At 46.9% G+C, this 475,596-nt stretch overlaps 3 protein-coding genes, 1 non-coding gene and 2 pseudogenes across 7 annotated transcripts; 4 read left to right on the top strand and 2 right to left on the bottom strand.

Moving 5' to 3' along the window:
- The first annotated feature begins 36,717 nt into the window (after window positions 1-36,717).
- Window positions 36,718-86,565, top strand: RAB20 (RAB20, member RAS oncogene family). Of its 3 annotated transcripts, none has more exons than XR_004054733.1 (6): window positions 36,718-37,250; window positions 73,313-74,010; window positions 76,791-76,935; window positions 82,299-82,393; window positions 83,581-83,707; window positions 85,750-86,565. XR_004054733.1 is itself a non-coding variant. In XM_010384744.2 (2 exons), the coding sequence occupies exons 1-2, from the start codon at window positions 37,079-37,081 to the stop codon at window positions 73,843-73,845; spliced, it is 705 nt and encodes a 234-aa protein (XP_010383046.1). In that variant the 5' UTR covers window positions 36,718-37,078; the 3' UTR covers window positions 73,846-74,442. The 3 variants fall into 3 exon arrangements, 1 of the variants encoding a protein (XP_010383046.1); XR_004054732.1 differs by having other exon boundaries at window positions 86,328-86,442; XM_010384744.2 differs by lacking the exons at window positions 76,791-76,935; window positions 82,299-82,393; window positions 83,581-83,707; window positions 85,750-86,565 and having other exon boundaries at window positions 73,313-74,442.
- Window positions 84,557-289,296, bottom strand: COL4A2 (collagen type IV alpha 2 chain). The gene is made up of 48 exons (XM_030922365.1): window positions 288,923-289,296; window positions 288,505-288,592; window positions 288,329-288,383; window positions 237,362-237,442; window positions 167,572-167,706; window positions 167,443-167,487; window positions 163,262-163,378; window positions 161,892-161,963; window positions 161,396-161,431; window positions 161,225-161,287; window positions 159,456-159,491; window positions 157,372-157,413; window positions 155,120-155,218; window positions 153,423-153,458; window positions 152,814-152,864; window positions 151,696-151,740; window positions 145,654-145,707; window positions 144,672-144,738; window positions 141,851-141,961; window positions 140,864-141,013; window positions 134,289-134,381; window positions 132,822-132,985; window positions 129,587-129,659; window positions 129,389-129,495; window positions 125,653-125,854; window positions 125,197-125,256; window positions 124,153-124,209; window positions 121,919-122,026; window positions 118,405-118,626; window positions 117,197-117,358; window positions 114,970-115,140; window positions 113,801-113,944; window positions 112,133-112,255; window positions 111,638-111,819; window positions 108,400-108,463; window positions 108,123-108,197; window positions 106,578-106,685; window positions 105,760-105,867; window positions 104,462-104,533; window positions 102,450-102,575; window positions 96,923-97,039; window positions 95,454-95,615; window positions 95,272-95,370; window positions 94,758-94,904; window positions 94,484-94,600; window positions 90,905-91,096; window positions 89,303-89,589; window positions 84,557-85,649 (listed from the first exon to the last, which is right to left on the bottom strand). Exons 2-48 carry the CDS (start codon window positions 288,546-288,548, stop codon window positions 85,392-85,394), a joined length of 5,139 nt encoding a protein of 1,712 aa, XP_030778225.1. The 5' UTR covers window positions 288,549-288,592; window positions 288,923-289,296; the 3' UTR covers window positions 84,557-85,391.
- Window positions 178,412-178,515, bottom strand: LOC115894660. Its single transcript, XR_004054803.1, has one exon. It is a non-coding gene; the product is annotated as a small nucleolar RNA U13 (small nucleolar RNA).
- On the top strand, window positions 289,282-444,562 carry COL4A1 (collagen type IV alpha 1 chain). The gene is made up of 52 exons (XM_010384745.2): window positions 289,282-289,504; window positions 350,887-350,946; window positions 380,083-380,172; window positions 380,272-380,316; window positions 381,468-381,512; window positions 381,607-381,669; window positions 382,167-382,220; window positions 382,415-382,441; window positions 383,858-383,941; window positions 384,028-384,090; window positions 384,640-384,675; window positions 385,186-385,227; window positions 386,495-386,581; window positions 387,109-387,135; window positions 387,291-387,341; window positions 388,471-388,515; window positions 388,603-388,656; window positions 390,387-390,428; window positions 392,458-392,542; window positions 393,225-393,260; window positions 394,901-395,065; window positions 398,302-398,397; window positions 400,537-400,620; window positions 401,147-401,217; window positions 406,110-406,301; window positions 406,887-407,055; window positions 409,759-409,851; window positions 409,938-410,042; window positions 411,636-411,733; window positions 413,605-413,755; window positions 413,990-414,103; window positions 414,781-414,948; window positions 415,083-415,172; window positions 415,975-416,127; window positions 416,288-416,386; window positions 416,499-416,588; window positions 417,650-417,789; window positions 418,258-418,384; window positions 418,480-418,560; window positions 419,006-419,104; window positions 420,246-420,296; window positions 422,425-422,610; window positions 424,023-424,156; window positions 426,574-426,646; window positions 427,501-427,572; window positions 428,774-428,902; window positions 430,174-430,272; window positions 431,292-431,504; window positions 432,341-432,518; window positions 438,014-438,128; window positions 440,723-440,895; window positions 443,079-444,562. The coding sequence occupies exons 1-52, from the start codon at window positions 289,421-289,423 to the stop codon at window positions 443,158-443,160; spliced, it is 5,010 nt and encodes a 1,669-aa protein (XP_010383047.2). The 5' UTR covers window positions 289,282-289,420; the 3' UTR covers window positions 443,161-444,562.
- On the top strand, window positions 304,155-307,980 carry LOC115894559 (annotated as a pseudogene). Its single transcript, XR_004054670.1, has 3 exons — window positions 304,155-304,613; window positions 307,398-307,504; window positions 307,932-307,980. The product of XR_004054670.1 is annotated as a 60S ribosomal protein L15 pseudogene (transcript).
- Window positions 444,563-459,607: 15,045 nt separating the features above from the next.
- Window positions 459,608-459,699, top strand: LOC115894671 (annotated as a pseudogene).
- Window positions 459,700-475,596: the final 15,897 nt, after the last annotated feature.

Genomic DNA, 475,596 nt, shown 5'->3' with positions numbered 1-475,596 from the left:
AAGCCATTGCGCCCAACCATTTCTTACCATTTAAGAAACCAGAGCTGCAAAGAGAGGGACATGGGTCTTTGAAAACATTTCTCTAAAACTGTGGAGTGGTTGTATCTCTAAAATGCTAACATCTGACAAACAGTTCAGGATTTCTTCCTTCTAGTGAGTCTGTCTAGTAAAGAGGCTGCATCCAGAGAGGTGAGTTGTCAAAGGTGCTGAGCCTTTGGTGAGGATGATTTGGAGAGTAGATGAAACACCTCTCTGTGCCTGGTGACATGGAGATCCTCGGAATATCCTCATGATTGCATGAGCCAATTCCTTAAATCTTTCTCATCACATGCACATACGCACTTGCATGCACACACCCTACTGGTTCTGTTTTTCTGGAGAAGCCTCTCCAATACAGCCACCAAGGGTGAGAAAGGGATAAAAAGGCAGAAGGCTGAGCGCAGTGGCTCACGCCTGTAATCCCAGCACTTTGGGAGGTCGAGGCAGGTGGATCACCTGAGGTCAGGAGTTTGAAACCACCCTGGCCAACATGCTGAAACCCGTATCTACTAAAAATACAAAAATTAGCCAGGTATGGTGGCGGATGCCTGTAGTCCCAGCTACTCAGGAGGCTGAGGTGGGAGAATCGCTTAAACCTGGGAGGTGGAGGCCGCAGTGAGCTGAGATCATGCCACTGCACTCCAACCTGGTCGACTGAGTGAGACTCTGTCTCAAAAAAAGAGAAAGAATAAAGAAAAAGTAGATAGGCGGCACCCCAAACAAAAATCCGACAGGTGAGGCCTGGGGTAGAGGGAAAGAAGGTTTAACTAGGAATTGGGGGCTGTGGGTTTTAGTTCACGCTCTGCTAACAAAAGGGATATGTGATTGCTTTTCTTAGTTTTTCTTTCTTTTTTCTGTCACCCTGGCTGGAGTCCAGAGGGGGAATCAAAGCTCACTGTAGCCTCAAACTCCTGGGCTCAAGCGATCCTCCCCTCTCAGCCTCCCTCTGCTTTCTCGTGTGTAAAGTTAGGAGGCGGGGTTTGGTATCCGTGGTCTTTCTTGCTCTGAATGTTGTGACTCAAGGTCTCATTGTTCCTCCCGTGGCCAGTCCTGTGTGTGGCTTTCTCCTGCTCCGGGCAGTGAGGTAAGTCTGGTGCTGGTTGGCCCCTCAGCTTCAGTCTCCGTGTGAAAGGCCTGGCACCTCATTCTTCAGGAACAATATTCAGAAACAGATGCTAGAACTTAAATTTTCTTTGAAAATTAGTTGAAACTTGATCTTGCTATATCCAAGCGGAGGTCACATAGACTAAAGATTAGCCATTTGATCATAGATAAGAGAGGACATGTGTGACCAGGCATAACACAAAATTAAAAGCAAAAGTAGCATCTTCTCATCCCAGGGAGTGGGTAGCTGGTGGTGAGGTCTGTGGGTTCGTGATGGAAGTCCAGCTCTGTCTCCAGAACCTTCTCCTAATCCCAGCCCAGTCTCCCCCGAGCTGCGCTCTGTGTACCCGGCCTGAGGCCACATTCTCAAAGTTCCTGAGCACACTGGCCCTAAAACCCTGGCCCCTCTGGGGACCCTGCTTACGTTTTCCGTGGTGCTCAGGAGTTCCTCTCAGTACTTTCCCACAGCCTGTGGGAAGATGCCCTCCACAGAAATGGTTCCGGCCAAGTTCCCAAAATTGATCTCTGGGGCCGAGTTGATGGCGAGACATGGCATGCCAGGAGCCTGCTCAGGAAGGGGGACCCTGAGCAACCTCTTTCTGGCCTTGCTCTGCTCCTTTTGTCTAAGCCAGGGGTGTCTGATCTTTTGGCTCTGGGGGCCCATTGGAAGAATTGTCTTGGGCCACACATAAAATGCACTAACACAAAAGATAGCTGATGAGCTAAAGAACTCAGAATGTTTTAAGAAAGTTTACGAATTTCTGTTGGGCCTCATTCAAAGCCCTCCTGGGCCACATGTGGCCCGTGGGCCTCGGGTTGGACAATCTTGGTCTAAGTGTTTTGGTTCTCGACAGAATTTCTCTGCATTTTCCCTTTCCACATTTCTGCCAGGCCACCTCTCCTGTCACGTGGGACGCCTCTTACGTATTTATTTGCAGGCCCATGATCTCCAGGTTTCTCGTAGTTTTAGACAAGGACAAACCTGGAGAAATGCTTGGTTGCAGCTTGATTCAGCAGAACCGCAGAGCATGTGCCCTGGCAGGTGTCGGCTCCCCGGGTGGACAGCTGCAAACCAGATCTGCCCCACCTGGTTCTCAGGGCCTGGCAGGGAAGGCACCCGGACCTGCTCAATTTCTTTTGAGCGCATTTTCTTGTACAAAATAGCCTTTCGGTCTATTTAGTGCAGTTTGATTTTTTTTTTTTTTTAATTTAGAGACGGGGTCTTGCTATGTTGACTGGACCGGTCTTGAACTCTTGGCCTCAAGCAATCCTCTCACCTCGGCCTCCCAAAGTTCTAGGATTACAGGAATGAGCCACTGCACCCAGACAGATTTTTAAAAATTATTTTATTATTGTGGTAAAATATACATAAGATAAATGTTAGCATTTAATCAGTTTTAAGTGTACAGTTCAGTGGCATGAACTGCATTCACACTGTTGTGCAACCATCACCACCGTCCACCTCTAGAACTTTTCATTATTTTAATTAGAAATCCTGTACCCATAAAACACCGACTCCCTGGTTCTTCCTTCCCCCAGTCCCTGGTCCCACCATTTCACTCTGTCTCTATGAGTGTGACTGTAATTTTTCAGAATTAAGGGGAATTACTGAAGAAAAGAAGCCAAACATTGAGTAAGCACAAAGGGACTGGAATTAGCATAACACTGACAAATAATTGCATTCTTATTAATTTAATTACGTTGGTGGGAGGTGCGGCTTTTGCTGCCTGGTGAAAACCGGGAGACACGGTCTTCGTTGTCACACCTTACCCATTACTTTCAGCTTTACAATGAAGAGCAATATGGTTACCGGATACAGCCAGAGGAAAAAATAAAATTTATTTCCAGGGTCAGGCAAACTTTATCTTTCAGACTTAAGGAAAAACTGGTCTGGCTTGGGTAGACTTAGTTCCCCTGGGGGCTTTTTTGAACGGCAGAAGCACAAAGGTACATGTTGTTACCCATAAAAATTAAGTCGTCTATTTTCTGAGTGATTGCCATGATTCAGCATCTTTTTCAAAAGCACAAATGATCAAGGAAAATGTTGATGCAGTTATTGATCTGCTTGGCCGTGACTGGGATGCTTCTCTCCTCAGCCTTCTCTCTCAGCTGTCAGTTGCAGCAGAGGCAGCACCCTCAGGGGCGGTGGGGGAGACACAGGCAGGGCCCCTGGAGGAGCACAGAGCTGCCTCTGCAACTTCACTCCCACTGCAGCTCCACGTATCAGCATGCTGGGGCTGGGGAGCAAGCTCATTATCAGCATCTCAGAAGACCACGGCCCTTCCTATGTTCCTCATACATGCATGTGGTGCTGTCGTAGTATTATTCATTTTCTCCTACATCAAACTCACATTTGGATGGACACACGTATTTCTCCATCTACTTTTACCCATCCATTCTCCCTGCATTTACCAAAACAAGCCACATTGAACCGGGGGATCTGAGAGCACGGAATTCACCTTTCTGATCCCTATGCAGTTCAGGAAGGCAGACTGACAGGGAGCGAAACACAGCTGTGTGTGCACATGTGAGTGTCTGTGTGTGCACTTCTATATTATGTATCAACCACAATACATGAAGTGATAGGCTTTTCTTTTTTTTTTTTTTTTTTTTTTTTTTGAGACGGAGTCTTGCTCTGCCGCCCAGGCTGGAGTGCAGTGGCCGGCTCTCAGCTGACTGCAAGCTCCGCCTCCCGGGTTCACGCCATTCTCCTGTCTCAGCCTCCCGAGTAGCTGGGACTACAGGCGCCCGCCTCGTCGCCCGGCTAGTTTTTTGTATTTTTTAGTAGAGACGGGGTTTAACCGTATTAGCCAGGATGGTCTCGATCTCCTGACCTCATGATCCGCCCGTCTCGGCCTCCCAAAGTGCTGGGATTACAGGCTTGAGCCACCGCGCCCGGCCGTGATAGGCTTTTCTTTGGAGCTCCAATCTCAGAGAATCTAGAAGGCCCACATTTTCAATAAAAACCTCTAATAGAGGCCGGGTGCGGTGGCTCAAGCCTGTAATCCCAGCACTTTGGGAGGCCGAGAAGGGCGGACCACGAGGTCAGGAGATCAGACCAACCTGGCTAACACAGTGAAACCCCGTCTCTACTAAAAATACAAAAAACTAGCCGGGCGGTGGTGGCGGCGCCTGTAGTCCCAGCTACTCCGGAGGCTGAGGCAGGAGAATGGCGTGAACCCGGGAGGCGGAGCTTGCAGTGAGCTGAGAACCGGCCACTGCACTCCAGCCTGGGAGACAGAGCCAGACTCCGTCTCAAAAAAAAAAAAAAAAAAAAAAAAAAAACCTCTAATAGAATCATAACCTAAAGGAAAAAGCACCAGGTTGAGTTTGGATTTAAAGTTCCGATTCCTCAGCTTTAAGAATTTAAGAGAGTTACTTAAACTTTTTGGTTCACAGAGTTTTTTTTTATCATCAAAAAATGAAATATTTGGATTAGATAAACTTTTAATGTTTCTCTCAGCTCTAGAGACGTATGTTTGGTATAGTAATATATTTGTTTATATTTAACCTTTATTTAGTTTGTAGCTTTTTTGTTTGTTTGAGATTGGGTCTTGGTCTATCACCTGGGCTGGACTGCAGTGGTGTGAACATGGCTCACTGCAACTCCACCTCCCAGGCCCAAGTGATCCTCCCACCTCAGCCTCCTGAGTGGCTCATGCCTATAATCCTAGTACCACAGGCCTCAGCCACCATGCCTGGCTAATTTTTGTACTTTTTTAGTAGAGACTAAGTTTCACTATGTTGCTTGGGCTGGTCTCAAACTCCTGGACTGAAGCAATCCGTCCACCTTAGCCTCCCCAAGTGCTGGGATTATAGTCATGAGCCATTGTACCCAGCCAGTTTGTAGCTTTTAAAATACTATTTTAAAGCTTTCTAAGATAAGAGCCAGGGCCAGAACTTTGCAAGCCTGAGGCAGTAGGATTGTTTGAGGTCAGGAGTTCAAGACCAACCTGGACAACATAGCGAGACCCCCATCTGTAAAAAAATTTTAAAAATTAGCCTGGCATGGTGGCACATGCCTGTAGTCCTGGTCCCTCAGGAGGCTGAGATAACAGGATCACTTGAATGCAGGAGTTCATGTTTACAATGAGCTAGGATTATGCCACTGCACTCCAGACTGGGCAACCTAGCAAAACCCTGTTCCTAAAAAATAAATAAACAATTAAAAAGCTCTCTAAGATGCATAGTAATGTTCTCGAGTATTCTCAATAGTCTGTATACAGCAAGTTGTAAATGATACAAAGACAAATATCTTCCCTGTATCTTTTTTCTAAGTTTTTTTCTCCAAAGTGAAAATTAGAGAAGCGTGGCTAGGTGAGTTCACCTGATTAGAAGCCAGGTGACTTCATTTCCACAGATGTCATTGGTGTACATGACACTCACTCTCCATAATCTCAGGAGTGCAGCCTCCCTGCTAGAATAGTTCCTATTTCTCAATTACTCTTAGTGAATTGTGTAGTTCAGGGAAAAAATGGTTTCCTCTATCTTCTTAGGTACTGTAGCTGGGCCCTGTGAATCACACTAATAAAAGGCAGATTCTTATTTTCTCTTTTTTTGAGACAGAGTCTCACTCTATTGCCCAGGCTGGAGTGCAGTGGCGCAATCTCAGCTCACTGCAACCTCTGCCTCCCAGGTTCAAGGGATTCTCCTGCCTCAGCCTTCTGAGTAGCTGGGTTTACAGACACTTACCACCTTGCCCATCTAGTTTTTGTATTTTCAGTAGATACTGGGTTCCACCATGTTGACCAGACTGGTCTCAATCCCCTGACCTCAGGTAATCTGCCTGCCTCGGCCTCCCAAAGTGCCGGGATTACAGGCATGAGCCACTGTGTCCAGCCAAAAGACAGATCAATAGGAGGAAAAGCATATAATTATATTTTATGTTAATTTTTTTTTTTTTTTTTTTTTTTGAGGCAGAGTCTTGCTCTGTCACCTAGGCTACAGTACAGTGGCATGATCTTGGCCCACTACAACCTCTGCCTCCTGGGTTCAAGCAATTCTCCTGCCTCAGCCTCCTGAGTAGCTGGGATTACAGGCATGCGCCACCACACCTAGCTAATTTTTATATTTTCAGTAGAGATGGGGTTTCACCATGTTGGCCTGGCTTGTCTCAAACTCTGACCTCAAGTGATCTGCTGGCCTTGGCCTCCCAAAGTGTTGGAATTACAGGCGTGAGCCACTGCACCTGACCTTCATGTTAATATTTTAATATGTTTTAATTTTTTGTGTGCATGGGGAACTTCACAGGAAAGAAATGAGGATGCACAGGAGCAGTTAAATATGGGGCTGGGAGCCAGGCACGGTTTTAACAAAGGCCTTTTAACAAAGGGCTATAAATTGTGGAGACATGACGAGACAAAGGAAAAAGTTTGGGCTTCTAGAGGTGGTGAACTGTGGAAAGGTGAGCATATGAGGAAAACGAACAGAAGGGAAGGGTTATTTAGTAAAGCTAGTTTACGCAGATGCATCCTGGTGCTCTCTCCATTGTCATTGATAATGTTGTTCTTCCCTTCCTGGTATGAGAGATGGGGACACCCTCATGAGAGAAATTTATGCCCAGCTTTTAGGCAGAGAGGGGAGGACAGAGAGCCTTTCCTGTGTCTACTTTTTCTCAGTTGCCTTCCAGTTCAAAATAATCTTTATGCCAAAGTGGCATATCTTGAGTTGGCAAATTCTAATCCCCTTCTATTGTAATATATAATGGAAACTGAGACTTCAGCAGTGCTCTCTACTAGAACTTTCTGTGATGACAGAAATGTTCTATGCCTGCACTGTCCTATATGGTAGCCACTAGCCACGTATCTATTGAGCATGAGAAATGTGGCTTACAACTGAAGAGCTGAATTTTAAATTTTATTACATTTTCATTCATTTAAATTTAAATACACATATGTGGTTGGTGTCTGCCATATTGAATAGTAGAGCTCTCGCACATTAAGAACTGAATCAAACAACACTCACTTAGCTTTGAGCATGAGAAATTTTACAGCGTTGTGTTACCTACGATACCTAATACTCCAAGTTAAGTTTCCTGATGGGACATTTACTTTTTAGTTTAATATTTGCCTGTAGTGCCCTCTACTGTCTCTAGGATCACTGTGTTGGGAAATGTCCCCAACTTGAGTTCCTTCAGATGACATTCGGTTCCGCGAGCCCTGCAGTTTAGCCCAGAGCTATCGTTATCAGATGGTTTGTATTTAGGTCTGATCCTTCAAACATAACTTCTGATGAAGATAAAATTTAAACCAATAAAAAGTTATGGAATTCTATCTTATTAATGAAAGGATCATAGACCTTTGGGGATTTTTTTTTTTAGAAGGAGTTTCACTCTGTCACCCAGGCTGGAGTGCAGGGGTGCGATCTTGGCTCACTGCAACCTCCACCTCCCGGGGGTCAAGCAATTCTCCTGTCTCAGCTTCCTGAGTAGCTGGGATTACAGGCATGTGCCACCACACCCAGCTAATTTTTGTATTTTTTAATAGAGATGGGGTTTTGCCATGTTGGCCAGGCTGGTCTTGAACTCCTGACCTCAGGTGATCTGCCCGCCTCGGCCTCCCAGAGTGGTGGGATTACAGGTGTGAGCCACCATGCCCAACCTGGGATTGTTGATTCTCCATTGTTTCGTTCAATCTTTCCTTCTTGACAGAAGTAATAACACTGGGCATTGTTAAGGGCTTATGTCTAACATGCACATTTATATTCTGTGTTAGAGTAAAAATAGCCAGGAAATCAGGACTTGATTTGCACGGGTCTAAGGCATATGTGGGGCAAAACCGCAGGAGGCCCTGAAAATGATGTCAAGGAATTCAAGTCCAATCCAAAAAGTGTGGAAACCCAAGGAGTCATCTTCAGGAGGGGGCTACAACTGCCATTTGTTTTATAGATATATTAATTTTATGAGTCAGAATCATTTCTCATAGTTGACTCAGAGGCAGGGGAAAAAAAAGAGAGAGAAGTCAGACTAGTTTCTGCTTACGGGATATGGAACTATGAAATTCAAAACAGTATTTGGCATAAACTTTCATGGAGAGAAAAAATGATGGATTTTAGGGAGGAAGATCATTTTCATACTCAGTATGCCACATGAATCATTAGGTAAAAATTCAAATATCAAAGTTTTATTAACTTCCCTCTAGAAGACGGGAGGACAGTTAGAAACATGAATAAACTGAGCATGATGGCTCATGCCTTTAATCTCAGCACTTTGGGAGGCCAAGGCAGGAGGATCGCTCGAGGCCAGGATTTAGAGACCAGCCTAGGCAATATAGTGAGATCCCATCACTACAAGGAAATTTGAAAAGTTAGCTGAGTGTGGTAGCATGTGCCTTAGTCCCAGCTATTCTGGAGGTTGAAACTGTAGGACTGCCTGGACCCAGGAGTTTGAAGCTGCAGGGACTGCACTCCAGCCTGGGCGATGGAATGAGGCCTCGTTTTTAAAAATAAATAAATAAATAAATAAATAAATAAATACACAAAAGTAGAAACAAAAGAAAACATAAATAAGAGTACACAAATTCATATAGGTTTAGATGGATCACAAATAAATATTTTTATTTTATTTGTTTTTTTGAGAAATGGGATCTCACTATGTCACCCAGGCTGGAGTGCAGTGGTGTGATCTTGGCTCACTGCAGCCTTGACCTCCAGGGCTCAGGCGATCCTCTCACTGAGTCTCCCAAGTAGCTGGGACCACAGATGGCACTCCACCATTCCTGGCTATTTTATTTTACTTGTTTATTTTATGTATTTATTTTTTTTTGAGACAGAGTATCACTCTTGTTGCCCAGGCTAGAGTGCAATGGCATGATCTCGGCTCACCGCAGCCTCTGCATCCCAGGTTCAAGCGATTCTCCTGCCTCAGCCTCCCAAGTAGCTGGGATTATAGGTATATACCACCACACCTAGCTAATTTTTGTATTTTTAGTAGCAATGGGGTTTCTCCATGTTGGTCAGGCTGGTCTCGAACTCCCGACTTCAGGTGATCTGCCTGCCTCGGCCTCCCAAGGTGCTGGGATTACAGGCATGAGCCACGGCACCCGACCTATTTTATTTGATTTGTAGAGATAGGGTCTCACTATGTTGCCCAGACTGGTCTTGAACTCCTGACCTCAAGCAAGCCTGCCTCGGCCTTCCAAAGTGCTGTGATGACAGGCATGAACCACCACACCCAGCCAGCAAAGAAACATTTTAAAGAAAAGCACAAAGAGCAAACAATAACACTGTCTTGTCTTCACCTCACAATGCCAAATGAACAAATCAAATGTAGGAGTGCTCAGTAGAGCAAGAAAAATTTGCAGCTCTGCATCTGCGGAAATTAAGAGACACTCTAGGTAGCAGACTCGGTGCCTGATGAAGTTTCTAATCTGGACCATCATGATATGGTTATGGGTATAGATTTAATTAGATATTTGAGAGGCAGAATCAGTATGATGAAGGCTATTGAATTCATTTCAACAAATATGTAACCGTGCTTCATGTGCACAGAGCATCTGCAAGATGCTGAGGATAAACACAGGAACAAGCACAGTTTCTGATGTTGACCCGCTTAGATCTGGTGGGTCCAGGAAACACAACTCAGGTGCCCAGAGCCACGCATGTTAGCCCAGTGGAGTCCCGAGAAAGGAGGAAGAACAGCTTCGGGGGGCCACCCAGAACCTTCACACTGGCTGACATAGATAGAATTCTGCCACTTGAAGCAGGAAGGCTGGTTCTGCCTCCACATCTGGAGGTAAATCCATTCGGACCCAACCTAAGCATTGAGCTCACTTGAGCTCAGGAGTTTGAGACCAGCCTATGCAACATGGTGAAACCCCATCTCTGCAAAGAATACAAAAACTAGCTGAACATGGGAGCACACACCTGTGGTCCCAGCTACTAGGGAGGCTGAGGTGGGAGGATGAGCAGTCCTGGAGGCAGAGGTTGCAGTGGGCCGAGATTGCACCACTGCACTCAAGCATATGCAACAGAGCAAAACCCTGTCTCAAAAACAACAACAACAAAGAAGTACTTTCATATGCTACAACATGGATGAACCCTGGAAGCATTATGCTACATGGAAGAAGTGTGACACAAAGGTCACATGTTGGTTCAGTTTTTGTGAAGTATCCAGAATAGGCAATGTATAGAAACAAAGCTGATTAGTTGTCGCCTAGGGCTGGGAGGCAGTCGCTGCTCATGGTGTCTTTTAGGAGTGATGAAAATGTTCTAAAATTAAGAAAACAGTATGAGTGGACTTGCCCTACTTGCTGCTAAGAGCTGTTATCAAGCTATAGCCATTAAAAGTGTGTCATTGCCCAGAAGACAGGTATACAAACTGAATTGAATAGAGAGCCCTACACAGACCCATACACCTACAGAAACTCGGTGTCTTCCCTTTCACGCCACGACTTACTTCTTACCTTTCTAACTGCCTGCCTAAACAGGGCTAGGGGCTTCTCAGACATTTTCCAAGTGGTGCCATGATGATGAATTTGACCCTTATGAAAGCTATATTAGCCTGTGCTTACATTGCTATAAAGAATACCTGAGGCTGGATAATTTATAAGAAAAGAGGTTTAATTGGTTCATGGTTCTGCAAGCTGTACAAGAAGCATAGAGCCCGTATCTGCTTCTACGGAGGCCTCAGGAAGCTTCCAATCATGGTGGAAGGTGAAGAGAAAGCAGACATGTCACATGTGGAAAAGCAGGAGCAGGAGAGAGAGCGAGCGAGCCAGGGTCGGGGTGGGTGGGCGGAGTAGGGAGGCACTCACACAGTTTGCAACAGCCAGATATTGAGAGCATGCTATCATGAGGACAGCACCAAGCCATGAGCGCTCTGCTCTGTCACCCAAACACCTCCCACCAGGCCCCACCTCCCACACTGGGGATTACATCTCAACATGAGATTTGCAGGGGACATCCAAACCATATCAGAGGCGTTTTGCTTTTGCAAGGAGAATCAACACTTTGTTCCAGCCACACGTTCTGTAGCTGGCTCACAAATTCTTACTTTTCTCATCTCTACTGAAGAGTGTCCTAACACAGTTGAAGCCCTTTCACTGCAACTGCAAACACAATTTGAGAGCCTGGAAGGTGTGTGAATTGCATTGTTCTCATACTTGAGAAAGGTGCCAGATGCCTGAGTGTGTGTGTGTGTGTGTGTGTACGCGTTTCTCTTTACAAATTCAGAACCAACATGTGACCTTTGTGTCACACTTCTTCCATGTAGCATAATGCTTCCAGGGTTCATCCATGTTGTAGCATATGAAAGTACTTCTTTGTTGGTGTTGTTTTTGAAAGAGGGTTTTGCTCTGTTGCATATGCTTGAGTGCAGTGGTGCGATCTCGCCTCACTGTAACCTCTGCCTCCAGGACTGAAGTGATCCTCCCACCTACACACCCAGAGGTTGGCTGAACCCAAACATGATAAATCAAAAAAAAAAAAAAAAAACCCCGGCCGTAAGACAATGGTGCGATGAGAGGTGGATGGAGAAGGTCTCATCATGATGAATCTTCCCACCCGGTCCACGCGTGTGCTGTGGCTTGGGGTTTGCAAACTCCTGCAGTGAAATGTTGACCCTTGACCTAACTAAATCGCTGTGGTAAATCAGCTCTGACGTGCATACAAAAACGGAGTTAACCAAAAGAAAGAAACATCAGTCTGTAATACTCATCCATTGGTGTGGCCTCCAAAACCTCCCTTCGCTTAATTAATTAATATTTTAGAAAATTATTTGGTTGAGGAAGGTGAGTCCCAGAGGTGTTAAGTGGGATAGACTAACTGGAGCAGGAGCAGGGAACGTCTGCCCTCAGATCCCAGCTCTACCACTTTTTAGCATGATGCATGATATCCAAGCCTCTAGGACCTCCAAATGTGGCCTTGTTTGGAGATTAGCTCGCTGCAGACGTGATTGGTGAAGCTGAGGTCGTGCTGGGGTGCGTGAGCCCCTGACTCCACATGTCCTTACTGGAGGAAGTCAAGAGAGGGTGCAGACAGGGGAGAGGCAGGCATGGAGACCGTGTAAGAAGGCAGATGTGAAGGTGGAGAGTGGAGGAGTGTGCTACAGGCTGGGAGCATGACCAGGAGCCACCAGGACTAGAAAGAGGCGTGGAATTCCCCTGCAGCCTTCAGAGGGAGCATGGCCCTGCTGGCGCCTTGATTTCAGACCTGCGGGACAATAATTTCTTGGTTTGAAGTCACGCAGCCTATGGGACTTTGTCACAGTGGCCCCAGCACACATAGATAATAGTATCTATCTCAAAAAGTCACTGTGGCCGAAGATGAAGTGGTTCCACCGAGTCCACCTGCAAGCCACCCCTGCAAGGCATGCCACAGAAAACCAGCCTGAGGAGGCCCTGGAAGCTGGAAAGGAGAAGGCAGCTGCCAGCACTTTGGGGCCGGTCCAGGATGTGCTGGCGACTGCTTGGGTTTTCTCTTTGCTCCTTGAATCCCAGACTTGGTGTTGAAGCAGCAGCAATCCAGAGAGGCCAAGGGACACAGTCAATAAGAGCCCCTGAAAGCCAGCTCTGAAACCAAAGCCCCAGGAAAAGGGCACTAGCGGGACAGAAAACGCAGACAATTATTGTTCTCTTGCAGCCAAACACCGGGGAAACTGCATGGCTCCATCTCCACCTGCGCCAGAGAAGGCCAAGAGGTGGGCCGAAGCTTTGAGACCTCCACCCTCACCAGGCTGTGGTGAGGCTCCCAGACCCCCACCCTCACCCCTGACCTGCTGGGGTGGCATCAGAGAAGGCCGAGTGGGGAGCCGGGACTGTCACCTCTGTCAGGCAGTCATGAGCCAACCCACTGCAGTGTCAGTGGACACCATGCTGGGAGCTGCCACCCACTGGACAGTAACAGGGAGCCGTTTCTTGGGTGTCAGTAGAGCGCAGGTGAGGACCTTGGATTTGTAACCCCCCCTTGGGAGGCACCTGTGTGCCCTCCCTTTGCCCTGAGGGAGCAGCGTCAGGGGAAGCCACAAGACAAGGCTTCATTAACATTCTCGTAACATGATGTGCAAGCGTACAGAATTTGCCAGACAGCCACGTACCACATCCAGACCAGGACGCACAGCATTTTAATGAAGAAAACCATGAACAGGTGCCTGCTCTGGAAGGACAGAGGTTGGACTCCCTGAGAAGGATTTTTTGAAATAAATGAAACATTCGGCTCAGGAAAGAAATAGAAGTTATAAAGAAGAAGCAGATAGAAATTTTAGAACTGAAAGATCCAATAACCAAAATTCAAAATGTAATTTATGAACTCAATAGCAGAACAGAGGGGCTGGGGGTACAGGAAAGAATCAGTGAACTTAAAGATAGAAAAATAGAAATTGCCCAATCTGAAAAAAGGAGAAAATCTACTGGGGGAAAAAAAGAGAGAGAGAGAGAGAGACAGAAAAATGAACAGCACCTTAGAGACCTGTGGGACTATAAAAAAAGATGACATTTGAGTGATCAGAGTCCTGGGAGGAGACAGTGGGGTGGGGCTTTAAAGCTACTCAAAAAGTGACTGAAAACATCCCAAATTTGGCTAAAAACATAAACCTACACACCCAGAGGTTGGCTGAACCCAAACATGATAAATCAAAAGAAAAAAAAAAAAAACCCATGCCAAGACACATCGTAATTAAACTTCTGGAAACTTAAGACAAGGGAACAATCTTGAAATCAATGAGAGGGAAATGAGAAAAACAGTTCCAATAACAGCAGAATTCTCACCAGAAACCTGGGAAGCCAGAAGGAAATGGTGCAACAGGTTTCAAGTGCCGGAAGAAAAGAAACCAGTGTCCTAGACCCAGTAAAAATACCCTCCAGGAATGAAAGAGAAATCAAAACATTCTCACATGAAGGAAGGCAGGAGAGTTTGTTACTGGCCAAGCGACCCTAAGTAATGGCTAGAGGAAGTTCTCTCCACAGAAATAATTGTTTAATAAAAGGAATCCTGGAACACCCACAAGGAAACAAGAACAAACTGAGCAAAAATCAAGGCAAATGCAACAGACCTCCCTTCCCTTTTTGAGTTTTCTAAACTACATTGGATGTTTGAAGCAAAAATTATAACACAGTCTGATGTGGTTCTAATTGTATATGTATTTTAAAGGAAACTGCTGGCTGGGCTTGGTGGCTCATGCCTACAATCCCAGCTCTTTGGGAGGATAAGGTGGGAGGATTGCTTCAGCCCAGAAGTTGGAGACCAGCCTGGGAAGCGTAGTGAGATCCTACCTCTACAAAAAATAAAAAAATTTAGCTGGGTATGGTGGCACATGCCTGTAGTCCCAGCTACTTGTGAGGCTGACACAGGGAATTGTTTGAGCCTAGGAGGTGGAGGCTTCAGTGAGCTGTGATTGTACCACTGCACTCTAGCCTGGGTGACAGAGCAAGACTCTATATCAAAAAAAAAAAAAAAAAAAAAAAAAAAAAAAAGAAGAAGAAAATTACTAAAGGTGGATAGGAGGACATTATTTAATAATAAGAGGGTCAATAAATCAAGAAGACATAGTAATTCTAAATGTATATGCAGCAAACCACAGAGTTGCAAAATATGGGAAGCAATGCCTGAAGGAGCTGAAAGGAGACAAAATCAATCAAACTAGACAAATCCATAATTATAGCAGACTTCACTACCCCTCTCTCAACAATTGATAGAACAATTATACAAAAATCAGCAAGGGTACAATAAAAGAATTAAGCACCACCATCAACCAACAGGATCGAACGGACATTTACCGAATAACAACAGCAGAACACACATTCTTCTCTATTGTCCATGGATAGACTATATCCTGGACCATAAAAGAAGCTGCAACAATTTAAAATAATCTAAAACATACTGGGTATATTTCTTTGACCATAATGAAATCAAACTAGAAATCAAAAGCAAAAAGATAATAGGAACATCCCCAAACACTTGGAAACTAAACAGTACACTTCTAAATAATGCATGGGTCAAGCAGGGAGTCTCAAAGGAAACTAAAAAAGACAATAAATGACTGGGCATGGTGTCTCACGCCTGTAATTCCAGTATTTTGGGAGGCTGAGGTGGGTGGATCACTTGAGGTCAGGAGTTCGAGACCAGCCTGGACCACCCAGTGTGGCAAAACCCCGACTCTACAAAACATGCAAAAATTAGTTGGGCATGGTGGTGCGCACCTGTAGTCCCAGCTACTTGGGAAGCTGAGGCAGGGAATCATTTGAGCCTGGGAGGTCAAGGCTGCAGTGAGCCAAGATCACACCACTGCACTCCAGCCTGGGTGACAGAGTTAGAGCAAGACACTGTCTCAAAAAAATACAAAAAAGAAATTTCCTGTTTTATACCAGGCATGTTGGACTTAGGGCCCATACTACTCAAGTATCTTAACTATCACATCTGTAATCCTAGCACTTTGGGAAGGCAAGGCGGGCGGATCACTTGAGATCAGGAGTTCGAGATGAGCCTGAACAACATGACAAAATCGCATCTCTACTAAAAATACAAAAATTAGCCGGGTGCGGTGGCTCAAGCCTGTAATCCCAGCACGGGAGGCCGAGACGGGCGGATCATGAGGTCAGGAGATCAAGACCATCCTGGCTAACACGGTGAAACCCTGTCTCTACTAAAAACTACAAAAAACTAGCCGGGCGAGGTGGCAGGCGCCTGTAGTCCCAGCTACTCGGGAAGCTGAGGCAGAAGAATGGCGTGAACCCGGGAGGCGGAGCTTGCAGTGAGCTGAGATCCGGCCACTGCACTCCAGCCTGGGTGACAGAGCGAGACTCCGTCTCAAAAAAAAAAAAAAAATTAGCCGAGTATGCTGGCACATGCCTGTAATCCCAGCTACTCAGGAGGCTGAGGCAGGAGAATCACTTGAACCTGAAAGGTGGAGGTTGCAGTGAGCTGAGATGGCACCATTGCACTTCAGCCTGGGTGACAGAGCGACACTACATCTCAAAAACAAAACAAAACAAATTAGTTACGTCTGCAACAACTCTCTTTCCAAATGAGGTCACAATCTGAGGCACTAGGGTTAGGACTTCATTGTGTCTTCTGAGGGACACGAGCCAGCCCATGGCAGGTGGCCTGGGTATGTGTCCCGCTCTCACTTCTGCCAGGGCAGGGATGAGCAGCTGCCCACATTGCTCTTCCTTCCTTCACCCTACTGGCCCTATCTCCATGTGCTCCAAACTCCCAGTGTCTATTTCCATGGCTGGTCTACAGCAGTGGGCTGAGGTTATCATGAACTCATGCTCATGAGTGGCTGTAACTCAGACCCAGGGGACCTGGAGTACACAGCACCCAAACATCCATCCTGGAGGAAGAGGTTGGAATCTTCACCGCAGAGTGACCTGAAGGAATCCCCTCCCATTCATTCCTTCAGAGATGATGGTTGCTGACAGTTTAGTATTCACATCCCATACTTTTTCTTTGCGTATCCAAATATACGCCACATAGAATTAAGAAAAGATTTTACTGAATCATCATTGCACAACTTTGGAGAAAATAAAGAATTCAAAAGTTTTCTTTTTTTTTTCTTTTGAGACGGAGTCTCGCTCTCTCACCCAGGCTGGAGTGCAGTGGCCTGATCTTGGCTCACTGCAAACTCCACCTCCTGGGTTCACGCCATTCTCCTGCCTCAGCCTCCGAGTAGCTGGGACTACAGGCGCCCGCCACCTCGCCCAGCTAATTTTTTGTATTTTTAGTAGAGACGAGGTTTCACCGTGTTAGCCAGGATGGTCTCGATCTCCTGACCTCGTGATCCGCCTGCCTTGGCCTCCCAATGAGCTGAGATTACAGGCATGAGCCACGGTGCCCGGCCCAAAAGTTTTAAGTGAAAGAAGCCGATCAGAAAAGGCTACATACTGTATGATTCCAACTATACGACATTCTGGAGAAGGCAAAACTAGGGAGACAGTAAAAGGATCAGGGGTTAGGGGAGGGAGGGAAGGATAGGAAGAGCACAGAGGATTTTTAGGGCAAACTATCCTTCATGAGAGCCGGGTGCAGTGGCTCATGCCTGTAATCCCAGTACTTTAGGAAGTCGAGGGAGTTGGATCGCTTGAGCTGAGGAGTTTGAGACCAGCCTGGACAACACAGAAACCTCATGTCTACAAGAAATAAAAATATTGGTTGGGTGTGGTGGCTCACACCTGTAATCCCAGTACTTTGGGAAGCCAAGGCGGGCAGATCACGAGGTCAGGAGATCAAGGCCATCCTGGCCAACATGGTGAAACCTGTCTCTACTAAAAATGCAAAACTTAGCTGGGTGTGATGGCGCGTGCCTGTAGTCCCAGCTACTTGGGAGGCTGAGGCAGGAGAATTACTTGAACCCAGGAGGCAGAGGTTGGCCGGGTGCGGTGGCTCACGCCTGTAATCCCAGCACTTTGGGAGGCTGAGGCGGGCGAATCACAAGGTCAGGAGATCGAGACCACGGTGAAACCCCGTCTCTATTAAAAATACAAAAAATTAGCCAGGCGCGGTGGTGGGCGCCTGTAGTCCTAGCTACTCAGGAGGCTGAGGCAGGAGAATGGCGTGAACCCGGGAGGCGGAGCTTGCAGTGAGCCAAGATTGTGTCACTGCACTCCAGCCTGGGCGACAGAGCGAGACTCCACCTCAAAAAAAAAAAAAAAAAAAAAAAACAGGAGGCAGAGGTTGCAGTGAGCCGAGATGGCAACACTGCACTCCAGCCTGGTGACAGAGTGAGACTCTGTCTCAAAAAAAAAAAAAAAAGAAAAATTAGCCAGGCGTGGTGGGCACATGCCCCTGGTCCCAGCTATTTGGGCGGCTGGGGTGGGAGGATCGCTTGAGCCCAGGAGGCAGAGATTGCAGTGAGCCGAGATGTCACCACTGCATTTCAGCCTGCGTGGCAGAATGAGACTCTGCCTCAAAAGAAAAAAAAACAAAAAGGAAAAAAAGCGGCAGAGTGAGACTCTGCCTCAAAAGAAAAACAAAAAGGAAAAAAATAAAAGAAAAAAAATTATCCTGCGTGAGACTATAGTGGTGGATACATGTCATTATACAGTTGTCCATACTCATAGAAGGTACAACGTGAAGAATGAACCCTAACTTAAACTGAGGACTTTAGTTTACAATTATGTATCAGTATCAATTCTATTGTAATATCTGTGCCAATACTAATGCAATATTGACTCATCCACTGTAACAACTATACCACACTAATGCCACGCTGTTACTCACAGGGAAAACCGCGACAGAGGGAGTGTGAGGGGCGCATGGGAATGCTGTATTTTCCACTCGATTTTTTTGCAAACCTAAAACTGCTAAAAATCTATTTATTTAAAAAAAATTTTAGTGGTTGTGCATGGTGGCTCATGCCTGTAATCCCAGCACTTTGGGGGGCCAAGGTGGGAGGATCACATGAGGTCAAGAGTTCGAGACCAGCCTGGCCAACATGGCGAAACCCAATCTTTACTAAAAATACAAAAAATTAGCTGGGCGTGGTGGTGCACGCCTGTAGTCCCAGCTACTTGGGAGGCTGAGGCAAGAGAATTGCTTGAACCCGGGAGGCGGAGGTTGCAGTGAGCTGAGATCACGACATTGCAGTGGTGTGACGTTGGCTCACTGCAGCCTCAAACTCAAGGGCTCAAGTGACCGTCCTGCCTCAGCCTCTGGAGTAGCTGGGACCACAGGCATATGCTGCCATGCCTGGCTAGTTTTTAAATTTTTTGTGGAGACTGCATCTTGCTATGTTGCCCAGGTTAGTTTCAAGTGATTCTCCCCCTTCAGTCTCCTGAATCACTGGGGGAAATGTGGACAACTTTCTATGTAACCAGCACAGAGATGAAACTGGCAAGGCACCTGGCAGGTGTCTGCGGAGCTTATTTAAAGAGCAAACCCACTTGATCAACGGGAGATCCCTCGGGAGGTAAAGGGCCCTGTGATCAGGTGGGTTAGGCCCAGGATCAATTTTCAAAAAGAAGGAAGTGGGGAACAGGGTGCAAGACGAGTAGATTGAAAGGCTAAAGCGACTGCGAGACTGGTCCCTGCCGAGGTCGCAGGTGACGTTGGTTTCAGTGTCTGCTGTGTAGGAGCAGGTCCCCAGAGCGGGTGGGGGGACGGACACATGGGCCGCGGGACGCCCAGCTGCTGTGATGACCTCTGGGGCATGTGGGAGGGAGGGAAGGAGAGAGGTGGTTGTGTTGGGGAAGAGGGCCTCTGTCTGCGAGCCCACAAGTCGCCCTGTGGTGGTTTTGTCCCCACTGTTTCCTTCTGGGTGAAGTTTTCTATTTCACATTTGGTGACATTGGGGAACTGATACTGGCCTCCCTGCTCTCATCTGACTCAGCTCTTCCCTGCGGTGAGGGGAGGGCTCAGCTTGGCCATCTCTGCAGAAGTTCTCCATCCAGCAAGAGAAACTGACCTGCGAATCAACGAAGGCTGAAAAAGGAGCCAGGGCCAGGTGATCCTGCCAGTGGAGGTCACCACGGAGCTTCCCCAGAGGCTGTACAGAATGAAGTGGCTTGCTGGGCAACAAGGCTCTGAGGTCAGGGCTGACATCGGGGGTGGGAGGGTGAGGATCAGAATCAGCATCCAGTGACGTCAGCCTGCATTTGGGAGCCACCCAGAAGTTCCACGAGTGTCAGAGAGAGGCTGGAAGAGCAGATGGTAGCCCCTGGGGAAGGCATCCTGTCCAGCGAAGAAATGCGTTCCTTCTCCTGCAGGTTGTGAAGAGCAGCAGCAGATTTAAATTTAGTAGCAGCAGATGCATTGCTTCATATTCTGGTTTTGAGTCGTGTTGAAGCCAGATACACTTTTTGCTCAAAAGTAGAAAAAATGCCCCTAAGTCCAGCATAACGAATTTGCTGAGTGCACTGCAGCCATCTGAAGATACACAGATGTGTGAAGCACAACCACATTGCACATCTTAGAATGTGGAATGATTTTGCACACCAATTCCTGGTGATTCCACTGAGGAAGTAAAAATAAAGGACTGTGCTGTCTCTTTCCTCTCTGGACTGCTGGGGTCTTTGTCCAGGTAGTGGTGGGCAGCTAGGACCAGTGGAGCCTGTGGGAACTGCCACTCAGCTGTGTGGCTCCTGCCTGATGTCCTTGGTGGGGGACGTCACCTCTCATGATTGGTTTCTTCTGAAAAGCTGGAAGGCAAAGCTTGCTTCCCAAGTCTACTGTGAGGATTAGGTCTGATAAATGTATCTTCCAATGCTATTGTTGAGTCTTTTTTTTTTTTTTTTTCCTAATGTGTAAGTAGTCACTTCAGATCTTGATTAAGGAGTGGTTCCTGTCTGCAGGTTTTGGGGGGAGTCTCTGTGCCGTGTGAGCTAGTCGGTGACACCTGTGTGGCTCTGCCTAGGAGAAGGGAGTAGATCCCCTCTGCCAAAATTGACTGAAAAAGTACAGTGGCTGATTGTTTAGCGTCCTTGAAATTTGTAAAATCTGCAGCAAACCTAACTCTGATGTGTCATACTTCACATTGTCAATATGCTCTTCTATTGCCTTCTCAGAGTCCACGTACGGTCATTGAGGGATTTTGGCTTTTCCAACAGGTAAGACTAATTTTGGTGCACATTGAGTATGTGCCACAATGCTTTACTAAATCCTCTGGCTCTTTAAGGGTAGGTTAGTTCTCAGAGGCTGCTGAAACATGTACCACCAACTGGGTGGCTTAGAACAATGTCAGCGCCTTGTCTCCCAGCCTTGGAGAACAGAAGTCTGAGGTGTCAGCAGGGAGCCAACCTCCTGAGGCCGCGTGGGAGCCTCTGTCCAGCCTCTCTCCCGCTCCCGGCACCTCCAGTGTGCTGGGGCTGGTAGATGGCGTCTTCCTCTCAGTGTGGCTGTGTCCAAATCGCTCCCTTTGATCAGGGGGCCCGCCTATTGGATTGAAGCCCACCCTAATGACCTCATTTTGACTTGATTGACCTCTAAAAACCTTATTTCCAAGTAAGGTCACATTCTGAAGCACGGGGGGTAGGATTTCAAAGTGTCTTTTTTTTGGGGGGGCACAATTTAACCCATAATAAAGGGCAAATTTGCTTCTGAACCATTAGCTGATTTAGTCTTGCTACCATTTAATGAAAATTCATTTGTAGTTACAGTTGTGCCATCATTTCATTTTAGTGTTTATCTCTAAAGAAACTAAGTTTGGTTCTTTATTTTCTTTCTTTATTCTTTGTGATGTGAACATATCACAATTTAATTTTTCTATGGCTTTTTAAGTGGATGTGACTCTTGGTTCTTTTCTTCCAGCACTAGATTCACTCTAGAAAATGACATAGAGTGCATTGCATAGAAGTGGGTAAAATCCTAATTGCAGAGGAAGTTTTTCTTAGTAAAGTGCTGTATTTTAAAAATAAATGATTATATCTCTCACAGAGGAATCCTCCCTTACATTCTGGAAAGAGCTTGCAGTCTCTCCAGTTGAACTGACCTTCACTGATGAAATTAAAGTGTAATTCAGCTGGAGAGCAAGTACCCAAATGGAGAAGAAGAAGGGCAGTCCCTCTGGGTGGGTCTGTGGTTTTCAGCTGAGTGTGGGGACTGTGAACAACGGATATGTCCTCGTGCAGAACACAGGGCCTCTGTTCCTTAGGAGTTACAGATGTGGGGAGAATTCATCCATCTTTCACCCAATTATCTATTGTTTGTCTTCAAAAGGTTTCTCTTTTCTCTTTTCCTTTTGTTAACTTGAGGTAAAAGTGTCTCTTGTCGGCCGGGCGCGGTGGCTCACACCTGTAATCCCAGAACTTTGGGAGACTGAGGTGGACCTATTACTTAAGGTCAGGATTCCAGACCAGCCTGGCCAACGTGATGAAGCCCTGTCTCTACTGAAAATACAAAAATTAGCTGGGCATGGTGGTGCGTGCCTGTATTCCCAGCTACTCTGGAGGCTGAGGCAGGAGAATCACTTGAACCCGGGAGGTGGAGGTTGCAGTGAGCCGAGATTGCGCCACTTCACTCCAACCTGGGCAACAGAGCCAGATTCTGTCAACAAGAACAAAAAGTGCCTCTTGTCGATGATTAGGGTCATAAAATCAGACCTGTTTCAATAATTTCGTCATTCAACTGCCTTAAACTAAAAAAGACAGAATCCCTTAGGACCTGGGTTAAGGCCCTGGACAGCTAATAGGAAGCTGTCTCGGATGTCTTGGCATTGCTGTGTTACCCTTTTGGGTTTACATCTGACATCAATCACCTTTTCACTTTTTTTTTTTTTTTTTTTTTTGATGGCTCTTAAGTTAGCTTATCCCTTACTATAGCATGGTCCAGACAGTTAAAGTTCTCAGGGGCTACTTTGAATTCTTCAGCTACTCTGGTAACTAAACTATGAGTGTGCCTTTGAGTGAAGGGCTTTCCACCCTACCTCCCCACACTTGGGAGAACTTCCTCTGTCTCTGCTGTCCACACTGCAGGAGTAGACCCTGCAATGGAGGGACACCTGGAGGCTTTGCCATCAGCACCTTGCCTGATGCAGGCGACATGGACTCACAGAACACAGGCAGGGGGTCAGCTCTGTTGGGCATTGCCATGCACTGCTGCTGGGTAGGGACCCGCTTGCCATCTGTCCTGTCTTTTGCCTGCAGCATCCCTCACTGGTGCAGACGAGCTGGTGCAGACATGTGGACATCTTCCTACCCTCTTTTGTACAATGTCTTTGGTTCCATCTCTTTAACTGCAGTGATCAGCTCACTCCTTGCCTTACTTCTTGACTGATTTGCAAGTCCCAAGATCCTCCAGGGTGTGCCTTGGGAGGGGATGCATCTCAGGAAGGACTTTGAGGGGCTTCAAGGGACAAAGAAGGATGCTGGTGTCAGCGTGGCAGCTGGGTATGCGCCTCGTCAGAGGCAGGGTCCAACCTCGGGTTCAGGTTTGGGGGCTGCCCTGGCCTCTCCCTGCTCCTCGCTCTCTGCCCTCCTGGTATAAACACCTGTTTTCTTTCTAAGCCCCAGGCTTCACCGGGGTGTCCCTGAACTCACAGGACACCTCTTCAGTTTTCCTTTAAGACTTTGGGTCCTTAGGGTGTGGGCCATTTCTTTCAAAAATCTTCAGGTCTTTATAACCCAGTAATCAAGATGCTTTTCCTCTGGGTTCCTCAGTCTGAGAACATCTTAGAAATGTGAGTTCTCTGACCACAGCCCAGGCCTGCTGAAGCAGCGCTGGGTGGAGCTGGGCTGCCTCTGTTTTAAGGTCAGCTGGGAGCCTCTGCCCTGGGCCAATACCTGGGTTTATCTCACCAATGGTCCCTGGTCCCATCCCCCAGGCTGGGGGCCCTGTCTATCCATCCATCTCACATCGGCTCGCTCACTAGACATCTTTGCTCTTGTTCCAAGCAGGGCAGGTGTGCTCAGCAGGGGAACCCAGCAATTTCGCTCCCTCAGCCTCACTTATTTACAATATTTGAGATGCCCATCGTCCACATGATGTTTGCCCAGGCTGTGTTCCTGTTTCTGCTTCTCTATCCATGGGCCCTCAGCAAATTTCTTCCAGGAGGCCTGGCTTCCCCTAGTTCTAAGCATCACCGCGTCTACAGTGCTTTTAAAAACATTCACAAAGCATAACACAGTGAGAGAAGGGTCCTCCCCTCACACAAGTCTCAGGTTTCTAGGATTTGAAAGACTTATGTTAAGAAGGTTTTAAAATAGTTATATATTTTCATCTTTTTGTTCTTCTACCTCCCCTCCAAATGTAGGCAATTCCTTCTTTATTCTTCCCCATAGTTTATTTTTATTTTCATTTTTTTGAGTTGGAGTCTTGCTCTGCCACCCAGCCTGGAGTGCAGTGGCGCGATCTCGGCTCCGAATGAAGGAACTGAATGAAAGAAAGGAAAAGCATGAAGGGAAGATTATGCTTATCTACATGGATATCTCTGTTTAATAAGGAGAATAACAGCTACCAGATATGAATTGCTGGATAGTGGAAAGTCACAGGACTCAAACAGCTTTCCTAACGGCTTGCTAACTGCAACTTCTGTCTCCCGGATTCAAGCGATTCTCCTGCCTCAGCCTCCAGAGTAACTGGTATTATAGGTGCGCCTTGGTAATCCGCCCGCCTTGGCCTTCCAAAGTTCTGGGATTATGGCTGTGAGCCACTGCACCTGGCCCTTCCCCATAGTTTAATATTTTAGGCTTAGGTTTTTCTTTTAACAGTTCAAATTTCCCTTGCTAAGCCCTGTGAATAGTCCTTTGCAGACGGAATAAGGAACTATTCCAAAGTACTTGCTGGCCGGACACAGTGGTGGACAACTGTAATCCCAGTACTTTGGGAGACCGGGGCAGGAAAATCTCTTGAGCCCAAGAGTTCGAGACCAGCCTGGGTAACATGATGAAATCCCGTCTTTACAACAACACAAAACTTAGCCAGGTGTGGTGGTGCACACCTGTAGTCCACCCCACTTGTGAGGCTGAGGTGGGAGGATGGTTTCAGCCTGGGAGGCAGAGGTTTCAGAGAGCAGAGATCATACCTCTGCACTCCAGCCTGGCCATAGAGCCAGACCTTGTTTCAAAAAAAAAAAAAAAAAAAAATTGTTTAGAGCTGCGGTCTCACTGTGTTGCCCAGGCTGGAGTGCAGTGGCTATTCACTGGCATGATCATAACTCACTGCAGCCTCAAGCAATCCTTTCACCTCAGCCTCCAGAGTAGCTCAGGCCACCACACCGGGCTGAATGTTTTTAACATTATACCTACAGGTCTTTTCTAAGTTGTGCAAATTCATCCACTGTTACCTCCTTAACTTGCTTGTCTTACCAGTACTGCAGCCACTGGCTAGAGCATCAGATTGTCTCTGACCGAGGAGAGAAGAGAAGATGGTTTGTCTTCTCTGTGAAAGCATTGCCTTTTCTGGTGTTTTGTGGATGTGCCCATGTTGAAATATTTCACTCCTTACTTTTTTTTTGAGACAGAGTCTAACTCTGTCTTACCCAGGCTGGAGTGCAGTGGCGTGATCTCAGCTTAGTCAGCCTCCGCCTCCCGAGTTCAAGCTATTCTCCTGTCTCAGCCTCCTGAGTAGCTGGGACTACAGCCACCCACAACTACGCCTGGCTAATTTTTGTATTTTTAGTAGAGACGGGTTTCACCATGTTGGCCAGGCTGGTCTTGAACTCCTGACCTCAGATGATCCACCAACCTTGGCCTCCCAAAGTGCTGGGATTACAGGCGTGAGCCAAGGTGCTCGAACACTTCTTCCTTTTTATAGCTCTTGATTTTGTATTCCTCACTGACTCCAGCTCGAGTTTTCAGACTCATTCAGTCCACAGATATTTATTGAGCATAACTGAGTGCTGAGAACGTTGTCCACCCCCTCTCCCTTTTCCCTGACTTCAGCCTCTGGCAGTGTGGACCACACGTGATGCCTATTACGTCTCGATGCTTGTCCACACATCTGTCTCATGATGCATGTGGGTCTTTATGTTTGATTTCCCCCAAATGGACGGCCACCTCCTTGGGAACAAGAACAGAGGCCTCTTTTCCCCCTAGTGTGCCTGCGCTGCCACAACAAAGCATCTGGACCTGGTGGCTTTGAAGCATCTACGTTGTTGTCTGGGGTATATACCCTGGGGTTCGTTGTCACACACCAGGAAAATTTAGGACATGGACGCACAGGGGGAGTTTAGGAGGGGAAGTTTAATAGGCAGAAGAGAAAGAGAAACAGTTCTCTCCATAGAGAAAGGGGTCTCCAATCGGAAAAGACTGGCTGGTGGTAAATGCGCTGGTTTGAGTCCAGTTTGAGGAGGCAGTGTCTGATTTACACAGGGCTCACAAAATGGTTTGATCACGTATGGCTTTTACATAGCATACCAGGAAGGCTGGTCACCCTACCCTAATCTTATTATGCAAATAGGCTTTCCAGTTGATGGGCAATCGGTGCCATTTTGTCTGCTCCTTTACATTACACGTGGCTGGCAGAAAAGGGAAGATGGAGCCGCCATCTTCAACATTTCTACTCCCTAGTTCCTGCTAGCATTCACCCGTGCACGCTCCCAGCCTGCTTGTCCATGTCTGCAGCTCCACTTTACAGGCTGCCCTTTGTTAGAAAATGATTTGGGGCTGCTTTTCATTAAAAAGAAAAGCCTTATTGAGGACTCTCATACCCTTACTATCTGCCTAAGATTTCTTAACTCTTATATCAGCTTCAACAACACACCTTTGTTTTCTCACAGTTCTGGAGGCTGGAAGTCCAAGATCAAGGTGTCGGCCGGGCTGGGTTCACCTTCCCACCCATGTGAGGCCTCACATGGCTGCCCCTTGGTCCATGTGTCTGTGTCCTAATTACTTCTTATAAAGACACCAGTCACATTAGATTAGGACTCTCTCCTGTGACCTAATTTTAACTTAATCACCCTTTCAAGGCCCCCTCTTCAAGCTCAGGCTCAGTCTGTGGTGCTGAGGGTTAGGGATTCAGCATGAATCTCAGGGGGACTCAATTCAACCCTCAACACCTGTATTCTCTAAGACACTCGTGCCGTGAATAACAACATGGGCATTTAATTGATTATGCTCTCTCCGTTTTTCACTATTTTTAAAAGATGTGTTTATCTGTTATAGTATTCCAAGCCCTGTGCTCAGTGCTGGTGCCATAACGAAAAGACAGACGCGCTTCCTCCCACAGAGGGGCTCAGAATTCCTTCAGGCACCGCTCACTTTTGGGATGGGCAGAGCAGGCTAGTGCTGCAGAAGAAAAGATTTTCTAAAACTGTTAAGCAATATACGAACACACAATTAAACATTATTCACGTCCCACTGAAATACTGAGGGTCACTGCTGTCTCACTATCCATCATTACGGCTTTGGTGATTTTTAAGCAGGGGAAGTGGTTTCCATATGGTCTCCGTTGATTTTCTCCCACCTGTGAGTGGATGTTTATGGCTCTCTGAGTCAGTGTGCCCAGCAGCCCCATAAAGAGGACAGAGTCCTGGATCCCCCATTTTGATGATTTAATATAAGTTCTTATATAAAATTATAGTTAAAATGTCAGTGAACCCAAAAGTATTTTCTTCGCTCCAAGCTGTCCTTGAGGCCATGATGAAGTCCCAGTTCCTAGTGCGGGACCCTCTCTCAGATCCCAGATGTGGGCTCAAGCCTCTAGCACTCGACCGGAGATAACAGCAGATGCTTTCCCCCACCTCATTCCAGCACCCCTTTGAATAAGACAGAATGTGCGGGCAACCTCCATGAACGAACGTCAGAGGGGGCCATGGCGTCAGGACTGCACAAGTGCTTTCCTTATCTGTGGTTGTCATGCGTTCTACACAGTTTGCTGTGCCTCATTATTGAATAGAGGTGCAGAGAGGAATGTTTCTGTTATCAAGAGAGGAATGTCTCTGTTGTCGGTTCAGTTTAACCTTTTTTGGGGGTGAAATATACATATGGAGGCTAAAGCATCTCCACCTGGGATGCGGATCTGCCGGGTTCACTTCTGACTAACCCCAATTCTGGGAAGGCCTCTAGGATTTCCAGTTTATCTATTGTTCCTTGAGTAAGAGCAGGTCCTCCTTGTAAATCCTGCCCTTAGGCTGAAACAACCTTGATGTTATCATCCTTCAGTTGCCTTGTACATCCCCTCTGAGTCACCCGCTTGCTGTAGTACAGAAGGCCTGTGTCTGGCAGGTAAGGGCACCCAAGACACAGAGGCAGCTTCTGTTTGTCAATCTTGATTAAATGTTTCTTTTCTCTTCTCTCCTCTCTTCTTTCTGTGTCTCTCTCTCCTTCCTTCCTTCCTTCCTTCTTTCCTTCTTTTCTTTCTTTCTCCTCCCTTCCTCCCTTCCTCTCTTTCTCTTCATTTCTTTCTTTCTTTCCTTACATGGAGTTTCACTCTTGTCACCCAGGCTGGAGTGCAATGGTGCAATCTGGGCTCACTGGAACCTCCACCTCCCAGGTTCAGGCAATTCTCCTGCCTCAGCCTCCTGAGTAGCTGGGGTTACAGGTGTGCGCCACCAGGCCCAGCTAATTTTTGTATTTTTAGTAGAGATGGGGTTTCACCATGTTGGCCAGGCTGGTCTTGAACTACTGACTTCTGGTGATCCGCCCACCTCAGCCTCCCAAAGTGCTGGGATACAGGTGTGAGCCTTCCCACCTGGCCTTAAATGTTTATTTCTAGGAAACTGGGTATGTCAGCCTCTTTCTTCAGCCTGTCAGCTTCCTTGGACTTCAGGGGTAGGTTTGCACAGACCTAGCCACTGCAAAACAACACTAATCTAAAATTCACCACTTTGGCCGGGCGTGGCAGCTCATGCCTGGAATCCCAGCACTTTGGGAGGCCAAGACATGTGGATCACTTGGTGCAAGGAGTCATGGCAAAACCCCATCTCTACTAAAAATACAAAAATGAGTCAGGCGTGGTGCCGCACACTTGTGGTCCCAGCTACTCGAGAGGCTGAGACACAAGAATCGCTTGAACCTGGGAGGCGGAGGTTGCAGTGAGCCTAGATTGTGCCACTGCACTCCAGCCTGGGTGACAACATGAGACTCTGTCTCTAAGAAGAAAAAAAAATTATAAGATTGTCTTTATACCCGAAATCCACCTTTTTGAAGTTCATAGTCACTTTACTTCCATTTCTATAAAATTCCATTAAATTAGCTTTGAAGACCTAGGATAATTTTTATGATAAACAGAAAATGAACTGAAGGAAGGCACCAGTGTTAAATCAAATGAAAACAATTTCTGAAATCTAAGAAAAAATGGTGCGGGCAGATTGTTGATGTAAGTCCTTACCTCATTCTAGCACTCACTGAAATTCTATCTTTGTCGACATCCTGTTTAAAATGGAACCCCCTGCCACCGCCTCAGCCTGTATTCCTCCCGTCTCCTCCTCCCTTTTCTTCATCTAGCGTTTAATTAACACCAAGGGTGCTATATCCTGTGTGTTGCTGTGTATTTTGCTGGCTGTCTTTCTCTCAGCAGGTGCTGAGGCCCAGGATGCTGTCAGTTTCCCTCACTGCTCTATTTCTGGGTTGGGACTTAGAGTAGAATGGGTGCTTTTGCTCCTATCTGCTGAATGAGTACATAATAAATGGGGAATACATTTTTTGTTTTTTTTTTGAGCCGAAGTCTCGCTCTGTCCACCAGGCTGGAGTGCGGTGGCGTGACCTCGGCTCACTGTAACCTCCGCCTCCCGGATTCAAGTGATTCTCAGGCCTCAGCCTCCCAAGTAGCTGGGATTACAAGTGTCCACCATCACGCCCAGCTAATTTTTGTATTTTTAGTACAGATGGGGTTTCATCATGTTGGCCCGGCTGGTCTTGAACTCCTGACCTCACGGTGATCCACCTGCCTCAGCCTCCCACAGTGCTGGGATTACAGGCGTGAGCCACCGTGCCTGACCTACATTTTGTTTTTAAGAAAGAAGAAAAGTAGCTTAAAAGATAGTTGTTCTACAACAAAGTACCTAAAAATGCTCCTTAGCCATTTTGCAAAATCTAACAGAAACAACCATATTTTCTTATTTCTTTTATGAGACTATTAATGGTCACAGAATTTCTCAGTTTGCATCTATTTACAAAAATGAACTACATAATTTTCTTGGCCTCACAGCACATTTCACTGATGAAACTGGAAATTACCCTGTTAAGCCAGTGGTTTAAACCAGACAGAATAAACATCTAACTTGGTGCTAAGTAGCTGGTTTAAATAGACCCTTAACCCTGTACTACCTCCTTCCTCAACACTGCTTCCTGCACGTGAATCCGGTGATTTACAGTCTTACGGCATTTTTGTAAGGAGTGGCTGAAATTCGACATGGAGACATTCTCTTGGTTTAGTTTTTCAAAGTGCTGGAAAATTCCTTTAACTTTTTCAACAAACTTGCTCGGAGAATTCCAGGTGCCAGGCACGGGGTAGGTGCAGGGAACAGTCCCTCCCTCCACAAACTCTAAAAGTAGCAGTGAGTGTTTCAGGTGGTGTTTCAGTTCACTAGTGAATTTATTAAAATGTGTATGGATTGAGCATCAATTGCCTTCCAGGGCCGGGCACTTGGGAGACATCAGAGAAACGAAACACAATGATCCCTGTCCTCATGAGGCTTTGTCAAACGTTTACTGAGCGGCAGAATGTGCTGAGAAAGGGACACTGCACTCGGTGAGGTGTCGAATGAGGTTAGGACCTGCTCCCTGACCCTAGAGAAGTTTTAAACTGCTAGCGATGATGAGAGTCAAATGAGTCCGTTAGTCATTGTCAGGGGCTAAACTGCATGGAAGAGGCCAGCAGGGTGGTAGCAACTCAGATGAAGGAGCAGGAAAGGGCTCCCCCGAGGGAGAGGATTAGAAGGGGGTGTGCCTGGGCTGCACCTCATGGAATTCCTGAGTCCTGCACAGAATTCCAAACCTGCACAGATGAGGGGCTGGAGGGCTTTTCAAGTGGGCAAACTCAGCGAGCAATGAAGTGGAGAAATAGCTGCTCATGATGTGCTCATGGGATGTTGCTTCTGGCCTCACCAGGGAGGGGAATTCATTCATTCCTCTGCGATTCAGTGCTTTCTTCAAGCGCTCATTGTGTGCTGGGTGCAGTGGTGGCCACAGGCACAGTGAACAACACAGAGGTTTCTCTCCCATGGAGCTAACACCCTAGAGAAGGAAACGGCACCATCAAACCTGTAAATAAGCCACATACAGGGCAACAGGGGGTAAAGGAGGTGGGAGAGCCACTGTAAAAAGGGTGGTAAGTGTGAGTGTGTGTGTGGGGGGGTCAGGATTTGAACTTGTGGAGATAGAAAGTAGGGAGCCGTGGCAGGTCTCTGGGCAGAGAAAGCAGTGGTTATGAAAGGTTAGTGTGACAGTGATTGGGACGGCAGGAGCTTGGAGTTAAGGAGACCAAATAGGAGTGGATTCTAACTATTTCGGTGTAAGAAGGTTCCAGACAAGTGGGTATCTGTGGGAAAAGAGAGAGAAGATGGTAGAGGGATTTATATAGAAGGGAAGATCCACTGGGCTTGGTGATGAATTGGATATGTTTATAAAGATGGTGAAAGAATGAATGACTCTGCATTTAGAGAAGGGCAGATGAATGATATGGTGGGTTGCCATATTGAGACATCCATGTAGAAAGGCTTAGTAGGTGGATGAAGAAATGGACAAAGAGCTCAGGTGAGAGAAGCAGACAGGGGGTAACATTTGGAGAATCAAAAAGCATGCTCCAGGAAGTGATTAAACTTCCTGATGGTAAAAAAGTAGAAAGAAGTGTAAAAATTCTAGGCGAGCCTTGAACACCTGCTGAATAAATGGAGAGGTATACCACGTCCATAAATGGGACATTTTCATATTATAAAGATATCCACTCTTCCTAAATTTAACTATACATGTCATTAATGTGTTTCCTAAGGTTAGATACATTGATTTCAGAATTCAGATGGAAGAGTAAAGGTTCCAGAATAGTCAAAGGGACTTTGTTAAAGAAGGATGAGGGGAACCCGCCCTAAGACAGTGTGGTGCTGTCCAAGGTTAGAAAAATATAGGAGTTGGACAGATAGAGGGTCCAGAAATCGATACTTATGTAACTGACTTTAGCTGACGGTTTAAAAATCAGTGAGAAAGGACGAGCTGTTTAATAAACTGGTAACAGGTCAATTTGCTTTCCAAACCCATAACATAAAAATAAAGTTAAGTCCCTACCTCCTCCCATAGTCAGAATAAGTTAAAGATGGGGTTAAAGCTTCACATATGAACATTAAAACCTCTTATAGATTGAAGATGGCTACAATTCTTTGTCATTCCTCCCATGCAGACATAGAGTGGACTTCCCTGGCCCTTGAAGCTGGACCAGCACTACACCTTCTTGACCCACATGGAGAAGTCATGCTGAGACTTCTGGCTAGGCTGTAAGAGGCCTCATCTCTTCCACTTCATCTCTTGGTACATGCTCTTTGGAGCCCTCAGCTGCCTAGCAAATAGTCCAGCTGCCCTGCCAGAGAGGACATGTAGAGGGTCCTGGGAGCACGGTCTTGTGGGGATGACGACCACATGAAGGAGCATTGGAACAGCAAATGTGTGAGTGAAGAATCCATTGGGGTCCCCCAGCTCCACTCACCTCCAGAGACTCAGTCCCAACTGCTGTCTGCTTGCAGCTACATGAGAGGTCCGAGTGAGATCAGCTGAGCTGCCCAGCCAGACCTAGTTACCAGCTGAACCATAGACAGAATAATTGTTTTAAGTGACTCTATTTGGTGGTGGTTTGTTATGCAGCAATGGGCAACTGAGATGACACCATATATTGTCTATAACTGCTGTTGTGTGCTGAATTGTGACCCCAGAAATATGCTGAAGACCTCACCTCCGATGCTATGCTTTGAATACATGTGCACCTCCAAAATTAAGTTCTGTTGGAACTTAAACGACAAGGTGATGGTATTGAGTGGTCTTCTATCTCTTCGGCCATGAGAGGACACCCGGACAGCATCATCTGTGAGGAACAGGCCCTCACCAGACACCAAGCCTGCCAGTGTCTTAATCTTGGACTTCTAGCCTCCAGAACTGAATACATTTCTATAAAGTATCCAGTCTCAGGTATTTTATAATAGCAGCACAAATGGACTAAGACACTCAATGTTTCAGATTGTGATCTTATTTGGAAACAGGGTCAAAGCAGACATAATTAGTTAAGACGGGGTCATACTGCAGTAGGGCAAGCCTTAATCAAATAAGATTCATGACCTTATAAGAAGACAGAAACTTGGACATAGAGAAGAGACACACAGAAAGAAGACAGGTACATGAGAACAGAGGCAGAGGTTGGAGCCACAAGCCAAGGAGCTCCTGTGGCTCCTAGAAGCTGGCAAAGGCAGGAAGGACTCTGTTCGAGTCTTCAGAAACAGCATGGCCCTGCCGAGGCTTTGATTTGGATGCCTAGCCTCAGAACCGTGAGACAATAAACTTCAGTTGTTTAAGCCATCCAGCTCATGGTACTTTGTTATGGCAGCCCCAGGAAATGAATAAAGCTATGAGCATACATGGTAAATTACCTTTCAAATGGAACTGAAAGCATGTACCGAAATCAGGAACATGATTACCTTTGGAGGAGGAGAATGTTAACCTTCTGACAAAATCAGTTCTTGGAAGGAGGGACACAGCTGGCATCTTTCATATTATTCTCTACTTTAAATATATTTTCCAAAATAAACAAACAAACAAATCTCCAGGTGAAAGGATGAGAGGTTTGAAGCTATGTGAGAACATGGAGGGATGTGAATCCCAAGAGGGAATGCCAGAGGAACACTGGAGACCCGGAGGGCACAAAAGCACATGAGGATGGAAAGAGCTCGCTGGATTTAGAAACAAGCCAGTCACGGCTGGTGCAGTGGCTCGTGTCTGTAATCCCAGCACTCTGGGAGGCCGAGGCAGGAGGATCACTTGAGGTCAAGAGTTTGAGACTAGCCTGGGCAACATAGCAAGACCTCATCTACACAGAAAAATAAAAAATAGCCAGGCATGGTGGCACACACCTGTAGTCCCAACTACTCAGGAGGCTGAGGTGGGAGGATCACTTAAGCCTGGGAGGTCAAGGCTGCAGCGAGCCATGATTGCACCACTGCACTCCAGCCTGGGTGACAGAGTGAGACTCTGTCTCAAAAGAAGGGAACAAGCCAGTCATTGGTGGCCTTAGGAGGCAGCTGCTTTAGAGAGAGGTGGGCACAGAAGTGAGATGGCGCAGGAGAAGAGGCTGCTGAGGGAAGTCTGGCACTGAATGAAAGGTGACAGGGAAGATGGTAATAAGAGGAGGCTGCAGCAGGAAGCACAGGTGCCTCAGCTCCCAGAAGGAACAAGGAGGCAAGGGAGCCGCCAGCTGCACTCCTTCTCAGCATGTAATGAGCACAGGACCCCGTGCAAAGGAGAAATCAGCTCCACACAAGTTATTCCAGACCGTTATTACCAGTCATACAAGCATGAGAACCCTCTCCTCTCCTCCTGTCACAGACCATCCCTGATGTTTGTTCGGTGCCTTTTACCCTTCCAGCACTTTCCTGGGCAGGACTGTGCTTGCACCTCCAAACACAGGATTGGGCAGGATCAACAGGATGACTGGCAGGTGAGGAAACAAAGTCAGAGCTCCAGCCTTCATACCCGCCTCCCTCTCCTGGTCGCAACATTCAAAAGGATGTGTGCGCTTCATGAAATTCCAGGGCTTTCCTTCCTCGCTTTGTGGCCAGTGACTCTGTGGGGCTGGGGGTAGTGCACATTGATCCGTGTTGGAGCACCTGGTCTCCAAGCTCGAGTCCCAGCCCATCCTCATTGACCCTGTGCAGTGGGCCATTTAGACCCACTCACAACCTTGTGGCCTTGGTTTAGTTTGTTTAAACAAAGCTATTCACGTTCTATTTCATTGTGAACCTCTCCACCGCAGAAACTTTTTTTTTTTTTTTTTTTTTTTTGAGACAGGGTCTTATTGTCTCCCAGGCTGGAGTGCAGTAATGGCACAATCATGGCTCACTGCACTCTTGACCTCCTGGGCTAATGTGATCCTCCCATTTCAGCCTCCCGAATAGCTAGGACTATAGGTGCACACCACCATGCATGGCGAATTTTTTCTGTCTTTTTTGTAGAGACGGGTCTGCCCATGTTGCCCAGGCCAATCTTGAACACCTGGGCTCAAAGGAACCATCTGCCTCAGCCTCTCAAAGTGCTGGGATTACAGGTGTGTGCCACTGCGCCTGGCCAACAGGAACCAAACCTGATTCATGTTTGTGTCACCCCGGGCCAGGCACTGTAGCTTGTGTGAAAATTGTCAGAATCGAAATGGAGTCACTAACGTTAAGAAAACCCTGACAAATAGAGCCAGGGAAGGCCATGAAGAGAGGGTTCTTTTTTTTTTTTTTTGAGACGGAGTCTCGCTCTGTCACCCAGACTGGAGTGCAGTGGCGCAATCTTGGCTCACTGCAAGCTCCGCCTCCCGGGTTCATGCTATTCTCCTGTCTCAGCCTCCCGAGTAGCTGGGATTACAGGCGCCCAGTAGAGACGGGGGTTTCACCGTGTAAGCCAGGATGGTCTTGATCTCCTGACCTCGTGATCCACTCGCCTCGGCCTCCCAAAGTGCTGGGATTACAGACGTGAGCCACTGCGCCCGGCAAAGAGAGGGTTCTTGTGCCTGATAACAAAAAGGACTCTGGAAAAACTGCAACCTTGCACAAAGGTCACTGCAATCTCCCACAAAAAACAAGTCCTGCAAGGACACGGCCCAGCCACTGGCTGTCCTGCTTCGAACTGACGTTGCCTTCGTTATGGATCTTTGTAGCCACAGATAATTATTTTCAAACAATTGTGCAGTCCGCCTCATTTTTAAAAAACCTTTGCTTTGTCTCCCTGAATATGCACAAGTTTACTATGGCATGCATATTTCTATTGCAATGCTCTATTGCAAAATAAGTATCTTTTTCTTTTAGACATCCTCTCTGTTATTTAGGTTGTCACTTGCATGCAACAGGCATTGAATAAATGCTGAATGGACTTAAATTTGTTCTGAGGATGAAGCAGTGCTGGCTGAGAAGGAGCCGGGGTCTCCTAGTGCACTTTCCATGCCCCAGAAGGTCCACTTCCACCGCAGCCCCACACTGCTCAGTCTCAGCAACCTCACATGCCAGGGCTGAGCAGGTATGATATGCCTTGGCATTCCTGCCTTGTTGGAGTCTCAGGGCACCTACTGAAGGAGGCAACGGGCCTATTTCCCTTTACAGGACACCTTCAGGACACCGGTTTTAACCTGCTCAGGGTCTCACCGTCTTTCTCAGCCAGGCCAGAGGCCAGAGCGACACTGTCCCCAGGGTTCAACTTAAAGTTCATTCTACCTCTCATTTTCTCTAAAAAACCCCAATCAACCAACCAACCAACCAACCAACAAACCAAATTCCACACGCTGCATATTTTAAAAGCATTTCAAGGTTTACTCTTAAAAAAGGAAGGAGGACTTGAGAGGCCGAGGCGGGTGGATCACGAGGTCAGGAGTTCGAGACCAGCCTGGCCAACATGGTGAAACCCCGTGTCTACTAAAAATACAAAAATTAGCCGGGCATGGTGGCTCATGCCTGTAATCCCGCCTACTTGGGAGGCTAAGGCAGGAGAATCACTTGAAACCGGAAGGCGGAGGTTGCGGTAAGCCGAGATCGCGCACTGCTCTCCAGCCTGGACAACAAGAGCAAAACTCTGTGTCAAAAAAAAAAAAAAAAAAAAAAAAGGAGGAAATATTTCTCAAGTGGCGATTGCAACTTCCATAGTCAAATTTTCATTCCAAGCCATAAATGGAGATGACTGTCCACTTTTCAGGTACAAATAGGATAAAAGGCTTCTTGCAAAAGTAAAAGAGCAAAAGCAAAATCCTCCACAAGCAAAACCGTCCACTAGAAAGCGCCCCCATCTCTAATCTCTAACAGTGAGAGCCTCAGGACGGGTTCCGCAGACGCTCATTTAAAGCAAACTTTTTCAATGACCTTGAGGGTGGTTGCACTTACACACACGTGGAGAAGCAAATCGACCGCAGCTGGTCGAGCGTGAGGAACACGGGTTTTTACCTAAAGGAGCGTGGAAGAGAGAAGGGAGTTCCCCAAGGGCCCCAGCCCCTCCACCTCGCTCGGCCCCGCGGCCAGGCTCCTCGCACCGCAGCCCCGACTGTGCAGAAGCGGAGAGGCGGAAGGTGATCCCAGAACTTTCATTTTCCATCCTGCAGCAGCAGCCCTGAGCCTAGGCTGGAGAACTCCGACTCTTGCGAACGCACGAGGTCCAGTAGGGGCGGGGTGGGGGCGGTGGGAGGAAGGGGGTGGGGCGGGGCCGGGGCGGTGAAAGGGTCCGGGGGGCGGGGCGAGGCCGCCGCGGTCCGGGCCCCCGTCGTGTGCTCAGGGCTCCGTAGCCAGCTCCTGCCCGGGCGCGCACACGCGCTTCCTCTCTCGTGCTCCCGGGCGTCCGGAGGCGAAGGTCCCGGAGCGTTCCCGAGAATCCGGGTCGCAGCGAGTCCAGGGTCCGCTCCACCAGCTGCGCGCGGGGCGCACGAGCCGGCCAGCCTCGGGGAAAGGGTGAGGGGCGCTGGGGGTTCCTGCGGGAAGATGAGGAAGCCCGATAGCAAGATCGTGCTGCTGGGGGACATGAACGTGGGGAAGACGTCGCTGCTGCAGCGGTATATGGAGCGGCGCTTCCCGGACACGGTCAGCACGGTGGGCGGCGCCTTCTACCTGAAGCAGTGGCGCTCCTACAACATCTCCATCTGGGACACCGCAGGTGAGGTCGGCGCCGCCTGAGCCACACCGCTCTGGGGCTCCGCCGGTGACCGGTGACCGGGGGCGCGGGGCTTCCAGCAGGGCACCCGGCCGCGCACAGGCTCCCGGCCTCGGACAGCAGATACCTTCTTCTCGGGGTTTCCCACTCGTCCTCCCTTGCTGGTTGGGCTGAGCTCTGCCTGCTGAGCCACTCAGTGACCTCAGCGACAATCCAGTTTGCAGAGAACCCGCTGGTCACTTGTGTACCTAAGCGGCCTTTGCTCCCGAGCCCCGCGTTCCTGCTCTGCTGCCCTGGGAAACAGAGACGCTCCTCTGTGGCTGCTTTGTTGGGTATTTTCAGTTTTTACGTACCCGTAGGAACATGATCTCCTTTAAGACTCACTTGAGGGGTGAGCAGAGCTGGTGTTATTAGCCCCTTTTTAAGAAAGAGTAAAATGAGGCACAGAGTGTTCCCCTGCTGGGTTTACTCAGGAGAGAGGAAATAGAACTGGAGCCTCCGGACCTCTCAGACCGGAGCATATCTGCCTTTTACAGTTAATCTTCTGCTTGATCTTGGCTCAGATACGTCATATGGGTTTGGAGTGACTTCCGGTGGAAGCATTTGTAAGATAAGTAATGAGTTATTTTTAGTGTGTAGTATTTGTGAGTTTTCGAAAGTACAACTTAGAGGATCTCAATTCAAGCTTTCTGTTTAACTTTGGAAAATAACACTGGTGATTGTAGCGTTGCAATGGAATATATTTCCTTCTCCTTACAAAAGAATAAGATATTGTAAGTGAATGAAGAAACTGGAAATAGTGTGACACATTTTCAATGAGTGTGAATTTTTAGAAGCCTGAAACTCTGAAAGTTCAGACTTCTTTTATGTTAGCATTTTAAAAAATCATATACCCAAAGGCCCCGTCCAGAGTTCTTAAATTGCCATCTTGGGTGCAACAGTATGCTGAATAAACAAGATGATAATTAATTATCTCTTTAAAACCGAATTAACGAAGTTCACAGAGGTACTTCCAGTTCTCCCCCTCCCTTTTGCCTTCTTTGATGCTTGCTTTTTCATTATTATTATCCCAGTTAACATCGTGACTAGTTTAATTGGCAATCATCTTGTGAAAACAATGTCCCCCAGGTAAAGAGGTGCATTTCCCTGATCTTTGCTCCAATTCTGTCTTCCGCCCCAGGCTGCAGGGTGAGGTTTACTGAGCTGACTCCCTCACACTGAGCGTTTGTTAACGATGGAACGCATGCTCTAGAAGTCAAATCGAACCCACTTCACGAACCCAATTTGCTTTTGTACAAAGTCAAATTGAACCCAATTTGCTTTTGTACAAAGTCAAATTGAACCCAATTTGCTTTTGTACAAAGGCAAATTGAACCCAATTTGCCTTTGTACAAAGTCAAATTGAACCCAATTTGCTTTTGTACAAAGATTTGCCCCTCTGCTGCTTTCGCTGGCTGGCTGGGATTTACTGCTGCCCTTGGTTTACAAGTAGCAAGGTTAATGTAGGAGTGTTACTGGGGGACCCAAACCGAAACCCCTGTAGTGGCTGCCGTTGGAGGCAGACTCTTAACCACACGGGGTGTTTCTGGAACAAGAGCTGCCCTGCAGTGCTAGAACAGCCCCTGCATTGGAGGGAATGAAGTAGCAGTTTTGTTTCGGACTGGCCTCTTGCTTCTTCAGCACCAAGGACATGATGCAGCTGGAATCTTGATCACCAGAGGATTTTGCAATTGTGCTGATGTGATGCCCTAAATGTCTTGAAGCGTTCCTGGGGGCAGCAGCTCATTTCCTGGCATCCGAGGCTACTGCTGCTTGTTCGAAAGATCCTAAGGGTGAATTACTAGAACTCCTCAGAACAGAGGGGGACCAGGCCCCTTCTCCACATTCCTGACTTCCTGTGTACTCAGGCGGCCCTGGCCCAGAGTTGGCAGGGACACAGGCCACCCTTGCCTGCCTCCTCAGTGGCCTGTGGCCTGACTGGGTACTTGAAGGGAAGAGAGAGGTAGGAAGAGATACCTTTTCTTTAATTGTTGGAAATTCAGAATTTAACTTTTAGGGGACCCTGTTCTTTTCCTTCTTTTGTTTAGCTCCTAAACTTTCTCTCCATCCCACAGACATTGCTTTTTAAGTTGTCTTTGTTGTAACTGTCATAACCGAGGCAGAACGATAAGGACCAGCTGGAGGAGGAACCATTTTCAAAGTTGCTTTTAGCAACACAAGGCAGGGTGGGCTGGGGTGGAGGCGCAGGTGTGTAGAGGGTGACAGGATGTTTAATAGTAAAAACGATTGCACGGGGGTTGGTGTACACCCAGTGCCTGGTTGCTTGTAGCCTGTAAGGCAGGATGGAGCTGAAGAGGGAGAAGAGAGTTGGCAGGGCAGACGTACATTACCCTATTCCATTGACACAGCAGCCCTCCAGAGGGAGGTGTGATTATTTGCATGTTAAAGATGGGGCCAGGCATGGTGGCTCACACCTGTAATCCCAGCACTTTGGGAGGCCGAGGTGGGTAGATCATGGGGTCAAGAGATCAAGACCATCCTGGCTAACATGGTGAAACCCTCTCTCTCCTAAACATACAAAAATTATATGGGTGTGGTGGTGCACACCTGTAGTCCCAGCTACTCGGGAGTCAGAGGCAAGAGAATCACTTGAACCAGGGAGGCGGAGGTTGTGGTGAGCCAAGATCACGCCACTGCACTCCAGCCTGGTGACAGAGCGAGACTCTATCTCAAAAAAAAAAAAAAAAAAAAAAAGAAAAAGATGGGAAGACAGGGCCACATGGTGGCTCATGCCTGTAATCCCAGCACTGCTGAGGCAGGCAGATCACCTAAGGTCAGGAGTTCGAGACCAGCCTAGCCAATGTGGTGAACCCCTGTGTCTGCTAAAAATACAAAAATTAGCTGGGCGTGGTGGCTGGCGCCTGTAATCCTAGCTACTTGGGAGGCTGTGGCAGGAGAATCGCTTGAACCCTGGAGGGGGAGGTTGCAGTGAGCCAAGATTGCACCATTACACTCCAGCCTGGGTGACAAGAGTAAGACTCTATCTCAAAAAAAAAAAAAAAAAAAAAAAAAAAAAAAAAAAAAAAAAAGATGGGAAGACAGCAGAAATTAAGTGGGATTTACACTTTGGTTCATCCAACTCCAACTCACTTGTCTCATTATGCCATTTTAGGGGGCACTTGTCCCTCCCAGCCCTCGTCTAATTGGGCACACACATGTGGAGTGGTTGCTGTGCATGGGCGGGCACATCCAGGAAGCAAAAGGAGGTTGCCCAGCGAAGAGGAAGAGCCCTAGAAAACATACCCCTGTGCTCCTCTCTGTCTGCTGGTTGCTCAGGACAGTCTAAAGTGTTGCCTGTTGTTGGCAAATATAAACTGAGCTTCCCTGGTGCCAGACACTGTTTGGGCCCTTGTTCCACAGCAGTGAGCAGGCCGGCTGGCCGCTGCTCTGCAGGCTCTGGATTCCAGAGGAGGGGGAAAGGCAGGCAAGAAGTGAATGGTACAGCTTCTCATCTGATCATTACTTTGAAGAAAATACGACAGGCTGATGAGAAAGCGGCTGGTGTGCCCAGTACAGGCCTGGTCCCCAGAGCTCTGGAGACAGAATGCTCTCCGCATTTGTTTTCCTTCCCTTCTCAAGACTGTGGCCTGGTGGGTGGTGGGAGGAGGGGCACTACCTGACTCACATTTGCATCCCCAGCACTTGGCCCTTGAAGAGCCAGCTTGGAAGGCAGCAGGGAGCCCAGACTTGAGCCACTTCCCTATGCTGGCATCCAGCTCCAGCTGTGTCTCTGGGGACTGGGTGTCGGAGCCGAGTGAGTGCATTTTGCACGTGGAATGGATGCGTGTGGGAGACTGAAGCCAGGCTGTGGCAGACAGAATAGTGGCCACTGCAAAGATGAGACATCCTGGTCTCTTGAGAGTCCTCTGGCCTTTGGGTCCTTCTGAGGCACCAGCAGAAGGTTATGTGGCCACACCAGGGCCTCCTCTCCAGCACAGGCATTTTGGATGGTGGGCCTCCTAGTGTGAGCCTCCCAGCAATCTGCCTGACTGAGGACTTCCCACATCACCAAGTCCTGCTCCTCTTCAGCAATTCTTCCCTCATCCTATCTGTTCTTCCTCATCTTAATATAAACAGCCAGAAAAATCCACACCTTCCACACTTTGCTTGGAAATCTCCTCAGCTAAATATCCAACTTCATCACACATGGTTATGCTTCCCTCACAGCTGTGGGGCACGACTCAGCTGAGCTCTCTGGCACCACGTCCTCCCTCCTCCACTTCTGATAACGCCGTCCTCATTCCGACCCCAGGCTTCCACCTGTGATTGGCGCCTCCTGGTGGAGGTGTTCACTCTGAGGATGCAGGTTTTCTCTGCTATGCTGCTCACTTCCTTCTGATTCCTCACCAACAGGGCTGTTCACGTGCACCTTCCTGCCAACCATCTGTTTAGGCCAATCCAGGCTGCCCTCTCATGATCCGCAAATCCTCCCAGATCTGCCATTGCCCAGTTCTAAAGCCACTTCCATGTTCGTGACAGCCTCTCTCTGCTCCCAGTTCCAAAATCTGTGTCAGTTTCCTGTTGCTGCTATAACAAATTAGTTACTTAAAACAACACAAATTTGCTGGGCATGGTAGCTCCTGCCTGTAATCCTAGCACTTTAGGAGGCTGAGGTGAAAGGATCACTTGAACCCAGGAGTTCAAGACCAGCCTGGGCAACACAGGGAGACTGTCTCTACAAAGAATAAAAACGTTAGCCAGGTGTAGTGGGGCGCACCTGTAGTCCCAGCTGCGTGGGAGGCTGAGGTAAGAGGATTTCTTTTTTTTTTTTTTTTGAGATGGAGTCTCGCTCTGTCACCCGGGCTGGAGTGCTGTGGCCGGATCTCAGCTCACTGCAAGCTCTGCCTCCCGGGTTCACGCCATTCTCCTGCCTCAGCCTCCCGGGTAGCTGGGACTAGAGGCGCCGCTACCTCACCCGGCTAGTTTTTTTGTAGTTTTTTTTTTTTTTTTTTGAGGCAGAGTCTCACTCTGTCGCCAGGGCTGGAGTGCAGTGGCCGGATCTCAGCTCACTGCAAGCTCCGCCTCCCGGGTTTACGCCATTCTCCTGCCTCAGCCTCCCGGGTAGCTGGGACTAGAGGCGCCGCTACCTCACCCGGCTAGTTTTTTTGTAGTTTTTTTTTTTTTTTTTGAGGCAGAGTCTCACTCTGTCGCCAGGGCTGGAGTGCAGTGGCCGGATCTCAGCTCACTGCAAGCTCCGCCTCCCGGGTTTACGCCATTCTCCTGCCTCAGCCTCCCGAGTAGCTGGGACTACAGGCGCCCGCCACTTCGCCCGGCTAGTTTTTGTATTTTTAGTAGAGACGGGGTTTCACCGTGTTAGCCAGGATGGTCTCGATCTCCTGACCTCGTGATCCGCCCGTCTCGGCCTCCCAAAGTGCTGGGATTACAGGCTTGAGCCACCGTGCCTGGCCAAGGTAAGAGGATTTCTTGAGCCTGGGAGGTTGAGACTGCAGTGAGCCATGATCATACCACTGCACTCCAGCCTGGGCAACGGAGCAAGACCCTGTCTCAAATAAATAAATAAATAAAAATTAAAACCATAGATTTATTGTCTTTAAGTAGGCCGGAGGTCAGAAGTCCCAAATGAGTCTCTCACTGGGCTAAAGTCAAAGCTTGCAGGATTGCGTTCCTTTCTGGAGGCTGAAGGGAGGAACCTGTTTCTTAGACTTCCCTGGCTTCTGGAGCCTGCCTGATTTCCTGACTTTATCCTCTCTCCAAAAAGGCAGTCCGGTTAGGTCTGTCCTATACAGCATCCCTCTGAACCAGTCCCTCTGCTTCCCTCTTCTAAGGGTTTCAAGGACTCCTGTGATTCTGTGGGATCCATCCTGGTCCTTGTTTTCAGGGTGGCTGACTGGCAGGCTCAGCGTCCCTCACCCATGTGACATGGGCACAGGTTCTGGAGATCAGGGCATCTACTGACCACAGCCGTGGCCATGGCTGTGTCACCTCCTTTTGCATCAGGCTCCTCCTGTATAATAAGGGAAGAAAGGGGCAGGGCACCTGTCTGAGCATTATTAGGAGTCAGCAAGTTAAGACTGGCAAAGTTCTCAGAACAGCGGCCAGAATGAGGAAGCACCATGTGAGTTTTGCTAAACAAACATCTGTCTCCTGGCCTTGGGTGCCTGTCACTGAGATTACACCAGCAGGCATGTTACAAAGGGAGGAGAGAGGCTCAGCTGGGCCCCCAGCAAACAAGTCTCTAATAAATGGGGAGGCCACGGCGAGGGGAGGGAAGGTGGGGGACACTCACGGTGGCCATGGTAAAGAGTGAATAAAAGTCGTCCGCCATCCGAGGGCTCAGCAACCTGGGAGACCTGGCTATATTGAATTTCTTCCTTTGCTGTTTGCAGTCGAGCAGGGGGCTGGTTGATGACTGGTTTCACCCACAGAAGGCAAAGGCTGATTCACGTTTGCACTTCCCTGGCATCTGCCCGAGCTGCGAGGAAACAGTTCCTCTATCTGTCTCAGCTGGAAGTCTGAGCTTTGGCGTGAGCCTTGCAGACCCCAGTATTCTTGGTGCCAGAACCCAAGGATGGGTGGACGGCAAAGATATGGAAGAGAGATGGGCCCAGCCTCTGGCCTCTTTAGAGGATGCTGATGGCTGACCCACCTGAGAAGGAATCAGGGTGCAATGGCCCTGGAATCTGTGTCACAGAAGGCAGGACTGAGAAAATGGGGGGTTCTGTGGTGTGGAATAGAGAGACTGGAGTCGCAGTCCCAGGAACTGTTTGACTGCTGGAAGTTTGTCATACGGAAGAGGAATTCAAGCCTCATTTGAGTTCTACTGGGGCGCGTTAGAGTAGTGGGGGGATTTGTGGTGGGAGAGCAGGTGTAGCCTGTGTGTAACGGGACGGGCTGCCTCCGAAACTCGCGCTTCCAACACTTAACAGTAATTGCCACTGTATGCGGCTTCCTGCCACGTGCCAGGCCCTGTGCAGGCTCCATACTCCTGGGCTACATCCTTTTCTCACGGCTCCGCCTGGGAGGCGTCAACGTTGCCAGTCCTACAGACTGGGAAGCAGCATCTAACAGAGGGGAGGCAGCTCCCACAGTCGGTCCCTGACAGTGCCAGGGCCGCTCAGCTTCACAGCCTGGTCTTCCTGCCCTTGGGAACCCAAGGTCTCGATGCTGCTTGGCTCAGGACCTAGAGTACGGGTTTCTCTGTGGATCAGGTCCCTCCCTCCCAAGCCGAAATGCAAGGATTTTTCAAGGAAAGGCTCGTGATAGATTTAGGATCTCAGGTTCTCCGGGTCCTCTCTGGCCTCAGAGATGTTGTGAACCCAGGCTGGGCTCTGCAGCGAATGAAGATGCTGCTTTGCTCATGCAGGCTCTTTCCTAAGCCCCGGGCGAGCTTCTGAGCAATTGGTTTAAGAACTTTCTCTTTACTTGAACAACTGCAGTGCAGCCCAGGAGAGGACGCTGGAGTTTCTGGTTATGGAATCTCGGTGCCTGGAGGAGGGAGAATGTGAGTGCTTGTTCAGGTGAAGTTAGCTAAGAGATTGGCCTGCATCCTGTGAATGCAGACTGCTGTCTGTCCAAGGCAGAGCCCAGGTGGCTTTTGTGAAGGGCAAAGGTGGCTTGTGGGTGAAGGTGCCGAATGAGAGGGACAGTTCAGCTCTGAGGACCGCGAGCGCCCACCTCTCTCCTTCCAGTCCACATAGAAGTCTCAGGCCTCAGCCCCATGACAGCTGCTCCTTAGGGAATGGGTGGGGGCTGTGTCGTATGTGTTGCTGCTTCAGGTTGGAATTGTGGTGATGCTGTGGGTGGGCCTGGCGAGCAGCTCTTTTTGGCAGAGACCACATGGGTAGCTGAGAGTCGACACTTTTGACTGACGTGAGAGGACTGCACATTTTTTAAAAGCCTTGAGAGGTTGGTGCAGAAGTGAATGCACAGCCTGCAAAACACGTGGAGCGAGGGGGATTTTATTTATTTATATAATTATTTAATTTTTTTGAGACAAGGTCGCAGTCTGTTGTCCAGGCTGGAGTGCAGTGGGGTAACCACAGCTCACTGTAACTTCAACCTCCCAGGCTCAAGCAGTCCTCCCACCTCAGCCTCCTGAGTAGCTGGGACCACAGGTGTGCAACACCATGCCTGGTCAATATTTAAAAATTTTTTTTTTTTTTTAAGAGATGGAGTCTTGCTACATTGCCCAAGCTGGCCTTGTTTCTATTTTAGCCTCACTCAGGAGAGGCTTCTGAGTGGTTTTTGAGGTCTTAATATGGTGACCCTCAACCTGACAATTAGTGTTTGTGTGACTGGAGACCATTTGGTCAATTACATGGTCTTTCTACAGATCCGGGGGCTGATGCAGGCCTGCTGCTGGTTGTTGTAAATAAAGTTTTATTGGCACAGCCACATGCATATGCATACACTTAAATGCATTGTCTATGGCTGCTTTCACCTTGTAATGGCAGAGTTGAGTCATTGCAACAGAGACCAGATAGCACTGAAAGCCAAACGTATTTACTGTCTGGCCCTTTGCAGAAAACATTTACTGATCCCTGGTTTAGGCTGTGTAAAGGAGATAATCCTTCTCTAGAAGTCTGTTCCCATAGGTATAGACACTTCTAAAAAGGTTTAACATTCAGCAGTTGTAGGACCCCAAGATTCAGTTCAACTCAACAAGCAGCTCTTAAGTTACCACTGTGTGTATGTGCTGAGCTAGAGTGGAGTGAGGGTGGATTTAAGATGAACATCAGCTCCTACTGAATGAAAGATCTTGGAAGAAATGCCAGTTAAGGTTTGTATCTGGAAGGTCAACCAGCAAAACCCCAGGTGCATGTGGGTCCACATGGTCACCTCTATGGAGGACTTTGAACGGGTGCCTTCTGGGTGCAAGGCCTCATTTGTAGAGTTCCTCTGCTTTATTGACCAGCAACAGTGGCCTGAATATGAATGTGGGTATTAAGATAGGGGAAAGAGAATTAATTGATTGTCCTGGCCTCAGCAGGAGTGGACAAAGCGACATTATACTCGGAGATTGCAGAGCACAGTGGCCGCTTGCGAGCAGTGTGCGCTGGGAGGCTCGGCCCACAGCCTCCTGGAGTGGCGCCTGGGAATCTCGGGGTGCCAGGGGACCTTGCGGGCTCTTTAGTGCGCTGTGGTTCAGGAGAAACTTAATGAAGGTCAACTGTGTTTGTTAACGAGCACCTGAGTCCCATTGAATGCCTTTGGGAGACACTTTTACGCTTTGTTATCTTTAAGTTCTCTGGAGAAATAGAAAAATTTATTTATTTATCTATTTAAGATGGAGTCTCGGTCTTTCATCCAGGCTGGAGTGTAGGTCTCAGCTCACTGCAAGCTTTGCCTTCCGGGTTCATACCATTCTCCCGCCTCAGCATCCCGAGTAGCTGGGACTACAGGCACCCGCCACCACGCCCGGCTAATTTTTTGTATTTTTAGTAGAGACGGGGTTTCGCTGTGTTAGCCAGGATGGTCTCGATCTCCTGACCTCGTGATCTGCCTGCCTCAGCCTCCCAAAGTGCTGGGATTACAGGCATGAGCCACTGCGCGTGGCCCTATTTATTTATTTTTAATTTAATTTAATTTTTTTTTTTTTTTGAGATGGAGTCTCGCTCTGTTGCCCAGGCGGGAGTGCACTGGCGCGATCTCGGCTCACTGCAAGCTCCGCCTCCCGGATTCAAGCGATTCTCCTGCCTCAGCCTCCCGAGTAGCTGGGATTACGGGCTCCCACCACCATGCCCGGCTAATTTTTGTATTTTTAGTAGAGACGGGGTTTCACCATGTTGGTCAGGCTAGTTTTGAACTCCTGACCTCAAGCAATCCGCCCACCTTGGCCTCCCAAAGTGTTGGGATTACAGGTGTGAGCCACCACGCCCATCTTATTTATTTATTTATTTATTTTGAGACAGGGTCTTCTTCTGTCACCCAGACTGGAATGCAGTGGTGTGATCTTGGCTCACTGCAGCTTTGACCTCATGGGCTCAAGCAATCCTCCCATCTCTCAGCTGGGACTACAGCACTGCCACCCCTGGCTAATTTTTGTGTTTTATTTTATTTTTTATTTTTGTAGAGACACGGGTCTCAGTATGTTGCCCAGGCTGGTCTTGAACTCCTGGGCTCAAGAGATCCTCCCTGCTTGGTCTCCCCAAGTGCTGAGATTACAGGCATGAGTTACCATGCCTGGCTGAAAATTTATGATACCAGATCAAAATTGTTCTTCTTTCTGTATTGAGATTTCATATAACATCCCTCTCTAAGAAAAAGAAATTTTGTACAAACATACACACATGTACACACACACACGCCTAAACAGCTGTTGATTCTTAGGATAATGGATTCATCACTGCGATGACAGAGTTCTGTGGTCCAGCTGGCCGCGAACGCTGGCCCAGGCAGGTTCCAGCTTCGTTTCAACGCTGGCTTCCCTGGTGCTGTCTCCTCTGCACCTCACTGAGGGGTGTTTCTGCCAGGCCTCGTGGATCTGGTCAGCTTCCCTGCCCAGAGCCCCTCCAGCACTCCCCAGCTTACCGCTCCTCTTGTCTGCCTGCTAGCACCTGAGCCCTGGTGCAAGATTTGCAGTTCGTCCTGTGTGCTCTGTCTTTCCTCTGTTCTCACAGGAGCTTACAGCGTTTCTCTCTCTGAGACTGTCCCCGCTCCTAGCAATTCCCAGCTTGAATTTTATCCCGTCTTTCAGTGAAGTATTTCTTGGTCTTTGTAGCAGAGGGAAGAATTCCTCCTTTCACCAAACTGCTACAAAGTGACCTTGTACCCATAGTACATACTGCTGGTTGTCTGTTTTTCTGATCTCTTTTTCTTTCCTTGGATTTATAAACTTGGGTTTTACTCACTTCACGTTTTCCATAGAATGTAACATTTCACTCTGTGATATTTTTGAAACTAAGTTTTTGCTGAAGGAAACTTTTGAAAACAGTGGGAAAAATTCAGAGAGTGACATTAGCAGTTTCATTTTCTTAGTGATGTGTTGACCCTGAATGATAAAATTAGTGTGGAAATATAATTGTCCTGAGTGCTGTGATACAATAGGCCATTGTGTGTGTGGTAGGGAACTGTTGGTCCGGGGCATTAATTATATGATATCCTAAAAAACTTCTTTAGTAGCTCTTGATTTATTTTGAGTTCAGTATCATTACAAATCTATTAAAAAGACTAACACACCAGGACCGTGCTTCTGGGAAGATGGAAAAGATGTATTTTCCCCTACTATTCCCTCTATTTACAGCCAGAAACCTTGGATTTTATATTAAAAGCAAACATAAGACTCTGGCAGGTGGCAAGGAGAAGGCAGATCCATTAGGGACCTCGGGAATGTTTCAGGAAAAATTCTAAACCAGAGTTTCTCCTTTGCTCTCAAAGCACCACAGCAATCATTGACCAGGAAACGCCTGTGACCGAAGGTGCAGGGCTTTTCCCACACACCACGCAGTGGACACCAGCTGGGTGTCCTCCAGTTTAATTCCAACACTATCTACCCGGAGGTAGCGTCTCATACCACAGGGTGAGGGCTCAGTCCCACAAGACCGCCCCTTCCTTCCCCTCAGTCTCAATTCCAGGCCTCTGGAATTTCTGATCCACTGGCTTCAGGTGGGGGTTCCCACGACCTCCTCTTTGGGTTCAATTAATTTGCTGGGAAATGGTTGCTTATGTTTGTTTACTAGTTATTAGACAGGATATTGCAAAGGATACAAATGAGCAACCACATGAAGAGACACATGGAGCAAGGCCCGGAAGGGGTGCCACGGAGTTGGGGTGCCACAGAGTTGGGGTGCCCTTGTGGCATGGGGGTGAGTTCTTCTTCACCTTCCTGTCGGCCTCCATGTGCTCGGCTTTCCGGGAGCTCCCTGAATCCTGTTTTCAGGGCCTCTTATGGAGACTTCATTGGTTGTCTGTGATTGAGGCAGGGGCATCATGTCAAAATGTGATTGGAAAGGCCGGGTGTGGTGGCTCAGGCCTGTCATCCCAGCAGCTTGGGAGGCTGAGGAGGGTAGATCACTTGAGGTCAGGAGTTCGAGACCAGCCTGGCCAACATGGCGAGATTCTGTCTCTACTAAAAATACAAAAATTAGCTGCGCATGGTGGCACACGCCTGTAGTCCCAGCTACTCAGGAGGCTGAGGCGAGAGGGTTGTTTGAACCCAGGAGGCAGAGGTAGCAGAGGTAGCAGTGAGCTGAGATTGTGCCACTGCACTCCAGCCTGGGCAGCAGAGCAAGACTCCATCTCAATTAAAAGAATAAAAATTAAAATTCAAAAATGAATTTAAAAAAGTGTGACTGGACAGAAAGGGTGCAATCTAAGCCCAGCAAGGCCTGTCTGTTTAGATTCCTCAAGGCTCTCTGCAGCATGCCTTCCTCTAGGGTATGGGGCAGGGCCCTCTCTGGAAGGAGGGCCTAATGACCCACAGTCAGATTAGAGTCCTGCCTGGGCCAGGTGAAAGAAGGGCAGGGGAAGGTCAGAGAGCAAGATTTGGTTCCTGAGGCCTAAGGCACCCAACATTCTAACAAAAGACCGTAACAATGGCTCTAAGAATCCTGAGCTAAGTGAGTTCCCTGGATTCCAGATTCAGGGCTGAAGAAGCTAGAAATTCAGAAATGCCAAAAGGCACAGGCAAAATGAATGTGCATTCAGGAATTCAGCTTTTGTCTGAAATACTCCTTCCTGCTTAACCCAAGCTGGTACAAATCAACACACTTAACTTTTAGTAGTTTATATTCTAATACAGACCAAGCTAAGCTTGTAGCTCCAAGCAAAGCATTTCGTAAATGTCAGGCCTCTGAGCCCAAGCCAAGCCATCGCATCCCCTGTGATGGCCTGAAGGAACCGAAGAATCACAAAAGAAGTGCAAATGCCCTGCCCCGCCTTAACCGATAACATTCCACCACAAAAGAAGTGAAAATGGCCGGTCCTTACCTTAAGTGATGACATTATCTTGTGAAATTCCTTTTCCTGGCTCATCCTGGCTCAAAGCTCCCCCACTGAGCACCTTGTGACCCCCACTCCTGCCCGCCAGAGAACAACCCCCCTTTGACTGTAATTTTCCTTTACCTACCCAAACCCTATAAAACGGCCCCACCCTTATCTCCCTGCACTGACTCTTTTCGGACTCAGGCCGCCTGCGCCCAGGTGATTAAAAAGCTGTCTTGCTCACACAAAGCCTGTTTGGTGGTCTCTTCACACGGACGCACATGACAGTAAATATTTGCTGATTGGTTTTGTGGACTCACAAGATGCTGATGGCAACGGATGTCTTTCCTCCCTCTGGCCTGGCGGCTCTCCACACACTGGCCTTAAGCCTCTGAAATAGCTCAGCTACCTAGTGCTAGGGTTCTGCAAGGAAGTCAGGGTAGTGTCCTGACTACCTGGCCTAGAAAGTTTTGAATCATCACACACATGTTCAGGCCTCTGGGTTCTGTAGGGACCCAGCCCTCACCTTGCTGGGGCCCCTGGGCTGTGAGAGTAACAGGCATTTATCATGCTTCTGGGTGCCAGACATCACACTCAGTGCCTTCTGGCATTGTCTGTTGTTCCGGCATCCACTTTGTGTGCTTGGTGTTATCCTCACCTCTCGGTGCACATGAGGAAGCTGAGGCCCAGCGAGCCTAGGGAGCTTGCCCCAGTTGCACTCCAGGTTGGGGAGTGCAGATTTGAGGTGGGTTTTTGTCAAAGTCCACCCTTCCTGGCACTGAGCTGGTTAAGAGGCTGCGATGGAGCCAGGACCCCTCACATTGGAGCAGTGCACACAGACACACCCCGCATAAAACAGGAACAGAACAGACCTAACCAAGAAATCAGGTGCGCCCACCGTGCTCCCCTGGTGCCTTCCTGAGAATGGAGGCGGGTGAGACTGAATTGCGGACATTTCTAGAATGACAGGAGTTTTTTGCGGTTTTTTTGCTTTTGTTTTTGTGTTTTTTTGAGACAGAGTTTCATTCTGTTGCCCAGGCTGGAGTACAGTGGTGTGATCTCGGCTCACTGCAACCTGCACCTCCCAGCTTCAAGCAATTCTCCTGCCTCAGCCTCCTGAGTAGCTGGGACTACAGGTGCGCACCACCACACCCGGCTAATTTTTGTATTTTTTGTAGAGATGGGGTTTCACCATGTTGGCCAGGCTGGTCTTGAACTCCTGACCTCAAGTGATCTGCCCACCTGGGCCTCCCAAAGTGCTGGAATGACAGGCGTGAGCCACCATACCTGGCCGAATCATGGTATTTTCTAATCTATCATTCTGCCTTGCATTATTTAAAATTAAAAAAAAAAATTGTTGGATCAAAAAGATGTAGCATTCTAACTGAAGTTGCCTTGAGGATACAGTGTCTTTTATTTTTGTACTCTGTTGACCAGGTTTCCTATTTATATTTTGAAAGTTCTTAATTTTATTACTAAGAGCCTTCACGGCCATAAAGAGTTGCTCTGGTGGTAGATACACAGTTATAGAATACCTGCTACAGGAAACTGTTTTTGCTCCAGGCTATATCTGAAATGCTTACCTATATTTGAAAGTAAGTGTTTAGATACAAAGAATAAATGGGACGGCCTATTTGTAATATTGTTGTGCGGGCTGATTAGCCAGCATTAGCCTGTGGGGTCACACAGTCTTCCCAAGACTGAGGTTCCAGTCTGCAGACTTTGGCCTTAAATTCTAGCCGATGCTTCCACAACACTCAGTATATGCCAGAGGCTATGGCAAAACGCTTCCCCATTTTAGCTCCTTAATCCTCTCTGGGACCATAGTAGGTAGCAACGTTTTTCTCCAGGAAGTGGAGGAATGGGGGTCTGATCTGGGCAGACCTGCCCGAGGGCTTATGCACTTAATCTCACCACGCCTGCTGTGTCCTTCATAGAAGTGACTTCTGTCCTAAAGTGAGAGTGAAACCGGAAAAGAATTGCTCCAGGTATGCATTTACTCACACAATGCAATAAATTCTGTTTTGTCCATGGGGTGCCTGTGAACTAGAAAAGTCCTGCTGCACCCAACGGTGGTAAATGAAAAATAGTTTCAACCTGTGGCCTGTCTCATCACTAACAAGATCAATATATTAAGATTCCTGTTAACACTTTTCCCAGGTAGAATTACACGCCCTTCATTCACGTAGGAAGCTTGCCGCACCTCGTGTCTGAGACGCGCTTTCTCATTTATGCAGAGCCAGCTGGTTCAGTGTGTTTGAGGCAGGGGTCTGTTCCCTTCCCTGACCTTGGCGGCTCTAGTTCAGGACAGTCTGGTTAGAGGAGGCGCCGTGTAGACCGCTGTGATTTGGCACAACAGTCAGCTTCCTGGCCTTGACTGGTGGCATTCCAGGTTTCTGACATATGAGTCCTTGAGAAGGAAGAACACTTTCTATTGTTTGTGGTACAAAAGTTCAGCTTGGCCAGGCGTGATGACTCACGCCTGGAATCCCAGCGCTCTGGGAGACTCAGACGGGAGGATCCCTTGAGGCCAGAAGATAGATAGCAGCCAAGGCAACATAGCGAGACCCTGTCTCTACTAAAAATTGAAAAAAAATTGCCAGGCATGGTGGTGCACGCCTGTAGGTTCAGCTACTGGGGAGACTGAGGTGGGAGGATCTTGAATCTGGGAGTTTGAAACTGCAGTGAGCCATAACTGCACCACTGCACTCCAGCCTGGTCAACAGAGTGAGACCCTGTCTCAAAAACAAACAACCCAAAAAACAAAAAACAGAAGTTCAGCTTGTACTGTAAACAAATGCTCCAGGTCCGTTAAGATTTGTGAGTCTGTGTGTCACCCAATGCCATGCTATGACACATGCTTAGTGGCCCTGTCACACAGACCAAGGGTGGCCTGCAGAGCCGCTGAGTGCATCAATAAAAAATGAGGCATATCTACTTAGAAATGGAGGACTCATGTGTAACCGTGCTTCCCTGTGGGTTGGAACTGCCTTTCGGGACCGCTGCCATCTCATGGTATAACTTGAAATGACTTAGGTTGCCCAAATTGGTGAGTTTAGGGGTGTACCTTTCCCTCACAGCTGTATTTGGGATCAGCAGGTTTTCTTTTCAGATGAATCAGTTGGAGCACTTGTAGAAAACAAGATGAAGATATCCTGTCCCTGAGTCTTAGTGATCTCATCTTAAAACTGTAGTAGTAAACCTTATTTCCAGGGACAGTTATGAAGCTTAAATAGGATGACAGATGTACAGGGGCCCAGCATAGTTCTCGGCTCTCAGTAATACAATGTCATCTTCTTTTTCCTGGCACATCGTAGGTTCCCTTAACCTTTGTAAAGGGTGATAAGGATTAAATGGCTGAGGCTTTTTTTTTTTGGTGCCTGTCTCATGGGGTTTCTCTGCTATGTGAAGGAATCACTTTCAGAATTATGGATTGGAACAGCTCTGGTTGGACATTGACTTTTCGTCTGCTTTGCTGTATGCTTGGTCCTGGTTTCCGAGTGAAGACTACAGGATCCACGGTGTTTCTGTGGAGTCAGATCATGAAACAGGAAAGCAGAGCTCAGAAGTAAATGCAACATTTCCCCCACATCAAGGCTCTGTAGTGATTAATTGCTTAATAATAGAGAATGAAGGACTGTGAAGACGTCCTTAACATTACAGGGCGCATTTTATAGACTCCTATTGTGTCTGTTTTATATGTTGCTCTGTATTTCCTTCTTTTTGAGGGGCAGTGCAGGAATTTTATCATCTTCCCGAGGCGGCACTGATGCACTTCTCCAGACTTGTCCAAGCTCCGGGGGGCCCATGTGTCCACCTCAGTCACCACCTCAGCACAAGGAACTTCAAGCTCCTTCTAGTTTTAATGTCCTGATGTGTGAAGAGTGAACACTCAGTGTGAACTTGCTCATTCATTTATTCAGCACTTTTTGGAGGGCTGCCCATAAATCAGACGCTCTGCTAAGCGTGGGCAAGTGGCAGCAGATAGAATACATAGCCCAGCTGGGGAGACTGACCACAGACAACGAGCATTCACAATACAATTTCTTTTTCTTTTCTTTTCTTTTTTTTTTGAGATGGAGTCTCGCTCTGTCACCCAGGCTGGAGTGCAGTGGCTGGATCTCAGCTCACTGCAAGCTCCGCCTTCTGGGTTTATGCCATTCTCCTGCCTCAGCCTCCCGAGTAGCTGGGACTACAGGCACCCACCACCACACCCGGCTAGTTTTTTGTATTTTTTTTTAGTAGAGACGGGGTTTCACCGTGTTAGCTAGGATGGTCTCGATCTCCTGACCTCGTGATCCGCCCGTCTCGGCCTCCCAAAGTGCTGGGATTACAGGCTTGAGCCACCGCGCCTGGCCCACAATACAATTTCTAACACGGGCTATGAGGAAGAGTAGGGGGTGCTAGGATGGGCACTAATTTGGGAGATCTAATTTATTTATTTAATAATTTTTAAATTTTTGTGAGTACATAGTAGGTGTATATATTTATGGGGTACATGAGATGTGTTGATATAGGCATGCAATGCATGATAATTGCATTGTGGAAAACGGGGTATCCATCCCTCAAACATCCCTTGTGTTACAAACAACCCAGTTACACTCTTAGGTATTTTTTAATGGAGACTGTGTTAGTCCATTTTCATGCTGCTAATAAAGACATACACGAGACTGGGAAGAAAAAGAGATTTAATTGGACTTACAGTTCCACATGGCTGGGGAGGCCTCAGAATCATGGCAGGAGGCAAAAGGCACTTCTTACATGGTGGCGGCAAGAGAAAATGAGGAAGAGGCAAAAGCAGAAACCCCTGATAAAACCATCAGATCTCATGAGACTTATTCACTACCACAAGAGTAGCGTGGGAAAGACTATGCCCCCATGATTCAATTGCCTCCCCCAGGTCCCTCCCACAACATGTGGGAATTCTGGGAGATACAATTCAAGTTGAGATTTGAATGGAGACACAGCCAAACCGTATCTAAGACCTACTTGAGTTTGAGGGTGTGTGGTGCGTCACTTTCCCTCAGTGAGGCGCTTTGCCTGTGTTTCCACTCTCACTGTGGCACTCCTCTGGTTTTGCATGTGTCTTCCTAGATGTCACCCTCCACAGGCTCTGGTATTCCTGTTTGTCTATGCCACACGTCTCCATGCCTTCTTGACTTCTTTGAGCTGGTTATGACCTAGGCCTGGCTGCTTCATTGAATGGGTTAAATGAGATGTTTAATGTGTCTTTAGTTTTACATCTGTATTAGAGTCATGATTTTGCCCTTTTTGGAAAATTATTTTTTAACATGTGTCAAGGTAGAATTGCTTTAAAATCCCACTCATAGATTCAATGCAATCACTATCATAATTCCAATGGCATTTTTTACAGAAATGGAAAAAAAAATTCTAAAATTTATGTGAAACACAAAAGACCCAAAATAGCCAGCAAAATTCTTGCTCAATTTTGAGCAATAATAAAGCTGGCAGCATCACACTGCCTGACTTCAAAATATGCTACAAAGCTATAGTAATCAAAACAGCATGACCCCAGCATGAAAACAGACACATTGACCAATGGAACAGGGTAGAGTGCCCAGAAACAAATCCACACGTTTACTGTCAGTTGATCTTTGACAAAGATGCCAAGAACCTTTGGGGAAAGGACAGCCTCTTCAATAAATAGTACCAGGGAAACTGGATATCCATATGCACAATGAAACCAGACCCTTGTCGTACACCATATACAAAAATCATGCCGGGTGCCTGTAATCCCAGCACTTTGGGAGGCTGAGGCGGGTGGATCACTTGAGGTCAGGAGTCTGAGACCAGCCTGGCCAACATGGTAAAACCGCATCTCTACTAAAAATTAAGAAATTGGCCTGGTATGGTGGCAGGTGCCTGTAATAGTAGTTACTCAGGAGGCCAAGGCAGGAGAATCACTTGAACCTGGGAGGCGGAGGTTGCAGTGAGCAGAGGTTGCACCACGGCTGGGTGACAGAGTGAGACTCCGTCTCAAAAAAAAAAAAAAAAAAACCATGTTTGATTAAAGATTCAAGCATAAGACCTGAAACTATAAAACGATTAGAAGAAAACGTAAGAAAAAAGCTTTGCAGTATTGGAGTATTGGTCTGGCTAATGATCCTTTTATATGTGACTCCAGAAAGCACAGAGAACAAAAGCAAAAATTGACAAATGGGATTGCATCAAACCAAAAAGCTTCTGCAGAACAGAAGAAACAATCAACAGAATAAAGAGAGAACATCCAGAATGGGAGGAGATATTTGGAAAGCATATAGCTGATAAGGCATTGATATCCAAAATATATAAGGAACTCAAACAACTGAGTAACAAGAAAACAACCAGATTAAACAATGAGCAAAGGGCCAGGTGCTGTGGCTCACACCTGTAATCCCAGCACTTTGGGAGGCTGAGGTGTCAGGATCACTTGAGGCCAGGAGTTCAAGAACAGACTGGGCAACACAGCAAGACCCTGTCTCTACAAAAAAATGAGAAAAAATAGCCAGGTGAGGTGGTGCACGCCTGTAGTCTCACCTACTTGGGAGGCTGAGGCAGGAGGATCGCTCGAGCCCAGGAGTTTGAGGTTACAGTGAGCCGAGACCACACTACTGCACTCCAGCCTGGGTGACAGAGTGAGACTTTGTCTCTAAAATAAAAATAAAAAAAAGGTAAAATGAGCAAAAGTCCTGAACTAAATAGACATTTCTCAAAAGACATACAAATGGACAACAGGTATAGGAAAAACATGTTCAATATGACTAATCGCAGAGAAAGCCAGGTTAGAAGTACAATGAGCTGTCAGGTCACATCCGTTAGAATAGCTGTCATCAGAAAGGCGAAGGGTAAGTGCTTGTGAGGATGTGGAGAAAAGAGAACCCCACATGCTGCTGGTGGGAACGTGAATGGGTATGGCATGGTGGAAGACATGATGGTTCCTCAAAAAATTAAAACTAGAACTAACAAATGATCCAGCAGTCCTACTGCTGGGTATCTATCTAGAAGAAAGGAAATCAGTATTTCTCAGAGATGTCTGCACTCCCGTGTTCACAGTAGCCAAGATACAGAATCAATCTAAGCTTCCATTGATGTGCACGGATCAAGAAAATGTGGTAAATATACACCGTGGAGTACTATTCAAGCTTAAATAAGGGGGAAATCCTGTGGTTTGTGAATGTGGAGGACATTGTGGTAAGTGAAATAAGCCAGATACAGAAAGACGAATACCACGTGGTCTCACTGATGCCTGGCATCTGAGCAAGTTGAACTCACTGAGACAGAGTGGAATGGTAGTTACAAGAGGCTGGCAGGTGGGTGGGGAAAGGGAATTGGGGAGCTTTTAATCAAAGGCTACAGAGGTTCAGTTCTGCAGGCTGAATCAGTTCTTCAGGTCTAACATAGAGCCCCAGGCAGGTGACTGTAGTTAACAGTACCATGTCAGGCTTGAAATTGGCTAAGAGGGTGGAGTTGAAATGTTCTCACTGGACACCCATGGTAACTATGTGCAGTGATAGATGTGTTAATTAGCTTAATAGGGGTAATCGTTTCATAATACATCAAAATATGCTGTACATCTTAAATATGTACAAATTTTGCTTGTCATTTATACCCCAATAAAGCTGAGAAGAAAATACAGCAAGTGTTCTGATTAAAAACAACAACAACAACAACAACAAACAAAACCAACAAACACCCTTATTATTTGGCAGTTCCTTCCCCAGGCTGATTGTACCCTGTTCCTGTTGGTGGTGATCACTGGTTACTGTCTCTGTGGGTGAGCATCTGGGGTCTCTCATTCCAGATGTGTGAAATGTGGACACAGATAGTGGGGAGAAAGAAATGCAACTGTGAGTACGTGTATGTGTGCATGGCACGTACGTGCATGTGTGTGAGTGTGTGTGTGTGGCTTGACACTCTGCCTGGCCCATGAAGTAAACTCGCAGTCAGCTCTTAGGGAAGTCCGTGGAAGGAACACTGACTTGGTTAAAGGAATCAGATCCAGTTGATTCAGGGACACTGAGGAAGCTGAGCCCCAGGCAGGCGAAGGGCTCTGACCCAAATAATTCCACTTATACCAAGATTAGGGCAGGCAGTTCCCTGCTAACCTGGCTGCTTGTCCTGGAAAATGAGAAGTCAGAAGGAATGGAGGAAGTTTTAAATACTTTCCAAGTTGACATTGTCACTGGAACTCTTCTGGTGAATCTTGTGTGAATGAGAAGATAAGAACGAGGTGAGCTTTCAGTGTGGCAGTTGTATTGCTATTGTGCCTGGGCTGATAACAGTTTCTGGATTGTTTGAAGACACTTTGTTCCCATTTGCTAAAGATGTTGACCTATTGTTTACTTAGCCAGGCACTTTTCTACAGCAGTTGCAGAAGCACATTCTAAACCTAATTAATTCCAGATCTGATTAACTCTGGCCTGTTACCCTGTGCCACAGCCCCAGGCGGGAGTGGTGTTCCTGAGGCCTGGGGGTCAGCTTTCACTGCTTGAGGAATCTGTTGCTGCGCTGTGACCTGCTGTGACCTGTGACCGTGACCAGGTGGACAGTATCAGAGGAAGGCAGGGGAGTGGTGAGGTGTGAAAAGATCAAATGTCAGGTTTTATTTAGAGTGAGGGGTGGTCGACTCTCACCTTGGGTTGATGAGAGGCTGAAGCGTGGCCATCTCCTCTGCAAGGTCCTCAGGCTGGTAGCAGCAGAACCCAGGACCCAACCAGGCCTCCTGAGCCAGATTCTGCACTTTAACCTGATGGCCAAGTGACTCCCATTCCAGGGGCATAGGCAGCTGCGCAGGGCTTGCTGCAGCCCAGCAGAGACAAGCCCTGTGGGGGCTGGGCAGCGGAGAGCATGCTGTTCCAGCTCCTTGCCTTCTTCGTAGGCGCTATTTTGCATGAGAGAGAGAGAGATGCACATATTCCATATATAATGTGGAGATTTTTATTGTGGTATAATATACATAACAAAATTTACCATTTTAACTTTTTTTTTTTTTTTTTTTTTTTTTGAGACGGAGTTTCACTCTTGTTGCCCAGGCTGGAGTGCAATGGCGCGATCTCAGCTCACTGCAACCTCCGCCTCCTGGGTTCAAGAGATTCTCTTGCCTCAACCTCCCGAGTAGCTGGGATTAGAGGCACCCACCACTCCGCCTGGCTAATTTTGTATTTTTAGTAGAGACAGAGTTTCACCATGTTGGCCAGGCTGGTCTCGAACTTCTGGCCTCAGGTGATCCACCTGCCTCGGCCTCCCAAAGTGCTGGGATTACAGGCATGAGCCACTGCACCTGGCCTCCCTGTTTAGATTTAAAAAGTTTTCTTAATATGATATTTATATTTAAGTCTTGACTTTGAAACAGGTTAGAACGTGCTTTGAAAAGAGCTGAAATAATTTTAGTTTTACTTTATTTGGAGACGTTAGCTAATACCTGCACGTTTGATAATCTCATTCTAAAAATTCATTGTTACAGGATAACAGAGTATCTATTGAAGGTAAAGGAGATTGGATTAGATATGCTGGCATGTGCCAATGTGTGTTTTAAAGCTAAATCTGTTATATAAGTGTGTTTTTTGGGAGTTGCCTGTTTTTGTTAATATTGGAGTATTAAAGAACATCTCTTTGAGTAATTTGGTTTTGTCATTGAACTATTTTTAGTAAATTCATGTCTGAAGAGTGATGTGATTTGAGAACTAAGCTTCTTATTGCTTTACATTAGTCATTTTTCCAGAAGCCAAGTAATGAGCTGCAGGTTTGGAACGACTTTATCTGCAAGTAGTGATTTGAGTGGTTCATATGGCCTAGGACACTCGCTTTGTCTTCAGTTTATCCTTCAAATCATGAGCAGAAACAACAGAAATGACACACGCAGGTCTGGGTAAAAATGCATTGATGTGGCCAGGCGCGGTGGCCAGGCGCAGGTGCTTGATTGAGCATGCCGCTCCTTAGGCCTAGGAGATGGTGTTGGTCCCACCCTGAGGTTGGTCTGTCCATGACGAGACATTTTCCTCTTCATGAGTTTAGTGGCAGTTTCCTCTTTAAGGCGCGTACAATTGATGGCTTCTTTGGCTGGACAAATCATTCGTTTTTCTTTGATAACTTTTTCAGTCGTTACCGCCTCTTTCTTCTCATATTTCTGAAGAAGGACAATGAACTGGACAACTTCTTGTTGTGTAAATTGGGTTAGAGGGTATTGCTTATTCTTTTGTTTTTTTTTTCGAGACGGAGTCTCGCTCTGTCGCCCAAACGAGTGCAGTGGCCGGATCTCAGATCACTGCAAGCTCCGCCTTTCGGGTTCACACCATTCTCCTGCCTCAGCCTCCCAAGTAGCTGGGACTATAGGCGCCCGCCACCTCGCCCAGCTAGTTTTTTGTATTTTTTAGTAGAGACTGGGTTTCACCGGGTTAGCCAGGATGGTCTCAATCTCCTGACCTTGTGATCCGCCCGGCTCGGCCTCCCAAAGTGCTGGGATTACAGGCTTGAGCCACCGCGCCCGGCCTGCTTATTCTTATACTAGTGGCATTTGGTTGATGTAAAACAGTGAAGCGGCCAGGCATGGTCGCTCACGCCTGTAATCCCAGCACTTTGGGAAGCCAATGTGGGAGGACTGCTTGAGCACTGGAGTTCAAGACCAGCCTGGGCAATAATAGACCCCATCTGTACCAAAAAAAGTAAAAATAAAAATTACCCAGGTGTAGTGGCGCCAGCCTGTAGTCCCAGCTACTTGGGAGTCTAAGGCAGAGGATTGAACCTGGGAGGTCACAGCTGCAATGAGCTACGATTGCACCACTGCACTCCAGCCTGGGTGACAGAGCAAGACCCTGTCTCAAAAAAAAAAAAAGTACAAGTAAAATAAACATAAAAATACCCCCCCCCCCAAAAAAGCCATTTTAGATATTCCTGTGCATGTGATTTCTGTGAGCTGTAACTTGTTTCGGGAAGCGAGCAGTTCTGCTGACGGGCCTGGAGGTGACCCTGCCTCCTCCTCTCTGAGCTTTGGTTGTCTGAGTTCAGTGTTCTCTGGCCCATCCTCACTGACTTCTCCTTTAGTGGAGTTCACTGAAGTTCATCATCATCTTGATTTTCCCCCCGCTTTCCTCGGGGAGAGGAAGTGGGGAGGCAACGGAAGCAGAAGCTTTTCTTGGCTGCCTGACTCTCACATGGACCTTGGTGAGAGGAGACGTCATTCTTCCTGACTTCCGGTGCCTGTCTAGGGGGAGGCCATCCACCTGCCGCCCAGTCCATGCTTTAGTAGGGGTCTGAGACACCAAGCCCCACAAAGTGGGGGCCCTCACACAGCAGAAGCTCATCCTCTCCCCATCCTGCAGGTGGGGTCTGAACTGGCATCAGCAGGGCCGTGCGCCTCGGGAGGCTCCAGGGAGAGGCTGTTCCCGCCACTCCAGCTCCTGACTCGTGCTGGCCGTCCTTGCCTGCGGAGCTGTGGCTCTCATCTCTGCCTCTGTTTCCCTGTGGTCTCCTCCCTGGGAGTCAGCCATCACATCATCTTCGCCCGTGTGTCTCTGTGTGTCTTCTCTAATAAGGACACCAGTTAGATTGGATTAAGGGTCTGCCATAGTCCATGGGGTCACATTTTAGCTAATCACTTCTGCAGAGACCGTTTCCAAATGAGGCCACATTCACGGGCCTTCATCAGAGATGAAGACTTGAATATATATTTTTTGAACCCATAATAATACATTTATGATTTCATTTTTAAACAGAAAGTGGTGTTTTAAACAGAAAGTGCCCTCTGGCTCACCTTCAAGGAGAGAAATGAAATCCATTTCTGTGTTCGAAGGTCCTGCGCGGCTTCGAACAGGACCCAGAGCTTCGGGCACTGCTGCTGGGCCGAGCATGCGGTGTGGTCCGTGGGCGCTTAGCAGCGCTGGTCCAGCCCCTGCGTGGAAGGCCTGGGCCCGGCGTGTGGGTGTGTGCGGTGCTTCACGGCCGCCTGTGAAAAGTTAGTCACTGCATGGGGGTTTTATGGAAGGGCCCAAGCCGTGAGGCACTCAGAGCAGGCAGGAGGAGGAGAGGTGGCATCTAGAGAGTGGGGTCCAATCCTGCCAGCAGAGTCTCTGAGCCTTGACTTGCAGATCTGCGAAAATAGCAAACAGAGACTTCCCAGGGTGATCTGAGGATCCACCAAGACGCGACCCGCGCAGTGGTTGTATGAATTAGCGCCATGCGTTATTTATTCATTTCTGTAACTTCACGTCTCCGTCATGCCTGTTCCAAGTAGCCCGTGAGTGTCTGCTGTGGTCCAGGAGCTGTACCTGCTGTTCAGGGTGGGTTCCGGTCGGGGGTCTCCAGCTCTGAGCAGAGTCTGCTCTGTGCTGTCCAACATGGTAGCCACTGGCCACACGTGGCTTGGACTTAGAGATATGGCTAGTTCTAGGTGAGATGTGTGCTTTTCACAACGAGGAAGAATTCTGAATTTAAATTCCTCATTACATTCTCTGTCTCCCTGCCAATAAAAGATGTTCCTGGGCTGGGCATGGTGGCTCAGGCCTGTAATCCCAGCACTTTAGAAGGGTGAAGCGGGTGGATCACTTGAGCTCAGGAGTTTGAGACCAGGCTGGGCAACTTAGTGAGACTGCATCTCTACTAAAAATTAAAAAATTAGCCAGGTGTGGTGGTACATGCCTGTAGTCCCAGCTGCTTGGGGGGCTGAGGTGGAAGGATTGCTCGAGCCCAGAAGGATGAGGTTGCAGTGAGCCATGATTGTGCCACTGCACTCCAGCCTTGGTGACAGAGCGAGACCCTCTCTCTATTTAAAAAAAAAAAAAAAAAAAGATGTTGCTGGATATGTCTTCTGCTGTTCGTTTTGGAAATCACATTTTTCTGATTTTACTGTGTAGTTGTTGAACAGCTGGCAGGAGAGGACTTGTGCATTTATGGTGAGGTCCGGTTTTGTGGAGTTCACACTCTTTTTGAAACCTGCTAGGAAGTCCCCTGGGGTGCACAGTAGGGGAGGCTCATATTGGATCAGCATTTAGAAAGATAACTGCCCGGGCAAGGAACCCTCAATGAAGAAGTGGCCAGTTTGGGTCAAAGTGATCCTTGCAGTTTTCTGAAAAGCCCCTCTCATGCCACTTCCCCTGCCCTGGACATTTGGCTGAGGGGCAAGGCAGGCATCAGGGCGTGTTTGGCACCCTTGGCCGGCACACCTGTACATCATGGTGGCAGCACCTCTTTGTAGGGGGCTTGGCCTTAGGAGACAGCCTGAAAGTGGGGGAGATGTACGGGCCCCTCTGGAGAGCCTCAGCTTTGCAGACAGCCTCCATCCCAGGGAAGCAAGTGAGCAGTCCACGTGAATAAGGCAGCCAGGCTTCCCCAGAGAAACAGACCCAGCAGGGTGTGTGTGAGCTCAGGCTAGGTTGCTGTGTTGCTGTCTGGGGGCTGAATTCCTTCCTCTCTGGAAGAGCTCAGTCTTTGCTTCTCGGGCCATCAGCTGATTAGACGAGGCCCACCACATCACAGAGGGCCGTCTGCTTTCTCACATCCACTGATGGAAATGCTGATCCCACCTAAAAAACACCTTCCCGGCCATGTCCAGGCTAGTGCAGGACCAAACTGCTGGGCACCGGGGCCCAAACACATACAGTTCCCCATCACGGTGGGTGGAGACTGGCAAGCCCGTTGGCTCTCTGGAGGCGCTGGTGCATGTGAGTTCTTGGGGGCGGGCCTGCCCACTGCATGGGGCCTCTGCCTGCTGGCTCTCCGCTTCCCACATACTGGCGGGGGCAAGTGTGTCCAGCCAGGCCCTGTGCTGGCTCCAGGCAGCCCAGCTCCATTCATGCACCCGGGGACTCTCGTGGGCCCTCCTTCTTACTGCACTAAAATCAACAAGCAATTGAATACAGTGTTGGTTATAGTAATCAGTTATTCTTTTCTAATGCTTCTGAGGGGATGGTTGCTTCCATATTCCATTTTCTCTTTTTGAGGTAGGGTCTTGCTCTGCTGCCCAGGCTAGAGTGCAGTGGCACTATCACAGCTCACTGCAGCCTCAGCCTCCTGGGCTTAAGCAATCCTCCTGCCTTGGCCTCCTGAGTAGCTGGGACTACAGGCACATACCACCATACCCAGCTAATTAAAAAATTTTTTTTGTAGAGACAGGGACTCACTGTGTCGCCCAGGCTGGTCTCAAACTCAGGGACTCAAGGGATCCTCCCACCTTGGCCTTCTGAAGTGCTAGGATTACAGGTATGAACCACTGTGCCTGGCCTCAACGCACCATTATTTAACCAAGTTCACTATCAGATAGTTTAAAAAAACAAGCCTAGAGGGAATATAGATCATGCCTGTGGAGATGGTCCCATGACTCTAAACTTTAGCCAAAACTCATCAACTTTACAAAGTAGAACTAAAATAACCTTTTGGCTCATGTTTCTGGATGCAACCTGCAAACACGCGAAAAAACATGTATTTTTGAACAATGTCTGACGGGAAGTACGTCACAGCTGCTCTAGGCTGTGCTGCTGCTGGTGCCATTGCTGGAGGTGCTTATTTTGCTCCATCTCCGGTCTGGGAATATTCACTTTTGCTTTCCTCAGGTTGTCACATCGATGTTTTGTGAGCTCCCTGCCAGGGCTCTGTCCGATCTGGCAAGGCAGAGAACTCATCTTAAAAGTTTCTGTTCTCCGCTGGGCACAGTGGCTCATGCCTGTGACCCCAGCACTTTGGGAGGCCAAGTTGGGAATATAGCATGAGCCCAGGAGGTCAAGATTAGCCTGAGCAGCATAGTAAGTCCCCATCTCTACACAAACAAAACAAATTAGCTGGGTGTCGTGGTATGCACCCGTGGTCCCAGCTACTCGAGAGGCTGAGGTGGGAGGAACACTTGAGCTCAGAAGATGGAGGCTGCATGGAGCCATGATTGTACCACTGCACTTCAGCCTGGGTGACAGCAAGACTCTGTCTCAAAAAAAATAATAATTAAATAAAACAGGCCGGGTGCAGTGACTCACGCCCGTAATCCCAGCATTTTGGGAGGCCAAGGCGGGTGAATCACTTGAGGTCAGGAGTTCGAGACCAGCCTGGCCAACATGGTGAAACCCTGTCCCTACTAATAATACAAAAATTAGCTGGGCGTGGTGGTGTGTGCCTGTAATCCCAGCTACTAGGGAGGCTTAGGCAGGAGAACTGCTTGAACCCGGGAGGTGGAGTTTGCAGTGAGCTGAGATCGCATTGCTGCACTCCAGCCTGGGCAACAGAGCAAGACTCTGTCTCAAAAAAGTAAATAAATAAATAATAAAAGTTCCTGTTGTCTGAGTGTTTGCATTTCCTGCTAGGGCTCACTTTTCAATGAATTGAAATACCAAGCTTTCTAATTCTTACATTTCAATAGCTGCCCTTTGATTTCCCACTTGCACTGGCTAAATTGCTGATTTTCACTCCTGGTACACGTGGTACTCACCTGGGGAGCTTTTAAAGCTGATACCAGTGCCAGCCCTGCTCCTGATCCTGGCACCTGGGTCAGGGTCTGAGCATCAGCATATTTTAAGTCTCCCCACCCCATGCTTAAGATGTGAGCCACGGGTGTCTGTGGCTTCTGATGGCTGTCTCAACCCACTCTCTTATTTACACCATTAGTAAAAACAACACACATGGGGTAGAAGCCTGGCTGTGTTTGGCTTTGGGAAGGCTGAAGAGTGAAATGGAAAGCACCTGCGCAGTTTTTAGTTCCCCAGCAGCGGATCGGGATTACTGCGGGTGCTGACTTCCCTTCCTCTTGTGCCTGAACCCTGGGCCACGTCAGCTCCACTGATCTGGCAACATCCGGAGCACCCCCAGGACCAGAGAGAAGGTCATCATCTGAGAATAAGAAACGTAGGAGACTGGTCCACTGCAAAAGTGCCCAGTCGGCCCCAGGAGGTAGTGTGTAAATGGAGGGATGACGAGACCCAGGACACGGGCAGCCCGGGATGGTGGCGTCCATCCTTAGGTTTGGGAAGAATCTCACGATTTATGGAACAAACATTTCTATTATAGGGCCTGATATGCTGGGCACAGCTCCAGGAAGTTTACCTGTGTGCAGATTCTGGTTTCTCAGCCACCCTTTGGCAGGTGCGACCCACAGTTTAGTGACGGGGAAACTGAGGTACCACTTGTCTAAGTGACTTGCCCAAGGTCACGTGGTGCGAATTTGAATGTAGTCTGTCTCTAGAGTGGGGGCTCTTTACTGGAATGCTCTGCGGTCCCTGCCCAGTGAATTAGCCGGCACTTCCAGGATAGTTCTCTGCGTAAAATGTGGAGCGCCCGGGAAGGTGGCTGCACTCCGCAAATGCCTGTGCTCCGTGGGATCACAGGGTGGAGGCGGGCTTTTCTCCTGCCAGGCAGCCCACCTCCCAGGGGCCCTAGGCCCCTTCCTCTGCTTCCGGGGGTGGTTAGACCAGACTCCCTGGGGTGCCTGCCACCAGTGTGCTTGTCAGGGCTCCACCCCTCCTGTGTCCGTTGCCTACTTCCTTCTCCATCTGTGCCTCAGTTTCTCCTGTGAAACGTGGGAAGGGGAAGCCTACATGAGCATGATAAACCCTGAGGACTCCCACTGTGCTGGCCTTGCTTCTACCCATCGCTGAGGCGGCGCTTCCCGTCCTTGATACGGGGACGGGATCGTGGAAGTTAACAGCTCATTGCTATAAATGACCAAGTCTTGTTCTGGCTTCCATTTCTCTTGTTTAGACAGAACTTAAAACCTCATAAAGTGAGTGGAATTAGCTCTTTAGGTGAACAGATACAATTGTGTTTTTAGATCTGTAAATTCCAGAAACAAACCTGGTGGGACCTGCCTCCCCAGGGCCTGTGTCTGTGTAGAGGTGGGGCAAGTGGGACCTGCCTCCCCAGGGCCCTGTCTGCAGTGGGGAGGGCGTTCTTCATCTCTGGCCGCTCTGGACTCACAGTTCAAGTCCTGGTCAGTTTTGCTGCATTTCAATGGTCTAACAGTGTGGCTGATCAGACATTGGAGGCGTTGTTACAGATTCAGGCTTCCCTCACCACCAGGGGTAACTGACGTCTTCGTCTGTATGTGCTGGTGACATAAAGCTTAGCAGATCACTTATGGATTTGCTACATAGACGAGTAATAATTCCTGCACAAGTGGAACCTAGAGCCCCAGGCTCCTGTCACTCACCCATCTTCCCATCTGCTTGGCCCGAAGACAGCCCAGGCTAAAAGGCAGGAGAGTTGGGCGGAAGGCTGGGCTCCCTCCTTGGGCTCAAACTCCTGCCCCCAGTCCTGATGATGTGCTGGACCAGCAGGCCCGTGTTGGTAGTGGCCACGCAGGCTCGGCAGCCTGGCTCCGTTCACCAGACCAGGGTTGGCAGCTCACTGAACCTTGGCTGCATTGGTTGAATTTGAACCCATTTGTGATTTTTCTCTTTTGCCCTGTTTCTGGGGCAGCCTGAGGCTCTGGCATCCCCAGAATTGGATGTGAGGCTGTTTATTTCTCCAGGAAAGTCCAAGCAAACTACCAGAATTCTTAGCGCTTTGGCTTCAGGATTGGTACTGAGGGACTCCAGTCTAGGGGAGAAGGCAAGAGAGAGAGATGCCTGATCCTGTTTCCAGGGAGAGGGACTTTGAAGTACCCAGTTGAAGCCCATACGTGTAGACAGGAAATCAACACTCTGAGAGATACAGGGGCTGACATATGTATGGGGTTGGCAGCAGGGGGCTGACGGCCCGGCTCAGAGCACATTCACAAGCTACGAGAAAATGCACGAGGGTCCTTGGATTCAAATACACTGTAAATCCGTCAAAGCCAAGTGCAAAAGGTCAGGTTGTAGTGACACCATCTTAGCTTCCTTGTCTTATGTTCACTGTCATGCCTTAAATACCAGAGCCCCTACTCAAATTCAATTAGGATTAAATTCAGAACTTCTGTTCCCTGCGGGACTGGCCCTTCTTGGTGTGGACAATGTGCTCATTGACAGCAGCCTGAATATTCCATTAGCAATCCTAAAAGCTATACATTATCTCCAAAGCAGTATTTTAGAATTTCAGATATGAAAACTGCTTGCTTATAAATTCTTTAGCTGGGGCCACTGCATTTAATTGGTTTGCATTCATTAATGGGTAGATAACAGATTATAGAGTTCAAGCAACAGTTCTTTTTCCTGGCTAGCATTTGTGATTCTTCAGTTGCCACTTCCTTTCATTACTAAGATCTTTCCTTTTGTATTATTGTTTCCTTTTTTAGTTTCTTAAAGGCAAAGCAGACATTTTTATGCGGAATGAAAAACTATTTTAGGCATAGGCATCAACAGTTCTCCCTTTGGCCCTAGTGAACTATGTAACAGAGACTTGAAAAAAATTCTTCCCGGGTAGCTGGAATGTCCCTGACTCCGCGTTCCCATAGTCACACTCTTGTGAAATCTGGTAGGTAGAAGCTGATGACATTTTTAGCTCACGTAAAAACCTCATGATGCCTGGACTGTTATCTATGGGATTAGTGTGCCTCAAACAAAAGTCTTAGTACTGTGGCAAGTACGGAGAAGCATTTTTCTTTCTTTTCTGTTTTTTTTGTTTGTTTTTTTGTTTTTTGAGATGGAGCTTTGCTCTTGTTGTCCAGGCTGGAGTGCAGTGGTGCCATCTCAGCTCACCGCAACCTCCGCCTCCCAGGTTCAAGCAATTCTCCTGCCTCAGCCTCCCGAGTAGCTGGGTTTACAAGCATGTACCACCACGCGCCACTAATTTTGTATTTTTAGGAGAGACAGGGTTTCTCCATGTTGGTCAGGCTGGTATCAAACTCCCGACCTCAGGTGATCCACCCGCCCTGGCGTCCCAAAGTGCTGGGATTACGGGCATGAGTCTCTGCCCCCAGCCTTTTTCTTCTCTTTATTATTACCGTTTAAAATGTATTTTAGAGATGGGGTCTCACTCTGTTGCTCAGGCTGGAGTGCAGTGGCATGATCATAGCTCACTGCAGCCTCGAACTCCTTGGCTTAAGTGATCTTCCCTCCTCAGCCTCCCGAGTAGCTGGGAGTACAGGCATGTGTCCCCATGCCTGGTTAATTAAAAAATATATATATATGACCGGGCGCGGTGGCTCAAGCCTGTAATCCCAGCACTTTGGGAGGCCGAGATGGGCGGATCACAAGGTCAGGAGATCGAGACCATCCTGGTTAACACGGTGAAACCCCGTCTCTACTAAAAAAATACAAAAAACTAGCCGGGTGAGGTGGCGGGCACCTGTAGTCCCAGCTACTCAGGAGGCTGAGGCAGGAGAATGGCGTGAACCCGGGAGGCGGAGCTTGCAGTGAGCTGAGATCCGGCCACTGCACTCCAGCCTGGGCGACAGAGTGAGACTGTCTCAAAAAAAAAAAAAAAATATATATATATATATAGAGAGAGAGAGAGAGAGAAAGAGAAGAGAAAAGATAAGAGCCTTGCTGTGTTGCCCAAGCTGGTCTCCAACTCTTGGCCTCAAGTAATCCTCCTGCCCTAGCCTTTTCTTTTTTAAGCTAATGCCTGCTATATTGGGTTTTAAAGGCTCTTGATCATCATCTTCTGTAGTGGGAGAATGACTGGATTTGGGGGACACTGTTTGGTTTCTGCCTGCTGGGGTCCAGTCCAGCTTGACCGGAAGTGGATTGACTTCTCAGTCTGAAGCTGGCCCCGTAGGCATGTGGAAGGAGGAATGTTGCCCTTCAGGTGCTGAATTCAGAGCACAAGCTGCTTGCCAACAGGGTGGCTCTGTTGCCCAAACCACAGCATTCCCAGGCTGGCTTTTCCCAGAAGAGGGAGGTGACCCGGGTAGCTCTGGCACTTTGACCCTCAGACTGGCAGCAGGGCACATTCTTCTGCCTCCTACCAGAGCTGGTCTGGGCTCAGCTCCCAGCTCACTTTCCCTCCCATCCCCGAAGGGCACACTGTCGGCTTTGCTGAAGGGGAGCTGGAACCCACGCTTGGGGCCTGGGAGACCACAGTGGTCAGTAGACAGGTCTGTCTGGCTCTTCTCACAGGACATGAGTATGTGTCTCTGTGGGTTCCCCTCCCCAGGGTTGCCCAAAGGGTGACCAGCCTGCCTCAAAATTCAGGCAGCATCGCCTAGCAAGGTTTGAGGACTGGTGTCATCAGAATGTGGCCATTTCAGGAAGATTGGGGATGGAAATTGGATGAAATTTGATTGTGTTTCTTGGCTATTTGACTCTAAGCAGTGGTTTATTGGCAAAGGACAGTCTGCCTTAGAGAGCCACACATGTGCAGGTGTTGTGCGTTCAGTGCATGCTCCAAAGCCCCACAGACCAAGGGTCTTAACTTCATTTGTGTCAAGATCCTCTCGGCCCCCGAGTGGTGTGAGCCCAGGACCCCTTCTCAGAACACTGTGCCCAAGTACATGCAGTCACTTACAAAGGTAACCAGCTGTCCTTAAGTACAGCCATCCAGAGCCTTTTACAATTATGATTGATATGTGGTCAGAACCTTTTAAAATTATGATTGATATGTAGTCCATGGTCCACGTATTAATGAATGAAGGCGTGGCAGGTCTGAAGCATCGTGGGCATTGCACTGGAGTGTCTGAGGCGGCTGGCATGCGGATGGAGGCACCTGCTGCCCTTGTTGGTGATGAGTGCCCCTTACCGCCATTTCTGCAGTTTGCTGCCAATATTTATAGTGGAAGGAAGTGGTAAATTTCAGGTAGAGGGTGGTGACAACAAAGATGACATTTTCTCCCACATTCAAGGTCGTGGACCCTATGAATTTGGTTTATGACCCCAGTGGTTAAGAGCCCTTGCTACTACTGGTCGACGCTGTCCACACACTCAGGGGAGGTTGCCCTCAGAGTGACATGGGACTATTTATAATTTAGAAGCTGCCGATGATGGGCCACTGTTGCATTTTGGTTTGCCTAAATGTGATCTTTAGAACATTTTGAATTAGTTTTGAATGCTTAAAACTTGGGAGATTAAAATCCACATTGTTAGCTTCTTTTTAAAAAATCAAAATCAGGCTTACTTTTCCCAGGGAAGGGATTGGAATGGGGCCTGGACACTCCCTGGTGCCACCTCTCTCTGCGCCAGCGCCCCAGCAGCCTCATCCTTGTTCAGAGGCACTTGAACTTGCGTTCTGAGCTTGAGAGTGGAGACCAGTGCTGTTAGTCAGTCGTTCCCAGCTCTCCCTCCTCCTGGTCTAAGAGTATGGCCCAGGAGGCCACACTTGCCCCGGGCAGGAGGGAGGAGCTGGCCTGCAGCTTCCAGGCCTGTCTGCAGAGGCTCCTTGGGGTGGCGTCTGAGCACCGGTCTCAGTCTCATTCCTCTTTGAAAGCCCCGGCAGGTGTGGTGGGAGCAGGTGCTTTGTGGTTGGAAGATCTCACTTAGGCCCTTTTCGAAAGCGTGCCCCTGGCAGGTGTGGTGGGGGCAGGTGCTTTGTGGTTGGAAGATCTCACTTAGGGTTCGCTCGTTGGTGATTGAAACAGATTCATCACCAGGAGCGCCTGGGAAGCCCCTTCCTGCAAGCAGGGAGGGCCCATGCCACGCACAGCCTGCTCGGTCCGCGAGAGGCGGGTGGGGGCCATGGGGCACACTGCCGCCTCTCCCACAGCTGCTTCCTGAGAGCTCATCGCCCCAACGCGACAGATGTGCCCAACGATGAAAGCATGCCGAGGCCTGGAGGACATACCAGCAGGTGTGCTCGGCTGGGCCGTCCCTGCTGGGGCTGTCACCTGCTGTGTGCACTGCACCTGTCCCAGGAACACCTGCCTTGGCCAGATCTGCTCCCCTTGTGGGAGTCTGTCCTCCAAATCTGAGTATGCAGAAAGCTTGTGCTATAGGCAGGAGTTTAGAATTCTGCCAGAAAGTTCCTGGGTAGCCCTTGAGTGGACTGGCAGGGAGCTGCCTGCCGGTGGGGAGGTGAGCAGGCCCCCTTGGGGATCTGTGCACTGCTGGTGGGATAGAAAGGTGGCCCTGGGGCAGATGTCGGGAACAGGACACTATGGATGTGCAGGTGTTACCTGTCGGGAGTGTATTCTGACCCGGGTTGGTTTGATTAGATGACTGCATTGTAAAAGTACGCGGAGACCAGGACCTTTTAATCCCCCTTTTTAGCCATCAATTTGGGGGCCTCTGCGTTTATATACAGGATGGTGGCGGGTGTTCCAGTGCCCTGGCCCAGCCTCCCTCGAGCGCTGCTGTGCCTGACTCCCCCACACTTCAGTCTGCTCGTGGAAAGCGTGTGTGGCCTCACCGACCTTGTGAGGCCGAAGTGCTGGGGGCACGGGGAGAGCAGAGGTCCACACTCCAGGCACTGCAGGGGTGTGTGCCAGCTGGCCCTGTTCCCTGCCAGACCCAGCGACAGACAGCACCTTGTCAGTAGCCAATGTGTTGGCGTTGAGCCGTGTCGATCTCGACCTGGAAATGTTTTGGGAGCAGGCTCCCAACTTGCCTGCAATTGCGTGCACCTCTGTCTGTTTTAAAGCCTGGAGGGGCAGGCGGGGCTGCGGCACCCACAAGAAGTGCAAACGCTGAGGCCTGGCTCCTCAGGAATTCAGATTCCAGTGAGGGAGAGAAGAAGTCCACTGTGTCCTGAAAATATTGTGAACACTGCAAGGTGCTGTGTGATTCTGGGCAGGTAAGTGCAGGTGTGGTTTACAACCCCTGTTACGAACTCAGAAGCCCTCCCCGCAGCGCCCCCTGGGCAGGGCAGCACAGGGCAGCTGGGAGCACCCACGGGGTGTAGAAGGAGGAGGGTGAAGGGACATGGGCACACTTAGCTTCCGGAGCCTGCATTCCTGAGTCAGCTTCTATCTCAGCAAGGGCCTTGGCAGTCGCTGCCTTTTTCTGGACATCAGTTCTTGATTCCTTCCATCTCCAGCCACGGCTGGGGCCATGACTCCATTGGAGTTGGTGCTTGAAGGCAGGGAGCGCTGTGTGAATGCCTGAGGCCTGTTCTTCCTGAACATTCTTAGATTCGATTTCCCATCTACACTGGGCACCCAACAGCTTGTTTTCTCGAGGGGCCGCCTGCTCCGGGGACGGTGCCCGTGGGTGGCACATTCTCCATCAACTATGTTTAAGCATTTCTTCCTGTATGTGTTGCCCTAAAAATAAATATCCCTGCGGGACGCTCCCTTGCAGTGTGGCTGGTGGCTGTGTTCTGAGATGAGATAACCAATCTTTCTGTCCCTCTTCTCCCACCAGGGCGGGAGCAGTTCCATGGCCTGGGCTCCATGTACTGCCGGGGGGCAGCCGCCATCATCCTCACCTATGATGTGAACCACCCGCAGAGCCTGGTGGAGCTGGAGGACCGGTTCCTGGGCCTGACGGACACGGCCAGCAAAGACTGCCTCTTCGCCATCGTGGGGAACAAAGTGGACCTCACTGAGGAGGGGGCCTTGGCGGGCCAGGAGAAGGAAGAGCGCAGTCCAGATATGGATGCCGGGGACTGTGGCTCCCCCAGGGTGCCTAAGCAGGTGCAGCTGGAGGACGCGGTGGCCCTTTATAAAAAGATCCTCAAGTACAAGATGCTGGATGAGCAGGACGTGCCGGCCGCTGAGCAGATGTGCTTTGAGACCAGTGCCAAGACCGGCTACAATGTGGACCTCCTGTTTGAGACCCTGTTTGACCTGGTGGTGCCAATGATCTTACAGCAGAGAGCTGAGAAGCCGTCACACACAGTGGATATATCCAGTCATAAGCCACCCAAGAGGACCAGATCTGGGTGTTGTGCCTGACTTTCGAGGGCCTCCTGGACTCAGACGGTGCATGTGGGAAGGGGTCTGACCAGGCAAGCTATGATCTGAAAGGAGCAAGGAACACCAAGGAATTATTTTCCAGAGTGACACACGCAGCAGAATGTTGGAGTGGAAATGATGGCTGGCTATGAAGAGGAGGTCAATGTGTGTGGTCTCCTCGGTCTCTGTCAGAGGGGTGGGGAGGTGGGGAAACAGGAATCCTCTGCAAAGCCCAATCTGCAGAGTCGAGCCCCCTGGCGCTCTCTGCCTCGCTGCCCGGCACTGGTCCTTTGCAGCCAGCCTCCGACAGCCCCCTCACCCTTGCACAGGCAGAAGCCTGCATCTGCACCTGCACCTCTGACCCTTTCAGCACCCTGGGTTGTTACCACATCCTACAGCTTTGACATTTCTTGTTCCCAAGCGTTTCTCTTCACTGTGAGTTGTCTTTGGTCCTCCCACTTGGTGCTTGTATCTTAATGCTTTATAATCCTGACTCTAGACATGTTCATTTATACAAAATCAGGAATAACTGTTTTTATACTGATTGCAGCAATGTTGGTTACATGTATTATTAAAGAGGATTTGGGGAAACACTTAGGTATTGAGACTGAACTGACTTCATTTGCTCCCTCAGTCCCAGGGACTCTTTGTGGGGTAGGGTGGGGGGCGCTGGGGAGATGGCTGTGAACTTGAGATACGTCTCTCTTTCTGCAGAAGCTCTGTGAAATCCTTACCAATTGCAGAATATTTAGATGGGCCCATCTGCCTAGTTTTCTTGATGACTTGAATTCCAATAATAGCAGCAAAGCTAAAAGCTCTGGTTCTGCTGAAGTGCGGGGCACCCGAGCATCCAGGCCTCTGAGTCAGAAACCCCCTTCCGGTCTGCTGCTGCTGGCCATGGGGTGGCTACTTTATTGGAAGATGCCGGACAGAGACGCCAGGAGACAGTAGATTTGTTTTCCCAGAAATGTGACTGAATGAAAGCAGGCCGGGGTCGGGGCTCTGTGTTGGGAGGCAACATGGGGTGGATGGCGCTGGGCAGCGGGTTCATGAGTGCTGTTTTTCTTTCTCCCCCTTCCTTCCCTTCCTTCCCTTCCGTCCCTTCCGTCCCTTCCTTCCTTCCTTCCTTCCTTCCTTCCGTCCCTTCCTTCCCTTCCTTCCCTTCCGTCCCTTCCGTCCCTTCCGTCCCTTCCGTCCCTTCCTTCCCTTCCGTCCCTTCCGTCCCTTCCGTCCCTTCCTTCCTTCTCTCTCTCTCTCTCTCTCGCTTTTTCTTTTTTTTTTTGTGATAGGGTCTTGCTCTGTCACCAGGCTGGGGTGCCATGGTGTGATCTTTTCACTGCGGCCTGTACCTCCCAGGTTCAAGCGATTCTCCCACCACAGCCTCCCAAGTAGCTGGGATTACAGGCATGCACCTCCATGTCCCAGTAATTTTTTTGTTTTTGTAGAGATGGGGTTTTGCCATGTTGCCCAGGCTGGTCTCAAATCCTTGAACTCAAGTGATCCTCCCGACTCAGCCTCCCAACATGCTGGGATTACAAGGGTGCTTTGTTTTCTGGGGAGCTGTTCATAATTTGCTGAAGGCCTGTGCTCTCCGGTTTCTGGGCTGCTGCAGCCTAACTTCTCTGCTCCTGTGGAATGAGTGCTTTTCAGGCAAGGAAGGGAGCTTGGACCCCAGGAGGAAGCACTGAGGCAACCCCTGCGATTGCAGGTCCTCAGCCCTGCTGAGATGCGGTTTCGGAGTTTAAAACTTCAGTTTCGCAATAGCAGCCCATTGAGAAGTGAACACAGGTCAGCCTGACTCATGACTTTTTGTTGACTTGGCTGAATATACCACTGTAGGGACAGAAGTTATATTCATTTTCTATAAAGTGCATCTTTACTAGTGACACATCTAGGAAATATGCTAACCAAAGAGACCTTGGACACTTTTTTTGAGGCAGAGTCTCACTCTGTTGCCCAGGCTGGAGTACAGTGGCACAATCTCAGCTCACTGCAGCCTCAAACTCCTGAACACAAGTGATCCACCCACCTCAGTCTAAGTAGCTGGGACTACAGGGCTGTGTCACTACGCCTGGCTAATTTTTTATTTTTATTTTTTGTAGAGATGAGGTCTTGCTGTGTTTCCCAGGCTGCTCTGGAACTCCTGGGCTCACGCAATCCTCTTGCCTCGGCCTCCCAAAATGCTGGGATCATAAGCATGAGCTGTGGCCAGGCCAGAGTCTTTCTTTGAAGGCTGTGGAGGGAGAGAATGTATCATAGGACATTGTTTTTGCAGTTGGTGCTTGAAGGCAGGGAGGGCTGTATGAATGCCTGAGGCCTGTTCTTTCTGAACATTCTTGGATTCGATTTCCCATCTGCTCTGGGCACCCGACAGCTTGTTTCCTCGAGGGGCCGTGTGCTCCAGGGACGGTGCCCATGGGTGGCACATTCGCCATCAACTCTGTTTAAGCATTTCATCCTGTATGTGTTGTCCTAAAAATAAGCATCCCTGTGGGCTCCTTTTAAACGAGTTCCTCTGAGCAGTTGGTGCTGCAGTCTCTCCTATGCTAGCACCTTCCAGCTGCCCTTACAAGTGCTTTCGTAAGGGCATGAGGGGTTCATTAATTCGGCACATCTCACTGAGCAGTCGCTCTCTCCTCAGCCCTTCCTGGAGCTGAGCGAATGGGACAGTTTCAATGACGGTGTGCCACAGGCGCCCTGTGTCCTGGGCTGCATTCCAAGTGGACTTCGGATGCCAGCCTGGCTCCTCCCTGGGGAGCCTGGTCTTGGGTCCTGCTCCCCTACCCTCATCTCATGCGGCCCGTTTCCTTCCAGAAACCACGTCAGTTCTTGGAAAGCTTGAAATCTCTCAGTTGGGCAACTCAGCCGTTGGAGATGGCGCAGATTTCCCCACTGGGCGTGGGTTTGAGCGCGTGACCTCAAGCATCCGTCTTTCCTTTGTGCAGAGCAGCCACTCCAGGGAGGAGAAGAGCAAGTGACGGTCCGGGGTTAATGGCAGCATGTGGTCTCGGAGCTCCCTTCTGCACATTTGCAGCTGTCTGTGTCCCCATGCAGATGAGAACCCTTTCCTCAATGACACCTCATAATCAGGTATTTCCTGGTGCCCTTGAAGCCTCGTGCCTGGCGGTGGTGTCAGGGAGTCTTGGGGTTGGGTATGTGGTAATCTGGGTGCTGTCAGTCAGAATGTCCCCGTCCCCAGGCTCCCAGGCCTGGTTTCTTAAAGAGTATGATGTTGCCATTTCTGGACCCAACTTCCTGGTTTAAACAGCCCTTGCTATGCCAGGAAAACAACCTCACATGAATGTTCCCAGCACACAGATCCCCCCCAGCACACGGGTGCCCCCCAGTACATGGACTCCCCCCAGCACATGGGCTCCCCCCAGCACATGGGTCCCTCCAGCACATGGGTCCCTCTAGCACACGAATCCCCCCAGCACATCGGTGCCCCCCAGTACACAGCCCCCCCCAGCACACGGATCCCCCCAGCACACAGGTCCCCCCAGCACCGGGTCCCTCTAGCACCTGGATTCCCCCAGTACACGGATTCCCCCAGCACACTGGTCCCTCCAGCACACAGGTCCCCCCAGCACACGGGTCCCCCCAGCACACGGGTCCCCCCAGCACACGGGTCCTCCCAGCACACGGTTCTCCCCAGCACACGGATTCCCCCAGCACACTGGTCCCCCCAGCACACGGGTCCCCCCAGCACACGGGTCCCCCCAGCACACGGGTCCTCCCAGCACACGGTTCTCCCCAGCACACGGGTTCCCCCAGCACATGGGTCCTCCCAGCACACGGGTCCCTCTGGAACACGGGTCCCTCTAGCACATGGATCCCCCCAGTACACGGATCCCCCCAGCACACGGATCCCCCCAGTACGTGGATCCTCCAGCATATGGGTCCTTCCAGTACACGGGTCCTCCCAGCACATGGGTCCCCCCAGCACACAGTTCCCCCCAGCACATGGGTCCCTCCAGTACATGGGTTCCCCCCAGCACTCGGATCCCCATAGCACACGGGTGCTCCCAGCACATGGATCTCTCCAGCAGAGGCTGCTCAAGGCCCATGAGACAGACCCCATGAGACACAGAGATGGTACTTGTCTTCCAGAGAGAAGGGGCAATGGCTCTGGGCTCGGCTTTCACTCCGTGCTCCTGGGAGACTCTAACCAGGCTGAGTCCCTACTGAGCAATGACCACAAACCTCTGAAGAAGGAAGAAGAGTGGGACCCGGACCCCAGAGACCCTGCTGGAAGTGCAGTAGGGTGGCCTCCAGGTGTTTGGAGGATTTCAAAGGCACAGATCCTCCCAGGCCTGGGTGGTGGAGTCCAGCTCGTATCTTCCTTTCTGTGGCCAGGCAGGGTGGCCTGTGCCCCTCGTCCTCTTACGTGCCCTTATTAGGAGCACAGCCTCTTCTTAGACCCACAGTGTGCAGGGGTCTTCCATCCTCCCACTTCGCAGAGCTGGATCTTTCGAGCCTCACTGTTGAAACAGGACAGAGGGGCTGGGTGCGGTGGGGTGGATATACAGCTGAGACCCTGCTCACACAGCTGAGACCCTGCTCACACAGTGGAGAGACCCTGCACGCACAGTGGAGAGACCCTGCACGCACAGCTGAGACCCTGCACACACAGTCGAGACCCTGCACACACGCACCGCCGAGACCCTGCACACACGTAATACCGCCTGCACTCAGCCTCCTCTGTGCCTGCTCTGAAAGCTCTTCGGCCCAGTCCTCCCTTGTGGTCCAGGCTGCTTCCTTCAGGGAGAGCAGATGCCTTCAGAGCAAGCGTCCTTGCGTGGTTATGAAGCTCTGTGCCCCTCCCCTTCCCTTTGTGTTTGCCTTGAACCCACTGGCCCAGCCCTCGGAGATCAGATCTGGAGGGCACCTTGCTTGAGGATGTGCGGACCCAAGGCCAGAGAAAGTGTGTCCTGGGCCAGGGTGTCAGTGGCTGGAGTGAGACACGCCCAGGCCTTGGCTCCCAGCACCCCCCACTTCCTCACGAGGCCCTCCCAGCTCAGTCTACAATGGCTGTTTTCTTGGGATGTCAAAATATGTGGAAGGTCCTGCCTGGGGCATAATGCCTTGGGAATATGAACCTCGGACTTTCAATGCCATGTTCCAGTTGCTGCCCTGTCTTTCCTCCCCTAAAGGTGGGCTTGGTTGATCGGGCTGCAAATGGTGGATACCCATGGGTCCAGGACAAGCCTCAGCCCCACCTTTTTTTTTTTTTTTAATCCCCCATCCAGATTTTCCCACAGGGAGAAGGCATTGGGGCCTGGCACGCTGTCTCCTGGGAGCTGGTCTCAGTTAAGTGAGCAGGGTTGGCTTGTGCCTGCTTTCGGTCTGAAGGTGGCAGGCCTGGGACTGGTCACTGTAATCCCGAGTAGCACTTCCAAACCCTCTCCCTCAGCCTCACTGCATGACGGCCTCGTTCACCAACCCCTGTGTGGCGGGTGGCTCCCATGGCCAGGGGCGAGTTCTCCCAGCTTCGAGGGAGGTGTGAGAGCCCCCTGGACAGAGTCCTCATCATCTGAATGCAAGAATTCCTTTCCCAGGAATCCTGCAGATAAAATGGATTATTTTTGTGAGTGTACAGTTAAGAATAAGCCAGCTTAAGGCGAAAGAGTGGGTCCCACCTGGAGGAGAAGCGGGGTCCTGTCCCATGTGGGATGAAATGGCCTCTAGGAATGGCTCCAGCTTTAGGGCTGGTTTATGCCATCACGGGACCCACATCTTCTAAGCGGGCTCCACCCCATCCATCTGCTCTTTGTTCTTGTACTTTGGCCATGAATGGGAGGAGAAGGTCCCTGAGTCACCCCTGCATGTGGCAAGGTCCCCTCAAGTGTGAGTCTGCAGGTGGGGTGGGGGAAGGGGGCTCCTGGGCGTATTTTAAACTCGGGAAGACAGCAGTCCCCTCCTGCCCCATCTCATGTGGCTTTGCAGCTGCAGCCTCTCATCTCTAAGTGCGTGTTCCTGGCCTCTGAGAAGAACCTAGTTAATTAAAATGGGCTTGTACAATGAAATTGTGAAATACCCCTCGGGTGCGGGGACTCTGGCAGTACGCGGAAATGACCCCACGCTTTGAGGCTTCTGAACGGCGCAGGTAATGTTATGTGACGTGCCTCGGGTGCCTGGCACGTGGTTGATGCTCAATGGTCACTGTTTTTAGGAAGTCAGCCCAGTGTAGAGGTTTGGCTTGAATGCCCCCTGAGTACATGTGTTGTGTTATCTTGTGCAAGTTGATTTGCCATCTTTGGGGAAAATCTCTTTATGAAATGGGGTATATCGTGCCTACTTCACAGAGTAGTGGGAGGCAGGAAAAGCACCCGGGAGAGCACTTTGCAGAGGGGCTGGACCACAGGAGGAAGATGACTGTCCTCTTCCACCTCCAACCCCAGCAGAGTGATGTCACCATGAAGCAGCCACTAGAGAAAAATGGCCAGAAAGCAATGATTTTCCCTTTTTCAGTAATGGCAGAGAGAAAGCCAGCTTCGCTTTAAAGCACACTGCCTTGGGGCTGGGTGGGGTGGCTCATGCCTGTAATCCTAGCACTTTGGGAGGGGATCACTTGAGGTCAGGAGTTCAAGACCAGCCTGGCCAGCATGATGAAATCCCATCTTTGTTAAAAAATACAAAAAAATTTAGCTGGGTGTGGTGGTGCACACCTCTCCCAGCTACTCGGGAGGCTGAGGCAGGAGAATGGCTTGAACCCAGGAGGTGGAGGCTGCAGTGAGCCAAGATCCTGCCATTGCACTCTAGTCTGGGCAACAGAGCCAGACTCCGTCTCAAAAAAAAGGGCACATTGTCTTTGTGACATTTCGTTTTTCATCTCCCTTGGTTTTGGCAGAATTGTGAGAAGTGTCTGACGGGGAGGTGTAGGAGCAGGAAAGGTGCTTCTTTTCTGGGGAGGGTGTACGTGTGCCACACACGCCACTGCACAGCTGCACACACACGTGCGTCAACATCGGAGCCGTAGCCGCCCCGCACAGCTGGGCACAGGCTGTGCAGGAGACACGCCACCCATGAGCCACTCTTCCTTGGACAGCATTCAGCCTTGAGGACCTCGCTGGGTGCTGGGAACAGCAGGCCATCCTTAGAGAGGAAGGCTGAGGACTCAGAATGGACTTATGGATATTGATTTTATACTTTGGGTTGTTATCCAAGACTATCTTACTTTCTTGTTCAGATGGCTTCGTCTTGGGTCTTAGGGAGCTCTTTTAGATGGCTCCCGTGTCACTTCCACATATGTCCATCTGGGGTTTTATTTGAGCACTTCCTTACTTTCTGGCACTACAAGATGTTCCAGTCTCATCGTCTGTATTTCCTGCCCCAGTCTCAGAATCAGCCATCTCCCTGAGGAGCCTCAGGTCCTTTCATTGGAGAAGAGTGTTAGAAACCCAGATCTGGGGCCAGGTATGCTCACTGCTCCTGGGGGGCTGCTTCTCTCAGGCCCTCTCAGCTGACAGAGCAAAGAAATACATGCGTGTGTACTAACCCTATATGTACACGTACCTACCCCTATATAGACACATACCTACAGGTATTTCTTTATGCGACTATAGGTGTCTATAATAGGCTAAACCTGAGTTCTTCTGATATCTCTGACTAATCATTGTGTCATTTCCCCACTTTGCTGTAAATTCTCCTCCAATAAGAAACATGGCTCCCACTGACCATCCACTGAATTAATGGTTCAGTTGTTGTTGTTGTTTTTTGTTTTTGGAGACAGTCTCTCTCTGTTGTGGGATTACAGGCGTGGGCCACCGTGCCCAACCAATGGTTCAGTTTTAGCATGAATGTGGTGTCAGCACTGTTCACCAGTAGTCCTGCAAGAAACAACTTTATCCACTAGAGTACAATGCTGTGTGCAGTTCTCTTTGCCTTTGGTCTTAGAGACGCCACTCATTTCCAAATTACTCACATTATTAACAGCACCTTTCCCCTACTGGCTTCAATGAGCTCCTGACACTTCCGCGGTGTTTTCTTTTTAAATAAGTGGATGGCCCTTTTCCAGGAAGGCAGCCTCAAGGAAAAGCCACCTCCAGGCGTAACCAGAAACACTGAGTATTTCTCAGCGGGGAGGGGGAGGACAGCCTTACATTTTATTGTCTGAGCTGAACTTATGCTGTATGAATACAAACAGCTCCTAGATATTTGTAGCGTGGTGGCTTCCTGAGTCTGCAGAGTGAGGTTCTTGCTGCACCACGTGTGGGAGGTGAGGATGCTGTTCCCTCGTTGCCTTCGAGACATCTGCTTGGGTTTGGTCTGTCACTTTAAGATCCTCCTGGTAGCTCGTGTTACTCTTGCCTCCCATGTCTAGCATGTCATGGAATTTACTTTCCAAATCATTCTACTCCCTTCCCTGCACTGTGCATTTGAAATCATAATGCTCAACCTCAACACATTTAGAACTCCCAAGTTGCAGCGATTCTCTACCTCCTTCCTCTTAGGTCCTGGACACGTACGAGTGCGTACATGCCTGCAGCTTTAGAAACGTCACGTGTAGTGACTGATCTGATTCTCCTGACGTCACTCTGATGCACAGGTACTTTGATGCATTTTACTGGAGGCCCGGCTCACTGAACCAACCCACCCAGGCCGTCCTTGCCAACTTGCTCTTCTTGGATGGATTAAAGGCTGATGTGCTCTCCAGGGCTTGTGAATCTTCTGGGTACCCCTACCCAGTCAGGATGGCTGCAGATGCATCCTTATGCGCATTCCAGCAGCATCTCTGCCAGGGGTGCTGAAAGTCACTGTCTGAAGCAGCTGGGAGGCAGAGGTGATTCTGACTTTGGGGCACCCACCCTCTGGAAAATGTGGCACATCATTAGTGGATGGTTCAAGCACGCTCAGCTCTCAGGGGGCAGTTATTCCTGGCACCAAGAAACTAGCCTGGAAAAATCTGTCTTATGCAACATGCAGGGTCCATGAAGGACAGAGCTCTGATTTTCAAGGTGCAGGATGTCCAGTGGTTCGATTCCAGACGAGGCATCTCCACTCGCTGTACTTCAGCGGGATCGTGGGCTCCTTGGCACAGATGTCGGGGTTATGAATTGTGATTGATATTTTATAATCCACATTTTGGAAACCAATTGTGTTGAGGATCTTCGTCTTCTCATGTATTTTAGGTCTAGGGTGAAACATTTCTTTGATGTTTAACACTGGGTACTGACGCTGAAGTGTGATCGCCACACAAGGTATCCAGCCTACCCCAGTCGAGCAGGGGTCTTCAGGACCGCAGCATACTTTGTGGTTGCCTCCTTGGCAGTGGGGGTGGAGTCTAGAATGAATTGCTGCTTCCCAGCTTTTAGAGTTGCTGTGGTTGCAAGCTCTGTTCTCTTGATCTCCGTCTCACACGCTCTAGGCCCACCGTTTTGCTACAGCTATTGCCGTAGTGACTGGCCATGTGCAGGTGTGGCCTGACACACTGTGTCTCAGCTCTGCCTGGTTCTCTACCACCTCTACCTGGCATCTGGCAGGAGCCCGCTCAGCCGTGCTGGTGTGTGGCGCACCTGGGAGTGCGAGGGAATTAACACCCTCAGGCAACCCCTGACCAGTCGAGACCACAGCTGATGGAGAACACTTCCCTTTCCAGGCCATGGCTGGACCATCTGAGGCTCCTTCACTTGGTGGATCCCAAGCAGGATCAAACCTAGACTGTCCACAGTGGTAACCCCCTTAGTCTCACATCCTTGAGTTGGCTTTTCTTATTCTTGGTTTCTCCCCCTCCAGGTCCCACTCAGGCTTCCTGAAATCACCTTCCCATGTAGCCCTGCTGTGTAGAGGTCCTGGCCTCAGCCAGCTTCTGGGGGAACACGAGCTAGGGCAGCTGTTTATCTGTTTCAAAGAACATTATAAGGTAAGATACTTATTTCATAATGTGAACATTTTTCTTAGGAAAACTTCAATTTGAGATTGCATTTCAGAGTCAAACTCTGTGAGCTGAATCTCAGAGACTGTTTCTTTGAAATACTGAGCTTTGACTTGGGAAGTTATCTGGGAACTTTTTTTTGTAGACATGGGGTCTCACTATATTGTCCAGGCTAGTCTCAAACTCCTATGCTTAAGTGATCCTCCCACCTCAGCCTCCCAAAGTACTGGGATTACAGATGTGAGGCACTGCACCCAGCCTATGTTGGAACGAATTGAATAACTTTGGAAATACATTTGTGAAGTGCCCTTTCTCCAAATTCCCACAAGTACTGGTTGGGGTTTTTTATTCTTTCTCTCTTTTTCTTTTTGAGATGGAGTTTCACTTTTGTTGCCCAGGCTGGAGTGCAGTGGCACAATCTCAGCTCACTGCAACCTCTGCCTCCCGGGTTCAAGTGATTCTCCTGCCTCAGTCTCCCGAGTAGCTGCGATTATGGGCGCCAGCAAATTTGTATATTTTTAGTAGAGATGGGGTTTCACCATGTTGGCCAGGCTGGTCTCGAACTCCTGACCTCAGCTGATCCACCGGCCTCGGCCTCCCAAATTGTTGGGATTTCAGGCGTGAGCCAGCACGCCTGGCCTGGTTGGGGTGTTTTCTGTAAGCATTAGTGAGTTATAAACATAAACACATTCCCTGAGAAATGGCTGCAATACCACGAATGGGTTCAACTCTACTGAGATGGATAAAAACAGCAGCATGGGTGGACGCAGTGCCTTGCATTCATCAAACGTTTTGCTCTATGAACACGATAAGATTAAGGCAGTCAGCAACTTGGGGTTTAAAAATATTCAAAACCAAGTTTTATTTTATAGTCGTTACACAGAAGGGGTAGTCAGAAGAGCACAGCTCACCCCCAGCAGTGGAGGGGTTAGATCTCAGGGACAACGTGGGGCAGTGGGGACAGCACCTCCGACCCTATGGGGTGTACCTTCAAGTAGCAGGGCTGACAATGACGCCTAGAAAGGTCTCCACTTCCGCCTGAGTTTGGCCAAACCCAATGGTCTCTAGGGATGTGGCAAAAGAATGACCGGCCGCTGTGTGATTATCAGTGGTTTTACCATAAAGAGCACAGTTTTGCCTTGAAGATAATTCACATCAACAGTGTTTGGGAGAGCGTAGAGCTGGCGTGACATTGGTGTAGAATGCAGGGCCAGGCCCACCCACAGGGCCCTCATGTGGGGACGGGTGCCTGAGCCCCTGAGCCCCTCGAGCCTCTGGCCACGGCTGGCTGCCTGTGTGCTGTTGTCTCATCTATCCCACCCCGAGAAGTGAGTTGAACAATGTGAGTTGTCTGTGGCATTTGAAAGTGCAGTGGTTACATGGTGTGTGCAAAGTGGTTAGCTGTGCCTCCAGGCGGCACATCTAGCAGGGGTGACGGAGGCCAGGGTTGCTCCTGGGTTTCTATGGGCAGGGCTTGCCCTGCAGGGGTCCCGAGTGCTTGCACCCGCTCGATGACAGTGGCTGGCAGGTCTAAGTGCTGCTGCTGGATGCAAATTCCTTTGGTAGACTTTTTTTTTTTTTTAAAGAAAAAAATAAAACCAATTTTTGGGTTGGCACCTGAGGTAATAAGTTAAGAATAAGCACCAAAATGGCCCTCCTGGCACGCGCCAGCTCACAGGTTCTTCATGCACACCTGGCAGCGGCTGATGTGTGTGCGGATGAGGCCGGCCTTGAGCGTGTCAGCGGAGGGCGAGCCCTGGAAGCTCTGCTCGGGAATGGTGGTCAGCCAGAAGCTGTACTTATTGGCGTAGTAGTGGCAGGTGCCGCGGCCTCCATTGCACTCGATGAATGGCGTGGCGCGGAAGTCCTCCAGACAGCTGCCCGGTGACACCAGTGACTGGCCGCCGCCTTCGTCTCCCGCCGCCGTGTGCTGCACAGAGAGGGGGCAGGGCAGGGTTAGGAATCACAGGCTGCAGGTGGCACGGGGTCAGGGCATAGCCCTCTTCTGTGCGTTTGTTTTTACTGAACAGCAAACCATGACCATCCACCCATCGGTGTCAATACGGATATGCGGCATCCTCACAAATGCACCTTCAGCAAGAGGCGGTTGGTGAAATACACCCGGGCCCCCTGCAGGAGGCAGCCCCGGGCACTAGGATGTGCTGCGGAGGCTGGCCGTTCAGTAGGAACTAGAGCACCGACAGCAGGTATGAGCCACAGATGCAACTGACATTTCAGTAACAAAACAAACCATCTGCCTAATCAACCATTCAAAGAAAAATACCTGGCGGAAGAGATAACACAATGTTTACTCTTCTTAAAAGAAAAAAATAAAATTAAAACGTAGGCTAGCATCTGAGGCTAGTAACTTAAAAATAGTCACCCAACCAGGCCTCCCAGCCCCTTCTCTGAGGAGGAAAGATAAGTGGTTTTAGTTATTTTTAAAAAATCTGTACTTGCTGATTTTTCACAATAAATATGTATTACTTGTGTAATTAAGTAATTTTTTTTCAATCAGAGGTTGTTAAATAATTAGTGGATCCTGAGGCTGGCTGGGAGACGGGTGAGGCCTTCAAGGGAGACTTATGTTTTGTTTTTCATTTTAAAGGTCTACTTTCTGTTGCGTCAACATGTTTAGCCTTTATGGAAGTGCATGGCAGGCCTCCTGGATCCCAGAGTTTGTGTATAAGTGCCCTTTGGCTTGGCTGAGCAGGCTTTGAGTGGTAAGTGGGCTTCGGAATCTGTTTACTTAGAAGAGAAATATCTCAGTTCAGTTTGTGGGAAAAAGGGGCTGTACTGTGATGTATTTGGGCAGGGGCCCTAGTTTAAGCTTTCCTTTAAACACACACAGAAACCAAAAAGCCTTTAAAAAGTGTTCTGCTCACAGAAGGCAGAAGCCTGTCCAGCCCTGAGCTGCCTGCTCTTGTCTGCTAATGAGCAGGTAATAAGAAGTGGAGACGTCCTCCCGGGCACCTCTGGCTTCACTGCGGTCTGAAGGAGCGGAGGCCGTGCTGGGAGCTGCCCAAAGGAGACACCTGGGACTCCCAGCATGAGCTCAGAAGGGAGCGTGATGTGCGAAGTCTTAGAGGCTGGCACAGCCAGGTAAGAGCTGAGTTTGCTGCACACACACACAAGCATACACGCACACATGCACACACACAATGCACGCATGCACACCCATGCATGTACACACACACGCAGTACATCCTTGTGTACACACCCCTGTGCACACACGTGCATAAGTGCACACAGTGCAGGCACACGCACCCTTTCCATGTGCTCCTCTCAGTGGGCAAGCCTCTGCCTTTGGTACTCACAGCAGCTCATATATCTTAAGAGAACTGCCTGGATGAGAGGCTGACCTGGAGAAGGGGCTGTGAGGGCTCCAGATTGTAGCCAGAATTGAAAAAAGAGGAACTAAAATAACGGCCAGCTAGATACTGTAGCCTCCACCAGACTAGCTTTGAGAGAGGCCGCTGAGGGGAGGGGAGGAAAATGGCTTTTGCTGCTGCAGTCTGCATCCGTGGCTTTGCCCTTGTCCTCCCTCCCACATGGTGCTCGCTTGTAGGGAATGCAGAAAATGCATCCTCTGGGGCCACCTATCCTCATGGACAAAAGAAGGGTGAGCCGGGTGCTGGCCTCAGCACTGTTCTCGCCTTCTGTGCATCCACTGGGGACAGTGGGGCAGTTGTTCTCAGCCGAGCTGTCCTCTCCTCTCCTCTCCAAAGTCAGCTCTCATTATGCTGAGATGCCAGCAGCCCTAGTGGTACCATATGCTTGTCACCACACGGAAGGGCTCAAAGACTATGTAAAGCACAGACGAGGCATACAGCTGTCTTGGTTCAGGTCCTGTCTCCTAGACAGCAGTCAGGACACAGCTGGAGGGGGCACGTCTCCAGCACACAGATGTGTCTGCTCACTTATCCATCGTCAGGGCCAGTGGGGACTTTCTGTTGTTCTCAGAAATCAAGGTACTTCTGGCCCATCTGTTCTGACCCCTGCATCTGTCAGCAGGGTGACAGGAGCCATCTCAACCCATGCCTTTTGGGGATGTCAAGTTCCAGGCTTGCTGAGGCTGTCAGCCATTTATTTAAGCAGAGAGTTATGTGTGCAGAGGATAATGCCTGCTTATCTCGTGACAGTAATTTGAAACCTGATTGCTAACGGAACAGGGGATGCCTGACCTTTTTGGATACTGTGTAGTCATGCCCTTCACAAGGGAGAGGCTCATTTATTTTGAATTTAACAATGTGAGTTAAAAAAATAGAAGCAACCAAAGCTTACTTCCTCCATGACACGGGGCACCCCGAAGGTCACTGTGAAACAAAAGAAAGTTGCTCCAAAGCCACCTTCCATGATACGCTTCTGGAAAGGCAGAAGTTGTGCCTGTCCCTGCCCGGGATTTAGTATCCTGTTGCTCCAACTTATAGCAACAATACTTGTTAAAATGCCAATACTGTTTGTCTTTTCCTTCCTTTCCTAGAATCTGGATTTCTTTTTCCTTTTGTTTTGAAAGATTAGCAATCATCATGTAATTTATATTTTATGTTGTATATATATAATTTATGAAATATTTAACATGCTGGGCATCCGATCCATGTAGCTGGAGTTATGACAGTTATAATGCCTATAAATAAACTCAGTGGAAGACCCACTGTCCTCAGCGAGACTCTCTTTTCTCCCTGTAATAGTATACAGATGGTCCCCGATTTACCATGGTTAGACTCTTCAGTGAGTTTTGACTTCTCGACGGTGCCAAAGCAATATGTATTCAATTCACTATTGGATTTCTGGTGGGGCTACATCCAGATAAACCCATCATAAATTGAGAATGCACTTGCAACTTAACGATATCTTCATCTTACAATGAATTTGTTGGGACGGGACCCTACTCCAAGCTGAGGAGCCTCTGCTTTAAGAGGTAATATTGCAAGAGACACTACGGTGCTGTGGTCTCTTCCCTAGAGATTAAGCTAAACCTGATCCGGCCAAAGCTGAGAGTTCTCTATTTCATACCCAAAGGTGATCTGGCAGGGTGGGCGGCACCTTCCCAGGTCCTGGCTGTGCACCTTCTCCTGGATTTCAAAGTACACAGGCTCTCCGTTTTATACCCAAAGGTATTCCAGAATTTTCCTCATGAATATATATCCATTTTAAGCCAGGCAGTTAATAGGTATTTCTTGAAGGTATTTCAGGTTCCAGACAGATTCTAAAGAAGATCAGGATTCTGGAGAAAAGTCTTCCATATATTTAGACTTTGGTAAACCCAAAGCAGCTGTACCTTTGGTGTTGGTGCTATACTAGTAAGACGGGTAACAGGCAAATTCGTCCTGGTTACACTCCTTACGAAGGCCTGGTGCCAAAAGAATGAGCCCTTTCTGGGTGGGGGAAGCCCTGTGCCCAGCATGTGGCTCAGTTAGCAAAGTGTAAGCTGTATTCCAGCTCTCACTCTCTCCCTGGGCCAAGTGCCCTCGTGCAGTGCACACCCTGAACTGCCCTGATTATTCTTACAAAGGCAGCTGTTCTTGCCATGTCCCCAGCCAGGGTGTGGTTGGGGAGGGGAACTGGGCAAATGCCACATACCATGAGGAAGGAATATCCGATCCACAAACTCCGCCACCCCGCTGGGCAGTGTGGAATGGAGACATCTTGACTGTGGACGGCAATGGCGACGGCTGGGGCCTCACACACAGAGCAGCGGCTGATGTAGGGCTTGATCTCATCCTCGGCCACAGGCATCATGGGCAGCGGAGCAGTGGTAGAGAGCCAGTAGGACTTGTCGTTCCGGCTGGCGTAGTAGCAGACATCACCAGGGTTGCAGTACAGGAAGGGCATGGTGCTGAACCGCGCCAGGCAGGAGCCCGCCAGCCCTGCGGAAGGAGGGGTCATGAGATCACAGTGCAGTGTGGCTAGAAGACAGACACACCTGCCAGCCCCAGCCAGGCCCAGGAGGCTCCGTGTCACAGACTTGCCCCAGGACACCTGGCGGAGTTCAGCCAGGCTAAGGCTTTCCAATTTCTTTCTTTTTCTCTTTTTGATCAGACTCACTGGCATTTCAGAACAGCTCTGTTCTTCTACAAGGTCTCACACATACTGGGCCAAGTAGGATCAGCAGAGAGTGGCGTCTTCATGGAATAGCATTTTGGGTGAGCCTTACCTTAGTGGGGTCTTAACAGCACTGGCCCCAAGAAAACTCTGATGGCACTCGAAGGGGTCGCTCTTTGACCCCAAGGAGCCACCCCAGAAGGAGCCCTGGCCCCTCTCCCTTCCATGTAGCCTTATTGCTTCTAGAGATGAAGACAGCCTTTATCTCCTGGCCACGCTCAGTGATGCGGCTAAGCAGGTTTCCCTCTTGACAGGGACTACGGAAAAGCTCAGACCCAGAAGTGCAGCCACCCTTAGCAAACATGCCTGGGCTAGGCCTGCCTCCTTGGCCCTGTTCCCAGATCTATTCTAGGCCCTTATCCTTGGCGGCCTTTGCCTCACTGTTCTTTAGAAACTCATTGTGGAAGTGGGGCGCACAGGCAGGAATGTGCAGGCGCCATGAGCCAGCCGCACGCTTTCCGGAGGCAGAACGCCTGGTGTAACCTGCACTGAGGAGGCAGAACGCAGCCAGTGTCTCGGAGACCCTTCCCGTCACCCCCTCAAAGAGGACCTCAGACTAAGCCACCTTCACTTGTAGTTTGTGTGTGTTGCGTTTTCTGTATTCAAAGTCACATTAGTGCCTTTTAAAGGCTTCCTTGAATAAGAGCATGCACACGTGTCCATGGGTCCATTTTCCTGGGGTCCTGTATGGGAGAGTCTTATACGAACCCCAGCACCTTATGGCCCCTGCCTGACTCCAAGTCTACAGAACTTGGGTCAAAAAGCAAGAAGGAGGTGAAGTAATTGGTGGTCTCCACGGGAGAGGGGTCAAGGGTCAGACGGGTCACACGGGCGCCTGCGGAAGTCGATACCAAGTTAGAAGGCAGGTCCCTGTGTTAGGTCCTGAGGTTGAGGGTTTTGTAAGGCTTCTGCTTCAAAGGCCGCTTTCATCTTTCTGCACCTCCAGGAATGTGGGTGGACCCTTCATCAGGGGAACTGACCAGCCGTGAAGGGTTTGGGAGTCTCGCTGTGGCCCTTTGACCGCAGCCACTTCCAGGCCAGCCCTGAGCAGATCATGGGGGCCAGGTGGGAAGTACCTACCCAGGTCCTGGTTGTGTGCCTTCTCCTGGCCCTCGAAGTACAGCAGGCTGTACCCACTCCAGAGCTTGTTCATGCCCACCGGGCACATGGGCTCCTGGTCTGTCTGGCTGTGCTTCACCAGGAGGTAGCCGATGCTGGCGCTGCGGCCTGGCATACCCGGCAGGCCTGGGCTCCCCGGACGGCCTGGCGCCCCTACAGCCCGGGAGGGAGAGAGAGAGGGAGCAGCCCCTTCACAGCCGCCCCTTTCACAGCCGCCCCTTCACAGCCGCCCCCTTCACAGCCGCCCCTTCACAGCCGCCCCCTTCACAGCCGCCCCTTCACAGCCGCCCCCTTCACAGCCGCCCCCTTCACAGCCGCCCCTTCACAGCCGCCCCTTCACAGCCGCCCCCTTCACAGCCGCCCCCTTCACAGCCGCCCCCTTCACAGCCGCCCCCTTCACAGCCGCCCCTTCACAGCCGCCCCTTCACAGCCGCCCCTTTCACAGCCGCCCCTTCACAGCCGCCCCTTCACAGCCGCCCCTTTCACAGCCGCCCCTACAGCCCGAGAGAGAGGGAGAGCAGCCCCTTCACAGCCGCCCCTTCACCCCGAGAGAGAGGGAGAGCAGCCCCTTCACAGCCGCCCCTTCACACCCCGAGAGAGAGGGAGAGCAGCCCCTTCACAGCCGCCCCTACAGCCCGAGAGAGAGGGAGAGCAGCCCCTTCACAGCCGCCCCTACAGCCCGAGAGAGAGGGAGAGCAGCCCCTTCACAGCCGCCCCTTCACAGCCGCCCCTACAGCCCGAGAGAGAGAGGGAGAGCAGCCCCTTCACAGCCGCCCCTACAGCCCGAGAGAGAGAGGGAGAGCAGCCCCTTCACAGCCGCCCCTTCACACCCCGAGAGAGAGGGAGAGCAGCCCCTTCACAGCCGCCCCTTCACACCCCGAGAGAGAGGGAGAGCAGCCCCTTCACAGCCGCCCCTTCACAGCCGCCCCTACAGCCCGAGAGAGGGAGAGCAGCCCCTTCACAGCCGCCCCTACAGCCCGAGAGAGAGGGAGAGCAGCCCCTTCACAGCCGCCCCTTCACACCCCGAGAGAGAGGGAGAGCAGCCCCTTCACAGCCGCCCCTTCACAGCCGCCCCTACAGCCCGAGAGAGAGAGGGAGAGCCGCCCCCTTCACAGCCGCCCCTACAGCCCGAGAGAGAGAGGGAGAGCCGCCCCCTTCACAGCCGCCCCTTCACAGCCGCCCCCTTCACAGCCGCCCCTTCACAGCCGCCCCCTTCACAGCCGCCCCTTCACAGCCGCCCCCTTCACAGCCGCCCCCTTCACAGCCGCCCCCTTCACAGCCGCCCCCTTCACAGCCGCCCCTTCACAGCCGCCCCCTTCACAGCCGCCCCCTTCACAGCCGCCCCCTTCACAGCCGCCCCTTCACAGCCGCCCCCTTCACAGCCGCCCCCTTCACAGCCGCCCCCTTCACAGCCGCCCCCTTCACAGCCGCCCCTTCACAGCCGCCCCCTTCACAGCCGCCCCCTTCACAGCTTCACAGCCCCCCCTTCACAGCCGCCCCTTCACAGCCGCCCCCTTCACAGCTGCCCCCTTCACAGCCGCCCCTTTCACAGCCGCCCCCTTCACAGCCGCCCCTTCACAGCCGCCCCTACAGCCCGAGAGGGAGAGAGAGAGGGAGAGAGAGAGGGAGAGCAGCCCCTTCACAGCCGCCCCCTTCACAGCCACCCCTACAGCCCGAGAGGGAGAGAGAGGGAGAGCAGCCCCTTCACAGCCGCCCCTTCACAGCCACCCCTACAGCCCGAGAGGGAGAGAGGGAGAGCAGCCCCTTCACAGCCGCCCCTTCACAGCCGCCCCCTTCACAGCCGCCCCCTTCACAGCCGCCCCCTTCACAGCTGCCCCCTTCACAGCCGCCCACAGAAACCTCGGAACCCAGGGGTGCAGGGCAGTTTCCAGGTGCGCCTAGAACCGTTGCTTTCCTTCCCCAGATCTTGGGGCTGTCTGTTGAGATCAGGAGACTACTGGGAAGGATTTGATCTACACTTTGTGCTTAGTAGCATGAAATGATGGCAGTGAGGGCACTGGGCAGAGAGGAGGGATCCTTTCCATAAAGGACTCAGTCGGCCATAGGTAGGCGTGTGCCCCTCAGGATGTGTCCAACGTCCCTGGAGTTGGAAGTGTCCAGAGGAGTATCACAGGCCAGCCCCCACCCCCAGCAGTGGCCTCTCTCTGCTGGACACTTCCAGGAGACGTGGCTCATTGCAGGCCACGCTGACCGCGCACTTGACCACATCCTGGGTTAGAATGTTCTTTCTCTGCGCAGCCAAGATCCGCCTCCTATAACTCCTACCCAGGGAGCACATGGGGTGGCTCATCTGCCTCCAGCAAAGCAGCTCTGTGAATGTTTCTCGGCTGTCCCTGGTGAACCTTTCTCCCATTGTCCCCTCCCCTTCCAAGGTACACCCATGGTCATGGCCCTTTCTCCCAGGACACTTCCCCTCCGCCGTCCCTAGCTTGTCTCCTACCCTGGGTGGGCTCTGATTTGCCGGCAGTTGTTTTCAGGTGCACCCCACACTACCCATAATTTGCCGGCTGTGGATCTGACCCCAGGGGCAGGGGACTGCTATTTCCTTTGACTTGGACACCAAAAATGCTACCTGTGTTTAATTTTTTTTTTTTTTTTTTTGAGACGGAGTCTCACTCTATCGCCCAGGCTGGAGTGCAGTGGCACAGGATGGTCTCAATCTCCTGACCTCGTGATCCGCCCACCTTAGCCTCCCAAAGTGCTGGGATTACAGGCGCGCCTGGCCTTAATTTTACTTTTAATGCTCAGACCATTGGCTCAAACTGAGCTCAGGTTAAGACAAATTTGGGATTTTATTTTTGCGTGAATAGCTATTCCTGGCCTATTTCATTCTGCATATGTGCAAATAATTTAAAAAAAAATAAGTAAGACGACCGGGCATGGTGGCTTACACCTGTAATCCCAGCACTTTGTGGGGCCGAGGTGGGCAGATCACTCGAGGTCAGGAGTTCAAGACCAACCTGGCCAACATGGTGAAACCCCGTCTCAACTACAAAAACAAAAAAGTTAGCTGGGTGTGGTGGCACATGCCTGTAGTCCCAACTACTTGGGAGGCTAAGACAGGAGAATTCCTCGAGCCCGGGAGGCAGAGGCTGCAGTGAGCTGAGATGACAGCACTGCACTCCAGCCTGGGTGAGGCAGAGACTCTGTCTCAAAAAAAAAAAAAAAAAAAAAAAAAAAAAAATAAGGGCTTTGCAATGTGGGTCTAGTAAATTTTAATAATTGCTTTTTGGCTACTTGTCTAATCCTGATCCTTGAAGTCTACTGATTCCTGCTGCCCACTCCGTAGCACTGCAGGTGTCCCAGGAAAAGGAGGGAGGCTATCCCGGGACTCGGTGCCAGGTGTTCTGCTGGGCACAGGAGTGAAGCAGCATGCTCAGATTGGGAGCAGGAGAGTGGGGCAGCGCCTCATTTCTGGCTTTTCTGGGCTCTCATGTGTCCCTTTCCTACAGACCACAGTCTGTGAGTCAGACCCACAGCACTAGGACCTGGGAAGGTCCTTCGCCACTGGTCACTCACCTTCTTGGCCAATCGGCCCCTGGTGGCCTATGGGTCCTTCATCTCCCCGGAACCCGGGAACAGCAGACACGCCACCTCTTCCTTGGGGCCCGACTTTCCCTGGAGCCCCACGGAAACCTGCAAGCCACCAAAGAAGTGTGAGTGTGGCTGGAAACTGTGACCACGCCTGGCACAGCTGGCGATCAGCAAAGAACACAAGAGGACGTAATGCCAGCAGGCCCCGGCCTTGCCCGGGCAGCCCTGAGGGGCTCCAGGCCCTAGCTCAGCACTCTACCTGGTTCTCCGGGAGGGCCCTGGGGCCCCATCTCCCCTTGTGCCCCAGGGGGGCCTCGCCTCCCCTGGGGACCCACTGTCCCTGGTGGGATGGCAATCTTCTGGGGGATTCCTGCAATTCCAGGGGCTCCCACAATCCCGGGGGCACCTGGAAGAGAAACAGAGAGGCCCCAGTAAACACACAAGGTCATTCCACTCTCTTGCTCTGAGTGCTACTGCGTTTCTCACCTGGGGAGGCCCCTTTTGGAGCTTCCCGGACAATTGTGCTTTCTAGAGATGAGCCAGACACAAATGGGCCTGAGCCGTGACTCAGCGCCTGCCATTGGAATATTAAACTTTCCATTCACCAAGGCCCTGTGACAACATCCGAGTCGCAGCCTTGGTTTCCTCTCTGCTCTTTACAACATGGGACCCATGCCGGAGAGGATCCTGGCCGTTTGACCTTCAGGATGTCGCCAAGCCTGGAGAGGCTGGGCTGAGCCACTAGCTCTGCAGGTATGCAGACAGTCACTTACCAGGGAATCCTGGGTCTCCCTTGGGTCCCTTGGGGCCTCTGTCGCCCACCGCGCCGGCGGGTCCAGTGTTCCCCATAAAGCCTTGTTCACCCCTGGGCCCTGCAACAAACACAAACAAGATGTTAGGGACACGAAAGTCTGTGGGGATGGGGCTCCTCTCACTGTGGCCAGGGCACTGTTACCTTTTTCTCCCGGGAGACCGAACACACCAGGCCTGCCCTGGGGCCCGGAGTCCCCGGCCCATCCTTTGGTCCCTGGGGTTCCTGGAGCTCCTGGGTTCCCTGTGTCACCTTTGCTTCCAGGAAGAGCAGCAGATCCGGGTGGCCCTGGCGGGCCCCGATAACCTGTTGGCATTAGGGACAAGAAAGGAGGGTTTAAATAGGACCCCAAGGCCCCTGGGGGCAGTCTCTGGCAAGTTTGTGGCATGGAATGACTTTGTCTTTGTTTTTAAAAAGTTGTCATAAAATACATGTAACATAAAAGTTACCATTTTAATCATTTTTAGGTGCACCGCTCAGTGACATTAAATATATTCACCTTCACCACTGACTATCTCTAGAACTTTCTCATCCTAAACTGAAATCTGTCCCCATTATACACTCACTCCCCATGTCCCTCTCCCCCCAACCCTCAGCAACAGCCATTCTACTTTCTGTTTCTATGAATCTGATGACTTCAGGGGCCTCATATATGTGGGATCACAGGATCCGACCTTTTGAGACTGGCTTCTTTCACTCAGCAGAATGCCCTCAAGGGTCATCTAGGTGGCAGCAGGTGGTAAGAGTTCCTTCTTTTTAAGACTGAATAAAGGCCGGGTGCTGTGGCTCACACCTGTCATCCTAGCACTTTGGAAGGCAGAGGTGAGAGGATCGCTTGAGGTCAAGAGTTTGAGACCAGCCTGGCCAACATGGTGAAACCCTGTCTCTACTAAAAACACAAAAACCAGCCGGTCGTGGTGGTGGGCACCTGTAATCCCAGCTACTTGGGAGGCTGAGGCAGGAGAATTCCTTGAACCCGGGAGGTGGAGATTGCAGCAAGCTGAGATCGTGCCACTGCACTCCAGCCTGGGCAACAGAGCAAGACTGTCTCAAAAAAACAAAAAAAAAACAAGAAAACCAAACAAAAAAGACGGACTCCTCTTGCGCTGGGTGTGTACTGACTGCATTTTGCTTCTTAATTCCTCCATTTGATGGACACTGGGGTTGCTTTCAGCACTTCGAGCTTGTGAATAGTGCTGCTGTGAACCCTGACGCACAAATGCTTGTTTGACGGGTGACTTCATCTTCACACCATCTCTTTCCAATATTCAGCTCATTTGTGATTAGGGAATGCAAATTAAATTTAATATTTGTCTAAACACAATACAGTGAGGAAGAAGAAAGCCGTTCATATCACACATTTCTGAGTCCCCTGCAGTTTGAATATCTGCTATTACAGCAACTAAATGACATGGCCTGTGTCTCGGCTTCCCGGGGACCAGGTTGTACAGGTGATGGAAATGATACAGGAGGATCATGATGGCCCCTGCCCCTTTGATCGGAGTCTGGGCACAGTGTGGAAATGAACGTCTGTTCTCCCCCTAGATTAAGTGGGCCATTGCCGGCTCCTGCCCCTAGAGATGTCGAAGCACAGATGCATAAGTCCTGCTTACCTTTCAGGCCAAATATCCCTGGCGCCCCTTTGTCACCAGGTACCCCAGAGATGTTGGAAGGGGGCGTGATGCCGGGGAACCCCTGAAGTCCTGGACTCCCAGGTGGGCCTCGTTCCCCTTAGGATGAAAACAGAAGACATTATTTTCAGCATTAGCACCCAACTTTCCAAATCCACTGTTTTCCCAGCATTAGCACCCAACTTTTCAAATCTAGTTTTCCCTCCACACCATCACCTGTGCTGGACCAGAGCCTAGTGAGTGAGACAGTGATGGGAGGTGCCCTTGGGCCAAGGATCATCTCATGATGGGGCTGGGGAGGCTCTCAGGGTGGGGTTGGGGAGGCAGGGGCTGTGAACCCCTCCCTCAACTCCAGCCTTTCTCCTGTGAGGAGCCCTCCACTGGGATCCTTCTGCCTGTGCTCCACTTCCCCAAGGCACTGCCCGACCATGCTTAGATGGAGCCTCAGCCCCAGGCGTGGCACAGCCGCTCAGACTCTGATCCTGATACATGTGGACAGTGGTCGGCACACATGATGGACGGAAGGTTGAAAAATTGCAAAGGAGGCTTGCAATTGACATCAGTATTGTCAACCCTCCCTGTGGCTGTCCTCCAGTGCCTTGGATCCCAGCTTGGACAAAGTGGGTCCTCATTATTCACAGATTCTGTATTTCCCAACTTGTCTGCTCACTAAACCTCACTTGGAATCCCCCCCCGCCAAATAAACACTGGCATTCACAGCTATACACAGAAGCAAAGTGAGTCCCAGCTGAGGTCCAGCAAGGTGACGCTCCTGCCTTCTTGCTGCAGCTCACACTGTACACACATGTCCTTGTCTTGGTCTCTGTAGTGCCCTGTTTTCCAAATTTTCATGCTTTATGCTGGTGATTTTGCTGTTTCAGATGCCCCCCATGCATTGTGTTGAAGTGCAGCCTAGTGTTGGTAAGTGAAGAAGGCTGTGAAGTCCCTTACGGAGAAACACATATGTAAGAGAAGCTGCATTTAGGCATGAGTGAGAGTGCGTGTTGAGTGTTCATGAATCAGCAATCCACACTAAACAAGGTGCCGTTACACAGAAAACCAGGCTACATATTGATCATTGATAAACATCTTGTGAGCAGAGGCTTGCAGGAACCTAGCCTTGTATTTCCCCTAGGAGCAATGGTTCAGTATTCACAAAGTCAGTGTTCTTGGTGACTTCAGAACATAACTACGGTAAATAACGAGAACCAACAGTTTTTGGGTCAAAGATTGGAGCTCTTTGGCACTAGTAGGGGAGTAAGAGAGAAATGGCCACATAAGGAAATCTGTGGAAATTCCACTCCTTCCTGTGCTGTCAGCCAACAAGACACTAATGGAGCTTTATGTGCTGTAGGGCAGTGGTGGTTAGAAATCAGTGTGGACCTGAGTCTGGGAGGATTAAGTCTACTTTCTCTCCTAACCACCTTCAGTCTTTTGTTTTTCCTGAAGGGCTGGGGACCAACATTAGTATTAGAACCCTGCAAAATGTCCGAATGTCCAAGTGGGCAAGGAGGGCATCATTTCTGCTCCGCAGGAGAGTGAGCTGGGCCAAACAGTGCAAATCTATAAAAATGAGAAAACGTAGCAACAGTGGTTTTCTGTTTCCCCTCTGGCTTTACGACTAATCTATACCCATCAGCAGCAGGAAGAGGTTTTCCCTTTGGAACATCCTGGTATCCATTATCCATCCCAGGAGAAAGGATTCCATTCATGCATGTTTCCAAGTAGGACAAAACAAACAGCAGGAGAAATATTTAGAGAGGTGAGGCTTGTCTCACAAATCACAGACAACACGCAAGTGGGTTCATTAGCCCTGAGGGCATGAGTGAGCCACCATCTGTGGTTTGATATAAAATGACACCAATTGAACTGCTTCTAGCTATTGTCACAAACTCCCCGAAACAGATGGTGAGTGTCAGTAAATAATGGCAGACTCCTGAGTTAGATGATCCAGTGCAATCCCCAGACTGGCAGATTCCCACGAAAACATAATTAACTTAACTGCAGTGATGAGGCCTCTGTTAATGAGAACATTTAGCAAACATGAGTCAGTTTGCTGGAATCTAGATGAAAACCACCAAGATTTCTCAGTAGCTCCCACGGATCGTCCTAAGTACTGACATAAAAAAGTCTCACTAACAGGGGTTCCATGAAGGGCCATGTTGCATGACTCAAGGCCAAATCAGGAACTGATGCTTGAATGTCAGCTGCAGACACAGGTGAGGTTGCAAATTCTAGCTTCAGTGAACTGTGATATGGTTTGGCTGTATCCCCACCCAAATCTCATCTTGACTTGTAGTTTCCGTAATCCACACATGTCGTAGGAGGGATCTGGTGCGAAGTAACTGAATCATGCGGGTAGCTATCGTCATGCTGTTCTCCTGATGGTGAGTTCCTACGAGATCCGATGGTTTTATAAGCGGCTTCCCCCCACCCTTTACTCGGCACTTCTCTCTCCTGCTGCTAGTGAAGAAGGATGTGTTTGCTTCCCCCTCTGCCATGATTGTTAAGTTTCCTAAGGCCTCCCCAGCCATGCGGAACTGTGAGTCAATTAAACCTCTTTCCTCTATAAATTACCCAGTCTCTGGTATTTCTTCATAGCAGCATGAGAACGAACTAACACAAATGAGATGCGACTCATGCAAAGGAAGATAATGGATTCAAATTATTCCCGTATTTTCAGAGGAGAGTGTGTGTCCTGAATGACATTGTATCAGTGTGTGAAGGTCATCATGGAAAGTCGTCTTTCCCTCATCACTAGCCAGAGGCAGTGGCCTCATATGCCAAGGCCCAGTGGCACTGGGCAGTGTCTGCTCTGGCCCCCAGGACCTGCTCTGAAGTCATCAGCTCATAGGCCCATTGTGATGTTTGTGCAGTTCGAGGGTGGGGGCATGGCTGACAAAAGTCAGCATGCCTCATGGTGGCTTGGAAGCCGGGGACACCGTCCAGGTCCCTGGGATGGAAGGCAGGGAGCGCCACAGGAGGTCACCTAGAGTTTTGATAAATGGGTCCCACATAGATCAAATGTGTAATAAGGCCATCAAGGCAACCTTAGGGGTGTTTCGAGCTACACATAACTCTCCACTGATGTCAGAAAATTATCCTACAATTTCACAATATTCTTCTCCATCAAGTATTTGTTGAGCACTCACTCAGGGACAAGCATTTTGCTGAGGTGTAAGTGGAAAATAAATGAGGTAAATTTCTGCCCTTGGGGATGGAAATCTTAATTTTTTTTGTGGTCAAGTACAGGGCCTGAACATCATGCTGTGTGAATCAAACTTTAAAAATGCATGGTCATACGAAATGCTAGCAGCTGTGCTCTGTGACCCCCCTCTACAGCCCACTGTGTGCACCCTGTCGAAATCCCATCTCAGTTTCCTCCACCCCTCCCTGTGCCGGATCTCCTCTCCACATCTCCTGGCCAAGTCTTCCCCATTGCTGAGTTCCCAGATGACTTTCAGGTGACAGACTGGTAAAGTGATCATCATGACACTCTGAAAACAATGCTGTTTCAAGGCCTTTAAAAATAGCAGACATTTATTGCTGGCCTCCTGTGTGCAAGAGCTTTACCTGTAGTACCTCATTGTATCCTCCCAATACTCACAAGCGCATTTTTATTCTCATTTTACAGACAACGCCAGAGACATTCAATACCATGGCCAAGGTCACATGGTAAAAATATGGCGCATGTGAGATGCAGAACAAGAACCCAACAGGTGTCTGATTTAAAGGTCATGGGCATGGTCAACTCTACTGCTGGGCTCCTGGGAGGCTTATGCTGGTGGACTGACCCTAGATCATCACCCTTGACTGAGGCTGTGCTGGTGGATTGACCTAGATCCTCAGTCCTGAGTGGAGGTTGTGCTGGTGGACTGACCCTAGACCCTCAATCCTGGTTGAAGCTGTGCTGGTGTACTGACCTAGATCCTCACCCGAGCGAGGCTGTGCTGGTGGATTGACCTAGATCCTCACCCCTGACTGAGGCTGTGCTGGTGGAGTCACCTTAGATTCTCACTCCTGGGTGGAGCTTCTGCTGGTGCGCTGACCCTACCTAGATCCTCATCCCTGGTAGAGGTTATGCTGGTGGACTGTCCTAGATCCTTACCCCTGACTGAGGCTGTGCTGATGGACTGACCTTAGATTCTCACTCCTGAGTGGAGCCTGTGCTAGTGTGCTGACCCTAGATCCTCACCCCTGACTGAGGCTGTGCTGGTGGACTGACCCTAGATCCTCATCCCTGACTGAGGCTGTGCTGGTGAACTGACCCTAGGCCCTCATCCCTGACTGAAGTTGTGCTAGTGGACTGAGTGACCCTAGATCCGCAATTCTGACTGAGGCTGTGCTGGTGGACTGACCCGAGATCCTCAACTCTGACTGAGGTTGTGCTGGTGGACTGACCCTAGATCCCCATCCCTGGCTGAGGCTGTGCTGGTGTACTGTCCTGGATCCTCACCCTGACTAGGGCTCTGGCAGCACCATGCAGCCTCCCAGGATAGTCTGGTTCCTGTTGGCAGCACCCCTCCTCTTTCTCCTATCTTCAGATCAGTGCTGTGGAGCTCTGAGGCTAGGGGATTCCGGAGTTTCTAGCTCTTGATGAGGGGAGAGGGCAGGCAGCAGATCCTGGAGAGTCAGATGTGATCTGCAAGCCTTGAGATATCCCTGCACCCCAGAAAAAGTCAGGGTTGCTGGCCTTCTTGGTTCTGACTTCCTTTCCTGTGGGTGTCTGGTTCTAGCTTCATGGGGAGTTGGCACTAGAAAAACTCAGGCTTTTGTGCATGGAAGCCAGAGTTTTTGTTCCCACCATGGAGCCCAGGGTGCCCAGACTGTCTGTCCAGGTGTGCTGCCCAGCTCCCATACCTGAGCCAGGAGATGCACCTGGTCGGGCTGGTGAGGTGGGTGGGGTGCTGGAGAGGCCCACTGATCTCAGAAACAGGCTCTGGGACTGTGGGCTCATGTACAATGAGACCACAACACCCTTAGCAGACTGGATCCCAGGAAGGTCCTGGTTTCTATTTTTATCTAGGAATGTTTCTCACTGCCATTTAGACTTGAGCCCACCTTGACTGGTGAGCAGGGAGGCTATGGGGTGGGAAGTTAGGTTTCTGGTTATTTCCTACCCAAGTATGGTTCAGCATGGCTCTGCTAGGAGGTTTAATGCATTTATTTATTTGCACATTCACTACCCAGAGTGCTTGTTATGGCAAGGCCTGTGCCAGTGCCCCAGGCACACGGAGGGATCTGACAGGGTCTCTAGGCCAGGGAGCTTATCAGTTAGTCCTGGGGATGGGTGGTCAGGGCCTCACTAACACAGATGGGAAAACATAAATTGCCTAACAAACTAAGACTAGCTCGCAGGTTCTGCAACAGGTAGTCCTCCCCAGAAAAACCAGCTCTTTCCTGCACTTCTGAGCAGCCTCTCCCACCCCATAGACACTCCACGGCCCCACCTCGGGGTGGGTTCTGGTTATGGGGACGGCAATGTTGGCTTTGGAATGTGTGGCCTCACCTGGAGCTCCTTGCTCTCCTTTCTGTCCTGGGACTCCCACAGGGCCTGGAAGGGTGTTGGCGTCTCCTGGGTCACCTCTGTCCCCAGGAGGGCCTGGGAAGCCTGGGTCTCCGTGGATGTCGGCACCTGTGGAAGAGTTATGACAGCAGCTGAGGTCGGTGTTTCCAACCACACAGCTGACTTTCCTAAGTGAAAGAACAGCTCGGGGTGCCTCAAAAGCAGGGAAACAGAGGCAGCCATGGTGATTTCAGCTTGCATTACAATATATGGCCTCCAGGTCACAGGAGTGAGATTTGCAAGGGATCTTACAGAGATCACAGTGGAAGCCCTTGGTTTTATGGGTAAGAGGATCGAGGCCCATCAGAGGGTCCAAATTCACAGAAACAGTGGGTCAAGGAGCTGGGACCCCTCCCGGGCCTCTTGGCTCCTGGGGGCTGCTCTTCAGGCTATGCTTAATTAGGTTTTCAAAGTAAACACTGTCTGAAGTCTTCCCCGTTCTCATAACAGGTGTTCATCGCCATCGTGGCAGGAAGCAGCAAGACAACTTGACGAGGATCTCCCGCCACTTGCCCATTGGAACTGGAATGGAGTGTTAATGACGCAGGAGTGCGTGAATTTACATGTCATATACACACACACAAATTCACCTGTAGACAGAGCAATATTTGGCTATATGAAACGTCTACAAGGAACACATTCTAAAAGCAGCTTTAGGATTATGGGTGCTTTTTTCCCTCTTAAATGTGTTAATTTTTAAATGTGTTTAAATGTGTTAATTTTTTTTCTCCACTGAACATAAATAATTTGTATACATTGAAAAGAAAACAAGGTTATCTTTTGAAAAAAAGACAATCAATAATAAAATGATTCCCCACTTAGTGCCTGATATCCTTCAAATGTTATTTTATTAGTCCTATAATAGATTACAAAATTAAATGAAAAGGACATTAAGATTTAGGGTGAAAATAGCTGAATTTAAAGAAGTTTCAAGAAGCTGCCAAGCCTTCCTGCACTAATGCTATCTCAGCTTCTTGGGGAGGACAGGGTTAAAGGGAAAGCCTGATGATCCTTGTGATAAATAGATCGACATCCAGCTGCTGTTATTATATCCTGGAAGGGCTCAGGATGGAAACCTTACTCTGCCATTGGTTGTTGGAAATAATAAGACTTTATATCCCCTTCAGGGAAAAAAATGTGCTAGAATAGTTTATAAAATAAGCCAGAAAAATGCTATGAAAGGTGTCCGTTTCTTTTTCCTGTGGAATAAGAAGCCCTTGGTTCGCCATTGCTATGGACTGATGGTGTCATTCTCCCCAACCCCAAAGTTCATAAGTGGAAGCCCTAACTCCAGGGTGATGGCATTTGAAGGGGGGGCCTTTGGGAAGTAATTAGGGTTACGTCAGGTCATGAGGGTGGGGCCCCAAGATGGGGTTACTGCCCTTAGAAGAAGTGACAGGGGAGAGTGGGTGCTCTCTCCTGTGAGGACACAGCGAGCAGCCAGGACGCGGTCCTCCCAGAACCCGACCACGCGGGCATGCTGATCCCAGCCTCCAGCCTCCAGAACTGGGAGGAAACCCATTTTGGTTGTTTTTGGCTCCCAGCCTGTGGGTGCCCAGACTCAGCGCTATCACTGTCTCCAGCATCAGAACTGCCCAGGGGTAGGTGGAGACCGCTGGCTTTGTTATGCCAATGAAATGGAAGATCACAGACACATACTGGGCAGAGTGAATACTCGGACACCTGAGGGGTGCAGGTGCGTCCCACCCTCCACACAGTGCTGCTGAAAAAGCAAGGGCTCTGTTTCTCTTTCTGTCTAAAAGCCTGATGGGTCCATTCAACACAGCAACTGGCTTGAGAAACCGATTCTTAGGGATCACATCTTAGCAGCATACAGGACCACGGGGCCCAGACCCGCCTCTCAGGGCCCATCACATAGCACTTCAGGAAGCCCACCCAGCTCTCTGAGACCCTCCCTTCCCTGAAGTCTGGAGGGCAGACTCAGCACAGAGTACCTGGGGATCCTGGAAAGCCTTTGGTGCCTGGCAAGCCGTGTAAGCCGCGGATCCCACGGAGTCCCGGAAAACCTGTGAGGGTGTCACTCATTGTTATTTCACGTGTAGGATGGCACAGGGGGTTCCGGGTGGGAGAAACCCTCAAGATAACTCAGATGTGTTCTGTTGGCTCTGAAACTGTCACCTGGTACTGTCACCCATACAATCCTGCTAAAGCCCCACAAATAGGAAGCAGCCAAGCCACACGCTCAACTTACACGACATGTAAACTAACTACTCTTATGTTATGTAGGAAAACCACTGAACTGGGACACTGTCTTCATGGAATCTTTTTAACAGACTCACTAGGCCAGAAGGGGCCTGGGGAGGGGTGACATGTCCCAGACCTCTTCTTTTTGTTTTTTTTTTTGTTTTTTTTTTTTGTTTTTTTTTTTTTTTTTGAGGCAGAGTCTCACTCTGTCGCCCGGACTGGAGTACAGTGGCCAGATCTCAGCTCACTGCAAGCTCCTCCCGGGTTTACGCCATTCTCCTGCCTCAGCCTCCCAAGTAGCTGGGACTACAGGCGCCCGCCACCTCGCCCGGCTAGTTTTTGTATTTTTAGTAGAGATGGGGTTTCACCGTGTTAGCCAGGATGGTCTCGATCTCCTGACCTCGTGATCCGCCCGTCTCGGCCTCCCAAAGTGCTGGGATTACAGGCTTGAGCCACCGCGCCCGGCCCCCAGACCTCTTCTTAACGCCTGGCCACTGTTGCATGTTTGGTTTGTAAAAGCTGCTTGGAACAAATAGCCCGGTGTCATTTCCATTCCCTCTGGATTTCTGAGGGTAAATATTTCTAAAGCAGGACACAGCAAACAGGTGGGAATTCCTTCTGTGACGTGGGCAGTAAGCATGGCAGGGTGGCCCATCTTGGGGTTGCCAGGGGGCTGTAAGGGGGCCCCGGGGTGGCCTGTGCGGCACAGTGGGACACTGAGGCTGCTCCTGCACCCTGATCTCGCTGTGCATCCCTGTGTGGCGATGACAAGTGGACCCTGAAGCCTCCCTGGGAGGCTTTCATTCATCCTTCTGGGAGGTGAAGCCCTGGGCAGATTTATGCATCTGGCTTGATTCCCAGTCGCTGGGGGCACCAGTGTACCCTGTGCTGCTATGTTGGTGCAGACCACCACAAGCCACAGCAAACCTGCCTTTACTCTCATATGGGCCTTCGAAGTCGCCCTGAGAGAGGCTGGCCTGCTCAGCGGTGCCTCCTGCACAGCCCACGACTCTGGGTCTGGGTGACCGTGTGTTTTCCGTGGCCTTACCTGGTAAGCCTGGAGTTCCCGGCCAGCCATCATCTCCTTTGCCACCAGGCAGTCCAATCCGCCCCGGCTGTCCCTGCGACCCTGGAGGCCCAGTTAGCCCTGGAAAGCCTGGGAGTGAACACAGCATTAAGTCTGAGCACACAGGACACCTTGGGCACTGCCTGGTGAGGTCCTGGCAGAAGGGGCAGCTGCTCTGGGAGGGGCTGAGGGCCGGAAGGGCTGCAGTGCCAGTTGGAGGAGAGATTAGAACTGTCCCTCAAGCTGGGGATGCAGGTGGTCTTAGACCCCACAAACATATTCAGTAGGATTTGCTCAGCCTTGCCAGAGAGAAAATAGTGTGTAGTTTTAATTCTCGCCCTATTATCCAAATAGATGTCTGGAGAGGACCCTGAGGCAGTGCCTACAGAGATGAGCCTCCTGGCGTTCCCCGGTGCGGAGTAAACACAGCCAGAAGCAGCAGCAACACCATGGGAAGCCAGCCCACTGTCCGCTCTTCTTCTCTAACCGAGGACGTTCTTAGGGGGTTCTGCATATTCAACGCAAGCAAAGGGATCCCTTACAAACTGTCGGCTTCTATATGATAAACAGAGGCTCGGCCAAAAAGGCGCTTCTCATTCCCCCCCATGCTTCTCTCCAGTTCTCAGGTCTGCCCCCAGCCCAGGTGGTTGTTTCTCTCCACGCCGTCAGCCCTGAGGAAGGCTCCTAGGCGGGCAGCAGGCATGAGTGAGCTTCCAGGGTTGGGTGTGATTGGAGGAAATTGACAACATTGGCTGCCTTTGTTCTGGGGTCTCCGGCTGTGTGGCTGCGGGAGATTTTACCTGTTTGTCCTTTAAGCCCAGGAGGGCCTTGGACTCCGGTCACGCCTGTTATCCCAGGGAAGCCGATGTCACCTTCTGTTCCCTTCTCTCCAAAGAATCCCTTCAGACCTGCAACCACAGACATGCTATTGGAACAGACACCGCACCCCTGTGGGCTCCAGGGAACCCCAGCTCTAGTATGTACAGAACCACACTGCTGCGCCTCCAGGAATGGAGAGAGGCATCTAACCGTGCTCCTTTCTCAGCTGATTTTTAACCTACTTCCTCCCTCTGAGCCTGCACTACCCAGCCTTCAAGGCAGCACCCATGCAGCCCTCACTGTCTTAGGGAAAACAGGACACCCGCAGGGACGATGGGCACAGCTGGCCCCACCCTTCCACTGTGGGACCGCAGCTCTGAGACACTGTCTCCTGGTGATGGACGCAGGGGAGGCTCCACTCCAAAGCCTTTCTGGCCCCAGAGTCTAATAAAAACCAAAATGTTCAAAGGGTAACACCAAAAATAATTCTTGGGTGGGGGTAGCGTCTCTTCCCTGACACATTTTCAGTTGAACAAGTGAAGGCATCATTAGAGACACATGGTAATGATGGTCCACGTTTCTATCTTTATAAACCAAATGGCCAGAGTGATGGCCTAGGGTGGGAGACGCAGCCAGCCAAGCGTCAGATGGCTCAGCAGCACCGAGCTCCCCTGTCACTCAGGAGGAAGCCACTGGGAGCCCAGGTCACAGATAACAAAGGAGCCCGGGAGGGCTGGTAAACTGGGGTGCCTATTTCCCAGCAGCAGTTCTCTGATCCTGTGCTCAACTGAACACATCTTTGCATTCCAGAGCAATTTCTAGACAAAGAACTAGCCCAGCAGTCTCCTCACTGGTCAAGCCCGGACAGACTCCTTTTCTCCCATCAGGGCCAGCCCTGCAAACACCTGGGGCTCCAGCAACTTGAGCAGTGTGGGGTCCCCCCAAAAGAAAATCCCAAGAAGGAAGAAAACTATCACAAGCCCCTTGAGACGTCACTGCAGGCAGGAATTTAGGAGTGGAACCTCAGTGATGTGCAGAAGGGAAGGGAGGCACTGTGCCATCCCAGCCCCTCCCAGCTCGCTCGGGCTGGTCAGCTGCCTCCGTACCTCTCTTAAGCAATGGCCTGACTCCCACTCCCCCTCTCCTGGACCCTTCGCTGTTTCTGAGAAGCTCGGCTCAGCGACCACCTGCTGCACACCCTCAGGTGTTCCGGGAGCCAGGGTGCTAGTTGGCTTTTCACCAGTTACACTTTATGGGCTGCAGTGACTCTCATTCACCAAGTGTCCATTCTGGCTATTTTCAGTATCAACGAGAGAGACACACAGAGAGAAAGACGTCTTGATTTTGCCTTCAGATTTAACTTAATTAAAAGTGACGGTCTTTCTTGCACATTGGGCTTGAAGACCTCATTCACTACCAAGTGCTTTCTGGTTGTTACCAAATTTGATCTGTTTGGCAAGTCGGGCTCCTAGACAAAGGCTCAGGGCTGTTGTTGAAGATGAAGACATGGAAAATAACTCATGTACCTGGTATTCCAGCGGTGCCCTGCTCCCCCTTCAGGCCTGGTCTTCCTGGTAAATTTATAGTGTCCCCGATGTCACCTGTTAAATGCAAAAGAGATGGCTAAGAACAGGACTTTCCACCGGGAGGCTGTGAGTTTTCCAACTTCTATTTTGTTATATTCCTAACAAGAATAATTTGCTTTAAAATACATAACAGCACTTGCAGGTCTGATACTGACTCACGTGCTCAGAGAGCTCTGAATCGTGGACTCCCTGTTTTCACTGGACGGGCAACACTCACCGAAATCACCGGTCGGGCCGATCTCGCCATACAGGCCTGCTCTCCCTGGGGCGCCTTTGTCACCCTAAGGACAGACACGAACCATCTTAGAAGGCTGTTAGTGAAGTCAGCTGTAACTCTGAAGTTAGCTCACTTGTTTAACTATCCAGTATGCTAACAATAATACTCAAGGTGTGTGATCTTGTCATTTTGCAGAAAACTTGAGTTTTTCAGTATGTATCACAGGTGGTTTGCTTAGCTGTTCTTTTTGTTTATTTTTTTCTTTGAGACAGGATCTCACTCTGTCACCCAGGCTGGAGTGCAGAAGCACAATCATAGCTCAGTGCTGCCTCGATTTCTTGGACTCAAGCCATCCTTCCGTCTCAGCCTCCTGTGCAGCTGGGATTACAGGTGTGAGCCACCAAGCCTGACTAATATTTTAAAAATTTTTAGTAGAGATGGGGGTCTTGCTATGTTGCCCAGGCTGGGCTTGAATTCCTGGGTTCAAGTGATTCTCCCTCCTCTGCCTTCCAAAGTGCTGGGATTACAGGTCTGAGCCACTGTGCCTGGCCTTGCTGTTCTTATGGAACTGTGAAGTGATCCAATGAAACAGGCTTGGCAACTGCATCATAATTAAGGGCCCAGGTCTCGATCACGACGGTGTGGTGATGTCAGCAGCGGCGGTGACTCTGACCACATCCTCGCTCTGCCACGCTTTCCCACGCACACATGGTGGACCCCATCTCAACGACGTATTCACGCCTCATGAAAACCCTGCCAGGGAGGCACCGCTACTTCCCAACGACAGGCAAGGGAACTGAAGCACGGACAGGTTTTGTTTAAGGTCACTCAGCCAGCAAGTGGCAGAACTGGGATTTCCATGTGGGCAGCCAGATTGCAGAACTTGCTCTCTAGATTATAACAGAGACATGGGGCTGCACGCTTCCATCTATGCACAGAGGGAGACTTCTCCAGAAGGACGTAGGTGGCTGGTGAGGAGGCTGGGAAGATGCCTGGGTTGCTTGGTGGTTTCCTGGAAGCCCTCGTTTTCCTCTCTACAGTGGCTTCCTCTGCAGAGGGAGCATGAGAACTCTGGGCCGCCTTGGTGCCACTGGGAGTTCAGCACTACAGCATCAATGCCCAAGCATGGCCTAACATGAGTCGCTGCAGTATGAATATAGCCAGGCTGGGCACGATGGCGCAAGCCTAGAATCCCAGCACTGTGGGAGGCCGAGGCAGGTGGACTGCCTGAGGTCAGGAGTTCAAGACCAGCCTGGCCAACATGGTAAAACCCTGTCTCTATTAAAACTACAAAATTAGCTGGGCGTGGCAGTGCATGCCTGTAATCCCAGCTACTTGGGAGGCTGTGGCAGGAGAATCGCTTGAACGAGGAGGCAGTGGTTGCAGTGAGCCGAGATCATGCCATTGCACTCCAGTCTGGGTGACAGAGTGAGACTCTGTCTCAAAAAAAAAAAAAAAAAAGCTCCTTTGTGGGAGGAAGGGGGAGGGTATCCACAGGCTGTACCTTTGTTTAGATAACGCTCTATTTTTCTTTCTCAAAGTTTACTTTTCTGAGGCATAACTTAAATACAGTAATGTCCACTCATCTTAACTGCACAGCTCAATGCATTTGAACTCGTGTGTCACTGAAAGACACAGAACGCTGTCAGCACTCTAGGATAACCCCACCTAAAGCAGCTGTGCTCCCGATACCCCATCAATCAGTCTTGTCAGTTCTTGAACTGCACATCGATGAAACTGAATCATGTGTCCTTTGCTGTTTCTGGTTTATTTTGTTCAACATAAAGTTTGGAAATGAAGTTAGGTTGTTGGATTTTACCAAGAATTCTCATTTATTGCTGTATATGGACATAAAATGCACAGATAATGCTGTGTCTGGTCAGAATGTACCATGTTCATTTATTCTTTTCCCTGTTGGTGGACATGTGGGCTGTTTTCTAGTTTTGAGCTGTTATGGATAAAGGTCCTTTGGACATTGTTGTAGGTGTCTTTGGTAGACACAGGCATCTTTCCTTTTTTTTTTTTTTTTTTTTTTGAGATGGAGTCTTGCTTTGTCAGCCAAGCTGGAGTGCAATGGCACAGTCTCGGCTCACTGCAACCTCCGCTTCCTGGGTTCTAGCGATTCTTCTGCCCTGGCCTCCCTAGTAGCTGGGATTATGAGTGTGCACCATCAAACCCAGCTAATTTTTTATATTTTTGGTAGAGACAAGGTTTCACCATGTTGGCCAGGCTAGTCTCCATCTCCTGACCTCAAGTGATCTGCCTGCTTTGGCCTCCCAAAGTGCTGGGATTATAGGCAGCAGCCACCACACCTGGCTGGCATCTTTCTTTTTTAAAGTGACCCAAACAGCACACACAGACTGGCTAGAAGATCCTCTCAGCTGCAGATTTTGGGAGTGAGGGGAGGAAGACCCCTGAAGAATTCTGTACACCAAGGTGGGCCAGACACACCGGCAGGCCCTGGCCTGCCACTAAGGGTTCACACCAAGGGGCCCAGACCTTCTGATCTGCTCCAAATGTGCCCATCCCCCTTGGGAAGGCCAGCCGCGTGCTGGGGACTGTGAGAGTACACTATCCTTACATGAAAGAGGCTAGAAATGGAATTCTAGGAAATGCAATCTATGGGGAGCCACGCTGTGCTATTTTATATACACTGTTTATACAGCACTCAAGAAAACTGCAAGGTAGCTACTACCTTCATTCCGCAGCTGAGGGAGAAGGTGTGGAGAAGAGAGCCCTGCCCAGGGTCAGGGCCATCACTGTTACCATCACAACAGCGTGTCTGGCCCACATCAAGTGCTCAACAGACATCTGCCGAACAAACGCTGAGTCAATGGCGGCCCGGATGGGAAGCCAGGCTGCCCGGCCCCAGGTCTACACTGTGATTCAGCCATGGGCTCTCAGGCCTGGTGTCACTGATGTGCTCAATTTCAGAGCTCCGATCCCTGAAAATTCAAGTTTTCTTCTCTCAAGGACCCCATAAAAATGCAGACAACATGCTTCACCCAACACAAGCCCACAGAAGGACCACAGCAGCTGGGTGGCCTCACACCACATCCGCACCGTGTCCACGTGCAGCAGCTCCTTACAGGGCTGTGTGGACCGCGCCAAGCCTGAGGCTGCCCTGAACCTGCCGCTGACACTCTCACCCTAGCAAATGCCAGACCAAAGCATGTTCATTAACAAGCAAAGAGGAGAGGAGCTCACAGAACAAGGCGAGTAAAAGATGCCCACTCACCCGGCTTCCTATGAATCCTGGGAACCCTGTAATTCCAGGGGGGCCAGCCACCCCAGGGAATCCTGGCAAACCAGGGATGCCCGGGGCTCCGATGTCTCCTTTGACTCCTTTGATGTGGCCGGGCCTCCCAGGCAGCCCAGGGATTCCTGACAGTCCTGGGATGCCTGGCATTCCTGGGATACCTGCAGGAAGACCCTGGGGTGTAACACTCTGGTGAGGACGCAGCACCTGCCCTCCTGAGGTTTCCAATGTTGCAGCCTGGATGCATTTTGCTATCCTAAGTGCTGCAAATCTTAAGATGGGAAAGCGAGGTTACTCAGGCATCAGAGAACAACCCTGCACGGGCTGTGGACAAACGGGGTGTCCAGAGATGAAAAGCACGAAGAAAGCCAGGTGTAGGGCACGGGCATCTCTGGGGACGGAGAGCAGCAGGAGCTGGGGCAGGCTGGGGCAGCAGGGACTAGGGGACCCCTGGCTGCAGGTCAGAAGACTCACCTTTTGCGCCCAGGTACCCTTTCAGTCCCATAGGCCCTTCGTCTCCTTTCTCTCCTTTAATGTCTTTCATTCCTGGCAGGATGATGGGAGGTGGTCCTGGGGGCCCAGGGTCCCCTCGGCTGCCTGGAAGGGAATAGAGTGCTGTCATTTTCTGGGGGCTCCAGACCACGCAGGAGAACACAGGTGAAGACCTGGTCCCTGAGGCACGGGGGCTGCACGTCTCCCCCAAGCGGGAAAGCCTTGGAGAGAGACCAAGGGCTCCGGAGAAGCCTCTCCTGTGTCCATCGGAGTAGTCGGAGTTGGGGGTGGTTCCAGGGTCCCGGGCCTGAGGCCGGAGTCACTGAGCACACAGCACCACAGTGGGTGGAAGTGCCTGCCAGCAGACACAGAGGGAGCGTTCAAAGCCAGTGCGGCTTCCATAGGATGTTTTGTGAGAGGGTCATTTTGTCATGTGTGCTCTGATGGGACTGTGATGGACCTCGGTCACAAGTAGGAAGGCCCATGAGGAGGGCGCCAGCTCCCTGCCCTCCTGTAGGCACCTTCACAGGGAGGAGAAGCATGGAAGGGACGTCTTGGGGGCGTTCTGAGGAGCTGAGGAATTCCAGGAGGGGAGGGGCCCAGAGCTGCAGGCCGGGTGGGAAACTGTGCTAGTTCAGGCTGGGAATGTCCTGGAATCCATCCTCACTGGAGGAGTGAGTGAAATCTGGCTGAGTGAAAATAACTGAGTTTCATTCTCTAAGCATTTACTGTGTATTCAGTACTTGGCTAGAGGCTGATGGGATCAAAATCATAAATTGGTCCTGACCCCACAGAGCATGCCCACCAGTGGAGGGACAGACACCTCCACGGTTAACTTCACCCTAAGGAGGCTCAAGGACATAATTACAGTGGAGCTGAAAATTACTTAATCTTAAAATGCCCTTTGTGTGTGTGTGTGTGTGTGAAATAGCCTGAAATCTGTTAACATGAAGACTATTTGAAAATGCCAAGTGTGAGTAAAAATCGTAACAAAAATGAGCGCCCAAGATTGCAATTACACTCCTGCCGGCGGCCTATGAAGGTTCCCATTTCTCTACCTCCTCACCAACACTCCCTCTCAGTCATTAAGTTTTTAGAGACCACTGTGATTATCTCAGAACAAAAGCATCTGAACAGAAGTCACGAAAATGTGACTTGTTAGTAATAAACTCAATGAATGAGGGGCCTGACCTGGGGGGTCTTGAGATGCCTGTCCGCGTGGGGGTTGAACCCACCTCATGTGTGGCCCACGTTCTCTCTGGCACTGTGTTAACCTCCTTCCACTTGGAAAGCTGTGTCCTCCTGCGCCGGATGGCACTCCCTTCCCTTGGAACTCATCTGTTCCCTGCTTTTCACCGGTCCCCCTTCATGTTTACCACAATATACTCATGGTGGAATATGTTTTCATGACATATTTGGTTCTTAGCGATGCCATCATTTTGGTTCTCAAGAGTTCCCTTTGGTTAGGATTATTCCCTTATCACATGGTCAGTGTGTTGAGGCAGGGATAAAGCCCTTGAGTTTTTGTTAGTTCATTTTGTTTGTTTCATCTCGCTTAGGGTTCCTGGATGCATGGGTTTTCATCAATTCATTCTGGGCAATGTCACGCCACCACGAAAGGCTTAGGAGGATGTTAAGAGAGGGACATACCTTTAAAACCTGGCTCACCAGCCACACCCTTCAGACCCGGTATTCCGAAAAATCCAGCCTCGCCTTTGCTCCCTGGAAAGCCGGGTCTCCCTTTGAGTCCAGGCATGCCCTGGAAACCATCCATCCCAGGTGAGCCTCTCTCTCCTTCAGAGGAAAAGAGAAAAGTGCTGGGTTAGACATGAATAAAATGCATGGGACATTTTAATCTCACGTCTCTGTACCGTTTCGGCAATGTGACTCAAGTAAGAAGATTCTGAACCTAAAATAGGGATTTCCGGGGACACCATCTTCTGAGCAACTCTCTCTGTTGATCTCTGCTATTAACAGACAGCATTCCAGAGTCAGCCTGTCTTCAGACCAGACACTGGCAACAAGGAAACATATAAAGGTCAGGCAGGAAGACTAGGAGGGAAATCTGAAGGTGATGCAGGTCCACGGGCCCACAGGCCCATCAAGACAAAGGCAGAGGGGCGCGCTGGAAAGGAGGGCAGCAGTAACACTGCACCTGGCATGGAAACGCGACACAGGACCACGGAAAGACAGATCAATGTCTCCAGCAACGTAAGGACAGACCAAGGTGTCTCCAGCAACCGAAAGACAGACCCATATGTCTCCAGTAATGGAAAGACCAACCCATGTGTCTCCAGCAACGGAAGGACAGAACAGTGTCTCCAGTAACAGAAGGACAGAATTGTGTGTCTCTAGCAATGTTCACGGGCTGGAGGGCTCTGCTTCTAGATTGGCCTGCTTGTGCTGAAATAAACCTATCCCTGTAACCAACTACTTGGCTTTGCTTTGGTTTCAAATTCACCAAATAACCTCTGGATCTGAATCCAGGCTCCTGAGTGGACCTCTCCACACATCTCCCTGTGCAGATGGTCATATTTACAGTAAGATGATGCTTCCCAGGCAACAGCAGTTTGTCTTGGCAAATTCATAAACTGGCTTTGTCAGGCACGTTGGTCCCACCAGCGTCTAAGCAGCATTAACCAGCCGTCCTGGGGCTGCTGTCTCCTGGGTCAGGAGAGTCCCAAGGCCTCCAATCTGCAGATGTGTGAGGCCAGCCCCGCGGCCCACAGAGGTGCCCAGCAGAGCTGTCTCAGGTCAGAGTTTATCAGACCCAACCTCCCCGCAAAGTGACCCCGCAAAGGTAACAGTCACACAATTACCTTTTAGCCCAGGGGTCCCAGGCATTCCATCAATTCCTTTAAATCCAGGGCTTCCTGGATGGCCTCGCTCCCCTGCCAAGCCTGCATCCCCTCTGTCACCAGAGAGACCTTTCATGCCCACAGGGCCAGGAGCGCCTATGTCCCCAGGGTCCCCTCTATCTCCAGGCAGACCTGTCGGGAAGAGGAGCAAATCAAAGAGGGTGGACAAACACACACAGGAAATTTCTCTTCTGCTTTTACAGCAGAAAGAACATCATCTTACTTCTGAGTGTTCGGTAAGAAAAGCTTCTTGGAAGGAAAGTGGAACGTCGCCATGTTGGGGTGAGTTTCCAAAGTGTGGCCTGAGCGGGACCCTGGGGCTGGCCTTTCAGAAGAGGTCTTTATCTGGAGGTTGAGGCTGTGCTGGGGGTGCCAGCCAACATGGCTTTCCCTCTGTAGCCTTCAGAAGCCAAGGGACGAAGCTGTTTGGATGCTGATCTGAGTGGGGGGCCTTGGTCACTGGGCTAGTCAAGAGCTGGCCTGTTCCTTGCAAACATCACTGGCTCCAGCCCGGAGTTAGTCTGGGGGACCCTCCAGCTGCCCATTTGCTGCCGCTGCCTCTTTGGTCTCTGTGCTCCCATCTCACCATTGCCACTGTCATGAGCCTGGCAGCTCCCAGCCCATAGCTGTCCTCGCGCCTCCCCCGACTCCAAGCCTTCCGAGGACTGCCTGCTGGGTCCCTAAAATCCCTTCTTAATGCATTTCTCTGTTAAAAACTCCCAAAAGCCCCCTCTGCCTCTGGGCTCTAACTCCTTAGCTCCAGCATTCACTCCTCCCAACCTTTGGCTCAATCTTCCTATCCAAACCCTCAGCCCCCTCATATCAGGTTCTCTTCCCCAGCCGGTTTGGGGGATCACAGGCTCCAAAGTGTTCCCTGGGCAATCCTGCCTCTGCTGGGGTGGTCCCCCTTCCTAGACAGCACCCTGCATTCGAGTCCCAGCCTTCTCCCCTGCTGGTGCCAGGTACTTCTCCCCTTGGGCTTGCTCTGACCTGCCTGTCCCCGCCTCCTCTGGGTCACTGGGGGCTGCGTGGCCTGGTCACTCTGCTGGCTTGCCCAGGCCAAGTGGAAGCCTTTTAATGTGTGTCTCTCTCCCCACATAAAGTGTAGGCTTTAGTTCAGAACAGGCTTTCCCATGGGTCTCGTAAGCACCACATGAGGCTGTGTTCAGCTGATTCTCAGTAGCTGAGAACCAGCACCGCCCTATCAGTACTGAGATAGGAGCCTGAACCTCTGGTTCAGGTTTGCTACCCCGGGAAGCCAGTGGCTAGTGTGGCAACGGGGGAGTGGGCCCTGCCTGAGTCCAGCCCCCAGCTCTTGGACACAGGCGAGGCCCCACATGGGGGAAGCCAGTGTGTATCTTCAAGTGGTGCGGCAGTTCCCTAGGAAGACCTGCTAAGGTCCTGGACAAAGTTGTCGCCTGACTGGCAAACCAGAGCAGTATGGTAAGACTGAGAGTTTCTAAAAGGTGATTGTAGTCCATGGAGACCACTCCTTATTAAGTAATTGCATCTTTCCCACTTTTCAGTTACAGTGTCCTTTGGTGACATAAAACACTTCCTTAAAAAGCTGTTTTTCTGGACAAAACAAAAAGGTGGGAAAGTGTATTGATTCCTCCAACCTGCACTGACAGTTTCACTGGACCATGAAGTGTAGAAGTCTGGGAAACTGGCTGTGCTGAGTGCTGGGAGAGTGGCCTGGCCAGCGGTGGGTGATGCCCATGGATGCTGTGCCCTGCTGTCTTCCGGGCCACCTCTGCCACCTGCCTTGGCCTCTGTGTGGTGGGCATGCAGCCGAGGCTCCCCTCCCCACTACTCTGCTCCAGTCTACCCACCGCAGTTTTCCACCTGCTTCCAACTCACACCCTGCACTTTCATAAAACAATTTCTCCTCACCACATCAGAGCAGCGATTCTGAACTTTTGCAGTGGGAATTTCTTTCTTTTTCTTTTTTCCTGATGAAACCTCCCCTAGATCTTTAATATATATAACAGGAACAGAGGATGAGCCGATGTCTCAGGCTGTTTATGTCTCCTTGTTAGGCGAAATACATGTTCTGGTTTGGGAACCCCTGCAGCTCTTAAGGGGTTCCATGGAACAGAGTTTGAGAGCTCCACAGAGAAGGCAGTGCTAGTTCTCTTGGCAGGACCAGTGAGGACCCTACTTGTTTATGGGGAGGCTGGAGTCTTACCTTCAAGACCTGGGATTCCTGGCAGCCCCAAGGGCCCCTCTTGGCCAGGAGCTCCTGGGAATCCATGCTGTCCTGGAGGCCCGGACAGGCCTGGCTGGCCGGAAGGTCCCGGAAGGCCCGGCTGGCCCTTCGGCCCTGGCATCCCAGGCATCCCTTGACTTCCTGTGGGAATCGGAGACAAGAGCTGTAGGGGCGGACTCTGGACTGTTTGTCACAGACAGCATCTCCCTCCACACACTCATTCTGTTAAAAGAGTACTTTATGCTTTTCTGGACTCTAGAGAATCAGGAAAATGCAAAGAAGTATAAAGGGTAAAATCACGGTAACGTACACCATCACTCAGGGATAGTGACTACCACTGGGCATCTCCTTCCTGCCCTTTTCCATTCCTACAAATAACTAGACCTTTGCAGAGTTGACATGGCACAATAAGTACAGTTTTAACCTAGTTTTCTTCACTTGACTTTATATTTTGAACATTGTGCCACATTTAAAAATAGTCTTTGAAACATTAAAATAACTACATGAATAAAACTCTATCACTGGAGACATTTAATGTATTCCATCGCATTCTCCCCACTTCTTTCACTCAGTGTGAACACCTGCTGTCCACAGCATCATCTTTCATTAAAGCTTGGGGCTGCGGTTCCCAAAGCCGATTTGGCATCAGTTGAACCCTTAAAGTCACTGGGTGCCTTGTCACTCATGAAATGTGGGTGCTCTACTTTGATAGAGATACATTGGTAACACTGTAAACAACATTAACACATTTTAAAAAAGCATTAAGTTTTACACCAATAAAATTGCATTCCAGATTATTCCTATTTTCCTTCTTCACCTCTGACTAAGCATGGTCAGGCCCATCATCTTTTCTTCATACCAACTGTACAGATTCTGCCAAGGAAACCAGTGAGCCTGTCATGGCCCCCGTCACGGCCAGGCATATGCAACTTGACGACAGATTACATCAGTTAATCCACACCTGTCAAAGTTCTCAGATGGCCAGACTGCATTGACTACAGCAGGTATCAAGGTGTTGTCATAGACACTTTCTAAAGGAGCACTGGAAGGCCATGGGAGAAGGTACGCACGGCTGGCACCATAGGGCACTGTTGCTTCCTACCAAATCCCCTGGAAGGGACTGGGGTCGCCCTTGGAGGCCCTGTGCAGCTGGGATGGGGCCCCTGGCTCCCCAATGGGGCACTTACCTCTGAATCCAGGGGGGCCTCTGTCTCCGGGAAGGCCTTTAAACCCAGGCTGTCCAGGCACACCAGCATCTCCCCGTGGTCCGGGCTGGGCTCCCAGGACTTCTCCAGGAAGGCCCCTGTCCCCAGGGGGCCCGTCTGGCCCTGGCAGGCCGATGGGACCTGGGGGTCCATCTGGGCCAGGGAGGCCCACTGCACCTTTGGATCCTCGGGGTCCTATGAACCCTAAAAGGAAACATGGGTGGACCCCAACCCACAAGTTAGCCTGGTGACGTTCTAACAGAAGTGTCAAAAAGAGGCTGGAAACAGCAAACATGTGGCTATGGGCTCCTCAGAAGGCATTCCTCATTCCTCAGCTCGAGCCCTTGTCCCTGTGGCCCTTCTTGGAACCTACAACCTTTGCCACGTTGTTCTGTTGGTTACGTTTCTTCTGCTTCCCCCGCCATCCGGCCCCCAGCCCTAAAACTGAGCGAAGGTGGACAAGCCCTTAAGAACGCCTCCTTGGACCTAAATTTGCATAATTCATGGCTTCCCCTGCTTTGCAAATAAGAACAGCTTTTTGTAGGACCTTCTAGGTTGTGGTGAGTGAGGAACAGCGAAATCCCAGGGAGGCAGGCACGAGCAGGGCCATCAAAGCCAAAATGCTGCCTGCCGTAACATCTCCCTGGTAGAAACCCATCGCTGTCAGCTTGGAAACGCTTCGAAGAGGAACGACACCCCTCTGCTGTATGGACCGTGAAAATCATCACGTCCCATCTGCGGATAGAGGGAAGGTGGCTGTCCTGTGTCTTCTGCGGCTGCCACTGGATCAAATGATCTCATCAGGTCACTTCCTTTTTCGGTGCAGTCAGCCCTGACGTGGCCTCAGAATGAACTCCCACAGCTGACAGTCACGCTGCGCTCAGAAGGAAAGGCTTCTAAGGTCACCACCACCCCCGCTGTGCATGCAGGAGAGAAGCCTACAACGATGAGACTGGCAAGTGATTCCTTGGGACAGGATCAAGCACATGACAGGCTCCGCACTCCTACGTATGGATATGGAAAAGGGAACGTTCTCTGTGTTCTGTGGGGTGTATCCCACCAAAAAGATCCAATAAGCAGGGCCTTGGGCCCTCGTGGGCCTGTACAGCCATCCCTGTCTGCGAGCTGGGAGTGACTGGAGCACAGAATAAAGGATCTGGATTAACTTGACGTTAATGAGCTAGACCGTACTCAGAGTTTCAACGGTGTGATTTACTCACAACGAAGAGACATGACTTTCCCTGGCCATGTGACAAGCTGTGCCTGGGGAGCCGTGTGCCTGGGTGTGCCCGTGTGGGTCTCAGATCTGGAATAGACTCTCTGCTTTTTACAATCCTTGAATTGGGCGTTTTATCCTCTTCTGCATGTGGCGACAGAAGTGCAGTATATTTCAGCACCATAAAAAGCGACATGCGTTTCAGAAACCGGTCAGTTCCTCAATCGCCACCCACCCCCGGCCTGCCCCAGCCTCCGCTCATGACGTAAGGGCTCACATTTGATGGTGGAACAGGCTCCCAAGTCACGTGGGCAACTGTCCAAATCGCCTGGCAATGGGCATATCCCATCCATTCCCCGCTACAGGGGAGCCCTGTATGGCGTTCACGCAGACATGGCTGTGCACTCCAATCATAATTACCAGAGAACTTTCATACTCACAGCAGGAAAATGTTCAAGAATTATCATCCTCCTCTCAAAATCATGAATGCTTAAACTTAGTATATATGAAATCATGAGAGTGGCAATGTTGCACTTCTAAATACTTAGACTCTTCCCGCAGGGCAACACCACTACAGAGACCCATCCCCGGGGCAGAGGCATGCAGACTTCCTTTGCTTCACTCGAATGCAGAGCTGTTTTGACCAGGGTCTTGATACAGACACAGAAAGTCTGCTTCCCAATTTTGAAAACCATGGAGAAACCATCATATGAAAGGAAACAGGGTCGGGGTTTGGAACAATCCCTGCGGGCTGCAACACGAAATTCAGAAAGATACCATCTATCAGAGACTGACAGACACTTCTGCCTTGAGGCTTAAACCAGCTATCTGAGTGGAGATCAGGGGAGGGGCAGGGTTCCGTCAGTCTTCACTGGGAACATCTGCAGGATGCTCAACCTACAGGTGCAACAGTCCCGACGTTCTGTGTGATATTCCAGACGTGGGGAGCGCTTTATTCAGTTTCTAGAGCCCGGCTGGAAAGGAATCCTGATAAGTGGGGGTCCCAGAAGGTTGCTCAGAATTCCAACAGCATGGAAAGATGTCATTAAAAGAAAGTGTGTGTTCCCGGCGTCAGTTCTGCCTGTTCATGAGACGTCTGTGGGAGATGTGGCCCCTCTCTCAGGGTGTGTGGTTACGAGGAAGTCAACTGTGTGGCTCAGGAACAGCCCAGTGAGAACTCCCTGGAAGGTAGGCTGTATTCTAGGGAGGAACTTTCTAGCAACAAGAGGGTTCCAATGTGCCACGGGTTCTAGGTGACAAGCGGGATTCCAGCAGAGGCTGGAAGAACCTGCCCAGGACCCTGTGGAAGGATGTTTCATCTTGGGTGGAAAGTTGTCCATAATGGCTTCCATGGTTTCATTAGACACACACTACTGAAGATGTGTGTGGCCGGGTGCAGTGGCTCACGCCTGTCATCCCAGCACTTTGGCAAGCCGAGGCGGGCAGATCACCTAATGCCAGGAGTTCGAGACCAGCCTGGCCAATATGGTGAAATCCCTGTCTCTACTGAAAATACAAAAACCAGCCAGGTGTGGTGGCATATGCCTGTAATCCCAGCTACTTGGCAGGCTGAGGCAGGAGAGTCGCTTGAACCCTGGAGGTGCAGGTTGCAGTGAGCTGAGATTGTGCCATTGCACTCCAGCCTTGGTGACAGAGTGAGACTCCATTTCATTAAAAAAAAAAAAAAAAAAAAAAAAAGACGTGCATGCCCCTGCAATCAAGGCAGTGCCATCACACTCATGTACACCGCCTGTGGCACAACTGCAGGACACCTACGTCTGTGGACGCCAGGCTGCATTCCAGAGCACACTGACATGCAAGTGGGTACTCCTCACCAGAGCTGGTTAAGGGAAACCTCGTTTTCCTCCACATACAGATTAATGCCTTAAGCTCTTGCAGCCACATCGTGAGAGGGCTATTTATGCCTTTAAGGGTTCTCTCAGGAGAGGATAACTTTGTGTTGCCTTTAGAATGTTTAATATTAATCATTATTAACACCGAGGACATACCTGGGAGACAGGTGTTGCGGAGGACAGCCATTCCGCAACACTGTCTCCTTTTTCCTGCAAGATCTGTAGGTAGCTTCTGCAAAAACCCAGTACAATATCAGTGACGAAAAATCAAGAATTTCTAATCTCCCAAGGACAAATGCAAAAGTTGTCAAGTATTTGTCAAAACAGTTTCTACAAATTGGAAGATAATAGAGCTGGATGCTGACGAACCACACACAGGTCCCCGCCCTGGAACCCAGGGACTGAATGGGGGTCTGATCTCACTCACCTGGGGGTCCTGGGAACCCTTCACGACCTGGGTCTCCTGGCAAACCCTTGGGCCCTGGTCCTCCATCAGCTCCTGAGAAGCCTGGGATTCCTCGGAGGCCTTTGGCACCTAAACACCCAAATAAACCACAGACCACATCACGTCCCACGAGGATAAATGGGTGTGGTCATGCTTGGCATCCGATTTAATGTGGATCTCATGAAACCGGGAAATAATGGCGCTGGCGGGAATGTCAGCCTGAAACATCACCTCCAGGCTTACAGAATGATTTTCAGTGTTTAAAATCCTGTTTACGGACTGGAACCATAATAATAATAATAATATCCAATATTTAGATTCTACAGTGCTCTAAAGGAGGGCTTTGGTGGTGGGGTCAGAATGCCTGGTTGTAAATTTTGGCCCTACCTATTCTATCCATGCGACCACTGACAACTTTCTGTGCCTCAGTCTCCTCATCTGTAAAGTGGGGAGAATGACTGCCTGCTTCATGGGGACGCCATGAGGACTATGAGTTGACTCTTCTCAAACACTTGAACCCTGCTTGGCCCAGTGTGTGGGCTCCAGAAGTGTTTTCTAATTGAAGGGCTGAGGTTCCTCACCAATGTCACAAAACCCAACTGCCACGCTTTTTCATCCCCGTTCCTGGGGTCTGGGGAAGGGGATGTGATGCAAATCCACCCTCCACTCTTGGAAAGTGGTGTGCAGACAGCGGGAGTGAGAGGGAGGAGTGGACGGGAGGCCAGCAAGGGGCTCCCAGCAGTGGGGGCCTGGGCGTGAAATGGAAATAACTGGGCATGGCTGGGGGAGCCCCAAAGCCACAGAAACCCACACTCAGACCGCTGAGGCTTTCCCGGTGACCGGCCTTGGCACACGGCTGTGGTCTGGGTGTGTGTTGAGCATGCTGGCCTCTGGTTCTCCCCGACCATCTGAGACATGCGAAGTTGTCACCATTTTGGGGGTTGCTGTATGAGTGATGGTGTTGAAATCCATGGATGGAATTAGACTGAGGGCAGGTCTAATGGAATGCGGAAGATACAAGTTCAGTTCTCAGAAGACAACACAAGGAGCCTTTACCTCTCTGCTCATGGTGCAAATGATACCTCTGCATTTGTCCTGTGGTTCCCAGACCCTGTGATCATGGTGCACTCCGCAGACTGCCCTTAGGCGCAGGGCACACAGAATGCGTCTGCCCACTTTCCTAACTCTCAGTGCTGTTCGTACTACACTGGTGTCACTCTTTACAGTTTATCACGGGAAGTGGTGAGGGCATGATTTGTGCAGCAGGAAGCATCTAGAACGCCTGTCTGCACTATTCGTCTTGCACAGGTGGGGACTCAGTTCCAGAAGGAACAAGTGAGAACAGCTCTGGCTGTGTCTCGTGCTTGCAACACTGTTATCCACGTGATGTGCTTCCCTGGCCCCATCACGGGCCGAGTGGAAGAGACATCCAAAGGGGAATTCCTACCGCTCAGAGAACTCGCTTTCCTCAGGCTGATGGACAGAGGCACAGGGCCACCTCTCAGGCTCCAGCCCTCCTCTCCTGGCTCTGTGTTCCCCGATGCTCACAGGCCCACGGAGACCCTGGAGCGCAGGGCAGCAGAGTCTGGGTGTAGGCAGGGGATCCCGAGAGCAGTGGTGGCTGGCCAGGGCCCCACCGCCAACACTGGACACGCCATCCCTGAGAAAGCACGGATGGCCCTAGGCACGGGCTCTGTGAAGAGCATCCAGACTCTTTCTCATACGGGCTGGGAGATGGCCTGGGCCAGCAGACAGAAGCCCAGGTTCTCACAGGTGCTAGAAACACACACTCTAGCCTTGTTTACTCCTGTTTCCTGTCAGTCAAAACCCAAAAGAAAGAATCCTCTCCTGTAAGTTCTTTCCCTAGATCCTGGGATGGAGAGGCATAAAATGAAAATACATAGAGGTACAACCCCTTTCCAGTCCTAAACACGAGGCTTCCATCTCTGCCCCTGGGGGCGTTCCCCTGCGACCATGGCTGAATTTTCTCTTGTAGCCTGGCCCCAACTCAGTGTCAGCTACCAGACTCCTTTTTCTATAGTGGCAAACGACAGTGGCTCCCCACAGGTGCAAGACCAGTTTGTGCTGAGATGCTGGACACGACCATGTCTGGGACGGGGGATACAAGATCAGAGGAAAGATGTGCGAGGGAGACACAGAAGCGTGAAGATGTGGGAGGAAGGCTGGGTGCACTCTGGGTTCCCTCTGTGCATTACCTGAGGGTCCTGGGGGTCCTGGCAGGCCTGGTAATCCCTTGGGCCCTCCTACGCAACCTGGGGACAGAAAGGAGAAAAGATGAGCCCAAGCAATCCTAAATTCTGAGTCCCACGACCTTGGGGATCCCCAAGGTCAAAAGCTCGAGCCGTGCAAACTGGCTACCATTCTGGGATCAGAGTAACCTGAATGATTTAATTCATCTTGGTTCTGATGTAAACACAAGTTTAATTTCATTGTGTACTGAAATCAAAATATTCATATAAAATGCAAACTAAGCCAGTCTAGTCAAATAAAAACTGACACTGCGCTGGCAAACAATTGAGTCCCCCCTGCAGGGCAGTAGCCTGGGTGCAAACCGAGTTAATCCGGCTGCTACCCTGCAAGTCAGTATGGATGCTTTTCTTTTGTCTGGAAGCGTCTATCAGCGATGGAGATAGCCTGCGATTTCAAAATGAATTATTTGACTTCTCCTTTGGGACTCTGTCTCCTTTCAGAGTAAACCACAGCAATGAGACACCTTGCAAAATTAAATCAAGGCTGCGGGCACTTCTGGTTGGTGTGGCCGGGAGCAGGGACACTCCAGCTGGGGTACTGTGCTGTCTGCCCTTTGTCTAAGAGGCTCTCTTGCAAGAACAGGTACTCTTGGAAGCTTTCTTTTGTCTGTGAGCCTGGGAATCTGGACCAGGCTCCCATCTTGGCCTGACATCCTGGCCACCGTCTGTGTTCTGGGCTGGGCTCAGCCTCTTCTGTCTGGACCCTCCTGGTAGCACACGTGCCTGTGGAGCTGACTTGGAATGCACTGGCACTTTCCAGTGAACAAGGATTTCTGATGAGAGGGGACTGGTCAAACGTCCCTCCGTCTCTACCAGGTTGTTATTCATGCAATGTATAGTGTTCACCAGGCCACTCTGCTAGTGCCGTGGAAATCAAACGTGGCTTGCACATATTAATATTTCTTATCCCATGCACACTGCACGAGCATAACCAGCAGACCAAAGGAGAGTTCCCTAGTGTCCTAAAGCCACCTGCACCTCCCAGAGTACCTGGCTGGATGGCCTCCTGTCTGTCACCTCCAATGGGCCTTTTCACATCTGTGTCACAATCTGGGGGGAAGACAAAGGACAGGGTGAGGCAATTTTGAAACAGGTAAGACTGACTGGCTCGTGTGGGGTGTGCACACATGTGAAGGTATGTGTGTCGCGTATGTTGCTGGAGGGGGCAGGAAGGCTGTGGTGTGGGCAGGGAACGGGAAAGCCATCTCTGAACTTTTGGGCAAGCCTCTATCACTGCAGTCCTAGAGGAGAGGCTGCATGTTCCAGCTGCTGAGGGGAGGCTGGTGGGGGCCCAATACCCCATAGCTGGGTCATCCCTCGTACATGTGAGAACAGATGAGGCCAAACAGCATCCTCATCTGACTCTCCCGGGAAACGTCCACACTGACGAAGGAAAGCGTGGAATGTCTCAGACTGTGAAAGGTAAACGGGAGGATTCCTTCATACCTCTTTGTCCTGGGGTCCCTGCGGGGCCAGGAGGGCCCGGGAAGCCTGGTGGTCCAGGTAAGCCGGCGTCTCCAGGGAAACCACGCTGGCCTTTGAAGCCGGGAAGGCCCAGTCCTGGGGGACCCACTTCTCCCGGAGTACCTTTCGTTCCAGGTATTCCTGGATAGCCTGCGTCCCCGGGAGGGCCCTTGATGCCATCGCCCTGTGTGAAAATTCAGTTTATTTCTTAAACTACATACCAATGTTAAAGATTGCCTCGACTTCCCTGTTTCCTTTCCCATTTCCTGGAATCCTGAGCTATGGATCCAGAACAGAAAGACAACAGAGATGAACAGGAACCTGCTGCCACGGTCAGCCAGGTCACAGCAGCCAGCGGCAGACTGTGTAGCAGTCTAAGCAACGCCACAGAAGCCGGTCTGGAAGTCACGTGCACACGCTTGAGCATTTCTCTCTTCCCACCCGCCAGCTCCCCTGCATCAGCCTGGGCCTTCATCCCCAGAACAGTGAAGGCCTAGGCTTCTGTGTTCCACTGCGGATGGAGGGAGAAACACATGATTTTGTTGTTATAATTTAGCATCGGTGAAATGGCTCCTATTCATAAGGGATGCTACGTTGTTAAAGGAAAGGAAGCTAATTTGGACAAGGAAAGAGGCGTGTGCCTCTCAGAAGTCAGGAGAGATTACAGGATTGGGAATGGAGAGCGGCTGCCCTGTGGAGGAAAGCACCAACTAGGGGGTGCTGGCGGGAGGTGCAGGGATGGGGTGGGGAGGCCGGCAGCAGTGATGCTGGTGTGATCTGTGCACACACCACGGCCCAACTTCGTGCCGTCCCTACGTGCTGGTGAAACAGCTGTGCACATAAACCCCAGCCCATCTGCCGAGGCATGGGACGAGGCTGGGTGTTCTCACCACAACGAGGCAGCTGCTTATAACAAATCAAACCCTGCTCTCCACTGACACCACAGCCCCTTCCTTGTCAAAGGCATGATGGAGCGGGACAGGGACACCAGTGCAGCCCTATTTATGGGACCCTGATTAAGTGGTGCACCCCTGTGTTTTAGCTTTTTTTCATAGGGGAGGGGGACACAAGGCTGTTGTAGAGATCACAGGGCAGATGCCCCAAACTTAGTGGACAGCGATGGGGATAATGCCACTGGAAGGTGGCGAGGGCAGGATCATGAGTTTTCTAAAGTCAGAAGTTGACATGCTTGGCTTAGAGATGCTACCAAACAAGGAAGGCACACAGCACTATGAAAAGCCCCTACACCCCGAGAATGGGAAGCCGAGGCTGCAGGGTTCTCCCTGACCCTAACCCTCACCCCTACCCCTACCGCTGCTCCAACCACCCGCCCCCAGCTGGGCTGAGACTGGCAGCCAGGCTTAGGAGCTGCAGGGGTGGGTGAACCCCAAGGCTGGACAGGTGCACCTCCTGATCACCAACTTCATAAGGCACCAACTCCAGGGAAGGCCATCACTGCTGTAACAAATCCAGACTCAAACGGACCACACACACACACACACACACACCACACCACACACACACACACCACACCACACACACACACCACATACACACACACACACGCACACACACACACCACGCACACACACACCACATACACACACACGCACACACACACACCACATACACACACACCACATACACACACACACACCACACCACACACACATACGAGCACACCACACACCACATACACACACACCACATACACACTTACCACCCCCACCCCACATGACACTGAACAGGCCAAAGACTGTTCCAACCACAGGAATCATTACTCATCCTCCTCTTCTGGCTAAAGTGACCAATTATGGCTGTGCCTCTTATTTAACCCTGCTGCCTCCCAGACAAGATTTTTAAGACACCCAATCATAGAATTATCTGTGTTCTCTGGCCCCAAAAAACTGCACTTAAACTGTAAAGATGTGGACCAGGTGTGGTGGCTCATGTCTGTAAAACCAATGCTTTGGGAGGCCAAGGCGGGAGAATCACTTGAGCCCAGGAGTTTGAGACCAGCATGGGCAACATAGAGAGAGCTCATCTCTGCAAAAAATTTTAAAAATATTAGGTGGGTGTGCTGGCGTGCACCTGTGGTCCCAGGTACTCGGGAGGTTGAGGCAGGAGGATGGCTTGAGCCCAGGAGTTCAAGGCTACAGTGAGCTTTGATTGTACCACTGCACTTAAGAGTGTTGCTACAGACATGACCCACATTAAAACTAGAGAAGACATGGGTTATGGAATGAGGCAAATAAGTTGCAAACAGAATTCAGGTGTGAGGCTCTGAAGAGGAGGAAGAGAATTATGAGTTCAACTATCCTCCCATGATGCTGAAGTCGTTTTTTTTTTTGTTTTTTTTTTTTTGTTTTTTTTTGTTTTTGAGACGGAGTCTCTCTCTGTAGCCCTGGCTGGAGTGCAGTGGCCGGATCTCAGCTCACTGCAAGCTCTGCCTCCCGGGTTTACGCCATTCTCCTGCCTCAGCCTCCGGAGTAGCTGGGACTACAGGCGCCCACCACCTTGCCCGGCTAGTTTTTTGTATATTTTAGTAGAGACGGGGTTTCACCGTGTTAGCCAGGATGGTCTCGATCTCCTGACCTCGTGATCCGCCCGTCTCAGCCTCCCAAAGTGCTGGGATTACAGGCTTGAGCCACCGTGCCCGGCTGATGCTGAAGTCTTAACCCCCAGGACCCAGACATGTGACCTTATTTGAAAATAAGGTCTTTGAGGGTGCTCAAGGTCAGATGAGGTCTTTAGGATGGGCCCATTTCAATGTGACCACTATCCCTATAAAAAGAGGAAATTTGGACCCAGAGACAGACACATTGAGAGGACAGATGATGGGAAGACACAGAGAGAAGACAGCCATCTATAAGCCAAGGAATGCCAGAGCTCCCAGAAGCCAGGAGAGAGGCAGGGACAGATCCTCCCGCACTGTCTCAGAAGGAACCAGCCCTGCAGACACCTTGATGTTGGCTTCCAGCCTCCAGAGCTGTGAGACCACACATTTCTGATGTCTAAGTCACCCAGTCTGTGGCATTTTGTGACCTCAGCCCCAGAAAACCAGTACAAAGAGCTTAAAGAGGCATAGGCTTGGTGACCTTAGGGAGGAAAATGGAATCTAGACAATAAAGACCTGAGAAATAAGCTTGCAGGGTCCTGAGAAGGGAACGCTCCAGAGCTGGCAGTGGGAAAGGCGTGGTGGCAGGGGAGGCTCAGAGGCCGGAGGGTGCACAGGAGGGGGTCTTGTCTCCCTCCGTGGCTGCCTCCCTTGCCTCTGACGCCAGCCTCCCCCGAGGAAACAATGCTGGGGTCTCTGCAGGCTACTAGATAGCCCCTCCTTCAACACCAGTGTGTGTTTGTTGCAAAAATGAAATTGTATATTTTATGATTTACCTTGGAAAAACAGGGTTCTGTCACCCATTTTAGAATATTCTACTTTTTTTGGGTGGGGGGGGGTCTTAGTCTGTTACACCACGACAAATATTTATTTGCTCATTGACTTTTAAATGTTCACTTGGAGCTTGGCTTCCAACTTCATTCACTGTTTCCTAAAAAATCTGATTTCTGCTCATTAAAAATAGAATGAGCAGAATGAGCAACCTGTCCTATGCACGGGTTGGTTCAGTGCTCGTGTCAATACTGTTTGCTTCTTGGGTGTCTGGAGAACCTGAAGGATGAAGAAGAGAGGACGGAGCTGCCGCAGTTTGTGGCTACTCACGGGAGGGCCTGGGAGGCCGGGGAATCCATCGAGCCCATCGCGGCCTGGGCCGCCATCATCACCTTTCATCCCGGGCACACCTGGGACGCCGGGCTGTCCCCGCTCACCTGGAAAGGGATCTGCATGTGAAGCTGCCCAGGCAGGCACCCACAGGAAGGCTCAGTGCCCCAGGAGCCACATGGCCAGAGAGGAACTGACCTTTGGTCGTGATTGTTCTGGAATCTCCTTTTGCTCCTTTGGGCCCAGGAGCACCAACGTTGCCAGGGACTCCCTGTGGAAAACAGACAAAAAAATGTCTTCCTCCTTCGTACTGTGAGGGCATCTGAGAAGATTGCTGGCAAGCTTTTTCATCTCACACAGCGGCAGGCAGTCACCCGTCCCCAAGCCGAGCACCACCCGAGGAGCACTTTCTGCGATGCTGGACACGTCCCTATCCAGCTTCCCAGTGTGGGGCCACTGGCCGCAGTGGCTGTGGAGCACTGGAACTGTGGATGGCAGGACTGAGGAACCGGATGGTACCTTTTCTTTAATTTTAAATAATTACAATGCGTCTGGGCGCAGTGATTCACTCCTGTAATTGCAGCACTTTCGGAGGCTGAGGCGGGCGGATCACTTGAGGTCAGGAGTTCGAGTTCAGCCTGGCCAACATGGTGAAACCTCATCTCTACTAAAAATACAAAAACTTAGCTGAGTGTGGTGGTGGAATGCAGTGGCAGGCGCCTGTAATCCCAGCTACTTGGGAGGCTGAGGCAGGAGAATCACTTGAACCCGGGAGGTGAAGGTTGCAGTGAGCCGAGATCTTGCCACTGCATTCTAGCCTGAGTGACAAAGCGAGACTCTGTCTCCAAAAATAAATAAATAAATAAATACAATGCAGTGGAAGTAGTCACAGGTGGCTGGACAGGGAAACCCAGGTCCTAGGCCCATCTTCAGTGTCCCTGGGCTCTGCCCAACGGTGCAGATCTGTAGGCTCCAGCCCGGGGCAGCTGAATCATTGCCTTTGTGTCCACAGAGGCCCCAGGGATCCACAGGCTCAGCGCCTTTTGAGAAGCGCTGAACTAAAGGTCAAGGTGGCTTCCTCTAAACCACGGCTGTTTAGGAGCCAAGCAGGTTAATCCAGGTATGGAGGGTAAAATTTTGTGATAATATTGAGAACAATAAATGGTATTTAATAGACAAGTGTTTCCTGCACTGAGGTTAAGGTTGGAAGAAAAAGATACTTTAGAGAGAAGCTGCCTGCAGGGATTCTCGAATCGCAGCCTGGAAAATGGCGTCTAGCTCTTTCCACGATGAGCAGGGTACCCGTCAGGGGAGTGTTTTCAAATGTGAGCTGTGCTAGCTTTTGGCATATCTTGGTTGACGCTATTTCCAAGAATATGGGAAGGTGTGGAGTTGCTTTAATTAAATGGAATGTTGCAAGTGATTGGGAGTTTCCCTTCTCCTAGAAAATTCCGCAGATTCTTGATGTATTTAGTGCTTTGCAACATTACTTTAGAATCTAGGAGAGTTCCTCACAGACAGACCAGGCCCAATCAATCAATACACGCTGGTTACATGGATGGAGGGATGGACTTATTGACCCACTCCCGCACTTCAAGCACCCTGCCAGAGTCTACCAGCACAAATATCAAAAATAAAAAAAAAAAAACGCCACCCAAAAAAAACGAACCAAAAAACTCCCAGATGGTCTCAGGTATTCCCACTGCAGTGGGGTTTCCAGACACACAATCACAGCAATCAGTGCGGGACACCAGGCACAGCCAGAGGCATCTGAACAAAAGTTCTGTGGACATGTGTGCTCGGAAGGTTTTAGACATTTCAGGGGCACAGAATGGGATCCATTTGGCTTCTAGGAAATATTCGGTCACTTTTTAAATAACTGAGGATCCTACTAGCTTTGCCATTGGTATATTTGCAGTTCTCACCACATGCACTTTTTCTCAATACTGGAGTCACTGTTACTGCTAGACAGCTGTGATTCGGAGACTGTATCCTTTTTAAGCTGGGGTAAAACAGAGCACCCACTATTTTTTGTTAAATTTTCCTGTTTGTCTTCTGAGAAAACCTAGGGCCTGGATCAGCGAGGTGCCCGGGTCTCATTTTCACCTGCACAGCTCCGTGCCATGAAGCAGTTGGGAGTCATGACCGTCAGCAACACGGCTCTGCGGGGCTGCAGTTCTCTTACCTGCTGTGGACTCAGATCCGTTACATTTCCTTGGCCAAGTGTCCAGACCAACTGTTTTTCTTCTATTGCTGAATATGCAAAATAATGAACTTTTTGCTTTATAAATTTCCCAAAGTTCTTTTTTGGAAGTTAAAAAATCAACAAAAAGTGTAATTTCTTTGTCTCCATCTGAAATTCACTTTGAACTCTTTGGTCAGCTAAAATCTGCCACGGAAGAAAGGTCTGCTGCAGGTGATCTTTTCATAAGGCACAGAATAAAGGCATGAGCTGGTGTGTGTGGGGTCCACACCTCCACACAAGCACATGCACGGTTTAAAAATCAAAAGGTCTTGCTTTTTATCAGGTGAAGGAAGCCTTCCAACAATGCTAAATCAGGTCTTGCTCAACTTGAGAAGGTGAATATTTGATAAATAAATAATGTCTTTTACATGAAAAATGATAGATTTTTGAGATATAATTCATATAGCACAAAATTCACTGTCTTAAAGTATAAAATTCGGTGATTTTTAGTATTTTCACAAGGATGTGCAACCATCACTCCTATCTAATTCCAGAACATCTTCATTATATCAAAGAGAAACCCTATACCCATTAAGCAGGTACTCCCCACCCCCACTCCCACCTGTGGCAGCCACCAATCGACTTCCTGTTTCTAGGTTGCCTGTGTGGACATTTCATAAGAACAGAATGAGAGAGCATGTGACAGCACATGTCCTTCTGTGTGGGTCTCAACCCCCATGGCATAGCATGTTCCGGTTCATCCACAGTGAGGTATGGATCAGCACCTTGCTCCCACGTGAAGGTGAGCGCTATTCTATGGTTTAGATGCTGTATAGATTTAGTTGATCCATTCATCAGGTGATGGACATTTGGACAGTTTTCACCTTCTATTTTGAACAATGCTGCTCTGAACATTGGTGTATGCATGCTTGCGCGGACAACTGCTTTCAAGTCTCTTGGGGATGCACCAGGAGTGGCATTTCTGGGTCAAGTGGTGACCCCCTGTTGAACTCTTTCAAGAGCTGTTGGTTGCGGTTCCCACAGCAGCGCCCCTTCTCAGTCTCACCAGTGGACGTGTACAAAGTCCACCCTGGAGTACGCGGGTTTTTTGAATGGTTTAGCCATGCCTTGGGTCCATGAGTGTTGCCGGTCTGAAGCTGTATAAACTTAGGAGATAAAAGGCAAGAACGGGACACCTGGGGAGGCCTCAGAGTGTCTTGCCAGCTTCATGATGAAATTGTTCCTCACCTTGAGCCCTGGGAACCCAGGGAGGCCATGTTGGCCGGGGTCTCCTTTGTCCCCTTTCCTCCCCGGCTCCCCGTTGATGCCTGCAAAGCCCTTGGGTCCTGGCAGTCCTGGAGGACCTCTGACAGGTTCGTCGCCTTCTGCACATCTGCAGTCCCCAGCGTCACCTGCAGAGGAGGGAGAGGAGGGCCTCCTTGTTCCGCATTCCTCTCAGCGTGGCGGGGAGAGTGGGGCGCCGCACTTGGTGCTTTATGGACACTGCCTGTTCTGATGGGCACTATGACCCCCATTTCTTAGACGGGAAAACTGAGGCTCAGACTAAGCGACTCAAGTGTTCATTCACAGTCTCGTGGGGTTCAGAATTTGACTCTGATGTTTACTAAAGATACTTAAAAACTGGGACCACACTCAGAGGCGCAGGCTGAGTTGTGGGGAATGTGAAGGAGGTTAAGGAATTCAGCACTCGGAGCTGAAGATCGCCACCACTGGGCCTGCGGGCTGAGGGCAGGAGCTGGCTCCAGGGAGCTGTCAGGGAGGGCAAGAGCCCTGGCTTCAGAGGCCAAGGTCACAAAAGGTCATGGGTGAGCAGGGAAGACATGCCTGACCTCTTCCTCTGTTTTGCCACAGCTGAACCCAGGGAGCCAGGCAGCAAGGAAGTACTATGCTGGCAGCAGGGGTTGGCTTCCCCAGGGCAGAGATGATGCGCAGTGGGGAGGCCCCGCTTCCTCCAGGTCCTGGGGTGCCTGCTATCAGGTCATACCCATCCACAGTGGGCTGCTGAATGCACCGCACATCCCACATATGTCAAAACGGCCAGGGCGTGGTGAGTGCCAGGAAGTGCCCTGCCGTGTTCCGGGAGGGGAGAGCTGAGCAGGAGCACACTTTGAACCACACCGGGCCCACAGAGCCTTACAGAGGATGGCCTCGAGCTAGGGGCAGAGTTCCTGAGGTGACTGGGAAGGGTCAGGTGCAAAGACCACGGGTTCCAAGTTCACCTCCTCATCAATGGGAAGGGAGACCCAGGCAAGCCACGTCACCCCACCGAGTCTCAGTGGGACCAGGGATGGTGACTATACCAGCACCTTGCCATGGACAGAGCTCTCTACAGACCTCTGTTACAATGCCTCGATCTGAGCCCTTGAGACATTACCTGAGTACAGCCTAAGAAATAACTGTTTTCCCTTTTAACCCAGTACAGGACTCAGCATCGGCCTCAGTGCTGCTAGGAAGGTCAGTGAAGAGGATGGAGAGCAGGGACGGTGAGCCTGGGGGCCGAGTGCTCAGACAGCACCACTGGCTCCATGCGACTCCCTCTCAGTGTCATCACCATGGGGACAGGAGGTTGGGAGGGACATGCAGGCTCATTTTCATCTCCAAACACGTGAGTGGGGGATGGATTTCAGCTTCTGTTAGGTGAGGGAGTCGGAAAGGCCAGGCTGTCCTTATCCCATCCCTCCCAGACGTTCTTACCTTTCCATCCCTTTGGTCCGCGGGCTCCAGGGGAGCCGGAAAGCCCAGGAAAGCCTGCTCTTCCTTCTGCTCCTTTCAGCCCAAACAGGAAGCCTAGAGAGACAACCACAGACGCAGGGCATCAGCCCCATGGATGCCTGGGGTCCCACACAGACGCAGAGCATCGGCCCCATGGATGCCTGGGGTCCCACACAGACGCAGGGCATCGGCACCATGGATGCCTGGGGTCCCACACAGACGCAGGGCATCGGCCCCATGGATGCCTGGGGTCCCACACAGACGCAGGGCATCGGCACCATAGGTGCTCGGCGTCCCACCCAGTTGTGGGGCACCAGCATCAAGGACACCCAGGGTCGCCCCCAGACACAGGGCACGGGCACCACAGAGACGCCTGGCGTCCCATCCAGTCCAAGGCTTTCAGCCAAGCCTCCCCAAATGATCCATAAACCCCAATTCCATAAATAAAAGCACATTTTTTCAAAAGAAAATGTAGACTGTTTTGTGGCGATAGCCTTCAGGGTTGGGAAGAAATGTAAGAGTTTGCAAATTTAGTTTTTCCATTAAAGTATAGGGATAACAATTATTCCTTTTGAGAAACACTGAGTCCAAAGAAAAGTTTCGATTTTTTGATCATGTAACTTGGATTCCAAGACTGCTACTCACTTCTGGTTCCCCCCAAAAAATTTAAAAAAAAAGATGAACTCAGTTTTCCATTTTGATCTTTCTCTGATATAGGAATGGGGGCACACGTGTGCATCCCCCCAGAACAGTTTCCTCTTTCCCGCCTCACATGCACACACACGGAGTTAGCATAACTAAGTGTTATGCTAATTAAATATTGTGGCCAATCTGGATTCAGCATGGTCAACCATATTGGATGACCTCACCCACCACCTTCCCTTTCTAACCCTCTCCCCACCAACTCCTGCAGGGCTCAATGATCCAGGCGGGGGCATCCCTGATGGCTGACGGTGCAAAAAATGCGCTCTTAACGCCAGCAAAGTGCGCACCGTCGCATTGGAGAAGAAGAGTGCCGTCTTGTGGCAGAAGGAGGGTGCACGTCTGCAGGACACACGAGCCGCTGCTGGGGGCAGGCTCTGCAGGTGTGCCCTGCAGCAATCTGTCCTCCTCACTGTTCAATAATAGGGTGAGAGCTCCAACGGGCAAATGGCACTCCCCCCAACAAATTAAAAGGCATGTTGCCATACACACTACATGGAACCTGAGAGGAGCAGGGAATGAGGCCATTACACACAGGAAGGTGAGAAAACTCCAACTTTAAGGAACCCAGCTATCGGCTTGGAAAAGAGCACAGGAGTTTGCATGTCAGAGAACCGCCAGGTGAGGATAAACGTCTATGAGAACGAGGACACAGATACTGTCCCATGCAGTTTGCTCACTGCACGTTTACCATAGCTCATTCATTCGTTCGCTCATCAAACACTTATCCTGTGCCTATGCTGTGCCAGGCTGTGTGCTAGCTGCTGTGAGTATACAACTGGAAACGAAACTGACGGACTCTCATGGAGCTTACAGCTTAGATGTGGAGATACACATTAAACACACAGTGCTATAAACACACTAATGCGGATTTTCCAATTATGGCCAGTGCCGTGAGAACAGGGGAAAGCAGCAGGGAGAGGCCCAGTGAAATGTTTTGGGGGTAGTCAGGAGAGTCCTTTCTGAGGAAGTGATGCTTAAATTAAAGCCCAAAGAATAACCTCCGCAAGTGGGGAGCAGGAGAGAATACTCCAGAGTGAGGACAGGGTTTCCAAAAGGCCCTGAAATAGGGAGAAGGCCAGCGCCCAGAGGGTGGTGAGTGAAAGGCAGATTTGCACAAAGGGAGGGGAAGAAACCGGACTTGGCTTTTATCCTGAGGGCAGCAGGAAGCCATTAAAGGGCATCAAGGATGGAGGCTACACGGTCTGCCATGTGGGTCTGCCATGTAGACGACGGGCTGGCGAGGGGAGGAACAGTGGGTGTCATCCTAGCAGGCTGCGCAGGCGGTGGTGGTGGAGAGCAAGGGCACGCACAGCATTGGAGAGGGGGACCCACCAGGATGTGCGAGGGAGCCAGTACAGAATGGGTGAGGTACGCAGAGCAGCCCAGGGTTCTGCTGGAGCTTCCGAGTTTGTGCAGGGGGGTGAGGACCAAGGGAGAGGCCTGCGGGGTGGCAGGGGATGAGGACAGAGGAGGCCCAGAGCTCCATTTTGGACATGGAGAGCTTGAGGCATTTGTGAGACACGTGCATAGGGTTGACTCTGTGTCAAGTTAATGGTTTCTGTTAGTAGCTCAGAACACAGAACAGGGCCGGAGAGGAAATGAGTGAGTGACCAGCACACACTGCGGGTACTTTCATCTGGAGGACGAGTTCATCTAGGTGGGGAGTGGAGGGAGGGGCAGGGACTTCAGGGGAGAGATGTCGGGGGGCAGTAGGATTTCCCGGGAGTGGAAGGGAGAAGACAGCGTCTTCAGGAGGAGAGGCGGCCGCACCCCACACTGCTGGGGACACAGGGTGACCGGTGACCAGGTCAACTGCTGTGTCCGGTCAGTCATGGACTTTGGACTCCAAGCTCTCCCTCTGTGTGATGAGACATGCAGTGTCACAGGTAGAGAAATTTAACCACACACTTCAGAGACGTCAGCATTGTCAATCAGACACGTCATTCATTCAGGACAAAGAGCTTGTGGGCGCACCTTACAATGGAAGCATTGGATGCTTTGCAAATTTAGTCCCAAAGGCACACAGTGGCTCTCTGAAGGTGACAGCCTTCCTCTGCCCCCTGCTGCTCTCTTTTTCTCTAATATATTAGTCATATTAAATAACTCCTATAGAATAGCAGTGTGTCTCTTAGATGTTTGCAACATGATTTCCACAAAGAGCCCCTGGCCAAACAAGCCAGGCCTATTTTGACTTACTCTACAGTGGAACAGAACTTCCCGGAACTCAGTTCAGCTAACTGAACTAGAACGGGGGGAAGCGAAGTATTTCACCCAGAAAGAAAACTGTCTTCCTGGTTTGATTTTACTGGAGCTGCAAAAGACTAAAAATTCTGGTTTGCATCAGTAGCAACCTATAAAACAGGACGAAATGTAGTTAACAAGAGAGGAATCTAGCAATTTCATTCCAGGGGAAAAGTCAGAGAACTCCATAGGAATCAAGGTCATTCCTACTAAACTACAACCACACACACATTCTCCAAAGGCCATTACGGTGGACTACTTTTTGTATAAGAACTTGCTTTAAAAATGTTGATTTGGAAACCATGTGTCTCACAGGGGTGACACATACAATTAGAGGACTTAAGTTGTATGCTTTTAACATGTGCAGCTGGTAACACTGATCTGATACCATCCCACTCATTTCTTTATTTTCCTCATCAGCCTACAATATGGATCAGAAATTAAATTGTTCGCAGTTGACTTATGCTAGTAAACCACGGATTTACTAAGCAAGACTTGAAAACCAAGATGACACATGCCAGTGACTTTATCAAAATGGAATTTAGCTACAGGAACAATGGCAACGTTAGCCTTTGATCACAGTTCTTTAAAGTGGAATATTCTTTTCTTTTTTTAAAATTGAGATGGAGTTTTGCTCTTGTTGCCCGGCTGGAGTGCAAAGGACCGATCTCGGCTCACTGCAACCTCCGCCTCCCAGATTCAAGTGATTCTCCTGCTTCAGCCTCCCGAATAACTGGGATTACAGGCACGCACCACTGCACCTGGCTAATTTTGCATTTTTAGTAGAGATGGGGTTTCGCCATTTTGGTCAGGCTGGTCTCGAACTCCTGACCTCAGGTGATCGGCCCACCTCAGCTTCCCAAAGCACTGGGATTACAGGTGTGAGCCACCATGCCTGGCCATTAAAGTGGAATATTTGTATGCTTTTGTTTTTAACATGTCACGTTCTGCTCCAGAAAAAGAAAACTCAAAAGATACCATTTGCTTAGGAAATATAATGCTCATAGAAACTTAGCCCTTATCACAGTAGTCCAGGATAATAAAAAAATTTAAAGGCCAGGTGTGGTGATTCACACCTGTAATCCCAGCACTCTGGGAGGCCGAGGTGGGAGGATCACCTGAGCTCAGGAGTTCAAAACAAGCCTGGGCAACATAGTGAAACCCCCGTCTCTACCAAAATTACAAAATTAGCCAGGTGTGATGGTGGTGCTTGCCTGTAATCCCAGCTGCTCAAGAGGCTGAGGTGGGAAGATTGCTTGATCCCATGAGGTGGAGATTGCAGTGAGCAGAGACCATACCACAGTACTTCAGCCTGGGACACAGAGCAAGACCCTGTCTCAAAAAATAATAATAATAATAATATAAAAAATAAAGTTCACACTGCTCAGACTCTTTGGCAGGTTCATGATCCAGGGAAATATCTGCACCTAAAAATTTTCAAAACAATGTGGGAATATGTGGATTTTCATTAAGTTAAAATTTTACTTTAGAATATAAAACAGACACACAGAAGTGACTACTTTGTTTGTTTGTTTTTTTTTGTTTTTGTTTTTTTGAGACGGAGTCTCTCTCTTTCGCTCAGGCTGGAGTGCAGTGGCACAATCTCAGCTCACTGCAAGCTCCACCTCCTGGGTTCATGCCATTCTCTTGCCTCAGCCTGAGTAGCTGGGACTACAGGCGCCCGCCACCTTGCCTGGCTAATTTTTTGTATTTTTAGTAGAGACGGGGTTTCACCGTGTTAGCCAGGATGGTCTCGATCTCCTGACCTCGTGATCCACCCGCCTTGGCCTCCCAAAGTGCTGGGATTACAGGCGTGAGCCACCGCGCCCAGCCGAGTACTACTTTTAAAATAGAAGAAATTGCCTCTAATAACTCCAGTGATTTTCCTTCTAGATATGTCAGAGAAGTCATCTTCCAAAAACAATTAAAACAGAGGCTTTGAATTTGACCTGTAACTGAAACCAAACACTGTCCATTAGCAAACATGTTTTTCCTCCCTGAAGGTAGGAGGCTATGAGAGATTATTAGGGGCAATGTCAGGGAGTTTAAAGTAAACTATTTTGGAAAGAAGAGGCAGTTAATTTTTGGTCAACGTCACATAGAAAGAGACCATGACCTCTTGTTTTCTCCCAATGTCTCCTATATTCGCTCTTATGAGAGAATGAAATGCTCCCATTAGGCATTTCACAACATCGAAAGCAGGAGTGTCCAATCGTTTGGCTTCCCTGGGCCACACTGGAAGAAGAATTGTCTTAGGCCACACATAAAATACACTAACACTAACGTTAGCTGGTGATATGGTTAGGTTTTGTGTCCCCACTGAAATCTCATCTTGAATTGTAGTTCCCCTAATCTGCAGATGTCATGGTGGGGACCTGGTTCACAGGAGGTAATTGAATCATGGAGGCGGTTTCCACCACGCTGTTCTCATGATAGTGAGTTCTCATGATATCTGATAGTTTTACAAGGGGATTTTTCCCTCTTGACTCTTCACTTCTCCTTCCTGATGCCATGTGAAGAAGGACATGTTTGCTTCCCCTTCTGCCATGATTGTAGATTTCCCGAGGCCTCCCAAACCCTGTGGACTGTGAGTCAATTAAACCTCTTTCCTTCATAAGTTATCCAGTCTTGGGTATGTTCTTATAGCAGCGTGACAATGAAGTAATACAGCTGATTAGCTAAAAAAAATTGCAAAAATGTTTTTACAAAGCTTATGAATTTGCGTTGGGCTGTATTTGAAGCCGTCCTGGGCTGCATGTGGCCCGTGGGTTGGACAAGCTTGGTCTTTAAAGCATACTTCTCTGAATGCTGAAGCTGAGAGAACAGCCTTTTCTGATAGCAAGCCCCAAGCGGGACTGCATGTTTCCCTGCTGCCTGAGACAGATCATTCTCAACTCAAGCTGAGTCACCTAACGTTATAACCTGAAAGAGCATCTTTGCTGATTCAGGGATGCACTACCGGGTGGCAGGTGGGTCCACACTCCTGTGCCTGCTGGCTTTATTGACTTTCATGGGCATTTGTCTGGGCCTTGGCCAATAGCTGTCACTTATTTTTGCAGATAATGCAGCCATCTCTTTTTGTCACCAGCTACTCTCACCTGTTCAGTTGTAGCTTTGTTCAGTTCTAGCTTTGACTGTACACGGGCTGAGAAGGCAGATTATCAAGTTGGCTTAAATATGCTGGGGTAACAGAGGACAGAGGCTGCCAGTCAAGGGTGAGGCCCCCACCCTGGATTAGGTTTGTGGAATGTATCACCCCGATACAGAGGCAGTGATGTCAGCTCCCATCTGTTTCCAAACTGCACAGCTCAGATGTTTCGCTGAAGGACGGATTTCACCGAAGCTGCAGCAACTAAACCTCACTGTGTGGCATCCATGGGGTTGTGATACTTACAGGCTCACAGGGCTTTAGTTTCCATCCCCAGCTTCTGTGTGGACTCCAGAGAACACCCACTACACCCTAATCTACCTGGATCCACCGCACTCTAATCACTGGCCTACTGGATTCGTTCACAGAGTGATTTAGCAGAGAATTCCAAATCACCTCCGGCGGGGACCAGGCTTCATCTGAACATTAGCATACACCCTCCCTTTTGTTGCCCTCCACTCACCATCAGGTCCAGGTGGTCCAGGGAGCCCGGGGGGGCCTGGAGGCCCTGGCCTTCCATCAGGTCCAGGTGGGCCCGGGTACAGCGCAGGGATGCCGGGGTCTCCGATGAAGCCCTTGGGTCCCATCTCACCCGGCAGGCCTCTCCTCTGATCTGAAACGAAACAGCATTCACCTGCAGCATGAGTCTCCCATACTATACCGCTGCCTTTGTGTTCATGCCCAGAGGGGCCCACCGGCAGCACTAGCGGGCTTCATGGCCCTGTCAATAACTCCGATGGGTAGAAGCCGTTGGTATAGTTCACTATCATTTTTCTTTTCTTTTCTTTTCTTTTTTTTGAGACAGAGTCTTGCTCAGTCACCCAGGCTGGAGTGCAGTGGTTGGATCTCAGCTCACTGCAAGCTCCGCCTTCCAGGTTTACGCCATTCTCCTGCCTCAGCCTCCCGAGTAGCTGGGACTGCAGGCGCCCGCCACTTCGCCCGGCTAGTTTTTTGTATTTTTTAGTAGAGACGGGATTTCACCGTGTTAGCCAGGATGGTCTTGATCTCCTGACCTCGTGATCCGCCCGTCTTGGCCTCCCAAAATGCTGGGATTACAGGCTTGAGCCACCACGCCTGGCCTAGTTCACTATCATTTTTCAACATTAAATACACCCCTCTTCTTGCCCCTCAAATAATGGCTTGATAGTTGTGATCAACACTGGGCAATGGCACCTGATAATTCTCCATTTTCTTCCCAACCCACTGGTGGAAGCAGGCCAGTTACTCATCGTGGCACCACCTAACCTAGTTGGGGAGCTACTGTCATGTGTGCAGGGGTTCTGTGAAGGCGTCCAAAGCATGTGCGTGGGGCTCCTTGGAGTCGCTAAGACTAGTCAGTGGGGAAAACTAACAACATAGCTACGTCGTCAAGGAAGGCTCACTTGTGTGTGCTACGACCTCAGCGCAGGTGCTTGGGGTCTCTGGTGTTGCTATCATGAAGCCACATTACCTTCATCTCCGATGGAGAGGCCAGGGGGTCCTCGGGGGCCCGGGTCTCCTGGCTCACCCTGGCTTCCTGGCTCCCCTTGGGCCCCTGGGAATCCCGGGTCACCTCTGGCACCTGGAAGCGAAACAAGTCCCACAATAAGAACAAGACCGTGGTCTACGGATCGCAGCTGGTGTTCGCTTTTTCACTGACTACATATTCACCAAATGCTCCATATGCTGTGTGGGGCCTGACAAGGAGTTAAGATGGCTAATGCATGGGGTGGTCTCTTTTTATACGGGGCTCATTCGCCAGCAGGGGAACAGGATTAGTGAAAATCGGGTGAGTCCAAAGCTCGAATAAAGAAGGAACTAATGTGGTTGCCAATTTTACTGGGCGAGGAGGCCTCACTTCCCTGAACTCCACTCTGCCCCTCGACCCCAGCTTTAACCCCTTTGGTTTTTTATTCTCATCCCTGCCTGCTGGATTAATAACAAAATTCGGCTTTTACAAACTTTCACCCCTGAACAAACAAAGACAGAGTGGCATGGCTATGTTCCTTTGCTGTAGAACACATTTTTTCTAGAATATAATTGGGAAAGATAAGAAGAAAGAGAAGAAATCATGTAGGCATTAGGAATTTCTAGGAAAGCTTTCACTCTGCATGCCATCTTACGAAGTTCCTTAAAATAAGGAGAGGGCTTGCTAGGGATCACACTGAAGACGCACATGTAAGGGACAGAAGGCCTGACTTCCGTGTATGGCATCTCCTGTGTGGGCAGCTTCATGCCAAGTGTGCAGGGGGCTGCGCTCCGCAGCCAGAGGCCCTGGGCCTGAAACGGGCTCCTCCACTTAAATGCAACCCTGGGCAAGGAACTCAAATGCCCTGCGCTTCTACCTCTCCCTCAGCAAATGGAGCCAAGTCCATCTCCACCTCGCAGGGTCACCTGGAGGGGTAAACACACTGAAAAGTACAACTAGCACAACTTCGAGCATCTCCTGGCACGCGGTGTGACCTACACACCTGTTAGCCATTGTCATGATTCCATAAAAAGAGACAACACTGAAAGCCACAGACCTCACTTGGTTGGAAGAATAGCAAGATTACTTTTATTTCTAGTTACCTTGGAATCATTGAATACAAACCCCTCTCTCCTTTTTGCCTTTTGACAAGTTCATGCAATGTTACCTTGAAAAAGATACGTTTACTGCCTCTTTTCCCTGAAGGAATCTGCTGGTTAGTCAACCTTTGACTTCAAGAAACCCTGGAATGTGAGTCAGTCAGATTCCAGCTCACCATTAACTGGAATGTTGTCCGGTAGAAAAGGCGGCAGGCAACCTCCGCATTTCTGAATCCGCTTGTGGGAAAAAGTGCATTTTGAAAGCACCCGCCTTTGCAGTGTGATTTCCAGGAATATAGTGCGGTGAGAAGGGAGGGGCTGGTGAGAGCTAGGCTCTCAGTCAGCCACATTTTTAAAAAATGCAAAAGAAACATCGTCAGCATTAATTTAAAAATTATGTTCCTAAAATTTCAAAGAGAATATTTCCATGTTACCAAAATCAATAATAGTGAGTCAAGTCAAATGGGGCTCATGGCCCTTTTTAGTGGGTCTCAGTTTGGCAGCCACATGGGCGCCATGGATGAGGCAGGAAATGCCAGCTTCACAGTTACGGGCATCACGGAAGCTGAGCATGGATTTCAAAATATCCCCATTCATGGCTCCACGCCTCCCCAGACAGACATCTCAGGGGCTCCTCGAGGCACTGCCCGTGTCTCTGTTCTGTCCTGTATTTTGATCAGCATAGGAAGAAGACATGCAAAGCCGTTATCGAACTGACAGAGGGCTCGTACCTAAGCAGGGAGGTGAACTCTTGACACCTAGGCTTAGAGGACAGGCAGACCAGGTGAGCTGCTGAGTTCCAGAGGTAAACTCTGTATTTAAAAAACCCTACCCTTCCCAATGCCTGTCTGATGTACGTTTCGGCATGTTGTTCACTCACACAGTCAGGCATTTGCTGAGCTCCAACTCTGTGCCTGTCCTGTTCCAGGCACTGGGAATACAACAGCGAACAAGACAGGCTGAAATGTCTGTCCTCATAGAGCTGCCTATAACACGGGTAAATGATCCGCAAAGATATATACGCACGATTACTAGGAGGAGGTTCTCGAAACATTTTTTTTTTTAACCTAGAAGGATGCGCATTCTACAAGGTTCAGAGCCAAGTGCTCTAGTTGGAGGACTAGGTTCAGATTTCCATATGATCTTGCCAATTTGGAAGGCTGAGCCTTAATAACAAGATAAGCATTAGTGATGACATGAGCAAAGTCCTTCATTTACACTCCAAGGTCAACTGTGACAGTGGGGAGTGGTCGTTATGTGAAAATATCTGGGAATTTAGCTGCCTTGAAGCCTGAAAGCATGTGACTGTTCACTGGTTACGGGTTATGATCAATTCCAGGTGTCAGGCTGGCAAACAGAGGGCTTAAGAACCTTGGTACCTCAGGAGAAAAAATCCGAAGGTGGCTGGGGTTGCTGCCCCTGGATTTCTTTAGTGATAGTCCAGACAGCAGAACTAGAACTCTACAAGTTAAGCAGAAATGAAAGAATTCCCCAATGGAGGAGATTTCTCACGTGCAGGTAGTGAGGACTGTCTCATGCACAGGCAACACGAAGGTCTCCCTGTGATACATTTAAGCATGAGGGAAATTGTACATGAAGTTATGTTCTAAATTTCGTTTTTGTTTTGCTTGGAAAACCTGTCTTGAAAGTTCATGGCTCTGTGTCCCTAACAGGAAAGAATGTGTATGTGATACTGAACTATGCAGGTGAAATTGTTCACACACCTTTTGCTAGGGAAGGGTGAGGGGAGTAGGCAGGTAGTCCAGGGGGCCCTAGGTCTCCGGCTTCTCCCTAGAGAGAGAAAAGAGAAAAATAGGATGTGAGAATAGCCTTTTGGAGTTTTTGACAGTATGCATATTTCCAAAGAAGACACCCGAGCGTGGACCGTCAGGTTGGCAGAGAAGCTATTTCAACCAGTGGAACCACAGACAGTGCCTGGGGCAGCATCCCCATGCTAGGGTGGCAGAGCCTGGCATCCCAGCCACCAGCCACAGGTGCCCAAAGAGAACAAGACAGGCAGGGGCTCATCTCATTTTGAAATCCTTGTCGATTGCCAGGAGACTGTGCTTTCTGTAGTTCAGACTATTACATTTTGGGTAGTGACAGCCGAGCCGCTTGGCGAGGGTGGGCTGGGAGATGATGCGGCCGCAGGACCCCCATGGAGCGCAATCTGTGTCGTAAGGCAGCATTTGTCATAAGGCAGCGTCCCACACACCGCCTTCACCTCTTTGAGCCTCATCAGGCTCAGAAGTCCTCTCCAGATGTGCCCCCACCCAGGTTCCCCACGGGTGAGTTCCCCTCTCAGCTGGACCAGCAGCACCCACCTGGTCCTCTACCTAATGGTCTCCCCTCCCTGCAAGCCCAGGAATTACTCACACAAGCCACATCCTCCCTTGGAAACCAGGGGCACCTCACCCTCTTGTTACTACAAAGTCTGCCTTCCCCAGGTCTGTTGGCTCCCTCTGTGCCTGAGTGCACCCCTGCGTGGCCCTGAGTGGCAGGTGGCACCCTTCTCCGTGGCTGGGAGCACACGTGGCTCGTAGGTCACCATCCACCTCATCTGTCCAGTGTCAGGTGCCGTGTATTTGGGGATCTCGTACTTTTTAGGACAGGGGATGCCTCCACAGGATACCATCAGGAGGGGAGTAAGGCCAGCCAGGGTGGGCGAGACACCGTAAGTGGCAAAGGCATGAGAAACAGGCTCACCTTGGGTCCCCGGGGCCCATCAGGGCCTTGGTAGCCATCCAGGCCTCGGCTTCCCTGCAAGAAAGATGTATGCTTTTAATTTTTGTCTCTAATGTATAACTCCAAAAAGTGACCGCAATAGCATTATTGTATCTCATAAAATTAACAACAGTTCATTAAAGTCATGTATTAACCCAGTCTGCGTTCAATTTTCCCTGACTTTGGTCCCAGAAGTGTCTTTTTAAGGTGCTCTGCTTGAACCAGGAGCCAAAAAAATCCAAATATAACACTTGGCTGCTATGTCTCTCAATTCTCATTTAATCCACAATAGTCCCTTGTTCCTTTCTATGTTTTTAATATCATTTTGCGGCTGTTGAAGACACTGGGTCAACTGTGCCGCGAATATATCTGTGTGGTGGGCTGCGGTCGGTCTCACCCCCGTGGGGTCGTACAATCTGTTCTTCTAACCCCGTTTCCTCCACGCGAGTCATCAGGGCTGGAGGCTGCCCTATGTACACGTTCCCCTTTGCAGCAGGATCGTTTGCAGAGGATGCTGGGCACCTTTTCTCCTACAGAAGGTACGAGTGCCGGGTTGCTTTTATGACTGATCAGTGGGGTCAGGTGTTGACAACCTGAACCAACTGTTGAAACCCTTCCCCGGGGGGGATTTTGAAATTTTTCATTTAGTACCAAAATAGATGCATTAAAGTCTCTTAAGTTAGAGTTTTTTCTCTTCATTAAAAAAGATCTCTGCTGGGTGTGGTGGCTCATGCCTGTAATCCCAGCACTTCGGGAGGCCAAGGTGGGAGGATCACTTGAGCCTAGCAGTTTGAGACCAGCTTGGGAAACAGTGAAACCCTGTCTCTACAAAAAATACATAATGTAACCAGGCATGGTGGCATGCACCTGCAGTCCCAGCTACTTGGGAGGCTGAGGTGAGAGGATTGCTTGAACCCAGGAGTCTGAGGTTACAGTGAGCTGTGATGGTGCCACTGCACTCCAGCCTGGGCAATAGAGCAAGACCCTGTTTCAAAAACAAAAACAAAAAACAACTATGACACTAAATTTCGTTTTCTCATTCCCTTGAACATTTTTTGAAAGAAAAAGTTTACCATTGAGTCGTATCATGAGTTATCTGGATAGAAGAGTAAAGGTCTCTAAAAACCTAGCAATGTATTCCCTCTTTTAAAGAATATGTATGGTTCAGCTCCCAAAATTCAGAATGCCAGATGCTACAGGTATAAGAAAGGTCCATTCTCTGATTACTTTCGAGGTTGTCTTGACGCTCAGGAGCAGCCGCACTGAAAGACCCGTTGTTTAGACTGAACTGAGACGGCTTCTCTTGTGTGTGTTGTGTTGTGGTCCTATGGTTTGGACCTGGACCTTCTCTCACACTAGGTGGAGCTGAAGACTCAAAAGTAAAGACAAACTTGTGTGATTTTAAAAATGAGGTCCTGTTTAGAGGCCAGGTCATGAGATAAGCTAGGAATCCTCTAGTACCTGCCAGGATGGGAGCTGGCAGCTGGACACTCAGCGGGAGCCCGGAGTACAGCCACAGACTGGCCAGGTCAGACGGTACCCTGGAATGTGTCAAATCTGAGCTTCACTCTGGGCCACAAGCATCACACACCCATGCTGTGGCATCCTCAGCAAACAAAACAAGCACCCCAGACACCACGTGTCACCATCTCTGCTGAAGAGTCCAAGACAGCAAGGGCATTCTGAAAGCATGTCTGAACCATGTGAAATGCACTGGGCATTATAGAAAACCCACTGGGGAAGGCCGACAACTTAAGGAGCACTCAGGATTCCTCTGAGGCAGCTGGAACCCCAAGAGCCAAAGCAATGAGCTAAAAGTCTCCAGGGGAGTTTCCAGCGGCAGGTCAACAGGTCAACTGACTGGGGGAGGCTGAGGGTTATGCATGACTTAAGGAGAAAATGCACCCTCAGGGTTCATCTGAGACCACTGGCAGTGAAACCCAAATAGGCGGGAACCCTACCCCAAGTCAAAATGACGATCGAAACTCTTTCCTCTCTGTTTCTCAGTGGCAAACACAACAGGGTCGGGGAGGCGCAGGGATGGCCAAGGAGAAATCACCCAGGCGCTCGCAGAGTCAGGCTGGCAACCACCCCGGGAAGGAGCCAGCAGGGGCTCCGCGGGGCTCCCTGAGACCCTGCTTCCAGGCAAGGCCTGTACTCCTGCTAGCAAGCTCACCACAGAGCCCACCCTTAGGGGAAGCTGAAGTCAGGAGACTGACATGCAGATCACTATTTTAGAATGGATAATTTCGAAGGGCTTTGAAACTGCACACTCCTTTCTCCCCGGGCCTCCCCCAAATCTAATAACATATCACTCATTTGAATTCAGTGAGGTCACATACATGATTCATGGGAAGTTCTGATTCTGCAATTTTAGAAGTACAAGGTTGATTTTATGTTTTTCAAGGGTGGAAATAACTGGAGTAAGGAAAATCCTGAGGCAGAAGTCCTCAGGGACTAGCTGGAACAAAGATGAAAAGAATGTATGGCTAGACCTTTTTAGGGAAATGCATGCTTCTGCAGCTTAAAAGCAGTCTGCTGTCTCTCATGGTGTGAACTGGCCCCTGTTACGTTTCTGTTCTTCATTTGCCTGTTGTACCCTTTTCATTTCAGTGGCCGAGGGAGCACCTGTTAGGCTAAATAGAACGCATGTGCCTCCTGAAAGAGGTGTCTCTGCAGAGAAACCCTGCCAGCCTGCAAATGAGATGTAATTGAGTATAAAAGACGAAAGAGACTGAGAGTTCCATAACAGAACTCAATCTGAGGTCATGTCTGCCACTTCAAGCCCTGCAGAGGAAACCTACACACAGCCACAGGGAACACTGAGGCTGGATCTGGTGAGAGTCCAAGTCATCGGCACTGCCGCTGGTGCAAACGCAGAGTCCCTAGAGTCCTGGACAGTCCTCACAGAGGACAACAGTCCTATTGAGGGGGGCTTCCCACAACATGACGCGTGCCGGTGTAGCATGTACTCCTCAAAGGAGACTAGGTCTCAACGAACACTTTTAAAAATAACTCTGTGGAGTTATTTTAACATGATAAAATAACACTGGGGACAGCATTTGCTCAGTTACTAAGGATATGTTTACCCTAGAAAAAGGAGGGGAAACCATCTCTAATTTCTCAGAAAACTGAATATAACTGAATTCATAAACGCTACGTCTCCATTCCTTTTTAGAAAAGGTGGGAACTAACAGAAGTTCTGACAATCTCAGTAGGGATGACAGGTGACCAATCCCGCGTTTATGTGGAGGAGGGCAAGTTCCTACCCAGGATATCTTTCTTTTTTCTGGTTCCTCCCATTCTGATGCACTATTTATGTTACCGAGCAGTTGCTCCTCGGAGGGGCTTCTGGTGTCTGGGGGAGGGGTTGGGTGGTGACAACTGAAAGTCATGGAGTGACGGCCACCTGGCCAGTGGGATGACAGAGGGCAGACACAGCTGCGGTGCAGAACGGTGCTCATAAGCAGGTGGCTGCGTCATGTGTGTATGTCTGCCTATTTCCCATTTCTATAGTTGAGTAAACTGCCTCCCCGTAACCCACTTAACTGGAAATATCTGCGTCTTTCCGAGTTGTTGCAACTGTAGAAAGTAAGCTGGGAAATGAAAGCCTGACGCCTCACCATCCTCACATCTGGGCCCCAGCCCTGGAGCTGCCAGGTGGCCACTGTTTGCATAGCATCTTGTCTTTCATTAACTTTGAAGTTCCAGGGAGCAGTTCTGTGGAACTGCACCTTTTTTTTTTTTTTTTTTTTTTTTTTGAGATAGAGTCGCACTCTCTCTCCCAGGCTGGAGTGCAGTGGTGCGATCTTGGCTCACTGCAACCTCTACCTCCCGGGTTCAAGCAATTCTCGTGCCTCAGCCTCCCGAGTAGCTGGAATTACAGGCATGCGCCACACCAAGGTAATTTTTTAAAAAAAATATTTTTAGTAGAGACAGCATTTCACCATGTTGGCCAGGTCGGTCTTGAACTCCTGACCTCTATGATTCACTCACCTTGGCCTCCCAAACTGCTGGGATTACAGGCACCTGGAAATGTACTTTTAAACACTACAACTCCCTTGTGTTGAAGATGGAAAACTAAAGATAATTATAGTTTTACTAGCACATGGCAGGAAATTAACAGCAGCACTTCAATCACATGGGGTAGGTGGAAATGGGTTACTTTTGAATGATAATGTCTGCTTTAGCCTCTGTCCCTTTACGTTTGCTTTTCCTAAGCCATTAACTAGAATGTGGCCTCGGGGTGGGGTGGGTTTGGATAGCTCTGGCTGTAGGTGCGCTGCCTTTGGGAGTGCTCCCATTGGTAACTGATGTTATGAAAGGCTGGGTGTGATTACGGCAAAGTCTGGCATTGGCTCCCTGGGCTGAGTTTAGCATAAAAAACAGGAATGGGAACAGTAAGATCATTTGAGGTTGCAGGAAGTCAGCAAGATGGTGTTAAGTTTGAATGGTCAAAACCAGAATGCTGGGTCAAGACGACCATGCCTAGAGCCAGTGGAGGTCAGAAAGGGAGTCCGGGAGGCAGGTCCATCTGCGGTCCCGGAACAAGCATGCGGAGCCCCCACGAGGCCTGCCAAGCTTCTGCACCAGCTAACTGCAGCCTGTGGGCCTCCAGATGCCACACTACCCTCCGTGCAGCCCCGAGCAGGATTCAATGGAGCTGTGATTCCGAGGCTAGTGATTTTCATAATACTCTATCTCTACGCATCTACTAGGACTGAGCGATGGACATACTAGCCCATGGGCAGGCAACCAACCCCTGTGTACCACCGAGGTGACTGCATGTTGGCTGGAAATATGAGAACCACCTCGAGGGGGTAAGGAAATATGGCGCATCCATTGACTGCCATTCTCTGCAGCTTTAAAGAACGAGGCAGATGCATACCTGCCAACATGGAACACTCTCTAAGGGGCATTGGGCAGAGCAGCACAGACACGGTCATTTCTTTTGTTGCTCCGTTATATGCATGTGAAGCTACACGTCTTTGTGTGTATGTTGGCATGAGTGCGATGTGAGACCCAAGGGGCTGTCAGTGGTGGTGCCTGGGGAGCCTGCCGGGCCTGCGTGGGAGGTGTGTGCTGTGGGCTGTGGGGTGGGACCCGCACGCACAGCGAACAGTGATAAGGCATCAACCACTGAACTAAAACATCGTGTATGACCTAGAGTTCAGATGGTTCTAAATCTGACCTAGATTCATAATACATTTCTTTTTTAAAATTTTATCATTACTATTATTTTGAGATGGAGTTTCACTCTTGTTGCCCAGGCTGGAGTGCAATGGTGCGATCTCGATCTCAGCACACTGTAGCCTCTGCCTCCTGGGTTCAAGTGATTCTCCTGCCTCAGCCTCCTGAGTAGCTGGGATTACAGGTGCCCACACCACTTCTGGCAAATTTTGTATTTTTAGTAGAGATAGGGTTTCACCATGTTGGTCAGGCTGGTCTCAAACTCCTGACCTCAGGTGATCCACCCTCCTCGGGCCTCCCAAAGTGCTGGAATTACAGGCATGAGCCACTGCTCCTGGTCCATAATAGATTTCTTACATAACATTTTTCTCCTAAAAAAAAAAGCCGAAAATCTGTCCACAGAACTCATGATAAAAATAATTGGGTTGTCATTAAACATAAATGAAGTGTCAGAGTATGGGTCAATCTATAAAAAAATTGAGGTGGACCCTAGGTCACCAAGTCCAGGACCTTCCTACGAGCGACAAGGACACGGAGGAGGGGTGTGAGGCTGGACGATATAGAAGCCATGGGTGGTGGGGTTGAGTGATGGACACTTTGAAGGGGAGGAACCAAAAGATAGTTTGTAAAAATGAGAGCCAAGGTAATGACCCAGCTCAAGTATTGTGAATGACCTGGGAGGCAAGATTATCTGTGTGACTGCAAATACGAGAACCGTTTTCGAGGTTTTTTCTGGAGATGAATTTTCTTTCCTGAGATGCCAAGGCCTACTTATTTAACCTCTGTGGGATGTCGTGGGCCCAGAGCAGAGTGCAGCTCATGCATCCAGCTTACCTTCTGTCCTGGCGATCCTTTTGCACCGCTCAAACCAGGGTAACCCTGCATTGAACAAAAAACAGAAGCAAACAGCTCAGAATATGCAGTAATATTTCCAGAGGGCTTGACTACGGCACCTGGCTACGATTACAGCAAAATGCTGATAGACAGACTGAACAAGTCCCAGGTCTAGACTTTGAAGAATAGGAACAAATTGTCAAATTCAATACCAACTATTAATATAATTCTTCCCTCTTTACAAAGTTGTGGGGGGTGGGGGTGGGAAATAATGACTATGATAAAAAGGCTCAAAGAAAGCAGAATCCATCCTAATCTCAAAGCTGCTTCACTACGGAAGGCATCAGAGCCATCAAGACTTTCATTTCCTGAGGGACATACATCATTTTAGCAATGCTTTCATAACACGCATCATTTCTACCACTTAAAGAAATACAGAGAAATCCACCAAGATAGCACAATAAAAAACTGAAAATATAAAAAGGCTTGTACTCCAATGTTCTACCGTGTCTCTCTATTCTTATTTTTGGAGAATGTAAAATATGGTCTTTTGAGTGGTAGCAACTGCCAGATAGTCACCAAAACTCAGCTTTCTCTTCCTGGGCCCAGGGCTCTGACCACCTGTCCCAGCCCTCAGCTACGTGTGGTCGTGGAGTGAGTGGAGTCAGTCCAGGCTGGGGCTCTGGAGGTGAGGTCTGTCTCTCAGGTGGCTGAAACACCGTGGACAGGGACCCCTTCCTGCCCCTTACAACTAGGGACATTTTTGTTGGGCTCTTGGGACGGTCGGAAATCAATATGTGTTTAAGATATTCTACATTTTTGGTTACCACAGACTAACTGAGCTGAACGCACACAACCAGAAACGTTTGTGTGGTACTGGCGCCTCCTCCGCGGAGGGTATGTCAAGGTGGTTCACAGGATTGTAGCCAGTGCAGCCCCCAGAGCAAGATGTTCGTGCTGGGGGGCTGTGTGTGGGGGGGTGGTGGGGGAGTAATAATGGGAAATCTCTGTACTTTCTGGTAAATTTCACTGTGAACCTGAAACAGCTCTAAAGAGGAAAGCCTACTTAAAAAAACCAAACCAAACCAACAACTGCAGTTATAAAAGGCGTGGTTTACCCTCAGTCCAGGAAAGCCCATGATTCCTTCTTCTCCCTTCAAGGAAATGCCCTAGGAGAGAGCAGAGGGGGCGTAAGGAGCAGCCCACAGGTGGCCCCTCCAGCCGGCAGGGCCCACGTGTCATCCTCTGCTTCGGGATTCTGTGTCCTCAGCCCCAATGGTGTCCAGACTGCCTGGCGATGCTCAACTCAGGCGCAGTGCAGGGCACGGTCCTAGGAGACCCGCCAGCCTTCCTGGGTTGTCGCCCATCCAGGACTGCGTGTGTCACGTCACGTGGTAAGTGACTGTGAAGCTCTGAGGACTGGCAGTGACAGAGGGCAGAACCTAGTGGCACCTGAATGGAAGCCACGCCCCTCCGCCATCTTCACGCTCCCTTCCCAAACCTCAGAAGATGATTAGCCAGTGTTTATGTTACCAAGAGGAAGAAATTCTAGAACTGACTTCTGGAAATAGAGTGTAAAAATGCATGCTAATACTGTCCTACTATGGACAAGGGGATGAGAGACTGACGGTGTGCAGGCCCCGAGCTCACAGTGCACCGTCATGCCCAGCAGAGCGCCGAGGGCCCAGGAGCCACAGGGGAGGGAGCAGGCTCATTACTCGACTTACTCTTATTCCTGGTTCCCCCTCACTGCCTTTTTCACCCTGTGAAGAATATGAAAAATAAGAAATGCTTATTAATTTGAGGATGGTAACGGGTAAAAATCAATCTGGGTTCATTACATGGGCTGAAAGTATTGCATCAATCCTCAATCATTATAAATTGACTGCAACACACGACTCTTAAATTTTGCAGCTTCAAAATTCAAGGGAAAGATGTGTCATTTCTTCTAGATTTTCACAAGACAAATTAATTCATGTATTCCTCTTGGTACAAGTGAAAGTCTGTCTTTCCTTCTCTGTGTTTTCCTTTATCCCCCACACAGTTCCAGGCAGATGTTTACATCCATATCGTGGGAGCACGTGCCCAAGGAAAAGCCTTAATGAAAATACTCTTTGGAAGAAAACATTATTAGGACGTCCTCTGAGGAAAAGATACACATGGAACATATTGAAACTTGAAGCAAAAGTGGCTGTTGAAAGCCATGTCAATATCATAGATCAAAAACATGATCTACGTTTTTCCCACTTCTCGTTGTCTAAAATGGTGAAAGAAACAGCAACTGGCAGATCCTCTGTCCCCATCACTCCTGGAAGGTACCTTGGATTCCTGCAGCTCACAACTGTCCCTGCAGGTTGGCCATGCTCGGCCCTGGATCCCACCCTGGCCTGGGTTGTAGACAGGGTGGGAAGCCTGACTCAGAAGATTGAGCACCTCCACACACATCAACTCTGCTCTGGGCTCCCATCCAGAAGCTGGACAGAGGCCCTGCCTGCTGCCCCCCAGGACACTTTTGTCAACAGTCACTCATAATTTGGGCCATAGCCACCTAGGTTGTTTTCCCCCGAAAGGCAGTGGTCCTGCCTGCCAAATCCGCCCCAGGACCCAGGACCCAGGACGCAGGACCCAGGACCCAGGACCCAGGAACCAAGCCCCATCCTGACAGATGCTGAAGAGTTGGGAATCAGATTCTATTTGGAAAGGTAAGATCTCCACGTGTGGGGTTTCTATTTTAGTTCCCAGGTATTCTGTGTGCCCCACATGGTACTGAGTGTTTCACAGTCGCCTGCAACCTCCTCGTCAGCTCCAGGTCAGTGTCACCATCCCCATTTGACAAGGGGAACACGAAGCCCTAGAAAGGCTGCAGGACCTCCCTGAGTGAGTGGGTGGCACAGAAGCCTTCAAACCCAAGCAGAGTGGACGGCAATTCCTATTTCAGACTAAGAGCATGATTTCAATTAAGCAAAATGTTAATTGAATGATTCAGAAACTGTCAAAAACTGACTTTGATCCTCCAAAAGGTGCTTCATGTCAGCAAAGAAGTAGGTTTTATTTTGCGGAACACATTTTGCTAGATAGTTCTGTGATTCTGGCTTTGAATTACGGTATGACCATTAGCCTCCATCTACACTGAACGTAAGGATAGACGTGAGGTTTTTATTTTTTAATGAATTCTCATGTTGCTTCAGATTCATCACAATTGTTTGAGATGATGGACTGACGAAGCAATTGCACTGTGGATCTAGTAACTGTCTGCAAGCGTCGAAAACATTCTGGGAGGACATGGTTATGGTTTCATGCATAATTTTCCAAGTTGGTGGTAAGGCTTTTTCTACTTGGAATGTGATTGAATACAATTGAAGAAATTTACTTTTACTCTCCTTTTTTTAGTTCAACTAGGAAAACAGTCAATTTTGCTCTTTACCTTGTACTGATCTGGGTGGAAGGTGACTCCTGTGGGCGCGATGATGGGGTGGAGAAGGTCCGATGGAATCCCATTGGGTCCTGGCTGCCCTACGTCACCCTGCAAATTATTTAGCAAAAGCAGTTGTCTTTAAATAGAAAGGAAACTACAAAACTCAAATACAAACACAATATGGCCAAAAGACTGCAGTTTTAATTTTTGCATATTACTTACCATATGTGTACCTCTTTATAGTATAATAATCACAACATAGAGTAATCCTGGTGTAAGCGTTTTGTATCCTCCTTTCATTAGCAATCATTTAGAATTTATGCATAAAGGCCATGTAGGTTGTTCACAGTTCTGAACTGCATTTGTTTCTGTGGGGTTATTTCCTTACAATGAATTTCTACATATGGGAATTACTAGGTATGAAGACTTAATGTCTTCATGGTTTTTGACAGGTATTACTCTACTGGTTGCCGTGATGGGCACCAAGATAAAAGAAATGCTGAAGAAATGAAAGACTACTTCCCCAGCTAAAGATTTTTTTTTTTTTTTTTTTTTTTTTTGAGACAGAGTCTCGCTCTGTCGCCCAGGCTGGAGTGCAGTGGCCGGATCTCAGCTCACTGCAAGCTCCGCCTCCCGGGTTTACGCCATTCTCCTGCCTCAGCCTCCCGAGTAGCTGGGACTACAGGCACCCGCCACCTCGCCCGGCTAGTTTTTTGTATTTTTTAGTAGAGACGGGGTTTCACCGGGTTAGCCAGGATGGTCTCGATCTCCTGACCTCGTGATCCGCCCGTCTCGGCCTCCCAAAGTGCTGGGATTACAGGCTTGAGCCACCGCGCCCGGCCTAAAGATGTTTTTATATAATAAAAAGCAATCTTGAATAAGTATAATACCCCAAGATTGCTTTAATTTGCATTTTTATCATTAGCAGAAAACGCTTTTTGATGTGGTGCGCAGATGGTGAAACCAATCTATCTAAAACATGACTGGACAACTATCCTTGCGTAATATTCTGGCTTTACCTCCCAGAAATGGACACAGAAAGAACGTTATTGTCTCTTCCTTTGTTTCCACATTAAACTATATCATACAAGTCTAAGCCCGGGTATCACATAACATGGACAGCAGTAAACGGGGATGATGGATCAGCTGCAGAAAGTGATACTCCACAGTGCACGCTGAGTGTCCACTAATAGCGCATCTTAAAATACCCAAACTGTTTGTTCTCCGCCCTTGTACCTGTTGGGCCCCTGATGTTCTTTGCTAATTATTTGCATAAGCCCTTTGTAGACTGTAGACTCTAACTTAATCTCCATTACATTCAGCAGGACTATTCTCTTCTCCCACCAATGATTTCTTCCCAGATTTCTCGTTTTTATTTTATTATGTTGTTATATTTCATCGTATGGGGCTATACATTTTTATGTGTTTGGATCTTCAATGTTTTTCTTTCTTTTTTCCCCAGAAGCCCTCTCTTGCTAATTGTTCTTTCCTGACTTCTTCTATGGCATTAATGTAAAGAAGGAAGAGTTTCCTCTTCAAACATGAGCAGGACTTGATTCAACTTTCTGTGCTGTTCCATCAAAAAGCAGAATGGAAAACAAAATAGAAATGTTCCAGTCATGAGGCCAAGGGACGGGTCTATTTTCCAGTGAGTACATGGCTTTTGTGGTGAACGCAATGGGACTGTGTTGGTGAGGTTTTGCTTGCGGGGTGTGGGCGCTGCGTCAAGCCTGTCGTGCATGTGATCTCACACGTTCCTCTCAAAGGTCATGAGGTCTTTGAATCTTAGCACTGTTCTAAGATTCACTGTTCTAAGGAGAAAAGCCACATGGTCCTTATGGCTGCTTTGTGGCCTACCAGGGCTGGTCCCTGAGATCCCCTGGTCCCTGTGATGGCTCCATGTCAGTCTCTGGTTCTAGTCTCAGTCCCCTCGATCACCTCTGGGTTCCACACATAAGAAGATGCCCTCAATGGTATGTCCTCACCTCCACCTGCTGAAGATGAGCTGAATTTACGTCTCTGTGTCAGAGTCTCGGCTAGCCTAGATGGTCCATGTTTACCGTCTTGTTGATGCAGAATTATCACGGGCATGTGGGTGACAACTTAGCACTTTGCAATGATTATTTCCCTACGCAAATGGTCTGTCTGCAGACCAACTCAAGGTAAAAGTTTTACAGCATAGAACTTAGTAATGAAAATGATTTATTTCCTGGCTGAGAAATGCTGCATGCCTCTGCGGGAATTGACCAGGCTCCCTTTACCTTTTCACCCTTAACTCCGTAGAAACCAAGTCCTCTGTTGCCCTGAAAAGATAAATAATTTTTGTAAGTTTTAAAAAGCTAATAATCACAGAGAAATAAAATTATTTTTCTTAGAAAAAGATACCCAAGACCTATGTATCGGCAACTTTACTGAGCAACTGTATTTTCATAATATTCTTGCTTTGCATTGTAGAAACGAATTGACAGTTTGTCCTATCGGGTGACCAAGGCCTCAGAGTGAATGAGTGGGAGCTGAGATTGGACCCCAGGTGGTGCTGGCCCTCAATCGTGAGTCCCTGGTCTCTGCAGACTGTAGTCTAAGAGCATGTCCCTGGGTTCTGGCCCCTGTAGATAGAGGAAGCAGCCCCGTTTCACTCCCTGGACTCTGCATTTGAAGACCATGATTCGTCTTTTCTTCTGGCTCAGTCTTCTCTCATTTTGGCAAAATAATCCTCATTTCATATAAACTTTACCTATCTTTTTAATAATCTTTGGAAATTTAAAATCAATCAGAATATAATGATTTTGGGTGATTCTCTGGGCTTTCTCCAGTCTTTTTGTCTTCCTTTTTGCTTAAGAAGCAAAGGTAGGCCCAGTGTCACAGTAGGATTTAATAATTTCATGAACTCAGTCGCCACGTGTGGGAGGACTGACAACACTGACCTCTAAGATTCGTGCATAGAAAAAGCAAGATGACAAATCTGTGCACATCATAGGCACAGTCCTCTTCTACTCCCAAAAGCTTTGCTTCTTTCCCAGGGTTTCCGTGTTCCCACAGTGACAGCAGGGTCACTCAGGCCCTATCTGATCTCTCTCTCTCTGCAGTCTACCGTCCACCCCCTCCAATGTCCAGATATTTTCTGAAAATAAAAACAAAGCCTTCAATGAATTTTTGCCTTTTGCTTCTTCCCCACCTGGCAGGGAGCTGAAATCAAAGCACAGAAACACAGCCAGGCTAGATTAGAATGCAATTTGTGTGAGTCCCCCACGGTCCCTCTCTGCCTCCTGAGCTGGTCGTCAAAAGTCACCAGGAAGTGACTTGGTCAGGGGTGAGGAGGGCTGTTTATGTTTGCTGCAGCAAGGGGAGATCTGAGGCTCACGCCTGGGCTCAGGGCTTGGCTGCTGCCTCCTCAGCCCGGCCACCCGGTCCTATTTCTGCTGCTCTTGGCCTGGAGCCCATCTTATCCTGCTCCAGGCTGCCAGGCGGTGGGGCGTCCAGCAGCCTGCGCAAGCTCCCCAGCCGACAGGAAGCCGTGTCAGAGGGGACAGGAGCCTGGGGGGCATGGGCGGTGGCAGCTGTGGTCACCAGGGGTCACAGCAATGGGCAGGCATGGCAATGTGTGGCCTTGGCGCGTCCTCCATTGGGACACAGGGCAAGGGAAAGGTTCCTAGATGCTTCCCGTTGGCAGCCCAGCATTTCTGAATTATGTTGCATTTTGATCAAATACTTCCCTTGTTAACTGCATTCGTTTGTCTTGGACATTTATCCAGCTTTCCCAGACCATAAGGAACCCTAGTTCTGTCCTCTGAGTTTCTAACAAACAACCTACTTTGCTGTGTTCCAACCAATTTAATAACCTTTCTGGGATGAAAACAGTATATAGCTTTGGGCTCTAGCCTAACTTGACTATCACTGAATATATCCCTAGAGGCTGACACGAGACTCCTGTAGAATCTAATTCTAGTCAGGTAAGAAGAATGACATTGGCCTCCCTACAACAGATAGAGTTATGTTTTGTCCATTCTCGTAAATCAATGCACTTGAATAAATGTGAGCTGTCCCCAAATTGTTCTAATCTTCATTTTCAATCAAATATTCATCAGTTTGGTTTTCATATAGCAACAGGTGTGTGGGAATTAATTTGCAAACAACAAATCATTCCACCTATTCACTTTTTTAATGTCCAGAGGCACCATGGATCTATCCTTGGAGTTTAACATTAAGTCTTAAAAACCTACAAAACCGTTTTCATCATAATATAAACAATAAATAGTTGTTAACCAAGAAGTTTTATGGTAAAAAACAGACCCACAAACACCTAAGTACCCACTTCCCTCATCCTCAACCCCCAAAACCAACTTACTTGCTGTCCTTTTGGTCCAGGGGGTCCGGGTGGTCCCTGTACAAATACAAAGAAATGTGTAAACTGTTTTCTTTACCCCAGGACCCAGATAACATCCGCTGGAAAGCTCTGGGAAAGCCATTTACTGTATATTTAGGACATTGTGTAGGATGCATGGAGGTTTCTGATGCATTTGGCTTGGCAGGGATGATATGCTGGGGGAGAGGGACTCAGGTCAGCTCCAGTTCTCAGAATCTGCCGGCTGTCTACGGACAGCTGTTTCTGCTTTGCTTTTGTGTGTTTAGGCTTTTGACTTCACCCATGTCCTCTCTGTGTTTGTTCTGATCCCTTTGCAAGGTCCCGTGACTGCAGAGACAGTTTCCCTGAGTTCCTCTGGGAGTGCCCAGGAGACTCCATGCGGCACTTCTTCCTGGTAGCTCGGCCAGTGTTCATGGACAGAATGAATCTACAGGCTGGCACTGCAGGGTGGAAAGTCCATCTGCAACTGTCATGGTGTGTCTTTCTGCAGAGCATTCAGTGTCAACACCGTGCTTAGGATTAAAGCATTTCAGATGCAGAAGAGTGTTTAAGTACAAATAAGTGGATACAAAGGAGCGGATAAGGAGGGGGTTGTGGATGACTGCCTGGCTCATGTGAAGAACCAAAAGCTGTCAGAGCAGCTAAGGACCTAGCAAGTACAATCTGTTGTGCCCGACTTCTCTGAGCCGTGCATTTAAAGTATGAAACCCAGGCATGCGGCATGTGTGCTGTGACTGAGCCGACAACTGAATGGAGTGAAACAGCAAGGGCGTCTCGTATGATCCTGATTTCAGTCACCCTGACCAGGTCTTTCACAGACGGGGCTACTTGCGAAAATGACTTTCACAGCACCAGGGAAATTTGCTTTGTATAAACAAAATCTGTTATTATTATTGTTATTTATTATAATCTGAAGAAAATCATAAGTACCCCCACCCCCAACTGTTAGTTTAACTGAGTCTCCCCAAACATATATGACTTCATTTTTTTCCTCAGTATCTGTCAAGGAACTGGTGTTAGTGTCCCTTGATAGCTTGTCTTGGTCTTGAGCAATGGCTTCCTGTGAGAAGGTCTCTCTTACCTGCAGCCCAGATCTCTCCTTGTATAAGTTAAGGCCTATTTATCTGATTACTAGCACATGTGGTGAATGAGAGAGTCAGGAGCTCTCGCAGTGGCCAGTTCACCTTCCAGGTCACTGTGCAGCGGTGGGAGTGGCCAGAGAGCTGCACAAGCCTTAGCAACTGCCTTGCACAAGCCTTAGCAAGTGCCTTTTTCTGCTCTTCCCTACTTGCAATGAGCCCTCTAGGGCCATTTTGTTAAACAATGGCCAGTATCTCACCTGCTGGAATGAGCCCAGGTGTGATACGCCTGCTAGCACCGGCGTGGCACAGGCCAACCCCATTTCCTCCTTATGAACCTGTGGGACTTTGGTTTGCCTTGCCCAGGGATGATGGGCTCTTTGTCACTGGGTAGGTATGGGGTGGGGATGGAAGGGCACCCTGCCAGGACCAAGTCAAAATTTGACATAACTGGCACTGAGCTGGTGACCATAATTTTAAGTTCTTATTCTTCAACCTTAACAGCAGCAGAATGTGGGCAAGGAATGGTCCATTTTAATGTTCTCTGCTACACCTGTAAGCATCATAATTATTCTGAAAGCTCTCATCTGGATTCAACCACTAAAGAAGTGGCATCTGGAAGGGATGACCTGACGATGGTCCCAGAGTCGGCACCTGTGTCCCAGTACTTACTGGTCTCCCTGGAGCTCCAACTGGGCCCATCTGCCCCACAGGCCCAGGGCGGCCGGGAGGTCCCTATGGATAGGTAGCGAGAGAAAGTTTTTAAGAGAGGTAAACTGGTACTTGGAGTTCTGAAGCTCTTAAACTTTTGCTTTGAATTTCGTCTAATAAAAATAAACTTACCTGGAAACCGACCAATCCAGGCTCTCCAGGTTCGCCCTAATGGAGAAGAAATAATTTTAAGAGTGATAGCTTTTAACCATCTTCAGGTTTAGTTACCTTTTATTGCAGAGTTGGAAATAAGCATATCAAACAGATCAGCCCTATCAGGACTTAGTAATGTTAACTTACTAATATTAATTTTTACTAATATTGTGATGTAGTCAGAATATATTTTAGTAATATTAATATTTACTAACATTAAGTACAAATACTAACTTGGCTTGGAGTATTGTGAATATGGGAAAGAGATAAACACACAATTAAAAATAAGATTGAACACATCCTGATCGGAAATAAGATGACTTTTAAATTCAGTGTGACTTGGGTTATGCTGCCATTCTAGGCATGCCTTCAGTACATTCATTCTTACATGCAAAGTTCACTTGGCAATTAACTTTGCTAGTTGAGAATCTACACTGGGTCCCTTCATTATCCCTCCCATCTCTTGCAAACGTACCCGATATCTGTCGCGTTCCTCTCTAGGCAGTGCATAAGGCTCACCTTTCTGCCCTTTTGGTCCTTGGGGCCCCTAATTAGCAGTATATTGTAAAAAGAAAACACACACAAAAAAGTCCATTAACATTCGGTGCATCTATGATAATTTGGATGATGGAACATTGACTTTTGTAGGCAAGGTCTAATTGTTCTTATGGTTGATGGGGGTTATTCTCAACACCAGCCCCATATTCAGCAACAAGGGAGACACCTTTAATTTCCTATTGACCCAATCGTATCTTTCCTGGAGTCAGAACAGAAATACTTCAGGATTTAAATTCTTTTCAAAACCCAAATGAATCTCTGGCAACCAACCCTCCAGTATGCCAATGTTATTTTTATTCTGATAACTACTACTATGTGCTTTCTTTGGCATGAGTGTACTAAACATATTAACACAAGCACCTATTTGCGGGATAGATACTGGGTCATTCTTTAAAATTGGAATTGTGTCAAATATAAACGGTAGGTATATACATATTGCATGTGTAAATACCTTTCAATATCTACTATAAGAATCACTTAAAGTAATAGATATATTTCTTGATAATGAAATTGATGATATATAGAGTAGAAGTTGATGTCGTTTATTGAAAAATGGAACCACATAAAACAGAAACAGCCGAGGAAAGGGGAACTGGCAGGTGGAGCTGGAACTGAGCAGGAGAAGAAATCCACTTGCTTCAGGTGAAAACGTGATGAAGGTGATTAATGACTGTTCCTCCCTCCCCACTTTAGTTTTTTGTTTTTTTTTAAATAAAAAGTCTCACCAAACAAAATTTTAGTAAAACCCTGAATGTGCAAGATTTTCTTGGAAATAAGGTAGCAACATACTACTGAAGACATATTTCAGGATGTTTTACCAAGACCTTAAAAAAATAAATGAGGCTACAAAACAGATGACTATATAGAAGTTCCTCCATTAAAAAACAAACTCCTGCCTTGTATCTGCTGGAGAATAACTGCACTCCCACATCACAAAGTATTTCAGAATCTGATAAGGATGGTGATGGACAGGATTCTGTCAAGGTTTCAGCTTTTTAATTTTCATTTTACGATTCCACTATTCATCATGAGAATCCGGGAGAAAATGAAGTGACCTTAGGAGACTGTGAGAGTGAACAACATCGACCACAACGATTTTCTATCTAACATTTAAAGGATATGAAAAATGAAGTTATTTGAATCCAGAAACATCATGTCTTGGGCCTCAACAGGCAGTTATGCTTCCGTTCTGGCCATAATGAGTGGGGAGCCCCCCCCAGGTTATAAAGGTAGGGCTTAGCAGGGGTCTGCCTGTCCCTGGAGCACAGGCACTGTGGGGATACTCACGGGAGGCCCGGTGAACCCCTCAGAGCCGGGGGGCCCCTGTGGACCTGAGTCTCCCTGGGTTCCGTTGCAGCCATCATAGCCGGGCCTTCCCCTGGGCCCACCTTGCCCCGGGTGTCCCTGGGAAAGACAGCAGTAAGAGAATCAGCCAACCAGCAGGTTTCTAGTTGCCATGTAACTGTGTGATAAAAGTCTTAAATATTCTCATAAGCCACATTCCCGGCATGAATCCAAGGAAAAGACACCTCAAAAGTGAACAAATGAATGAATGGAAGATTAAATCAGTGAAGGCATAAGGTATAGTTCTAAGCAGGGAAAGGATTTCGAAGCAAAGTTCTGTTTTATATGGGCTTGGGTAAGAAGTACACTGGGGGTTTCTTCTGTCTTACTAGTTGAGTGACTCTCTATTAGCAGGGACAAGTAAAATCACATTTCAGAAATTCTAGAGAAGATTTTAGAAGCAGCTACTTCCTTCTCAGGGATAACAGGAAGGTCCTTATCCCTGTAGAAAACAAGTAAAGGTACATTTAAAAAATTCTAGGAGAGATTTCAGCAGCAGCTACCTCCTTCTCAGGGATAACAGGGAGGTCCTTATCAGGTGTGCCCAACTGAATTTTAGATCGTGAGTTTCACAGATCCACATCCTAAACCCACAACGTGATTTTATCAGTGGCCTTGCCATATTTAAAAGAACTGATTGCCTCTTGTTTGCTTTCTTGGGAAACACAACCTTTTACATTTTAAACACGACTATGAAGCATGTCAGGTTTTCTGAAATGTCTGGGGGTGGGGAAAGGCAACACAGCCAAGTGTCTGCAGTGACTAGAGAGACTCAGGTTAAATTTGTGGGCATTTTCACTGCATTAAGCTGGTTCCAGGAGATTACAGGGGCTGGGTTAATAATCTATAATTTATGCACTACCTGGCCACAGCCTGTTTTGTTTTGCTTTTTTTTTAAACAATAGATATTTAGCTATATGCTTTGTTATTGTGTAGTTACTGTTAAACTTTTAGTTTTCTTGATAATAAACCAAACATACATTCCAGAGTGATTTTTTTTTTTTTTTTTTTTTTTTTTTTTTGAGACGGAGTCTCGCTCTGTCACCCAGGCTGGAGTGCAGTGGCCGGATCTTGGCTCACTGCAAGCTCCGTCTCCCGGGTTAACGCCATTCTCCTGCCTCAGCCTCCCCAGTAGCTGGGACTACAGGCGCCCGCCACCTCGCCCGGCTAGTTTTTTTTGTTTTTTTTTGTTTTTTTTGAGACGGAGTCTCGCTCTGTCACCCAGGCTGGAGTGCAGTGGCCAGATCTCAGCTCGCTGCAAGCTCCGCCTCCCAGGTTCACGCCATTCTCCTGCCTCAGCCTCCCGAGTAGCTGGGACTACAGGCGCCGCCACCTTGCCCGGCTAGTTTTTTGTATTTTTAGTAGAGACGGGGTTTCACTGTGTTAGCCAGGATGGTTTTGATCTCCTGACCTCGTGATCCGCCCGTCTCAGCCTCCCAAAGTGCTGGGATTACAGGCTTGAGCCACCGCGCCCGGCCGTTTTTTTGTATTTTTTAGTAGAGACAGGGTTTCACCAGGTTAGCCAGGATGGTCTCGATCTCCTGACCTCGTGATCCGCCCGTCTCGGCCTCCCAAAGTGCTGGGATTACAGGCTTGAGCCACCGTGCCCGGCCTCCAGAGTGATTTTTGAGATCACTGGGATGTCTTTTATATTTACTTTGAGGAATCTGGAAAATGTCAAGATAAAGAAACAAACTTGGCGCAGTGGCTCATACCGGTAATCCCAGCACTTTGGGAGGCTGAGGCAGGCAGATCACTTGAGGCCAGGAGTTCGAGACCAACCTGGCCACCATGGTGAAACCCTGTCTCTACAAAAATACAAAAATTAGCCAGGTATGGTGGCATGCACCTGTAATCCCAGCTTCTCGGGAGGCTGAGCCATGAAAACTGCTTGAGCAGGTGGGAGAGGTTGCAGTGAGCTAAGATCATACCACTGCACTCCAGCCTGGGCGACAGAACAAGACCCTGTCTCAAAACAAAACAAAACACAACAAACAAACCTTTGAAAACCCCACACAACCAATCCTACATACAGTGCTGTAACCTTAATGATATTAAGAAATACAATAAAAAAGTAGAACTTTTATTGGCACATCTCTTTGCTTCCGATGTCCACAGCCATTGGTTGAACTGGTACCATCAGATGAGAGATCTGAAGGGCTTCAGTAAAACGCTCTGGTGAGCCAGAGGAACCCCCATTTGTGGGCAGCTTCTCAATCTGTTTGCAGAGGCACTCTAGTGGCCCTTGAAATAAAGACATAAGGGGCCCTTGCACTTCAGCTTGAGAAAACAGCTCTCCACATGTTCTGCTCCAGATTTCTAGTATTCTGTAATGCTTTTGCTTAAAATGAACTGTAACGTTTAAATTCTTCTCTATTATTTGTCTGCCGTTGGTCTTTCTTACTTGCTTAGAACTGATCTAAGTTATTTGAAATGGCATGTCAATTTAATCTTAGTTTGAAATTGTGCTTCAAAGAAAAATTTCAGTTCCATTGAGTTAAATGTCTGTCTCTGCTGAACATCCAATTAGATACTCTGCGATATGAGACCACTCTAAGATTTTACTGCATATCACTTCTTATATATAACTTCTTATCAGCTAAAATGATCCAAGTCCCTCAAACTCTACATTCATTAACTGATGACTTATGGCAAGTGACATTTATGTTAACTTAATTTGTAGTATCAGAGTTCTGCAGTTAAGAGAGACTGGATCCTTTGAGCAGCAGGTTCTGTAGAAAATGGTCCTCACCTGCTAACCACAATCATTCCTCCCAATTATGATTAGTTCCTCCCTAGTTTGCGAGACATTTGCCTCTGATATTAAATGAGGATAAGGTGGAAACATGAAGGAAACCTGGTACAGATGAGTTGCAATTGCTTTCCATAACGTCACTCCATTATAACTCAGATTTCAGCTGGAGACAAAACTAAAAGACACTAAAGAGTTCAAGAGTAGTTTAAAAATGTGTGATTCAGATTCAGACCATTCATGTGAAAATACTTTCCTAATTTGTTTAATCTTTGGAAGGTGCAGATTCTTAATGTCTGTCCATTTCTCAAGATTCTGACTGATGTGAACATTATGTCCTTATTTGTTCAGGGCTGTGTGAACCCAGGTGTCTGTCTGAGCCCACCGTTCAGGTGACCCCGAGATCACTGGCTTACAGCTCGTCTTGGCAAATGCGACTTCCTCTATTTTGCCCTCTCTCCTCCTGCTCTGCAGATGTCTCCTTGACAGTGGGACTAAAGATCTGATGGAAACGCATGAGTTCTCTGGGACTGCCCCCCACTCACTCATTCCCTCCTTCTCTTCTGCAAGGCATGGCCCTACTCGTGCAGCCTGGGAATGGAGTCTCTGTCCCTGTGCGTGTGCGTGTGTGGGGATACAGAACCTGCCTCTGCAGGACATGGGCACACACATCTGTGTATATGTATGAGGTTTGTGGAGCAGATGTCTCAGAACCACAGCAGTAGCCGGATGGGAGGCGGGACAGAACGTGTGATAAACACATTGATCCCTGAGGTCAGGTCTGGCCAGGAAGCCAGCCCTGGGAAATCTGCTTGTGGGTCCCTGTGAGTCAGGCTGTTTTGTTTATTTTTTTATGCCACAAGAAGTAAAGTAAACTAGGTTATAAAAACACAATTTATTGCATTTTGAGATTTTTCTCATGAACAAACCATGTCTTTTCTTTTTCTTGTTTTACGTGAGGTTGCTGTAAAGAACTTGAGAAGCTGCACAAATGCTCAGCAGGGCTTCATTCTGCCCATGCTCTTGGCTGAACGACTTTATATGCAGGTTGCTCTATAGTTCAAACGAGATCGCAAGACTGGCTCTTTAGGGCATATATCTGGATAGCACTCTAGCTTTTTATTCCCAAACAATGCGCAGTTTAGTAAAGTGGTCTCAATTCTGAAGCCAAGTCTGTAAGGACCTTTACAAAGCAAACAATTTGTTCACTGTCTGACTGAATTCTGTGGGGAGAATATGCACGTATAGCCCCCACACTGTTTTATGTTATAAACAAAAAAGGAGGTCTCATTCAAAATGTTTCTTTAAGTCACAAATGTATTGCCTAGAATGCACGCAACGATTTACAATTCCAATCTTCCATAAAACTTACAGGAATTCCATCGGCACCAGGGAATCCAGAAACGCCTCTTGCTCCCTATGGAGAAAGCAAATGAAAGTAACCACGGCTGAGATACCCGCCACCCTCACGAGGCCAGGGGAACACAACAGCGGTGCGTACCACGTCGCCCTTGGGTCCTGTTATTCCGGGGGCTCCCCTTTCACCCTTGTCTCCTTTGCGTCCCTGCAGTCCTGGGAATCCTTGTAATCCTGGTGGCCCATTGTACCCCTGGGGCCCCACTGGCCCAGGCTGACCCTGTGGGAACAACATAGGTTCAATTTCCTCAATTAATCACAGTAAATACTCATGATCAGTTATGGTTACTTTCAAAACTACTTTTTTGTTTGTTTGTTTTTAAAGAGTTATAATCTAGAGGGAACATTATATGTAAACCACCATCTACTGCCATGATAGCTAACAAAAGAAGTCATAGAGTTTAAGAAGAGAAAATACTGGAATGTGAGAAAAAAATTATCCAAAATTTCTAAAGTCACGTCATTGTGAAATGATAATACTGGGTTGGGATGAAATAATTAACTTATTTGGGTTTTTTTTTTTGAAGGCCTTTTCAGTATAAAAAATTTTCCAAATGAGTTTCTACAATTTTATCTCTGTTTTCCTCAATATAATGCATACAGTAGGTGTGGAAATGTATATTGCATTCAGATATCAAAATGACCCTCAGATGTTTAAGTGGTTAATCTCTCCTTTCGTTCACACAGAGGGAAAAAAAGAGCATCTGAAACATATAAAAATGTTTGTCCAAACTAAATAGGATGGCTATTATTAAAAAAAAAAAACAGAATTGTAAGTATTTGTGAGGATGTGGAGAAATCAGAACCTCTGTGTGCTGCTGGTGGGAATGTGAAATGGTGTAGCTGCTTTGGAAAACACTCTGGTGGCTCCTTAACACACTACAAAAGAGAATCACTACAGGGTCCCACGATTCCACCTCTGGGTATGTAGAAAGCAGGGGCTAGCACTGGCACGCTCTGTGCACGGCAGTGTGATCCACAACAGCCAAAAGGTGGAAAGCACTCAAGTGTCCAACAATGGACAGACACCCATACAATGGAACAGCACTCAGCCCTTAAAGAGGAAGGAAGTAGTCACTTCAGCTGTGACACGGAAGAACCTTGAGGACTCTGTACTGAGTGAAATGAGCCAGTCACGAAAGGACAAGTCCTGTATACAGTCCCCTTAGATGCAGTCCCTAGAACAGTCAAATCCACGGAGACAGACAGTAGAATGAGGGCTGCCAGGCCGGGCCGAGAGGGGCAGGGGGAGTCAGTGTTTCATGAGGACAGAGCTTCGGTTTGGGAAGATGAGAAAGTTCTGGAGATGGATTGGTGGTGAAGGCTGCACAACAACATGAAAGAACTTAATGCCACTGAATCAGACACGTCACTATGACCCAAAGGGTAACCACGATGTTACTATTTTATTAGTACCCTGGAACTTAACACAATAAAATATCAACCCATCACCTAGGTGTTAAGCCCACCCTGTATTTGCTGTTTGTCCTGATGTTCTCCCTCCCCCCAACCCGCCCACAGGCCCCGGGGTGTGGTGTTCCCCTCCCCTGTCCATGGGTTCACATTGCTCAGCTGCCACTCACAGGCGAGGACGTATGCATATTTTTATGCATAAATTTTTATGCATATATTTTAACAAAAAATTTAAAATGTTACGTTAAAAAAATTAAAAATAAATTTACCACAATAAAAATGTTTTAAAAATTAGAAAAGAGGGGAGGGAGAGTTCTGTCTCTCCTATGGATGGAACTAACTATTGTATTATAGTCCTTTTTAACATTTTACAGGCTAGCCCAAACTTAAAAAAATGTAGGTCCTGATTTCCTCTTGCGACGAATGAGTCTGCTGTTGATTCATCACATGGCACCTTTACCTGCCAAGCCCCATTTGCTATGAGATGTCAAATTCCTGTCTCACCCTGAGATTGAGGGGGACTTGAGCCATTTTTCTAGGCTTTTCTTCTGTTGCCTCCAGGTAATTTTTCCTGCGTAAACTGTTCAGCTGAGAAGTGTCTGTCTTCACAGAATGTTCATAATGCCATTCTCAGCAATCCACACAGTTGAAGTGAAATGGGAACTTAAAAACGCAGCCCAGGGTACAATGTTAATGTCATCGAGGCAGGAGCATGGAGGGGTGTGGGGAGATCTCATCTCCAAATTCATTATGGTTCCTAACTGGCAATTCCTTGAGATGTGAGACCCCAGGCATCTGGGGAAGTAGTTCAGACGACTTTTTGGGGTGGAAACTAACCACGCAGATTAAGGCTGTGGATGGAAGATGATGTATCCTGAATCTTGGGACCCCTGTCCCCTCAAACCAAGGGGAGCTGGGAAATCTCCCACAGGGCAACCTGATCTGGAACGAAGTCAGAGTTTTAGAGACGGTGGGTTCTCCTCTACCCTCCATGTGTCCCAGAGGGGTCCGGTCAATGCCACATCAGTAGTCACCTCGGGCAGCCTGATCTCAGGCCTCCTAAGTCATAGTGAAGCCTGGGCACTTTAGTGTCTTTGGAGAACATTCTACAGTGGAAGCTATTGCCACTGTCTTTCTACCTAGGTGAGGAGACTCATGGAAGATGGGTGGCCCTGGCCCTGGACGTACGATATCCCAGGCTCGTCCTATCTCCAACGCTTAGTGGTTTCCTACCCGACATTTGTTGTAAGTTTGGGAACAAGGCATGTTTTGATTCCAACTTTTGTGGGTCCTTCCCAGTGGTGCTCATTTTTGTTTAGTTTGTGGCTATGCTAGACTATAACCTTCTTAAGATTACATACTTTGCCACGAAGCTCTACATTCCCCTCACTATGTTGAGGCTTGCAGTTTGTTAGTGTCTACCGGCTGTCTTCTGGGGGATAAAATGTTTCTTATCGGGACTGTTAACTTTTACTGCCCATAAACTACATATCTATCCAGTGGGATTATTATTTTTTAGCCAACCAAACAAGCAGCAGTGACCAGTGGGATTATTTCATACAGCCAACTCAAAGAGAACATCTGCTACTAACCAAAATGGAAATATGCACGTCTTATTGATAAAAACCACATTCTTATCTGCATTCGTTAACCGTTCCTCAATTCCCTTTGATGGGGGAAAGTGGCTAACCACATCATGTACTCATTTTCCTTTCACTGTCAGTAAACTCCTTTCTCATCTTTATTTCTTGGTTAGGGAGTCTGACTTTGGAATAAAAAACTCTAGTCTTTCCTTTTCTGGAGCATGCTGTAACCTTTTCTTTTTACTGAAGTGAAATTCACTTAACATAAAGCTAACCATTTTAAAGGATACAACTCAGTGGCTTTTAATACATTCACCATGTTGTGCAGCCACCACCTCTATGTAGTTCCAAAACATTTTCCTCACCCCAAAAGGAAGTCCCAAACCCATTAATCAATCACTCCCCATTCATTCCCTTTCCTCCCAGCCCCTGGCAACCACCACTCTGCCTTCTGTCTCTACGGATTTACCGATAAATAGAATCAATCATACGATGTGTGACCTTTTGTGTCTGACTTCTTTCAGTGGTCATGTTTTTGGGATTCATGACCTCATTCACTGATGGCTGAATAATATTCCACTGTACAGATAGACCACAATGGGTTCATTCATTTGTTCCTGGACATCTGTGGTGTCTATCTTTTGGCTACTGTGGATAGTGCTGCTGTGAATATGTGTGTATGAGTGACCGCTTGAGTCTCTGTTCTGAATTCTTTCGGGTGTGTTCCTAGGAGTGGAATTGCTAAATAGTGCTGCTGTAAATATGTGTGCACAAGTATCACTAAATTTCTTTTTCCACACTGACTGCACACTTTTACATTCCCACCAGCAATGTACAAAGGTTCCAAGTCCTCTGTATCCTCACCAGTACTTGTGATTTTCCATTTTTTGGGCTATAGCCATTCTAGTGAGTGTTAAGATGGCATCACTCCTAAGCAGTCCATCCTGAGCTTCTGAGGAGACGGGACATTTCACAGAATTCCATCCAGCTTCCCCGCGGAGAGAGGGCTGGGAAGAGCCTGGACAGAATGTGAGTTAGACCTTAGTCCTCCCAGATGGAGCCCTCACCGCTGTGCACAATGCAAAGCCTGCACTGCTGGGATTAAATGGACATTTACAGCGTGGCCCGAGGAGGCCACTCTTGGTCATCAGGATGGAGCTTTTCCCCAGGATTTCCTGCCCACTAAGGAAGTGTGGTGCGTCTATAAAGAGCAGCTGGGAGGACCAGGTACATGCCAAGGGTTTTCCTTTGTGCTAATCATCGTCCTTATCAACTTCTATCCTCAGTCAGAAAGTCCCAATGGGAAAAGTTATTTTCATCTCTTTCTTTCCTTTTGTGATAAGTGACATTAAAAATAAAAATTACTCCCAGAAAGTGAAAAGAGTCTAGTTTAAACGTCTGTGCATAAATCTCAAAAGCTTCAAAATTTCTAAAGCTCCTAATATTCCTGCAACATCCTTGAGAAAAATATTTCCACAAAGTGCTTCTCAGAAGCCAGCAGACGCTGTGGACCAGAGTGGTAATGTCATGTCCCCTGTCCCCCGCCCTGATCCCACCACCAGACCATGTAAAGGTACTACTTCCTAGGAAGCAGGATAATGAACAGTATCGTTTAACTGTTTGTATCTTGTGAGATGATGTGTTGTTACAAGTTTTAAACATGGTTTCTCTCATTTTATCTCCATGGCAACTGCATGCAGTGACATGAACTCCAGTGGAGAGGAGAGAGGACAGGGGCTCAGATGGGACCAGTGTCAGGGCTGGCCGGGGTGCACTCAGCTCTGGGGAGCTGGCTGATTCCACCAGGCCCTTGCTGCTCCAAGGGAGGTCTGTGTCAGTGTCACCTGGGGGCTTGCTATAAATGCAGAGTCTCAGGTCTGGCCCCAGAACTCCCAAATCCACATTTGAACTGATCCCCAGGAGACTCCTTGGTATATAAAAGTTTGAGAACCACCGCACGAGACCACCATAACCTCCATCCTGGCATTCTTGAGGGAAGAGATAGGTGACTTTCAATAAGAAAAACCTCTTAAGCGTGGAGTTGGAGCTCAGTAGAAAGGTCTGGCTTACTGGGTCATGCAGAGGAACACATAGTATTTATGTGGGTTAAATATTATTTCTAATTAAATCAGTCTTGGCCTTATACTTCAGTGATATCTACAAGACAGAATCCATTTTGATTACTGTGAGGATGGGGGGGTTGCACATTTCTTTTCCCTGTCTGAAGTCATGGCTGGAGCGCACATGGGACATCCGGGTTGGTTTTGGAAGCTGCAGTCTGAAAAGGCGGAGACAACAAATCCAGACTTGAACCCACATTACTCAAATACCACGACTGTGGAGAGAATGCGCTCAGGGTCCTGACACTCCAGCATTCATGAATCGGGGAATTTCACTTCGGAGAAAAGAGGCAAAAGATGTTCAGATACGGGCACATGCAGTGTAGCTCTACGGCTTCAGACTTCAACAAAGGTGGACAGATGGATGATTCGTCAGGGCCCCACATCACACAACCCTGTGGTTTCCATTCATTGGTCATTAACCTTAAAATATGCCTTGGGTAAGGGAGTAGAAAGAGTTTCATTTATCCGAGAAGGATAAAAACAATGTTGCCTAGGATAACACTTGCTTCACTACACATCAGGATTTTTAATCTACAGTACAGTATTTTACCGGTAGAATAAGAATGAGCTTTTCATGACTTACCAGCCGAAATCTGAATAGTAGGAAATCCCTTCTCCTTCCTAAGCGGACTCTTCCTGTCTCACCTTTTATGGGCACTGGCGCCCAGCAGACGCCCATATCCTCTCCATTCCCCAGGGCGGACCCTCCCTCCCTTCCGCAGTGTGTTCCAGACCTTCAAGGCCTGTCCAAGGCTGCAATTCCTGGTGATCCTCCGGGGATTCCAACCTAAGGCCTAGTTAATTTCTGTGAGCTCTTTGCCACACATTTGAAATATGTAAAATGTCCCAAAAGGCAGAAAGGACTACTTTTTAGGCTCTAGAAAAATAATTCCACCAGCCACAATTTAGAAATATTCATTGTTCTTAAGGATGGTGAGTTAGCATTTCCGAGCAATTTTTAGACTACCCTGGCAAGAAGAAATTAGTAGCATGTTCCAAGGTAATAATAATGTAAAGGCTAGTATTTGTACAGTATATTACACAGACAGCTATCAGCAGCCTATTCCATGCAACACAGAGCTGAGGTTAAATTGGACACCTTCTATCTCTATCTTCTTATTTAGTATATAAAACATTTGTCCCACCCCTGGGTACTATTTATTAAGAATTTCAGTTATATGAGGTAGAATGATATGGACCCTTAGAATTTCTGCCCTCCAAAATTATTTGATGCAGACTGTAGCACTAGTGTCAATACAAAGTAAATAACATCCACATGTAAAGAAACACACCTTCACCTTCACCTTTATGTCACTTGATATGCAGACACTTAACTCAAAATGGACCTAAATGTAAGAGCTAAAGCTATATTGCTTCTAGAAGAAAACACAGGGGAAAATCTTTGTGAGTCTGGATTAGGCAAAGGTTTCTTAGATAAGACACGAAGACTGCAACCTATAAAAGAAAAAGTTGGCTAGGTTAAAAAGGTTTGATTGTCAAAAGATACTGTTAAAAATAAAAAGGCAGGGGACAGACTGGGAAACATATTTGCAAAACACATATCTGATAAACAACTTCTTCCGGAACATATAAAGAACTCTCAAAACTCAATACTAAAGAAATGAACAACCCAACTGCAAAATCTGGCAAAAGATTTGAGCAGACACTTCACCAAAGAAGTTGTACACATGAAAAGATGCTAAACTTCAGTGGTCATTAGGGAAAAGCAAATTAAATCCACAGAGAGCTGTAACTGTGATGGACTAAAATGGTGAATATACACAGAAAAAGGGGCCACGCCAAGAGCTGGGAAGGATGGCACACCTTGAATTCCATTGGCTGCCGGCCGGAAGGCAAAAGGGTGCAGCCTCTTCGGAAGACAGTTTGGCAGTTTCTTCTAAAGTTCACAGAACCCAGCAATCCCACTCCTAGGTATATACCTAAGAGAAATGAAGGCCTATGTCCACACCAAGACCCGTATGAGAATGTTCATCCTGGTTTTATTAAATTAGCTTACTCCTGGGATTGCTATTCGGCAATAAAAAAGAACAAAGTGCCCGATGTGTGCAGCAGTAAAGCTGAATCTCAAAGGCATTCTGCTATGTGAAGGAAGCCAGACACAAAATGCTACTTACTGTCTGATGCTATTTTTATGACGTTCTAGAAAAGGCAAAACTAAAGACAGAAAACAGATGAGTGGCTGCCAGGGCTGGAGGTGGAGGGGAGGGACTAACTGAGAGAGTACAAGGAAAGTTTCTGGGGTAACGGACCTGCTCTAGGGTATGATTCTGGTGGTTCTATGGCTGTATACATTTGCCAATATTCAATGACTTGTATGTCAATTATGCCTCAATAACCTTGACCTAAAAAGAAACCAACAAAAGAGGAGCTGAGTAAAGGCAAAGATGAAGAAGACAAACCGTGACATCACAGGCATGTTGCCCGGTGGCCGAGATTATGTCCCTTCCAGGTATTCCTGCAAGTGAGCTTACGCGATACAGAACAGTTAGAAAAGGAAGGAGCGTGTACAACCTTTAAAGTGACATTTGGAAAAAACCGTCTAGCCGAATGCCTTTTAAAAATGTCTGCCAGGGGCCAGGCGGGGTGACTCACGCCTGTAATCCCAACACGTTGGGAGGCTGAGGTGGGCGGATCACTGGCCAACATGGTGAAACCTTGTCTCTACTAAAAATACAAAAATAAGCCAGGTGTGGCGGCGGGCGCCTGTAGTCCCAGCTACTTGGGAGGTTGAGGCAGGAGAATGGTGTGAACCCGGGAGGCGGAGCTTGCAGTGAGCCGAGATCGTGCCACTCACTCCAGCCTGGTGATAAGAGTGAGACTCTGTCCCCCCCCCCCGCCCCCCAAAAAAAAGTGTGCCAGGGAAGTAATCTGAAGACCTAGCTTTCCTTGCTCGGAATGTGGTCTGACGGTGATCCCGACAGAAATTTCGAGAACTGTCTGGGGCACAGCCCACAGGGCAGGAGAACTGAAAGTGGGTCAGGACCGAATTAGATTCAGGAGTGAAGGCGAAGTCTGGGAAGCCACTGGTTTCTGTCATGCTTTATCTCCATAGACAAATTTTCAGATCCCAGAAGGTACCACCTATAATCTAAGATGCTGTTATATAGTTTTATCTGAAATGATTTGACTGGGGTAGGTGTACATTTTAAAGCAGAGAAAAAGTGGATGATCTCGTCTTCCCTACCCATAGTATCAGTATCTGAAAACCCCTGCTTCTTATTCTAAAAATAGGCAGCACATGGGCAGTTGTGCTCAATGGCTTTTAGCCCAAACTTTTTCTAGTCTGGATATGATTTTACCTGGCATGTGTTGGGAAAAGTTGATTTTCTGGGAAAGCCTTTTATTACCTCTGTGCTTTTAGCAATAAAGACATTTCATTTGCCTAAATGTGAATCATTGTGTAATAGACTGACGTGATTTCCTAAGCCTGCCTGTCCTCTAAGAAGTCTTGGAGTCTGATTGTGGATGAATTCAGGGCCCTGAGCCCAGACTGCACCTGAGGAAGGGGCCAGGAGGAAGCAGATTCTGGAGTCACAGGTTCCATGTGCAGAGAGCTTTGGCTGTCAGGACTCGAATGGGCATGAAACACTCTTTCGAATTTAGCACCACTGACATGCAGTGTTTCAATGCTCAGAGCATCACCCTCACACAGCATGGAAGAAGTAACGGATGCTGTGGCGGTGGCCTCCACTTACATGGTTAGAGAGTGACAATTAGCATAGGGGACAACTACTGAGCTACCAGGATTACATGATGACTGGCAATTACAAGAGTTAATTGTCTATACTGATGACCTCACTCGCGGGTTACTAATTTTCATGTGCCAACTGCACGTGCCAATATTTTCCTGGTATTCTTAGGTCATCTTCACACCCAAGAGCATGGCATGACTCACGGCCGAGATGGTGTGCTCCCATTGCACCATGTGCCTGTCATTACCCCATGCGCCTCTGCAGGTAGTAAGCAGCTAACAGCCCCGCAGACTGCCCCAGGTGGAAGCAGAGAGGAAAGGTGTGTGGGCAGCCTTCCAAAGGCGGGCTCTTGGTGAGCTGAGCAAGCAGGCCGCCTGTCTTCCAGGGTGACTGCTCAGTATCTGTGGCACAGCCCAAGGACAGGACCAAAAGTTGTATCTATTTTGCATTTAGACTGAAAAGCAGTCTATATATATGAGAGAAAAACATTCTTGAAGTCAGCATTATATTGAATTGGTTCTGCTATGATAAAACAAGCAAACACCACATTGGCCAACTAAGAAACAAGGTTATGAGCCAAGGGTGGAGCGGTGGGCATGGGGAGGGGGTTTGAACTGGCTGTGATGTACTGCTTTTTCCCCCTCTTATCTTTATTTGAAATGTTCCTGAATAGGACACACTTGAAATAGAACTCCACCTTTTCTGTTGTTAGAAAATGCTTGATAACCACCATTGTCCTCCTTCTCCTTTGGCTACTGCCTACTTATCTGTTATTTTATTTTGACTTCGTTTTCTTACTCCTTTAAAAAATATTTTATCTTTTAATTTACATACAATAAAATTCACATTTTTGGTGTGTTATTTGGTGTGTTGTTAATAAATGCAGAGTTGTGTAACCACCACTATTATTAGCAAGAGACAGAAAAGCTCCATATCAACCCACATTCTGGGTGCCGCCCCTTTGTCATCAAATGCTCCCTTCTCCAAACCTCGGTCCATCCCTCATGTTTCTCCCTCCATGTAGTTTGCCTTTTCTAGACACTCACAGAAATAGAACCATACAGTGTGCAGTCTTGAGCCTGGCTCCTTTCACTTAGCACAATGCATTTGAGATTCACCCAGCGTGTTGCTGCTACCGAAAGACAGGGGAAAAAGATAATTAACAAAAAAAATTCTACCATACAGAAACTAAAGAGAAACACGGCTCCAAAGTTCTTACCTAGAGTATGGATTCATTTTATTTTGGATAAAAGAATATTTCTTTCTTGGCCGGGCACGGTGGCTCAAGCCTGTAATCCCAGCACTTTGGGAGGCCGAGGCGGGCGGATCACGAGGTCAGGAGATCGAGACTATCCTGGCTAACACAGTGAAACCCCGTCTCTACTAAAAAATACAAAAAACTAGCCGGGCGAGGTGGCGGGCGCCTGTAGTCCCAGCTACTCGGGAGGCTGAGGCAGGAGAATGGCGTGAACCCGGGAGGCGGAGCTTGCAATGAGCTGAGATCTGGCCACTGCACTCCAGCCTGGGCGACAGAGCGAGACTCCATCTCAAAAAGTATATATATTTCTTTCTCATACATTATGATACAAAAACAACCTTTGTCTTCCTTAATACGCAAACATGAGCCTCATTCCCTAGCAAGAGTCTTATAGATTATAGACAGTGATAGCCATTTGAAATTAGACCAAGATAGTATCACTTTTCACATTTACATCTCCACTCTTTGCCATTGGTAACTGATTACTTTCCCAAAGGCTTCATAAAATGTTGGACTTCGAAGGGACCTCAGAGAGCATCTGGGGTGTCTGAGAGAGATTGGGGGTCAGCAGCTTGAGAGTCACCTGGGGGCTCATTAGCAATCAGGGCGCTTGGGCCTTCTCCTGTCCTGCATTTTAACAGGGTTCTGGGTGATCGTTCTGAAGTGGTCCCTGTCCCAGGACTGGCCTGGGCTGGCCGCCAAAGTACCAACTACGGGGAGTTTCATACCTTGTGAATTTTCTGGTCTAGCAGTTTGGGAATCAAGGGAAGGAGCCTGGGAAGAATTTACATATGTATTTTTCTTTTTGCTTGTTTTTTTCTTTTTAATTTTTTCATGTGAGATGGGTCATGTGCTGACATCTTAACAAGTTTTGAGAGAGGCATGTCTCACACATGACTGTGAATGCCCCAGCATCATGCTGATGACCCACAAAAGGACAGGAAATTTATATATATGTAATACATATTTTTTGAGTCAGGGTTTTGCTGTTGCCTGGCTGGACTGCAGTGGCATAATCATAGCTCACTGCAGCCTCAAACTCCCCGGCTCAAGCCATCCTCCTGCCTCAGCCTCCCAAAGTGCTGGGTTTACAGGCATGAGCCACCACCCAGTCAGGAACTGATGTTTTCAGCAAGGCCCCCAAGCATTTCAGATTCACAGGCAGGTCTGGGAGCCACAGAGTGTGTCTAATTCTCACGTAGACAGGTGAAGGGACAGCCCCAAGAGATGAGCCTCTCACCCACAGCACCTGGACCCAGTGGTGCTCTGCATGCAGCAACACCTGCTTCCCACACCCCGAGGGTCCCACACGCTGAGGGTCCCACGTCACGGTCCGGGCTGCTCCCCACAGCTGAGCACTGCCGGCTCATGTCTCATTTGTGAAGGGAAGGTGGGGGGCGTGCTCTGAGAGCCCTGTCTGCTTTGCCCCCAAGCCACCGTGTCAGCTCTGCAGGCTCTGCCAGTCACCACACCCCACCCCGCCATGGCCGTCAGGGTTTTTTGTCTCCTGCTGCCCTGGCACACCCCTTTCCATGCTGGCACAGTGCGCTCCACGCTCCAGTCTGAGTGCCTAGCGGTTGGGCCAGTTTTTCTGGAACCTGGGGGCCACGGCACACTCAGCCCTCACTGCCTGCGGCTCTCAAGGGCACGAGAGGATGTGACTCAAGCACGGGTTCTCTGGGGGCATCTTCCCTCCTCACAACTGGAGGAGGCGGCCAGAGCTCCTTCCCCAAGGCACACTGCAGGGCACTGCCACGTTACATCTCTGTACCTACATTTCATGTGGGACTGCGAGGCCCTTGGAGGTAGGGACCATCTCACATTCACACTCTGTCCCCAGCATCTCTTGCAGGACTTGACACACAGAACACACTCCATGTGCTGTCTGTTAAGCACATGCATTATGGCACTGCTATTTACCCCTCTGCCTGGCTCCAAAATTCATGTTCTTCCCACACAGAATCTTCTATTTTTAGACCACATTTCTGACCATTATAATGACTTCCCAATTTCTGAAGCCGAGCATCAGCAGCTCATGCTCTGGAGGACTTACCCTCTCCTTTGGACTCCCCCACCCTCCATTCAATTCCTTCATTCACCTTCATCTGCCGGAAAACATCATCCACAATCTCAACTCTTCTCTAAGCCCTGTGTCCGCCCAGTGGAATTTCTGATTGTTCGTTCCACCAGATGATCTGGTTTTATCACCTGCATTATCAGGGAGAATGTTTTCCAGGCCTCTCAAGTGGAGTCATAAAAAAGGAGACCACCAGACTTGTTTGTGGAAAGGAGGGCTGGGTCAGTGAGGCCCGCGCTCAGCATCTGATTAGATAAATCAGGCCATCTGCTGGGATCCCACTAGAAAATGAGGCAAGGGCTCTGGAATGCCAGGACTCCCTCCTCCAGATTTAGTGCTGGTAATATTTGAACCAAGTGTTTTGAGGACAACTGTCAGTGATAAGCCAGACCTGCGTAAGCAATTCAGGGCAACTACTGTGACTCAGGGGCTTAAAGGTTATGGAGGAAAGGGGTGAGTTTGCCAATGCAGGTCTGTGAGAAAGCTATAAAAGGAAGATGTTTAATGCTTACTGAATGTCTCTGTTTTAAAATCAGATTTCAACCTTATGTCCAAAAAAGATACGTTTTTGTTTGGTCTTTTTACCGTTCCTGTGCCAGGGTATGAGGGCAGCAGACTCGTAGTGACGTGTAGTCCTGGTGGTGAACACGAGGTGGCAGGCGGTAGCATCCACCGGCCCTTGGCTGGAGGCACAGATTTGCAAGTGGCAGTGATGTCAAAGATTTTGAGATTGTTTTGGGTTACAGTGACTCATCTCGGTGGGAGAGAGGGCAGCTCCCTCATTTGTCATGGGGAGCTCACGTCCCATGGGGAAAGTCCTGACTGCAGAGCTCCAAAGATGTCAAAAGAGCACATCGAATTCCATTTTCCTTTCTACAGGGTGGTTGTACAAACTCAGTCACTGATTTGTTCAACGATTCCCTTCCCTTTGACTTGCTTAAAGGAAAGTGTTCCAAATTTGGGTACTGGCGGACCTGTTAGACCCAGCCCATTGCAGAGGTCCATGAGATAGTGTTTCAGGTTATTAGCTTTGGCCCCTGGTTGGGACTAAGCTGTAACAGCAGCTGACATTTTCAGGCTCTAGAGCAGTTCACTGTTTGGAGCACTTTCCAACAGTCAGCCTATGGAGTCCTCACAAACGTCTACAAGGTAGGTACTGTCATTGTACCCATTTTATGGGTGAGGAAACTGAGGCACAGAGAGGTCTGGGCCGTTTGACTGCTATATAAAACAGAGGATTCATATGGGGCTTTTCAAGAGTTCCATAGGGCATTGTCATCCACATACAGACTTCCCTTAAGGAACAGACCTGACTTTAGATTCTGAATATATCTTTTCCACTGATCTTCCTGAAGCGGGAATTAAGCCAAAAGCAGATGGACAAATTGTCTGCGAAAATAAACAATGTATGCCTGGGGTTCATGGAAATCCATACAAAACCAAGCCAGCCACAGTCCTGCAAAGGTGATTTAAGAACATTGCTTCTCTGCTTTAACCCTACCCTAGCGAACTGTAGCCATTTCATGGCTCATTAATCCCCCTCCCTGCTACAGAGTGATGGGTAGAAAAAGAAGGCGAAACCCAAACAAGTCATTTCTGTTACTTTTTAGTAACGCCGGTCAAAAGGTGTGCAGAGGAGGCCCCTGGAGCTGCAGGCTAATATTCTGAAATATTAACACACTCCTGGGAAATACTGAGACATAACCTATGCTTTCTCTAGCTTCTCTGAACAGATTCGTTGTTGAAAACAGGCTGCATTAGGAAGATTTTCTAAACAGCTGTGGAGTTCTGCATGCTAAAAAGGTTGGCTGGTTAAGCATATTATGAAGCAGCGTTTAGCTGGACCTTGGAGAGGACGAGCTGTGTGTTCCGGGGGAGTTGTGGGAAATCAGGAGGCCACCTCATGGAGGTACAGGTTCCTCAGGAGAAGGCTGTTGTGGCTGAGAAGACCTGTAGGGAGGCCTGGCTGCTGACCACAGAGAGGAGCTGGGATGAGACATGGGAGACAGTGGTAGAAGTCCCTGCAGTGACCCCACAGGCAGTGAGTGAGGGCTTAAGAGCATCGGGAAGAAGGCAGCTGAGAGGAGAAAAGGGCAGAATGGTGGCCATCAAGTTTGTGAACAAATCGAAGCGATTTAACACTGGTCAGTTAAACACGGATTCACGGGATTTGGAGCCCTGTGCGGTCAAGAAGGAAGAGTCCGGATTTGAAGTGTGACCTGGGTTGAATCCCAGCTCTGCCAGTTCTATGACCACAAGCAAGTCACTGCCCTTCCCTGAGCCTCAGTTTCTTTATTTTGGAAATGGAAATGTTCATTGATATCACCTGGTTGGGTTTTCTAGGAAAGAACTGACGTTACTGTTAAATCAGCTCTGATTATCTTTCCACCAGACGGAAGAAAGATGTCACTGTTTTGATTTCTGAAGAAACCAAACTGATGTAACAGTAACAGTAACATCAGTGACATATTTTGTCGTGAAGAAAACACAAGGGTGTGTAAGTGGCTTCGAATTTGATGTCAAGAAGAAAAGGAAAGATAGGGGAGACAAAGAACAGGTGCCGGGGACCATGTATGAATGGGAAGGTTTTAGGGAGGTGCCATATGACAGCGCCAGTGGCAGAAGCCCACACATCAGATGGTGAACTTGGAGTCCATGTCACTGAACACCAAGGGGCTATCTGAGAACAGAGTCTCCCAGTGATCAGAATTATGTTTGTTTACAGCCAGAAGACACCCTCAGGATGTCAGCAGCAACCTAAGGTATCTAAACATACATTTGTCTGTGAACATGCGAAATTATAAGCTTGGCAACAATGCCTAGAGAAAAACCTGGGCTAACTTTGAGTGTGATGACTGCAAGCCCTGCGAGGGGACAGGGGACGTGGCCCGTGAGTGGCTCAACAGCCTGGTTTCTTGCTCATGGATGTCTCACGCTGTGTTGCCTTGAAGCTTGGTGTGAGAAGGTTAAATGGCGGACAGTAAAAGCCAGATCCCAGTCCGGTCTTCCTCATCTGTCTTTAAAGGTATCTAATATTTTGGAAATCACCTCGCTAGGAATTTGTGCAAAGCTACTGTCCACAGTAACACCGAGTGTCTGATGCTGCTCCTGGAGCCACTGGCTACCAGGGCCACTTGATGGCCCTAACACTGGCCCCGGGACGGGGTGTATGTGTGGGCTGGGTTTCACCACGCTGGGGTTATTGTCTGTCATCTCTCCGGTTAACAAAGGGCTGGTGCTATCTGGACATCCTGCGCTCCCCTTAAGACTCCCCGGTTTGGAAGGATTATTTGTGCGAATGCTGAACAGACATCCGCAATTAAAAAAAGAACAACAAACCGCAAGAAACTGATCTTTCTTCAGTCTGGTGGAAAGATAATGCATGGCTCATTTGTCCAGACATGAAGCCTGGGGTCCTGGGTAAGAGGAAACCAAGTGACATTAACGTCCATTCCAGAGAAGTGACTCAGCTGGCGCCCTGTTCTCATGACACAGGGGAAAACAGCCTCCAGAACACTGGTTCTTCCCAACAGCACTTGTTAAAAGAGAAATCAACAGCAGTTTTCATCCACGAAATAGAAGGCAACAATTGAGTGCAGCCGTGCTGCGTCCGATACGCTTCCTGCGCATTTGGGGTTTGCAGAGGTGTAGCGGCAGCAGCGCAGACCACCAAAGATGCACGCGATTCATTAGGCAGCAAGGAGCATTATGGGGAGAGGGAAACTAGAGACCTAGGGTGGGTCTGCGCTGATCACAGTACATTCTTGCTTTCTTTGGGGTTGGAATATCCATATTGTGATTTACCCGCCACAGCCTGAGTGGTCACTTTCATAATAAGATTATTCCTAGATATCGTTACCCATGATGTTTTTGTGAAATTTTTGTGCAAGAATGTGTGTATATGTGTGCATGTGTATATGTGTGTGCATGTGTATACATGTGCATGTGTATATGTGCGTGTATGTGTGTATATATGTGTGTGTGCATGTGTATATGTGCGTGTATGTGTGTATGTGTATATGTGTGCATGTGTGTGTGCATGTGTGTATGTGTGCCTGTGTGTGTGTGTGTATGTGTATATGTGCCTGTGTGTGTGCATGTGTGTATGTGTGCATGTGTGTGTGCATGTGTGTATGTGTGCCTGTGTATGTGTGCATGTGTGTATGTGTGCCTGTGTGTGTGTGTGCATGTGTGTATATGTGCCTGTGTGTGCATGTGTGTATGTGTGCCTGTGTGTGTGCGTGTGTGTGTGCCTGTGTGTGTGTGTGCATGTGTATATGTGCGTGTATGTGTGTATGTGTATATGTGTGCATGTGTGTGTGCATGTGTGTATGTGTGCCTGTGTGTGTGTGTGTGCACACATGTCATGTGGCTGTTGTGATCTTCTGTTCTGATTATGACCTGAGTTTGTCTCACTGTGAACGTGCTGTTCAGCCAGGCAGGAGCAATGCCGCAAGGATGTTTGGAGCTTTCTCTCTGTGTCCACGCCCGGCCATATGAAAGGCCTTTCACACCAACACATTCTGCTTCCTCACTCCTAAAGGATCCATGACCCCAACGATGGCCAGAGGGCGGCTCTGCATGCCCGGAACTTTGGATACACTGCAGTGGCAACACCTCTCACATTGGACAGAAGCGGGAAAAGGGGCAGAACTTGGGGACAGTGCAGCCAACTATCCTGCCCTCACATCCCAGAGTGCGGGTTCACTCTCTTTTCGGGTAGCATGGTTGTGGGGGAAATTTTTCTCTATTCAAATAGAACCTGGACATATTCCAAAGCCACTTCCTGCCTGCCATTCACACCATGGTGAGCTGGTTTCTGGCCTGACACTCTTCTCCAAGGGTCTGCAACGCCACCATCCCCAGCTGTGAGGGCACCTCCCCACCCTGGGGACCCTTGCGGCCCCAGCATGGCTGCCTTCCCTCCCTCCTGGAATGGGTTCCTCTGGTGGCCACAGACCCGCCTGGGTTTCTCCTCACACCTCTGGCCCCTTCCTGATTCCTGCTCTGCTGAACATTGGAGTTTTGCTGCTCTCTTTCCCTCTGAACTCATTAGGTGGGATGCCTCACTCACACCAAGCGGCTTCAGTGAATGCTCAGAGGCGGACGGCTCCTACCTCCCTCCTGGATGCCTCTGTCTAGAGGGTCTAGAGATACTTTAAACTCAGCAGGTTTCAAGTTGAACTTTTTACCTCATTTCCTCCAACCTTGCTCTCAGCAATACTCCAAAAAACAGAAACAACCCCCCTTTCCTTCTCTGCTCCTTAACTCAGTGAATTGCAAGGCCCTTAAGCCAGGCTTCAGAACCTGACATGGGGGAGACACTGCTGACCCTCGTCCTCACACTGCACTGGGAGGGCACTGATTCCAATGGGCTTTCCGCCAAGCGTCTCCGGTGTCTGCGTTTCCTCTGCATTCCCAGCACCTCCTTCCTGGCTCTGGACTTCCTCCTTACTTGCTTGCATTAACTCTGGAATCACCTCTGCGTACCCTACCCCCCTGCACCCTCATGCATCCCCTCTCTTAGCTGCCTTCATTCAAATTCTGAAATCCAACGTGCTCTCCGATCCCTTTCTCATGTAAAAACATGAAGGCCCCTCTGCTCCCTGCAGAGTGAAACTGGGGTCGGTGGGTGTGATACCCAGGCTTCCTGGTGCTGCCTGTGCCATGGCTTTCCAGGTGCAGCTCCTCTCTACCCTGCACTTTGGTGGCTGGAGCCCATGGCGTCCATGGTCCCTTGCTGTGTCTGCTGACATCTCCACAACTGTGGTGCTCTCCTCGCTACGCTGGCCTTTACTGCATTTCTCCTGGTGAACTAAACTGAGGCATCATTCTTCCTCGCTCACTTTTTCAGTGTCCCAGGAGGGAGCTTCTCCAAGCCCTCTCCTGCAGGGGTGGACCCTCCCACACCGGCTTTCCCACCGGAGGGGTGCAGTGCTGCCCTGGGCCAGAGAGAGTGCTCATGAAGGGCTGGTTTCATGGTCAATGCAACTAAATATCAATTATTTGAAATTATCTCCTCCATCCCACTGGGTTTATACCACAGAGATTCCCAGCACCATGGAGAAGCACTGCCTCACAGCTGCCCTGCCTTCTTCCCTGGGGAGACAATCGGGGTGGGCTGCTTGGATACCAGCCACCTCTTGCAGGATGAGCCCCAAGAGCAGGAGACCCTGCCGGGCCCCTGAAGGCATAAGGGGCGCAAGGCAGACTCCGGTCCTCTACCTTTCAGCCAGCAAGATTCAATTCCTCACAGTTTACCCGTCCTCAAGTGTTTAGTAACCACCAAAGGAATTAGGACTGCTGCCAAGGAGACATACACACACATGCACAGATGTATACATCTATACTTCTTAAATTTAGAAGTGTGAAGAATAGGTAATGGAGAAAAGACATGAGAGAGAACAAAATGCATGGATTCTATTAGAAGTTAACTTCTGGCACTGTAGTAGGAAAAGCATCTCGGCTAATGTATAAATTACCAAAAAAAAAAAAAAAAAAAGTCCCACTAAAAAAACCAGGGACTCACATCTAAATTTCTAATTAAATTACAATTACTTTCGAAGCTCCTCCCCCACAGAGAAACTTCTGCCTGATGTGCTCTAGGATAGACCTGAGTTTTGCTTCTGTTGGAGCCGGTCATGCAAGAGTGAGAGGTGTCCATTTGCAAACAGAACTGCATGCAGGGTATTGCTGTGAATATACTGACATGCTCCTGCTTATGCTGTCACTTCCTTAAGACCAGACAGCCTGTGAACCTTGATGTGTATTTCCAGTCCTGTGCAGGGCTCTCAGCCTGGGACTGCTTGGGGACTACACCTCGCCCACTTCTCCCCGCATCTGCATCGATGAAGGAAGCCATCAGTGCCCGTAGGGGCAGCAGATCAGGTTCTGCAGGCCTCTCCAACATTTCTCTGACTTCTGACAGTCCGCTGGTTATGAATGACAATGTACTATCTGGTTTACATTTGGGAATTATGGTGAATGCTGTCATAGAATTTACTGGCTGCTCAGTTTGGCAGTGATTTCTTTGAGCCAAATATTACTTTGTCATGTAAGACAGTAGCACTTTCTTGGAAGCTGTGGATCTGACGTGCCAGGAAAGAATCCAGGCGGCAGACACTTGATCACTGCAAGAGCGGCCATAGCTTCCCCCGATCGTGATTCACCAGAAAATGACCTTCAGCCACAAATGCGCTTCATTTTTTTCAGTTGTTCTTCACTCACCTTCCCAAGCTCATTCCCAGACCTCAAAAATGTGCTGCTGGGCTGATACCAGCAGGTTCCTGGGATGCTGTCTTAGAATCCACTGAGCAGCACTGAAACCAAGGCCACCTGCTAGTGGGCAAGGACATGAGTCCCCTCTCCCCTCTTAGAAGACCCCAGAAACCAAAAACCAAGGGAAAAAGTGAGATGACTTCGATTAGCATATAAATTGTTCAACATGTAAGCTGTCCATACCTGCAGCTACCACCTCTTCACAAAAAGGGCAACTCAACCACGTTCACCTCCACAGAGCCGAGATCAGGTGAATGGGCCTGCACTGTGGGGCCATTCACGTCCTCCAGCCTCTCCCCCTGCCTAACTTGGAGGTCCCCTCCTGGTATAAGTTCTATGCCCTTTTAGGAAAACGTTGGGTGATGGAGAAGAAGGGTCTGGGAGTGGAGCAAAAAGACAGAAGGGGTAGGAAGGGGGAACCCTGCTCTCATGCACACGGGGACCCACTAGTGGACATTTCCTGAGACACAGACTCAACCCAGGTTTCCAACGGCCTTGTCAAACACATCATGAGTCCCACCCTTCCCGAACCTCCACGATATCCACCAGCGTCTACTTTGTGTTGGTCCATTTCCCAGCCATAGTTCACCCTGTTGACCTCTGAAATAATCTGCTGCGTTTGGATTTTACATGGATTTTCTAAAACGTTTCTCTCTAGCCCAGCTCTCCCTCCAGGTACCACCCTCTTCTTCTCTCTTCCCAGCGTGTTTTAATTTTATTTATTTCTTTATTTAATTTTGAGACAGTGTCTCACTCTGTCACCCAGGCTGGAGTGCAGTGGTATGATCACAACTCGCTGTAACCTCAACCTCCTAGGCTCAAGCGATCCTCACTTCTCAACTTCCTGAGTAGCTGAGACTACAGGCATGCACCATCATGCCTGGCTAATTTTTTTTGGATTATGTTGCTTTCTTAGGCTGGTCTTGAGCTTCTGAGCTCAAGTGATCCACCTGCTTCAGTCTCCCAAAGTGCTGGCATTATAGTCATGAGCCACTGTGCCCAGCCCCAACTCATTTTAAAGATGGTGTGGATTCTACCTTCGTCTCCCAGAGGCACTGGGTCCTGTGGACCACTCCCTCCTCCTAACCTCCTCTTTCTCTGGGAGACCTGCCTGTGGCTCCTTTCCTGTCTCTCCATCTACTTGGTCTTCATCTTCTTTTCAGGGGTTCCTTCCTGGACTGCTTAATCAGTACTATTTCTCAGACCCACCTCCCTGGTCCTGCTCTTCTTCTTACACACACTTGGCAATGGTGGGTCCATATGGGGACCCTCCGGTGAGCCGTGGTGGCTCCTCCTTGTTGTATTACACTCCCAGCACCTCCCTGTTGGCCTAGCACAAGTCATGCCTTGTGTCTTAGCTGGGGACAGCCTCCTGGCCTCCCCCTGCCAGGCAGTGAATTCTGAGAGAGTAGCTGCCTGATACAAGTCTGCACCTCCAGCCCATATCACAGAATCCTTCACACAGTAGGTGTCAGCATGTTCGCTGAGTATATGAATGATTGGAACACATTGATTTTTATAAGTCTGGTATTGTAGAGGAGTAGCAGAACCTTCAAATATTAGTCTGCATCTAAATAGCTCAATTGACCCAGAAAGTTTACCTTAAAAAGGCAATGAGCATGACTAAAATAAATCTAAATACATCACACTTACATTATTTGCTAGCTTTTACTCCTTTGTTTTGAGCAATAATTGCTGTGGTCTGAATATCTGTGTCCCTCCAAAATTCATGAGTAGAAATCTGATCCCCAGCGTGCTGGCATTAAGAGGTGGGGACTTTGGAAGGTGAGTAGGTCCTGGGGGTACAGCCCTGGTGAGTGGAATTAGTGCATCTCTCAAAGAGGCCCAAGGGAGCCTGTGGTCCCTTCTGTCATGTGAAGACATAGCACCAAGGTGCCATCTATGAAGCAGAGAGCCCTTACCAGACACCAAATCTGCTGGTCACTTGCTCTCCAACCTCCTAGCCTGCAGAACTACGAGCACTAACACTCTGTTGTCATAAATCACCTACTCTTAAGGTATTTTTGTTATAGCATGAACTATGAATGGACTGAGACAGAAATTGGTACTAAAAGTGGGGTGCTGGGGTAACAAATACTTAAAAATGTAAAAGTAGCTTTAGAACTGGGTAATGGGTAGGGTCTGAAAGAATTTGGAGGTGAGTGCTAGAAACAAATCTACATGGCCATGAATAGAACCTTAAGAGTGATTCTGACGAGGGCTCCTAAGAAGAGGGGGACTGTAGAGAAAGCTTCAACCATCTTAGAGATTCCCTAAGTGGTAATGATCAGAATGTTGGTAGAAATGTGGACAGGAAAGGCCATTCTGATGAGGTCTCAGAAATAAGGAGTATGTTACTGAAAACTGAAGGGAAGGCCATCCTTGTCACAAAGCAGCAAAGAATTTGGCTGAATCATGCTCATCTTCTTGTGTTTTGCGGAAGGCAGACTTCTGAGTCATAAAATGGGATATCTGGCAGAAGAAATATCTAAGCAAAGTGAGGGTGTGGCACAACTTTTCTTGACTGCCTATAGTAAAGTGTAAACAGAGAGAAACAAATTAAAGATGGAATTTATCAAGAAAAAGAAAGCAGAACTGAAAGATTTAGAAAATTCTTAGACTGGCCAGGTAGTAGAAAAGTAGAAAACACGTTCAGGAAAGAACATCAAGATTGTAGTAAAGCAAACATTTGATAAAGAGATGAGTATGGTGGAAGGAAGCCAGATGCTGCTCATCAAGACAACTGAAGAAGGACCTCCGGAGGCAATCTTTGGGGCTGCCCCACACATCTTAGATCTCGAATGTCAGGACCTTGGGGCCAGAACAATTTCAAGTCTCTGCTCCCTGCCATCGGGTGCAGTGCTCAGCTGCCCCAGCTGCGGCTCCAGTGGGTCCAGGTGCAGCTCAGATGGTCTCTCTGGAGGACACAGGCAGGAAGCCTTGGTGGCCTCCACATGGTGCCAACTCTGCAGGTACATAGAGTGTAAGAGCTGTGAGAATGTGGCCACCTCCACCCAGCTTCCAAGGGATGCCCTGGAGGACCTCAGTGCCCAGGCACAGACCTGACACAGGAGCAGGGCCAACACAGAGCGCCCCCATGAGGGCAGTGGTGTGGGACTGGGGCTCCTCACTCCTTATGGTGAGGGCTCTTAAGAGAAGAGAGCTGTAGAAAAAGCCTCAGTCTAGTCTATCAGAACATCATGAATAATATTCTGTTCATGGCAGTGTAGGTTTCTTCTAGGTGGGGAGGTGTGGGAGTGGGGCTGCACCCAGCACCCAGAATGGGGGAGTGACCAGTGTGTACCTCCAGTCTGGAGAGCTACAATGAAGGCTGTGCCCAGAGAAGCCAAGGGAGGCAGGGCTGCCCTGAGACTCAAGGAGCCAATCCCCACCCCAGTGTGTCCAGAAGGTGGGATATGGAGTCAGAGATGGCTCTCAAGACTTAAAATCGAATATTCTTTGCCCTGTTGGGTTTTGGACTCACCTGGCATCACTTACTCCTTTCTTTTTTCCTGTTTCGCCCTTTTGGAATGAAATGTCTGTCTCATGCCTGTCCCACCATTGTGTTTTGGAAGCACACAATCTATTTGATTTCATAGGCTCATACTGGGAGAGAAATGTGCCTCAGGATCAGTCAGATCTGGATTCTCACTTGTATCTGATTTGGATGATACTTAGAAGAGACTGTGGACTTTAGGCTTTTTAAGTTGATTTTGGAAAGAGTTAAGACTTTTGGGGGCTGTTGTAATGGAATGAATGCATTTTGCATGTGAGAAGGATATAAATTTTGAGAAGTTAGGGGTGAAATGTTACAGACTGAATGTGTCCCTCCAAAATTCATAAGCTGAAATCTAATCCCCTATCTGCTGGTATTGAGAGTTGGTGCCTTTGGGAAGTGATTAGGTCATGAGAGTGGTGTCCTCATGAGTGGGATTAGTGCCCTTATAAAGAAGGAAGCATCTGTCCCTTCTGCCACGTCAGGACACAGCACCAGGGCACCATCTACGAATCCAGGGCTTTCATCAGACACAAAATCTACTGGTGCTTTGATCTTGGACTTCCCAGCCTCTAGAACAGTGAGAAATAAATTTCTGTTGTTTATAAATTACCCAGCCTAAGATATTTTTGTTATAACAGCCCAAGTGGAGTAAGACAGTAATTGATTCACAGAGATTTGGTTTTCAAGACCTTTTAGACCAAGAGAACTCATAAACATATAGGTGGATGTAAGCTGGTTAAATTATCTTGAGTTGGCTGTGCTGAGCATATCAGTTTCTAATGATACAAAGCTACTTAGAAAGTAACAAAGCTGAAAGTTCTTCTAAAACAAAATGAGAACTTTGAAGAAGCTTTTAAAAAATAAGTTTTGTTTCTTTTAGTTCCCCTGTGTAGGCAAACATATAAACAAAGCCCCACTGTCTCTTTAAACCCACTTAATTAGGTTTTCTCAAGTTCATATGGTAAACACCTTTGTGGAGTTTGACACACGCCATACTTCATACTGTTTTAACTACTCTTACTCATTTTGAAAGATACAGACGGTACTAAAATGAGTTGGGTTGATTCCCTTGAGCAAAGGCAATGCTAACAATACAAAGAACCAAGCCTCATCTACAAAATAGGTTTTAGTTTTGACAAAGTTCCTACCTGTGAGCTTGTTCTCTGCTCCTCCTCCACACCTCCCAATTAACAGAAGGTAACCAATACCTACGCAATAAACAAATGAGAATGAATTTATAATAAAGGGCAAAGCTGAACAACTGTTTGGATGGGACAGTCAGCTATAAAACTGAAAACTGCTGAAGCCAACTCACTGGTTAGGAAAAAAGTTGGAAATGCGTGGGTGTGTTCTCAAGGTCTTAGGAAAATTCCGGAAGTCCAGCAGATGTTTTCTGTTAGGAGGCGATGGAAGCCCCAAGAGCTACATCTTCTTCTTCATTCTTTTAATTGTAAGTTTATTTACGAAACCATTTTTTTTCTTAAGTATTTCTCTGCCAATACTTACAAAATAGAAGGCTGGCCAAAGTGTTCAACTCATGAGCCTTCCTGTCTAACCAGAATATGTGCACGTGGGCATGAAATCTCTATAGGAAGCAGAAATCTAGGTCCATCATTATAAATGCTTTATCTTCTGAATAACTCTTTTATTTACTGAAGTGGAATTACAACTTTTTCTTTAATCTTATCAATTATAAAAGTATATTCAGGTTTCATTGGTTATAATATTTTCCCCCCTTTGGAAAATGATGTAATTAATAGTCATCATAGTAATTTTTCTGTTTTTTTTTTTTTGTTCTCTATATAAACATTAATACATGGGGATAGATTCAAGGACTCAGAAGTTAGTGAAGCATATTTCAAACATTTAGACTTTCTGCTCTCTTAATTTTAATTTTGAATACATGTTTGCATACCTATGGGAGGCTACTTTTTTCTTCCTGCATTTGCTTTACTAGCTTCTGTTTTATGAAATCTAACCATCAACTCTTTAGGCAGAGGGAATGAACATTTCCGTCTGACCAAAGTTTCAAAAGTCATGAGGTGAACTGATATTCAGAAAATATCTAAACTCTTATTTAAATTTCTCATCTGCTTAAGAACTTTTTCACTTTTTTTCTGTAGTAGGTATCTGAAGACCAACTTTTTCACTTTTATTACATATGCAAATTGATCTCTAAAAGGTTTATAAGAGATTGGGTCTATATATCAAAAGGTACTTTATGAATGAATTAAGAAGGGAGTTTCCTATCTAGGCTGGCTAGTTAGTGAGGTTGCAGAAGCAGTCGGCATAAAAACCTTATTAAAGTTCAGGAATCCAGCTGGCTGCATGTTTTGGAGAATTTGTCTGATTACTACACATGGTTACTAGATCTATTGTGAATATGGAACAAATTCAAGAACATTAGATTCTCTTGGCCTTGTGGAGATTACTCAATTCATCAAGAATTTTAATCGAGCATCTTACAGATGGAACTTCTGCAATTATCAAGCTTCAGAAGCCATGACTAAAGCAAACCTCACTCAAATCCTGCCTTCTCTTACCCTCGAAACAGAATGCTTTCCCCGAAAAGAAGCAGGTGGCCTACCATATTCCTGCCAGGAAGATCATGGAGGGCAGGCATAATCAGATTAAAATCAATTAGATAAATTGTGTGGGAATTTGCGTTTTAAACATTTTCATGGCACATCCCCCCACATTTAGATAATGTTTGAAAAGTTCCAATAGTTTCATATATTTCACAAAACTCGATTGTGTCACCAAGGGAATGCTATGCATCTGGAGAATAAAAGGTTTCACAGGACCTAGGTTCAGTTCCACACATTTTATCCTCTGTGGGAAAGAAAATAGGTAAAGTGGTTCAGAGATGCAAGACTTTAGGTCTGGGGCCAACCAAACTCAAAGAGCTGCTTTAAAGCCCATTATGGGTAAAGCTAGACTTCTTCATTCTCAGACCAAGTCAATACGGGAGCTCACTTATGCCTCACATGCCAGCATGAATATGCCACTAATATACGATGGCTGTCAAGGTTCTCTGGTTGTTTTGTGAATGTTATCTCTCAACGAGGTGTCTGACATCATAGGCTCTGAGGGCTTACGGGAGGAACAGATTTTATCTTCACTCTCCTTGGTGATCTAGACAAGTGGTTGAACCTTGGGCTCCTGTGCAGATGTGTGAGTTAAGTAGCTAGTGAGGGAAAAATGTGACAGGTGTTCAATACATTTTCTTCACCTTTCTCTCCAATGCCCTTTCATTCCTTGGACCTGCTTCTTAAACATCTTTCACAATAGTTACCAGAAAACTGGGCACAGAGTGGCCTGGCTGCTTAACAGCTTACACATTCTCCCAGTTTTCCTGCCAATAAAAAAAAGCTTCTTACAACTAAAAACCGGCAGGAATTTGTGGTTGATCTCTTTCGATAAAATGGTCTAAGTGAGCCAAAAAAGATACAGTTATATACAAATAAGGCTAAAAATAGCTTTTCTTTGACTTTGCTAGAGAAAAAAATTGTTAAAAAAAAAAATCAACCTAAATTGATTTGGTTGATGGACTAGATCTCCAACTCCATCCTGCCTCTGGGCTGGATATGTCTGATATCATATAATGCTGACTGTGCTTTTTGTTATTTTGTTTGTTTCTTCTTTTTTTTTTTTTTTTTAAACAGTCTCACTCTGTCGCCTAGACTGGAGTACAATGACGTGGTCTCGGCTCACTGCAACCTCTGCCTCCTGGGTTCAAGCGATTCTCCTGCTTCAGCCTCCCAGGTAGCTGCGATTATAGGCATTTGCCACCACTGAAAACTAAAACCACTAAACTAAAAACAAAACACTAAAAACACCATTTGTGTTTTTAGTAAAGATGGGGTTTCGCCATGTTGGCCGGGCTGCTCTCAAACTCCCGACCTCAACTGAACCATCCACCTGGGCCTCCCAAAGTGTTGGAATTACAGGTGTGAGCCACTGCACCCAGTTCGTTATTTGACTGCTAAAGGAAATGATGACTCTACACTTATATCTCTGATCTTTTGCTTATTTACATTTACTGATGTCATTTCTATAGGCGGTTGAGGTTTCCTCATAATAAACACGCATTTTATTATTTTCAAAAAGTTGCACTTGAATATATTTCACACCGTATCTTCCCCCCACCCCCCCAAAGGGACATGTAAAAATAGCAACAGAAACAACCAAGAAGGAGAAGGGACAAGAGAAGAAGAAAAAGGAAAAGGAAGCAGTAGGGAAAAAAAAAATCTGATTTTTGATTTAGATTTTTGAGCTTTTCTAAAAATAACTTCAAAGCCCTTCAAAATGTAATGGTGTGGAGAGTTATCTTTCACTTTAGCCTGCATCTGTTTGCGAGTTTTCCCAACACAGATGACTTCTTCTCCATATGATACAGCTGCTCTTAAAGCAAGGATTTGCCCATCTTTTCCGATCATTGGGGGGTTGTTAAGGTTTAACATTTGCGAATCTTTCTGTTGGACTCAAAATAACATAAATAAACTTGTGAATATAAAATATGGTGTAAAAGCCTTCTTCTGAGTGTCCTCTCACAGCCCCCAAACACAGAGCTGATTCTTTCTCCTGCCCCCATACCCACCCACTCCCTCTCCTTCCTGCCCACAAAGGACTATTCATCTACATGCGGCTGACACGCCTGTCTCAGATCGTTTCTGCGTGGTCCACATGATCCATTATTCCTTCTGCTACATCAATTTGCAAGTGGCAGTTCAGTTCAGAGCCAGTACTTCTGGCCTCCAGTTTCAATTTACTCCAAAAACGTCTGCCTTGCCAAGATTGTGAAATATGCCACCTACAATGTTCTTAAAAACTGAAAAAAGTTCAAATGTTTATTGATGGAAAAATGTGCATCCATTACTAAGTGGAAATGAGAAATAAAAATTCATTTAAAAAATGCTCCTATGGTTTATTTCCCTCCAATCAAGCCTACAAATATCGACAACCTGAAGGCTGAATCCCTGTTTAAATGACAGGGACACAGAGCGACGGCTTGTGATATTCTGAGGGGTTCTTTGGTTCCAGGGCTGCCCAAACCACTTCCCTATTAGCCTTGTATTTGGCAGAACCTCCGTGCCGAAGTCCAAGACTGTTCTGATGCATTTGTAAGTAAACAGACTGTATAACTTATCTTCAGACAAATATCAATGGGGGCGGATAAACAGTCAGCCAGAGGAGGTTTTCCAAAAACTCTCCGACTGTCATGTGATATTAACAGGGCTACATTGTGGTCTTGGCAGGCCTGCTCGGGCCTTGAGCAACATTATGACCAAGGATGGTAGTAGGCTGTGAATAAACTCCTATTAGTCATGTCCATGAAGCCTGGGTGCTCAGGAGAGAGAGCAAGTCTCAAGCCTTGTGGAATTCAGTGCTCTGGCTTCAAACTCAAAATAAAACCACAAAACATTTGCACATTGACTAGACCTTTTCTCTGAAATCTCTCTATGCATACCATCTGACGTGTTCAACAGCTTAAAAAATGAAAGGAGACAAAAATTTGCTATTCATAAGAAAGAAACTGCAATTCTCTACAATTTGATGCTGGTTTTATCATTAGGGATTAGAAACCGCCTTGAATTCTCTCCTAACAAGGAAAAAGGGTCCACTTAGTCATTTCTAGTGAGATTCTGAATGGCTTAATCTCAGACTGCTACGGGAATTAATGACGGGGTGGTCAGTCCTCATCATTAGCGATGTTAAAGGAGGGCATGGTGGGATGTCTTATGATCAAAGGGCCATGAAGCCATGTTCTCCAGAAAACACGAGTCCCATTTCACAGAACTTCTTACTGGCCAGATTCTACCACTCTTGGAGCTTTCTTGAGTATGAAACAATGCCCCTGCCTCAGCTGAAGTCCAGAGTAATTCGATCCAGAGAGCTGCTCAAGAAAAACACGGGGCATGGAGTTGGACTATGCACGCTCCCCCATTTCCAATGCAAGCTTGCATGGGAACCACCTTGTCCCTCTTATTTCAGAGTCAGAGAAACTTCCACATGTTTTTACAAGCATGGACTGGTTGTTAAAAATCGTTCGCAATCTGCAAGATTCAGTTACACAAATCCCCAAAGTCAGATTCACATTTAAAAGAATAATGGAAGGTCAACACTGGTATCAGTTGTAGCAAATGCAGCACACTAACACAAGATGTTAATAATCAGAGGAACCAGGGGTGGGAGGTAGTGAGAGGGAATACGGGTAGTCTCTGAATAATTTTTTTTTTTTTTTTGTAAATCCAGAACTGCTTTCAAGATCAAGTCTATTACAAACAATAGAAGAGACAGCAGAATACATTCATTGGCATTAACACCTTTTCCTTCTTTTGACTCTTTACTTTTTATGTATTTTATTCCATATCCCTCAAATGGAATTAGAAATGGACTTTTATTTTGCGACAGAATCTTGCTCTGTTGCCCAGACTAAAGTGCTGTGGTGCGATCTTGGCTCACTGCAACCTCCGCCTCCTGAGTTCAAGCAATTCTTGTGCCTCAAACTTCTGAGTAGCTGGGATTACAGGCATGCGCCACCAGACCTGGCTAATTTTTGTATTTTTAGCAGAGACAGAGTTTCATCATATTGGCCAGGCTAGTCTCGAACTCCTGACCTCAAGTTACCCGCCCTCCTCGGCCTCCTAAAGTGTTGGGATGACAGGCATGAGCCACTGTGCCCAACCAAAAATGGACTGTTGCATTTGCTTCAAAAGCATAAAAACTTTTGGGGAAAAAGTTTCCAATTAGAAACAAAATGTTATATCCAGTTGAATATAATGACCACATCTAAAAATGTAACATGAAAATCACAGGAAAAATATGTCACATTCTCGTTTAACTTTGCAACATGAAGAGTGGGGCAGGGAGTGGAGAGAGACAGACAGGCTGAGCAAGCACTGAGACTGTGGGGCACCTCCCCTGCCATCCTCCCCGTCAGCAAATCCCCCATGTGCCTTCACACGGTATCTGTCCACAACGAATGAAACCCCTCTTTAAGGACTGTGCTCTGTCACACAACATGGCAGTGGCAATCACTTCCCAGGTAGTGCTCTGTAGAAGGAAGAGCGACTTGTTCTAATGTTGAAGGGAACCTCAAGCTGGACCTCCTAAGACACAACCACTGTGCTTCAAAACTGCCCTACCTGAAGGATTTGTAAGGGAAATGCTGGCAATACCTACTTGTCATCTTACGCATCGATTTGAGACCCAGTCCTCCCAGGAGGAGACAGGTCTCCACTGTTGACCTCTGGGCACTAGGGCCAACCCTGTGGAGGACCCTTGGCTTTGCAGAAAATGGAGGCTGCCAGGAGTTCTCCAGCTCTGGCTCCCTGTAGACATGCTGCACCCTGTCTTTCCATGTGTCTCCAGCAAGAAGCTGTGGATAATTTGACATGTGTCTGCTAATTCCATCAGATCTTTTTTACTTGTTTTGAATTTGTTCTGAATTGAAAATCAAATCTATGTCAGTAAGTTGTGGAAGTGGAGAAAAATTAGGGGGTGGCCAGGGGATCTGAGCAAAGAGCACCGGATGGGCCAGAACTCTGGTGTATGTTTTGACGTATTACATAATGGAATGCATCTCACTCTAGCAAAGGCAAAGGCAGGTAATTCATCGGCTCACATGCGAAGGAGCCCACCTCTTCAGAAGCAGTGTGGGAAACAAGGCTGACTGAGGTGTGGCAAATGGCAAGGCGAGAACAAGGAACTGAATATTGGCCAGAGAATGCACCGAGAGGTCGTGTGCACCAAGACCATCCTTGTGCAATTGCACACGTCAGGAAATGAACACAGGTCAACACAACTGGGGTACGGGTCATGCAGTCTGAGAGGCATGTTTGGATTTCTGGCTGTGAAACATCTCTAAGGTATGACAGCGCTACCAGGAGAAGACCTGTGACTCAGAAGTCAACGTTCCTCTCTCTACTCATGCGAATGTCGTGTGACTGTCCTATCCTCCATGTTCAAATGCTGACCAGTCCAAACAGGTTAGAAACAGCTGACACATGGCAAATTACTGAGCCTCTCTGTTCCTCATGTTAAGGGGGGAAAATAGTAATAAGTGAGTTAATTACACACACACACACACACACACACACACGGCAACACAGTGACTGGCACAAAGTAAGTACTACATCAATGTTTTCTCTTGTTTTATGATTATAAAATACCTATTTGCCAGATTATCAAGGGATTTAAAAGATCCCTAACCTAAGGACCTGTGAGAAAAATTGTTTAAAGTCAAGCACAGGTGTTTCCAGCATGGATTCTTCTTTCACGCTTCCACTGTCCCATCTGACTCTTCAGCACACAGATATGGTGGAGAAAGTCCTGGTATAGCGGCAGGGGCGTGGCCAACACCTCATTCTGCTGGAAGGTTTTTACTATGAGTCCTATAGTAATGTTTTGGGCAAAGATACTTTGACCCTCGTTGTATCTGAGTCATGTAAAAAAGAAATTTTTTTTTTTTTTTTTTTTTTTTACAGCATCTCACTCCTTGCCCAGGCTGGCAAGCAGTGGCGCGATCTCGGCTCACTGCAACCTCTGCCTCCTGATTCAAATGATTCTCCTGCTTCTGCCTCCTGAGTAGCTAGGATTGCAGGTGTGCGCCACCACACCCATCTCTTATTTAAATTTTTACTAGAAATGGGGTTTCACCATGTTGGCCAAGTTGGTCTCAAACTCCTGACCTCAAATGATCCATCCGCCTTGGCCTCCAAAAGTGTTGGGATTACAGGTGTGAGTCACTGCACCTGGCCTTTTCTTTTTTTTTCCCTTTATAGTGGGATTCTCTTAAAATGGTCTAGAATTTCAGCACTAAATATAGCTGAAAATTGAGTAATTAAAATCCAATAATAAAATCCTCACTCCTTAAAGAATTGAAATACATTTCAACAGAAATATTTCATTTTATATAGCCTTATGTTATACTGGACTGTATTCATGAAAATAGTAGTCCTAACATAATTTCCACATCCAAGTATTGCCATTTATAAATTCCAATCTCTTGAAATTATTCTTGGATGGGGGAGCAATTTAGCATTAAGAAATTGAGCCAGTGAGAGGTGCAGCTTGATATTTTATGTTTCCCTTAAATAGCCTTTAAAATGAGCTTGTTAGAAAAAACAAAGAGCTCAATTTTACCTTACAAAAGAAAAGCACATGAGATGAACTGTATTCAGCATTTTTCATGAATCTACATTGCCAGAAGGGATCTGAAGCCAACCTCCACACTGCTGCCTTCAGCATCACCACGGCCACTCCTCCCAGGTGGGGGACACCAGGGGGAGATCACCAGTAGTCACGGGGGGTGTGGGGGGGGTGGGGGGTGGATATTTCCTGAATCATTGTGGAGTTCTCACTCCAGGCTAGTCAAAATCCTCCATGTAAGTTTTTCCCTTCTTACTCTCTACATGGTGAGGATGAAAATCAACCACCTGCCCCATGGCTATCAGCCCTTTCTATACTTACAGACTCATACAATTATTTCTCAGCTTTACTTTCTTGGTCCTAAATTGCCTCAGTTCCTCTACTTCTTTCTTCTAGGACTTAATTTATAGTTAAAGAGGAGGGAGGATAGAGGGCACCACAGCAGACCAGATGGTTTCCAGAGCAGGAAATAGCCAACAATTATTCTTGACCACAGTTAGATAAGGGTCGGGAGGGGATTTTAAAGCAAGGGATTCTCAGGCATCCCCTGAGGAAACAGGAATGAGACAGGCGTTGTACTAATATGGTCTTTTTTTCTGCATGGGGTAGGGGACGTCTGCTGCTGCACAATACATTTTTGGGTGAACAATTCACAAACATTTTTCACATACTGAGTGGACACACAGGCAGAGGGCCGGAAGAGCCCTGCAGACTCACAGGGCTGCTGTGACCTCCTCTCCTCCCACTGCCCTCGGGGGTTCCAGCTCCTAGTTCCTGCAGACTTTGGGTATTCTGTCCTGGCTTCCTCCTCTTCAAAACCCACTTTTCCCCTGCATCTTGGAGATAAATAACCAGCCCTCCTCCATTTACGTTTCAACTACAGCACCATTCTTTGAGTTTACTTAAATTGTTTTGGAACGTGAGTGCAAGAATAAATAAAATAAACAATTCTTGAGACTCTTCATATTGGTTCTTTTAAATCAGTCAAGTCGTTGACTGACTGACTGGTTTTCTTGCTGATTCTTTATTTTACTCTTAAATTCTCATCATATTCAACCGTGACTTTCAGTATTTCAGTATTGCTTTCAAGCTCCTCTTTTTTCCTAGAATCTCAAATCTGAAGTTCTTCACCTCCTGCCATTTGTTGTTGAAAACCTGGGTCTTTGTTACCACTCTCCTCCAAATCCACCCTCGGAGCAAAGAGACTGCATGGGGCCAAGAGGAGAGAAGGCCCCAGAGGAGACATCTCCCGGGATGTGCAAGACACGTGGGGGCAGAAAGAGCCCAAGAAACCCGGGAAAATATCCAGCAAGGGCAGAGTGAGATTTCAGAGCAAACTGAAGAGAACCAGCAGACCACGCCTGCCAGCCGGGAACAATGAAGAATGCAGTGGTTCACTCTCAGGACGGTGGAGGCTGCCTTTTAGCGAGCACCTGGGGACCAACGATCACGTCACTAGATACTGAAGATTACTTCATCTACCTCAAATCCCAACGACGACCCTGCAAGAAAGGTGTTGCTCTTCTGTTTTGCAGAACTAAACACCGAGGCTTACAGATGTTAGGGAATTACTCAAGGGCATTGAGCTAGTAAGCTGCAGAGCCAATTTTCAAAGGAAGATCTGCGGGGCTCTGAATCTGTGCTTTTCACGACTCAATTTCTTCTTCATAAACATCCTTAATGACTCAGACAAAGAATGCATTGTTATATCTCTGGATATTCTTTTAACTCAAACAGATCATGACTATGATAAAACATTTGCACTGGCAACAGCAGGCAAGCAACAGAGATCCTGGAACCTCGGCTGCAGGACTCTTCACAAATGACCAAGTCTGCCTACTCTTATTGGTAAGGTTTTCTGATAGTCACCATTTTGCTTCTAGTTCTTTTGTGAACTAAAGTCACATCCCTGCTAATAGCAGAAGGGGTTCTGTAGAAGCCCTGTAGATACTGCAACTATTTAATATTTTCTTGAAGTACGAGTTTGATACAGGCAGTGGATTATGGACCCCACCGTAGCCAATCCAGTATTCTGGAAACAGAGCTTCCAACAAGAGTCTTCTAGAAACAAAACAAAAGAACAAACAAAAACACACAATCCAAAGCACTACTAAAAATACATGCATTTTTTCATGAATGCAGGAGTATCGTGAAATGAAGTCTTAACCCCCAAGCTTCTTCCTTAAATTGATGAATTCATAATTCACTTGGGACCCAAATGATTGGATAAACAGTTTGAAAAGATAATGTCAGATACAAATGAAATAGCTTCCACTTGACATATGTCTTTTTAGAAAACGAATTCCAATATAAAAGATGAGGGTTGGATTCAGATTTGGTGATAATTGCAATTGTTTAGGATACCATGGGAACAGGGAATCACCGGCCACAGCCCTAAACAAGCGGATTACTCAGTCAAGTGTAACCGCAGGCTGCCCCTGTCGCTTCTCAGACCCGTACACAGCCCTGTCATATAGGATTCCTCTGGGGAAAACATCCTGAGAATGTGTCATTTAGAATTAACATCAAGGAAGTCAAAGGGCATGAGAATGGACTTTCCAGTCTCTAAAGAATGGTTTTCAGCTGCCCTATGGAGTAACTACTGCTGAGTTCAATGAAGTTCCCAAAAGTTTTAAAACATGGTTTAACAGCGTGTCAGTTTACCAGAGTGAGTGTGGACCAGGTTCTGCTCCTCACCTGTGGCATGGCGTTGAGTGCTACACATCACACTGGGGGTGCCACCCACAGACTCCCAGTGCTGGGCTAGAAGGTGTGTGGGGTCCCTCTGGCTCCAGCTGTAAAGGTTTCAAGGCTCCCTGTGAGGGGTCACTGCATGACCTTTGGGAATCTGTGGAGACAGAGGCTCCAGCCACCTTCCATGGAAGTCTTTCTGGGATTCCCATCGAGCTCAAGAGCCCTGGTCCTCCTGTGATGGGACACGACCTAGAAACCCCCTGAGGGGAGTGGGTCTCTCCAAACTTTCCGCTTCACAGGGCATTAAAAGTGCACAGCAAAAAATCCTGAGTGGGGTGATTGTGTCTTATGAATATTTACATCCTTGCACCTAGCATAGTAGCTGGTACCCAGTGCAGGCTCGATACATGCTTTTTGAATAAATGAATTGAAGCCATAACACTGAGAGCCTTCATCTTAAATCATCCCATGCCGATAAAATAGGCAGTTAATAAAACTGAGTAATTTCATCAAGTGTGTAGTATACTTGGCCAAATGCTACTGACGAACTCGGGAAACACTGACATTTTTGAGAAGGGAGTAAAAGTCACCTAAGAGGTAGGGTATTTAAAAAATCTTTTAAACATTTTTTTTTTTTTTGCTTTAGAAAGAAAACCACCCATATCACAATAAACATGAAAGGCTGCTTAAACCAAATGCCACAAATGCTTGTCTTGGTCAGCTGGAGTTCACCTAACCAAGGACTGGACCAGGCAAGGAGGCCCTGAACAGCAGCCTGCTCCCGCGGCCAGCTTTCCTCTTGGAGCTGCAGTCCTGGAGCATCATGCTGCGAGGCGTCAGTGCTCGTGAGAGCGCACAGAGGAGAACAGCCTACAGTCGATTGGATGTCCATCATCTTCCCTTGCATGGGGAGTCTGGTGGACCATGGGGAAGACAGAGGGGTCTGAGAAGGACTCCCTGAGCCGCGCCCTCCTGAAGGGAGGCGATGCTGACCACATCAAGCACGGGCTCCCCGGCCGTGAGGGTCATCTTTGCTGCTGCTGATCGCTGCTCCGTGATTTCAGTTCAATCATGCAGGGTGGATTCTCGCACACGCACACTCCTGCAGATATGCACATGCACAGATTAGGGAGAAGGGTGAAGGTGCTTTACAGACACGAAACGTCCTCCAAATGATGCACTACTTTATGGAAAAGGGAAGCGATGTGATCTTCGGCCAGGGTGATGGCAGGTTTCAACTCCTGCTCTCACGCTGCCAGCGCTGCCACCGCTCATTCACGGGTTGGCCTAGGTCTCCTTGAAGAAGCTGATCTGTGAGGACGCCCTGCAGGGGCTGGGAGAAGTGTCTTGCTTTTATAAACCCAACCAAAGACATCAGACACCAAGGGATGGGTCTGAGTGTCAGCTGCTCAAAGAAAGGATGAGGTGGAAAATCTGTCACAAGGAGACAGGATGGACATCACAGGGCCACAGCCACGACCACAGAGGCTGAGGGCAGACCGTGAGGAGTGGAGACAGGGGAGCCGATGGGTCAGAAGGGCCCCAAGGAAAAGACACAGCTTCGAAGCAGCTGGCCTGTGGGATTACACGGGGAATCTGTCCCCTGGGAGGCAGCGGGAGGTCCCGGAAGCAGTGGAGACCAGACCTTTGAAGTTTCAGCAACACAGTTTATCATGCACAAATTCTGATGTCAGAGTTTTCCCTCAAGTTATATTTAAATTTGAGTCTGTGCTGCACACGAGTAAAACTGCAATCAATGAGCTAATCAAACCCTCGTTTATGTGAGGGGTGAAATAATTTTTTTTGCTGACTCATCACAGGGACACTTTTTCACCATGTGCCATATTTAAAGTCGCAAGTATTGCTGTCTGATGGATTAAAAACTGTCTGTCTCATAAACACATTCCTTCCAACAGCATTCATCTTGCTCTGTGGTCTAAAAATGGGGCAGCAGTTTGGAGCATGACAGAGCACAGGGCTCATTCTCTTTTTCGTTCAACAAGTAAAAATAAATCTTGAAATTTGGGCAGAGGAGAGGCCGTGGTGCCAGGAGTCCCAGAAACCTTCCCTTTTCAAGTAGTGTCTGGAGCACTGAGCCACGCCCACACCTACTGGCCAAGAGAAGTCACCAGCGTGCTCCCAATGCCTCCCAAGGTGTTGGCAGCTGCCTGGCTTCGGCTGGGGAAACGCAGACTGCACCTGAGGGCTCGCTTGCCACCACCCTGGAGGGAGGTTTGGTGACCAAGCTATTATTAAGCCTTTCTCAGGTTTCATGTTGCGCAGAAATGTTACCTTACAGCTTAGGAATTCTGTTCCCATCAAGCTTACATAGGCCCCTGTCCCTCAGCCTTCTGCGCCACCCTCTAAAGGTGGCACTGTGAAGTCTTCTTAACATAATCATCATTTTGTTCATTTTCAGTCATGTAGTCCATGGGGAAGCTTTAGAAACAACCGAAGCACACGTGTTTGGAATGCAGGTAACAAGAGCAGGCAGGAGGGAAAATACACTCTCAACGCAGTTCAAGCTTTGCTTCTTTAATACACACCGAACTGTCCCCAACCCAGGCACAGCCAAGCCAGGGCAGGTCAGGGCTCCGCAGAGATGGAAGCTGAGGTGGCTGCGTGCAGCTGCAGCAGCCAGGCGGGAGGGGCCTCGGGAGAAGGAAGCCTCAGAATCGCCTTAAAAGAGGAAACCGTGATGTCACTCTTGCTGGCTGCCTACTTGGCCCCATTGCCTGCCTCTGAGTCTCCAGGCTGAGGTGTATTTAGAAAAACCAAACTCCAGATCCCGGAAGCCACCTATTCTTAGAAACAAGCGCAGGGCTCCCTTGGGGCTGCGGCCGCCTGCGATCCTCCCCAGCTCAGGGCCACTGACTGCCAGGCTGCCTCCTCCGGCAGGTGTGAGACTGCAGTGGACTGCGGTCGGAGGGGGGACGCAGGGGGGTGAATGCAACCGACACTTGGCTTCCCTGGCATGGGTCCTTGTCCCCGCACATTTCAGATCCCCTCTGGCCGCAGAAAACACCCACATGAAAGCACCTGTGCTGCCTGGGCACCACAGTTCTGTCCGTGGGGACGTGGGAGGCCGTTCTCAAGGCCTCCAGCAGCTCAGGGTCTGGCCCTCGGCAAGGCTGACCTTCCACCGTTTGGAAATACTGGTTGTGCTAATGCACCTTGTATATGTGGGTATCAGTCGCTCCATTAGTTTTCCTTTCTTTCTTTTTTTTTTTTTTTTTGATTTGGAGTCTAACGCTGTCTCCTGGGCTGGAGTGCAGTGGTGGGATCTCGGCTCACTGCAACCTCCGCCTCCCGGGTTGAAGTGATTCTCCAGTCTCAGCCTCCCGAGTAGCCGGGACTACAGGCGCCGGCCACCATGCCCAGCTAACTTTTTGTATTTTTAGTAGAGATGGGGTTTCACCATGTTGGCCAGGCTGATCTCGAACTCCCGACCTCATGATTCACCTGCCTCAGCCTCCCAAAATGATGGGATTACAGGTATGAGCCACCATGCCTGACCTCAGTCGCTCCATTTAAGTGAGTTTTCTGGATAATGTTTCCTCATTTAGCACCCAACCGTGGGCCATTTTCAGTAGACCCTTCTAGCAGCCCTTGATGGGGACGGACCCCAGTGTGGGTTTCACACGTCCTTTCCCAATTTAGTAGAAGATCCCACGCTTCCGTCTCTGTCCCAGATCATGGTCTTCTAGAGCGTAAGCATCTCACTTTTCTTTTTTATCTGAATACTCTCTAAATAGAAGGGGCTGAATTTAGGTTTGTGGGCCAAAGTGGAGAAATAATAACAATGCTATTATTATTATAATTACATATTGATATATTACATATCAATGTATTATATACTACATATATTAATTACACAATTATAATAGCAATAGCATTTTTCCACTCCATATGGTACACTAGTTGCCTTATAAACTCCACACAAAATCTATGAGTATTTTCATTTCCATTTTTACAGACAAGAAGGGATCAAAGATACTAAGGGATACACCCAAATCGCATGGCTAGAAATGATGGCTGAGATTGGAGTGGGGGATTGGCGATCCCCAGGAGCCATTGTACTTTTCTGGCACCATGACTTACATAAGAAACACACCCAAGTCTCTCTTCTTATGAAGCGAATCCTGCGGTTGTTTTGTTCTCTAACTTGAGCAAGTGTCTGCAAACCTTGGAGTATTTGTTACACCAAAGGTTGCTTGGTGCAATCAGGGAGGCTGAAAGTTACTTAGCATTTCTCAACACTCTACAGACTTTAACCAGTGTATCCACAACTGCAACCACAATCTATCCATACAATGTAACCACGGCCTATCCACACACTGTAACCATGGCCCATCCACACACTGTAACCACGTCCTATCCACACACTGTAACCACAGTCTATCCACACAATGTAACCACGTCCTTTCCACATGCTATAACCATGGCCTATTCACACACTGTAACACTGTAACCACGGCCTATCCACACAACATAACCATGGCCTATCCACACACTGTAACCACAGCCCATCCACACACTGTAACCACAGTCTATCCACACAATGTAACCACGTCCTTTCCACATGCTATAACCATGGCCTATTCACACACTGTAACACTGTAACCACAGCCTATCCACACACTGTAACCACAGCCTATCCACACACTGTAACCACGGCCTATCCACACAACATAACCATGGCCTATCCACACACTGTAACCACAGCCCATCCACACACTGTAACCACAGTCTATCCACACAATGTAACCACGTCCTTTCCACATGCTATAACCATGGCCTATTCACACACTGTAACACTGTAACCACAGCCTATCCACACACTGTAACCACAGCCTATCCACACAACATAACCACGGCCTATTCACACACTGTAACCACAGCCTATCCACACACTGTAACTACGGCCTATCCACACACTGTAACCACGGCCCATCCACACACTGTAACCATGGCCTATCCACACACTGTAACCATGGCCTATCCACACACTGTAACCATGGCCCATCCACACACTGTAACCATGGCCTATCCACACACTGTAACCACAGTCTATCCACACAATGTAACCACGGCCTTTCCACATGCTATAACCATGGCCTATTCACACACTGTAACACTGTAACCACAGCCTATCCACACAACATAACCATGGCCTATCCACACACTGTAACCACGGCCCATCCACACACTGTAACCACGTCCTATCCACACACTGTAACCACAGTCTATCCACACAATGTAACCACGTCCTTTCCACATGCTATAACCATGGCCTATTCACACATTGTAACACTGTAACCACGGCCTATCCACACAACATAACCATGGCCTATCCACACACTGTAACCACAGCCCATCCACACACTGTAACCACAGTCTATCCACACAATGTAACCACGTCCTTTCCACATGCTATAACCATGGCCTATTCACACACTGTAACACTGTAACCACAGCCTATCCACATACACTGTAACCACACAGCCTATCACATAACATAACAAACCACAGGCCTATCACACACTGTAACCACAGCCTATCCACACGGCTACTACGCCTATCCACACAGCATAACCATGGGCCTATCACACACTGTAACCACAGCCCATCCACACACTGTAACCACAGTCTATCCACACATGTAACCACGTCCTTTCCACATGCTATAACCATGGCCTATTCACACACTGTAACACTGTAACCACAGCCTATCCACACACTGTAACCACAGCCTATCCACACCACACATAACCACGGCCTATTCACACACTGTAACCACAGCCTATCCACACACTGTAACTACGGCCTATCCACACACTGTAACCACGGCCCATCCACACACTGTAACCATGGCCTATCCACACACTGTAACCACAGTCTATCCACACAATGTAACCACGGCCTTTCCACATGCTATAACCATGGCCTATTCACACACTGTAACACTGTAACCACAGCCTATCCACACACTGTAACCACAGCCTATCCACACACTGTAACCACAGCCTATCCACACACTGTAACCACAGCCTATCCACACAACATAACCACGGCCTATTCACACACTGTAACCACAGCCTATCCACACACTGTAACTACGGCCTATCCACACACTGTAACCACAGCCTATCCACACAACATAACCACGGCCTATTCACCCCACACTGTAACCACAGCCTATCCACACACTGTAACTACGGCCTATCCACACACTGTAACCACGGCCCATCCACACACTGTAACCATGGCCTATCCACACACTGTAACCACAGTCTATCCACACAATGTAACCACGGCCTTTCCACATGCTATAACCATGGCCTATTCACACACTGTAACACTGTAACCACAGCCTATCCACACAACATAACCATGGCCTATCCACACACTGTAACCACGGCCCACCCACACAATGTAACCATGGCCTATCCACACACTGTAACCACGGCCCATCCACACACCGTAACCACGGCCTGTCCACACACTGTAACCACGGCCTATCCACATGCTGTAACCATGGTCTATCCACACGATGTAACCATGGTCTATTCACACACTGCAGCCATGGTCTATCCACACACTGTAACCACCAACTATCATAATCACTGTGCCTCCCCCAGCAGACACAGACATCCAGGATGAGGATTTTCTTCATGGGAACAGTCTCAGATTTCTAAGCCCTTTTAGTTCATATTGTGGTTTTTGTGTTTAACTTTTTTGTTCCTTGCTGTCAGTTGTGAATATCATTTCTTCCATACAGTGTACCCTCATCTCCTCTTTTCTCGGTTCCTTCTACACCCCCATTTGGAGGGAAACTGGACCACCAAGCTTGCCGCAGCCTTCCTCACTAAGTGCTGCTCCGTATCTGCTCTATGCCAGGGAAGAAGCATCCTCCAGAAGCTCATAGTCCACAGGGGGATGGAGAAGGAAGACAGCGGCTTTGGAGGCTGCTAAGGACACAGGGCTCGGCTGTGACTTGGCCCGGGAAGGCAGGTGTTTGGGACCAGCGTCCCCCAGAAGGTGACATTGGGTGTGGGCTTCCAGCATGAGCAGGAGACAGTCAGATAGAGAATGAAGGCGGCAGCCAGGCACTCCAGGCACCAGAGGACATGGCACGTCCAGGGGATTGGGAGTAATATTAATAGCTGGACGGTGACCTTGTTGGAGGAGCAGGGGAACTCAAGCCACCACCTGAGAGCAAGGGCACGCAAGAGTCCACCTGGCGTGTGACTCCCCCCACGAAGGGTTGAAATTACTGGTTAATTCCCTTGGGACAAGTGTGATAGTGCCTCACAATGAATCACAGAATTGGATACTTAAGGAGGGTTTTAGAGTTCACCTTGGACTCTCCCCTGTTTTAATAAGGTGTCAAAATTCCCCTAAGTAATTAAGAATAGATGAACCATCAAGATGGTAGCTATTTTTAGAATATCCTTCCAGGTCTTCCAAGTACTTCTCTGTCATCAATTTATGATTGCGACCTAATTTGCAGCTTTTAGGGCAATTTTGTTGCTTTATAGATGGCTTTGGTATTTAATTTTCCTTCTCACAGAGTGAGCCACATGTCTAAGCACATTACCACTCTTTTGATCGTATTTACTGTGTGTGGCAGTGAACAGGGCAGGAACCTTCATCTGTGCAGCCTGGCAGATGCCATTTACCGCCTGCACAGCAGTACTTCTTCTGTCCTCTGTACATCACCTGCCAGCAGTTCACCTCTCAGTGGCCAAGTGCATCAATGTGAGTGTTGCTTCAGTTTGAAAAGGGCTGACACAGCCAGGCGCGGTGGCTCATGCCTGTAATCCCAGCACTTTGGGAGGCCGAGGTGGTCAGATCGCTTGAGATCAGGTGTTCGAGACCACCCTGGCCAACAGGGTGAAACTCGTCTCTACTAAAAATATAATTAGTTGGGTGGCATGCACCTGTAATCCCAGCTACTCAGGAGGCTGAGGCACGAGAATCGCTTGAACCCAGGAGGTGGAGGTTGCAGTGAGCCGAGATCGTGCCACTGCACTCGAACCTGGGTGACAGAGTGAGACTCTGCCTCAAAAAAAAAAAAAAAAAAAAAGAAAAGAAAAGAAAGAAAAGAAAAGGCTGACACAAAATAACCACTGATTGCATCCTACTAGCACCTTGGTTTATTATGTGTATAAAACCTTCTACAATCTAAAAATCACCCCACCAACAAAATCTATTCTTGATCTGATATCAACCTATGAATGTAACTCTCAAAACCATAATTGCACTGCAGTACAATATTACCATTTATCAAAGTACAGTTGATTGATTTCTGAATACATCAACCCTTAAAGGGTAAAATTTGTAAAAGATTAGCTTGCAATATTCAGATACAACTGTTCTTTCCCTCTCTTCCTTTTGTCCCCCATGAGTATTGTAAATGGTACACATGGGTAATGAAATCAACAAGAAAATAACGAGTGTCCTATTTGTTTTTTCTGGACCCCATTCTGACAGCATCTTCCATAGCTCAAAAAGGCCACATCCTAGCGTGGATACGCACAACACGGTGCTATCCCCACAAGTTTGAGCAAACATTAAAAAAATAAACAAGGGCCACTTTAAAAATGTGGTACATTAAAAGTGATGCTTACAAGAGCTAGTTGAATTGATTCTCTGTCAGAATCCTACAGGTGAAATTAGATAAAATCATCAGTGGAATTTTGTGTACACGTTTTATACAATAATATCCACAACTCATAATGAAATGGCCACTCAAACTCCATTCTGAACACTTTCTTAAGGTTAATACAAACAGAAATCTATTACCACTAAGCTGAGTAAAAACCTTTAAAAAATTATCTGCGGATTATTTTTCTGTTATCCAAAGTGTGCATTTTCAAAAGGAAAAATGTGATGCAACAGTTTTTGACCTTCTTAAAAAATAGTTTGGGAAATAAATTATTCACTCATTCAGACAGATTGCTAGAGTTCCTTAAAGTCTGAATACAGGAGGAATCTGTGTTGTGGCTGATTTCTCCTATTCAAATTCCTCTTTCAAAATTGGACCAATTCAAGGAAACAATTTAACATAATTGTTAAAGTGATATTTAATAGATTCTTCAATTTTGTTTACTTTGTATGACATTGTATTTATTTTATATAATTCATTGTAAATAGAAATTTATGCACAGACTTACCATAAATAAACGCTGTTTTATTTACAAAGTATCTAAGGAAAAAGATGATTCATGCTCCCTAGTCTCCAGCACCTGTTTTGATACTTTATTCATTTACTGCTATGTGATTCATACATTTCTCTCCGGGGAAGTGGGCGGAAGACGGGTGCACATTGTTCTATGAAAACTTCAAGTCTTGTTTTTTTTCCCCCCAAGTCTTTTAAAATGTGCTATGGAAAGAATTTATTCTAGCTGGCTAATCAACAAGGATGCTATAGCACTATGCAGCTGTTTATGAGAAAAACCTGTCCTCAAATCCGTGTCCACCATAATTGCTTTGCTTGAAGACATTTGGAATGGAGAGGTTTAGTAATGGATAGAAGGGTTTGTTTTTTTCTCTATTTATGATTCGATGAATGGAAATCCTTTTAGACTAGCTAAACTACTTCTATTTTCTGATCTCAGAGTAGTTGTCCAACAGCAGCAGGACACAAATGATGCTGGATTTACATATGGCAACCGTGAACAATTCAGTGATAACAAATACTGTAGTTCTAGCGCAAATTTGTCCCATTGAAATAAGTAATAATCCAGGCATAGCATCAAGCTTCTAGAAAAAAAATAAAATCCATCAGAAAAAGTGAGAGCATAAAATGTCAGTATGGGTACTGAGACCTAGGGTGGGGTTATTATCACCACGACCATTTTGGAGTAATAACAATGATGATTGAAGAGGATGGTGCGGTAGGTGCTTGGCTGTGTGTTTTCAACACTTCCCTTCATCTGTTTCTGAAGGGGAATGAAAAAGGAGTGGGGCAGATTCAGTCCCAGACTCTGCGCCCAGGGTCACCCTTTCCACTAACAGGAGAATTCCCAAATGCAAATTCAAGGAGGTCAACAACAAAGTGTTGACCTGAGGCTCCTTTTCTGATGTGTCTTTGAGAATTCAATCACGTGTTCACGGATATCTCCAGTTCTGCGAGAAAATCACTAATAGGGTCATAAGGACCCACTTGGCAGAAAGATGCATAGCCTAACTTGATATCTGGTGGCTCCTGATGAATAGGTTTCATAATTGTTATTTCCCAATAAGATTTACAGTATTTTAGATTTTTAAAGAATCATTTTTTTCCCCTAAAGAAATCGGGCTACAGTACGGGAGTAGGGGGACATCAAAGAAAGGGGACGCCAGAGTGCTGGGTGTGACAGCCCTGTGGGTGTGAGACAGAGCCGGTGGGTGTGAGACAGAGCCGGTGGGTGTGAGATAGAGCCCATGGGTGTGAGCCAGAGCCAGTGGGTATGAAATAGAGCCCGTGGGTGTGAGATAGAGCCTATGGGTGTGAGATAGAGCCCAGTGGGTGTAGAACATAGCTGGTAGGTGTGAAATAGAGCCCATGGGTGTCAGATAGAGCCATGGGTGTGAGATAGAGCCCGTGTTTGTGAGACGGAGCCTGTGGGTGTGAGACGGAGCCCGTGGGTGTGAGACGGAGCCCGTGGGTGTGGAACATAGCTGGTGGGTGTGAAATAGAGCCTGTGGGTGTGAGACGGAGCTCGTGGGTGTGAGATGAGCCTCCTAGTGCCCTCTTGCCTGAATATTGATGGAAAAAAATCCCTACATTCTTCCAATGTGTGTGCGTGCACACAAAACCATCTTATCTCTAAGTGAGTGTGAGAATCAGACGAGTCAGCACATATACAATAGAGACTTATTTAAAATATTAATATTTAAATTTTAACAGTTAACACATTAAAGCCATATAAACAAGTGACTTATAGTTACTATGCGTTAGGCAAAGGCACAGGAAAAGTTCCTCTTGAGAAAATCTCCTCTATAAAATCAGAAACAATACTGATAACTGATGTCCATGCTGGTGGGAGAAAAGTCTAAATAAAATTCTCTGTTCGACTGACTCTCCGCTCAGAAGAAAAGCATCCCAGAAGATTTCCTTCAAGACCCACCTCTTAAGAGGCTCCTGTGGGTTAAAAAGCTGTTATCAAATGCAAACCACTCCCAGCTGGGTTGAGACCATGACTAATGTGCTCTCTGGTGAAATTTCTTTTCATCTGTAATCCACAGATGCTTTGCTCAAACATGGAAGGTGTGGGGATGGTGTGAGTGGAGCAGGTCCTGTCAGAACCAGGACTAGCTGGCATCACAGGCCATTTCAAGGGAAGGCTGGCCTGCGGAGGGCTCACTGGGGCACAGGAGAGAGCTGCCTGGTGACACAGAGGGGCTGGAGAAGGAGGAGAAGAGGATGCAAGTGGAGGAGAGTCAGCTTTCCAAGGCGGAGCAGGTTGCTAAGTAAGTCTTTCTACCAGGAAGCTCAGCTGCCCCTCCCAAACAATGACAAGCGACCCAGACACCATCCTAATGTGTGTTAGGGGCGCACAGGCATAGCAACCTAGGGAGTAGGGGTATCACCAACACCGCCATTTTAGAGAGAAAACATTGCGGTGCCAAGAGATTAAATAATGTGCCCAACATCCCGCACTTTGGAATGGGGGTGTGTGGGGAGTGCTCCGACCCCAGCACCCCAACTCCATGGTCTGTACACCCGCCTGCCATGGCACCTCCAGAGTTGGATTTGGGGGTGCATGAGAAGGGAGGAGTCTTGCAGCTGCTGCTGCAGCCAAAAGTCTGTGAGTCCCACTGCTGCCCAGTGCCCCGGCCCCTCAATTTGAGGTACGCACAGAGCCTGACACACAGTAGGAACTCAGGTATTTGCTGAATACATGAAAGAAATGAGCTGCCAGATGGAAGGTCACCCCAAGGAATGTTGCAGGGATTTTCTGAGGGCAAGGTCTTCCCTCGGATGCACTTCCACGCATACTCGCCTCTTAGCTTAGGGTGCTGAGCACTGCTCTAGCCCAGGGTCTCCCACCTTCAGCACTTTGGATAATCTGCACCAGATAATTCTTCGTTACGGGGCTGTCCTGTGCATCACAGGGTGTGTAGCAGCGTCCCTGCACCCCACCAGATGTCAGGAACACCCTCCCCATAGTGGGGCAACCAAAAGTACCTTCAGATGTTGTCTGATGTCCCTGAGAGGAAGCTGCCCCTTTTCAGAAGCCCTGGTGCAGCCACCTGAGACCAGAAGGTACAGTCTCCTCTGTGCCTGCAGAACTAGGCAGGTGCGGATGAGTCAGGGCCAGGCAAGACTACAAACAGGGCCCAAAGGCCTCCAGCTCCATGATCTCCCCTTTACAGGTGCCGGAGAGTGCGTGAGGCAGGTCCTTGTGGGACATGGAGGCTCTACCTCCTCTGAAACAGCTTCCACTCATGACTGTGTCCACCAACACCAATGTGGACCTCTCCACCATGAGCACATTGTGGAGAAGGAAATACACAGCACGACCGAATTCCCTGTCTAAGGACTGTCTAGGGCAGACTGGGAACATTCTTTCCAGTAGTTTGAAAGGTTTTGCTTCCAAGCTATCGTTCAAATGCTGTCTGCAGAGAATTCTGCGTTCAGGAAGTGCCCATTGGGGTGGGTTTTAATGCAACTTTTCACGCAGATGGCATTTGCTTCAATTATTTCCTTGTAAAAGAAACTTCACTGATTATTTCTGTTTCTTGGAAACAACTCACTCCATTTAGTATTTTCTCTTAGCTCTTTAAATCAGTCTTAAAAGGCCTCCTGATTTAGTTGTAACTCCAGAATCTTTATCTCAGAGCATCTCCTGAGGCGAGGGACCTGGAGGAAAGGGCCTCGTTCTGTCTCATAAGGCCGCAGGCGCACCTCTGGACCATGGAGGGCCTCGGTTTCCTCAACCGGGAAAGGAGACTTGCTAGTGTATTAGGTCCTTCCTACAGCTACAATTCTCTGAATGTGTTCCACACCTATTTTTTTCTTTGGACAAAACTTTTATATTCCCTTGCCTATATTTCCTTACATCTGAGTTTTATTTACAAATGATTTGACCAGCAAATCCTTGATACTTAAGGTTATGCCAGTGAAGACCTTGAATTAAGGGAGATACAATTAAAGCTGCATGCATCTCATTTTAGCCAAGAAAGCAGAAAACTGCTCAAAAAGAACAAAAGCCAAATGAGGCCTGTTGAAGTTCTTCATTTCACATTACATCTTGATTCAAGACACCTGGGCTATTCCTTGTGCCAAAACTGTGTAAAATGTGACTGTGGTTTTAATATTCTTAAAGGCCGTGGGTTATACTTCTGTTGAATTCCCACAAGTCCTGTTTGTTGTTTTTCAGAACAAACCACTCACTTTTCCAAACTGGGTTTTGATTGCTAATAAGAGAAACATTTTGACAGTATACTTTTTTTTTTCCCAGAAAAGTTCTGCGAAGAAGAAAGTTTTACTGAAATATACTTGTGATATGTTCAAATTAGGTCTGAATAAAACCATTAAGTATTATGCTGAATTTTATAAAGCATGTATTCGGATGATTTTACCTTCTTTAACATGTTTTTCTACTATCTCTATTTTTAGTATTGTTTCACCAAGGTTAGCTCAACATAATGAATTTCTCCATAGTCAAAGCCAAAAAAATGAAGGCGGGGGAGGAGTTTCTGTAAAGAGTTGGTCCTTGGGGATTATTTTGAAACGCTTTTCCTGAGTCAAATGATTTTAATGGCATCACAATTCCCACCCTCCTGATTCCCCATGGAAAGCCCATTAGTTCAGGGGAGCTCCAATCCAAGTGGGGGTGGGGTGGGCACACCCAGGAGCAGCTGCAGGGATGTGCTGGGTCCTGGGATGGAGATGGATACAGGGAGAGTTTGTGCCCTTGCTCAGTATACCTCCAGAGCCAGGAAGTAAACTGGAGGGTCAGGAGAATGACCAGGCAGAAAACGCAGGCAGGAGTGAGGACTAGGCTCACCACAGAGGAAGGACAGCTGCAGATGAGCCAATAATGACAGATGCAACCAATGCTGCATCTGGATTAAAGCACTCTGACCCCAAGCAAGGGCAGAGATGGCACCTGTTGCCTGGAGAATAGAGATGTCCTAACCAAGAACCATCTGACAATGCACTCTGGTGACCACGAGCAGAATGCCACAGCTGGCATGGTGGTATAAGCAAGTCTCCCCACCGCACCCTAGCTCTTTCAGGTGTGCAAGACACACCCAACCCAAGTCTCAGCTGGTGGGATAATCAATAACTGAACATACTGACAATGTAAGAAGTAAAATTAAAGTCTTCCCCTGAATAAGATGAACCACACTGGCCATTCTAAAGATCAACAATCACTGAGTGAAGACAGGTCTAGTTCCATATCGTAGCAAGAAAGATCACTTTTAGGATATGTCTTCTAGGCATACAATTAATTATCTGCTTAATAACCTGGCCTCACCATGGCAGGCAGGATGTGTCAGTCTCAGGAGAACACCTGAGGCTACACTCGGCTTGGCCTTGGCTCTCCAAGGGAGTTTCAGGAAGGTCCTCGGGGGCCTTGAACTCCAAGTAGAGCCCCTGGGCCAGCAGCTACCATGTCACTGGGAAGCTTGGGGCAACTGCAGAACTTCAGGCCCCCCTGAGCCTGCTGCACTAGCATCCGTGCTTTACGAAGGGGCCCAGGCTGCTTCATGCACATTACAGTGTGAGAGGCATTCCTTCCGATAATTTGCAACATGAAACAAATATGTAATGTAAAAATGATGATTTTTATTAAAAAAGTAAAGTTTCCGAAAACTAATATAAAAATTTGTTAAAACCCTCAAAACTATCAGAAAAATCGTGATTTTTTTTTGAGGGGGGCGCTAACGATTATTAAATAATGAATCACAATTCATCTACCAAGAATATGAATCGAGGCAGTATGATTAAAATGTAGTTAAGCAGATCAGAGGCTCACGTGACATCAAGCAGCAATCAGAACAGTCACTCAATAAAAAGAGGCTCTCACCTTCCAACACAGACAGTTCCAGACTGTTGCTCTGCCAGCACCAGCCAAGGGGGTGGAGATAAGAGACCATTTCCTTACTTATACCTTACCTAGTTCTTCTCAGTCAGATCAGAAGTGATACATAAGAGATTTGGGGATGCATCTCATACCATCATGAACAAGCAGGAGGTTACTCTCGATTGCAAGCTATCGTGTCTCCCCAAATATCCCTAAGCCAGTGAATGTCAGATAGTTCTTTCCTTAGCAAAAATTTTGTTCAGCTGAAATCGACACTGTGATTCTACTGTTGCTTACTCTGCATAATGATGTATAAATTACCCAAATCAGAACAGAGGCTGACAAAGCCTTTATTTACTCAGGGAATGTCAAAAGCCCAGGAAATGCTTCTGCAGCACAGAAGAAAAATTAAACGAATAAAAACTTGTAGAGACCATTCTTGTATAAAGATGTAGCATAATCATGATGATTTTCTCTGTCAATTTTTTTTTTTTTTTTTTTTTTTTGGAGACAGAGTCTCGCTCTGTCACCCAGGCTGGAGTGCAGCGGCGTGATCTTGGCTCACTGCAGCCTCCGCCTCCCGGGTTCAAATGATTCTCCTGCCTTAGGCTCCCAAGTAGTTGGGATTACTAGTGTGCATCACAACACTAAGCTAATTTTTGTATTTTTAGTTGAGATGGGGTTTTGCCATGTTGGCCAGGCTGGTCTTGAACTCCTGACCACAAGTGATCCGCCCACATTGGGCTCCCAAAGTGCTGGGAATACAGGCATGAGACACTGCACCTGGCTCTGTCAAAAACTTAAAAAGACTCAAGGTCCAAAATACCTCCTTTATGAGACTTTGATGGGAGCCTTATTTGCAGGGATGCTAGCCCACAAACCCAACGGCCCCCGCAATGCCCAACTGACTGGCATTTTCCGTCACTTTGAGGATGATTGTTGTGGAAGTTCCACAGAAAGAGAAAACACGATAGTATCCAGCATTTGTTGAGCCTCTACACAATGACAGGCATTGCGCTGATCTCTCAATAACATCGCCATATTGGAGTTGTTGGATGCAGTAACTATGATTCCATTTTCAGAGGCAGAATTCGATGGCAAAGGGGAACATGGTTCACAAAGGGGATGGGACAGAGGTGTAAGGGCTGGAATTTGATGCCGAAGTCAAGATGCTTACCCGGTGAGCCATCTTCACACCTGAATGGCGAGAAGTATCTCATCTCAGAGTCCAACTGGGCAACAGCTCTAACCCTACAAGTCTCATAGTGAGGAATGTCTTCTATGTGCCTTATTTGAGTAGATAAGGACTAAGGTAAAAGGGCCCCAGGAAAGAAAGGGCTTAAAACCAGGAGCTATAAGAATTACTTTTAGGATTAAACAATCTTCTAAGGAGATGAATTGGCAGAGCTACACAATATCTCCCCTTGACCTTGAGGGTAAGACTTGAACAACTTCCAATGCATTCAGGGTGTTCCTGACTCAGGAATGCTTCTGAAGAGGGGAAAACTATCCACTTAATGAAACTACAGAAGTATAATCGGCATGAGGTTAACAGAGTCAGGGGTGGGGAGCGGGACAGAGCAGGAGAGCAGGAGGAGAGGGGTAACTGGTATGGACGGAGATGAGGAAAGCATTTGCTATATTTGGAGAACTTTTCTGGTTTACAAACAGGAGATTCCCTGTGAGCAAAGGGGAAAGCAAAAAGAGCCAAATCGATTTGCCAATTCCTGGAACAGAGCTGCTTCCAAAAGAGGAAAGAGAGTAGGACAAATGCAAACAGATGGGGAAAAGGACGGATATGTAATTCACAAAACTGTGGCTTTACAGACTTTTGCTTTTCTGGTTTAGTGATTTTGTTTAGGGAAAGAAAGAGTTGATGTGGAAGTTATAGGTTGACAAAGAAAGAATAATTTTGAACAACTGAGTTTCAAGGTGCAACATCATAACCAGATTTTAAAGGATGCCTCTCAGGGAAAGTTAAGTGTTGGCTCCAGATCTCGGGTCAGAGTTTGGTTCCCTAACTCTCTAATGATGTGATTTTGGGCAGCTCATGTCTTTGTTCTTCACTGAATTTCCTCCTTGTAGAAGGCGGTTACATCAGGGAGCTGTCCTAAGGAGGAAGTGTGAATGGATGTAAAGTGCCCCCACCGTCCCTGGGCCACTGAACGCTGTCAATCAATGCTGGGTGGGTATCAGGACAATGCATGGTGACCCAATGGGGCATCATTTTCTCCTTTTTCCTCTAACTCATACCAAGTACTAAAATTGGACACGACACGATTACGATGAACATTAATAAAACTTCAGTTCAGTTGAAAACTCTCAAGCTGGATAATCGGTGGAGTTACTCCAGGGCGCCAAGTCTCTACTGTGGCCATGCAAAAACTGACCACGGCTGCACAGAGCTGCATTATATCTTTGAAGAGCCTTAGGATCCAAAAGGGGGTAAAAATAAAACAGGATGCTGCACCTTGGCATGTGCCCGATTAACCTACACTCAACAAGGGATAAGGACAACACAGACGCGGAAAGAAGCCAACTCCACAGATGCTGGAGGATGGAGGCATTAGGATGTCATAGATTCTCAGGCAAAGTCTGGCAGAGTTCGATATAATTTTAGGGATACCCTGGATTTCTATGTCCTCACACCCTGAGGCTTGGGTATTTATCTCTCACATGCACAACCAAACGTGTGAGCAGTGGCTGTACCTGGAGGCCACTTTATTCAACACAGGAGACACCCTTGAGTGTGACTAAGCCACACGTAAGGACAGGAGAGAGCAGCCTTTTGCTTAAATCCTAAGTTTTACCTAAGTCTAACAGCTGCTTCACATTTCTTCTTAGCTGATCACATCAGGAGGACTGTTCTATAAGTTGTTCTGATTTTTGCTTTTTAAAGAAAAGTAGTCAAATATTTCACTACCCAAAGCCCTCTACCATAGATGCCCTCTGAAGGCGAGATTTAAAACGTTCTTAAAATTGTACTTGCTACCAGTGGTCCAATTAAATATCAATTCTGTGAAGGTAAACAAGGTTAACATTTGTAAAACATTTCCCTACCTATAAAATGCATTCACAACACAGTTGGTACTGGTTGGGTGGCAGGTAGAATGGAAATCCTACAGTTTGGGGTGCTCCAACAATATGAATATTCTGCAGCCCACATGTGCTATTCAAGTGGATCAGACACCTCAAAGGAGTCATAGTGCTGGCAGAAAAAACTTACAACGAAATCATTACACTTCCTTTTAAATTGTGAAAACAGGTAACTGACATCCCAACTCAGAGAAATATTATGTATAAAGAAATAAACTGTTTAGTCACTAAACCACATGGCTAGTAAGAAATGGGTACACAGCCACACAGCAGCCAACATACATCAGAACCCATACCAGAGTCTGGAAATAAAATCATGTGAAGCAGAACAATGACCTTCCACGACACGCATTGTGCATGTCCCAGACAATGGGAAATTTAGATGAACAAACAAAAGACAAACAACAAAACCTGCCCAAAGGCATAGGAAACACCTGCGATTTTTAAAATGGAACAAGATGCTAATGATTATTTCATATGAAGCTTTAAAAATAATATTTGCTTCACTGTAGTGGCCACAGAATAAGATTTAAAGCACTGTAAAAAAAATCAATTAAATGATATCTGCAGTTTAAGTTGGAAATGTTCTGTCTTTTCAGGTTATCCCTCTTGGCAACAGGAGAAGAGATCTTTACAAACAAGAAAAAAGCTTGCCTGCCTTCCAGCAAAAACACACATTGAGAAAGAAAGGCAATGATACACAAAGAGTAAAATGTCTCCAAATTTGAAACAATAGCATAACACTGATTATTTTTATTAAAAAATAACACAAGACAAATTCCAGGGAAGAGAAACTCTACAGGATGACACTTCTCATTTCCACATTCCTGACCTGTCAAAGAGAGACTTATGAGATTCTGAAATAGCTCACAAATCACATGAAGGAAAAATGGGTAAACTGGCTCGGTGTTCAGAGACGGAAATATTATTATTTTTTTAAACAAAAAAGTCTGTTGAAGGGTTTTGGGAAAGTTTACCCTTTGTGCTTGATCCCACCCCTACACAAGGTCCTCTGCCTCCTCTCTCAAGGAACCACCTCAACAGTGGAATGACGGTCGGCCCGGTGTGCTGGGCTCTGAAGACAATGGGATGTTGTCAGTCATTCATCAACATACGCCGTTGTTCATGCTTCAGTTATGTTTTAAGTTCCTGACAACTAGAGTAAGGACAATTGGAAACCCCCTGAGTGGGATGTAGCATTCTTACAGAGAGAGAGACAGGTGAGTGGAATCTCCCAGCTCCTCAGGGTGCAAATGTGGTTCCGGCCTTGTCCACCCACTCCTGCCTCCTTTCCCATCCATGAGCCAATTCCCTGTCTATTCATTTCAGGAGTTTCTATTGTCTCAAAGCCAACAGCATACAGAGATCAGTAGGATAAGAAGTGAGGGAGACGGCACAGCCAACATCAGACCCCAGGCAGAACAGTCTGCAGCGCCCAGGCTCCCAGGCTTTCTCATATCCCAGAGGTCCCCGCCGCCCACCCTGCACTATTCTCAGTGAGCAGGGAGTATCGATGCTCACAGCAGAGCTATGGGGGGAGCGCCTGATGGTTTCAAAACCAGCTATTGTTCAAAACACGTAGGAACATCTGGCACAGGTTTGATATAAAAACATGATAAATTTTAAAAGGCAACAGTGTCTTCTAATAAAGTTGCAGGACATTAAAAAAATACACACTGGGCTTCATTTTAAGTTCTCAGATAAGATTAAGTGCTAAAAATAACTAAAATCCTATATTGAGCACTAGAAGTTGAAAAGATTTTCTAAGACAGTACATTGTTATTCTCCTGGAAACACATGCATACAGAAAATACATAAATACTTGGTAAATATAAGATGTATACAATTTCAGAACACAAATGTAAATAGATCTAGGTATGCGTACACGCACACACACATATGGTGCACATTATGTTCACTTTAAGATCCTGAGCTGCTTTATTGTGCTTTAATAGTGCTCTTGCCCATATGTATCTTAATTCTAGGAATAATTAATAACTAATTCTATGCAATAAGATAATTCCAAAGGCTTCTCTTACTATTTCAGCGGCTGCTAGAAAAGGATGCGGGGTGCTGGTGAAGAACCCTTGTCCTCCATAAATGCCAGTTTTAAAGGACGCATCTTATTCATCTTTGTGATTAAGGGATTTCCATTACTCATCTTTCCTTCCAAGATAACTGACATTTTTGAAGGGCACCCCTTTTGTTAAACTTTATTTCCTTTTACTAAATAAGTCTTTTTAATCTTCTGGAATTAAGGAGCTCATTTCCATCCACAAAGTTCTTTTTGTTGACTTCCTCAGTCTGATTATTCGACTTGAGGGTATGCAGATGGCTGCATAGCTATCCCTTTTCATCCATGCTATCCTCAAAATAAAGTCCCAAAAATACTAGTAGGAATTAACATTTAGAAGTCTCCTTTTTTGTCAATAGCCATCTTCATGGACTGTCTATGAATCAGATCAGTATTAGACAAGCAAGAGAGAGGGAGAGAGAAAAATCAAGGGCAGAAGAACACACTCTACTTCCCCATCTCCACATCAGCAACTTCAGCTGTACTTTTCCACAATTTAACAGAAATCAAAACAAATCCTGAATCACGTTCAAAAATTAAGTGCACAAGTGGAAATCCAAGAGTGAAAAAGCAGAAATAAATAAATAAATAAATAAATAACCCACAAAGCCGGGCGTGGTGGCTCAAGCCTGTAATCCTAGCACTTTGGGAGGCCAAGGTGGGCGGATCACAAGGTCAGGAGTTCGAGACTAGCCTGGCCAACACAGTGAAACCCTGTCTCTATTAAAAATACAAAAAATTAGCCAGGCATGGTGGCGGGCTCCCAGCTACTCAGGAGGCTGAGGCAGGAGAACTGCTTGAACCCAGGAGATGGAGGTTGCAGTGAGTTGAGATCGCGCCACTGCACTCCAGCCTGGGCGACAGAGCAAGAGTTTGTCTTAAAAATTTTGCAAAACAAAACAAAACAAAAAACTTCTCGAAAGAAGAAAAAAAAAACCTTGTTTTTTTTTTTTTTTTGTTTTTGTTTTTGTTTTTTTTTTTTGAGACGGAGTCTCGCTCTGTCGCCCAGGCTGGAGTGCAGTGGCCGGATCTCAGCTCACTGCAAGCTCCGCCTCCCGGGTTTACGCCATTCTCCTGCCTCAGCCTCCCGAGTAGCTGGGACTACAGGCGCCCGCCATCTCGCCCGGCTAGTTTTTTTTTTTGTATTTTTTTTAGTAGAGACGGGGTTTCACCATGTTAGCCAGGATGGTCTCGATCTCCTGACTTCGTGATCCGCCCGTCTCGGCCTCCCAAAGTGCTGGGATTACAGGCTTGAGCCACCGCGCCCGGCCTTTTTTTTTTTTTTTTTTTGATAGAAATACATTACTAGTGAGCCAATGCAATGCAATAACGTGCTCAGTAAAAGAGGGTGATGTGATTTTAGGACAGAGTTTTAGAAGCACAGCTTCCAAATCCAAGCGGAAATCACTTCACTTCACTCCACATTGATCAGGGAGCAGCTAGAAAGTAAAGTTGAAATCTTAAGGCCAAGACCTAAGAAGAAAAGTGAGACACTCAGAAGAAGGTGATTAGAATGAGGTACAAGTTTTCCTATGAAGTCAGGGTATATTGCAGCTATTGATAATTAATACTTTAGGATGGAAAAGATTCAATAAATCATGTTCTTCCCTACCATGTGCTGTGATCAATGAATTGAAGAAAGTGGGGTTGGACTGAGGCCTGGTGGGTAGATGATGGGAGAGAAGGCTCATCCGTGCGATGGGGAGCTTTGGGGTGAGGCTGGCTGGAGTCATCCGAGTATCACTGAGGTATCTGAGTTAGTGCATATTTGTAAGGTAGGGTGGGAAGGGTGGGATTGCTGAAGAGAAGTAGGCATGTGTCAAAGCTAACATTTTCCTACGTTGCAGTTTTATTAACCATAGCCTATGCCACGGTGCCACCTATTGAGTGCTGCTGATGGGCATTCTGGTTGGAAGCACCACTTGTCCACAGTGTTAATAGTGCTCTTGCCTGTAGTGTTAGTAGTGCTCTTGCCCGTAGCGTTCGTTAATAGTGCTGTTGCCCATAGCATTAATAGTGCTCTTGCCCGTAGTGTTAGTGCTCTTGCCCATAGCGTTAATAGTGCTGTTGCCCACAGCATTAATAGTGCTCTTGCCCGTAGTGTTAGTAGTGCTCTTGCCTGTAGTGTTAGTGCTCTTGCCTGTAGTGTTAGTGCTCTTGCCCGTAGTGTTAATAGTGCTATTGCCCGTAGCGTTAATAGTGCTCTTGCCTGTAGCGTTAGCGCTCTTGCCCGTAGAGTTAATAGTGCTGTTGCCTGTAGTGTTAATAGTGCTCTTGCCTGTAGTGTTAGTGCTCTTGACTGTAGTGTTAATAGTGCTCTTGCCCATAGCATTAATAGTGCTGTTGCCCATAGCGTTAATAGTGCTCTTGCCTGTAGTGTTAGTGTTCTTGCCTGTAGTGTTAGTAGTGCTCTTGCCTGTAGTGTTAGTGCTCTTGCCTGGAGTGTTAGTAGTGCTCTTGCCCGTAGCGTTAATAGTGCTGTTGCCCGTAGCATTAATAGTGCTCTTGCCCGTAGCGTTAGTGCTCTTGCCCGTAGTGTTAACAGTGCTTTCTGTGAATGGTGTGAGATTTTAATCACAATCACTGAAGCTCATCAGAAGGTGAGTGCTCCTTATCTGACATGCTTGGGACCAGAAGTGTTTTGGATTTGGGAGTTTTTTGAATTTTGAAACATCTGCATATACTTACTGGTTGAGTAACTCTAAACTGAAAAATCTGAAATCCAAAATGCTCCAACGAGATGACCTTTGAGCGTCATGTCTGTGCTCAAAAGGGTTCTGATTTTAGAGCCCTTCACATTTTGGATTTTTGGATTAGGAATGGTCAACCTGAATGGCCATACTGTAACTCTAATTGCATTATTTATTCATTTATTTATTTACTAAGACAGAGTCTCGCTCTGTCACAAGGCTGGAGGGCAGTGGCGTGATCTCGGCTCACTGCAACCTCCAACTCCCAAGTTCAAGTGATTCTCCTGCCTCAACCTCTCAAGTAGCTGGGATTACAGGCATGCGCCACCACGCCCAGCTTATATATATATATATATTTTTTGTATTTTTAGTAGAGACCTGGTTTCACCACGTTGGCCAAGATGGTCTCCATCTCTTGACCTCGTGATCTGCTAGCCTCGGCCTCCCAAAGTGCTGGGATTATAGGCGTGAGCCACCGCGTCTGGCCTAATTGCATTATTTTAGTTTTCTTGGATTTCACATTAAACATCCTAACGCTATTATTTAGCTCAACCCCCCTTTTCTTTGGCCTTAGTTGATTGGGAATTAGAAAAATAGCTTAAATATAATACATTATGGCACTAATATAACTATTCTATCATTTGCAGAGACTAATTACATGTTCTCAGGATGCTTCTTGACAATACTGGCTTTCTGCAGTGAAACCTCTTCCGCTCAACTCCTACACAAAATCCTTGAAGATGAGCAGCTGGGTATCACTCCCCGGTCATCTCTCCCCTTCACTCTTTAAAGTGAAAACAAACTCATGACAAATGCTGTCCAGACGAGCAATCATTTCTAGAAAGAGGTGAAACTGATATGGAAATAGAAAGAAACCTCCTCTCTTTCTATTTATTTTCTCTAGAAAGCATGCTTACTTTATGTCTAGTCAAAGGCATGTCTACCATTAGGTTTCATTTAGTGGAGCTGTGAAATGAAGCTTATTGCTTTGAAGTTTTAAGTGGGACTGAAAGTCTCTAAGTAAAACCTTATTTTGAAGAAGAGGAACTTTTTTAGTTCAACTTTTGGGAGTTGGATATGTAATACTTTTAATGACTTGAGGCCTTTGTGAATTTTACTCCGGATCTATTTAAACCTACGCCTTTTTTGTCTTTCATTAAGTTACCAGTAAAGTCTGTCCAATTTCTCTCCCTGGAGTCCTTAGAACAGAGTGGATATTCGTTGGTCTCCAATGCATTCTTCTGTCCTTCCTGAATACGGGGCTGGGAGAAGACTAGTCAATGTTCTAGACCGATAATTCATCATTCTTCTAAGAGAAGGCCAAATATTTGTAAAATTTCAGGTGCTAAATGATGAGGAATTTACCCCAAGGCCTTCGAGTGCAGGAAGCCTGGCTTCCTGTTTCAGAGTTTTGCTTGAATTTTCTGGACTGCTTATTCAATCCTCTCTTTCTTTCAGGTTGCAACGGTATGGCTGGTTGGGGCTGTGGACGCGTACAGTAAAATCTGTTAAAGATTTATGGATCTTGCCCTCTGTGGCTGGCATATCCCAGCTGCCTGAGGGTATAAGATCTGCCACTTCTCTAAGCGGGGTTGAAATGAGTAGTATGCTAAAAGCGACACAAACCAAAGCAAACTGCTTCCTCCAGGCTCATAGGATTCTGTTAATTTTGCTCTAAATTAGTGGAAACTCATCAGTCCTCAAAGACCACGGCAATATTCCTTTCACCAAACCTGAGAAAGGCTGGTTTCATTGACAGATGCTACGCATGGGTGCAACGCACAAAACTGATTTTGATAGTAAGGTTCTCTTGACATACATCTCTTATTTTCATAAGGCTTTTACAATGCCAAGATCACCACCTAAAGTGCATTTTCTTAAAAATAATTACTACCATGTAGAGCTAAGACATGCCAGAACTTTAATTTTCATTAGAGATCACCCTCACTACAGAATTCATCCAACCTTCAGTTGCTTTATTCAAAACAGACTTTAAGAGGAAGAACTGTAATAATGCCTCACAAAGACGACAATTTAATAGAAAACACGGATGCTGACAATGGAGCCAAGAACTTGTTAGGCCAAAGATACTATTTACCCAACATTAATTACTTCCATTTTATTATGTTCTTTTTCTTTATTTCTGGTTCCAAACCTCTAAGAGTTATTCACCCTAACAGTGTTTTAGATACAAAAACTTTTGTTCCTATGGTGGGGATTTTTCACATGCTCACAGTGGCTTCGCAGGAAGCTGCCATCGATACGGGGCTTGCAACTGGTTCCTGGGAGGTGTCTGGCTGCTGCCATTCTCCTAGAATGCAAACTTCTAGGCTGGACACAGAGAGGAAAGGGACGGGGTGTTTTAATCTTTCTAATCAGTGGGGACACATGGCCTTTGGAAGGCCCGCTTTGTCCTTCCCAGGTGAGTCAGACCTCTGACGCCTTGAGCACTTTGTTGTCTACACCACAATGAACACATTTGGGTGAGACGCCAGAGGGCTTAGAAGTGCAGGTAGCTCAGGGCCTCAGGTTGACCAGTTTCCTAAGGACATTTTGAAATGACTGTTTCATTTAAAAATACACTTATTATACGTTCGTTTACCCTAATGCCAATGATAGTAACACACAATGTATGCAGCATCTTCACCGTTCGAGGATGAAGGACACTAACCATGTCCTTCTGATTTAATGATGGACAAAATAAAGCAGAGACGAAGGGACCCCCATTTCCTCCTCCCTGGGGTTCCTCCTTCCCGGCGTACCCACTGCGTGCCGCATTTAGGTGGCAAATTCAAAGGCCCCTCAGTGAGGAAAATGTGCATGCAGTTGCTTGGTTTGATCATTTCTGCCATTTTCTCCCCTTGGCTATTATTTTACTGTTTCCAGAAGAAAACAACAACAGTAATTTCAAAACGTTGCAAAACAATCTAGTAGTTTTCTCTTTATTATTAAAGCAGTCTAGTAGAAGACTGTTCACAGACAGGAACATTTAGACTCTTGTGTAGACCACCTGTAAAGGACCGCTGACACAAACCCAACTGGGAAGACTGACTGTGGACGCTGTTTCTCTACGAAGGTACCATAGCTTTAGACATTCCTCCTGCTGCATGAGGGAAGACAGATTCAGAGAAAACATTTCTATTCAAAGTAAGTTTTAGAAAGCATCTCATGTCTGGTAGCTACTATGGTCTGGTCTTTTTAGAAATCCTGCAATTGTTTACTAAGAATGAATTAGAAGCCATGAAAACAAAACGATGGTCTTTGAAGATTGCCATTTCTTCTCTAACAGAGAGGGGGAAATGATTCAGTGCTATACTTGTCAAAACTTTCCATCAGGAGGTCGGAAAGAAGGATTTTGAAAGTCAGCATTTTCGTTTGGTTTTAAGAATGCAACTGTGAATTCCTTCTACTCTAGTTTATCAACAGTTCTTTGGAGTCTGTGTGAGGTTTTTAACCAAGACATGAAATAGCTATTATTATCTGATCCCAGCTAACTTGTCAATCTGATGGAGTGTTGAGCTTCGGAAGTGGCATTTTCTTTTCTTTCATGTCCTCCATCCTAAGAAAGGCCCTAGCTTCCTTTTAGCAATGGAGTTTTACATTCCTTCAACACTCAAATACGTATTTTCTATCAGCTACTGCATGTAAGGCACTGGTCTGAGAGAAGGGAAGAGTCAATGAACCGGGACGGAGGCCCCAGCAGCAGGGGCTGCAAGGGGGCCAGGGTGACTCTTGGAGAGCCAAGGGTATGTGTGGAGAAAGGGGAGGTGCAGAGAGAAGGATGGGGGAGGAGTGTGCAAAGCCTGGAAAGCCCATTTGAGCAAGGTGAGAAGCCCTCAGGAGACTCATTTAAAGAAGTCATGTGTCCTTCCCAAGGTCACAGAGCCCTTTGTGACAAAGTCTCGAGGTTCATACTTTGGTGCTCCATTCAATGAAGATACAGTTCTAATTAAAGAAAATGCCAGGCCAGGAACAGTGGCTCACACCTGTAATCCCAGCACTTTGGGAGACGGAGGCAGGCGAATCACCTGAGGTCGGGAGTTCAAGACCATCTTGGCCAACATCGAGAAACCCCATCTCTCCTAAAAATACAAAATTAGCCGGGTGTGTTGGCGCATGCCTGTAATCCCAGCTACTCGGGAGGCTGAGGCAGGAGAAAGGCTTGAACCCAGGAGGTGGAGGTTGCAGTGACCCGAGATGGCACCACTGCACTCCAGCCCAGGGAACAAGAGCGAAACTGTCTCCAAAAAAAAAAAAAAAAAAAAAGAGAGAAAATGCCTTGAAAGACAGGAAACTTGGCCCCTAACACAGGCAGTGGATTATGCATTGCCACAGTTGGCTACTAAAATTTAAAAACAATATGTATTCATTCAACAAATATTTAGTGTATATCCATCATGTGTCAGGCCCCACGTAGGCCCCAGGAATACAGAAGTAAACAGAGCAGTCATCTTCTGGAGCTGTGGCTATGCGAGTACTTGAGGTGTGGCTAGTGAACGGAAGAACTGAATTTTAAATTTCATTTCATTTTAATTAATTAAAACTGAAACTGAAATAGCTGAATGTGGCCGGGCGCAGTGGCTCAAGTCTGTAATCCCAGCACTTTGGGAGGCCGAGACGGGCGGATCACGAGGTCAGGAGATCGAGACCATCCTGGCTAACACGGTGAAACCCAGTCTCTACTAAAAAAATACAAAAAACTAGCCGGGTGAGGTGGCGGGTGCCTGTAGTCCCAGCTACTCAGGAGGCTGAGGCAGGAGAATGGCGTTAACCCGGGAGGCGGAGCTTGCAGTGAGCTGAGATCCGGCCACTGCACTCCAGCGTGGACGACAGAGTGAGACTCCGTCTCAAAAAAAAAAAAAAGAAATAGCTGAATGTGCCTAGCAGTTACCATACTGAACATCCAATCTCTGTGAGATTGCAGCCAGGGGTAGAGGGAGGATCTGGAGAAAGTGGAGAGACAGGAAACTCATAGAAAATGTGTAAGACTATTGTAGACAGTAAATCCTAGATGAAAAGAAAATACAATATAAAGTCAGGGTTTCATGAAAGTTAAGACCAAGATGGGTGACCTACTGGGCTTAAATATTTACAAAAAGAATATTTTCTGAAACTTGGAGCTTCAGAACATAATGCAGTTCTTTCTTTCCAGTGAGATTTAACCATTTTCTTGAAGTGGGACTTTTAATAAACTGTTGTAGAATTGAGTTAATTATGCAGCTGATGAAGAGAGAAGCAATTACAAATTTCTGGCCCCTCCTCCACTTGCCATCCCACCCCATATGATAAATATTTTATGTCAAAAGAACCATTATAACACCACTGAGGATTTGACAGAAAATAGGCCAGTTTGGAGCTCACCCACAGACAGTAATCACAGGACCCAGTTGCTGCAGCCCCTGCAGTGCTGGATGAGCCAGACCACCTTTGCTCCAAAGCCATACTAAAAATAACTGCATGGTTTTGAAAGTGAGTGAGAGCTATGTGCAGACAGGGCTATAAAAGCCTGGAAGCCAGGTGGTGTTTCTGCTATGTCTGACTAATTTCTTGCCCTTTCTGTGCAGCGTGTAAAATGCTGGAGATTTCTTTTGCTAAGTATGCTGGGCACACCATTAAAAAGTATCTGTCTGGAAAAATTGCAGTTGGTTTGCAAAGAGGTCTGACACAGCAGCACTGACGTTTTTACTCCACACAGGCACACATCTTCAAAGAACTAAGACAGAGGCTGGGTGCGGTGGCTCATGCCTGTAATCTCAGCACTTTGGGAGGCCGAGGCGGGTGGCTCACCTGAGGTCAGAAGTTCGAGACCAGCCTGGCCAACAGGTGAAACCCCATCTCTACTAAAAATACAAAAATTTCAGAACCCCTCCAGCCACGGGAACACCCACATGAAAGCACCCCTGCTGCCCGGGCCTCGCAATTCTCTCCTTGGGGAAGATTTAATTTTAAAATCCTGGCTATCTACACAGAAGGGTAAGGTTTATGATTGGCAATACACAATAGAAGATACCGTTGGCAAAACCACTGCTCTCCTTAGAGGGAATATCTTGCTAATGGCTTTGCTTCATATCTGTGTGGGGCACCCTCTCCTTTCCTTCCCGGAGGCTGGGAGCTCTTTTTTTTTTTCATCTCAAGATGACCCCTCTGAGCTGACAGCAAGAGCGAAAGACAAGGAATTTTCTTGGCTTCTCATTATCTGCCTCCATCCCACTCCGAGCACCCATTCCCTCTTCTCTTGGCAGCTTTTTTTGCTCAGTTTCTCTCTGGTTTCTTTTGCTTTGATTTATATTGTTGAATTTAAGAAATCTGGTGAGGCTAAGTCCAGGGACACACAGACTGTGGGAAACTCTCAGGTTACATGAAAAAATGTACTCACTAAACACAACTTGTTGCCCTGCACACTCAGCCGCTGCTTACTTGAGTGAGCTTGTCAATTGCAACCTTCCGGAAGCATAGTCTCCAGGCTCTCAGCTGCAGCTGCCAGGCCACAGGGGGCACTGTGGGTCCTGCCTGGATGCATGCTGAGTGATGTAGGGAACTCCATTCACTAGTTCAGGGGCTGACAACGTGGGTTCTCTTTTCCCTGTTGTCATGTGGCAGAGCCATTTGCCCATCTCCCTAGTTCCCAACAAGTTGGAGTTATCCAACCAGTCTTCACATTTACTAGTTTCTGGAACACCCAAGTGCCTTAGGACACAGGAGGGGCCCTGTGAAGGTCGATGTCCTTAAAAAAATTAAAACAATCTATCTGATCAGAGTTTATGGTCAAAAATCAGATGTTTGGGGGGAAGAGGAATCTGGCTAAGTTATTGAAATAATGAACTAAAATTAACCTTACTTGGAAAAATCCAAGACTTTCACAATCTTCTAGGTGAGTTAACAAGCAAAGCAAAGTTGTCTTCTTTGTTGACTCCGATTTCCTACCTGCCCCTCTACTGCTTTCTATACTATTAACATTTACATTGCATGGTGCTGATAACTCTATTAGAAATTCTGTAACTGAAACTCACTTTGATGCTTTCCATTCAACTGCCTTCCATCTCCATGGTGTATAAAGAAAGAAAACTGAAAAGAGAATAGAAAAAGAAGGCTGGGTGTGGTGGCTCACACCTGTAATGCCAGCAGTTTGGGAGGCAGAGGTGGGCAGATTGCCTGAACTTAGGAGTTCAAGACCAGACTGGGCAATATGGCAAAATCCCATCTCTACAAAAAAAATACAAAAATGAACCGGGTGTGGTGGTGCATGTCTACAGTCCCAGCTACTTGAGGGCCTGAGGCAGGAGAATTGCTTGAGCCTGGGAGGGCTACAGTGGAAGGTGCTAGGGGTGGGCAGCCTTGTCCAGATGATTGCCTGGTATTCAATGGAGGGATAAATCTGAGAACATGCAGTGCCAATGAATCAGAACTTGTAATTTATAATTATTCCAATATACTTACTAGAGATTATTTGAAATACAGACCCTCACATAACAATTAAAGTCCTGATCATTTGTTAAAGTTATTTTTTTAAATTCACAAAACAACTGAAGAGGTAGTTAGAGAGTTAACTAGGGAACCGTAACTCTTGTATAACGAGGGGAAACTCTCTTCTTATGCTGCCTATGTTCTTCCCTGCACCCCGGAGAGCCTCACTCTTCCAGGCTGACATATGGGAAGAGGAGTATGGACACAAAAGATGATTATGCTGGAAAAAGAATTTGTCTAAGTCCCCAGACTTGAGTTTTGTTTTGGACTCTGCCACAATCTGGGTGTGAGATTTGCAGAAGCCATTTCCCTCCTGAAGTCAGTGTGCTCCTATGTGAACTACAGGACATGGGCTGGCTCCTGGCTCAGCTCCTCCCAGCTCTGCCCAGGGAGGGGAAGTGGGCTGTGCCCAGCAGCCGGGACACAGCTCCCGCCTTGCCTCTTCATGCCTCAACTCTGTGGCTTGCTGGAATTATCTATGGGACTGGGTGGTTCTGTCCGGGAGAAGCAATTCTCTCCCTGCTAGGAGAGTCCACCGCTCATCGCCCAAGGATAGAGAACAAACTCCATACATTTGACCCAAAGCTCATTCACTGGTCACATGAGAATCCATTTGGAACTGGAATCCATAGAATCCATAGTATGCTTGTGATTTCTGCTTAGTGTCCAAAAGTTATCCAGTGACGTACAACTTCCGATGTTGGCTGTCACCATGGTGATGCACAGATGAACTGGGGTACCATGCCCATAAAAGGCTGAGCTAGCCAAGTGCTGGGGCGTGGCGAGTCTGCAGCCAGGCATTTCCAGAGGCTGTTACAGTAGCACCACAGGGAAAAGAGACGGGAGTCACCCCAGGGGAAGCTGTGGGAAAGAACAAACTATGCACACAGCCCTTTCGACAGCAAGCTCTGTCCAGCTGCTATTTTTATGTATTACCTTACTTCAGGAAAATACTATCAGTGCAAACGTAGGGCAGACAGAGCTCTGCTTCTGCAAGAACGCATTTGGGAAAATCTGTTAATTAAAAAACAGTTAAGCCACCTGCACTGGATTTGTAGTCTTGAAATAGATACTCTATCTTAAAAATGTTTTAATACAATAGATGCAACAGTCCTGAGAGTAAATGTCTCCTGTAACATAGAGAAGACTATCTCCAGGAATATACTCTGTAGAAAATGGTAAATGGCATCACTGATCTCTCTCTTACCTTTTATCACCAGCCATTTCTATCGCTTTATTGGTGAATGTCCAGGGTCTCACCTGCATTAATAGGGCAGCCTGTGTGCTGATTGTTAACACACCCCAGTGACTGGCTCTGTGTGGTCCCTTGGCAGCCTGGGCCTCGGCCCAGTGAAACGAGTGTCAAGCATCATGCAGTACCCAGAGGTACAGGTACAACCAGATTTCAGGCCACGTGAGCGCTGCGCGTGCACAGTGGATCCCACAGTCCAGGCCCCAGGGCAGGGGTATCGTTTGCCTCTGTCTTTTGTACAACCCTTCACACAGCTGCCAATCACAGCCTAATTGGATCAGTGCTGATAACCCGTCTGAATAACTAGCGGAAAGCCAAGCCCACACAGAGTTTTGGATTACTCATGTTAATCACATTAACCAGAAGGTGTCGATTTTTCATTTTACTTGGCAAATTATAGAAAGAGACTCAAGGTGTTTCCTTCATTAGGGACACTGGGAAATAAAAAGGTCTCAATGCCTGCACTGTGACTTCACGAAATCACACAGTCTTGGGGATCCTTAGAAATTCCCTCTTATTAACCTCATTGAAAAGACCTCTGGCATCACGTAACAGTATACTGCTATGCAGATGCCATTATATATTGAAATAATCTGAACTAGCTATGTTTACTGAAGAATAAAATTCTCCTAAAGGCATTATGGAAAATGTTACTATGTTGATTCTGCATTAAATAATCATAGAAAGTGAAAAGGAACAGACCCGGTCACCTCTACTCACTTTGTTTGGGTTCTGTTTGTCTGATGACATGGAGAAGAATGCAAAGTCCCGCTAGACAGTAACTCCATCCCACACAGCTAGTCTCGCAGATACGTGTATACCACCAATTCTATCCATGCCCATATAAGGCTGAGTCAGTCAAGGGCTGCGGGGTGGAGAGTCTGCAGTCAGGCATTCTCATCACTGCAGCAGAAGCATCGTTGCGAAAATCTATAGCATGGGACCTGGGGGGAATTTTACATCTCCTGAAATGGCTTCCATAAACTTAAAAATTATTTAGCCTTGTTAAGTGCTGATAAATGATCTTCAACCAGCAATTTCTAAACCACAAAGTCCCCACTGCAGGCAGAGGAATGCTTAACCAAAACAAAAATAACTGCTTTGAGAATTGCCACTAATGATGAACGCAGCAGGTGGAGAGATGGGAGCTTTGATTGAAGGGGCAGGAAGCCTCCTCAGTTGTGATTTTTGACAGTGAAATAACCATCAGTCACAGGTCAGCAAATAGGGATGACAGCATTTATAAAGAGGTTCCCTATCACGAACGGTGGCCACTTGATTTTGTCGAGGGGACACAGGCTAGGAGGCAGCGGCATCGCACCCCAGCCCCGGAGGCCAAGCTCCAGCAGAGGGTCGTTCTTCCTGGCAGGTAAGGATGGGGAATGGCGACGGTAGAAACTGACTTCAGGATTCAACTTGGGGAAACTCATTTGGACACCCAAGGGCTGTTATAATTTCTGATTCCAACAACAATGGGGCAATGCAGGCAAGAGTTTCCAGTTGCCTTGACAACCTGGCATTTGCCAAACGAAGGTGTAGACAAGCATGATTCCTAGGGCAGATGCATGAGTCCAGGGAACAAAGGCAAGGAGGTTGTGTCATAAAACAAACTACTACTCCCTATACCTTCGCAGATGCAAGATGGACTTAAACGTGCACATATAAATAATAATTTTTAAACCAAGTAACACCAAGACTCAGTTTTAAAGGCAACAGAATCAGAGACAAATCACTTTGACTGAACATATTAAATCCAATATTAGGGCAATATTTCAAATTCTGCCAGATGTAATGGTGATAATTTGGGGTACCCTTTTTTCCTCTTACTTATCTATCAGATGGACCACATAAAAGACATTCAGTGAATGAGTATTTTCAAAATGAGAATTGTTAGCAATGATACAATTGCCAGTGCTCTCTAGTTGGTATAACTATATTGCAGTATAAATGCAACTAATTACAGTTTTTCTTTACAGAATATTTTTATGACATTTTTGCTTATGTAAAAGTATAAAACATCATTGCTTTATATATGTACATATAAACACACATGCAAACACACATATGTACTTACAATGAACAATGAACGAAAGAAAAGATGCTTGTGAAAATTAAAATTGCTCTCGATTTTGTAGGAAAGTGGTATACATTGACCCAATTTTGCATTATATTATTGTTTGTTCTAGTGGAAGAGAATACAACTGTATTAAATTTCTTAGCAAAGTATGCAATGACTTAATCAGGCAATTTAAGACACTCTCATTTCAAATGGAAGTACAATTAGGCACTGCATCACGACTTTTTGGTCAACAACAGACTTCACTGAAGACAGTGGTCCCCTAAGATGACACCAGATCTGCCCAACGCATGACTCACATGTTTGTGGTGGTGCTGGTGTGGACAAACCTACTGTGTTCCTGGTTGCATCAGAGTGTGGACATGCAGTTACATGCAGCCTGTGACACTTGGTGATAAGCAACTGTGTCACTGGTTTCTGCATTTACTATACTCTACTTTTTATCGTTATTTTGGAGTATAGGCCTATTTATATGTGCACATATGCTAAGTGTAAAACAGCCTCAGGTAGATGCTTCAGGAAGAATCCAGAAGAAGGCATTGTTCCCAGAGGGGAAGACGGTTCCATGCGCATTACTACCAGGAAGACCTTCTGGTGGGACAAGATGTGGAGGTGGAAGACAGTGATATTGATCATCCTGAGCCTGTGTAGGCCTCAGCTCCCATGTCTGTTTCTTTGTTTTTAACAAAAAAGTTTAAAAAGTAAAAAAAAAAAAAATTGAATAGAAAAAAACATCGAATAAGAACACAGAAAAAGAAAATATGTTTGTACAGCTGTACAATGTGTGTTTTAAGCTAAGTGTTATACAAAAAGAGTCAAAAAGTTTAAAAAGTTTAACAGTTTGTAAAGTAAAAAAGTTATAGTAAACTAGGTTAATTTATTACTGAAGAAAGAAAAATACTGAAAACGTAAATTTAGGGCCGCCTAAGATCTAGCGTTTAGAGTCTACAGTGGTGCCCAGTCACGCCCCAGGCCTTCACATCCACGCGTCCCTCACTCCCTGATGCAGACAGAGCAGTTTCCAAGTTCTGCAAGCTCTGTTCGTGGTAAGTGCCCTATACAGGAGTCCTATTTTAAATATTTTTACTGTACCTTTTCTGCATTTAGATATACAAATACTACTGTGTTGCAATTGCCTACTTACAGGTTTGTAGCCTAGGAGTGACAGGCTCTATCACATAGCCTGGGTGTGTAGTATGCCATGGCATCTAGGAGTGACAGGTTCCATCACATAGCCTGGTTGTGTAGTAGGCCACGCCACCTAGGTTTGTGTGAGTACTCTCTAGGATGTTCAAGCAATGACGAAATTGCCCAGCCACACGTGTCCCAGAAGGTATCCTCGTCGTTAAGTGAGGCATGACTGTATGAGGAAGATAATATTACTTATTGCAATGTTGTGACTTACACGTCCACCTTTCTCAGGGTAGCACTGGCAGCCCCCACTGCAATCTCTTCCTCCGCACGGCACATCAAACTTCTTCACACCCTGCAACAATAAAACACAAGGCAAAGAAAAGTTACCTAAAACATTGCCAACTACAACAGGTATTAAAATATCTGTTGAGATTCCTTCCAACTCTAGAAACTATTCATTCAAAACATTCAATAAGGCTTTATTAAAAAATAGACTAACTTTTAAAAAGAGCAGTTTTCGGTGCACAGCAAAATCGAGTGTAAGGTTGGAACCAACCTGCACACTGGTTACAATCACTAAGTCCGCATGCATCACCGTCACCAGAGTCCACAGTTGAGACCACGGTTCACCCTTGGTGCTGTATATTCTATGGTCAACGAGCCCTTAAATAGTGCCCACTAGGCCGGGCGTGGTCGCTCACGCCTGTAATCCCAGCACTTTGGGAGGCCGAGGCAGGTGGATCACAAGGTCAGGAAATCGAGACCATTCTGGCCAACACGGTGAAATCCCATCCCTACTAAAAATACAAAAATTAGCTGGACATGGTGGCAGGCACCTGTATTCTCAGCTTAGGAGGCTGAGGCAGGAAAATCACTTGAACTCGGCAGGTAGAGGTTGCAGTGAGCTGAGATCATGCCACTGCACTCCAGTCTGGGCCACAGAACGAGACTGTCTCAAAAAAAAAAAAAAAAAAAAGTGCCCACTAAGTGCCAGATGCCAAGCAAAGTCCTGGACCTCCAGCATGAGGAGAACATTCCCAGAATCCGGATTCCATGTGAAGAGAGGAATCAGGAAGGAGCAGGCCTGTGGCAGGCATGAGAAACTCCGGGACATGGGCAGCAGCTCTGCCTTCTGCCTGGACATGTGGAGCGTGCGCCTGGAGAAAATGCTTGTGAGGAACCCAGAGAGGTGGGCAGGAGTGGACCACCATGGAGGGGAGGAGGCGGCGTTGGTGCAAACGGTGGCTCCCTCATGGGACAGACATCATGGTGACCAGAGGGAGGGCCGTGTGAGGAAGCGGGACTGGCAGGTGCATCTGGCGGGATGCCAAACCTTCGCCTGCACCACTGATATCACTTTCGACTTCAGCTGAGGGGCGTCGGCCGAGTAAGTCCACTTCCTTTCCCCTTCGCCCCGTGAGACATACTTATGCTCAGAAAGGAGGAGGAATGCTGGCAAGAGGCTTTTCTCAGGACCTATTCAGGCAAGTGGGTGACCCCACTGAGCGTTTCCTCAGAGAAGCAGACACAACCCTAAGTGAGTCAGTGGGAAACGGAGGGAGTTCCCTGGATGGACAATCCCGATGGGGCAAAAAGATGTTTTTCATCCTTGATCTCAACATTCAGATCAAAGATGGACTTGGAGACTGGGCTACTGGACAAGCACCTTAGCTCTTCCTTTCGGATTGTGACAGTATTAAACGTTTTGAGATGATGGCAATCAGAGTGACCCTCTTTTCTCCCCTTTCTGATCAGCTGGGCCTCAGCGCAGGCCTCCTCTCCCCTGACAGGTGAGCTAGTATAACCTTCATTCTACAGGTGAGCCAGTGCTGCCCTCCCCGCTATACAGGTGAGCTAGAGTAGCCCTCCCCCACACACAGGTGAGCTAGTACAGCCCTCCCTCACACACAGGTGAGCTAGTACAGCCCTCCCCCACACACAGGTGAGCTAGTACAGCCCTCCCCCCAACACACAGGTGAGCTAGTGCAGCCCTCCCCCCACACACAGGTGAGCTAGTACAGCCCTCCCCCACACACAGGTAAGCAGTGCAGCCCTCCCCCACACACAGGTGAGCTAATGTAGCCCTCCCCCACACACAGGTGAGCTAGTACAGCCCTCCCCCACACACAGGTGCTAGTGCAGCCCTCCCCCACACACACAGGTGCGCTAGTGCAGCCCTCCCCCACACACAGGTGAGCTAGTGCAGCCCTCCCCCATACACAGGTGAGCTAGTACAGCCCTCCCCCATAGGTAAGCTAGTGCAGCCCACCCCACACACAGGTGAGCTAGTGCAGCCCTCCCCCACACACAGGTGAGCTTGTACAGCCCTCCCCCCAACACACAGGTGAGCTACAGTAGCCCTCCCCCACACACACAGGTGAGCTAGTGCAGCCCTCCCCCACACACAGGTGAGCTAGTGCAGCCCTCCCCCACACACAGGTGAGCTAGTGCAGCTCTCCCCCACACACAGGTGAGCTAGTGCAGCCCTCCCCCCAACACACAGGTGAGCTAGTGCAGCCCTCCCCCACACACACAGGTGAGCTAGTACAGCCCTCCCCCACACACAGGTGAGCTAGTGCAGCCCTCCCCCACACACAGGTGAGCTAGTGCAGCCCTCCCCCACACACAGGTGCACTAGTGCAGCCCTCCCCCACACACAGGTGCGCTAGTGCAGCCCTCCCCCACACACAGGTGCGCTAGTGCAGCCCTCCCCCACACACAGGTGAGCTAGTGCAGCCCTCCCCCACACACAGGTGAGCTAGTGCAGCCCTCCCCCATACACAGGTGAGCTAGTACAGCCCTCCCCCATAGGCAAGCTAGTGCAGCCCTCTCCCACACACAGGTGAGCTAATACAGCCCTCCCCCACAGGTAAGCTAGTGCAGCCATCCCTCACACACACAGGTGAGCAGTGTCTCACAGGTGAATCTTAATCTAGCTTTTCACCCTCAGCCAGCCTTTGTCAGCCTGTCTGGAGCCTCCCTATTATCACACAGTCACACCCAAGGGACCCTGCACAAGGCTGGCTTCTGGTGTTCACGGATTCAAACCTTATCATGCAAGTAAAACTTACCAGATGACAGAACCCTTTCCAATTTAAGCAAATTGTATTTTACCACAGCCTTCTCACTCTCTTCTAAGTCTCAATGACTAAACAGGACTATCACTTGGGGACTCCCTCTAAGTTTTTTCGTGATAGCGGGTCTGCTGGAGCCTTCCCCACGCCTGTCACCAGCTGAATGTCCACGTAGAGGTGAAGTGGCATGGCCAGGCCCATTCTGCCACTCCCGCCCAGCAGAGTCTTCCGGACAGTCCAGGGCAGCTGGGCAGGACACGCAAACTTCCGACCCAAAACCTCCTGGCCAGAGTTGGCCTTGGGTCCCAGCAATGACTCCACGTTCCTTTTGTATGGGTAATTTTGTTTTTTTCTTTTAACTAACAATTTTCTACTAGAGAAGTCTCATTGGAGAGTTTCACATTTTTTTTACGTTATTCTTATAATTCTTTACCTAATATAGTATCTGATGCATCAGTCACTACTGTTAAAAAAAAAAAACCCAAAAGTTGGAAAGTCCCAAACCCTTTAGAGAAAACAGTACCTTGAAAGCCTTTCACATTTCTTTTCAGTTATCTTTTTATCTTTTCGTCTTGAGTGAGGTAATGAGGCAGCCGGAGTTTATGGTGTAAAAGTAAACATATATAAAATCCTCTCATGCCCTTAAAATATGATCCTAGGTATTTGCCAATTTTTTAATGGCTTCAATGTTTATCTGTAATGGGGGCTCATAAATTCCATGATTTGAATATGTGATTTCTAGAAATCCAACTCCACACTAAGCCAGAAAGTTTAGCATCAAAGCTTGAGTCTAGATGGACTGGTGCATTCATGCCTTTTACTACACATGAGGGAGGCATGAACAGGCGCTTGGCAGAGGTCCTCAGTTGACCCAATAATTCATTGGCCAGTTGTCTGGGAAGGGCAGGCGGGCCTCCTGGGTCTATAGGGTAAAACATCAACCATATTCTCCATCTGCTGTTTCCCATGCTGTTTTTAATTTTGATTTTAAAGCCACTTGCCAAATCCCTCTGTATAAATGAAAGGTTGAAGTCATTTTAATGGTTTCAAATTGATCTAACAGACTCCTTATTCTAGGTTGAGGATATTCACTGTATTTAGTTGTAGCAAGTTATTCATAACCCACTCAAAACTGAATGATGCATTCTTACTTTTGGAACTAAGGCTTGTAGGCTGACTAAGATACCTCCCAGTAACACTTTTCTACACATAGTGATGGCTCCGGTGCTGTATGGTGAGGGAAGGAATACCTCATTGAGAGGCAACCCTGCTCATTCCAAGCCAAGGCAGTTTCCATGGACATGCTAGCTGTGTGTGCACACACGCACGTGCATGTGTGTATGTGTGTTCCCACTGACATCTTACCTGTCCTCCAGAGAGACTCTTAGGAATTCCAACATCTACAAGAGCCCGAACTACCACACTTTGGAATGTCAGGTCTCCAGGAGGAACAGAAATACTGACTTATTAGGGCAGGGTGTGTGCTCCAGACAGTCTCTTAAAAACTGAACAAGTCTCTGACCTGGGCCTTGGCATTCCCCTGAGAAGATATGGGTCTCTGAAACAGTCTCGAGACACGAATGCCTTCCTGAGGACCTCAGATGAGGAGTGTGAGGACTGCTATGTGGGGTCCCATATCTGTGACCTGGCCACTCCCTCCAGCAGAGGCATACTGACTGCACGTACCTGCCGCCACCCTGCTCCCAGCCCTCCAGCCTATCCCTTCATTTTACTGCTTAACGCAAGTCAAAGACAAGACGCGATCCTATTCTTGTCAACTCCTTAATAAAAATGGTGAGTTTCCTCCCACTCTGCACCCTCCTCAAATCTCTGTTCACCCCCTTCATGATAAACACTGGCCCTGGTCCATGTTTGTAACTTCAGTCTCCATGAGGTCTGTTTTTCCCTATAAGGTCTGGTTTGCCTCAGTGTTTTTTAGTGAATCCTTCATGGGTCTCACCAAGCACTTGACATGCCTCTTTTTACAACAATCACAGACTCATAAAAGAAATATCAATTCAATCCTCCATTGATTTCTCATTTCAAGTCTGAATTTCCAAGGCAGCAATTGTGTAGAGCAATTCCAATGTCTAGCTCTCACTGAGGCCCCCTGCAGGTGTGCCTGGCTGCGGACCCCTCTGAAGCTCCCAGGGCCAGGAGGCTCCTGCAGCTCCCACTGTAGGTGTGGAACGTGCTCCGGGCTCTTGGGGCGTGCTACAGCCGTTCAGTCCTGCTGGCCAAACTCCTGTGGTTGTCTGGATGTCCTTCACCCCAAGGCAGGAAAGGACTCAAGGCCCGGTGGGACCAGTTCTCCAGAAGGCCTGTGAAAGCTGGTGGGGGCACCCCACTCCCAGGAGAATGCCTGACTCTTACCTCCTCACAGGCACACAGAACCTCCCCACCCAGGGAACTTGGGACCACCGAGGAACCTGAACCGTATCCTGCACCTTCCTTCAACTACACCAGTGAGAGGACACCCCACATCCCCAATTCCAAATTAACATGACAAGGGGCAAGGGGCTGGGAGGTCCTTCATCCACCTTTCACTTTACAAATTCATTCACTCACGATCACTGATGTGAACTGTCTCTGAGCCACGCACTGTGCTGGGCTCTGGGTATACAGCAGGAGGCAGATTAGACATTGTTCCTGCCCTGTGGCAGGTGACCAAATAGATAAGAAGGTGAAATAAGTAAACAAACAACTAAACCCACATAATTTAAATTCTGGTAAGAGCTGCAAAGAAGAAGATGGTTAGAAAGCAAATAAGGAACAGTGTGGGTCCTTAAGTATTGTGTTATCGTGTTCACAGAGAGGACTGGCTGTGCTCAGGCCTGTGCCCCAGGGCTCTGCTATGCTCCACTACTCCTTCTATGCCTACCCTCCAAGGCCAACCTCCCTGCCTGACAGCCTGAAGCTCTCACTGCTGGAAAGCAGAGATAGACTGGCTACCCCTAACCTCCAGGCCTGGGAGGGCACCAACTTCATGCCGTCATCATCGTCATCATCATCATCATTATCATCATCAGGGAATCAGGACCATCTTGACTACAGTGACTTGAAGCCCATTCTTCCTATGACTTTCAGGATGTTCCAACACTGCTGTGCACCCCAACTTGCAGCTCAGGACTCTCCTTCAATCTAGTGCTGCTTTCGGTACCCACAGTTGAACATCCTTAGTCCCTACTCAGCTGACAGCCAGCTCAGTGGCTTCCCAGGCGCATGGCCAGGAAACTTCAGACCAAATCATGGAAGGAGTTTGCCTAGGGGGATGAATCATGACTTCCCTCAGCAAACCTTGCCAACTATCTCATCACACACCAACCTGGAGGCCAGACCCCATTGGACTTATCTGCTCCTTCAAGAAAGATAAAGAAATTAAAGAAGCTGGCAGAGGCACTGTAGATAAAGGGAAGGGGCTGCTAAGTCTGATATTGTAAGTTCTTGACATCTTTAGTGTTGTGGAACCAAAACGAATAGTTATGGAAAATAAATGTGAATTATAAATATTAGGAAATAAGAGAGTCCAAAGCAGCTTAAATCTAAGAAGCACAGTAGACTTGAAAGTCTCTGAGCTGCAAGGAAGAGATGAAGGACGGGTCATTCTTGGACCAGTTCATAGGGACAAAACCCATGCTGTCAAGGGAGGAGTAGGGTAGAGAGTCACAGGCAGCAAAGAAGCAGGAGAGAAGGCTGTGTGCGGGGGCTCACGACTGTAATCCCAGCACTTTGGGAGACCAAGGCAGGCAGATCACTTGAGCTCAGGGGTTCAAGACCAGCCTGGGTAACAAGGCAAAACCCTGTCTGTACAAAAAAAAAAAAAAAAAAAAAAAAAAAATAGCTGAGTATGGTGGTGCACGCCTGTGGTCCCAGCTGCTTGGAGGGCTGGGGTGGGAAGATGGCTTGAGCCTGGGAGGTGGAGGTTGCAGTGAGCTGAGATTGCACCACTGCACTCCAGGCTGGGCAACAGAGCAAGACCCAATCTCAAAAAGAAAAAATACAAGGAAAGAAAGAAAGAAACAAGAGAGAGAGCAGGTAGCAAAGAAGACACTGGATAGAGAGTTTGAGGAAGATTTACCTGAAAGTCGCACCACAAATAAAATGCTAGGGAATAAGAGGGAGAGAGAGAGGAATACTGATCAGAGGCAGGGACTTAAACACAAAGTCAAAGAGGTCACGAGTGCTTGTCTGAAGGGCAGCTGCTCTCCCAGCTGGCCCCCGCCATGGCAAGCGTGCTGTGTGGACAGGCCCTATCAGCATCACCCTGGAGCTAGTGAGGAATGCAGGCCCCACCCCACCTTTCTTGGAGCAGAACCTACTTTCTAGCATGACTTCCAGGTTAGCACACTGAGGTTTGCAAAGCCCTACACTGGGTGGTCAGACAAGACGGGCACTGTGAAAACAGGCTTTGTCTAGAGATAGCAAGAAAGCTGGAAACCACTGAACCATCACCCTGGGTGCAATAGAAGGTAGGATTTGTTACAGATTCAGCATGTTCCATGACTCTGTGGACCCCTGGCCTGTCTGTCCTAGAAAAGTGATGGCCCTTGGACCTTACTTTGACCTTTGTGACCTGTGCTGAATCTGGGGCGGCTCCGAGCCCTGAGGACTCAGTGGCTGAACCTCTAATCCCTCCAAATGCAAAAAAAAAAAAAAAATGTAGTTCTCTCTTCCTATTCTTTTAAAATTCCAAATATCCTTCTAGAGCTCTTCTTTTTCCTCTTCTAAACTGGTAGCCAGCATTGCTATGCCAACTCAGAACTACAGGAATTGGAAATGTTTAGGATCCAGTAGGCAGTGTATGTAAAGGCATAAGATGTGTTTTCCAGAAGCCTTAGATTACATTCTACTCAACTGGAATGCAACAGACATTTTTTCCAGGTGCAGAATGGGAATCTTTGAGCGAGGGATTTCTTGGATGACTTCTTATATGAGAATTCTTTTCCTTGGAGTCTTATTTAAGACTCCATCATTACATTTAGAAAGATGTGAAAATGGGGCCAGGTGTGGTGGCTCACGCCTGTAAGCCTAGCACTTTGGGAAGCCTAGGCAGTGGATCACTTGAAGTTAGGAGTTCAAGACCAGCCTGGCCAACATGGTGAAACCCCGTCTCTACTAAAAATGCAAAAATTAGCTGGACACAGTGGCTCACACTTGTAATTCCAACTACTCACGAAGTTGAGACACAAGAATCACTTCAACCCGGGAAATGGAGATTTCAGTGAGCCGAGACTGTGCTACTGCACTGTAGCCTGGGTGACAGAGTGAGACTGCGTCTCAATTAAAAAAAAAAAAAAAAGATATGAAAATCCATCTGTTTACATGGATAGATTTACCACAGACATCAAATCCCTCTAGATGCACAATCTAGATTCCTTGGTGAGTCTTTTACCTCTGGAAGAGGAAAAGTCATGGAACCCTTTAAGGAAAACCAGGTTCTAGTTTCTTGAACCAGGCTCCTATCAAGATCGAGTGGAGAATTTCTTGCTTGGAGTCACCGGCTCCCTGGCTGCCAGCAGAGACTGTCATTTATCAATGGGATTCAGTGGAGTTGGAGCAGAGATCAAAAATGGCAGCTGCAGGATTAAGAGGACATCCGGTCCCCCCCGGCTGCTGCCCTGGCTCTTCTGTGAGTGACCCAATGACAGTGAGAAGAGAGTATCGTGTTGCCTTCACTAGGATCCTGTGCCACCAGGCGGAGGGAGAGCCTCTCCTTTGCCACCTGGGAAAAGAGTGTCCTCCTCGGTAGATGTCTGAGGAATGGCCCCATCTCCAAACGTGGAGAAAACTGCCCAATGTCACTCCTCTTCATGGCAGATTGGTCCTTAGATTTAGGACACTAAAAAAATAGGTTTAAATGACAACCTGAATGCCAGAAAACAAAACATATGAACAATTTAAACTCTTTGAGACTAGCTATTTCTCCGCTACCACTGCAAACTGTAAACGTATAGCAAGGGAACAAACCATGGAAATGCACCCAGCCCTCTGCAGACATGAGCATCGTTTAAAGTGGGTGCCATGTAGATGAATGAAAAAAAAAATGCTGGTGATTGTTCTCAGCTTGCACATAGAAAATGAGCAGTAATCGAGTTATATGAAGTTGCAAGAACAAAACTCATCTGTCCGAAAACAAAGAATATTTTGTCCTCTACATGTTCCAAGAAACTTCTTGTCCAAGGAAGTCTTTTTAAGCCAATTTACCTCCAGCCAACAAGAGCCATCCTCTGAAGGGAATTTACAGATAGTTGACAACTGGATTGTGCCCAGCATCTAACCCGAATTCCCTCCACAGAGGAATACTGAATAACCCACGCCAAGTGACATAAAAGATCAACATTGCCTATTGTTAAAAAGTTATCATCTTTTTAAAAGCTAAAAAGTTATCATTTCAAGGCAAAAAAAAAAAAAAATCTATACAACTCTTCATCTTTGACACAAGTCCAGTCAAGCCGGACTTTTAGAATTATTATTTTAATCAAAAAAGAGGCCAAAAGAAAAGAAAGCCAAGTCGGGAACAAAGTTCTCAGTAAAGTTCTATTAGTTTATCAAAACAGGAAATATAAGCCATTTCCGCACATGCAGCTTTAGAAATTAAGGAAATAATTCCAACATGGTATTAGCAGGGCAAGGTATATGGAAGAGGAAGTGCAGGTCACAGCTGCACCACCCAGAACAAATCCTTCTTCTCCATATGCCGGGCAGAAAAGTCGGCCAATTCAGCTTCCTTTGTTTAACAGCACTTCAAGGGCATCCTAAATAAATGTGTTCACTCTACAGAATGGGTTTGAACGAGTCACCAGCTCAAGATGGTGAAATGCCTGAAGGACAGGGGTGCTCCCCCACATACAATGATGGAGTGCCAGTGAGCGCCAGCAGTTATGACTGCGTCAATGCGTCCTCATGGAACTGGGAGACTCAGAGAAGGAAGGAGGAGCTCAGGCTGTGTATTTCGAACAGGAGAACCAGAAAGAAATGACAGTAGTTGAACGAGAGTTGGGCTAGACACTCTTTAGGAAGACAGACCTCCTTCCCGTCTGGAAGCAATCCTTTACTGTCTTCCAGACGAATACCTGAGGAATGGGATCATTCCCCGTCCTGGTTCAACACAGCGGCAAGACATAACCAGGAGGCATGACGTTCGCTGCCCTCCCATGAGTCACCAGCAACAAGCCCCGTGTTTTCATATCTGTACACCTATACATTTTAACAAGCAATGACCGGCCAACTGGGCCACCTTCCATTTCTCCTCAGGCAGCTTAACGTCTGGGTGTTTTCCACACACAGTGTGCTATTGGCAGGGCCACCTCTGACAGCTGTACTTTAGTGCTGGAGCTTGGGTCCTGATGGGCAGGACTGGCTCAAAAAAAAAAAAAAAAAAGTCAGGAATTTGACTGCCAGGGCATGCAGTGTGTGGTGGGCCAAAGACCAGGGCCAGAACTCATCCCAGTGACATTAGTCATCCTGAGACATTTAAAGCAGGCTGAATGACAGTGGAGGGATGGCAGGCGGGGCCCCAGGTGGGAACTGCTGAGAACCTGGGAAGCTGAAGAGCATGTGTGAGGGGCTGACCGGGAACATGAATGATGTGCCAAAGGGCAGAGTTTAGGCAGAGAAGGGACTGGTCCTTCAGAGCCACAGCATCTTCTGCACAAAGGGAGGATGATGGCACCCTTCTGCAGGGCAATTGTGAGGGTTTGGGGATGTAATTCAGCCCCATGAGCCTTCCCAGCTGAAGGGTCACCAACACCTGGCTCCCCGGCCTAGAGCTCCTGACACGTGAATGAGAGTTGAAGCCCAGCCAATGTAGTCTGAGCCAACGCTGCCTTGGAAATACCTCGTCCTGGGCTAGAGATGATCTCAGAGCATGGGTGGGCCTGGCCTCAGGTGAAGACAGGTGGGCCATCTGGCTGAGCTAGGAAAGGGGGCTTGGCATTTCCTGACACACGTCCCCTGCCCTGGCCACTTCTTCAGAATTCACACTCAGTGCCCTTCTAGAGGCAAAAAGCAGCGCGGAGATGCGCCTCCTCACCAGCGAGGAACGCAGACATGCACAAGGGCCCAGCATGCGGAGGCATGGACCCAGGTGTTCACACTTGGCAGTGAGCCATGACAAGCACAGAGGATGAGGCTCTGTCCAGAGCCAGCCCTCTCCATTCTTTCATGGCCTCCCCTTGGTCAACAGAGCACCCTGGCCTTCACCCGGGGAGAAGCTGAGCCCTCATTTATTGGGTGGTTTTATTAGGTGGAGACTCACGGGTGCCTCATCTTGAGTCATCTGGTCTAGAAGCCTGGAACCTAGACAGCAAACACCCAGGGTGTGGACATGGGCGTGGGGCCGTTGTCAGGAGTCAGGCAGGCAGGACAGCGACCACAGGGGCCGGGTTGAGCTGGGCAGCACATGTGACAAGCAGCCTTTGCAGTGGGCATACAGCAGGGCGCTGGAGCCACAGAAAAGGACACTGAAATGCAGGCAATTTCCATCTCAGAGCACTGGAGGGTGTCCCGTCGAAGTATGAGTTGCCTGCATTTGAAAGTTTCCTTGCCTGTCTTCGAATGTCTTTGTCACTAGAGTTCTGGTGCCCCTGCTCCTCTCACTCTGAGTTACTTCCTGAAATCTGTTCCATTACCCCTGCCATAGCCACTGCTCCTTATAATGTCTATGGTGACTACGGGATCAGTGGCTAAGACTGCTGAAGATTTATTTTCATTGCAATTTAGATGTATTTATTAACCCACGGCTAAATTCTCCTTTGAATAGGGTCTTATTCACTTGATTCCAAAAGTTAATTTTAAATGACTTTCTGCCTCAGATTCCCAAGGCTTTGAGTTACACACGAAACACGCCTCAAAAGCCTCAAGCGAGAAAGAGTTCCCTTTCTTTTCAAGTATTTTGATACTGCTCCTTCAGTACCCCAGGAAAGCTCCCCATTTCCAAATTCGCCTCTCACTGGCCTTCACGGCTGGTTCCTGGCTCCCTGGTTGTGAGGGTGACAGAGGCAACCCAGGATCCTGGCTGGGATTGCCCGGATACATGAGCAGCGCCCCGGAGCTGGGTGTGGGCAGGATCCCAAAGCCCATCTTCCTGATGTCATTATGAAGTGGACACACAGCTGGCACTATTGTGAGAATGAACACGTACCCCGGGTACCTTGCAGAAGGTGGTCCCCCTGTGCACAGGTACACCTGCCCAGGCACAGATGAGATGGAACAAGATGGGAGCCCGGGTGTTGCTATCTGAGTCATGTGACTTCTGTCCCACACAGCAGCTGGGGGTCCGTCAATGGTCAATTGCCAGAAACCACCTTCCCTTGCCCCCTCTCCTTCTCTACCCTCAATATAGATAGCCACCCTTCATGTTTTTGTTAATCACTAATGGCTGGCTAGGTGGGTACTTAGCTAGGTGGGTGCTTCTGGTATTGACCCTTTAGTCGAGAGACCACATCGGGTTAAAAAGAACAGGGGGGGACAAGATGTGAATCAATGTGAGTCTGACTTTCTTCTTCACCAGGTGAGTGGCTGGTGTGTTTGAGTAAGTCTCAACTGCACTGATAGGGAAGGTGAGGGTGTGGAGCCAGCATCTGCTGTCCTCTGATTCCTCCACCCCACTGCTTCCCAGGAATAGCAGGCTTCACTTCTCCCGAGACCCGCCGACTGGGGTTCTGCTCCCCTGCATCCACTGTTCCCTCCACTTTCAAAGTCTCTTTTTCTTTCAACTACAGCTGAATGCTTAATCACATATTTCACACGCTGAGGGAACGTGAGGATTTTCAATGCATGGAGTATGAACATCTCTGGGGTTCCATCCTCGCAAAGAACTTGCCTTTGTACACACTGTTCCTTCAGTTTGGAATGTCCTCCATACCCTCACCTTTCTTGTCAATGCAGTTGAGACCCACTCAAACACACCAGCTACTCACCTTGGGAAGAAGACAGTCAAATTACACTGATTCACATCTAGTCCCCACCCATTCTTTTTAAGAACAGGCATTTCTGCTGTAACATAGTATATGACTGTTTCTGAAAAATTCTCACACTCTGCAAAACCACACACCAAACCACCGAGGTCCATGGGAAGAAGAGAGCTGGGGCAGACCACTCAATACCAATGCAACTTTGTAACTAGCGCCTTAATAAAATTGGTAACAATCCTGATAAAAATAATAGCACAGTTTAATAGCCATGTTAACTTCCCAAGTAAAGAAATACTGCAGTACATAAAGTACTTTATCTTAAAGAAAAGTGACGGCATAGAAGAGCCGTGAAGAAAGCATTTCTGAGGAGACTATGTGGCCTGAGCAAGGCAAGAGAGAAAATACTGGGGCCCTGGAGTCTCCACAGCATTTCATTCTTTGACAGTTTGCTGTGCTGATGTGTATTCTTCTACTTACCCTTCAGCTACCCTGTTACTCAGTGGGGCAAACACCATGCTGGGAAAAATGTCATGCATGAACTAACGTGACTTCCATCTCATACTGACATCATTCTCTTCTGTTCCAATTACCTATCAGCAAGTATGAGTTAGAGAAAATGCGCTGTAACAAACAGCCTACTTCAATATTCTCTCATTGGCTACTCATTTAAATGTCATGTTGTCACCAAATAACTAATAAGAAAACTGGCTGCATAAAAGACCATGTTTAATGAAGGCTATCTGTCATGTCGTCCTTTTAATAGCCATAGGGATTTTGTTCTGTCTCCGTCTTGAGAAGAAGAAGTCACAAGGAGTTTTTAACTCTTGTTCAAGAGGCCATCAATGTAATCATAGTCAGAAGTAAGTTTTCAGACTTATAAGTGCACACACAGTGAAGAGTTTTACATGTTACATTTAGAATAAATGCCCTTACATATTTGTGAACTATGTTGTTTTTGTTCTGTTCAGTTAGGGAGAGAGTCTACCGAGACATCATCTAATATAAGCATTACCTCACACATTATCTACACTAAATTTTAATCATTTATATGGCATGTCAGTTCTTGGTATTCTTTGGCAATGAATGAAAATGTGTATGTTGTTAGTACTGGCATATAGGTCTAAGGTAAATATTTTGCACTGTTTGTAAGAAACAGAGTGGGTCCATCTTTTGAAGCTATTTATTCCAGAAAAGTACATTCAGTTTGAGAGTTCTGTTCAAAACCCGCCCTCTGTGCTAAATTTGGGAGAAAAGAAATCTGAAAAGCATGAAATGAAAGAGATCCAGCAATCATTTTTCAGAATACAATAAGATTTCTGTTCTGGTTGGTGAAGGCTGGTCTAGGCAAGGAAGGTCCCCGTTTGCACTGGCACACAGAGCAGCGCTGCGCCGCCCAGGCAGGCTCAGCCTCAGGTGTCTGCAGCTTTATCTTTGCAAACTTGACCATCAAAGTCCCAGGGGCTTTGGGGCCACGGGCAACACCACACCCACGCTACAGCTACTTTACCTATCTGCTGGCCTGGCTTCTGGGTTAGGAATTTCTGAATTTCTGCCCCGCCCTTTCTCCTGGAGGTACGCTGCCAAGTGAATCATACCTGGCAGCTTTCAGACGGCGTATACCTATGCCTTCCCGTATCAGCAGGGATCGAGGATGCCTTTGCTGTGAACTCACACTCAGTAGTTTTTCCTTTGCCTGGAGGAAGGTCTGTGCATAAAATCTGCTCTAAGTCATAGCAGACGCCTACTCCTGGGGCCAGGAGAAGAGAGCACTTATTGAGTACGGACAGGCGCAGGCAGCACTCCGTTATTTGGGAGTGGATTATTCACCTGGATATTCCAACAGTGGATTTTCAATCCCACTCCTCTCTGCCCCTCAGTAGGTTGTTGGGATTTTAATTCTTGTGTTTGATGCACAGTCAGAGACCACACAGACAGTCATTGCAGTATCAAGCTACAAAGATTGCATGTTCTCCGGACTAGGTTAGACCAAGTTTTGGATGCTAACCTCTGTCGATAAGACTACTTCAGAATTAGCATGCACACATTTTTAGGTTTGAGCACAATTTTTAGAGTGTCCTGAGTGTGAAATTTTAGAAGCCAGTTCTACCCTATTCTCCTATACCAGTGCATGAAGACAGTTGACTTTTCCAGTCTTTTTAAGCTTAATCTGGACTCTTTGCAAGAAGATGGGTTCTTCCTGGGCTCTAGAGTGCTATGATCCTGTCTTGTGCCTTTGCCCTGCCCTAAGCTTCCAGCTGGGTGTGTGGGTCTCCAGTGCTGCAGATTTGGTTTGCTCTGAATGGCACTGTGTTTGGGAGTAACTTGATTTGCTTTGGACCAAGGGTGCCAGGGCTCCAGCCAGTGTTTTGTGGGGGTGGTCTTGTGAGGAATGCTCATCCCACATGCCCTGCAGTGTCCTCATTTAAAAAATGGGTAGAACTTACCGTTCCTACCTCCTGGGATTGCCGTTAGGATAAAAGGAGATTAACCCATGGGAAGGGGTGAAGATAGTGCCCGGCTCCCGGCAGGATGTATCCAGCATGCATGGTCCATGTTCTTAACCTGCATTTTATCATCTTCCCCTAGTGGGGAAAGATGCTGGTTTATTTCCATCTCATGATACAGACCTGGGGAACAGCAGGTGTCAATACTGTCATTGTTCAAGGAGATTGCTCTTTATGGAGATATTTGCATGTTTTAGGATTTTCATTCAGTAAGCATGCATACAATGCTGACCCTATATAGCTTACGGAATTTACCTTAAAAAGGTCTTACTTGATTTAATGTTAAGTGCTAGGTACCATCAATTTCTCTGAAGTAAGATTTCAAAAGGAAAAAAATTTAGTAAGCTAATTCATCTCCAATAAGTCAAATTCTTAGCTTTCTTTATTCTCTCTCTTTCTTTTAAAAAATTCAGTGAGTAGCTGGCTTAGGCACAACTTAAATGGCTCAACTATGCCGAACCTTGTACCCAAGGTCAACCAATGAGCCAGGGTCCCTTGGGATCCAGGCCAAGATCGCCATTCTCTGTTCGTCACTATGAGCCTAAGACAAAAATTCATGAGTCCTGCCTAAGCAACAAGGCTTGTAGTCCTCCTATGTATCAAAAGTGCTCTTATCATATTACAAACAACTAACATGCTGAGATGATAAACATCCACAAATGTGGACTTCCTCCAGTATTCTATGTGATGTCATCTGGCCCTTCTTTCATATCCGCTTTTATTATGCTCCTGTCCTTTCAAAACAGACTCTGTGCCACAGTACAACAAAAGCCAGGAAACGTCGGCCCTCTGGCAGCGAGACAGAGCTGGAAACAAGGAGAAACTGATAAAGCAGAAACACCTCCAGATGGAGAAGTAAAGAATCAGTCCTGACACAGCAACTCAGCCGGGCGTCTTTAAAGCCGGTATCCCCTTACACACACCAACGGAAGGCTCCTGCTCTGCCCCTCTCAAAGTGGAGTTGTTACTGAGTTGTTTTCATCAGTGTAGGTGGACACTCCCCAGAAAACGTCCTCTAGAAAATGCTTCTGAGAGTCTGCTAAGTGCTAAAGATCTAAATGCCAATAGGCAGGCCCCTTGTCCTTGGGAGAAGAACAAGCCAGTAGCAGAAACCAACAGCCCTGGACAGTAAATCCTTAACAACACCTAATCAGCCACAAACTATGTACAGTTTGTTCACCTAACCTGAGGCTCGTGAGTGAGTCCCACAGCTACCCTTAGTCACTGCTCCACAGGGGCTGGCCGGCCAACAGCTGGAATTCCTGGCTATGGTTGGGAACATGACAGAACAGGGAACACAGGGCTTTGTGCAGGGCGGTGTTGGTCTGACACTCTACCAGGGAGAAGTCCCTTGTCCCGATCACTCCACGCGCTTGGACATGTCTTAAAATGGGGTTCTTATGGGAAGGCAGCGCTGGCCACCAACCTTCTCAGTGAACACCGGAAGTGGAGGGCGGGCTTCTTTCCCTTCTCTGTTCTGATTTAGTGTTTCCTGTCACCCCCAGCACACCCCTCCCCACCCCCGGGGAAGCCACTGCCAGGAGCCAGTTCCCTGACATACCATAAACAGTCAAACACTGACGACGCTCCCTCCTGCCAGGTCACTGAAAACTTTTCCCTTAATAGACAATACTCCTCCTCCTGCTGGGAGCAACCCAGACGCCCGAACACAAGTCAGAAAGAACAGAGTCCTCTGAAGTCCCCAGAATTGCAGGGCTGAAAACGCCCTGAGAGTACCCAGGGGTCACACGCACACACGCAGAGCCTGGAGCAAGCGAGAAGATGGGGTTTGCTCTCGGGTAACCTAACAGCCAAGGACATAGAGAGATCTCAAGACCCTAAAGAATCTCTGTTCCTGTGCAGTTCTTTGTGCTTCATAATGTCTTCACGAGCTACAAGACTGCTCTCCTTTCTTCTGCTGCCCCGAAAGACTGGATCTTTCTGTCCCCGGGCTAGGAGAAGCACCCTTCAGAAGATTCTGCCAAAGGAGCTCCCTAAGGTGGGGAGGGGACGAACCTCAAACATTTTCTTTCTACACTTCCACTCTTCTCACGTCTTCTCATCCTCTTCCTTTATCCTTTTTCTTTCTTTTACATCTTTAGAATGAAGTCTTTGAAAAGGTAGATTTGCTATATCTGTAAGTCAGCTTAGATGAGGACCGTGGCCGTACCTGTGGCTAGAGTAAATTGTCCTCGGCTGGGTGCAGTGGCTCACGAGGTCAGGAGTTCAATACCAGCCCGGCCAAGATGGTGAAACCCCATCTCTACTAAAAATACAAAAATTAGCCAGGTGTGGTGGTGTGCACCTGTAATCTCAGCTACTAGGGAGGCTGAGGAAGGGAACTGCTTGAACCCAGGAGGCGGAGGTTGCAGTGAGCTGAGACCACACACTCCAACCTGGGCAACAGAGCAAGACTCCATCTCAAAAAAAAAAAAAAAAATTGCCCTCTTAGACTGGACTCTGCAGGGGTACCAGGTGCCCATTGGACCAGAGGTTCTCAGCCTCTGTGAAATAGGAAGCCCATTTATTATCCACTCTACTTGTCACCCACCCTCAAGGATTCAAGCCATGCTGGCAACGTCATAAACCGCCAGGATGAACCTTCTTCCTTCCAATCAGTGTAAATAGTGCTAGTGTTCCATACTGGGTTAGTTACAGGATACGTTATGAGTTTACACAGCTTCATGGAGTGCCACTGTTCCATTTCTGGAATGCTTCTGAAGTGCCACAGACTGTCATTATTTGGATGGTCCAGGTTAGCAACTCCTCGGCACCCAGCACCTCTATTTTAATTCCTTTTTTGATTTTTCCTCCCACCAAGTTTACTGAGCATCTATTATGGTCCCAGGTATTGTGCTAAGACTGAGGATACCAGGTTCAAATATCAGATTTCCAGAACTGGAAAAGATGAGCAAGATGATTAACTCTGGGAGATTCCAGTCTTTTATTAATGAAAGACCTAGTTTTGACCCTGTTTTTGTTGTTTTCCCCGAAATCTGAGGCTTGTAAAGAAAGAGGCTGTGCTGCTGGGGGCTGAGGCTGACACGCACTCCCTCTGGCTGAGTCCTCACAATTGGGTCAGAGGCAGTAAACTCGTTTGAGACTGACCGGCCAGGCTTCCGAGGTCAGGGAACCCCTGGCTCCCATGACATTCCTCCCACGAAAACTGGGCGCTACAGAGATTTTAGGTAACTTCCCTAAGATGAAGTCCCAAATATGCAAGCACCAGTGATTCCCTCCATCCAGGAATCTCATCACAATGCTGCTGCGATAACAATGCTGTCCCTCCCACATCCACTGTCATCAGAATTCAGTCCTCTAGTCTCTCAACGAAGGCTTTCTGCACAAAAGGTAAAAGAAATCCAACTGTCTGGCCCATTTAAAATCAAGTAACTGAACTTTCTCTGCACTCTGTCACACTCTTCATCTCTGAGGTTCATCTCTGTTCTTACCAGACGATAACATGAAAAAATGGCGTCTTAAAGACCCGACTCCCGTCAGCTCCAGAAATCATGTTAGGGAAGGTCTGTGGAAGGCATGGGCCTGCAGTACTGAAGGCAGAGGCGTAACTGCCAACCACAAGTCACTGATTACAATCCAAGAGCACCATTTTCTTCCTTTTATGGGGCACAGGACTCTTCCAAACATTGTTCTGCAGATACTTAAGAAAACAAAACAAAGCCCCAAACAAAAATCCAAGCTTCGTACTCCACATGTGTTGTGACCTCCCGGCTCAGGGCAGCAGCCAGTCGCTCTTGGCTGTGGGAGAGAACCTGGGAGGGCGGCGAAGAGCAGCCAGACATTTTTTCAGCTTGTGTCTTCAGGGGACAGAAAGAAGGCATTCTTTCCCTCTGCAAATCCAGGCTGCAGCTCAGGAAAACAATCACTCCTTTTCCCAGCTGCAGAGATGGCTGGATGGTCTTGGCTGCCTCGCACGTTTCTCCCCTAATCTTCCAGATAAACCATCCCCGGGGTCCCAGGTTTACCTTCTCAGCAGAGGCCCGTTGTTTTCAGTGAGTGCGAACTGGGAAGGCCCAGGCCAGCTCCCTCCTGATCTAGTAGAATTATATGGGTTTGACGGGCTCCCTAGAGCCTCAGTGCTCTTCAGGGGGAGCATTTTACCCACCCCCAACACACAACATTTTCTGTGTCTTTTCTCCTAGTTTTACTAGTTGGCCACATGGCTCCGTAACTGTGCTCTCACCTCTCTTCTTTCCCTCTCTCTCTCTCACACACACACATACACACACACACACACACACACACACACACACTATTTTCCATTGCATTTTTCTCTTTTTGCCAGCTCATGGCAGAAGCTCACCATTGGAGCCTTGCTAGGGTTTCTCAGCCCCAGCTCTTCCTAGGCAGTAACTGCTCAGCCTTAACGGAATATTCCTTCCTCTCTTAAATTGATGAAAGACATTTTTTCTCTAATTATTAGCATCAACTAGTGAAATATTTAGAGAATATAATAAAATGGACTCAACAAGGGATCACGGAAAGATCTAATCTAAAAATCAGCTTAGGATCCAAGTGAGCAACACGCGGTCCCTATCGTGGTGGTGTAAATGGTTCCTTTGGAGAGTTTTGTGTGGTTCCAGAATGCGGTTAATCCACACCCCTGGCCTCATTAACCCGCAAAGCAATAAGAAAAGGAATGTCAAGCTTTTGGCATCATGCTGTTTACTTTCAAAGCATGTTTATTTAGTGAATATATGCTCACTGCATATATTTCAGTGAGCACATATATCTTCACAAGTATCAATGCTGTCTCTATTTTTAACAGGTAAAAAGTGTTTGCTTTTCCCAAAGCCGTCCTGAAGAATGTCTTGCGGACACAGACACACACAGCAGAACCTGCTGCAGGGACTTCCCCGGGACGGGCACACTTCAGATTCTTAGAGCCTCCAGCACTGTGTCGGAGGGCTGCTTGTGGTCAGTTGTGGAGCAGGACCTTTTGGACAGCAAGGGTGTGTCTAAGTGGGGACATCAGCCTAAGCCTTTAAAAGCCCCTGGACTGGACCATGGACCATGCTTTGTGAATTCCAAGGCAGCCCTCTCTGAGCTTGCCACCAGCACATCTGCCCTCTGACGCTGGTCCAATCTCACTTCCTTCCACTCTCCATCAGGGGCTTCCTGCCCATGCTGTTCCGGCTTGAGCCTGGCAACAGCCTCCAGCCCTGGCAGACGCTGCTGGAACACCTCCTGAGCCCATTACTCTAGACTCCACTGCCCATCAGCTGTTGAGCCTTCACTGGCATTTATTGGTTAGGAAAATCCATTTTAAATCTTACGTTTATGATTCCAAACAGCAGGGTACGGTGTCCTTCACACGAGCCCAGTGGTTTCCAAACTTGGCTGGTGATCAGCATCATGCTGGGTGCTTCTAAAACTCCCGGCGACCATGCCCCATCCTAGAACTGCGGAATCAGAGCGCCAGGACTGCATCTGTCACTGCCCTACAAGCTTATGGATCGAATGCAGTGAGCATATATTATACGTCCTATGTCTACAAAACAGCATCAGCATCCACAGACACACGTAGTCTGTTTTCCTTATTTCCCCTCATTTCTCCTTGGAAAATTGAAAACTGCATTGCTAACCAGTGCAGTACCCAGAGCAGCATTTGGGAACATCTGATGTAACCTGTACAGGAACTGGTGTGAGTGTCCCATGAAGGAGCACAGAGGCAACCGACGCCACCTGGAATGGATGCTGTCGAGAGGATGCCAGCCCCAGGCTGAATGTGGTGACTCTTCCCATGAACTGCTTCAGAGGCAGCGGAGGATGAACTGCCTTTGCTGGAGGCTTCCAAGCAGCGTTGCTGGTGATCAACGAAAGCTTCAGGAAGAAGGCTCTGGGTCAAGGCTCTGTGTATAATATGTTCAAACATCCTCGGGAAGGAAGCTCCCAGATGAACTACTTGTAGATGAGACGCCACCCCCTGAGGTCCATGTCCTGCCTCTTGCATTCCCCCAGCAAAACCCCTGATGCAGATAAAAAGGGACCCCCTTTCCCCGGGAAAGGGAACAACGGTATGTTTAACTCCTTCCTCCACAACATAGTCCTTTACAGATAAAATGAGGCCTACTTGGCCAGGTCATCGTAGGGATCAGAAAGCAAGCCCAGCCCTGGGCGGCGCGCAGGAGCCCTCCTCCAATGGCAGCTATTGTTATCCCACCTCCCAGGCTTCTTCTAAGATGCATTTTGTTTTACGGAGCCTATAAAAACCTACTTGTTCAACTTCATTTTGATATTCACTTCCCATTTTTTTGAATTCATCTATTTTCATGAATAGCACGATTATATTCCACTTTCCAAGTGCAGCGTCATTATGATTCCCTGCGTGTTCATGAAAGATCAGTTATGCTTGAGACAATCAGACATATTATCAAAGAGAGCCATCGGAATATTTTCCAGGAAAAGAGGAAATGGCCTACTCTACTTCAATATACTACAGCAGTGGAGAAAATAGTTCAAAATAGCCTAGACCAAAAAAGTTAAAAATCAAACAACTCCAAGAAGATACATAGAGGCAAATTTTTGTAGTTTTTATTTTCACATATGTCAGCTCTGGGTGGAAAGGTGGGTTAAAAGTAATGAAGTGGCCGTCCACAGGAGACTGGATGAGTCTACGTTGCCAACAGAAGCCCACGAGAGTCTTCTTTTTGCAAAGCACACTATAGGGGAGGGGAGCAGACTTCCAGGATCTTGTGGAGACTTTGAACAGTGTGTGCCACAACTACCTGTTTCCCACCCTTGTTTCAAAAACGCAACGTGAAGATAGTGAAATAGTATATGTGAAGTAGTTTAAGCTCCACAGAAGAAAGGCATCTTATAATTTTGGACCCAGAATTTTATCTTCTTTATTTTGAGAGTAAAATGTCACCACCTTGGAGACGGGTGGCCAAGCCCTGTCATGTGATGGGTTTGGATGGACCAGAGTGGACACCGGGGACCAGAAACTGGAGCTCAGTCACCACTTTGGGCACCAAGGGAGCTGTATTAGTCCATTATCCTGCTGCTGGTAAAGACATAAGTGAGACTGGGTAATTTATAAAGAAAAGGGGGTTTAAAGGACTCACAGGTCCTTGTGGTTGGGGAGGCCTCCCAATCATAGTGGAAGGCAAAAGGCACGTCTTACATCGTGGCAGAGAAGAGACAAGAGAGCCAAATGAAAGGGGTTTCCCCTTCTAAAACCATCAGATCTCATGAGACTTACTCTACCACAAGAACAGTATGGGGGAAACCACCCCCACGATCCAACTACCTCCCACCGGGTCCCCCTCAAAACATGCGGAAATTATGGGAGCTACAATTCAAGATGAGATTTGGTGGGGACACAGCGAAACCCCATCAGGGGCCATGGCTGAAGCATTACAAAGAGATCTCAGGAGTCACCTGTGTTGGAGACATGGTTGCAGGCAGCGGAGGAGGTCAGCAAACTCCCAACCACAGGATCAATGAACAGGATCCATGAATGCCTGCACCTGAGCCCAGAGGGCCAAGGAGAAGCCCAGGGATGAGAACTGTGACACAGGCTGGGGGCTCGGCCTCTGCAGAGGGCAGATGCCCAGGAATCAGGGCGGCAGCACAGGTGAGGGACAGACAGACAGTTGAGGTTACCTGGAGCTGGGCCCCCAGCTCTTTATTTTCCTCCTCCCTGGACTGAAGACGGACTGTCTGAATCTGACTGTGCTGAATCAGACCGAGGGGTGAAGCAGCCCTGCTCCAGGAGGAAATTCAGCATCTTTCTCTGGTCTTTTCTCTTGCACTTCTTTCTACATAACTCGGATTATACTTTCTACACAATTTTGCATCTTTACTTTGTCTTAACATTAAGCATTTCTCCATACTCCTAGATGCTCTGCATAAATAAAGCATTGTTAAATACTGGCTGCATAGCATTTGTTCTTGGGGAATGGAATTTTCTTGACCTGTCCTACCATATCCTGCATGGAGGCTTTTCCACGTTTCTTAGACTATAAATCCACACTGTAAGGAGCAAATATGTTCAGCTCATAAACATCTTGAATGAGTGTGCCATGACCACGATACGTATGAAGGAAATGGAATGTGTTTCTACTTGGGAACGGAAGGAGCTCCCAAGTGTGAAACCCGGATTTTAGTAGAAATGAGCATGAGCACTGCCTCTGGAATGCGGCCATGGGTCTGCTCCCCAGGCAGACGGCTGCTCTGTGGTCTAATCTAAGGGAAGCCTCTGGAACAGAATCCTTAGGGCATCGTGCAGACACTTCCAACATGCAGATGGCGGTGGTGCTCATAATGAGTTAGATTCGGGCCACATCTGCTGTGCTTGATAAACAAAGGAACAAACAAACAAAGCAGAGCTCCAAAGCTGGGTCAGTCTTTCTGAATGTCAAGAAGCCCAATTTTACTGCCCAGCCCAAGGGCATGCGCAACTCAGCCCCAAAGAGAGGCACTGACTGTGCGTCATATTGTGCTTTTTTTATCAAACGCCTCTGTGTTCAGGCCGTATCTAGGCACCTGGGGACACAGGCTGCACCTGGGCATGACCCTCACCCTCAAGCAAGCATGGTCACCATCGTCCAGCTGAGCTCAGCAGGAGCATGGGGCCAGCACCCGAGTCCAGCTGCATGGGCAGTGCTGGTCCCACCATGACCTGACTTTCTGGATTCGGTTTCCTCATCTGTGAGATGAGGATGACATTAGTTCCTATCTCAGAGGGTTAATGTAAAGGTCACTTGAGGTCATTCGTGTAAAGCACCTTGCCCAGGACCTAGATCGTGGCAAGAACTTATCACACATGGTAAGAACTCTTATTATTTATAATCATAACGATACAGCAAAACAGATGGGACTGCCCAAGGCCCAGAATAAAAGCACAGAAACATGGCAAGGAGTTCAGACTCGCAGAGGGAGCGGCCGCGTCCCGAGAGGAAAGGTCGTACATTATTGGAGTGTGGGAGCAGGAACACAGTTCGTGGGCAGTCCTCTTCCCATCTCAGGTGCAGTAGGTCACAGCCAAGGGACACCTCAATCACAACCCACCTTAGGTAAGTTAGAAAATGTATGGAGAAGAAAAAGTGCCACAAGAAATCGCCTCCATGAAGAGAATTAGAGAAGAGATGGGTGAGGAGAGACAGCGTTCACAGAGCCTGTAGGTACCAGAACACACCCCCCTGCAGAAAGCAAAGCTGCTTCTGAATGTCACAGCAAACAGCTCAGAGGACCTGGCTTGGATGAAGCAGACTGGATGTGGGATGGACATTGGGTCCCAGGATATCAGGGCTGCAAGGGGAGTGGGACTACTAATGTTTCCCAAGAATTTGGAGGTGGAAGCATCTCAGATTTCATTAACAAAGAGTGAGCAGTGGCCCTTCGGTGATGATGAGAGGTACACCTCGAAGCAGGCAGCATTCAAAGGGTGCATTTCCAAGTAACAGGGACAGGGGCCTTCAGGTGGTCACCACACCCCTGGAGGGGTCATAAGTCAACATCAGAAAGTGGGGCGCAGCAGTGGTTTTCTTTGACACTCAGGAATATCTCCTTAGGATGATGGGACTGAACACAGGTACAGCTGCAGCCCTTCACCCTCTGCCCTCTCCAGAAGCAAGCCTGGCTGCCTGCAAGGACCTGGTGGGTTGGGACACCTCATGCACCTACTTCTTGCTGGCTCAGAGACACAACTTACCTAACAACCATGGGAATTTGGGCTTCTGGAAATATCACTGTGTGTTCAGATTATGAAGGACTTTGACTGCGTTCAGCAGTGAGCTTCACCAATGCTGAAAGTAAGCGTGCATTTGAGAATACTGTTGATGCAGAAATATGTGACAAGCCAATTACTAAGGAAACCAGGTACTACTAGAAGGACTCAGTGGTCACCTTTCGACATAGAGCTGTTAAGGATGGCAACACATGGTACGAACACAGAAGGGGATTCCTCTATTAAAAGTTAACATAGTAGAAATCTGGATGAATTCATATTTCCGTGGGCCCAACTTTTCTCTCCCTCTATCTGCCTGTGCTTGTCTTTTTAGGAACATCACATACCACCATCAATGTTCAAACTCAAGAGGACAAAAGGAGAGAAGAGGAGGAAAAGTGCTCTGGAAGAAGGAGCTGTCCTGTCTATCACTGCAACAGGAGAAGCACGAACTTGTGCTACTGTCACTATCACTTCATCCCTGGTTTATATCCCTCTCGCATTTGAATCTCTGACCAAAACCTAATTAAAGATGAGGAGGACTTGGAAAAAAAATTGTTTGCCATGGCCCTTTCCATTCAAAGGTAGTCCAGAAAGCTATTTTGGAGATCCCACGATTTTAAAAGTGAGCTTGGGTTCTGCAAATAGCTTATGTAGGTTCCAATATGCATTTCAAAGTTTTTTGGTGAAGTCTACTTAACGTGTACTTGGCTAATAAACCTTTCTTGATTTAACATTGCTAATATATTCTAGACAGTATAATAAGGTTAAAAAAAGAAAAAAAGCATAAAGACTAAAAAGATGTAAAACCATCATTATTTGCAGATCGCATGATTTTATATATAGAAAACACAATAGAATGTATTGTAAAATTTAGAATGAATGAATGAGTTTGGGAAAACATGAACCATAGAAAATTGATAAATTGGATGACAATAAAATGTAGGCATCAGCTTATTGAACATCATTAAGACAGAAAAGACAAGCCACAGAGTGAAACAAGGTCTTTGCAAAGCAGGTAACCAAATGGGGGACTGTACTTAAAATATAAAGAGCTCCCAAGTGCATATGGAGACTGACACCCAACAGAAAAATGGGCACAAGGCTGGAGCTGGCAGATCACAGAGAGAAGATCCAAATGGCCAGTAGATCTATGCAAAAGTGCTTGACCTCACTAGGAATCAGAGAAAGGCAAACATTGTGAGAGTAAATACAAGATAGCACATTCTTTTGTTGGTTGCTTTGAGTTGGTGTTTGGAATATTGCCCCCATTCCTCCTACTGCCCTTGGTCTCAGAAACTTGGCTTTGTGGTTGTGAATGATTTCAATCAAGAGCTGCCTGGGGTCTTTGAACACATCACCCTCCCCACCTCCCATGGGCGGTGGAGTCTGTGAGTGCACCTCCTCTCCCATCTCCCAGCACCAAGGAAGTCAGCAGCCCAGTATCGAGGGTCAGGCATGTGTCTGCATGGGCCAAGGCAGCCACGGCCGACTGCCCTCCTGGCTCCAGGACTTCATCACTGTTGAGGTGAACAAGCCATAAAAATTAGGATGCATCCTGTCTTTCCAACAGCATGGAAATCTGAGACGTGTAAAAGGAAAACTACTGCAGAAAAATTATTATGGGATTTGGGGTAGGTTTTCTATCTCTCAAATAACTTTGTCCCTACCTCCACTTTTAGGATGACTCTTAAGTAACTGGGAACTGTAATATATGGCTTTCACTGTCCTTTGCAATGGCCGGGCACGGTCGCACGATTTTATTGGTATATTTTAAGACCAGTATAACATGTTCAAGCTGATGTTTGGAGGATGGTAAGACCATTGTGATCTTTCTAGAAGAAAATTATATCAGTAAATTTCCTCTTCTTTAAAAAAAAAAAAGCTGCGTGAAAAGAGAAGAATATTACTGACCCTAAGAGACTCTGAACACCCAGGGTTTCTTTAAACAGCATTTCATGAGCAGCAATGGCATGGTGAGGTCGGGAAGATGGAAGACACACCATAGAGGAATGTGGCGGGGAAGGCTCCCCAGCAGCCTAATAGCCTGATTACCAAACCATTTAGAGAGGAACCACTCAGCCAAAATAGGTCAAAACAGGCAACTCTGCTGGCAGTTACTGCTAGAAAACTCTTCTTAATTGCTGTTTTGGAAACTAATTGCTCTCAGCAAAAAGTATCTAGTAGGAGGTCTTGCATTTAAAGGAGAAGGGCCAAGCCAACCCTGCTGCATGTAAGTACAGCCTGGGAAGGCACCGCAGGCCAGGGGTCCCCATCGTGCCCTGCGGATCGGAGGAGCGTTTCCAAGAGGAGAGGTAGACAGACACCGGACACTTGGAAAAACAAAGATATGCACTCTGCTTTGAACCATAACAGAATCCCAGAAATACTGGCCTGAGGAGGTTTATCCTCTTTTCAGAGTTGCTTAGATGAATTGTGAACAGGCAGATGGGGAGTTTCAATAGACTTCAGGGGATTTGCCCCAATCAGACTGACATTCTGGCTGGGAAGAGCTCTGGAGTTGGGGCTGCCCCCCTCCGCCTCCACCCCACGCCTCCCAGCTTCATTCCGACTCGCCACCCACCTACACAATGAAGCCTCCGAGTAAAACGTCGTGTTACAGCAGTATCTTTCCACACTCGCCCCGAAACCTTACCCCTTCTAATCGCTGACACGTCAGTTGTCTGCTTAGTGACCGTTATAATACTGAAAATTCCTTTATTTAGCTTGCTTGAGATGAAGCCATGCAGCTGTAAGAGTGACTCGCAAAACAAAATCAAGGTCCATTCTCAGTTAAAGGGGCCGTGGAAAGCCTTGAGTCCTTAATGGTAAAACTCATTCTCTGTCGAATTTCATTGGAAAACTGTCACAGTGCTTCCAAACTTTCAGAAGAGTAATTTGTATTTATCAAAAAACAAAATACACACAGTGTTCATTTGGCAACTTAAAGACATATACTTATGGAATCTGTCACATTTGGTCTTGTCCTTTAAACAGACGAAAAGTTGGCCTCATCATACCGTATTTCACTGCATGTACCAACTCCCCCTTCACCCTCTGGAATTATGCACTTTGCTGGGTGTGCTGCACCATCACTGGGTGGTTTTCTCTCCTCCTGCCAGTGCCATGGTGGTCATGACATTCCTCTGTCTCTTCCATGGGGTGGCTGAGAATATCAGATGGATGCATCCACCGAAGTACTTCTTTTTTTTTTTTCTTCTGAGACGGAGTCTGGCTCTGTCACCCAGGCTGGAGTGCAGTGGCACGATCTCGGTTCACTGCAAGCTCTGCCTCCCGGGTTCCCGCCATTCTCCTGCCTCAGCCTCCTGAGTAGCTGGGACTACAGGCACCGCCACCACACCCGGCTAATTTTTAGTATTTTTAGTAGAGATGGGGTTTCACCGTATTAGCCAGGATGGTCTCGATCTCCTGACCTTGTGATCCACCTGCGTCGGCCTCCCAAAGAGCTGGGATTACAGGAGTGAGGCACCACGCCCAGCCCCACCGAAGTAGTTCAAACAGAGCTGTGTGGACCTGGAATAATTCACTTGGGATAAACCCTTTGAGTAAAAGAAAGTCAGGGTTCGAACACCAGCTCTTCACAAACCAGAGGCCTCAGGCATGTTATTGACTTCCACTGGCATTTTTTTCTTTGTATTTGGTCTGACTGCAGTTGTGCCCTCTATTTCCAAGGATGCCATGAGGATAAAGTGAGATAACACCTATGAAACTTGTCTTTGACAAGAACAAAGAAACTACAACAAATAGAAGGCACCCACAGTAAGGGAAGAGGGTGGGAACGTTCTACGGTATGGAGGGACTATTAGACACCTTTCCCTGCAGGACATGCCCACCTATGGCTGACTCTATCTTCCTGCTCCAGCTCCAGAACAACTGCAGCAAGTGCATTTTTTCTTAAAGTGTTGATTTGAGGTGATGTTAGTGGGGCGATGGAGGGTGGCTGCTGCTCTCAGAGGTGTACTGAGAATGTGAGAGTGATTGCAGTGGTGTCACATTATTTCAAAATTAGTGTATCTTCGAAAACATTTGCATTAAAAAATTGAATACCCCAAGTATTGAAGTAACAAGCGACTTGCTTAAAGGTCTAAACTTCTCCATTTATTTACTTATTCATTTTATTCAGATTGGCATGTTTTCTATTTCTGTACCTGATTATGGACTTTAAACATATTGTGCTAAAATAGAAGAAGAGTTTATTTTTCGCCAGAATACAGGACCTCAAAGAAGTATGAAGTTTGTTCCATAATGTCGTTCTACAAAGCTCAATGGGTTTTGGCCTAGTAGAAGGTTCTGTTCATCATTTCCAAAACAGGATTTTAAAAACAGTGAGTCATGTAATTTTCTCAAAAAGTGATCTAACATATAAAGTGATTTAGCTAGTGAATTAGATGACAGCATGTTTATCAAGACTACAATGGACTAGGGCTCCACTCAAGACCACAACGGACTAGGGCTCCGCTCAAGACTACAACGGACTAGGGCTCCGCTCAAGACTACAATGGACCAGGGCTCCACGGTAGTCTTGGACCCGCTAGGGTCTCAGATCTGCTAGGAGATGCTGCTGGGTGACAGAGCCGGTCCGTCTCTCTGGGCATCTCTCTGTCTCCTCTGAGCCCCTGGCTCACCTTCACAGCAGTCTGGGCGAGCTGGTCTAGAATGAGCCCTTCGCAGAACAATGTCCTTATCGACCATCCTTAGCACCGCACAATCATTGAATTAAACGTGCCCAGTAGCCCATTGAGCTAAATGTGTCTGTGGCATCAATTTCTTTCTTTCTTTTTTTTTTTTTTGAGACGGAGTCTCGCTCTGCCGCCCAGGCTGGAGTGCAGTGGCCGGCTCTCAGCTGACTGCAAGCTCCGCCTCCCGAGTTTACGCCATTCTCCTGCCTCAGCCTCCCTAGTAGCTGGGACTACAGGCGCCCGCCATCTCGCCCGGCTAGTTTTTTGTATTTTTTTTTTTTTAGTAGAGACGGGGTTTCATCGTGTTAGCCAGGATGGTCTCGATCTCCTGACCTCGTGATCCGCCCGCCTCGGACTCCTAAAGTGCTGGGATTACAGGCGTGAGCCACCGCGCCCAGCCTGTGGCGTCAATTTCTTCTGAAAAGTGCAATGTTCTATTTTCATATTTCATGAAACCAAGGGATGAGACAGAGAAAGGCAGTAAAATGCTCAATGGACACAAATCTCAGCTTGCACCATATTTGCTTCAGTTAGCAGTGAACTTGCCTGCCTGGGGTTGTCTCTTCTTCCATGCCAAGCCAGAGTGGAAATGATTCCTAATTTTATTTAATGGTGGGACAGAAAAAAATATCTGAATTGGAAAATTTTGAAAACAGAAACAAGGTTTAACTGATTTTTAAACAATCCAACAATTGAGCAAGGAACTCACGGTCCTCCGACAGAGGCTCTTCAGGATGAATTAATAAATTTGTAACATTTATCAAGAACATTTGCTTTTTGCCCACAAGTAAGTGTTCCAGAAGTTCCTTAAGAAGATTTTTTTCTTAAACAGATTATATTCCTGATCAACTTTTCCAGACTATTAATTTAACTGAAGACTCCTTCTTGCCTACAGTTTACTGCAAACTCAGAATGATTAGTCTAGATTGATGAGGTTTGTGGTGTATGATTTTGAGTTAATAGTTCTTCTATTCGTCACTTCATCATTTAAAAAACTGTTTCATAAAAAAATTTTAGGAAAATATTATAAACACCTATTTAGACTTTACTAAGACTATGAGAAATGAATCATTTCGTGTATGTGACCAAGAGTTGCAAAGCTGCTTATAGTCACAACTTTTTAAGTGTTAAGTTTTAAAAGATGATGGACAAGTGCTAAAATTTCACCCAGGACAACTGCCTGAACTCATGATGAAAACAAAATTAGCTGGGGTGTGGGCCACAGCAGGGAACTATTTCTCTGGAGCTGCTGGGGGGATTTTAATGCTTCACTGACACCCACAGAATGAATTCCTCTCCTAAAACAACACAAGCTGACTACTTCAAGCTGAATTTCTTTGTTTTCCAACCCAACACCCCACCCCAATCTCTCTTCACTATAGAAAGACATACACTTAAAAACCATCTGGGACTATTTAAGAGAATCAGTCTAAAGCACATTCAATTGCCTGTCTTTTAATGACAAGAGTCAAATGTAAAATGCTGGGTTATATTTCTGAGATTGACCTGCTGGGAGGGCTGGTTGGGTGGTGGAGGTGATATCACAGATTGTGTTTTGGATGGAATCAAATGTGGTCTGTGATGCGAGGAGAAGTTTGTCTGAAACACCTGGAATGGGTGATCGTGTGTGCTGAGCTCTTGGGGGTCGGTGAGGACCCCCGGGAAGGGCAGGAAGCCAGCCAGTGGAGGGGTAAACAACCCAACCAGAGCAACTGGTGAGGCCGAAATTCCATCGGTGGGGGCCCCCTGGGAATCATGAGCCAGGGAGGGAGCAGATGTCAGAGTATGTGTGCTGGGGACAGGCCAGCCTGGGTGAGCACCTTGGAGCTGGAGCAGGAGGGGTGCGTGTGTGCTGTGCACGGGCCAGCCCAGGTTAGCACCCGCAGAGGAGGAGCTGGGGTGTGTGTGTGCTGGGGACAGGCCAGCCCAGGTTAGCAACCACAGAGCTGTAACAGGGGACAGGCCAGCTGAGGTTAACACCCGCAGAGGAGGAGCAGGGGTGTGTGTGTGCTGGGGACAGGCCAGCCCAGGTTAGCAACCACAGAGCTGTAACAGGGGACAGGCCAGCTGAGGTTAGCACCTGAAGAGGAGCAGGGGTGTGTGTGTGCTGGGGACAGGCCAGCCCAGGTTAGCAACCACAGAGCTGTAACAGGGGACAGGCCAGCTGAGGTTAGCACCCGAACAGGAGGAGCAGGGGTGTGTGTGTGCTGGGGACAGGCCAGCCCAGGTTAGCAACCACAGAGCTGGTGTGGGAGTGGTGTGTGCTAGAGACAGGCCAGAGGTATCTGAGTTGTGACTCTAAGTCACTAATTGAATATTTCTTAAAACTTCTGGGAATAAGAGGAGGGGATACATTATACAGGCTTATCACGAAGCCAAGCTTATTGTCTATCCTTGATCAGGTCACGAAGTGGTCACGTTCTTGAAAGGGCGGGTGACTGCCATCTGAGACTACGTGAGCTGCTCTGATGTTGGGAACCAACCCCACACTCAAGGAAGGCAGTGCAGAGGGCCAGGCTGACCACCAGGAAATAGATTAGGAATCGAACGGGATGTAGGGGCTTCCACCGGGCACCTTCCACCAGATCAGGAGTCACTGATGAGGCAGCCAGACAGGCACAGGGCAGCAGGAAGGGCCCAGTGTGTCCCCTCTGTGTGACCTCACCCTGAAGGCTGCTGGGCCTGAGAAGGGCCCCAGCATGCTGGGGTTAGTGAAAGCTCAAATGACAGATGTCCTCAAACAGCCTGTTTCCACAATCCCTGGGGCCTGCGATGTGCTGAGGGAAAGAGAGGCTGAAGAGTTATCTCTGTATTGAAACACTTTGGGGAGCACTTGCCAAGGCGCCGTGACTCAGGGGAGCAGACGGCTGGGAGCTGCCACTAGGGAGAGAGACAGAGGAGGCTGAGGTTTAGGTGGATCAGGGTAGAGAGAAAAGTGCAGGAATTGCACCTTTTGGGCGTTTATTCTATGCCAGACACTGTGGTTAAGTACCTTATGTACACTGTAGAGTTTAATTCTACCAGCAACTTGCTGAGGGAGGATTATAAATTCATCTCACAGGGGATGCATTTTCCAATAAAAAAATTCAGATCTCCTCCCAGGTTGCACCGGGACTGATGGAGCTGGATTTGAACTGAGGTGGAAGTTCCTCACTCCTGGGCAAAGGGCAGGAACCATCTGGGTTCTGAGCAAATGACTTAAAATGAAATTTGGGGCTGGGCTTGGTGGCTCATGCCTGTAATCCCACCACTTTAGGAGGCCAAGCAGGGAGGATCACTTGAGGTCAGGAGTTCAAGACCAGCCTGCCCAACATGGCGAAACCCCATCTCTACTAAAAATACCAAAAAATTAGCCGGGCCTGGTGATGCACGCCTGTAGTCCCAGCTACTTGGGAGGCTGAGGCAGGAGAATCGCTTGAACCCAGGAGGTGGAGGTTTCAGTGAGCTGAGATCTCACTACTGCACTCGGGCCTGGGCAACACAGTGAGACTCCATTAAAAAAAAAAAAGAAATTCAGGAACAGGACACATTCATAAGGCAGGAAGTGCCCATTTCTCCTCCTTGACAGTGCACAAAGCAAAGTGCAGCTTCCGTGTCCTGAAGGGAAGGGCAGCACCTACTGGGGTAAGGAATCGGAGAAGACAGAAAGGCTGAAGGGATACGGGGATTAGAAGCCTCCGGTGATCAGGCAGCCTTAGTTAAGTGTTCAAGCCTAGCATCCTTTACCTCAGTCACTGATTTTCCAATACGATTTCCCTGGGAGGCACTTCTACGATATATCTGGCTACTGAACCTTTGCTTTTATCTCTAATAGGTGGTTTTCTTTCACGGAATTTTCCAAAGGACTCTGTCTGACAGATGTTTTAACTAGAGCCCATCAATGCATGGCAGACCATCACCAGGGAGAATCAAGTATCACTCCAGGAGAAACAGGGCTGCCTTTAACAACTCAGGAAGGTAACAGGTGGGGAGGAATGTGCTTTCAACTTCATTTCAAAGAGAAAAAAATCTTCAGGTAAACTCTCCACAAAGTATTAGTGTCACTTTCTGTTTCTGATCATTGGTTCTAAATGCTTATTAAAAATGTGTTGATTTCTGATTATTATTATGGACACATGTGGCCTAAACTTTGTTAAAAGGCTAAGCTAAGACGAATGGTGTAAGAAAGTCCATCTTTGCAGGGATGCAGATGTTTTCATACAGTCAGTTATGATGCCTCTTCTTCCCATCCTCTTTGTGCCTGTAAAGGCTGCTTTTGCCATGCTCAGGGCCGAGCTTGCTCTCAGCATGACGTGATCCTGGAAGGCTCAGTGCACACGTCAAAAGATAAAGAGCTTTGTAAATGAGAGATTCCTTAACTCTTCCAAAGAACCAACAGATGAAAATCATCTTTCCCTCACCCAATTCCTAAAGCTGCATCAACCAGTAGGCAAGTGTAGGGTAGTCCTCACTGCATTTTAAAGATTGGCAGGAGATTCCAGGGGCTGGCAGGCCCCACCTACACATTTTTCTGATTGCTAGAAAGCAACTATTCAAGGGAGAAACAGAATCCTGAGGCCAGAAGAGCCCTCCAGAGGCTGTCTTCTAGGACTTGCTGCTCACTGTGGCCCCCTGGGCAGCGGCACCACCATCACATGGAAGCATTAGGAATGCAGAGTCCCAGGCGCCCCAGACCTGCCTGATCCAAATCGGTTGAGTCAAATGTGCATCAGTTCAGGCAGTGCTCCTCCGGCCCATCTCTTCTGACCCCCAGCCAGGACTGGGGCTTTTTGTCCAGCATGCTTTTTCATGCATGTAGGCGAAGAGACCTCCCCTCCCCTGTGAACTCAGATCCCTCTCCTTGTGGAAGTGCCTTCTCAGGCAAGCTCCTTCCTCCAGTAGCCTCAATACCAAGAGCCCGGCAGGACAGGTCTCAAGAATGAGCGAGTCCAGTTATCACCCACGAGTGGGCATTGGTGGACAGTGACTACCACATTCAGGAACTGTGTGGTTTTGGCCACCAGACCACCTTTCACATTCTTACCCTTGACGTCCATGAAACTGAGTTTCTGGGAGTGCAAAGAAGGCCACTGGCCAACCTCTGCCTGCCCTGAAGAAAAGCACAGCTCAGCTCATAGACTGCTCACTGGCCAAATGCCTGCCTTCTCTTTGGGTTGAAGCTCAAGAAAAAAAAAAGCATGCTATTAAATTGAAATAGTTTGGCACTCTGTCTTGCAGTTGAAGCATATTTTGCATTAGTTTGACTTTGCAGATAAGCCAGTGTCTGTCTACCCAATAATTTTTTCTACTGTAATTCAAATCAAGTGAAACCAATGAGAGAGGAACCTTCAGCTGACCCAAGGTGCACATTTTTGAGGGTCATGCCTTTTGCACTGAGCATAATGATTTGTGTTGTGATTCTGAACAAAAAGTCCCCAAACCACTTAGCTTCGGTCCTGGCCAGGAATCTCGCCTTTCCCTCTCTCTTTCCTCCCACCAGCTCTGTCTATTGTGTGGCTTAGACTCCAGCTGCTACAGCAGATGCCCAGCTGGGCACTGGGGGCAGTGTGCCCATGGCTTGGTCCTTGTCCTCAGGGAGCCACCTGGAGCCTGTGCTTAGATTTGGTGTGGAGGAGGAAGCCCCTTTCCTTGGGAATTTTCTGACTTCACCTTTGCCTGCCCTCATTGTATGCAACACTGCAGGCAGCAGGTGGGGGAGGCTGGCACTAGGCATCCTGCATGCGCTCTCTGTCTAGAAGAGGAGCCCACAGGCTGGCTCCCAGCTTCCCAGACACTCATTCTCTTCAGCTCCAGGTTTTACAGCTGCAGAGACATCATATTTAGCATGTGTAACTCAAAAAATATAAAAGCAAACAGCAAGATGGGTGTGCAGCATCCACAGGGGGGCCCCTCATCGTGATGCCTGACATCATCTCAGGCAAGGGGCTGCCCGCAGATGCGCTCCTCGTCCCAGGCATCGGGGCATCACCTGGTTAGAGCTTCCTGACCATAGAGGGCGCAACAGAAATTCCAGAATCACCAGTGGTCCTCTGATGTCCAGTCATAGGAATCTAAGGCAGTGGGGCAGCAACAGGCCCTTGAACGCCAGGGAATGTAGTTCCCAACCCCTGTGGTATGAACTTCACATGGACTGACACGCCCCCCCTCAATCAGCTGCAAGTTTCATAGAATCAATGGATCCATATCTTTGTCTACTTGCTCCTCCTAGACTGTGCAACAGTGCATTGGCTGGGTTGGTTACAACAGTTGGTGTTGGGGGTCATGCCAAAGCCTTCAAAATGTAAAAAGGAGATGGAAACGTGCCCTTTGTTCCTGCTCTGGGCATCCGCCCTCCCGTTCCAGCTGACCTGACTCGGGCGGCCTCAGTAGTCTCTGATCATGCTGCCAGCTGCCCTTGCAGGGAAACCTTACCTATCTTGGGGTCTCCGTGGAAGAGTTAAATAATACACTGATTTAATAAAATTACTCCAGCATCTACGTGAAGGTCCCTGCACTGTGGGAGGATCTGGTGATGAATAAGCCAAGTTCTCAGCCCCCGGCAGCCTGAAGTGCAGCAGGGAAGGAGAAGGGCAGTGACCAGAGGTGGACACCAGCTCACTGTCTCCACTCTCCATCTTCTGACCCCAGTACCACAGGAAGAGGGAAGGCTGGTGACCATCAGTTTGGTGAAGCTGTAGGGAAGATCTAGGCCTGCACCTGATCACAGCCTCCTCTCACAGCTCCTCCCAGGATTCTCCATATGTCTTCTCCCCTTGTCTTGATGCGTCCATCCCCTATCCTCCTCCTGAGGAATCTCACGCAGCTCTGCGGCTTCAGTAACTGCTCTAGGAGAACTGCTCCAGGTCTGGTGCCTGTACTTGTATGGGCAACCCAGGACCTCACTCACTGGCTTCCCACCCAGACACTCAGTTCCCTCCTGGACAGTTTCCCATGCCTGTCCCAGAGGAAACCAACTCAGCGCGGCCCAAGCCAACTTCCTTTGGAAGAGTGGTGAACGTTTACCAGAAAGCAAAATAAACATCAAGAGGAGAGGCATGGGCAAGCGGCCTCCGAGAGACAAAGAGGCAGGTCATCCCCAGGCTCTCTTCCCCCCGCCCCTTCATCCGGACCTGGGCCTCGCATTGGCATTTCTGAAACCTCTTTGATTTGCAATTCCTGACATTAACCATTTGAAACCTGTCAACTAAAGGAACAAAACTGAGTTTAAAAATAAGAACTTTAAAAAGTATAGCAGTGTTACTGAGGCTTAAAAAGGAAGAAAATTCTGCCATGTGCTACAACGTGGATGCATCTTCAGGACTGATATGGTTTGGCTCTGTGTCCCCACCCAAATCTCACCTTGAATTGTAATAATCCCCACATGTCAAGGGTGGGGCCAGGTGGAGTTAACTGACCTATGGGGATGGTTTCCCCCATACTGTTCTCATGATAGTGAGTTCTCCTGAGATCTGATGGTTTTATAAGCATCTGACATTTCCCCTACTGGTACATTCTCTCTTTGCCTGCTGCCATCCATGTAAGACGTGATTTGCTCCTCCTTGCTATCTGCCATGATTGTGAGGCTTCTCCAGCCACGTGGAAATGTAAGTTGATTAAACCTCTTTCTTTTGTAAATCACCCAGTCTTGGTTATGTCTTTCTCAGCAGCATGAACATGGACTAATACAACGACATTATACTAAACGAAATAAGACAGTCACAAAAGGAAAAATACTGCATGGTTCCACTTCTATGAGGTCCCTAGAGCAGTCACACTCAAAGTGACAGAAAGTAGAATAGATTAACAGAGGGTGGGGGAAGGATGGGATGGAGAGTTATTTAATGCACATGGAATTTCTGTTTAGGATGATGAGCAAGTTCTGGAGATAGACAGTGGTGATACTTGCACAATAATGTAGTATGCTTAACGCCACTGAACTGTCACTTAAACGTGGGTCAAATGGTAAATTTTATGTTATGTATATTTTACCACAATTTAAAACAATGAAAAATGTATTAAAAATGGACACACTTATAATATATATATATTGCAATATATATTTACACACATATAAATACTCTGTGTGTGTGTGTATATGTGTGTGTGTGTATATAATGTGACATTAATAAGATTATCTTCAGATGGTTAGTTTATAAACACTGTGTTTGTAAGGTAGGTGTTATATTGATAACGTGCCAAGATTTTATTTTTTATTACAGGAAAGTTACCTAGTTTTCAAACACATGAAATATTTAGAAAGAATAAAGATCTAAGGTAATCTTTTTACATGTGAAAGACTAAGAAAAGCCCATGAAACAGGCCTTTTTTCTATGTTTATTCTTAGACACTCTAGTTAATTAAATCCAATGAGGAAGAAAAATCAACATGAAGGCAAAAATGTTGCCTGAATCAACAGTTGTAGCCTTTTGTTCTCTCTCACTGATGAGCTAGAAGTGTTGAAAGCAGAGATGTTTTTGAAAGATGCTATAAAAAGGAGAAAAAGGCAACTTTTAAAATGGATGAATTCTATCTACGATCTTTCCTTTTAAATACATTTATTTTCTTTGAGACGCTTCTCTGTTTTTATATAAAAAGAAGTATATGGCCTCAGAGTTAGACTTTGTTCAGAGGGAACTAAACTTTCCAGTTATTTGAAATATCTATCGGCATCATCCCATTTCTTGTTCTAAAACTTCTAGGCAGGATTCAGTACTATTCTTAATTGCTTTTACTTCTTAAGTAAAGAATTCTTGGATTAAAAAAAAAATCAAGCACCAGCATGACTAATCTGACTTCCTTCCCCCTCCTGAGTGAAATAACTCATTTGTTTCTAGATCATTAAATTCCAATCAGGTGAGAAGCAGATAACAAATAACTCATGTTGGAGAGCAGAGAAATCGCCCAGAGATCACAGCACTGGGAGCCCAGGGGAGGTGCCAGTGGCACCCACGCGGCGGGGGGTCACCGTAGGGGGCCAATGACTGGGTCACCCAGTGCCCGGAGGTGACCTGGCAGTGCCACCCGCCAACCCCGCCTCGCCAGCTTATGTAACGGGTTAGGACTGTTCCTGGGTTGTGCGGCTGCACCTGGCAAAAGGAGAGCCCAGGATGTGAGAACCAGAACCTTCAGGTGGACAGAGACACATTCACAAAAGCCAAGGCAGACAGCTGAAAACTCACTGCGCCGTGTGCCTTAACTAGAAATGTGTTGACTTTTCCAACCTCTGGCGCCTTGAAGTGGGCAACCACAACACAACCTGATGTCTGCACATACCGGCAGGAAATCGACATATCACCAAAGATACACAATTTTGGCCTACTTGCTGTTAAGATTCCTTGTTTTACAACAGGAAGGAGGAGGCTGGACAATAAGAGCTGATGACTAAGACTAAGGAAATCCTGTCTGAGCTAAGACTGTCTTGGGAGGAGAAGGGAAGGGGGTGCTGAAATCTGACGGGAACAGCTAGGAAAGGAAGGTGGATTTCAGACAGGAAAGGAGATCACCTCAGGTCCCTACTTGGTCTTGAATTGTAACTTGGATGCTTGTTACAATTAGGACAATTACCAAGTAAGGAAGAAAGGGAAGGAGGTAAGGTTCTTTCCTGAAATTTCCAGCGGGAATCTTCCTCAGGGAACCCACGCCTTGGCCTGACTCACCTTGGTGTTGGAGGGTATAGGCTAGTCTGGGAGGCCTTTCCATGCTAATCTGAGTAGTTGCCCTGCTAGGAAATGGTATGGAGGGAAATCTTTCTGCTCTCTCAAGAAGGAAACTCTCTCCTAAGATTCTGTTTTGCATTTTTATATCATGTTGCCAAACCAAAGCCTCTCGAGTTTTCTTGCTTCACTAAATTATACCTGTGTCTCATGGTTATTTGAACCAATTGTTCTTTGTTTATAAGTGTTTCCATTTGTTTTGGAAACAAGTTAGTTACACCTTGACAGAACTTTAATTAATATTAAAATGTTTCCTTTGGGTGACATTTCCTAACCTTAAGGAAAATGGAAATAACCGTCTCAAGGCATTAGGAAGGCACATCTCCACCAGTTCTCACTCAGCGACCACCTGCTCAGAGCCACCAAGACACCATAGGGTCTCAGCACTCCAGGCACCAGAATCGTGAAGACCAGAACCTCCTCCTACAGGTCCCCCACACCCCCCAGTCCTGCTGGCCCGCTTCCTCCTGTCCCAGTACCATGGTTCCCAACAGTAACTCTAGTTAACTTGGACTTCACTCTCTGTTCAAGTTCTCTAGGTAATGAGGATGAAGACCTAAAAAACAACAACCTAAAGCCAGGTAGACAAGAACTAGTGTTGATCAAGCACTGCAATGCTAAGATTACTAAACTCTCTACAGCCAATTTCTTCTTGCTCCTCCAAGCACATGCATAAGAACTATTTTAACCCCAGTTTTAGAAATGTAACTACAGTGTAAAGAGTTGAATACTCACACCAACATCACCTGACCAGGCAGCAGCAAAAGCAGTTTCAAACCCAAGACCCCAGCTGGCTCTATTCCTGTGGGGCCCATGCTTGAGTCCTGACATTTCCTGTGAGCAGGGTGAGTTGGGGGGCTCTCACAGATGCTTGCTGATAAGTACAACTGCACATGAGATCAATCGTACTGAAAGTCTCATATAGAACAAATAAAGTGGCTCTCAAACAGTGAACGTCTGCAGGTTGCTATCTTACCAGGAATAATCCCGGATGACATATTTAATGTAAAATTTGGTCAGATGGTTGGACAACCCTACACCATACATGTGCGCACACACACACGCACACACACTGATCAGACTTCAAGGTTCCTAGCTTGTCCTTGCTCTGACCACACGTGAGTCCGTGGGAGGATGGATGTTCTAGATCTCGTGAGTGAATTATTCCTAGTAGCAATCAGACATGTTCATTTAATGAACGAATGTCACATACATGATCCCACTGTGACCCTGGGACATAGTTTTTACTACTCCTGTTTACAGATGAAGACAAGCATTCTCAGAAAGGAAAAGTGACTTTTCCCAGTTGCTGGGCTCAAGCCCACAGGCTCCACCTCTTTTTAACAGACCACACCTGTCCTCCTGTTGGCCCATGGGGACGTTCCTGAAAAGCAGCAGCAGAAACATAAGGTAGTGAGAGAGGAGCCAGTGTAAGGAAGCTGGCATTGGCCCAGGGAAAATGGAATCCCCCTGTCTCTCTGTAGTGTCCCCTGGGTTTCCTGCACGTCTAAGATAATTTTAGGAAGGTCTCTTTTGCCCACAGGACTTCAGTAAGTCTTTCTCTAAATTAGGACTAGCAGCATTTTCCAACAGCCAAACACAAAGCTGTGTTTGCCCCTCCTTTTCCCCTTTACACGGGGAAATGCTGTAGCATTTACCTTAGTGGCCTGGGGTTTTAAGCCAGACTCAGAGAGGGCCGGTTGGGGGTTTTGTCTGCAGAACTCTTGGTTCTACAGGTGAAATTGTCCCTTTGCCCATTCTCACGTATTTCTTGGTCATCCTTTAAGGGCCTCTCCTGAGTGCAGTCATCTCAGCCTTCCATTTTCAGAGTTCATGAGGCTACTCAGTCACCCTCGTGCCTCTGTCCAGCCTCTCTGCAGAAGGAACCCTAAAGAAACAGGTCTGTTTGATGCTCCCCAGAGGCAGAAATAGTCTCTTTCTGCCTTGGCTGTCCCCACAAAGAAACCAGGTGCATCCTCTGGCTAAGTGTGTGTGTGTTTGTGTGTGTGTCTGTGAGGATGTGTGTGTAGGCGAGTGTACATCTGTTTCTATGTGTGTGGGGGGTACAAGTGTGTCTCTGTGTGTGCATGTGTACATCCATGTGTATGTGCATGTGTGTGTGTGCATCTGTGTGTCTGTGTGTGTGGGGTGCAAATGTGTCCACATGTGTGTGTGTGTGTGTGCATGTGTGAGGATGTGTGTGTAGGCGAGTGTACATGTTTCTATGTGTGTGTGGGGTACAAGTGCGTCTCTATGTATGTATGTGCACGTGTGTCTCTGTGTGTGCATGTGTACATCCATGTGTATGTGCATGTGTGTGTGCGCATCTGTGTGTCTATGTGTGTGGGGTGCAAGTGTGTGTCTACATGTGCATGTGTGTCTGTGTGTGTGTGTGCGTGTGTGAGGATGTGTGTGCAGGCGAGTGTACATCTGTTTCTATGTGTGTGGGGGGGGTACAAGTGTGTCTCTATATATGTATGTGCACGTGTGTCTGTGTGTGCATGTGTACATCCATGTGTATGTGCATGTGTGTGTGCGCATCTGTGTGTCTGTGTGTGGGGGGTGCAAGTGTGTGTCTACATGTGCGTGTGTGTCTATGTGTGTGTGTGGGGGGGTGTGCAAGTGTGTGCATTTGTGTATGTGCTTGTGTGTGTGCATCTGTGTGTGGGTTGTGTGTGTCTATATGTGCATGTGTGTCTATTGCATGTGGATGTTTGTGCATCTGGATGTGTGTGGGGTGTAAGTGTGTGTCTATATGTGGATGTGTGTTTCTGTATGTGTGTGCTGGGTGCATGTGTGTCTATGAGCATGCATGTGTGTGTGTATGTGGGTACAGGGTGCATACGTATGTGTGTGTTCTCTCTCTCTTTTATCTCTATCATCTATCTCTGTATATTCCATGTAGATTGATAACATTTTCTGCATATAATATACATATCTATGTTTTACATATACAACAATTTATGTATTTTAGACGTGTATATATATTTGGTGGCTGGGGTTTATTCACCTACCCAGTGGTTAAAAGCAGAGTTTTAGAATCAGCAAGTTCTAGGTTTCACTCCCCACTTTGTTCCTAATGACCCTACCAGGTGCCTTCCGGCACATGCCTCAGTTTATCCATCTGTGAACCCTCCATGGCTTAGAGCAGTTTCCAGCCCCAGTGGCTCAGCAAACAAGTGTTGCTGTGTTTCTTCCCAGGGTGTTTTAGCTGCTCCGAGAGGTTCTGGAAGCATCTTCAGGGATGCTCTCTTAGGTTTGGTTCTGGTGATCCCACAAAGAATCTCCCAGGGGACCCCTGCCTTTCACCCAATCTGGAGCCAGTATCACTGGAAGGCGGGGAGGACAGACGGGGAAGGAGGACTGGGCTAGTGGACCCAGTGCCATTGCGTCGCTGCGATACTCCTTCTTGACACCAGTTTGCAATGACTGCACCACGGCTGCTAATCAGCATCTCCTTCTAATCAGCATCTCCTTCTAATCAGTATCTCCTTCTAATCAGCATTTCCTTCTAATCAGCATCTCCTTTATCTCATGGACAAACCACAGCTTCTGACGCAGTCCAGGCCGTGTGTTTGACCCTGTGCACGAACAGAAACCCTTTCCCGGATCTCACAGGGTCCCATTACTCCACAGTCAGGGATCCAAAAACACTCAACATGCAGAAAAATATTGTTACATAATATCTACCAGGTATCAGATAATCAGTCCATGAAATTCAAAAACACACATTCTTCTCTAATTCCCACATGGGAGATCACTGAACTGGGTAAAAGCAACAAAACAGGAATTCTATGGGTGGGGTTGAAACAATCCCTAGGAAAAAACGCAAATCTTTCAGACTGATCCACTATCCCTTGATCATCATTTACAGCTAGTTTTATCCAGTGGGAGAAAGCAGATAATTTGGGAAAGAAAACCCACAGTAAGAATAAATACATTTTAATCTCATCTTTTATTAATAGTTCCATGACTGTACTCCTCATCCAAAGGATTTGCTTGCATTGCTGCCAACTAACTGCATTTATTTATGTAACAAGTTCTGTTGACGGCCCACTGTATTTCAGGCCTCGGGCAGATAAAGGTACCCAGGAATCATTCCATGAGGGCCGATGCAAGATGCCCCGAACTTGGACTGTGGGAACAGCAATGTCAGCTAAGGAAGACATGTTTCTGGGAGAAAAAGTGGATGATGGCAGGGCGCGGTGGCTCATGCCTGTAATCCCAGCACTTTGGGAGGCTGAGGTGGGTGGATCACCTGAGGTTAGGAGTTCGAGACCAGCCTGGCCAACATGGTAAAACCCGTCTCTACTAAAAATACACAAATTAGCTGGGAATGGTGGCTTGTGCCTGTAATCCCAGCTACTTGGAAGGCTGAGGCAGGAGAATTGCTTGAACCCAGGAGGCAGAGGTTGCAGGGAGCCGAGATCACGCCACTGCACTCCAGCCTGGGTGATGGAGCAAAACTCTGTCTCAAAAACAAAAACAAACACAAACAAACAAACAAAAAGGCGGATGGTGGGTAAAGACAAATATTTCAAGTCTCTGGGAGTTACAATCATGACTTACAATCCTTGATCCTAAAGAATATAAAATCCTATCCATGGAGAAGATGCTTTAGCTAGACCCTGAAATGGGCCTCAATTGCAAAGGACAGAGGCCCCAGCCATGTGCAAGTGTGTGATACCTGCTGCGGGTCACCTGGTAGAAAGGGACAGGCCATCCTTATCCCCCAGAGACTAAGGCCTGGAGTGCAGACAGGGTGTGCAGAGCAGAACTGGCAGGGGCCAGGCAGAGGTGGCTCCACTCATGCTTCTCATTTCCAGTTATCAATGGCAGGGTGATGACAGGCAACCATGCAAGGCAACAGCCACTGGCCACTGGCCATCCTCATTCTGGGCCCCTTTCCCTTGGCCCCTAATTAACACAGAAGCTGTGGCCACTGAGAGGCTGGGACTCCGAATCCCACTGCCATGGCCTGCAGCAATGCAAAACTATGGCACATTTTTGTAAAAACTAAGAAATTAACATTGGTACAGAAATTAACATTATTACATTGAACTGCAGACTCCAGTAGAATCTCACCAGTTTTTCCACTAGTGTAGTTTTTCTGTCCCAGGACCCGCCCCAGGATATCACACTGCACTTAAAAGGAGCAGGTTTTACCAAAAAGCTTGTTGCTTCAAAAGCCAGCCTCATCCAAGGCAATAGAAGACACTGAAGCAGAGCACTCAGGAGCCACATGTGCAGGGAGCCTAAGTCCTCCACCAGCCACCTGTCAGCTGCCCATCCCTGTGGCCCATGGGGTTTCCTAAGCAGGCGGGAAGGGGGCTCCCATTCTGTGCTGCCCAGGAGGGCACGAACGTACTGCCTGATGCGTTCCTAAGGGTGAGCGGGTGTGGGCAGCACCGGGCTCCTCCACAGTCATGTTTTCTGTCCTTGCAGCCACACTCTAATACAAGCCTGCCCTTCCATCATGGGCTCAGGAAACAACGGAGCAGCCATTTCCCACCCCAGTGAGGAAGAGGCCCCATGACAGCTCCACCGGGCCTCCCACGCGGTGCTGAGAAACTCCACAGGGAAACCTCCTCATCTTCATAAATGACTCCAACCACGGCCAGGGGACAAAAATCCCTTTACTCAGGCTTCGCTTGGGTCTACCTCTCCTGTATTTTCCACTCAGCGAAAGGGACTTCCGTTCAATTACTCTATTAGAGAAAAGAATGGGAGCAACATTTTCCTCTTGCTGCCCACATCTGCTCACTCGAGAGTGGCTGTTTTTCAGCCTTCTCCACGCACTTGTCCATCTGACTCATGCACACCAAATGTGACTGGCTGATGACTTCTGGGAGCATTTTAAAATTCTGAAGCAATTGAGATTTGCAGAAGAGTTACAAAGAGAGTACAGAGAGTCCCTGTATACCCTGCACCCAGACATCATGATGTCATATTGACATTTTATAAAACTATGGCACATTTTTGTAAAAACTAAGAAATTAACATTGGTACAGAAATTAACATTATCACACTGAACTGCAGACTCCACTAGAATCTCACCAGTTTTTCCACTAGTGTAGTTTTTCTGTCCCAGGACCCGCCCCAGAATACCACACTGCACTTAAAAGGAGCAGGTTTTACCAAAAAGCTTGTTGCTTCAAAAGCCAGCCTCATCCAATAGAAGCCAGCCTCAGGCAATAGAAGACACTGAAGCAGAGCACTCAGGAGCCAGCCAGGAGCTCAGGAGACATAGGAGGGGCTAGAACCCAGCACCTGGGTAGGAGCCTACTGGGTGGATATGGGCTGCTCGCACTTCCTTTGAAATTCACTCTCTGACCACATCAACAGGACTGGAGACACCCATGAAGTCTCCCTAAAATTAGACACTGCCTTCTTCTTTCATGGGTAATCAAAATAAAAATTACAGTCCTCCAGAGTCACTAATGAACTCAAGAGCAGTGAGACACTTAGGCTGTCACCTGTCCTGAGAGGGACTCATTAACTGAAGGGAGTGGCCACCAAAGGGAAACATCAAGAGGGGACTATCCAGGAACTCTGTCCTTTCTCTCATCTCAACTGAGAAGTGTCACATATTTACTGGATTCCAGAAGCTTCGCGACACCATGAAGATAAAAAGTCCCATGTGGCATATTGATTTCTAAGTGAGGTCCTGGTGCAGGCTGGATAAATTCTATTCTGGAGCGTATCTGGAAGGGCTTTCTATCCCCAGCATCACAGAGGAGACCTCAGCTCACCCTCACAGGTCTTAGCACACCTGCACAGCCCAGCCCTCACCGCTGACTCTCTAACTTACTCATGGTATCCTGATCACCTGAGAGATCCATACCACACAACATTCTCTTCCAGGCTCCAGAGCCAAAGCACGTGAAGTGTCTTGCCCTGAAGTCAGAACCTGGTTAGCAACAGGCTGGATTAGACTTTATGGCCTCTCAAGACTATCGTGTCATTCCTGGTCCCTGATTCACAAGCTGAATCAGCCAAGGCCGGGGGTTGCAGACACTGCCTCCCACCTTCAGCAGTGATCACACAAGCAGACACCAGCAGACGCAAAGCAAGAGGCCAGTTTCAGAGCTTTCTCTAACCCTCTAATCAAAGACAAACATTCTTCTTCAGATAAAAAGAATGAGACATTCCCAAACCACTTTCTAGGTGGTGATCTCTTCATTATATTATCAACAGTGTTGAAAAGTTAAATCTCCATGGCACTTAGTTTTTCCCTTGATTTTCTCTATTATTTAAACTACACACTCATTTTCTTTCCCTCTCCCCAGAAACACAATTAAACACAGTCCTTTGATTTTTATTATTCAGCAAAATCTTTTTTTCTATTCTAGAACCTTTTCCTTGATCTTTACCTCTCTCTCTCTGATTGTAAACATAGCCGCCTGGTCGTATAAAACCTGTTTCCTCTCCTGCGCTTTCCGGTTTGCCCTTCTTACCCACCTCTCGTTCTGGGATGCTGTTGACAAATCTCTGCTATTATTTATCGTGGCCAAGTCCTGCAAGCCACCCATGGAGGAAGACTTAGCCTCCAGAGAGCTGAAATACGCTTGTTTATCCACGGGCTGAGGAGGAACCCTGTGCTTTTCTCTTCTTCTCAGAGGGCCATCTTTTGAGCAATAGAGCTTCAGCTCCAGGAAATGTAGGAAAGAACTGTCCTTCCTGATCCTTACAGAAAGCTCTGGGCCTCACGCGGCACCGAACATCTCTTCCCTGTTCCAAAGTCTGCGGAAAGGACTTGCCACCGCAGCTGCTGGCTTGGAGGGCAAGGAAGGCGGTGGCAGCCAACAGGAAGGTCAGGCGAATTTCCTGGGGCTGGAGCCCCGAGGACAGCCTGGAAACTAAGCTGCAGGCAGGGGCCCCGCACTGATACCTACGTGAACCCATGTTTTTGTGGCCCCAGGTTCCGGGCAGAGGTCCTCAGGTGACCGCCCAGCCGGCTGCACATTTGATCCCTCAGGCTGCTGCCAGCCTCTGGAGATAGGTGACAATGCTCACAGCAGCTATAGTGAGTGCTTTTAAGCCTCCATGAAGGTTAGAACAGGCAGCCGAGGGGATATCCCTTAAACAGGCCCAGGGGATACCTCCTGGCACCCAGGCTGTGTCAGACCCTCCAAAGCACTTCACATGCACCCACACACCTCACAGCACTCCCATCTATGAGGTGGGTGGGATGAGTAACACCTCCGTTTTGGGGGAGAGAATGCAGAGGCTTGGTGAGTACCCACCCTAGGCGGCAGCCCCTCAGTTGCCCACTAAACTGAGAACTGCACCCCGTCACCTGCCTCAAGTCTGGGATGGGACCCCTGTGTCACATTGCCTTACACGAAGGCACTCTGTGCATCTTGGCACTGCATTCAAACAAGGGCACCTTTAGAAAAGGCACCTTGGACAGCAGGGAGTGTGCCCTGAGGTGCCCACACAAAGCACTTGGGTTCACACTGAGTCCAGAGCCCAGGCTGCCCCGTGGGATTTCAGCTTCCTTTCCTCCCTTTGGGAAAGGTCTTGCTTCTCTCCTTCACTCGGTGCCCCTGATCTTCAGAGTGGGAGAAGCAGAGGAGGAAGGAGCGGGAGAGCCTCCCTCCTAGGAATCAGTGCCAGCTGCACTTAGTCCAAGGTCAAGACCAAGGAGAAAGCACCCACACCCCAGGAGACTCAAAGACTGAAACTCAGGAGTGCCAAACTCCTGGCCACCTTTCAGGCCCTGGAAGCTCAGTATGGAGGAAGAGGTCTGGGTTCTAACCTGTTTCATTCAGTTACAAAGACAGGAACCTTAGGCAAGGGCTGCAAACCCTTTGTGCCTTTTCTCTCCTGTAAAATGGGGGTAATAATAGTTACCTAGCTCATCAGTGTGCTTTCTTGTGAGGATTAGAAGCATTAGTACAGAGAAATTGGCACACAGGAAGTGCCCAGTAAGTAATCACCCAGGCTCTTCACTACCCATCCTAGCTGCTTCTGAAACAAAACTCTTTAAGAACAAAACTCTTCCAGGACCGGGCGGCAGCCCTTCTTCCTGAACTCACCTACCCAGGAAAGAGTCCTTGCCATAATTAAGAAAAATCTTTAAGTTTTCTTAATTGATACAATACAGTTGAAAATCGAAACATTATTTCATGAGAAACAGCCATTAAAGCCAGTGGTTCCCAAGAAGTGAGTAAGCAGAAGACCAGCCCCTTGTTGAACATAACAAACTACAAGTCTCTTAACAACACAGATTAGTAGGTCCCTAGTAAAATGATTAAAAAGATTTATTTTTATTTGTTGAGTTAGAATCTAAATCCCAGGGAAATGAAGTGAATTGGCAAGTAATGTCAACTGCCTCTCAACCCAGTACTCTAGCTCAGTGGTTCCCAGATTCTGGTATCATGTGGGAAGGCGGGGAGTCCTGGACTCCACCCCGGAATGTCTGACCAGAAGGTCTGAGATGGGGACCTGACTTCTTAACAAGCCTTTCCAGCTGATTTATGTCTGGGGGTCTAAGGCGCCTGCACTTTGAGAAGCTCTGCTGGGCGATCAATGTTCTTGGTCCCATCCCAAGATCAAAGAGTCAAAGAGACTGAGGGTGAGCTTGCAGCATTGATGAAGTTTTGGGGAGGAACAGAGGTGTCCTACCTGCCTTAGGGTACTTGGCCTCTGTAAGAAGCTGTACTTCTTCAGAGTACGGAAACTGAGGCTCCGGATTTAAGAAATTAGGGCAGAGCTATGTTTAATATCTAGGGGTTTTTTTTGTTGCTATTTGTTTTTTTGTTTTGTTTTGTTCTGTTTTTAGACAGACTCTTGCTCCGTCTCCCAGACTGGAGTGCGGTGGGGCTATTCTGACTCACTGTAACCTCCGTCTCCTGGGTTCAAGGAATTCTTAAGCCTCAGCCTCCTGAGTAGCTGGAATTACAGGCATGCACCACCATGCCTGGCTAATTTTTTGTATTTTAGTAGATACAGGGTTTTACTGTGTTTCTTCCAGGGTGGTCTCGAACTCCTGAGCTCAGGCAATCCGCAGGCCTCAGCCTCCCAAAGTGCTAAGATTATAGGCGTGAGCCGCCGCGCCCAGGCTAATACCTAGGTTTTTTGAAGACCTAGGTGGTTGCTGGTCTTTCCGCCAATTTCAGGATGAGTTCACAAAAGAATTCCTGGGACTCCCACCACCCTTAGGCATGAACATATGGAAATTATAAAAGTGGCTCTAGCGGACAAAGGGATGCGGGTGTCAGTACAACCAAAGCACACACAGCCCGATTCGGTATCTTCTAGGGATGGCCCCCTTACTTTGAGTGTGTGTGCGTGCACGTGCATGCACTGCTTCTGGTTCATAAATCTGAGACAAGTCTTACACGCAGTACAGACATGTGCATTAGAATTCACAGGGTCACTGGGCTAGTTCAAATATCTAGGTTCTGATCTTAAGTCGGGGCTGGGACGGAGAGACACAACTGAACTGGAAGAAAACTTTGGCCTGGAGTGCTCTGGTCAAAGTCTCCGAGTCCTCCTCTTACTTCCCAACCTGGGCTTTGAACCGGAGCCAACAGCAGCAGAAAAGTAAAGGTAGCAGCTCTTTCCCAAGTGGGAGTAGCTCCTCATCACTCACTGCCCTTAAAATCCTGGTTTGTTTTCCATTAGGGCAGAACGATGTAAAAACAACAGAATTCAAACGAAATCATGAACACCTTTCCCCTTTGTATCTGCGAGCTGCTCTGGCACAGTGCGCGCTGAGGAGGGTGGGGTCGTTTCCAGGAGGAATCTACCTGGGTCCTGGCTGCCACAGGCAGAGCTACTCTATAGGCCACAGTAAGGCGAGGAGGGGCAGCCGACATCTCGAAAGCTCCCTACGCTTCCAGCTCCTGTCTAAACATTTGAGTACTGCACTAAATTCACCCACCAAACCTGTTCATTTTAGCCATGGTTACATAAAGCTCAGTAAAAGTGGCTCCTACTCTTTAAACAAAACGTAGAAAATGTACAAAGCCTCTTGCAGGGCAGTGGCCAACTGCACCCACGGTATCGGCAGGGCTGTGCATGGCCGGCGTGGGGGGCAGGCTCCGCGAGCAGGGTCCCAGAGTGGCGCCCGGAGCAGATCTGCCAGGGCCGGAACACGACTTGGGAGAAAACGCGGCTTTTCTGCCATTGTTCCCTCGCAATGGTTCAATTCAAACAATACTAAGGTTGTCTTGTTCGCCTCCTCGCCCCGCCCCTTTACCCAGAGACTCCCATTTAAAAACAAAAAAACCCTCAGCCCGTGACAGAGCCTCCCCACCAGCTCCCGAGTTCCAGGAAAACTGTTTTCGCCCTAAGCCTGGCGTCTCACTGCCAAGTGACTGACATTCTTTCCTGGCCTCTATGGCTGCCGCTTTTCCCAAAGCAAGGAAAACGGTGCCTCAGGCTACATTTTAAGTTCTCAGCTCCCTTGAAAGGGCCGATGCCTGCAAAGCACAGGATTGACGCGGGGAACCCACGGGAAGGAAAGGCGGAAAGCACGATGAGGGAAGAGCAAGCCTTCTCAGAACCCGGGTGGGCAGGCTGGCGAACACCCACTCTCCCACACACACTCGGGAGCGCACGGACCAGCCGCCGTCTCCAAGGCCACTCAAACGTCCCAACCATTCTCGGGCGCGCAAGTCCAAGCGCGTGGAGCGGGAGCCAGGACTTACCGCCAAGACGCCCTGGGCAAGGAACCCCACGGTCACTGTCCCCAGCAGCAGCCACCTGCACGAGAAAGGGAGAAAGAGGCACGTGAACGTGCGGGCCCGGCTTGTCAGTCCCCGAGAGTTACAGGGAAGGGCCCATGCGCGGGGGACCCACGGGGACCAGGCAGAAAGTCGCTTACCGCCGTAGGGCAGGGCCGGCCACCGCGCGCTGGTCTCTCCCCATGCTGGCGGTTTGTCCACTCTGGGCCCCGGTCAGTCCCTCTTAGCCTAGAGGCGAGAGACAAAGCGAGTTTAGCGCAGGATGAGGGACGCAGCCCATCCTCACCGTTGGTATCCGTCCGCGAGACGCGGGGACGGCGCGGGGCGCCCCCCGCATGCAGGGGTGACCAGAAGGCCGTCCCCCCATGACCCGGAAAGAAGGAGAGCCTCCTGTTAGGCCCCTGTGGGTGCTGCCTGGCCGAGCAGCTCGGTCTCCGCTCCCCCACCCTCCCCCTTTCTACTCCCAAGCACGAGAGCGTGCAGCCCTAGCCTGCACAGGGCGCTCCAACCCGGTGCTCTCGGGCCAGGGTCTGGGCGCCGCTCGGGGGTCGCTCTCACCTCAGGGTCGGCTTCAGCGGCTGCTGCCCGCGCGCATTGGCCCTTCCAGAAGCACCCGCCGGCGGCACACCGGCAGGGCGGCCGGCCTTGCTGGACTCCCTGGGCGGCGGCCCCGGGAGCTCGGGCGGCCCCTCTCGGTCCGCGGCCTGGATCCGCGAGCGCGCGGCTGGGACGCGGGAGCCTCTGAGTGCGGAGCGCGGAGCCCTGGTGTCCCGGCGCACAGCGGCCACACTCCCGAGCCGCGCGCTCCCGCCGCCTCTTACCCGCGCCGCAGGGTCCTCCCCTTTGAGGCGCCGCCCGCGCACCGCCGGGGGGAGGGGGCAGCGCCAACAAATTGGGGAGCTCGGCCCGCCGCGCTCAGGTCTCCGCTTGGAGCCGCCGCACCCGGGACGGTGCGCAGCGCTGGAAGTCCGGCCTTCCGAGAGCTAGCTGCCCGCCGCGGCCCCGCACGCCCGGCAGCAGTCCCCCGCCGTCCCCCGCCGCCTCGGGCGCGCCACCATGGGGCCCCGGCTCAGCGTCTGGCTGCTGCTGCTGCCCGCCGCCCTTCTGCTCCACGAGGAGCACAGCCGGGCCGCTGCGAAGGTGAGTCCCGGCCAGCTCCGCTCCCCGCGTCCCGCCCTGAGCCTGGGCGCCCCGAGAGGCCCCTTTGTCCGCGCCGGGAGCCGTCCGCCTGCCCCTTGGCGGTCGCGCGTGGCAGGGCCAGGTGCATTCTCTGGGCCGGTGCTCGCTGGGGGTCCCTGTAGGCTACGATCGCGCATTGGTGGACCGAGCCTCCTTTGTTATGGTATGGGTACTGGAGAGTTAGGGAACTCCTCCGGGGAAAGAAGGAGAAACAGCTCGCGGTGTGGCGGGGAGAGGGTGCCGGGGAGCCGGCGGGATTTGAACCCGCGTCGCGGTGATGCTCGGCGACTGGGCGCCTTCACCCGTCCCGGGTGCGCGAGGGAGTTGGGGGCGGGAGGGGCGGGAGCGCCCACCTCGCGCTGCTCAGAGACCCACATTGGGAGCTCCAAGCTCCTAGCGCCTGGGAGCAGCTTTGGGCGTATTTCTCCTTGTCTGGAGACCCTGGTGGCTGAGGCTGAAAAGCTCTGGGCCCTTTGCCTGGAAACAGCTGTATCTGAGCTTTCCCACGACTGCTGCCTAAGGCGCGCTCCAAGGCAGAAGTAGGGCTCTTCTGGACGCCCCGCTTGAAGAAGCCACCATCCTCAACTCGTTGCCTTCTATTAAGATATTTTTTAAAAAATTATAGCCACATTCATATTTGAGCATGAAACCAAAGTGAAACTCCATGTCATTGTTCCATGCACAAATTGTTTTTCTAGTTTTCATTTCCTCTGGTTATGTGCTTGCCCAGAAAGGATCTGGGAGATCGGTTTGCAGGAGTCGAGGCTTCCAGCCGTGGACAAGCCTGGACTGACCGTTGTTTCCTTTTTTCCTTCCCCTCCGAGAGAGTAAAGACTTCAGCTGTTGCTCAGTGTCACAGCCATGCAGTCCCACAGTCCGGAAGGTGTGGCTTCTGAACACATTTTGCAGTTTCTCCCTCAAATGCTTAAAAATGATTTTTGCTACTTACCAGATTTTCCATACTTATTATTTTACTGTTCTTAATCTTGTTCTTTGTTTTCCTCTTTAAAAAATTTTTTTCTTCTCTCCTGGAAGAATGATACTCACTAAATCCACCTAACTGTATAGAAATTGTTAACTGTTACATGCCAGAGAGAACTGGTGATATACATCTCCTAATTGAGAGCTTGTCTCCCTGGAGGCAACTTCTCCATTGGGGGCTTTTACGTTACATCAGCAATTAACTTGAGATTGTTCCTCCTAGCCCAGTCTCCCCAAACTTCATAGCCGGTTATTTAAACACCCTTTGGTAATGATGACAAAACTTTCCAGAGAGCAGGCTTGAGAGCACTTTATTTTGGTCTAGAAATATTGACCAAAAGCTATTGGACGCTTCCAAGGTTCGAGATGGTGAAGCCTGATGATGGTAAGGTAAATCAGAGAAAGTTCTTCATTGGGAAATAGGAGCCGTTTGCATTTCGATTTTCTGATGGATAATGTTAGCAAAGCAAAGCTAACTGTAAGAGCTGACTTTCCAAACATCCAGGACTGTAGAAAGAAAGAACCACTCAGTTACGCAAATCCTGTTCTCACCCGGGAAATCAAATGCATTAATATTGAGTTGGAGATAATTTTACTTCCCTTTAATCATTTCCTAAAACTCAATTACATTCCCGGCCACTGGCTTTGCTGTGTCCCTTGAGGTGCCATGGACTGATTGTAAGAAATGCAGCATGTGGGCACTTCTGATCACAGCTGACCTCACACATATTATCGTTACTCTGTATTTGCCCTGGTTAAATTAGAGAAAAGTGCTTGATGTGCAGATGACGTATTGGTATACAAGAAAATCACTTAAGACTGAATCTGCCTAATTTAAAAATTTGTCTCACTTTTCATGCCATCAATAACATTTTGGCTTACCTCCTTCCAAAATCAGCTGTTACATGTACCATAACACTGAAATAGCTTCAACACTGATCCAAGCAAAACATAATTTAACAGTACATTTTGAATGATAAGATGCTGAGGATTTGATCAGATCCTAATTCAGAAGCCAGTGCAAGTGACTGTTGGCTTACCTCTCCTTTGCACTGTCTGAATCACACTTCACTTGCATTTGTACATCCAGACATCACCTGCTGTGTGCCAGGCATGAATTGCACTTACTGTTTTTTCTTCATGAAAGGCTATTTAATTTTGTATTTGCTGTATCTGCTATGGTCATATTGTTTATGTACTCATGGGTGGATTTTCTAAACTATTAATTTCATCCCATGCTGAACCTACCACTCTACTCCCCACTCCTCCCTTCCTCCACTTTTCTTTAGCAAGAAAGGAGGAATAGCTTGCAGGCTCCAGACAGACACGTGCCAGTAGTGTTCTGATGGCGAGCACCCTCTGCTCTTAGTCACACAGTTGCACTGGGTGGAATGAACCCTTCCTTCAGCAGCCTTCACACTCCTCTCTAGCTGGTTCTGTGTAATGCTTCTTAACAGATTATTTCTCAGGATTAGAAATGTGAACTTTCCCCTCAGTGTGGTGATGCTTGTCCAGTAATACTGTCATCTCCTGACCATTAGTCACCACCTCTGGGACTGAATGACCTAGAGTTCAAACTAAGTGAGATTTCATTTCCATATAAGTATGGACCATGTTCTACTGGAAATGTAGTTTAGATGAGAAGGCTGGTTTCTGAATCAGTCCCAACAAGAGCAGCATCGCCCAGGATCTCAGGAGTGATATTGGTGAAGATATTCCTTATGTCTGCAAGCTGTTTATTAATAGATGGAATTGGACTAGGGTGAAGGGATATAACTTTAAGACCGACCAGAAGGCACAGTGTTCATGTGCTCTGGCTAGAGTCACAGAATTACCAGTGCTATGCATTATTAATAGTTACATGTACACAGAATGAGCGTGCTTTAGGCACCAGAGGATCTTACATTTATACCTGCTTTAAAAAGCAGAAGATTTGGGGGTACTCATCGAACTCTATACCTCAGTTTCCCTGACAGATCTGTCCCGTCCTCACACGGACCCGTTTGTGCCTTCCTTCATTCCACACATGCATCTGGAACACCTCCTTCCTGCCGTGACCTTGCCAGGTGCTGGCTGTGCGGCAGGGACTCACCCCCACTCTCTGTCCACAGGACGGTCTAGTGAGAAATATTGGAAAAGAAACAGACAAATCTAACTCAGGCTGGTAAATGTCACAATCAAGGGAATCGAAGGGCTATAGGAACACCGAATCCAGCTTTGAGGAACTCAGAGGAAACTTCTGGGAGGGCCTTCTGCCTCTGAGACGTGAGAGAGAAATGGGAACTATACACCGGCATGTCATGTCCATGTGCGCTGTGATGGTGTACTCTCCACAGAAAGCATGGCCATTCTGCCTGTCCACTCTCAAGTCTAAGGGTCTTTGCACTGAAAGATGACCTTCAAGTTTGCTCCTTTGAGATACCAAGATGTCATTGTTTCTATGATTAACAATCTTGGTGGCTGAACTTTGCTCTCAGAGGGGTGGAAAGAATTGGAAGGGTAGGGTTTAGGAGACCAGTGATAAAAAAGAGCTCCCAGCTCCAACTGAGGCCCCAGTATGTGGTCCTGTCCCTTTTCTCGGAGGTGGCAGGTAGGCAGGCAGGGGATGTTTGGAAAGTTGCGGCATGGATGACTGATTCTAGTCAGGAGTGCCTTTAGGAACTGACCCAGAAAACCTACCCTTACTTGGGCCAGGCCATGAGGGAATTCACAAAACCCTACATTATTCATTAACAAGACTGTTGGCAAATTTCTGAGAACTGGCAAGGATAGTCATAACAAGTTCAGTTATTTAGTTAAGAGCTGGTGAAGATTTTGCAGACAAATGGAACCCACCAGTGATGATCTAAGACAAACCTTTGTAGACAGTGGAAGAACATTAAGAAGTGAATAGTGGTTTTGATGAATTCTATGATGTTTGTTATAATAATTGTTCCCCAAATTGAAGAAGGATTAACCTCTTTAAAATGTCTCACAAGGAGATTTGGTATTTTGAGTTCTTGAGCTAGAGTCAGCTCAAGCAACAATAGAATATCTAAAATAATGTTAGAGCATTGTTCTTCCTGCTATTATTAAACAACCACGAAAAAATGTCAACTATAGAACAATACAAAAGACATATTCCTACCATTCTTATGCATACAATGAAAAGGGATATAAACCAGAACATGTTTTAATGGTGAGTTTCTTTTGAGGCTTTTGACACGGTAGGAATGACTTTGGGGTGAAGACTTTGATACTATGGTACACAGTGAGCTGGTTCCAGCCTCGTTTCCCTCCATTGTTCTCCTCGTCCTAACTCTGGGACGTGGGTCCCTCCTAGTGCTCTTTCCGTGTCTCTGCTTCTGTCTTCTTCCTCTTCCCATGCCCCTCAGTGTGGGTGAGCTGTAGGGGCAGCCCTGCATGCTTCTCTTTGTTCTTTGCACTCTCTAACTTCCACCGGGGATCTGCTTCATGGTGCACCATTACTCCCTGAAGGGGGCTCCAGACCTCCTTCTTGAACTCCAGTTCAATGTCTTCACATTTCCATGCAATACCTCCCCTTGGCTGTCTTGCTTTGATCTCAAACCGAGCAAATATGTTCGGGACTGAACTCATCTTTCACCCAGACTGACCACCCTTCCTAACTCTGCCATTTTGGTCCTGGTGTGCCCCCTGATGTTTCTGGATACAGAGCCCAGAGACTATGAGGCTTTAGCCTTTCCTCTTTACCTTCCGTGTCTGCTCAGTCACAGAGTCTCCCACTTCTTCTTTCTGGATGCTTCCCAGAGGCACCCGTAGCTTTCCCTTCCCATGGCTGGGACTCCCTTCCCATGGCTGGGACTCCTTTCTAGCTCTCTTTGCCTTGTGCCAGGATCACCACTGAACCCTCTTGGCCCTACCCCTCCTCCCAGCTCTCCTGCTCTCCAGCCCATCCCTCAGGCTGTGAGAGGCTAATTGCCTTCAGTTCCCTCAGTTATGGCCATAGACTTGCTGGTTCAGTATCTGCCGATGGCCACCTACTGTCTCACTGGGGCTGCACCTCTTTTGGGCTTGGCTGTGCGTTCCCTTTGTGGTTCGGATCTGTCAAATTTTTCTGGCCTCATTCCTTGCTACTCCTCGACATACGGCTTTGGTAACTGTAAGGAAGGACTCATCTCTGCGTTCCACGGAAGCTGTTTCATCTTCTCCTGCTCCCCGGCCTACAGTGTCCTCTTGTCTTCCCTCGGCTTGCATGCATTCCACTGAAGCTCCTAAAACAGTGCAGCCTGCCCCTTTTCCATGCAGTCCCCTCTCGAGTCAGACAGAGTGGTAATGTGAAATATTGTTGACTATCTGGATTTTTAAAAATCTGGCCTAAATTGCAATTCTTGCTCTGCCATTCAGTAGCAGTGTAATCTCTTTGAGCTTGGAGGCTCTGATACATACAGTGAGGGTAATCGCCATGTCTAGGGAGAGCATGCGCACATAAAGTAAGAACTCGAGAAATGCTGGTTGTGGTTGCTGCCACATGGCTTGGAGTTACATTGTGATTTGTGTCTTGGTTCCAACACTTGCCAGGACATATCTTCTTTTTAAAGCACCCCACCATGTTTGGGAGCGTGCCCAACACAGAGGAGAAAATCGGGAATTAATTACTTGTGATTGGTTCAATTTTCTAGCTGCCATTCTCTTGGGAGTCCCCCCTCCAACCCCAGGAGTGTCCTAGAGGGAGCGCCTGCTGGCTTACACTGTCCCCCCCTGTGGTATTATTAGTGAACACAAAGATGAATCTGGGCAAACGAGGGTGTTTCCCCTTAATTTGGAATTTGGCGTAGATATTCCACCACAGACTAAACATGACTTGGAAATATGTACGCTGCTGAACACTTTATGTAAATAGTTTATTCCGTGGTTTAGTAATATTCTCTGTGGAAGCTTTGCTGGATTTGGTTTTTAATCTGCATACTATAAAAACATTTTATTTTATCTGAGTTTTAAAGCTCACTTTGTCTTTAAGGTACAAGACAAATGCCAAGTGTCCAAATCAGTTATTAAAGCAGTCTTTTCCAGGCCACTTGGGCTTTTGTGTATCTGTTGTTGCACCTCTTACCTGATAAAGGAGGACTGTTCAACCTCCTCATCTTCCGTTGCTCTTGGAATCAGTACATTGTTCATTTGTAAAATTATCATTGTTTAGTAATACATGTACATACATATCTTAGTGTACCATGGCCACTTATTTTAGCAAGGACCACAGCCAGAGATACTGGCTGTGAGCTGGAAGCATCCAGTTTGATGTCAGTTGCTCTATTTTCATTTCACTAAATACACCAACAATTGGGGAAGCCATTTGTATATTCACTCATAGAGAGTGCAGCTAACTTAAATAAACATTGCCCAATTCAGCAGAAGATCTGGAGGCACAGTATTCCTGTATTAGACACAATTAAAATTGTTTAAAGATTTTATTAAGTTTTTGCTTTAGAAAACAAGGATATTCCTTTGTGAAGAACAAAACCCAGTGTGTTCTAGCTGTAATTCAATGTTTTGAAAGCTATTTCCACAAACTTTTCCCAGCAGCCACGCTCATCCCCAGAGATGATCCACATTCAGAAAGAAATGACAGATGATGCACGTTCAGAGAAGAATACTATGTGTCTTCACTGCAGAAAGATAAACCTTATGTAACACTCACATTCAGCACACGGGGCATTTTTGAAGGTACTAGGTCGGTATTTGTTTCTGTTTCAGCGTTGTACAGATAAACCCAATGATAACCATTTTGGTATTTTTCCTTCATATTTATTGAATAAATAATACTAATATCTAATCTAATTGGTGGAAGATTTGGCTTTTACATCTCTAATAATTATTTATATATATTACTATGTAATATGATAATCAAAATTTATTTTAAAATCCACAGTTCCCCTTGTATGCAAGTAATGATTTATTTCTGAGCACAGGAGCATTTATTGTCACATCATCCAAGAGCACCAGCTTTGAAATGTCATTTTAAAATATAAACAACTCTTTTTTATCATTAGCTTGAAGTTTTGAGTTGCATTTTAGAATTTTTTAAAGAATGCAATGCCATTTTAGTGTTGCAGAATTAATATTGAGTTGTGTGTGACATACTTGCTACCACCAGACTGAGGACCTTACATTTAGTCTGGCAAAAGAAAAGTCTGTTTGTCAAAGAAGCTGGCATTAACGGGTCAGATGTGGACACAACTTTTTGGAAAGGCGATGGCAGTGCGTCAACTACATCCAGAGAGGAGACGGTCCAGGGACACGCTGGTTGTGCACCAGTCACAGGCCCTGCAGGGAAACGTGTGGGCCCTGGTCTTCCTCATCTATATGATGGGGATGAGGGCAGTTGCTTTCCTTAGGGAGCAAAAGTAAGGATTAAGTGAGTTAATGTCTGTGAAGCATTTATACCCAGCTTGCTTTGTGCCAGGTACTACTCTTAAATTAAAGACAAATTCAGAAGCATAAACAGCAAAGTAATGACATCGAGACCCCTTGGGGCCGGAAAGGCCCACACAAGGATCTCCTTCACCAGCCGTTGTCCAACATGAGCTCACATCAGCATCAGCTGGAGGGCTCCATGAAACAGCTCCAGAGCTTCTGTTTTTGGAGGTGTGGGGTATTCCGAGAATCTGCATTCCTAGCAGGAGAGGCTGCGGCTACTGATAGCCTGACTTCTTTCACTGCGGTGGCAGCGGCTTGCGCAGCGTTAGGTGCAGGCCTGCACCTGTTAGTTTGCACTCACTTTGAGGCTGAGCCCCTGCGTGTAACATGGCCCTCCCAGTACTTCTTTGTCCTTTTTTTCCATTGGTTTCTGCTGCTGCCCACAATGCCGGTTCCAGCTGTGTGGTGCAGTTTGGAAGGTCAGATGGGCGGGGGGAAGAAGGTTCCAGAAACGTGCATGTGAGGTATCAAGAAGTGGAGGCTCCTGAGTGAATCTGGAGAGGGCTGGGCTGATGGCAAGTGAGCACAGAGGTGCCTGGAGCAGACTCTGTCCTCCGTGGCCTTCTCCCCTCTTCAGGAGCCTGGCATGGGTTTCTCAGAACTGATCTGCTTTCAAAGTCTGAGTTTTGTCGTCCTCTATGGCGAGCCTGTGAGCTCGCACACCTGCTTAGGATCCACTCAGTGCCCTAGCTCAGAGGCCGACCCAGGGCAGAACCAGTCGGTGGGCCCTGGGACGCAGGACCCTGAGTATGGGTCCTCTACCTCCCTCCCACCTCCTCCAGGCCCAGGCACTCGGCTTCCTGGTGAGGAATCTTAGGACTACCAAATCCAGTTTCTGGAGATTAAAGACCCTTCAGCGTTAGTGGTTTAAAATAACTCCTAAATTTTAGTCCACTGGCCTATACAGTGAAGATAAACTTACCAAAGCAGGAAAATGGGTCAGTGATGGGGGGAAAATACCATCCACAGAATGGTTTGTTGAGCCTCAGCATCCGATTTATTTCGGATACATACACAAACCCTGTCCAGAATCAATAATATTCTCTGGAAAAGGGGATGACACAGTTTTTATTACATAGGATATGTAGTGGGCTATCTTCTTGAAGTATTTCTCATTCCTAACTTATCTCTAACAAACATGTTTTTCATGTAAACATTATGCTAATGCCAGATGCTTTTTATCAATTGTTGAAGCCAGTCTAGTCTGACTAAATAGCCATTGGGCGCCTCCATAATAATTAGATTTTGTTTTCCCAAATACTTGAAAATAATAAGATTGTATTTCTTCTGGAATTTAGGCTTTTAAAACTTTTTAAAAAATTTTATAATTCATACTTCTTTATTATTTCATGTTGATCATAGATATTTTCTCTTTTTTCATGGAGGTTATCAAGTAATATATTACGATATATGGATTTTTTTTCTCTTGACTAGATCATTAATTTAAAACATAAATAACTTTGGGTATTGTCCTAGACAAGAAGCCAGTTTGTAACCAAAAGCCCATTTCTTTCTTTTCTTTTCACTTTTTTTCACATCAATGAACTTAAAACGATTAAGAGTAAGAATTCAGATGAAAACAAAGTAGAAAGTAATAGTTTGATAGCTCAGTATCTTGTTCCTGGCATTGAAAATTTGTTCAATAAATATGTGTTCAGTGCTTACTCTGGATTAGGAAATATGCAGGTGGTTAGGATTGTTCTTATACTTTGCAGTTGGACATGTGCCCGAATTAAAGTGAGAGTAATTTTGGTAATGGTATGATAGATGTTATGTTGAAAATTTAGCACTTGCAGTGTTCTCTTCTGGCTCCAGATCTTTTCATTTAGTTTCTGAGACTCTGCAAAGGGCATCGTACGGTTTTGGACTCTGGATTCAGATGAGATGGATTTGAATTCTTGATGACAGTTTTAATGATGGATTTTAATAACAAAATTAATAAAAATAAATTTATTTGTCCAAATAGCAGCTAGCTGTTTGACGTTGGGCAACCTTCTTAACTGCTCTGTGCCTCAGTTTCCCCATCTATCCATGAGGGATGATAATGTATTCCTTTATTGTGTGGTGAAGGTCGCAGACAGGTGATGCTGGTTAATGAGTGCCTGCCAGAAACATTTCATACTGTGAAGTAGATCTTTGGTCTTCCTCTTGTTTCTTGGCATACAACTCCTAAAATTCTTGGAATCTCTGAAGTGATAAGTGTCTTTGTATGTTAATGAGTTGACTGGTGGCTGCCCCGCCCACCCACCACCCGCAGCTTCAGAGGTGGGCTGGTCCCTGGGAAAGACCAAGGCAGGCTAAAGGATGGATTCAGCCCCATTCACCACCTCTGGGGAGAGGGGCTGGGTAGGAGGTTGAGTTAATTACCAGTAGCCAATGATTTAATCAATCACGTCCCTGTAAGGAGGCTTCCATGAAAGCCCAAAAAGACTGGGCTTGGGGAGCTTCAGGCGGCTGAAGATGTGGAGCTGTTCCTAGAGGGTGGCGTGCCCTGGTAGGGCTGGAAGCTCCGCCCCTTCCCCTACACCTTGCACTGTGCCTCTCTTCCATGCTCTGGCTGTTCATCTGTGGCCTTTGTAATACAGTAGCCTTTATAATAAATCAGTGAACATAAGGGTTTCCCTGAGTTCTGTGACCCTTCCTAGCAGATTAATCAAACCCCAGGAGGGGTTCATGGAGATTCCAATTTATAACCGATGGACAGAAGAATAGGTGACAATTTATTCCTGGCAATGGGGTCTGAAGTGGGGCAATCTTGTGGGACTGAGCCTTCATCTGTGGGAGCTGATACTGTCTTCAGATAGATGGAATCAGAATTGAGTGGAATTCAAGGAAGCCCAGCTGGTCTCCCCTGAAGAACTGATTGCTTACATGGTATGTGGGGAAACCTCCCACACAGCTGGTGTCAGAAGCTTGTTGTGAGAGCAGAGGAAAAACTGTTGTGCCTCTCTGTATCTTCAGATGAGCGTTCAAAAAATGTTAGCTTTTACTACTGGTTGCATGATTATGCTATTGATATTCATATGTACTTAAAACTATGAAGACTGAAAAACATCTTTCTTTTACTACGACTTTATTTCTTAAAATGAGATCAGCTTCTTGGATAATTTACAAAATATTGGGATTATAATGATATTAAAACAATTAAATACATCTTGAGTGCATAATTTTTGAGGGCACAATTCTATTCCTAACGTATTCCAAGATGGAGCCCTAGGCTTTGAGAAGAAAACAGTTTCTACCTTTTATCGTGCTGAACTAGAAATTATTTAAAAGGATGTCCCTCTTTGCTATTTTAGGGATGGTTCACCCTCCCAAATTCAGCTTTGTTAAAATAGTTGTAAATGTAAGGAAGACACTGGAGTCCTTTATAGGAAATTGTGTCTACTTCGTGTCTCTAAAGTACATTCATGAGACTAACAGACATTGAATTGTTTCAATTTTTGGAAAATTTGAAATATCTCTCCAGTAGGAAATGGGTTTGCAGGGTTCTTCTGTCTTCCCTGGGAATGAAGCAAAGCTGGCCATGGGAAATACCACTTGGATTTAGGATGGATGAAACCATCAGATGTGGAAATACCAGATGTGGGAATGGGAGGGAGGCTGTGGACAGCAAATGTGTTTCTCCAGTATGCAAGACTTCCTGGCACTTTGATGAGGATGTTGAGTGTCACAACTGTAATGATGCAAGAATATTGTCCTTTGCCTTAAAATTGTGTTGCTCTTTGGCCATGTTAGCCGGACCCTGTGTGAAGGGACAGGAGGCAGGCAGAGAGAAGAGATGCTTTTGTAATCATCAGGGACACACCCCAGACCTCTAGTTCCACAGGACCCAAGTGGTTGTGCCCCTGTCGCTGCACAATGGCAACCCTCAGGGATAGACTGTCACAATGTATGGCAGCACCAAGAAATTAGGGGCTCGTCTCCTCCAGCTCAGCACCTGCTCAAACCTGGAGGAGTTCTGGTCACAATGAGCACTTGAGCCCTTTTTGAGAGTCAAAATTAAAATATGGTTCTGAGGACCAAGGCTTACAAGGTTTCCTGGGCAAAAAAAAAACCCCTAATTTGTGAGTTAGGGATAAATGAATCAGAAACATGAAAACTGTTGCTGTGAGAATGCTCAGAGGCTTAAACAAGGAAACACAGGTCAAAGTTCTTGGCAAAATATGTTGGCGAATTGTCCTGGACAATTGGCAGTGCATGTCCCACATTATCCTGCAACAGTGACAAGCTGTTAATAAGGGAAAGGGTATAACGTGAAAAGCTCTGATGAACTGTGTTAGGTTACAGAGTCTTTTGGGTGGAAAATAATTGTAGAAATGGTCCTTAATTTGATTCCTTAATTGGGAATTGTCTTCTTAAAATGTCAGAGTGAGGAAGATCAGCTGGTGTTTCCAATATGTTCAAACAGCATGTTCAAAAGTGCAGCTCTGAGTTTGGGTTGCTGTATCTGAGCCTAACTGCCATCTCCGAGCAGAGTCAAGTGTCATCTCAAGTCAGATGATAGGCAGTAACTCCTAGAAGATAATGTCAAATTTTTAATACAACATTTTCTAGTCCTGTATGATGTGCACTTGTGCCATTTCAGAAATTGTAGCATTAACTTGAAAGCTGTAGTTGACAAAGCAAAGTAATTAGGTTGAGTTTCTTATTATTCATAGCCTTCTAGGTAGATGCAGCAGCCGCTAGCTCTACAACATTTTACCAACTCTTCCCCGGGTCAGAGTGATGCCACAGGTGCGAGCCCCCAGCTTTGGCAGCCTGCAGACATCCAGAAACACTTCTCTAGGTGCCACAGTCCTACGCATCTTTGGTCACATTTGCCTAAGCTTTGGGACTTTGCTAATTTGCATGGGAGGGCTAAGCCTCCAGCCCCCAATGGTGGCACTGGGGAGTGGACTAAGCGTTCCTGCAAGGTGACCTTGAATGGAATCCAGCATTTATCACTAGTTGAAAAAGAGTGCGCTTTTAGGGGGTACTCTGGGTAAGTTGTGTAGGTGGGAATTGAGATTTTTTTAAAATAACAACCAATTTATTTTCTCACAGTTCTAGAATCTACTTATGAATTTGAGGCATATCTTTGGCTGTTAAGTGACATACATTACCTGGCAGTTGCCTTTGCATGCTAGTGAGAACCCTGGACATGTCCTGTTTCTTCTGACCCTTTACATACAGATAATTGACTTGATGACCCATTGATCCCACCTGCCTACCTGCCAGTCGTCATCCTTTGAGTTCCTGTCCCTCCCTATGTGTTGAGGGAGGGACCTGGTGGGAGATGATTAGATTATGGGGGCAGTTTTCCCCCATGCTGGTCTCATAATAGTGAGTGAGTTCTCATGAGATTTGATGGTTTTAAAACTTGCACTTTCTCCTTTGTTCTCTCTCCTGCTACCATGTAAGACATGCCTTGCCTCCCCTTTGCCTTCCACCATGATTGTAAGTTTCCTGAGGTCTACCAGCTATGTAGAACTGTCAGTTAATTAAATCTCCTTTCTTTATAAATTATCCAGTCTCAAGTAGTGTCTTTATAGCAGTGCGAGAATGGACTAATAAAAACACCCACCCCTAGGTTAGAAATATATGAAAAGTTGAGAGTCAAGAAACTATAGTCCAGTCTAGACCACAGCATGGCCTCTTTTGGCGGGGGGTCTGTGAACCCCTTGAGATCATATGCACATTTTTAGGAATCTGTGCACAAGTACATTTTTAAGAAGACAATGCCTGGAACTTTTATCACATTCTCAGAGATGTATGCCACAGACTGCTGGTCTAGAGGGACTTGGTAGCAGATTTTTATAGTAAGAACTGTTGAAAGGATTTCCCAAGGAAGAAGACCCTGAATTTGGCAGTAGATAAGAATAGAGCTAAATTTGACAATGCTTCCAAAGCTTTGGCTCTCAGCTGCAGGCAGGATGCAAGCACTTCTGAGGGTGGTGGGAAAGTCCATCGGGAAGACAGTTTTGGCGAATGTTAATCTTATTGTTTGTATAAAATGTTTGGCATGAATCTCTTGAAAGGCATGTGTGCAGACCCCATCTTCTCAGCTGCGTTTTGGTTTCTTTCTCCATGCCCCTCCAGGGATGGCACAGTATCTGAGCATCGCCATGTAGAATCTATGCTCAGTAAGTGTCTGCTGATTGACTAATTGGTTGTCAAGGTCATGCTAGAAAATGGAAATTTGAAGGTGAATCTATATTGGTTCATCTGCAGATGGTGGAACCTGGCGATTATGATTACTCTAGGAACCCAGCTCAGAGCTCTTGAAGAGGCAGACATGAAGTAAATAACTCACTAAAGAAGCTGGGTCTGGTCACAGAAGAGGTGTTTCTGTGAACACTTTTATGAAAGAGTGCTATGAACTTGGGGGCAGTCAGGGCTGTGCACACTTAGTGAAAGGCCATTGCATTTTCAGCACTTGCTGTGGGGTGGGTGATAAAGAAACCGGCAAGTCTAGTCCCTGCCACATGGTCAGCGTCGCAGGGCCAAGAAGGCGTTGGGAGAGGGCTGACTCATGGTCTGCTTTGCCCAGGCCAGCATGGTCCATGCCGTGACCTGGGTGAAATTACTAATGGTGCTCCCATGCACCCCTAGCACATGCCGACATGATGATGAGTTCTGTGGACAGCCAGCTGTGAGGAGATGGCGTGGTTAAAGCTCCCTTGCCATTGCCACCCAGTTGTAGAAGAATATGGCAGATTCATGGTTGCTGAGAAATGCTGAAGAAATGAAAAGACAAGATCAAGAGTTTGGACAAATTTAGTGCAAAACATAAAGATGATCAAAGAGACAAGTGGGTGGTTAACGTGATGCCAGGCTACTTGGCATCAGTGCACTTTTTCTAGACACCAGGTCCTCGACACACCTTAAGGTCAGGAGGTGAAGCCCCAGTGTTCTCGGACAGGTGAGGTGGGAGCTCTGAGTGTCCTGAGGAGAGGGGTGGGCAGGACACTCACGTCTGTGCACGTGCTTCAGGTCAGGACAGCCCCACCCGCCCTGTGGGCACCTCTATGTTGGTCTAAGTGCAAAGAGACCCACTCTTAGGGGACATGCAATCACCCTTGGCTTCTGCCACTGCATGGTGACCCCTCTGCCGAGTTTCACTGGCCACCCCAGGCAAGGGAGAGTAGCAGACTGTCCATCATCACCGGCAGGATAGATCCAAAAGTGACACCATCATTTTAAAAAGCGGGCTGGCATCAGGTAAGCCAAGATGGGTGCATACAAGTACATCCAGGAGCTATGGAGAAAGAAGCAGTCTGATGTCATGCGCTTTCTTCTGAGGGTCCGCTGCTGGCAGTACCGCCAGCTCTCTGCTCTCCACAGGGCTCCCCGCCCCACCCGGCCTGATAAAGCGCGCCGACTGGGCTACAAGGCCAAGCAAGGTTACGTTATATATAGGATTCGTGTTCGCCGTGGTGGCCGAAAACGCCCAGTTCCTAAGGGTGCAACTTACGGCAAGCCTGTCCATCATGGTGTTAACCAGCTAAAGTTTGCTCGAAGCCTTCAGTCCGTTGCAGAGGAGCGAGCTGGACGCCACTGTGGGGCTCTGAGAGTCCTGAATTCTTACTGGGTTGGAGAAGATTCCACATACAAATTTTTTGAGGTTATCCTCATTGATCCATTCCAAGCTTCACTTGCTAAGCTTGAAAATGTAAAACAAAATAAAAACTAAAATAAAAGTGGAGTGGAGAGTGGGTCTGGTAGAGGTGTGGACAGGGATGATAAGCTGGAGGTGACTCCAGAGTGAGTGCTCAGAGATTTTGGTCACCTGGGGTGGTTGATGAGTAGTTTGAGAGTGAAGTTAGAGTCCAAAGGGAAGGAAGGATTGAGGAAGCCGGAGGAGCCTGTGGAAGGAATGCTATGGGTTTGTAACCTTTTAAGGGAATCTTGAGTCTAGTGTAAGCATGGTGGTCATTAGATGCACTGATTAAGAGGGTAAATCATAAAAGAAATTATGACTTGGACATAAAATTTAAACAGTGCAAGGACATTTTAATGATAAAACAAATGCTACACAGATTGTGTTCCCTCTGGAGAGTCTGGAAATCAAAACCCCAGAAGCCGCCGGCCGAGCACTTGTTAGCTTGCAACGTGCTTACGTGTGCCTGTGTAGCTTAATGTGTTCACACTGGTTGTCTCACCAGGAAAATTAACTTTAAAAGGCCTTCAACTAGGCTTTAATGAAGAGGAAAAGATGGCAAAACCTACACAGTAGCATGTCAAAATTACCCAACATGAAACAGGACTCTTCTGTTTAGAACACTCCGAGTCACCTTCGGAAGGAGTGACGCCCATGCTAGGGTGCTGTGCCCTTCGGCAGCTTCCTTCCAGCCAACCCTTCCCTTCACAACCCTTTTCAGAAGCAGACCCTCTGTTATTACTTTCCGGGGCCTTAAAACCCACCTGCTTGTCCTCCATGAGGATGTGGGTGAAGCGCTAACCCTCATTCCCTGTCCCGGATCTGTCCACTGGAGGCAGAACACGTTTCTATTGGAAGACTGAGGAAGAAGCAGTGGATGATCCCCACGAGCCACCTTGAGGAGCAGCCTGGGCTCCTGAGCATCTCATGTTCCTTTTCTTCTTGAGTTTTCCATGCAGCAGGAGCCTGAGACGTTGGTATTTAGCCCCAAAGGTGGCTGTGGGTATTCTCTATGCGCTTTTGGACTTTAACCCAACATACAGATAAGTGTAATTTGCAGTGTAACATCTGACATGTTGAGCTCTTTACATATTCTGTAAAGGATGAGCCTGCAATGCCACTGATTTGGAGTATCTCATCTATTGTCTTGGGTGAGGAAACACTGACAACTGACCAAGAAATTGGTGAATTCAAGTCCTGCAAAGAGCTTCCTGAGAAGGCGGACAGGAAAAGTAACAGGGCAGCCTGGGGTGGTGGGGGGTGGGCGTGGGGGTCAGGGTGGGTGTGCAGGGCTCTGTCCCCTCACAGGAACCAGCTGATTACAAGGTGATGAGGAGCCAGAGATGCTGGAGAGGAGGGGAGCTGTTCTTTTGCCTTGGGAAGGGTCTCCTCTTGGTCGGGGCAGTGAATGGCACCCTGGCCTAGATCATGTTAGAGCTGGAACTCATCATGCCAGCCCTCTACCTCCAGGCTTAGGTGCAGGGCCATTCAGACCCTGTTCTTTGAGATTAAGATCCCCTCTTCCATCCAGGAGAACTCAGGAGTCCAGCACTCGCCAAAATGAGGAGATTTGGAATGGAAGCCATTGCTCTCCCTAGATACTCACTGCCCTTGGTCCACTCTGTCCTCTCCCCTCCACTGAAGGGCTAGGCTGTGACATGCATATATATACATATATATATATATATATATATAATTTTTTCTGAAACGGAGTCTTGCTCTGTAGCCCAGGCTGGAGCGCAGTGGTGCAATCTTAGCTCACTGCAACCTCCACCTCCCGGGTCCCAGTTCAAGCAATTCTGCCTCTGCCTCCTGAGTAGCTGGGATTACAGGCGCATGCTACCACACCCAGCTGATTTTTATATTTTTAGTAGAGACAGGGTTTCACCATGTTGACCAGGCTGGTCTGGAACTCCTGACCTTGTGATCTGCCCACCTCAGCCTCCCAATGTGCTGGAATTACAGGCATGAGCCACCGTGCCCGGCCTGACACCCATCATTTGTAGGTGGCTTCTGAGGTTTGAGGCATTTCAACAACCTGTCTAGGGTTTTACACAAGGACATGGGAGGAATGAGAATGGAAAACCAGTCTTATGCTCAAATTGTCAGGGTTATTCAGTGCTCATTATTTCCTTTCAAATGACATACACATTTTTGTGATTTTTGATTTTTGTCTGTGCAAAGAAAATACATATACTAAATAAAAATAGGTATAGTGAAATGGGAACAATTCTGCCAGTTGCTCTACCCTGTGGTTAGCTAATCCTTAAAATAGACATTTTGGTTGCAAGAGACAAAATTCTGCTGATCTCCTGAACCATGGATTTTCTAGAAGTGACAATAGGACTCTCTTTTCACATTTTGCTATTTTGCCAGCAGGATCAAAGCCGAGTTTCAAGGCTCATAGCAGCGACTCAAGGCTGCAGTCAGGCTTAATTTTTCTTCTCTTTTTTTTCTTTTCTTTTTCTTGGTGGGACAGAGTTTTGCTCTTGCTTCAGGCTGGAGTGCAATGGTGCGATCTTGGCTCACTGCAACCTCTGCCTCTGGGTTCAAGTTATTCTCCTGCCTCAGCCTCCCGAGTAGCTGGGATTACAGGTGTCTGCCACCACTCCAGGCTAATTTTTTTTTTTTTAATTTTGTATTTTTAGTAGAGACAGAGTTTCATCATGTTGGCCAGTCTGGTTTCAAGCTCCTGACCTACCTCGGCCTCCCAAAATGCTGAGATTACAGGCGTGAGCCACCGCGCCCTGCCCACTCAGGCTTCTTGAATTCACCAATTTCTTGGTCTGTTGCCAGCGTTTCCTCACCAAAGAACTGATGAGATACTCCCAATTGGTGCCATTGCCACCACTTGATCAGCTCTCTTCTGAGCCTGAAAATAGTTTGCGCTTCCTGTGCTGCAGGTATTGTAGCTCCTGCATTAGCCCCTGAAAGGAAATGTTTCTCTTGGAAACACCAGTGTTGGGCTCTCTTGCGCTTCCTTCTTGTATATAGATCGGAAGTGTGTGTGATTTTCAACTTCATGTCCTTGAGTCCCAGACAGCTGCCCAGGCAAGGCCATCCCACCGTATGGCGCTCAAGGATGTGCTGGCTTCTTTCTGGGTATCACGGCAGGGTGAGCACTCTGCCCAAGTCACAGCTCACGATGCCCAGCCTTCTGACCTCTAGAGAAGAGTTCATCCGATACGATGAGAGCCCCAAATGTAAACTCACTCTATTTCATTCCATGTTCCACTGAAAAAACCGAGCCTTGGGGGTGGTGCTTCTTGTTTAGAGAGGAGCCGGGAACTTCACAAAGATAAGATGTTAATAGGACTGGATCCTTTGCAGGCATGAAGTAGGGGAGTATTTCGATTTGCAGCTGTGTGCAGCCGTTTAGACTAGATATCTGAGTGGCTGGCCTCGGGCTTTAGGGTGGGGACTGCAGGCTGTCTGGCTTGCCCCTGAGATGTCATGGGGCCTAAAGGAATTCTGTTACTATTGTTGAATGGCTGAATAAGAGCAAATGAGGGCGTTCCTTCCCTCTGACACATAGTGGGGAAAAGCGCGTCTCCGCATCTCTGCGTCTCTGCATGTCCGGTGCCCTGTGTCTTGGCCTTGCAGCCCTCATGTCTACACCTGGGGTGCCCGGGGCCTCTCCTGCCTCTTCCTAGGTGGGTGGCCTCTGTGTGAAGAAAGACAAGACAAACAGCACCTCAGCGGGCCATTCTCCACCCTCAGCCTCAGGTTTTCCAAATGCCACTCCTGAATTTTCTGGAGTTTTGTGTCGTTTCCAAACTTGTTTCGAAGAAGAGCTTTGAACTAATGTTGCAGAATGCAAAGTGGAATTCTTCCCAGAAATGAGTTCTGTTTAACTCTTTGGGTTGAGTGGAGGTGTCAAGTAGCTTGAGACACAGTCAGAAGCACACGCTCTTTATCGTGTGGACTTGGGAAAAGTGAGCATTTGGGATCTTCTGCTGGTCTTGCCCGAGTCCGGGCGTCCGTGTAATGCCAGCTGCTTCTCTGTGAGGCCAGCAGGGCCGCAGAGCTGGGGCTCATGGTTCGTTCACCTTTGGGATCTGGGAACAGAGTTTCAGCCAGTCTCAGTGCCCCACAAAATAACCCACTGTCTTTCTGGCACTCCGGGGTGCCTAGGATTTCTCTGTCCCTATAGGCAGCTCCTCTGTATCCCAGCTGGGTGGTCTTACTGCCTCAGCCCCGTGTTCCTGGGAATTGTTCCTCCTCTTCCAGGAATGGATTTCTTGGCATGACACTTCTGCCTTCCCCCGTCCCCCCCCCCCCAATCTGAATGCCACACAAGGCTCTGGACCCTGAGGCTCCTGTCTGGGCCTGACTGAACAGCTGGCCCTTCCAGGCATGGCCATTTCTCCCTTTAGCCTCCTCAGCCCTCCTACTCTGCCTGCAGCCACCCTCAGGAGCTTCGGGGAGTGTTCAGCACCCTCAGGTGAATAAGCTAGATGGTTATCGGCCTGGGCATGATCCCAAGCACCTATTTCCCTTCCAGTGTTAAGTGTGGCTGAGTCCCATTGGCTTCAGCATACCCTGAATCAGCAGCCGCAACCTTTGAGCCAGTGCTGTCCTTGGTCTTTCTCGGTCTTGTCAGCCTTCTCTCTCCATGGAGGTTTCTCCTTAGGGCATTCCCATGTCCAGTCCTTTCCCTCCTTCCAAGCCTTTCCAGACTCATGGCTCACTCATATGAGGGAGCTGATGTTCCACCTTTGCCCTCTGTACTATGAGAATCTGGGGCAAAAATTAAACTGGGTCCCATTCACAGAGGGTCTAGCACAAGGCTTCGGACAGGGGATGTGGTCATCGAATGGTAGCTCTGTGAGTCAGGTTTTCCAAAGAAAAGGTACCAATATATCCAGATAGTTTATAGAGATATAAATATTTATTATAAGGTCTTGACTCACACATGATCATGGGGGCTGAGAGGTCCCACAGCTTGCTGTCTGCAAGCTGTGGAACTGGGAAAGCGATGGTATGCAGGCGTGAGAACTGGCGGCACCAGGGGCAGGAGAAGGAAAATGTCAGGGAGCTGCAACCTCCTTCTGCTTTTTGGTTTTGTTCAGGCTCTCAATGGCTTGAGTGAGACCAGCCTACATCGGGGAGGATGGGTCTGCTTTACTCAGTGCACCAGTTCAAATGTTAATCTCATGCAGAAACACCTCACAGACACACCCAGAAATACCGTTTCACCAGATATCTGGGCATCCCATGGCCCAAGCAAGGTGACACATAAAACTAACAATCTCAGTAGCTTAGCTGAAGTCCTGATTTATTATTATTAGTAGTATTTCCACTGCAGAAGACAGACCCTTACTAAGGGCTGCTATTCCTAATGTGTAAGGTACAAAGGCAGAGCCAAAGCTCTGTATTCAGGGATTCATGGAGACAGTCCCAGTGAGCGAAGCCCACAGGGTGAGGAAATAGGCATGGGATTCCGCAGCATGCATAACACACAAGGGCCCATCCTGTTCCTTCGCCATTGTAGATTCACGTTTTTGGAACGTGCATTCCCAATGGAAAATCGATGCCTCTTGGCTTCAACAAAATGGAAGACTGGTTAGTGCCCTAGTCTTCCATTTTGAAAATAACTCATGTTAGAAAATGGATGTATTGATGACGTTTTAAACATGAAAAGATCCAAACACCGCTCAGAGTGTTCTTCCCCTGAAAGCCTCAGCCCAGACTGACGGCCATCCCCTGTGCTGCTGTGGGCCTACACCTCGCTCCAGAAAGGGCCATTGCCTTGTCATGGAATTATTCTGACATAGCCTTTAGACCACACCATCTGCTTTCCCAAGGGCATGGACGGTGTCATCTCTAGGCTCGTCTTCCTGGCCACAGCACATTGTCTAGCACTTGTCAGTGTTCAGTTCGCTTGGAGATGAAATAGGCAGAAAGTATTAGCTACAGTCAAGGGTTGCATCTTCTTTTCAGATGTTCAGGAGATGGTCATCTCCATCAGCATTTGCCTTGTTGTTCTGATTAAGTGAATACTAAGCCCATTCGAATCTCTCTTTTTCGTATCATGAGGATGGAGCTATGTTTCTGCTCATTAAAGGCCTTTTGCAAAAAGAAGACAGCTATGGGGAATAGTTTTTGTTCGCTCTATCTGTGTTAGGAAGTTAGTGTTCATTAATCATGTGCTACTTTCCCATGTGTTCTGCACAAAAATTGGTGAAAAACAATGGCTTTCTACTTCTATATTCTTGAAACATGTGCATTAGATTTTTCTATTTCTTAAGGGACTGAAGGCTAATAATAGGATATCATGTTGACTTCTCAAGATGTTAAAACCAAAAGACCTCTGCAGCTTCCAAATCATGCTTACTGATTTTGGGATTATGCCTCCAGCCCCCAAAACCAACACATATAATTTAAAAGCCATGGGGGTCACATTAGTCAGATGTTAGAGAGATGCCTGTGGCTTGTGGGTTCCCAGATTCCAGAATTTGGACTTTCCTTCCAGCTTAGCTCTGCTTGTGACAGATGTTTAAGTCAGAGAGACACTAAGAAAACTTCTAAGAGGAGAGGAGTGAAATTTAGTAGCCTCTTTTTAGATGCTTCTACCTGGGGGAGCACATCATGTCTGGGTGTGAAATCGAGAGCTATGTGTTTCCACCTGCACCTCAGCATCCAGGTGCACACTCTCTGGCAGCCCTGCCCATAGGTGGCCTAACCTACCTTATGGACAGACCCTTTGCTGAAGGCTCCCGGCCCGTGGCCATCGCTGTCATAGAGTGCTGTTCCTTGGGCTGGAGGGAGAGCCTTTGCCACCTCATCCCCCATCCCGTCGACATGTGGCAGCTTTGCCAGCCCAGCCACAGTGACTAAAGCCTTCAGGGTCATGAAAGATAACCCCACAAATGCCACCCAGTGCTGCTGTCCAAGATCAGCCCACCAGCCTGAGTCCTGGCTTAATATGGTGGGACCCGGGCATGGTGAGCCCCAGGTGAGCTCGCAGACGGCAGGCAGACTTTGAGGGAAAGTGTGATGTGCATGTGTGGGTGTGTGCATGAGTGTGAGCGCGTGTACATGTGCCTGAGTGTGCACTGTGTTCGTGTGTGCCTGTATGTGAGGGAGTGTACACATGTGTCTGCATATGCAGATGTCTGTGTACACAGACAGGTGTGTGCAGGTGCACATGTGCGTGTGTGTGTGTAAAAGTATGCGTGTGCCTGTGGAGTGCCCAGACACCTTGGCCCTTCCCTTTGTATTGTTCTTGCTGTTCTTAGTGAGTTTACTTCATGGCTCGGGCACAGTTCACCTTCTCATCTCCCTACGTTAGTGACATCAACACATTTCATTTTGGCGTATTAGCCATTTCTATTCCATGTCAAAAACCAAATGTATGATTTAAAAACTAGCTGCTGACATAAAATTTTCTAGTCTACATTATTCTTGATTTTCTTGAACCTCTCTTTTCCTGAAATCTTTGATTTGATGACTCGTCTTTTCTGAACATATTATATTATTTGATGACAGAGAGAATCAAATAATTACTCTTCAGTCTCTGTCTTTCCTATGAAGCCCTTCAAACTGGGAACACTAAATGAAACATGGTAAGGAGAGAACTGAATCACAGGCAAGGCAAAGAGAGAGAGAGATACCATGTAACTGCTTAAACTAACTCAAGCCTTTATGCTTGGAGGTGAGGCCTCTCCAAATAGGCAGGTATTTCCAGCCTCAGGGGCACCTGGAAGTGACTGGGATCACTGGCCCATTTCAATTTTGAAATGTGGAGAGGCGCAGGAAGATTGGAGAAGGCAATGTTCCGATTGCCACAAAAGAACAAGATTGAATTCCAGAAGTCACATATCAGTGAACTTAGCATGGACAGTTATATTTCCAAATGGATTTATTTGACAGAAAGCTTGTGAGTACTTTAAATAAAGAGTTCATGGTCCCTGGAAGCCAACACAGGTGCCCCAAAACAGGTCAGGAGAATCAGTAGACACAGCAGGGCTGCCATTCAGGGGCATTTACGTCAGGGTACAGACCCTGTGCTTGGAGAAGCCATGCCCCGGGGTAGGACACACAGTTATGTGAGAGCATTTCATCTCAATGACCTTGGCAGGGCCTCAAAATTCTCCCCAATTCAGAGCTCCTGCAGCCATCCTTGACGGGTAGGAATTGACACTTGAGTTGAAACCTGCTTGCCATTGCTAATCTAAAGGATTTGCATTGGAAGTGAGGACAGGGTGACTTGCATGGCTGCAGCCATGCCAGGGAAGGGGCAGTAGGGATGAAGATGGCATTAAGGAGACACAATGAACAGCTTAGAATGCATGGCATGAGTAGGAAAGTGATAATACCTAACAGTCACCATCAGCTTCCCGTGATGTGCCAATACTCAACATGAGTCCCCCACAGTCCGCGCAATGACAGTGTGAGGTAGGTGGTCTTATTCCCATTTTATTGATGAGAAAACAAAAGGTCAAGGACTTTTCTCCACTAGTATTCAAACTCAGGTCTGTCTGAATCCAGGTTTACAGTATTGACATTGATATGCCACCTCTCCAGCATGGTAGGGAATTCTGGCAAGGGGAGAGAGGTCAAATTGTAAAAGGTTTATGCACTAGAAACTGGTGAGTCATTGGTGATTTGTGACCAAGGGTCTTTGCTGGGGAGAATCCTCTAGTAAGACTAGGTGGATAATGCTAAGCAGACACCAAGGTGAGGCGAGGGCCCACAGCCAGGAAAACTGAAGGGAGCTGTTGTGTTTCAGGCATAAACTGATGGAGATCTGAGCAGGGCAAGTGGCCAGGGAATGGGAAAGAAACTGTAGATGTCAGGGCCTTTTGCAGAAAACATCCACAGAACTGGGTGCCGACTCTCTGAAGGGCAGAGAAACAGATGGGCTGAGTGAGTCTACTAAAATGTGAGAGGGGAATTGATGTTCCTGACAGATTGGTAAATGGCCATAACATTAGAAGAAGAGTCCTTTATTTTGTAAAACTTCATTGGCTGAGAGTAACTAATTATTCTAGACAGTGGAGGTAAAGTGGTGTACTCTTTCATCAAGAGCTCTGTGATTTGAGTCTACCCAAATCTGGACTAGTCTTCTTAATTACTTAATTTATAGATTTTTGATGAAATTGAATTTCTGTGTGAGCCCCCATAGTGGAAATCTAAGTTTCCTATTATATATTTTTAAACATTTTGTCTCTATATTGCAGCAGGTAACCACTTCCTCTTCTCTTCCCTTCACTGCAGTTTCTGAATGATCTGGCTGTTTTTGGCTTATGGTAAATCTGGGTTCTCCTTTGGTCCTTCTCAAGGATTAATTAATGTTCATAAAGTATTTTGAAATAATGTCAGAAAATGCCCTTCAAGGAGCACAGAGTACTCTCTGTAACACTGAAAAATTCTCAGTATTTCTGCTTCTCACGTTTTGTTTTGGGAAATAAGAATTCTGGCTGTAGGAGATGGCGTGAGGGACGGGGGTTCCTCTTTCCAGAGTCATGTCATCACAGAACAATGTTGCCCTTACAGCTGTTATCCCAAGAGAAGAAAACGGGAGAGAGTGCCGGCCACGTTTTGTGGCTCACACAAGCCAGTTGATGGTGTCAAAGATGTTGTTGAGTTCTCTGGCCAAAGGATGTTCTGTTTTCTGAAAAAGTTTAGAGCTGCAAAATTGTTTTTATGCTCGAGTGGCTAAAAAAATGGGACACATGGTTGGGGTGAGGAGAAAAGCCATATTTTACTGATCCACACGAATTGGATCACTCCTGAGGCAAACAAAGGATAATATGGCAATCTAAGCAGATGGTTGCATATATTGAACACAAAGGCAGAACAGTAGACTAAGAAACCTTCAGCCGGATCTTGGATGTATTTCATAACATGTATTCATGAAAAGAAAGAATGTAAGACAGGCTCTAGGTCTTGACAAAAGAAAGAAAATCCTCCTCCACATTTATATTCATGTGTTACTAGCATGATTACAAGTTCTCAGAATAGTACCGAGATAAAAGAGGCGTACCAGAATTATTGAAAAGGGGATTTTTCGAGGCCACTTATAAAACCAACACACCAAATTTGGTGTTGCAGATGTAGGCGTGGGATTGTTCTCTGTCTCCAGAGGTGTAATACGTAAAGCCCATGCCATGCGGTGCTGCTAAGCCAAAGCAAACCATGATTTGTGAGCAACAACTTGAAGATTCTATATAATTCATTTTTTGAATACTTTCTCTTGTAATACAAGCATAGAATTGTTTTCGTTTTCAATGGCATAATGGTGACTTTGTGATGTATTCATGAGAATTATGAAGTTTGGAATGTGACTTTTATTTTAAGATTTTGAGGGAACTCCTAAAGGCATTTCACTTTTGACCTTTATCTGAAACTTGTGGCTGATTGTTGCTGGGTAATAGGCACCAAGTGTGCATTTTTGTTGTGTCTGAAAATCTGGATGTGTTGTTCGGCACAGATGGAGTAAACATGTAGCAAACTAAGGACCGTCAGTGGCTTCCTACTGGCTCATTGAACAAGTTAACACCACTGCAGTATTTTAGTTATTTTAAAAACTAACTTTAAAGAATTCCAAGTTCTTTATACATGGCAAATTTCATCATTTGGTAATAGATTTAGAAATAAAAGTAAGCTCCACATTAAAAGAAAATTGCCAATAGAAACAGAAAATATTCATAAGGAAGGATAAGACAGGAAAGGAGTATCAGGAAGGGAGAATCAAAGCGAATTCAGTAATGTGCAGACCCTGGAGCTCACAGAACCTGAAGCAGGCGCAATGTGGACGCTCTCTGGAGGTGTCTGGCAGACCCAGGAGAAGATAGTGGCCACAGCAAGGAGGGCAGCCAGCCCTCTCGATGCTGGCCCATGGGAGACAGGCCAGCACTGCAGAAGAGACTCACTGAATAGTAGTGCCAACAAAGTCAGTGTTGAGAATGAAGGAAAATACTGTGAAATGGGCACTGGTGAGAAAGTTGAACAACAGCAGCAAAATTTAAAATATGAAGTCAGATGGGGAAAAGCTACCTGAAGCAAATCATGTGAAACACTTCTGCATGGTGGGATTTGATACTAGGAGGTTTTCCCCTGCAAGAAAAGACACACACGGTAAGAATTGGGCGTATTTTGGTTTCCTTCTATAATCTATATGTGTGTGTGGTCCTCCAGCCTCCCAAAAGAATAGATTGAATGTGTCTAACACAGGTTCAGGATATGGGGAACTGAGTTTAAAAACACATTATATGGTTTGCACATTCAAGGAGCTTACAATCTTCCTGGAAACACGAGTCATTGAAATGATATCACGATGAAACCAACCCGAGTGTTGTGTACATGAGCTCAGAGAAGGAGCCCGTATTGTGGGGAGGAGCAGTACTGGGAAGCATCACTGAGAAGGGCATCAGGTGTAGAACTGGACTCCGGAAAACCTCACCTTCCATGGGGAGTGATGGTTATTGATATGTATGTGTCGTAAGAAGCAAAAATAGATCAGATATGCAGGGAGACATAGTTGGAAAAGGAAAGGGCACTCCAGTGTATGTGAAAAAGATTGGTTAGGTAAATGCCCCAAAAGTGCGTGCAAAGCCAATGAGGCAGAAACATAAAAAACAGTAAGATATTGAGAGCACCTGTAGTCTGACTTGAAACACTTCATATGGAATTGGACAAGCCCAGGTAAAGCGCTGAGTTGCGTTACACAGAGGACCTAACTGTGACAGTGGGCAGATGAGGTGAAGCTGGGCCTGAGGGTTTCATCATAGTCCTAGATTAAGGGAAGATATTTTATAGGAAAAAACATGATTTTTAGTTTGAGAAAAATGAAAAGAAACTGTGGGATGCCTCTGAGCTGCTGAAACATCTAACGCAGCAAATATGTACCCAGCAATCCCACCCAACATTCCCACAGCCTAGGCAGAGGGAGAAGGTGAGCCTGTCAAGAGGCGTGGCTGGGAGAAGAGTGGCCATAGTTTGCAAGTCCAAAGAATACATAGAAAATAAAGAGGAGGAAATGCCCATGAAGAAATCAGTTATGAAATCAATCAGGAGCATATTTGTTAAGCATTTACTGTGTGTGGAAAATGGAGATCCTCGGGAAGGAAAGCCTTTTTAAAAAGACCTTGAAGTTGGTACATGGTACTTCGTAGATGTATATGTATATATGTGATGATTAGAAGAATTAATGAATGGGTGAATGGATGAGCACCTCCAAAGGAAACGTCTAGGAAGTGTTTTCATAACCACTGTAGTGAGTCCAGAGTGTTGTATGAAGTGCAGTGCTTTCAAATTGTGGGAAAATATGCAGGTATTTCCAGCATCCAGGTCACAAAGACCAAAGAAGAATGATAGGGCTAGGAAGGCAGAAGAAATAAGATAGTGCAAAGGGAATAAAAATCTCAGATGGGCTCATAACAATTCTGTGAATACCTTCTGGAAAAAGCTAGGTGGAAAATAGCTTTGGAAAGGAGGAGAAGAAAATATATAACTCCTGTCAATGTAGGCAGTGTCTCCTTGAAACTCACTTCACTTTTATGAGATTATCATTTATACCCATCTGCCACAATTGTAAGTGGCTGTATTGAAACTTACTAAGTTCTTCTGAGTTATTGGGAAATAATATTATTCTAAATACATTAACATATGTACTTCTCAGTGAAGGGGGCTGGAAATAAGAAACTAGAGTTCCATTTGGGATCCTTTTGAAGGGAAAAATGGCTGGGGTAAATAGGAAAGAATTGTTTAAAAACTTTCATCAAAGGCAATAATGCTAGCATGAGTTACTTAATAATTATAAAAGATGATATGGGAATTAAGGGAAATGAAGCCAAGTGGAGATTGGGAAATCTGAAGAAAATGAAATTGCTTGTTGGAAGTGAGAGTGGCCTTTAACTTACTCAACATGCAAGACGTGGGTCAAAAGATAGAGGGGAGAGGACAAAGTATGTCCAAGAGTCAGCTCTGCAAGGGATGGCCTGAGTCACCCAGAGTGAAACCGAAATGCCTGGTTCCAAGAGATTTCCGTTTTATTTATGTTTACAGATTTAGGGGTTCCGAGTGCGGTTGTGTTACATGGACATACTGTGTAGTGGTGAGGTCTGACTGGTGGGCGCCCATCACCCGAGATTTGAGAGCAGAGTGCAGACCCTGGGAAGCTGGACGTGGGTCTCACACAGAGCTGAGGAGGAAAAGGGCCCTGTTGCCAGTACCCTGGCTATGAAGTTATCATCGTACCTTTGCAGGGAGGGATTATTATATTAATTAGCTTAAAAACCTTGGTAAAAAGATGTTCTGAAAAGGTGACTCATCCTCTCAGAGGTTTCAGGCAAAGACAAATTGAAGAAAATAAAGAATGGCATAGACAGAGCATGTCAGCAGCCAGTTTTTAAATGACATGTTTGTCATGTGATATTCATAGAAATGGCTACACAAAGTGAAATTAACAATGTTAACTTAGCAATTAACAATGTTAACAATGTTAACTTAGCAATTAACAATGTTAACAATGTTAATATTGATGATAGAGAAATATCCAATAAAAATAGCTTAAGAGAGTGCTTTTATGCCCTGGAACATAACTACAGAGGACTGTATTGATAAATTATATGGTAAGATTTATTGGGTTGCAAATTTCAATCATTTAAGCTCGATTAACATACTATACGTTGGTTATCTAAACCGGAGTTCAAAAACCCAGATGACTACTGAGGTCAGGCAGATAAGTAGGACCAGCCAGCTTTGTGAGAAAACAGACATCCCTGCAAAAGGACCCCAGTGTAGTCCTGCTTTTAAAGGTCTGGGAAGGAATCAGAAGCCTAGAGCCTCAATTTTAAAATATTCATTCAAAAACTGCTAGAATATGGTGCAGGTCAAGCAGGGCACATCTGTGGCCTGAATCTGGCCTGCGGGTCGCAGTTTTCAATCTCTGTTCCAAAGTTAAAGCACCAAGTATCTTTATACTGCAGAGGTTTGAACTGTGTTGTATGGATTATGTAGCAGTCGTGGAATTAAAACTGGTCACAACAGCAGGAGATCAGGTTCCAGGCCAGCGTTTGTTCTGAGTGGTGGGTGTGGTGTACCACACTGAAGGGTAGGGGTTTTTGGATGTTGTTCTGCCTGCAGTCAGAACATTTACATAGTTAATGGAATACATAGAAATTGATACTGAGAAATTAATTATTGCCTGGAATATTTGGATTTACTTTGTAGTAAATAGCCTACAAAAATTTGGAAACCTCCCATGCAACCTGTATAAAAACTCTCCGGGTGTGGTGGAGCCTCAGCAGAGGAGATGGATTTGGCGGTACGACGAGAATCAGTCTTGAAGGCCAGGATGCATTCCCTGGGGGCCTAACAGGAGGTTCATCAACATCTGCAGTGATTTATTGAACCAGGGTGCTGGAAGGAAAATGACAAAATATTTGAGTCAACAATAAAATAGTCTTGCAGATGTTTTATGAAGCTCTGTTCGACTATTTCACAATTTGGGGTTGTACACATGCAGGTTTTTATTTTTTAATGGAGTTGATTTTTAGAGCAGGTTTAGGTTCACAGCAAAATTGAACAGAAAGTACCAAAAGTTCCCACGTACTTCTTCTCTGGCACACACATAGCCTCTCCCATGATCCCAACCAGAGTGGGTCATTGGTTACAGCACGTGAACCTCCATTGACACATCACTATCCGCCGTCCATAGTTTACGTTGGGCTTCACTCTTGGTGCTGTACTTTGTATGCGTTTGGACAAATATATAATGACATCTATCCATCATTATAGTATAACATAGTTGTTTTGCTGCCCACAAAATTCCTCTGTCCCCTGCCTATTCATCCCTACCCCCTTACCACTGACCCCTGGCAAGCTGTGGATCCTCTTACTGTCTCCATAGTTTTGCGTTTTCCAGACGGTCTTATAGTTGTCTTATAGTTGTCATTGTATGGTATGTAGACTTTTCAGATTGGTTTCATTCCCTTAGTAATATGCATTTAAGGTTCCTCCATGTCTTTTCGTGTCTCGATAGCTCATTTATTTTTAGTGTGAATATTCCATTGTCTGGATGTCCCACGGGTTGTTTATATGTTCACCTAGTGAGATATGGTGGTTGCTCTGGAGTGTTGGCAGTTATGAATAGAGCTGCTGTAAACATCCATGTGCAGGGTTGTGTGTGGACCGAAGTTTTCAGCTCATTTGGGTAAATAGCAAGGAGCATGATTGCTGGATTGTTTGGTCTGTTCAGTTTTATAAGAAACTGCCAAACTGCCTTCTCGAGTGGCTGCACCATGTCGTATCCCCACCCGCAATGATTGAGAATTTTTGTTGTTCCACATCCTCACCGGCACTTAGTATTGTCATTGTTCTGGGTTTCCACCACTTTAGTAGGTGTGTAGTGGTATCTCATTGATTACATTTGCATTTTCCCCATAACGTATGTGGAACACATTTTCATATGGTTATTTTCAACCTGTTTGTCTTCTTTAGTGAAGTGTCTGTTAAGGTCTTTGGCCCATTTTTTAATTGGGTTGTTTGTCTTTTTATCGTTGAGTTTAAGATGTCTTTGTATATTTTGGATAACAGTCCTCTATCAATCACATATATCTTTTGCAAATATTTTCTGTGGCTTGTGTTTCCATTCTCTTGAATGTCTTTCCCAGAGCAGAACATTTTGATGTTAATGAAGTCCAACTTATTAATTCTTTCTTTCATGGATCATGCCTTTGGTACTGTGTTTAAAATGTTTGGTCATCTTCTTGGAGAATCAGTGGAAGGTGACGGCTGCGAGCAAGGATTTTTGGAAGAGGGAGAATGCGTATTTTGCTTTTGCCTTTGAGGTGCTGGAAACATTTAAGTAGAAAGTCCCTCAGTGCTGCCATCTGTCGCTGTGGCCACAGCTTCCCTTCTAGGGCCTGGCGTTGGCACAGTCACTGCTTTATGGACATCATTTCTCTGTTCTGCATGACAGGGAGGTTCAATTAGTACATCCCTAAGCTCTTGCTACCTGTCCACTGTTACGATGTCATGAGCGGATACAGTGGCTGTCAGTGCACAGCCTGACCACTCTTGGTTTCTTTTCCTGGTACTCCTCCCCTTGCATTTCTGCCTAACAATGGTGATGAGGTTGGAGAGAGCTCCAGGGGTGGGTGGAGTGCTTGCCACATCCTTTCACATATGTTATGTATCCTTTCAACTCAGTAGGATAGATGATGCTGTCCCCACCTGACCGGGAGGAATTGAGAGGTGTAGAGGGTTAGTGACTTGCTCAAAGACAACACCAAAGGCAAGGAATGCGGCCAGATCCAAGTTCAGACCAGCCTTCTGAGGGCTTTGTGCTTTGATTTGATCACCTGCTTCTCTCTGAATTATACGTGCATCAGATCAGAACATCTAATAACACTCATGGGAAAGGGGGTTTCCTAAAGGTGGAGTTACTGCAGGCATCCTGATGCCTGCCTTCCAGCCTGCCTTGAATTTGCATTGACTTAAAGTTGAGCTACATACTATTTATTAGAGAAGAAAACCATGGACGTCTATCCCATTATAATAATCAGCTGATGATATTGTCATTATTCATACCACTGCTGTCTCCTCATTAGGTGTTGTATTTGTTGAGAACAGGGCCTTAATATTTGCCCCTGTTTACCCCTAGTACTTAGCACATTTTATCTTTTATAGGTGTTTAATAAATATCAAAAATAAGCAAATGCATAGTACAATAGTAACACTGTATTTTTAAATAAAATTTCATTTTTAATTTAACCAGACCCCAGATCTTTTTGGTCTGTCTTCTGAAGGCAGGGTTTTTGAAACGTACTGAGAAAGGAAGGGAAATGGGGTCATTTGGTGCTTTAAACTGCGGTGTAAGCACTCAATGTGTCTCGGTTGTAATGCTCTTTTGGCAGATGAGCGTCTGCAACCCTGAACAAGTTTCAGCCTCACTTGACTGATTAGTTGTCCTCATTTAAAAGAGGATCCACATCTGTGCAGCACTGATGGACACTGGGGTCAGTCTGAATGACCCTTCTAACCTCAGAGTTAGAGGGTGAGTTTTCTAGACTTTATACCCATTCTCTGGTGCCTATGCTTTTGAAAGAAGAAAGAAGAAACATTCTAGATGTTTAGTTCTTTATTACTCAGTTGTCATAAACAATTTAAACCCATTTTTTTTTTTCCAGCCAGACAGTTAACTGTAGGATCTGAGTTTGGGACACAGACTCTGTCCTAGGATCTGTGTGTTTAGGAGCGAGCTCTGCTCTCTGAAGACTTATTCCCTGACTAGGTGAGATATACAAAGAGGACACTGCTGGATGGAGTTGTCACAAGTGGAATGAGGTGATTTAGGTGAAAAAGCTTCTGCAAAATGCTGTGGATGGTGGTCTAAGATGCACTCAGCCACTAACAGAGCCTTTTTGACACAGGCAGGTCATTCCATTGATTCTCAAGACTAACCCATAATAGACCTTTAGGTCCTTCAAAATATACATCCCGCATTAGCAGGGACCTTCTCCACTTTTCTCCATTCTGGTACTCACAACAGTGACCGACAGTTACAGGAGTTAAATAGACATTGCTGAGTTCATGTGAGTGATTTGCCAGGCCCGTAATGCCCCAAAGACCCAGTAGGCAGTCGGATCTGAAGCACTTGCTCTTCCAGACATGATCAGGCAGCCATTTACTGTCTAAAACTCTCTGAAAATTTTAGCCGTGATTATTTAAATTTTGCCACACATGTGCACACACACCCCACTTACTTCCCCAGAAGGAAGGCAAAGGTGAAGGAGAACTTTTCCTTTGCTTTAGGGTTCTCTTTGTGCATATTCGGCACAGAGGGGCGATGCTTGGGGTCCAGCATCCCTTATCAGTAAGTTTCCATGGGCACCTTATTGATGGTGAAAGGTGAGGGGTCGGGCATTCTGACATCAGCCACGTCATACTTCCATAGCAGAGGTGACATTCCAATGTGGCTTCCTTTTTACCCGCTCAGGGTGTGGCGAAAAGCAACTTCTGCCTTGTCTCACTGTTGACATTTTATCTTGGCAAGAAGAGAAGGATTAGGCAAATAGGAAGTGATTAGTGTTAGGTACTGGCCTTCCCGGCTTTCTTCTTCTTTTCATTTGTAGCAAAGTGTCACTGTTGTGGAACATCCACGTGTGCAATGCTGAGAAGAGTTCCCCCCCTTTTTTTAGAGGGGACTTACGATGGAGGATGGAGGAAATGAGAATTTAGAGAGCCAAGCATGGGCCACCTGCCACGCCCACAGCTGATGTGAGCTACATGCATGTGCTCAGAAGGGTTTAGGGGTTGCTCTGTGGGTTGAGGTGTTTCTTAGAAAGAAGTGTGCAATTCAGAGAGTGTTTCCGCTTCAATGTTGAGTCCACTATATATTGTGAGATGCAGAAAAGGCAGAGTCAGCATTTGCTTTCTTCATGTGTTTGCGTGTCTATGGTCTATGTGAAATTACAGAATTATTACTTTCTCTGTCTATGGAAAAATATGTGTAGGTAGACTGTATTTTTTCTGAGTTACTGAAAGAGAAAAAAGAGGTCTTTTAGTTCAAAGCCATTTCTCACCTGTGTGCTATACGTTACAGTTCTTAAAACAGAGTAAAACTTTAAAGAATATTTCTGGTGGAGAGACTTTTTTTGTTTTAAAGAGGCTATGACCAGAAATTTCTGGCCTAATTTATGTGCTCCACTTGGATATTGAGTATTGACAAATATTACCTAATCTTACCCCTTGGATATGTCAATTCTTTGAATGGTGTATCTGTAAAATTGGCTTTGAAGACCACAAATAAGATGAGCTATTTAGGATTCATTTTTCAAATAGTTAATAAAATTCTTAAATTTTGCAATAACTTCAAACTTAGAAAAAAGTTCCAGAGTATTCCTGTATATCTTTCACCCAAATTCCCCAAATGTTAACATTTTACAAAACCACAGAACAATGATGAAAATGAGGAAAACAAAATTAATATAATACTCTGATCTGATCTACTGGCCTTTTGGAATTTTGCCCTTTGTCCCATCAGTGTCTTCCTCTGATGTGGGCTTCAGCCCAGGATTCCATATTGCATTTAGCTGTCACATCACCCTGGTCACCTCTAATCTAAACACATCCTCAGTCTTTCTGTGTGTATGTGGGTTGGGGCTGGGGGCGGTGGGGGTTGACCTTGGCGAGTCCTTGCCAGTTGTTTTATAGAAAGTCCTTCAACCTGGGTTATCTGATGTTTCATGACTAAATCCAGGTCACGTGTTCTTGACAGAAGTAGCACATAACTGACGTCGTCTCCTTCTCGGGAGGCGTGCAACGTCAGTTTCCCCAACCCCTGGTGATGGGACTCTGAGGCTTGGCTCAGGTGGTGCCTACCAGGTCTCTCCATGAAGTTACTGTTTTTCTTTGGTTCCTAATATGTATCTTGTGGAAAGGGCCTTTGACGCAGTACAGATATCTTGCTTCTTTTCCTACTTTGCACCGTAATGTGACCATCCCTGAGAATTCTGGCCTGAAACAGCTCCTGCTGCAACGTTCAGTGGTTGGCACTGCTCCGCCTGCATCCCATCTCATTTGTTAGTTGGAATTCTGCAGAAGGGAAGCGCTTTCCTTTTGCTCCCATTTGCTTACGTATATTCAGTTATTTACTTAGATCAGAATGGGCTCAAGAATTGGTTTTATTCTATGAATTGTAATTCATTTCCATCATTACTTTGTTTTTCACATTGTCTTCAATTTGTTCTTTTGGAGCTCCTTCCAGTTGGCATGTGTGTCTTTGTGACACATGCTGTCATTTTATGAGCATGTCCTTGCTTTCCTGGAATCAGAAGTTCCAGGCTCACTTTGTTCTCTTCCTGCCCCATCCCTGAAATCAGCCTTTCTCTTAAGACTTCTGGGTGCTTCTATGGAAAAACAACATTTAGAAACTAAGGAGGGCTAGGCATGCCCATTGCTACTGTGGTGTGTTTGCTTTTAGACTTAACTGTAGGCTATATTCCCCAGTGACTCAGTAAATGGTCACTGTGACAGAAATGGACATCTCCACTAAGGCAGTTTCGACCAGTGCTCCCAGCCACGGCACATGTGGGTGATGGTGGAGAGGCTATGTGGAGTGGTGGAAACACTGGCCTGGGAGGTCAGAGACTCCGTTCCCATCTTCCCCACCCTAAGCCTCAGCACCTTCCAGTGTACAAAGGGGCCATGAGACGACCCTACGATGGTTGTTGTGAGAACAAGTGAGATAATACAATACAAGCCTAAAACAACAGGAGAAACTAGAAACTGATAGCTTTTCCTTTTATCTCCTTTTCTTACTCATTTCCATCAGAAGCTTTGGTCATTTATGGCAAATTAGTTGCTTCTACCATTGTTTTCATCATTTGAATAATTCTTCTCTTAATTAGATTTAGATTTAGATTCTCCTTCCTTGTAGTCTAATTGGAAAACTTTAAGAGGAAAGTTGCACTGTTATTCACTAAAAACCATATTTATCAAGGAAATCATTAATGTACCGCCACTGGGTATGGTAGGATGAACACAAGTCAGTTTCAGGTAGATGAACTTTCCTGTTATTTCTCTGAAGAAGAAGGTCCCAGCCTTCATAGCAGCTTCACAGTCTTGCCAGGTGACCTGCGGTGACGTCTGGCTGATGCAGACGAAGTATTTCAAACCCAAACCAACAAGCAGCTGTTAGTTTTGGAGTGGGCTTCGGGGTGAAGGCTCTTCGGGGTGAAGGCTGGGGGTACGTGGAGAAGAACGCTCTAGTCCGTTACCAGGCCTGCTTTCATTTTGACATCTTCCCAAATCAGGTCACAGCCATTTCGGCATGTATGTGTTTCTGCTCTCACAGTGCCAGCCTCCCGCTGACATTGCACCCTGTATGTGAGGCTCCAGACCCCTTCACCCAGCTGAGGAGGCTGACATGTTTCTTTCTTTCTGCTTGAGAGTTTTGGACCTGAAATAGGATCTTTGTGGTATAATCCCTTCAGAGTCTCACACAAAGGCCCCTTGAGGTTGATGGTGTCCGGGGCATGGAGTTGGGATGTGCCCTGTGGTCAGCTGGCACCCACCCTGTGGGGAAGGGGCTGCCGTTGGTGTTGCGTCTTCCATCAGATGTCACCTGTGCTGGACACACGTGGAGACCTAGCCAGCCCCGAGAAACCCAGTTGCAGATGCAGCTTAACTTTAATATGCCTGGTGTGTTCCAGGTGCAGCTTAACTTTTATAATTTCTTGTGTCTGACACTGATCATCATAAATACATAAGATAAATGTAAAATAGCATCACTATTTTCATAATTCCCAATGTACTTCATTACTTTGATTCTGTATTTCTTTTCTACATGCCTGTGAACTACAGGCCCAATCTTGCAGCATAATTCAAAAAGCATTTTTATGTTCTCTCTATGTCATAGGAAAAATATATATGCTTCTGATTTTATAAAGGTTTTTTTAATAAAGGTTTTTAGTTTACTTATTCTACATTTTCCTATATTATTAAATTATATCATTATATATTAAATTATATCATAAATAAGGGTATTTTAACATATACTTTGAGCCCTAGGAGAATAGAAAAGTCTTATCTTACTGGCATCAGGGAATGGATTTTTTTCTAGACATGAGTTAGTTTTCTGGAACTTTCCTTAAAATGCTACAATTACTTTTTAAAAATTTCCATTGATGTCTTCACTGGAATAGGTTATGCACGGCCCTTTGTTAGTAGAGCATGCTGTCGATGCAGCTGGTACTTTTCCAAGCAGCTCCGGGTCATCATGGGGAGCCTGGGTCAGTTCTCTGTGCCCCAAGAGGAGGGCCGTGGTGCCACAAGGCGTGTGGGGGTGCGGGGAGGTTTGGCTTTTGCACATTGGACTCAGCTAGCTGGGCTCTGGAAGGTGGTCTTCCCACCCGCTCCTCCTTGGGTTCCTTTCCACTTCTCACTGCTTCAAACAAGTCCCCTCCTCCTTGTGTCTCACCTACCCTCGGCTGGAAGATGGGCGGATGACAGAGTCAGATTTGTTGAGCCTCCCACGTGCCAGGCGTGTGGTCCTGGAAGTCAGCTGATTTCCTTGTCCTAGTTGTCTTAAGAGGCAAGTGCCATTCCCACATGGGTTCATGGACAAGGCACCCAGGTTTGGAGAGGTAGAGTCCCTCAGGCAAGCCATGCAGCCAATGGCCAGCAGAGCACAGTGGCACGGCCAGCATTTTAACCGAGGCTTGAAGCTCAAAATCGTTTTCCCTGCCACACCACCCTGAAATCATCTGCAGAAGCCAAATGACCAAGCTTTTCTGGCAGAGCAAAGTTAATGCTATCCTAATGTCATTCTTTTACTCAACACGTTTTTGTTAAAAGCTCACTTGGACTGGCGAGGATGGTTGCCTTCTCTCTAAAGAGAGCAGAGAGCTGGCCATGCCAGCTTCTGCGTACTCACCTCCCTCTCCCTCCCCTCCCCACCCAAGAAATCCCTGCCATCTTTTGCAGTCAGGTCCAAGCTCCTAAGCCTGGCACGGCAGGCATCAAAGTGCTCGTCACAGGCGTGTGCAGAGCCATTCGTCATCCATCTGCCTTTCCGGGTTTTGGACTGGCAGTGCTGGTGCTCTGAGGCAGGACACGGTTGGCATTGGCCCTGGTGAACACAGGCCCTTGTCTTTATATGCCAAGGGTTGACTGAGGCCAGCGACTGTCTTGTATACTGTAGCTGCTAAACAGCAGTCTGTCAAACTTTCCTCCTGGAGTCAAGTGCCATGAGCTTTGTGACCATTTCTTTCCAGAGAGTTTCCTTTTCCTGTATTTTTTTTGGGTGGGGCAGCTGTGTTCCAGGTGTTGATGATGTTTGGAGCCTAGCCTGGGAATAACAGATGTGCAGCTCTGTATAAGATCTTTACGGGGTTTAAAATCCTGACCTACGTATTTTTTATGTATACATAAATACACATACACATATAAATATACATATAATAATAATTACATATTGCTCTCAGTGTTATACAGGACTATTTTTTAAATTAAACATCTAATTATGTGTCTTATTTTGAAGCTATTCCAGTGCCATTATTTGGGAACCATTGAATCTGAAAATGCTGAAATATTACAAATTTTATCATAGCTGTTATCTAGTCCATGTTAATTTATAGTTATTTCCTGCTATAGATCAGTTTTCTTTGTCTAAGTGCTTCTTACACTCGTGTCACTGAAAACCTGAAGAGTACAGAGCCCAGCCCCTGTTTTGGGTGCTTGGATAAGGGGAGTTTACTGGTGGATAAGGAAAACTCCAGAGACTGAGAGCTCTCTGGAGTTATCAGGGCACTCCAGCACAGGGATGCTTTGCAAAGATTCCTCAAACCCTTCTGCTTGTACAACCACCAGAAGGTGCCTCAGAGAAGGAGGCACTGAGATGACAGCTATGCAACTCAGGATGCACCCAAGACAGAAAAATCACGTTCATCTTTGTGAGCCTGAGTTGGGCATCCTTTCTGCCGTTCTCCCTCTGTCCTTCTTGGAGGTGCTGAAAGTGTGCGTAGCTCTGTCTCCCTGCCCCTCCTCCCTCCACTGGGTCATGCAGGGGCTCCCTGGACGCCAGATAGCGCGAGGTCCTTCCCCTCGCCTGTGTGGATGGTGGGGAGGCTCAGGGCCCACTGGGTGACCGGAAATCCTTTCTCCAGTGGGCTCATTGTGCTATTTGTGCTCTGCTCAGCAGCCGCTGCCCTCGCTGTGGGTTTCCTTTGTGGTTAATCCTTATCTGCTCAAAAAGGCTTGCTTCACATTTGCCCTGGGCTGCTGGTCCCTGGCAGAGTGCAACTCTGCTGCCTTACGCCTTTTTTAAGTTTTTGGATTCCTTTCAAATTTTCTCAAATTTCATTACCCTGATTAAAAATTTTTTTGATTACAAAATTAAATTTCTAGAAAAGTGACAGGAATTATGGAAATAAACGCTGGCATGCTTTCCACTTAAGATTCATCAGTGGCTTACATTTTGCCACATTTGTGGTTTTGCTCCCTCTCCATATGACTCTTGATTTTTGCTGTGCCATTTGAGATTAAGTCATAAAGGTCATCTCCCTTAGCCCCTGAACTTGTCAGTGTTAGACCCAAGGACAAGGATTTTCTTTTACATAAGCATGGTACCTTTATTAAGTTTAGGAATTATAACATTGTTGCAATTTTATATGCCATGTCCAGTGCATGCTCACTGTGCCAGTTAGCCCAACACTGCCCTGTCTGTTTCCCCAAGTTAGCATCTGGTCTTGGCGACATGCACCTCATGAGGCCCCATACTGCCCTGCCTTTCTTTGGGCTGCTGTTCTTTTGCTAGATGAGTTTTGAGTTTTAAGGTTTTCTTACCCCCATCCAGCTCAGTGGCCACATTTCTGCTAGCGCGACTCCAGGGCAGGAGGACCAGGGGTTGGCAGCCTTCTCTTGCTTTTCCTGAGCTAGGATTCGTGGCGACAGAGTTGGAACTACTCCAGGCGGGTTGTGACACGTCCGTCTCCCCACATGGAGAGCGGTGGCTTGCCAGCTCCCCTCGCGTCCCTTGGGCTGGCCCAGAGCTTGGTGCGTGTGGATGCTGCTGTCTGTGAGCCCATTGTGAGACCGCACGGCTGAAATAGCTGAATGGGGGAATAGCTTTCAGCTCTTATCTCAGTGGCGATCTTTTGCTGTGTGCAGTTTCCCGGGTGCAGGCCGGGGCATGACTTCATTCTTTAGGTTATGCAGCACCCCCCGCGCGGGCTGCTGGCTCAGTCCCCCTGCTTGCTGTATCTGCGTCTGGGGACCGCCACCACCCGCATCTGTCTCCACGCGGTGGCCACCCAGGACTCTCAGTGATGGCGCCGCAGACGGTTGAGCTGGGAGCCCTCGCACACCTGCAGGCATCGTCATCCCAGCAGGCGTGGTGGAGTCTGGGAGGATGCGCAGGAATTCCCGTGGGCTCTTAGAATCTAGTGTTCAGTGGAAATCTGTGCTGGAGATAAAGAGTGGCTCTGGCTGGGAGTGGAATTTCGATGACTGCCACATCATCTTCAGGAGCTCCATTGTATTCTATGGGCGGCTCCCAAACCCAAGACTGCTGGCAGCAGAAAGGCCTTCAGGAAGGCACCTAGTCACGTAGATAACAAATCCGTTTTATGTGCCGCATTTCCTCATAGGATGTGCACGGAGGGAGACAGGTTCTCCTTTCCTGAAAGCCAGGACTGGCGTGCAGCTCCCTGGTTTGGGGCTGCAGCCACCTGTGTGCAGTCGGTTGGCTGGTCTGTGTCCTTGTCACCAAAATCAGCTCCCCTGACTCTCAATGTCACATACTTCCTGATCCCAGGCTCACCCCCTGTGAAGCCTAGTGAAAGCACACACATGTGTCGTCTCTCCTGGTTTCGCAGCCTGAGCTGGGAGCTATGAATGCAACTGCACACAGCTGTAGTTTAGGGTGCCTCAGTCTCAAGACTGTGTGGGGCTTGTTTTTGACTACTTTAATGCTCTTCATCATTTAAAATGTACTCCACGCCTTTTCTGGCTTTGTGATGTACTCAAATTGCCTTTGTAGAATTAGGAAATCTGCACATGGAAAATAAACTGAAATCGTATTGCAGTCGGCGCTTTCCTCTTCCCTCTTTCTGTGGTTTTCTACCTCCCTACCTTTCTTTATCCTGCCTTTCCTCTCGCTGAAAGGAAGTGAGGTCACACTCCACTCATTCCCAGATCACCTGAAGCATTTGGAGCATAACGGAGAATGAAGAAGGCAGCCAGAAGGTCTCTGAGTAGCCAAGGCCGATGATGGTGGGACAGCACCCACAGCCCAGTGCCTTGCAGAGCCGAGGTGGGCTGAGCTGCAGCAGCACTTGGCGATCCAGCAATAGGGAAAGAGGGGAAGAAAGCCCTCTTAAGACACAGTGGGAGATGATGGGAAAAGTGTAAAAAGCATGTCCCAGACCTCAGAGCCTAATGCCCTGGGATCGCGTGGTGCAGGGGCCAGTGGGCCTGTCAGCTCAGGAACTCCAGCGGCCTTCGATCCCTCCATCAGCCCCTAAGTAAGGGGAGAGGAAGGCAAGGAAGGAGACATGGAAGGAAAGAGGAGAAAAAGAGGAACAGGAGAAAGAAAGAGAGGGTGAAGGAGGACACAGAGAGAGAGGAGAGGCAGAGAGAGAGAGTGGTGGAGAAAATGTTATTTAATACTTTTGATTCGGTGGACCAAAGGAGCATGTCAAAACAATTTCCTTCTTTAAATGTGAATACCTTTTGGATTTAATGTATGGGACTAGAGCTGGCATTCTTTGGTAGATTCTGAAGCATGAGGCCTGAATGTACATCCACTGAAATACATTATTTTAACCTTTCACTTCTTTCTCCTCCCCTCCTTCCCTCCTTTTTTCCCTTGTCTTTCTACCGTCCTCCGTCTGTCCTTCTTAGGAATTATTGGGAATTTGGATTTGGATTTGGGTGCAGGTAGGGGTCAGGAGGGTGTTTCAGTTTTAAGAGGTGATCTGCAACCAGGTTAGTTTACTCAGCTAACTCCAGAGGGCAGAATGAATGATTCTACTGGGAATGGCAAACAGGGTCCTGAGAGCTGAAAATACACAATTTATGAGGTTTGCAACTCCTTCAAGTCTATGTCTATCCCCCCCATGAAGAAGGACCAGAGTCTGCAGTCGTTTGACCTCAGAAATAATTAACCTGGACTCCCGAGTGGTGGGTGTGGAACGCCTCCTCCCCGCTCAGCCTTCATTCCTGGCTGGGAGGGGTTGGGGACGCAGTCTGGGGTGTGTGTTGGAAAGCAGTGTCTCGGAGCAGGCTGGGAGCACAGCTGCCGCAGCAGCCCTCTCCTGCCAAGCAGTGCGAGGGATGAGGATGTCCTGAACTTTTGCTTTTGATACAGTTTTTACAGATGTGTTGGCTCTGAAAAAATGCTGGCCTACTTTTTTCTTTTTAAATAATATTAAACATTCAGCTGTTGAATTTTGAATTTTCCTTTATTTATAATGAAGTCATTTTTAGTTGGTCCTAATGTCGATAACCTAAACTTACATTTCTTTAAATTTATTTAAAAGCCCTAATAAGTGTTTTTAAGAAATGATCTGGCCAGGTGCTGTGGCTCAAGCCTGTAATCCCAACACTTTGGGAGGCCGAGACGGGCGGATCATGAGGTCAGGAGATCGAGACCATCCTGGCTAACACGGTGAAACCTCGTCTCTACTAAAAATACAAAAACTAGCCAGGCGAGGTGGCAGGCGCCTATAGTCCCAGCCACTCGGGAGGCTGAGGCAGGAGAATGGCGTAAATCCGGGAGGCGGAGCTTGCAGTGAGCTGAGATCTGGCCACTGCACTCCAGCACGGGCGACAGAGCGAGACTCCGCCCCCCCCCAAAAAAAAGATTTATAAAATAATATGCTATTTAATGATGAAGTTTATATTTTCATTTAATGTATAATTGGTGAACTGTTATTATCCACACAAGAGGCAAAATCTACTTTTTCATTCATCTAGAAGATAGCATCAAATTCCATTTTGATGATAAAAATAAACACAGGAGCTGAGCGCAGTGGTGCACGCCTGTAGTCCCAGCTTCTTGGGACGCTGGTGCAGGAGGATCGCATGCGTCCAGGAGTTTGAGGTTGCATTGAGCTACGATTGCAGCACTGCACTCCAGCCTGGGCAAGAGAGCAAGATCCCGTATGCCAAAATTTTAAATTAATAATAAGAATATGCAGCTTGCTTATTTTAATGCATCTTTCAAAGTGGGTCTGTAAGGGGGTGGTGGGGCTCAGTTTATCTTAATAATTCGCTTTGTGCTTGATATGGTAAAGGGTTGGGTGGTTTTCTCAATACTTCTTGGTTACACGCTGTATTCTGTCTTCTCAACTGAACCTCCGTTCCTGATTTTCAAGTATTGGATGAGGGGTGTGACATCATTCCTGGAGGCCAAGGCCGTCGTAAATTCACCGCAGACAGCTCTCTCTCCTTGCTCTGGGGTGGTTTGTCTCTGGGTTGGACTGGAGAGGATACACTGTGTATTCTTGGCTTAGAGTTCCTTGACTGCTTTCTGCTGCGTGGGAGTTTTCCAGGCATGTTTGGAGAACGGACGGGGTTCAGCCAGCTAGACCTACCTGCCTGCTCTGGAGGAATTTGGTTCACTTGATCCAAGTTCACATTCACAATTTATGGTGTCCAACTCTGGTCCACACACTCAGGAGCTCCTCTGAGCTCACGAGGTCCTTGGGGGATCAGTGCTAGCCGCTGCCTTTAGGGCACAGCTGCCTTTAGGGCACAGCCGCCTTTAAGGAGTTGATGGACTCCTTGCAGCCCTTGAAATGAAATACTGGTTTTAAAATACAGCCGTAAACTGGGAGGTTATCATGAAGGAGATGTAGACCCATTGGGGAACACATCGAAGTGAAGCAGATCAGGACAGCTGGAAATTCCAGGGAGGGAGGATTAATCAGTGTGGCAGAATCAGGAGATGCGTGTTTCCCTGAAACGTATTGTTTTACTTTCCTTCCCATTGTGTGAACTCCGGACCCTGGAGGTTAAGAGCCTGGGCCATGCTTCCTCTTCTTGTACAGTAGCAGGGATGTGGGATGAAAAGCACTCTGAGATTGTTGATCTTTGTGTGATTTTTGTCTAAATAAAAAGTAGAGTTAAGAGGGAGGAAGATCAATAAGAAGATTTAAAATCCCATACTTAAGTTACGCACATGAAAGGAATTTCTGAAAATGCTGTTGCCTTCTGATTTGCTCTAAATATACACCAGCTTCCAGCTGGACAGCTTAATTACCACCACTCTGGGAGGGCAGGCACGTTTTGAAGTAGTAGCTGTGTTTTTCATGTTGTATACTGGCAAGGCTGATGGTGGAGGGCAAAAGCGCTGGGTCCTGCCCTGGGCGGCCTCAGCCTCGCCTTGCTGGTGGGCAGGTGCAGGGCGAGCTCTTGGCCTTGCAGACCTCGGGGTCCTTGCCTGTGGGACTCAGGCAATGACACCCACCTCTCGGGGTGCAGTTACCATTAAGCAGGAATCTGTTTCTGAAGCTCCTACAGCACACACGGAGTACTCAAAAACACTGGTCCTCTTTCCATTCCTCCTCTAATGTGGCGTTGAAGAAACCACACTCCACTCAGTTAAACCCTAAGGTGGAAGCACAGGCCTCCTGCATGTTTCTGAATTCCCTTTAAACAGGACCCAGCATTTCCCAGCTTCCTGCCCGGTCACAGCTAGATGCAGGGTCCCCACCTGCCCTGTGCACCCACTGTGCGTTGGCCTCAAAATGAGTCATTTACTATCACTCCGGGGGACAGCCGGTGTCCCGTCTCTGCTCTGGCCTCGCAGAAGCTCTGAACGAACATGTGACAGGCACTGCACCAGGCCCGGGGTGGGCAGAGGAGGCAGAGTGTCCTTAGGAGATGTCTGGCAGCGTCCCTGCCCCTGCGCTGCTTCCCGCACTGTGTCCACCTGGGGAGCTCACAGGAAGCACCCTCAGCTCTGATGCAAATCCCCAGATGACGAAGAATTCCCCTTGGGTGCGGTTCCCTGGGTACAGCAGGATGTGAGTTCTCTCTAGGGGGATGGAACCTGGGGAGTCCATCGTCTCTGTGTCTTCCTTCTTATCTTCCGTAATTTGAACCTTAAATTTTGAGGAACTCCACTTGATCTAAAAGCTAAGCGGTCCTTGGGCTGCTGGGAAGCCACAGAAGCAGCACTGGGGCTTTTGCTCCCCAAATCTAAGCAGCGGTAGCACTTCAGGAGAATGCAGCAGAAAACCAACGAGCTAGCAGGCCCCCAAATCCAGGAGGTGGAAAGGAAGCAACTTCAAAAGCTGTTTTCAGAGAATCCAAAATTGCCCAAGAGCCAGTAGCTTGGCTGTGACATTCCAGCAAAGGCAGTCCCTTCTGGGTGACGTTGTGATGGGTCGGGGGACTTCCTGCGCCAGGGCAGTGTGTGGGGGCTCCATTCTCCCTTCCTGGGGAGGGCAGGCTGCCTCTTGTCCTCTCCTGTGGTGAGCTCTGCTGTGACCACATTGGGGCTGTAAGGGGAGTTCATGGAATTGGTGAACAAATCTTTTTCACATTTTTAAAATTGTGGTAAAATATATGTAACATAAGATGTACCACTTTGACCATTTTTAAGTGTAGAGTTCACCAGCTGTGAGTACAGTCATACTGTTGTGTGACCGTCCCCACCATCCACTCCAGAACTCTTTTCGTCTTGCAAAACTGAAACTCAGTACTCATTAAACTGTATATCAGCACAAGAGGCATGCATTCCATCTTCATCTCTAGAAACCTTGGGCCAGAGATGGTCTTTTCTGCCACCCTTGCCTTGGTGATACTTGGTTTTAGCTGGCTGTGACTACTAGGGATCTATGAGTTCAGTAAGTCACAAGCCTGTCCTGTGTGAAGAGGTTACCTGTAATGGTGTGATGTGGTTTCACTGTATCCCTCCCAACATCTCACCTTGAATCGTAATAATCCCCACAAAAGTGTTAAGGGCGGGGCCGGGTGGAGAGAATTGAATCATGGGGGCAGTCTCCCCCATACTGTTCTCCTGGTAGTGAATAAGTCTCATGAGGTCTGATGGTTTATAAATGGGGGTTCCCCTGTGCAAGCTCTGTAACCTGCCGCCATGTAAGATGTGGCTTTGCTCTTCCTTTGTCTTCTGCCATGATTGTGAGGCCTCCCCAGCCATGTGGAACTATGAGTTCATTAAACCTGCTTTCTTTATAAATGATCCAGTCTTGGGTATGTCTTTTTTAGCAGCATGAGAACAGACTAGTGCAGATGGCACGGAGCAGAGGTGGCATGAAATAGAAGAATGGCTCCTGACTTCAGAGTGAATGAGAGAGATGTAAGATGAGGTTGCCTGGTAGCATGATCCATGCACAGCAGCCTTCAGAGTAACGGGGATGCAGCTTTACATCCATTACATAAAGAAGAAAGAGCTGTCTGGGAAGTGGATATTTTGGCTGTGGCCCTACTGTGTCATGCGTGTCAGCTGACTAGTCCACCTACAGATTCAACTCTTGCACAAGAACAGACACAAAGCCCAGAGGAGAAGGTGGCACTTAGCTCCCACTTCCTTTCTTGGTCTGATTTCTGATTAATTGTATTAATTTAATGGCCTATTTCGATTTTAAATTAGAATATTTTATCATGTTGCAAACACATTCTTAACAATACACTTTTAGTTTCGCTTGTTTTTAATGAACCAAAAAGTCCAAAAACTGGACAGTAAGCTCAGCACAGTGAATTGTTTCAGTAAAGATTCGCTCTGGTTTTGAAAAGGAAAATTTGTGTTAAGCCAGTTTCCTGTCTAGTCAGCAGAGTACAACAGAAAGGAAAGATGGACAGCATTGATACCTTCACCTCCTTAGGCTAAAATAAGATTTCCCATCTTGTGTTTTGCTCCACCTAGATTTTGTAGACACGCTTAAAAAATTTTTTTTTTAAGTAGTATTGTTAATGAAATACTTTCAGTTTCTTTTAGATTTGCACAAAGTTTAGAATAAATATGTCCTGACTAGAGAGTGAATCATGCAATTAGTCACTGGACTGAGTGAGTTAGAACCACCTAATTAGGGTCAATGAGCTAAAAAATAAAAATAGAACAATTAAGGCTAGAAGGAAGAGGAGGAAATGGTGGTTCTTTGAAAAACACAAGGTCTGGAGAGTATTGCCTTATAAAGGTAAAATGTGCAAATTAACAAGATGGAAAAAAGCCATTGAGTGTGGTTCTGAAAACTGAGCAAAGGGCACACGCGTCAGAAATGACTTTGGAAGCCGAGGGCTTCCCTCCAGGGACCGGGCAGCCCTGTGTCATCTGAAGTCTTTGCATCCGCGAAGGATGCCGTGGGTTGCTCAGGATTGCCGGTTAATGAGATCCTCAGGTTAAATAAATACTTTGATGACAGATCAGGGCTGCATATATCTATCATACATGTGTTTTCCGTTTTTAATGCTATGAAATGCAATTAAAGACATCTAATACTAAAACTGTGCTGAACATAATCTTTATTTTTTGAAGATATTTAATGATTTAAGGATTTAAACTATATGTATTGTGGGAACTACAGTGTATCAGCTTCTTTGCATGGTAAGACTACCAAAAGCTCTAGTTAAACTGAAATTGAAGTCAAAGCAACAACCAAAAAGTTAATGTTGTTTATTACCTTATTTATTAAATTATCATTTATATCACCTGGCAATTCCAGATTGACTATTTTTTAATAAAGAAGAGGCACATAGTTGGTGTAAATAGATGGAAATACATTTTCAAATTCAAAATATTTATTACCATTACAATTTCACTTTATTTTCATATTTATGTATTTATTTTTATTTATTGAAACAAAGTCTCATTCTGTCGGCCAGGCTGGAGTGCAGTGGCACAATCTCAGCTCACTGCAACCTCTGCCTCCTGGGTTCAAGCAATTCTCCTGCCTTAGCCTCCCGAGTAGCTGGGACTATAGGTGTGCGCCACCACACCCGGCTAATTTTTGTATTTTTTTAGTAGAGACGGGGTTTCACCATATTGGCCAGCCTGGTTTCAAACTCCTGACCTCGTGATCCCCCCACCTCGGCCTCCCAAAGTGCTGGAATTACAGGTGTGAGCCATCGCGCCCAGTTTAAATTATATTTTCTTGAGTGCTGCCTGGTTTGCTTTGGTTCCACGTGACTTCTGCTCATTTATTAAGCTTCACAGTATGTGGTAGCAAAAGGTTTTCTAGAAGTTTCTAGATGTTAATGTGCTTAATACAAGTACTTTGTCTTTAGGAACCATATTTCTATTTCTACAAATCGCATAGCCTTGTTGTATTGTATGCACTGTAGGCAATGGGAAAATAAGTATTCAATGAATGTCAGTGAGAAAAGAAAGAAACGAGGGCTATTTGTGTATTACTCATTCAAATGGAAGGACCAGGGACATGGAACGAATTATATTTTCCATAGTTTATGTATTCTTATTTATTTTTATAATAAATTATGAATGGCTTAAGGCTGCTAAATATTCTTCTTAGGTTCCTTTGGAAAAGACAATGGTTTCTGAAGTTGTAGCACATTTCTATAGCTACACAGTATTATGCTTTCAATTAATTAAACCATTTGGTTTCAAGCGGTGCTGGTAAACTCTATTTACGTATTCTCTGTTTTCATGTCTTAAGAGTGAGACTCCACTCTCAGGGTTATAGTGGTTAAGTGTGGTTTGGAAAGGAGGCCTCCACTGGCACTGACCTTGTACAGTTGACCACAGTGTCTCACAGGGTCCTGGAGAGATAGCTCTTGGCACCCTCTGCCACTGTTCACATACCAATGTATGTCATTGAGAAACCGTGGCTCTGACCAGCAAAAGTTCAACTTTTCTCTGTGGTATACCTCATTTTTTCTTCTTTAACCACAAATGTTGTACTTGTGCTTTTAGGTAGGTCCTTTGGAAGTAGCATTTATGGTTTCCAGAGTAGCATTTTTGGTTTACCAGCCATTATCTTCCATATTCTTATAGAGGATTTTAGTTGCTGTTCTGCTCATATTTGCTCATGACCTTGGAAGGATGTTACATGGAAGTCTCCCAGATGGATCTCTGACCACTTGTCAAATGCAGAGAGGGTTTGACGTGGGATCTCTTCCACATGTTCATTATTCTGTAGGGTTTATTACGTGCAGTTTCTATTTACATCATGTCTGAGTTTTCAAACCTGGTTTTAAAGATACAAATCAGATAATATTATCCTTAGAAGGTGATGTTTTAAAGAGTGATTTCTTTGGGTTTTGGGAGCTGTGCAGCAGCATTTCAGAATCTGTCATTTATAAATAGTATAAATTCTTCGATTTATTTTTGAAAAGTGGCTTGCAAGTGAGTGCAGTTATGAAAACTACACTTTAGTTTCATTCTGGCTGGCTGGGATTAGTCTAAACATGAAGATTTTTTTAAAGACATGTCTGGTGTCTGACAAAAGAGATGAACAGCTATGATTGCTATCATAGAGAGTGTTTAATAGTCCATCTGTGAAATGGAAGTAATATTAAATTAATCAATAGAATGCATTTGTTGAATGCATAGTGAGTGTGTGGTTAGATTCTACCCCACAGGAAAGAATATCTATTTGTTATCCTTGTTGCTGGAAGTATTAGATGGACACCCCCCTGGCCTGGGGCATGAATAGAGTGTAGCTGGGTTTGAAAGGATGCAAACCCCTCACCACATGGCCGACCTCCGCATTTCCAGTGACACCTGTAAATACACCAGGACTTCAACCCTCTTTAAACTTCCCAATGTTCCTCAAACTCCCTGTGCATGTTCTCATCTCCATATTTGGTTCCCTTGCTTTCTCTTTCTGGAATTTCCTCCTTTGCTTTCCCGGGCACTGACATCCTTCCCATGGTTCTGGGCTCTGAGGTCCAGTTCACCTGCTCCCTCAAGGGCACACGTTCACAGTGCCTGCTGGTTCCTGACAGGGCAGCACCACTCAACAAGTGGCCATCCTCCTCTGCTGTCTTCACCTCTTCCTCCCGGGTGTCATCCTCATCCAAAATCATTTTTCCTTCTCTAGCGTCTTGTAGTTTTGTTGCAGTCGTCCTGTGGAGTCATTTAGTTTTTTTGATGTGTTTTTCCCCCTAGACTAGAATATACCAGAAGGTAGAAGCCATGCCCTATTCACCCTGTCACATGGGACCCAGGACAATTCTTGAACATCACGCAGGTTTATTTAGGCGTCCTGTCTCTAGCTGGAGATTTCATGGGGAGGAGGCTGAGATGTTAGATAAGATTTTTAAAAAGTTAGATAAGATTTAATAGATAAGAAGAACATGAGATATACAGCTTGATTTGTAGAATAAAAATCTTCACATAAAATTTGTCTAATTGACAGTAGAATTACCAGTCAAGAAAATGAGACCTATTACCTTCTCCTGTTATAAGATAAGGTCAGTCACAGTCTTTTCTTTCCTTTGCCTCCTTCCGCCTCCCTTCCTGCCGTCCCCCTTCCCTTCCTTTCCCTCCTTTCCCCCTGTTCCTGGTGACATCACCATCCTTTCAGTGTTCCTCACTAGGAAACCTCCTGTCTTCCCCCCATGACATTGAATTGGTCCTTGAGCCATGACCTGCGTCCCTCCCTTGCACTCTTCTTCTCCTACCTCCCCGCAGCTGCCCTGCTCTCGCTCCCATCCCAAGGGCGAGGACTTCCTTGCAAGTCTCCTCACTTCCCTTCCCTCCTCATGCTAATCCACTTGACACAAGTCTCACAGATGAATGTCACCAAAATCCAGCGAATGGGATTGGTTTCCCTCATCTCTAAACCTTTAGACCCTCCCCAAGGCCTGCTAGAAAATGAGGTGGCAGCCACTTGGCCTTTCGTGGTCACAGGCAGCTGCCCCACCCGTGTCCTTGCAGCGCTCTTGCCTTCAGGCAGCCTTGTGCAGGGCTGAAGCCAACATCTGGGCAGTGCTGCCGGCACACAGACATTCTCCCCAGAAAGTGTGCTCCTGCTGGCTTGTCTGACCACCTTCCTTGTAATGGGCTTAGCATGGTAGGGGCCACAACTTCTCTCCTCTTAGCCAGCAAGCTCCTTGAGAACACATGTCTAAGTCATCCTTTACCCTCCAGATTGCAAGTATGGTGGCAAGCACATAGTAAGTGCTCAATAAATTGCTACCAAGTGAATAAGAGTAGCAGGCCTGTTCAGTTGCATATTCCCCAGTTCTGGTGGAAAAGGAGGACTTACCTAAGTCTGCTTTTTAGAAGAGGAATTTTTCTATTTAGGATGGGGACACACAGAGAATGGCGGGAGGTCATATAACTTGGATTACATTCCACATCTCCGCTGGAAGAGATTAGTGATGTCACTCTTCTGGGGGAGAAGATGAGCACAAAATCAGCAATGATTTAAAATATTTAATCGTTTAAGAAAAAAAGTGGTAATACTGCCACCACTGGTTTTTCTAAACTCTGTTTTTGAGATGCATGTCCGTCATGCCTGAAATATTTCACTAGTCACTTAGGCTTTTCATGTTTCCTTTTAAAGTGTGTTACAAACTGTAAGGCTCCTTAAAGGGTCAGCTGGTGGAACGCAGTGGGATAAATAGAACATGGGCGCTGCTGTGTCTTCCTCAAAGCAAAGCCACCCTCCTGCTTCTGTGCTGTGTATCACTTCCAGGGGCAAATGGAGCCTTCAAGATAGGCTTCAAAGAGAGTTCTGTTGATGGGAGTACTATCTGCGTACTCCCTCTTGCTAGCCGTCCAGTAAACATATGGATCATGGTATTAAGCCAGACCATTTGTTTGGAATTTCTTGCTTAATGTGACAATATGCAGTGCACTTCCTGGACCACAGAGGGACAGACAGCAGCTGTTGGCTAAGTGATCCTCTAGTTTCAAATCTAGACCCAGTTAGGAGTTTCTTCTGAAAGTTGAATGCAGTAAAGGTTGTGGGTGGGGTCAGAGGGCATGGAGTTTTCCATGGGTGGTATCACGCTGGTGCTCAAAAAGTTTTATATTTTGGAGCACTTTGGATTTTGGATTTTGGGGTTAGGAATATTCAACCTGTAGTGCATTTCTTTTACAAACCTCCTACTCCAGTTAATCATGTTAATGGGCATGAAGACAGCACATTATAGTTTTTATATATACATACATACACACATATACGTATACATATAGTTATATATTATATATAGAATACATATATACATATAATTATGTACAGAAACATGCTTTAAAATTAAATGTTATTATAAATTTGGAGATTGTAGATGGAATAGATTAAAATGTAATTTGTTTGGCTGGGAGTGGTGGCTCAAGCCTGTAATTACTTTGGGAGGCTGAGGTGGGTGGATCAGCTGAGGTCAGGTGTGCGAGACCAGCCTGGTCAACATGGCGAAACCACATCTCTACTAAAAATAGAAAAATCAGCCAGGCATGGTGGCAGGCACCTGTAATCCCAGCTACTTGGGAGGCTGAGACAGGAGAATTGCCTGAACCTGGGAGGGGGAGGTTGCAGTGAGCTAAGATCACGCCACAGCACTCCAGCCTGGTCAACAGAGCGAGACTCCACCTAAAAAAAAAAAAGTAATTTATTTATGATTAGGAATTAATAAAGAAGACACTTATACCCAGTTGTTGGAATTTCTGTAAGTCTTCCCGTAAATGTGCTATCCCTTTCCAGATAGCGATTATAGACTCCTTTATCAGAGTCAGTGTTACTGGGACTAAGGAGAATTAAGGCGGAGAAGACTGTGCCTCTGCTGTAAGTCAGGCATGGGTTCAAGGTCTTTATGCTTTCAGGCTGTGCGGCCAAGATCTCAAAAGTTAAACTCCTGTCTGCCTCAGGAATGTGCTGTCTTAATTCTGTACCGGCTCGCACCTGTGCCTGCCTGGCAGCCTGTTCTCGCCGTCTTTCCCTCATGCTGGGTTCTTCCTAGGTGAACAGTCCTAACTTTTCACAACTTGGCTGAAATGTGCCCTACTTTGGGGGTTCCCTGAGTCCCCCTCTGGCATGCCTGTGGGTCTCTGCTCAACTCCCTTGCAGCCCATGTTGTATTGTAATTTCACTTTTCCTTATCCAGCTAGCTCACACACTCAGCTCTGTATTCTTAGCATTGGGGGGTGCCTGGCCCGTGCAGGCGTGCAGTAGATGGGAAGTAAATCCCACCACCTGTTAAGAAAAAGATGAATATGACTGGGCACTGCCAGGAGCTGTGAAGGAGTGCTGGCACAGGCCTGCTGGTGCTGCCCCTGACCCACCCGCTCACCCTAGTCTTGGGCGTGGGGCCTTGGAGCTGTCTTGCGTGTGCTGGGCTTGGGAGTCAGATGTTGAAAGTGAAGGCAGAAGCCCACATGGCTGGTGTAGGCCAGGGTGGCACCAGGGTGTGGAAGGAGTAGGCCATGGAAGATGAAAACTGGGAATAGCTGGAAGAACTTCCTGCCCGTCAGCACAGCCGGGAGCTGCACGGTTCTCCAAAGTTGGAAGAAATCATCCAGCCTCTTTTTTCGTGCCTGGCTGGGTAAAATCTGCTGTTTTTCAAAGGGTGCCTGTACAATAGGCATTGGTGGAATGGAGGGGCTAAAGATGAAAGTTACAAAGCATGGGGGCAGGGCTGGTGAGAAAAGAATCCAGAGAACTGGGAAGAGTAGCTGTAAGAGTGACAGCTCTATGGGTGGGAGATTTCTCCTCTGGGAGTTTGAGCTTCATGGAGAGAACAAAGTGTCTCTCAAGTCTACACATGTGCCTGGAGCCGGCACTTGGTTTGGGAGGGGCTCCGTGGGACCCGGATGCTGGGACCGTGATAGCCTTGCCCCACGGTGCTAGTACGTCAGGCCAGTGACTCACAAGCACGGGAAGGCTCGTCCCAGGTCATTCCTTCCAACAGAGTTTCCACCCGTGGGTCCCAGCGGACACATGCAAAGCCCACCAACTCATTTCACACACAGCCGTCCAGGGAACCACTGTCCCATAGTCTAGTCGTCATCACATCTGCTTGCAGCTGGAAGAAGACCAATGACCTGAAGGTGAAGTGCTGGCCTTCATGGTCATTCCCTCCAGGCCATCCTATTCCCCAGGCAGGAACATTTAATGTCCACCCCCATTCAGTGGGAGAAAGGGAAGAAAAGACGTGAAAAATTAGTCAACAAAATTGTCTGACGGGGAAAATGAGACCAGAACTGCAGTCACATGTTGATCCTAAGTGAAGCCAAGAAAACACCCTCATTTCCTCAAGGCGTGTGGTTTCTTGGGAGCCTTTCTGCTCTGCAAACTCAGTCTCTAATGAGAAGCAGAATAGAGCATGTACCTCACGTGTACAAATCTTAGTCATGCTACAGCACAGAGAGAGACATGTTACATACTAGAAATTCACTGTTTCTCACATTTTTTGTGCTTTTTTTTTTTTCTTTTTGCCAAGAACGTATCAACTCTTGTTTTCAAATTAGGGCAGACATATTGTGTAACTCTCAACAGTAGTAAGGACGACTTTGTTTCTGTGTGTTCCATTATTAAATGGAACCGAAATATTATTTTATTTGACTAAATTGTCCTTTCAGGGGAGTTAATGATGAAGAATTATTTTCACATCTTTGGGGTCACATCTGTCTTATGTTAGTCAAAACAAAATGATGATGATAATAAGACAAATGTAGATGAAAGCACATTGATTTTGAGTTCTGTGAGAATACGGGAGAAAAGTTAATTTTACCTTTAAAACCACAATACTAAATATATTTTTGGAAGTTGAAAAATGTTGTGCAAATGTAAGCTTTTAAGAAATCATTATTTGTACTGCAACATTTGGCCTATTTTGTTAGTAATTTTTAAATGCCACGGACACTTTTTTGGGGAGCTAACTTGTATTGAAGTTTAGAAACTTACAGAAACGTATCGAAGGCAAAGGGTACAACTCAGTGCATTTTCCCCAAGGTGAGCATACTAGTGAACCCAGACTACGAACCAGAACGTTAGCAGAAGGCACGAAGTCCCCTGGGGTCCTCCTCTAGTCGTTAGCCCTCAAGAGTAACCAGGATCCAATGTCATCTTCTTAGGCTTTGACTTTTATAGGAATGGAGCCACCCAGTTTGTCTTCTTTTGTGCCTGGTTCAGCTTACTCGGGGTGTTGTAGCTGGCCTGCCCCGGTGTGGCTGGGGACTCCCTTCCGTGAATATACACCATCGTTTCTCAGTCCCTTGACCTGTTTCCAGCTGGGGCAGTTGTGGATACTGCTGCTGTGAACAGCCTTGAGCATGTCCCTTTTTCTCTAATTTTATTGAAATACAACAAAGTGCAAAAATCACAAGTGCACGACTCGATGAGTTTTTACCCACGTATACACCCATGTAGTCACCGGCCGCAACAAGCAGAGAATGTTTCCTGCACCCCAGAAACCTACCTTGTCCCCACCTTTGCCACCCCCTTCCCCCAGAAGGGCATCACAATTCTGACTTCTTTTCCCACAGACAGAGGCCCCTGTTCTTAAACTTAATATGATGGGATCATCAGAGTGTGCTTTCTTTGGAGAAGTTTTAAGGTTCTTTTTTAGGGCATTCCTGGGCCCTGGGGGTCCATGGAGATGGAGAGAGCCATTTCGCAGAACCTCACAGCCACAACGGTTAAAACAAGCATGACACAAGCAGCAGAGGCCAACAGGACAGAAGCTAGGAAGTCCATTCTCCATATACAGTCTGTGAGGTTTCACTGTCCAACAAAAGTGTGAGTGCCTGGTGCATCTGTGTGGTTATCTTTTACTCACCACACCAGCATTTTGTGTGTGTGTGTGAATGAAGTGGTATTTAAAGTAATAGAATTGAGGCCGGGTGCGGCGGTTGACACCTGTAATCCCAGGATTTTGGGAGGCTGAGGCGTGTGGATCACTTGAGGCCAGGAGTTCAAGACTAGCCTGGCCAACTTGGCGAAACCCTGTCTCTACTAAAAATACAAAAAATTAGCCTGGCACGGTGGCCTGCGCCTGTAGTCTCAGCTACTTAGGAGGCTGAGGCAGGAGAATTGCTTGAACCCAGGAGGCAGAGGTTGCAGTGAGCCAAGATCACGCCACTGCCCTCCAGCGACAGAACAAGACTTCGTTTTAGAATTGAAAAGATCAGATCCCGGTAGGACGTGATAAGGGTCAATGTGGTTTTGTCCAAGTTGCCTCAGTTGTAGAAACGTACCAGTGCATCTCTGCTGTGTGGCCGTGGGGCTTATCCCTGGGAGTGGAATTTCGGGGAAGGAGCCGAGGCCAGGGCTCAGCTTCAGCAGAGGCTGCCAAGCGGCTTCCAGAGGGGTTGGGAATGTTCCGCTTGCAGTCCCGCCGGGAGTGTGTGGGGCCCGCGCCTGCTGCGCACTTTTAATTCTGCCCAAGTAGCCCTAAAATACAGTCTCTGGTCTCCATACATTGATTTAGTTGGGTAGGTAGTTATTTAAAAGACTCCCCGAGGAAGTGCTGCAACCAGGAAGAGCCCTGGACGGCAGTATCACCAGGAAAGTATTTTGACATTTTGCACAGCATAGGGAATGTGAGAAAGAATTTGAAAGATAAGCTGTTTAGACTTGGCAGATCTCCACATGTCCCTATTTGGTGGGATGTGAAACACATAAAAATTGTTAAAGCTGTGATGTTAAAGGTCTATCTTCCATCAAAAGCAGGAAAAAAATCAGAAAATTGAGGACTTCATCCTGTTTAACTCATTCCAAATATGCCTTCATCAGAAGACATGTCCTAGTTAAATTGTATAACACTGCACCCTTCTCCCCTCCCTCCCTCTCTCTGCCACACACACACACATACACACACACACACACACGAGTAGCATAGCAGCTGGAGTTCTTCGGTTCAGTTAAAAAGGCATTCTCCTAACAGAGTGAGTGAGCTTTCCTCTTCTTGCATCCTCTCGAATGGAATTCACTTTAATCTTGAGAAGAGCGCCCTCTTGGTCTATAGATCCGAGAAAACCAGAAATAGGCTTTATTTCATATTAAAATCATTGACTGCTCTTCCTCCCCTTTCTTCTTTTTCACTCATACTGTGTATTGTAAAATCTTTGTGTATTTTAAGAACTTAATATACTTTATAACATTAATACTGATGGTAGATCTCTGAATATCTTAATTGGAGCATGAAAGAAAAGTTTCACAGTATTAATTATTTTAACATATACTGAAAAGTTTAAGAGACTTTCAGAGAATATAAAAGATATTTGGTTTAGGGATTACTTTGTAGTACCTTTGCATTCCTTTCATATTGTATTTTTTATTTTCGTTTAAAGTTGATCTCTGCTATTGGAGTTATGCGTGCGTGTGTGTGTCTGACAGAGTCCACTGGGGACTATTATTATTATTTTCTTTTCTGTTTCAAGCACAGTTAGTTCAGCTTCCATTTGGAGACAACTTCTTATACTCTGTAGGCCACATGGTCTACGGGGAAGAGGCTAAAAGGACTTTCAAAAGTGACTTGGTGTTCATGAAGTTTGTCTACAGTTTTAGGAGCATAAATAATAAATTCACCCCCAACTCCAAGAGCTTGCTGGGGTCCTTTTCTTCTGCATTGGTCTGGGGTACCTGTGTTGCTGTTGTCCGTGGCTGGTCTACTTCTATGAGAGAGACCGAGACCCCCACCTTTCTTTCCTTTGAGAACTCCCAGCCATATTCCCTGTCTTCCAAGTGGAGACTACCTTCGTGACCGACTTTCGTCATCATGACCATTTGGGTTAAGTGTGTGCCTCATAGGCAGACAACACAGGCATTGCTCCAGGAACTTGAAACTCATTGACCCTAGAACATCAATGAGGGGAAAACCAGGAAGAGGACGAGTACCGCACAGAATGTACCAGTTATTCCCGTTCTGGAATCTGAAACAGATGGGATGGGAACTCATCTGTGGGGTCATCCAGACATGGGGAGAATGCAGAGCCCTCATACAGGCCCTGAGATGTGCAGCCATCATGGGGCCGGTGGAGTCCACCAGTCTGCATATAGCTTTAGATTTTTCTGGGAGTCCAGATACAAGATGTAATTCCTCAGGAAATGATGAAATGGTGGCATAGCTTTTCACATGTCAGGTCACCAATGTAATTGTGAACCTGGGTAACCTGCATTATTTATGTACCCCTTTTAAACATAGTAATTTACAACAGAGAATTAAGACTTGCATTACTTAAGGCTTTTATTTTAATTCACTATTTCAAGCTTATACATTACACCTGAGTGAAAGGGGTACTCAGGTCATCTTTTGTACTTTTTTTTTTTTTCTTTTTAGCAGTGAACCCTTGAATTGCAGCTAAAATACCTTGATATGCCAGGGTGAAACCCAGCACGGGCCCTTATATAACAGAAAGGACCAGAATAGTGATATTTCAAAACAGATTTAACAAAGTAAACATACATCTTAGGATATTTGTTTATCATTCTTGTCATTCTAAAGGCTAGTTTTTTTTTTTTTGTTTTCTTTTGTTTTTAACAAAACCATTTACATAAAATGCTAGGCCACCCAGAATGTGACACAAAAATCATGGTCTTAGGCATCTTTTGTTCTGAAAAGTTGACCCTAGTTTAGATATTTCTGGAATGATCAATTTTTTAGAATTGCCTTCTGGGGCCAGAATCGATAATAAAGTTCCCTACACAAATAAAGCCATACATGTTTTTGGTCTGGGATTAAAAATAATACTTGCTTATGAAAAAGTGTAAGGTGGTGGGGGAAGGCCGGGGGTCGGGGGTCAGTCCTTTCTCATCTCTGATTTTCCTCAGTGTTCGTTAGTACCTGAAGTGGTCCCCAGGGTAAAACTACCCACCCGCCTGTCACCGGCACCTGCCAGGGGTGTTTCTGTACCAAAAGCACAAGAAGCTTCTTGACCCCCGCGTCCACAGTCACAGCCCTGCAGCCTCTTATCTGCAGTCCCAGGCAATGGAGGCATTTACGGATGGCTTAAGGGCACAGTTCCAGGAAATTCATTTTTATAACCTCCCTCAAACTGCAGAAAGATGAACTTCTGAGATTTTATCAATGTTTTGGAAAACTCCAGATCACCACATAGCCATGTTCAGCTTCAATCCCTTGAATCCCTGCTTAATCTGCTCTCTCCCAGAAAGCAGCAATTGACTCACAAGTCGAAAATCCACACTGCTTCAGGCTGGGATTGAGTTTCTGCCAGCTAAGCCCAGATGACTGCTGGACATTTCCTAAATGGACTCAGCAGATACATGAGACTTAGCCTGGTGGGTTTTCCTTTTGATATCTGTAAGAGGGGGATGAAACACAGCAGAGTTTAAAGAACAGAGACGTGTTTCTGAACTTGGCTCAAACGCAAACAGGTTGTAGGCACTGGTATAATCCCAGCAAAGAGGCTGTCCCGGAACCCCAGGGACTTGGAGATGACCTGGGGATGGAATAGCTGGTCTGGACAGCTCCAGGTGCCAGGTGCCAGCGCACTCCCCAGAGTCTCCGGCTCTTCCCTGGCTACTCTGTGATGTGGGGCAGTCAGGCAGTCATTGCCGAGTTCCCTGTTTGGGGCTTTGTTGCACAGCGCAGTTGTGCACGAACGCACTGTGAGTTGAGGTGCGCGGTGCCACTGGATTTCCATCTACAGTTGTTATTTAAGGTTGCTTACATGGGCAACACCAGTAACAGCACCAAGAATACAACTGTAATTGGGTCCTGATTTCATCAATTCTAAGATGTGCATTTATTAATGTTTTAACAACTCTGAAATTGGGATAGATCTAACAACTGATAATGTGTCATTGTTTAATTAGTGCCATTCTTTATTTCTTAGTATGGGTTTTACAGTTGATGTCATCTTAGATGGAACGCAGCTCACATCAGGCTCAGTGCTACGGGAGCCCGGTGTGAGCTGCAGGTAGGGCTGCCCCCGAAGCCCTCAGGGGGTACCGCGGAGACACAGGAGTAAACAAGGAGAAATGTGATAAGCCTGACAGTAGAGACATGCAGTCAGCTTTTTGCAGGAGCCATGTAGGGAGCAGGTGACCCTCAGCTGGGGATCAGACACATGGCAGTGCTGGCTGAGTTAGGGACCTCTGGTGAGGTCTCTCAGTACTAGTATTTGTCCATTTTGGAAGAACGTCCTGGAGCACAGGTTATAGATTTTTCGCCTCATCTCTTTGGATGCCTCTGAGTGGTCACCACAACCCAGATTATGAAGCAAATCTGTGCACATGGATTGATTTAAAATGTTAGGAGGTTATGAGAGTGTAGGCTGAAAATTGCCTAAAATGTGAGTCAGAGAAAAACACAGACCCATCATCTCTGGAGTTTGCTTGGACTGTTGTCAGCTGTTCCCTTTTCCAAAATATAAAATTGAGAACAGCTTACTGTCTTGGAGGCACTTGTTCAGATTTAGCTTTACAAAATAAATATCTCCAGATGTGATTGTTTTATGCAGAAGTCTCCATGGTAATGCAGCTGAGGCTTGGATATGTTGTTAAAAATATACACTTTGCATGATCACAATACTATTAGTGGCATGATTTTATTTTCAGGAAATGACAATCCCCTGAAGTGGAATATAAGTAAACATTTTATATCAGACTTAAAGCAGAGCCTCTAATAAAGCTTATTAACCCGATTATTCATCTCATACCTCTTTACATTCTGTCCACAATACCTGTGTCTGTCATGGTTTAAAACTGGGATTCTTCTAAGGAAATTGCAAATGCGTGTATGTACCGACATATTTCTATCTTTTCATGTGATGGCAATTTTGCATAATGGAAGTTGAAATTGGGTTCTAATTTCCACTTTGTCCTAGCATGTTATAATAAGCCTTCTAATTCAGTTTCCACATCTGTAAATGGGGATGGCACTACCCATCTTGAAATGATTGTTATGATCATTAAATAGGATGATAGCTGACTGTGCGTGGCACCTGATAGGTGTTTGAACACATGGTAGCTCACTTCCTCTCCAGCTTTTATCACATGCTTGGATTCATGTCCTTGCATTTTTAACATTAAATTTTATGTTGGAAGTGAACTACAGGCTGGACACTGTGGCTCATGCCTATAATCCCAGCACTTTGGGAGACTGAGGCAGGTGGATCACCTGAGGTCAGGAGTTTGAGACCAGCCTGGTCAACATGATGAAACACCATCTCTACTAAAAATACAAAAAGTTAGCTGGGTGTGGTGGCGGGTGCCTGTACTACCAGCTACTTGGGATGCTGAGGAAGGAGAATCACTTGAACCCGGGAGGTGGAGGTTGCAGTGAGCCGAGATCACGCCATTGCACTCCAGCCTGGGCAACAAAAGCAACACTTTGTCTCAAAAAAAAAGTGAACTACAAGAATATTTTGTTGTTGACTGTTCTTTAATGGGACATTCAAGCTTTAATTGAATTCAAAAAGGAGTTAAGATTTGGGCTTAAAAATCAGCTCATTCCTTTATTCTGTCTCTGTACAGACTTTTTTCGTATGCCCGTGTGCCCTTGGGACCGCGCCGTTGGGAGCTCTCAGCCTCCCATGGTCTTAGGTCTGACACCTCTGAATAAGAAGGACGACATTTTGGTAGCTTTGCAAATAGGGGTGGTGCCCTGTTAAACTAATCCCCGAGGGAGCCAACTTCAAATAGAAATTAACAAAGGACAAAAAGTATAGGTGACATTGTTCACTTTTTGGACTGAGTAACACTTTGATTTGTTCTACTCAAGGATCTTTGTTTTGTCTATTTGGGCCGGGGATCTGCACCCTAAGTGGAACGGCAGGACGGCCCCATGAAAACCAGTGCAGATAAGACTGTGTCCGAAGGACAGGGCGGGCTTTGCTTATAAACAAGTCAAGATGCCAGAACCATCTCCATTTTTATATCAGCCTCGCTTCGAAAGTGTTCTTCTATCTAAAGATGTTTTCTCTTCCTTCCAGGGTGGCTGTGCTGGCTCTGGCTGTGGCAAATGTGACTGCCATGGAGTGAAGGGACAAAAGGTGAGTTGCCGAGATTTAAATCACAACGTTTCTTTTTGAATTGGACAATAAGCACTACACTAACAGTAACCGAATCATCAGCAATTCAGGTGAAAGCCGACAATAAGCACTACGCTAACAGTAACCGAATCATCAGCGATTCAGGTGAAAGCCGACAATAAGCACTACGCTAACAGTAACCGAATCATCAGCGATTCAGGTGAAAGCCGACAATAAGCACTACGCTAACAGTAACCGAATCATCAGCGATTCAGGTGAAAGCCGACAATAAGCACTACGCTAACAGTAACCGAATCATCAGCGATTCAGGTGAAAGCCGACAATAAGCACTACGCTAACAGTAACCGAATCATCAGCGATTCAGGTGAAAGCCGACAATAAGCACTACGCTAACAGTAACCGAATCATCAGCGATTCAGGTGAAAGCCGACAATAAGCACTACGCTAACAGTAACCGAATCATCAGCGATTCAGGTGAAAGCCGACAATAAGCACTACGCTAACAGTAACCGAATCATCAGCGATTCAGGTGAAAGCCGACAATAAGCACTACGCTAACAGTAACCGAATCATCAGCGATTCAGGTGAAAGCCGGCAATAAGCACTACGCTAACAGTAACCGAATCATCAGCGATTCAGGTGAAAGCCGGCAATAAGCACTACGCTAACAGTAACCGAATCATCAGCGATTCAGGTGAAAGCCGGCAATAAGCACTACGCTAACAGTAACCGAATCATCAGCGATTCAGGTGAAAGCCGACAATAAGCACTACGCTAACAGTAACCGAATCATCAGCGATTCAGGTGAAAGCCGGCAATAAGCACTACGCTAACAGTAACCGAATCATCAGCGATTCAGGTGAAAGCCGGCAATAAGCACTACGCTAACAGTAACCGAATCATCAGCGATTCAGGTGAAAGCCGGCAATAAGCACTACGCTAACAGTAACCGAATCATCAGCGATTCAGGTGAAAGCCGGCAATAAGCACTACGCTAACAGTAACCGAATCATCAGCGATTCAGGTGAAAGCCGACAATAAGCACTACGCTAACAGTAACCGAATCATCAGCAATTCAGGTGAAAGCCTTATTACTGTCTTGATAATTTCCCCAGAGCAATACAAATGAAGCCAAACCAGGCTTAACATTACTTTTGAGTAGTAATATTATTATAATAGCTATTCTCCAAAGAATGTAACAGTATGTGGCAATTAACGTAGAAAAAGATATTTGGTTTATTTTCCTTTTTGACTCTAAGAGTAACAAGTATATTGGCAGAAAATCTGTTGAAGCTATTGTACTTTTTGGAATTGATGTACAAGAACTAATTTTAGCATTTTTCCGGAAAAAGAACGATGTCCTATTTTACTTGAGGGCCTTCTCTTCAAATCAGTATTTTGAAACCATCTTTTAATCCATCACATGCTTGTCTAGATTTATTTATAAAAATATTGCTTGGGAAACTTAGTGTTTCCCAAACGTAAAATTAAAATATATTTCCAAGCAGACTCTTCCCCTCCCTCTCATTTAAGAATCAGGGCTCCAGATAAAGATAAGTTTCTCTGGAAGGCAAGTTGAATCTGTGCATTTCAGTTGGTTGGAAAGAGGGCGCCTGCCTGTTTTTATCTAGGGAACAGTGCAGCGTCCCGGTACCATCTGTGGGTCACCATGGAAACCAGGTGTGGCCGTGAGGAAACACCAGCACCTTAAGCCACTTGGCTTCTGGTGCAGGTGCGCGCAGCAGGTTGGGACCCTGTAGAATGGAGTGTGTTCTGTGGGATACTGTTTCCAGAAAACTGAAGGTGTCATTCTGGCCAGCGTGTGAATTCTTACTTCCCTCCCCGGGATGCCAGAGGTTTTATGGGACCACAGACTGATGCTTTTGAAATTCAGCAAATTCTAGTTTACAGACAATTCTGTGGTTTCTTTTTGGCTGTTTGCTGAAATGCCAACATTATTATTTTTAAAAATATGCCTGATAGTTGGTGGCACTAGTGTCACCTGGATGGTTTTGGAATGAATGGAGTATGTAAGGAAAGTATCACAGCTTTTCTTATCAACTCTAATTTATCTTCATGCTCTGTTTGTTCTCTTACTTTGGAATTGTTTCTAGCGGTTTCCAGTATGCATGTTCGAGAGTTATTTTAAAGTAGAGGCAAGTGTTTCTCATGCCACAGACATTTTGTTAAAAACCTAACTTGAAATATACATGTGAGCTCACCAAACTCATAAAAATGTCCTTAAAATTATACAATGGAGAACTCTGGGCTACTGACGAAGACGAAGTTAAGGCCTGTGTCATGATTACTGTGTTTTCCATGTGACTTTGAAAGCATCAGGGCTGGAGCCAAGTTGGCCCTGCTCCCTCCTAGGGACAGGAGGGTTGATGTCCACCTTCATTTCCATTTGGCCTTGGTGGTCCTTCCTTGGCTCTGGAGCTTTACAGACTTTCTTATTCTATCCACATCTATAAACTTACATATATTTTTTAGGCCAGGTGTGGTGGCTCATGCCTGTAATCCTAGCAGTTTGGCAGGCTGAGGCAGGAGGATCACTGGAAGTCAGGAGTTTGAGAACACCCTGGCCAACATGGCGAAACTCAGTCTCTACTAAAAATACAAAAATCAGCCCGGCGTGGTGGCGCACGCCTTTAGTTCCAGCTACTCAGGAGGTTGAGACAGGAGAATAGCTTGAACTCAGGAGGTGGAGGTTGCAGTGAACCAAGAACGCGCCATTGCACTCTAGCCTAGGCAACAGAGCAAGGCTCTAACTCAGAACTAAAAACCGAAAAGCTTGTAAATTTTTTAGCCTAATTTATTTCAGTTTTTCCCAAAAATCCACTCATCAAGACATGACAAGGGAGAATCATAGGGTGTAGCCTTCCCTACCTGTCAACTGACATCTCCACAACCTGGTAACACCCCTCAGAGCCAAGCCGCTTCCACTCCGAGTGGGCTACATGTGTGTGGGGGAGGCAGGGAAGGCGGTGTCCAGCACCTGGCCTGAAGGAAAGGGGCCTCCAACATTTTATCTCAACATTGCCCAAGGAGGAGCCCTTGCTGGGGGCGGCCCCCTCCGCCCAGGCGAGGTCTGTGCCTGTCCTGGCTTGGAGCCTGCGTGGGGCCTGCCCCCTGCTTAGGACAGGAAGGTGGAGAAGTTGTGGGGCCATATGGAAGTTGTGTCCCGAGGGAGGTTCCATACCAGCTTCCTACAGGGGCCAGCTTTAGCATTGACACTGAGAGTCAGCAGAGTCTAGGCTGGGACTGGGATGAAGGAGCAGGATCCTGCTCTTCTCCTTGTGTGGCCTTAGCCAGGTTTCCCACCAAGGGACCCAGGCCAGGGAGCCCAGCACCTCCAGGACTTTTTTCAGCCTGATCTGCTCCTCTACACGCCTACTTCTCCATTGCCAACTTTGGGGTTCTTACTGTTTAAAAATATATTTTTTTAATTCCATAAAGAACATTTAAAATAAAATGCTAGCAAGCTCTACCTTAGACCATTCTGAATTTGTGACTTAAAAGGCAATGACGATTGAATGGGTTCAGAAGGCCTCTTGAAATCTAGGCCTAGGACAATAGCTGAATGGTTTAGTATTATATCATTTTAACAAAAATAGAGAAGGTCTATTTTTTTTTCTCATCTTGAGCATAAACATTTCAGGTCCTATGGTTCACACAGCATTGAGAAGGGGAAAGAGCCCTTCCTCCCACTGACAGAGGAAATTTTAAACTTCCCCTTATTGTCTAGGAAGTCCTGTTAAAATAATCAATTTAATGATGTGAAATGCCTCAAGCTTCACTGAGATAGGGTTTCAGAGCTGGTTCCCCTTCTCTCATCCCAAAGTCAGCCAAGAAAGAAATGTACTCTAGGCTGGCAGGTCAGGAGAAGAAATGGATCTTCCTGAGTGGCCGCCACCTTCCACCCACTTTCAGAGAGTCTCAGCCCTAGAAATGCTGACCAAGTGTAAAAACAAAATGACTAAAGGGGTTGGAATAATGGAATGCAAATCTACTGGTTTAAAGCACTGGTCTGCTGATGAGCTGCAACTGAACGCCTTCTATCCTCATAGAAATTATTTTGATATTTCCAAATGTCTACACATTAAATTGATTTTGATTGGTTGTTCTTAAAACAGGACAGTAGGAGGCACAGCTCAGATGCAGCTGAAATTACCAAACTGGGTCAGAATGTCACAGCCTTAGAAATTTGGAAATTATTATTTCTGAGACATATTTTCCCAGGTCTCTTTGAAGAACACTTTGACACTATTATTTGCAAACCATCAGTATCCTCAACAGAAACTGGAATATCTCCAGTACAAATCTCTTTTGACTAAGTTCTGCTGTCTATGGAGATATGACAGAATGGACAAAATGTCTTATATTCTGTAGACACTATAAATACGTTTTAGTGCAACAGATCATTGCTGGTGTTATAATCTCATAGTTTTCATGTAATCAATAAATACTAGGTAGCTTGATCTGAGTTCAGCAGTTAAATTCCACAGACGTCTACTGGATTTCAGAGCGTCTTTGCTGAGTTGTTTATTTTCTCACTTGCCTGGAAGGCCACTCATCTCTTCAGCTGTTTTCTGTTAGGTAGTTAATTTGGCCTTGCACACAGTGGCTCTGTGCTTCTCCAGAGACTGCAGCAGTGTGGGAATGCTATCTCCTTGTACTGATTAGGGTTTTTGAATGCTTGCCTTCACAGAAGTAGCCAAAAGTTAAGCTCTTCTTTTGCTTGATAAGCTGATTTTCTCAACTATTTAAGATAGTAGGAAAGGTAACACATTCCCAGAGGTTACTGCTATATGCTAAGGAAATTAACCATTTATGTTTTGCTAAAATAGAGTTTGCACAAGACGTCTTTCAAATAATCTAACCTAGGTGTCCACGTTTCCATAACACTATCACCATAATCTGTGACCCTACAGTGTCCATAAAAGGGAATTTAAAGTTAAACTAGAGATGGAAGACTGGTGCACATAAATAAATAACAAGGCGAGAGTCAATCATCAAATTCCAGGAGAAGCGGTTGAGAAAACAAATACAACAGTCTTTCTGAGGAGGAAGTGATCCCTGGGACCTGGAGCATAAAATCAAGGGACAACTTCCCCGATTCAGCAGGACCCCAGCCTCTCACGTCCTCATTAATTCACCAGGCTTGCTTGGATATAGACTAGGTTCATCTGTCACACATATGTGTGAAGACACATGTTAATTGAACTGCATGAATCAGAGAACACAGCTCTTGGGACCAGTTGATACAGGCTGTCATAACAAAGGTTTGAGGGTTTCTACTATAGTGACTCTCAAAAGGGACATTCCCAAGTCACAGTCTTGTGAGCAGAGTCTTAATTAAGCAGAATTCTAGTGAATAGTGACAACTGTGTGGGTATCTCATATCTTCTTGTAATACTTTAACCCTGCTGATACCCAGATCCTTGGCAAAGATGGAGAGAATCAGCACATTATCCTGTTATTACTAATTAGATTGTCTATAAATCACAGCTCCTCTTCACATTGGCTCTGCACTGCAATAATATTGTCATCAGATAGAACAACCAAAGATTGCTTTCCAAGCAGAGAACTTTGAAAATGGCATTGCTGTCTGTTTGTCTAAAATGTGTACCTTATCTGATTTGAAAGGGCTGGAGAAGTCTGTGGCCAATCTGGAAGTGATTTCATTTCTGGCCCAGGAAATCTGGGAAGAATCTAATGTTGTGTATGGCTGAGTTTGTACAGGATACCCTTTCGCTTGTTATGGCAAACAGTTTGTAGCTTTACCAGCCATTTAGCGTCTAGATATTTGACACAATTGGTGTATGTCCATGCCATACCTCTGTATAAACCTGTCTCTCTGCATCTCAACATTCAGCTGTAGCTGCTGCTTTTACACAACAGATCTAGGCCAGGATAGAAAAATCCTGGCTTGTGAGTGTCAGCAAGAAAGAGAAAGAGACTGTATCTTGGGCCAGGCCTGGGGCTGAGTGTGTTTTGTGCACATTATTATAATATCTATGATACAGTGGAAGAAACCAGCCAGCCCAGGCCTTTTCCACTTGGTGGTATTGACAGTTTGAGTGGGATAATTTTGGTTGTGGGTCTGTCCTGTCCATTGTAGGATGTTGAGCAGCATCCCAGCCTTTACACATTAGATGCCAGGAGCACCCCCACCCCAGCAATCATGACATAAATATATCTCCAGCTGTTGCTAAATGTCTCCTGGTGGTGGTAGGGGGTGCAGACTCACCCTGGATTAAGAACCGATGAACTAACCCATCTTCTATAGCTAATAAAACACGAATAACAGGATACAGGCACTAACCAGAGCATGACTCAGTTTCTACTTCTTCAGATAAGCAGATCCTAATCTGAGGGAGTTGGGCCAGCTGAAGACACGGCTCAGAATATCCCGAGGTCTTGAGCAAGTTCCTTTCCTCTTACTCTGTGGTGGACCCACCGCGCCCCTGGCCACTTGCCAAGGACAGCAAGCCTTCTGAAGCCTTTCTCTAATGGGTCGGGACGGGGAGGACTGCTGGAGGACTGCAAAGAAATGAGCCTACTCCTCTGGGGCCCTGGGCAGACCTCCCAGTTCCTGTTCTAAAGGAGTCAACCTGGGCCTCCAGCCTGGTTCAACAAATAACCCACAGCAAGCCCCTCATGTGTGACAAGGGGCAGGTCAGACAGTCAGCAGCCACTCCTGCCCCACTGTCCCCTCCTGAGACAGGTTAGGGGTGCCCAGCCCAGCAAAACGTGCATTCCACCCCATTCGGGAGTGCTTTTCCCTGTGCATTAGGAATAAAATCCTCTCTAAGGGAAGGCATTTTGAAGTAAGCCTGTTTCAGGCCTGTGAGAGGGCTGCAGAAACATCCCCAGCGTGAGCCCTGGGTCACCCCACGGCCCCTGCCTTTCAGAAATCCTGGTGTAGATTCCACTCCACAGGAAGCTCCTTGCTCTGCTTGAAGGCCGGTGGTCTTCACTGCGTTTCCGCGATTCCCCAGGACACGGGCATGGCCTTGCTTCTCACGCGTCCTCTCTTTGACTCACAGTCATCGGCTTGTGCCTCTGCCTCCTCCACATCTGGAAAAGGCGCCTTCCTTTCCCTTGTCACAGACTCCTTACAGCTGGAGAGGGATTGCCTCTGTCGATCCTTACATACATGATTAATTAATCAACGCATGTTTTTCAGTTGTTACTTTGCTGGGCACTTTGGGAGATGCAAAACAAGCATTCTGGGTATATTTCTCTCAAGGACATACAAAATAAGAAGAAAAATACTATCTGTAAGGAATGCCATAAATCTAACACCTAAATACAAGAAGAGAGAGGCCAGATCTTCCAGTGTGTTGAGTTAGATAGGCCATTTTACATTGATTGTTTTTTATTAGCTCCCAATGCCAGAGACATTGCCGCGTCTACATGAGAAGGAGTTTGGGCTTGAGCTTGCATGCTGTTTTTTAACACATCATCCACAACATTCTAGTCATTTTTGTGCTGTATTGTAACAATTGTCAAAGTGCCTTAGAATCTAACATTTTCTTTAAGGTAAGGGACTCACTTTTCCCTAAGATCATAAATTTAGGGTATTTTCTTAGTTGTAATTAAATCTTAGATGAAATTCCTTTCTGAGGCAGGGACTGTACTTTATATTTTTGGAGAATTCAATAATCTTCAATTTATAAATATATTTATTTCCATGGTCTTTCCTCTAATTTACACATGGGTAACAATAGACATAGTTTTAGCCATGTTTTCATTATGAAATTAAAACATACAAGGACAGAGTGCTTTAAATATTCCACTGTATAGATGGACTGGCTCTTCTCCTTTCATTCCTTGTTATTCCTAGTATCTGTGTAGAATAGATTTGCATCTCCAGTAATTATTAAAGGACAATCATTATCTTCTTGTATGATTATCTTTCTTGCATGTCTTCTTTCTTGTATGTGTTATTTTTAACAGAATATTAAAAAAATTTTCCTGTAAATTATATGATCCATTGTTTTAAATGTTAAAGGTGTTATGCTTCTTCTTAGATACTAAATTATTTACTCAAGCACATGAAAGCGCATGTTTTTGTGTAGACTCTTTGAAACTTTGGATAAATTAATTTATTTGAACTAATAAAGGTGAGTTATTAATAATAACAGTAATTTATTAAGTACTTAATATGTGAGAGGCACTGTGCCAGATTTGACATGAGAATTTCAAATCTAGTCTATTTAAAAAGAAATTCAATTTTCTTACTTATAAGGTGTGAAATATACACCATAAAATCAAAACACACTCAAAATTACTCCTTAGTATACGATACTAAGGGGGTTTAAAAAATAAATATGAGATTTGTTTAGGTCGTAAATTAAGCATATTTGAAATTGCTAATATTTTTGAGACCAGTTGAACGCCTTTGTTTAGACATGTTTTGAATATTCCTGAGAGACAATAGTGTCTAGTTTAGCCTTTTCCAAAATATGATCATCAGACCATCTTTAGGATGTCAACAGATGTTTCCTCCGGGATGGAAACGGGAGGGGGTTCCAAGGACACAGGCGTTTGGGGAAAACGGAGTTCAGGTTAAATGAACATTTGTTGTTTTGCCTGGGATGTCTCAGAGCCTGTAATAAGATAGTGTCTCATCTGGACCTTCCGTGGGGGCCCTGACCTGGAAATTCCCCAGAGTTGCTGAAAGAACTGAATGAAGGATACTGTACATAAAAACACTTAAGAAATTTAAAATATCATATGTGGGGACATGTGCATGTCATGTGAATAGGAGCTGCATCTTGAAGTTGCAATAAATGTGAGGAAAGTGTGCTTGTTAGCTCAGTTCTAGACAGATCCATGGACAGAAAGACATAGACATGGGTCCCCATCCAGCTAAGTATTCGCAATCTGCAGGTGAAGCCTGGAAACCCAGAGAGATGGACCTGTTCCATCCATGACAGAAGCACTCCCAGGACCTAAATTAAAGGGATGTTAGAATGTTTTGAGAATCTTGGCAGGACCATTAGGTAGTGTTTGTAGCTTTTGGATGCTTTGGGTGGAGGGAAAATGAGATGGGCTCACTTGGGAGGTCTGCCTGCAGTTTTCATCCAAATTTCTAATCAACGTTGTGGTTTTATCATCCATTTCCGGAATCATTACCCCTTAAAATGTGAGGAAAACGACTCTCCTTTTCTCCAATTCCCCGACTTTTCCAAATACCACTGCGAGTTTTTGTTGCCAACAGCTTTTCCCGATGTGCGTGTACTTACAGACGTCCAAACCCCTCCCTCCCCTCGGCCAGCCTTGCTTGGTCTTGCTCTTATTCAAAGGGGAACATGCGTGAGATGTCACTTTGTTTTTGCCATCTAATGGATTCCAACCCCCAAAGTATCTGACTTTGACACTCAGGCTCATCTGCAGGGCCCGAGGTTGTCTTTTCTCCCCTCCCGTTGGCTGGCTAAATGGGTTAATAGAATACATTCTCTTTCCTTTTCCGTGTTTTGTCTGGCGTTTGCAATGCCAAGATTTTTTTCCAGATGTCCCCTATTTCCTATTTCCACATACCGCACATGAATCATCATCTGGCAGTGGAATCGTGAGAATCCGTGTGATCGGCTTGGGTTCCCACATTCACCTACTTTTGTCTTTTTTGATAGTTCTTTGAAAACAATTAATTTTTTAAAAAAGTATGCCTGAATCCAAGGGTAAAATATCAACAACATACCCTAGAAAAGCCCCTGGAAGCAGATCCATGCTAAATGGTTTATTTTATTCTGCACATGAGGCCCACCCGTCGCTGGCTCCTCCATGCCTTGGACGTCATTGACACACACACATCGCCTTCCCGAACAGGGAGAGTGAGCTGCACGTTCCCGTTTCCAGCTCCGCTTCCTGGTTCTACCCATTGCAAAATTTGCCCTTTTGCCATGCGCTGTGGGACCTGTTAGCCTCAGGAGAGACCATCATACAGATCGATGGCTCTTGATTTACAGCTGTATCTGGAGCTCACTGAATCTAGCGCAGCTTTAAAAATAGGGAGCTGATTCTGTTTTCAAGTTCAGAAGGAGCAGCAGAAAACTCAGTGTCTTGAATGGCAGATCCCATGCCGTGGCTTTTAAAGCCCAGAGCACTCTCCGGGAGTACAGGCTGTCATTGGTGTGGCCCAGCACTGGCAGCCTCTGTCCTGACTATTTATGGGAAAAACTATTTTTTGTAAATATGATCTTGACAAAACATTGGCTGGCAGGAAAATAGCTTTCTTTTCAGGGGAGCAAAATGAGAGTGTATATTTTAATTCAAGATCAAAGACTTAACATAAAACAAACCCTGACAAATGAAAACTGGGCAATGGGATTTTCCTTCTGTTTGTTGGTAGAATACTTTGAGCATTCAAATACGTTTCTAGACAGCAAGTTGTGATGCTAGATAATTATGTAGTGTGGGTGTGGAGAACTGCACGCTCAAAAATGATATTAACAGAACCCTCATCCTTGTGAAGTGGGTTAACACAATGTGCAATTAAACAAAGGAAGAATTAGTCAGAGTTAATGAGCAAACCAGATGGCTCTGGGGACGTGGTGCCCCTTTGTCAGATTTTTCTTCCTTTGGCAAATCCATTAAACATGGTAAAAGTATACTTGATATAGCTTAGCCTTGGTTAATCACATAGTTTTATGAGTTTAATGCTAACTGGCCCCAAATTCAGTGATTCTGGATTTCTTCACATGAGAATTTGACACGAGAAACTAACAGTGATTCCTGGCTAATTTCTAAAAAGCTGTAATGAAATCAGAAGGGTTAAAGACCCTTGGTAGGGTTTCTCCTTTATTAGATATTTCAACAAATAGGTGAAGGTAATGAATGATAGATGTGAATTTCTTACACACGTCTTGTTAGAGCCCAAGGACTTAACCAGAGAATTTTCTGTGGGTGTCCCACTGTAGCATGTTAAGGCCTTAGGTTAGTCTGCCCTCCTAGGTGAGAAATCCACAACCCCAAGACTTGAGTTCCCAAGTCTGTGGCATATGGCGATATGCTTGATTTTGAAGTGGTTTCCCCTAGAAGATTGGTAAAGGAATGACATCTTTCTATAGTACAGCCAGTAAATTCCTTGCACTGGAGAACCAATGTCCATTCATCCCAGTGCCTCCTTGTCCTATGGGTTCCTGCTGTACCAGTGGGCCTGGGTGGTGACCAGTGGCAGTCCTGGAGCCTGCCCTACATGTTCATGATGGAAGATGCTAGCCAGTAATAGCACAACTGAACCCCTAAGTGAACACTCTGCTAAGATCTCCGGGGAGGGAGAAGGCACGGCTGCGACAATGGATGTCCCACAGGAAGAAATTGATCTGCAGCGGGCAGGGAAGGGCAAACCGAACGGTCATTCACAGGCCCCAAAAGCTCAGGCAGCCACTCAGGTGCGGAGGCCCATGAGCTACGCCTCCAAACTCCATTGCCCTGTTTGTCATCAGGCTTTTCCTGATTTGGAAATGTTGGTGCTTTGAGAAATGTCCATGGACAACTGTGCCTCCTCACTTCCCCCTTCTCACTTCCACGCACAAGACTCCAGAACGTTAAAGGACCCATCTCCATGAGTGTGAAACTGTTTGTCACTGTTTGTCTCTTTGTGTCCCCATGTGGGGCTCCCCAATCTCATCGATATGTCCTGGGCAAGGGCAAGAGGCACCTCGGTGGACCTTGTTCCCAGATTGACTGTTCCCTCACCACGCGGGTTGGAAATGCCATGTGTTTTTCTGAGTCAGGGCTTTGGGATGCAGCACCCTGTCTCCAGGTTCTTGGAGTTTTATGGACGCAATGTCATTTATCATCCCGACGGGTCTGATGTGGGTGGCAGTTGTTAGATTCTGCCTACTGATTGGGAGGAGAGGCTGGGTGCCCTGCCCTGAATCTGAATGTAGAGGCCGTGGGTGAAGGAGTGCTCCCTGCCTGGACCACACATCGGGAGCCCTGGGAGCAGAGATTCTGGGCTGCTAGAGGCCTCCTCGCTTCCGCCTCCGCACGTGGAACCTGCATTTCTTCGCAGGAGACCGTGGCTCCACAGGTGTCCTGCCTGCCAGGGCAGAGGAACATACCATAGGGGACTTCCAGCAAACATGAGGAACAGCACACTGGCGTGACTGGGGCAGAAAGCAGAGTGGTGTTCTCTTCTTTGGGGGCCTTTGATAGGGACTGGGCAGGGTGTGGTGGGGGCCAGAGGTGCAGTGGCTTCTGCAGGAGGCTGGGGAGGCTCTCTGTGGTTGTAGAGGAGCTGGACCATCCTGCCCCACCTCACTTGCCCCCTTTACCCTTCTTTCCTTTATAAAATTTCTTTTTTTTTTTTTTTTTTGAGACGGAGTCTCGCTCTGTCGCCCAGGCTGGAGTGCAGTGGCCGGATCTCAGCTCACTGTATAAAATTTCTGCCCTTCCTGTTCCTCCCACCACAATTTCTTGGAAACTGGGAAATTTCCCATCCACTTTTCCTTTCTCTCTGTTTAGGGCTCATGTACACCTGTGTGATTTTCCAGGGTATCACGACAAGCCCTGATGACTGGCGCCTGCCACTTGTGTGCTTTGTCCTCTCTACCGCACATGTGTGCATGCACATATCACATACATGCACACAGCACATACACGCGCACACCACATACACGCACACACCACATACACACACACACCACATACACGCACACGCCACATACATGCACACATCACATGCATGCACACATCACATGCATGCACATATCACACGCAGGCACACACCACACACATGCACACATCACATGCATGCACACATCACACATGCACACATCACATACATGCACACACCACATACATGCACACACCACACACATGCACACACCACACACATACATATACACACATCACACACACATACGCACCACACTTACCACGCACACATACCACACACACCACATATACATAAAACACACACCTTGCACGCACACACCACACACACACACTCACACACACACTTTCTTCGGGAACCCCCTAGCCCTCTACCACGTGGCCTGAATGGAATCCTGCTTGTCCACCTGCTTCGGGCTTGGCTCTGCTCCTTTTTCCTGAGTTGGGGGTTTTGGAGGGTGCTGCTCTTGGGCACTCAGTGTGGATTTGATGCTGTGGGAGGGGACAGGAGAGCTGGTGGGCCAAGCTAGGAGGGCAGTGACTGTGGAGTGAGAGCCACAGCCAGCTGGCAGAAGTTACCCACAAGAGGGTGAAGGTCAGAAGTGGGGCCCAAGGAAACTACTGACATTTTACAGGGCATAGGCATAGGGTTTTTTCTTTTCCTCTTAGTCTCCCCAGGATGCTGTAACAGAATACCACAGACTGGGTGGCTTCAGCAGCAGAAATGCATTCCTCCCAGTGCTAGAGGCTGGAAGTCCAAGATCAAGGCTCCAGCAGATTCGAGCTCAGCTGTGAACCCCTTCCTCATAGGCAGCACAAGGGTGGGGACTCTCTCTGGGGTCTTTTTTCTAATAATACTAATTCTGTTCATGAGCCGCATCACCTCCCAAGACCCCACCTCCATGCCATCACCTTAGGGGTTAGAATTTCCACACGGGAATTTTGGGGGGGGGGGGGTCATAGACATTCAGAACACAGCACTTTTATTATCCTGGGATGCAGGACATACCACACATGTACAGTGATGTGTGATGACAAAATGCATCCCAGCTGTGTTTAGGTGACTGTGTAATTGGCTGGAAATTTCTTAATCTGAAAAAATTTGAGTCATTCAGATTTAAAGTCGAAAACCTCCTAACAGGAAAGAGTTGGGACTCTGACCTCTAAAACCCTTCTAAATGTTAATGTCCTCTGAGTTGAGATCTTTCCTGTGAAGCTGGAGGTACTTCAACGCTCTGCTGTTACTGACCTTTCTACAGCAAAAACTATTTTACCGAAAAGAACTTTGGTATGCAGTACATGTCAGAACTGTCCACTGATTTGAAGTGAAGGAAGGTCAGGCCCATAATGGGTGATGACTTCACAAGCAGACATTTCCTCAGTGTCAGCTATGTTTTCGGTGATGTATTCTGAGGAAAGGGGAGCAGTGACTCTGCAGTATTGAGCCAATGTGCCTTCATCCTCCCTGTCTCTTCACATCTGCTGATGGGAAAACCAAAGTCTGTTGAATCCCCAATGCCATCTGTTTTCCTCCCCTTTTCCTTTTCTGAAAAATAATGATCCCCTAGTTGAAGCAATCATAGCTGGGAAATTTTGTTACATTTTTCTCACTGTCTGGATTTTTTCCGTTCGCTAATCAATTTGGTTCTCCATATTTTATTCCTAAAATCATTTTATCTGGGCATGTGAAGTGGACACTAGTACTTGAAGTCACTCTATTTAAATCTTGCCTGACTTTCTTAACCAACTGTTCTGATTACTGTCCCTCCTGTGGAGACAATTGACCAGATGCCATTTCTTTGATCTTCCTATTGGATAAGAACATGAACCAAAAGGGAAGGGGAAATAGATGATAATTTAGGGACATGGGAGTTGGTATAAACATCCGTTTCCTTTCCTGTCTCACTCACTTGCCTTTAGGAAGTTACATTCTTAATCCAAAAATGTGTGTCTTCCCTGTGTTTAAAAGAAGAGTCCCCCAACCTGGAGGCTGCTCTTTCGCATTCTGGGTCACGTGTTCCTTTCCAAGGCGTCACCGTTCTCGCTGCCACGTGGAGGGGGCGCAGGAGCCGGCTGCGGAGTGCGACGGAAGTGGGTAGTGACAGGCCCGGAAGTGGGTAGTGACGGACCCGGAAGTGGGTAGTCATTAAAAACTTACCTTGCACGGAAGCTACTCAGTGTGTGCCCTTCAAAATTGGATTTTTAAAGGAATCTGCTTCACCCAGTGACAGAGAAGAGCACAGTGTTCTTTTCCATCCTGTCCAGTATTTTGTTCTTGATGTAGACACCCCCCCTCCCGCCCCCGCCCCACCACTCCTCAGGGGCATCCTGAGCTTGATCGCTGGGTAAGTGTCAGCTCTGGAAGCGTGTGGGTGATTTTACTGCAGAAGCACATGACTTGGCAGGTGCTCCGCGGTGGTCCCGCCCAGCTGCGCTTCCTGAGTCCTGTAAGGCGTGTGTATGTCTCTGTGCGTGCCTTTCCCACCTGTCACCGTGCACCTCTTGCCCAGCCAGGGTGACGTTCAGATGGGCACCTGAGGACTGTGTGTGCAGGGAAGTGTAGCTCCACCCAGGAGGGCGTATTTAGGGACCATAGGGACCAGGAAGGGCTCTGGGATCAGTCCCTCCACAGCGTGGCTCCCTGGGTTCCCTGGAGACCCGCGACAGGGCTGCCTCCCTGTCCTTGCCTTATTTGTTATCCCGAAATTCTGGGCCTAACCCACGGCAGGATATTTATGTGGAATATCAAATAGCTGTTAAAAAGATGACCACTTCCCCTGTTTCTTCACACAAAGTGCTGATTCCCCTTGTGGAGGACCAAGGGTGGGCGCCTGTAGGGTTAGGATTCCCATGAGAGCTCAGAGTTTCCACCAAGTTGGCAATTGTATATTTGGGAGTCAAGGGAAGGCCATGTCAGGGTGTTTGGCTGACTGGCCCTCTCTTGCCAAAGAGAAATTGCCTCAGTGATGTGTCTGAGACCTCATACCCTGGGAGTGGGGAGTCAGGGCATGGGAACGAGGTTCCCCCAACCTGCCTCTTAGTGAAGCTTCTCTCTCTTTCTGTCTCTCCGTCTTTGTCTTTTCATTTCTCTCTCTATTTCTCTCTCTCTCTCTCTGATTCTGTGTGTGTGTGTGTGTGTGTGTATGTGTGTGTGTGTGTGTCTACTGTACCCATGCTTGGTCATCTATCCTCCAATGGATATAACTTTAAAAAAAATTCCATATACGTGGGAAAATATCACATGTTTATATACTCTACAATCTATTTTTATTAGAAAGTTTATACCTAATAATTTACAAACTATAACCCAATTGGTCTGTTTCCACATCTTAGTTTCTAGCCAAAGATCTCAATATTTTAGTCTATTGACATTAAGTAGTTAAGAAAAAAAGGCAGGAAATGATACTGTAAGCTTAATCTTTAAAACGTCTACACACTAGGCATAGTGAAAATGGCATTAAATAAGATCTTACTGATAGAAATTTTTAAATAATTGGGCCACACCTTGGATTAAAATATAGCTCCATATTATCTTTTGAAAACAGGCTTGCCAATTTTATGAATAGCATTGAGGTGAAGAGAGATTACCAGCTCAGGGAAGACCATTTTTAAGTATTTATGAAGTAGCTATTTATTGTCTTAATTATACACCAATATTTTGTATTGAGTTTGCAATTATATGCTTTTCTTACCTATTCAGTTTTAAAACCAAGATTTTAAGCAAAACACAAAAGAAAATACTTCAAGATGTTGGCTTAATTTCTTTGGGTAGACTGTATATGTTTTAAAGGAATTAATGGTGTTTACTTAAAAGATATTAAAATTCAGTTACTTATTAATTTAGATTGATCTCACTACTGCTTTTTCAAATTAATGAGGTTAGGCTAATAGTGGGTTTTGTAAAACCTCCAGCTCTGCCGAGATTACATTGTATTCTATGGGCAAAGTTGGTTTGTCAAGTTTTAACCTGGCAATTGTATATCTGGGAGTCAAGAGAACTGTTCTTATCTCTTAGATTCCAAGTATGATTAATGGAGTATTGAAATTATTGCAGCATCCTGGGGGAAAATGTTATCAGTGATAAGATACAGACAAGTAACTTGCTTGGGGGTAAGAAAGTAATCTGGGGATTTCAGACCTATGTATGTCATAGCTACTTACAGACTTACCATGGAGGAGTGTGGTGGCTTTACTAAGACCCAGGCTGACCTGACAGAATAAATGAATGTTCTCGGCTTGAACAGCATGAATTCCAGAGATATTTATTAAGGAAAAAACACAAAACCTTGAGTATAAGATAAAGGGGGGAGTTTCTTGAAACTGTCATCTTTTTAAAATACTCAAGAAATTCCAATTTTCTTGTGTCTGTCTTAGCCACAAAAACAGGAATGAGATACTTCCTAGGTCATGACTTGTGGGAACACTAGCAGTGTGTCCTTTTCATTCTCTTTTAAAACATTGTGTGGCTTCAGAGGACATGCAGCTGGCTTGTTGGACATAGAAATCGTGAGAATAAACACAAAATATTTATGTGTTTAAAAAGCAGTAAAGTCAGATCAGTTTCTTTCAGAACCATTTGTGCAGCATTTAACTGAATACTTGAGCACGTTTGATTTTTAAAATAATGCTGCCAGGTGAGCCAGGCAGGTGGACTCATCCCTGACTTACAGATGATGGTAAAGCTGATTTTCAGAGCGTCCCAGGGATTGGCGCTGGAGCCAGCACCGGAATCTTCTGGCTCCAGGCTTAGGTTCTTTGCCCATCCATGCAGTGACTGAAAAGAGAGCATGGAAAGCAGGGTGCCCAGAGCTCCAGGTGCTTACCTGGAGTGCAGGTACTTGTTTTTGCAGTCGTTTGAAAATAGGGTTCCTAAATCTGTACCCTCTTATAGATTTATATCATTTTCTCGGGATCTTTCCTGATTCACTCATGAAAATATTTTTATTTATTTATTTTTTGAGATGGAGTCTTGCATTGTCGCCCAGGCTGGAGTGCAATGGCATGATCTCAGCTCACTGCAACCTCTGCCTCCTGGGTTCAAGTGATTCTCCTGTCTCACCCTCCTGAGTAGCTGAGATTACAGGCAAGTGCCACCACGCTGGGCTAATTTTTGTATTTTTAGTAGAGACGAGCTTTCACCATGTTGGCCAGGCTGGTCTTGAACTCCTGACCTCAGGTGATCCACCCACCTTGGCCTCCCAAAGTGCTGGGATTACAGGCGTGAGCCACCGCACCCAGCCCAGTCATGAAAATATTAATTGAGTACTTACCCTGTGCCATCTGTTTGAGGTGCTGGGGGAGGGAACTAGAGGGAATGCCAGTCACTGCCTCATGGGTTCCAGCATCTCCTGGAGGTGCTCTGTGTGCGGCTGTGCACGCCCTGGCAGGGGAACCGCAGGGGCTACAGGACCACTCAGAGAATGGGGACCTGGGATGTCCCCTGGCAGGGCACCTGTAAAACCCATTTTTTATAAAGAATTATATCTAACATATGTTTAAGAAAAAAAATAAAGTTTTTTCTTAATTGCCAGTGAGCAATTATCTCAAGGTGTAAACCTGAAGACTGTCTTGCATGCTTTTGTATTATTAACTATAATTCCTTTTTTTTTTTTTTTTTTTTTTTTTTTTTGAGACGGAGTGTTGCTCTGTCGCCCAGGCTGGAGTGTAGTGGCGAGATCTCCGCTCACTGCAAGCTCCGCCTCCCGGGTTCATGCCATTCTCCTGCCTCAGCCCCCCGAGTAGCTGGGACTACAGGTGCCTGCCACCACGCCCGGCTAATTTTTTGTATTTTTAGTAGAGACGGGGTTTCACCGTGTTAGCCAGGATGGTCTCGATCTCCTGACCTCGTGATCCGCCCGCCTCGGCCTCCCAAAGTGCTGGGGTTCCAGGCGTGAGCCACCGCGCCCGGCCTCTTAACTGTAGTTCTTAACTTCAGAGTATTTCATCTACGTTTTTCAAGTTTACTTTTATCACAGACCAAAAAAAAAAAAAAAATCATCACCTACCTTGTGGTGTTTCCTGCCTTTTCTGTGTCCTCTTTTTGTTCCACATTGCTGCCCCACACCCACATACATTATTAAGTTCTAGTTAATAACATCCTCAGCTGTCTAAGTACTTAAGCACTAATTGGCATTTTTCAACATTTCTGTTAATGTAGAACACGTCTTTCGAACCCTCAGGGTCCTTGCTTTGGAGCTAATGAAAATAAAGCAAAGTGTCTTTATAAGAAAAAAAATTAGGTCAGGAGCGTTGGCTCATGCCTGTGATACCAGCACTTTGGGAGGCTGAGGCTGGCGGATCACCTGAGGTCAGGAGTTGGAGACCAGCCTGGCCATGATGGTGAAATTTCATATCTACTAAAAATACAAAAATTAGCCAGGCATGATGGTGCACATCTGTAATCCCAGCTACTTGGGAGGCCAAGGCACAAGAATCGCTTGAACCTGGGAGGCAGGAGGTTACAATGAACCAAGATCATGCCGCTGCACTCCAGCCTGGGTGACAGAGTAAGACTCCATCTGAAAAACATAAATATATTTATTTATTTTTCTTATACAAACTCAGAAGAGAGCTAACCTCTTATTGATATTTTGCTATCAATTATTTATGTTCCTGTAATCATTCTTCTTCTCCCAAATCTTTAACTAAGTCATGACCTAGAACTGTGATAAATTTCATGGAACTTCAAAAAAAAAGACAGTTGTGCGCGTGAGCAGAGGTGTAATTTCATGTGCAGACTCTCAGCAATCCTAAGTGTGATCATTCCTGCGATGGCCGGAGCTCAAGTTGGAAGCATTCATTTATGCCGTGTCCATTTCTAGCTCTTTGAGGATAGTATTTTGTAAATATATATGTATATCTATGTTTTAATGGAGTAAGTAAAACCAAAACCAAAAGCCAACCAAAGTGTTGGCCTTGGTGACTGGGCAGTTTAGCCCCTGCCCTGGATTAGGGCTCTCTTGAGGGACATTCCTCATTTGGCTTCGCAACTCTTGGCAGGTCAGTACCAAGCCTCTAAAGTCTACATGGAGGCTGCCTCTTGATTGGTGTGTCCTGACATCCTTGGGATGTCACCAAGGCAGGAACTCCCAGAGAGCTCTGTGCAACTTATTTGAAGGATGATTTTGCTGCCACTGGGCTTTTTCTAGCTTTGTCATATTAGATAAAGGCCTCCTGCTGTGCCAACACCTAGCTTCAGTGGCTGATTTTAGCCCCTGATTGCTGCAGTGTGCAACATGCACAACCATCCATACCGTCCATAACTGCAGCAAGTGAGGTTCCAAACCTGTAGCGTAACACTTGTTTTCTGTACTGTTTTTCTCGTTTTAAAGATATTTTTAAAAATATATATTTGAGAAACAGAATGTTAGGTAATAGGTTTAGGTAGAGGCGTCTGTGATTTTGGTTTTAATGAGTGTTCATGTTGATAGGTTAAGCAAAGGAGAGAATGTTATTATCTTTTTTGGGAGCCAAAAAACTGGATAGATTTTATTTTTCTTTTAGAATTGGCAAAACTCAGGAGAATGGACTGAATTACCTTAATGCCTAAGTTTTCTATAAACTTATAGTGGAAGAAGACCAAAGAAGAACCTTTAAATAAGTTTTACTGGCAGTGGGATGTTTAGTAGTGGTTTCTTAGAGATTCCCCTGTGATCACATTTGTATCTACTTTATGCATGTTTCGTAGAATTTAATTTTTTCAGTATTTTCTATTTCCATACAGTTACTTTAAAAATTGAATTTGCTATTTTTTTCTGTATTGTCATTAGATTCAAATACTCTCCCAATTTATAAAATGGATGTGAAAATGCTTTCTAGAAAATATCCATCATTCTCATTATTTATAGGCTGACTGCATTTACCTGTAATGCAGTAGCCTCAATATTCAGGTTACTAGTTTTTATATTTAATTTTAATTAAATTTTGAATCTTAATAAAAAATATTTACCATAGAGTTTTTAGGCCATATCAAAGTGGTTTCTCTCACTCTGCCCACAGCATGTGTTCACTGGCCCTGAATATTTAATATTTTTATAGTAATGTATTACTACAATGAAAATTTAAGGAAAAGGCTTAATACTTTAAGGTCCACTAGGGAGTTTTAGGTCATTTGGGGGAAAATGTACGGTCCCAGAGCTCCCTCTAGTGGCCAGCAGCTGCAGCCCACGGAGGCTCCTCACCCAAGACTTGATTGAGGCCACTGGCTCTTCTCCTGGTCGTATCACCGGCTGGATCCACTGTCTGCCAGAGTTTGGGTTTTCTCCAGATCATTCGGTGTCTGAGTACTTCTTCAACAAGGGGATGCTTGGCTGAGATCTCATGGGTGTGTCTGAGGTGCCAGGGCCCACCGGGGAGGGTGTGAATGTGCCTGTTTCAGATTGAGGCAGCGCTCTCCAGTGTGCTGAGGGGTGCCAGGGCCCTGGGGTGCTGCTGTGTGGGTCGCAGGTGCCTGGAGGTGGATGAAGGGTGGGTGTCTATGGACGCCCCGGCCCTTCACATGGGCATTTGAATGTGTTGTTGATGGAGCCCAGAGCCAGGAAAATACAAGGGTTTCCAGTGAGCGCACTGTGTCCTGGTGTGGTTTGATGGGAAAACAGAATTAAGCTATTGATGAAAGACGTGCTGCCTGAGCGCAGATACGCATAGAATCTGACTGGGCAGGTTCACAAGCCTTTGGAAAAAGATCATCATCATATTTTTCTCCCTCTCCAACGTGGAAATCTGACTGCTTTGGGGGAGTGACTTAACATGGTTCTGCTTAACAATATTTGAAATGGAGTACTGCCTTGGAGTAAGAGTTAATGAGAGCGTTTAGGACTGTTTTTTTCTGAAGAAGATAAGAAACCTACTATTGAAGATAATAGTTGCCTCTGGAGGCCTTTGCTGCTGCTCACAGCTGAGCTGTGGGCTTCCGTGAGTGAGTCTCGACTTTCATCACGGACAAATGTCTGGAACTTTGCTAAGATGTAAGGACCTTTGGAAATTTTTAAGATTTTTTTTGGCTGCCAGTAATTCATCAGCACTCAGTTCTCCTAGAGTGTTTTTACTGGTTCGGGGACGTCAGATGGTTTGTTTGCTTTTGGATGGCTTTCGGGGAAGTTTTAAATTGTTTATAAGAAGACCACACTGAGGGCTCCCTGGAGTTATTCTTGTGTTGAGTGATAGTTCTTTAGAAAGCATTTTGTGAAGGACTCTCTTAAATTTTTTTTCTTTCAAGCTGATGTGCAAAGTGGATTTTCATGGATCAGAAAATGTCTATGGTTTTATTTCTTTGTGAATATGGATCTATCAGAAATATTCACCATGCATCTCCTTGGTAACCATCGCCTTCTAGCTTTGGATGACATGTGACTTGAGTGTTCAGCTCTGTCAGTCAACTTCATAGTGAATGTTAAAATTCATATTAGAATACTTGAGCCTAGAGTTGTGCCAGAATTCATCATGGCCTTAGATAATGTTTCAACATCAGGATTTGTCCAACAGAAATCTCTCCTTGAGCATGGACTCCTGGAGACAGTTCTGCGTTCACTGCTGTAGCTGCAGGCAGGCATTTGCTGAACACAAGGTGGACCTTCTCCATCACATGGACCTTGTCGTGAGGGCTTCGGATTTTCCACTCAAGAATCCTGGGGCCAGAAGTCCAGTATAAAAGTTACAGTCCAGGCTTGGCCATATGGAAGAAGGCATTTTCACTTCTAGTTTATCCCAGTCCTCAGACCCTAGCCACTGTTCTTTTGGCCAGGAGGCTCCAGCACTGAGTTCTCTCCCATTCTTCACACAAACTTGCTCATCTCCATCATCGGCAGCCTTGGGAGTACTCAGAACAACGCTAATGATGGTCAGAAGGAGGACAGTGGAGGCCCATGAAATGAGGAACTTGCCCAAATAACCCCACATGCTTTTGAAGAGGACGAGTCCAGAAGTCTCCTAGAAATAGGACAGCTCTCATGGTATCTGAAGGTCATGGATTTTGAAAGATCAAAATTCAAAAGATCAAAATTTTGAATTTTGATCTTTTCCTGGGCTAAAAGTCGTGCCCGATAGCAAACGTCGCAAGCCAAGTCGGGGCCCGCAAGCCGTTCTGGTTTTCGCTTTTGATACAGAATTCAATAAATTACAAAAGATATAAACACTTTATTATAAAACAGGCTTTGTGTTAGACAGTTTTGCCCAACGTAGGCCAGTGTAAGTTTTCTGAGCGTTTAGATGGCAGGCTGCACAATGTTAGTAAGGTGTATTAATGTGTTTTTTTTTTTTTTTTTTTTTTTTTTTTTTTTTTGAGACAGTCTCGCTCATGTCTCCCGGCTGGAGGAGTGCCGGATTACGCAGTCCGGTCACGCCATTTCCGCTCATCCAAGTCTGGATACGCGCCGCACCTGCTAGTTTTTTTTTTTTTTTTGTAGAGCGGGTTCACCATGTTAGCAGATGGTTCGATCTCCTTCGTGATCCGCCCTTTGGGCTGGATTCAGCTTGAGCCACCGCTCCGCCTATGTGTTTTTGACTAAAATCTTTCTATGTAGTGCTCATCCTGTATTCCAGCACTTTAGGAGTAAAAGGCGGGCAGATCACGTGAGGTTAGGAGTTCAAGACCAGCCTGGCCAACACGGCAAAACCCCGTCTCTACTAAAAATGCAAACATTAGTGGGGCATGGTGGCACAGTACTGTAATAGAGCTGCTGGGGAGGCTGAGGTTGCAGTGAGTCAAGATAGTACCACTGCAATCCAGCCTCAGTGACAGAGTGAGATCCTATATATACTATATATAATATATAGTATGCATAATATATAGTGTACATAATACATAGTATAATATATAATATATGTAACATATATTACATATTATATATATATATTTTTTGAGACAGGATCTCAACTTACAATGGTCTTATTGGGACGTACCAGCATCGTAAGCTGAGGTGCATCTGTATGCGCTGCTCAAGCTCTTGCGTATACCCACATAGTTGATGGAGGGCCACTGCACACATTTCCTGATATTCACTGTCTCAAGCTAGACGTCTGGGCTGGAGGGAGAAGTAAGAGTTTCGGGAAGAAGATACGGATTTGCAGTCACACTTTTTATGTGTGATTGGTTTAATCTTTGCTGCTTTAATGTTAAATATTTAGATGCAAGAAATAACAGTAATGATAACGCTGCTAAGTGCAACAATCCACATTGTTAAATTTCATTCACATACTTCTAATGAACACATATACATCTTTTTAAGAGTTCTGCTGTGTGTCTCATAGAGCAAAGGAGAGTGCGCACTCACGCCTTCCTCTTAGGGAAAGCAGACCTCTAGGGGACCTCCTTGCATCCTGTCCCCCCTCGCACTGCGGTGGCAGTATTCCTGCCCTCATGTCAAGCCTCATGGCGTTGGGGGAGCTCCCAACGGGGCCTCGCCACTGAGTTTTCCATGACCCCGCGGCACCGACCGCAGCCTTCCCACCCCTTTCCCAGCGGCGGCATCCAGGAAATGGTCCTGCAGATGTCTCTTCTGATGGTGGTTGGGCTCAAGGAATTGGCCTTGTGGAATTTCTGAAAGAGTTCCGCAGTCACCCGCCGACTGTGACCCATCCTTGCCATCATTTCCTTTTCACTGGATACTTGGTGAGCTCTGGCTTCGAATGTGAGGGCTTTGATTCGCTGAATGATTTGCAGTCTTGCTCGTAAATGAAAATCTCGAGGCACTCGATGACAGAAAGCAGCAGCAGAGCCAGCGTGGTCCCGAACGCAGCTTGCCCTGCGCCTCTCAGCCACTGCTGCGGACTCCGGCCAGTCTGTAATGGTGCCCAGAATGCTTAGACTGCAAAGGTGCTGGGGGCCGTGTCCTGCCCGGTAACCTTTGACTACCTCTTAAAGTTTTTAAGACTCATGTGTGGAATCCTGCCTCATGCTGAGCGTCATGTAATGCAATTGGCTAGTTCAGCATCCCATGACATTGTATTGAATTCAAACACCATGAACGAATAAAACAATTTCATTGCCTGTGAAGAAATTACAGGGTCGAGGTGGAGAAGGAATTGCAGTCTCCCTGGCGAGCATTGCTTGTTTCCCGTGATTGCACCCAGCACATGGAGGCTACCATACCCAGTGCACTCAGTGCTTAGTACCAGACCCGGTATCCACACTCAGTCCGTGCGTAGGGAAAGCCCCAGAGTGCTGGCAGTATCTCTGTGTGTGCTTCAGTCCAGTGTAAAGATCCATGATCCTAATATTTCAGATTGGAAAAATCCATTAAAATTTTGATTTAAAGATACGGATTCCATGTCGGCCTCTGAAACAGACGTCATAGGGCCTTTGACAGTAAGAATTTTGATGACTGCTTATTCTAGGTATATTTTGTGTTAAACTCAGTTTTTGTTGTTGGTAATTATATTTTCCTCCCACATTTAGAAACTTCATGCTATTTCAACTTCAGCTGTCCTGGGTACTTGATTTGTATTTGAATTTCTGACTTAGCTGTGACGAAAGCTTATTTGAGTGTTTGATTTCCTGAATCATGAACTTGTTTCTACAAGCCTTGGAAGAGGAAGGGAAAGAATTGGGTATTATAAAATGACTTTCTCTCCACGCATTTTAAGGACTTTTAAAAAGTATATGTTTGCTTTAGGTAATGCATTAAGCAAGAATTTTAAGTAGCTCCATGCCTGAAACCCTATTTCATGCCTCATTTAGAATACCTAATTTTGGTGCCAAGATTATTCTCCATGTTGTATTCTTTCATCTTTGTAGACAATGGCACTTTGTTCTCCCTCCACAAATTCTGAATTTCATCATTTGAGGACACAGCAGTAATCATCTCCAGTTTTGGTATAGAATTTTCCACTTCTGATCAGTGCCCTACATCGCACTGATATTCAGCAATGAGAGCACAAAGTTCAGCTGCATGAAAACTTTCTGTGTAGTATTTTTCAAGTTTCTTGTTTGTTTCTTCCACTTTGAATAGTCATTGCTGTGACAGACCATGGTTGTGGTTTTCATTTTGGCCTGACATGAAGTCTGTGGCCGCCACGGAGTTTTGGACCTTGCCCTGAGCACACCATGGGAAACAGATGATCGAGGGCCCTGTTGCTCCCTGACTCTAACTGCTCGCATTCTACCTAAAGCTCCAGTGGAAGGGGGGTCACGGTGGCCGTGGTGGTAGCATTGCTAGTTGCAGCTGCAAAGTCTGGCTTGGACACTGCTAGCTCCAATAACCTTTGCACAACATGTCCAGCTCTTTGCTCTTCTTATAATCCTGGTGGAAGTGTGCTAAAAGCTTGGAGGAATAATTTGGCCCCATACTGCATGCTGGTCGCCAGCTAACTGTATAGCTGTTTAAGTGCTTATCCTGTCTGTTTGCTCTGCTCTGGTTCCCATAATAACCTTGGACAGGGTACAGAGTGTTAGATTATTCATGTGCACTTTTATCTGGACAAAAGATTAAGAACATTAAAAAAATATGTGGGGAATGGCAAGAACCATGTCCATGGAGGAGTCACTTCCTTCTTAGCTCCTTCATTTCAAAGCTCTGGGGATACACAGATTGCTTAAGCTTTCTGGTGACATTTGGGAAAGAATGTGTTCTTGCGGTAAAAGCAAGGCCTGGGAATTTGGGTTTCTGTGTTCTGTTCCCAGCAGCATGAAGGGTCACCCAGTGACATATGACAAGTCAGTTAAGCGTCGGAATCTTAATTTCCCTATCTGTGAAATGGACATAAAAGGGTGGGTACCTTGGGCTAACATTAAGTTGGTGAATTGTTTGATGTTCTGCTGGGAACCGGCTTGCTCTAGTGACCCAGAAAAAACAGGGACTGTGGTGGAGGCTGACCTCATTTCTATTTCTGGCTGTAGTGCTGACTCAGTGAGAAACTTGTAGAAATCAGTTCATCTGGCTCTGGTCCTCAGTGCATTCCATGCTTAAATTGAGAATTATAAAATCTTATCGTCGCTGGTCTCATGGCGATACTGCCAATATTCATTAAGTTCTAAAAATACTCCACCAAATGTATTAGAAAGCTTCTACATGGACATGCCCTTCTCACGTCCTTCCTGTCTGATACCGGGTGATTCGGGGCTACACAACTCGGGATTTATTTATTTATTTTAGCCGCTGTTTGGAGTTCCGTCCTATTCTGGTTTGAGCAGGCTTTTCCTACATCCAAAAACCGGGTCCCCCAGATTGGTGACCTTGTACGCCGTAACTCCTTACAGCAGGACTTTCTGCCGTTGTGTCCCGGGGCCGTCACTGCAGGGTGTATTTAAGGAGCTCTTCATTTGAACAAGTCCTGGTCTGGGAATGTTTTTCTTTGCTCACTGTAACAGGCCCCAGGGAGAAGGAGCCAGCCTTCCCTGTCAAACCCTGGGCTCAGGGCCCTCGTGGGGCCACGTCTGCTCTTCTGGCCGATTCCCCAGATGCTGCTGGCCTGAGGGGCAGTGCCACACTATGAGTCCTGAGGTTCTTTAATCCGCTCACTCTTTGATTCGGTTCTCTAGGGTTTGGAACAATCTATCCCATATTTATCCACATACTGTGGCTAGACTCCTGACGTATCCTTTCAGTGAGCACACAGCTCTGTGCAGGCGTGGCGGTGAGTCCCAGGTTCGTAACCTCCTCTCTGCGTTTGTAAAAATGGAGCAGGCAGTTAATTCACCAGTAAGTGCCAGGACTGGCTGAGTGGTTTGGAAAGAAGGACGACTTTGGGTGTTTATGTTATGTGACATAGAGCTTGTCAGTTGATTTTTACTTTCAACGAATGCAACTTTGAGAAAGGCACTGAACACTAAGTAATCCTGCCTATGATCTCCAAAGTGCCTTCCTTCTGTTTTTAAATCAGCTAACAATCGTCACTGAATCTACCCAATTCCTATGGTAAGACTGCATTAAAGTCCATGTACTGTAAATAGGTTTTCTTGATTTCTTATCATGGTTATGGGTTTGTTGTTGTTGTTGTTGTTGTTGTTTTGAGACAGAGTGTGACTCTGTCTCCCTGGCTGGAGTACAGTGGCACGATCTTGGCTCACTGCAACCTCTGCCTCCCAGGTTCAAGTGGTTCTCCAGCCTCAGTCTCCTGAGTAACTGAGATTACAGGCATGTGCCACTACACCCAACTAATTTTTGCATTTTTTAGTAGAGACAGGGTTTTTCCATGTTGACCAGGCTGGTCTTGAACTCCTGACATCTGGTGATCCGCCTGCCTCGATCTCCCAAAGTGCTGGGATTACAGGCGTGAGCCACCGCACCCAGCCCAAAAAACACTCTTGAAAGACATTCTCATTAAAGCCCACCATCCCCCCATGATGGCCCAGGGGAGGCTCAGCATCTTGCGTGAGGTTCACACTGCGGACTCTGCCCACCCTTGTATCCTAATGCTCTCTAAAGAGGAAGACGTCTTGGAGGATCCATCACAAAATCTCAGCACTGAGACTGTAGCTAACAGGAGGGTTCCAATGATTGAGTGAAATTATAACCAGTTCAGTAAAAAATGCCTCACTATTTATTATTTTATTTACCCAAGAAATTATTTGGCATTTAGTATATAGAAAGGATTGTGCCAGGAATGAGATAGAAATTATTTTCTGTCCTCAAGAGTTTGAAACACAGTAAAGCAGAGCCGCCTGAAGTAGTCGTTGCTGTCTGTTTCCAGACACTCACCGTGGACTTGCGCAAGGCTGGATGATACTTAGATTTATTATGGGAAGTGGCTCATAGGATTATGGAGGCTGAGGAGTTCCATGATCTGCCACCTGCAAACTTGGAAACTCGGGGACTTCTGAAGTGTAACTCGGTCCAAGGCCAGCGGCTGGAGAGCCCAAGGGGCTAGTGGTACAAGTCCCTGAATCCGAAGGCCAGAGAACCCAGAGTTCTGATGTCCAAGGGCCGGAGGAGATGGGTGTCCCATCTCCAGAAGAGAGAGAATTGGCCTCTCTTCTACCTTTTTGTTCTATCCGGGACCCAGCTAACAATGGCACCTGCTCACCTTGGGTGAGGGCACGTCTTCCTTACTGTCCATTGTTTCAAATGCCAATCTCTTCCAGAAACACACCCTCAAAAACACACCCAGAAGTCATGCTTTACCAGCTATCTGGGTATCCTGTGACCCAGTCAACTTGGCACTGAAAATTAGCCATCACAGACCAGGCATGGTAGCCCATGCCTGTGATCCCAGCACTTTTGGAGGCTGAGGAGGGTGGATCACCTGACATCAGAAGTTTGAGACCAGCCTGGCCAACATGGTGAAACCCTGCCTCTACTAAAAATACAAAAATTAGCCGGCGTGGTGGCACACACCTGTAATCCTAGCTACCCAGGAGGCTGAGGCAGGAGAATCCCTTGAACTCGGGCAGTGGACGTTGCAGTGAGCAGAGATCGTGCCACTGCATTCCAGCCTGGGCAACAAGTGAGACTACATCTCAAAAAAAAAAAAAAAAAAAAAAAAAAAAGGCCATCACAGTTGGTCAGTGATTCCTTCCTCTGTTTCTTTACTGCTGCCTTTTGCCTGACTTATGTTCCTCTTCTATAGGGCGAAAGAGGCCTCCCAGGGTTACAAGGTGTCATTGGGTTTCCTGGAATGCAAGGACCTGAGGGGCCGCAGGGACCACCAGGACAAAAGGTAAGCAGGGCTGTGGGATTGGGGGTGGGTGGATGTAAGATTGCCTGCATTCTTGAGATAACGGTGATCAATGACAATGGCATTTCTATTCTGTTCCAGGGTGATACTGGAGAACCAGGACTACCTGGAACAAAAGGGACAAGAGTGAGTACAGTTGCCACTCACAATCGATGATTCCACGCGTGGGACAGGCCCGCTCCCAGAGTCGGGCACCTTTCCCCTCCTTTCTCCGAGCCCTCGTCCTCCGTCTCCTCTCCCAGCTCACACAGCACGGGCAGGCAGGTGCGAGGCAGGCAGTGTGGAGCAGTCCATGATTCCCTGAGCCCCAGGCCTTCCCACGGGGCCTGTGAACAGGCTGAGCTCCTTAGTCCTTGGTTCTGCAAACTTGTTTTCCCCCATTTTTTCTTCTTCAGGAATCTCTTCTGGGCATATTTTAATTTGGGGGAAGGTGCGATTGATGATGTGTCCACAGTCATTAGACAGAGATGACTTCGTTTAATGGAAAAGTCGTGGTATTTTCAGAGCCAGCCTTGCTCTTCCTCCTCTCTACCTCTTGGTAAAGGTGAAATGGGAGCAGAGTTATTTTGTGCATGGGCAGCCTTATGTTTGAAGGGATCAGCAGTCAGCTTTTTAAAAACTTATTTTTTTTTATTTCAATAGTTTTTTTTGGTACAGGTGGTTTTTGATTGCATGGATGTTATTTCGTGGTGGTTTCTGAGGTTTTAGTGCACCTGTCATCCAAGCAGTGTACACTCTACCTGTTACGTAGTTTTTTATCCCTCACCCCCTTCCAGCCTTCCCCTCACCTGAGTCTGGAAGTCCATTGTATTACTCTTATGCCTTTACATCCTTGTAGCTTAGCTGCCACTTATCATACAGTGTTTGGTTTCCCATTCCTGGGTTACTTCACTTAGAGTAATGGCCTCTAGCTCCATTCAAGTTGCTGCAAAAGACATCATTTTGTTCCTTGTTGTGGCTGAGTAGTGTTCCATGGTACGTGGATTCTACCTTTTCACTATCCACTCATTGGGTGGTAGGTACTTAGGCTGGTTCCACATCTTTGCAGTTGCGAATGGCAGTAGTGTGCTTTGGGTGTAGCATTGCTCCGTAAGCCTGGGCGATCTGCCCTGGCCTGTGCCCTCCACTGCCTCTTGTGCAGAGTGCACCGTCTGCTTTGTATGTGTGTGTTCCAGACACCAAAAACGAGGGCACAACTCCATTACCCAGGTGGATGCAGTAGGAGGAAGTGAGGCTTCCGGCTTTTCACTGACATGCTTTTACTTCCGCCCTCACAGGGACCCCCGGGAGCATCTGGCTACCCTGGAAACCCAGGACTTCCCGTATGTATAGAAAATGCACTCTACTTCTTTTAGGAAATATTTTTCCGTCAGGTGATTTTCTGTTTGGGTTACATTTTCACTTTCTTAATTGCAGGGTATTCCTGGCCAAGACGGCCCACCAGGCCCCCCAGGTATTCCAGGATGCAATGGCACAAAGGTAAATCCAGAACCGAGACCCTCCTTTTCGTGTGTATTTATGTAATTTTGCACATTAAGGAGTCAGGTAGTGTGACTCTGTTAATAGAGTTTTATTTGCCACAATTGGAAAGTTACTTGTCTTAAAATTTGCTTTATTTGGTAAGGAAATACAGTTTTCCCATATTTAGTGTATCAGAAAGATGTAATTGTTCCTTTCTTTTTTGTAGACTTTTATACTAAAATTTCATTTAAGCATGAAAGTTATTACCGGTAATCATTTACCACATCGCGTAAGAAAATGCCATTCTGGGCCTTTGTCCCTATTAATGATACTATCAAGTCTATTTCTTCTTTCATAAAGTGGTACCCAGCAGCAGAGCTTGTGACAAACTGTTTTTAGGAAATGATTTTAACCAACAAGTGAAGGGTAGGGCAGAGTAACTAACTCATGCGGTGTCAGGGCTGATGTGTCTGCCACACACACTGTGTATGAATGACGCTCTGCTGTCTTCCCAGGGAGAGAGAGGGCCGCTCGGGCCTCCTGGCTTGCCTGGTTTCGCTGGAAATCCCGTGAGTAGAGTTTATTTAGGGCAGAACCTCTTTCTTTTAGTTACAACTTCTCTCTTCTCATTCCATTTCCTTTTCTTTCTTTCTTTGCTTATGTTTTAATAACTTATATTTTACATATAATATTATATAATAACAATTTTAATGCTAATGGCATTTTGAGAAAAACAAAACTAACACCAAAACTTTCCTTTTAGGGACCACCAGGGTTACCAGGAATGAAGGTACATTTTATTTTGTTTTGCTTTATTGGATTCATTACAGGGAATCTGTTTAAAACAAGTGCCATTTTCTTTAAACCACTTTGGCTGATCGATTGCTTCTGAACACATTTCCCTAAACTCTGTTACGTTGAAAGACTGTATAAGTAATACACAAACTCAGATTTTAGACTCTAATGTTCAGACACTTAAGTGTCTTAATGGGGAGTGAGCAGTGGAAGGAGGCCTGGTGTGGTGGCGAAGACTCACTTCGCCCAAACCGGGGAGGGCAGATGGGAGAATGGAGCTCCCTGGGTGCCTCTCAGACTTGCCAGGAGGGAACCTGGGACAGCTTTTCCCAGGCGAGGTGTTGCTGTCTTGGGGCTCGGCTGCTGGCATCAGCCCGACCTCCGAAGGTGCAGTCCTGTAATGTGTGGGCTGTGCTTGGGCACAGGGTGGGGACCTCGGGTATCTGGGGGTTGGGAGCAGTCCTGTCCAAGGGAGGCTTGTAGGTCTCAGCAGTTGCAGTAGAGATAACCGCTTACCTGGATGAGGCTGGGAGTCCCTGTGCGCCTGTGATTCAGAACACGTAGGAAATAGATCCTCATAATAGCCCTGTGTGTTAGCGTGCTCCAGAGACACAGAACCAGTGGCCTATGTGTGTGTAGCCAGAGAGAGGAGAAACGGCCTCTAAAGCATTGGTACTCATGACTGTGGGGGCCGGCAAGCTCAAAACCTGCAGGGTGAGTGGGCAGGCTGGACACCAGGGAAGGGGTGGAGTTGTAGTCTTGAGTCCGAAGGCGGTGTGTGGGCAGAATTCCTTCTTCCTCCAGGGAGGTCAGTCTTTTATCCTGTAAGGCCTTCAACTGATGGGATGAGGCCCACCAGCATTATGGAGGGCCATTTGCCTTATTCAGAGTCTACTGATTTAAGTGTCAATCTCATTTTAAAAATCCCTTCACAGAAACATCTGGACTGGTGTTTAACCCAATAATGTGGCCTGGCCAAGCTGACAGATAAAATTTACCATTACACCCTGCTCTTATAAAAGTATTCGTCCTAGGCCTTTTCTCAAAAGAGAATTCTTGTTTTGTGAGAAGAGCCCGTGGTCACACAGTAGTCTTTTAACTAGAGACAGGGGCCCTTGTCTAGAGTTGGGGATGGTCCTGTGCACGGTGTTGCAGACCCCTTTGTTTAGCTGTCTCTACATTCAGTCCTGGCTGTGGCTAAGTTGACCATGCAGTGGTTAAAGCTGGTTACTAGGATGGCAATCATGATGGGAGGATGCCAGGCTGTTGATTTCCAGTGTAGACAGGGTCTAAATCCCAGACTTAGGCTAGTCCTATAACAGTAATATATGCCAACTACTCAATGAGTTTTCAGTTTCTTTATGTGAATGTCAATATTTGCAACTTTCTATTTTCTTTGTTCATCCTCTAGGGTGATCCAGGTGAGATACTTGGCCATGTGCCCGGGATGCTGTTGAAAGGTGAAAGAGGATTTCCCGGACTCCCAGGGAATCCAGTAAGCATTTGCTGAATCATTATGAACATGTGCCACCTCACCCTCCCAGTTTGCATCTGAACTCATTTCTTTCTCATGCATTCTAGGGTCCACCAGGATTGCCAGGACTTCAAGGTCCTGTTGGGCCTCCAGGATTTACCGGACCACCGGTAAGTTTTGGGGACTGTCTCTCCAAGGCAATCATTTAAAGAACAACTATATTGAGGTGTGAAAATAACTAATAATTTAGTAAAAACTTTACACAGCTGTGGTCGCTCTTAATATGGACATGGCAGAATCAGCTTCCCTCTTATTAAACGTTTGGCTGGCAGCCTGGTACTCATATACCCAGAGCTGTGGGAAAGGGGTGATGATAGCACCATAAACTGATATCCTGAAACAAATAATGCAGCCATGGTTGTGGCGGCTGGCTGGGTACCACCGATAGTCACAGCCTGTGGGAGTGAGTTCAAAGATGGACAGGCAGGCTCTGCCCCAGGTGACTTCACCGTGGAGCAGGGGAGACGGATTGGTATTGATATAGTCACACCTGAGGGTCCTCCCCCTGCTAGGAGTGGGGAGGGAGGGGAAGCCCAGGAAAAATATTTCACAAATAAATTATGTTGACCAGAGAATCTTAAGATAACATCAGCCTAAAGAAGGGCTTCAAGCTCCCTATAGTTGTGAAACCTATTTAATTAAAATGCTCTCTCTCCTAGGGTCCTCCAGGTCCTCCCGGCCCTCCAGGTGAAAAGGTAAAGGTTTTCTTCATTTTTTATTCTTTGGCATTAGTATAAGGCTATCATGAAATTGCTATAGCTCATTCTTCTCATTCTTTCAGTCTCTGTAAAAAAATGTTGGAAAATTAACACTATCTTTATCTAACTATACCTTTAAGTATCTATCATTTATCTATCATTTATTATCTACTGATTATCTATCAATATATTGATCTTTTCTTTCATTCGTCCCTTAGTCAATACTTTGGAATCACTGATATTTCCCTTAGTTTTCTAACGCAAGAGTTTAAAAACTGTAAATTTAAAAAAATGTCTTTAGAATTTTTGGTCAGTCATACTTTAAAAACTTTTTTCATAGACATTGAATACAGCATGATTGTTCCTTTCTGGAAAATTTTATGAGAGTTATGGGACAAAGCTATTGCCTGAAATCTACCATCTTACTGCGTTTTGTGTGAGGTTTGTAGAATGACTTTGAACAAAGTAGACAAATCTAATAATGAAAGCCTAATTTTTAATCCACAGGGACAAATGGGCTTAAGTTTTCAAGGACCCAAAGGTGACAAGGTGAGTGCACATTGTTCTGGAGTGCTTTCATGTTGAAAACCACAGTTCTCACCTGACAGTTACCCACCTTTGGATCAACGTTTGGACTCATAAGTATAGTTACTCTTCTCTGCATGTTCTTGCGTTTGGTAGTGTTTTCCTTAAAATGACAGCATTGTTGAATTTATTCTAGCTTATTCAATACACTGGAATTTATGGAAGTGCTCTGTGGTCTGACAAGCAGAGAACAACGAGGCTAACTCTAATTATCTGTGCAAAGAGTTCAATCAAACTCTTCTTCGTCAGTGATGAGGTCAGACCTAGGATTTATAAGAGTCAAATTTAGGAGTTGACCATTAGATGCATAACCGTGTAAGCCCTGCAGAGTGGAAGTCCACCACCAGGAAATTAGGACTAGCACAGTTGGCAGTGGCCCCTCACCACCGGCCTCTCTTCTCAGAGGTGGGCGGGTGGTCCAGGGCCAAGTGGGTGTGAGGGGAGATGCAGTGTGGAGCTGGGAGGGCGCAGACCACAGCAGGTGGCTTCATCCTGCAGAGAGGAGGCAAGTGGTGGGTCCCTGATCCTCTCCAAGAGTTTCCCTGGATCAGACCAATGAAGCAGGCCCTGGCTGAGAAGGGATGCCTGCCATTGTGATAGCCAGCCTGTGGAAGGCCAGATTCTCCTCTGACATCCAAGCTGGTGGAGGCAGTTACAACCAGAGCACCCAATGCAGTGGGGCCTGGATGAATCTGGATGTGCAGGCGGCCTCTGCTTGCCACCCTAGATTTTGGCCCAGTCTTTTCATAAACTTTGCAATATAGTGACTCTGAAATGTATGTGGTTGTAATTTTCAGGTGTACCCAGCAGTTAGGATGCCTGAGGAAGGAGACTCTTGATGGTTGTCTTATTTTGGAGTTACCTAAAATGCCTTCTTTCTTCTCAGCCTCTATTAGGCAGTTTGTATTCCTTTCCTCCGTGCCATCAGAAGCCAATACACACTACACAGGTGCACGCAAGTCCAGAGGTGTCTTTCAGGTGTTCAGATTCCATGGTTATTCCTGAGCCAGTGATTGCCCATAGAAGAAGTGAAATTCTCCTCCTGGGTTTAGATTCTTCTTCTTATTGAAATTTGATTTTCTGCAGAGGCAAAGGATGAGTAGAATAGAATAGAGTATAATTACATTTTAAAAATAGGTGTTTTATTTTAGGCTTTTACCTCTCTCTGCAATTTTTCATCTCTGCATAATTGTTTCCATGCCTAATTAATTTTACATTTTTGTGTCGACAGGGTGACCAAGGGGTCAGTGGGCCTCCGGGAGTACCAGGACAAGCCCAAGTTCAAGAAAAAGGAGATTTTGCCACCAAGGGAGAAAAGGTGTGAATAGGCTTCATCCAGTGAATACTGATTTTCTAATTTTGGACAAATTCCAAAGGACAAAGAGAAAATGGGTCAAAATTCAGTTTTTCCAGCTACCTTCAATCCTGGTCTGGAAAACAGGTGTATAGACTGTTTGTTCCGTAAAATGCGGGCACCTCTGAGAGCAGAGGCAGCTGGAACTGGGTTGGTCCAAGCCTGATCCGAGGCTCACCCTGCTGGATCAGGGCCTCTTAAATGTGCCCCAAGTTAGGGATGGCTTGGTGAGCAGGAGGGAGTCGGGCTGGGGGGCAGGGGGAGGACAGGGCCAGTCACCATGGGTCAAGCATGATAAACCCTGCCCGGCTTACATTTCTACCAGTCAATGCCAAGTGAGTGCTGGAGATCAACGGGAATTTCTTTGTTAATATATCAGAAAAGGTTTTTTTCTTTTCTTTTTTTCTTTTTTTCTGCTGTGTGTTTCATGCAGCATATAACAATTGATACAGCTGTTTGATAGTACTGATCTGTCTCTCCAACTCTTTCAGGGCCAAAAAGGTGAACCTGGATTTCAGGTAAGTCCTCAATTTCTGTCTATCATTTTTAGGTCAAAGACCATAAAGTACAGATTTAAGTTACAAGCTTATTTCACCTGAAGTTTAATATTTATCTAACTTAATATTTTGCTTAAATAGACAAATGAATCTCTTTGCCTTTTTGTTCATTTAAGGGAATGCCAGGGGTCGGAGAGAAAGGTGAACCCGGAAAACCAGGACCCAGAGTAAGTGCTTTCCAAAGTCCTTTTATCATGAAACAATTCTCCTTTCATGCTGAAAATCGCAGATTCACAGAAACATAAGAATGGAAAAGGCTTGTAGGGACTTCTAGTTTATCCCTTTCATGCCCCAAAGGGCTTTGCCGAGACTCTCCTGAGCTCTGTCATTTGCAAGGCCTCCCAGGCAGGCGAGGTCCTTCCCTGTTTAAGGATCCAGCACTGAAGGTGCCACCGCCGGCTGTGGAAAGAGGCTTCTGAAGAGCCCTGGGCTGTCCCTGAAACCTTCGGTCCTGCTCTATCTAAGAGCAGCGGGTTGGTTGGACTTTGCCACCCAGAACACCAGACGGTGTTTGCACAGCCGCAAGCCTGAGAGGCTGAGTTGCTTCTCACTTTAGGGATGGTGGTGACGTGAGACCCACCCCACTGCCAGTCCCCTGTAATGGTTCTGGTTTCTACCTGGAAGCAACATGCAGAAACCTGCATTAAATGAAGCATTTGTATAAGCTTGCAAATACTCAGCTGCCAGTAGGCAAACTTCTCTGATGTTAGCTTTGCTACCAAGATACAGTCATGTTTTAGAAGACTTGTAGCTCATCGGACCCTGCTCTTTAAAAATAGAGTTCTCTTCTATGGTAACTGTTTCATAATTATTCATCATATACCATATTACTTATTGTGGTATTGTCAACTTACATAGAGCGCTCATTTACCTTGCTTGGGTTTCATAGGAGAGACAACATATTAAGCTATCTGAATCAGAGGTTTAGTGCTTTATCCGTTATTATTATTATTATTATTATGTTTATTTTTGAGACAGAGTCTCACTCTGTTGCCCAGGCTGGAGTGCAATGGTGTGATTCTCAGCTCACTGCAACCTCTGCCTCCTGTGTTCAAGTGATTCTCCTCCCTCAGCCTCCCGAGTAGCTGGGACTACAGGCGCCCGCCACCACACCCAGCTAATTTTTGTATTTTTAGTAGAGACGGGGTTTCACCATCTTGGCCAGGCTGGTCTCGATCTCCTGACCTCAGATGATCCACCCTCCTTGGCCTCCCAAAGCGCTGGGATTACAGGCGTGAGCCACCACACCCAGCCTATTATTTATTAAATACTAACGTTTACATCTTTATTCTACAGGGAAAACCTGGAAAAGATGGTGACAAAGGGGAAAAAGGGAGTCCCGTAAGTATTTCTCTGTGATTTTTACAAGCAGGCTCACTGTTTCCGCCACTGACCTCTGACGGTTACTACTTCTCTCTTTGGTTTCAGGGTTTTCCTGGTGAACCCGGGTACCCAGGACTCGTAGGCCGCCAGGGCCCGCAGGTAAACGCTAGCACTATTGTGAGCCTTTATCTTCACTTTCCACTTCAACCCAGAGGTCTGTTTATTCTTTCCTAGAACTAAGGACTCTGTACTCAAGGGAAAAAAATCATTTATGCTTCTTCTGGGTAAAAACACAATTTAGTGGTTTCCTTTGTGTTCATGATTTTTTTTCAAAATAAAAATACATGAAATGTACCACTCATTCAATTTTTTATGTCTTTTTTCGGTAGTAGATTATTTTTTCCCTGATCATAAAACAATAGAAAATACAGAAAGGTATCATGAGGAAAAGAAAGCTTACCTAATTTTTTCTATTACCTGTTCAGAAATGGCCAGAGTTCACCTTGTTCCTATGTGCATACACAAGCAGACAGCTTTTAAAGGTGATAGTGAACAATACCTCTTGCTTTTTCACGTCATGATAGAAGGAGGATATATTTCGTGGCCGTCAATGTAGTTATGATATGAACATCCAAGCCTTTTGTTGCGTGGTATTTAGGCCATTTTATGCTCACAAGTATTTTTGCTCATTTGGTCATTTCTCTGTCAAATTCCTAAAAGCATAATATTGGTGTCCACATTCAGACACTTGTTTTGAAATTTTTGCCACATGCAACCAAATTGCCCCAGAAAGTCCTTCTGCCAGACCAGGGCCCTTTTAGTTGGGGAACTAACTTAAAAAAAAAAAAAAAATCTGAAAAATGTTTGTCAGTCTGACAGGCAGAAAAAAAAACCTCATTATTGCTTTATTTTTCTCTCTTAATATGAGACTAGGTAATGTAAATCTTTACTAATATAAGAAATAATTTTGGAATATTCATCACCAATGGCGAGTGGAAAGCTGTGGGGAGGGCCTCAATAGCCCACAGTTAATTTCTTAAAGCCAGGGACAAAAGGAAGAAACCCTTGGCTGTAATTTTTTGAGGAAGTAAAATCCTGTAAATTGTAAACGGTAGATATATTTAGAATACAGTGGCTAAGATGTTTACGTCCTGTAGCTATTTCTAAAATTCTTCTGGTATTCATATAAGAAAAATCAAAACATTCCATTCTTGTTTACTGCCTGAATTTAAAAGGAAAAATATATACATTCATGGTATAATGTATGTATCTTTGGACTGTTTAAGTCATTATGATGTTTATATTAAAATATTTAACATGAAAGGGTTACTTTCTTTTGAGCTTTTCATCTCCTATGGATGAGATTAAACCTTGAAGTGATCAGAATTTATCCACTAATGTTTTCAGTTAATATTAGATTTTACATGATGACCTCCAATGCAAATTTGAGAAAATCTTCACCTAAAAACATCATATAAAATGATTTCCTTAAGAAAATATATTTGGAAATCATGCTTTTATATTATTTTATTTCATTTCTCTTTTTAAAATGGAAAAACCTTGGTTGCCAATTCCACTCATCAATGATTCTGTTTTCTGAGGAAGTGTGTAATCGACGGGACCAGTATCTGGGCTTTTTGTGAGGAGAATAATTAGCCCCCAACTTACGCCTTGCAGAAATCTTTGTTTTCATCTATCATGCGTATGCAAAGCAAAATGAAGTCTATTCATTTTTGTTGTAATCGTCACAGAATGAGAGATACTACAGAGAGAAAAATAGTTTTAATGTACTGTAGGCACACTTTGTTTTACCAGAAGAAATGTTTAATCTGCTGTCTGCAAGACAATCTTATAAGAATATGCAAGAAAAGTTATTTTTTCTTTTGTAGGGAGAAAAGGGTGAAGCAGGTCCTCCTGGCCCACCAGGAATTGTGAGTAAGAGTACTGTCCCTGGGTCTGTGAGAGCACTGGGGGAAGGAAGGAGAGGAGATGCAGGGCACAGCTGTCTCTAGAATTGCATTTGTTATGTAAAGTGGTTCATGCTACTTGAAATGATTTTCTAATTTGTGTTGTATGGAGTTTAGTATTTATTATTTTTATTATATTTTGACATTTTCTGCACATCTTTAAATCACTAAAACCTTTTCATGGATTTTGCACATGGATGAGAATATTAGCAACATATTTGACTCCTTTTTTTTGAAATGGAGTCTTGCTTTGTCGTCCAGGCGGGAGTGCAGTGGTATGACTTTGGCTCACTGCAACCTCTGTCTCCTGGGTTCAAGTGATTCTCCCACCTCAGCCTCCCGTGTAGCTGGGATTATAGGCACCCGCCACCATGCCCAGCTAATTTTTGTATTTTTAGTAGAGACAGAGCCTGACTGTGTTGGCCAGGCTGGTCTCAAACTCCTGACCTCAGGTGATCCACTCATCTTGGCCTCCGAAAGTTCTGGGATTACAGGTGTGAGCCACTGTGCCTGGACTTGACACCTTTTTTTAAAAAACATGGTCCATTGAGGAAAATTTTTGTAAGAGAAACAGTTCGTCTACCATTTAACATCCTGGCAAAACAATTTTTATTTTTGCAAATAACATTTTACTGCTGGTCAACATGCATATTTTGCATACTTGTCAGTGATGCGTGTGACATTTAAAAATGGGTGTTCTCATGTTTGCAAGTATCTTCATGGTGATCATTTATTTTCAGTGTCCTATCAGAGACTTGTGCTCTAATTTCTTTAGCCATTTTGCCCCCAGTCTTTTTTGAAATAATGAAAATGTTACCGTTCTCTCCTTTGCTGCCTTCCTTGCAGTGCCACAGGTAATGCGTTCACACAGCCCATTTTATCTATAGATTTACATTGAAGGGTTTTACTTTGATTTTTTTACTGACAAAAATTGTATATATTTATGGTATACATCATGATGTTTTATATATGTAACTTGTGGGATGACTAAGTCAAGTTATTTAACATTAGCACATTTTAATAATATCTATTAATTGATACAAAGGAATTATATTTTAAAGGTAATATGCAAAAGTTGACTTTGCCACTTGTCTTGAATTTCATTAATTTGGAATCAGGGTCAGCGAATTTTCTCCTTTTTAATGAGCCAAAAGTGCCTCTTCTTGTCTTGCGACCTTAAGGAAGTGCCTACTTCTGGTCATCAGAAAAAAAAAAAAGTCAGAAAAACTCTTCCAGTAAGAAAATTTGTGTGTCCCTATTACATACAGCCTAAGGAAGTTGAAGAGTGTTCCTCTCATAATACCCTGTAAAGTAAAACATTCCATCTATGGCTCGTATGTACAATTAGAAATTATAAACCTAAGCCTCAAATTGATGTTACTCCAACTTTACCTCACTGGAGTGATACAAAAGCTGCTGCCAGGCAAACTATTACAAAAAGAAGCAGAACCGCCTGCCTGGCAGGGTCCTTTGCAGGGATGGTTACGGCATGTTTGTTCCATATGTTTTTGTTGTTGTTATTATTTGTTTGTTTGAGACAGAGTCTCGCTGTGTCGCCCAGGCTGGAGTGCGGTGGCGCCATCTCGGCTCACTGCAAGCTCTGCCTCCTGGGTTCCCGCCATTCTCCTGCCTCAGCCTCCCGAGTAGCTGGGACTACAGGCATGTGCCACCATGCCCGGCTAATTTTTGTATTTTTAGTAGAGTCGAGTTTTCAACATATTGGCCAGGCTCGTCTCGAACTCCTGACCTTGTGATCCATCTGCCTCAGCCTCCCAAAGTGCTGGGATTACAGGCATGAGCCACCGCGCCTGACCTGTCCCATATGTTTTAGAGGTCTATCCTCTTCCTCCTTGTCTACTACCATTGCTGCTACTTCACTTTCATATCTCTTGAAATAATAACAACTATGTACATTTCTTCACTTGTATTGCTTTCCTCTCTAGGACTAGCCACCCCCATGCACGGGATGACCGCCTTTTCCTTCTTGATTCAGGTTATAGGCACAGGGCCTTTGGGAGAAAAAGGAGAGCGGGGCTACCCTGGAACTCCAGGGCCAAGAGGAGAGCCAGGCCCGAAAGGTAGCTTTCGTGCCTTTTTCCCCCTCCTCCTCCTCCTCCTCCTCTGCCCCTCCTCCTCCTCATTTCTTCCTCCTCCCCTTCCTCCTCCCCTTCCTTCTCTTCCTCCCCCTCCTTTTCTTCCTCCCCCTCCTTCTCTTCCTCCCCTCCTTCTCTTCCTCCCCTCCTTCTCTTCCTCCCCTCCTTCTCTTCCTCCTCACCTCCATTCTTCCTCCTCCTTCACTTCCTCCCCTCCTTCTCTTCCTCCTCACCTCCATTCTTCCTCCTCCTTCACTTCCTCCTCCCCTCCCTTCCTCCTCCTCCTCCTTTTTCTCCTCTTCCTCCTCCTCCTTCTTCTTCTGTCTCTCTCCCCCTGCTTTCTATTTCTTCCTCTCTTTTCTTCTAGTTTTGACCTGTGTTCATCCATATTTTGGAAGCATCTGCAGCCTTGTAGGACTGTCTGTGACCAGGTCTCCTCCAAGTTCCTGGTTCACTGTCACAGCAGGGTTCAGAAGCCCTTCACTGTAACTTTGAGAGCAATGCATTTCCAGAGTGGGGGCTCGGGTGGTCTCCCGCTCTGTTTTCTATGTTCCCTTTGGCCATGGACACTTATCAATGCACCAAGCGAGACTTTCAGCAGAGAAATAAAAAGTATACAAATGGGTGAACTGTTCTGTTTGATCCAACACTCTCTTTCTCTTTTAAGGTTTCCCAGGACTACCAGGCCAACCCGGACCTCCAGGTGAGACTCCTCAGCTGCTTTGTTATAGCATACTTGCACACCTTCTGTGCTGTGTATATTCCGAATATATAATTTATCGTGAATGTTAGATATCTGCACACAATCGGTAGCAATCTGATTCCATCTTTTCTAGTGTTGAAGCAGATAGACAAGGGCTCGCAGCCTTTATGCTTTTTGCTTTGTTTTCGACGTTTACATTCTTTTTGTTTTTATCCTCGTTTATTGTTTTACATTTTATCCCTTTCCAGCTGGTCTAAGTTCTTGCGGAGACCCCTTTTTTCTTTTTTTAGGAACAGACGACACCCCACCCAGCCCGTGCCTGGCTCAGGGCAGGGACTTTGTCCACTCCCACTTTCTCTCTTTTCTGTAAAAACTCTAAATCTACCCTTAAAAGCATCCCTTTTGTCTCTTCTTAACTCTTGGATTCTCGGGAATGTGTGACTTCATGTTTCCTTGCAGAAGCCTTATTTACCGTCTACAACCTTTTATCTAACCCTTGGTGTCTCTTAACCCAGACGCTTGATAAAAAGCCATTGAAGTTGCTCTGGCTGGAGGAGTTACCCATGTCCCCCTTCCAAAGTCGCTGTGCTCCTTTCTGTCCAGCCCTGCCCTGGGCTCACCTGTGGCCTTGACCGTTGCCTCCACCCACCCCCAGCTCCCTGACTGTCTTCCTCACTCTGAGGGTCTGAGTTGGCCTCATGCCCAGGTAGTTCCTTCATTTTCCTCTCCACTAGACATGCCACCCCTCCTCCTTCACCACTCAGGAAGGGCACACAGTATTTGGCGGAAGCCCACAGGGCCGCCCATCAGGGCCCTTGGCTGCTTTGGGCACGTTGTGCTTGTGGCTTTTCTCCCCAGTGGCAGGCTGGATGTCTCAGACTCTGCACCCCTTCAGTCAGCCCTCTTCCCTCTCCTCTCCATGCTGTTCTTCACTCACGCCAAGTCTTCTTGCGTCCCGTTTGCCTCGATTGTCCTTTTCCTCACACTCCTCATCACAGCCTGATGCTGGGAGCAGAAGCTGGCGTGTCCCTTGCGGGAGCAGCAGAGCTTTCTCCGTGCAGCCTCCTGCAGCACCACGCTGTCAGCCTCAGCTCTCCCGGGGGCACGTGGTCTTATCCCCTACGGAGTTACAGTGGCTGAACCTGACCTGATACGTTCACACCTAATGGCTACTTTGACTTCAAACCCTTTTACAGAACCATCTTCTGTGTCCTTAGTTTTAATTTTCTGCTCTTGCCTCTAGATTGCCAACCCAGTGACCATCCCTTTGCTTCGGGTCCACTTTAGCTTTGTTGAAGGACATTTCTATGCCCTCATTCGCCAAGTAGAAATGCAGCGCACCCTCTACAGCCTGTTTTTATATGTTGGGAGTACTATTTGCACTGAGGGAAATTCACAGATTTTAATGTCTACATAATGAGTCCCTGTTCCTTGAAGTTAATTTGTAGGAAACATTTGACTGTCAGCATGAAATGACCAGACGCCTGCCAGCTGAATATGGTTTTACATGTCTAAAGCAGTTCCCTCTTCAGTGATGATCTGGTTGGATTTTTACCTTGAACAGAGTTAGGAGAATGAGTTTGTGCTGTAGATGCTAAGCGGCCTTGAGGTTGTTGACGTGAGCTTCTGTGTGGTTGCAGGCCTCCCTGTACCTGGGCAGGCTGGTGCCCCTGGCTTCCCTGGTGAAAGAGGAGAAAAAGGTGACCGAGGATTTCCGGGTGCATCTCTGCCAGGACCAAGTGGAAGAGACGGGCTCCCGGGTCCTCCTGGTTCCCCCGGGCCCCCTGGGCAGCCTGGCTACACAAGTGAGTTCCCTCAGAGATGGTTTAATGTGGTGTCCAAGCAGATGCCAGGGTGCCGGGCAGACCCCGGCTGGGGGCTGTGACAGTCTCCCACAGCCAGAGTGTAATAGAAAGGCGTGGATTCTTCTAATCATTCATGTTCCTCTAAGGGAATATTCTACAAAAAGCAATAGTTAAAATTAAAAAATAAAGCTGGTTTAAAGGAATAAAGAACACGTTAACCAGCTCTGAGACTCCTGGCATCGAAAATTAAAAAGCAAACCTGTTGAGTTACGTATTTTTATTGAAAACAGAATGCATTCTTCATCTAGAGATACAAGTGAATACTAGGACACACACACACACACACACACACACACACACACAAACACACCAAAAGCAAGGAAGACAGGATGACACGGGTAAAGATTACGTTAGTAAAGTCCAGAAAAGCCAGATTTTATTCCAGAAAAGCTGAACGTGTAACATGGAACTCAATTAAGGTGGCCCTGTGGTCCCAACACAATACCAAAGCAAACTCAAAGATCTCCGAGGATTTAAGCCAACCTGTGCAATGGGAGTATGTTCAGACACCCAGAGCCAGCCTTTGGAACCTGTTCAAAACCAACGTGTGCTCTGTGGGGCCCCAGAAACACGACTCCTCTGTGGGGTTGATTGAGAAAGGACTCACAGGCTTCAAGTCCCAGCAAGATTTATTTGCTAGAATTCAAGCACATCTTTATGAAAGGGAGTTCTCATGGATGAGGCCACTGTAGGGGGTTGGGCCAGGGCTAGATAGAGCCATGGATTCCAGCCACTTCGATGGGGAATGTGATCTGCACGAATTTGGGTAGAAGAAAGAACAGATCACAAGTGACTTGGGGGAACTTTTCTCCTCTGCTCTTGTGATTGCGTGAAACATGGGAAATGAAGATAAAATATTGCAGTCCTGGAGACACTCAATCCAGAGTCTCCTTTTCTCTGTGTGTCTGAGAGAAGGTTGTGAGCCTGACCAAGGGGCTTTGGGTTCCGGATTCATTCAGCGGGGAAGGGAGTGCCTGGGAGGCAGCAGGCAGGGATCTAGCAGTGGTGACAAGACTCAACAGATCCTGCTGTCCTGGAGCAAGCATTCCATGGGGCAGACAGGGGTTGCCCAAGACAAGGGAATTCTCAGGAATCCTAGAGATGATAAGAAGTCCAGGGATAAACATAAGCAGGAGAGTCAACAGAGAGTTCTGGGCGGGGGTAGGGTGGGGCAGGGGGTTGTGGTTTTAAGCAGAGTGATTTATAAAGACATGAAGGGGGTGAGGGAGCCAATGGTGAGGAAATCTGGGCAAAGGACATTCTTTTGGATATTTGTAATTTTGCAAGTGATGAAATATAAACACATTTCATGTAAAAATGTGAACTTCACACTCTTGTTAATTGAATGAGATGTGTTGGCTGAACACATTGTAATATTTACTATTCCACATTTTCTAGGTGGCCTTTCTGGTCCATCTAAATTAAGTAATTCCCAATCACAGAGTATTAAGTAATACTTTAGAAATGAGATTTGTATTAAGATTTATAATGTATGTTAAAGAGGCTACATCTTAAAGCCATTGCTACCTCGGGACTACCACGCAATGCAGCCATTTCTGTATCTAAGTTCCGCCACTGTGTTCTTGTCTCAAGTGGGTATAGCCAGCTCTAAACCATCTGTGGCTGTAGGTACCGCTGCATAAAATGAATTTAAACGGACTTTGGTGAGGATGTACCATTGTTTTGTTTTTTTTTTGTTTTTTTAGTCAGGGATATGAAGGGATTCTGGTTGAGCTGAAGCAGGCGGGAGTTATGTTCTGGAAAAGGAATGTAGCAGCTCCGTGTCTCTCAATATTCATGAGCATACATTTCTAGAGTCCAGGAATTAGTACACCCTGGGCTGGCAGGGCTGAGAGATGTGAGTTCTTTCAGTCAAGTGATTCAGGGGCTGCTCTTGGAAACATAAACATGGAGTCCACTTTGTCTAAGACAGATGGTGCCAGTTGCACCAAGGTCGAAGGACCAACGAGGAGCCAGGCAGGACCAGAGTCACCAGGAGCAGGTCCCTAACCGTGGCTGTCGGGGACCAATAGTGACCCCACTCGGGCTTTCTTACCTCCTGTGCTTTGTGAGGAGAAACTCAGGGAAAGACACATAAGCACATAAGCAACAAGCAAAGCAAAAGCACTTCCCCCTTGGTTCCTACACAGCTGAAGCTGACTTGTTCTGCTGAGCTCTAAACCAAGTCATCAAACAAGGTCTGGGCTCCTTTTAGGCATTCCGGTTCTAGCTGGGGTGGGCACGCTGGAAAGTTGACCTTGGTTAATGCATCCAAGCCCGAGGGAGGGCCCCACAGCCCCACTCCACACGCTGGGGCCCTTCTATAGTCGGAGACTTGGGGTGTCCAGGTGACAGCTGGACAGAGACTGACCTGACCATGACTTTGTCATTAGGAGGAGACTCTGTAAGGGGGAGGGCAGGGCCTTCAGCGCTGGTGCATGAATGTTAGGGTTATGCCTAGGCAGAGATGCTGGATACCAAGTTGTTCACGGTGTCTTTTTTGTTCAAAGATCTTGGGGAAGGAAATATAAACTCCATCTCAATGTGTATCCAAATCATAAAACAATGAACAATACTGATATTGTTTACTCGAACCTCGGACAGATGGCGTGTGCATTACTGCAATTTATTTTTATGCCTCTTTACATAAATGATGCTCAGAATTGAATGTGAACAATTTGAGGCATTTCCTCACGGGCAGTCTGCCGCTCTAAAATAATGATTAGTTTTGCTGTAAATTGGGTTATAGGAGGGGAAAAAGGAATAAAAATGTTCTAGTCTCAGGTTTGACCTAACAGATGCATGACCCTGGACAAATCACTTAAGTTTCTTGAGCCTCAGTTTCTTCATCTGTAAAATAAGAGCGATGGTCGGCTCTTCGCAAGATGAAATGAAATAGTACACAGGATAGGGCTGATGCACCTACAGATACTTCAGAATTTGTGAAATAGCAGTGTTGGCAGTGATGGCGTGGGATGGTGAGTGTGTGGTGTGTGCTGATTAGGTTTTGCAAGTGGTTGATAGCTTAAGATTATTTTGAAACAAACTAAAGCTGAATTTCTAACACTTATCAGCCTAAAATATTTTGGTTTTATATTTGAGTTTTATAGGTTGAGTTAGGAGAGGGTAAAAACACCTAGCTATGATCCTCTATAACTCTGAAAACTCAATTTCAGATGGAATTGTGGAATGTCAGCCCGGACCTCCAGGTGACCAAGGTCCTCCTGGAATTCCAGGGCAGCCAGGATTGATAGGCGAAATTGGAGAGAAAGGTAAGATACTTTGATTTTTTAAAAAATGGTGGTTGTGTCTGTGCATATGATTTTTTCCCACATACTTACTGGCTTTGGAGGCAAGTGAGGGTGGGCAGAGTCAGGGCGTAGGTTCCTTTTATTTGGAACCCCCTTCAAAATCTATTCCTAGAATCAGCATCTTCTGGAATTTAGTTGATGATCTGGGAGGGAAAGGTGGAGACAGCCCTGAAGGTCAGAGTTTTGCCCTTTCTCCTTTCTAAGGACCATGGAGTCAGTCTTGCTACGGTGGGCATGGTCAGCAGATAAAACTCAGACTGATTTGTTCTGCAATCTTTCCATTCAGTGTTTGAGAAGAGACTTCTGTTATCAAAGAATGCTCTTCCCTCTTTCAGGCCAAGTCAAAAATCTGCACATGGAATGCTCACCAATTCTTCCAGTGGTGTTTGCATCGTCATTGTGAGCAAATCTGCCATTGATGCATTAACCAGCGTCACTCTGGCCTCTCAGTTCCATCTTTAATCTTTCCAAGTGTTTGCCTTACCACCCGCACAGGACACTTATTTAATCTCTTCAGCCATCCTGGACACAGAGGTGGATTATCACTGCATCAACAGTCCTGTCTTAGAGGGGAATAAGCAATGGATATTCTGGTATTTGTATGCCTGTTAGTAACCTCAGAGTAGGACAAATAGGCTGTCCCCCAAATCAGCCCCACTGTGTACCATCTCTGCCTGTGGATTGTAAACACGTTTTAGTCTTCAAACGTGTAAAACAGAAACGATGTGTGGAGAAGTTTCAGCCAGTGTCTTAGAATTCTGACAGCCACGTACGCTGCAGGACCTGAAATGGAAGTGATCTTGGGCGTCCTCACAGGGGTGCCACTGATCTAAGTCAGTGTGCAGTTTGGGTTTTAATGAGGGTCTCCACTCTAGTTACCAGGCGCTCAGTACTTTGTGACTTGGGCTGTTCCATTTTATGGCAGATCCAACGTCCAGAGGTTCTTCACACTTCAATCTTAGCTGTCTATTCCCCAGATCCTAGGAGAAGCATCTTTCTTCTCGGGTCTTCGCATTCCTCTTTCGACTCCATCGTCTGCTGGGAATGCACCTCGTCTCCCCACTCACCTGAAGCCTTGCGAACAGACACACCCACGAATGCCCTGGTGCCCAGAACTTAGCTGGGTTCTCAGCTGTGTTGCCCTATGCCCCTTCCACTGATGGGCTCCTGGTCTGCCTCCTAAAAGAGCTCGAAATGAAACTGTGTGCCTGCTCCCACACTTCAGGGCCATGGCCTACCTGCACTGGCCTTATTCTACTTCTGACTGAGGGGCATCCCAGGGCGGAGGGGTCAATAGCAGTGCCCACGTGGGGCTGCCAGCCAGGGCAGGGATGGGAAGAATATGGCCACACCACCGCAAGGTCCCTGGCATGGACTTCTCTATGAGCACTTTTTGCTCTGTATTATGCCTGATTTGTGCCTAGAAACCAGACATTTTAATATTTAAGACACATGACTATCTAAGACACTGTAAGATCTCTGAGCTTGGTTTGAAAATCAAGACTTAAGATGTTAGAATTTCCAGAGACAAGCATCTCCTCCCCTCTTTCGGGGCTGCAGTCTCTCTCCTCTTCTGTCCTGGATCACACATGTGTTCCTGCTTTTGTGGCTTCTTATTCCCAAGTCCACCAACCAGTGAAGTCCACGAACTGGACTAAGCACTCAACCAAAGAGAAAGGGGACTAAGGCCTCAATCAAAGAGAAAGGGGATACGTAGTTTCCACATTACAGACAAAATTACAAAAGTCAAGTCTTTTCAGGCCGATAGGCACAGTTGAATTTCTGGATCACTTTTTACTGAGGCAGCCCCTGTCTTCTCCCTGGGAAAAGGACTTGGGTCTTTAAGCAGTGCATCTGTGGTTACACGTGACGCCTGCTGGGGGCAGTGGGCCCTGTTCACTGACAGACAGAGACGCGCATCTGACTGCAGTTTCCACCCATTAGCAGAGAGCCATCTGGAGGAGCTGTTCGGTCACTGAGCAAACCTAAGTTTGAATGTAATATGTTAGTGACAGCCTTGCCTTTTTCTGTTCTCTCAGTGCACTGCAGAGACTTCTGGTCACATGTTACATGTAAGCACCTTTGTGTGTTCTTTTTCAGGTCAAAAAGGAGAGAGTTGCCTCATCTGTGATACAACTGGATATCGGGGGCCTCCCGGGCCACAGGGACCCCCAGGAGAAATAGGTAAGACCCACATGTGAAAAGGACCAGGTCAGAGTTTGCTTTGGTGTGTTGGCGTCTTTCCTGTGAAAGGGATTTCCCTCCATGAAAGGCCCGATTTTCTGCAGCCAGTCCTAGAGCATAATCAGAAGAATGCTGGGCCCCACTTCTAGGCTTTGTTCCCCTTGCTGGGAATGATCAAGATGGCCTCATAAAGATTTCCTAATAAAAGGCAGCAGCATGATCGTTCCCTCCATGCCACACATTCTGTTATCTCACAAGCAGTGAACGGAATTTACGTTTTCCTTTAAGTGGTCCCTGGGTGGGCACCACTTAAAGAGCAGGAGAGCAGAGGAGGGGTGTACATGTGCGTTGGGCCACATGTTCCCTTTCTAAGTCCATCTTGGGCATTTTAGTTATTACTGTCTTTGGATTATCCAAGTAATCATCCACTTCCTACACAGATTTTTATGCTGAGTCTTAAGAAAAGGTTTTAAGAAGTGTCTCATGGATGCTGTGTTGCTGTCTTTTTCCCTGTCTCTAATGAAAGGTTTCCCAGGACAGCCAGGGGCCAAGGGCGACAGAGGTTTGCCTGGCAGAGATGGTGTTGCAGGAGTGCCTGTAAGTAAACCTGTCTGAGTTCATGTACATATCAGAAGTTACCACCAAGCACATCAACAGAGTTGTGTCATTTTGCATTTGCAAGCATAGCTTCTGCCTGGTGTGGGAGCTGGTAAGTGGTGTAGGAGCTGGTAAGTGTTGCTGTGTCGAGCGCTCTGGAGGGACTCCATGTGGCATTTGTCTCAGGGGGATGAGTAAGACTGTCACCTACAGCACCCAAACCGCAGCCGCCTTTCTTCTCACCTGGTCAGTGTTTCTTTGGCTACTGCCGACCTGTGTTCAGGGGTGGCTGAATGGGAGTGCGTCCTTCCCGCAGGGTCTCTGGGATGTCCTGAAACAAATGGCGCCACAGGAGCCACCCCCGCGTAGCCACAGTGCAGAGCCGAAGTGCTGTCTTTCTGTGTTACCGGGGCTGGTAACATCACATCAGATCATCTAAAAGCTTCTTAGTCAGTAGGTTCAGCATCAGTAGTTTCTATGGAAAGATCAAGGAGGGCAGATCTGTTTCCCTCTGGGGATTTGAAATGGGTTTTTATTCTTCTCCTTACCGTTGACAGTTTCTGTTACAACATCTATTGTGTAGTTGCTTTTTCAAATCCATACATGAAATATCTGGATCACATTGACACGAAACCTTTCAATGGGACAAAAGACCAGCTTCTTCGCTTTTCTAGTTTGTTTTAAAAGAATCCATTAAATAGAAGAGCATCATAATAATCTTGAATTTTGAAGGACATTATTTTCTTGCATATAATCACTTCTGTTTCTGAAGCTTTTAAATCTCAAGGCGCTGTTCCTCTCGCACTTTCTTTGTCCTTCTGAGCTTTGCAAGCATGGACTGGTTTCCACAATTCCTTTCATTCCTTTTTTTCTTTTTGTAAGATACTGAAAGTCAGATTTCAGAATTACTCATTTCTGATGTAGCTCTTCAAACTTTTTAATTTTTAAAGATATTGCTGGAAGGTTCTACAAAAGAAAACCAGGGCAAAAGCCAGTTGAAATGGCAATGACCCAGCTGGAATTCAGCAATCGTTTTCTGCTTTTGAAGTTAGATCTTGTGCTTTTGCTCTGCAGAACTTCCCTGGTGCCTGGGGAGCTGAGTTAGAAGTTGCAATTGTTTAAAATATATCTAAATAAATTAGAAGTTCAAATAACTGGGTAGCCCTGACTGTAGTGGGGATCAAAGACCAAAGAACTTTGAAGGAAGCAGAAAGGACGTTTTTAACCTCTATCCACTGCCTCATCTACTGGGTTTTCCTGGTAGACTTCCTGCCTCCACTCTGGCTGAAACGCAGTCCAGACAAGCCTAATAAAGATGGAGAAAGAGGAAAGAGGTGAGAAAGAAGGAATATTGAGGAGGATCATAATATAGAAGAAAAGAAAGGAAACATACAACCCAAATTCTACTCCTTATGCCTTCATCAGGAGCTCCTTTCTTTCCGTAGATGGAAAAAGCCTCTAAAAATAGATTTATGGGTAAATAATTCAATTGAGAAGTTAGTAATTTTCATTTTATTGAAAGATGTATTTGAAGCTCTGTGATTTAACTGGCTCAGAAATGTGGTTCTCTTATTTTGAATTTGGCTAGAAGCTAAAAGAGATATCCACAAACCAGCACACACGAGAGTAGATTAAAATTTAAAAGTGGTGAAATACTCTGAGCTTTCGTTTGACTTAGATAGCATTTCTGTGACATTTCCTTTTGAAAGGCAAGTGTTTGATTTTTGGGAAAGAATAATGGATCATGAAAGGCCAACTCCCTGAGCGGGTTGATGATGCCCAGGTTGATCTGAGCAGGTTTCATGGTTCCTGGTCCCTGAGAGGATGAATCGAAACTAACACTCCCTGCCTTTTCCCACAGTGGCACCACTTTTTAGAGGCAGACAGCATAGGTGTCAGATTTTCTCCAATTAATGCAGCCAGTGCTAAATTTTCCAGGCAATATTTGATTCCTCAGCATTTATTTTCAAGGAGATGGATCAAAAGACCTTTGAACTACTTAGAATCAAGAAGTTCTGTAGCAAAGAAACCACATGAGATGTCCTAGGGTCACCAATGTCACTGTTTTAAAAACCCAGATTTCTCCCATAAATAGAATGATGGCAGGCAAGGTCATCATTGTTAAAATAAAAAATTATATTTTCTCCCCCTAAGATCACAGTATTGGGGAGCTTTATATTTTTAGGCTGTGAATAATCACTATAAAATAATATTATGATGTTTCCAGGTTGAGAAAAATGTATATTGGTTATAATTTCTTGCACTGGTATTTTTTAATTGATGAATATTGCCAGTTCAGTGTATACTTCCTCCAGTATCTCTTTTCTTCTGGATGCCAAGGATACAAAGACAGGAAACCTTGGTCCTACCTTCAGAGCCCTAAAATACTAGTGGAGAGACAGCTCTGCAAATAGACTGTCCTAATGAAGCAAAGTGATTTACAGAATGAGGACCATACAATAGACCAGAAGGCAGCCCGCGCCCACAAGGAAGGCTGCATAGAGGAGGCTAATTTTAGCTGGGATTGAAAGATGCATTGGAGCTAATATTAACTCAGAGAAACAGTTTAGAAATCCCACAACACCTTTCAAGTAAATAATAAATTTTCCATGACTCTCTGCTACAATTTCTGGCAGGTGGCTCATAGAAATAATTTGTTGCCTTTCCTGGGACACAGAGCAAATAGACTGGGTGTGTTCCACCTTTCCTGAGTAGATCCAAGTAAAGTGTCCCAGGTCATAAGGGGCATTAGAGCACGGGGCTGGCTCAGACCACCAGTAGCCGTCCATGAGAAGCTTCTGCCATGACAGGAGTGTGCTGTGTCAGCACCATCTGATCTGGCAGCTGCTGGCCAGTGGTGGCTGTTGAGTCTTTGAAATGCAGTCACTGCTAGGTACGGTGGCTCACGCCTGTAATCTCAGCACTTTGGGAGGCCGAGGCGGGCGGATCACCTGAGGTCGGGAGTTCGAGACCAGCCTGACCAACATAGAGAAATCCTGTCTCTACTAAAAATACAAAATTAGCCGGGTGTGGTGATGCATGCCTGTAATCCCAGCTCGGAAGGCTGAGGCAGGAGAATCTCTTGAACCTGAGAGGCGGAAGTTGCGGTGAGCCAAGATGGCACCATTGCACTCCAGCCTGGGCAACAAGAGCAAAAATCCATCTCAACGAAGCAAAACAAAACAAACAAAAAACGAAAACAAATGCACTCACTGGGATGGAGGAACTGCATTTTTTGTGTTATTTAATTTAACTTTCCAAGTCATATTGAACAGCACAGAGAGTTGCCGCATACTCTCTCTGTACTTTTGGAAGCCTGCTTGACAGGATTGGGCCAGGAGTCAGTGCATCGTGGTTGGCATGGAAGATGGAAACAGGAGGAAGAGCAGCTTCTCCCGTTCCTTAGCCTGTAATGTTTTAGCTCTTAGGAAGCAATTCAGGCAGGAAAGCAAGTCAGCCTCATTTAGGTTAGTCCCATATTTGCAGTTTGTTAGACTTTGAGCAGGACACAGAAGTCCTTTGAGCCTCACCTCTCCCGCTGTGTAATGGGCAGATTTTACTAACCCATACCTAACACTCCTTAGCACTCCAGGGGCACAGGCGTAAGATACAAGTTTTGCAGCTGGATATGCATAAATGTGGATCCCAGTTCCAGCACTTCCTGGCTGGGTAGTCTTGGATCTATCACCTCACTTCTTTGAGTATCAGCTGCTTCTCTGCTACGTCCTGGTTTCCATGCTTTCCTTGCAGAGCTGCAATAAGGGTCAGAGATGCTATAGAAGGGGTCGTAATGCCTAGCAGGCTGGTAAGCAGTGCTCGCCGTATGTTCATTCTAAAGATTGGGCAAATGTTGGTCTGTCCTTGGTGGACCAACTCCCTCCTTTGAGAAGCACATAGTATATGCACACACAGAAGCATATGCATGTGAGTGATTCATATATATCTAAGGAAGTTTATGAAAAGGAATTCACACATTAAGTGAATTGTGCCAGAGTTAAAATTCTGCCAAGTCAACAGGGAGTTTGAAGATGCCTTTCTCAGGCCTAAGTGAATAAGTAAATGGGACAATTATTGGAAACCTTTTCTGTTTTTGTATGTGTGTGTGTGTGAAATCCAAGTCTCAGGATGCTGGAGGAGAAACCATTGGTGGGTATGGGTGTTCTTTGCAGATGTAACTTTCCAGGAACAGAGCAATGTTCTAGTGTGAGTCTCTTGGGAAGGTTAGTTTGACTCTGCTGACTCGACATAACTGATCATCGAACTGGCCCAGCGCCCACTCCGAGTTTCCTCTCTCACTGGTGCCCTGGAAGTCCCTATCTCTTCTAGAATTCTGGGCATGAGCATAAAAGGAAACTTGTTCAGTATTCACAGAAGTATTCAGCACTGGCCAGGAGGTGCTGACGGGTGGCTCACTGGGCCCAGAAGCTGGAGAAAATGCCTCTGCATGCCGGTGGGACTGAGGCAGAGCTGAGGACAGCGATTGTGCTTTGAGTGTGTCCATGACTGAAGCTGCACAATGAACCACACATCAGTCAGCACCTCCTGACAGGTGCTGCATGTTCCTGTGAATGTTAAGCAGTTGTTAGGGAAAGAAAGCTCCCTGAGGAGAGCTGGGTGCCCCAAGCCACACTGTAACTCCCTCGGCCCCATCCAGGTCTCTGTTTGAAATACCTCATTAAGATAAGTGTTTTTCTTAAAAACACAAGAAGTGCGGCAGACCAGGGCTTTGCCACAGAGCTCCTGGCTTGCATCTGGAAAAGGAACGATGAGGTGTGAATGCATGACCATTTTCAAGAAGGCGGCTTCTTGATTCTGTGGTTGCCTGTGTTACAGTCACACTGGTGTGCTTCGTGGATGGGTCTTCTGTGGATCACAAGGCTTTGTTCTTACAGGGGCCTCAAGGTACACCAGGGCTGATAGGCCAGCCAGGAGCCAAGGGGGAGCCTGGTGAGATTTATTTCGACCTGCGGCTCAAAGGTGACAAAGGAGACCCAGGCTTTCCAGGACAGCCCGGCATACCAGGGAGGGCGGGTTCTCCTGGAAGAGATGGCCGTCCGGGTCTTCCTGGCCCCAAGGGCTCGCCGGTATGTTTATCTCCAGACTTTGAATGTGCATTTTACAATGTGGATCTGCAAAGAATCAAGAAATGAGTAATTTGAATCATATCTATGTATTTCTATCTCCTTGATGATGGCACAGATGAACTTGTTTCATGGTTCATGGAACAACTTAAGTCTATAAACCTAGGCATTGCCAGTTATTATTGACAAATAATTAGATGATAACAGATCAGTGTCTTCTGATGCATTTGGGAGAACTGAACAGATGTACAGATGTGTTTGTGTATCTTTTTGCTTTGGATGGGAGGTGAAATCTGAAGTTAATAGTATTCATGTCATTGTTTTCAAAATATTCCAGGTATCAACATCTCGTTCTCTAAAGTATCTCCCTAAGTAGATGAAGGAGGGATAATGCTCATCTAAGGGAGAAGAATGCTGGTTTCACTTATTAACTACAAGGTGGCCTTCCTGGGAGGGTAGATGAAGTAAATAAATAGTGTGAACTAGTTAACTCTAGTACTTATTGACCACAGATGTCAGAAGAATGTGATAAGGACAGGGTGTTGGTTTGTCTCTGATAACAGTGTCTTTTTCCTCTTCTCACATCAGGGTTCTGTAGGATTGAAAGGAGAGCGTGGCCCCCCTGGAGGAGTTGGATTCCCAGGCAGTCGTGGTGACACCGGCCCCCCTGGGCCTCCAGGATATGGTCCTACTGGTCCCATTGGTGACAAAGGACAAGCAGGCTTTCCTGGAGGCCCTGGGTCCCCAGGCCTGCCAGGTGAGGCCTGAGAAACTCCTGGTGCAGCATGAAGTTGTAAACGGAGGCTGGCGCAGGCACCTCGGGTGCCCACAGGGTCCCGGGGCTCGCATAGGCTGGGGCGCACGCTTGGCTTTGATTCTTCCAGGAGTTGGGGCGGGACCTGGGCAAGCCTTTAGCCTTTTGAGCCTTCCTTTCCTCATGTATGTGATGGGCCAGGCAATATGTAGGTTCTCCCTAAAAAGAACTTGGGTTTACAGTCCTCCTAAGTAAGTATACAGCGCGCACCAGCTAAAATCAGCCTTTACGTAGAAGTCACACCGAGGTCAAGTCATTTTCCTCTCCTTACCCATTTGACTTTTCCCGATGAGCAGCCCATTTTGGCTTCTGTGTAGCCCGAGTGGTGTGATCTCCACCTCTTCACAGTAGGCAGACGCCTGTGAACGGATTACAGAGGTCCCGCAGCACAGTGGCGATTTCATTCCATGGTGGTTTTAGTTGTCTGCTGTTTTCTCAGTGGATCACACATGAAGCTCTATGCTGAGCATTGACAAGACGTGGTCAAAACCACAGATGTGGTCCCTGCCCTCTGGCACAGCCTGTTCAGAGGGTTTCCAGGGAACCTGTAGCAGGGATGAGTGTGGACTCCCTCGTCATTCTCCTCTCCCATGACTTGCTTATTTTCAGGGCCAGTGGGATGTGGGTGTGGCGCTGGGCCTTGCACACAGCAGGTGCTAATAGTTTATTAGCTGACTGCGATTCCCAGTAGACATGGAGCACTCCTAGCACTCTTCGTGCTCCCATAATGAGAGTACAATCCCATAATGAGACAAGGAGAGGCCAGGAATGCCTTGTGTGTAGATGAGGGAAGTAAATACACGTTGCTAGGAAACATTCAGAAAGTTGTAAAAGTGAGTGAAAGGACTTAAAGTGATTAAAAATATGTAACTAGTAAACCTTAAAAAACATAGTTATTTATAAAGTAGCTGGTGCCAGGCGTGGTGGCTCACGCCTGTAATCCTAGCACTTTGGGAGGCCAAGGTGGGCAGATCACCTGAGATCAGGAGTTCAAGACCAGCCTGGCCAACATGGTGAAACCCTGGCATCTGTAGTCGCAGCTACTTGGGAGGCTGAGGCAGGAGAATTGCTAGAATCCAGGAGGCAGAGGTTGCAGTGAGCGACCATTGCAGCATCGCACCATTGCACTCCAGCCTGGATGACAGAGCAAGACACTGTCTCAAAAGCAAACAAACAAACAACACACACACACACACACACACACAGTCCAGTTCCTAAGCATTCCAGCATGGGAAGTGTCAGCCAGCATTTGATGGAAGCCCAGGTGTAGTGTGCTAACATAACTGTTGCTCTTACCCTTCTCCCTGCTGTGTAATCAGTGAGTCCTTAGCATCAAGTTCTGATGCCATTGATGGCTGTTCTTTGTTTAGAAGGGTCCCAGAAATGTCTCTTTTATGATTCCGTTAGAGGTAGGGTGATACCAGGTTTGATGGAGGAGGACTTTGGTGAACCAGGCATAGGGACTTCTGATCACTTTCCCTTGGGCCTCTTGATTCCACAATCAACAAATCAAGTGCCGTCTTTGTGCTTGTGACATCTGCAGATTTTCGGAGCTGTCGAAGGGAATTAGCCTTTCTTTTGGCTTGAAACTACCATCAGAGAAACCAGCTGGAGTACTCACAAATATACACTAGCAGATGGGGAAGAAGGCTTCTGGGGAGGGGGGACAGGGCTGTTGATCCTCTGCCCACAGCTGTAGGGATCCTTGGCCATCCGGACTCAATTAGCTTCGAGATCAGAAAACAGACGTCTTTGATCTGCCAGAGCTGTGTTTAACTGTGGTGATCATAAAAGCCTGGCGCCCAGGGGTGTGTGTCACCGACAGCAGGTATTTCCTAGGGTCAGTCAGTTGGCGTTTCCCATAGTCTATAGCTAAAGAATGTGCTGGCTGTTCTGGGGAGGCCCCACATAGCTTGAATCCTTACAAGTTATACGAAGATTCGGTGCATGCATTCTTGGAGGGGAACCCTTTGGTCCTTTCTTAACAGCAAAACCCTGACTCTCCAGTGGCTCTCCTAGGTATGAGTGCCCAGGGGACTGGGGCTGTGCTTCCTGGCTTGGGAGGAAGGATGGTTTTGCCTGTGCTGCTCAAGTGAGCGCAGAGCTCTCCAGCTGCACCATTACGGATGATGAATCACTTGTGATCACCCACAGATCATGTTGTTTGGATAATTTACCACCAAATGAACGTAATTTAGGTCAACCTCAAAGCAACTTAGATTTTGGTATATTGAGAGAGAACAGCAAAAGTATTTTGACTTTTTGAGACCGACTCACTAAGAAATCACCCAAGGTCATCTCACATGTTGTTGTGATAGATTTTTCAGCTTCTTGTGACTCTTAATGGTGGACTCTTAAGAGATTCTTATGTCTAACAAACATCTTGGTCATTTTGGACATGCGTTTTGGGGAGAAGCGTAGCTCTCTGTGAAAGATCCTAGAAGCACCGGGGGAAGAAGTGGAGAACAGACAGAGGCTCTGCTCTCCGCGTGGGAAGAAGTGGAGAACAGACAGAGGCTCTGCTCTCTGGGCACTCGTGGTGCTGGGTGGAATGTGGTACGCAGCCCACCCACTGCGTGTCCTCGCTCTGTTCCACGTGGTCCCCATTCCTTCATCTTTTGTCTTTGCTTTTTTTTTTTTTTCTAGGTCCAAAGGGTGAACCAGGAAAAGTTGTTCCTTTACCAGGCCCCCCTGGAGCAGAAGGACTGCCGGGGTCCCCAGGCTTCCCAGGTCCCCAAGGTACGGTTGGAATTCCAGCTCACCGGGACACCACAAGAGTTTCCTCACGTTTTTCTCACGCTGACCGTTGGTCTTTCTCACCACAGGAGACCGAGGCTTTCCTGGAACCCCAGGAAGGCCAGGCCTGCCAGGAGAGAAGGGTGCTGTGGGCCAGCAGGGAATTGGATTTCCAGGGCCCCCTGGCCCCAAAGGTAACCCTGCCAGACGGATGCGAGCCTTTGGTCTGCCTGTGACTTCCGTGAGAAAAGAGGAGGTAGTAGACATAAAAACACCACAGAAGCTGGTGACCGCTGTTCAGAGAGGCTTTCTGAAGAGCCCAAGCGGTGCTGAGCACAGCGATTTCAGGCGCTTCTGTGCAATAGCTGCCTTGTAGTGTAGGGTTTGGTTGGGAAGATGGGATGCCAAGGCTGTGCAAGCTGCATGGATACTGCCACCAACGGCGCCTGCTGAAACCCACCTTCCAGGTGTTTGCTTTTATCGGTGAGGAAGACTTGCAGTCCACCTGAACACAGCCAGGGTGGGTTGGGAGTTGGGGGAGTACCCAAGGGGAGGTGCAGGGAGTTATAGGGAGGGGGCTTTGCTCCAAGGGGAGGAGTCCTATGGGTATTAGAGCTGTCACTTCCTGCTGAACACTGGAAGGAGGTAAGGAGGGAATTTCTTTTTTCCCTGCTTTTCACATTTCTTAGCTCTACTTGTCCTTCAGGTAGACTCTGATCAACACACTTGTCATCACATCCTTCTGTTCAGGACTGGGGAGAAGGTGCTGTGAGCACAAAAGGGATGTATTGTATAAGGAAGTTTGTCTTTGTACAACACACCATGCAGTCCAACTTAGGTTGAAATCTCCTCCAGGCTCTCAGGCTTCCTACCCAGCAGCTCCAGGCTCCATTCACCCTTATTGCTGTAGGCTGCTAGCTTGGAGAAAGGAGACGACAGCCCCTTTCCTCTGACAGCCATGCAATGCCCACCTACACCATGGCTGCTTCCCTCAGGCTGGGCGGGCAGCAGAGCGTCCGTGTCCAGGGCGGCCAGGCGCTGAGGCCTCGCCACACTCACGAGTCCCTCACATTCCCCCGTTGCCTCACGCAGTGCCTCCTTCGCTAGAGGCCACGTGACATGGAGTTGCTTGGCTCTGTGGCAGAAAGGAGGACAGCCACTCGAGGTCACACCCTATCTGTGCAGCAGCCCTACAGGGGGTGTGATTCGGGCCTGTGCCATTGCAGACTTACAAATTGCTGGACATCAGAGACCTCAGCGTTGCATACAAAGGGTCTGAACCAGTGACTGGCCAGCTTCACGGCCCATCAGAGCTCCCAGGGCGGGCACAAACAGTCGGCAGGTGTCCTTCAGTGACAGATCCTGTGGGATCTTGAAAAGTGGGCCTGCCTTATAGGCCCCAGGGGTCTGCATTTCTGATGAGATGATGGTGCCCCTGCCTCCCTAACCACACCTTGAGTAGATGAGTGAAAGTGCCCTTCTCATGGGCAGGTACGAAGGGGTTTATTTTGTTTGGGGAGAGTAGGATGGGAAAGAAAAGTTTGAAGAGAACAGAAGAAAAGGAAAGGAGAGAGAAAGAGGAGGGCAGAGGTGCTGGAAGAGGCGACAACGCACCCGACCGCCTCTGCCGGGCGGTCTCCCCTGGCCTCTTCCAGCCACCTCCGAAGGCCTCCACAGTTGACCTTCTCAGATCAAGTCGGCATATTTGGGCAAGACTAAAAGTGAAGAAAGTGGGGAACAGTGGTGTAATTGGAATGTTTTTTTTTTTTTTAAACTCTTCAAAACAGGTGTTGACGGCTTACCTGGAGATGTGGGGCCTCCAGGGACTCCAGGTCGCCCGGGATTTAATGGCTTACCTGGGAACCCAGGTGTGCAGGGCCAGAAGGTGGGTGCCAAGCATTCCCTCGATGGCCCTTCTCCCCCATCCTTGTTATTAGTTGGACAGAAAAGACGCAGGTTATGAATTTCCTCCCAGGACATGTTGGGCCAGCAGGTTTTTGTTTTTGATGAAATAGCATAGAATAGACAGTATCAGAGAACATAGCACGTGGAAGTGAGTATTTTCAGGGGAAACATTTGTTTTGATTTTATGAAACATTTGTTTCAGTTTTATGAAATTGTATGACAGACATGTTCTTGCCTGTGTAAGCCAGAACTCAGGGTAAAATATGTTTCTTCCTGTGAGAAGTAGATGAACGCTGTTTGAAAGCCACTGTCCTGAAAGAAAGCATAGTCACCCAGGACCGTTTCTCAGCCTCAGCACCACTGACATTCTGGGTTCAATAGTTCTTTTCTGTGGGGCCTACCCTGTACCTTTGTAGTGCTTTTGGCAGGAGCAGCCCTCCCTCCACCCATGCGTCACCAAAAGAGCACCCCTTTCCACCCAGTCACAACTGAAAATACCTCCAGGCATTGGCAAATGTCACTAGGGCGACCAGGTTGCCCAGCTTGAGAACTATTGGTACAGGGTGAAGTCAGGATTCTCCTTGCCCTCAAATATTCTGGTACCAACTTGCCTATACTTGAAATTCTGCTCAGCAAATGTGAGTGACTACCAATTAGATCCTTTCCTGTCCTGACCGTGAGGAACCGATGTGACACTGCTGGAAGGCATTGGTACCAAACGGGAGAAAGGGCCAACAGCCATTGATAAATGTCGCCAGTGACGGACCCAGGTGGGGCCTGCTCCCTGTCCATCAGGAGAGGGCAGGTGGGCACCACAGGGGCCGCGCCTCTGGCATCCCAGGGCGGGTTTCTTCCCTAGAAATACCTGACAGCAGGGTGCCCTCCTCTGGTGGCCGAGGCTGAAGAGAAACCTTTGGACCTTTGTTTTTGTACAACCCGCCACCAGCTTCCCCTGATAACCTACGTTGCATTTGAACATTTAGTCAACCACAGCAGCATGCAGATCATCTTAAACTTAGTGCAAGACTCAGGAGTTAGTACATGCCTAATGGAATGGGAATGAAAGATTTAATTTATGATTTAAGATACCGTGCTTCTTCAAGAATCCCCTTGATGGAGTTCATTCCATTTCGAAAATTTCCTTCTGGGACGTGTAGAGAAGTTACCACTGCCCACTAATGTCCAAATCCTCCCTCTCTGGAAATGTCATTTGCAGACAGGGGACACCAGTGAAGCACTGTGATGTCATGGCCACCTGCTTGCTTCAGAGCCTTCCATCTGTGCCTGATCCAGGCTGTTTCCAAGGCACCCTCACCCTTTATTTTAATCATCTGTATCTATCAAAGCCCAGTGAGTCATGCCATAGTTTAAAATGCTTAATTTACCGTGAAACTTCCATTAATCCAAAAAAACTAAATAACTGGTGTCCATGCTAGCCCTGGAACCTTGCCATCTCTTAGGAAGAACTCCACTAACTACTCACAAATCATATTTGGCATTTTACTGGTTACTTAGGGTCAGTGCTTTGTCACAGGCACCAGGCTGCAGAGTTGAGGGGACAAGCTCAGGTCAGAAGACTTGAGAAGAATGTCATTTATCCATGGGGAGCCTTGCTTTTCGTCCTTTGTAAAGTGAAAACAGTATAAGTTACTCACCTACAGGGCTTGTGGTGAGATTGAAAAGATGTGATAGGTATGAGGAAGCTTTGCAAATGCTTGAAAAGGGTTGAACAGATAATATTCTTACTAAATGCATTGGCAGTATCTATTAAGTCTTCGCTTATGCTATTGGTTTGATAAAAATATTGACTTTGCAAATCAATTTGCTTCTCTGTGCTTTGGGGATTTTCAGGGAGAGCCTGGAGTTGGTCTGCCAGGACTCAAAGGTTTGCCAGGTCTACCCGGCATTGCTGGCACACCCGGGGAGAAGGGGAGCGTTGGGGTACCAGGCGTTCCTGGAGAACACGGAGCGATCGGACCCCCTGGGCTTCAGGGGATCAGAGGTAACTTCTTGCAGATCATCCTGGACGATTTCAAGGATGGGATGTGCTTACTTTTGCATTCCCAGAGCCCCTACTGCGTGTATTTGATATGCATTTGTTGAACGAATGATGCGAATCCTGGAGGCCTAGAGCTCCTGGCTTTCTGTTGCTGGGGCCATTTGTGTGCGTGGGTCTCCTATGCCAAGAAACATGCCACCGCTCCTGCACAGCTTATTCTCAGTTTTTCTTCTCCAGGTGAACCGGGGCCTCCTGGATTGCCAGGCTCCGTGGGGTCTCCAGGAGTTCCAGGAATTGGCCCCCCTGGAGCTAGGGGCCCCCCTGGAGGACAGGGACCACCGGGATTGTCGGGTGAGTGACATGCTTCTAGAATTATCCCTTCCCAAAGCAGGCTTTCCTGAAGTATGGGAGATGAGGCTGGGGTTTCTATGAAGGGAAGCTTAGCACAAGGTGTGAGATAAAAAGAGAAAAAATAAAACTCCAGTTTGTGAAAACAGGTTTGATTGTTTGCTTAAATGTAGTCCCAGATTTTTTTTCCCACCCACTGAGATTATGTGCCAAAGAGACCTTTTCTTTATTGTATACTCAATCACGTTTTACATTTTATTCTAACTGATGTCTCTATATTATCTTTCCATAGGAGGGTTAATTAGTTGTGGATAATTTAATTGAGTCCATATCTAGAACCTAGCTTTGCCTTTGATGGTAATAATCATAGAATTAAGGTGGTGCATGGAAATTAGAGGAAAACTAGCCCGAGTCCTAAATACCGTGGCAAGGCAGTGGTGGTGCTTAGGGTGGCGTTGCTGACTCTCAATGACAGGAGAGGGAGGTGCTTTTCTTTTAGAACAAGAGCCATTTGATTATCCTGATGACCCCAAACACCAACACCTAACAGATGATCCATTCAAGCCCCCAGTGTGGGCATGTTCACGTGCTTTCTGCAGAAAGTCATAAACAGAGCACTGTACATTGTAGATCATTCTGTAAATTCTGCTAAAAGTTATTTGCGTTTCACCCAACTGCAGGCCCTCCTGGAATAAAAGGAGAGAAGGGTTTCCCCGGATTCCCCGGACTGGACATGCCAGGCCCTAAAGGAGATAAAGGGTCTCAAGGACTTCCTGGCGTAACAGGACAGTCAGGGCTCCCTGGCCTTCCTGGACAGCAGGGGTCTCCTGGCATTCCTGGGTTTCCAGGTAAGTGATTTTTGAACTTCTGCCTGGATCCGTCATGAGGACATGGGCCTCACCTTATTCTTTTTATGACTCTTAGCATTTACCGTCAGCGTTCAGAGCGAGGAAATGTTCACAGTCCTTTCCTTTGGCCACAGGTTCCAAGGGAGAAATGGGCGTCATGGGGACCCCCGGGCAGCCGGGCTCACCAGGACCAGTGGGTGTTCCGGGATTACCGGGTGAAAAAGGTAGGGGAACTGATAACCCTAGAAGCTCATCTTGTGTCTATTTCTCGATGTCACTTGGGAAATTCCCAAGTTGTCATAGATCATATTTCACTTTAAGAGGCCCACAAAAGAAGTTAAGAACATCAAGCCAAAGGCTAGGAGACCCCCTTCTTCCAGTAGGATTCCTGGTGCTCAGTGCACATGGGGTTGAAACTGTGCTTGGCCAAGCAAATCAGAAAGAAACCGGGCCTTCCTTCTTGGCACAGAAGAGATTCTTCTTGTGAGAAATGGTGGCATCTTCAGCCATGCCAAGACACAGGGACCGAGTCCTTAGACTCAAATTACCAACCTGCGCAAGTTTACAAGGCTTCGTCTTTATTTCTTATCTTGTTGAGATTGGTCCAAAATAATGTCTTTTAAAAAGAAATACTGCAAATATGACAGATGAATATGTCGTTTGTTTAGTAGGATGATAACATTCCTGTTCTATTATTTTGTATAGAACTGAGGGGCACTATGAATAAGAGTAGTAAAGATATGTAGGAAGGAGAGAAATGTAAGTTATCTAAACCTGAAAGCCAAATCACAAGCATTAGAGTTATTAACGAATAATGTATTGTAGAAAATGGCTTTTTACTGCTCGTTTACCTGGGGTTGGATTCTTCTGTGTCTCAGACACTGGCCATTAATGCCATTTTGGACACGTTACTAGTGCTTTGTAGCCTCTTTGTCAGCTGCTCTCCCAGTCAACAAGAATGTGAGCCTTATGAGCATGTCTGCAACACTGGCCCAGGCTCACCGGCACCTTCTCTTTCCTCTGCAGGGGACCATGGCTTTCCGGGCTCCTCAGGACCCAGGGGAGACCCTGGCCTGAAAGGTGATAAGGGGGATGTCGGTCTCCCTGGCAAGCCTGGCTCCATGGATAAGGTGGACATGGGCAGCATGAAGGGCCAGAAGGGAGACCAAGGAGAGAAAGGCAAGTCCGGGAAGGCTTTTCATGGCCAAGCTCAGAACCACAATGTGTCTCTCCTGGGTTATCGGGTCCCCCATAAATAATACCAAACCAACCTGTGTTTCTGCAGCAACTTGCTTGCAAGCAAATGCAGGTCATTGCTATTTTCTTCTCTGATGTGTAGGACAAATTGGACCAATTGGTGAGAAAGGATCCCGAGGAGACCCTGGGACCCCAGGAGTGCCTGGAAAGGATGGGCAGGCAGGACAGCCTGGGCAGCCAGGTATGGTGTGGAGCTGTGGTCTCCAGTGTGGCAAGGGCTTGGGATGAGGCCTGTGTTCACCAGCTCTTTCTGTAGATGTCAACCTGCCATATTGCTTTCTTCATGGTTCTAGGACCGAAAGGTGATCCAGGTATAAGTGGAACCCCAGGTGCTCCAGGACTTCCGGGACCAAAAGGATCTGTTGGTGGAATGGGCTTGCCAGGTAAACTGGATTTAGAAGAGGGTTCTCTAGCATGTGTGCCTGTGGTATTGGTAGGGCGTGTCTGTGGAATGAGATCCTCTTCAGCTGAGACGGGCAGAATCCAGGCAGATGTGTCTTTCACACGAATTCGCATCCTCAGCTCTGAATGGTCTCCTGCTCAGGGATGGATGACATTTGGTTGACAGTATGGCCATTGCTAAGAAAACTCACCATCTAATGTAATAAAACATGGGCTGTATACAGCCAACTTTTGATGATCTCGAAGTGACCATCCCCTTGGCTAGGACCCTAGGAGACGTTGGCTTCTCCATCCAGGCTTCTCAGCCTGAGTAGCTCATAGCTCCAGAGCCCGTTGTGTTAGTTCAGAAGGATTCTCTGGACTCCTCTGCTCCAAGCCTGGACTAGCCTTAATGCTTTACCAACAGCGAATATTGCAGTGAGAGCAGCCGGGAAGAGGAGGAGAATGAGGGAAGGGCTGGGTGGTGACGGTCCTCAGAGCTCACTCAGAAAGGAGGAGAGTTCAGGTGGGAAGCACATCTTTCCATCTCCTCCTGAGTCTTGATCAGGTGCTGTTATCACTTTAATTAAAATATAGGCATCTAGGTTGCTGGTCATGCCTATGTGTGAATAAGCTTGGCTATCAACATGCATCACAGAACCGAGTGTCCACGGACTCCGGCCTGCCTGCCTCATCGTCCCTGTGATGTCTGGCTGATGAGAGCTGGCTGTGTCATAAAGAACATAAGATAGATGTTTATTCTGTTGAGAAAGTAAATATTCTAGGTAGTTAACGTATTTCTTCCATCTTATAACATGATGGTCTTAAAGGACAGGAGAGACGTTTCCTAGCGTGGCTCTGATGTGATCTGGGTGACTGACATGTGCTGGGTCATGAGCCGATTGATACATGAGGGATTTGTGTTCTTGTGTCTCATTCTTGGCTGGTTGTGGGGGATGCACGTTCTTGTATCTCATTCTTGGCTGACTGTGGAAGTGCTTTTTCATTTGTAATACCAGCACTAGCTCAGCCCAAATCAAGTTTCAATTGTTTGTGTTCATAGGAACACCTGGAGAGAAAGGTGTGCCTGGCATCCCTGGCCCACAAGGTTCACCTGGCTCACCTGGAGAAAAAGGTGCAAAAGGAGCGAAAGGGCAGGCAGGCCCACCTGGCATAGGCATCCCAGGGCTGCCTGGTGAAAAGGTAACCAGCACTCTGCATGGAAAGGTCCCCTTCTTGCAGCTCAGTGGAGATGCTGTCTGAGAAATGCTCAGCAAATATCTCAGCACACTCAGTGAGCCATAACACACAGGGATTCCCGCAAGGCAGCACAGGCTGCCTCTCCTTCCCCTTGTATTCACTACCTCTCCCCCAAGGAAGAATCTAGAAACTGGTGAGATTCTAAGGTGGGAGACAGCTGTCACTGGGATAAAACAGAGAGGATGGAGGGCAAAGAGGGATGGCAAGTAGAAACCAGGTGGTTGGCTCTGCCGTGCTTAAGTTTTCCTCTCCATTCAGAAGTGGACTTTGATTCTTTGACGAGAAATCTGGAAATGGAGTTTTGCAATGCAATATTCATTGTACCAAAATGTATACCATTATCTATAATATGCCTACAGATGCATGCCCATGGACAAATGTAAAGTTAATATGCCTGACTTTTACTTGCAGGGAGATCAAGGGATAGCGGGTTTCCCAGGAAGCCCTGGAGAGAAGGGAGAAAAAGGAAGCATTGGGATCCCAGGAATGCCAGGGTCCCCAGGCCTTAAAGGGTCTCCTGGGAGTGTTGGCTATCCAGGTAGGTGAGCGGGGCTTCTCTTGGGCTTGGGGATCTAAGAAATCAAAGAAAAGCCCAGACTTATGGATACTCTGGTGTTTTGTTTTTTTCTTTAGGGAGCCCTGGGCTGCCTGGAGAAAAAGGTGACAAAGGCCTCCCAGGATTGGATGGCATCCCTGGTGTCAAAGGAGAAGCAGGTAGAGGGCCCTCTTTGAGACACAGCCCGGGCACACAGAGAAGAGTGGCCAGGGGATGGGAGGCCCCAAGGGGTTCCCATCACAGATGGGAAGCAGGGAGGCCAACTCTCCTGTCTCCCATTTTCAGATGGGAAAATAGTCTAGTGCAGGTTACGGGGTCTTTCTGAGGTCTTGTCACTAGCAGGATCTAGGACTCAAATCTCCAAACTGTGTTTGTGGCTGTCATGGAGTTTTTGTCACCAGCTTTTGAGGGTCAGGGTTTGGTGGTGTTGCTGAAAGCATGCAGGGTCCTTTCTGAAGGGAAGTCAGAACTGACCTCAGGAAAACCAGGTGTGCTTGGGAGGGAACGGCTCCCTTAAGGGATGTCAGCAAAGGACCATTTGGTATGGCAACTAGGGTGCTGTGAGAGGTTGTGCAGGTGTCTGATGTGACTTTTCTCTTTGAGGTCTTCCTGGGACGCCTGGCCCCACAGGCCCAGCTGGCCAGAAAGGGGAGCCAGGCAGTGACGGAATCCCGGGGTCAGCAGGAGAGAAGGGTGAACCAGGTATGGTCCAATGCCCCATTCCCTATCAGAATCAGCAGCGTGCACTCCCAGAGACCTGCAGACTGCCTGTGTTCAGTGGACAGAGCGGGGCACAGAGCAGCCCCTAGACTGCCCATCCCTGCAACTATTTAAACACTGATGTGGACGTGCGGAGTAGAGTGGGATGAGAGGAGGGGAAGAAGGGAAGGAGGATTTATTATCCCATAAATACTTAGGGCATCTTCCCCTGATATAACCTGGGCTCTCAGTGATGAGTCAGAGACACATAAAATACCTGCTGTTAGAACACTTGCCATTTCCCTTGTGGTTACTATGACAAAACAAAGCAAAGCAAAACAAAACTCTTTTCACTGCCCAGCATTTCCCCATTTGAGGGGGAATGTTTGGAAATATTGGTTGGCCCCTGAGTCTGCTCCTGTCACAGATGGGCCTTAACTTGGCCATCACTTGGACAAAAGTGCAGGTGTGATGATGACAATCACATACACAGTAATATTCATATTTAATACAAGAGAGAGATAAACACACCATTTGAAGCAGGTTACCCCTGAGTTGGGGGGACACGGGGAAGACCACCAAGAGCTTCCACAGCTATTGGTTCTGGCCTCTTTCTTAAGTTCATTTTTTTTTATTCCATAACTTTATATTACATACATTCGTTTTTCTATACAAACAATTCATAAAAATACCCCTGCACTCCTTTCCCCTCGTTTGAATCTTCCCTCAAGCCCTTGGCTGACATTTGTCATCTCCCCAGCATCTGCTGCCCCAGATCTCTTTGGCTCTCCCCACCTACCTGAGAATAGCAGTTAGCTGGATGGTTGTCTGAGAATCCCATTTGCTCATCTCCAGACGGCAGCAGGAAACAAATACTCATTTGCACAGATCGTTTCTGCTAAATGCCATGATGGTTCTGAGCTGAAAGGTACTTAGGAAAAAATACTAACTTAGGAACATCCAGTCAAGGGTATCTTATAATGACTGTAGGAATATCATTTTATTACAAGGGTGCAATTAACTCATATCTATGTAGTCCACAAATATACATAGTATTATTGCTGAGTTGATAGTGCTTTGTGTTGGACCTGCCGCAGGATTGTTGAAGTAAAGAGAAACATTGCATTTCACCCTCATCTTATAGGTCTACCAGGAAGAGGATTCCCAGGGTTTCCAGGGGCCAAAGGAGACAAAGGTAATCTTTGCTCACTGTGCTCTTCCTTTTCAACCAACCGCTGCTGCCTGATGCAGCAGAACAAGGGGCAGTGTCTTCAGGATGAAGCCCCATCCTTGTTGGCCAGGCAGCAACTGGATGGAGGACGGATGCTGGGCCCAGAGGGCAATGCCTGCAAGACACGTGTGGTTCCCCTCTAATTAGTGGATCAAAATGGCGTGCAGTACACTCATGATCAGAATTATCTTTTACTTGGACTAATTTCATAAAAATCCAGCAGAGAGGGGAAACCCCTGTCATTTTTATGCCTAGAAGGTCATCAGAATATTGAAATTCTGACTTTCTAGAACTAGTTATGTGAATGCAGGACAGTATGTAGCACATGCCATAGACAAAAACTTGCCCTGCACAACCATGATGTGCTCAGTACTAAGTGCAACTGAGAGTTGGCCATGAGCTTGGGAAGTCAGTCTCTTCTCAGAGAGCTGAGCGTTTCATGGGAAAGTAAGGGGGACACAGAAAATACAAGGCATGTGAGCCGCACGACACGGAACAGAAGCCACAGGTGGCCGCAGCCAGGAGCTCACACACAGCATCCGTGGGCAGGCTTATGGCGGGTGGCTGGGCTGGCTGAGTGATCCCACTCAGTGGGAGGATTCAGAAAGCCCTGGAAGGCCTTGGACTTCAGCTGAGAAGGAGCAGGGGCACGGAGGTGCTGCTTCTCCCAGCCGCTGGTTCTCCCCGAGACCAGCTCGGAGTGTTTCCTTGGCAGGGGTGTGGTCTGACACTGGGAACCCCTGGGTTGAGAAGGATGAGTGGTGCCGGGTGGGCTGCCTTGGGAATGGCCACTTCCCTCTCCCTTAACTCACAGACTCCCTCAGACACAGAGCCCTGCAAATGCACCTGCTCAAGGGGTCGCTGTGGGCTGTTCCCGCCCTGCCTTTCCTGCGTTGCCATGCGATCCTGCACCCTCCGTCCGACGTGCTACACTGCCCTTGCACAAACTACACATGCGATCCTGCACCCTCAGTCCGACGTGCCGCACTGCCCTTGCACAAACTACACATGCGATCCTGCACCCTCAGTCCGACGTGCCGCACTGCCCTTGCACAAACTCTACACCACGCTCCGTCCGACGTGCCGCACTGCCCTTGCACAAACTCTACACAGCACCTTGCGTTGTCCACTCGCTGCTGTGTGAAATATCAGGGACAATCCCCAGGAGAAGAGAATCCCAAATAACCACTTTAGGTCTTAACCCTATTTCATTCCCTTTTCCTTTGTTCTTGAAATAACCTGAGAATTTGGGCATTTTTATGGGTAAAATTTGGAAAATAAGTTTAAAACTAAACATGGACTTTTTTCCTACAAGCTGTTACTTTTTAATTTTCTAAACCTGCTCTAGTGAGGTTTCACTGACAGGTAATAAACTATAAATATTTGAAGTGTACAGTTTGATAAGGCTGACATAGGTCTACACCCATGAAAACATCCCCACATTCTAGGTAACAAGCACAACCTTCCCCCAAAAGTCTCCTCTGTGGCTTCATAATCCCCCCTCCCACCCTCTCCCCAGTCCCCAAGCAACCGTCCATCTGCCTTCTGGTCCTCTAGGTTAGTTGGCATTTTCTGGCAGTTTACAGAAATAAAACCATGCACTTTGCAGTCTTTTCAGCCTGACTACTCTCCCATGACATAATTAGTTTGAGATGCAGCCCCGTGGTTGCTCACTTCTGCCTATGACTGAGTAGTGTCCCCCTGTGTGGATATAACGTGATTGGCTTGTCCAGTCCATTCATCTGCTGATGGAGTGAGGCTTTCGTTTAGCAGTGCAGTTGCTGCAGATGTCTCTAAACCCAATTCAGATGCCTTTGCCGTGGAGAACGTCTTTTAAGAAGTATAAAAATGGTAGCCGGGTTCCTAGCATTCCAAGCTCTTTTTCCAGCCAGGCCATGGTCGGATTCTAGTGTGTTATTAAAGAGAAGGAGGGATCGGAGCCCTTGCTGCAGTTTCCCCTGGTGCCCCTGGAAGCCCCCTCTGAGGGGTACCTGCAGGATGAGGCACACCTCATCCCATCCTGCCGTTCACGCTGGAGATTACTGTTCTGCTGCTGCGTTTCCCATCACTTCAAACTGTTTTTCTTGTTTAGGTTCAAAGGGCGAGGTGGGTTTCCCAGGATTAGCCGGGAGCCCAGGAATTCCTGGATCCAAAGGAGAGCAAGGATTCATGGGTCCTCCAGGGCCCCAGGGACAACCAGGGTTACCAGGATCCCCAGGCCGTGCCACGGAGGGGCCCAAAGGAGACCGTGGACCTCAGGGCCAGCCTGGCCTGCCAGGTAAGGGCGTCTCACCAGGGGCCAGGGCTGGGGACTGGGACAGAATTCACAAAAGGAAATAGTGTAAAATAAATAGTTAAATGAAATAGTTAAATTCTCAACTGAGCTTTTTTATTTAGAAGGCTGCAGCATTTATTACAGCTTGAAATTGTGTTTGGCCTCCATCAAGTCAAAGCTTTTCTTGTATCCTTTCTGTCAAGGAATTTAAGTAATTAGGGAGATGCAAGAAAGGAAATGATTGGACAAGCCTGGACACATGTCCCATCTGTGGCGTTTGACTTAAGCCAGCGCAGCACTTGGGCCCACTTGTGGGTTCTAACGAAGACCCCTGTAGGGGTAGCACAGGTGCCCAGGCACCACTGACCACAGGCCATTTTGGACATGGAGCCACTGGAATTTCTATGTCTATCCGTCCTCCCTCGCTCCCTCCTTCCTTCCTTCCTTCCTTCCTTCCTTCCTTCCTTCCTTCCTTCCTTCCTTTCCTCCTTCCTTCCGTCTCCTTCCTTCCTTCCTTCCTTCCTTCCCTTCCTCCTTTCCTTCCTCCTCCTTCCTTCCTTTCCTTCCTTCTTCCTTCCTTCCTTCCTTCCTTCCTTCCTTCCTTCCTCCTTCCTTCCCTTCCTTCCTTCCTTCCTTCCTTCGTCCTTCCTTCCTGCCTTCCTTCCTTCCCCTTCCTTCCTTCCTTCCTTCCTTCCTTCCTTCTTACTTCCTTCCTTTCCTTCCTTCCTTCCTCCTTCCTTCCTTCCTTCCTTCCTTCCTTCCCCTTCCTTCCTTCCTTCCTTCCTTCCTTCCTTCCTTCCTTCTTCCTTCCTTCCTTCTTCCTTCCTTCCTTCCTTCCTCCTTCCTTCCTTCCTTCCTTCCTTCCTTCCTTCTTGCCACTGGCATTTCTATGTCTATCATCCTCCCTCCCTCCCTCCCTCCTTCCTTCCTTCCTTGCTTCGTAGCCACTGGCATTTCTATGTCTATCCGTCCTCCCTCCCTCCCTCCCTCCCTCCCTTCCTTCCTTGCTTCGTAGCCACTGGCATTTCTATGTCTATCCGTCCTCCCTCCCTCCCTCCCTCCCTTCCTTCCTTCCTTGCTTCGTAGCCACTGGCATTTCTATGTCTATCCGTCCTCCCTCCCTCCCTCCCTCCCTCCCTTCCTTCCTTCCTTCCCAGACCTGCCTCAATTTCTGTCTCAAGGGTTCACACTGTTTGTCCAGTGTTGTATCAGAGACAGTGTTATTTCTATTTCCTCCCTCCCTTCCTTCCTTCCTCCCTTCTGGACCTGCCTCGATTTCCGTCTCAAGGGTTCTCATTGTTGGTCCAGTGTTGTATCAGCAAGGGGCCCGTGGGTGGCAGTATGGATAGCACCACAGCCCAGGGACACTTGTGCATATTTAACCCCAAATATGTGGCTTTCTTCTCTTCCATTAGGACTTCCGGGACCCATGGGGCCTCCGGGGCTTCCTGGGATTGATGGAGTTAAAGGTGACAAAGGAAATCCAGGCTGGCCAGGAGCACCCGGTGTCCCAGGGCCCAAGGGAGACCCTGGATTCCAGGGCATGCCTGTGAGTTATCGATTTGTAGATTTTTATTTTTAAAGGAGTGTTTTCTGGCCACAAGTATTCATATGTGTCTATGTGTGTATGTATTGTGTGTATGTGTATATATATGTGTGTGTGTGTGTTACACTCCCACATCCCCACTAAATCAGTTCTTTCTTTCTTTCTTGCCAGTAACCCACATCTTTATTGGCATCAGAGTAGGAAACTATTGTAACATTTTTTTTACAATCCAGTTTTCCAAGAACCATAAAAGGGAAATGTTATACTGCTGGAAATTATGGCTCAATGCCTAAATTTAAGACCTATTTACAAACTCAATGTAAAAAACAAGCCAGTGTCATTTTGCAAAGAACAATTCTGTAAAACTAGCCCAGCCATCTCTTAGGATTGGCAGGAGTACTGGGAATTGCAGTTGAACAGTTCAAGTCATAAAAGATAACCAGCAATATCCCATCTTTCTTTACTGACCTGATCCAGATACAGAGTCTAAGTGGTGACTTAGACAAGCCTTCAGAGGAGCACATCTCAGGGTGCAATAAGCAACCAGCAGCCGTTTGTGTTTGTGTTTGTGTGTGTGTGTGTGTGTGTGTGTGTGTGTGTGTGTGTGATGTTACTTTGGCTCTTTGCTACACCTGACTATGTAGCCCTTCTTAGTGGTGGTCATGGATCTTTGGTTTGATTTTTAGCTTAACCACATCCATGGCTAAAGAATTGTGTTTACGTGGCTCACTCATTCAAATAGCCGGATTAGCAGAGCTTTATTCTCTGTCTCTGTCTCTCTGTTTCCTCTCTCTGTCTCCATCTGTCTGTCTGTCTTTCTCTCTCTAACACACATTAGGAGAAAGAGAGAGTGCGTCAGGGGAGATGGGGAGCAGGAGGGATTTGAGACAGACCTCTGCAGTTATGTTGGAACAAACGAGGTTCTTCTGTAAGTCAACACATGTTCTCCCTTAAAGGGAGAACTTTGAACTGCTCATCGGCAGCAGAGACATATCTTAGAGTCATCAGACTGCTTTCTCAAGGATGGATACAGAATAGCTAAGCTTGCTAGGTGCAAAACAATCTGTGGTGCCGATTTACTTCTGAATCAGTCAGTTATGAAATGCTTATGAATAATTACACAGAACTGTCTAGAAGGAGTCGCAATAGTCATATTTATCCACTCCCTGTCCTCAAAGCTGTGTGCGTATCTCCACAGTATAGCGAATGTGTATGTGAATGTATTTTCGGGCCCCTACTGCTATATTGCAGTTTTCCAGTAACGTAAGTATAGGTAATTTGTCAAATATTCATGTATTCCCATTTTTATTCCTCAGTAACATAGAAATACACCCCATTCCCGGCTGGGCCTGGTAGCTCACGCCTGTAATCCTAGCACTTTGAGAGGCCGAGGTGGGTAGATCACCTGAGGTGAGGAGTTCGAGACCAGCCTGGCCAACATGGCAAAACCTGTTTCTACTAAAAATACAAAAGTTAGCACGGTGGCTCATGCCTGTAATCCCAGCCACTTGGAAGGCTGAAGCAGGAGAATTGCTTGAACCCAGGAGGCAGAGATTGAAGTGAGCTAAAATGGCGCCACTGCACTCTAGCCTGCGCGACAGAATGAGACTGTCTCAAAAAAAAAAAAAAAAAAAAGAAATGTACCCCATTCCTGGTGCCAGTCAGTGTCTGTCTGTCTCTTTATACATATATATGTATAAATATGTCTTTGTATATATGTTTATATACATATATATTTGTTCATGTTATTTTGGTTTGACATTTTAAAAATAAGGCTAAGAAACAAATCTACATAAGAAATAAAACAACTTGTTACATGTTGCTGTCCACGACTAGAGAAAGGAATGACTGTGTTGAAATGGAAAGAAAATGAGCCCATATTTTGAAATACAAGAATATTGCCATAGTGTAAAGGAAAATACTCGTTCTTTAGCATTTCTTAATTTTCTTTGCATATTTAAAATCAGTTTTCAGATAAGACATGAAACTAATTCTAAAGAAAACTGACTGCACTTGAGGGTTAAGGGGAAAGTTTTCGAAAAAGCTCGTTGGGTGGTGCTGGATGGCTGTGTTGCCATCACAGGTGTTGAGGGGCCCTGGCTCTGTCCATGGCATCGTGCTGGGAGCTGGAGGTGGCAAGGGCGGGACATTTGCCTGCTCCTCAGAGGCTTCCCCTGTGGATGGACAAGCAGAGAAGACACATGGGAGGGAAACAAACGCTTCTACTTTCCAGCTTCCCGATTGAGGCACATGCAGAGGTGTTATTATTCTATCATTTAAGAAACCACAAGGCACCATTTGTTCACAAATGTGCTTAGCAAAACACTGAGGGGCTGTTTCAGTTTTCCAGCTAGCAGGTTACTGGAGAGACTTAACCTACATATCCTGAGCAATTTCCAACCTCCTCTTTGTGTGTCTAGGGTATTGGTGGCTCTCCAGGAATCACAGGCTCTAAGGGTGATATGGGGCCTCCAGGAGTTCCAGGATTTCAAGGTAAGACAGCACAGGTCTTGCTGCACAGCCTTTGCAGCAGGAGGTGCTGTGTGAAGAGCTTCCTAGCCTCGGGCACTTTAGCACTGCTAGCACTGGTGCCATTACAGCGCGAGATACTGTTCTCTTCAAATTAAAAACGGCATTTCTGTGTGGCAGCCCAATTTGTATAATCTTATGGATGCCAGTATAAAGACATTCTGATTTTCTTATTAAGAATCAGTGGATCTTTAGCATCTCAATAAGAAGTCATGGATTTGGGCTATTCATTAATTTATTCATGTATTAAACACACATTTTTTGGGATGCTTACCAGCTCCCAGGCACTGCAGTTTTTACTGCCCGGTCAGATACACATGAAAGGCGAATAAAACAGGTCTCAGCCTCAAGGTGTCTTGTGGTCCCACTGGGGACATGTGTGAATCAGATCAGGACCAAAAACAGAGCCCTATGCCCCTCCACTAGTTGGATCATTTGACAGTTTGCTGCATGCTTATAAAAATGTAGCTTCTGGGTTCTAGAAAAAAGAGTTTCATCAAAAGTTTTACACAGGTGACCAGAAATAATGCTGTTTTCTTCCTTGAAGATAAAGTGGAAATTTGTTCACCGTCTATGTGTGTATATATGTGTGTATATGTATGTGTGTATATATGTGTGTATATGTATGTGTGTATATATGCATGCATAAGCAGCTGTGTGAATGTGTATATATGGGTAGGCATATATGAGTATGTGTGTATACGCATTTATCTATACATTTGTGTACATGTATGTGTGTGCACTAGAGAGAGATATACACACACATATTTGTATATCATTGGGAATTCTGTGCAAGACAATGTTTTCCCTCTGCTTAGGTCCAAAAGGTCTTCCTGGCCTCCAGGGAATTAAAGGTGATCAAGGCGATCAAGGTGTCCCGGGAGCTAAAGGTAGGAGAATTTGTTAATCTGTGAATACCTTACTGGTGCTTTGTGAAAATGTAAAAGCCAGGAGTGCACAGAATTGGGGTGTTTGGTTTTTCATATGTGAAGTGACTCAAAAATTATTAAAAACAGTTGATTGAGAATTCTTTGCAGCAAGTCAGGATTCCTGTAGTTGACATTTTAACCAGCAACTTGTCTGGAAGTAGAATCTGATAAATCCAGGACTGAGGGAACTCCAGGGGAGGGGTGGCTGAGGTTCTTGCTGACAGGCTCAGAATTCAAAAACTCCCCAAGGCTCTGAAGTTAACCTGAAATCAACCACTGAAAGTTATAATAGGAAAGAAAATCAATCTTGCACTTAGAGACGGAGTACATTCCTGCTGCACAGTAACAAATTCTTCCTGGGAAAGGTGCTGTTGGCTTCTCCACCGGTGGGAGCCCACAGCAGGAAGGGCACTGAAAACCACGACATCATCTCAAAAGGGAATGGTTTAAGCACAGTGTTCATCCTGCTTCCTCTCTGTAGAGCAGACCATATTTCTAGGGCATCATTTAATTTTCAAAACCATGTTTTGGGAGAGAGAATGAGAAACCACATGCCCTGAGACATGGAACCCAAGGAAGGAGAGGGGAGGGAGGGTGTGTGGAAGGGGAGGGAGAGTTGAGGGTATTGGGCTGAAGACGGGGAGGCCGAGGGGACCTCACACTTTGTGTGGTTCTTACCACACGCCAAGACCTGTCACGCAGAAGAAGGATTAAGTTCATTCATTACTCAAAGATCAGGACCAGCGTGATACTGTACAGTAAGGCAGGTTTCAGATGAGTGTGGGAAAAACGTCCCAGTCGCAGAGGGCACTCTCCATGTCAGAAGCGGGGGCTGCCTGGGAAGAACAAGCTTCTCTCCCCACTGGGAGGGCTGGTGTGAGGCTGCAGGGCGGTTGTCAGGGGTCCCAGAGCCCAGAATGCAGTGGGAAGTTAACGGATGCCCCAGTGCCTTTGCCCGAGAGTTCAGGATTTCAGGTTAAATAATAAAGATGTGCAGATCGGACATGTTTTGTGAAGATCTGATTACTTGGGTTTTGATGATGACTTCACCTTTGAGAAGTATGTTACATTTGGATAGCTTCACCTGGGGCTCTCCTTCTAAAGTTGTTTCCTCCCCAGCTGTGGACAGTGAAATTGATCAATGCCTTCCCTATTCCCACAGGTCTCCCGGGTCCTCCTGGCCCCCCAGGTCCTTACGACATCATCAAAGGGGAGCCCGGGCTCCCTGGTCCTGAGGGTCCCCCAGGGCTGAAAGGGCTTCAGGGACCTCCAGGCCCCAAAGGCCAGCAAGGTGAGAAGGCTTGGCCTGTGCAGGGTGGTGGGCAGAGTTCCTCCTCACCCATGTATCTAAAATAAGTTTCTGGGTAATGATTATACACACACATATGAATATGAGTTTCTTAACCTCCCTTCAATGCATATCAAAACCTATGACATTTTTAAAGGGACCTAAAAAAATCCAGAAGAAAATCCAGGAAAAGCTAGAGGAACATATAACAACACATCTGTGTTCAGTTAGAAAAACGTGGGCTCAGACAACCAGATCATTACCTTTCCCCCTCCCGCCTCCCACTCCAGATGGGGGTGGCAGGTAGCAATCTGGAATGGTAACAATCGGTGCTCTCCATCCATGCCTCCAGGAGCTCTGCCTGATTGGCACCGTCTGTACAATTCTCTGTTATTTCCCGAAGCCTTAACCTAGTCTTCTGCTTATTTGAGCTAAACATCTCCTATTTTAAGAGCTACTTATAAGGAGTGGGTGGGAAGTAAAGGAGAATGAAAACATTTAAAGTTGAAAGGTAGCATCAGTGAAAATTTAAAGATACTTAAGAATAACCTGGCCAGGCTCACTGGGTCACACCTATGTAATGCCAGCATTTTGGGAGGCTGAGGTGGAAGGATCACTTGAGCCCAGGAGTTCAAGACCAGCCTCGGCAGCATAGGGATCTGTCTCTACAAAATAATAATAATAAAAAAAATTAGCCAGGTATGGTGGTGCACGCCTGTAGTCCCAGCTACTCGGGAGGCTGAGGTAGGAGAATTGCTTGAACCCGGAAGGTCGAGGCTGCAGTGAGCGGTGGTCACACCACTGCACTCCAGCCTGGGTGACAGAGCGAGACCCTGTCTCAAAAAAAAAAAAAAAAAAAAAAAGAAGAAGAAAAAGAATAAGCTACGTACATGAAAACAAAAAACTGTCCGTGTCAGTATATCTTTGCCTAAAAATTGAGCCCCCAGTATATGGCTGAGAGGGAAAGGCTTATCCAGTCTCTCATTCCCTCCACCTCACCTGCCTTCTCCAAACCAATCTGCCAAACAGCGAGAAACCAGGGAGAACTCAGAACGAGGTGCCCAAACACACCCCCATAGGAATATCCAGCTGCTTCTGCCAAGTCTGTACTCGGCTTTGTGGGAAGCAACTCCTGGCTGTCCAAGAAAACGTTCTCGTCTGCAGTGAGACTTTACGCTTGCCTCCTTGAACACTGAAACGGACATTTAAGAAGGGAAGAAAGAGATACAGCTTACTGCCATACGGGATCATAAATTATTTTTCCTCTGCCTCAGGTGTTACAGGATTGGTGGGTATCCCTGGACCTCCAGGTATCCCTGGGTTCGACGGTGCCCCTGGCCAGAAAGGAGAGATGGGACCTACCGGGCCTACTGGTAGGTTGCGAGACCTTCCAACCTAATTACCCTCGACCGGGATCTTTGGGGCAGAAGCAGCCGACCCAGGCATGGGGAAAGCTGCAAAATGAAGCTGGGTATATTACTTGACAGATTTCGAAGAAGTCTGTTTCTTAGAAGAAATAGGATCAAACAGAAGAGCTGAAGAAGTGTCCCTTTTTCTGTGTAGAGACAGATATTGATCAAAGCGTACGCTTCCCAGATGTTGTTGAAAGGCAGCCAATAGTGGTGGCCCATGTGGTTTCCTAAGTGGGATGTGAGCTGCAGCTATGAAAATTCTATTTCAGCAAAGGACAAGGGAAAGTCGAAATGAGTATAATGCCATCTTTGGCCCAAAGGCGTGGGATAAACTTGATCTCCTTCCTTAGGAGACGGGACACTGGAGTGTTCCATGAAGGCCATGATGCAAAAGGCTGAGGCTGCTGACTCACTGAACAAAGAGCTCAGCCCAGCAGACTTGCGCACAGTTTGGCACGTGGCACAGTTAGAGAGGGGACAGAAGCAGGCCTTGCCTGAGAGGTCCCCTACTGCTCCATTTCCATACGTGGGCTTTAGGTTGCTATGGAAGAGAAAATGCCTTAAGATTAGGTTGTTTAATAATTCTGTGATAATCCTCAACAGGAGCCCCACACTTCCATCTGAATGACATGCACAGAGTCACGTCATTCATTTATTTTCATTTATTCATATGTCCATTTTCATATATGTCATATATTCATTGAACTGAATTGTTCAAGCACCTGCTCTGCACCAAGGACTGCACTTATAAAAATATCTTGAGGTGGTAGGTGAAAAGAAAAAGTTAAGACACCATGAAGGAAGCAGGCGGCTGTATTTAGTTAGCCATGCATTCTTTTTAGACTTTTTTGGTAACATGAATAGGTAGGATACTTCGTGGAAATATAAAATATTGAAAACTCTTTGGAGAAAATGATTTTGAAAGCCTTCAGGGGAGCGTGTTTGCAATTAGGGAAACTGATTTGTCTCCTATCTTCCAGGTCCAAGAGGATTTCCAGGTCCACCAGGCCCTGATGGGTTGCCAGGGTCCATGGGGCCCCCAGGCACCCCATCTGTTGATCATGGCTTCCTTGTGACCAGGCACAGTCAAACAATAGACGACCCACAGTGTCCCTCTGGGACCAAAATTCTTTACCATGGGTACTCTTTGCTCTACGTGCAAGGCAACGAACGGGCCCATGGCCAGGACTTGGGTAAGAAGCCTGCAGATCCACACATTCATTCAGTGTAGGTGTGTTGAGTGCCTTCGGTGCGCAGTGCTGGACTCACCTCTGCTGCTGCACTGAGAGCAGTAGCCAGTGAAAAAGCAGCCCGGCCCCATTTCCCTGCATTGATTACAAATAATCAGTTCAACAGCTGCTGTGTTACTAATGGCAAGCCAAGAAATGTGGAGACTGAATCTTCGAAAATCTTTAAATTAATAAAACTTTAGATCTCATCTTCAAATTATCAAGTAGGATCAAGATTCCTGGAGTGCACTTAACAGCTTGCATTCATGCAACTTAACCATTGCTGTTTGTAAAAAATGTCCACGTTATCCTGTCTGAAATTCTGTACGGCTGCTGAGCTCTGAGCTCTGCTCCTCTAGTTTAGGTCAGCAGAAAGCTACATATCTGTCCTCATTATCTTAGTCTGCCCCAGATAACCTCCACCAAACTGTGTTTTAATTTTCTCTACCTTTAACTTTTATCAGGGTTAGAATCAGCAAGCTGCTATAGAAAGAGCATCTCTGCATTTTCTGCAAAACTATTGTTAAAAGACATTGCCCGATTTGTTACTGTCCATTGTATAATGAACCGTATGTTAAGTTCCTTCTAGAATTCAGCTTTAGGAAAAGGTTTCTTTGTGCTGGTAAACTGGTTTTGTTTCCTTTCATCAAAAATGTCCTACAGAATCCTTAATAGATTTCCATTTCCGTGATTATGTTGATGACATGTTTTTGCTTGTTGTCCAGCTGAAATCCACTTTACATAGAGATAGATTGTGAATTATAAAGAGAACCTCTCACATTGTCTTCTCCCTTGTCTAGGCACGGCCGGCAGCTGCCTGCGCAAGTTCAGCACAATGCCCTTCCTGTTCTGCAATATTAACAACGTGTGCAACTTTGCATCACGAAATGACTACTCGTACTGGCTCTCCACCCCCGAGCCCATGCCCATGTCAATGGCACCCATCACGGGGGACAACATAAGACCATTTATTAGTAGGTGAGTCAAGCATTTGTAGGAACAAATGCATAATTGAAGAGGAAAAGTCTCTAGTCTGGACAAACATATTTTTTCTATTTTTCTCCAAAACATTCAATCCTTTGCCATTTAGTTTATTATTTGTGATATCTGAGTTTTGTAATAGAAATCAACCATAAAAATTATTTGACGTAAAAGTCAGTTGGCTGGGCGCAGTGGCTGGTGCCTGTAATTCCAGCACTTTGGGAGGCTGAGGCGAGAGGATCGCTTGAGCCCAGGAGTTCAAGACCAGCCTGGGCAACATGACGAGACTTCATCTCTCCAAAAAATACAAAAGTTAGCTGGGCATGGTGGCGCGAGCCTATGCTTCCAGCTACGGGGGAGGCTGAGGTGGAAGGATCACTTAAGCCTGGGATGTTGAGGCTGTAGTGAGCTGAGACCAGGCCACTGCACTCCAGCCTGAGCAACAGAGTGAGACCCTGTCTCAAAAAGAAAAAAAATAAAAGTCAGTTATTGTGTTTTAAAATTACGGTGCAGAACCATGGTGAGATAATGCCGGGCTTGCAGAGAAAATTTCTATTTTACCTCCTCACTGTGGTGGTTAGCTTTGCTCCCGTGAGCAAAGTGATGTCACTGGATTCTTCAGCCAGTGTCAGAACAGTCTTTCTCAATCTTTCTTTTTTAAAAAATAATAACTTCCCCAAGGAGCCTTTTAAGACATTGTTTTCTGAATCATCCCTGCCCCTATGAATTTTTTTAGAAATTATTTTTAATTTTGGTAAAATGCACATAACGTAAAATTTACCATCTTAATAACTTTTCAGTGTACAGTTCAGTGGCATTAAGTACATTTACATTGTTGTTTAACCATCACCACCATCCGCCTCCAGAACTTTTTCATTTTCCCAAACTCAAACTCTGTCCCTATTAAACACTGACTCCACATCCCTCCTCTGGTGACCCCAGTTCTACTTTCTGTCCCTGTGAATTTGACCCCTGTAGACACCTCATGTAAGTGGAGTCATATGATATTTTTCCTTCTGTCCCTGGCCTATTTCACTCAGCATAGTGTCCTCAAGGTTCATCTACATTACAGCGTGTGATAGGATTTCTTTCGTACTTAGGGCCAAATAATATTTTGTTGTGTGTAGGTGCCACGTTTTGTTGATCCATTCCTCTGTCAATGGACACTTGGGTTTTGTCCACACCTCAGCTGTTGTGAACAATGCTGCTATGAACATGGGTGTGAAAATATTTCTTTGAGAGCCTGCTTTTAATTTTTCTGGATGTATACCCAGAAGTAGAATTGTGGGATCATAGGGTAATTCTATTTTTAGTTATTTGAGAAACCTCCATGCTGTTTTCCACAGTGGCTGCACCCTTTCCATTTCTGCCACAGTGCACAGGGTTCCAGTTGCTCCACGTCCTCACCAGCACGTGTTGTTTTCTGCCTTTTTGATAGTAGCCATCCCAATGGATGTGAGGTGGCCCCTATGGAATTGTAGTACTGCAGACATACTATATATCTCCTCTGTTTGTGTATTGTATGTATATCTGTGCTTTATGCATTAAATTATACAGATTTATACATTTAAAAATTATATAGTAATACACACACTCCCAGTGCCACCAATTTTTGCTCCCTTGGGTGATGTTGTACCCATTGAAAATGCATGTGTTTGGCTCAGCGATTTCCCTTAAGTATTTATCCGCACTAATATCTGAAGTATGTTTTCAGACCCCAGGAGCCTCCCTGATAGGAAGTAAGATGGGAAACTGAAATTATTATGACTGAAAATAACATGACTGTCCTCTCTTTGCCTCTTTCCTTCTAATTACAAGTTTATTGCTGGCCAGGTGCAGTGGCTCATGCCTGTAATTCCAGCACTTTGGGAGGCCAAGGCAGGTGGATCACCTGAGATCAGGAGTTCAAGACCAGCCTGGCCAGCATGGTGAAATTCCATCTCTACTAAAAATAAAAAGATTAGCTGGGCGTGGTGTTGCATGCCTGTAATCCCAGCTACTCGGGAGGCTGAGGCAGGAGAATTGCTTGAACACAGCACGCGGAGGTTACAGTGAACCAGGATCGCACCATTGCACTCCAGCCTAGGTGACAAGAACAAAACTCTGTCTCAAAAAAAAAAAAAAAAAGCTTATTGCTTAGAAATACTCAGAAATAATAGGAAAGTAGCCAGTGAACAAATTCATTTGAGTAAGAAGCGAGTCTGTAATTTTACTTTTTATGTATTAAGATAATAAATGATAAAAAAGATTAAAAGGTTTTTATATTCCCTTTAAATAAATCAGCAGTCTTTGACTATGAAGAAAGATGTAGCAGTATCAGCTAAGAAGTGCCCTGCATTCAAGAGAAAAGGGAAAAGGAAAGCAAATGCTTGGACTCACCCCTGGAGCTCCTGCCCAGCTGCCCCAAGCTGTGCCTTTAGCCCAACTCCTTGCATTAGATGAACATGCCCTGTTTCGGGGAAGACTAGGGTTATGTGCCAGGCAGGTCCTGGCAGATCACAGTTTAGTGAGAGAGCTATGTCACGTGGGACCATGGACCAGAGGGCTGGAAGGCGCCTCCTATGTGGGAAAATCTTAGATCTTTGATCCCCTTACATTAAAATATCTACTGACCGTTTTGATTTTTTTTTTTTTTTGAACTATGAGAAAACTTATTTTATTGATCTTAAAATGGAGACTATCATTCATGACACTTCCCGAATGGCACTTTTCAGAATGCAGGCAATACTTCACCTGTGCGAGCGGCCGCCAGATATTGACTGTTCTGAGACTTTTCTTGCTCAGAACCATGTCTGATAACTAGAAGGAAAAGGAACAACTTTTGTGGGTTTCTCTTTTTAGCTTCCTTTACACAACAGGTAGAAAAAGACTATTCATTGATATGTTTCCAATTTACTTTCTTGACAACATTAACATTTGACCTGGATTCAGAGCTCCTTGACAGGAGCTCTGGCATGCCCTGGTGGTATTCCAAAAACAGGTCTCAGAGAAGCTGTGGGTTTGAGACCGGCATTGCTCTGTGATGCAGTCCTTTCAGTAAAACAGCCCTGGTCTGTGGGCACCAAGAGTCTGAGGTTTCTGTGTGTTTTAATCCTCAGACGGGCTCGTAAAACCAACTTGGAGCTGCTAAACCTTAGAGTCTAAGCAAGGGGCGCGGCATTTCCCACTTCATGTGTAATTGGACCAGAAAGTCCTGGAATGTCCCAGGACTTTACATTTCCAGAATTTTATGTCTGTTAGTTGACATCTCGAAGCTCAGCAGGAAGAGACCTTCCCAGGCGTGTACTTGAAGCCGCTGCCTTTGCATCAAGTCTGCCTCTACTTCCCTGTTGTAGAGAGGCTGCCCTTTTGTCCCTGTCTCTGAGCAGGCAGGTTTCCATGGTTACTGAACTTAGTGGTTTCCCACGACTTCTCAGGACTTACAGGTTCCTTCTCAGGTCTTCCCTTTAGGGAGGTCCGAAAGCTAAATTTTAGAAACAGCAAATGACACAAAAGCCTTCATTTTGAGCAGAAAGGGTGGCAGTTTTACTGCTTTCATCCTGATAGTAGGGCACCATTTTCTAAGTACTTTCTAGCTTTCTGCAGACAAGACTCACGACATAAATACTGATTGCTAATTGCTCTGACAAAAAGACCACTGGATTGAGAGCAAGGAGAACTGCATTTTAGTTCTGTCTTGGACTGCAACTAACCCTGGCCTTAGTTTGTTCATATGCAATATGGAGAATTTGGCCGTGTGAATTTTAAGGAATCAGACAGCCCTTTAAGCCTGCAATGGGGCAGGGCCACCCTCTCTATAGACCCTTGAATCCCTCAGCCCAGAGACAGTCTGAAAAAGACAAAACCCTTCCCTCCAGGCTGTATTTCTAGGTCTCGTGTCTAGCAAACAGATGGTGGCAGATGTATGAGGCCAATTTCAGTCACTGTTGTTTAAGTGAACCTTTTAATTCATCTGCATTTGGGTGAATAAAATAGAAAATTGCACACACCACACATACACACGTACACACACGCACATGTCCATGGAAAATCAAATGACTCATTCAGCCCTATTCCCCCTTCTGATCCACTTTCATGCAAATGTCCCAATATAACTAGGTGTAATTATTAACACCGTTTATAGTCATTTATCAGCATTGTTAACACTCTGTTCATTTTGTGACTCGAATGTAATTATTCACTGTTGGTGTTTAATTTTTTTTAAAAACAAAGCATTATCCCACCATCAAGGGTTCCCTTCATTGAGAGGGTCTTAGTCAGAGCACTGTGCCGTTTTAATGTATTTCTGGTGCAGTCCCAAGCCTGAGCTGAATCAGCCTGGCTTGGGAGGCATCCTGTCCTTGGGAGGGTCCTCTGGGGGTCACTTCAGCTGCAGTGGATGCTGATGGCCTCAGACCTTGGGCAGCTGAGCCAAGGGGGCAGACCAGAAAACAAGTTTCCCGCAAGAGGCCCATGTGGACATGCAGCCTCAAGTTCATTAAAGCATGCAGTATTTGTCTTAGTTACTCAGCTCACTAAGTGCATTTCTTACACTAAAGATTATTCATGGCTTCAAACAAACTGTTGCATTCCAGAAGGAGTAGCTCTTGGATTTCACCAGCATTTTTTCTGAAGCATTTATTGTGCTTGTGGAAATACATACTCATTGTCGAAAGATTGGAAAACACTCAAATGCCCAAAGAAGAAAAGCCGCCTGTAACCCCAGCCCCTCCGGGAGAGCCACTGTTAGAGCTTTGCCTTCCTGTTTTTCCCTTCTACAAGACAGACAGTTAAATAACTCGTGTTGGATCTATTTTTTAAACAATTTTTTAGAGGCAGGCCTCGCTTTGTTGCCCAGGTCGTAGAGCAGTGGCACACAGGCAGGCCGAATGTAGCTCCCTGCAGCCTTGAACTCCTGGCCTCAGGCAGTCCTTCTGCCTCAGCCTCCCGAGTAGCCGGGAGTACAGGCCTGTGTCCTGCTCGAATTTTTTTTTTTTTTTTGGAGATGGAGTTTCACTCTTGTTGCCCAGGCTGGAGTGCATTGACACGATCTCGGCTCACTGCAACCTCCACCTCCCAGGTTCAAGCGATTCTGCTGCCTCAGCCTCCTGAGTAGCTGGGATTACAGGCATGTGCCACCACGCCCGGCTAATTTTTTGTATTTTTAGTAGAGACAGGGTTTCTCCATGTTGGTCAGGCTGGACTTGAACTCCTGACCTCAGATGATCCGCCTGCCTTGGCCTCCCAAAGTGCTGGGATTATAGACATCAGCCACCGCACCCGGCCATCCTGCTCTATTTTTGAATCGAATGTTTTAATCCTGAGACAGGCTTATAATACCAACAGGGAGGTGCCAAACCTCAGAGTCTAAGCAATGGGCATGTTTCCCACTTAATATGTAATTGGACCAGAAAGACTGAGTGAGGGCGTTGAGTGTTGGTAATGGGGCAGTGCATGAACGGTGGCCTCTGCCCTGCACCCTGCTGTGCTGAGTGTCTCTGCTTCACTTCCAGGTGTGCTGTGTGTGAGGCGCCCGCCATGGTGATGGCCGTGCACAGTCAGACCATTCAGATCCCACCGTGCCCCAGCGGGTGGTCCTCGCTGTGGATCGGCTACTCTTTTGTGATGGTAAGTGTCTGGGGAGACGCTGTGTATCCTGGGAAGAGCCCCACTTGCGCCTCATAGTTGCCTCTGTCTGGTGCCTCCACACCTCGGGGTTCTCTGCATCTCGCTGCTTAAGCCCCTCCTTATTCCTCCAACCGACCCCTTCCAAAGCATGCCTGGAAGCCTGGCCTGCTCTGCCTGGTGACAGCAGGGGTCTCCAGCACCAGCCAGAACACTCCTCTGCTCAGAGCCAAGGTAGCTGGGATGAGCATCTTCTTGGAAATGCAGGCCCAGGCCTCTGCTTCCCTGTGGCTGCGCCACTCAGGTGCTCTACAGCTCTGTTCCAGCACCAGCAATATAAACAGCTTCTCTATACAACCTGCTTCTCCATACAACCAGCTTCTCTATATGAGCAGCTTCTCTACATGACCACCTTCTCTATGTGAACAGCTTCTGTATGTGACCAGTTTCTCCATATGAGCAGCCTCTCTATATAACCAGCTTCTCCATGTGACCAGCTTCTCTATATGACCAGCTTCTCTACACAAAGTGGAGGACTCTTTCAGGGAAAGGAGGAAGAGAGCCTGTAAATGGGGAGTACACATTCTACTACAACACGAAAGAGCTGGAAAGCAGAAGCTTGAGTTAGGGAGAGAACACCTGAGGGCTGGCTGTGGCCCCCACGAAGGCTCTTCTGGGCCGGTGCTGCCTGGGACCCTTCCCACAGGGCAAGGACTGCTCTCCTAGCCCCAGGGCTTCCTTTCCCCACAAAAGTCAATTGAAACAGAAAACAAGGCCCCTGTTTGATACGCTCATTGTAGCTTGTTTTATTCTGTTACCTCAGTTGGCAGTATTGATTAAATATATACAAGTCGTGAACTTGTAAGGTCAGAGTTATCCCGGAATTTGCCAATTCCCAGTAAACGACTCTACACACACATCTGCATCATCACTGGAAAACCTAATCCCATCTTCACACTGTCAGGAATGGGCGAGTTGTACATTTGACCCACAGATGAACATTATTTATTATCTGACTGACAGGGAACAGGGCTTCATAGCTATTTTCTTCTGTAAATTATTCCAGTTGTAGAAAAAATTGGCAGGAAAGCATTCTTTTTAATGTTTGAGTGAGGACGCTGAGCGGAGATAACAAGATAACTCATGGGTGGTGTGGCGTCTGCCCTGCACCCCAGCCATGTGGAGGGTCTGCTCTACCTTCCGGACGTGCTGTGTGCGAGGTGCCCACCATTGCGATTTCCTTCTACTGGATTTTTCTTGTGCTTTTCTACGCATTTTTCCAAGTGTAGAAAAAGTTGGCAGGAAAGCAATTTTTAAAATGTTTGTGCACATATACAAGTTTGATTGTATGATTTGCTGGGTTGATTGTACTGCAGTTAGACTCTTCACGTTGTACCACCACCACCAGATTAACAGGTTCCAATAATTTGAAGTGCTGCATTGTAACTACTTTATCGAGAGAGCCAAAAAGGTTGAACATGCAGTATAGAGAAATCAGGACACTAACAATGATATAAGCATGCCATTTTCATTAAAAGGTCGATTGGATTTGCCACTCCATAACTATAAGAAATACTGAGTGGAATCTCAGTGTGTCAGGGAAAGTCCGGAGCTGCATTGAGGAACCACAGGAAAGCCGTTGTCACCCCAAACCCTTGTCCGGGTGTCACAAAGACCTGAAACAGTGATTGCCCATAATTTCTCGAAATCAGGAGCAAACAAAAATAATGACGTTCTGGAGAACAGTGTCTTCCAGCACCTCCTCTGAGTTCTCAGGACGATGGCTCTGGTCTGGAGGTCCCTGTCCTTGCCTCTGCTCTGCCTTGAAGCTGTGTGATCCTGATCAGATCCCAGAATGTCCTCATCTGGGAATCAGTGGAGTTAGCCTTATCCTCAAAGGTCCCTTGTGTCTCCAGAATTCCAGAGTTCACATTCCCCATATCTGAAATAATAGTCATGGGGATCTGTCATAATGTCTTAGTCAAGGTTGTATGTCATTCATTTTAAGGTCTTGATTTCTGAGTACAGGAAGGTCCTACTTAAACCTGCTAGACCAAAATGCAATTTGATGAAGTTATGGTAGTAGCTATTTTTTTTTCTTACTCTTGTTTCTCTCTCTTTTTAAAGAAAAAAAAATTGAATGATTATTCTTTACCTTAAGATAAATAGCATCTAATATAGCAAATACAGGAATGCCTTTGTAAAATCTGATTCCACATCAGTTGTTTGCAACGTTATTTGAACATTTTGGCTATCGTCTCATGCCCCACGTTAGAATGGGTTGGCGTGTTTCAAATCTAATACATAGTGAGCTTTTCTTTAAACTCGAATAAAGCTGGGCTGGTCATCTATTTGGGGAGCAGCCGTTGGATGATCCCTGGGGCCATGTTGAGCACTATGGGGCCCCAGCCATGCAGGCACTGGCTTGCTGGCCAGTCCGAGAATTTGGGCACAGAGTGTGTCTTGTGGTGACCACATGAGGCTGCAGTGTGTGGCTTTCCAGAGGGAACACCCTGGCGCCTTCCTGGGAAGGATCGATCTCTCGCCCGGTGTTTGAGGAGGGAACCTCTGACTCACGGCTTGCGTCTGTTCTGCAGCACACCAGCGCTGGTGCAGAAGGCTCTGGCCAAGCCCTGGCATCCCCTGGCTCCTGTCTGGAGGAGTTTAGAAGTGCGCCATTCATCGAGTGTCACGGCCGTGGGACCTGTAATTACTATGCAAATGCTTACAGCTTTTGGCTCGCCACCATAGAGAGGAGCGAGATGTTCAAGTAAGTGGGAGCGCAGCTTTTTTGCTGGGTGCTGGCCCCTTTGTGACTTTATTTTTTAATCATCCACGATCCATAACGTCTTCCAAAGCAAAGTCTCGAAGAACAAGTGTAATGAACATTTGATGCTGTTCGACATGGGCAGATCGCCGAGACGATTTAATTTTTTCATATACTGAAGAACCGTGAAAGGAAAAGGTCACTTTCCATTTTTTCTAGGTGAATGTACTAAAATGTAATCAAAGCAACTGAAATCTCCAAACAGAGCATGTTTGAAATACAGTATATTTAATAATCCCGGGGAAAAGAAGTGAGCAGCATTCATTTTCATGCCATTTATAACACCGATCGTAATGTACCCTTGGTGTAAGTTCTGAGTGACTTCACAAGGTATTTTTTTAGACTTGTGCAAATAAAAATTAATTTCAGCACAAATTCAGCTGAAATTGAGAGGGAAGACCCTTCCTTTTCCATGACCCAAATCTCACTTTTAAAATGACTGTCCCAAGTGGCTACTAACCTTGCTGGAGTTGACTGGGAGCCGGGCCAGTTCCCGAAGGCCAGGAGCGCATAATGAACCCTCTATCCGGAGCCCCAGCTACAGCCCTGCTGGGGCCAATGCAGGAGGCTGACGGAGCTGGCACAGCTGCTTACTGTTCGTTTCCAAAACAAGTGCTTCTCACCCCTGGAGATAAGCCTTTCGTCTTCACCTTTTTGGAGAGAATCGTATGGAACTCTGCTATGATCCTGTCTCTCTCTTTTTTTTTTTTTTTTTTTTTTTGAGACGCAGTCTTGCTCTGTCGCCCAGGCTGGAGTGCAGTGTCCGAATCTCAGCTCACTGCAAGCTCCGCCTCCCGGGTTTACGCCATTCTCCTACCTCAGCCTCCCGAGTAGCTGGGACTACAGGCGCCCGCCACCTCGCCCGGCTATTTTTTTTGTATTTTTTAGTAGAGACGGAGTTTCACCGTGTTAGCCAGGATGGTCTCGATCTGCTGACCTCGTGATCTGCCCGTCTCGGCCTCCCAAAGTGCTGGGATTACAGGCTTGAGCCACCGCGCCCGGCCGATCCTGTCTCTTTCTAGCTTAGATAGTAAGAGACAGGACAACATACTCACTCCTCTAATTCATTACTCATCCAAAAAGTGCCACGTGCCTAACTGGTGGTTTATTGGAGCCTTTCAAGGCACTGGAAACTTGACATCAATGCTGCAGATATAGTTTAGCCATTCGCTACCAAAATGAGCACACTTTGTTCATGCCTCAGCCCCTGTAGTGTCCTCTTATAGGGTTGATAGGTAATGATGGGATTTTTTTTTTTTTAACCAGCAGCCTGATACAATAAACTAAAATGTTTTCCCAAAGCAAATTAGGTAAGATCCCATTAATTTAAATAATAAACTTGAGGGTACTGGAATTTGTACCAAACGTTGCTCAAACAAGCAGCCTCAATTTTAGGATGAGGCACTCTCATAAATGGCTATTTTAATTTTATTTTTTATTTTTTTAAATTTTAATAGAATTTTCTCAGTACCAATTTTAGTTCAGATTTTACCTTTTCAACAATCAAAATAATGCAGAGTTTCTAAGCTTGAGAAACATTTGGGACATTAAATGTCTTTCCCTCTTTTTGGCCTCAAAGCAGACCACAGAAATCCTTCAAAAGTTATAAAAGTATTTCGAGGTCTAGGGAATTACTCCAGATTTATTACTCATCACATCATTCCACAAATATTTAATGAACACTTACTGTGTGTGTAAAGTGTTGCAGAGAAGAATAAGATCTTCTTCTTACCTTGGAGGAGTTTATGATCTAATGGAGGAGAAAGGACGAAAAGTGAAATTGTAGTACAAGGAGGCAGGGTGGGCACAGAGGGGGATGGCCAAGGCTTCGGAGCCAGACTGATGTGGCGGGACTTCAGCTGTGCCCTAAGGGGCTGTGGGCACTGGGGCAGGTGTTAGGGCCTGGGTGTGCAGATGGTAGGTAACCCTCAGTGTTCTGTGTGCCCTGCACCCAGCACATGCCTGCTCATGGTAAGGTGGACAGCAGTCACTGGATGGTACCAGGTTGGGGCCTGATGCCAGGGGCTGGGCCGACCCCTTAGACATTTCTGAGCAGGGCAGGACTGCCATGTTTCTGATGTGTTGTGAAATGATGGCCAATGGTCTGTCTCTGTGTTGTATTTTAGGAAGCCCACGCCGTCCACCTTGAAGGCAGGGGAGCTGCGCACACATGTCAGCCGCTGCCAAGTCTGTATGAGAAGAACATAATGAAGCCTGAGTCAGCTAATGTCACAACATGGTGCTACTTCTTCTTCTTTTTGTTAACAGCAACGAACCCTAGAAATATATCCTGTGTACCTCACTGTCCAGTATGAAAACCGTAAAGTGCCTTATAGGAATTTGCGTAACTAACACACCCTGCTTCATTGACCTCTACTTGCTGAAGGAGAAAAAGACAGCGATAAGCTTTCAATAGTGGCATACCAAATGGCACTTTTGATGAAATAAAATATCAATATTTTCTGCAATCCAATGCACTGATGTGTGAAGTGAGAACTCCATCAGAAAACCAAAGGGTGCTAGGAGGTGTGGGTGCCTTCCATACTGTTTGCCCATTTTCATTCTTGTATTATAATTAATTTTCTACCCCCAGAGATAAATGTTTGTTTATATCACTGTCTAGCTGTTTCAAAATTTAGGTCCCTTGGTCTGTACAAATAATAGCAATGTAAAAATGGTTTTTTGAACCTCCAAATGGAATTACAGACTCAGTAGCCATATCTTCCAACCCCCAAATATAAATTTCTGTCTTTCTGCTATGTGTGGTACTATGCAGCTGCTTTTGCAGAAATCACAATTTTCCTGTGGAATAAAGATGGTCCAAAAATAGTCGAAAATTAAATATATATATATATATTAGTAATTTATATAGATGTCAGCAATTAGGCAGATCAAGGTTTAGTTTAACTTCCACTGTTAAAATAAAGCTTACATAGTTTTCTTCCTTTGAAAGACTGTGCTGTCCTTTAACGTAGGTTTATAAAGACTAGGATATTGAATGTGAAACATCCGTTTTCATTGTTCCCTTCTAAACCAAAAATTATGTATTGCCAAAACCAAGCCCAGGTTCATGAATATGGTGTCTATTATAGTGAAACATGTACTTTGAGCTTATTGTTTTTATTCTGTATTAAATATTTTCAGGGTTTTAAACACTAATCACAAACTGAATGACTTGACTTCAAAAGCAGCAACCTTAAAGGCCGTCATTTCATTAGTATTCCTCATTCTGCATCCCGGCTTGACAAACAGCTCTGTTGGATCGCAGTATCAGTATTTTCACACGTAAGCACATTGGGGCCATTTCCGTGGTTTGTCATGAGCTGTGTTCACAGACCTCAGCAGGGCATCGCATGGACCGCAGGAGGGCAGATTCGGACCACTAGGCCTGAAATGACAGTTCACTAAAAGTCTCCAAAACATTTTTAAGACTACTAAGGCCTTTTATGTAATTTCTTTAAATGTGTATTTCTTAAGAATTCAAATTTGTAATAAAACTATTTGTATAAAAATTAAGCTTTTATTAATTTGTTGCTAGTATTGCCACAGACGCATTAAAAGAAACTTACTGCACAAGCTGCTAATAAATTTGTAAGCTTTGCATACCTTAGATCATTTTTATTTTGCACTTCTTCCAAATGAGAGTCACAGACTGGGGGTGATTTATAGTGACTACAACAAGGAAAAAAAGATTGGTGTTCTCCATCTCTTCCTCTTTCGTCGCCTCCTCACTCCCTCCTTTGCATCCTTCCATCTGTCCCCCAAGACAGCTGTCATCCATCTCTCCATCCATCTATTCATTCACTGTATAAATGCCACTTCCCAGGCATTGGTTAAATACAAGATAAACAGAGATGAATAGCACGCATGTATAGCCATTAAGTGTGAATCCACTGGGGGGTTAGAACTGAGATTTTAGTTATATTAGGAGTGAAGCAGAGGACTGGATTCCAAGTATTACTTGATGTAGCAAAAAAAAAAAAAAAAAAAAAAGATGACAGATCTCTTTTCCCTAATGACTTAAGCTTCAGTTTGAACTGGATCAGAATATAGTCCACAGAGAATGAGTGTGTTACTGAATACTCAGAAAAAAGCTCTCGATCTGGTGATGTTCTCAGTTAACTCACCCACCAGAGCCATCGTGAAGACAAAGGACAGAATGTGAACATGTAGCACAGTGCTCCAGGCAGGTCATGCGGCAGGGACCCGATTCGCCACCTTTTCCCCACTTCTGACAAAAACAGTGAAAAGCGTTCTTTGGTCTCCTTAGTATATAGAAGGGTAGAGAAGAAAATTAAAATCGTTAGGCTTAGTTTCTACTGAAGTTACTGAGGGGTAACTGAAGTTATTAAGAGCCACTTTAGAGCATTTCGTACATGTATATATATTTTGCGTACAAAATTTTGTATGCAATATATATATGTATAAAGTTCATTTATCATGTTTGTTATATACAATTTAGTATCTCTAGGAAAGTACAAAGAAGATAATATGACACTGTGGATCCCGATACTCAAATCCCATGCATCTTGTACCCGTTGTTCTGAAAGCAGTTTTTATGTGTTTTAAATTAACTTACAGTAAAACTGACTTATTTTGATGTACAGTTCTATGAATTGTGAACTTACAAATAGGTTCACATACCCATAAGGTTCACATACCCATAACTAAATCAGCACGCAGAACAGTTTCATCACCTAAAAACCTTCAAACGTGTAGTATGTAGAACAGTCAGGCACCCTAACCTGGTCATCAGCCATGGAACTCTCCCCCATCATAGATCGTCTGTTCAAGAATGGAAGAATAGACTTGAAACTGTCTTCTTCCACTCAGCATAATGTATTTGACATTCCTTCAAGTCGTTATGTGTATCAATAGTTTATTCCTTTCTATGCTGAGCGGGATGGCATTTTATAGACATACCACCCTTCACTTATCTACTCACCTGTTGAATGATATTTGGGTTGTTTCTGGGTTTTGGTGATTATAAATAGGAATAAACATTCACATTCAAGTTTACCTGTGAATGTAAGTCTTCATTACTTTAGAATAAATGCCCAGTACTAAGACAGCTGTGTCATAGGGGAAGTATGTGTTTAATGTTCTAAGGAGCTGCCAAACCATCTTCTAGGATGGCTGCACCATGCTGCGTTTTCTCCAGCAACCAGTGGGCGCTCCAGTGGCTCCACACCCCCTCTAGTATTTGGCATTGCCAGCAATTTGTGTGTGTGTGTGTGCGTGTGATCTTCTCACAAGTATATAGTGGCATTAACTGATTAATTTGCATTTCTCTAATGATTAATGATGTTGAACAGGTTTTGGCTGTCTGTATATCTTGTACATCCTTTTTTGTTTGTTTGTTTTAGGTGTCTGTTAAACCTTTGCTCAGTCTTTTTAAAAATTTTATTTTATTTTGTTTTATTTTTAGATGAGGTCTTACTCTGTTGCCCAGGCTAGAGTGCAGTGGCATGATCTCAGCTCGCTGTAACCTCCACCTCCTGGGCTCAAGTGATCCTCCCAACTCAGCCTCCTGAGTAGCTGGGACTACAGGTGTGTGCCACGCATCCAGCTAATTTTGTTTTTTTGTATTTTTGTAGAGACTGAGTTTCACCATGTTGTCTAGGCTGGCCTCAAACTCCTAGATTCAAGTGATCTGCCCACCTTGGCCTCCCAAAGTGCTGGGATTACAGGTGTGAGCCATCATATCCAGCCCCTTTGCTCAGTTTTTCACTTGGGTTGCTCGTCTTCATACTGTTGTATCCTGAAAGTTATTCACATATTCTGGTTACAAGTCCATTTTTGGATAAGTGATTTGCAAATTCATCCACTTAATGGTGTCTTTCACAGAGCTAAACTTTTTTGCTTTTTAAAATTTCAGCTTTTATTTGAGATACAGTGGTGTACATATGCAGGATTGTTAGATAGGTGTATAGTGCCAGATGGTGAACATAGTACCCAGTAGGTAGCTTTTCAACCCAGGCCCCGTCCTCCCTCCCCACTCTAGTATTCTGCAGTGTTGACTGCTTCCATGTTTATGTCCATGTGTAAAGCTAAAGTTTTTAATTTTGATGATATCCAACTTATCAATTTTTGTTTTCTTCCACTGGACATGCTTTTGCTATTATGGTTAAGAACCTGCTGATACACCCTAGCTCACAAATATTTTCTCTTGCATTTTCTTCTCAAAGTTTTAAGGTTTTACTTACTACCTTTAGATTTGCAATCCATTTTTAATTGATGAAATTCACATAATGTAAAATGCACCATGTTAAGGTGAACAATTCAGTGGCATGTAGTACATTCACAATGCTGTGCAACCACCTGTGTCCAGTTCTAAGCCACCTGCTTCTAGTACTAAACCAGCTTCATCTAGCATGAAACCAGCTTCATCTAGCACTAAACCACCTACATCTAATTGTATACCAGCTGCATCCAGTCCTAAATTACCTGCACCTAGCATTAAACCACCTACATCTAGTTCTAAACCACCTGCATCTAGTGCTAAACCACCAGCATCTAGTGCTAAACCACCTGCATCTAGCACTAAACCACCTACATCTAGTGTAAACCAGCTGCATCTAGTTGTAAACCAGCTGCAGTCTGTTTCTAAACCACCTGCATCTAGTTCTAAACAATCTGCATCTGGTTCTAAACAACCTGCATCTAGTTCTAAACCACCTGCATCTACTGCTAAATCCCCTTCATCTTGTTCTAAACCACCTGCATCTGGTACTAAACAAGCTGAATTTAGTTCTAAACAACCTGCATCTAGTGCTAAATCACCTTTAGTTCTAAACCCCAACATCTAGTACTAAATCAGCTGCATCTAGTTCTAAACTAGCTGCATCTAATTCTAAACCACCTGCATCTAGTTCTAAACCATCTACATGCAGTTCTAAATCAGCTGCATCTAGTTCTAAACCAGCTGCATCTAGTTTTAAGCTACCTTCATCTAGTTTTAAACCAGCTGCATCTAGTTCTAAACCACCTGCATTCAGTTCTAAATCAGTTGCATCTCATACCAAACCACCTCCATCTAGTACTAAACCACCTGTATCTAGGACTAAACCACTTGTATCTGGTACTAAACCACTGTGTCTAGTTCCAAAACATTTTAATCACACCAAAGCCCCAGCCCCATTCAGAAGTCACACCCCATTCCCTCCCTACCCCTCCGTCCCTGGCAAAAACCAGTCTGCTTTCTGACTCTATAATAATTTGCCTACTCTGGATATTTCATACAGTGCATGACTTTCGTGTGTGCTTTCTTTCAGTTAGCATGATATTCTCAAGGTTATCAACATTGTGGCATGCATCAGTACTTCGATCACTTTTATGGCTGTATAATTTCCATCATGTAAATATGCTACATTTTGTTTATCCGCTCACCCATTCATGAACATGTGAACTATCTTGATCTTTGGCTACTGTGACTAGTGTTGCTGTGCACATGCATTTGTTTGAGTTCCTGTTTTATTTATTTATTTATTTTTTTGAGACAGAGTCTTGCTCTGTCACTCAGGCTGGAGTGCAGTGGCATGATCTTGGCTCACTGGAAGCTCTGCCTCCCGGGTTCACTCCATTCTCCTGCCTCAGCCTTCTGAGTAGCTGGGACTACAGGCGCCGTCACCACACCCGGCTAATTTTTTGTATTTTTAGTAGAGATGAGGTTTCATCGTGTTAGCCAAGATGGTCTCGATCTCCTGACCTTGTGATCCACCTGCCTCAATTCTTTAGGGTATCCACCTAGGAATGGAATTGCTGAGTCTGTGTTTAACTTTTTGAGGAACTGCCAAACTCTTTTCCACAGAGGCTGAACTGTTTTACACTCCCACCAACAGTGATGTGGGCTCCAATTCCCTTACGTCTTTGCCCACATTTATGATTTTCCAATTTTTGATTATAACCATCTTAGTGCATATGAAGGGGTCTTGGTTTTGATTTGTGTTTTCCTAATTTTTCATGATGCTGTGCATCTTTTCAATGTGCTTCTTGGCCATTTATACATTGAGTAGACATTTGAAATGTTTACTCAATTTCTTTTCCATTTTAAATTAGGTTGTTTGTCTTTTTGTTATTTATTTACTTTTGAGAGGGTCTCACTCTTTCACTCAGGCTGGAGTGCAGTGACACAATCATGGCTTATTGCAGCCTCAACCTCCCAGGTTCAGGTGATCCTCCCACCTCGACCTCCTGAATAGCTGGGACTACAGGCATGCACTACCACACTCAGCTAATTTCTCTAAAGTTTGTAGAGATGGGGTCTCACTATGTTGCCAAGAATGGTCTCAAACTCCTGGGCTCAAGCGATCCTCCTTCCTGGGCCTCCCAAACTATTGGGATTACAGTTGTGTGCCTGATCTGTCTTTTTGTTGTTTACTTGTAAGCATTCCTCATATATTCTGAATAGTAGACCCTTATCAGATACATGGTTTGCAAATATATTTTCCTATTATGAAGATTGTCTTTTTACTTTCTTAAGTGCACAAAAGTTTTTAATGTTGATGAAGTACAATTTATCTATTTTTCATCTGTTGCTCATGCCTTTAGTGTCAGTATCTAAAAATCCATTGCCAGATCCAAGGTCATAAATATTTACTCCTATGTCGTCCTCTTTCTATTTCTTCCTTTTCTTATTTCATCCCCCTACACACACACACCTCTTTTTCTTTTTCTTTTTCTTGCCTTTTTTGTACTCTCCAGAATTTTTAGTACAACATTAAATTGGAGTGGTGAATATGGGCATTCTTCCCTTGTTCTTGATCTTAAGAAAAAAGCATTTAGTCTTTCATCATTAAGTATGATGTTAACTACAGGGTTAAGAACAAAACAAAACAAAACAAAAACCCAGATACCTTTATCCCTGTAAGTATCATGAGTGGATATCAAATGTCATTGAATACCTTTTCTGCATCAATCGACATGATTGTATGGGCTTTCTTCTTCAGCTTGTTGAAACAGTGGATAATAGTGATTGATAACCAAAGATCAGACCAGTTTTATATTTCTGGGATAAAGCCCACTTGCTCATGGTATGTGATTATTTTATATATTGAGCATTTCGTTTGCTAGTACTTACTAGAGTTTCTTGTGTCTGTGCTAGTGAGCACAATTGCTTTTAACTTTATTTTCTTATATTACCTGTGCTTTTCTATCAAATAATGCCATTTGGAAAAAAAGAAAAAAAATGAGCTAGGAAATGTTCCCGTCTCTTCTGTTTTCCAGAAGACATTATATAGAGTTGTTATTTCTTTTTAGACATTTAATAGAATTTGTCAATAAAACCATTTGGGCCTGCAAATTTCCTTTCTTGGTAGGTTTTCAACTATAAATGTAAGTTACAAATAGTTATAGGACTATTCAGGATACCTATTTCATCTTGGATGAGTTAGATTACTTTTTCTTTCAAGGATTAGTTCATACTAAGTTGTCGAATTTGTGTGTGTAGGGTTATTCCTAGTATTCTATTATCTCCATGTCTGTGAAGCCTGTAGTAGCATCCTGACATTGAACATTTTCATCTTCCATCTTTTTCTTTGTCAAATTCATTAGAAGTTCATCAATATTATTGATCTTTTCAAAGAACCAGCTTTTGGATTTATTGATTTTTTTCTATTTTTCTGCCTTCAATTTCATCAATTTTTTTTCTCTTATCTTTATTATTTCCTTCATGTTCTTATTTTGTGTTTATTTTTCTCTTCTTTTTCTAGTTTCTTAAGCTGTAAGCTTACATGATTAATTTGAGACTTTTTTCTTTATAAACATAAGCATTTGATGCTACATATTTCCCTCTAAGCACTGATTTACCTGCACCCCATGAATTGTGTTATGTTGTATTTTCAATTACATTCAATTCAAAATAAGTTTTAATTTTTTTGAATCTTCCTTTGATCCACAGCTTATTTGGAAGTATGTTGCTTAATTTCCAAATGTTTGTAGATTTTCTGTTATATTTCTGTTTTTGATATCTGGTTTAATTTCATTATGATCATAGTACATACTACATATGCTTTCAATAATTGTGCATTTGTTAAAGTTTCTTATTCTTTCTTGGTGAATGTTCCATGTACAATTGAAAAGAATATGTATTCTGTCAGTGTTGGATAGATTGTTCTATAAATGTAGTTTATGATCCACTTGGTTGATGGTATTGTTCAGTTTTTTTATATCTCAGTGATTTTCTCTCTATAGTTCTGTCATTTACTGAGAGATGAATGTTGAAGTTTCCAATGTTTTTTATAGATTTTTAAATTTCTCCTTTCAGTTGGGACAGTTTGCTTTTTCCATATTTAAGTTCCATTATTAGGGGTGTGCACAGTTAGTATTGTTCTGACTTCCTGGTGAGTCAACTCTTTTACCATTATACTATCTGCCATTTTATGTCTGGGAATTAGTTTTTGCCCCAAAATCTACTTTGTCTGACATTAATATAGCTGCTCCATCTTTCTTTTGATTGCTATTTGCTTGATAAGTCTTCTCTATTTTTTATTTGTATCCTATCCATATTCTTATATTTGAAGCGAGGTTCTTGCTGACAGCATATAGTTGGGTCATATTTTTCAAATCTGTTCTGGCAGTCTTTGTCTTTTAATTAGTGTGTTTAGACTGGGCTTGTGTTTAAAGCAATTATTGGTATGTTTGGATTTAAGTCTAGCTTTTTATTATTGGTTTTCTATATGCTACTGTAGATTTTTTCTTTTTCTGCCTTTTTTTATTATTTACACATTTTCTAGTTTGCTATTTTAGCTTACTTGTGTTGCTTCCTACATTGATATATTTTTAAAACCCAAAAGAAGAAAAGTCTTTCATATTTACCCAGCTATTTCCCATTTATATTTTCCTTCCTTTAGTCTTGATATTTCAAAGTATCTTTTAGTATCATTTTTCTTATGTTCAAAGAACTTCCCTTAACAATTACTTTACAGAAATATATATTCTTTTAGTTCTTTTTCACTTCAAAAATGTCTTTATTTCACCTGTACTGGGTATTTTTTTCCACTGGACATAGAATTCCAATAGTTCTTCACCTTCAACAATTTAAATCTATTGTTTACTTTCTTTCCTTCTGGCCTCTATTCAGTTTCTGATAATAAACCCTGAGTCATTCAAATCAGTGTTCCCCTCTAAGTAATGTGCTATCTCTGGCTACTTTTAGGATTTCTCTTTCTTTTTAATTTTCAGACATTTAATGATGACATGTCTGTGTGTGGATTGGGTTCTTTAGCTTTGTGTGTCTGTAGATGTATGTCTTTCTCTTATGGAAAATGTTGGTGTTTGGGTGTTTTTGCAGGCAATGATTGGGTCAGGTTCCAGGCTGCAAGTTTCAATTCACCTTTTATAGGTAGATCTGTTTTTGCAGTACTATTCAGCTCTGTCTTGCATGCGTGCCTGCCAGTGGCCTTTCTGGGTGTGGGCAGTTTTCAGTTTGGTAGCTGTTTAGAGTCAGATCTATGCATGCACACATCAAAGATGAGTCCAGAAGTCCATGAACAATTTTACAGGGTCTCTTTCCCGCATTCCACCCTCCCCCTGAACTCCCCATTACTTTTCAGTTCCTAACATTCCTCTTGTTGACACCTTGTTTCTAAAATTGGGTCTTTACTTACTCTGCACATAATTTCTGTGGCTGCAGCCATATCTGGGCTAAACAGCAGGAGAACTGGAGAAAAAAATATGGTAAAATTCTCCTGATTTGGTGGTACATCTAAATCTGGTGATGGTTATAAACAAAAGAGAATCAAATGGTTCAACTTTGGTCATTTAAAAAATCTTTTCACTCTCTTTTCTAAAGCTTGAACACACCATAATCTACTGATTAAGTTAACCATCATTCATGGGCTTCTCCATTTTAATGGCTGTACGCTGGCTCTTTCTATGCATTTTTTCATTCTAGCTAACTGGACTTTAAATTACATGCATTGGCTTGTACTCATTTGGGGTACCATCACTTTCACACCAGAACTCTTAAACCCTAAGGCTCAGTGCACCCATCCTGTATCTGAACCCAAGAGTCATTTTGTTGTCCTCATGAAACTAGCTAGACAAATCTGAGTTCAGATTCTGACTCTGCCACTTACAAACTTGTGACTTTGGGTAAGACATAAAACCTCACCGAGATCTGCACAAATTAGGTCATTTTTACTTGTAATTCTTCCAAATCAGAATCATAGACTAAGAAGGATTTACAAAAAAAGGGAAAACCTGTTTGGCTGTATCATTCATCATCCTTTTACTCATTCTCTGCTCCCTTCCATCTGTTCCTTCCATCCACTCATCTATCCATCATCCATCCATCCATCCATCCATCCATCCATCCACCCACCCATCATCCATCCATCCATCATCCATCCATCCATCATCCCTCCATCATCCATCCATCCACCATCCATCCATCCATCATCCATTCATCCATCTATCCATCTATCCATCATCCATCCATCATACCTCCATCCATCATCCACCCATCATCCATCCATCCATCATCCATCCATTCATCCATCATCCATTCATCCATCCATCCATCATCCATCCATACCTCCATCCATCATCCACCCATCATCATCCATCATCCATCCATTCATCCATCCATCCATCCATCCATCATCCATCCATCATCCATCCATCCATCCATCCATCCATCCATCCATCCATCCATCCATTCGTCTGTTCATCCATCCATGTATCTTTCTATCTATTTATCCATCCATCCAGTCCACCCATCCATCTCTTCATCATTCATATTCTGCATGCTTATTATTTCCCAAGTACTGAATTAGGTACAGGATAAATGGAAATCAATAATGTCGGGTCCTTAACAAGTGTTGTGCAAAAAATAAATAAATAATTGTGGAAGAAACCTGTAATTTGTCAGGTTAAGGAACTAAAAAAGTAGTTATGCAATAGATAGAGGGAGGTTGACGGTTGGATTATAAATGGAATAACAGTTTCCCACTTCAGAATGTTGCCTTGAAGATTAAATGAGAAATATGCAAGATGAAGTGCACACGGCAGCTCTTCCTTCATCCAGGCCTCGAGCAAAGGCCAGGGATGCAATGTCATGGCACAGCCTTTGCCCCAGGAGAGTTTAACACCAGTGTGGATTGTTTTCCTCTCTCTTTCTGCATTTTCCTTTACACGTGTGTCTAAATTATTCTGAGGATAATTTTGTGGTAAACTTCATTTCTACCTGAATGACAAATTCCCTATATTAAATCCCACGAAGCAAAAGTATCATTTAGTTTTATTGGACCTAAGATTATCTCTCTGCAATATTAAAAGGTGTCCCCTAAAGTAATTTTTAAGTATCTGAGGTTTTGTTAATAACCTTTGTTATTCCAGATTTAAGAGATGTTTTCAAGTCGTGTTCTAAGAAGCTTCTTATCCTTATCCTTCTGATTATTTGAGTTATGCCTGTCTGACTCTACTATGTCTCCCTGCTGGTTTGATGAAAGACAATTTCACATACTGTGGAGGTCATCAGTCAATTTAATGTTTATTAATCATCCCCTCCTTTCACATGGCCTTCTCTGGACCCCTTGGGAGGAGACAAGGTAATAAATCCTATCCTATCCTCCCTCCCAGGTTCATGATCATTTGGATAGACAAAGTATATATGAGAAAATATTTAATAATTAGAGTCCAGAAGGATAGACTTTGCAGTGAACTTCAACATCTCAAGTCCCCTTCTTCTCCCACTTCCAAACCACACTGAATCACGCAGGAGAAGTGAAAATATCTTTTAAACACATCAAGAGAAAAATATTTCACAAGCCTGTTCGATAACTTTCTGAAAACAGTCATTGTTCAGGGTGCTGTTTAAATGATCTTTCTGAGTCTGACCATGGCAAGGTCCCTCCAGCTCTGAAAGGATGCAGAGGGCAGGCCGTTGTTCCCTTAAAGCCCACGCATCAATCACCTGGTCATCCAACAGTCAGTCAGCTCTGCAGCAGAACGTTTCTAAATGATTTTGACTGCAAGATTTTCCTCCAGCGGGTCCACGTGGGAACCTCTCCCTCTGACTCTCCTTACACCTCCACATGGGTGGACACATGACCCCAGCCTCTGGAGAGATGGAGACGGAGGGCGCTTCTGGAGAGAGGAGATCTGTTGGGGCTGGGGTCTCTCCAGCCCTGCACGTGGCACCCTGTGAACTCACAGACTTTCATATCAGCTCCTTCCTTGGTCCTCAGCCGTTTCCTCCGTGCAATTCAGGTCAATGGTCACCTGAACATTTGTTTTGACAGTCACCAATTCCCAGAAACAGGGAAACGGAACTCGCTAGCGACGTTATGTGGATGAGTTTGCTTTAGGCTGGAACAAGCCTTGCCTTTGGGTAACCGGCTTCCGGGAGCGCTCTGGCACGCTGCGCTGTGTGCGCGCGGGAGGCGGTCACCTGGGCCCCAGGGCGCGCGCGCCGCCTGCCCGCCTGCCCCGCGCGCACCTGCAGGAGGCTCCGGCGCGCTCCCTCCCTCCCGCGCTGCGCTGCGAAGGGCGCGGGAGAGGGGGATTCTGGCAGCGCTGAATCACTTTCCCACAGCCTCTGCGTGGGGGAGCGCTTCCTCTGATGCACGCCCTATTTGTACTTCCTGAGTGCGCGTGGACTGCGGGCCCTGCTCGCCGCAGACTTGCCCGAAATAGCAGCGCGCGGGCTCGGCTCCCCGCGCCGCCCGCAGCATCTGCCTCCCCCTCCCGCCTCGTGGGCAACCGGGCGCGGCTGAGTCACGGTGACACTGAGTCACTCGCTAGCGTCAGGAAATGCCTTTTTTAGACTTCCAGTTTGAAATGGAGCAGCAGGTGACTTTTTAAATTCGGTTTTGTGTTTTATCTTCAATTTCCCTGGGGGCAGTTCTTGCTTGTTTCACATTTCCCCGCGACTTGCTGCTTGGGGCAAGTTCCGCACCAAATGTACCTAGGCTCTCTGCCTTAAGAGATATTCATTTTTCCGATGCAAATGAGAAAATTCTGCAGACTGGTTTTGAAGCGGTCTTCGCTAGACACTCCATGCAACAGTGTGTATTTGCACGTGGGTGGAGGGCTTGCTATCTGTGACGCGTTCCCAGGACAGACTGCAGGTGGCACCCGGGTCCCCTGATTGTGAAGTTCCACTTCTGCAGAACGGCTTAGGTGCCATTTATAGCAGCATTGTCCTTTTTAATTCAGTGTTTACCAAGGTTACCCTGAAGCGGGTTACTAGGTGCTAATTAGGATCTGTGGCCAGGTCTATGCATTTTTTTTAAAACGGGTAACTAACTGTGTTGGAAAGAACGTGGATGGAGAATTAGTCCAAATACACTAAATGAAGCCTTTCACCAGAGTTTGCAAATATGAATTATAACAGTAAAAATACAATGAGAACACACATTTTTAAGGAATTACAATGAGCATCCGTGGCACTGTATGCGTCCTTACTGTCTTTGGGCGGTTTCTTCTTAAAGAAAGAAGCCCTCCTTGGTACTTAAAGAAATCCAACCTCTAGCACCCTGTGCCTTCCACCCTTTCACTGTTAACAGCTGCTGCCACACATGTATCTAGTATAGGAAGGATTGGCAGCCTCACCTTGTTGCATGGAGGGTGAGTGTTCCTGGAACACGTTAAGGAACTGAAGTTGCGAATGTGGTGAGGGGGATTGCCCTCAGAAGCAATATGGCAGGGGAGTCCTGTGAGGGTGGCTTTCTCAGCTTTTCTGAGGTAACAGGACACATTAACTGAAACTGTCCCCATTGTCCGAATTCCTAATTAGAGCCCCAGCTAAAGCAAAAGAGGCCACAGCACTGCATATTCTGAAGAGAGCTGCCAGCAGTTGGGGGCAGAGTTCCCATCCTGCTGAAAGAGCCCAGCTCCATCAGCCACCTGAGCCCTCTCCAGGCCTCACCCCTTTCTGGAAGAAGAGAGGAGAGGAGAGTGGGGGAGGAGGCGGGAGACCCCAGTCTGCAGGGTCACTGTGCGTTCCCCTCTGGAAGGGTACATCTTTCCTGCCAAGTACCCTGCCCCCACGCCCCAGGACCACGGGAACATCTCAGACTTTGTGGGCGTCTTCTAAGAAGGGAAGTATGAGGTCTCTAGCCCTGGCTGGATTCTGCTGTCACCCCCAACACTTACCTGAGGAGCCAGTGCAGAGCTGGCGGAGCAAGGCACGCCCACAGCTTTGCGGGGGCACGGGGCTGAGAGCTTTGTCTGGGGGCCTGCAGGAGAGACCTTGGCTTGAGCTCTCCTGGCCCTCTCTGCAGAGTCTTCTCTGGGGAAAGCTATGAGGCATGCTTTGGAGTGTGAAAGGAAAATTAATCTGGGGCCCCCCAAATCACTAAGCTAAAGGGAAAAGTCAAGCTGCGAACTGCTTAGGACCAACCTGCCTCCCATTTTGGAAAGGCTCATCAGAAACTCAAAAGAAAGCGACCATTTGTCTCTCACCCGCCTGTGACCTGGAAGCCCCCTCCCTGCTTCGAGTTGTCCCCACTTTCCGGATGGAACCCATATTCATATTCATCTTACATGTATTGATTGATGTCTTATGTCTCCCAGCCACCTTGGGCACACGTCATGAGGACCTCCTGAGGCTGTGTCACAGGCATGCATCCTTAACTTTTACAAAATAAAATGCCTAAATTGACTGAGCCCTTTCTCAGATATTCCGGGTTCACAGTGGGGCAGGGCCTGAAGCTGGAACGGAGAGAGAAGTTTGAGGGTTCTCCAGGGTGGAGGGTCTGAGGAAAACTCATCTGCAGACCCTCTGTCCACCCTGCCCAGACAAGGAGAACGCCTGGGGACCACAGAAGGCTCAGGGCAGTGTGGGGAGGGCCTTCACTTCCACAATTCGGCTGTGAAAGACTGGAACCCTCTCCCTCGCCCTGCCTGGTCCCCAGCCGGGAGGAGCCGGACGGGAGGAGGAAGAAGGAGAAAGATGCAAAGAAAGGCTACGCCTGCTTCCTGTCCCTCCAGCCCAGGGTTCTTGTTTGTTTGTTTGTTTGTTTGTTCTGTATGTTGTGGCAATTCAACAGAGCCTATGGAAATCTTTTTAGAAAAAAAGTTGATTTTAAAAAGACATGTGCTAAAATATATAGTATTATAAAGAAAACTACTATATTAAAATGCACTTATCAAAATATTAAAACAATTATCAATATAGTGATATATATATTTCTTTATTGATACATTAAATCATACTGTCTAGAAGGGGACACATTTTAGAACACTGCTGAGCATAAATATTTCATAATACCTGAAATTATTATAATATGATACTTATTTTTTCTATTGGTGACAAAGCCTCAGATACTGCTAATACTCTAGTGGTTTGTGGCCTTTAGTCATAATTGAGAGAAATGCTACATTTCGGAAGGTTGGTGAGAGTAAATGTGCTTTGTCCTCATCTAAGTTCATGGATGCTGGACTCCATGGAGCTGAATCTGAGGGTCCTTGCAACAAGAATGGGTACCCAGCCCAAGAATGGTCAGGGCCTGGGGGTGGCACAAGAGGATAGCTTTTATCTAGACAGGACTGGACTGTCCCTAGTCCCTAAAAGGAATCCAAAAGCTCAGGGGTCTGTCCAAGTTGGTATTAAGGGATGGGAATGACCACTTTGCCCAGTGCAGTTTGCATTGAGGGCAGGAAAGTGAACACTTTCGTGCACATTCTCTGTTGAGTTCACATGGAGCTCTCAGATGTCTGTTTCAGTGTATTCAACAGAAACGTATGGGCTTTGAAACTGGACTGCCTGTGTTTGAATTTAAATGAATTGGGACAAATATTTACTTACTCTGAACTCAGTTTCGTCACGTGTAGAACTTTGTACGTTGTGGATAAAATAGATGACCTGTGTAATGCGCTCAGAACGGAATGTGGCAAGGGTTTGAATGTGGGCACTGGGCAGTGTGACTCCCCCACAGGGTCCTTCCCCCACACCCTTTCTCAACTCCACGAGGGTCTGTGGGTTAACGAAGAATCAAAATGAGCCCGTGATTTCCCAGCAGATGTGATTGTTCATTTCTCATCATGTTGCCATTGCTAGCAAACTGGTTATAAATAGAAGGAAACTCATGTCCTTGTTGCTATGTGATCCCTGTGGCTCATATGACACAATGTCCCAGGGAAGCCAACCTTCGTCACTACAAAATAGCTTCCTAAATAGGCCAGCAGGCATTATTAGCATCCTAATAGGTTCTGTTGATGAAGTCACACTTATCAGGTAGTATTCCAGGGGCTTTGGGTGGCATCATTCAAACACAGTCAACCCAGCAACGGTCCATTTTAATTATCGCTACCCTGAGCCCTGACTTAGAAATGTTGACTCCTCTGAATGTCCAGCTTTGTAACTTAATATTTGTAAGACAAGAACAATAACACTTTCATGGCCTTTTAATTTTCCCAATTGTTTTGTATGAGTTACGTTAAGGAAAGTCTCTCTGAAGATACTAAGATTTCCAACTGGCTGCTCTGTGTCTAAGGTATTTATGCAGGAACAAGGTAAATGCAAAAACCAAACAGAGCCCACTTATTAATACTTTGTGCTTTATTTTGTTTTACTTCAGTTATTTAATGATAGATTTCCTTGTTCCACTTTTGTATTCTATTTCCTTCCGTCCTTTCCAAATGGGACAGTTCCGTGTAATTGAACACAATTATATGAAAAACACTTATTACTTTTAAAAAATTAAAAATCATTGCTTCTTAGCCCTTTGGTTAAGATCGAGTGTAATATCTGTTCTTATCAGTTTAAAAAATTAACAACAAAGTGTAAGAATTATACTTTTATAATAAAGGTATAAGAACATTTTAAGAATTATAAGTAAAAAATCAGGCAGTTTCAAGTAACCAGTTTTTCAATCATATTGAAACTTATTTTCGAAGTAAGACCCATTCTAATAGATCTCCCAAATGAAAATTACAACTCGTGACACATCCCCAAGTATCCCTGCGCCCTGGCTATCCAGGGAACATGAAGAGCCCAGTTCTGCTCCTGGGGCTTCACACCCCCTTCCTGACTCTGTGTTGAGCGTCTGACCTTTGTGTTGGACTTGATCATGACGTCAGACATGAGAGTAAGTCTCTGTATCCGTTAGCCTTGGTTGAACAACAAGCCAACCCAAACACGACTTAAACCATTTTATCTGCTGACTGTTGTTCAGATGTGCACAGATCATTTGAGCTGGGCCCCCCAGGTTGGCTCTCTATGGTGCTGGTTCATTCAAGCACCTGTCAGTGGATGATCAATTGCCTCATTTATGCCTGGCATTGGATGGAGGGCCGGAGGCATATCCTGCTCATCGCCCTGCAGCACAGCCTGTCCCTATGTGCCACACAGAGTTCCCAAGAGCAGCAAGAGAGAGGCCTCAGTGCAAATGCACTTTCTTCGCCTCTGCTGATGTCACATGTGCTGATGCTTCCTTGACCAAAGGAAAGCAATGGCCAAGCCCAGATTCAGGGCTTGGTGCCATGAATTCTACCTCTTGAGGTGGGGACAGGGGCTGCAAAGTCACAAGGCAAAGGGATGTGAATATAGGCACAGAAATAATGCATTGTTTTTCTTTTTATCATCTGCCATAATACACTTACAAGATATCCTTATCTACCATAATATCCTTAACATAATGTTAAAGATCGATCATATATTCCTAAGAGAGAAATGTGATCATATAATTCTAACCTTTCACAATATTGTTGACATTTTACTTGACTTTCTAGACATAAAATGACATTCTAATTCCCAAGGGGTTTTTCCCACACTATTTAACATTCTTTTTGGGCTAGGTTTTTCTCCAGTCTCCCCTCTCCTTTACTACCAGGTTATTGAAGCTGTTCTTTTAAAGCTACAAGGAAGAAGAAACAGAGCGGTCTCGGGAAATGTTGAAAAAGCAGAACCCCATTCATCACAGCACAGGCTGAAGAGACCAGCTCTCCACACCATTGCCAGAATTTCCATCACAGGTGAGGGTGTGCGTCCTACAGCCCCAGCATTTCACTAAAAAGCAGCTCTATGTATGAGCTTTACGAAAAGGCAGAAAAGAAGTGGTACCTGTCGGGTCTCCCTCCCTCACTCTGCCTTCTCCTTTCAAATGCAGCTCTCTCCTTCCTGGGCCGGGATGATGTGCAACCATTACATGCGAGGGTTTCTAAGGGGGCGTTGTGAGGAGTCATCATTAGCAACCAACACTGCCGTTCTCACCAGTGTGAAACAGGCAGCCCTACCCCGGGGGCAGGCCCTCTTCCCCTGTACCCCGGGCTCCCTGGCTCCAGGCATCTTGACTCCAGCCGAGAGCCCCCACCCTTTGCTGAGCCCTGGGTCCTGTGCAGCCGAGCTCCCCGGGGGCTGTGAGCTTCTGCCTCTCTTCCTGCAGCCTCCTGTGCACTTGCAGGTCGCATCTCTGCCACTCTCCTTAGAGATAAGCCTACACACTCATTTTCTTTTTTTTCCCTCCGGACAAAGGAATAAGCTTTTGAAAAGCAAACTGATGGATGAGAGCGGTGAAATCCACTGAGTGGGCCTTGGAGAACAGCTGTGTTTGAGAGGCAGCTCAGCGATGTGAATGAGGCCAGGAGGAGCCATGAAGACAGCACTGCTTGTGGGGCCCCCAGTAAATGATGGCACTGAGCAATTGGCAGGACTGAGGTCATGGGAGGGGTCCCTAGGCCCCACCCCTCTCTACTCCTGTTGGCATAATTAGCAGCCTGCTTCCTATCAGGGGCTCTGCCTTCAGTGCTGTCTGCTGTGGCTCTTACCAGTGAGGCCTGGAGGGGCGGCTCCTTCACCTGCCCTGTCCTGGTTTTTGCCCCGTGAGCCAGGAGATGCATTTACAACTGCTCTTTTTGATGTCTCTTTTTTTTTTTTTTTTTTTTTTTTTTTTGAGATGAGTCTCGCTCTGTCACCAGGCTGGAGTGCGGTGGCCGGATCTCAGCTCACTGCAAGCTCCGCCTCCCAGGTTTACGCCATTCTCCTGCCCCAGCCTCCCGAGTAGCTGGGACTACAGGCGCCCGCCACCTCGCCCGGCTAGTTTTTTGTATTTTTAGTAGAGATGGGGTTTCACTGGGTTAGCCAGGATGGTCTCAATCTGCTGACCTCGTGATCCACCCGTCTCGGCCTCCCAAAGTGCTGGGATTACAGGCTTGAGCCACCGCACCCGGCCTTGATGTCTCTTTTTAAAAAGAGGCATTCCTCTGTGATTGCCTGGGGTCCTGTGGTTTACTGAATAAGATTCAGTGTGGGGAACTGTAGACTCTTCCTGAGAAGCTCGATTCCAAAAGGAAAAGGAGAATGCCGACTGGGATTCCCTGATAGGCATTGGTTAGCTTAGCTTAGCCACTGTCTGTGTCCACTGATAACTGGAGCTTTTAGAAAGGCATCCTCTGCAGCCCAGCATCAGCTTTCCCACCTGCTGTCCCCTCCGGGAGGCGGCCCATGCCGCAGAAGAAGACACCATTGTGCTTGGGTCCAGTGGGGTCTGGCCGACAGGGGCTGGATGGGGGGCAACAGCGGCAGGAGGAGGACAGAGGAGGTGTTTACTCAGGGTCTCCTGTTAGGGTGCTGTGGGATGTTGGGTTTCTCTGCTGGAAGCTGCAGCTCTGGTCACCACCTTCTCAAACTACAGGGCTGCCCACCGGGCATGGTGGCTCACGCCTGCAATCCCAGCACTTTGGGAAGCCGAGGTGGGTGGATCACCTGAGGTCGGGAGTTCGAGACGAGCCTGACCAACCTGAAGAAACCCCCGTCTCTATGAAAAATACAAAATTAGCTGGGTGTGGTGGCACATGCCTGTAATCCCAGCTACTCAGGAGACTGAGGCAGGAGAATCGCTTGAACCCGGGAGGTGGAGGTTGCTGTGAGCCGAGATCACGCCATTCATTGCACTCCAGCCTGGGCAACAAGAGCGAAATTCCATCTCAAAAGAACAAAACAAAACAAAAACTATGGGCTGCCCTCCAGGGCCATGGATAAGACCTCTCCCCCTCTCTGCAGCCCTGAGGCTGGAGAGCCCTGGTCTAGCGGACTAAACATTACCGGCTTTCCTAAACCCTGCCCCCATCTTGGTAAAATGTCCCTTTATCCTAAGGTCCTTAATGTCAGCTGTTTGCTGCAGCATCCTGACTAACGCACAGCTGAGAGGCAGTCAGAAGCCAGCAGCAACGAGGGTGATTTTAAAAGACCATGACGAATGTGTGCACAGAATACTCAGTGGCCCCACTCCCATACAGGTGGGCTACGAACTGCAGACTAAGGTTCTGTAGGGAAATGAATTAGGATTGGTGGTAGATTTTCCACTGAATCTTCTTGTAATACGGCCAAGTGCTTCCCTGTAGCCACAGTTCTAAATGATCCTCAGTGGAGAGTATTTGTCTCATGCGTGGGTGCTTTAATACTTCTGGAAACATCCTTTTAACCCACTGTTTTCATTTATACTCGTATCACCTGTTTCGTGGCTAGGACTTGGTAGGATTAGACATACATGGGCCAAGGGTAACTTCAGTCAGACCTTGTTTCATTATAAAATGGCAGAGTGAAAATAGATCTAATATATTAAGGGACGCACCTTAAGTTAATTCAGCCTGAACAACATTAATGGTAAGTAGAAACAAGCGAACAAAGAAAACCTTCTGAAGTGGCAACAGATGGGAGGGGTGGGTGTTGGCTCCTATTGAGTTGAGGACAGAGCCATTCCTCTCACTGATGTGCTTCTTCCCTCGAGGTGAGTGTGGGGTGCATGTGGGTATGCGTGGGGTGGATTCCACGCTGGTGCCAGCACCGCCAGAGTGTGTGTTGGTGGGGAAGAGAAGGAAGGGAGAGCAGGATCCAGTGTCCACTGTGCTGATTTTTTGTGGACACAGAAATGAGAAGGCAGAGAAGATGTCCGAGTCTTTCGTAGGCGAGCTCCCCCTCTCCTGGGTAGTTAAGGTCAACCACACTGCATTCGGATCCTGCCAGGAACTTGGAATGCCCAGAAGGCTGGCGGCGATGCAGTGCTGGACATTCCCCCGACGCCGGGGCAGCTGCGCTGGCGGCAGCAAGATCCACAGAGCTGCAGAAGACGTTGTGGGAAGAGACCATGGGGGAGCCACAGAAGCAGAAGCGCCTCCCTCCCCACTCCCTGCACACTCACCCCCTAAGCTGAGAATGCCTAACATGCAGCCAGAAAAAAAAATCGTTGAAGGCCAGTTCACATCTACTGCCTAGAGAGCAAAATCCTCAGTGATGTTGATTTCACGTAGACGTCTATATTCACTTTCTAGGGTTGCTGAAACAAAGTGCCACAAATTGCCTGGCTGAAAATAACAGGAATTTGTGTCTCACCGCTCTGGACGCTGGAATCCTACAATCAAGATGATGTCAAGGTCAGGCTCTCTCTGAGACTCGGGGTGGAAGCTGTCCTGCCTCTTCTTGGTTTCTGGTGGGGCCAACGGTGCTCACGGATGCTCCTGCAGGCTTGTAAATATATCGCTACAACCTCCGCCTTCCACCTCACACCATGTTCTTCTTGTGGGTCTCAGTCTTCATGTGGCGTTCCTCTTTGTTACACGGACAACGGTTGTATTGGATGCGGGGCCCACCCCATTCCAATGTGACCTCGTTCTGATTAATTACATCTGCAAGGACCCTATTTCCAAATAAGGTGACATTCTGAGGTCCTGGGGGTTAGGACTTCAACATCATTTTTGGAGAAAACAGATCGACCTTTAACAATGCCCAAGTAAAATGGTTTCATTTTTAGCAAGTGGACGTTCGAGTTCTCTATTTGAGGCATTTTTCTCAAGGATTTCTAACAATAGCTCATGTTGTAGGTTGCATTTATTTTTCACCATAATGATTTTTAAAATGTCAAAGCCTTGGCCCAACGACATGGGTGAGTGTGTTTTTATTGTTAGAAAGGATTCTATGCTACTTTCAAATGTCTGCAGGTTTATTTTTAGCTGGACAGGAAACGCATCTTACGCTCATGTTCATTTGTAGGCTGCCCCCTTTTTTGGAGGAATGTTATTGTTAGAAAACCACATTCAGTTTGGAGATGATTTTGGATTGAGCACCACGCAATCTAAGTTATAATTATACTACTCTCTGCTATAGATTTCCCGAAATCATCTTTCTGTTCATCAGAATTTGAAACTTTTCAGATAATGGTTCCATTTGTTATTCACAATTTCGCGGCCCAGCAGCTGCCTTTGATTTGTATTTAAATGAAAGGTCAAGCGGTCTTGATTTAACCTGGGGTTGAATTGAAGGGAGCCTGTCCATGTAGTGAGATGTAGAGTGAAAAATGAAAAGCATAAACATGCTATATTGTGACCACATGATACCAGAGTCATTCTTATTTGTTATGACTAAACATCCAGTTATTTCAAAGAGAGGGAAATAGTTCAATCCAGACTTTACCTAAATTTTTCATTGTTTCAGCAAAGGGGTCTGTGATTTGGGGGAAGTTTACTTTTTAAGTGGAGGACCTTTCCATCAGACAAGCTGCTTGTATTTGTTGCTGGTGCCAGGGATAAGGTAGTATTTCAGAAGAGAGCAAGGTAATTCCATCCTAATGCCGTAATGAGGGTGACAGTGAGGTACAGGAAACGGTGGGACTTTCCACCTAAAAGTAACTGCCAGCAGTTATATTGTTGGGTGGCTGCGATCTCCATCTCCAAACGGGAACCTCTGGGGAGGAGGTTCTTTGACCTTCCTTGGTGTGATTGCCTGGGGAAAAGTGATCATTTCACGGAATGGTATCTGTTTCTCCATCCTCTTCTTTGAGGGACTTCTGAATGAATAAGGTATCACTCTCACACCCCAAACCAACACTTTAACCCTCTGTTGAAATACTATTTAAAGGATGGTTGCATGAGGATGGATCCTATTTTTGCCTATGACCAAATGCAATGAGTCTCAAAAAATAGCCTAGAATTCTTTCTGCTCTGCCTTGAATGATGACTACAAACACCCCAGCCTTTCATGTTGGTAAGCGCCAGTCTTAGGTTCAGTAGTGTATCTGATGGTGACCAGTGACTAAGGTGACTGCTGTGAGCCGGACACATGTCATACGTGTGGCATGTCCCCTCTCATTTAACCCTTACAATACCCAGATGAGTTACAACACCCAGATGATGCTCCCTATGTCACCTTTGCAGAGAGGTGACATGGTGGTATGGAGGTCGCCAGTATAAACCGTGTGGAGGCTCTGACCATCCATCTCTTTGTTTTAGGTCTGGGATTACTTGCAGATGAACCATCTGCCCCCTCCCTTGGGCTTTCTGGAGGGATGGACAAAGTACAGTATTAAGGCTATGGCTTCTCTCTGTGCAAACAGCCCTCTTCCCGTTTTAGGAAGGGAGTTGTCTATGCTGGAGAGACCCCCATGAACCAAGGAGCAGCTCAAAGCGAACTTCCATGTCCTTCCAGGGGTCTGCGGATCTTCTGCTCCTGCTTTAGCATCTCTGCTCTCTGCCCCTCCCAGGCTCTGAGAGAAGCCTGAGGGCCTCATTTCCCTTGCTCCTGGACTTGCAGCTAGGAATACACTTAAAAAGTCTCCTCCCTCTAGAGGAGCACAGTTCCAGCTAAGCCAACCGTCCATACGAACCTTCGTGTCTTGGGTTATCGGTTTTCTACTGCAAGGGACGCATCTCGTACCTTGGAGGGTTACATGGGATTTGTTGATGTCGTAATCGATTGCCCATGTGATTTGGAAAGACGAACTCCGAGGGTTGAAGCAGGATGTATCCTTCCACATTTTAATTGCTCCCAAGAATGATCAGATAATTGCCTTCCTTTGAAGGATCCATGAGAATGTGCTGAAGTGTCCCAGCAAAACAAAAGAGAGTCTCTGAGAGGCTTCTATTCTTGTCTGGCTCTGTTGACAGCGATTGAATGCTCTGGGGAAGAGAAAAGCCTGGCAGAGAGCCTGGGCCCAGAGGAACATGAGGAGAGCCCGGTCCCCTCCGAGAGACGTTAGTGTGCTGTGCTCATTAGAAGGAGAATGTGCCACTTGTGCTGCCTTCTGCTTACTGCCCCTCCTCCAGGGAGGACTTGTTGAAGGCATGAGAAAATATGAAGCCTGACCCTGGGGCTGGCAGCTGCCACCGCGCCGCAGAGCCTGCCTCCGGGAGCCAGGGTTGGGCCGACCTGAGCACACACTTCCTTCCGAGCCTTGTCACAAACATGCCTGTGAGATGGGCAATTCTAAAAGGCTTGGCTGGCTTTAAATGGAGATTGTGGAAAGGCTTAAGCACTTTTGTTAAGTCAGATGTGACTCATCTCCTGTCTGTCCTTATGACCTGCTGGTCCAAACAAGTGGATGTATTGGTGAGAAAAGAAAAAGGAAAGAAAAAGGATACAGAAAAGAAAATACAACCTCGGTATTTACTTTTTTGGTGGTTTCTATGCTTGATTGTCAAAATCCCTGTGGAGACTGGCCAAAGCTACAGTTTCTGGTGTGACTGTGGACCCTGGCTGCATTCAGGTGCCGGTGTCTATGTTTCTAACGGAGAAGATATTTCTTTTTGTGTCCAAGAGTCATGGGTTGGGTGGTCTGGGGTTGAGATGACGTCAGGGATCAGGCCACAGGGTGTAAATGCAGGAGGACCTCGACATTGTGGACTCCAAAGTCCTACAGGAAGGCTGGGCACAGGCAGCCCCAGCACAGTGCCTGAGACGGACCTTCTTTATCTTGAATAAGATCACCAGTCCCGCTGGGTATTTCAGGGTTGTTATAAAGTCAGGCAATGGGACCAAGACAGAAGCTTTGAGGACCAAAACAGTGGTTCTATGAGTAGTTCAGTAATGCAGAATCAGGGCCACAGGAAGCTCAGTTTCTGCAAACTGGCGGCTACCTCCACTAAAAAAATAGGTCTTTACAAGGTTCATGGCTGCTGCAGTTACCTGGGATGTGCACTGGCTTTTATTCTGATCAGTTATGAGTCTGCCTGTCTCCCTGTGTATTTAGTTGCCCTTCTGTTGTAAAGGGTTTAGGGCTTGGGAAGGGCTGAATTCCTGTCTCCAAGTCCTCACCCCTCCCTTGGACTAGTGCCATTGGACTGTGCCTTCGTTGTGTCCATGGACAGTTGTGCCTGTGAACAGGCTTGACCATGTGCCCAGTGCACCAAGACATAAGGGCACCAAGTGCATCTCCTCACCCCTCTTGCTCTACTGAGCTCTGTCAGGAGACAGTGTGTCTTAGGCGGCCCCCTGGCAGTGAGGCTGATGGGTGTGGAACACACCTGAACTGAGCCAGCCGAACTGCACCAGCCCCCTTCTGGCCTTCAGTGCCAAAAATAAAGGCTGTAGACCCATGAAGGTTGCACAGGCAACCCTGACTTCAATGGCGGGGATGGGCTGGTCCCCTCTACGGAAGCAGGAGGGACCTCACAGTCCGGGATGAGCGTCTAGTTCAGGGAGGGTGAGGACCTGGCAGCAGCGATCCCGTCCACCCCGCTGAGCCACAGAGACTGTAGCTGCCGAGATGTTCAGAATTCATTTTATTAAGCAGCACAAATGAATGAATAGAGCATCTTCAGGTCCCACAGAGTCCTGGGTGAGCCTGGGTTACATGGAGGGTCAGCCGGGAGGTCAGAGGGACCTCAAGATGCAGATCTGGGCCTGTCAGGACAGGAGGTTCCTGGCTATCGAGACTTCGACAGGAGAAGGAGAAGGCAGGGAGTCCGGCCAGTCATGTTCTTCTCAAAGCCCGCCAATAGCAAAAGCAACAGCAGCAGCAAAACGCACAGACGTCATCATTCCCGTGGAGCTCCTTTCTGGAGTCCAGCCACCGCGACGCATTGCCTTCCTGTCATTTGGGTGGTGTGTGCCGCATTCATGGTCATCATGGGGGGGGCGTCTCAGGAACCCCGTCACATCGCTGTCCCTTTCAATTACCCCCCATTTGATCTCCCTCTTTGAAGTGGAGTTTTAAAAGCACATTGACAGCATCATTTGGGTGATTGGCCCCGCTATTGTACAAAGGTTTAAGGAGATTAGCTCAGCCCCGAGACAAGATGGGTGGACTTCATTGCTCCTTGGCACCCAGTCATTAATCTGTTCTCAAAGCCACTTCTTGAAGTGGGGAGTGCCTGGGAGACAGGCTGCAGAGCTCAAATCGTGAGGTCCTTTGTCAGACACACATTCTCAACAGCACTCAGCCTCTACTGTGCACAACAACAGACATTTTCCTGAATTATGGGAGGCAAAGTCCATTAAGTACAAAACTACAGTGGAAGAATGGCTTTCACGGTTTCCTGGGAGGTAGCCCCTGTGATTCCAAATCCCACAAACTTTCATACATGAGAATTCAGCAGTAAACCCTGAATTTCCCGGGGCACTGTCTGTTAGTTTTTGTCAGTCACAGCCTTTTGGAGTTCAAATGGTCTTCCTTGTGCTATCTGGAGTACTTCACCACCTTACCGTGCCACGATGCTGTCGTGGTCCATTTCTGAGCAAAACAGATACTCTGCAAACGACATAGGTTTCCATCCTTTTAGGTCTTACTCTAATGTTGGAGAACTTACATGCACATGTTTTTAATGTATAAATGCCATGAGAAGAAAATGTACTGATGAATTGTGTTTCAAAGCTGTTTTCCATTTTTAGAAAAATTCCTACAGCGAAGCACTCTCTTGTGTAGACTAAGTTGGGGAGGGTGCTTGTCTTCCTGGACCAGCTCACACAGGCTAGATAAACCATAACCGCTGAGTTAGGATACCAAATACTGCAGGAACTAACCACAGTATTGACAAAGCTTCTGTCTGCAGAAAAAGAGCTACATGTACCCTCTGGGAATTAGGAAAACATCCTCCTTGTTTCCTCTAGATTCCAAAGTCTCTCCTAGCTTCCCTCCTCCTCCCTCCCACGGACTTTGAAGGGAGAATGGAAGTCAGGAGCAGTGGCTGCTAAGACACGAAGGGCAGAGCCCTGGGAACACGGGGCCTCCCCAACAGCCCCAGCCCGGCTGAGCGGCACGATGGGGGCTCTTGCGGGCGCTATTGCAGTGGAAAGAGAGATTCAAAATCGCCGTTCTGACGGGCAGCGGGAAGCAGGGCTCCCACGCCTATTTGGCAGGGGCTTCCCTGGAAGTGGGATTGGACGCCTGTGGGTTTTGCCAGCACCTTCTTGCTGAGCAAGGTCTGGCGAAGCTGTAGAAGCTGGTGGGGACCTTAAGTCGGTGGCCCTTTGTCAGAGATTCTGAGTGGCAACCTGTTTCAGCTGTGATCCACAGAAAGCAGTTCCCGGCTCCCGTCGGGCTCCAGCCCGAGGTCCCTGGGTCCTCCCTGAGTCAAACGTGGGCGGGGGTGTGCTCGCCTTCATGTTCGCTCTGTTAGAAGGGTTTCCAAAGCAGCGCTCTTTGTGTCCCTGGGTTAAAAAATTCTTTCCTGGAAGAGCTGTTGCAGTTTCAACTTAAGCTTTCTTTTTCCCCTAAGACCCAACTGTGTGCCCACAGGACTGGACTGCGTGGGTGTCTGCAGCCAGCTCCCTGCGGAGCCTTTGTGACCAGTCCAGTTTACACTTGGCTTTTTATTTTCTCAGAAACTGCGGTCTCCCAGGAGTCACGCCAGCTCTGGGAAGGTATGCTGTGTGGGTCGGTGCCACCATGAAAGGGGCATGCCCAGGGGCGTCTAATCCCCACGGCTTCCTTAGGTTCACCTGCTTTCCATTGGCAATTTGATTTGGCTGACAGCTCAGGTGCTCTTTACAACTTCTGTGGGGGGAAATTAGAATCCTTAGCTCATCAATTACATGAGGGAGGGCTTTCTATGGTATCAGATACATCACTCTTTTTACGTGTTCTTTAAAATTAGCAGCAGAGATGAGTGAAATACTATTAATAACTTAGTGGCTCAATCTCATTGACACAGAATTTCCAGACCCCTGATTATTTTCTGTGATGAGCTGAATTGTGTCTCCCCAAAAGTTCAAGTCCTAAGTAGGATACCTCTGAACGTGGCTTTATTTAAAAATAGAGTCATTGCAGGTATAATTAGATGAGGCCGTATTAGAGTAGGGTGGATTCTAGCCCAATATAACTGCTGTCCTTAAGAAAAGAAGAAAACATCGTATGAAGACAGAGACGCACAGGGAGAGCGCTATGTGAAGATGATGGCAGAGAGTGCAGAGATGCTTAAAGAGCCGAGAACACCAAGGGTCGCTGGCACCACCAGAAGCCAGGAAAAGGCAAGGAGGGTTCCACCCAGAGTCTTGGAACATGGCCTACCGATGCCTCGATTTCAGACTTCTAGCCTGCAGGATAATGAGACAGTAAATTTCTGTAGTTTTAAGCCACCCACTTTGTGCTCTTTTCTTACTGAAGGCCTAGCAAATGAATACACCATTTGTTGTGCACACTCACCTAGACTGGTAGATCTTTTATCTCCATTTGAGGATAAGAACACCAGCCTCGGAGAGATTGAGCAGTCTATTCAGTGTCAAACAGCTTTCCTGGAGCTAGAAGTGGTGCTTGGGCTGGTTGCTGTAGTTCTCGCCCCATCGCTTTGTTTGTTTTCTGCTTACCAAAAGATACATTCCCCTGGTGTGTGAAGCAGGTGATGGAAAGGAACAACAAAATGATTCAACAAAGTTTTGAGGTGTAATTTCCAGACATTAAGTGTTAAAATGAGTTTTGACAAGTGCACACATCCGTGTAACCCAAATCATATCAAAATACAGAACTTTTCCGTCACCCAGAGGGCGTTCCCATCAATTCCAGTCCTCCCACCATTGACCTGACTTCTCTCCCTACAAGTCAGTTTTGCCAGTTCCTGACCTTCGTGGAGGAGGGGCTCACTCTATCTGTTTGGCTTCTTTGTTCTGCGTGGTTTTAGATCATCCACACCGTTAGGTACGCAGGGAGTTTGTTTCTTTTTATTGCTGAGTAGTTTCATGATACGAATTCGCCACAATTTGTTTGCCCATTTGCCTGGTGATGGGCGTTTAGGTTCTTTCCAGCGTGGGGCTATTGTGATTAAAGCGCCTGTACATAGTCACACAGCCTTGTGGATATTGTTCCGTTTGTCTTGGGTAAATACCTAGAAGTGGAATTGTTGGGTTACACAATGCAGGTTTATTTAACTTTATAAAGCAAATGAGAAACCATTTACAACACAGTGAAATCATACGAAGGTGAAGACGTGTCTGCTTGCCGCTCTGTGGCGGCCCCTCTTCCTCCTATGACACAGCCACAGTCTAATCATGGTGAGAAAGTTAAATGGGTACGTTTGACTTGGTATCTTGCTGACCTACAACCACACGCACATGGGTCCATGCAGGTGCTGGTTTTCACTGTTACGCTTCACAGATGTCTCTGCAGGGACACGTTAGAGTCCCTGGAGGGACAAAGCTAATACGGGAAAATTTTATTTAGAAATATAGTTTTATTTAAAGATGGAATTTACTTAAATATAGAATTTGTACCCAAACATAGCATTATTTCACTTAAATATGAAATTTGTTTTACTTAAATATAGAATTTTACTTAAGTATAATATTTGTTTTTACTTAAATACAGAATTTACTTCAATATAGAGTCAATTTCCTTGATTTCAAAAATAGCCAGCTCCTTTCCATAGAATTCACAGATCGCAGACACTACCATTAGAAAATAACATGGATTTAGGGAGCTTCTTGGCATTTCCGTTTATCAAGCACGTTGGCAGAATGGGCAGTTTCTTCCACATTCGATCTTACAGAAAGCTGTGGAGGACAACAGAGAAACAGCAGGTCGTGTCTCTAAGGAGTCTGGTACAACTGCTAGTGAGGAGAGGGGAGAAGGATGGAAGAGGGCGAAGGAAGAGGAGAGGAAGAGACGTGGGGAGCCAGGGGAGCAGCAGGGGAGGGCCACGGGAGAATGAGATGAAGTCCAAGAGAGATGAAGAGGGGACAAGCAGCAGACACAGATGCTGTGGAATAGAAGAACATGGAATGCTAGTGAAACATTCACAGAAGGTGACTCACAGAGACTGGGTCAACATCTCAGGTGGATGCCACATAAACATGGTGAATGACGTGGCTTACCCCATCGCTGCATCAGGGACTGACCAGTGGACAACAGAGGTCTGCCCTGCACACACCACAGTGTGTGCACAGTGTGGGGACGCAGTGAACGTCCACAGCAGGGGGCTTGGTTTCATCTGTAGCTTTGTGGATGACGAATTCTTGATTGGGAAACCCAGCATCTCCCTGATGCTGACTACTCTAGAGATAAAACATCCACAGAGCACAGCAAGTCCCTGATTAAGTTTTTCATTGCAAGGTGGATTGTTGCCCCTTGGGTAACTGTGTGTCCCTAGGGACAGCAGAACACCTGCAAGAGACCTTGCCTTGCAGTGTGGCGGGGCTGGTCCTGAGCACTGAGTCTGTAATAACCAACTGTGAACCTGGGGCTGCGTCTCTGCCTCTCTATGCCTGAGTAGGTTCCTCTATGAAATGGGCATTATAATCATGGAGTATACAACATAACACAAACCACTGAGCCCTGTCCCCAGCATACAATGTGTGCTGCAAGGACACCAGCTCTTATCAATACTTCTCTTGACTCTTTTATTATCATGAGAGGAGTAACAGGAACACTTAGCACTTAGCTACAAAGCATTCTATCTTTAGAAAGTTTGCATGATACAGGGTGGGTCCATTTAAGGTCTGGAATCTACCAGCTGTGACCTATACTTGTTTAACCTGTTATTTATTTTGTAAACCTGCTAACATTAATTTTTGAATAGGTAACACTCATATGGTTCAAAAATACATAAGAAGTAAAACATTGAGAAATCTCTCCTGTTCCATTCACTCATCTCCTGCTTGTGCCCATCGTTACCTCCCTAGAAAGCCACAATAATTTGTTTATATGCTTCTAGTATGTATTAATGCATATAAAATAAATATATTTTTATTCTTCTTTCTTGAGTTTTTTAGACAAAAGATTGCACACAATTCACATGTCTGACATTGCTTTTTATCATTCATTTAATCCACCTTGGAGACCTGTAAACACCAGTATGCATAGAATTTGCTCCATTCTTTCATTACAGTTGCATATATTGCATGCTATAGATGTACCATACTCTAACTAGTCCTCTTTCATGGACTCTTGAGTTGCTTTTCTAACACTTCACTATTACCAAAAATCTTGCCATAAATAACTCTGTGCAGGCATATCTGTAGGGTATCTTCCCAGAATGGGTCAAAGAGTATCAGCATTATATATATATATATTAGGTAGAGTCTCACTCTGTTACCCAGGCTGGAGTGAAGTGGCATGATCTCGGCTCACTGCAGCCTCTGCCTCCTGGGTTTAAGCAATCCTCCTGCCTCAGCTTCCCAAGTAACTAGGACTACAGGCACATGCCACCATGCCTGGCTAATTTTTGTATTTTTAGTAGAGATGGGTTGGCCAGGCTGGTTTTGAATTCCTGCCTTCAGGTGATCCACCCACCTTGGCCTCTCAAAGTGCTGGGATAACAGGTGTGAGCCACCATGCTTGGCCTAGCATTTTAAATTTTGATAGATATTGTATGTATTTTCCCTCTAAAACGGTACTAATTTACATTCCCACCAGCAGTACACAAAGATGACTATTCAGCCTCAATGACAGGGTGTACTATCAAACTTACAGAAATGAGTCTAGGTCGCAAATACTATGAGTGAAGTTGAGCATCTTTTCATCTATTAAAGGATCCTCTGATTTTTCTCTTTCTCAAAACTCTTGTTCATGTCATTTTCATATTTTTTATTTGGTGGTTAGTCTTTTTTAAAAGTATTTTTTTAAAGAATATCTGTGATGAAAATTACATGTAATTTTGTCATTCATTTTGTCCTCAATTTTGTTTATGGTATTTTAAAATTATTTTAATTAATATTCCATGTTGGCACATAGAATTCTTAATACAAATTCAAATTTTCAACTTTTTAAAGGCTTGTCTCTACCGAATCACTAGTTTGCAAGTTCTGCTCTATCCCAAGACTGTGGAGGAAGTGCCCCATGTTTCCATATCAAGCCTCATGGTTTCCCTATTGACATTTGGGTCTGCAGTCAGTGGTGCGCTTGTGAGGGCTTGGAATCAGCCGTGGCAGAGTATTTTTGCCGTGAAATTGGCAAATGCCACATTATCCAGGGTTTTTTTTTTTTTTTTTTTTTTTTTTTTTTTGCCATTTAGTAAGCACTTGTGAGCATGCTACTACCTTGAATCGACTTGAATTTTTAACCAGATGTCTGCCACTTCACCACAGCAGGGTTAATGCCTCCCCTGGGACGGGAGGCAGTCAAGGGCAGGCACTGAGCCCATGAAAGCCTCGACAGAGGCAGCTCTGCTCCCCTACGAGCTCCAGCAGGAAGCCTGCAAGGACCCATTTTCCTGATGTTCACAAAGCTGGACTGGAAACCTAAGCTGGTCCAGCCAGCATGGGCAGTCGGAGGTTGGAAATTAGGGGGCCTGCCACCTTTCTGCTGGATGCTGGGGCGCAGAGCATTGCACTTCCCTGTCAATGACGATGTTGTGACAAGGGGAATATTGGGGGTGCATCTATCACCTCAGGGGGAAAAGCATGAGTTTAATGGTGGAGGAAAGGTTGACCTTAGTATATGACAAATTGTTTGTTTGTTTTTTTTTAATTGGTTGGGAGACCTAGATTTTCTTTAATGTTCAGGTAGGTGGGGACCAAGGAGGCAGCCAGAACAGAAGCAACCACAGGTGTTGAGAAGGGCT

The sequence above is a fragment of the Rhinopithecus roxellana genome, chromosome 18 (genome assembly GCF_007565055.1).
Source record: "Rhinopithecus roxellana isolate Shanxi Qingling chromosome 18, ASM756505v1, whole genome shotgun sequence".
Lineage (NCBI taxonomy): Eukaryota > Metazoa > Chordata > Mammalia > Primates > Cercopithecidae > Rhinopithecus > Rhinopithecus roxellana.
This window is presented reverse-complemented; position numbering and strand designations above follow the sequence as displayed.

What these genes read in the sequence shown, in the direction of transcription:
- COL4A1 (XM_010384745.2), top strand. Translation starts at nt 289,421, where the DNA reads ATGGGGCCCCGGCTCAGCGTCTGGCTGCTGCTGCTGCCCGCCGCCCTT. An exon ending in CCGGCCCTCCAGGTGAAAAG is followed by an intron (nt 384,676 to 385,185) that starts GTAAAGGTTTTC and finishes TTTAATCCACAG; the next exon opens with GGACAAATGGGCTTAAGTTT. An exon ending in AGGCTTCCCAGGTCCCCAAG is followed by an intron (nt 409,852 to 409,937) that starts GTACGGTTGGAA and finishes TTCTCACCACAG; the next exon opens with GAGACCGAGGCTTTCCTGGA.
- RAB20 (XM_010384744.2), top strand. Translation starts at nt 37,079, where the DNA reads ATGAGGAAGCCCGATAGCAAGATCGTGCTGCTGGGGGACATGAACGTG. An exon ending in CTCCATCTGGGACACCGCAG is followed by an intron (nt 37,251 to 73,312) that starts GTGAGGTCGGCG and finishes TTCTCCCACCAG; the next exon opens with GGCGGGAGCAGTTCCATGGC.
- COL4A2 (XM_030922365.1), bottom strand. Translation starts at nt 288,548, where the DNA reads ATGGGGAGAGACCAGCGCGCGGTGGCCGGCCCTGCCCTACGGCG. An exon ending in TTGGAGCTCCAGGGAGACCA is followed by an intron (nt 159,492 to 161,224) that starts GTAAGTACTGGG and finishes GTATTTGTACAG; the next exon opens with GGACCACCCGGACCCCCTGG. An exon ending in CGGACCAAAGGGATGGAAAG is followed by an intron (nt 132,986 to 134,288) that starts GTAAGAACGTCT and finishes CCTCCTCTGCAG; the next exon opens with GTGACGCTGGGGACTGCAGA.